Source organism: Coenobita brevimanus, chromosome 107 (assembly GCF_032717465.1).
Source record: "Coenobita brevimanus isolate Jiangsu-jjx chromosome 107, ASM3271746v2, whole genome shotgun sequence".
Taxonomy (NCBI): Eukaryota; Metazoa; Arthropoda; class Malacostraca; order Decapoda; family Coenobitidae; genus Coenobita; species Coenobita brevimanus.
In genome coordinates, this window is record NC_137060.1 from 10,017,574 (window position 1) to 10,557,573 (window position 540,000).

Consider the following 540,000-nt stretch of genomic DNA (forward strand, 5'->3'; position numbering starts at 1 on the left):
TGAACCCAGTGGACTGGAGGCTGAAGATGCCTTTCGTCCACAGTCCACGAGTCTCCTTTCCGGGTATAGGGAGGGACTGAGGGACGTTTATGTTACGGGCAGCTACACCATCTGGACATATCGGTGCGACCACATGAAGGCGTTCCTGCCCAGCACTTTCAGATATATTACATCTACTGAATGGCTTAAAACAACCTTATCATTGCAGTTAATGTTATGTAAGAATTGTCTCCATATATAAAAAGGATGATGCTTCAAGCCTCTGGACAAAGAATTTTTGAACTTAACTGTACGTGTGTGTGTGTGTGTGTGTGTGTGTGTGTGTGTGTGTGTGTGTGTGTGTGTGTGTGTGTGTGTGAGAGAGAGAGAGAGAGAGAGAGAGAGAGAGAGAGAGAGAGTGTGGGGATGACTTGCCTCCGTTCACAGATGTTCTTTTCACATGGCGTTGCATAGAGATGATTTTTTTGTATTGTCCTTCTTGCCTCTGCCTGATAATAGTAAACTTAAGAAGCTCTCGTTAGGAAGGAGATAAGATTGCTTATGTCTTATGCATATAGACTGAAGATGGGATGGAGGGATGGGATGGCTAGGTATATATGAGAAAGGAGGTGAATTCGAGAGAGTGGAGCCACGTAGCATAGGACAAGGGGACGTGGAAGTGATTCGTCTGTGGTCACCTCTTACTGGATTAAGGCATTTGGTGATAGGTACGTAGATAGACAGATAGATAGATAGAGTAAATAGATGAACAAGCAGAAAGATAGTTAGCTAGATAGAAAGATTCAGTAGATAGAAGATAGATAGATAGACAGACAGACAGACAGACCATCAGATAGAAAGACAGATAGACTGATAGACAGAAAAATAGGATAGACTAAAGCAAGGTCATTAAGGCAGATTTTATATTATTTTGCTAAGTCCATTTTCCCCCTGCAATGCGACCGACAACCGTCAGTGTTATGTCCAAGTCCCTAATTGTACTGCTGAGCGAACAAGAACAAGGAAGACAGAAACTGTCCAAGAATGTAAGTCAGGATCATCAAGTTGCGAGCTAAATATGTTACCATGACACCACCAGCTTACCTTCAAGAGGTAAAACACACACACACACACACACACACACGCGTGCACTAGAATTTGGGTGTGCCATCTGGACTTGACCGTATACGAAAAAGGGTTGAAATGATGGAAATTAAGGGCGCGTCCACACGTGCTCTCGAACATATGTTGGCAACACTGCAGGCAACACGTTCGGGAACATGTTTGCAGCAGTATTTGGACAGATGTATGCAAACATGTGTCAGTGCAGCTTCTAACATTGGCGGCAGAGGGATGGGATAAGTGTGTCCATACCAGGCAGCTGAGACTTCATCAAGATGTTGCCAACATGATCTGGACGCTGCTGTTCTCAACATGTCTGCAGCATGTTCGTTACTGTGTTGCCTACATGTTGCCAGCACTTGTTCGGGGACACGTGTGGACGCGCACTATCCAATCCTTTATCTGACCTTTCTAGTTCGAAAAGTCTGGCCACCGCTGAAAAAAATAATAATAATAATAACAACAACAACAACAATTTGGGAGCAGCAAGAAAATGAAAAGTATTGTTATGAGCAAAACTTCTCTGCAAGCCGTGGAAATGGAAGCTACTGCATGAATTATTTCTATGTGACAGACAGCAGTGTAAAGAAATGAACAAAAGAATAAGAAGGAAGGATATTCTCTGCCCATTAGAGAGAAATGAGATGTATGGAAGGCAGAGTATGGAAGACAGTGTAATAAAGGCAGAGTATAATAAAGGAAGAGTATAATAAATGCAGAGTAGGCTATAATAAACCTTAGTACCCCCTGGGGGTAGGTTTTTTTTTTTTTTTTCAAGAATACTCCCCCAGTATCCCTACTTGTCGTAAAAGGAGACTAAAAGGGTTGGCGGAGGGTTAGTGCCCCTCCCCGGAAAACAACTAACTAAAAAGACAAACAATAAGCCTTGGACACGGACTGACCAAAAAAATGACGACCAAGGACCGGACAAAGGACATGGTAATTGGAACTTGGAATGTAAGGGGAGCGAATGATGAGGTGAAAGAGAGAGAGATTGTCCAGGTGCTTGAGGGTGCGAAAGTTGATGTATGCGGAATAACTGAAACGAAATGGAGAGGTGAGAGTGTGAGAGAATGGGAGTATGGATGGAGTATATGTGCAGGAGCAGTTGAGAATGAGAGGGCAAAAGAAGGAGTATGTATAGTTGTGAGTAAAAGATGGAAGACGAGCATAAGAGAGTATGGATCAGTTGGGTCAAGGATTGTGTGGGTAAGATTGAAAGTTGGAATACAAATGTGGGCGATTGTGTGTTTGTATGCGCCAACGCAAGATCGTGCAAGCAGAGTGAGAGAAGAGTTCTGGACAAATGTGGAAGTGTGCATGGAAAAGTTTGGAAGGAATGAAAGAGTGTTTTTGATCGGTGATATGAATGGTAAAGTAGGGAATGTGAAGGTGGATGGAATAGTTGGTGAGTGGGGTGTGCCTGCTGAGATAGATGAGAATGGCAGTGCGTTAGTGGACATTTGTGCTGGGAGGGGGTTGGTGATAGCCAATACCCTCTTCAGGCACCAAATGATCCACAGGTATACATGGCAAGTGATGAGAAGGGTGGGTGGAAAACTGAATGAAAGGAAGGCAATGATTGATTATGTGTGTGTGGATGAAAGGATGCGAAAATGTGTAATGGATGCAAGAGCTTTTAGAGGTTGGGGGAGTGGACTTTCTGACCACTACTTGGTGGTGGCCAGAATCAAGGTCCAATTAGGATGGAGAAATAGAAGAAGGGAAGGACGGGAAGAAGTATTTGTAAGGAGAGTGGAAAGGTTACAAGAGGATGAGAAAAAGGCAGAGTATAAGAGAGAAGTGGAGGAACGATTGGGCAAATATGAATTGGAGCAGATGGGGGACGTGGAAGGTGTGTGCAGGATATTTATAGAAGAATTATGTGCAGCATGTGATGTGGTGTGTGGGAGGAAGAGAAGACGGAGGGGGGTGCAAGGAACAGCGTGGTGGAATGAAGAGGTGAGACAGGCTGTGGCACAAAAGAAGAAAGCATACAATGAATGGATGAGAAATAGGGGCGTGGAAGAAGTTGAGAGGCGGAAGAGAGAGTTATATGTAGAAAGAAAGAGAGAGGTGAAAAGATTAGTAAGAGAGAGTAAGAAGAGAGCAGATGAGGAATTTGGAAGGAACTTGAGTGCAAATTGGAGGGACCGTAAGAAAATGTTCTGGAAACAGGTGAAAAGAGTAAGACAGGGTGGAAGTGAAGTTAGCAGGGGAGTGAAAGATAAAAATGGTAGATTACTAGTGGAGAAGGGAGAAAAAGTGAGCAGTTGGAGAGAACACTTTAAGGAATTGTTGAACATAGAGGATGGAAGTAATGCGAGTATAAGTGGCTGGGGAATGTCTGGGAGGAGGAGGGAGGTGAGAAGACAGGAAGAAATCAGTAGGATAGAAGTTGTGGAAGCAATGAAGAAAGTTAAATCGGGGAAAGCCCCAGGAATTGATGGAGTGTGTGGTGAAATGCTGAAGCATGGGGGAGAGATAGTAGTAGAATGGATGTGGAAGATGTGCAGATTGGCCTGGGAGGAAGGTGGAGTCCCGGAGGATTGGAAGTCAGGTATAATTATTCCCTTGTACAAAGGAAAAGGGGAAAAAGAAGTGTGTGGTAATCATAGGGGCATCTGTCTTCTTAGTATAATGGGAAAAGTGTATAGTAGGATACTTATTGACAGAGTTAGAGAGAGAACAGAGGAATTAGTTGGAGAAGAACAGGGAGGTTTTAGGAAGGGAAGAGGTTGTGTAGATCAGATATTCATTCTTAGATCTTTAGTGGAAAAGTTTCTAGAGAAGGGAGAGAAGTTGTATGTGGCTTTCATGGATTTGGAGAAAGCATATGATAGGGTGGATAGACAAGGATTGTGGAAAGTATTAAGAATATATGGAGTAGATGGGAAGTTGTTGAATGCTGTGAAGAGTATGTATGATGGTGCTAAGGCTGCAGTGCGTGTGGATGGTGAACTGAGTGAATTTTTCTCTTTGAAGGTTGGGTTGAAACAGGGATGTGTCATGTCTCCATGGTTGTTCAATCTGTACATGGATGGGGTAATAAAAGAGGTACAAGGTAGGGTAGTGGATGTTAGAGTAGCCCTGGTGAGAGAGGGTAGTGTTTGGAAACTCCCTGTACTGTTGTTTGCAGATGATACTGTGTTGTTGAGTGAAGACGAAGGAGAGCTGCAAGGCGTGGTGGATGAGTTTGGGAGAGTGTGTAAGAAACGGAATCTAAAGGTGAATGTAGGGAAGAGTAAAGTGATGGTCTTTGAGAGAGGTGAAGTCAGTGAATGTACAGCGAGGTTGGATGGAGAGGAATTGGAAAATGTGAGTACGTTTAAGTACTTGGGTAGTGTGATGAGTAAGGATGGAGGTTTGGAGGGTGAAAAGCTTGAAAGGGTACAGCAGGGAAGAAATATTGCTGGTTCCTTGAAAGCAGTGATAAGAACCATGGAAGTGAGTATGGAAGTGAAAAAGTTACTACATGACAGTATTGTGATACCAACTCTAACGTATGGAAGTGAAGCTTGGACGTTGCTGGGACATAAGTCAAGAGTGAGAACAGTGCAAATGAGTTATTTAAAAGGAGCCTGTGGAGTCACATGGAGAGACAGGCTGACAAATGAGGATATAAAGGAGCGTTGTGGTGTGGATGTGGATGTGATAGGAAGCGTTAGGAGGAATACACTGAGGTGGTTTTGCCATGTGGAGAGGATGGAGGGTGAAAGACTGACGAAGAGAATGTATGTGAGTGAGGTGGAGGGGGGAAGAGGGAGGGGGAGGCCAAGGATGAGATGGAGGGATGGGGTGGAGAGGTATATGAGAGAGGGGGGTGTGAGTTGGGAGCGGGGCAGTGAAATGGCGGGGGACAGGGCGACGTGGAGGCGATTTGTTTGTGGCCACCCCTAACGGGATTGAGGCGCCTGGCAATAGATAGATAGATAGATGATAAAGGCAGAGTATAATAAAGGCAGAGTGTAATAAAAGATTAGTATAATAAAGGCAGAGTATAATGAAGGATTAGTATAGTAAAGGCAGAGTATAATAAAGGCAGAATATAAGAAAGACTGAGTATAATAAAGGCAGAGTACAAGAGGGCAATGGCCTATCTGCGAACATTTTTCTCCTGACTGTTCATCACAAGACTGATATGTTAAAGGGTATTTTCTGAAAGTGAAGGAATTAAATATTTGCTTTACACCCGACAGACATTGCTGGAGAAGGACGCCTTCCCGTGGCGGCACTGATATAACCAGGTGATGTAGCTGCCTAGCTGCCTGGTTATACAAACTTCCCTCAGTCCCCTCCTTATCCCTTCCGAAAGGACGAAGCTAGACTGCAGAAGATGAGCAACTTCGGCCTATAGTCATCCGGGTTCAGTTTTCATATAAGCCTCGAGCCATAACAAAAACAAAAATGTCCCAGAGCCAAGAACAGTATTAGTCTCCCTGCATAGTTATTCTTTCTCTTTAATCAGACGACGTTTTCTCTATTTTATTTTTACAACCAACAAACGACTAAAATTATTTAACCTAATACAGATCTCAAGTAGTGAAGAAGTTAATGAAGACTGTGGCTAGCTCCTACAGGCCGAAAACTCTCTCCAAAACTAGATAAAGTTGCCTACCGTAGTTCCTACCTGGACCCAGATTATCGTCCTTTTATAGTTTATTTCACATAGCTCAGCAGCAGAAAAAGACAACGCCTTGGGTATAATTTCCTTTCAAACCACAGCTTTGTAACTAGCATCATATTCCAGTGTTAATATATGGCTACAGTTCAGTATGCAAGAGAGCTGGTAGCTTTAGGTAAAGAAAAAGTTAATAATAAAAAAATAAAAAAATCCCTTGTTGCAGACAACGTCTCGCCACAGTATGGCGTGGGAAGAAATGTAGAGGTTTGGTTCCTGGATGGATGCTGTATTTGCCCCTTTCCAGCCAGTTTACAGGGTCACGACAGTACTGCTCCATATAATCCAGTTATTTGGTTATGTGGTTACCACCCAGCGTTATAAATAGTTTCCTGAGTTACAGGAAACCATTAACTTTGTCATTCAGAGCAGAGTCACCTGAAGTGGAAAGAAAGGTAATAAAGGTGACAGGAGAGATGAGAAATATAGAAAAAGAACGATAAAGGAGAAGGAAGAGTATGTAGCTGTACAACAAGTGAGCGAATGATGGTCTTTACCACCTGCCACAGAAGGGATTAGTGAAGGGTATATCTGACCCAGAGAACAATACATATATTTGGTCATCGGATTAAAAGGATTAACAATACTCGGCATTAATGTCGGGGAGATATCAATTACACAGACCTGCATCATGGAAAAAAAAAATGCTGATTTGGTAAAGAGTATTGATCTTAATATTATGAAGGTGCTGATTTCAGAAATACAATCAGAATTATAGCGTAGAACATAATTTTGTATTACAAACCCATTTAGAAAAATTAATGGATTTTTTAAAATGTAGTACTGTATGGTGTGAATTTTCTTTTCTTTGATTTATGGAAGTTAGTAATGTAAAGAGGTAAGGAGGGTTAGACACGTTGCCAAAGAAGTTAGCTGGGGAGTTAAAGATAAAAATGGTAGGTTACTAGTGGAGAAGGGAGGAAAAAGTGAGCAGATGGACAGAACACTTTCAGGAATTGTTGAACATAGATAATGAAAGTAATACAAGTATAAGTGGCTAGGGAATGGCTGGGAGAAGGAGGGATGTGAGAAGAGAGGAAGAAATCAGTAGGATGGAAGTTGTGGAAGCAATGAAGAAAGTCAAAATGGGGAAAAACCCAGGAATTGATGGAGTGTGTGGTGAAATGCTGAAGCATAGCGAAGAGATAGTAGTAGAATGGATGTGGAAGATGTGCAGATTGGCCTGGGAGGAAGGTAGAGTCCCGGAGGATTGGAAGTCAGCTATAATTATTCCCCTGTACAAAGGAAAAGGGGAAAAAGAAGTGTGTGGTAATCATAAGCGCATTTGTCTTCTTAGTGTAATAGGAAAAGTATATGGTAGGATACTTATTGACAGAGTTAGGGAAATAACAGAGGAAATAGTTGGAGAAGAACAGGGAGATTTTAGGAAGGGAAGAGGTTGTGTAGATCAGATTTTCATTCTTAGATCTTTAATGGAAAAGTTTCTAGAGAAGGGAAGGAAGTTGTATGCGGCCTTAATGGATTTGAAAAAAGCACATGACAGGGTGGATAGACAAGGATTGTGGGAAGTATTAAGGATATATGGAGTAAATGGGAAGTTGTTGAAGGCCGTGAAGAGTATGTATCAGGGTGCTAAGGCTGCAGTGCGTGTGGATAGTGAAGTCGGTGAATTTTTCTACTTGAAGGTTGGGTTGAAACAAGATTGTGTCATGTCTCCATGGTTGTTCAATTTGTATATGGATGGGGTTATAAAAGAGATACAAGGAAAGGCAGTGGGTGTTGGAGCGGCCCTAATGAGAGAGGGCAGTGTTTGGAAACTTCCTGTACTGCTGTTTGCAGGTGATACTGTGTTGTTAAGTGAAGACGGAGAGGAGCTGCAAGGCTTGGTGGATGAGTTTGGGAAAGTGTGTAAGAAAAGGAATCTAAAGGTGAATATTGGGAAGGGTAAAGTTATGGTCTTCGATAGAGGTGAAGTCAGTGAATGTACAGTGAGGTTGGATGAGGAGGAAATGGAATATGTGAGTGCGTTTAAGTACTTGGGTAGTGTGATGAATAAGTATGGAAGTTTAGAGAGTGAAGTGCTTGAAAGGGTACAAGGAAGAACGGCTGCTGGTTCCTTGAAAACAATGATAAGAAACAGGGAAGTGAGCATGGAAGTGAAAAAACTACTACATGACAATATTGTGATACCAACTTAACTTATGGAAGTGAAGATTGGACCTTGTTGGAGCGACAGGAGTCAAGAGTGAGAGTAGTGGAAATGAGTTATTTGAGAGGAGCCTGTGGAGTCATATGGAGAGACAGACTGACAAATTAGGAAGTGAAGGAGCGTTGTGGTGTGAATGTGGATATGATAGGAAGTGTTTGGAGAAACACACTGAGGTAGTTTGGCCATGTGGAGAGGATGGAGAGTGAGAGACTGATGAGGAGTATGTATGTGAGTGAGGTGAAGAGGGGGAGAGGGAGGGGGAGGCCGAGGATGAGATGGAGGGATGAAGTGAAGAGGTATATGAGAGAGGGGTGTGTGAGCTGGGAGAAGGACAATGAAATGGCAGGGGACAGGGCGACATGGAGGCGATTTGTTTGTGGCCATCCCTTGCAGGATTAAGGCGTCTGGCAATAAATATATTGAAAGACAGTAATGTCGACATAATCTCCTTGTATGCACCAGCAGTAGTCGGCCAACATGTTTGTGTCCCACCTCCCTTCATACCTTTTTGTTCATTGTCTTTCTATCCTGGTGGAGCCTCACTCTCTATTCCTCACTTGCTGCTCGAAAATTTTTAGGAAAAAAAGTCTACATGACTAAGAAAAAATAAACTTTGACACTCATATTGCTCCTTAGTTTCTGGACGTTCCTAAGTATAGTTTAAACAAGGTGGTGCTAGTTTTCAGCCTTAGCAGATCCAAGAAAACCTGATCCAACTGCTGCATATGGATTCTACGCACTTTTTTCATCTGCTTTCATAGAGTTCGGGAACTGCTGGTCCTTCATCAATAGTCTTTTCTGGGGGTCAAAAAATTTACTAGCTTTCAGTGTTTCATATGTTATAGCAGGAAATTTTGAACAGAGGTGTTTAAAACAGTTTCCTTTTGTATCCAAAGCTTTCAAAAATTGCTTCATCAGACCAAGCTCAATGTGCAGGTGTGGAAGTATAATCTTCTCTGGATTAACTAAAGGCTCATTCACGATGTTTTTATCTCCAATTGAGATTTCTTTTTCCGGCCACACTTTTACCCAATGTTGATTACTTGCTCTACTGTCCGATGAAAGCAAAAAACAAGGAATTTAGTGAAACCACCTTGCTGTCCCAGAATAATTGACAACACTTCGATATTTCTTAAAATAATCAGATGTGTTCTTTGTATTTTGTCTTTTCCATTTTTTTCATATTCTCATAGCATTCGTTAGAATGAACTGAATGCCCAATTGGAAATGAAGCAAATTTATTTCCATTATGTAGTAAAACACACGAGACTTTTCTTTGAGCTATCAGTAAAGAGTCTCCATTCATCTGGCTGATATATACTGCAACCCATTGCTTCCAAAAGATATTAGATGTCATCACAAAATTAAAATTCATTCTCCATTTTGAAGAACTGCAGTAAATCCTCTTCACTGGTTCTGAAGAAAGAAAATGTTGTTCCTAGAGTTGGCATTTTTTCTTTTACGTTCAGATTTACCTTACCAGGTCATCAGACTCCTCGAGCAAATCAAGTTATCTAGCTAAATTATTCAGTTGAGCCTTACTGAGCATAAAAACTGTGGTGTCATAAGATCAAGACATGGATCACTGAAATCACTGTCCTCATCACCATTTTCTTCAGATAGACACAGATCCACGTCATCTTCAGGAAAACGTAATGTAATGAAAACTGGAACATAGGAGTGAGGGACAGGCCTTCTGGTTGATGGGGGGATCAGGATATTTTATGGCAGATTTCTTTTTGATACTGAATCTTTAAGTATTGATAAGACAAAAATAACAATGTTAGAGATGATTTTCCAGTTCCCTCCTAACTAGTGGATCTTCTTTTTTCCTTAGGTCCAGTGTCCTAGGTTTCCAAAACAAGATCGGCAGACTGAATGAGGGGCCAAAGGTTTATCTTGATCACCCAATTTCATTCTAAAATGTGCGTGATATGCTTTTCTAACAAAGTCTGACATTTTGAGTCCGCTGTTTTGGTGCAGCAAAACATCCGCAAATGCAAAAAAAGGTATATAGGTCAAATGTACCTTTTCTTTGGTTAGCTGCCATAATTACAACCAGCGAATGAATGGCAAATGAACAATGCAGTAGCATAGAACCAGTTGAACAACTACAGCAGCTCACAATAGTTAAAAGAATTAATAAGAATAACTGAATATAACAAATGTAATATACTGTACACATATATAGTAGTCAATAAAAACAATATATAAATAACATAAATAACAAACAGAAATAATAACAATACTGAGCAAATGGGAGTCATGCAATTAAATCGTGTTTTCCCATGAGATAGGGCATAATATTTTGTGGCTAAACTTGACATGCTGGGTAAAAACTGAAATCATTTCCAGAATCAGCATCCTCTAATTACCTTGAAATAAGTATTATTTGTTACTCAGCAAAATTGATGCAGGGTTGAGTTATAGGTCAAGTTAAAGCAAATGATTTATGGCAGCAATTAGAGAATGTACTTCAGAAAAGAGAAGGAACTTAAAACTTTTCGTACTGGGATCGTCAGTCAAATTTTTGCTTCATTTGCCCTAAAACAAGGTTTTTGAGGAAAACGATTGTAAACACTTTCTTCTGTTTACACTGATTTCATAGACAAGATATAGATATATATATATATATATATATATATATATATATATATATATATATGTGTGTGTGTGTGTGTGTGTGTGTATGTATGTATGTATAAACACACACACACACACACACACTTATATATATATATATAATATATAGATAGATAGATAGATAGACTGATATATATAGATAGATAGATAGATATTTATGTTCACACACACACACACACACACACACACACACACACACACACATATACATACATATACAGTATATGGATATATAGATAGATAGATAGGTAGGTAGATATGTATGTATGTACGTTCACACACACACACACACACACACACACATATACATACATATACAGTATATGGATATATAGATAGATAGATAGGTAGGTAGATATGTATGTATGTACACACACACACACACACACACACACACACACACATATATATATATATATATATATATATATATATATATATATATATATATATATATATATATATATATATATATATATACTGTTACGTCCACGTCCCACACTGCCACAGGCTCCAACAGCAGTAGTACAGTACAGGAAGGACGTTGCCCAGCGAGTTGTTCTTCTTATGGTCAGCCTTTAGGTGTGCAGTACACAAGATCAGCTGAGGCGAAAATAAACACTGGCTCCTTAAAGTTCACTGTCTTTATTTTCCAAATAATTCCACTTAATGCTTTTCAACTTCACTGTTCTCACAAGCACTGGAGCTATACACACTTTATAGATTGCAGTTACACTTAATGTTTAACAACACTTCACAGTTAGTACACTTAATGCTTGCTAACACTTCACTTATTACACAAGTACTGAAAATAATCTTCACTGACAGTAATTACACTTAATACACTTCACTGTTTTCTCAAGTTCCACTGATATACAAACTTCACTGGCACTGACACTGCACCAAAACCGACTGCATTTCATTCACACTGAACTGAAACCTCACTAAACTCCAAACTGACTGACTCACTGACTAGTCTCTTCCCCATCCTTATATAAGCTTCCATTACTCTCGAAACTTCTACTTCTCTAACATTCTAGGACATACTGTCTTGCATCAGCCCCTAGCAACAACAGTTACCAACTACGAGACATCAAAACATTCTAGAGTTGTCTTACATTACATAACACTCTAAATCATTAACCATACGAACTTGAATTACATAATTTAACAAACAATTACTTAAATAAAACATTACTGAGAAAAGGAGCATAAAAATAAATGAATGTGTAACTTACGAAATAACTATGCTCACAAACACCAGGCAAACTGGCAACTCTGACGACTCGTACCGAAACTTACTGTACCAAAAACGTCTCGAAGGTACGAGACTACCTAACTGGCAAATCCCCCTTCATAACAACATATATATATATATATATATATATATATATATATATATATATATATATATATATATATATATCAGTATCTACTGTATATATATCTATATCTATATCTATATCTATCTATCTATATCTATATATATATATATATATATATATATATATATATATATATATATATATATATATATATATATATATATATATATATATATATATATATATATATATATATATATATATATATATATATATATATATATATATATTGTTATTCGGGGTGTATATTCCGGTGCACTCTTAAACCTTAATTAATCACCAAAAGGAATAAGGTAAAGCTTAAAAGAACACTAACTTAACTTTACTGTACACTATAACATACACACACCAAAGAGGAAACCAGGATTCGTTTCACAAAAGGGGAATTCATATAGGCCTCAGAATACAAATACAATACAAGTTATTTCTTACCTCACCAGAATACAATCAGTGGAGGCTAAGTACTCACAAAGCTCGAGGAAACTTGGAGAATTCGATTATATAATCCAGATGTAAATTCACACACTAGTGTAAATGGAGGAGTGAACAAAAAGTGGGAAATGGTTCACAGACAGTGTGTTTTGTAATCAAAGTCACGTGTTGAGTAATGTGTGAAAATATGAGGAAAAGTGTAACAAAATGTGACAAAAGTATAACGTGACGGTAAGTGACAAAAAGTGTGAAAAAATGTGAAAATGTGACAAAATATGTCTCTCTCACATTGTCCTCGAGCTTATAAAGCACACTGACTCCACTTCTCTCGGCTAACTAGCCACTTGGCTGTCTTAAGAGTAATCTCTGTCCATACACAAACAATGGAGGCACCTACTACCAATGGGGACCTTACACATATTACATAAAACCAATGGAGCGCCGTCAAGAAAGCCAAGAAAGCGTTATTTAGGCTTCGATTGGCAAATACTCTCATTTTGCTCCTCCCCCACTATAAGTTACACCCACTATGGTCAAGGACATAAGGGTTTTCTGTGCAATTTGTGGGAAAAACAACCAGTGTGTTATCAGCCCAGAAGGCAAAGTTGACCACTGAGTCAGCACTGTTGAGGTCTAGGGTTACCTTTTACAGGCAGGAAAACTGATAAGAGAAAAGATTTATCGATCTTGGCAGATCGCCTGTCTCCTTACATTATCATCATATCTTCTATTTCACCCATTCACTACTGGGGTAACTACGCCAGTGACACCTCCTTTCCTGAGAGAAGAAATTTCCCAAGGGGAAATTTCTGGATTCTGTACAATTTAAGTTTTGGATAGGTAATCTGCTATAACATTGGAAACACCAGTTATATGTCTCATATGAAGGGAGTATTCCTGCAAACATAGGGCCCAGCAGGTCAATGTAAGATTTCTGTCTTTAAATCGGGACAAAAATTTCAGAGGGTGGTGATCAGTGTATACTACAACATCACCTTACCCTGGACCAACATATACAGAGAAGTGTTGAAGGGCAAGTGTGAGTGCAAGGAGTTCCTTCTTAGTAGCTGAATAATTTCTATGGGCCTTATTGAACTTTTTGCTAAAATAGCACACAGGCATCTCAAAGCCTTCAGCATTATCCTGAAGCAAAACTGTGCCAGCCCCTAGGCCACTGGCATCAACAGCTGATTTAAAGGGTTTGTCAAAATTTGGAGCTTTGATTTTAGAATAGGCATCCTCACATTCTGGCTTATACTTGACTCCTTTTCTTAACAAATCAGTGAGGGGAGCTACAAGATCAGAGAAGTTCAGGACAAATCGTCTGTAGTACCCTACCATACCCAAGAATCGTTGCAACTCTCCCTTATTTTTGGGATGGGGGGAATTGACTATAGCCTGAACTTTAACATCAGGTGGACTCACTTGACCTAAACCGACCACATAACCTAGGTACTGCACGCGATTATCTTCCAAATTCACATTTAGTTAAATTAAGCACTAAATTAGCAGAGGACAGTCTCTGCAGCAAGGCATCTAGTTGGCTCAAGTGTTGTTCCCAGGTGTCACTAAAAATAACTACATCATCAATGTAAGTAACACAACCATTCAAGTCCTTGGTGAGATCATTCATCAGCCTTTGGAAGGTGGCATGAGTATTCTTCATACCATACGGCATGACCTTACATTTATAAGTATTGTCACCGACCACAAAACAGGCAATTTCTTGGGCCCTTTCTGTGAGTGGGACTTGCCAATATCCCTTCATCAAATCTAATTTTGTAATAAACTTAGCACAGCCTATTGCATCCACAGAATCATCTACTCTAGGAAGTGGGTAGGTATCAGTCTTGGTAAGGGAGTTGACTTTACGATAAGCAATACAAAAGCTATGTAACCCATCGGGTTTTGGAACCACTGTAACCGGGGAGCACCACTCACTTTGACAGGACTCGATTAACCCCTGCTGCAACATGTAGTTCAGCACCTCTTGGATGATGGTTTGCTTCTGAGGACTAGCCCGGTAGGGGGACTGCTTTACAGGGCTGGCATCTTCAACGTCCATGTCGTGCTGTGCCACTTCCGTCCATCCTGGGGTGTCCCGGAAGACATCAGGGAACTTCCTGAGAAGGGCAACAAGCTCGGCACACAGCTCTGTAGTCAAATGGGAGAGTTTATCAATGTACTCCAAGCTTCCTGGTTTTCTCTCCAACTGGTAGGCTGGTCCAAAGTCAAAGGGCAGCCCTCGTCCTCCACCAACTCGACAGTCGACACCACGCATGTAGCACTAGGGGGGTCCACATCTCGCCTGTGGTACTCCTTCAGCATATTTACATGGCACAAACTTTGTTCCTTCCTCTGGTCTGGGGTTAGAATGACATAATTTACTTCACCTACCCTCTTCTTCACTACATAAGGGCCTGCAAAACTTGTCTGCAGAGGTTGACCATGAATGGGAAGCAAGACAAGAACTTGATCGCCTGGGTGAAACACTGTTCTTAACTTTCTTAGAGTGATCATACCACCTCTTCATCTTCTCCTGAAATAACTCCAAGTGTGCCCTGGCTACTTCCATACCATAGGCCAGTCTTCTTTAAATTTTGGCACATAGTCTACCAAGTTAATTTGTCATCATCCTTGACCCATTGTTCTTTGAGGAGTTTAAGAGGACATCTTGCTTCATGGCCAAATATTAACTGAAATGGGGAATAGCCCAAGGACTCACTCAGTGCCTCTCTGGTTGCAGAAAGTAGGAAAGGCAAACATTTGTCCCATTCCTTTTCATCACTGCCCAACTTTTTAAGCATACTCTTCAAAGTTTGGTGATATCTCTCTAATGCTGAGGATGATATGCTGAGGAAGTGATCTGACTCTGAGGATGATATGCTGAGGAAGTGATCTGGGAGATTCCTAAATCCTTAAGGGTTTGTCTGAACAGCCTGGAATTAAAATTACTGCCTTGATCTGACTGAACTTCCTTAGGGAGACCAAAACGGGTAAAGAAGGTCAGCATCTCTTTTACAACCAATTTAGATGAAATATTTCTCAAGGGAATGGCTTCGGGATATCTAGTGGCCATGCCTAACATTCTGAGGACGTACTGGTGGCCTGAGGAGGTTTTAGGCAAAGGATCAACAATGTCCACAAGAACTCTAATGAATGGAGCCTCAAACACAGGCAGAGGAATCAAAGGAGCCGCAGGGATGGGCTTATTGCTCTTACCGACTAGCTGACAGGTGTGACATGACTTACAGAACTGGGAGACTTCTCGACGGATTGCAGGCCAGTGAAAATGCTGTAAATGCGGGAGGGAGTCTTCCTCACCCCTAAGTGACCTGCTAAAGAAGAGTCATGAGCAATGGACATAATTTTTTGCCTATAGGGTCTTGGAACCACCACGTGATGTACACTTTCCCACTCGTTATCATGAACAACATTAGGAGGTCTCCATCTTCGCATTAACACGTTGTTTGGCCTTAAATAATAACACTGTCAGTTCAGACTCACATTCATCTTCCCTAACTGCTAAGTCAAAGTGGCAATCTCTGTATCAGGTCTATGCATATCAGCTAACTTAGCATTTGCATCACTCTGGGGAGAATCATCAACCTCTGAGTCATTTAACTGGGCGAAAAAGGTATCACCAAGCCCAATATCAGCATCGCCATTGCCAGTGCCATTACCGTCAACATTCTCATGGCTGGCTTTCACTGTCATAGCTCTAGTTACAGCACATGCGGGAAACAATTTAGGACATGTATCTTCCAACTCTTTAGTCCTATCCTCACTCTGGGAAGTTTTTGACACTCAGGGAGCAGCACTCACTTATCCTCCTGCCAGGTCATTACCCAAAAGGAAAGTGACCCTTTGTACAGGAAGCTGGTCAACAACACCCACACACACTGAACCAGCAACTAACTCTGACTGGAGCTTCACCTAAACTAAGGGAAGAGATACAAACTCAGCTATACCCTGCAACAAGACACATTCATTAGGGTCAGCTACATCAACAATCCCTTTCAACATTAGTGACTGTGAATCTCCTGTGCCTCTTAGTATAGTGACTTCCTTACCACCCTTTCCATCAAGTGAAACTAACCCCTTAGATATAAAGTTAGCAAATAAATGATCTGGGTCACTTTGTGTACTGCTTGGGGAGGACACTCTAATGGAGTCTTAATACCACTCTCACCTGAACCTGACGGCTGCACTGCTCCAGTCTTACTAGTGTCTAACAATGGCTCTACAGGATTCTGTCCATCAACCACTGACAGTTCCAATCTGGCCTTAACAATATGCACCCGCTGGGGTTGTGTCTAACTACCGCTAACAATATCTGTGGGTGGCTACACTCTGCTGGTGTCAAAAGATCCCCCAAAGTTTACAAAGTTATAGGTTTCACATTGGAACGTTTCCCTCGTTTTTTCCAGCACCAATCCCCGAAGTGCCCCGTTTTCTGGCAATATTGGCAAAACCTGACACTTTTTTTTGACCCTCTGGCAACAATGTCCTCACTTACTTTCGTGGAACTAACATGCTCTGGGGTTGCATTGTTCCCACTAGTGTCACTTGACATTAACTTTCCTTTACCAGAAGAAGGGTTCACAAAAACTGGTTGGTTCACTCTCCTACCCTTTACAAATGAATGAGGCTTACGTTCATGCTTATGAATTATACTATAGTTATGTGCTACAACAGCAGCCTCAGCTAATGTATCTAAATCTTTCTCCACTAGGTAAGTGGCAACATCCCTATCTATGTTACCAGTGAAGTTCTTCAAGATCATTAATTGTTTTAATTTTGAGAAATCATCAACTTTCTTAGAATGTAATCATTGATCAAATACGTCTGTGAGTACTCTAGCATATTTCACATGAGTCTGATCTTTCTGTTTAAAGGTAGATCTAAATTTAAGCCTACAGTATATGCCTCTGGCACGAGTTCATATGCTTTTATAATGGCATTTTTTTAAACAATCATAGTTAGCACTTTGATCAACAGATAAAGAAATATAAGCCTCTTGAGCCTTTCCTTTCAAAACACTCTGCAGCAGTACTGTCCAAGAGTCTTTTGGCCACGAAAGACGACCTGCCACCTTTTCAAACATATGGAAGTACTTAGTGACGTCTTGTTCATTAAAGGGAGGTACTAGCTTAATGTTCCTAGCAACATCGAAAGATTCCCTGGCAGATGAACTACTAGCTCTAGGTAATTTATCAGGGTGCTTCAGTCTGAATTCGTGATCCATTTCCTTTTATCTCATTTGAGCTTGTAATTCTATTTCTCTCATTTTTGCTTTCACTTCAAGTTCTCTCAGCTTAATTCTGGCTAGCTCAAGTTGCACATTGTCACCAGCATCATGAGCAGAAAAATCACTAGGGCCATGTATCTCCGATGCCAAAGGCTCAGGGTCAACACCTTGTGCAGTATCAGATGGCTCAGAACTAACTAAGGAGGACTCACTTTGCTCAAACATGGTGTCCAGTATTAAATCAAGTAACTTAGTCTTAGTGACTGAGGCAGAAAATCTCAACCGTAAGGCCTGGGCAAGCAATATGAGCTCGTGTTTGTGAGTGTTATCACTTTGGTTGGGGAAGGCTTAGAATCAAAAATGCTTTCACATCACTATCGCTCATTAGGACCATGATTACTGATTATAGTTAAGTAGGTAAGAGTCAGCATTGTGTATGTGGCCAAGGTTGCCAATATTATGCCACAGAGCTATCCTGGCAGGAGGTCGCCAAACTGTTATGAGGGTGTATATTCCGGTGCACTCTTAAACCTTAATTAATCACCAAAAGGAATAAGGTAAAGCTCAAAAGAACACTAACTTAACTTTACTGTACACTATAACATACACACACCAAAGAGGAAACCAGGATTCGTTTCACAAAAGGGGAATTCATATAGGCCTCAGAATACAAATATAATACAAGTTATTTCTTACCTCACCAGAATACAATTAGTGGAGGCTAAGTACTCACAAAGCTCGAGGAAACTTGGAGAATTCGATTATATAATCCAGATATAAATTCACACACTACTGTAAATGGAGGAGTGAACCAAAAGTGGGAAATGGTGCATAAACAGTGTGTTTTGTAATCAAAGTCATGTATTGAGTAATGTGTGAAAATATGAGGAAAAGTGTAACAAAATGTGACAAAAATGCAACGTGACAGTAAGTGATAAAAAGTGTGAAAAGATGTGAAAATGTGACAAAATATGTCTCTCTCACATTGTCCTCGAGCTTATAAAGCAGACTTACTCCGACTCTCTCGGCTAACTAGCCACTTGGCTGTCTTAAGAGTAATCTCTGTTCATACACAAACAATGGAGGCACCTACCAATGGAGGCCTTACACATATTACACAAAACCAATGGAGTGCCGTCAAGAAAGCCAAGAAAGCGTTATTTAGGCTTCGATTGGCAAATACTCTCATTTTGCTCCTCCCATGCTATAAGTTACACCCACCATGGTCAAGGACATAAGGGTTTTCTGTGCAAGTTTTGGGGAAAAACAAATTGTTATGCTAGGTGTTTTAAGGCCGACTTCTCATCCCTAAAGCACCTGGCAATTGAGCTGGGGTCCTCTTTTCGAGACTGGAGCTAGAATACCTAACGAGAAGAGGACACAAAAACTCTAGGCAACGACTTACACGTATATTAACCAAATCACAACCTCTATACAATACAATGTGGATTGCACACAATACACTATTTATGATCACTTGGGCTGGATGGACTATAGGGTCCTGACTGGTTAATGAATATCACACTGGATACTGGACAGACACTGTGTGATACAAAATAGTAACTTAACACACCAGTCTGAGTGCCTTATTGGTTATTACACAGTGATACAGGCACTAACACAACACTGTCTTACATCTGGGCACATGATTATGTTGGGTTGTCTGTAAGGGTACAAGTATTGCACTGCGTGTGAGTTCTATAGACATTGTTATCACTTTACCAGAGCAATCACTATTGCACTTGGTAGGGCGAGGGACTCTGATTATACTATGGGGACCAAGTGAACCCCAGGTGTCAGCCATGTGTAGGAGGGTTCCCGTCAGTGTCACTTCCCTCAAGGGCCACGAGACGACCCTCAGTGGTGATGTCGTCGGTTGAGGGCTATGATCGGGCATGGAGAGGGGCTCTTTGCTCGTGGGGCCTGCCAAGGTGGTCTGGTCCTCCGGGCTGGAACCAAACAGGCTGAGCAGGTGCTCTTGCCTGCACCTACTCTGAGGAGAAGGTTGCCTGGAGCTGGAGGGGGCACACCCCGGGCGAGCGGGGGCGCCTCAGGGAGTCTGGCATCTGTGGTCTTCCCCTGGGCCGCCGTCAGGGTAGGGCTGTGGTGTCGCCTCAGGCAGGAGTCCGTCAGGTGGTTGCCTCCGACGGGCACCGGCTAGTTAGCACACACTCCCAGGGGCAGCATGGGGTCATGCCACACTGCCTCCAGGCCGAGGGGATCCTCCTGGAGGCTGCGTTGGGGAAGAAAAAGTAGGGGGAGGGTGGCCAGAGGCCATCCCTTTCTGCAGGTGCAGTTGGGGTCCATCGCCGGTGTCCTGCAGGGGGAGTGATGTGCAGTCGACATGTGGGCGGAGGCTGTCACCTGGCTGCTGGTGTACTGGAGGCCTTCACCAGTGTCGTACTCCTGTGGGCAGCTACAGGAGGAGAGGGGATGTACCCTTCTCTCCCCAGACGTGGCTGGAGGCCGTCGCTGGATCCTGTAGGAGGGGAGGGGGAAGGAGCAGTACCTGAGTGGCTGGAGGCTGTCCCTGTTTGGGAGCGGCTGAGGCCGTCTCCTTTTAGCAAGCAACTGAGGCCATCTCCATTCGTGAGCGGCTGCGACCGTCTCATTTTTTGGTGAGCAGCAGAGGCTGCCTCCCTTTTGTGAGTGGCTGAGGCTGTCTCCTTTTGTGTACAGCTGGAGGCCATCCCAGGGGTGCTGCTCGGGACTAGAGCTTTAGCCCCACCCCGAACCTGTTGAGGGCTGGTCCGGTTGAGAGGTAGTACCCCTGGACTGAAATCTTCCCACTGGGTCTGTTGCAAGCAATACAGGCGCGGGACCATAGGGGACATATGTCCCTCTAGCCAGGACGACCCGCACTCCTTACCAACCCCTCCATGGTTTTGGTTTCCGCCTGGGGTGGGGATCGCGACGTCTTGGTGGTGGTTTGCCACGGAGGGTATTTCACAACCAGCGTGTTGTCAGCCCAGAAGGCAAAGTTGACCGCTGTGTAAACACAGTTGAGATCTAGGGTTACCCTTTACAGGCAGCAAAACTGATAAGAGAAAAGATTTATCAAGCTTGGCAGCCCGCCTGTCTCCTTACATTTTCATCTTATCTTCTATTTCACCCACTCACTACTGGGGTAACTACGCCAGTGACAATATATATATATATATATATATATATATATATATATATATATATATATTTATATATCTATATATATATATATTTTTTTTACTCAACTTCTTCATGATCACGACGGTGGAGGTTAGCGAAAGCTATTTATGACGTCAGCAGTTGGAAAAGTTCTGCTACAGCTAAATCAATATGTGAATAAAATATAAATATTAAATACAAATCGTCATCAGAGGGAAGTAGTGAACTCCCTCAAGACAGTTGAAGAAAGCGTGTTAGGCCTAGATGAATGTGGATGGGAATGGTAGACGATTGAATAGCAAGCGAGGAATGGAAGCTGACGAAGCTAAGGAACTGATGGGGCAAAATCTGTGTGCGTGAGAAAGGGTAGTATCAATGCTGATGAAGCTGAAGGGCTGAGGAATAGAATGGGAGCGTGAGAAAGCCAGGAATGGAAGCTGATAAAGTTAAGGAACTGAAAGGATAAATGGGTGTGTGTAAAAACGAAGAAAAGAAGTGGATGAACCAAAGGAACTGACGGGATAAATGAGTGTGAGAGAAAGTGAGGTAAGAAAGTTGATGAATCTAAGAAACTGACGATGTAAACGAGTGTGTGAGAAAAATAAGGAGATTCAAATATTATTTTACATTATCTCAGTTCGAAACTCAGATGTAAGAGTGTCTTCACCGGGGCAGGCAGTCCCACGGCTACACAACAGATGTTGCACAGTTTCATCATTATGGATCAAGATCCCTCATACATTTTTTTGAATGCACATGGACTGTGCTGTTTCCCTATAATGATTCAGTGGTTTGAGCTATGTGTTTCAGTTCGTCATTTACAGATATTCCGATGTTCACCTCAGACCGGGTCACTCATTAGGTAGCTAATGAGGGTGATCACAACACAATGACTGCCAATGACGAGAACATTTTTCTTTAAGGTAGTGACTTTTAATGCATTTCACTGCAGTGTTCAGCGGCTGGATGGTGTTCACTTGGAGATAAGTTTCCCAGAAAGGATTGGCCTTTCTTTTCAGTCTCAGTCTCTGTTTATGAAAGGTTTTCCACCAACGTGATTGGTCGAAGAGTACAGCTGGTATAACAATGATCTTCTTTGTTCTGAACGACACAAAATTCAGGGTGGTATAAATGGAGTTTTTACTGAAGTTCCTCGGGTTTATAGCAATCCTGTCCTAGTTAGATTCTGTTGCACCATTTGTATCAGACTTGACCATCCAAGTCTGTAAATACCTGTTATAACAATTTTCCAAAGGCTTCCAACTTCTATAGTTTAGTCTTCACCATCTGGTGCTCTATTCTGTGATAAGATAAACGACCCAGTCCTCCTACACAGTTATGTTAAATATAGTGTGCTGTAAAACAATGTTTTGAATTGGTGTCGAATACGTTTGGCTTCTGTTTCTTCTATTCAAACTTTACCTTAAACACAGCAAACCTTATTTGAAAGCTGATGAAAACATATGAGAATTCTGAGAAACAGAGAAGCTGTATTTATTTATGAACATTGCAGCATTATGCATTCCACTGATGTCTTATCATTATCCTGTCGCCATAATAGTTCTATACCGATTTAATCATATGGGTTATCTATAAGTTAGGTCTGTACCGTCTGCATCACTTAAACACTGCTTGTTCAGTGTCCGGGAAGGTTTAACGATACACACATTTATCCATCATCGGAGATTCTAAGTAAACAAATAAATAAATAGGGAAATAAAATAAATAAATAAGTACAATCCATGGCCGCTTTTTTCATTACCATGTCGGGAGTGTAGAGGTCCGGGGCTGGATTATTCATTGCAAACTTGTGAGGCAATAATGACCGACTGCTGGCGCCTGTGTGATATTATGACCCAGAAATAAATTCCAACAACCCCTCGGATTTGTCATTACTGCTCACAACCACCTGAAGCACGTAAACCCACAAGACCACCAGATTTTTTTTCCTTTTTAATGGTTACCATCCAACATAGTAAATTATTTTGTGATTACAGGATACCATTCGGCTTTTCACCTAAGTGTAGAGCGACAATATCGAATTAATGTAAAAAAGAAAATGAAATTATTGCCTCTTTTCGGTGTTGGGGTCCAAGAGGGCAACCGCCGTATTTCAAAACAATTTAGGCCAGGAGACTGATCTACTGTATATACTTGAGAGCAGTCTCTGTGGTAGATAAATCTCCTGTCATCCGTAGGACTGGAACTGCTGCTGATAGTGCACGGTCATCACCGACCGAGTAGGCTACCACTAGCCTATCAGGCGCCTTTCGTGGCGAAGGAACTAACCAAACAGGTTGGAACTTATGTATTCAAAACCCCAGAAAAAATAATACTATGTGCACATATTGTCATCACACCTACATGGTAAAAGTAAGCTTCAGCTGAGCATTGCAGCAGTCATCTTAAACTTAACGCAAATAATTGTTCACGAATCAATATGTTGCTTTTCCAAACAAATTTTTACATAATCAGAATCCACATCATATGCTTCAAAACAACCTAAACGTCATACTTACTTTGTGCAATATGGTAAGACTACTATCCATTTCTGACCCCATGAGGAATCGTTTTTCGCAAATATGTTCTAAACAAACAGTTGGATCAATATGACATTTTGGCACAGCTTGTTTGACACCGTCCCCTAATTTATGGCACTACAGTGCATTGCCAAGTATATTTCATTATGGAGTTTACTCTTGGCTTTGAAGGTTAAGCTGACAAGAGCCGAGTCGACATTCGGACAGGGGAAGACGGGAGTGGAGGAAGAGGTGGTGGAGAGATACACATCACAACTACGTCACGTAAAACCTTCCCCTGTCCGAATGTCTACTCGGCTCTTGCCAGCTTCGCCTTCAAAGCCAAGAGTAAACTCCTTAATGAAACATACTTGGCAATGCACTGTAGTGTCATAAATTAGGGGACAGTGTCAAACAAGCTGTGCCAAAGTGTCATATTGATCCAACTGTTTGTTTAGAACATATTTGCGAAAAACGATGCCTCATGGGATCTAAAATGGATAGTAGGATTCTTCATTCTGGGCTTATGCACATGTGGCTCAATTTTAGGAGCATATGTTGTTCTGTGAGTGTCTTTAAAATGATGTGTAAAGGAAAAAAATCTTGAAATTTGATAAAGATCCAATAATACTTTGACAAATCCTACTATAGTTATTCAAACATAAACCAGCAGAATCCTGGTCCTCAAAAGCAGTGAAAGGATTGAGAAAAAGCAATTCCTGGCGAATTATTGGCATGTTTGGACGTGGCGATGATCTCATTAACCTCATTGATCAGATGACATATTTTTCATTTTTTTTCTGGTTATCCACAGACTATTTAATGCTGCTACCTATGACCCGGGGGGTAATTAACTGAGCTACGATCAACTCATAATTGTTACTTTTCCAAGGTAACACAAGAAGAGCACAAAATCTCCCATGACACTCGTTTCTCCTGTAAAAGGGAAAATTTATCATAATTTTTTCCCCTCAAGAAGGACATGGGGAAGAAAGGTGCGAAGCATCTCATGTCTTTTGCGTTTCCTGCAAATCAAAACCTGAGTTACGAGAGCGAGTTGATCCTAAGTTTGTCTGCGTATCCAAAGGTCGTTGACTTAAACCTTAAATTGCAAAGTGGAGTGCAAAGCGTAAAATTTTGACGGCCGTTTATGGAACGCCTGTGGTTATTAGGTATGGCCAGCCTGCGTCCTATACTTCAAAATGCAGTCAGCAACCATATAAAAGCCCCATGAACTTGTATCCTTGTCAAGCACTTCAAAAATCGTCGTCAAAATTTTAGGGTCTGCATACCACTTCTCGATTTCAGGTTGAGACTATAAGTGTCATCTTAACACCTTCCTGGATTTCCTAATATCTTTTCCATAGCGATTTAATTTTGCTTATTGTACCTGAAGACTGTGGGTCGGATGATGTTTTTATCGTTTTAATGCTGACATACTTTTAACCAATAACGTTCAAGAGGATACTGTTGTGCAATGAGGAGAATAAATCAATAAGGAAGAGAGGTTATGAACTCGCCAAACTCATTTATATAACCACTGTCAGTTCCATATTCCACTTGGTTAACCATAGAAGGGTATCCTGGGAAATGAGTAACAGTAAGGGTATCGCCGGGTCTGTCAGACCCGGTAGGAAATATATCCATGAAAATTCATGTATGCACAATTTACTGACAACAAATGGTACACAATAACTTTCACCTCTGTTTTACCTGATTAATAAGCAAGACTGGTGGAATTCAAGGTTTAAGTATCACTGGCAAATTTTTGGGAAAAAAACTGCAAAATTTTTTGTGACAAAAAGACATCCTCACCTTGAAATTTATGCAAAGAAAACTAATAATCAAAACTTCTCAGTATCAATAGGACTTCTCCGGACCACCCACTGCTTTGTGCCTGATGTTCAACTCGCCATCACGAGTATGACCTAGGACAACTAAAGGTACAACACCCATACCTCGCAGGGTATCGTCGGGTCTGACAGACCCCCCCCCCCAGGAGCTGATGTAATTGAAATACAAATTAGCGCACATAGGACCAATAATGACTCACTGAATCAGAAAGCTGGAGGGAGAGTCAAGGTGGTACCCCTATTTTAAATTGGTGAAACTAGCATAAGGCACTAGATGGGTAGGTTTCTCAGACCCAAGGATACCCTTCTAGGGTTAAGCAGGCTCACTTACTTACTACACTCCTGTTCATCTAACTTGGCTTAAAATTGTCCTCTTCCCATCTGAAATGCTGAGTTATGGCGCTTGATTTACACTTGAATATGGTACTAGTCACAAAGAAGTGGTATTGGAAGGATGAAGAGCCGTATTATTGTCTTATTCTACAACTGAGCTGCATGAAATAAGCTGTAAAAGGACGAAAATCTGGGCCAAAATAAGGTAAAAGGCCTATAGTTACCTCCGCCAATGAGGTTAGACAGAGTTTATGTATTCACCCGTGGTTGTCTGTTTGTCTCTTTGAGTATAATCTGTGTCAAAAAGTTGTCATTAGCTTTCAATGAAACCTAGTGGATGGGTAGGCAGTGGGTCAAGGAAGAGTTGCTTAAATTTTTTAGGAGGATCTGGATTCGGATACAATAATAAACAATACATTTTATTGGCGTTGGAGGAGGTATGCGTTCTCTGACTTGTGTAACAGAGTAAACTAAGGCCGTAGAGTTACTTGACCATGGGAGACCGTAAAAGTACTCGTCATGTAAGAAAGAGAAATTACGGCAGTAAATTACAAATTTCATTGAATAATTGGGGCGTGCATGAGGGGCAGACCCGGTGGTACATCTGGTGTCTCTCACGTGGGTTGTTACTTAAGTACACGCCAGGTAACCTACATAACACCTCCACCGCGCCACAACCACCGCCACACCCAGTACACACTCACTCAAGGTAGGGTCACATATTCATTAGAGCTCTCTCTCTCTCTCTCTCTCTCTCTCTCTCTCTCTCTCTCTCTCTCTCTCTCTCTCTCTCTCGCTTGACAAAGACTCGTAACCCCTTTTATCTCCGCAGATGATCAGGTTTAGTCAGAATTGGGGGTTGATTTGACCAGTAATCAAGGAGACTGATTCCTTCGTCATAACAAAAGCTCATCCAGTTTCGCGCATTCATGACAGTACTCACCACCTCCATCCGGTATTGTGTTTTGGTGATTTATTCTTGCTGCCACTGGAGTTTCACTCGACTTAGGACAAACCTCTTGCTGTGAAGGGGTCAAACAAAGCTATAGCTAAACCCCACTGTTTCTGAAAAATCTGTCCCACTGTGAATCAAATAGTAAGGAGGTTGCGAGAATGAAGCAGAAAATACGTCATCGGAGTCAAGGAGTTAAATCAGTGGGGAACAGGATCTAGTAATGCTAATCGAACGTAGGAAAATACGGACTTGAATCACCTGTATTGTTTCCCACAGGTTTTGCGGCCTATCTGATATCGGCCGAAGTAATCTACCTCGTGTTCTTATCACTTTCAGTCTGATTATGTATTTTTGCCGCATCCACATGGGCGACCAAATACTGCGTGTGTCCATAACTTTCACTCACTCACTCACTCACTTAATCACAGTACTTTTTTGGAGGATGGAATTCAAGATTTATGGAACGTGTATGTGTGTTGAGGGGTGCGGGGTATACAGTACATGTATATATACATTCAAATACACAGAGAAGTACACAATACAAATGTACTAGTGGACCGGAACAGCCGTATATATGTCAAGACAGACCACTTGGTTCTTAGCTGTACCGGGACGGCCTGTGAGCCAGTAAGGTGTCATTAAGATCTTAACCAATAAAGTGTCATTAAGATCTTATCCAATAAAGTGTCATTAAGATCTTAACCAATAAACAATGGCTTCCTTTTCCTTGGAAAAGTGAAGGGATGGGTATGGAAATCAAATGTCCCTTATATTACTACAACCGCGATAATGGAGCAAGAGCAGATGATATGCTTTGAGCGGCACGGGTGCATATGTGCATTCGCATGTGTGTGTGTGTGTGTGTGTGTGTGTGTGTGTGTGTGTGTGTGTGTGAATAAAATAAGTTTCTATCCTATTTTAGCAAAACTTGGTAGGAGGATTGTGGGTAGGTCATGAGTAAATCTATTGTTCTTGAGAACAATAGATCAAAAGTCAGTATCACAGGGCGAGGACAAACGCTTGTCTAGCAAAATCAATACCTATTTTTTTTTTTTTTTTTCTGCGTAGAGCAAACTTGAGGGAAGGACAAAGGGCAGGGTAAGAATGAAATTATTCAATTTTGAGAACAGTCAAAGGTCAAGGTCACATGACAAGGTCAGACTTAGAACCATGTGTGCATATTAACATAGTAAGACGAACAGCTTTAATCCGACCAACCAAAAATGCTGGAAGGGATGAGGGTTAGCCAAGGAGTAAACAATCGTATATATGTTTTGGAGCAATAGGTCAAAGGTCAAGATTACAGTGCAAGGTCAGCAATTTTTTTCTGACTTAGACCAATGTTTGTGCACGGATTCAGGACAAGGCAAAGATAAAAGATTTCAAATTGGGGTCAGGTACTAAAAGGTCAAGGTCATAGGTAAAGGTCAAAACTGGTCACAGGCCAAAGTCACCTCAATTAGCTTTAACCTCATTTAAATCAAACTGTTTGGAAGGGCAGAGGGCCAGGCAAGAAGATGGCGATTCAGTCATGAGAACAATGAGTCAAAGGTCAAGGTTTCAGTGCAAGATCAAACTTCGACCTGTGTGTCTGTGTGAACAAAATAGTTTTAAAAGTTTTTTTCTTATTTGGACAAAACTTGGATGACGACTTGAGGATCACCCATAAGGTCTCTCTCTCTCTCTCTCTCTCTCTCTCTCTCTCTCTCTCTCTCTTTTAGAACATTAGATCAAATGTCAAGGTCCTGTGGCAAGGTCAACTTAAATAGTATTTATCCGATGCGGAATAAACACTGTGGAAGGCATCAGGTTAAAACAAAAATAAACGATTTTTTTGGAACAATCAGTCAAAGGTCAAGATTTCAGAGAAAAGCCAAATCTTAAGGTCACTGGCCAAAGTAAGCTCAGGCAATATTGATCTGATGTTAACCAGAGTTGGTGGATGGATAAAGGTTTGGCAAAAATGAAGTAATTTGAATATGAATTGTCCGTCGAAGGGCGTGGTGACGGGGGTAAGTCATATATTCGACCCTTAGACCAGTTGGGACCAATTGGTGGGCTTAGGTGTTGCACTCTGCCCTTTTTTCTAATCTTTATATATTTAACTACTGTACAGATCAGGAGAGACTTTTAAATATGAAAGATTAGGTGTGGAGCTCATTTACCCCTTTGGTACAAAAAATCTCCTCATATCTGAATATAATCGTCTGGAGACAGCAAGAATTTATTAGTAAAAGACATCATTGGTTGAAGAGGGTCAGCAGCTGTGTAGCAACTCTTACTTATACTGTATAATCTACATATAAAACTTTATTATTCACTTTAGGTTTCTGTAATTTATTTATGTTATACTTCCATATAGTTTTTATGTAGCATTATATTGCTATACCAAGCCTGGTTCCCACCAAAAAGACAGAGTGAGGTAAGATCCATAAACAAGAAAAAAATAACACATGACAGTAAGAGATCTATAAAACAGCTTGCTCAGCGAAACGTTATACTTCCATATAGTTTTTATGTAGCATTATATTGCTATACCAAGCCTGGTTTCCACTAAAAAGACAGAGTGAGGTAAGATCCATAAACAAGAAAAAAATAACACATGACAGTAAGAAATCTATAAAACAGCTTGCTTAGCGAAACGGGCCACATAATCATTCACACATTTTCCTTCCCTACGAAATCTAACTGCTACTTCATGCGCAAACATCATCCAACTAATTTATTTAATTTTGTTGGTAACATGCATAAAAAAAAGCTTAAGGCTGATCCTGTCGACTCAGCCTTCTCCTTTAATACAACGTGCATCCATCGTATTTTCAGCACGATCACCAGTTAAAATGGTATGTGAACAGAGACAAGTGAAGATATTAACTTCATATAACAATCTGATATGCCCTCAGAATCATACTTGAGGGTAAGAACGGGTCATATCCTAAAACAAGAACGAGCAATCGGACAGTCCAACATCTGTGTCTTACAATCACTTAAGGCCGATTATTTGACCCTGTCTTGTGACCTTGACCTTGGAGCGATTCTTCTTAAATTGCTTCATCCTTGCCTGACCTTCACCCCTTCCTCTAACTTTGGTCCATACTGGATCATATGTGTTTAAGCTGACCTTGCCTCGTGATCTTGGCCTTTGACATGCTGTTCTCAAAGTTGAATCACGTTTTTTCTTGACTGACAAACACTTACACCAATTTTATTCCAGTTCAATGAAATCTCAATGAGTTAAAAGCCTGATCATTGACCTTGCCCTGTGACCTTTACTTTTGACTGGATTTTCCCAAAATAGAATCACTTAATCCTTACTTGACTCTCACCCCTTCCAGCAAGTTTGGTTTAAATCGAATCAAAACTGCTAAAGTTGACCTCTCCCTTGGTTTATGGCTTGTGCCTTTTTTAGCCAAAATTTAATCACTTAAACCTCTGATTATCGTCAGTCATGATTCCATATTTGTCGCAGTACCATTCAATATCTTTTCCATTATCTTGCTAACAGACAGATAGACAGACAAACAGACTGAAAGGATGGAGGACAGACAGATAAACAAACCGCACGAAGCACAAAACCCCCTCTCACTATGTGCACTGGAGCAATAAGCTACATATTCTTATTACCAAATTTTTTTTCACATGTTCTTGCTGCATGTTCCTGCTAAATATTCGCGCTGATTATTTTGCTACACATTCCTGTTACATAGTTTGTAAATATTCTTACAAGATATTCATCCTTTACAATATTGCTGCATATTCTTAATACCTGTTGCTAAATATTCTTTCTGATTTTTCTTGCTACATAATCTTACATGTTTTGGACAATTTTTCACTGCTTTCTCTTGCTAAACATTGTACATATATTCTCACTTCATATTCCTACACCTTGCTGATAAATTCTTGCTCCATATTGCTACATATTCCAACATATTCTTGCTCGTCTTCCTTAATCTTCCAGCCACATATTTCAACTTATTCTCGCTCTATACTGCTGCATATTTCCACATATTCTTCCTGTGTACTCCAACATACTATCGATCCATATTGCTACATATTCTTGCTGCATATTGGTACAAAATCTTAGCACATATTCCTACATAATCTCGCTACATATTTCAGTTTGTGTGACTGTGCACCGCTGCTCTGAAGAGACATGAGGCCCTACACACATCTGACTGGCGTTGTGGCGTTGGTGTCGTGGGTAGTGGCGGTGTGTGGAGGTGTAAGTGCAGTACCGCGCGCTGAGGAGCCTATAATCCTGCCTCCCATTGTGCAGGATGGGGTGGAGGCAGCCTTACTCATAGTGCCAGGAGCCTACATCAACGGACAGTACTACCAGTCGCTAGGTAACTTTAGTGTAGTAGAAGTAGTAGCAGTGGTATTATGATAATAGTAGTAGGAGTAATAATAGTACTAGTAACAGTAGTAGTAGCAGTAGTCGTAGTAGGAGTAGAAATAGCAGTAACAGTAGAAGTAGTTGTAGTATATTTTTAATGAACAGCAGCCACAAGGTAACTTTTCTGTAGTCGTAGTAGTAGGAGTGGTAGAAGTAGTAGTAGTATTAGTAGTAATAGTAGTAGTGGTGGTGGTAGTAACGGTAATAGTAGTAGTAGCAGTAAGAGGAGGAGGAGGAGTAATAGTATTTTTTTTTTTTTTATGCGAGGAAGAAGGAACCAAAGGCCGTGGGCCCGCTATTACAGTATTGTTCCTTCCAAGAGAAAACCAAAATACAAGAGAGAGCCAAATTCAAGATCCGATCATTTCGAGATGCCTGGACACACTGCGTTTGAAAGACTGGAGATCATAGGAAGCAGGAAATACAGACAGAGAGAGACAGTTCCAGAGTTGACCTGTTGCATGAATGAAGGACTGGGAGTAACGGTTAACTCTTGCATTAGAGAGCTGAACAGAAAAGGGATGAGAGTTTGCTGCTAGACGGGTGCTACGTGCCTGTTGTAGAGGTGGAGGAATGCATGCAGACAGTTCAGAGGAGCAGTGACCATTGAAGTTGCGATAGAAAAAAGACAAAGATGCAACAGTGCGGCGAAGAGACAGAGGTTGAAGGGAGTCAGTAAGAGGAGGATAGTTAATGAAACGAAAAGCCTTTGACTCCACCCTATTGAGAAGAGCTGTATGTGGGGAGCCTGCCCACACATGAGAGTTGTACTCCACATAGGGGCGGATAAAACCCCTGTATAGAGTCAACAATTGTGCTGGAGTAAAGAAGGAACGGAGTCGGCTTAGCACACCTAATCTCTTGGAAGCAGATTTTACAAGAGATGTAACATGATCTTTCCAAGATAAGTCTCGAGTAAATGAAACCCCAAGCAGGTTCAAGGATGATGCAAGATTAAGCTGAATATTATTAAACGTTAGTGGGTATACCTGTGGAATATTTTGTCGGGTTGATAGGTGTAAAAATTGAGTGGTAGTAGTGGTAATAACAGTAGTAGTAGTAGTGGATTTTTTTTAATGATTAGTATTACTACCCACTCAAACTTAATGACTGCCACTACTGTAATATGCTTAACAAGTCTGCTGTAGCCTACTACAACAATTCACTGACTACATATATATTTTTTTAATGGACAGTAATACAGTCCCTTGGTAACTCCCTGACATCATCATCATCTGAACAAACTTTCCCACATACATGGAGTAGAAAGGATCTGAAATTAAGATCAAAATAATACAAAATCAGGAAAACTGTCAATACAGGGCTCAGCAGAAATGGGCCACACATCCATCTGCTCATAATAAAAGCTTTAGATGTTCTGAGCATCACCATGCAAGCCGAATGATCCACACAAAATTGCACTTCATAACGGTAGTGGACTAAGACTATGGCTAATAACATATTTTAGTTCTCGTTCGCTTAGCTCGCTCAGACATTAAGAGATAGATACTAACATAGACCACAGCACCAAAACAGTGATATTTGGGAAAATGGTATTGCAACGACGAACTGCTGGAAAGTTTATGAAACGGTAACAGATGCTATTTAAGTAATTTTTCTCAGATGTTCGCCACGCTATTGCTAGAATAATAGCCAAACTGAGCGACAGAACCATGTTATTTAGGGAACTACTAATGCTAGAGTAAATCTGCATACAGTACAGGAAAGCTTATGTAAAAGTGATCGCTTAACTTAAGCTATTTTCCCCAAAATTCGTTTCCATAGTGTTGAAAAAAGCCAAGAAGCATCAAACTGAGCACCAACTCCGTCTTGTCTGAAAATAATATATATAAATACTGTATCTATCTATCTATCTATCAATCTATTTATCTATATCTATCTATCTATCTATCTATCTATCTATATATATATATATATATATATATATATATATATATATCTCCAGTCTTTCAAACACAGTGTGTCCAGGCATCTCAAAATGATCGGATCTTGAAATTGGCTCTCTATTGTATTTTGTTTTCTCTTGGAGGGAACTGTTACTGCAGGCTCATGGCCTTTGGTTCCTTCTTCCTCGCATAAAGAAATATATATATATATATATATATATATATATATATATATATATATATATATATATATATATATATATATATATATATATATACCTAGGCTGCTTCCCCCAAGGAAAGGGAGGTAGCCGAGACAGGACGACACACTCCCAATGTACTCATCCACTCAAACATATTCATTCGCATCTTAGCCCCAAAGGAGAGAAGGGACAGATCCTCACCGCACCACACTACACAATGGTCAACTGCGCTGTGTAATCAGTGACATCCGCAGCAGGGCCCGACAGCAGAGCTGGTTTACCCCTGCCACATCATAATGGACCCGTCCCCTTACCCACACATGACCTGATCAGCTGATCAGACAAAATGAGGGAGAATATCCCCTCAGGGCTGCGTCATCATTTATTCATTCACAATTTTTCTCCATTCATTTCTGTCACGCACAGCCACTCTTCCTTGCTCAACAGACATCCATCTCGCATCCAGTGTTCTCTTCACGTTGTCCATCAATCCTATTCGTGGTCTTCCTCTCAACCTTACACCTCTCACATCAGATCTTATCTTTTTCACCAATCGCTCATTATCCATTTTCTCCATATGCCCAAATCATCGTAACACCCTCTGCTCAACTCGACCAGCCATCTCCTGAACAACTCCGGTTCTCCTTCACACTTCATCATTTTTCACTCGATCAATACATGTCGCTCCATACATGCTCCTCAGACACCTTATCTCCATTACATTCAAACTTTTCTCCTCTGCTACACTCATATTCCATGTTTCAGCCCCATATAATGCAGTCGGTACTACAACACCCTCATACATCCTTCTCTTTACATCTATTCTATTGAACGACATCTAAACACTTTTTTCATTCCTCCTAGCACTTTTCCTGCTTCATTCATTCTAAACTTCACTTCTGCATCTATTCTTCCATCCACAGCAACATGTGACCCAAAATACTAAAAACACTCAACCTCCTCAGGCAGCTCACCATTCAAAACTATATTCATCCTCCTACCATCTACCAACCTCATACACTTCATCACTTTACTCTTATTCTCATTTACTTTCAATTTCCACCTTTCACACACCCTTCCAGACTCCTCTACCAACTGTCTCAATCTCTCCTCTGCATCAGCCACCAGGTCAGTATCATCCGCAAACAGCAGCTGCTTCAGATTCCACTCTCTACCACCAACATTCACCAGACTCAGACCTCCACCTAAAACTATTACATTCACCTCCCTTACAACACCATCCACATAAATATTAAACAACCAAGGCGACATTACACATCCCTGCCGCAGCCCCACTCTCATGGGAAACCAATCACTCACAGTATTTCCCACTCTTACACACGCTCTACTATTTACTTAAAAGCTTTTCACTGCTTCTAATAACCTACACTCAAGTCCATACAATCTTAAAACAGTCCACAAAGCCTCACTATCAATTCTATCATACGTTTTCTTTGCATGCATGAACGCCCAAAATACATCCTTTCCTTTCGCTTGATACTTTTCATACACCTGTCTCACAGCACACACCTGATCCACGCATCCGATCCCTCTCCTAAAGCCACATTGCTCATCAGCAATCACTCCCTCTGTACCCTCTCTAACTCTCTTAATTAACACTCTACCGTACACCTTACCTACAACACTCAACAGACTTAAACCCCTAAAGCTAGTAAATTCATACCTATCACCCTTACCTTTATACAACGGGACCAAAATACCTGCCCAGTCATTTGGCACCATACCTTGCACAAAGCACACATTCAACAAGCTTACTAACCAGTCAACAATAGTCACCTCACCACCTTTCAGGCATTCCACAGCAAACCCATCCCTACCTGCAGCTTTCACTGTTTTCCTCTCCTTTACTGCCTCCTGCACTTCCTCCATCTTGATCAAAAAATCATTCAACTCTCCCAATTCATTTATTCCTTGCACCCTTCCATCTGCCACAATCTGAGCCTCCCTTTCCTCTTCTACACTTAATATACTCCGCCCATCTCTTCCTTACTGCATCCATCTCAACATTCTTCCATCCTATGCTTTTGCTCGCTCTTCCTTCCCAGACTCTCCCTTTCGCATCCTTTTCACCTCCTTCCAAAACTTGTTCTTATTCTGTTGAAAATTCTCAGTCAATCGCCTACCCCACCTCTCATCTGTTGCCACTTTAGCATCATGCACAGCCCTTCTCGCCCAATTCCTCTTTCCCTTATACCTCTCATATGACACCTCGTCCTTCCTCTGCAGCCACACTTCATATGCACGTCTCTTCTCAGTCACGGCCATACTTACTTTCTCGCAGCACCATTCACTTCCCTTTCTTACACCACCACCCACTCGTCTCACACCACACACCTCTTCCGCATGCCCCACCACAGCACTCTTAAACAACTGCCACTCCTCTCCCACACTGCCATTCTCCTGATCTTTCACTGCTTTCCACTCATCTTTCAATTTCTCCTGATACTCTATCATATTCTTTCTTTTATCCAACTCACTCACTTTCAAAACCTCCCTGCCACACCTAAATCTCCTAGCTCTCACCCATCTCTTACCTACTGTCAACTTTCCCTCCCCTCTCAAAACTTCCACACCCAGAAATCTTCCTATTGCATTCCTGGACACAACCAAATAGTCCATCAATGCTATATCAACAAGCCTTCCACCCTCCTGTCTCACCCATGTATACTTATAAATATCTTTCCTCTCAAACAAGGTATTTCCAATCATCATCTCTCGCTCAACGCACATCTCTGTCATTCGTTCCCCATTTTCATTTCTTCCAGGCACACCATGCATACGAACTACACCTTCAACTGCCACATTTCCCACTCTAACATTCAGATCTCCAATCATTACCACATTCACATTCGCTCCATAACTCTGCAGACACTCATCAACATCATTCCAGAAAGACCTCCCTCTCTTCTTCATCCCCACCACTTCCAGGCCCATATGCGCTCACAAATAAGCACAACTCACGTTCAAATTTCGCTTTCACCCATATCTGTTTCGGTGACACCTCCTTCCATTCAGGCACACACTGCTGTACTTCTGGGCTCACTAACAAATGTATATATATATATATATATATATATATATATATATATATATATATATGAAAGGATGCGAAGATGTATATTGGATGCAAGAGTTTATAGAGGTTGGGGGAGTGGACTTTCTGACCACTACTTGGTGGTGGCCAGAATTAAAGTTCAAGTAAGATGGAGGAATAGAAGAAGGGAAAGACGAGAGGAAGGAGTAGTTACAAGGAGAGTGGAAAGGTTACAAGAGGATGAGAAAAGGCAGAGTATAAGAGAGAAGTGGAGGAACGATTGGGCAAATATGAATTGGAGCAGATGGGGGACGTGGAAGGTGTGTGTAGAATATTTACAGAAGAAATATGTGCAGCATGTGATGTGGTGTGTCGAAGGAAGAGAAGACGGAGGGGGGTGCAAGGAACAGCGTGGTGGACTGAAGAGGTGAAACGGGCTGTGGCACAAAAGAAGAAAGCATACAATGAATGGATAAGAAATAGGGGCGTGGAAGAGGTTCAGAGGCGGAAGAGAGAGTTATATGTAGAAAGAAAGAGAGGTGAAAAGATTAGTAAGAGAGAGGAAGAAGAGAGTGGATGAGGAATTTGGAAGGAATTTGAGTGTAAAGTGGAGGGACTGTAAGAAAATGTTCTGGAGAGAGGTGAAAAGAGTAAGACAGGGTGGAAGTGAAGTTAGCAGGGGAGTGAAAGATAAAAATGGTAGCTTACTAGTGGAGAAGGGAGAAAAAGTGAGCTGATGGAGAGAACACTTTAAGGAATTGTTGAATGTAGAAGATGGAAGTAATGCGAGTATAAGTGGGTGGGGAATGGCTGGGAGAAGGAGGGAGGTGAGAAGACAGGAAGAAATCAGTAGGATAAAAGTTGTGGAAGCAATGAAGAAAGTTAAATCAGGGAAAGCCCCAGGAATTGATGGAATGTGTGGTGAAATGCTGAAGCATGGGGGAGAGATAGTAGTAGAATGGATGTGGAAGATGTGCAGATTGGCCTGGGAGGAAGGTAGAGTCCCGGAGGATTGGAAGCAAGGTATAATTATTCCCTTGTACAGAGAAAAAGGGGAAAAAGAAGTGTGTGGTAATCATAGGGGCATTTGTCTTCTTAGTATAATAGGAAAAGTGTATGGTAGGATACTTATTGACAGAGTTAGAGAAAGAACAGAGAAATTAGTTGGAGAAGAACAGGGAGGCTTTAGGAAGGGAAGAGGTTGTGTATATCAGATATTCATTCTCAGATCTTTAGTGGAAAAGTTTCTAGAGAAGGGAAAGAAGTTGTATTCGGCTTTCATGGATTTGGAGAAAGCATATGACAGGGTGGATAGACTAGGATTGTGGAAAGTGTTAAGAATATATGGAGTAGATGGGAAGTTGTTGAATGCTGTGAAGAGTATGTACGATGGTGCGAAGGCTGCAGTGCGTGTGGATGGTGAACTAAGTGAATTTTTCTCTTTGAAAGTTGGGTTGAAACAGGGATGTGTCATGTCTCCATGGTTGTTCAATCTGTACATGGATGGGGTAATAAAAGAGGTACAAGGTAGGGTAGTGGATGTTGGAGTGGCCCTGGTGAGAGAGGATAGTGTTTGGAAACTCCCTGTACTGTTGTTTGCAGATGATACTGTGTTGTTGAGTAAAGACGAAGGGGAGATGCAAGGCTTGGTGGATGAGTTTGAGAGAGTGTGTAAGAAACGGAACCTAAAGGTGAATGTAGGAAAGAGTAAAGTGATGGTCTTTGAGAGAGGTGAAGTCAGTGAATGTATAGCGAGGTTGGATGGTGAGGAATTGGAAAATGTGAGTACGTTTAAGTACTTGGGTAGTGTGATGAGTAAGGATGGAGGTTTGAAAGGTGAAGTGCTTGAAAGGGTACAGCAGGGAAGAAAGGTTGCTGGTTCTTTGAAAGCAGTGAAAAGAAACAGGGAAGTGAGCATGGAAGTGAAAAAGTTACTACATGACAGTATTGTGATACCAACTCTAACGTACGGAAGTGAAGCTTGGACGTTGTTGGAAGGACACAAGTCAAGAGTGAGAGCAGTAGAAATGAGTTATTTAAGAGGAGCCTGTGGAGTCATATGGAGAGACAGGCTGACAAATGATGATATAAAGGAGCGTTGTGGTGTTGATGTGGATGTGATAGGAAGCGTTATGAGGAACACACTGAGGTGGTTTGGCCATGTGGAGAGGATGGAGGGTGAAAGACTGACGAAGAGAGTGTATGTGAGTGAGGTGCAGGGGGAAAGAGGGAGGGGGAGGCCGAGGATGAGATGGAGGGATGGGGTGGAGACGTATATGAGAGAGGGGGGCGTGAGTTGGGAGCAGGGGAGTGAAATGGCGGGGGACAGGGCGACTTGGAGGCGATTTGTTTGTGGCCACCCCAAACGGGATTGAGGCATCTGGCAATATATATATATATATATATATATATATATATATATATATATATATATATATATATATATATCGTGGAATGTGGAAAAATGTAAGGGGAGCGAATGATGAGGTGAAAGAGAGAGAGATTGTCCAGGTGCTTGAGAGTGCGAAAGTGGATGTATGTGGAATAACTGAAACAAAATGGAGAGGAGAAAGTGTGAGAGAATGGGAGTATGGATGGGGTATATGTGCAGGAGTAGGTGAGAATGAGAGGGCAAAGGAAGGAGTATGTATAGTTGTGAGTAAAAGATGGAAGAAGAGCATAAGACAGTATGGATAAGTTGGGTCAAGGATTATGTGGGTAAAGTTGAAAGTTGGAATACAAATGTGGGCGATTGAGTGTGTGTATGCGCCAACGCAATATCGTGCTAGAAGAGTGAGAGAAGAGTTCTGGACAAATGTAGAAGTGTGCATGGAAAAGTTTGGAAAGGAATGAGAGAGTGTTTTTGATCGGTGATATGAATGGTAAAGTTGGGAATGTGAAGGTGGATGAAATAGTTGGTGAGTGGGGTGTGCCTGCTGAGATAGATGAGGATGGGAGTGCGTTAGTGGACATTTGTGCTGGGAGGGGGTTGGTGATAGCCAATACCCTCTTCAGGCATAAAATGATCCACAGGTATACATGGCGAGTGATGAGAAGGGTGGGTGGTGAACTGAATGAAAGGAAGGCAATGATTGATTATGTGTGTGTGGATGAAAGGATGTGAAGATGTGTAATGGATGCAAGAGCTTATAGGGGTTGGGGGAGTGGACTTTCTGACCACTATTTGGTGGTGGCCGGAAGTAGGATTCAATTTAAGATGGAGGAATAGAAGAAGGGAAAGACGAGAGGAAGGAGTAGTTGCAAGGAGAGTGGAAAGGTTACAAGAGGATGAGAAAAAGGCAGAGTATAAGAGAGAAGTGGAGGAACGATTGGGCAAATATGAATTGGAGCAGATGGGAGACGTGGAAGATGTGTGTAGGATATTTACAGAAGAAATATGTGCAGCATGTGATGTGGTGAGTGGAAGGAAGAGAAGACGGAGGGGGGTGCAAGGAAAAGCGTGGTGGAATGAAGAGGTGAGACAGGCTGTGGCACAAAAGAAGAAAGCATACAATGAATGGATGAAAAATAGGGGCATGGAAGAAGTTGAGAGGTGGAAGAGAGAGTTATATGTAGAAAGAAAGAGAGAGGTGAAAAGATTAGTAAGAGAGAGTAAGAAGAGAGTGGATGAGGAATTTGGAAGGAATTTGAGTGTAAAGTGGAGAGACTTTAAGAAAATGTTCTGGAAAGAGGTGAAAAGAGTTAGACAGGGTGGAAGTGAAGTTAGTAGGGGAGTGAAAGATAAAAATGGTAGATTACTAGTGGAGAAGGGAGAAAAAGTGAGCAGATGGAGAGAACACTTTAAGGAATTGTTGAACATAGAGGATGGAAGTAATGCGAGTATAAGTGGCCGGGGAATGGCTGGGAGAAGGAAGGAGGTGAGAAGACAGGAAGAAATCAGTTGGAGAGAAGTTCTGGAAGCAATGAAGAAAGTTAAATTGGGGAAAGCCCCAGGAATTGATGGAGTGTGTGGTGATATGCTGAAGCATGGGGGAGAGATAGTAGTAGAATGGATGTGGAAGATGTGCAGATTGGCCTGGGAGGAAGGTAGAGTCTCGGAGGATTGGAAGTCAGGTATAATTATTCCCTTGTACAAAGGAAAAGGGGAAAAAGAAGTGTGTGGTAATCATAGGGGCATTTTTCTTCTTATATAATAGGAAAAGTGTATGGTACGATACTTATTGACAGAGTTAGAGAAAGAACAGAGAAATTAGTTGGAGAAGAACAGGGAGGCTTTACAAAGGGAAGAGGTTGTGTAGATCAGATATTCATTCTTAGATCTTTAGTGGAAAAGTCTTTAGAGAAGAGAGACAAGTTGTATGCGGCTTTCATGGATTTGGAGAAAGCATATGACAGGGTGGATAGACAAGGATTGTGGAAAGTGTTAAGAATATATGGAGTAGATGGGAAGTTGTTGAATGCTGTGAAGAGTATGTACGATGGTGCCAAGGGTGCAGTGCGTGTGAATGGTGAACTAAGTGAATTTTTCTCTTTGAAAGTTGGGTTGAAACAGGGATGTGTCATGTCTAAATGGTTGTTCAATCTGTACATGGATGGGGTAATAAAAGAGGTACAAGGTAGGGTAGTGGATGTTGGAGTGGCCCTGGTGAGAGAGGATAGTGTTTGGAAACTCCCTGTACTGTTGTTTGCAGATGATACTGTGTTGTTGAGTGAAGACGAAGGGGAGCTGCAAGGCTTAGTGGATGAGTTTGAGAGAGTGTGTAAGAAACGGAATCTAAAGGTGAATGTAGGGAAGAGTAAAGTGATGGTCTTTGAGAGAGGTGAAGTCAGTGAATGTACAGCGAGGTTGGATGGTGAGGAATTGGAAAATGTGAGTACGTTTAAGTACTTGGGCAGTGTGATGAGTAAGGATGGAGGTTTGGAGGGTGAAGTGCTTGAAAGGGTACAGCAGGGAAGAAAGGTTGCTGGTTCTTTGAAAGCAGTGATAAGAAACAGGGAAGTGAGCATGGAAGTGAAAGTTACTACATGACAGTATTGTGATACCAACTCTAACGTATGGAAGTGAAGCTTGCACGTTGTTGGAAGGACAAAAGTCAAGAGTGAGAGCAGTGGAAATGAGTTATTTAAGAGGAGCCTGTGGAATCACATGGAGAGACAGGCTGACGAATGAGGATATAAAGGAGCGTTGTGGTGTGGATGTGGATGTGATAGGAAGCGTTATGAGGAACACACTGAGGTAGTTTGGGCCATGTTGAGAGGATGGATGGTGAAAGACTGATGAAGAGAGTGTATGTGAGTGAGGTGGAGGGGGGAAGAGGGAGAGGGAGGCCGAGGATGAGATGGAGGGATGGGGGGGAGAGGTATATGAGAGAGGGGTGTGTGAGTTGGGAGCAAGGCAGTGAAATGGCGGGGGACAGGGCGACTTGGAGGCGATTTGTTTGTGGCCACCCCAAACGGGATTGAGGCGTCTGGCAATAGATATACATATAAATATATATATATATATATATATATATATATATATATATATATATATATATATATATATATATATATATATATATATATATTGTTACATAGCCTATGATTTCATCATCCTTTGTGTAATTTTAACGCACAGTATGCTGCATGTTTGATCACGAGCGTGTTCTGCCTCAGTTCCCCCCTTCTACCGTTATAGTAGAGTAAGTCATTTCTGTTGTTCAGAGCGGGATTGTCAACTCTTTGTCCCCGTGGTTTCATTTGCGCGTCCTTCTTACAAGTTGTATCAAGCTCTGCTGGCCCCTATATAATGAGCTCAGTCTCTGCATCATTGCCACTTAGATCTGCTCCTCATTTTGTTCACATCTCTGTCCTCCCCTGTACAGTTGTTATTGAGTGCTCAGGAAGTCTCCAACCATCTAGCAGCTGTGTAATTTGAGTATAAGTGTTGTTGCATTTTGTTCTTATACTGTATAACATAAGTTTAATTTGTAGGCCTAGTGAAGTTTTTGTAATTCATGTAGGGATCTTTATGTCCATCAGTTTTAATATTATTTTGTATCTGTAATAATTTATCTTGCATTAACTGAGCATTACCCAGTGTATTTTCATTTTATCAAGGCTGACTTAGGTAAATTTACTCTTGCTAATTTCATGTTAATAGAGGCTATTGCAGTTAACCATATATTTAACCTGTTTTTTGCCATTACATTATCCTTATCAATCCTGAATGTTTTGTTGTTAGTTTGAGCATTAAACTTTAACTTGTAATTTTACCTAACTCTTTTGTTTTGAACCTGGAACTTTACGGGACAGTAGTGATTTTTAGTATTCTCACTTAAAGTGTACACTATCTTTCTCTGTTCCGTAACATAAATTTGGCGACCTCATATCAGGATATTCAGGATATTATCATAAGGATATTGCTTGATATTTTGTGACTGTGATTTATTCATGATGTCTACTATTACTACACTTGATGAAGCCAAGGATTTTTTGTCAAATGTGCAAACAGTGTTGGATGTAGAAAACAGAACAAAGAATGAACTTAAGCTTGTTGCTCAACAATTGGGAATTGCAGTTCACTCTCATCATTCTAAAGATCAAATTGTTGACATGATTAATGAAAGCTTGTTTAATGTAACTCCTCCAAATGAGCAAACGCAGATTGAATGAGCTAAGTTACAGCTAGCCCTGCAGGAGGCTCGCGTTAAGGAGGCACAGATACAGGCTCAGGCACAAGTTGAACTTGCCAGGATTCAGGCAGACCATGAGTATCGCATGAAACAAGGTGGAACTGGATCATCTAGCTCTGATGATTTTGATGTGGCTAAAAATGTTAAACTTGTCCCTCCTTTTAATGAATCTGATTTAACAAAGTATTTTCAGTTGTTTGACAGGGTAGCTACAGGTTTTAATTGGCCAAAAAAGTATTGGCCAGTACTCCTTCAAACTGTTCTCACCGGTAAAGCTCAAGTAACTTATGCATCTTTGCCTCAGGATCAATCTGATAATTATGATGTAGTTAAGAGCTTGATTCTTAAGGCCTATGAGCTTGTTCCTGAAGCTTATAGAGTAAAATTTAGGACAACTTACAAGCAAGATAAGCAATCCCATGTTGAGTATGCAAAAATCAAAGAAGATCTGTTAGAGCAGTGGTTAAATTCTAAGAATGTGGATCCTGATTTTGGTAAATTTAAGCAGATGATTTTGCTGGAGGACTTCAAAAGCTGTATTAGTAAAGATGTAAGCCTATATCTTGATGAGAGAAGAATAGATAATTTGTCTGATGCTGCAGTTTTAGCTGATGAATATGTTCTCACTCACAAGAGATATTCTAAAGAAAAAGGGAAAGCTAAGATTAAGAACGTTGCCTCTACTCAGAGTACAGGTAACAGGAAAGAGAATAAGGATGATGTTTCTCAGGAAGTAAATACCAGCTTCACCTCTAGATTTCAGAAAAGTAAATGTACTTATTGTAGTAAGCTTGGTCATACTACGGAGAGATGTTTCAGGAGACAGCGTGATGTGAACAAAAAGGAGTCTTTAAATATTCAGTCAATTGGTCTAGTGTCCACTCTTGAGAGTTCCCAGAATTCTTTAACTGAGTTAACTGAACCTGCTTTGAGGGATAACTTAAATTCTCATGATGGAGCTCCTCTTTTGAGCAGTAACGTGGGTGACACTCTCAAGAGTTCATGTGCTAATTTCCTGTCTGATGGTTTTGTCAGTCCTCTGGACAGTAATGACAGGAAATCAGTTAAAATATATCGTGATACAGGTGCTTGCCAATCCCTTATGCTGACCAGTGTTCTAGGCTCTAATGTTAATTCCTCTGATGAAACTGTAATCTTACAAGGTGTAGGGAATAATTACTTCTCTGTCCCTCTGTGCAGAGTGAATTTAGAGTCTGGTTTTGTTAATGGTTCCGTTATGGTTGGGTTGGTTGAGACACTCCCAATGTCAGGTGTAACTTTCTTACTTGGAAATGATATTGGTGGAAGTCAAGTGTGTCCAGCTCCTCAGTTGTCTAGTGAGCCAGTGGCTGCGACCCAGGATTGTGATGTCCCTGATGTGTTCCCTGCATGTGCTGTCACTAGGGCTAAGTCTAAAGTTACTGGTGATTTAGAGGATAATGATGATGATGATGTTATCCTAGCTGACACTTTTCTTGCTAATTTGGACCACTCACCAGATGAGGCAGTACCCCGTAGTGTTGATAATTTGTCTCGTCAAGAGTTGGTTGAGTTGCAGGTTGCTGACCCTGAGTTGAAAGGTCTAGCTAACTCTGCTTGCAGTGAGGAAGAGTCAGCCGGTGCTTCTACTTGTTATTATATAAAGTCAGGAGTACTTATGAGGAAGTGGAGACCCCCAACAGTATCAGCCGACTGTGAATGGGAGGTTGTACATCAAGTTGTCATCCCTCGTGTTTGTAGGCAGGATATCATTAGAGTGGCTCATGATTCCAGTTTGGCAGGACACCTTGGAGTGAGGAAGACTGTGGCACGCATTTTGAAACACTTCTACTGGCCAGGGATCTTCAGGGATGTTTCCTGGTATTGTAAGTCTTGTCACACCTGTCAAGTTGTGGGGAAGTGTAATCAGACCGAAAAGGTTGCACCTCTAGTTCCCATTCCTCCTTTTGAGGCGCCTTTCACCCGTGTGTTGGTGGATATTGTGGGCCCTCTTCCTGAGACTTCTTCAGGATTTTCTTATGTGTTGACCCCGATTGATATGGCTACTCGTTATCCTGAAGCCATTCCACTTAGAAATATCTCAGCAAAGAACGTGGTTAAGGAAATGCTAGGGTTCTTCACAAAGTTTGGTCTGCCCAAGGAGGTACAGTCAGACCGAGGAAGTAATTTCATGTCAAATGTTTTCAAGCAGTCTCTGAAAGAGTTGGGCATCACCCAGATCACGTCTTCAGCTTACCATCCCCAGACCCAAGGAGCGTTGGAGAGATATCATCAAACACTCAAATCGATGCCCAAGAAATACTGTTTGGAACATCAGAAAGACTGGGATAAAGGTCTTCCATTCGTTGTGTTTGCCGCAAGAGAATCTCCAAATGAATCACTGGGCTTCTCACCCTTTGAACTACTGTTTGGCCATGAAGTAAGAGGACCCCTTAAGCTACTCAAGGAATGCTGGCTGTCGGAGGAAGATGACGTCAACCTGCTGGAGTATGTGATGAAGTTCAAAGAACGGCTGTCCACTGCTTTACAACTGGCGCGAGAGAATTTAGGAGCTGCTCAGGAGGAGATGAAGACTTGGTATGATAAGAAGTCCAGGTTATCCCACTTTCAGCCAGATCAGGTTTTGATTCTGCTACCAGTTCATGGGCAACCTCTTCAAGCCAAGTTTAGTGGTCCTTATTTCGTGGAGAAGAAACTCAGTGATGTCAACTATGTCATCGCCACACCAGATCGTAGAAAGAGCAAGCAACTATGTCACATCAACATGCTAAAGTTATATCACAGGCGGGACGAAAATAATCCAGTCTGCACTGTAGCTGTTCCACCCGAGTCTGCAAGTGAAGCTCTCCCATGCAGTATGAGCCTGAGTGATAGTTTGGGGAAGAATCCTGATATCTTGAATGATCTCCAGACTAAGCTTTCTCATCTACCTCCCGAGGAAAGGCAGGAGTTTTCGGCATTACTGCAGGAGTACCCGCAAGTGTTCCGTGCCACTCCAGGAAGAACCACTGTGTTGATGCATGATGTCGATGTTGGAGACGCAAAGCCAATTAAACTGCCTCCTTACCGTGTGAACCCAGTGAAAGTTCCTCTCATCCAGAAGGAGCTTGGCTACCTGTTGGACCACAAGATGATTGAGCCCTGTCAGAGCGAGTGGAGTTCTCCTATCACTCTAGTCCCTAAGTCAGGTGGGTCACAGCGGCTTTGCATCGACTACAGACGTGTTAATCAGATAACCAAAACAGACACTTACCCTCTCCCTCCTGTGGAAGATTGCATAGACAAGATCGGAAAGGCTAGGTACATAAGTAAGTTTGATTTGTTAAAGGGATACTGGCAAGTACCTATGACTGAACGTGCTAGGGAGATCTCATGTTTTGTAACACTAGGAAAGACTTTTGCATGTTCCGTAATGCCATATACAGATTGTTTTAGAGTAATAAGAAATTTCCTTTGTAAATTTCTTTTTTCTTTGTGGGGAGGTGTTACATAGCCTATGATTTCATCATCCTTTGTGTAATTTTAACGCACAGTATGCTGCATGTTTGATCACGAGCGTGTTCTGCCTTAGTTCCCCCCTTCTACCGTTATAGTAGAGTAAGTCATTTCTGTTGTTCAGAGCGGGATTGTCAACTCTTTGTCCCCGTGGCTTCATTTGCGCGTCCTTCTTACAAGTTGTATCAAGCTCTGCTGGCCCCTATATAATGAGCTCAGTCTCTGCATCATTGCCACTTAGATCTGCTCCTCATTTTGTTCACATCTCTGTCCTCCCCTGTACAGTTGTTATTGAGTGCTCAGGAAGTCTCCAACCATCTAGCAGCTGTGTAATTTGAGTATAAGTGTTGTTGCATTTTGTTCTTGTACTGTATAGCATAAGTTTAATTTGTAGGCCTAGTGAAGTTTTTGTAATTCATGTAGGGATCTTTATGTCCATCAGTTTTAATATTATTTTGTATCTGTAATAATTTAACTTGCATTAACTGAGCATTACCCAGTGTATTTTCATTTTATCAAGGCTGACTTAGGTAAATTTACTCTTGCTAATTTCATGTTAATAGAGGCTATTGCAGTTAACCATATATTTAACCTGTTTTTGGCCATTACATTATCCTTATGAGTCCTGAATGTTTTGTTGTTAGTTTGAGCATTAAACTTTAACTTGTAATTTTACCTAACTCTTTTGTTTTGAACCTGGAACTTAACGGGACAGTAGTGAGTTTTAGTATTCTCACTTAAAGTGTACATTATCTTTCTCTGTTCCGTAACAATATATATATATATATATATATAGATAGATAGATAGATAGATAGATATAAATCTATCTATCTATATAACATTTTATATAGTTAGACAGATAGAAAGATAGATAGATATAAATCTATCTGTGTATCTATCTATCTCTATAATATTATATATATATATATATATATATATATATATATATATATATATATATATATATAAAGATAGATAGATTGATATAAATCTATCTATCTATATAACATTTTATATAGTTAGACAGATAGAAAGATAGATATAAATCTATCTATCTATCTATCTCTATAATATTATATATATATATATATATATATATATATATATATATATATATATATATATATATATATATATACACACACACGTTAATATTAAAACGGATCTACTGTAGCCACATCATTGAAAAGCGCATGAAAGAGGATTAGGTGTGACTTAAACGGCTTCTCTCTAAAACCACTACCGTATTGCTGATGGTAAACAACTCACTGATGTACTTACTAAGCCAGACGATTTCATTCAGCTTAGGAAAAGCATATTGTGTTGAAGGAATTCTGAAAGACTGTCTAACTCCTCCCGTTCGAAAAGTGCATCCCTAGTTAAATGGTTAGGAGCTGCAAGGAATCAAATGAATTAGCCGTCACATGGCTGAATAGTTAATAGCTTCAAACTAGTGGCGTACTTTTATTTACTTTATTCTTTCCAACAAGAGGAGGATGTTTTCACCTCTGTTTTGTTTGTTTGTTGGTTAGTTTGTCTGTTATCAGGATTCCTCAAAAACTAAAAGAGAGATTTAGACCAAATTTGGTGGGTAGATAGCCCATGTCCCAGGAAACAATCGGTTAACTTTTGGTACCGATCCGGATCGTATTACAGATTCTGGATCCGGAAAACCTTTTTTTTTTTTTTTGTGAAGTTCTAATCAGTTATGAGAAAACTTAGCCCATTATAAATAGTAGTTTAGACAATGCGTTGCCTTTGTCGGAGAGATGCGCTCCACTGAGTGCCTTTATAGTTACTTATTATATATTTATTCATTACCACCACCATGTGATATTATTAATCCTAAAGGTGATTTTTCGAACTTGGAGGGTTAGATGTAGACTTCAATATCCCTTTGCCAGTTTAACATCATTTCCAGTAAGATTACAGTTCTTTGAAAGAAACAGAATAATTTTTGATAATACGTCACCGGATTCATTTATTTAATTTAGTTTCCTTACTTGTTTGAGTTTTCAGTGGGTTATTATTTATTTATTTATTTGTTTTTAGCGAGCTAAAAGGTTTTCAGTGGGATACGTTACTTACTTTTTTCGTGGGTTACTACTTTTTAATCGGTGAAGTTAGAATTTAAGTGAGTTAAATTAGATTTCTCCATAGATTAAGATAGTTTTTAAATGGATTAAGGTAGTTTCTCTCTCTCTCTCTCTCTCTCTCTCTCTCTAACCTACTAGTGAATCAACCCTTTCGGTGCGGTTGGTGCATTTGGGTAGGCTATTGTATTTAAGCATCAAGATAAGTTTTAGTTCAAGTGAGAGATCCAAACAGTCCAAGGCTTCAAAAACTCTCCCTAGCCACCCCTTCTCTGCCGCTGCTATACAAAGGAATTATTTTTTAGATTCACCAGACGAGTTTGCTTAATCGAGAGAAGGTCCAGCAGTGAATAGGTGTAAGTTAACAGACATTATTGTTACTACTACTACTACTACTACTACTACTACTACTATTTTTATTATTATTATTATTATTGTATGAGCTAAGTTTATGAGTTGATACAGCCTTTTCAATGCTTCAATTATTCTCTCCACTGGGACAGGCGAGGCGATCCAAGCAGCCTCGCCCCTTCGTCTGTGGGTGGGGCTGGTGAGACCCTTCCCCCTGGACCTGCCCAACCCCATAGCAGTGTTTCCTGATATGGAGGCCACTCTGCAGGCCATGAGGGACGCCGGCATGAACACCACCAATGTGTTAATATCTGGGCACTCATTGGGAGGTAATGCAAGCACTCTCTGTCTCTGTCTCTGTCTGTCTGTCTGTCTGTCTCTCTCTCTCTCTCTCTCTCTCTCTCTCTCTCTCTCTCTCTCTCTCTCTCTCTCTCGCTCATTCGTACTTCTCTTAACTCCACCATATACTTTCAACAGCGCATTATATCTTTCTAAGCAGCGTAGGGAATTGACTAACAGTATTTACAAAGAGTTACTTAATCCCTTCGATCCGATGACACACATTGTCTTCTAATCTTGTTATCACTCGCTGACTTAATTTAACCTCAGATTTTCTTTTTTCAAGTTGGAGAGGCTAGATAAAACCTTCAATAATCCTTTCAGTACTAGAGGTTCTTCCTAAGCTCAGTATAATCGCTTAGTTGTTGGAATAATAAAAATAGATACAGTACGTCCTGTATTGAAGGGGCTAAAAATGTGCTAAAGAACATACTATCGCTCTTTCACCTTAACCTGGCCAAGATTTTTGTCCTTTTGCAGCTTATTTCACGTAGTTTGGTGCTCTACATTCTTCCTGTCTTTCTTCTTCGTGACTAGCATCCTGTTCTAATCTCTAGTTAAAGTTCAGTATTCAAGATGGAGAGATGACAATTCTAAGCCAAGTTAGTGTGAACTGAGAACAGTAGTTTTGTTTTTTACACGCCCAATTTAGAGTTTATTTAGAGTTTATTCTTGCTGCCTCCAGACGATTTCATGCACCATAGGAAAGTGTTCTCGTATTAAAGAGGGTTAATGAAATATATAACCAATCCCTCCTGATAGAAAAGTCTTCCCTAAGCTTAATGAAATAGCCTGGAAATATAAAGAATAACTTATGGTAAGAGGTAGGTAGCAATTTCAGCTGGGAGGCGCCATGTTTTGTCATATTTTATCTCCTATAAGATGATTCTATTCAGTTTCTTAGGGTGATCTACTAGTGAAGGGGATAGTGAACGTAGTATGTGTCCCTTGTAACTCGATTTGTCTCAAGCTGAATAAAATCGTCTGGGGCGAGCAAATATCAACTCCAAAAGACGCCGTGCATTCAGTGGGGTGATGTATGTGTGTGTAGAATGTTTTGCTTATCTCTCTGAAACTTGGTACTGAAGCAGTGTAATGGGCTGGTGAGTGACTGTGGTAGGAGTGTGCGAGTGGTGTGAGTGAGTGAGGCAGTGACTATTGAATGAGTGAATGACTGTGGTATGAGTGAGTGAAGGAGTGACTGTGGTATGAGTGAGTGAGGGAGCGACTGTGGAATGAATGAGTGAGCGAGTGGTTGTGGTATGAGTGAGTAAGGGTGTGAGGACTGTGGTATGAGTGAATGAATGAGTGTGCGACTGGAATGACTGTGGTATGAATAAGTAAGGGTGCGAGGACTGGTATGAGTGAATGAATGAGTGAGCGACTGGAATGACTGTGGTATGAGTGAGTAAAAGGTGTGAGGACTGTGGTATGAATGAATGAATGAGTGTAAGCAAATTAAGTAATGACTGTGTATGTATGAGTGAGTGAGAGGGTAAGAGTGGTATGAATGAGTGAATGAATGACTGGTATGAGCGAGTGAGTGATTTTGGTATGAGTGAGAAAATGAGTGTGTGAGAGGCTGAGGTATGAGTGAGTGGGTGAATGTGGTTTGATTGGGTATAAAGGAGTGAGTGTGGTATGATTTAATGAAACTGAGTGAGTGAACCAGTGACTAATATGAGTAAGTGGGTGAATGACTGTGGCGTGAATGAGTGAATGAATGACCGGTATGAGTACGTACCGCAGAGACTAAGGTATATGTGAATTAGTAACTCTGGTAGGAATGAGTGGGACTGTAACTACTGTGCTCGGTGTTGTACAAATCCAACGAAAGATATAATTTGATTTCGTCGGCCAATATTTCCATCCCCTAAGGAGGCACCAGTTTAGTTTCGCATTTAGCTCGTTATTATTTACGTCTGTGGCATAGATTATAAACTATATCAGTATTAAAAAACTATGTCAGTATATACAAAATAAACAGTAGCATGAAAGTTCAATCTGCAAAATATCTTGTCAAGAAAAAGGTTGTAGAAGGCCTCCAGAGCAATAACGAATACCACCCTCAGTACAGTAGACAGGGATTCTTGAACGCATTTACGGTCGATTTCCTGTCGTAACTTGTGGTTGTTTTTGTAGAAGAATGAGACACACGTTAATATTTTGCATCATCCTTTTTCTTGCCCTCATTGCAGAAAAAGAATAACCAAAGATAATTTTCCTCTCCGAATTGCGATTTATTTTCTTCACTGTAGGAGGAACTGGAGACCTGGGAATATTCTGCATCTATTTTCTTTTCCATTGCTAAAATAATCATTGTTAAGTGCAGGAAATTTATCTTTTTTCTGAATCTTGCCCCAGGCGTGGTGCTACAAGACGAGGAGTGGTCGCACCAAAACGGGGTCCTGGGCTGGATCATGCTGGCGTCCTACCTGCCTGATGGAGCCCTACCCTCTGTCTCCCTCCCCGTCATGCACGTATCTGGAGAGCTGGACGGCCTAACTAGAATGACGGACATACACGGCAGGTTCAAGTACGTGGTTTTCTAGCGTAAAGAAAGTGTAGGGAATAGTGAGTCGATTTTAATGGATGAATCTGGAATGAGGATAATGTAGGAGAGAGGGAGAGAGAGGGAGAGAGAGGGGGGGGATATAATGAATGATTCTGGGATAATGATTCTGGTACAAAGAAGGTATAGGAAGGAGAGAGTCGGCTGTAATGGATGACTCTGGCATAAATAAACTGTTGGAAAGAGAGAATCAGTTATAATTAAGGACCCTAGTATAAGTAAACTGTTGGAAAGAGAGAAACAGTTATAATTAAGGACCCTAGTATAAGTGAACTATACGAAAGAGAGAATCAGTTATAATCAAGGACTCTAGTATAAGTGAACTGTGGGAAGAAAAGAATCAGTTATGGACCCTAGTGTAAGTAAACTGGAGGAAAGAGAGATTAGTTATAACAAATGAACAAGTAAGACCCACTTACTGTTGCTAAGTGATAAGTGGCATGAACCTACTCAAGACTTTCATAACTAAAGTGATTTGCGAGAAGCACCGAATCCCACGTTCAAGCTTAAAGAGTGGACGACATTGCATAAATAAAATGGAAAAGAATGTTAAGGGAAATATGTAAAATAAACTGCTAAGGACAAAGTACTTCGCAGGTTTCACTCCTCCTGGAACATAGTTCACTACTGGGTATGCCATACTCCATGTTGTAAAAGAAAAAAAAAAATACACGGAATTCGAGCCATATGTTGTGAGGTTTTCAAAAATGCGCTATACGCAGAATTGTAGCCATACACCATGTTATAAAAAAAGCGCTAAACACAGGGTTATAGGTACTGTATATGGAAAGTTATTAAAAAAAAAAAACTACATAAAATTCGAGTTATAAACCGCATTACTTAAAAACGCACGAAACACATATTTGGAACTATATGCCGTGCTTAAAAAATAATAAAAATACACAGAGAGCTGCTGGCGACACTGCCGGGTGAACCAGATGCCGTGTTCACCAAGGCCGTGGTGATACTGCCTGAGGTCAACCACATGCACTTCGCGTCGGGGGAACGGCCCCCTCTCGTGGCAACCAGCGACATCCTCTCACCCCTCTCAATGGTAACTACTTCCCCTCCTCCTGTCTGTCTCTGTCTATCTGTCTGTCTATCTGTCTGTCTGTCTGTCTGTCTGTCTCTGTCTGTCTGTCTGTCTGTCTCTCTCTCTCTCTCTCTCTCTCTCTCGTATCTTATTTAGCTTGTAAAAATGATTCTTAATGTTTATATACAGTACTATTTGGTTAGTCTGCAGTGCATTGCTTATTACTATGCTCCTCTTATACTAACTTGACCTAAATTTACCATCTTTCCATCTTGAATGCTGAGTTGTACCAATAGAGTAACCTTAGAATATGGTTTTAATCGCGGAGAAGTCCAATGAAGAGGATGTAGAGCCGTAGTACTGTCTTTGCCACTGAGCTACGTGAAATAGTATTATCTTATTTTACCACTGAGCTACGTGAAATAAGCTGCAAAAGGACGAAAATCTGGGCCTAATAAGAGCAAAAGGAGCAATCTCTTGCAATAATACTAGTGAATGACCCTTAATAATATATCGGCAGGTTACATAAAGGTTAATTCTTTCAGTACGATGATCTTTTTTTTATACTTGATACGTTCAGACTATTTTAATCAGCCTAGGAAAGATTTCTGTAAGTGGTGGTGTTACGACATGTCGTAAAAATACCCCCGCTAATACCAATACACCAGTCCTGTATGAGAGCCCTAGCAAGTATTCAGTGTGGACGGTGGGTGTTAGCGCCAAAGTGGTGACATGTAGGGGTGTATGATATATAGGAGGACTACTGGGCCTTGGGACCAGGCTGTGAAGCCTATGCCCAGAGTCGAGCACATAGAAAAAAATATAGAAAAAAGTATAGCATTAATATTTGCTAATCCAATGAAGAATTTTCATTTCATTCGTGCTCTCTACAAATAATTGTATACTTAGTTTTAGAGAGGCTTTTCGAGCTGCAAAAGTTAGTCTTCATTTACCCATATCAACACAAAACCTCTCTCCTAAGCTGAATAAAATCGCCTGGACATACCATGAACATGTTTTAAAAACAAGTAATCGGACTGAAACGGTTTAATTGGATCAATGTGGGTTGCAGGAGGACGGCCAAGTTTTGATAGCAGAGCAGGTATCATCCTTCCTGACGGCGGTGTTGCTGGAGCCCGGTGAACACCTCGAAGCAGCACGAGCCACGCTCCTGCAGGCACACCAGGACACACAGACACTATTGGAGGTGGGACAAGAAAAGATTGTTTAATTTATGCTAGGACACACCAGGCCACACACTGCTGCAGGCAGGACAAGGGCTGTGTAGATGGTTTTTACTAGGGCACACCAAGACACACTACTGCAGATGGGACAAGAAAGGCATGGATGATTTTTCCTAAGGCACACCGGGATATACACTAATGCAGATGGGACAAGAAAATGTGTGCAGGGTTTTTACCATGGCACATCAGGACACATACATCACTGCGGGTGGAACAGAAAAAAATAATGTGAGGATGATTCTTAGTACGTACACCAAGACAGACATTACTGCAAGATGGCCAGAAAATAGGTGTGTGCGTGGATCTTGGTCTGGCACACCAGGAAACACAGACAACAGGTAAGACAAAAATGTCCCCATGGTTTTTGTCCCCATGGTTGGGGGAGTGAACTTTTTGACCACCACTTGGTGGTGGTCAGAGTCAAGGTCCAAGTAGAATGGAGAAATAGAAGAAGGGAAGTACGGGAGGAAGGAGTAGACGCAAGGAGAGTGGAAAGGTTACAAGAGGATAAGAAAAAGGTAGAATATAAGAGAGAAGTGGAGGAACGATTGGGTAAATATGAACTGGAGCAGATGAGGGACGTGGAAGGTGTGTGCAAGATATTCACAGAAGATATATGTGCAGCATGCGAGGTGGTGTGTGGGGTGAAGAGAAGACGAAAGGGGGTGCAAGGAACAGCATGGTGGAATGAAGAGGTGGGACAGCCTGTGGCACAAAAGAAGAAAGCATACAATGAATGGATGAGAAATAGGGGCGTGGAAGAAGTTGAGAGACGGAAGAGAGAGTTATATGTAGAAAGAAAGAGAGAGGTGAAAAGATTAGTAAGAGAGAGTAAGAAGAGAGTGGATGAGGAATTTGGAAGGAATTTGAGTGTAAAGTGGAGGGACTGTAAGAAAATGTTCTGGAAAGAGGTGAAGAGAGTAAGACACGGAGGAAGTGAAGTTAGCAAGGGAGTGAAAGATAAAAATGGTAGATTACTAATGGAGAAGGGAGAAAAAGTGAGCAGATGGAGAGAACACTTTATGGAATTGTTGAACATAGAGGATGAAAGTAATGCAAGTATAAGTGGCTGGGGAATGGCTGGGAGAAGGAGGGAGGTGAGAAGACAGGAAGAAATCAGTAGGATAGAAGTTGTGGAAGCAATGAAGAAAGTTAAACTGGGGAAAGCCCCAGGAATTGATGAAGCGTGTGGTGAAATGCTGAAGCATGGGGGAGAGATAGTAGTAGAATGGATGTGGAAGATGTGCAGATTGGCCTGGGAGGAAGGTAGAGTCCCGGAGGATTGGAAGTCAGGTATAATTATTCCCTTGTACAGAGAAAAAGGGGAAAAAGAAGTGTGTGGTAATCATAAGGGCATTTGTCTTCTTAGTATAATAGGAAAAGTGTATGGTTGGATACTTATTGACAGAGTTAGAGAAAGAACAGAGGTTTTAGTTGGAGAGCAGGGAGCCTTCAGGAAGGGAAGAGGTTGTGTAGATCAGATATTCATTCTTAGATCTTTAGTGGAAAAGTTTCTAGAGAAGGGAAAGAAGTTGTATGCAGCTTTCATGGATTTGGAGAAATCATATGACAGGGTGGATAGACAAGGATTGTTGAAAGTATTAAGAATATATGGAGTAGATGGGAAGTTGTTGAATGCTGTGAAGAGTATGTATGAGGGTGTTAAGGTTGCAGTACATGTGGATGGTGAATTGAGTGAATTTTTCTCTTTGAAGTTTGGGTTGAAACAGGGAATGTGTCATGTCTCCATGGTTGTTCAGTCTGTACATGGATGGGGTAATAAAAGAGGTACAAGGTAGGGTAGTAGATGTTGGAGTGGCCCTGGTGAGAGAGAGTAGTGTTTGGAAACTCCCTGTACTGTTGTTTGCAGATGATACTGTGTTGTTGAGTGAAGACGAAGGGGAGCTGCAAGGTTTGGTGGATGAGTTTGGGAGAGTGTGTAAGAAACGGAATCTAAAGGTGAATGTAGGTAAGAGTAAAGTGATGGTCTTTGAGAGAGGTGAAGTCAGTGAATGTACAGCGAGGTTGGATGATGAGGAATTGGAAAATGTGAGTACGTTTAAGTACTTGGGTAGTGTGATGAGTAAGGATGGAGGTTTGGAGGGTGAAGTGCTTGAAAGGGTACAGCAGGGAAGAAAGGTTGCTGGTTCCTTGAAAGCAGTGATAAGAAACAGGGAAGTGAGCATGGAAGTGAAAATGTTACTGCATGACAGTATTGTGATACCAACTCTAACGTATGGAAGTGAAGCTAGGACGTTGTTGGAAGGACACAAGTCAAGAGTGAGAGCAATGGAATGAGTTATTTAAGAGGAGCCTGTGGAGTCACATGGAGAGACAGGCTGACAAATGAGGATAGAAAGGAGCGTTGTGGTGTGGATGTGACTGTGATAGGAAGCGTTAGGAGTAATACACTGAGGTGGTCTGGACATGTGGAGAGGATGGAGGGTGAAAGACTGACGAAGAGAGTGTATGTGAATGAGGTGGAAGGGGGGAGAGGGAGGGGGAGGCCAAGGATGAGATGGAGGGATGGGGTGGAGAGGTATATGAGAGAGGGGGTGTGTGAGTTGGGAGCAGGGCAGTGAAATGGCTAGGGAAGGGCGACATGGAGGCGATTTGTTTGTGGCCACCCCGAACGGGATTGAGGCGTCTGGCAAATAGATAGATAGACTAGTGGAGAAGGGAGGAAAAGTGAGCAGATGGAGAGAACACTTTAAGGAATTGTTGAACATAGAGAATGAAAATATTGCGAATATAAGTGGCTGGGGGATGGCTCGGAGAAGGAGGGAGGTGAGAAGACAGGAAGAAATCAGTAGAATAGAAGTTGTGGAAGCAATGAAGAAAGTTAAATTGGGGAAAGCCCCAGGAATTGATGGAATGTGTGGTAAAATGCTAAAGCGTGGGGGTGAGATAGTAGTAGAATGGATGTGGAAGATGTGCTGATTGGCCTGGGAGGAAGGTAGAGTCCCGGAGGATTGGAAGTCAGGTATAACTATTCCCTTGTACAAAGGGAAAGGGGAAAAAGAAGTGTGTGGTAATCATAGGGGCATTTGTCTTCCCAGTGTAATTGGAAAAGTATACAGTAGGACACTTACTGACATGGTTAGGGAAATAACAGAGGAATTAGTTGGAGAAGAACAGGGAGGCTTTAGGAAGGGAAGAGGTTGTGTAGACCAGATATTCATTATTAGATCTTTAGTGGAAAAGTTTCTAGTGAAGGGAAAGAAGTTGTATGCGGCTTTCTTGGATTTGGAGAAAGCATATGACATGGAGGACAGACAAGGACTGTGGAAAGTATTAAGAATATATGGAGTAGATGGAAAGTTGTTGAATGCTGTGAAGAATATGTATGAGGGTGCTAAGGCTGCAGTGCGTGTGGATAGTGAAGTGAGTGAGTTTTTCTATTTCTAGGTTGGGTTGAAACATGGATGTGTCTTGTCTCCATGGTTGTTTGATCTGTATATAGATGGGGTTATAAAAGAAGTACAAGGTAGGGCAGTGGATGTTGGAGTGGCCTTAATGAGAGAGGGCAGTGTTTGGAAACTCCCTGTACTGTTGTCTGCAGATGATACTGTGTTGTTAAGTGAAGACGAAAGGGAGCTGCAAGGCTTGGTGGATGAGTTTGGGAGAGTGTGTAAGAAACGGAATCTAAAGGTGAATGTAGGGAAGAGGAAAGTTATGGTCTTCGAGTGAGATGAAATCAGTGAATGTACTGTGAGGTTGGATGATGAGGAAATGGAAAATGTGAGTACGTTTAAGTACTTGGGTAGTGTGATGAGTAAGGATGGAAGTTTGGGGGGCGAAGTGCTCGGAAGAGTACAACAAGTACAACAAGGAAGAAAGGTTGCTGGTTCCTTGAAGGCAGTGATAAGATACAGGGAAGTGAGCATGGCAGTGAAAAAGTTATTACATGACAGTATTGTGATTCCAACTCTAACGTATGGAAGTGAAGCTTGGACGTTGTTGGAGGGACACAAGTCAAGAGTGAGAGCAGTGGAAATAAGTTATTTGAGAGGAGCCTGTGGAGTCACATGGAGAGACAGACTGACAAATGAGGATGTGAAGGAGCGTTGTGGTGTGGATGTGGATGTGATAGGAAGCATTAGGAGAAACATACTGAGGTGGTTTGGCCATATGGAGAAGATGGAGAGTGAGAGACTGACAAGGAGAGTGTATGTGAGTGAGATGGAGGGGGAGAGCGGGAGGGGAAGGCCAAGGATGAGATGGAGGGATGGCGTGGAGAGGTATATGAGAGAGGGGTGTGTGAATTGGGAGCAGGGCAGTGAAATGGCGGGGGACAGGGTGACGTGGAGGCGATTAGTGTGTGGCCACCCCGTATGGGATTAAGGCGTCTGGCAATAGATAAATAGATAGATAGGTTTCTGTGTGTGTGGTGGAACAGAGAATTTCGATGGTTAGAATGATGAGTGCCTGGATATATGACTAGTTTAAGTTTTATCATCCCGTTGATAGTTCAATTTCCCTCTCTTTAATTCCTACAGCCTTTTTGTTGTTGTTGTTGTTGTTGTGTGAAATTTAGGTTATTATGATAGTGGCGATAGAGAAAGAGAATTGCCCAAGTGATCCCTATAACAAAAAGCAATCGAGGTAGATATTGGACCAACAACTGGTCTTTCGCTTAGTGTGCCTTTGACATGGAAGAACCATGTCCATATTCTCTGACCCACGTCTCAGCTACGAATAATGGACGAGTTACTCAGTTCTATTTCGACTGGAATCCTCAGTTTGAGTCCTCTAACGCTTAGGAAAACAATTCTGTTGACTGCTTCCTCCTACAACGGTGATGACCATAGTCATGATGCTGAACAGCCAGGCTACCTCATCTTGTGGGATGACACTAACTACTTTCAAAACTAAACTCATAACACCCTTTCCCACCCATAGGTTCACCTGTAGAACTATTCTCCTTATTGGGTCTCATTTCGAAGTACTAAAGGATTATAAATAAACTCTCTCAGCACCCTCACGTCTGGCCTTCGAAGGTCCAATTTCCCTTTTGCTAATGCGTTTGGCAGTTGTATATCCGCCTCTTGACCATCATGCCAACCCTCTCTTCCTTGTTGCCGATGAATCACTCCGGCTGCTTGCAAAGAGACAAAATTGCTCCTTGCGTGTCTTCCTCCACTGCCCAGGTCAATCAAGATAGTCGGCATTCTCAATGAACTTACCACTTATTCTGCACTCGTTCACTGTTTTGTCGATCGACGTATGAATTGACCTGATTTCCTTCTCCTGCTCTGTCCTTTTCCTTCCTACTGATTGATGTTATCCCATACCCAACTCACCTTGCTCGGAGTCAGGGCTTTACAGACAGTTTATATAGTGTATCAGATAAATATAATGCCAGGTGTAGGACAAAAGTATATCATTTACACTATTACTATAATATAATCCTTTCATCAATGAAAAGCAAGGTAAAATCGCCTGTCCCCGGCGCGTGGAATTCGGGGCTGCTTACAAAGTACTTCGCTTGAAGAACCTATTCTCTTTTCATTCAATAGTTTAATAGGGTTAAACTCGCTCGAATTAGCTCGAATCGGCTCGGTTTGGATCGAATCAGATCGTCTTGGCCTCTGCTACCTACACGCAAAATTTCAGAGTGATAGCTCAAATCTAGGTATGTTTTCGAAAAATGATGCTTTTTTTTTTTTTAATACTTTAACTCCTTTTATAATAGACATACATGGAAACTTTGACCAGATTGTGGAAGAATTCGATAAATCTCCCATATTAATATAATGTTGGTACATCTCACCGTTTTCTGAAATATACACATCTCAACTCCTCCATAATCTTGGCAAGTTGCCCTGGCTTGATGTCGCTGTGATATTACTGTACATATTCACTAGTGTAGTCATCGAGTGATGGTATTCCTGTTTTTCTTTTACCATTGCCGGCTGACAGTACCTACTAGATACTAGCATTTATCCCTGCTCTGCTTCTCGATCGCCTGCTACTCCAGTCCGGCAACCACTGGCCACATTTCCGTTCTGACAGCATCAACCACTCCTGTCCAGCTTCACAGCAACACCAGAGTTGCCGAGTGTTATGAATAAAGCCTATCAGCTCCTCACCATAATTCCTTCGATTATGGTATTCTCAGTGTTGTGTGGCGCCACTCCAAATGGCGTATCTCCCCAGAGAAGGGTCTGGCTGTGTCTGTGTGTGGGCACGGCTGGTGTAATGAAGGGGCAGTTCAAGTCTGGCAGGGTTGGCTGACTGCATCATCTTACCATCTCACTGCTCACAACAAGAAAACAATGACTGAGCATTTACAGTCAATAATTTGACTTAACTGAATCAAAGAACTAAACCAGCGAAACTCGTTTCCCTAGTTACCTCAAGTTACTATATTTTACTCTTGTCAATAGTCTAACAAAGAGATTCTGAAAATTCATGTTTCCAATATGACCTCTAGTTCCATTCATATTGACACTATCCCCTGGTCTATCTCTCTGGCAGGGGTCCTGCAAGTTTCCTTGCTGGCCTTAGTACACCCATCCCTGCCTATCTTCTATGCCCTGTCTAGACAGGAGAGACTCCTGCTGCTTATCATACACTTTTATTCTCCATGCCGACTGTCCTCTTACCCTTGCTCAGTTTTCTATACTCTAAACCCTATCCTCAGTTGCCCTATCTACCCTATCCCTTCTGCTCTGCTCATGGTAATGGCTGGGTGGAGGTTGCCTACTGTTTCTACTGTTTCCTCCACCTCCCACTGTTCTCCTAACTTGATCAGCAGTATCCAGTATAAACTGATTTGTCTATACCCTTAGTTTCCTTCTTTCTATTTTTTTTTTTTCTGAAAGTCTCTTATGTCTTATCATCAACGATTCCAAAGATGCCCTAGCCCTTCTTTGCAACCGCCCTGTTGCCCCTCTTTTTCTTTCTTCTCCCTCTGCTCCCATTTCCATTAGCAGCATGCTCTCTGCTTATGATTTTCTGCTATCTGGATTCCAGTTCAGGCAGACTATGCCTGTCATTACCAAGTTGATACTATTACTGCAGTCACAGTGCAACGTCTTTGATATACTGTACTGCACATTTGTTTACCTGATATAGAAAGAAGAATATATGTGTAAGTTCAAATCCGTATATTTGTCTTTAATACACAGCCATAGTTTATCATCAGGGGAAATGTAGTTTTGCACAGTAGTAGACATCTACCCTAACTAGGTTCTTGAGACAGGATAGTACCCACATGGGCCACCATGTGAGGTTCCCAGGCAACGGTGGTTTGCACGGCCATAGATTTGTACTTAGCAAGGCGAAATTTTACACAGCTGCCATCCACGGGAAGATACCTGGAGGTCTTGGGTATTGCTGGATATCCCTGGCCCCTCTGGGGCACTTCAATGGCACTGGCAACTCAGTCACAGTATTCTCTCTAGGAATGTGAAATGCTGCACAGTAGCAGACCTCCACCCATACCAGATTTTATGCAGGGTGGAACTTGTGGGCACCCTGCTAGTGTACAATAATAATAGGAATATTGTCTAAAATACAGTAGCAGCTGATTGTAACAAGTCAACTGACAGATGTTGGTGCATCTCATCATGCAATCTGACAAAGCTTAGACCGAGATTTGGAAGGTTCGGGAAAATGGGTGGCTATTCCGATGCACTACAGTTATTATTACTGTACTTACAATGTAAACCCGTCCCTGGCTGCATCCCCACCCCGCTCCTACCAACCCATTCATTACAGTCACTTACCAGTATGGTCTTAGCCAAAGAGGGGCAATGAAATTTCTCCCCAAAGTTCCACCCACTATCTTGCACTGCCGAATGGGATGAGTTGATAACTATGACATCACAGCCAATGGTGCCTCTCACACAATGTTCAACAAGAGGACGGTAAACCGTCACTCCCCTAGGTCCTACCACCAGGATGACTTAGCAAGTTCCAAGTTCTACCATCAGAGAGAGAGAGAGAGAGAGAGAGAGAGAGAGAAATGTAACATAGAGTGCTACTACTACTGCTGCTGTTGCTGCTGCTTCTTCTGCAACTGTTACTACTACCACCACTACTACTACTATATACTACTACTAGTCATAATAACGAGGATAATAATAATAATAATAATAATAATAATAATAATAATAATAATAATAATAATGATAATGATTATTATTATTATTATTATTATTATTATTATTATTATTATTACTGCAATAACTTTTGACAGGCTGAGCCTACCTCTTTTAACCTCTCCCAGTTCTTACTAGTACACTTCAGTTTACTAGTCAATCAAAACAGAAATGGCTTAGCTCTAGAACGGATTGTTGTTCAGCGAAGTCGGTCTCAAGATGATGCTGAGCGAACTTTCGGGCGTGGAGTTTCTTGTGGGATCATTTACTGTTTAACTGAGTAGCGGCCAAGGTTAGCTGTTCTTCCACGCTTTCCACAAAGGGAATGCAGATAATGTAAAATGGCGGCTGATCAGAGTCGTCGGAATTGCCACTTACTACTACAGTCATTTACTGATTTAAGCTAATGTTTATTACTTCATTAAATTAATTACATAAACATAGCTTTATGAGCTTACTTTGGTTTTATAACTACTCACAACTGCAGTATTAATGTTAATGGACCACTTCCCCTTTTCTTGCTGGAAAGTTCCACGTCAACAATACTAACTCGTGAATTTTAACGTATGGATTTTTACTTCCATTTATTATAATCACTACTTTATCCCATTTTATCCAAATTATGAACATTTTGTTTACAATATAACTGTCTATGACGGCCGACGCAGTACTGTTTTATAATTATGGTTTCTATAAGGGACCATTAATCAATAAAGGAGCTAGTTATTGGGTTTCAAAACCACTTGGAGTCATCATTCAGAGGTTAACTCCTCTGCTTCTAAATTATGACAGTCTATGAGGTACGCATTTAACGCTCACACACGCTGGACCTCTCAGTCGGGGAAAACTCTCCACAGTTATTATTATTATTATTATTATTATTATTATTATTATTATTAGTGTTGATGGTGGTGGTGATCTTTTATGCAGTTGCCAAACAAGCATTTTTTCCATAACCAGAACATAAGAACATTACCGTAGGTGGCAATGCTGCATTTGCCGTGGTAACCCCCTTTTTTCCTCAGCCACTGGACATAATGGAGGCGGTGACAGAGGGCGGAGGCGTAAGTTCAGGGTGGACGGAACGAGGTCAGGTCATCATGTCTGCACTCAAGGACCACACACAACTTGTTGTGAGTTGACCTTCATAAAATGTCTTTACTGTATGAGCATCATAGTACTCTTAGCTAATAATCGGGGGTGGTAGAGGAATGGAGTGCCTTGTGAACTGAGTTTAGTAACATATCCTTACTGTAGCAACAGCAGAATACTCGCAGCCATCAATGAAGTGGCCGAGGAGTGGAGTTCCTTGTGAGGTGACCTTGGCACACATTCTTACTGTAGCAACACCATAATGTTCATAGCTAATAGTAATGTGGTAGAGCAATGGAGTTCCTTATGAAGTGACCTTAGCACATCCTCTTTCTAGCAACACCAGTAGAGAGTTGCCATAAGAAATAATATGGTCACTAAGTTTCCTCAGTGGAAATCTCTACCTCTAGATCGGAGATTGCCAACTTCGTTTATCCAATGCTTGTCTACATCACATGGTTAACATTTCAAGAACTGAAACTGCAGTTTTTGGAGTTAAATAACCCAGAACTTAAACAACAATGAAAAAACAAACTTGGCTATTTATATAATAACACTAGAGATAGGTTGCAATCATTTATTAATGTACAGTCGATGAATATTACTGGTGCACATTTTGCTTAAGATAATTTGACAAAATAAACAATGGATAATGCTAAATGTTCGATGGTCCTACCCAGCATTGACAGGTTTGCTCTCGTGCATTACATAATTATCATTTGCAAGTGGCATCCCTGTCTTACTCATTGTAAGTGTTGGTATTCAACTGATATTCAGGTGCTGTAGTTGTCTGATGGTTATCGATAGATCCATATATCGCCTGAGACGTTTATAATGTAATGTTATATATGTTTTCTCCAATAACAGAGTGAGTTACATGTTTCGAAGCATGGTATGGCGGCAATATGGCAGACGAGACGAATATTGCGTATTTATTTGGGACATCATGTTACAGGTGTGGTGTGGGTGTTGCAGGTGTGCCACGGGTGTAATAAGTCTCCTGTGAGTGTGACAGGTGTAGTGTGGTGTGGGGGTAGCGTAGATGTTACAGCTGTGGGATGAGTGTGACAAGTATGGTGTGGTGTGATGATGGGTGGTGTGGGTGTTAAAGGCAGTGTGTGGGTGTAAAAGGTGTGGTGTAGTTTCAGTGGTGTGTGTGTGTGTGTGTGTGTGTGTGTGTGTGTGTGTGTGTGTGTGTGTGTGTGTGTGTGTGTGTGTGTGTGTGTGTGTGTGTGCAAATCAGGTGTAGTGTGACAGGTGTACCGTATTCCTCCAGGTGACGGACATTGTGTACGATGACCTGAATGCCTTCGGCATCTCCAAGCCCCATGTGGACGCACAAGTGGATCATGCCAACGTCACCACCAGCACACACGTCTACCACAGCAACCTGGCCGTCGGTACCAGCGCCATCACACCCCTAGTACGTAACCATACCTACCATCATCATCATCATCATCGAACTGAAGGGATTAAGGGAATGCTTTGCTCCATATCACAATTTAGAACCATGAAAGACAAATTATTCTATTTGTATATTTACCAGTCTATCTACCTATTCATCTACCTCATCTATGTGTGTGTGCATATTGTTTATATGTTTATATACATTCTTTAGCTTTATCAGTGATTAATCTGGCTAAATATAAAAAGCAATTCGATTTAAGGTACTATGAACTTTGCACATATATAGCCCTCTTTTCCTTGCAAAAGTCATGCATCGAACAGCCTCAGTCTCCTACGTAAAACGATTTTCAAAATAACCCTCGCAGCTGAATGCATTTGCCAAATTATTTATACTGCTTTAAGCAATATTTTCCGTTGCTAAGAGATTGCTGATAGAAAAGTAAATAAAGAGAGGCTGGTTTATGGATACATGCATGACTTTTTTTTTTTTTTTTTACAGCAGGATATCTATTGATGTGTTGGAGGAGTGAGGTGGAGGAGTAAAGGGGAAAGGGGAGATCGAGGATGAAGGGATGGGGTGGACATGTATAATATATATATATATATATATATATATATATATATATATATATATATATATATATATATATATATATATATATATATATATATATATATATATATATAACAAAAGATATAAAAATAACTTGGTTTTACGCCAGGTATCCCCGAAGGGCTAAGGCGTTGCCCCTGGGTAGAGGACTTTGGACTGGAGCGTGTACCATTTTATGACCGGATGCCCTTCCTGATGTCTACCAATGACCCTTGGGTGGATTCGATCCTCCGACCCTTCGGTCAGAGCGGAGCATTCTAACCCACTGAGCCACGTCTGCTACTATATATATATATATATATATATATATTCATATATATATATATATAGATAGATAGATAGATAGATAGATTTATATCTATATACATATATATATATATATATATATATATATATATATATATATATATTGCCAGACGCCTCAATCCCGTACGGGGTGGCCACAAATAAATCGCCTCCACGTCGACTTGTCCCCCTCCATTTGACTGCCCTGCTCCCAGCTCACACTCCCCTCTCTCATATACCTCTCCACTCCGTCCCTCCATCTCATCCTTGGCCTTCCCCTCCCTCTCCCCCCTCCACCTCACTCACATACACTCTCCTCGACAGTCTCTCACCCTCCATCCTCTCCACATTGCCAAACCACCTCAGTGAGTTCCTCCTAACGCTTCCTATCACATCCACATCCACATTCACACCACAACGCTCCTTTATATCCTCATTTGTCAGTCATCTCTCCATGTGACTCCACAGGCTCCTCTTAAATAATTGATTTCCACTGCTCTCACTCTTGACTTGTGTCCTTCCAACAACGTCCAAGCTTTACTTCCATACGTGAGAGCTGGTATAGCAGCCGTGGCTCAGTGGGTTAGAGTGCTCCGCTCTGACCGAAGGGTCGGAGGATCGAATCCACCCAAGGGTCATTGGTAGACATCAGGAAGGGCATCCGGTCATAAAATGCTACACACTCCAGTCCAAAATCCTCTACCCAGGGGCAACGCCTTAGCCCTTCGGAGATACCTGGCGTAAAACAAATTATTTATTTATTTTATATATTTTATCTATCTATCTATCTATCAATCTATCTATATATATACCAAGCGCGACTATCTCCACACGCCCTCCCCGACACACTGGGCATATGAAATCGGCATTATCTCGCAGTCTACCTCTAATACCACTACATCTCTAATGAACCCACTTATCACAAACACTGCACATGATGGAATTACTTCCCACGCCCTTGTGGTAAACCGCACATGGCCACTCTCCCTCATCTTTGACAGTACTATCACTAATCCTAGATACCATCACCTGTTTTATCTGGATATACTCTTGTGTCCCATAGCATCTCTCCACTTCCTAAGTCTTTCCTCCGCCTCCCTTTCATTCTCTTCAGTCATCATCAAATCATCGGCATACAGCGTCTCCCACGGGAGTCCATTTCTGAAGCCACATGAGAGGGCTTCAAGCACCACGATAAGGAACAAGTGGATCAAGACTGACCCCTGATGCACACCAACATTAACGGAAAACTCATCGCTCAAATCTCCCTTCACTCTCGCCTGGGTGCGAGAACCCACATACATAGCTATAACCACTCTAACCAGCCACTGCTCGATCCAAAGCTTTCTCCTTGCCCACCAAACCACCTTCCTAGGGACTCTGTCAAAGGACTTCACTAAATCAACAAAAATAAAGTCCAGATCCCTTTTCTTTCCCATATAATTTTCCTGAAGCTGTAGAACAATGAATGTGGCGTCAGTGGTCCCCTTGCGTGGCATAAACCCAAACTGCATCTCATAAGTATTTACACTTTCTCTGATCATACCTTCTACAACTTCTAGAACTCTTTCCATAAATATACATACATATATATATATATATATATATATATCTATATATATATATATATATATATATATATATATATATATATATATATATATATATATATATATATATATATATATATAGATAAATTTATTCAGAGAGAGAGAGAGAGAGAGAGAGAGAGAGTGTGTGTTTCAATAACCCCATATTATTAACAGACCACACAACCTCACAGGAGATGGCGGCGAAATTAAAGAGCAGAGAAGCCATCATGGAGGTGTTGGAACCACTGGGAGCCGAGTTTGGGGAAGAAACCACCTGTAGAGATGTCAACCAGGTAACACACACACATAACGTAAAGGTCCAAAAAGATTTCCGCATTTATAGATCCAGTCTTTTATCATCGCTTTCGTTGTTTGGTGGTGACGGCTATCATCCACTTACTTGTTGTAGTGCTGCCTACTTCTTCCTTCGCCTTTACCAACCTTTCTCTGTGTCTGTCCCCTTCTCGTCCTACCTCTTCCATCCTTCCTGCAACCTCTATTCTTCTTCTTTTCACTTCAGGTGACCCTCCACTGAGTGACAAACCTAATGTTTTCCTGTAACCGAAGAAACCATTTATAGTGTTGGGTTGTAATCATGTAAATAATAACTTGGAGATGTGGACCCTACATTGGCACCCATATTAATTGTATGGAGAGATGCAAATGCAGCGTCCTTCCTGGAAGCAAACCTGCACATTTTTCCTCACCTCTAGCTGTGCTGTAGCGCTCTCCACAGCAAGGGAACATCAATTCACTACACGGGATGTCCCTGCAATGGCGGTTGCTTGCCTGCTGTTGATGGGCTCGCTTGTCCAAGCAGAGCGGGATTTTTTTTTTTTTTTTTTTTTTTATAAATAACAGAACGGAGAAGGGAAAAACAAATGAAAAAAAAAAATCCATACACCAGATTACTGGCGTCCTCCGTTCATAAAATAACTGTAACAGTTAGACTTGAACAGCTATGGGTTGAAATTTGGAGGGAAACAACTCTGGGGAAGCGAATTCCAGAGAGATGCAGTTCGGGGAATGAAAGAATTCTGATAGGCAGAAGTTCTGCAATATGGCTGAGTGACATTCCAGTCATGAGCGCTACCAGATGCTCGTGTAGCACGAGGGAAGGCATGGAGAGGTGGCACCATGGACGCAACTTCGTCTGAGCATTTGCCAAAAAAATATCTGTAAAATAATGCAAGGGAGGCAACATTCCTTCTTACTTGAAGGGGAGGTAGTTTATATGTAATGACAGGGTTGTTAATGATTCAAACAGCTTTGTTCTGAATTTTGTCTAGTTGCCTTAATGCAACCTCTCCACAACCATTCCACAAGGGTCAGCAATATTCAAGTTGAGAGCGCACATGACTCTTATAAATTATAGCTAACTGCTCATCGGCGAAGAAGTTACGGACTCTGTACAATAATCCAAGTTTCTTTGAGGCGGTTTTAGCAAGTGATCTGACATGAGAGGTCCAGCTGAGGGCACTGTTAAGTGAGATACCAAGAATTTCAATACTTTTGGAGATGGGAATATTAGTAGCACTGAAGGTAATATACGAATCTGGCAATATTTGTCTATTAGTAAACTGTATATATTTAGTTTTAGTAGCATTAAAAGAGACAAGGTAGTTTTGTCCCCATTCACTGATCGCAGATAGATCTTGATTTATGGAGATGGCTGTACTGAGTTGAGAGGCAGAGATATTAGACTTCGTAAATGGGTGTCTGAGTGTGAATGAACTACATTATGTAGTGTTGAGTCATCTGCATATGAGTGAATGGGATTGTGGGTGACAGATAAGAGATCATTAATATGAACCAGAAATAGGGTTGGCGCCAGAACTGATCCCAGCGACACACCGGCGTTAATTGAGTGGAAATTGGAATATACATCATCTACTTTTACTCTTATTTTCCTGTCACTAAGATATGAAGAAATCAAAGGAACAAAAGACGTTAGTCCATAGCAAGGGAGTTTGGACAGCAAGGAACGGTGCCATAGTCTGTCGAAAGCTTTAGAGATATCAAGAGCTACTGCATGAGTTTCACCAAAAAGATCAATTGATTGATGGATGGTATGAGTTAAGAGATTGAGTATGTCAATTGTGGATCTTTCGTGGCGAAAACCATATTGTCTATCACTAATTAAGTTGTTGGATTCAAGATGTTTAACAATGTGCTTATTAATTAAAGTTTCAAATACCTTACCAAGAGAAGATGTGACAGCTATTGGTCTGTAATCGGAGGGGTCAGACGAACTTCCTTTCTTCGGAATTGGGTGGATATTGGCTTCTTTCCATGAATTTGGGAATAAAGAAGTACGTATGCAGAGTCTGAATAATTTAGCTAGGACAGAGGCAAATTCAGGGGAACACTTTTTCAAAACAATTGGCGGGATTACATAACAAAAGCAACATCTTGGTTTTACGTGCACACACACACACACACACACACACACACACACACACACACACACACACACACACACACTAAAGTCCATTTAAAATTTATATTTTTATATCCGTCTAATTATCATTTTCCATTCATCCTGTCTGTTTATAATTACCTGCTTCAAGTTGATCGAGACGAGAGTGGAGAAAAAAAAATGGAACAGTATTTGGATGAAAGTGTCTTGGACCGGCAGAAAGGAGTGACTTGAAGATTAGTAGTTACTGTGGGGTCTTATAGTCATATTCTCGTCTTTTCAATTATTTTGCCGAGATTATACTGTGCTCTGGAAAACCCGAATTGTGTGGTTATAAAGGATGCTATATTTTAAGCAGGAATTTGTGTACAGTATTTCTGAACTGCCTATTATTAATGCTTCCACCCCACTCATCCCTAATGGCACCCCAGCCACTCCTAACCGCACACGAACCACCCTTAACCGCACCCCAGCCACTCCCAGCTGTCTCCAGCCATCCCTAACCGAACCCCAGCCATCCCTAACCGCATATGAATCACCCCTAACCGCACTCCAGCCACTCCTAGCCGCCCATCAGCAACCTGTACCTGCACCCCAGCCACCCACAGCCGCAGCCTACTCGCCCTAACCATACCCGTCATCCCTAACCGCACCTCACAAACCCCCACAACTCCTGGTCGCAACCCAGCCACCCCAAACCGCACCCCTCCACTCTCCCAATCACCCCGACATCTGAAATAGAGACCTGGATTGTAAACTTGGCGCTTGCGTATCATTGTCTAGAGGAAGATTGGGACTTGGTAAAAATAGATAATCTGCCATTATAACCCTCGTGTGGTCAATAAACTTTAAGCCTGGACCTTAATTCTTTTAGTTCTTCCTACTGAAGCACAATGCTATCAGATCTAATGTCTCCTCTTGGGGCTGGCTGAGTACTGCTATATTGTCTGACAAAATAACAGCAGAGGCATTACAGTCTAACCTGAGTCCGTTTTGTCGTTGCTCAAGGAGGCTCCCTGGCACCTCTTCGTAACCAGCTAATTTCTGAATATACTACGTTAATAATCCCGTGAATGTTACTTGTATAACCTACTTTGACCAAATAAGTATGTAATGCTAAGTGTTTTAGGGTCGGCTTCCCGTCCCTTTAACACCTAGTGTGTAGCTGGATTCTCTTTCTAGACCGGAGCTTAAACAAATAAGAGAGAGGCAGGACACAAAAAGTCAAGGCAACAACCTTATATGTGTATTACTAAATCCTACAGTGGAACAGGCAGATGTCACAAATACAGGTATACTGGACAATTATAATTCTTAGGCCTAGACATGGAGTGTTAGTATCGCGCAGGATACTACTCAGGACAAGGTCGGGTAAGGTGAATAGCACTTAGAGCAGAGAGGTTATGCACTATTATTGTAGGAAAGTCTAGGTTCTGTATAATGGTGGAATTGATGGCACTATTTCACTGCAGGTAATTATTTCTTTAACACTGGGGCCTACGTACGATCTTAGTGTGGTGCGGCGTCACTACTCGGTAGTGTGTTCACTGTGATAGACCCGTATTTCACTGCCTTGCCAAGTTCACCATTTCACTGTTACCTTGCTCATTCCACCACTCTTTTATCCTGTTACTGATGCTTTTCTCACTGACTTTCTTTATTCTGTTAACTCACTGTTCTGCCTTTACTTCATTATGTCACAGACACTGTGCTTTCACTGTCACCCACTTTCGGGCCTAGGCGTCGTGGCGGTCATGTACAAGGGCGGCGGAGGTGACTCAGCCTCACTACTGATGGGGCTGAGTTCCACAAGGGGCCTCTGTGTTCAGGGGCCACGGGATCACGCGTAGGGGCGTCATCTCTCGTCCGGGGCTGATGGTGGTAAAGGGTCCCGTGCTTCTGGGGCTTGGGGCAGGAGTCTGGCCCTCAGGACTGGGGCCGAATAGCTGCCTGAACTCCTCGCTCAGGCACCTGATAGAGGACGAAGATCTCCGGCATCGGGGTGTAGGGAGGTCCCGCCCTGGGGTACTGGGGGCAGCCTGGAGGTCCCAAGGGCTGCGGTCCCTGGCGGTCAGGGACGCAGCCAAGAGGGGGCTGCGGCGTCGGCCTAAGTCAGGGTCCATCAGGCGAGTCCTCTCAGGAACCGGCTGCAGGGAGAAGAGCCCAGTGGTAGTCACGGGGCCTCTCCAGTACTCCTCCAGGCTAGGGGCTCCCTCTGGGTCGCAGGTTGGTGGGCAGGAGTCAGCACCTGATGGAGGAGCGGCTACCGGCCGTCTCCTACCGTAGGGCCCGGCTACTGGCCGTGGCCTTCTAGGGGCGCGGCTACCAGCCATCGATAAGGCCTGGCTACTGGCCGTGGCCTGGGGGAAGGAGAGGCTACAGGCCGACTCAGGGGCACCTTCGGAGCGGCAACCAGCCGTCTCCTGGTTACCTCCTGAGCGGCTGCAGGCCGTTTCCTGTAGGAGGGTCGAGCGGCTACAGGCTGTCTCTCAAGGGGCACCTTCAAAGCGGTTACCGGCCACCTCCTGACGAAGGTGGGAGTGGCTACTGGCCGTCTCCTGACAAAGGCAGGAGTGGCTACCAGCCATTTCCTGGTTACCTCCGGAGCGGCTGCAGGCCATCTCCTGTAGGAGGGTTGAGCGGCTACAGGCCATCTCTCGAGGGGCACCTTTGGAGCGGCTACTGGCCATCTCCTGACGAAGGCAGGAGCGGCTACTGGCCAACTCCTGGTTACCTCCAGAGCGGCTGCAGGCCATCTCCTGTAGGAGGGTCGAGCAGCTACAGGCCGTTTCGTTAGGGGCACCTTCAGAGCAGCTACCAGCCATCTCCTGACGAAGGCCGAAGCGGCTACCAGCCGTCTCCTGGTTACCTCTGGAGCGGCTGTAGGCCGTCTCCTGTAGGAGGGTCGAGCAGCTACCGGCCGTCTCGTTAGGGGCACCTTCAGAGCAGCTTTTGGCCATCTCCTGACGAAGGTGGGAGCAGCTACCAGCCGTCTCAGGGGTGCTGACTGGAGCTGGAGTAATAGCTCCACCCCATGATTGTCGGTGGTTGGCTCACCCGGAAGGTATTCTCGCTTTCCTGCTATGGTGGCGGCGGGCGAGCTCCGGGTCATAGGGGCGCGCGGCCTGGGCGGACTTATGACCCTGTCACCCAGAGTCCAGTCACGCTGTATATGCTAATCTGTGGGCTCCTTCTGGGGCTGTTGGGTTGCCCTCGGTGATACCATACTGCATTTTAAAGTAATTGATATCATAGAGAATGATAAGGCATACTCTGCAAATTATATCACTAAATCACTAAGGAATAGGTGTTAGAAAGCCTACCAAACTGCTGAAAATACGAACCCTAGACTGAGAGCAGCAGTAGCATCGTCTTGTGGCATACGCAGTAGTGTGCAATAATCTAAAAACAGGTGTGTTCTTCGGCTGCTTAACCTACGTCCTTGCATACAACCGTCAATGGGGAGTAACAAAATGGGCGTGGTGTGCAGGGAATGGATGAGACGGGAGTTGGGACTGGGGCAGGAAAACATACCTTGTGAAAAATGGATGTTGTAGGACTGATGGTTTGAGAGCAATGAAGACTGTTTCAAAATGTCGTCCAAGGATGAAAGTGCTAACAGGGTATGGAAATGGATGTGGGTCAAAGAAATGGGTGGAATAACCAGGAACTGAGGTGATGGGTGAAGAGGATCCATGAGAGTGAAGTATTAATGGTCTCGGATTTATTTTAAAATGTCCGTCAACAACAACAAGAAAAAAAAAAATTATAATAATAATAAGATAAGCTTGCGTTAGTCTCAGTGAAATATCGTCTTGCAGCGCATAAAAAAAAATCAAAAAAATCTGGAGCTTTTAGAATCGCCTAGTACATAATCATTGGCAGGCTGGAATCGATGGTGAAGCATCAGCAGTAAACAAAGTCACACGTTCATTCTTGTCAGGACTCAGATGCAAAACAGGTATAAAATTTTCGTTTTGAGTTTATCAGTACAAGACTGAAAGTGAGTGCGTTGTGTTGTGTCACTTCAGGCAGCCCTGGACCTGGCTCTAGCCACAGCTTCCATCAGTGCTCGCGAGAGGTACAGCAGTCGCGGCCGCAAGATGTCCTTCCTGCCTGATGACGTGAAGCTTACTGGGTCCGCCTGGCTAGACACTCCCCTCAACTATACGGACACAGAGCATGGTCAGTGGGACAGCACTTGTTCAGCAAAGGGAGTGTGTGTGTGTGTGTGTGTGTGTGTGTGTGTGTGTGTGTGTGTGTGTGTGTGTGTGTGTGTGTGTGTGTGTGTGTGTGTGTGTGTGTGTGTGTGTGTGTGTGTGTGTGTGTGAACAAAATAACTCAAAGCATTTATCTGCCCCTAGCCAAAATTGATGAAACCGTTGAGGTAAGCTCATGAGGAACCCTCTTGTGTTTTAGAACAATAGTTCAATCGTTATGGATGCAGGGTGTGGTCAAACATTGACCTGGCAAAACCACCAAGACCAGTTTTTATCCATTTTAAAATAACCTGAGGAAGGGTTGAGAGTATTGCAAAAATGGAGTGAGTCATACTTGAGAACAACCACAAAGGTCAAGGTCAAGGGGCAAGATGAACCTTCGACTCATGTGTGGGTTTGGTGAGATAATGACATAAAACACATTTAACTAAACTTGGTCGAAGTGTTGAGGGTCAGCTAAGAAGTACAACTAATTAAAAAAAAAAAAAAAGCCAAAGGTCAAGGTCACAGGGCAAGGTTAATTTTATAACTTTTTATCCGATTTTGGCAAAACTTTTTGGAAGGGCTGAAAATAAGCTGAACATAAATAAATTATATTTTAAGAACGGTAACTGAAAAGTCAAGGTCACAGGGAAAAATCATAGGCCATAGTCGCAGGACAAGGTCAACTTGCACTGAACAACAGTTTTGATCTGGATTGAACCAAACATGGTCAAAACGTTAAGAATCAAGCAACAACGAAGGGACTGAATTCTGAGAACAATCACTCAAAGATTAACGCCACATGGCAAGGCCAAATTTTGACTCAAGCGTGTGTGTGTGAATAAAAGAACTTAAACGGATTTGATATGATTTGGATCAAACCTGGACAATGAGCTGACTCTCACTCAAGAGCATTTTTGTAGGCATTAATATAGTCATAGCACAATATGTAATAGTTATAGGCATTAATATAATCATAGGACAATTAGTAACACTAGCTCAATATGTAATAAGCAGGCGGGTATGTCTAGTGCATCAGGAAGGGAAGCACAAACATCCCCTGGCCAAGAATGTCAAGCACATGATGTACTGTATGTCTGACACATGATGTAACTTACAGAAGCCAGTTAGCCACGTGACGGAAGCGCGCTGGACACTATATACACACACACATACGCATACACATATCAGCCAGCCGGACGCCAGATAGTATTATATACCCAGAAAACAAGTGTAGGAGTCAGTAGGAGACTGGGGAGAGTAGGAGACAGGCAGTAGAGTAAGAGGTTGGCAGCCACTAAAAGATAGCTGTCACTCTGACAATCAGTGGGTCACATCACTCTGTCCATCACACAAGTGGAAGGGTAGGCAGTGAATGATATAACTGTGTCACAGTAAAACCTCTTAACTCCAGGGTGTCTCTATCTCATCTTCGCTTACGATACAAGATAGACGGGGGGGGGGAGACAAAGACCTACCTAGAGACTAGAGAGATAAAGCCCACAAATACACAATCTTCATGCTATCCAATGCCTCACGACTTTATACATTGGTTACAGCCCACATTAATCTATACTGGTGCCATACATGGCTCGCCAATCTACAACTAAAATCCCAACCCCCTAAGTTACGACTATTATCTACATTTGGCAGCTGCAGTAATCTACGATACTCTACAATGCCCGACAATGGTGGCAACTATTCTCTACAATAACCACATTATTGACACTGGTGGCACCTACCTACCAAAATACCTACCTACCTACCTATCCACTTATTGTCAGCTTGCCCAGATGCTTTTGAGAATAGGTCAAAGGTCGAGGTCACATGGCAAGATCATCTTTAGTAGTTTTTATTAGCGGTTAATTAAACTGTTGGATGGTTAAGGATAAAGAGATTCGATTCTGAGAACATTCGGTCAAAGGTTTAGACTACAGGGAAAGTCAAAGATTAAGGTTACCGGGCAAAGTCAACTCAGACAGCTTTGATTTGATTGGAAAGAAAATTGTTGGAAGAGTTAAGGATTAAGCATGAACAAAATTAGTAAATTTTGGGAGTAACTTGTCGAAGGTCAAGGTCACACGACAAGGCAAATATTCAGCCCTTACACCAGATGATGGGCATGGGCGTTGCACTATGAGTGCTCCTTCTTGTTGTTTATTTATTTATTTACTATAGCCCGTCTTTAGCAAGGCAGAGCAATAATGTTTTTGCCAATGTGTGTGTGTGTGTGTGTGTGTGTGTGTGTGTGTGTGTGTGTGTGTGTGTTACCATTATATCTCATGAACTGCTTGAGCTATGAAATCTGCAGGGTATCAAGATATGGCCAAAATCTTGGACGAGTTCGAAAATGGGCACTTAGGGTCTAGGTCAAGGTCACTAAAATGGCTGCCAGAGGTCATTGTCTGTCTGCATGTGTGTGTGTGTGTGTGTGTGTGTGTGTGTGTGTGTGTGTGTGTGTGTGTCTGTCTGTCTGTCTGTCTGTCTGTCTGTCTGTCTGTCTGTTACCATTATATTTCATGAATGGCTTGAGCTGTCAACATGATACCTTCAGGGTATCAAGATATGGCCAAAATCTTGTACGAGTTAGAAAATGGGCTCTCGGGGTGAAGGTCAAGGTCGCTAAAATGGCTGTCAAAGATCAGCTAATTCTAATGTGGATTTTTTTTTTTTTTTTTTTTTTGTGAACTGTGGTGACTGACTTCTGTAGAGTTTTGCGAACTGTCTTCACATTTGGTTTGTAAGTAGCCTGTAACTTGGCCAACAGCATATTTTGGCAGGGGATTAGCATTCGGCTTCCGAGTAGGAGGTGGTATAAAAATAACTGTGATGAGGGCATATGAGTAAATTATTGCAGGTTAAGTATCCTATCTATCTGATACTACTTTCATAGATAAACCCCTGAAAATAAACTGTTTTTATGACTTTGTGCCATTTATGGCCATTGTGACCTTGGGGTTGACTTGCGTGTGTTCACCACTAAGATGAGGGCACATTGTCAACTTAGGAGGGCTCATATGAAATCTTAATCTTCAAAACTGGTGCATAACTGTGGCCTGTAGAGTGGGAACAGATGGACAACTGAATGGACAGGAAACTCCCATTCTGGTCCAACTGCCCCAAGGACGTCGAGTTCATCTTTGGGAATACATATCTTTTATTGCATTTGGAGCTCATGAAACGAGCGAACCACAGAATAAAGAAGTTAGAGAGCCTGTCTGGTAGTCACTCCATATCGCAGCCCATTCGAAGTTACATGAAATAATACATACCTGTGTTGGGATGATGTCTGGTAGTTCTGTGCTAGATTTTTAATGGTAATCGCCCATCACTTTTAACCCTTTGTGTCCCAGCAGATTTTTCACCAATGACCTCCTCCAATCCCAGCAGATTTTCGATTTCTTTTTTTTTTTGGCTCAAACCTCCGCTTTGTGTAAGAAACATCGAAAATGCAGAGAGAGTGTTCACCTGAGCTTAGAAATGCCTGGTACAGGTGACCCTACCCTCACCTGGTACCGTCTTCTATCGAGCCTGGCTCCAGAGAAGACATTTTCTATGGGAGGGGTAGCTATTCCAAACCACTCAGAATAGGTAGATAATTATTTATTTGGTACAAATTTATATGTAGTACAAGGGTATACTGGTTTTCACACAGTAATATAGGTGATATAAGCATTGTTTCACTCACCAAACACATCAACATACTGCACCTTCCTTGGCGACGTTACCTGCTCATCACTTCTGCACATTACTTCCTCTAACGCCATGTAAACTTTGTCCTCCATATTGTCATTGATTGGGGAATCACTCTCACCTTGAAAATCGTACCATGGCACGACGTGTTTACTGGCCAGGTCACTGGTAACAGGTGAGTTGCCGAGACATTGGCGTGTGGGAGGGAGGGGGAGGTCATGCGGGGTAAGCCATTGTCCCCGCCTGGCTTTGGGTAGAGGAAGGTGTCCCGCATATACGTACCAAAAATCACACGCAAAATTTGAAAAATGTGCAAATGACGGACCTTGCAATTGCAGCTCGTTTATAAACGTCAACGAGAGTCCTAATGACAAAACGTTTGGGCGCATATATACATCAACGGGATGCAGTGGATTAAATATTTAAAGCTATAAATGATACTGAACACCATCATCGAACCTAAAAATAGTGTCCAGGGATCCCAGGCCCAGTTACACCCACAGTAATTTTCAGGTCAACTGGCTCAGGAAAAAAAAAAAAAAAAAGTGCAGTGGCAATAAGCGTGGATAAGAAGGATGAGAAAACCAACGCTAAGAAGAAAGAGAGAAAAATTTGAGAGGTAACATTTGTGAGCAAATGCATGGCATATATGAACTTTGCTTCTTATATGCGAGTGCATATATTTGATTTACTTGATATTTATGAAGCAAACGAATTATAGAACAAACAGGCTAGAGGGGACGTTTGAGTTAATCTCGTTCCTTATCGTAATCAAATTCGAAACCTAGCAAAACTTTTATCTGGTGATAAGAGTTCTTAGCCTGTCTTGTCACACCATTGAAGCTAAAAAATTATTTTAAAACAATCTTTAAAATTTGGTGTAGCTGTCTCCATATAGTAGGGCTAAGTAATATTCATGCATAGTAAGCTGAAGGATTATCTGCCCAGAAATTAGAGCGCTAGGTCGTGGCAAACAACGCTGGTAAGAAGAACGAGCACATCACTAATACCATCAAAAAGAAACACACACACACACACACACACACACACACACACACACACACACACACACACACACATACACAGAATGAGAGAATTTTACTTCCGGTAATGCTATAAAAAATATTCCCCTTCGGATAATGTAATGATTCAAGAATGATGTGTACTAAAGACTGTTGACAATAAGATAATATCCTTAGATGGTATGACGTGCAGAAAGAAGCAGTACTCGTATTTAATCTGCTGAAGCCTCTTTTGTGGACACGCTTGTATAAGCTTGATTCACATTCTTATTGCAAGATAATTACACTACTTTTATGCAGTACTTTCCTCTTATCACTATGTCTATCCATCGTAAAGTTGCAAGTTGCTTCAGAGCTACGTAACTCCACATCCAGTTGTCTTGCTTCTCTATATAATTGAGCCATTGGACTGATCTTGCTCAACGATGTTCCTGATGCAGTAATGTAATGTAGGGTTTATCCAGTGTTATAGATCAGACATAACATTAGGACATAATAATGGCTTTAGCATTATAAATAACCTAAGTTTATCTAGAAAGGCAGTTGTAACCTGTATTTTGTTGGTGAGGCCTTTTGTCATTGTTCTTTTTCATTGTTATACCATAGTCACGTGCGTAGTAATACTTTATGGAACTGATGGTGTTGCTCTACGTTAACACGCTCTATCACTGAGGGTATTGGGTATTTGAATTTGTCCCTCCATCCTTTATCACTCTTCTTATGTAAGGGTAGTTGATAACCGGTATACTATTGGAGTCTTGCCTCTCCACTTACACTTTCTGTCACTATTATTCTTGTGCAGGTGTGGAAGTGACTGCTGTTTCTCTGCCTACTGGAGTGGACGTGGGGCTGGGGCTTGGCGGGATGCACTACTGTAAGCTTCTCACGCCATCCCGCGCCCTTGAATACGTCATGATAGACAGTTTGGTTGGTACAGACCTTTAAGCCAGTATTACCGTGATTTAAGGAGGGTTTTTAGCACCTCTCATTCACCGATTTATTGCTCCATACTCTTCTTTCGTATGTGATCAATATGTTTGTGTTATCGATATGAATTGCATAAAGTGCATACTAAAGATTATCAACGCTCCATTTGCAGAAATTAACAGGCAAGGAAGACGTGCCATGGAGCTTCCTTAACCGCTAATACTACGACCATTAGACATCATTTGTGTTCAGATGCTTCATCATCCAGTACAATATATCTAGTCCTTCGCATTGTAAAAATGAAGGATTCGCCTCACAATCTCTGAGTTATCATCATATAGAATAAGTTCCGTTGTAGACTATTGCTGTCAATATATACTAGCTCTTCCTTTGCAGTAGGTGCTGGAGAAGAATGCTATCACGTGGTGGCTGTGACATATCCGGGTGACTTCAATGACCGGTTGTGTACTACAAACGTCCCTCACTTCTCTTCCTATCTCCCCAAAAAAGGATGGAGGGCTGTAGGAGGAGGGCAGATTTAGCCTGTAGTCCAATCGGTTTGCAACCAGATGAGCCTACGGTTGCAGATGCGTCTACTACTACTACTACCACTCCTTTGTAGCCATTTCCACAGAAAGGACTATGCAGTTCTAAAGAATAGAGTTTGAAGTCGTGTAGTTAAGTCATTCACACAGATGACATAATGTTATTCTGTTCGTGCTACCTCCGGAAGAATGTATTCAGTTTATGGAAGAGAACTGCAACAGGGGCTCATGGACTCTTTTTCTAATCCCATCACCACAAGTCATCTCTTTGGAGTGAAAGAAAATCATCTGCCGTTAACCAGAGTGGCATAAAATACTTCACTGGACAGAAGGGTGTAATGAAAGGTGGTGCGTAAATTGCGCCTTGTGTGTTGCATGTACCGTTCAGTGTGCTTTATTAGTATCTACCCTGTTTCATTATCTGTTTCCCATAATACTTTCCATACTTTCGTATTGTTTGTTTATTACGTTCATTCATTGCTTGATTGATTATTCATTTAACAAGGCGGCGAGAATGGTTGCGGTCTCCACACCTTCAGGCTGAGCCGCTTTCGCAGTACACAAGATAAGTTAATGCAATATGCGGACCACCTTGTATATCGTTTGGTTCTTTGGTCGATTCTCAGCATCCACCGCCAGTCACCAGCAGTCTGAAAGTATACCCACAAGATGAGAATTGTCATAAATACAACAGCTACTCTGTATAGTACACCTTGCCTTGTTTTTATGAGAATTTATTAAACAAGATTTTTATTCATTCATTATATTTTAGTATCCATATTTTCTTTATATATTCATTTAAGATAAACCTGGTTCATTGCATTTCCAAAACATAGACAGATACCATACTGTGCACCAGCATACTGCCACGACAGAACACAGCGCTGGCAAATTGTACATGTGTTGTTATCGTGTATTAAAGAGAATGCGTAAAATGTATGCAGCATGTGAAACGTTCAGACAAACTATACTTCCACAACCCAGGATCATACCCCTCTTCCCCTTTCTTTTAGTCGGCCTTTGTCTTTTTTTTTTTTTTCCCAAAGTTTAATAATCTGTGCATAATGCGGATATTAATCACTTTTCAAAATTTGGTGCAGTTCCTTTCAGTAGTTTTCCATGCTAGCAGACAGACAAGCAGAGATGCAAACAGACATACAGACGAAACAAAAGACATAACCTTGACGGAGGCATGTACAAATAGCTTACAATCAACAATCTACATTACTGACCGAAACTTATATTTAGCTAGAAAAGCTTCTATTTATCCGGTTTCGTGGCCTTCATCACAATCTGTATTCATGAAGTGAAGAGACGGAGGGAAGACTGTCTCCTAGCCCTTTTTCCCTTGAATGTGTCACTAGGAAAGCAAGAGGTGCTGTACAGAAGAGGGATACACAGACATTTCCAATCAATTCCCTGTGTTACTTTCAATTTATTTTTGCAGGAAGAACTACAGACATGGGAAGATCACCCACTCTTCTTTTTTGTCCACGCGGAGAAACTAATTCATAGTTACGAAAGCCCGTAGATCGTAATTTTTGTCTGTGGATCTGGTTCCAGTGCCGTAGAGCTGGACGTGGTCGCTTACTTGTTAGCGAACTAGGACTGAGATTCATTATAATCAGTTTGTTTTATCTGACGGAACTGACTTCCTCCTTTAGCCTGAATACTTTAGTCGTGGTTGCACGAACTTTAGTGAGCTTAATCATGGGGTAGGAATCGGTCTCTGTGGTTTCTGCACAAATCAACTCTCCAATCTGACTCCACCTGGCGATCAGGTGGAATGGATTATGAATCTTTGATAAGCATATGAAAACAAACAGACTATGATCAGCTCCTCACGTAACTATGATTTGTTCTGCGGGATGCCCAAGCCAAGGAGAATCCAGGGTCTTCTCATGTCTCCTGTCCATTCTGCAGAAACAAAAATTAAGTTACGAGAGGCAAATTGGCAGTGCTTTTGTTCTTGTTGATAAACCCCAGTCTGTCTGGCAGAGCAGACCCATTAACCACAGATAAGCAACCGCCTCTACGGGAACCGATGCTACCATGTGGTTGACAGCATCCCGCTGTGGCAAGGCGCTGGGAAAAGTGTGGTGGTTTGGCTTCTGGGTGGAAACCTCATTTGCTTCTCTCCATCGTGCCCCAGGAGGGCTCCACTTCTCCCCGCCAATTGGTTATATATATATATATATTTTTTTTATGCGAGGAAGAAGGAACCAAAGGCTATGAGCCTGCAATAACAGTTCCCTCCAAGAGAAGAACAAAATACAATATAGAGCCAAATTCAAGATCCGATCATTTCGAGATGCCTGGACACACTGCTTTTGAAAGACTGGAGATCATTGGCAGCAGGAAATACATACAGAGGGAGACAGTTCCAGAGGTGACCTGTTGCATAAATGAAGGACTGGGAGTAACGGTTAACTCTTGCATTAGAGAGTTGGACAGAAAAGGGATGAGAGTTTGCTGCTAGACGGGTGCTACGCGCCCGTCGTAGAGGTGAAGGAATGCATGCAGACAGTTCAGAGGAGCAGTGACCATTGAAGTAGCGATAGAAAAGAGATAAAGCTGCAACAGTGCGGCGAAGAGACAGAGGTTGAAGGGAGTCAGTAAGAGGAGGAGAGTTAATGAGACGAAAATCCTTTGACTCCACCCTATTGAGAAGAGCTGTATGTGGGGAGCCTCCCCACACATGAGAGTTGTACTCCACACAGGGGCGGATAAAAACCCTGTATAGAGTCAACAATTGTGCAGGGGTAAAGAAAGAACGGAGTCAGCTTAGCACACCTAACTCTTGGAAGCAGATTATACAAGAGATGTAATATGATCTTTCCAAGATAAGTCCCGAATAAATGAAACCCCAAGCATGTTCAGGGATGATGCAGGATTAAGCTGAATAGTATTAAACATCTGTGGGTACTCATGTGGAAGATTCTGTCTGGTTGATGGGTGTAAAAACTGAGTTTTTGATACATTAAAAACAACCAGATTATTTTTACCCGAGTCAGAGATACGAGCCAAGTCAGACATTAGGTGTGCCATAGCCTCATCCCTTGTTTGTTGAAGTAACTGCTGAGATGGGCGTTGTGGGAACTTAATGGAAAGGTGAAGGGTGGAGTCATAAGCGTATGAATGAATAGGGTTAGATGTACACCTTAGAAGGTCACTGATGAATTAAAGGAAGAGAGTTGGTGATACAACAGAACCCTGAGGAACACCACTGTTGATAGATCTAGAAGAACGATGGCCATCTACAAAAGTGGCTATAGACCGACCAGAAAGGAAGCTAGCGATGAAGGCACAGATAGAAGGATAGAAACTGTAAGAAGGCAGTTTGGAAATTAAAGATCTATGCCAGACTCGATCGAAAGCCTTATGGATGTCAAGTGCAATGGCAAAGTTTTTGCCAAAGTCCCAAAAGGAGGATGACCAGGAATCTGAAAGGTAGGTGAGAAGATCGCCAGTGGAGCGTCCCTGACGGAACCCGTACTGACGATCAGAAAGAAGGTTGTGATAGGAAAGATGCCTTAAAATTTTTCTATTGCGAATTGACTCAAAAACTTTTGAAATACAGGACGTTAAAGCATTTGGACGAAAGTTAGAGGGTTGAGAATGGTCACCCTTCTTTGGGACTGGCTGAATGAGAGCAAACTTCCAGCAAGAAGGAAAGGTACAAGTTGACAGACAAAGGCGAAAGAGTTTGCCTAGGCAGGGTGTAAGTACAAAAGCACAGTTCTTTAGAACGACAGGAGGGACCGCATCAGGCCCATATGCCTTGTTAGTATTGAGGCCAGTGATGGCAGAAAACACATCAGCTGAAGAAATTTTAATGTCAGCCATGAGGAAGTCAGAGGGGGGAAGTGATGGAGGAACAGCACCAGAATCGTCTAAGGTGGAATTGGAGGAGAAAGTCTGTGCGAGGAGATCTGCTTTGTCAGTAGAAGAAATAGCGACAGAGCCATCAGAGTAGAAAAGACGAGGGAAGGATGGTGAGGTAAAGTTGTTAGAAAGGATTTTGGCAGGGTGGCAGAAGGAGCGGGAAGAATTCGCGTTGGAGAGCTGCGAGCATTTAGTACGGATGAAATTATTTTTAGCAGAGCGAAGAACAGACTTAGCACGATTCCGGGCAGAAACATAAAGATGATGTGATTCAGGGGTGGGTTGGCTCCGGTACCTTTTGTAGGCCCGCTCCTTGTTGCGGAGAGCATTAGAACAAGCATGATTAAACCAAGGCTTTCTTGCGTTAGGCAAAGGATACGAGAAAGGAATGTATGCTTCCATGCCTGAGAGAATAATCTCCATAATGCGTAAGGCACACTCAGATGGCTTCCGGCCATGGAAGCAACAATCATTCCAGGGAAAATCAAAGAAGTACTGCCTGAGGGCCTTCCAATCCCCAGCTCCAAAGTGCCACAGACATTTCTTTGGAGGGTCCACAGGCAGTACCGGAGTGATAGGACAGGTTAAGGTGATAAGGTTGTGATCGGAGGAGCCCAACGGAGAGAAAAGATTAACAGTGTAAGCAGTCTTAAGAGGAAGAGGAAGAGGTCAAGTATGTTGAAGCTCTCTCCAAGGCGGTCTGGGATACGGGTAGGGTGCTGTACAAGCTGCTCTAGGTCATTAAGGATAGAAAAGATGTAGGCTCGTTCACCAGGTGGATCAGTGAAAGGAGAGGAGAGCCAAAGGTGGTGGTGAACATTGATATCTCCTAAAATGGAGATTTCAGAGAAAGGAGAAATGGATAGAATGTGTTCCATCGTAGAAGTAAGACAGTCGAAGAATTTTTGATAGTAGAATTAGGGGGTAAGTAAAAGCACAGATATATTTAGTCAGAGAATGACAGGAACGCCGAAGCCAGAGTGTAGAGAATTCAGAAGAATCGAGTTCAGGAACACGAGAGCAAGATAAGTCGTTGCTTATATATACACGACATCCACCTTTGGCTTTGAAATGAGTATAGAGAAAGTAGGAGGATACAGAAAAGGGTTTGCAGTCAGTTGCCTCAGACAGCTGAGTCTCAGTTAGAAAGAGAAGGTGAGGTTTAGAGGAGGAGAGGTGGTGCTCAACAGAGCGAAAGTTAGAGGAAAGGCCGCGAATGTTGCAGAAATGAAGAAGAAGAGAGTCAGACAGTGGTTCCAGGCAGCTCAAGTCGTCACCGGGAGAGGGACTGAAAGTGGGGGCAATTATGGTCCTCGCCCCTGGGGACTCCGAGACTGAGTGTTGAGAAGCCATGATTTTTTGAATTTTGGAACAGGAAATGTAGTGTGTACTGTGCATGTAGTTTGGTGTAGATAGTTAGAGAAATCTGTATTGGAGAGCATGCTGGCCTACTCTCTGTGTAACTGAGACACTGAAAAAGTTCAACAGAGGGGGATGGTCAGGAATTAGTCTTGAGGGCTGATGAAACGGGTGCTCCAGCTCTCCCTGTCATCAGCTTTCCATCCACCTCGGGAGTACTGCCCTGCTCGACTGGTGCTACAGTCTACAGTCTACTCCTCTGTGTTGTAAATGGTTTCCTGGATTACAGGAAACCATCAGATATGTCACTCAATGTTGAGCACCTGAAGTGGAAAGAAGAGTAATAAAAAGTAAAAGAATGGACAGGAGGGGGTAGGAAGAGAGAACATCCCGAGAAACTGAATGATGAACGTGAACAAAGACGTAGGCAGCACTACATCAGCTGAGTAGATGATGGTCGCCACCACCTACTACTGGCAGTTGTAATATCTATTTACTGCAGGAAAAACAGGAAAAGAAGACGGCAAAATCTGTGTGTCTAATTTTTCTCTCAAAAACTAGTCACAGTAACAGCAGAGAATCGATCGTAAATTTGTCTGGGAATCTCACCCTAGACGTGTAACAGTTCTTGAGATGAAACCTCTGGGGCTAGTGTGGGTGTGAGGCAGGAGTTGAATGACGGCAGACAAACTCAGAAGACCCAGGTTGGGAAACTCCACCACGATACCTTCACAGTTTATTGGTAATTTCAGCAATAACACAGCTGAAGACGTCCCACTCCCAGGGCATCTTCTCTGCTACTGCCTGCCTCTATCCTGCCCTCAGAGGGAGAGAGAGGCAGCATGCATATTCTCGTGATTACGTTACGTTAATATTTTACTGAGACTGTAAAATTCTAATCTTGTCACAATTTGCTTTTAGCAGCTACTCTGTTCATTCCCACAGCTGTATCATACAGCAGCTATACATCAGAGCATATTTATCTTCATATTACTAGCTATACATCAAAAGATATACACGTAACATGAGCTCTGATATTGTTTTTTTCTGAACATTAATATGAACTAGATGTAGATTTTCGTCCCTTTGCATCTTGTTTCCAGTGACTCAGTGCCAAACCAAGACAAAAGTATGGTTCAACATCGTTTCCATAGCATTTCTTCGTGACTAGCACCACAGTCTGGTGTTAATCTGCTGTTACAGCTGAACATTCAGACTGAACAGTAGGCAATTTTACGCCCAGTTAATGTGGAAAGTGCAGAGGCGTAGATTTTCGTCCCTGTGCCGCTTATCTCCCGTGATTCAGTGACAGAATAAGGCAAGAATGTGGATCTACATGTTTGACTTTCCGATTTGAATATTCCCAAGATCATTATAATTACAAATATATTTTAGAAAGATTCAGAATTAACAAGGATAACAACATGAGAACAATAATATTTAATGAACCACCACCATAACCATAAAGATTATATGCAAATTTATGACCAGTACCTCATACACAAGAATATAAACCCCTAAACAGTTACAACCATTTTCTAGTTTCTAACAGTTTGCTGTACTTTACAAACCAATTAAATAGTAAGATAAGACAATTTAGCCATGTTCTTCATCACCAAGTTAACTCGTCCCAAAATGATTTAAGCAGCAGTGGTAATCAGTACACTTAAGATTAAATACTGCAATGTATTACCATAGTTCTAGTAACCCCCACACTAGAGTTGACAGGGCCACTTCATAGAGTTTTCTCGTTTTTGTTACATCAAAACACTAACGTCTTATCATCACTTCGTTTGACAACGAAATACCTCGCTGAAATAAAGTCTTAGAGTCTTGTAAGGCAGGCAGCTGGAGATGCGAACCGAAGTCCCTAACCTCGACTCTCACTTCTCTTCTGGCTCGGCCCTTGAAACTGCTTGGGAAAAACAAAGCAGTGAACAGGGATTCAAACGGTGTTTAACACTACTACTCGATCTTTAACTAGCATCTGTACGTGCCAGCGTTTATCATACTGTACCTTTCGTCAATGACAATCGTATCCCTGACAATTTTTCCCACAGAGTTCTTCGTGACTAGCACTACATTTTGGTGTTAAGCCATCGCTACAGTTCAACGTTCAATATGGACAGATGGCAATTTTACGCCTAATTGAAGTGAATAGATCAAATAAGTAACAAAGTCTTCACATATGGCTTCCCTCCACCTGTTCGCCTGTCTTAAAGTTTATTAACTCATATTCCTTTATTAAGTATCTGTTACTTACAAATTTTACCCGTAAATATCTTTGCTATACAGTAATTATGCCCTTTTAACGCTGTATTAATACTCTCAGCTTTCAGTTTGTAATGGTATTATTTTAATTACACAATAAATAAAATTTCAAGTACAAGATCATAGATACTTCATAATTCTACGCAGTCTTTTTAGAGTAACGGTGCATTTTTCCAGCATGATATTGTTCTCTTTGCATTAAACATCATGATTACTAATGAGTATTTTATAATATAGGCAAATTTTCTCTGCTTGAAATAATGGCGACCTCATTAGCACCAAGGCGATCGTATATCCTATTGCATATTCATGGTGGTGGTGAAGAGGAATGCCTTTATGTGGTGACACCGATATAACCAAGCTGCTGTGATGGTCGTTACACAAACGCCTCTTATCTCCCTACCTATCCCCTAAAACGAGGATAGTGGACTGTAGGAGGAAGATACTTTCTGCCAGCAGACCGCAGGGTTCACGTTCAGTTGAGCCTAGAGTGGTAGGCCAGATGCACCACATCAGGAAAGCCTGGAAATGTTTTATAAACGATCCTAACTAAACTGCAGGACCGACAAACTTCCATAGCAATTAACTGATCTCACAGGTCGTTTTGTCTTACATGCTTTGTCACTTCACTATACATTTTAATTTTGCGGTGTAAGATGGACGTAAATTAAAAAAATAAGTGTTCCAAAGCTATGTGTGTGTTACTCTAATTTTGTTGCAACGTCTTTCCTAGCCCCGTGAGCGAACAGGACTTTGACTTTAAACCATATATATAGATAGATATTTCATTTTCCGTTCTTCATCTGCCAGAAAAAATAAAAAGTAGCATTAACTATGAATGAACTGCACGTAACATGCAAAGTATGTTTTACATGTCGCACTCAAGAGATTCATGCAACTCAAAAAAATAAATAAATAAATAAATAACAATGAAAAGTCTCAGAACTATTATTTCTTACGTCCCTACCTTACATCCCATTTCTTTAACCCATCCTTCTTTCCCTCCCTACCTTCCCGATTTTCTCATTCCTCCTCCCTTTCCTCCCCATCCACTTCTCTCACTCCTCTCCCCTTCCCTCCGTCTGTTTCTCTCACCGTTCCTCCCATCTTCCATTTCCCTCCCATTTCTCTCGCCCAGCTTGCCTTCATCCCCTCCTTCTCCAGTGGCGTATATGGGGGGGGGGGGCACTCGGCCATGCCCCCCCCCCTTTTGTCCCAGTAGGCCTACATATCTCCAGATCTAAATACATATACAAGTAATCAATGAATTCAGCCGTAAAAATAGGCTGCTTGATTCCAAGTGAACGACTTTAGTAAGCTCTCTCTCTCTCTCTCTCTCTCTCTCTCTCTCTCTCTCTCTCTCTCTCTCTCTCTCTCTCAACTTCAGGGGGCGCGGTAGCACAGTGGTAGAGCGCTGGACTCGTAATCGGGGGATTGCGAGTTCGAGCCTCGCCCGGGCTGCCGTGCCGGGAGTGGTAGCTCGCTCCTGTAACCCTAGCGGGGCTATATAGTCCAATACAGGGCTTAGCTCGGGGGAACTCCATTTCTCCCATTTTTTCTCTCAACTTCATTCATGCGAGTTATAGTTTAATTTGCTCAATGTTTCATGTACAGTACTCTCTCTCTCTCTAAGTCATTAATGTGAGTTTTAGTTTAATTTTTAAAAATCTTTCATATAAAAATGAACATTGCAGCTTCCAGGAATGTAGGAATCAACAATTGCATATGATCTACCATTTTTTATTTTTTATACATACCGGGTACTGTAGATTTCCTTATTTAAATATTTTTCAAACAGCTCATTTTTGTTTTAGCCAAGATACTTAAACTTCTTTATATTGTTTTGCCACTGAATATCAAATAAGTGCAATGTATCCCTCCTGAGGCCTCAAAATGCCCCTAATAGTGCTTGATTTCCAAAAATTTCCTGGGGCGGCTTACACCGCCCCCCCAGATATCCCAACTGTAGAGGCTTGCTTCGCTCGTCCCCCACCCCCCCTTAACAAAATTCTGGATTCACCCCTGTGCCCCCCCCCTTTTCACGGACCTATATACGCCACTGTCCTTCTCCATTTCCTTCATCTCTTCTACTTTCCTCACATCTCTTCCCTCCTGATTATAAATGAACAATATGGATAAAGATTGGTGTTAATATTCAGTAATTGGTTAATCAGGTTTTAATTTACTGGAAGCTACCAGCTCCAACAAATCAAATAAATAATAGAAAGCATTCAGAGAGCGCATACCTCCGTCAATGCCATTACCATTAAAAAAGATCCGGACCTGGATCTGTGGAGATGGGATCCGGATCCGCCCCCAAATTTAATCAATTCTTTCTTGGCCCATGACCCACCTTTACACAAAATTTCGTTGAAATTCACTGATAACTTTTCGAGATATTGTGCAGGCTACTCTGGATCCGGATCCGGATCCGCACCAAAATGTAACCACAATCTTTCATTGAAATTCATCGAGAAGATTTGGAGATATAGTCTGGACAAACAAACAGACAGACAGATAAACATAGGGGAATATATGACCTCCTCCACCTTCGCTGGCGGAAGTAAAAATGTGGGTGATTGGCCAGTTGTAGCAAGTACTACTATAGCAGAATTATATGGATTAAAATGTCACCTTTATCGATTATGATTTTATTATGGCAACAATACAGTAATTCCAGTGATATACGACACTACTAATTCTCATACCTTCACGCTAAAGTAAATATATTCTACCACAACTAACAACAAAATAGGGGAATGACTTCTAGTATATGGTAGGGTACGTACTGACAGAGTTAGGGAAATAACAGAGGAAGTAGTTGGAGAAGAACAGGGAGGTTTTAGGAAGGGAAGGAGTTGCGTGGCTCAAATATTCATCCTTAGCTCTTTAGTAGAAATTTTCTAGAGAAGGGAAAGAGGCTGTATGCGGCCTTCATGGATTTGCAGGAAGCTTATGACAGAGTGGATAGACAAGGAATTTGGAAAATACTAAGAATATAAGGAGTAAATGTGAAGCTGTTGAATGCCGTGAAGAGCATGGCTGCAGTGCGTGTGGCTGGTGAAATGAGTGCATTTTTCTATCTGAGTGTTGGATTGAAACAGGGATGTGTCATGCCTCCATGGCTGTTCAGTCTGTATATGGATGGGGTTGTAAATGAGATACAAGGTATGGCAGTGGATGTTGGAGCGGCCCTAATGAGAGAAGGCAGCTTTTGGAAATTTCCTGTTCTGTTGTTTGCAGATAATACTGTTAAGTGAAGACGAAGGGGAACTGCAAGGCTTGGTGAATGAGTTTGGGAGAGGGTGTAAGAAACGAAATCTAAAGGTGAATGTAGGGAAGAGTAAAGTTATTGTCTTCCAGAGAAATGAAGTCACTGAATCCGCAGTGAAGTTGGATGATGAGGAAATGGAAAATGTGAAAACATTTAATTACTTGGGTAGTGTGATGAGTAAGGATAGAGGTTTGCAGGTTGAGGTGCTTGAAAGGGTACAGCAAGGAAGAAAGGTCGTTGGTTCTTTGAAAGCAGTGATAAGAAATAGGGAAATGAACATGGAAGTAGAAAATTTGCTGCATGATAGTATTGCGATACCAACTGTAACGTATGAAAGCGAAGCCTGAACCTCGTTGGAAGTCCACAAGTCAAGAATGAGAGCAGTGGAAATGAGTTGCTTGAGAGGAGCATGTGGAGTTACATGGAGAAATAGGCCGACAAATGACGAAGTGAAGGAGAGTTGTGGTGTGGATGTGAACGTGATAGGCAGCGTTAACAGAAATACACTGAGGTGGTTTGGTCATGTGGAGAGGATAGAGCGCGACACTAATGACAAGAGCGTATGTGAGCGAGGTGGAGGGAGGGAGAGGGAGGGAGAGGTCGAGGATGAGATGCAGGGATGGAGTGGAGAGGTCTATGAGAGAGGTGAGCTGGGGGAGGGTAGCGAAATGGCGGGGGACAGGGCGACATGGAGGCGATTTGTTTGTGGCCACCCCTTACGGGATTAAGGAGTCAGGCAATAGATAGATAAATAGACAGACTTCTAGGGGATTTCCAGGTAATGACTTAGCGCTTAGAAAATACTTCATTCTGATCGGAATTAGTAGTTATTTTGTTTACACACACACACACACACACACACACACACACACACACACACACACACACACACACACACACACTGGTGCAGTGGCTCGCTGGTGCAGTGGTAACGTTCTCGCTTGCCATCTGGTAGACGGGAGTTCGCGCCTCGCTTAGGTTGCGAAAAGTTTCACTGACGAAGTGGGTGGTTACTGTCCCCCTTGAGCAAGGGGACGGGTGTGTGGGTGTGTGAAGGTCACAGCCTTGCCCTTAGATCGGACTATATGAGCTCTCAGCTCCCTTCCGGGAGGGTAAAAGCTGACGATCACGACCATCAAGCGATCCTGACCGACCCAGTGAATTACACGAGCACGCGCGCGCACGCGCATTAGCCCGGGATTATAGTTTGACAGATTTATGTGTCAAGTTTACTGTATTAGTGCAAGCCCGGTATAGTAAATCCTACCACAGCTGATATATGATGTAAACAAACACACTGGTGCTACTTACTCTTAAGACCCCCAAAACACCACCCCTGTAGTATTTACAGTAGAGGCCATTACACAGTTGGCTTCACTCCAGCGAGACCCATCTGCAAAAGTTGTCTCAGTAGTCGATAGGCATTACTCTAAGGCCTCATCTCCTCTTCATCTCTTCTCTGGTTTGAAGTGTGTTATAAATTATGTTCACTTGTGGTTATGGATTTGCACCTCAAAGTAGGGAAACATTAGCAGTATTGGGTGAGTCACGCGGGAGTGGAAACAACTGTACCTCTCCACCGCAAATGGTATTGTGTAGGTGCGCAGACGGCTCAGTACTAGTGTGACGGTGGCGTGGGTAGGTCGGCTGTCACTCGCTCTGTCACTGTTTTGCTCAAAACACTTATGCTGGAAGTGATCTGCCTTGGGAACTAAGCATATATTTGTGAATCACCACATTCCGTCATTCTGCAAGGCAAGTTGAAAAGGATCGGTTTATGTCGTGTGTGTGTGTGTATATATATATATATATATATATATATATATATATATATATATATACTGTATATATATATATATATATATATATATATATATATATATATATATATATATATATATATATATATATACTGTATATATATTACGTTTTCTGACTCCTGAAAGACAGTATATAAGTGCTCGAAAGAGTAAACAATTTAATGATAGAAAGAAAGAATTCAGGGCTAACTCGTGGCTGAGACAGTTCTTCTAGTATTCTTTGCTAATTAACTCAGACTATTTTTTTTTTTTTTTTCAGCTGATTGTCACAGGACCCTGGGGGTTAATACTTTTCCATTTATTTTGAATCTTGAATGGCGTAATACCGTCGACCAGCCACATCCTCGACGCTTATGTCGCACTTACCCACATTGTACTTGCAGCCGTTGTCTATAGGTTATTTCCAGGTGGTACAGGGGGTTCGTAGTATCTCTTCCTCATTGGTTTATTTTGTGTAAAGTTGTGGTTGTAATAGAAATATTGTTTGCATTAATAACATACATGAGAAAATTGAAGTGTAATGTGTAGATTAAATCACTAAGTAAGAGGTGCTGAGAAATCTTAAATGCCGTTTAGAATTCGACCCAGGTTGACATAAGAGACTTCGTAATTCGGAATTAGAAATATTCTGATGCAAACTGTTTGATCGCGTAGGCCAGAGTTGCTTCAGTCGTGGGCCCCATTCTCCTCCGAAACGTGATCAAAGTGGACTGCAGACTTAGACTGCCCTTTTCCTGCAGTCCACCATCCTCCTTTCCGGGAATAGGGACGAAGGTGAGGGAAGCTTATATAACCAGGCAGTGAGCCGTCCAGTTATATCGGTGCCGCCACATGAAGGCGTCCCTCTCCGGCATCGTTGGTCAAGGTAGAAGCTAGATTAAGAACTTTCCGCTTCACTGGCGCACGGTCTTGGCATGTTCTTCGATGCCAAACATAATGCAGGCGACAGTGACAAATTTTAGGCAGTTGAGGGACGTTTGTATAGCCTGGCAGTTGAGCCGTTCGGTCATATCGGTGCCACCACACGAAGGCGTCCCACTCCAGCACCGTGGATCACCCTGTTTCGCTGGTCCACGTTCTTGATATAAGGATTCTCTCACCTGCAAGATGTGTAGCATCGAGAAACGGAGTGCCCAGATGAGGGTGTTCTTATTCCAACTTTTGCACTAACCTTCTACTTCTCTGAGTATTTATTTCCGTCTCTCTCTCTCTCTCTCTCTCTCTCTCTCTCTCTCTCTCTCTCTCTCTCTCTCTCTCTCTCTCTCTGTCATACAGCCTAGGAGAGACGTTTCTGACTAGAGGGGTTAGATATAAACTTCCTTAATCCTTATTGCAGGAGAGATCTTTCCTTTATATCAGCGTTTCTTAACCTTTTCCGACCTCAGCACCCCCTGTAATAAGGTCTCAGTCCAGCCAGCACCCCTTTATATCTGGTAACTGGGACTACAGTTGCTACACTACTGCAGGGTTAAAGTAATGTGAATTACAGCCTAACAGTTTGTTTTATACTTTCTCAAAAAAAAAAAAAAAAAAAAATCAAGGATGCCAATAGTAAGCAAAACCAATAAGGATAAAAAAAAAAAAAAACAATAATGCAGCATTTTCCAGCACCCCCTAAAATTGATTTCAGCACCCCTGGGGGTGCTAGCACCCCCAGGTTAAGAAACGCTGCTTTAGATAAATAAAATAGCAAGGATGAAGCCAGAATAAAGTGAATAAATATGTCACCGGATTGACGGGGTGATAATCAGTCCCCAATATCCCTTTGGTGCTGGAGAGGGGCGCCTTCATGTCGTGGCATTGATATAAGACGGTGACTCTGCTGCCTGGCTATACAAACATCCCTCAGCTCCCTCCCTATCCCCGAAAACGAGGATGAAGAATTGCAGAAGAATAACAGCTTCAGTCTGCAGTCTACTCAGTTCAGATTCAGCCAGAACCACAATAACAACCACAACAGTACCCATTTGAAGACGCAAGAAATATATGTATATTTTCTCGGCCTCCAAACTATTTTAACCTTGCCTTGCCAGACGATTTTATTTATCTTGGAGTGACACCTCGTTGTCTGGGTGTTATAATCAGATTCCTAAAACCCTGTTACGGGATTAGAAATTTTACCTACTATATTGTTGCTGCCGCCAGACGATTCTATTTAGCTTAGGAGCACAGGAATCTTATCGTTGACTAGGGGTAATCATATATCAAAGGCAGCCAACTGTATTTCACCGTGGCTGGAAGTTTGGCAACGGAAAATTAGCATATGGACAATATTTTATCCTACTGTTTGTCTTTGTGTGTGTGTGTGTGTGTGTGTGTGTGTGAGAGAGAGAGAGAGAGAGAGAGAGAGAGTGAGAGATGTCGACCAAGAGCCACCTGTGAAACGTTCGTTTGGTCAAATATCAGTCTGGCTAAATATCTGTTGGCCATCAGCTAACTGTTCTTCCACCAGTAACTGTTCTTAGATCAGCTACATGTTCTTCCATCAGCTAACTGTTCTTGCACCAGTAACTGTTCTTTCACCAGCTAACTGTTCTTCCACCAGCTAAATGTTCTTCCGCCAGCTAACAGTTCGTCCAGCAGCTAACGGTTCCTTCGGTAAATTGTCTGGGGACCGCATTCAACATCAGTGTCCCAGCTAACTCCACAGGCTCCCTGGATTTCAAACATTCCACCTTGGCAGTGATTTTTGCCTTCTCACTGTTGCGTAAGCGTCATACCAAGAGTCATTGACCGTGGAACAGTCGGGGACAAAAGTTTGCTTAATATTTCACCTCTCCTTCTCACTTTCCTCTGCTGGCTGACATATTTCTAAGCTGAGAGGTGCTTAGTACGTTTCTTTGACCATACTTGATTCTCTTTTATATTATTTCTCGGCGAGATAAGTGACGGACATGCCCCAAGTGTGAAGAAGACTCGACGGAAAAGTAGACAGATTTTTTTTTCCTTGACTCCCTGGTCCTCCCTCCGCCTCACTCCCTCTCTGCCTTCCCTACCCCTTCTACTCACATCGCTTCACTGTCTGTTTCTCTCTCCCTTTACGTATCTGTCTTCTCGTTTTACCTATTTTACCCCTCATTATCTCTCTCTCTCTCTCTCTCTCTCTCTCTCTCTCTCTCTCTCTCTCTCTCTCTCTCTCTCTCTCTCTCTCCCAACTGTACTTGTCTCTTTCCTTTTATCCTGTCTGTCTTCCCCACTACCTATGTCTTCCCTCATGACCTGTCTCAACACTCCAATCTGACTACCTCTGGCCATCAACTGAACTGAAAGGAATAATGAATCTTTGTCATGGTAGAGTAAAATGCTGTAATTACCTCCATTATCAGCTAATTTATCACTATTATGTCCCTGGGGGTAGGGGGTTCCAAGAATACTCCCCCAGTATCCCTGCTTGTCGTACGAGGCGACTAAAAGGGTTGGTGGTGGGTTAGTGCCCCACCCCGTAAAAAGAACTAACTAAAAAAGCAAATAAAGCGCCTCGGACCCGGACGGACCATACGTTGACGACTAAGGAACGGACAAAGGACATTCTGAGAGTAGGAACGTGGAATGTGAGAGGAGTGAATGATGAAGTGAAAGAGAGAGAGATTGTCCAGGTGCTTGAGGATGCAAAAGTGGATATATGTGGATTGACTGAAACTAAATGGAAAGGTGAAAGGATGAGAGAATGGGAATACGGTGTAGGTATATGTGCGGGAGTCAGTGAGAATGAGAGGGCAAGAGAGGGAGTATGTCTGATGATAAGCAAGAATTGGAAGGAGAATATAAGAGAGTATGGAACAGTGGGTGCAAGGATTGTATGGGTGAGGATGAAAGTAGGTATACAAGCATGGTCGATTGTATGTGTGTATGCTCCAACAGAGGATCGAGTGGCAAGAGTGAAAGATGAGTTTTGGGCGAGAGTAGAAGCATGTATGGACAAGTTTGAGAGGAGCGAGAGAGTGATGTTGATTGGAGACATGAATGGCAAAGTCGGGAATGTACGAGTGGATGGAGTGGTTGGTCAGTGGGGTGTGCCAGCAGAAGTAGATGGGAATGGTAGTGCTTTGGTGGACATCTGTGCTGGTAAGGGGTTGGCAATAGCCAACACCTACTTTCGTCAGAGGATGATCCACCGGTATACATGGAGAGTAATGAGGAGGATGGATGGTGAACTTGTTGAACGAAAGGCAATGATAGACTACGTGTGTGGATGAGCGAATGAGAAGACAAGTGTTGGATGCAAGGGTGTGGAGAGGGTGGGGGAATGGAGTCTCGGACCATCACTTAGTGATGGCCAAGGTGAAAGCTGCAAAGAAAGTGGTTGAGGAGGCGAAGGGGAAGACAGGAGGAAACAGCTCCTGTGAGAAGAGTGGAGAAATTGCAAGATAGTGAGAAGAGGACAGAGTATAAGAGCATAGTGGAAGAAAGATTGGGAAGGTATGAGCTAGAGCAGATGGAAGGGGTGGAAGACGTATGTAAGATATTCACGGAAGAGATAAGCGCAGCGTGTGAGGTGGTTTTGTGGAGTGAGGAGGAGATGCAAGGGTGTGCAAGGGACAGCATGGTGGAATGATGAGGTGAAACGAGCTGTGGAACAAAAGAATAAGGCATATGGTGAATGGTTGGCGAGTAGAGGGAGGGGAGAAGATGAGAGAGAGAGAAGAGAGGTATATGTGAGCAGGAGAAGGGAGGTTAAGAGACTGGTGAAGGAGAGTAAGAAGAAAGTGGATGAAGAGTTTGGGAGGAATCTGAGTGTGAAATGGAGGGAGAGTAAGAAATTGTTTTGGAAGGAGGTAAAGAAAGTAAGGATGTGTGAAAGGGGAAATAGTAGGGGAGTGAAAGATAGGAATAATAGATTGTTGGTAGAGAAGAGAGAGAAATTGAGGAGATGGAAGGAGCACTTTGAGGATTTGTTGAATGTAGAGAGTGAGAGCAGTGTGAGTATAAGTGGTTGGGGAATGGCTGGGAGAAGAAGAGATGAGAGGAGGGAGGACGAGATGAGAGGAGGGAGGAAGAGATCAGTAGGTCGGAAGTAGTGGAAGCGATGAAGAAGATTAAGCTGGGAAAGGCCCCAGGAATTGATGGAGTATGTGGTGAAATGCTTAGGTATGGGGGTGAGATTGTTGCGGAGTGGATATGGAAGTTGTGTAGATTGGCTTGGGAAGAGGGAAGGGTTCCAGAGGACTGGAAATCAGGTATAATTGTTCCTCTGTACAAAGGAAAAGGGGAGAGAGAAGTATGTGGTAACCATAGGGGTATTTGCCTTCTTAGTGTGACTGGTAAAATATATGGTAGAATACTCATTGATAGGGTTAGGCATATGACAGAGGAGCTAGTTGGAGAAGAACAAGGGGGATTTAGGAAGGGAAAAGGGTGTGTAGATCAGATATTTGTTCTAAGATGTTTAGTGGAGAAGTATCTAGAGAAGGGAAGGAAAGTGTACGCTGCCTTCATGGACTTGGAGAAAGCTTATGACAGAATAGATAGGAAAGGTATGTGAAAGGTATTAAGAATATATGGAGTGGAGGGGAAATTGTTGAGTGCTGTGAAGAGTATGTACGAGGGAGCTAGGGCTACGGTGCGAGTGGATGGTGAGCTGAGTGAGTTCTTTGATCTCAATGTGGGACTGAAACAGGGGTGTGTAATGTCTCCATGGCTGTTTAATATATATATGGATGGGGTCGTAAGGAGGTACAAGGTAGGGCAGTGGATGTGGGGGTGGCCCTAATGAATGAGGGGTGAGATTTGGAAGCTTCCGGTGTTGCTGTTTGCCGATGATACAGTATTGTTGAGTGAAGATGAATGGGAGTTGCAAGGTTTGGTGAATGAATTTGGGACAGTGTGTAGGAGGAGGAAGCTGAAAGTTAATGTAAACAAAAGTAAAGTTATGGTGTTTGAGAGGAATGAAGTCACAGAGTGTGCAGTGAGGTTGGATGGTGAGGATATGGAGAATGTGAGTGCATTCAAGTACTTGGGTAGTGTGATGAGTAAGGATGGAACTTTGGGGATGAAGTGCGTGAAAGGGTACAGCAGGGAAGGAAGGTTGTAGGCATGCTGAAAGCAGTGATGAGAAATAGGGAAGTGAGTATGGAAGTTAAGAAGTCTCTGCATGATGGTATTGTGATCCCTACTCTGACGTATGGAAGCGAGGCGTGGACCTTGCAAGAGGGGAACAAGTCAAGAGTGAGAGCAGTGGAAATGAGTTACTTGAGAGGAGCATGTGGAGTGACATGGAGGGACAGGTTGACGAATGAAGAAGTGAAGGAACGTTGTGGGGTAGATGGGGATGTGGTTGAAAAGATTAGGAGAAATACACTGAGGTGGTTTGGACATGTGGAGAGGATGGAGAGTGAAAGACTGACTAAGAGGGTGTATGTGGGTGAGGTGGAGGGAGGGAGAGGGAGGGGTAGAACGAGGATGAGGTGGAGGGATGGAGTTGAGAGGTATATGAGGGAGGGGGGGGTGAGTTGGGGGGAGGGGAGTCAAATGGTGGGTGACAGAGTGACTTGGAGGCGTTTTGTCTGCGGCCACCCTTTGCGGGATTAGGGCGTCGGGCTATAGATAGATAGATAGATAGATGTAACAGAAATGGACAAATAAACTGAAAGGAATAAAAATTTGATAAATGGCTGTTTTCGAAAGTCTTGCTCTAACTTCCCTCCCTTTATCTATTTCTCTTTCCCTTATCCCCTGCCACCTGACTCCCCCTCCCCATCTCCACCCTCTGCCTTCCAAACGTTATGTCTCAAGGCGTTTCCTCTTGCTCTCCCCCTCTTTACCTTACCCTCACCCCCGCCTACCCTTCCTTTCTCATCTCGCCCTTTTTTGCAAGTCATAATACGAGTACTGTTAACTCTCTCTCTCTCTCTCTCTCTCTCTCTCTCTCTCTCTCTCTCTCTCATTGTTTCCTGGATAACGTAATCAGTAGGCTGCTAAAACTATCAGTAGGAAATCATGAAACAGGTCAGGCTTCGATAGCACACTTTGAATAAACTGCTCTTAAGTTCGATCCCCAGAGAGGTGACAGTAGATTTTTCGATCACGTAATACCACCAGGGAGAGTAGGCTGATCAACTACTCTTAAATATACAACATTATGGAATTCAGGTCTCTAGCTCCTACACCTCGATGGGTTAACATGGGACTGGCTTACCGTTTTATTTCGCAGTGGTGTAAATTGTTCAACTGGAAGACCTTTTTACATCAAATTGTGATACTGTGCTAGAAACATTAAGAGATATGCTTTTACAAGGTTTAGCCAGAAAATGAGAAACTGGCTAGGAATGTGTCTGTAGGAAAGATGGAGGGGGAAACAGAGGATGGGATGGAAGGATGGGTTGGAGAGATATATGAGTGAGGGATGTGTGAGTTGGAGAAGGGCAGCCTGATGGTGGAAGAAAGGGTGACATGAAGGAGATTCGTCTGTGGCCAGTTCTGGGAATAAGGCATCTGGCAATGGGTAGAGAGACAGATAGACAGACAGACAGACAGACAGACAGACAGACAGATAAAAAGATAGATAGATAGATGAACAAACAGAAAATAATTTTAACTTTTCACTATGATGATTATTTGATTATCTGATTAAGCTTAAAGATTTCTTCCAACTTCTGCAGGGGTTTGACACAGCCTTCATTAACCCCTTCTTTCACTACTGGAGGTCTTTCCAACGTCGAGTAAAGTTCTCTGGTCGTAATTTTGCATGAAAAGGAAAATATCACTGTGGTTATGAGGTTAATATGTGGTTAAAATTCATCCTTTTTTCATTGTATCACCAGAAGGTCTTACTCAACACAGCCTTAATGAGTGATAATTCTCTTTGTTCTTACTGACACCAGATATTCCTACTGACAATAATTTTAATGGAAAATGTGAGTGCGTTTAAGCACTTGGGTAGTGTGGTGAGAAAGGTTGGACGTTTGGAGGGTGAAGTGCTTGAAAGGGTACAACAGGGAAGAAAGGTTGCCGGTTCTTTGAAAACAGTGATAAGAAACAGGGAAGTAAGTATGGAAGTAAGAAAGTCGTTGCATGACAGTAGTGCAATATCAACTCCAACGTATGGCAGTGAAGCTTAGACCTTGTTGGGGGGACACAAGTCATGAGTGAGAGCAGTGCAAATGAGTTATTTGAGAGGAGTATGTGGAGTCACATGGGGAGACAGAGTGACAAATGAGGAAGTGAAGGAGCCTTGTGGTGTGGATGTGGATGTGATAGGAAGCGTTAGGAGAAGCACGCTGAGGTGGTTTGACCATGTGGAGAGGATGAGCGAGAGACTGACGAGGAGAGTGTATGTGAGTGGGTGGAGGGGGGGAAGAGGGAAGAGGAGGCCAAGGATGAGATGAAGGGATGGAATGGAGAGGTGTATGAGATAGGGGAGTGTGAGCTGGGAGCAGGTCAGTGAAATGGCATGGGACAGGGCGTCATGGAGGCGATTTGTTTGTGACCACCCCTTACGGGATTAAGGCGTCTGGCAGTATATAGACAGATAGAATATTCGTCTTTACTCCTTGTGCCGCCAGATACTCTTTACTCAAGGCTAATTTAATGAGTAATATTCCTCTTTATTCTTTGTACCAGCAGATACTCTTTACTTAACACTATTTGAATGAATAATATTCCTCTTTATTTTTTGTACCTACAGATACTCTTACTCAGCACAACAGTAGTGACAGTAAAATTCCTTTATTCCTTATACAATACCATCAACATAACCTTAATATCACTAAAATTAATCTTTATTGTTTGTACCAAAAGAGTCTTAATGAACACAGTTTTAATGAGTAATAAGCCTCGTTATCTCTTGTACCACCAGAAAGCTTGCTCAACAAAACTTTAGTGCCAGTCACATTCCTCTTCGTTCTTTGTACCGTTGAGATCTACTTATCCAACTCTAACATCCCAAATTCCCCTTTATTCCTTGTACCAACAGACGCCCTTACTCAACATAAATAAAATCAGTTCAGTTTCTCCTCCTTATATTCCTTTCACAGATTATCATACTTAGCGACGGGGAGAGCCAGCATAAAGCAAGGAAGGAGCGATGAAGATAACAGGAGGGGGTGCTAGTGTAAGGGTAAGTACATCCAGCCCATTTACTGTAAAAACCCTAGTTCGATTCCTAGGCCGGTCAGACTCTTGGACAATGCTTGTTTTCCCCTTGTCCTTCTTCACCCAACAGTACATTTGAGGACTTGGATGTAAATTCGACTGTTGAGTGTCGTATTCTATAGGGAAAATCATGACATGTTAGTAGTAGTAGTAGTAGTAGTAATAGTTGTAGTAGTAGAAGCAGTGTTAGTGTTAGTAGTAGTAGTAATAGTAGTAGTAGTAGTAATAGCAGCAGCATTAGTAGCAGTAGTAGTAGCAGTGGTGGTGGTAGTAGTAGTGGTTGTGCTGGTAGGATCAGCAGTAGCAGTAGCAGTAAATGCAGTAGTACGTACAATCCCAGGTTCGTCTGAATGTGATCCCAATGGACTGCAGACTGATTTTGCCCTTCTCCTACAGTTCACTATCCTCTTTTGGGGAGGGTATTGGGAGGAAATTAAGGAACATTTGTATTATCAAGTAGTGAGTCACCCGGTCATATCAGTGCCACCACATGAAGGCGTCCCTCTCCAGTATTTATGACTAATCGATTGTTGCGTGTTGCATTCTGGAGCAAGACTTGATTCCTTTTCACCTGACAAATACCCCTAACATTATTCGGCTCTGTTGACGGCCAAGTGAAGTCAGACTGGAGGGTTGATTTGACTAGTAACCTTGGAGACTCATATCGTATATCATGCAACCACTGCTTAGTATTAGACTTCTGGGAGTGATCTAGTTCTGTCAGAGGAAAACAAATAGAATATAATAGCTGATCGTCTTAACGAGTTCTCTGTGAAGTTGATGAGCATTAATACCAAGTCTTTTTTTCTCTCTCTCCCTGAAGATGAGCCTGCAGGATGGCGTGAAGCGGTTCCTCAGTGACCTTCGTGACCCCCGCCTCCTGGTCATCAAGGCCTTCTATTTCACCTCGGGGGCAGGTCGGTTGTGAGTCATAGGAGTCTGAGGGTGTTAATGCTGTCAGTGTGTGTTTTTTTTTTTTTTTTTATGTGTCCGACTCTGGGCATAGGCTTCACAGCCTGCTATCAAGGCCCAGCAGTCCTCCTACATACCATACACCTCTACATGTCACCACTTCGGCGCTAACACCCACCGTCCATATTGAATACATGCTAGGGCTGTCTCATACAGGACTGGTGTATTGGTATTAGCGGGGGTATTTTTACGACATGTCGGCGGGTCTTCTGGTAGATCAATAAAGCCTGATTTATGAAATTCAAATCCTTAAACTGTTCCCTGCCCCAGCCGGGATTCGAACCTGGGTCCGTCAGGACTGCAGGCCACCTCTCTACCGACTGAGCCACCGCCTCCCTCTCGTGGCCGGGACTTCTCTAGCATTGTATTCCAGGTAACGTCAGGTAATTTTATGCACCTGAGAGTAAGCCATAGGAATCTAACTATTAACACTGTCACAATTAACTCTCAAGGTCAGATGACAACTTTATGTTCTACTTTAGCTAAAGTTTAATCATTTTATTCAGCTGAGAATGAGTCTTAAACCTTTTAATACGATGACATTTTTTTCATTTCACTCAAGTTTTCCTCAGACTATATAATTCAGTTCTGGACATACATCTTGTGTTAATGAAGACGGTATCTAAACTCTTCAGTTCGAAAAGGTTCTCCTAAGCTGAAAAAAGTAATCTGTCAACAGCAAGGATAAAATGGAAAAATACGTCAGACTGAAGGTGCTAAGAGCCTGGGAGAGTTAATATTCCCATGAGAAAAGGGCCACTTGTCTCACCCCAGGCTTAGGTAACACAGTACATCAAGACGGTGTTAATGGTCGTAGTCTAGGTGGCACAGTGTACTTCGCTGCACATTTTTCTTTGCGATTTTTCTTGAATATTACACCTTAACATTTTCTTATATGTTATCTTTATTGTTCTAATCATACATCAGTAAAATGTAAGAGAAAACGGAGATGCCATATGCAGAACATATAGCAAAGGAAGAGGTGTTACGAAATTTACAATCCACTCAGAATACGACCCTCAGAAGTGTCATACCTAAGACGTGATCCGGATGGAGGTCTACCACTGAACAAGGTTTCGTCTATTTAGATACCCCCATTAGACCTGGACCCCATCTTTCAAAACAATAGAGAAACTCAGTATCTTCCACGCATGTGAGGAGAGATCCTAAGCAGAGGAGGGGTTATGCTCTTTTTACTCTAACTTGGCCTATAATTGCCGTCTCTTCATCTTGACTGCTGAGTTGTAGCAATAGATTAACACTAGAACATGATGTTAGTCACGAAGAAGTGGTATGGAAATGGTACTGAGCCGCTGCAAGGTCTTTTTTCGCCACTGAGCTACGTGATATAAGCCACAAAAGGACAATAATCTGTGACAGGTTAAGGTAAATGAACTACGGTAGTCCATTTGTGACTTGTCCTTCACTAAGCTTACCCATCCCTTCCAGCTCTCATCCACTAAACTCCCCCGTACCTTCAGCTCTCCTCCACTTAGCTCACCCGTCCCTTCAGCTCCTCCACTAAGCTCATTCGCCCTATCCAGTTGTCCTCCACTAAGTTCATTCCCCCCTTCCACCTACGCTCCATTAAGCTTCCCCGTCCCTTCAGCTCTCCTCCACTAAGCTTACTCCTCCCTTCTGCTCTCCTCTACTAAGCTCGTCCCTCCCTCCCTGACAACCCTGATGCTCCTGTGGCCGCAGTTCATCCGTCCCTTCCAGCTCTCATCCACTAAGCTCACCCGTCCCTTCAGCTCTCCTCTACTAAGCTCGTCCCTCCCTCCCTGACAGCCCTGATGCTCCTGTGGCCGCAGTTCACCATCCATCAAAAAGAATTGGGCCTCACCACCTACCAGACAGGCATCGTCAGCGCCGCCTTGTCAGCTGTTGGCATCATCATTCCCTTCTCCTCGGGCCTCCTCGGTGACAAGCTAGGGAATTATAAGGCTGGTCTCAAGGGTGTTCATTACTGAGCAAAAACATATTAGTCCTCATACTTTTCACTACAGGGTTCAGTCCTGGCGGCGTGCCTGTGAGAGAGTAGGGGTTCTCTGTCCTTATACGGGTTCTCTTTTTCTTTATAGATGAGGTGTGGCAGAATGGTTACACTACGGAGGTGACATTCCTTTAATTACAGGTTCAAATTCCAGTTTGAAATGGGATATTACTGTTTAGTTGTGTGTGTTACAACTAGTTTTAGCACTCGTCTATAAACCAACTGACGTATCATAACACCTTCAGTAAAGTTTGCTATTGTCAACACAACGTACTGTGTGAGATTCCCCATTCTTAAGAAGTATACTGGGAAAGCAGTGGCCAGACAGGTGGCATGGTCCACGGTCAATTGATCTGTTGGTAAGATAGAAAACCCCCGGCCATAATGCCGGGACACAGCATCCTTGTCCAGATGTTGGGAGACACTAAAATCGAACCGTTGGCATAAATCATTAGAGCATTTTGCAGTAACAGAGAATATTATGTAGGGTAAACTACTGGTCAGCTACTAAATTTCGATATCTACATATAACATACGGTCGTACTCTTATGACCTTAGATAGCCCCCTGGCGTCTTTTTCTTTTCATTTGTTTCTGCAATTGGCTCTTCACTTTTTTTTTCCTTCATTTTATCTATGAAGACACTGATGGTAACCACATTACACAACATGCTTTGTTTACATGCTTGTGTGTAGGTCACATCATTAGAGAGCAGTGCCACAGTTTCGAATCTACACAATTTCAAAGTAAAAATATTTCGCACACCTTTGTTCATTAACTCTCGTTATCCTCCGCGCCATCCACGTGGTACATAGATTCACACTTTCTAACAGCGCCTCTAACTGATTAAGATACAAAATTTTCCTGTTAATAAAATGGTGATCTGTGCCACTCTGGATGTTCATAGTTATTCTCTGAGTTCACAATGACCTCCCATGAGGCTCGGATGGTAGCTGAGAGGATGTGGGTCTAAGGGCAAGTTGGCTGACGCAGAGTATGCCAGATGTTCTCCCAACGCTGGACACTCGTCTGGCGGTAGTATGAATGAAATTTAGATTATGGTCCTTGTACTGAGAAAATTATGTAGAATGTTTTGTCTAAACTCTTTCACTACGACAGTCTTTTTAATCTTAAATGATACTGATTGGTGATACCTAGAATAAAATAGTAAAGATTTTGTAGAGAAGGAGGTGATTAAACATATACTGTAAACTTGTCGTCTTTCAGATACTTTTGACAGTGACCAACGTTCTGGCAGGCGTGACAGTCCTCTTATTCACTGTGATTCCAAGTGCCAGGACAGACCACAATACCTCCAATATCACAGCCGCCACAGACAGGACCACAGCCACCACAGACAACACCTCAGCCACCACAGACATTCCCACCAGCCACACCACAGTTACCATCACGACCGTCATCACCAACACCACAACCACCATAGCCAATATCACAGCCACCAACACCACAACCACCGTAGCCAATATCACAGCCACCAACACCACAACCACCAAATATACCACGGACAGCACCGCAGCGATCAACACGACCATACCACTCATGTCTGACTTGGATCCTGAGAAGCTGGAGGTGACGTTTTGGATTTATTTAGCCGTCCGGATCATTTACGGGTAAGCTAAGCAAAATATACACACTGGGTATCACATGTCATTAAAAAAAGGAGAGAATATGACTGGGATAATAGGGGTGACTGTAGCCTGTTTTTACTTGACGGAACTGAGGCACTGTTACAACATGAATACCGTGATCGCATGAAAGTCGATGAACCTTAGTTATTATGAGGTAGAAAGGAGCCTTCTTCGTTACCAGCCAAATCAGTCTTCTTGTCTGACTACAGTTGGTCAGTAAAGATGACAGAGATCTTCGTGAAGTGGAAAATGACTAAATAAATAAACAAATACATAATAAAAGCATAAAAACTCATAATGAGAACCGTCTCCCAATGTAACTACACTTGACTATGAATTGAGCTGAAAAAGGTTAGGTACTTTTATCAGGTTGGAAAAATATATATCGCTGTGAAATTAGCCTCTCAAAACCAAAGTGCAACATTTCCCCCCAACTCCAGAGCGTTGGAGTTAGTAAGCTTCATCCTGTACGAGGCAGCAGTGATGGCGTACTCCCAGAAGGACGGCGTGGACTACGGGTTCCAAAGGGCTTGGAGTACCGTGGCAGTCATTATCAGCTCCTACCTCAGTGGTCACCTCGTCCAGGCCACCGGAACCTACAGGTGTCGTATTTTCAAAAGATGCTAACATGTTTCAGGTGCCATATTTACCCAGTAAGCTCATGTATTTTTTCTTCCCCCATAGGCCAAGGGAAACCTGGTTGAGGACAATGAAAAGAGAAGCGGGAGAGGAGTGTTAGTGGGACCTGGAGGAGATGGCAAGAGACAAATATTGGTGGAAAGAGTTTATCGAAATCCCGTGCATCCCGTGGGGTGCTACAGGAAATGACTGATTGATCCCCTGACGATTTTATGTAGCTTAGGGCAAGCCATTCTAATTAATGAGTTAGGTTACAGCATCTATACACTCCTTCAGTATGAGAGGCCTTCTTTAAGACGTATTAAGAATATATTAATACTCTGTTCACTTTCTAGGGGAATTATGGAGATGCATTCGTACACGGGATTCTCTGTACACCAGCAAGTATACATCAATATAAAACATGCGCTGAAACAGAATACTTCAGCATTACTAAAAGCTGCTGTAATGATGTGCCAAAGTTGTTTAAAAAGCGGTGTCTGGCACACGAATATATAAAAAAATTGACGTCGTGAGAGAGAGAGAGAGAGAGAGAGAGAGAGAGAATCAAAACATGGAATATTTATCTTTTTAATTATTGTCATGGCAATTTTAGTCACTGTCCCCTTCAGCACAGGGACATCTTTTTTATTTTGCCTTTCCCATCTACAGACGAATTCACACAGCTTAGGATAACCCCCCTCCCTGGAAGTACAGAGGGTTGAAGGTTTTATCTGATCCCTCCAAGTTGAAAAGCTTCTGTAAAGCTGAATAAAATCGTAGGGAGTTAGAACTAATAAATTAAACAAAAAAGGACATCACCGGATACAAGCGTCATTCATCTGTGAGTGAACAAACTAGTTTTGGGGGTGCTGTCTGGATACTTGGTGAAATGATGGCTTTAGTGTGTGTCAGAAATGTTGCCTCTGTGTGAATAGCTTTAATTAGTGTGGCTTAATTTTATCCTTGTGTGATTAGTGAAATGGTGAACTTAGCATGTGTCATTGTTCTTAACTTTAACAGTGAAAATGTGTCATTAGTCTTCACCTACTACATAGGTGGAGACTACTGTTTTTGCTATTATTATTATTATTATTATTATTATTATTATTATTATTCCTGCCTCAGAGTTTCGCAATGATTCCGAGAGAACCGGAGACTGCACAAGGAATCTGAGGGGCCCAGGTTATGTGTCCTCACATGGGCCATTGCTGATAGAAAAAAAGAATACCAGATCTCCCCAGTCGGATCAAGGTCACTACGAAACAGCACGTGGAGACTTGTAATTGTCCGTAGGACAGTTACAAATTTCTAGTTGCTTTTGTCGTTGTATGGGCGTGAAATCGTGGCTTTAGATATTATGTTTCATCTGTCTTTGTGTGAATGGTGAAATGGCGGTTTTAGTTAGTATGTGTCATTTATCTTTGTATGAACTAATCGTTTTTTTTGGGGGGGAGGGGAGGAATTAACTGGGTACGGGGTGATGACATCACATTGTGATGACTAATTATACTCTTTTCACACTAATTTGGCCTTAAAATTGCCTTTTTTCCGTCTTCAAATGGATTTGTAATAACTGGTTCGCACTAAAATATAGTGTTATTATGAGGAAGTGTTGTGGAAAGCTGTAAAGCCTTAGCATTGTCTTATTCTGTCACTGAAAAAGCTGCAGAAGGATAATGATTTGGGCCAAGTTAAAGTGAATAGAATATAGAACATCATGTATCTTACGTGAATAAAATAGTTTTCTACGGTGCTGCCTGGATACATGGTGCAATGCTGGTTTTATATATTATGTGTCATTTATCTTTGTGTGGATAGTGAACTAGTGGCTTTAGTTACTATGTCATTTATTTGTGTGAAGAGTGAAACGGTGATATTAGCTGTGTCATGTACCCTTAAGTGAAGAGTGAAATTGTGTCTTTAGTTATATTCATTTATCTTTGTGTAGATAGTGAAGTGTGTCATGTATCTGTGTGACTAAAGTAGTTTCCTGGTGTGTTGTTGGGTACACGGTGAGGCAGTGTGCTGTTCTACGTATCAGCGGCGCTGCATATGGTGTCGGCGGGCCTGGTGCTGCTGCTGGGACTGGAGTTCAAGATGCCGACAGAGAGGCTCACCAGGGAGATCATCACGCAGGTCCGCCGAGCAGAGGTTGTCATGTTCCTCGCCGCCATGTTTGCTGCAGGTGGGAGTTGTCAAGATTTTGAGGGTGAAAGGATGAGGGTAAAGCCTGTTGATACTTTTGTCAAACTGTAGCAGAAAAATATGCTTGATACCATTACAAAAACTCGTATGTTCATTCAGTGTAGACACAAAGTAGCTGAAGCATATGTTGATTCTTAGCCAGTTATAGATATAGAGGCCTGGGACGCTGTATGAGTTCATTTTGCATATCACCAAATTATTTTGGTCAGCTGAAAAGAGTGTGTTTCGACTCCAGTAAGATAAATATTGTATCTAAGTCATGTATCTTACTTATATTTAGTTGCATCTTCAAATTTTCTTGTTTAGCAATGACCTTAGCTGATGCACCATTGGTTCAGTTTCAATCAGACAGTCTCTTTCCCCAGGTGTGTTCATAAGTTACCTGGAGACGTTCATGTACCGTTACCTGTCCTCCCTTGGTGCCCCTCCCATCCTGATCGGCTTGGCAGTGACCGTAGGGGCGCCGTTTGAGTTTGTCCTGACACTGTTGACATCCTTCCTGGCGCGCCACGTGGGTCACGCACCTCTCATCATGTTCAGCCTCTTTGCAAATGCCGTCAGGATGCTGGGTTAGTTGACATTCACTTATATACCGTACATTTTATTAGGAAAAAGTTAGTTTTATTGTTCTAATATCCTCGGTAAATTTTTAATCGCCCGATGATTCTTCTCATTTTGTTAGTCATGTGCCAGCTACAGCAAGCACACAGACGTACACGGCTCTTAAAGTGTAGTTATACACTAATTAGTATTGTTTGTTTGTTTTGTCTAGTCAGCTGAATGTTTTATAAAAACCTGAATATGTGGGTAAGTTCCTAGAAAAAGCCCCAGGAATTGATGGAGTGTGTGGTGAAATGCTGAAGCCTGGGGGAGAGATAGTAGTAGATTGGATGTCGAAGATGTGCTGATTGGCCTGGGAGGAAGGTAAGGTCCCGGAGGACTGGAAGTCAGGTATAATTATTCCCTTGTACAAAGGGAAAGGGGTAATCATAGGGGCATTTTTCTTCTTAGTGTAAAAGGAAAAGTATACGGTAGGAAACTTATTGACAGAGTTAGGGAAATAACAGAGGAATTAGTTGGAGAAGAACAGGGAGGCTTTAGGAAGGGAAGATGTTGTAAAGATCAGATATTCATTCTTAGATCTATAGTGGAAAAGTTTCTAGAGAAGGGAAAGAAGTTGTATGCGGCCTTCATGGATTTGGAGAAAGCACATGACAGGGTAGATAGACAAAGATTGTGGAAAGTATTAAGAATATATGGAGTAAAAGGGAAGTTGTTGAATGCTGTTAAGAGTATGTATGAGGTTGCTAAGGCTGCAGTGCGTGTGGATAGTGAACTGAGTGAGTTTTTCTATTTGAAGGTTGAGTTGAAACAGGGATGTGTCATGTCTCCATGCTTGTTCGATCTGTATATGGATGGGGTTATAAAAGAGATACAAGGTAGGGCAGTGGACGTTGGAGTGGCCCCAATGAGAGAGGGCAGTGTTTGTAAACTCCCTATACTGTTGTTTGAAGATGATACTGTGTTGTTAAGTGAAGACGAAGGGGAGCTGCAAGGCTTGGTGAATGAGTTTGGGAGAGTGTGTAAGAAACGGAATCTAAAGGAAGAGTAAAATGATGGTGTTCGAGAAAGGTGAAGTCAGTGAATGTACAGTGAGGCTGGATGATGAGGAAATGGAAAATGTGAGTACGTTTAAGTACTTGGGTAGTGTGATGAGTAAGGATGGAAGTTTGGAGGGTGAAGTGCTTGAAAGAGTACAACAAGGAAGAAATGTTGCTGGGTCCTTGAAGACAGTGATAAGAAACAGGGAAGGGAGCATGGATGTGAAAAAGTTATTACATGACAGTATTGTGATACCAACTTTAACGTATGGAAGTGAAGTTTGGACGTTGCTGGAGGGACACAAGTCAAGAGGGAGAGCAGTGGAAATGAGTTATTTGAGAGGAGTCTGTGGAGTCACAGGGAGAGACAGACTGACAAATGAGGATGTGAAGGAGCGTTGTTGTGTGGATGTGGATGTGATAGGAAGCGTTAGGAGGAATACACTGAGGTGGTTTGGCCATGTGGGGAGGATGGAGAGTGAGACTGACGAGGAAAGTGTATGAGTGAGATGGAGTGGGAGAGAGGGAGGGGAAGGCCAAGGATGAGATGAAGGGATGGAGTGGAGAGGTATATGAGAAAGTGGTGTGTGAACTGGGAGCAGGGCAGTGAAATGGCGGGGGACAGGGTGACGTGGAGGCGATTTGTTTGTGGCCACCCCGTATGGGATTAAGGCGTCTGACTATATATATATATATATATATATATATATATATATATATATATATATATATATATATATATATATATATATATATATATATATATATATATATTTATATATGGGAAGAGGTAATTATGAGAGACGTTAATCCTCGGGTCGTGAAAAGAGGTACTGTATGGGGATGACGGTTGAGGGTGGGGGATGGAGTATCTTACACCTGGTACATACAGATGAAACTGTGTTACTTGCTACTGGCGAATATGGCGCTTATTGATTTGGTTCAGAGCTCTGTGAGTGCCTGTGCTGCGTGGTGTGAAAATGATGGTGAATGGAAAGAAAGTTGAATTAGTAATGCAATCTAACTACAGGTAAATTAATTTAATCATTCTGCCATATTGCAGACCTCTGCCTATCAAATTTCTTTAATTGCCAGAACTGATTCACTTTGGAAATCGCATTCCCAGATTAGTCTCCTTCAAACTTTAACCTAAAGCAGATCAGGCCCAACTGTTACAGATTTTTTGTGAACGCAGGACACCTGTAATCCCGTGTACGCATTTTTAAAAATTTAATTTGCTTTCCCTTCCTCTGTTTAAATTATGAGAAAAAGAAAGAAAGAAGGAAAAAGGAAAAAGACGTAAATGTGCAAGTGGGGCGTAGAGTAGCACAAGGAAGAAAGGTGGGTAGTCTTGTAAGAGACCTGATATGATAGAGAGGTCTGAGTATGATGGATTGAAGAGGACCACATTACCGCATGTGCAAGACTGATATGGCTATGATATGAATGAAAAAAAAAAGTCATGAATAAGAGAAGTGGAAATAGGAATGTTGAGGAATGTGTGTGAAATGTGCTGAATGGATAGGATAAAAGGCAACTGTTTTAGAGAAAGATGTGGAGTAACTACGTACTGTTATGACTGGGAAAAAGAGAGTGTGCGGATATAAAATGGTCATTCGAATGGAAGAGATGTAGGCTGGGTGGTAAAACAAAAATAATAACGTGAGTGAGTCTGAACGTGAGAGGAGGCGTGGTGGGACCAGAAGAATGTGGCTGGATATGGTAAGCGATTGTGTGATAAAAGTCACCATCATCATCATCATCTGGACCTCCTTTCCCATCTGAAGGCAGAGTGGGGAGTAGCAACGCCCAGACAGGCAAAGTCTGCCTAATCCAATGGGCCACTCCTCCATTCACTCACCATTCAAGCCTCCAGAATCCTGCCTCTATCTGATACACCAAAAAAATTTCACCACATCCTGCAGTTTCACATAAACGTATCCGATAGAGTCAATCCGAACGCTGTCACGTTAAAAAGGGGTGCCAAATCCATGATCATGCACTACTCACAACATTCGTCCATCCATCTAGATCTCTTGTCAGTCCCCTAGCCTCACCGACTTCAATACCTCCATTCCGCATACACTCATCCACCATATCCTTCCACCTTTTTCTTGGCCTACCTCGCCTCCTCCCTCCTTCGAATTGCTCAAAAATACCTTTTTCATTACTCTGTTGTTATCCATTCTCTTCACATAACCATACTGTAATGCTAGGTGTTTTAAGGGTCGGCTTCCCGTCCCTTAGACGCCTAGTGTGTAGCTGGGCTCTCTTTCTAGACCGGAGCTTAGACAAATAGGAGAGAGGCAGGACACAAAAACCCAAGGCAACAACTTAACACGTGTATTACCGTACTACAGTAAGTTGTATAGTGGAACGGGTAGATGTCACAGATACAGATTCACTGGACAATTACAACTCTTACGCCTAGATATGGATCATCAGTATCGCGCAGGATACTGCTCGGGTCAAGATGAATAGCACTTGGGGCAGAGGTTTATGTATTATTAGTCACAGGAAGTCTAAGTTTTATCATTCGTGGAGTAGCTGGTACTGCTTCACTGTTTGTAAGTGTTACTTTAGCACTGGGGTATGTGTACGGTTTTAGTATTAGGAGATGTTATCAGATGGTAGTGTATTCACTATAGTAGACCCGTATCTCATTGCGTGGCCGTGTTCACTGTTGCACTGTCACTTTTACTCACTCCACCATTTTGATATTATCGCTGGTGCTTTCTTACTGACTTCCGTTACGTGGTTAGTTCTCTGCTCTGCTTTCATGTCACTGAGTCCAGACACTGTGCTACCACTGTCACTCCTTTCTGATCTGGACATCGTGGCGGTCAGGTACAAGGGCGGCGGAGGTGTCACAGCCTCACTACTGATGGGGCTGGGTTCTGCCGGGGGCCTCAGCGTCCAGAGGCCACGGAATCATGTGCAGGGGCGTCCTCTCTCGTCCGGAGCTGTGGGTGGCGAAGGGCCCCGTGCTTTCAGGGCTAGGGGCGGGAGTACGGCCCTCAAGGCTGGGGTCGAACAACTGCTTGAACTTCACGCTCAGGCGCCCGACGGAGGATGAACATCTCCAGTGTCGGGGTGTGGGGAGATCCCACCTGGGGGTCCTGGGGGCGGTCTGGGGGTCCCGAGGGCTGTGCTCCCCGGTGTTTGGCAGCGCCGTCAGGAAGGAGCTGTGGCACCGGCCTACGTCGGGGTCCATCAGGTGAGTCCTCTCCAGACCCGGTTGCAGGGAGAAGAGGCCGGGGGAAGTCACAGGGCCTCTCCAGTACTCCTCCAGGCTGGGGACTCCCTCTGAGTCGTGGGTTGGGGAACAAGAGTCAGCCTGATTGAGGAGCGGCTACAGGCCGTCTCCTGCCTTAGGGCCCAGCTACTGGCCGTTGCCTTCTAGGGGAGCAGGTACAGGCCGTCGCCAAGGCCCGGCTACTGGCTGTGGCTTGGGGGAGGGAGCAGCTACCAGCAGACCCAAGGGCACCTTCAGAGCGGCTACAGGCCGTCTCCTGACGAAGGCGGGAGTGGCTGCAGGCCGTCTCCTGATTTCCCTCAGAGAGGCTGTGGGCCATCTCCTTCAGGAGGCTACAGGCCGTCTCAGGGGTGCTGGCAGGAGCTGGAGAAACAGCTCCACCCCGATATTGGTTGGGGAAGGCTCGCCCGGAAGGTAGTCTTGTATTCCTGCTATGGTGGCGGCGGGCAAGCTCCGGGTCATAGGGTCTCGCTGCCCGGGCGGACTTATGCCGTTGTCGTCCTGAGTCCCAGCGCACTGTCGTTGCTCCTCTATGGGCTCCTTGTGGGTGTGTCGAGTCACCCCCTGTGGTGCTATACTGCATTTTACATACCATATCAGTACACTCTCTTCGATTCTGGTGTCCACAGACTTCCTTACTCCGAATCTTTCACGAATCACAATATTTCGTATCCTATCCACCTTCTATACTCCACATACATTCCTCAGCAGTCCCATCTCCACTGCTCTCACTCTTGACTTTTCATTTTCATGTCACACCATATTCTCACACCCATATGTTAATGTTGGCACTAACACTCCTTCATGTAAGACTCACACAGCTCCGTGTTTCTTATCACGGCCTTCATAGCACCAGCTAATTTCCTTCCTTGTGTCACTCTACCTTCCACTTCTTTTGCACATTTTCCTCTCTTTTCAATCACTGTACCAAGATATTTGACATCTCTCACCAATTCCAGTCTCTCTATTCACAGTAACATCAAACTGGGTGTCACCTTCTCTCGCTGTTACCATCACTTTACTCTCTTCTACATTTACTCTCAAAGCACGACGCTCACAGACATCAGCAAAACTTTGCACTAGTCTACCAAGTTCTAGTACGGTAGTTGCAAGTAGCACTGCATCATCAACATACAACAAATTTCAGATATTTCATCCAACACCATTCATTACCAACGCCATCCCTCTCTATTACTCGTGTTCTTACTTCTCTCATCACCCCATCCTTATATATATTGAACAACCATGGGGACATCACACAACCTTGTCGCATGCCCTCACTGTTCGTGAACCATTCACTTAGATACCCTTACACATGCCTCACTACCATCATAAAAACTCTTGACGGCACCTTGCAGCTTACCATCTACATCACACATGCGCATAACCATCCACAGTCCTTCTCTGTCTACTTTGTCATATGCTTCTCCAGATCTATAAATGCCATAAACACTTTACAGTTCTTCCCACAAGCCTTCTCCAGTATCTGTCTCACTGCAAATGTTTGATCCACACATCCTCTGCCATTCCTAAAAGCACCCTGTTCATCACTCACTAGGACATCTGATATCTCACGTACTCTCTCTATAATAATTCTTCCTTATACCTTCCCCACAACAGTCAATAAAGTTATGCGACGATTTTATATATATATATATATATATATATATATATATATATATATATATATATATATATATATATAAGTTGATGAGGCTAGGGATTTGACAAGAGATCGAGTTGGTAGGAATAAGTATGTATAGAGATCAGGTGAGACATCAGAGCTTTGTAAACTGATATTCATTGGAATGACTATATTTGGCAGATGTATGTGAGGCAAATCTGCAAAGAAAACAACATAGGCATCGCTGCGCTGTTGCAACCCTTCATCTGACCAAGCACATACCCCACCCCTCCCTGCACACCTAACCAAGCTCATCCCCCCCCCTCCCCGTATAACACAGTGACATTAAAACTTTTAAATTTCAGTACCGGTAGTTTATAAATGGTAATAATGTAGATATGAGCAGATCTGATGAATTTATGACTTCTGCTTTTTTTATTTAGGCAGCCATTTACTATGACTACATAATTAGTACAGTCAACGAAACTTCATACATAATTAGATATTCACATAACCATTTATATACAATTTCTGTTTCTTACGTGTAACAGTTGCAAAGTTTTAACATAAAAATGCATTGGGACCTTCAGATTCCTTGCGCAGGTCGTATTGAAATCTCAGCTTATTTTTTATTTATTTTTTTTTTTACTTTTTCATTATTTTCAAAAAACAAAATACCCGAGATAAAGCATTCTACCTTCAGGTATTAAAAGGCACCCGCTGACTATAAGACACATAACTATGCGAAATTTTATGACTTTCTAGTGAATACTTTCTGAGTTCTAGGCTTGAAACAAAATCTCTACACAACCTATTGTTGTTGATCACAGTGATAACAATACCATCCTCTGACTTCGTCAGGTGGAAGGTAAAAAAAACATAGTCAATGCTACACTAGTGCAACCCTCCATCTGACCAAGCACATACCCCCACCTCCCTGCACACCTAAGTCCTAACCAAGCGCATAATGACCCTCACCCAACCCCTCCTCTGTATAACACAGAGGCATTAACTCTCGTCACGCTATTTCTTATCAACTTGTTTACCTTTCTTGAGTCATTTTTTCGGACTTTTTATTTTAATATTTAGTTGACTTTTTGTCATCATATCAAGTGTTTCTGAGCTCGAACTCTTCATCATTCTCGTTTTTTCGTAATTTACGCCTCTTTTGTGGCTATAAGGGCTGCGATTAGTTGCCAGCACCATGGGAGGTAGATGGGCGTGAATCCGCCATTGCTGAACTGAATTACAAAAAATGCGGTATTTGGCATCTGCAGTATGGCAGGGTTTGGCAACAGCTCTGATGGTGTACAGGGAGACTCAGCATTCCCATGGAAACCACTGACGCTTCCTCGTGCTTGAAATTATGGCGCTGGGACCCATTGCCTCATACTAGGCGATCAGCGTGGCCAGGGGTGGCCAGCATATCACCTCATATGGGGCGATGTGTGCGGCGGGGGTTAAAACTTAAAAATTTCAGTAGTTTATCCATGGCAATATTGAAGTTACGGGCGGATACGATGAAATTATGGTTTGTGCAATTTTCATGTAGGCAGCCATTTTTTTGTATGATTGCATAGGTACAGTCATGAAACTTCATACATAATTATATATTAATCATTTATCATGTACATTTCCTGTCTCCTAGGTGTAATAGTTACAAAGTTTTAACAGAAAATTGCATTTGGCCCTTCGGATTCCTTGCATAGGTCGCACTGAAATCTCAGAGAAAAAAAAAACTTTTTTTTTTACTTTTTCATTAAAAAAACACAAACAAAAAACATAAGACACAGCATTCTACCTATCAAAAATCACCAGTTCATGTAAGACACATAACTATGTGAAATTTCATGACTATAGTGAATATTTTCTGAGTTTTGTCCCGGAAAAGAAATTTTTACGCCTTCTTTTGGTGTTGATCCTAATGATAACAATACCCTTCTCTGACTTCGTAGGTGTAGGGCAAGAATAAAATTCAGATGCTTAGATTTGTGAGGCGGAATCATGATTTCAAGGACCTGATTGATGTCTGGATGATTGTGGCCCATTTTACAGTTACAATGAGCATGTTGTTGGTAGTTTTCCCACTTTCGTTCTTTCTTCTCTCCTTGGATGTGAAACCTATCTCTAACGTTTAGTTGGAAAAAGGCATCAGGATGATTATTTCACACACACACACACACACACACACACACACACACACACACACACACACACACACACACAATATCTGTCAGTCAATCAATCAATCAGTCAGTCAGTCAGTTAATCATCCATTCAGTCAAGGAATCCGTCAGTCAATCAATCAATCAATCTGTCAATCAATCGATCATCCAGTCATGTATCCAGTCAGTCAAGCAGTCAGTCAATCAGTCTATCTATCCATCTACCCATGTGCAAATCAGTCAATCAATCTGTCTATATGGTCATGTATTACATAGACTCCTTTAAGGGGCAAATCTTAGCTGAAAGCGATCTATTCTAGCTTTATTAATTTACTGGCCGGAACATCCATAACAAAGGCATTTAGTAAAAAATACAGAAGGACTGTCAGTGACGTGGATAAAGCTTGCTAAAGAGAAACATTGTCTCTCAAAGGCACATGCTCAAAAGGTGTTTTCGTAAAATATAGTGCATCATTCCTTGAGTAAAAAACAGCATGTGGTGCTGGTTGTCAGTTTTCAGTGTGCTGGAGGACCCGTGGTGGGTGCTGCCGCTGGGGGTGCTGGAGTCTGTAGCCAACGGCGTGCTGGCCACAGCTGCTGGCATGTACTGCACTGCACTCTTCACCCTCCAAACACTCGCTTCATTCAGAGGCATCTACGGCGTCCTACAGTATGGTTTTGGTATGAAACTCGATTTGTATTGCCTTTCCAACTATCTTTATTGACTAATCCATTGGTCATTTTAACTTCAGCTAGGAAAATCATAATCTGTACAATATTTTGTATAACAGTTGCTCTACAAACAGCTTCATTTCAAGGAAATTACGTATTTATGGTTCGTTTTTCTACACTTTTTTAAGTCTGTAAAAACCTAAATAGACCTTGCAAAACTAATCAGTATTAAACATAGGAGTTGTAACTTTACTACAGTAGTTTGGTATTTAATACCAATAAAAGATGTCAGACTTATGTGAGCTTTTGAAGTTGGCGACATTATGTATACTGGAATCTTGATTCATTGGTTCGAAACCTTCAACGTGTAGATTAACAAAGGACTGGTACTATTCAAGAAGTATATGTTCCTCAGGTCAGCTTGTGGGTTCCATGGTGGGGGCAGAGTTGCAGGAGGCACTTGGGGACGTGACCACCTTCAGAGTGATGGCAGTTGCTGCCTTCGTCACCAGTGTCATATATGGCAGTGCTTTCTCCAGCCTCACCAGGTGTAGGTCGGGCATCACCATCACCACCACCACTACTGCTACCACTGATGCAGCTAATTACACTGACACTGTACCTATGAGTACCGTCACACCCTCACACAGTGCATCTAAATATGGCATTGATAATCCCATCTGTAACAAGGGTGATGACTGAAGTGATGAGGGCATGCGTCTTCTGTCCTGCTATGTCATATCTAAACATCATATGAGTGGGCATATTTATAAACTGCCAACCTAAATTTGAGCATACGAATATTTTGTATCTGCCTTCATTTTCACTCATATAGCCATTAACCATTTCATAGTCAAATCAGAGTGCTTACAAAGGTGACAGAAAACGAAAAACAAAACGATCTGTGATATTATTGTACTGGTAAGAATTCTTAATAAATGCGATCCCTAACCGCCTTCTAATTAGAAATCCTATAAAAGAATTAAAACAAGAGACTGTATAACTATCATGCACCAAGATTTTGCAAACTGTCATGCTATAACCAAGGGAGAAAAGTCCCTACAGTGCCAGATGTCAGGGAAAACACATCACTTTGGGGGCTGAGAACTATTTATTTATCGGAACTAGTGTGACCAGGCACGAAAGTCCAAGAAGGGATTATATCAATATAGAGGCTTCAGGCTCATTGTAGAAGTCACCAGTAGGAGAATCGCATCTACATATCAACTGCAGTGGCAAGTAGCTACCCAACAAAGCATTGCTGGAGATGCAATCCTTACCATCATTGTTCCACATGTGTGAGTGGGTGTAACTTCCACCACAGTCACTCAGTATTAACAGTATTCCCATGGAGACTACGGGTGTTTGACCTTTTTCAGTCAGAGCAACTCGGTGGGTATGTCGCCTATATCATTGAAATGGGTTCTGTCTCCCGTGAGGTTCACCTAGGCATCACACAGAAAATCTATGTTTTTGAATACATTTCCAATGGACATGAGCTGCGGTTATTACGTGATCTGCCCACAGGAGCTTCATCTCTAAACGAAAAATCTGTCCAGACAAGATTGATGGACAAAACGTGATACGAGGTGTTGCAGGCAATGGGTGAGGATGCACAGGAGGTTGAGAATGAGGTTAGACTGAAAAGTGAGGTCAAGGACGAGGAGTAGGCAGAGGTTAATGATGAGGTTAACTATTGTTATTTTTGTTGTAACCCCAGGCTCATCTGGTCATAAACCCAGTGGTTTATAGGAAACCGGTCACTTCATCCGGTTCCTCCAAGGTCTGTTGCTGAGGTTATGTTGAATGAAGTCCGTATTTTGATAGTGTGGTGAAAGAGGTGAGTGTTATGGTGTAAGAGGCTGCACTGCAATGTGAGCATGGCAGATTGAGAAAGTTGGCCAGACATTATTTATAAGTTCCTTCCATGTTTGCTTCTGAGTTCATTTATTTGGATGTGTTTTAGTAATGTGTCAAAAGCTTTGTTTATGTATATAGTTGCTAGGGTGGTTCTTAAAGGTAGTGGTTTCTCTTTGAAGCCATTAAGTATGATTTAACATGGAGAGGTGGGTAGTAGTTGAATAATTAGTTCCCAGTCCATGTTAGGAGCCAAATAAAGAGAGTAGGGGAGGATATGGAGGGTGAATGTATTTGGATGGTGTGTAAAGTAGGGATATAGGGAAGATTTATTAAAGATTGGAGATGGAAAGCAAAGAACAACAACAGTGTATAGGGATGATGGAATGATGCACAAGGACTAATAAGTTGTTACGAAGGGTGGGGTTATTTGGAGCAGAGTCAAAGATAACGCAGGGTGATGAAAGATGGATAAAGTGGCGGCTGCTGGTTCAGGAATGGCGGTACGACGGACATTGATGTGGTCAAGATCTACAGTCAAAGAAGGCACACACAGTATACAGGGTATCAATATCTTCTAATGCGAGATCGAGGGTAATGTTGGAAGAGGCAGACCATACGTGGTACGAAAGAAGGTAGAAGGAGAATGTCTCATAGACTTAGAAAGGTACGTGAGGACAAAGTAGAATGAAGGAGGTTCTGTAAGGGCCATCCCTTGACACATGGTTCCAGGCGTGAATGAAGCATTGATGATGATGATCATGATCATGATGATGTAGACTTGCTTCATTAGTCACACTCAGTTTTATGATAATCATATTAACACCCGTGTTCACATTCAGCACCAACAAGTCTCAAGAACCTAAGACACTCATACCTCGATCCGTATTCTTGTCAGCTTAGGAGGCTTACTAACACATCTGCCGTGTCATTTTGATTCCTGCATAGAGAGCTTCAGTAATATCTTTTATGTCACGTAATCTATGTAGCCATTACAAGAACGTAAACGTCACAAACGATAATAGTAACCATGGGTGTCGTCCATGCTGATTGGGCAATACCTTTGATTTATCACACAGAGATGGTGAACAGTACTTTACATACTTGGATTACATAATTTACTGGTTATAATGCTTACTTCTTAACAAATATGATGTAAACCATATGTGGTTCACAAACGTTTCTTATTTCATTAGAGGAAAGGCAATGGCGAACCCTCATTACTTTGTAAAATCGTATGGACAGCAACTCCAAAATATTCCTGGATCGGCCTAAGTGTAGGGTGTAATAAGCAAAATAAATCGCTAAGGAGGAGGTGTTAGTAAGCTTACTAGCCCCAGGAGAACGTGACCAACAGGGCCACACCTACAGCGGCGGCTGATTATCTGACTATGGGCCGTATTGTCGTCAGTTGAGGAAGCTCCCTAACACCTTTTGCTAAACTATTTATTTTGTTTATTACACCCTACTGTTCGCCTCTGCGTTACGTAAATCCTTTCAATCTCGCTCTATCCTGTATACATAACGTACAAAAAGGATATTAACCAGCCATATCTCCCCAAATATTGCAATGTAAGAGGCGTTAGGGTGCTTCCATAACTGCGAAGAGTACAAGCTCATGTGGTGTAATAACTCTACTGCTGGGGTCTTTCTCTTGGCGATAAGGAAGACTGGCTAGCACCTCTTCCTTAGCCTTTTATTTTATCTACGACACCTTAGTCTTCGCCTGCTTATTACGTATTTATTTATATCACTATAGCCTGCATAAACAACATACCAGATCATATTAACTAACCATATCCATAAATAAAGCATAGCGCATTTGTTCTCATTTTAAAAAGATCCCAAGCCCATTTTAGCTTGGCTGATGGCCAGGTGAGTCAGACTGGAGGGTTACTCGTAATTTGACTAGGAAGCATGTAGATTCATTCCTGTCATAATATAGGGTCATCGAAATTAATGCAACATGACTGTGTATTGAAGTTGCGAGAATGGTCCAGTTACCTCAAATGAAAATAAATGGACTATAGCCTACTGAGGGAAAGGTACTATAGTCGCGGCTCGCGACTCTGAGGTTGTTGTTATCGTATCCTGGCAACCTACGATTCAAAAGTGCGTCTGATTTCGTGTATAATATGAGACACATGTGATTCGTGTATAATAGCCTATATTCGTGTATAATAATAGTCGTGTATAATAAGTTCATGCATTATAATATGATTCGTGTATATGATACGAAATCGGACGCACATTTTGAATGATAGGTTGCCAAGGTACGATAATGACAATCTCAGAGTCGAGCGCCGCGACTATAGTGAGTGTCCTTAGCTGACGAGAACACAGATCCTCGAGTCAGCAGTCAGCGATTGGTGTTATGCTGAACCAAGCTGACGCCATGCTGACACCAAGCTTCTATATGAGAGGACTGTATTCTAGATGGCACAGGAGACTTGCGAAGCCCCTCTTCCTTGGCGATTTATTTAGCATATATTATACCTAAACACCTTCACTCTGGTGACATAATTTTTTAACCTTGTTTTGTCTACCTCCATCCGATTTCATCCACGTTAGGGAAGATTGATATTATGGAAGGGCTAATTCATTGTCCATTCCCTCTCGTTCAAAGTATCTCCTGAGCCTAATAGAATCGTCTGGAGACAGTAGGAATAAAATAGTAATCGGACTGAAGGAACTAACATACTCTTGGAACTTATTTTTACAGAGTTAATATAGATAAACTTTACATCAGTAAAACACAAGAGGATATCGGGGTGTTATATGCAAACCTGATCATTGAGGAAGAGGTTTATTTTGCACAGTACACCTTTACATTCTCCTGGATGTGATTTATAAAGCTTTCATATTGGCATAGCTTGCAACAATAACGTAAATGAGGATACTGAAGTGTAACATGCATAACAAATCGCTAAAGATAAGGCGTTACAAGGTCTCCCAAGCCACTTAGAATACAACGCTGACGCACAGTGGAATTTATTAGGCTTTTTGTCATTGTTGCATCCTCTGGTCCCTCAGCAGTAACAAGGTTTGGCGGGTTCTGGGTCATCTGAGGTGAGTTGCAGGGATGACTCCGATGACACGTCCCTCTCATCCTTCTGCTTCATCATCACGTCCACCAGGAATCTGCAACAAAAATATATTACAAAGATAGATGTGAGTGGCGGATCCAGTAGGAAGGGTGTCTATGGATTTCAGAGCTTCCCTGCTCCCACACACACGTCTTTTATTTCTTCATCTGTAGAATTTATAAGCGGGTGGGGTAGGCACCCTGATAGCAGAGGATGCTATGACATCGGGGCAGTTCGTTTGTGTTCACCCTTTCCAAGTTAAAGGCATTTGGCTATAGATGAGTAGAAAGACAGATAGACAGATAAATAGACAGATAGATAGACAGATAGATAAATAGAAAGTAGGTAGATTTTTTATTTCCTGCAGCAAAAACAAAGAATTATTGAAAAAACAAACGCACTCGTCGACTGTATGACCTGCGTTGCGTCAATAAGCTATCAAAAGGGGGTAAAAAAAAAAAAAAATCAGGCGTGGAAAGCAAAAGAAGGGGTGGGAAGAACTGGAATTTGGCGGGCGGTGAGTCTGGGGTCTCGGGTGGTCCAAAAAATATAATGTTGCAATTTCTAACTTCCACATGGCTATCTTGTTCCTCTGACTTCTCAAACTGGAAGAATTAGATACAGATTTCATTTACTAGTTCGCTACAAGTGGCCTCAGCTAAATAAATCTCGTAGTAAAAAGAATGAAATAAAGATAAGGACGTCGGGGTGAAGGTTGAACGTTATTAATAATGTATAGAGAAAACAAACTAACCAATATACTGTACAGAAACAAACTCGGGATCGTAAACACAGCAGTTAGTAACATGAAAGCCAACATTAAAGTGTTATATGGTTAGGGAAAGTGCCCACAAGAGTACGGCTTGAAAGTGGTGTGTGTGTGTGTGTGTGTGTGTGTGTGTGTGTGTGTGTGTGTGTGTGTGTGTGTGTGTGTGTGTGTGTGTGTGTGTGTGTGTGTGTGTGTGTGTGTCTGTCTGTCTGTCTGTCTGTCTGTGTGTGTGTGTGTGTGTGTGTGTGTGTGTGTGTGTGTGTGTGTGTGTGTGTGTGTGTGTGTGTGTGAAATGTTTGTCCTTGGTTAACCCTTTGAATTCGATAACATATTTTTTTCTTATTACTCTTGCCATTTTCAGACGACTTTATTTACCTCAGGGATACTTTTCGAACTGGATGTGTTAAAACTGTCCTTCATAAACAGATTAAATAACAGATATCTAAAACTGAATCAAAATCGTCTGGTGGTAGTTTGACTGAAATGAAAAAATACTTAACTGGATTTAAGGAGTTAAGAGATTGTTTATGTACAGAATGACAAATGTTGTGTTAACTGACCTCATGGAGTCTGTAACCATAAGACCCTCCTTTGCCGATGTCTCCGTCCACCCTGTGAAGTTGTGCTCCTTGTACAACTTCTCAATCTCCAGCTGGTCCACTTGACGGTGAGGCAGGTCGCACTGAAAGACACCACAATTATCATGATGGAAGTATATAAAGGGCATGGCGGGATGAGAAGTTTGCCAAATACATGGATCTTATTTTGGGCTACCTTTGAGTACTAGATGCTTTATCAACATGATTCTAGTTCTCCACCGTTCCGAAGCTAAATTTACTGTTGATCTTCCGGGTGAATTACAGATCATTTTTGCTCGTGAGAACGTCAGTGACTGTATCTCCGTTATGACTGAGAATGTCAGCCGTGTAATATAGCATTTATTACGCAAACTTCACACAAGTGCGAGGGAAGATTCGTCCATCACAATATGCCTGGTCGAATAAATATATTGTTTGCACTGTATTTGTCATTAATCTTTTACAATCTAGGTAAATAAAACCGTGTGATTCAAGCCAGGATAGCCTATAAGCCTGAAGTGCTGTCAATATCTAGTATACGCTAAATGCAAATCGACTTGCATATAATGCATGGCAAAGAAAACGTTTGATTTGATTATACTACCACAATAATAGAAAATTAGTTTATGCAAGGCAGTGCGTCTAGACAATACCACAAATCATAAAGAGTAAATTCTAGCTATGAAATAAGTGGCCAGCTCCATGCTGCCCTTATTGTTAGGTGCGTTATTTTATTTATTGTATTCTTTCTTTCTTGTTTAATTGTGGCAGGCATTTCTACCCTTCAGAATTAACCGATTCTGATCAAACATGGACACAATGACTAGCCTTATGACCTAGTTGTGTCCACAAGGTTCTTGTTGCTAGGCAAGTACTCGTTGCCTAGCAAAGGCCGAAAAGCCGCTTTTGTCATATTTTGCACGTTTTGAACTGTAGAAACATTACTAATGGACTTAGCAAACTAATTTCTTTGGTCGAAATCTTTAGGCCATTCCCTATCAAAAGTGTGCCATCAAATTCCCTCTATCCTCAAGTTTTCGAGTGAAAACCCTGTGAGCATTGGCCTCAGCGTCCCTAGCAACCAGTACCAGTTTTCATAAATGCACCCCTAGTTACCCAGCAGCTCAATGGAACTGAAAGAAACCTGCATGCTCATAGATACTGACTAGTACAACTTTCTACCGTACACCTATGTGCTACATTGGCCAGGTCAGGGGTCAAAGGTCATCATATGCAAAATCGGTGAAAATAGCTAAACTCAAGATCATGCTTGTGCGAAATGCTAAGACCTCGAAGATTATTAAGCCAGGGCCATGATTCTTGGGTGGACCATTGCACTGAATTACCTCCATACAAACATGGCATTTAATGTCGAAACTCACTTCCAGTTGCTGGCAGTGCCACTTACAAGTTGTACCTCTGGTGGACTGTTCTGCATATTTCAAGTTCCCTAGCTTCACAGTGGGAGGATGGAATCGATTGAAACTTTGCATGCATATAGACGTTAATAAATGCAAAATACCCGGGGAGAAAATGCCACTTTTTCTAGTCAACGAGACATGGGTTGTTATATAAAGGTTTGGCATACCAGTTTCATCCTTGGACCACCAGGAACAAAATTCAGGTGCACAACCTTGGAAACCAACTACTGTAAGCTAGGAATCCAAGATGGCGTCCAAGATGGCTGTCAATCCTATTTATTTTACTGTATGATGATAATTTGTCAATAAATCGTATATAATCATTATTATCATGTTTTTAAGGCATTTTTATATTATACTACTTGTCTTTAGAATTAAGAAAAAATTATTATTTATATTCGAAACAAAATATTTTATAAATTTAATAATTTGTTAAAATGAATAATATTTTTTTTCCTTTAGAAAGTTTGCATGCTTTTAAAAACTGAGACGTTTCGCAAAAATACAATTGCTAGGTGCATAAACAGCACACATCACAGAAATGTCAATAGGTGACCATGTCATGAATATAAGCTCTTGTATCATACTTTATAATACACCATAACATATATATATATTTTTTAATGAGATATAACACAATCGTTATATTACTGAAATAACTAACACTGAGATCTATTCCAATACAGAGATCATCCTGGTCAAACTGAGAAAATGGAAATACAATATTCACAAAAAATCAAATCTGAGTCATTGCTATCCTTCATTTCTTGGAAGCACTGAGCTCTGGAACAGCTCTCTGGAGATTCATGGCATCTGCAGGCAAGATAGCATGGAACATTTCGTTTGGGACATGAACAGTTTCTTAAACAACCTTTTCCACAACCAGAAAGAAGGAATGTATACATCGCTGGTGGTCACAGTTCTGAAGTCACTAGAAGTGGTACAAGTTCTGCTTGCTTTACTGTCCATCCATAGTCAACCAGCGAAGGAATGCAAGGCTTTGCAATGTGTGTTGTCTTGTCAGTGATTGTTGCAAAGGCATAATGTTTCAGATGCTGCATGAAGGCATCGTCAGTACGTGGAAGGAGCTTGTTGGTGAAAATTTTTTTGAGTGCGAGTCTGTGTCAAAGAGACATCTGACATCTTGGCATTCTTTGTGCAGACTGTGACAAGTAACTTCCTAGCCTGACCAATAACATTTCAGTTATGATGGCCTTGCGTTCACAGAGAAAGTCTTCCATAGGATCCAGTTGAATTTTCTTAGTTGCTGCTTCTATTCCTTTTGGCTAGTATAAATGGGAATGCTGGTGGTATCCCTGCTACTTAGACTGTGAACAAATGAAAGTGAGAGGCAGGTGTGTGGTTGCAGTGCTCTGGCAATGTCATGTATGGGAAGGTAAATGTCTGTTGCTGCCTTGACCCAAAGTTCAGGAAGATCTTTCAACATGGTGGATGCATAAAAAAGTATATACAAAGGACAATAACATCTGTATCATCTGACTGAACAGAAACCTGATCAACTTCGTCTACTTGAAAACTATACAGGGCATACAAGGTAATACGAGTTTCTGCCTTTTCATGTGTTGATTCAAGGACAGGGACTGCTGTTACACTTTCACTTTGCAACATTACTGACTGTGTTTCTTCACTGAAACCAACAACCAGATATTTTTTTGGTGCTACCAGGACGTGAAGACTGGAGTTCATCTTGACATCATTTATCACACAAGTAAGCAAGTTAATTGTGCTTTGTATGTAGAGCAAACAAAGAACTCTAAAGGATCTGGTGCTTTGTACTGGTCTGAGACATCAAATATTTTGACTGTTTTTGGCCTACCAGACCTCTTCTGTTTTGTTGCTTCCTGCATACTTGAACTTCTGTTGCGATCAAAACACAAGTGAACAGCCAATGCATTAGCTAGGACTTCTCTAAGAACTGCTTGTTTGTATCTAAGTGTAATGGCAGAGAACTTTTCATCTTTCACAAAATGGCAAACAGTAAATCCAGTGCATGACATCGATCATTTATGCACTTGATTTGTTGTAGGGTGGCATCATTTCAAAACTGCTTATGCCTGTATCCTCCTTTAGAGCTTTCGCAGGACTTGATTTTGTTCCACATGCTCGCACTGTGCCATTCTCATTAAACGGGGATGGAGGTTAATTGCTACATTCATCGTTTCCTAGGTACTCCTGTACATCACAACTGCCACCACTTGCAATAATCTGTGTCATACGAAGAAGGGCTCTTACTTCATCAGTTTTTCGTGAGACCTGAGTTTTCTTCTTGCTACTTTTAGCCTGGGTTTGTGTGAAGAAGGTGCTCCATTTGACAACTTGAATTTTGCCTTCTTTGTGTAAGGAATTTTCGAGTACTTGCAAGCCAATTTCTTTCACATGTGTCAGATCATAACGAACATATTCAAAACCATGTTCACCAATAACAGTAGCCTACTGATTAGGTGGTTTGAATCTACTGCAAATGGATTGGTTTCAGCAGCTGTCATCAAGTTTATAACTTGTTCACTGTCAAAGGAGACCCTGAGTTGTATCAGCTTCATGATGTGGGTTTTCAGTTTCAGAATTGAGATTTAACATATCTTTTAGGGCTGATCTGTGATGTTATAGCTGTGGTGTAAACATCTTTGGCACATGCTTTGAAGTTAGAAGTGATGCCTGCCATCCAGGGCCTGGCACACATCTTGGACGCCATCTTGGATTCCAAGCTTACAGTCGTTGATTTTGCAGTTAAAGATACGGTATATCAAATTACTTTGAAAACCTAAAAAAGGTATTCCTTGTCCTTAAAACCCCTGGAAAACATGCATTAAACTTGAAAATACTGGAAATCATGGCCAACATATGTGCATTTATAGATATGGCAGCCATCTTGTATTCCCAGCTTACAGTAGTTGGTTTTCAAAGTTGTGCACCTGGATACTATTCTTAGTGGTCCAAGGATTAAAATATTTCACAATCTTTTATAACAATCCATGACGGCTCAACCCTACTTGTCCACTGGGTAAAGAGTGTGCTTCGTACATGCATGACCTATATCCGCCAGGTCAGGGGTCAGAGGTTGTCATGTGCAGAAAATATGAAAAGCACTAATATTACGTCCTTGCTGGCGCGAAATGCTAAGGCTCCGAAGATTGTTAAGCCAGGACCATGATTCTTGGGTGGAATGTTGCACTGGAGTATTCCCATAAAGAAGTGACTCGTATTGTCAAAACTCACTTCCGGTCGCTGACAAAGCTTGGTCCGCTTAGAACTGGCCATCGTCGCCTACAGACTTTTATTATTTCTCAGGAGTGTCTTAGTATTGAACAGAGGTGGGCACCCGGTACACAAAAAGTACCGTCGGTAACGGTACCGGTACTTGCCTAAAATTGTAGTGTCACTACCGGTACCGGTACAAAAAAAAAAAAAAACAAGTACCGAGTACCGACTCGGTACTCGGTACTCGGTGTGAATAAAGTAAACTTGCTCTGTATTGAATTCTTTGTTACCACACTGAGGACCCAGAGACCAGTCTTGTCAGTAAAGCCGGACCTGAGGAGAGATGAAGGATGTTGTCAGACAACTGCCACAGTCACATTAACTATGGGGTGACTAAAGCATAAGGTTTTGCGACCATTCAGTCCTTCACTTTCAATACATAGATCGCTAAACTTTAACCGGCCACTGTAATTCACATTCTTATACACCTAGTTTAGTGTTTATCAAAATAGACACAATTTTATGACTACATCGTGTCATTACATGTACAATAATCTGATTAATAATTACACAGTGCACTTCAGTTTTCTTTTCCAGTTTTGCCCTTGAGGAAAATGAGTACTTCAAAATGACAGTCATTGAGTCCCGCCCGTTTTGGTTTGAGCGCGTCCCTCCCCGTCGAAAACAGACGTTCCACAGCAGTACTGGATGGTATTGGCGTGTTATAAGTTACAATAAGTCTCTGAAAACCTTTCAAGGAAAGCAGTCCTTGTTGATTTTATGTTTCTGGGGTTTCTCCAAAAATTCCTTTGCAAGCTTTATCCCAGTCTCCCTTTTCTTCCTCCCTTTTACATAGAGCGGTTCGAAAAACTCTTCCTTGACATCCTGCTCGTCATCATCATCAGTGGTGCTGCTCTCCGCGTCCTCTAGCTTGCTCTCCAGTAGTGACACCATCTTCTCCACCCTCCTCTTCGTTTTCTCTATGTCGTAGGAGACAGACTCAGGTAACCACGCCAACCACGATAGCTTGAATTGGGGATGAAAGGCAGCAGCAAGTAGGCAGTCAATGCCCTCGAAACGATGGCCGAACCTGCCTTTCACACCCCCAGTCACTGTGCTCACTAGAGGCTAGCACACCGTCAGATTGGCGCTTCCTTCACCTCTTTTAATTTCTTGAAGGACATGGCCAGGGTCGGCAGCAGCACTCCCATGCAGGCCTTCTCCTCACCTTTTTTTTAATCACTCGATGGGGAATATAGATAAAATGTACCGGTACCGAGTATCGACAATATAGACTTAAAAATGTACCGTCGGTACCAATTTCGGTACATGACGAAAAGAGTAGTGTCACTACTGCTACCGGTACTCGAATTGTAACTCGGTAATATAACTCGGTACTTTTTTACCTCGGTACTGCCCACCTATAGTATTCAATGCTATATATGAGAAGAAAAAATGTTTGAGACGGTTATGAAAATCTTTTGCAGTTTCTCATCTAACAGACAATGCTCACAACACTGGTTCATTGTTCCTGCAATCTCAAATACGAATAGACCAAAGGACACTCTCTCCATCGGCTTGGAGGCTCCCGTGTCACCTCCGTACCAGTCGAAGTTTGGATATAGTACAATAACATTTACTTCCACATGGAAGGTAGGTGGAGGTCGCAAAGCCATTGTTTTCAAATTTAAATTCCATTGTGGTTATCTGCTAAACGACGATAGTACAATCGTTTGGGTAATATCTACCTAACATATCGGTAATCAGCATGTTGTGCAATCTCTGTCGGTGTCCCGGTGACGTATAAATAACATTAACCCATCCACTACGAGGGGTCTCTCTCTCTCTCTCTCTCTCTCTCTCTCTCTCTCTCTCTCTCTCTCTCTCTCTCTCTCTCTTCTAAGCTGTTTAAAATAAAAAGCCATCATTAGCAAAAGTGTTAGTGGGAAATTATTCTAACTCTTAACGATATATAAAAGCTGTGTTATTGGGGTTTGTAAAGTGCACTGTGAATAATGAAATGTTACGGGCATATTATTCGCTGAAAAATAAATGTGTTAAAAAGTGTCCTAAACCCACGAAAATACGGTCCATCTTATCTGTATATACGAGTAATTGGCTGACAGTATATTGCTCAACACACCTTTTTGGCCTTCGAGATATTTATTAACAACACATTGGCTAATAACAAACTTTAATGGCCGACAACATATTGATCAACAACATATTGGCCAACAACACATGACTGACCAACAACATACTGGCTTAGAACAGACATTACTGACCAACAACATACCGGCCAACAACACACACTACTGACCAATAACGTATGGCCAACAACACACAAGACTGACTAACAACATATGGAGTATACTGGACAACAAAACACTTTGCTGGCCGGCAACCTGTCGTTCAACAACTCACATTACTGACCAATAAACACTTTACTAACCAACAACATACTTGTGAATAACACACACCTATTGTCCAGTAACACACAGGGGAATGTGTTTGTCAAGTGTACGGAGAAGTGATCTGTAGTCTGAGAGGAAGTGCGTTAGATCCACTGCTGGAGTAGAAAACACCCTGGCGATTTGAATATCGTTAAAGCAGCCTCCACTAATATTCCACAAGATCTACCGATATGTCATCAAAAATATTTGCGTTAACACCGTCAAGCCTGTTCTAAATGAGACAGCCCTAGCATGTATTCAGTATGGGCAAACGGTATTAGCACTGAAGTACTGACATGTGAAGATGTGGTGCATTTATAAGTGATTAGGGAACGAATTGTCAAGTCCATGACGAGAGCTGGATGCAATATACGAGGGGAACAAAGTTGATTGACCAGAAACTATTTCATTCTTAATGTGTTCTGTTCTGGAGACTTTGGCGCTAATACCACCGTTCACAATCCATATCGAATACACGCGAAGGTTGTCTCACTCAGGACTGATGTTGTGCTATTAGCTGGGAGTGGGGATGGGTTATGACATGTAAGTGGGTCTTGTGGAGCCTGGGACTGAACTAGCAGCCTTTCAGATAGCAGACCACTTCTCTAACCACTCGACCACCTTTCTGTTTCACATACAGAGTACGTACCTTATTTGCCAGCAACATACAGGGGATGGGGCTACCGTCATCAAGGGTACATTTGGAGTCGACGTCCTTCTTCCACTTGAGGGTGTTGAGGAAGGAGCTGCGATTGGTGAGGTCGAACATGATGATGCAGCCCTGCGCATCCTTGTAGTACACCCGGGTCATCCATGTGAACCGCTCCTGTCCTGCTCCCACCACCACACACAGAAAGATACAAAATCACAGTGAGTATACAGTAGGACGGCTGCTTTACATTCTTAAAACAAAAACTGTTCATTATGGACATTGCGATTTTTGTATGATTAACGCCGGTATTGTAGTCATGGGTTACCATATTTTTTGCTTTTCTTGTCTATCAGTCTATGTCCACAAACGGTAGATGTAGCCCTGCGACCATGTCTTTTGAGTGATTATTCTAAAACTAGAATAATTTCATTCTGGCCTGAACCATATTCCTTCTAGAAAAGTGTGGTTCAGTTCGGATCAAAAGTGTTTGAGTTAACCTTGTTTTGTGCCCTTGATCACTATTTGAAGTTTTCAAAATCGCCTTGGCCTTGCCTTATCCTAAATTCTTCCTGAAAGTTTGGTGTAAAGCAGGTAAAAACTGTTCAGCTTGACCTTGCCATGGGACCTTGACCTGCTGCCCAGCATTGGCTGACTGTCAACCCTGCCACGGAGTTTGGAACAAGCCAGATCAAAAGCATTTTATTTTGTTCAAACACAACTTAAACACTTGCCTTGTCCTGTGACCCCGACCTTTTACCTGTTGTTCTAAAACCGAATAAGCAACCCCTTGGTTACCACTTAACTCTCTCACCAAGTTTGGTTAAAATTAGATAAAAACTTCTTTTTGCTCGCACACGCACGCACACGCACGCACGCACGCACACACACACACACACACACACACACACACACACACACACACACACACACACACACACCGCTCGCTGGTGCAGTGGTATCGTTCTCGCTTGCCAACTGGTGGACGGGAGTTCATGCCTCGATCAGGATGCGAAAAGTTTCACTGACGAAGTGGGTGGTTACTGCCCCCCTTGAGCAAGGGGACGGGTGTGTGCGTGTGTGAAGGTCACAGCCTTGCCCTTAGATGGGACTATATGAGCTCTCAGCTCCCTTCCGGGAGAGTAAAAGCTGACGATCACGACCATCAAGTAATCCTGACCGACCCGGTGAATTACACACACACACATCAAACAAAGCATAACATCCTCTCTCGCAGCGTTAGCGCAGGTGTAATAAATAAAAAGGAAGTGAAACTTATTAAGGATGATACTGGCTACAAAGAGGTGATTACTAACTGCAGTGTGTGTGTGTGTGTGTGTGTGTGTGTGTGTGTGTGTGTGTGTGTGTGTGTGTGTGTGTGTGTGTGTAATTTTATCAAGTGAAATAAATGCCATTTCACATCATATAATACAAATAAGTACTGGGAGTCTCAGTCTCGAGGAGTTAGGGACTGGACCCCACTAACGTCAAATTTTAGCAGCACTCCTTCCTGCCTCGTAAGGAAGCAAAGACATTTCTTTAACCAACTCCGTTTTTTTACCTTTATCGATTCTAACGTAGTTTGCACTCCTATTTTACAAGTTACATATCAAATCTTCCTCAAATGCATGAGAAGCGTATTATGGCAGATGCAAGCAATGGACGCTTTATGGTGAAAGCTCTCCCACGAAACTGACACTTCCCATGGTGGCGTCATTTCCAGTATTTTGCTGCGACTAGCAAGAGACGACTTCTCTTTAGTTGACTGAGTCATAAGAGCCAGAGTATTAATCATTTGAATTGCTGAGATTTTGACCCACGCATCTGGTAGCGCTCATGACTAGACCGTCACACTGTCATATTGCAGAACTTCTGCCTAGAAGAATTTTTTTATTTCCCGAACCGAGTCTCCTTGGAACTCGCTTCCCCGGAGTTGATTCCCCCTAAACTTCAACCTACAGCTGTTCAAGTCCAACTGTTACAGATATTTATGAATGGAGGACGCCAGTAATCTGGTGTATGGATTTTTTTTTATTTATTTATTTGTTCTTCCATACTCTGTTCTGTTATTAAAAAAAAAAAAAGTTCCCCACGTACAGCAACAGAGGAGAAAGAGAAGATCTAGAGTCAATAACGCCTTTTTACTGTAAAGATATAGTTCAGCTAAACAAAATCGTCTGGTGTTAGCGTGAATAAGCCATCTAACTGCATCAGCCATTAAGCAAAGGTTTAAAAAGTCGACCGCGCAGCTGGACACACACGTCTTACCGCGTGCAACATCCCTGTTTTTATCATAAAAGTGGGACATAATGGGAGAGTTCTTCAACAAATTACAGTAGAAACGTGGGCTTACACAGATGAATTTAACATTATTTATGGGACACAGCATATGCACCACTCTGTTTACTCGTATATCTGTATATGCAGCACTGGCCTAAATATATATTTTGTAACAACTGCAGCCATTATAAATATATAGTCATTATTCATCATAAGTCCACTGCTGAATATGCTCTCTCCCTACCTTCTCTATGATTTGCTGGACCTAATATTGCCATATGCCACCAAAACTGCATAGCAAGGTGAGATTTGTACTGGCTACCACAACATCTCAACATGACTAGTTTGAATATAGTGTCCCTTGCCAACCTCCGCCAAAATCCATGTTAGGATGCAGTACAGAATATCTCAGATAGAAAAATAAGAACTATGAAAATGCTAAAATGTGGCAGTTTAATAAGAATATAATGCTAAAAAGAGTGGTGGTAAAGAAAGTTTCATTTTTCAGATAAAATTAGCAACTCAGTGACAAAATGTCGGAAGGAAAAGAAATACATAAAATGAGAATATGTAAAATGTAAGTCATTAAAAGCAAACAAGGGGCAGTGGATGAATCACAGCCACCCAGTCAACCTGTACGATCAAGAGTGATAAGACGGTGCTGTAAGCCTGGTCAAGTCATCTCGACCTGTGAAAAGAACAGAGATATTGAAGCTCATGATTCGATAACCTCAGAGTTCAGGGTGGCTTCGAGTGGCACTGACAGATAGTTTACTCACAGTTATTCCTGTTCTAAAAGACACTCCGTAATGATTTGCAACTCTTAATCAGCAGTTGGTGCTTGATTTGTCTATAAGAAAAAAAATAAAATACTGTAGACCATCAAGAATACGGCTATTAAAACCCGAACAACCTAGGCAACATGTTTGAGGGTTCGAGCACCACCCTAAGCGAAACTTGAGTGTAATATCTGTCAACTTATTTCGAGATTTTGACTCTACGGGAGGCACTTTTAACCCTTTCATTCCGATGGCGTATTTCTATCTATCTATCTATAGCCCGACGCCCTAATCCCGCAAAGGGTGGCCGCAGACAAAACGCCTCCAAGTTGCTCTGTCACCCACCATTTGACTACCCTCCCCCCAACTCACCCCCCCTCCCTCATATACCTCTCAACTCCATCCCTCCACCTCATCCTCGGTCTACCCGTCCCGCTCCCTCCCTCCACCTCACCTACATACACCCTCTTAGTCAGTCTTTCATTCTCCATTCTCTCCACATGTCCAAACCACCTCAGTTTATTTATCCTAATCTCCTCAACCACATCCACATCCACCCCACAACGTTCCTTCACTTCTTCATTCGTCAACCTGTCCCTCCATGTCACTCCACATGCTCCTCTCTAGTAGCTCATTTCCACTGCTCTCACTCTTGACTTTTTCCCCTCTTGCAAGGTCCACGCCTCGCTTCCATACGTCAGGGTAGGGATCACAATACTATCATGCAGTGACTTCTTAACTTCCATATTCACCTCCCTATTTCTCATCACTGCTTTCAGTGAACCAACAACCTTCCTTCCCTGTTGTACCCTTTCACGCACTTCATCCTCCAAAGTTCCATCCTTACTCATGACACTACTCAAGTACTTGGATGCACACACATTCTCCATATCCTCACCATCCAACCTCACTGTACATTCTGTGACTTCATTCCTCTCAAACACCATAACTTCACTTTTGTTTACATTAACTTTCAGCTTCCTCCTCCTACACACTGTCCCAAATTCATTCACCAAACCTTGCAACTCCCATTCATCTTCACTCAAAAATACTGTATCATCAAGAGACAACAACACCAGACTCTTCCAAATCTCACTCTCATTCATTAGAGCCACCCCCACATCCACTGGCCTACCTTGCACCTCCTTTACAACCCCATCCATGTATATATCAAACAGCCATGGAGACATCACACAACCCTGTTTCAGTCACACATTGAGATCAAAGAACTCACTCAGCTCACCATCCACTCGCACCGTAGCCCTAACTCCTTCGTACATACTCTTCACAGCACTCAACAATTCCCCCTTCACTCCATATATCCTTAATACCTTCCACATACCTTGCCTATCTATTCTGTCATAAGCTTTCTCCAAGTCCATGAAGGCAGCATACACTTTCTTTCCCTTCTGTAGATATTTTTCCACTAAACATCTTAGAACAAATATCTGATCTACACACCCTTTTCCCTTCCTAAATCCCCCTTGTTCTTCTCCAACTAGCTCCTCTGTCATATGCCTAACCCTATCAATGAGTATGCTACCATATATTTTACCAGTCACACTAAGAAGGCAAATACCCCTATGGTTACCACATACTTCTTTCTCCCCTTTTCCTTTGTATAAAGGAACGGTTATACCTGATTTCCAGTCCTCTGGAACCCTTCCCTCTTCCCAAGCCAATCTACACAACTTCCATATCCACTCCACAATCTAACCCCCATACCTAAGCATTTCACCACACACTCCATCAATTCCTGGGGCTTTTCCCAACTTGATCTTCTTCATTGCTTCCACTACTTCCGCCCTCTCTTCCTCCCTCCTCTCATCTCTTCTTCTCCCAGCCATTCCCCAACCACTTATACTAGCACTGCTGCCACTCTCCACATTCAACAAATCCTCAAAGTGCTCCTTCCATCTCCTCAATTTCTCTCTCTTCTCCACCAACAATCTATTATTCCTATCTTTCACTCCCCTACTATTTCCTCTTTCACACTGCCTTACTTTCTTTACCTCCTTCCAAAACAATTTCTTACTCTTCCTTCATTTCACACTTTCTCCCAAACTCTTAATCCACTTTCTTCTTACTCTCCTTCACAAGTCTCTTCACCTCCCTTCTCCTGCTCACATATACCTCTCTCTTCTCTCTCTCATCTTCTCCCCTACCTCTACTCGCTAACCATTCACTATATGCCTTCTTCTTTTGTTCCACAGCTCGTTTCACCTCATCATTCCAGCATGCTGTCCCTTGCACACCCTTGCATCTGCTCCTCACTTCACAAACCACCTCACACGCTGCGCCTATCTCTTCCGTAAATATCTTACATACGTCTTCCACCCCTTCCATCTGCTCTAGCTCATACCTTCCCAATTTTCTTCCACTATGCTCTTATACTCTGCCACTTTCTTATTATCTTGCAAAATCTCCACTCTTCTCATAGGAGCTGTTTCCTCCTGTCTTCCCCTTCGTCTCCTCAACCATTTTCTTTGCACCTTTACCTTGGCCATAACTAGGTGATGGTCCGAGACTCCATTCCCCCACCCTCTCCACACTCTTGCATCCAACACTTGTCTTCTCATTCGCTTATCCACACACACGTAGTCTATCATTGCCTTTCGTTCAACAAGTTCACCATCCATCCTTCTCATTACTCTCCATGTATATTGGTGGATCATCTTATGCCGAAAGTAGGTGTTGGCTATTGCCAACCCCCTACCAGCACAGATGTCCACCAAAGCACTACCATTCCCATCTACTTCAGCTGCCACACCCCACTGACCAACCACTCCATCCTTCGTACATTCCCAACTTCGCCATTCATGTCTCCAATCAAAAGCACTCTCTCGCTCCTCTCATATTTGTCCATACATGCTTCTACTCTCGCCTAAAACTCATCGTTCGCTCTTGCCACTCGGTCCTCTGTCGGAGCATACACACATACAATCGCCCACGCTTGTATTCCTACTTTCATCCTCACCCATACAATCCTTGCACCCACTGTTCCATACTCTCTTATATTCTCCTTCCACTTCTTGCTTATCATCAGACATACTCCCTCTCATGCCCTCTCATTCTCATTAACTCCCGCACATATACCTAAACCATATTCCCATTCTCTCACCCTTTCACCTTTCCATTTAGTTTCAGTCATACCACATATATCCACTCTTGCATCCTCAAGCACCTGGACAGTCTCTCTCTCTTTCACTTCATCTTTCACTCCTCTCACATTCCACGTCCCCACCCTCAGAATGTCCTTTGTCCGTTCCTTAGTCGTCAACGTATGGTCCGTCCTGGTCCGAGGCGCTTTATTCGCTTGTTTATTTAGTTCTTTTTACGGAGTGGGGCACTAACCCACCACCAACCCTTTTAGTCGCCTCGTACGACAAGCAGGGATACTGGGGGAGTATTCTTGATACCCCCCTACCCCCAGGGGGGGTATTTGATATTGATTAATGCTATCACCAGACGATTTCATTCAGCTTTGGTGAGACTTTTCAAACAGGAGAGTTAAATACAGCCTTCTTTAACCCCTTCACTACTAAATGCCTGTCTATGCAATACAGTCACCTGGAGGTAGGAAGAATGAAGTTAAAAATACGTCACCGGAATGTTGTTCGAAACCTGAAACCTGCCTGAAAACACAAAATCTGGGAGAAGGGGGGTTAACTGTGTACCTGATGGACTAGGACAAATCGGTGGCTCGTTTGGTTTCGTGCTGGTCTCACACTTAAATAAAGCTCTGAGTGGTGGATTTGAGCTCCCCTGACCACTGACTTTATGAGGTGGACATTCACAAGCAAACGCCTATTTGCAGTGATCAAATAACCCAACCTTCACCATACCACTGTCTGTTTACAACTATCTTCTGCTTCACGCCATACCACTGTCTACTTATAGCCATTCCGCTTCACTCCGAACCACTGTCTACTTACAGCTCTTTTCTACTCCACGCCATACTACTCTGCTTATAACTATCTTCTGCTTCACGCCATACCACCATCTACTTACAACTATCTTCTGCTTCACGCCATACCACTATCTACTTACAGTTTATATCTGTTTAACCGTCTTTGCTATATTTCTCTCCTAACCTTCTCCTAACCTCCCTGTGAATCTACCCTTCACCCAATGGACTAACCAGCAATATCCCAGAGCTGCAACTTGATGGTCTCCGAGTCTGACCACTTGAGTATCTTGAGGGCGAAGTCCACGCCCACCGTGCCCTTGTAGTCGCGTCTGAAGGAGTCCTGCACGTACCGCTGCACGAACGATGTCTTGCCCACCGTGGGGTCCCCGATGATGATTACCTTGAAGAGCCTCTCCGACATCTCAGGCACCTCTGCAACACAAGGAAAATTGACGTACCTCCTGCAGACTAACTCATCTTAACCTCTCCAGTTCCATGATAAATTTCTTTCTTTACTCTTGCTGTCTCCGGACGACTGTATTCCAGTTATGAGATTATTTCTAAGTTGCATAAAATTGTCTGGTGGTAGTACGAATGGCATATAAAAATACAGTCACTCTAAAAGAAAGTATACCCCCAGCCCTGTGCAAGAGACCTTGTACCTTGTGGCTGCATTCAGGTTTGGTAACAGTGCACCTGATGTCAGGGGTGGGGGTGAGGACTGAGGATTGGCGTCGGGAGATGGGGGTGGGGGATGGAGGAAGCTGATCTGCACGAAACTGCTTCAGCTTCCCTCTCCCAGCACACACCTTTGAATCAGGGTTCAGCATGGTTGCAATTACTGTTTCGATCAGTAGGTGACTCACTATAGACTGAGTATTGTGGACAAACGTGACTGCATTATATATTAAATAATATGTTATAATGTAACATCAATATAATGTTGAATTACAGTACACATCCTTTCAATATGTGGCATGAAACATTCGAACCTGATATCAGATATGCATGACACCAACTAATTTATGCCTTCCAATCACCCCCCCCCCCACCTTCTTGGTGGGAAGCAGTGTATGGAGGTTTAATAATACCTGTGTTAGGGGATACGGATTGTCTTTTTAATCAAACATGGCAGTTTTATTGCGTATCTAAAGTGGGCACGCATCTTATGCATGTGTGTTCGGAAGTGCGTTGGCAGAAATGTGGTTCATCGCCTCAAAGGATCAACGACAGAGAAAAATAACAAAAACCTTATGAAGGTGTTGGGCAGTCAACACATAAATGCTGTGAGAGTGGGAACGTGTAGTCGCTGGAGAGTTATGTTGTTGGTGCATGATTGTGAAGGCATATTTCAGATATAGTTATGACTGATTAGAAATATGACGTGGAGCGGTGTTTCGTGCAGATCAGCTTCCCCTCACCCCATTGACGTCAGGTGCATTGTTACCAATCCTGAATGCCACGAGTTAAAAGGCGTCTTGCACGGGAAGAGGGGGGGGGGGGTACTTTCTGCTATCTTTTATGAGTGCTTATACAGTCGGGGACAAAAGCTCGCCAAATAGTTCACTTCGGCTTCTCACTTTCCTTTGCTGACTAATATTGCTAAGTTGATAGTGGATTGGTATGTTTGCTGCTCGTAGGCTACATGATTCTCTCTGATAATGATGAACCAGAGAGAAAAGTGACGGATAAGCCCCAAATATGAAGTAGACACAGTGGAAAAATAGGCGAACTTTTGACCCTACATCTACAAGTGTAGCTGAAAAATAAAAGTACATTGAAACACCTCAGTAGCATAAGAAAAATTGTATAAAATGCCTTCACTGTTTCACATTCAAACAAGGTTTCTGAAAACGAGAAGTTGCTTCTTTTTTTTTTTTTGTCAATTTTGCATGGTGGTTGTGGGTTGTCTTATCTGTTTCAGCAGTTCTCTTTATTAGTTGCATTTGTCTTAACTGTCTTTATCACCAAATAACAGATTTATTTTATTATTAAAATGCCGGATATAGTCGCGGAAGGCATCACAGCACACCCAGGAGGAGCCTACAGAGGGGCGGACAGCGCGCGGCCCAACTCCGGGCGACAGGGACATAAGTCCACCCTGGCCGCGCGCCCCTATGACCCGGAAATCGCCAGCCGCCACCATAGCAGGAAAGGTAGACTACCTTGCGGGCTAGCTGAACCTCGACAGGATCAGGGTGGAGCTGAATCATTAGCTCCAAGCAGCACCCCAGCGACGGCCAGTAGCCGTGCCCTTTGTGAGACGGCCAGTAGCCGTTCAGCCCTTGAGGAGACGGCCTGTAGCTGCTCAGAAGGCTTCCAAGAGACGGCCTGTAGCCGCTCTGCCCTTCAGGAGACGGCCTCTAGCCGCTCCCCACTGAGAGCCATGGCCTGTATCCAGGTTCAGGTGACGGCCGGTAGCTGCGCCCCTAAAAGGCCACAGCCTGTAGCCGGGCCGCATGGCAGGAGACGGCCAGTAGCTGCTCCCTCGTCAGTTGTTGCTATACCCCCCAACAGGAGCCAGCGACGGCCAGTAGTCGCACTGGGGGAAGAAGGGTACGTCCCCTCTCCTCCTGTAGTTGCCTCAGAGGACACAACACAGGCGATGGCTGGTAGCTGCGCCCGTTGGCAGGAGACGGCCTGTAGCTGCTCCTTGTTGTCAGCACGTTGTCCTCCACACGGGATCTCGGCGATGGTCGGTTGCCGCGCTGACAGGCAAGTGACGGCCAGTAGCTGCACTTCGCCTGCGCACCGGTCAGGGAGTCAGGCCCCAGCAATGGCCAGCAGCTGCACAAATGACAAAGGGACGGCCAGTAGCCGGTCTCGTTTCATTGCCCAGGGGAACCCAGCGACAGCCGGTAGCCGCGCCGGGGAGGAGCACCAAAGTCCCTTGCCCCCTGTGACTCCACTACGAGAAGGCTTGCCATCAGACCTGCCGACCAGCGGGGGCACAGATGACCCTGCTGTCCACTGTGAATGAGGCAACCTTCAGGAGGAAGATTTCAGCCCCAAGGACTGTTGGAGAGGCCCTGTGCTATCCTCAGGACTATTCTCTGAGCAGCTGACCCCGGAGGGACCCTACCTGATGGACTCCGACAAAAACCGAAGCCGCACCCAGCTCCTGACGACGTTGCTGACTGCAGGAGGCCACGGCCGACTGACCCCCAAGGCCACTTCCAGGACTCCCGGGCGAGACCTATCCCCACCGATATGCAGGCGACATCTGTCCTTCATCAGGTGCTTGAGTGAGTGCTTCAGAAACCTCTTTGGCCGCAGTCCCGAGGGCTTCAGTCCAGTTCCCAGCCCCGACAGTAAGGGGCCCTTCGCCACACACAGCCCCGGACGAGAGATGATGCCCTTACTAGTGGTCCCATGGCCACGGGACGCAGAAGCCCTTAGTGAGGCTCAGTCCCCATCAGGATCCGGGCTGTGAGCTTCCCCACTGCCCTCTGCCATCACCGCTGCCTCACCCAGATCCTGACAGTGAGTGACAGTGCCGATATAGTGACAGTGGAACAGTGACTATCAGACAGGGCAGTGTATTAATAAGAAAAGGGAAATCAAGGTACAAGAACCCTTTGTGAAGCCATGTCAGGCCCTGAGTAAGCCATAGCTTAAGTAAAGACCTTCCAGTGAATACAGTGGCTTAAGTGAAGACCTTCCCATGAATACAGACCTTAAGTGAAGACCTTTCAGTGAATATAGTGGCGTAAGTAAAGACCTGCCAGTGAGCACAATGACCTAAGTGAATGTATAAACTCTGCACCTAAGCCCTAGTGATAAATATCCTCAGCCTATTGGGACCTAAGGCCAAGTCACGTACCTAAGTGCTAATGTGAATTCCCCTAGTGTACTAGTAACTACCCCCCTGTCTAATACTGCAAGTGCTGTTCAGTGTACTGTTCACTTTGACCAAGAATTCTTGTCTGTTCGGTATCCTGCGCGATACTGCTGCTTAGTATCTCAGTACATGTCTTGTCATTGCCTATATTACTGTTTGTGATGTCTGCCTGTTCCAAAGCCTAGACTTTGTCAATATATGTGCAATGTTGTTGCCCTGTGTTTTTATGCCCTGGCCCTCTCTTATTTGTCTAAGCTCCGGTCTAGAAAGGGAACCCAGCTACACTCTAGGCGTTCAAGGGCTGGGAAGCTGCCCCTTAAACACCTAGCATAACACTGGTGGACAACAGTGGTTCTTGACCCAGGTATACAAGAGGGGCATTCAGGGAAAACCGGCAAAATGGCAACCAAACCTCACGTACAATTGCCTAAATTCGACCCAAAAGAATATGGCATCCATATGTATCTAGCAATCATTAAGCCATTACTAAATATCAGATTTGAGGACGACAAACAGAAAATAATGGTCAACTTCCATTATTGTGTAAAGCGGCAGCAAACATTGTGCCAAAAATCGTCCCAGGGCTCACATGGCAAAACTTTATGAAACTCGTAATCCAGGCCATTACACCGTCACTAGGAAAAGTAGTGGCACTATCCCTATTGGATAGTTTGACCTATGACGGCAACCTGGATGACACTGATCCAGGGTAGGCGACTTGTCACCACCGCCTACCAGGAGGCAAATGATGAATCCCAGGAACAACATACCTTCAACACACTCCTCGAGTCCTCCCCAGCATGGTCAAGGAGCACTTAACGATCCACGACCCAATAGGAGACCTGGACAGGGACATCCAACTCATACGACAGCTTCTGACCTCCCGCCCCACCCCTCAGCAGATTTACATGATGAATAAGTTCCCCACGAACAAACCCGCACCACACATCAAGCCACGTCCACCTCTGCCACACACCAGCCCCACCCTGGCACCCAGCTTGCCCAGGGCACACCCCACCAACAAAAGCCCTAGCCACAAGGAGAACCCAAACCTCATCCTAATCAACCCCTGAGAGTTCTCTGCATGCAGCTCCAGATGTCCACTCCATGACATCCGAGACCAATTGAAGGCTGCTAGATGCAAGCACACCACCTCAGGCCGACATAAAGTATCCTCATTAGAAAACGAGGGGCCCAAGGACAAACCCACACCCACGAAGGAAATCGACCCCAGGGAGATGGAGCAGGAGGAGGAAGGTGGTCAATGATAGTTGGATTTGTAGGACCGCCCCTGCACCTCCCCACGGTGGCGGGAGCCACCTCTCTCAAATATCGCCTCCCAGTCTACAACAAGATGAGGCTAAACGGGGTAAAAGCTTGGCTTCTGGTCAATACGGGAGCGGCCACATCATGCCTGTACAGTCATTTTTACTCCCGTCACAAGTTGACCTTTGGCCTGCTTTTCCCGACGTCATCTCATCTGGTGGACGCGGGGGACGGCCCCCTGTCTATTCATGAGGAAACCTGGGCCCTACATGTCAACACTCACCAATCGGCATCGACACAACACAAATTCATCACATTTAACTCCACCTGCCGTAACTATGATGGATACCTGGGACTGGACCTGCCACCATCGATTGCCACAACAGACAGCTCCAGTTCCAGAAATCCCCCGACCGCCCCGGCCCCCTCCCCAGAGCAGTGTGCACTTGCATGCCCCACCCTCTGACCCCGCCCCCCTCCCTCCCACATTCCCCGCTACCACCTCCTCCACAGTAATGATTCCCCCCCACCACGAAGCCCGGTTGCCCCTGAACAGACCTACAGGTAAGTCTGTCCTATTCTCCCCACACCTCTCACCAGGAACTCTCTCAGCCTACCTCCTGTCCCCAACTTTTCTCCCCTTCCTACATCATAGCAGTCCGCGTGGCAAACCTTGCCCCATCCCCCCTAACGCTACCTAAGGAACTCATAATAGGGTAGATGGAAGAGGCCGAGTCCTGCCTCCCCCTCCCCTCCAGCCTTCCTGCCCTACTGCCCCCCATTCCCAACCACCTCTTCCCCCATCAATCAGACACCCTCCACCGCCTCCTTCTAGACTTCCAAGACCTCTTCATGGCGGGGCCCTTCAACATTGGACACACCACCTACCTAACTCACGAAATCTACACGAAGGGCCCACCAATCCGCCAGCCATCCCAGCGGAAAAATCCCAAGCAATGGGAGGAGGAGGACCGCCAGGTCCAGGAAATGCTTGAGGCCGGGGTCGTCTCCCCTTCCACCAGCCCCTGGTCCTCCCCCGTCGTTCTCATAAAGAAGGAGGATGGCATTATGCAGTTCTGCGTCGACTACCACCGCTTAAATGAGGTGACCATCAAGGACGTCACTCCCCTTCCCAGGATAGGCGACTCCCTCAATTCCCTGTATGATGCCTCCTGGTTTTCCACCCTCGATCTCCCATCGGGGTACTGGCAGGTCCCAGTGCGACCGAAGGACAGAGGTAAAACCACCTTCTCTACCAGCAACAGGAAGGTTTACGAGTTTAGTGTCTTATCCTCTGGCCTCTGTAATGCCCCAGCCACCTTCTCACGATTAATGGAGTCTGTCCTCAGTGGCCTCACCTGGAAGATATGTTTAACTTACTTGGACAACGGTATTGTGTTCAGCAAGACCTGGGCCAACCATCTCCAATGCCTCAGAAAAGTCTTTCCCCGAATCCACCCGAATCCACCAGGCTGGTCTTAAGCTCCGGCCCTCTAAATGCATCCTGGCCACCAGAACCGTCTCTTTCCTGGGGCATGTCATCTCCCAGGATGGCATGTCCCCCGACCCAGGCAAGCTTCGCACCATCACGGACATCCCCCCACCACAAGACGTCCACGGAGTCTGGACCTTCCTCGGCCTGACATCCTATTACTGACATTTCATGAAGGGGTTCGCCCACATTGCTGAACCACTCCATGACCTCACCTGGAAAGGAGAACCTTTTGTTTGGACGGACAAGAGACATGCCACCTTCCAACAGCTAAAGGCAAAGCTTATCTCCGCCCCAATCGTTGCCATCCCTGACTACTCCCTGCCATTCTGTCTCTACACAGACATCTCCTTGGTGGCCATAAGCACTGTGTTAGCTCAAGTCCAAGAGGGGTGCCAACACATCATCGCCTATGCAAGCCGCACCCTCAATCAGGCGGAAAAGAATTACACCGCCACCAAGTGGGAATGCCTGGGCATTGTCTGGGCATTAGAGCACTTCCAGGCATACCTGTCAGGGACACAAGTTACTATCATCACCGACCACCAATCCCTCCTGTGGCTGCAGCAATCGGACGCTCACAACGCCCAGCTCATCAGACGGCGCGAAACGCTGGAGGAATTTAACTACGAAATATCTTACCGCCCCAGCAAGCTCCACACAAATGCTGACGCACTCTCTCAGCTTCGCATCAGTGCTGTGCACCATGAACCAACCTCCTCCAACAGTGGCAAAACAGGAGACAACCCTCCTGGATTCCCCCTCATCTTTTCCAAAAACTCCACCACCAGGACAACCACTTGTTCACCCCATCGGGGCATATCGTCCTCACTCCCAACACCACCCTTGACGCCCTGAGGCACCTCCATACCCACAATGGAATCCACCTGGGCACCAAGAAACTCCTGCAGATTTTCAATGATGCATACTGAACTCCTAACCCCTCCACCCAAACCAAGGATATTATTCAATCCTGCCGAGCCTGTGCTTTAGGGAAGGACATCACCCACACTGCCAGCCCATCAGGATGTATCACCACCCACAAACCCTGGCAGATACTCTCAGTCGACGTAGTGAGGCCCTTGCCTCCAAAATCAGGCTACCAATATGTCATCACTTTCGTCGATACTTATTCTAAATTTATCGTCGCTTGTCCAGCAAAGGAGCATCATGCTGTTGCAGTAACCAACGCTTTGATCCATCATGTATTTCCCTATTTTGGCATCCCACAAGCCATACACTCCGACAATGCCCCAGAATTCACCGCCAAGATCTGGCAGGAGTTAGCTAATATCTTCGGATATCACATCTCCCATTCCTTCCCCTGCTGGCCACAAGGGAACGCCATCTGTGAACGAAGTCACTGAACGTTAATGAACCAACTCCGCACCTGGATAGAAGAAACAAAGAATGAGGACTGGCCAGCGCACATCAAGATCGTGCAATGGGGCATAAACTTTTGCCCATGAGAGGACAGCATCTCGCCTCACGAATGTGTGTTTGGGGAAGCGCCTCTCCTCCTACCCCTGCGGCAACACCTACAACCCCCCATCACCTCCCGGTCTGATCCCCTTCACCATCTCAAAAGGCGGCTTTCACACCTACATAGTAACTTAGACCTCCGACCCGACTCTGCCTCCAACTGGTACAAGCCAGGTGACACCGTCATGATAGCCAAGCTCCTTACACCTCACAAGCTCGCAGCTTGCTTCATGGGACCCTACACCATCACCAACATTCCCAACCCCTACCAAGTGATGGTGGATTACCACAACACACCCCGCACACTCAGGAATCGCCATGTCCGCCCTTTCTGCACCACCACTTCCCCAACCCCCACCCCACACTCCCCACCTCCCACCACCACTGACAATCCTTCCCCTGACTCCTATGGCTGCTACATATCCCCCTTACCCTCCCTATCCCCTTCCCCCTCCCCGTCTTCTCCCACCCCTCTGCCTGTCACACCGCATCACACCTCACCTGACGACTCACCAACACCGCAAATTCCAAACCCATCTCCCACCCCTTCCCCACCACCCTCCCCATCCCCCACATCCAGCTCCATGTCTCCTGCCCACGCGCTGACCACACCAAGCTCTCCTTCCCATGTCCACCCTTCACCACGTTCGACACCCATCACCTCCCCCAGGCCCGTCGTCAGAACACCACCCCAATGCACCCCTTCGACTGCCCCACCACACGCAACCCAAACAGACCAACACCACACGCCCAACTTACCGCCCACACCCACCCAAAAAACCACCATCACACGCTCCAGCTGCCTTTAACACCAACCAGCAAGATACGCCACTGCCTCTATGCCACCCGCTTCACCACAAAACCCAACTCCTTCCCTCCTCACCCTCCTAACACAATCCCTATCACACTCATGCTACATCAGGCACAAATCCCGTCCACCATTACTCCCAAGAGACACAATGCCGCATTGCCTCATCATAAAACCCCACTCTCCCCAGCAGTTTCCAGCATTCAGCTCAGCCCTCTACAGGAGACAAGACTTCCCACCATGCAAGTACGACGCGCTAAATGGGCGCCGTCCTTCAGCCAAAAACACCATGACCGTGGCCCTCTCCACCTCCTACAGCTCCTCCACACTGCCACCGACCCATCCACCCTCTTCATCACCTGCGACACACAACTAGGTGAAAACCTGGCCACCACAGCCTGGAACGCCCTCTTACAACACCTGCAGCTAGTGCATCACGCCGACAACACCAGTGTCTATCACCTCCAGTCATGGAGACATGACTTTTTCCCTGATGACGGTGGTAAAATGCCAGGTATAGTCATGGAAGGCATCACAGCACCCCCAGGAGGAGCCTACAGAGGGGTGGACAGCACGCAGCTCAACCCCGGACGACAGGAATGTAAGTCCGCCCGGGCCAATGCCCCCTATAACCCGAAACTTGCCCGCCACCACCACAGCAGGAAAGGGAGACTACCTTGCGGGCGAGCTGACCCTCGACAGGATCGGGGTGGAGCTGAATCTTTAGCTCCAACCAGTATCCCAGTGACGCCCAGTAGCTCCACACTTTGTGAGATGGCCAGTCGTAATTCAGCCCTTCAGGAGATGGCCTGTAGCTGCTTGGAAGGCTTCCAAGGGGCAGCCTGTAGCCGCTCTGCCATTCAGGAGACGGCCTGTACCCGCTCCTCACTAAGAGCCACAGCCTGTAGCCGGGCTCATGTGATGGCTGGTAGCCGAGCCCCTAAAAGGCCATGGTCTGTAGCCGGACCACACAGCAGGAGACAGCCAGTAGCTGCTCCCCCGTCAGGTGTTCCTATACCTCCCTATAGGAACCAGCGACAGCCGGTAGCCGCGCTGGGGAGAGAAGGGTACGTCCCCTCTCCTCCTGTAGTTGCCTCAGAGGACACAACTCAGGCGACGGACGATAGACGCACCTGTTGGCAGGAGACAGCCTGAAGCCGCTCCTCATTGGCACGTTGTCCTCCGCACGGGATCTCGGCGACGGTTGGTAGCTGCACTGACAGGCAAGTGACGGCTGGTAGCCACACTTCACCTGTGCACCAATCAGGGAGTTGGGCCCCAGTGGTGGCCAGCAGCCACGCTGATGACGAAGGGACAGCCAGTAGCTACCCTCATTTCATTGCCCATGGGAACCCAGTGATGGCCTGTAGCCACGTCGGGTAGGAGCACCAAAGCCCCTCGCCCCTTATGACTCCATTACAAGAGGGTGATCTGCCATCAGACCTGGCAACCGGCAGAGGTGCACATGACCCTGCTGTCCACCCCAAACGAGGCAACCTTCAGGAGGAAGGTTTCAGCCCCGAGGAGTGTTGGAGAGGCCCTGTGTTATCCTCAGGGCTATTCTCTGCACAGCCGGCCCCGGAGGGACCCTACCTGACGGACTCCGACAGAGACTGACGCCACACCCCGCTCCTGACAGTCATCAACTGCAGGAGGCTGCAGCCGACGGGCCCCCGAGGCAGCTTCCAGGAATCCTGGGCGAGACCTCTACCCCCTGAGTTGCAGGCAACACCCCTCCTCCATCAGGCGCCTGAGTGAGTGCTTCAGGAACCTCTTTGGCCCCAGTCCCGAGGGCCATACTCTGGTTCCCAGCCCCGACAGTGAGGGGCCCTTCGCCACACACAGCCCCAGACGAGAGAAGACGCCCTTACTAATGGTCCCGTGGCCGCGGGACGCAGAGGCCCTTAGTGAGGCTCAGCCCTCATTAGGATCCAGGGTGTGAGCTTCCCTACCGCCCTCTGCCATCACCGCCGCCTCACCCAGATCCCGAGAGTGAGTGACAGTGCCGATATAGTGACAGTGGAACAGTGACTGTCAGACAGGGCAGTGTATTAATAAGAAAAGGGAAATTGAGGTACGAGAATCCGCTGTGAAGCTGTGTCAGGCCCCGAGTAACCCATAGCTTAAGTAAAGACCTTCCAGTGAATACAGTGGCTTAAGTGAAGACCTTCCCATAAATACAGACCTTAAGTGAAGACCTTTCAATGAATATAGTGGCATAAGTAAAGACCTCCCAGTGAGCACAGTGACCTAAGTGAATGTATAAAATCCGCGCCTAAGCCCTAGTGATAAATATCCTCAGCCTACCGGGACCTAAGACCAAGTCACGTACCTAAGTGCTAATGTGAATTCCCCTAGTGTACTAGTAACTACCCTCCTGTCTAATATTACAAGTGCTGTTCAGTGTACTGTTCATTTTGACTCAGAATTCTTGTCTGTTCAGTATCCTCCACGATACTGCTGCTCAATATCTCAGTAACATGTCTTGTCATTGCCTAAATTACTGTTTGTGACGTCTGCCTGTTCCAAAGCCTCGAATTTGCCAATATACGTGTAGGGTTGTTGCCCTGTGTTTTTATGCCCTAGCCCTCTCTTATTTGTCTAAGCTCTGGTCTAGAAAAGGAACCCAGCTACACTCTAGGCATTCAAGGGATGGGAAGCTACCCCTTAAACACCTAGCATAAGAAGTATTCCATATTTTATTTCTATTTGCTTATTTACTTTCGTCGATCCGGAAAATTGTGGCACACCTGAAAAAAGGGAACGTTCGAACATTCAGGATCCTCCCACGGGATCCACCACAGCATTCCTGAATTTTATACAGAGAGACGCCTGGAGTTTTAGTGGTTTAAGGTACTGAAATTGGAAGTGGTTTATAGGAATTTACATGGAGCACAGTTAGAGAAATTTCATGTTTGTGATGGCTTGTTCTGGAATGTAACGTGTGCCTGTCTAGCAGAAATGTATTTAGCCAGCAAGCATTTGGTGCTTTTTTTTTTTTTTTGTGATATAGATTCTGGTGAGTATTTGCTTCAGGGGATGTCATTAAAGATTTTGCTTATGTCTGTTGTCGTGAGGAGTGTACATTGTGTGGGTTGCGAGGAGTTAATGCCATCAGATGCATGTTGTGACTGGTTGGTTGGTAAGGTGACTGTGGAGTATAGTGCTCTAAAGTCGTCTTTGAGGATGCAACCGTGACATGAGGTGTGACTTTGTTAAGAATTTGGCGTTCATCTTGGATGGTGTGGTATGTAGTGTTATGGATCTGTACAATGAAGGGTGTGCTGAGTCCTTGTTTGCTTTAAGAATGGTGACAATTATTCCATGTCAGGAATACGACAATATGTGTATGAGTAGTTGCTGACGTTTGTGAGGGCCTGGTTGTAATGTGTTACTAAATATTTCAGGACTAAGTTGCTGATGCCACTTTGGCCGTGTGCATCCAGGGTTCTTTGTTTTTTTGTTTTTGTTTTTATAATGTTACATGTCTGCTCTGTAGTGAAAGGTGTTATGTTATGGTGAAGTGGAAAGGATTACCTATTGAGAGAAGGCTGTTTTTCAGAGGCAGTGCATGTTTGGGTAAGGTGGCTTATGCTTGAGTAATGGTTCACGAATGTATCTCCTTGTTCTTTGTAGGGAGGGATGTGTTGGGAGTTGATGGTGATGGTGGCTTGGGCCTTGGAGCTGCTTGTTAGTGATTTCACGATACTCTTAGGTTTTTTTATATAGCAAAGAAGCGTCTCTAGAGGGACAAAGTGTTGTTACAAAGATCCTCGAATTTTCATATTTTCTTTGTGCTAATTTTGTTCAGTTTCATCATTTAATTGTTAGGCTTGTAGCCTTGAGATGATGCTTGTTGTGTGTGTGTGTGTGTGTGTGTGTGTGTGTGTGTGTGTGTGTGTGTGTGTGTGTGTGTGTGTGTGTGTGTGTGTGTGTGTGTGTGTGTGTGTGTGTGTGTGAACGGGGAGCTCTGTTTGAGTGAGTTACGTTGTTTCATGAGGCAAGAAATCTCCTGTGTAAAGTCTGGGTTGTACTGTCTTTTGCTGCCTTGTGGAATATGGTCGTTGCCTAAATTAAGTATGATCTTGCTAAATTTTGAAATGTGCTTGTTAATGTTGGTGATGGGCGTCTTGTTTAGTGTGCTGAAGTGTTGTTTTGTTTCTTCGGAGAATTTAGTCCAGTCTGCTTTCTTGTGGTTTGTGTAAGTGGCGTGTGATCACTCAATTTGTAGAGTATTCCTGTGGTATTAATGATAAGGAGATGATCTGAAGGATGTTTGAGCTCTGTCCACCAGGAAGTGGTGAGTGAAAATGTGGGTGAACAAAATGTGGGTCTGGGTAAGAAGGGTACCAGTGTGCTTGGTATGGGATGTAGGTGTGTTGTGAGGTGTCATTAAGAAATTCATGTTGTTGAGTGTGATGCAGCGTCAAGGACTGAGAGGTTGCTTTCATTGTGTTTGTACCAGTCAGTGTTTTTAGCATTAAAATCTCGAACATTTATAGTGCTAGATATCTGTGTTAGGAGGGGTAGTTGAGGATTGTATTGTACTGGTACGTTGTGGGAGGTAATGGGGGAATGTAAATGTAAAAAATGTTGATTTCTTCTTTGTGACCAGATATGACGATAAGTAATTGTAATTTATCTGTGGCATCATTCTGGAGAAGTGATCGTGTTGTCTGTGCTGGGTCGTTGTTAAGGATGGATGTATGAATATGAACAGGGCTTCTGCATGGACATCAGTTCTGCCTGTGTGGATGTGTGGGTACTGAATTATGCGCACAGTTTATTGCTTGTGTATGAGCTTTGTTTCTCGTATTAGTGCACTGTGTATATTGTGATCATGAGGAAGCTTTTCAGTCTGTGTTGTATTGGTGCTGAGGTCACTGATATTTAGTTGCAATTATGCTGTGTGTTCAATGCGGTGTGCGTCTAGTGTGGGTCTGTGTTTTAGGTGTAGTGTTTGTGTTAAGGGGTTGAGTCGTGGTTGGGAGTGGTTGTGCGAGTAGGATGGTTGTTTGGGGGGAGGGGGAGTGTGTTTGGAGTGACAGGAGGAATGTCTGTGGATGTGTTACAACTGTCACAAACTCATGTACTGTGGTGATGTCTGACATTTGTATGTATAATGACTCCGGTGTGGATCCATTCGCTAGAAAAATTAAACCGAATAGATCCACGCCCTCGTTTAATGTCTGTGTTGGGTTAGAAACATATGTATTGCACTTGCGGCCTGTCATTTCTTTCAGTGTCTCTAGCAAGCGTGAGGAGGAGCGAAATGACTGCCATAAAGTCATTTTGCTTTGTGTAAAAAATGGAGCAGGGAGCAGTTTTCCCCACGCTGGAGAGAGCACCCCACCAAGCTGACAAAGTTACTCCTTGCAAGACACAAAGAAGGTTAAGGACGTTTTCTCCCAGGCCAAATCTGTTCCTCGTTGCCTGGGTCGCACAGCGCCACATGTAATCTTCCCTCTAGTGTAATACCCAAAGTTTAAAGGGAAACTGTAACAAAGTCTGCTATGCCAGCGAAAATACGGCTTTCTGTACTCACCACCATTGTTGCTCTGAGAATACTCCTCCACCTGCAGCTTCTTCAGGTAGTACCCCCCTTCTTCAGGTCCTCTTCTACGGATCATGGTGGTAATGGGGAGTATTGGTCCTTCCTCGCTCCGTCACACTCATACACACACTCCTTCCCCCGCCACACCCTACACACTCACACACACACCGACTCCACTGAACTGGTAGCTTGCATGGTGCTCTAGTTGGGCTTGGTGTTTTTAGTTACCCAAGTGTTATTTTTTTTTTTTTTCCTGGTCGATGAAGACTGTATTTTTTTCTTTTCTCTTTAAAATTAGCTAAATGATATTCTTTGCGCTTATTCTATCTGATATTGTTTCTTCATTGCTTACTATAACTGCAGTCTAACTTTATAACGTCTAAGTATATTCGTTCAGTTAAACATTTGTCGCAGTTTCTGTAGTAATGACTATGCCAGGTACTTAATTGAATAGAGGCCTGCTAATTTTCAGATACTGCTAAAATCATGCTGGCAACCGGTTGTATGCTTGTATACATGTGTAATGAGACTTGATAACACTGACACGAGGCGCCCTAAGGGAGGGTGTGAGTCGGCATAAGCGTGCCGGGTTAGTGAGTCTGCTAGCTCATCCTCATAATGCTCACCTTCCCCACTGCTTACTCGCAGCCTCTAGTCTGTTTCTCAGCTAATACATATCCACCAGTGCCACAATATATACAGTGCTCCTCTTCTATGGTAAGCCTAAGCATAGTATTTTCTCGCTTAAAAGTTAAAGAGATCTTTCGCCAAAATTCAGCGTTACAGAAGCATGGCTTAGTTGGTAAATGTAACAATTTTGCAGCTGCAGGAATCACTTTACTAAGACAGTGTGAATAAAAGAGTAACAAAAAATTGATAACTTTCCTAACCAGTACAATAATATTTTTTGGAAAGAAGACTGAAAAATATCTAAGCTTATGAAAGAGACTGATATGGCAGAACGCACTGAGATTACATTTTATTAAAATGGGTAGTCTTTAAACTTATAAAGAAAGCTTTACATGAGAAGTTAAGCCTGGAAAGCGAGCTCTGGATCCAATGGATTTAGCAAATATGAATAAAGAAGATAACATATTCCATGATATTTCACACAAGCAACGTTTGGTAACTACTCGGTTTCGTTCATTTCTCTTTGGTGTCGTTATTCTCTTCGCCCTCCTTCATTGCGGCAGCCTTGTATTGGCTCCCTTTCTGCCATGTGTCATCATATGGAAAGATCGATCTGAGTTTCTTGTCAGCGTGCTCGTCCGTCACCACGATTACTACAGGTGGGTTGGTCTTGGCCAGATACCACTCGTCCATGAGAATGTAGAACACTATGCCCACCATAGTGATCAGCAGGATCTCTGCCAACATGATTCCTAAGGGTCCTGTGTCGATCGGACAACAAAAACTTATTTAATCTAATTCTTTTTCCTTATATCAAAATTGTATTGGAATCACCGGACTTGTATATTCTTCTTTTTACCAACCTGACTCAGAGACTTTTGAGTGTAATAGCTTTGAATGTTTCGGATTCTACTCTACTGTTGTTTTCCTTCTGCATGAGTAAGCCTGTCACTAAGCGGTGCTACCTAACACACTTATGGACATGTGCAGCTTTCACTCTGTATCCGCTGCCTGTTGCGTGTTCACTCTCGACACTAGAGTAAGAAAAAATGTATTCTGATTTTTTGTGCTCAGTTCTGTTTGCTGAGATATGGAAGGTTTGTTCTGGCTGCCATGTCTCCTCTCACAGCTGGTCTACTGGCAGACAGATGAAGACAAAAACGTATGCCACCCTTTGTGCTCAGTCATGTGTGCTCATATCTGGAAAGTCTGGCCTGGCACTGTGTACTGTCCCTCCAGAAGATCGCTGTTTCTCTTCTCACAGCTGGTCCACAGGCAGACGATGGTCACTGTCACCACCATCATCCCAGCCAGCAGCGCCTCGATCACCATCCCTACCGCTAAAATGTCACAAGAACTATAATTACCAAACGTGTGTGCTTATTTCATTTGTCGCTTTGACTGATACTTCTTCATCTCTTAAACTTTCCTAATTCTGTTTCTGGAACTCTCCTATTCGATGTATTAGTGGTAAAGAGGGTTAAAGTGACGAACGGTTTGCATAAATGATCTATGTTCCCTCGTCGGTGAACAATGGATTCACTCTCCACCAGAGAATAAACACGAGATATCTTCGGTTTCTGTCAAGAGCTGTTTGGAGTGTTCATCGTCTACAGCTACTCAAATGGCATTTCGATCTTTGGCCACCTCTTACCGCAGAAATGTGTTACACCTTCGCTATGTTACTCTATTCCATGTCTTTGTGCTGTTCTTCCACGATTAATGTCATGGCGAAAACAAAGGGACTGCTTGAAATGTCACTTCCGGAAGATAAAACTGTTCTCAAGGTGATTTTTACCAACTGCTGTCCATTTTATTTGTACTCGTATTAGTTTTCTTAGGCCTTGCAGCTTAGCGCCTCCTGAACATTTAACCTGTGAGTTAATAATGTAACATATTACTTGACAGCCTACAACTTATCATCACAACCTGCGGATTCCATGCAGCATTCAGTACCAATCCTAAAATCACCTGGGTTGTTTTCCTGTTGGCTTAGCTGAGAAAACTTTCCAGCATCTCCTTCTGGACGATATACTGGATGGTTCTTAAATAGCGCTCTGCCAGAAGTTCACCTGGTGGAATCTTATGTGTTGCAGGGACGGCTCAGTTTGCTGGTGTGGGCAGCTGCAGTAAAAAATGAATAAATAATGCATGGTAGACACTAACAACGAATACTGAACCGTCCCTACAATACAGAAGAAATCCCGTGGCAGAGTGGAAGAGGAATGTCATGTAAGGACCGTCCAAAATGTTGCCTATACACTACATTACCCCCTAGGTTGTTGTGCATGTCTTTTTTATTCAGACAAACTAATCAATATCATAAAATGCAATACAACCATGAAAAGAAAACGTGCTAGAGAGCTTCCTAACCCAACCATATTGCGGTCTTTAGTTTTATTATTGCATTTTATTAAGTACTAAAGAAGAATGCCGCTCCTAATAATCAGAAAACAAAATCCAACCAAACCAGAAAGCATTTGAAACCATTTGTGTTGCAGTAAACGATTTATCTAATATACTATAATCCTGGTGTGTGTGTGTGTGTGTGTGTGTGTGTGTGTGTGTGTGTGTGTGTGTGTGTGTGTGTGTGTGTGTGTGTGTGTATGTCAAAACCAAAACTTGAAAAACGGATATAGAAACTTGACAGAATGGTTGGAATCGAGTCCTAGTTTCAATTTGATGTTGGTTGAAATTTTCTGATGGGGTGTTTTGGACCCAAATAATTGTCCCCATTGGTGATACAGTACGCGCACGTGGATGAGGCAATGGGGTATTTCCGTGGAGTTTCATACGTTTTTGAAGAGAGAGAGAGAGAGGGGGGGGGGGAGAGAGAGTCCTAGCTCAAGATATGTTACTAATCTTGTCTACATTTCAAATCATATGGCCCATAAGCAAAGAAATGATAATAAAACGCAATACAGAATGAAGGAACAGCTTAAGAAAACGCATATTCTCAATGAGGCAAAACGCAGCTTCAAGGGGCTTCATAGCGCAACGAGAATATTATCATTGGTCTGAAATTCTACATCGACCACACGGCGCTTATCCACCTTACTCCTGTGACTTATTTTTCATTCTTGTTTCATACACGCGATTCTGACAGTTTAAGAAAGACCTCTGGTAATGAAGGGGTTAATGAAGGCTATAATCCAACTTAGAGTGAATAAAGTCATTTGGAGATAACAAGAGGAAAATAAAAAATAGGTCATCGTTGGAAGTGGTCAACCCCGAAGCTTCTACAGTAGCTAATTATTATGCAGACTATAATTAGAAAATCAGTTTCCTTAGTCTTTATCATTCTTTTTCTGTGCCTGCCCTCCTCTATTCCTATTTCACTCATCTTTCCTGTCACTACTTATTGCATTTCTTTCCGTTACAGGTGGCTTTACATTGAGTGACAAGCCAAATGGTTTCCTGTAAGCCAAGAAACCATTTACAACGCTGGGTGGTAACCATATAACCAAACCATACGTGCTCCCTACGTGTCAAGTGGGTTGGTGGAGGGTTAGTGCCCCTCCCTGTAAAACAAATAACTCAGAGTCGAATGGCCACCCTTTACGGGATTATGGCGTCTGGCAATAGATATATAGATAGATAGTTGACTACCCGAACTGATGTATGGAAAAAAGAATTGTCCTCACTCCTGATTAACCCAATGGAACGGAAAACTTTTGAAGATCTACCTATCAAACGTAACATAAAGTAACTCGGAACGAAAAGTGCTGATATTACTGGTACTTAAGATAAATTTCACAGGTATACTACACGATTTATACAGGCAAGTGAGGTCAGGTGGAGCAGAAGGCACTATCACACCTCCTACTGCCACACCTCAAACTGTCTTACATCACGCACAGATACCTTATATTGCCACAGCTCTCACTGCCTTATCTTATCATGCCACACCCCACTCTGCCTTACCTCACATATAAATACCTTATACTCCCACACCTCACACACACATATACGATATACTGCTTCACCTCACAGACACACTTCATATTGCCACACCTCATCACATCACACACATAAAGCTGATACTGCCACACCTCACACTCATATTCCTTATACTGCCGTGCTTCACCAATACATCTCGTGCTTCCACATCTCACACATATATCAAGCACTGCCAAATTCCACAGGCACACTTGGTAATCTTACACGCTACAGACACACCTCGTACTTCCATACCTCACTGACATACTGCGTACTTCCACACCTCACGATTTTGTTCAGATTAGGGGAGACTTTTCCAACAGAGCAAGTAAGATGTAGCCTTCACTAACCCTTTCACTGTGATAAAGAATTCCATAGCAGTCCTAGTTCGCCTGGGCATAGCAAGAATAAAATATAAAATAAGTCACAGGACTGAGGAAGGAGATCCTCTGTTGCAACGAAACAAATTGTATTAATCAGGATAAATGCGTCCTATGGTATCCAATATATCCATCCATCATCCACCTCCCAGTCCTTCTTTGCCCCGTCAGGAGAGAAGGGCTTCAGGGCTAGGCTACTCAGTCGAGACATTTAAGGCAAGGGTGACCACTCCTACTCTTCCCTAAATGGTATTATGTAGGCAATAAACCCATTCACCCCTCTGATGGACTCTGACAGACTCCACCCGGTTATAGCGTCTTAGTCCACTACACCGGTAACACCACCAGACGACATTTGGTTATATGGTTACCACCTAGCGCAGTAAATGGTTTCCTGGGTTACAGGAAACCATATGGGATGTTAGTGCAAAGTTACCTGAAGGCAGCACTACACCGAATATCACAAATAAAAAAGAAAATCTGCTAGCAATAAAGGGGTATCTATTGTTAGTATGGACACCAACGATGGAAGGAGCGAAGTGAAGGTAACGGCCCTATTATAAAAACTGAGAATGTGAAGGTGTGAGGAAGCCCTTAAGGTATAATGGAAATTTATCAGACATCTGCAATTATTAAATGTGATTAGCCTGTATCACACCTCATAAAATGTAGTTAGTAGCGATCATCAGCACAAGCTTTAGAAATTATTGTCGACTATTGTGGGCTTCTCTCCACCTTCGAGCTCATGGTTTTTAAGTCTGTATTCTAGGCGGCATAGGAGACTTCGTAGCATTTATTCCTTAGCGATTTACTATTCATATTACCCCTCAACATTCTCTTGTATGTTATTGATATTATTTTAGCATCAATATCTTTTGCGTTAATAATACACAGGAGGATAGTGTGGTTTAATGTGCAGAATAAATAGCTTAGGAAGAGGTGCTACAGCCATCAGGGAGAACTAAAATGTAAGACAAGAGAGAACAAAGACGTAGTAGAACAAAGGCGTAGAACAAGAGAGAACAAAGGAGTAGAACAAAAGAGAACAAAGACGTAGGACATGACAGAACAAAGACAGAAAAAGCGAGAACAAAGATGTAGAACAAGAGAGGACAAAGATGTAGAACAAGAGAGAAGAAGGCTAGAACAAAAGAGAACAAAGGGGTAGAACAAGAGAGAACAAAAACGTAAAAGAAGTACGAACAAAGGCATAGAACAAGACAGAACAAAGCATAGACCAAGCGAGAACAAAGAAGTAAAGCAAGAGAGAACAAGACGTAGAACAAGAGAGAACAAGACGTAGAACAAGAGAGAACAAAGACGTAGAACGAGAGAGAACAAAGACGTAGAACAAGGTGCATTAAGTTTACATTAAGAATACTCTCACAATCTTAGGAAGCCTCCCCATTACCTGTCCCCTGCTATACCCTATTCACTTTAACCTGGCCTAAATTTGCCATCTCTACAGCTTGAATGTTCAGCTGTAGCAAGAGATAAACACTAGAATATGGCACTAGTCACGAAGAAGTGCTATGGAGAGGATGGAGAGCCGTAGTACCATCCTATTCTGTCACTGAGCTACGGAATATTAGCTGCAAGTCGACGAAATTGCCCGCCAAGTTAAACGCACTATTGTTTACTTTTCTATGTATTTCCAGTATGTATGTATGTATTTAAGTATGTATAATGTATGTCCTGTATGTATTTATGCATGTATGTGTGTATCCATTTATGTACTGTGTGTATCTGTCCCTTCTCCCCTTGGGGCTAAGATACGAATAAATGTGTACAAGTGTGTGTGGATGAGTAAACTGGGAATGTGTCGTCCTGTCTCGGCTACCCCTCTTTCTTTGGGGGAAGCATCCTAGATATACATATAGATAGACAGATGTATTTATGTATGTTATGTATGTATTTACGTAAGCAGTTTCGATTTTAAAGACATGAATAACTTACATCAGCATAGAGACCTCTTCAATCCAGTGACGTAGTGTTCAGTTTATTCCTAGTACCAAAGACGATTTTGTTCAACATCGAGATCACCTCTGTTAGGGCAGGTGTTACTGAAGCCTTTATCTAACACCCCCAGTTCGAACATTTTCCCTTAGCTGAATAAAATCGTCTGAAGATAGCAAGAATGTGTGAAAAAGCACGTCACTGGACTGAAGATGTTAAGAGGGATAGGCTAAAAATCGTTCAAGAAGAGGCGCTAGAAAGTCGACTTAATCCGTATAGTTCTTTATGACACACTGGCCTGTTTTCTTGTCGCGTAAGAAAGCTCCCTAACACCTTTTCCTAAGTGATTTGTTTTGCTTCTTCTCCTTATTGTCCTCCCTGTGTTAAATAAGTCCATTTTGTATCGCCATACTCTGCATGAACAATGTACAAAAGCATGTTAACCAGCCATATTAAAAAATAAATCGCTAAGGAAGAAGTGCCATGGAGCTTCCTTAACCGACGGGGAAACGGACCTATAAACGATTGTATTTCACCATTCTAACACTGAGAACAAACTAGGATGTATTCTAAGTGACGTAGGAGGCTTCGTGACATCATTTCCTTAGCGAATTATTTTGGATATGCAACAGGCACCTTAACATTCGCTTCTTTGCCGTCCATATCATTTTACTATCGATATAATATGCATCAGTAATGTACAGGAGGAGAGTGAGGTATAAGGTTCAGAATAAGTCGCTACAGAAGAGGTGTTACAATATTTCCAAAGTCAAGAGCGACCCATGATACTAACACCGCAGGCCAACATTATGAACAACAATATGGCACACAACACTAAGCCACTCTGCCAACACTTTACCAACACTATGAACGAGCCACATCACGAACAACACTAAGCCACTCTACCAACACTTTGCCAACACTGTGAACGAGCCACACCACGAACAACACAAAGCCATTATACCAACACTGCTGACACTACAAACAATAATAAGAGTAACAGTATGAACAAATTGTGTCACTATGCCAACACTGAGAATAGCATTAATAACACCATATCACTGTGACAACCCTATATTAACACTAAGAACAACACAGAAGATATAAAGACAGAAGCACAACCCTCCCCCCTTCTCCACACACACACACACACACACACACACACACACACACACACACACATACACACACACACACACACACACACACACGTAGATACACACACGCGCGCACACAATCACGAAGCTGGGCACACTGAGGGAGACAACGCATGATTGGTGGGGTTGTAGTGGGGAGTGGGGAGTGAGGAGAGGGGAAGGGGAAGGGGGAAGACAATGGAGAAGGGGGAGGAAGGAGGAGGGGAGACAATGATACAAGGGAGAGAGAGATTAGATGAAGGGAGGTGAATATGGAGGAAGGGAGAGACGGAGAGGGAGTAGAAGAGGAGGGAAAATAGAGGAATGGAGGTGGGAGAAGAAAGAGGAAGATGGTAGAAAGAAGGAGAGACATTATGGAATAGATGATGAAGGAGAGGAAAGAAGTAGGGGAGGAGAGGAGAAGATGATGGGAAGGGACAGAGGGAGGGGAAGAGGAGAGCATGAAGGAAGAGAAGGATTGAGAAAAAGAGGAAAGGAGGGAGAATATCATGGAAACGAGGGAGGGAGAGGGGTTGATAGAAGACTACAATGATGGAGAGAGAGAGAGAGAGAGAGAGAGAGAGGGAGAGAGAGAGAGAGAGAGAGATGGGGGGGTAAAAAGTATTAGGGAGAAAATGGTGGAAGAGAGGAAAGGTAGAGGGTTAAGTAACAGGATACTGAACCGTATTCTCGTTAGAGGCATACATCTGCATATGGCACGTTAACATTCTCTTGTGTGATATTTTTAACAAGTTACAACCCAAATTAAAAAAAAAACAAGGCAGACAACCTATTAGAGCATACTTTTGTGTAGTAAAACGCGAAATCCGTGGCTAAGGAAGAAGTGGTGAATAGGCTGGAATCGTCATTTGTTAGAAAAACTCTTCATGAGGACACCCCTTCACTGGTATTATACAACGTTTCGCTCTATCATTCTTTGTCAAGTATACCTTTTGGTATATATTTTTTTACTTTCAAACAACTTCATTCAGCTTACGGGACACGTTATGTAGTGAAGGGATCAGTGAAAAGCTGAATCATACTCCAGAGTTTGAAAAGTCTCGCTTAACCTGAATTAAATCGTCCGGGGGTAGCAAAAATGAAATACTGAATACGCCATCGAGACTGCAGAGGCTAACGGAGGAGAGAGGAAATATGGGAGTGTGGGAAAAGAGCAGGGACTGTGAGAAAAGTGCAGGAGGCTGGTTAGAGTAGAGACTGCCAGTGGTGTGGGTGTAAATGGAGGTGAAGGGAGACAGGTAAGGGGAGAGGAGTGGTGTGGGATGAAGTATGTGGAGTTGGGAAAGGAAGTGAGGGATGTGGCTGAGCGATGATGTGGGTTGGTGAAGAGAATAAGATATGGCGGAGAAAGGGTCGGGGGTTCGGAGAGGTGTGTGGTGTTGCAAAGAGGGGGTACAAGTGAGGTGTTCCAAAGGGGAGTGGCAGTGCTGCAGGTAATGCTGGGTGGGATATGAAGTTCGAGTGCGTGAGGGAAGAAGGGAAGGACGGCTATGGGGTCTGCAGAGGGAGTATAGTGCAGAATGTATGTAGAATTAGAAGTTTGAAGGGATTCATGGTCACCAAGGTAAACTGGCACTATCTTTTTAGCCTGTTCACTGAGATTATTTATTTTTATTTCTTTCCTCGTACATCCTTTTAGGCTTTGGAGAGACCGTCTGTAGTGTCGGGGTTAGGAATAGCTCCATTAACCCCTTCACACCCAGATATCCCTCCCTACGTAGACTGAAATCTTTCCACAGAAGGAAAAATAAAACACGGGATAAGTCATCATACTAGAACAGTTAAGCTTTTTTTTTTTTTTTTTTTTTTTTGCACCTACTTCTCCCTTCAGTCCGGGAACCTCTTTTTTTTTTTTTTTTTTTACATTTTATTCTCGATACGACCAGACAAATTAATTCAACTATTTTATTAAGCTTGATTATGGAAATGAGGTGATGAGGGCTTTTTCTAACCTCTCCAGTTTGAAAGGGTGCTCCCAAAGGTGCTGAGTAAAATCATCCGGAACTAGGAAAGTCATCGTAGTGAAGGGATAATATACGTATCTCCTTTTAGACCGCAATCTTTTGGGAGTAGAAGATTCTCTGGCACCTGTCCCTTTGTGAAATATATTTGTTTCGCTTAGTTACTTTCTACTGGGGCTTGTTGTAAAACATAAGTAACCAAGGCACATGAAAATGAATAAGTTTACTAGATTTCTTCAACATTGGCTTATATCATACTGAAAATCAAATACAGTAAGGCAGGGCGAGATAGGACAGGGCAGGGCCAAGGTAAGTGTGTAAGGCAGGGCAGGCCAGGACAGGTGTGAAAGGAAAGAGTAGGGTAGAACAGGGCAGAACACAAGGCAATGCAAGAGAGGGCAGGGCAGGGCAGGGCACGGGGAGTACGTGTGGCGGGGCAGTACAGGTGTGGCAAGGAAGGGAAGGGTTGAATAGGGCAAGACAAGGTACGGCAGGGAAAGACTGAACAAGACAGGACAGGACAAAACACAACAAAATATAAGAGGGCAGGTCAGGGTATGATAAGTAATATGGCAAGATAAGGCAGGTCTTGGCAGGGTTAGGGATGTAGCATCTGAGGGCAGGATGGGGTAAGGAAGCACAGGGAAAGGCAGGACAGGGTAGGATAAGTGTGGAAAGATCCAGACAGATAATGGCAGGGGACAGGGCAGTGCAGGGCAACACAGTGTGGTACGGCAGGGAACGACATGTGAAAGGCCATGGGGTGTGACAGGGCAGAACCAAAGGGAGTGGTAAGGTAGGGCAGGGCAGGACAGGAGGTGTGGCAAGGGAAGGCATGGCAGGAGATGTAGCAGGGCAAGGCAGGGCAGGAGGTGTAGCAGGGCAGGCAAGGAGTGTGTAGCAGGGTAATGTAGGGCAGGCAAGGAGTGTGTGGCAGGGTAATGTAGGGCAGGGCAGGGCATGAACATGTGTCAGAGAAGGGCATGGAGTGTGGCAGGATAGAGCAGGGTAAGGCATGGGAGGGTAAAAGGTTATGTCAGGGCAGAGTAAGGTCAAGCAGGGTATGTGGCAAGGCATGAGATTATGTCAGGGCAGGGTAGGGCAGAGCAGGGGATGTGGTGGGGCAAGGGGATGCTTCAGGACAGGGTAGGGTAGAGTAGGGGGTGTGGCAGGACAAGAAGATATGTCATGGCAGGACAAGGCAGAGTAGGGGATGTGGCAGGGAAGGGCAAAGCAGGGAATATGACAAGACAGGGAGTAGCAGGACTGGGGGATGTGCCGGGGCAGGGCAGAGCAGGACTGGGGGATGTGCCGGGGCAGGGCAGAGCAGGACTGGGGGATGTGCCGGGGCAGGGCAGAGCAGGACAAGGAATGTGGCAGGGCAGGGCAGGACAAGAGGATGTGTAAGAGGAGGGCTAGACAAAGGATGTAACAGGCAGAACAAGACAGGGGCAGAGCAGGGAATGTGGCAGTGGAGGGAAGGGGATGTGGCAGAGCAGGACGGGAGTTGTGGCAGGACAAGGTAGGGCAACGTCTGTGGAATGATAAAGGGTGTGGCAGAGCAGGGTAAGAGGTATGGCAGGGCAGGGCAAGAGGTGTGGCAGGGCAGAATGTGTGACAGGCAAGGCAGGGTTTGTGACAGGACAGGGCAGGATGTGTGGCAAGGCAGGGAAGAGTGCCTGGGAGGATAGGGCAGGGTGTGGCAGGGCAGGACAGAGCAGGACAAGAGAGTGTGGTAAGGCAGGGCAGAGCAAAAGGGTGTAGCAGGGCAGGGCAGGACAAGAGAGTGAGGCAGGACGGTCAGGGCAGAGCAGCACAAGAAAGTGTGGCAGAGCAGGTCAGAGCAGGGCAAAAAGCGTGGCAGGACAGGACAGGACAAGGCAAGAGGGTGTGACAGGGCAGGGCAGAGTAGGACAGGACAGGGAGTGTGGCAGAGCAGGACTGGGCGGGGCAAGAAGATGTGACAAGGAAGGACAGGGCAAGAGGGTGTGGCAGGCCAGGACAAGGGACGGGGAGAGGGTGTGGCAAGACAGGACAGGGCACGTCAAGGTGTGACAGGGCAGGGCAGGAGGTCTGGTAGGGCAGGGCAAGAGGGTGTAGCAGGGTAGAACAGGGCAGGGCAGGGCAGGGCAGGAAAGTCTTGTGGCTGCGTTGGTAAGGTGAGAGGAAGAGCACGTGTCCTTCCCCCCCATCCCTCCCCTGCTCTTCCTTCTCTCCTCTTTCTTCCTTCTCTCCCTGACTCCAGTTCTCCAATCTCTTCTCTCCCTCTTCCCTATATTACTTCTGTCTCTTACCTCTACTATTTCTTCACACCTTCTCCCATCCTTCTTCCTTCATATCACTCTCTTCCTGCATTGGCTATTCCTCCCCTCATCTCGCTCTCTCTCTCTCTCTCTCTCTCTCTCTCTCTCTCTCTCTCTCTCTCTCTCTCTCTCTCTCTCTCTCAGGTGAGATCATTGCTAGTTTAGTCAGGATGTAGGGTCAACTTAAATATTAACAAAGGTAATCACTTCTTGCCAGTGCTGATACTTAAATGAGGCACATCATAACACACGCAACTCCTCAAACTCCTTCACTACGGGTGCTTCTCCCGGTCTCTTGCTCTCTTCCATTCACTTATATATATATATATATATATATATATATATATATATATATATATATATATATATATAGATGTGTGTGTGTGTGTGTGTGTGTGTATATGTGTGTGTGTATATATATATATATATATATATATATATATATATATATATATATATATATATATATATATGAACCTAATTCTATAATCCTAAGTTTGCGACTGTCTGTCTGTCAGTCTGTAATGCAAACTTTGTGCGGAGAAGCAATGAAAAAAGTTAAGATATACTTACATACTACAAAAAGATATTAGGAACCCTTTACAGTGTACTGGAACCCCTTCCCCACACCACCCCAACCCCGCATAAAAGGATTCTATCCCAGTCTGCTCTCTAGCTTGTGATGAAAAAGTAAAAAATGGCAATTCTTTTTAAGCAGAAGATAAGAAATTTTAGCATTCTTAATAGTATCGATTTATGGTGAATCCAGGGACAAAGTGAAGGCATTTCTTTTGCAAAGCCAAAGAGGAATCAAAGGACTCTTATATGTACGATATATCCCGCACACACAGCATTCGTGTACTCCGTTCATTTCCATGCTTATAAACTGTTACGTCCTCACATTAAGCACAATATGTGCTTCTCAGGTAATCCACGGAGTTCGTCCTCCGCCACGACCAGTGGTGAGGGCTGAGGCCAGGCTGGTCACGCTTCTCCCTCACAATCATGCTCATGTGACGGGTGACTGGCAAGAAGGATGAAGGAACATGTGACGCCCTACCCTGCTCCTTGCTCTTCTATGGCTTTACTCAGTATCCTATGTACGACACCATAGTTCTTTCAGCATTAAGGACGAGGAAGTGGCCAGTGATTGAAGAAGTTGTCTGTTATCCGAAGGAACGCGAGTTCGATTTTAGGTTGGAAAGGGAGTAATTTGATTAATTCGCTTTGGTTAAAACAGACTACTGATCTTCCACAAGACTCACTAACATGTCATAAAAATACACCGTTAATATATTGGGACAACTAAATGACACAAGCTTGGCTTGTATTTAATATTGAAGGTGAGTAACAACGCCAAATTGGAGACATGTGAAGGAGAGTGACACGTGGGAAGAGTGCTGGGTCTCAAGAACTGGTCAGATTGATGCCCCAGAGTCATACACTAATTTTATGCATATATATATATATATATATATATATATATATATATATATATATATATATATATATATATATATATATATATATATATATATTTCCATCATCATCCTCACTATTATTCTCATCTTTATCTTTGTATCCAACGTCATAGTCGTCTTCATCATCATCATCATCACTCTGTCACTTAATTTTTTCGTTTTCGTTTTCGTCACAGTTCAATTTCCGGACAGGGCAGACTTTTGGGGGGGGGGGGAAATCTCCTCTCTTAGCTCAGCTTGTGCAAATGTGGATCTGGATGTTAATTTGATTGTTACGTTTTGTGTTGCAGGGAAAGACTGAGACTTCATAAATAGTTAGTAGCTTGTCTTAATGACTTTGAAGCCATTAAGACAAGCCTTTTCAAGTTTATAAGCCCTCCTCTTTACTGATCGCAGTTGCATATTGTATTAGTGTATATTATTACTCGTCATTTATTTAATCACAGTTTCCCAATGCAGCTAAAAAATATAACCGGATGTTTAAGTAAATGGATTTAGTGTCCATTTCACGGGGAAATGACTGATGGGGTGCCCACCTTTCACTCTACCTCATGTGACTCAATATTGACAAACTAAATGTTTTCTTTTGTTGCCCAGCAAACTGTTAACTACGTTGGCCGGTAACCTTGTAACCAAACAGCCGCCTGGTTATCGAGTGGGTTATGGTGCTCCAACCGGAGATAGTTGGTAAAGGTTTATATCCGAAGGCTGGTTGGGATTCATTGCTCACATAATGCCAATCAGGAGGAGCGACTATCCATTTTGCCCTGAACTCTTACTCTTCTTATGGGGCAATGAAGGATGGAATACTAGACAGACGAGAGATTCAGTGGAAAATGCGTTCATCATTTTTTTATTACGGGGAGGAGTGGGAGTGTTGAAAATGGTGGCATGGGAAACAGTAAGATGGTGGTACTAGTAGCAAGAGAGAGAGAGAGAGAAAGACAGACAGACAGACAGACAGAGAGTGGTGGCACTGGTAGAAAGGGAAAGAGTAACGGTGGTGGCAATGATGAAAGAAGGGAGAGGTAGAGTGGTAGCAGTGGTGGCAGGAGAGATCTCGAGAAGAGTGGTGGCAGTTATGGCAGAAGAGAGAGTAAGGGTGGTGACAATGGTGGTAGGAGAGAAAGGGTGGTGACAGTGGTGACAGGAAAGAGAGAGAGAGAGAGAGTAACGATTGTGGCAGTGGTAGCATAAGAGAAAGCACGTGTGGTGGCACTAAGAAGATGGTGAACCATCTCAGAAACAAAAGACACTCATGCATTTAAATTTATACCACCTTCGGCGGCCTTAGCTCGATGTCAAGTCAATTCCTATTTTCAGTGGAAAGATAACAGAAATTTGAACTACTCATGCCGTGAGCTGGACGGAGCGAGGAATTTTCGCTTATCTTTGTCCTGCTGGGACACCCGTTAAGGAGAGAGAGAGAGAGAGAGAGAGAGAGCGGCAGGACAGTGGTGTTTGCTATTATATAAAATTATACTGTATCATTACAGAATACAATTCTAGGAGCATAAGGAGGGAGGAAGGAGAGGCGAGAGTGTGATACTACAACCAAGGCAATCTTTTCTCTCCAGTCATGCTGGTAATTTCAATGCCGGACCAAGAACGAATCCATCCCCTCCACTAAAAGTAAATACTAAATTTGAAGCAAAATGCAAGTAATGAGTCATAACTCGGGAACTGGTTGCCCGACTGGACTGGAAATTGCCTTATTCTTCAAGTTAGAGTATTTTAACGGTACCTTGCTCTAACAAAAATTGCGTTACGTTGTGCCGGTTTTGCTGTTACGGTAATAGGGAAACATACACAAATCGGATCTTTCCTCTCTTCCATCCTTCCAATTCTGTCTTTCTTTCCTTCACTCTTTCCTCTTTCTTCTGCCTGCGGATGACTTTAAACTCCCTCTTCTGTCTTTCTTTCCTTCCTTCCTTCCTCTTCCTTCTGCCTATGATTAACTCTACACTGAGTGAGAAGCCAAATGGTTTTCTGTAAACCAAGAAACCATTCACTAAGCTCGGTGGTAACCATATAACCAATTTATGGCGCCTGGTGATTTAGTGGGTAATTAAGGTGCTCCAATCAGATTGACCCTGTGTCAGTTATTATCCAAGGGGTGGTTGGGGTTTGTTGCTCACGTAATGCCACTCAGGGATGAACGAGGCTGGTCACTTTCATCTTAAATGTCAGGACCAACTTGCCTAGCCCCGGGTTCCTATGCTCCTTATGGGGTGACACAGGATTGGATGATGGATAGATGGATTACACAATTATATGTTTTGTCTTATGATAAATTTAGTAGTGTGTGTGTGTGTGTGTGTGTGTGTGTGTGTGTGTGTGTGTGTGAGAGAGAGAGAGAGAGAGAGAGAGAGAGATGATTCGATTGAGGGACTTTCCCAGAGAGAGAGAGAGAGAGAAGATTCAATTGAGGGACTTCCCCAGAGAGAGAGAGAGAGAAGATTCAATTGAGAGACTTTCCCAGAGAGAGAGAGAGAGAGGGATTTACGCTTCAATTGAGGGACTTTCCTATGGCAGTTTAAGATGTTACATTTCATATTTCTTTTATCTTTTCATTTGTAATTATTCTGTTCCGTTTGTGATTAGTTAGGCTTCTTTCCTTCTCGTGAGAGGGTGAGGATGTAGGGTTAGGCCAGTCTTATTTCGATCTTCTGTGGCCCTTCCCTGCTCTTGTTTTCGTCGTGTCTCTCTCTCTCTCTCTCTCTCTCTCTCTCTCTCTCTCTCTCTCTCTCTCTCTCTCTCTATCAAAATTTTTTGCAGTATAGGATAGGTGTGTCAGATGTTTATGTAAGGTGGCGGTGTGCAAATCTGAATGAGATGTGCGTGGGTGCGAGTGGCAGGGAGACTGATCGGTCCAACAGTCACCCCGTTTCAGAGCTGCACAAGAGTGGTTTTGTTTGGAGTAATGTGTCATGGAATCAGCAAGTGTAGCATGCAGGGGGTTTCATCGTGTATATAGTGCCATGAGCAAAAGTCTGCCAATTTTTCTCTGCCTTTTGTGGCGATGGGAGGAAACACAGAACAAATGAATATGAGAGGGAATGATACTCTCTATCAATTGAGAAAGAATGAGAAATAAGGAAGGTATAACACAGAGCTGGCAGAGGATTGTCGGCTAACTTTGCTCATGGCTGTATAATCAGGGTTTGCTCATAATGAGGAAAAAGAATTCTGAATGTTTTTGCCACGAGTGCTTTTACCTGTAAGTGAGTTGGAATTTTCTGAAAGTGCATGCTGGGTGATTTTCTCTCTCATGACTCTTATTCGGAGGAGTGCATGACGATGAACTGGTACTTCCTTTTTTTTATATTTCAAATTGATATTAGTCTGACTGTCTATAAGACGGCATATGTTGCTCATATGATTAGATGTATGACCAACAACAAGCAGAGGGAGAGAATAGTTCTGGACAAACGTGGAAGCGTGCAGGGAAAAGTTTGAAAGGGATGAAAGAGTGTTTTTGTTTGGAGATATGAAAGGAAAAGTGGGGAATGGGAAGGTGGATTGAGTAGTTGGTGAGTGGGGTGTGCCTGCAGAGATAGATGAGAATGGCAGTGCTTTAGTGGACGTTTGTGCCGGGAGGGGGTTGGTGATAGCCAATACCCTCTTCAGGCACAAAATGATCCACAGATATACATGGCGAGTGATGAGAAGGGTGGGTGGTGAACTGAATGAACGAAAGGCAATGATTAATATCAGTATGTATGTGTGGATGAAAGGATGAAAAGGTGTGTAATGGATGCAAGAGTATTATAGAGGTTATTTTTCTATGCTGGGTGATTTTTTCTTTCATGACTCATATTCGAAGGAGTGCATGACGATGGACTTGTACCCTCTTTTTTTTACTGTAAGTTGATAGTCGTCTGATTTTCTATATGACTGAATATGTAGCTCATATCATTGGAAGGAGTTTAGATTCTGGAAGCTTCGTCGATGAGTAAATAAATGTGGCCATTTCAGTGGGTGTGCTGCGCACTTGTTCTCCCTTTGTCAAGTTCTGTCTCGTCTTGTTTTGGGGATCCTACCTTCTATCTTTGAATGGGAAAAAGAGGTCATGATGATGATGATGATGATGGTGATGATGATGATGTACAAGTGATTCAGTGTATGAGTGCTGACTGCCACGACTATGATCCAGAGTGCTGACTTTAGATGCGCCTTCATTTTTGTTGGTGACATCAATGCGCACCACACTGAGAGGTTTAGCTCAGTAACCCCTACTGATCCCCGAGGACGTACAAAATTGATGTTGCTTTCTCAGTGGGTTGCTGGGAGAAACAGGATAGTGACGACAGTGGCAGGAAAGTAACGGAGGTGACAGGAGAGAGAATAATGACGTGGCAGTGGTATCAGGAGAAAGATGGTGGCGGCAGTGGTGGCAGATGTAAATGTACCGAAAACGATGGTTGCAGTGGTGGCAGGAGAGAATGTAAGGATGGTGGCAGTGGTGGCAGGAAAGAAAGGAATATGTTAGTGGAATAAGGAAGAAAGTATGGGTGGTGGCGGTGGTGGCAGGAGATAAAGCAAAGGTGGTGGCAGTGGTGGCAGGAGAAAAAGTAAGATTGGTGGGAGTGGCGGCAGGAGGGAAAGCAATGATATGGCAGTGGAAGAAGAAAAGAAAGTAAGGGTGGTGGCAGTGGTGGAGAGAAAGTAAAGGTCGTAGCAGTGGTGGCATGAGAGAAGGTAAAGGTGCTGTTATTGGTGGCAAGAGATAAAGTAAAGGATTCGGTAGTGGTGGCAGGAGATAAAGGTAGTGGCAGTGGTGGCAGGAGAGAAAGTAAGGATGGTGGCAGTGGTGGCAGGAGAGAAAAGTAATGACATGGCAGTGGAAGAAGGAAAGAAAGCATGGGTGGTGGCAGTGATAGCAGTGAGAAAGTAATGATGGCGGCAGTGGTGGCAGGAGAGAAAGTCAGGGTGGTGGCAGTGGTGGCAGGGGAGAAAATAATGCTGTGGCAGTGTTGGCAAGAGTAAAAGTAAGGGTGGTGGCAGGTGTGGCGGGAGAGAAAGTAAGGACGGTGGTAATGTTGTTCCAAACTTGAAACTGTAGCATGCTGTGTATTCAAGCGAGCATGGTTGCTAATGTTGATATTTTAGCGAAAAGAGGAATTAGGCCATCCCATTTGCCTGACATTAATGCACACTTTAAGATACTGTACCTTATTTCAGAATGTGAATGACAGCAGTCTAGGAGTAGTGGACTCTCTTACCAATGCACGGCGGGGAATAAAATGGCTTAATTTTCGTACATTTTTTTTCAGCTCCTTAGGGAATTTTCGTAAAAACCACTTAAAGAAACAATTACTATTACATAAGCTTTTCAATAATAGATTAAGTCAGCTGTATAATTTCTGTGATAACCCATTTTTGGAGCTCAAGTTTATGATTTATGTAGTTTAGCAATAGGGTGGTGAATTTTAAAAGTCACTTATGTATCACCTAATTCATTTTCCTAAGCATTCCGACAGTGTGTGCAGATCCCCTGTAGTTACAACAATCTCCATAATAACACAATCTTGATTCAATGTATGATATAGACGTCCACCCAGTACTACCCATTTAATATTGCTCTCGCTCGCTTCGTGCGAGCGAATAATAAACATGGTGGCACTGGTGGCGGGAGAGAAGGTAAAGATGGTGGCAGGAGGGACTGGAAGGATAAAGACAGCAAGGCTGGTTGTGGCAGGGGAGGTCGGCAGGATGGACAGAGTAAGAATGGTGGGAAGGGGAGGCAGAGAAGACTGGTAGGGTAGAAAGATTATAGGTGGTGGCAACAGAGGAAACTGGTAGAGAGAGTACGGATGGTGGTGGCAGGGGAGACTGTAAGGGTAGAGAGAGAAAAGGTGGTGGTGGAAATGGTATAAGTCTCTTGTTACAATATCACTGCACTATCTGATCCCTCGTCATCCCAAGACCTCCCTTCCTCCCACCTCTCTCTCTCTCTCTCTCTCTCTCTCTCTCTCTCTCTCTCTCTCTCTCTCTCTCTCTCTCTCTCTCTCTCTCTCTCTCTCTCTTTCTCTCTCTCTCTCTCTCGCTCTCTCTTTCTCTCTGACCTACTTTTTTCGTTCAGCATCAGATTATACTCAGAGACACAGTTATATATATATTTCCACTTCCTCTTCTCATATCAAGGCTTCATCCCTACTGTGCAATGACTCCCTTCTCATTTCAATCGTGCTGTCCTAGACAATTTATTATTCTGGCTAAGAAAGTCCTTTCAGTGTCACGAGGTTAGAAATATTCTTCATTAACCCATTTAGTACGGTATGATAACATCTAATAGTGTTCATGGGGAAGAGCTAGACTTTACTAACCTCTCCAGTAAAAAGAAAAAAAGTTGTGAATATCAGGTGCGGGTAAGGGGATGGGTCTGTTATGATGTGGCAGGGGTAAACCAGTTCTGCTGTCGGGCCCTGCTGTGGATGTCACTGCTTGCATTGCGCAGTTGACCCTTGTGCGGTGTGATGCGGTGAGGATCTGTCCGTTCTCCCCTTTGGGGCTAAGATGCGAATGAATGTGTTTGAATGGATGAGTAAATGGAGAGTGAGTCGTCCTGTCTCGGCTACCTCCCTTTCCTTGGGGGAAGCAGCCTAGGTATATAGATAGATAGATAGATAGATAGATTATTGCTAAAGCCAGATGAGTGCACTCACCTTAATAAAGGCAGCTCACTGGGGTGGAGCTAATGTTTTGCATTTTATCACCTACAGGAAATAATAGTATCAAAGGAGGACAGGATTAAAAAAAAAAAAAAAACTCTGTACATCGAGTAATGACTAAGAGTGAAAAACTCTATAAATCGAGTAATGACAAAATCCGAAACTCCACTGATCGAGTAATGAACAAACATCCGCAACTCAAGAAACCGAGTAAAGAAAAAAAAAAAAGAAACTTTATATCCCACTTGCCGCCAGCATTGCGTCATTCAGGCTAAGCACAAGCACTCGAGGGGTCCTTACCTAGTGTACAGAAGAGGCTCCACACCACCTCCTCCTTGTCAGTGTATTTATTTCTACATGTGGGACTGCCTATCTATCTATCTATCTATCTATTTATAATATAAATATTATATATATATATATATATATATATATATATATATATATATATATATATATATATATATATATATACAGTATGTATATTGATATTGATATTGATATAATAAATCACTGTGGTTAGTAATTGTTGATTACGAAAAGGCTTTCGACTCAGTGGAACACATAGCAATTATAAATTCATTGCGAGAACATGGAGTAAATGAGAACATTGTAAACTGCTCGAAAACTTATATAAAGAGGGAACTGCTACAGTTTTATTGTACATAAAGATTCGGAGAAAATTAACATAGAGAAGGGCGTGCGTCAGGGAGATACAGTTTCACCAAAATTATTTACAGCATGCCTAGAAAGTATTTTCAGAAAGCAACACTATGAAAACAATGGAGTAAACATAGCTGGAGAAAAGTTAAACCATTTAAGATTTACAGATGACATTGTCCTAATCTCAGAAACAGCAGAGACATTGCAAGAAATGTTAAATGACCTTAACAGAGAAAGTCTCAAAGTAGGGCTAATAAAGAACCGAAGTAAAACTAAAGTTTAATCCAAATACACCAAAGAGCGTCATCGGAATAAGTGAAGAAATTCTTCAAGTCAAGGAGTACATTTCCTTGGGGCAAATACTAAAATTAACGAAAAACCATGACAGCGAAATAAGAAGATACAATTCGATGGCAAACATAGAGACATCATGAGAAGTAGCTTGCCAATATCAATGAAAAGAAAAGTATAAAACAAATGTATAATACCAGCTATGACGTTCGATTATGAGACCTGGAAACTGACAAAATCTATGGAAAATCATCTAATCCGTTCTCAAAGGGCAATGGAAAAGTCAGTCTTGAGAATATCTTTAAGCGACAGGAAAAGATCAACTTGGGTGAGAGAGCAAACTAAAGTCAAAGACATTATAAAAGTTATAAAAGAACAGAAATGGAGTTGGGAAGGTCATGTAGCAAGAATAAGGGATAACCGATGGAGCACGAGGTTGACTGACTGGACTCAGAGAGATTGTAAGCGTATCAGAAAAAAGGCCAAACAGGAGGTGGAGAGATGGGATAGAGAAGTTTGCAGGGAAAACGTGGCGGAGATCAGTCAAGGAATTCGTGGAAAAATTTGAGGGAGGCCTTTGTTCAGCAGTGGGCTTGCAATGGATGATGATATGCTGCTGCTGCTGCTGATGATGATGATGATGATAATGATGATAATAATTATAATAATAATAATAATAATAATAATAATAATAATAATAATTATAATAATAATAAAAATAATAATAATGATGATAGTAATAATAATAATAATAATAATAATAATAATGATAATAATAATAATAATAATAACAATAACAATGATAATAATAACAATAATAATAATAATTATTATTACTATTATTATTATTATTATTATTATTATATAATATGTATACGATGTAAAAAAAATATTTATATATATCTGCCAGCCCCATTTGCCAGCTTCGGATCGTAGAGGCCTGGGGCTAGAGTATCTAAGTCCAGAAATTTAAGGGTACGAAAACGACCTACGATAGTGTTTACAAAATTATTATTAAATAAAAAATAAATATGTAAATAAAACTTTCTGTCACGTACAGGACACGAAGCGTAGCGTACGAGCCACAGCCCTTTCCAGCCCCGGTGTTCTATCACCAGACCACCAGGTACCTATAGATAACATGCAGTTGAATATTTAACTGCTACGAAATAAGAGTTACCAAGCCTCTTACGTCATGGGAACAAGGCCTTGGACAAGTCTTCCAAAAATCTAAAATAATTTGGTTAAACTCTCAATGGCCAGCGTGGGACAAACGGGACGATATGCGGCATTTCCGAAGTTTAATTATAGAATGAGCCTAAAAATTTAGACCAATGACTTTTTCGACTATGAGCCATCCCCACAAAGCTCACAGGCATGAACTTGGACCATATGGAGTTAATCGCCCGGGCACTGCAAAGTCACTGTACAATAGAGGATACACCTTAATGTGTTTCTTATTCATATCTCTCTAGTATCCAGATGGTTTATTATCACCGACAAAGTACAAGATACTGAGGTGTGCCGTAAGCTCAGAATAAACTGCTGAGTAGGATGTGTCAAGAAATATGCAAAGCCACTTGAAATATGATTCATACTTGCATCACCCCAGCCAGCTCTTTCTCCACCCTGCCTCACCCTTCCGCCTGTATTCACCAATCCTGTTATTTTTAGTCACCCTAGAGATTCCGTAGCGCCTTTTCCCAGCGACTTATTTTGCATATTACACCACAGCATTCCCCCGTATGTTGCTGATATCTTTTAAATAGCAACATCGTTTACAGTGATAAAATGCAAGGTGTAATGTGAGTGATGAATCGCTTAGAAAGAGATGTTACGAAACCTCCAGAGCCACCCAGAATACTGTCTTAATCATTACCTTATTTAATCATTTTCACACCTCAATTACCACATGTCTCCCTAAACTAAGTGAACTCATCCAGCTGTGTCAGCAATAAATAATAAGCGTTCGTCGACCACATACTTGCGTCGTGAGGGTTTAACCATCAGTCTGCATAAACATCGAAGCAGCAGTTGAAACGGCCTATTTTGAAGCACGAATAATTAGGAGCAAATTTTTCTAGTGGTCATGTATGGTCTCTTCATATTTAACTAGTTCCTTTATATTCATCTCCGACTGTTGGAAATGAACGTTTTATATAGATAGTTATATAGACAGATAGATAAATAGATATACAAATAAAGAGATAGATCTCAATTCCTTCTCATTCCTCCGACAGGAGGATGGTGGCCAGCAGAAAGGCAAATTCGGTCTATATAGTCCAGCAGGCTCATGTCAAGATGGACCTATCGCAACAACAACAGCAATAACAACGTTCATTTCGACCCCATCGGGTTAATACGAGTCCATTCAACTCACTAAATTAATTGCTGTGTTCATTTTTATGGGCATTTCAGTCAGGTTCAGGTCAGCGAAGAAACATTCGGGTCAGTTTGTGTTAATTTACACTGAATGCCATTTTATAAAAAGCACTTCTAAAAATATTTCAAACATATTGCCTCTGTATCCTCTTAAAGTTTTGGGCAGTGGTGTTCCTCGAGGTTCTGTTCTCCCTCCAACTTTATTCCTGTTAAATACGAGTACTGGTCAGCGATATGGGCTCAGTTTATCTACGGTCTATAACATCTTCTTAGCGATATATTCTACACACTAAGAAACCGCTAAACTTGCATTCTAGACTGATAGTACTGTAAAATAACCCCCCATAACAAGTAGGAGATTGTTATGGCTTAATACTCGTATATAAAATAAATAACTAAGAAACAGGTCCTCCGAAGCCTTCTGCGCATCCTAGACTACTGCCCACAGCCCTGCATATGTTGACAGTTCTACCCATCGCATATTTACCTGCATCTTACAACGCTCAGATTAACAGTAACTTACAGTACTCTCAAGAGGTACTACGATGCTTCAAGATTTGATTTTTTTTTTTTTCTGATACAGCAAAAGAAACCTTATTGATTTGATGTCATATCCATCTATCTATCTATCTATTCATACCTATCTATCTACCTATCTGTCTGTCTGTCTGTCTGTCTGTTTGTTTGTCTGTTTGTCTGTTTGTCTGTCTGTCTGTCTGTCTGTCTGTCTCTGTCTCTGTCTCTGTCTCTCTCTCTCTCTCTCTCTCTCTCTCTCTCTCTCTCTCTCTCTCTCTCTCTCTCTCTCTCTCTGTATGTATATCTATCTGTCTTTTGGCAGACTCCCCAGTCCCGTAAGAGGTGGCCACAAACAAGTCGCCCTGTCCCTCCCCATTTCACTGCCCTCCCCCGAGCTCACACCACCCTCTTCCATCTTTTCTTCAAGAAACAAGGAACCAAAGGCCAGGAGCTTGTAAACTGTTCCCTCCAAGAAAAAAAAAACAAGATAAGAGAACCAAACTTAAGAAATGTTAATTTCCAGATGCCTGGATACATTGCGTTTGGAAGACTGGAGATCATTGGCAGTAGGGAATACAGAAAGAGGGAGACAGGTCGAGAGCTGTCCTGTTGCATACATGAAGGACTGAGAGTGATGGTTAACTCCTGCATTAGAGAGTCGGACAGCAAAGGGATAAGAGTTTGTTACTAGACGGGTGCACGCGCCCGCCGCAGTAAAGGAGGGATGCAAGCAGACAGTTCAGATGATGAGACTATAAGCCTTTGACTCCACCTTGTTGAGAAGAGCTGTAGGCCTATGTCGGGAGCCTCCCCACACATGAGAGTTGTACTATACACAGGGGCGAATAAAACCCGTGTATAAAGTCAACAACTGTGCAGGGGTAAAGAAGGTACGGAGTAGGCTTAGCACACCTAATCTCTTGGAAGCAGATTTTATGAGAGATGTAATATGTTCTTTCCAAGATTAATCCCGAGAGAATGAAACCCCAAGTACCAGTATGTTTAAAGATGATGCAGGATTAAGCTGGATAATGTTAAAAGTATCCACTCCATCCCTCCATCTCATCTTCGGCCTCCCCATCCCTCTCCCTGCCTCCACCTCACTCACATACACTCTCCTCGTTATGCTCTCGCTCTCCATCCTCTCCACATGGCCAAACCACCTCAGTGTAATTTTCCTAACGCTTTCCATCACATCCACATCCACACCACAAAACCCCTTCACTTCCTCATTTGTCAGTCTGTCTCTCCACGTAACTCCATATGTTCCTCTCAGATAACTCATTTCCACTGCTCTCACTTTTGACTTGTCCTTCCAACAAGGTCCAAGCTTCACCTCCATACATTCGAGTTCGTATCACAGTATTATCATGCAGCAACTTTTTTACTTCCATGCTTACTTCTCCATTTCTTATCATCACTCCTTTTATATATATATATATATATATATATATATATATATATATATATATATATATATATATAGATAGATAGATAGATAGATAGATAGATAGATAGATAGATAGATAGATATATATATATATATATATATATATATATATATATATATATATATATATGCAAGTTTAGCGGTTTCTTAGTGTGTAGAATATATCGCTAAGAAGATGTTATAGACCGTAGATAAACTGAGCCCATATCGCTGACCAGTACTCGTATTTAACAGGAATAAAGTTGGAGGGAGAACAGAACCTCGAGGAACACCACTGCCAAAAACTTTAAGAGGCTACAGAGGCAATATGTTTGAAATATTTTTAGAAGTGCTTTTTATAACATGGCATTCAGTGTAAATTAACACAAACTGAACCGAATGTTTCTTCGCTGACCTGAACCTGACTGAAATGCCCATAAAAATGAACACAGCAATTAATTTAGTGAGTTGAATGGACTCGTATTAACCCGATGGGGTCGAAATGAACGTTGTTATTGCTGTTGTTGTTGCGCTAGGTCCATCTTGACATGAGCCTGCTGGACTATATAGACCGAATTTGCCTTTCTGCTGACCACCGTCCTCTTGTCGGAGGAATGAGAAGGAATTGAGATCTATCTCTTTATTTGTATATCTATCTATCTATCTGTCTATATAACTGTCTATATAAAACGTTCATCTCCAACATTCGGAGATGAATATAAAGGAACTAGTTAAATATGAAGAGACTATACATGACCACTAGAAAAATTTGCTCCTAATTATTCGTGCTTCATAATAGGCCGTTTCAACTGCTGCTTCGATGTTTATGCAGACTGATGGTTAAGCCCTCACGACGCAAGTATGTGGTCGACGAACGCTTATTATTTATTGCTGACACAGCTGGATGAGTTCACTTAGTTTAGGGAGACATGTGGTAATTGAGGTGTGAAAATGATTAGATGAGGTAATGATTAAGACAGTATTCTGGGTGGCTCTGGAGGTTTCGTAACATCTCTTTCTAAGCGATTCATCACTCACATTACACCTTATTATCCTCTTGCATTTTATCACTGTAAACGATGTTGCTATTTAAAAGATATCAGCAACATACGGGGGAATGCTGTGGTGTAATATGCAAAATAAGTCGCTGGGAATAGGCGCTACGGAATCTCTAGGGTGACTAAAAATAACAGGATTGGTGAATACAGGCGGAAGGGTGAGGCAGGGTGGAGAAAGAGCTGGCTGAGGTGATGCAAGTATGAATCATATTTCAAGCGGCTTTGCATATTTCTTGACACATCCTACTCAGCAGTTTATTCTGAGCTTACGGCACACCTCAGTATCTTGTACTTTGTCGGTGATAATAAACCATCTGGATACTAGAGAGATATGAATAAGAAACACATTAAGGTGTAATATAAGAAGTATATATCCCTAAGGAAGAAGTCATACAAAGTCTCCTAAGCTTATAAGATGATGGTCCTTTGACGTATGGTGTTCTGCTTTTTAAAAATTATTATAGATTAGTGTGTAACAGTGGCCCGATGGATTGTGTATAATTTAATATTGATCAGTTTTACACATTATATTATCTTTAAAAATTCTTTCTTTTGACAAAGATTTAATGTCAACCGGTGACAATACTTCTGTAGTTACTGAAGCTTCCGTTAGAGCTACCGTTGCTCACTCAGGGGCAGAGGAATAAACTATACGAATATACTCGTACGTTTCACCCATCTTCCTGTCACGTGTTCAGCTATAACCTAGAATAATAGAGAGGTTTATGAGACAGCCACAGTGCTGTAAATTCTGTCAGTAGCGAGGTATCGCTACATATACAGTGCTGCGACAAAGCACTGATACATTGATACCGGAACGGCCCTTTACGTGTATGTGAGCACACTGTTGTACAGTTGTGCTGACTATGGTATTCTTTGCTATATCACTACCTCTTTGCCAGAGTTTTTTTTTTTGTTTTTTTCTGAAATATACCTGTACCGGACATGTTCATACAGTATTGCATCCTGAGGATAGAACTCCAGTCCTTACCAGCGCCAACAACTTTTGGCCAGCTCCATGCTGCCCTTATTATTAACCGCGTTTTCTTTCTTTCTAGTATTCTTCGTTCTTGCATAGCTGTGGCAGGCACTTCTACCCTTCAGAATTAACAGCTTCTGACCAAACCTGGATACAATGACCAGCCTATGAACCAGTTGTGTCGGCAAGATTTTGATTGCTAGGCAACTGCTCGTTTCATGGCAACGCCGAAAACCCTCCTTTTTCCTACTTTTCACGTTTTGAGCTGTAGAAGCATTACTAATGGGCGTAGAAAGCTCCAACTTCTTAAGGGGTAATCTTCAGGTTATTCCCTATTAGAAATGTGCCATCTATTTCCCTCTCTCTCCTCTAGTTTTCGAGTGGCAACCCCGCGAAGATTGGCCTCAGCCTCCCTAGCATCCAGTACCGGTTTTCATAAATACCCCCCTTGTTACCCAGTGGCTCAATGGAACTGAATGAAAGCTTCCATGCTTATAGACATTGACTAGCACTACAGCTTTCTACGTATGCCTATGTGCTACATTGGCCAGGTCAGGGGGCAAAGGTCATCAATTGCAAAAAATAGTTAAAATCACGATTATGCTCTCACGAAATGCTAAGGATCCGAACATTGTTGAGCCAGGGCCATGATTCTTGGTTGGAATGTTGCACTGAAGTACCTCCATACAAAAATGACGTTTAGTGTTGAAACTCACTTCCAGTCGCTGGAAGCACCACCTAGAAGTTTTACCTCTGGTTGACCATTCCACAAATTTCAGGTTCACTAGCTCCTCAGTGGGAGGATGAAACTTTGCCTGCTTATAGACGTTAATGATACTACAAGTGTGCTTCGTATATGCATGACCTACATCCGCCAAGTCAGGGGTAAAAGGTCATCAAATGCAGAGGACATGAAAAGCACTTAAATTACGACCTTGCTCGAGCAAAATGCTAAGGCTCCGAAGATTATTTAGCCAGGGCCATGATTATTGGATGGAATGTTGCACTGGAGTACCTCCATGTAGAAATTACATTTAGTGTCGAAATTCACTACTGGTCACTGACAGAGCTTGATCTGCTTAGAGCTGGCCATCGTCCCCTATCAGCATGTCAATTCGATTATCACTTTATCACAATAATGACGATGCTGTGTCCTTGTCATCAATAGATAGATAGATAGATAGATATAGATATAGATATATACATGTGTGTGTGTGTGTGTGTGTGTGTGTGTGTGTGTGTGTGTGCTATTTGGACGTAATATAAGGGACTCGGTAGTTCCACAGTTTTTACTTGCAGAGAATCCAATAGCTGGGGACATGTTTTTCAAAATTGTCTTCGACTTTCTCCCTAAAAATGTGCATTTATATGAAAGTTAAAGAATCATCGACGAGGATAGTCTCAAAACTTTATATCAGTTTCTCAGAAGAAGGAGCAAGTGAAGAAATGGCGAAGAGAAGATCTGTGCATATTGTCTCTGTAATGATGTTAAATAATTTTTTAAGTCGAATTGCTGATCCCCCACGGTGGTCGGGTTTCACTGGTCATACAGGTTAAGACACGGGGTTGCTACCACGTGTTGACGAGAGAGAGAAAAACCTGCAGGGTAGCTCTTACCACCACTAGTTGTCAATACTCGCGTACTCTATACTCCAGTGTTAATTTTCACAGATCATTATTATAATATCAGAACTCTTCTCTAGGTACAGCTTTACAAAATGGTGATATCGTGAGAATACAACAACTTTTACACTGCACATTCCTGCCACCATCATTCAACGACACCACGCTCTCAGTGGTGATCACTGAAACTGCCAAGCGACATCTTGCTGCACCCCCATAACTGGGTCAAGATGTGTTGATTTGTCTTGCACACTCAGTTCACTACCATAATTGCATTAATTTCTCTCCACATTCCTTGTAACCCACTCAAATACTCGTGATGCCACATTTAAAGCACATGCATTTTATATTACGTTTTAAACTAGCAGGCCTCTATTTAACACTTTGTGACGTGACACAGGATTATCAATCACTGATACCACGACGTGTGCGGAGAGTCACGTGTATCCTCTATAAGCCTCTGGGTGGTATTCTCGTGGGTTTAGGAGGCTCTCTAGCACCTCATTTTGGGAACTTATTAGTCTCCCGTGTACCCGTGTGTTAATTATGCGAATTATATTGATATTAAAATGAAGCATGTAACGAAGAAGAGATTATTAACCCCTTCAGTTCTACCTTCCGATGATTTCATTGAACTACGAGGAGAAAATTTTGTAGTGAAAGGGTTAGTGATAGCTGTACCTAACCCTCTATATCAAAAACCTCTTATTAGTTAGATAAAATCGCCTAGAGGTGGCAAGATTGAAAGAAGGAGCACGTCATCAGATTCGAAGAGACTGAGGTACACTATGCAAAGTTAAGTCACTGAGGAAAACATGCAATAGAGCCTCCTAATCTTGCGAGAACACCACGTCCGCTGCCACAGGAGTTATCTGACAACTGGAGCAAGCGAGGTAGGGAAGTGAGGAGGGTAGGGTCCGTGGCTCCTCCTCTTCCTCCCTGCCACTCGCCAACCAACCCTTCCCTCCCTCTCCCTGGCCTCGATGTGTTCATATGTGGCAGACAGGGCACCACTGGGCACCACATCACCACCCCTCCTCCTCCACCACTGACACCACATCACCACCCCGCCTCCTCCACAACTGACACCATAGTACTACCCTGGCTCCACCACCACTGACACCATAGCATCACCCCGCCTCCACCACCACTGACACCATAGCACCACCCCGCCTCCACCACCACTGACACAATAGCACCACCCCGCCTCCACCACCACTGTCACCACACTACCCACTCACCGCTGACACCATCACCACTGACACCACATCGCATCACACCACTGCCATACCACCACCATCACTGACACCACTACCATACCACCGCCATCACCGACACCACTACCATACCCCCACCATCACTAACATCACTACCATTCCACCACCATCACTGACACGACTACCATACCACCACCATCACTGACACCACCTCCATACCACCACCATCCTGACACCACCACTATACCACCACCATCACTGACACCACTACCACCACTAGCATTGCCACCACCACCACCGCTGACACCACCACTAATGACACCACCACCACTCCTTCACAACCACCACTTGCACCATTAACACCGCACCACACCACCACCCTACAACCCCACCACCACCATGGAAACCACATCACCACTACTCCCCTACCACCACCACTATCACAGATACCACACCACCACCACTGACATCACTACCACTACTCCATTGCCTCAGCACCACCATTAACACCACCCCTGCCACTGTCACCAGCACCATCCCACCACCACTATCACTGACACCTCACCACTACCATCATCACACTCAGTACCAACCCTCTCCCCTACCACCAAATCACTACAGTACCACCAGCATTACCAACACCATTCCCACAATCACAACCCCTACAACCACTTACAGTACCACCACCTTTGCCATCACAACCAACAACAACAATTTCACCAGCCTACCTGCCTCTGCTGCCACTAACACTCTCACTTTTATCGTCCCGTAAGTTACCGTCTTTCCTGCTACCATCCCTACCAACCCCTGCCCTGATTCCCTGTTAACATTCCTACCAACTCTTGCCCTAATTCTTGTTACCATCCCTACCAACCCCAGCCCTGCCACGACAATCATTACGCCTGTCACTACCATCACCTCTGCTGCTACCCCACCATCACTAGTCACTACCACTACCACTGCGACGACTACCAACACTGTCATCACCATCCCTGTTACTACTACACCACCACACCTCCACCTTTACCTTTGCCACCGTTACCACTACTACCATCACTACCACTTCTACCACTACGACCACCACCTCCACTACACGACCATTATCATTTCCACCACAACCACGCCAGCCACTACCACTATGACCAATGCCACAGCCCCTACCATTACCACCATCTCCACTTCTACTACCACCACCATCACCCCTACCACCACCACCATTACCATCACCAAGAACCGTTTTCCCATTGCCTTTCCACCCGTCCTCATCCCGTCCCCAGTTCGCACCATCTGAACCATGATTTACAAACACATTTACGATTATTTCTCATCATAACTAAGATTTGTATTTACCGGACAGATAAGCAGAGGAAAGTGCAGAACACTCTCACATCTCCTGCAACAACGAGTCTTAGTGACGAGAAGAAAGTCGCAAGTTGTTTTATGTGTCTCGGTCGTGATATCTGGGTCAGGACGCTACTTAACTATTCAGCCTTTCTACTAAATGACCATGAACTGATGCATGATTAGAGGATTATAAGGCTGGCGATTCTGTTTATGACTACACGTGTATTAGACTGTGTGTGTGTGTGTGTGTGAGTGTGTGTGTGTGTGTGTGTGTGTGTGTGTGTGTGTGTGTGTGTGTGTGTGTGTGTGTGTGTGTGTGTGTGTGTGTGTGTGTGTGTGTGTGGTGTCTTTCACTAAGGCCTATTTTGTTGTACAATTTATTTTTATTTCATATAATTATATCTGTATCTCTCGATGGACAGACATTATAGTTTTTGGGACGACATATAAAGGGGATGAGAGGACAGTGCAAAAAGATAGCTGGAGAAAGGGGAGAAAGGGAGAGAAGAGATCATATAAGATGCTGACTTAGTACCAACTGCGGCGCAAACATAAACATCAGTACATTAACCCATTGGAGCCCGGTGTCCGGAATATTGGACAGGACTGGGATTTTTCAAGTCTTTATAGAGTAGGGAACCCCCGGGTAGGGACCTATGAGCTTTGCGATTATGAGCCTATAGGCGGAGGGCGGTACGCTTAGTACCCACCCAGTGCCATGCCTCGCCCAGCACCCCTGGGATCCGGTGGGTTAAGGACACCACACGGTAACCATGAAAAGTCGCCGAGGCATTGCAGAAGGAAAAGGTCAGCAGTCGGAGATGACCGGTGATCCATAGAGGGGAGTGTCAGTTCAGATGAGGAATGTGTCATGCTACCCACAGGCGCATCTTCTTTCAAAAGGGCGATTCTTTGATCGCCAGTCTACACTGAGCCTCAGGATAGGGGTCCATACAATAGGGAGATTGCCAGAACCAAGGAGGAGCAACTTTGAATACCACGCCTTCGATGAAAGAGAATCGAAGGGCAGAGCGACGAGGAACTTGCCCAAGGAATCCAGTCTGAAATTTAGAAGCGACATGTGAAGTAGGACAGTACAGCGACAACAGAGCCCAGGGAACTAACTGCTGTGATCACACAACACGGGGACACGTACTGTACGAAGAACAAGAGCCAGTGGCAGTCCAGTTTTGTTGTCTGTGTTGTGGACAGCTAAACTTACTTCGGCCCTAGACTCATTGGCAACCGTCCGCGCTCACTGTCGCTGTCCAGAACTGTTGTGTCCTTCTCTAAAGAATTTTTCCTGGTCGTGGCTCTCTAGCATGCATCGTGTGTCTGCTTTATTAAACTCCGCAGTCAGGACAAAAACTATATCTATAATTGTTAAGATTGTTTACTTTGTATAATCCTTACGTACTATTCGTGTCACGCTTTTATTAATTTGAGAAACATTTCAAATATTCTGAGATGATGTAATGATAATGGAGTGTCATTTGATGTTTTTGTTTACAAGAGAGGTCCGCACGTGAAAGCTATATGAAAAGAAAAAAGGAATATTCATGGCATAGGTATGCAAAGGTCTTTTTAACTGAGCAAATGAGGGATTTTCCATCAGGTTCTGTCAGATCAGATCAGATGCATTTAAGCCAGCTTACGTCCACCTAAATCAAGGATACCTTAATCGGACAATTACAGGCCCATTCACATCATACAGGTCACCTAAGATCAATTCCAGTTGTTCTACTTCATTTCAGCTACAAGTCTCTCAGTCGAGGCCTGTTGTTATATCAAATCTCAATATGAACTTGACACTATTTTAAACTTCACTTCATCCAGTTTTGATTATTCATTGTATAAACTAAATTGTCAAAATATTACCAAATATATTTGTGTAGTCTATCGCTCCCCCAGTGCTTCTTTGGAACCCAGTGTATTTGATTCCATATCCACACAGTTAAGTAACCTTAACCTTGCCCTTAGCACCGAAATTACCATTTTGGGTGATTTTAACATACATAATGTTGAACGATTATTGCATTCTGCCAGGACTGACGATGCTGGTCTAGAGTGCGAGCTGTTTGCAGAATCTTTTACTCTCACCCAGCTGGTAAAGCAACCAACCAGAATACCTGATAATCCTAACCATAATGCCCATCTCTTGGATTTATTCTTGACAAATAATCCAGATCAATACAGGATAGAGATACTGTCACCACTTGGATCCCCCGACCACAATCTCATCAAAGCCTCATTAGTTAACCCCCTCACACCTCCCCGTTCTGAACCTGTCAGGGTGACCCGATGGCACTTTGATAGGGCAAACTGGGATGTATTTAGAAATTATCTTGCTGACATTCCATGGCAGTCTTTCTTCACTAGTAATCCCAATTCTTCTCAGTCCCACATTTGCGACTTAATACTAGCTAGTATGGATTAATTCATACCAAGTTCAACAGTTCACTAGAAGATCGAACTCTCCAAAGTGGTTTGATGGCAACTGTGCCAGAGCAACAGCCCAGAAGTCATTAGCATATAACTCTTACTTAAAATCAAAAACATCTGAATCACTCTCACAATTTAAAATTGCTAGAAATCATGCAAAAGCTGTAATAAATCTAGCTAAATCAAACTTTCTTCAAAAGCAAGCATGAAAACTACTTAACAACCCAAAAGACAATAGAATATTCTGGTCAACTCTTAATTCTTTCAATAATAACTTTAGCAAGTCATCTTCCATTCCCCCACTAAAATCTTCAGATGGCAACATTACAAATGACCCGCGTGGGAAAGCAGATATTTTTGCCAGTACATTTGCCAGAAATTCCACCATAGAGGATGCCAGCCAGAATGTCCCAGTACTAGAACTTGACTCTCCCGAAATTGCCCCACTTAAAATACAGACAAGATACGTAAAATCCATCCTAGACAATTTACCTACCAACAAAGCTCTAGGCCCAGATGGAATTCCGCCAATTGTTTTGAAAAAGTGTTCCCCTGAACTTGCCTCTGTTCTAACTAAATTATTCAGACTATGCATACGTACTTCTTCATTCCCAAATTCATGGAAAGAAGCCAATATCCACCCAATTCCGAAGAAAGGAAGTTCCTCTGACCCCTCTGATTACAGGCAAATAGTTGTCACATCTTCTCTTGGTAAGGTATTTGAAACTTTAATTAATAAGCACATTGTTAAACATCATGAATCCAACAACTTAATTAGTGATAGACAATACGATTTACGCCACGAAAGATCTACCATTGACATACTCAATCTCCTAACTTATACCATCCATCAATCAATTGACCTACATGGAGAAACTCATGCAGTAGCCCTTAATATTTCTAAAGCTTTCGACGGAGTATGGCACTGTTCCCTGCTGTCCAAGCTCCCTTGCTATGGTCTAACGTCTTTTGTTCCTTTGATTTCCTCATATCTTAGTGACAGGAAAATAAGAGTAAAAGTAGATGATGTATATTCCAGTTTCCACTCAATTAATGCCAATGTGCCACAGGGATCAGCTCTGGTGCCAACCCAGTTCCTAGTTCATATTAATGATCTCTTATCTGTCACCCACAATCCCATCCACTCATATGCAGATGACTCAACACTACATAGTTCATTCACACTCAGACACCCATTTCCAAAGTCTAATATCTCTACCTCTCACCTCAGTACAGCCATCTCCATAAATCAAGACCTATCAACGATCAGTGAATGGGGACAAAACAACCTTGTCTCATTTAATGCTAGTAAAACTAAATGTATACAATTTACTACTAGACAGATATTGCCAGATTCGCACATTACCTTCAGTGTTATTAATATTCCCATCTCCAAAAGTATTGAAATTCTCGGCGTCTCACTTAACAACGCCCTTAGCTGGACCTCTCATGTTATATCACGTGCTAAAGCCGCCTCAAAGAAACTTGGATTATTGTACTGAGTCCGTAACTTCTTCACTGACGAGCAGTTAGCTATAATTTAAAAGAGTCATGTGTGCTCTCAGCTTGAATATTGCTCACCCTTGTGGAGAGCTTGCATTAAAACAACTAGACAAAATTCAGAACAAAGCTGTTAGTATTATGAACAACCCTGCCATTACAAATAAACTATCTCCCCTACAAGTAAGAAGGAATGTTGCCTCCCTTGCATTATTTTACAGATATTTTTATGGCAAATGCTCAGACAAAGTTGCGTCCACGGTGCCACCTCTCCATGCCTTCCCTCGTGCTACACGGGCATCTGGTAGCGCTCATGACTGGAATGTCACTCAGCCATATTGCAGAATTTCTTCCTATCAGAATTCTTTCATTCCCCAAACTGCATCTCTGTGGAACTCGCTTCCTCAGAGTTGTTTCCCTCCAAACTTCAACCCACAGCTGTTCAAGTGTAACTGTTACAGATATTATATGAACAGAGGACACCAATAATCTGGTGTATGGATTATTTTTTTAAATTCATTTGTTTTTCCTTCCTGTGTTCTCTTATTAAAAAGAAAAAAAAAAAAAAGTTATTTCAGATAAATCAAGGTCCATCAGATCGACCCTGGTTAGTACAGATCAGATGTATTCTGTGTCTGTAAAAGCTTAGGCCAAGTATCTACGTTGGTGATGTAATAGTTGTTCCAAGTGAGAATTGAAAATATTCACCTCATTAGTTCTTTGCTTTTGAGCATGTACAGTAACTCTCATGACCATAATTTGCAGTAGCGACTAAAGTTGTTGGGTAGGATTTAGGAACATATTTACGATCGATTCCCTGCCATAGGTTAACATAAATTTGCTTTTGAAGGAATAATTAGATGTGGGGAAATCACGAACTCTCCTTTCCTGGTTTATCCTGAATAACCATACGGCTATGATAATTTCCCTCTAGTACCAAGGATTCATTTTGGCAGAAAGAAAAGGGGACCTGAGAAGAATCTTTACCCCTTAGCCTTCCGGCAAAAACAAATCTGAGTTCCGAGAGGGGGTTGGTCGTAATTTTGTTCGCAAATCCGGACCGTACATTCGTATTCATCAACAAACTTACAACCAGCTCCCTCTCGTAAGCCAGAATTGTTTTTTACAGAAAGAACAAACCATAAAAAATAGCGAACTCCTTTCCTTGCCCACCCTGCAAAACAGTTAATTTCGGAGGAAATTTATCGTGTAACTAAAATATTGTTCTTCAGGAAGGACAATGAACAGGAAGGACAAGGAAAAAATCATTCTGTCTCCTGTACACCAGCTCCTAATCTATCGCTAAGGAGGGAGGCGAAACTAAATGAGCAGTACAACTACTGATGACCCAAAACGACAAATCTATTACTATCTGATTATATTTATAACAGGAATACTGACCTCGAAATGTCACATACAATATCCTCGTGAAATCAGGTTTAACAACGCTGGTTGGTATCACTGACCATTTTACAAAAACCACCATCTGAAGCGTCAGATTGTTTCGTGTGAGATGTGCACCAATGTTTTTAGGATCAAGCATACCTCCTACATAAGCAAACCTTAGTTGCGAAAGGGAAATGATCAGTCTGGTCACTGTCTCTCTTGGCTCCTTGGTTTAGTCTCTCCTGCTGCCATCAACTTCCCAGTAGGGGGTGGAGAAGAGCCTCTTTCAAAAATTATTCTATTAGAAAATCTACATAGTAAAGAAGTACTCGTATATGCGACAGTGAACTGTGTCATGCGCGCTTACACACACACACACACACACACACACACACACACACACACACACACAGGAACAGATCGACACTTTTGAACACAGGCACAAACATTCGCTAAACATTTATGCATCCGTGCACTTACAGTCACCCACTGACACACGTATTGAAGATCACTGTTTTTAAGACGCACCCCCCCCCCACACACACACAAATGTTAAGCTATATTTTAAGTCAAACACTATTACTGTTCACGTAATTTGATTAATGCATTGGACACCGACTAAATCCAGCTATACGGATGAATGTACAGAACTTAAGCAACTGGATGATAATTATCGTGTCATGCTAGTCATGGTAGAGAAATTCAAGAAAGATCAGTTTTAGGAGGGTGATGTAGAGAAACACGAGTTGCGGGCAAAGCTTTAATCCTGAATGGTTACACCAGGAAGCATCTTCAAAGGAATTGATGAAGAAGGTAAAAGATCATTGGCGAAGGCGATCAGCAGTACTGTTTTCACCACAACTTGTGTTTCTTTCTAATATACTATAGCAGTAGCCGTGTGTGTGTGTGTGTGTGTGTGTGTGTGTGTGTGTGTGTGTGTGTGTGTGTGTGTGTGTGTGTGCTTTGGGCAGCCGAAACTACACTTTCAAATCGCACCAAAATTGGCACAGATATCGCAAAAAATTCGCTGATGTGAAAAAACTTGGTCCCATCACGATTGAAAAACCTTTACTATATGAAATAAGCGATCACATTTTGACCAAAAATAATGAAGCTCCTGGCGCCGGGCATAGGATCTCCGTAGATTTTTTTTTGCCCACAGGTATAACTAAAGTATTTCGGACTTGCGTTCGAACAACTTGCGGTCCATTCCCGAAGCTGCAAATAACACAATCAATTGGTTAACTACAAAAAATCCAAGTGACAACGTTACACTAGAACAGCACATAAACGCGAGAGCCCTCAGCAGGAGCTAGTGCGAGGGGCCCGAAGAGCCCACGAACACTTGTATATTGCGATAGTTTATCCCATTGAATTCGATGATGTATTTAAGTTTCCCGAATGGAAAATGAACCGCTTTTATCAATTTCTTGTCGTTCTTCTTACTAACGTTCGTCGTTGTACATTCACGCTTTTATTTTATTTGTTTATTTTCTTGGCCGATAGTAGTGAAAATTACTATATATAAGTACTTGAGACTGATATCGCAAGACAGTTTTCTCATATTTTCGAAGAAGACCTTTTAAATGACAGTATAGCTAAGTAAGTATAAAAAGACGAGCGACTAACCTCTAAGAGATGGGTACAAAACCACCAAACACCAAAACAACCATCCCACTTTTCCCCCGGCTGTGGAGATGAAAGGTACTGCACGAAATTTTGTTCTGTGATTGCAATGGGAAGCCCATAGTATAAGAATACGAGAGGAAAGGATATCATCTAACTCTCGTGGAGGAATGATAAACAAGGAAGGCAAGATACAGTGCTGGCAGGAAATTGCCATCAAACTTCTGCTTGTAATATTACACAGGTTGAGAGAGGATATGGGTTTAAAATTTCTGAAGCATCCTGCAACTAACCTATCCTCAAGAAATTCCCGGTGTATGAAGAGCTACCTTATTATGTGTGAGCTTTGGATTAAGGTTTCTAAATTTAAAGCCCTTATCTGGGTGATACGATTCCAGAAGTGAACCCCTTTACCATGAGAACCAATTTTCTATTCCTATTTTACCTTAACTTGTTTCAGCTTTTAGTCTCCGTGTAGCTAATCTCACAAGGGTCAGTGGCAGAAAGAGACAATGCTACAGCTCTACATCCCTACCATAGCACTTCCTCGCAACTAGTACCAATTTCAAACGTTAATCTATTGCTTCAACTGGGTATTAAAGATGAAGAGATAATATTGAGATCTTAGAGTAAAATGGGTATAATTCATTCTTGTTACGTCCATATAACTTAACTGAATTAATATTGCAGGGATCAGTGAAGGTTATATTCAACTCCTCCTGTTCGAAAAGTTTCCCGTATGCTGAACAAAATCGTCTACTGTCAGCAATCATAAACTAGAAAGTGCGTTATCGTAGTGAAGAATAAATACGGAACCAAGGAAGGGAGGAAAGAACAATGAAGAACTAGCACCAAGCCATAATATACCTATATGGAGGAAGGTAAAAGAGAGCGGAGGAAATAAATTAAGTGCAAGATAATGGAGAGCAATAAGAAAAGTGATAATACTGGTAACAGAAACAGTGGGAGAGTCACCCAGGAAATCAGTAAATACGGAACTAAGTAATCATATGTAGTACGGTATATCCATGATTTCTTTAACTTTTTTACTGCAGTGACTGTTCATGAAGTCTGTCGTAAGCTGGCAAAAGACATGCAGGTCTTTATTCTGAGTCAAAGCTTTCGCCATGAAAGTTTTTTTTTTTTTTTTTTTTTTACATTCTTGGTATCATATATATATATATTTTTTTTTCATTAAGCACATCAAAATGATCTGAGATTACCCAACACCAAATATAAGTATGACTCATCATTTAGTTAGGGGGAGATATCGCCTTTTTGCAGCTTATTTCCTGTAGTTCAGTGGCAGAATAAGACAGTGATATGAATAAACAGTCTTTCTATAGCAGTTCTTCGTGACTAGCACCATACTCTAGTGTTATTTTCTTGCTTTAGCTTAGCATTCAGGATGGAGAGATATTAATTTTACTCCTTGCTAATGAGAATATGGTTAGTATGCAGCTAAAGTCTATATCAATCCGCATGTGAGGGTAATTAAATATTATACAGTACTCAACTCCTATGCCATCTACAGTCAGTGAATTACATTTTTCCCCGCAGTGTATATTCAAATTATGGATCCAAAAATATATTATGGGCCTAAAAAAAAAAATTGTTAAAGGCGAGGCCTAAATACACTAGTTCCCCGGGTAAAGGAGCAGTGATGTGGGTGTGGACCTCAGACCTCTCCCTCTCCCAAACCTGTCTCTCCCACACCTTGTCTCACCCATACCTTTTTCATCATACCTGTCTCATCCGCACCTGTCTCACTCACACCTGTCTCTTCCACACTAATCTTACCCACACTTGTCTCACCCACACCTGTCCCTTCCATGCTAATCTCACCCACACCTGTCGCACTCACACCTCTCTCACCCACACCTGTCTCACCTCCGTCTTTTACACACACACACACACACACACACACACACACACACACACACCTGTCTCACCCACACTTGTCTCATCAGCATTTTTCTTACTCTCACTCGCATTCAAGCCTGTCTCACCCACACCAGTCTCTCTCTCTCTCTCTCTCTCTCTCTCTCTCTCTCTCTCACACACACACACACACACACACACACACACACACACACACCTGTCTCACTCATACTCTCATCCACATCTGTCTCACCCACCCTTGCCTCTCACACCTGTCTCACAACTGTCTTTCCCACACCTGCCTAACTCATTCCCACCCACACCTGTTTCACTCATGCCCATCTTATACTCTCATTCACGCTTCTTTCATCCATACTTATCTCACTTATACTCTCATCCACACCTGTAGCAGCCACACCTGTCACATCCACACCTGCTGCATTTATGTTCTCATCCACACCTGTCTCATCCATTCCTGTATCACCGACACACGTCTCACGCACAACTATCCCACTTAATCTGTCATCCACACGTCTCGCCCACTCCTGTCTCAGCCACACCTGTCCCACACAAACCTATCTCATCCACACCTCTCTCAGCAACACTTGTCTCTCCAACACCTATCTCATACACACCTGTCTCATCCACACATGCCTCACCCACATCTGTTTCATTCACACTTATCACCCACATGTCTCACTAACACCTATCTCATTCACACCTGTCTCACCCACACCAGACACACCCACACCTATCTCACCCATACCTAACTTGTCCGCACTTGCCTCACACCTGTCTCACCCACACCTGTCTATCTCACATAGAAAGGTGGTCTGTGGTCTGAAGTGATGCTGGTTCGATCTTCAGATGGGCCAAAGCTCAGTCTAATGAACTGAATTTCGTTAAAACAGACTCCTGATCTTGCACATGGTCCAGCGACGTCATAGAAACACCCCAGTTAATACTAGTGCTCTAGTTTTGAAATAGACAGCCCCAGCATGTAATTAGTATAGACTGCGCAGTATCGAAGTGGTGACATGTGAAGGTGTATGTAGGTACAGTTACCAGAACTGATAATTGGTACATTGGTTGGCGGGTTGTGGTAGAGGTGACTGTGCGTTTGTTTACGTCATAGCTTCAGACGCTGGCAAACCCTCTTATTACGATCATATCAGTGTTTAAGATTCCCTGTCATTAAGGGAGCAATGGTTGGTATATTATGCATTTACATCAGTATGAAATGTAGCTGCAGTACTAGTAACGTAAATAATTGATATGAACAGTGTGTATTATTTATTGGGTATGCGTGTAGGACTTGGATTAGGCTAAGTGCACCGAAGTAACTGAGATCATAATTTATGTCCTATTAATAAGCTGGTGGGTTAAGGCACGGTGTGCACCGTGCACACAGTAAAACAGAAGTAATTATATATTATCATACACAAAATAAAATATTTTGAAGAATTAGATATATACATAAATATCAGGCATGGAAGAAACGGAGTCAGAAAGATTTTGAACGAATTTCTCTTTTGTTTTGAAGTTCGATGAATGGATGATCGCGCAAGAAATTATTATTTCTGGATGATTAGTAACTTCAGTGACGCGTAATGTTATTATGAAAAGCGAATTAGTGAAGAATTTAATGCTCATATAAATGAAACCCCTTACCCTTCTCTGTGACACTCCCCGCGATACCATCGCACGGTGATATGTAAATGGTTACATGTGTGCACAACTGACAGTTGTGTGATACAAATGAGCGGTAATAATAGGTTACTGTTTGTACAAGTGGCAAAGTTTTATGATACAGAAGTATGGCAATAATAGGCTACTGTCTGCACAAATGACAAAAATGTTATTATACAAAAGTACGGTATAAATAGGCTACTGTCTGCGCAGCTGACAAAGTCCTGTGATAGTTGCGGTTATAATAGGCTGATGCTTGCACGTCGTTCTCAACGTAAGAGTAGGCATGAAAGTTGAACATTTAATTTTAATGACACTATCACACATGTTAACCAATAGTCTCCCCTGCACAAACTCTTCTTTCTGTAGAAATGTTTCGAAAGAACAATCTGGTATTCATGTTGACACTTTCCAGTCTCTATCTCCCGTCAACTCACGCGCTCGAGACTGTTTGAATCGCTGATGGACTGAACCTCAGATCCAGTGACTCCGCGGCTCAAAACCTCGTTCTGCATATCTGTGGTCTGGAATTATTCGGTAATCCAAGTTTAAATTGAGGATAGGGTTCAAAACAGAGACCTAAATGCTGGAGAGGATGCATCCTTAATGACCACATTCCATACCACCGATCTTTCATTAAGCTATTAACACTCATGCCCAGTGGTATGCTCTTAGTTGAATACAATCGTCTGGCGATTACTGGAATACAATGTTAGAGTTGTCCCGACCACGAAAGGATTAACAGCACTGTACCTACATAAGGACATTGTACCTTATATGTCGGAATCATACTAGTTATTACTAAGCACTTTGGTGGTAATATGGATGATAACTTAAAGACATACTACATAACATATGCAATTATTATCTGAACCTTTATAACAGTCCGTATCAAAATATGGGTCGCGACCCGAAGGTGGGTCGTGAGGGAAATTTCCATGGGTGGCAGAGACGCAGAAAAGAACTACTATTTTCAGTGATTTCTATTTTTTTTTCTAATATTCTTAAATTATCATAACTATATTATTATGCTCTTCATAATAACTACTGTACAATAAACGCCATAATGTAGTTCATCACTTTATACACACACACACACACACACACACACACACACACACACACACACACACACACACACACACACATATATATATATATATATATATATATATATATATATATATATATATATATATATATATATATATATATATTTATACCGTATCGTGAAAAGTTTTGCTCATGTACGGTGTAGATGATAAGCTGCTAGGTGCCGTCAAGAGTTTAAATGATGGTGGTGAAGCATGTGTAAAGGTTAATGGCCATCTAAGTAAATGGTTCATGATCGGTGTGGGCGTGCGACAAGACTGTGTGATGGCCCCAGTGTTGTTCAATATATATATATATATATATATATATATATATATATATATATATATATATATATATATATATATATATATATATATATATATATATATATATATATATGGATGGGGTGATGAGAGAAGTAAAAACACGAGTAACAGAGAGAGAGATGGCATTGGTAAAGAATGGTGATGGATGGAATATATCAAATCTGTTGAATGCTGCTGATGCAGTACTGGTTGCACATACCGGATAAGAACCTGGTAGGCTACTGCAGACTTTTGCTGATGTCTGTAAGCGTCGTGTCTTAAGAGTAAATGTAGAAAAGAGTAAACTGACGATTCCTGAGAGAGAAGGTGACTCCTAGTACGATATTACAATGAATGGAGAGAGACTGGAATTGGTGAGAGTTCAAATATCTGGGTACAGTGATAGAAAAGAAAGGAGAATGTGCAAAAGAGGTGGAAAGTAGAATGACATAAGGAAGAAAAGTAGCTGGTGCAATGAAGGCCTTGATAAGAAACAGAGGCTTGAGTGTTGCAGATGCACGAGCCTTACATGACGGAGTGTTAGTGCCATCTTTAACATATGGATGTGAGACTATGGTGTGGCATGAAAATGAAAAGTCAGTAGTAAGAGCAGTGGAGATGGGACTGCTGGGGAATGTATGTGGAGTACAGAGGGTGGATAGGATAGGAAATAATGTGATTCGTGAAAGATGTGGAGTGAGGAAGCCGGTGGACACCAGAATCGAAGAGAGTGTACTGAGATGGTATGGTCATGTGGAGAGAATGGATAACAATAGAGTGGTGAAAAGGGTATATCTGAGCGAATTTGAAGGAGGGAGGAGGCGCGGTAGGTGAAGGAGAAGGTGAAAAGATATGGTGGATGAGTGTGTGAGGAAGAGAGGTTTGGAAGTCGGTGAGTCTAGGGAAGTGACAAGAGATCGAGCTGGCTGGGTAAATGTTGAGAGAAGAAGTGCATGATCCGGGATTTGGCACTCCTTTTTAACTTGGCAGCGTCCAGATTGACTCTATCGAATACCTTTATGTGACGCTACAGAACGTGGTGAATGTTTTTGCCTTATCCAATAGAAGGAGGATTCCGGGGTCTTGAATGATGAGTGTATGGAAGCATGGCCCATTAGACTGGGCAAATTTGGGCTGTCTGGACAATACTACTCCTCACCCTGCCCTAGGGTAGGAAAAGAGGTTCGGATGATGATCATGATGATGATGATGGTACATATGACATATAATATATATATATATATATATATATATATATATATATATATATATATATATATATATATATATATATATATATATATATATATATATATATATATATATATATATATATACATATATATATATATATATATATATATATATATATATATATATATATATATATATACACACAGTATCTATCTATCCTTCTATCTATCTATTTATCTATCTATATACCTATATATCTATTTACATAGATAGATAGATAGATAGATAGAACATATGACGGCTGACATCTCCAAATGCGATGGCGTCACTTGAATTTTTCTAAAATATGTCTATTCTCTAAGCTCCTCCCCTCCCAATCCCCCCTCTCCCTCCAAGCTCTCCACCATCTGCTGAGCGCATATGACCGGGCTGGTAGACTCTCTCACTCCCTCTAATGCATAACCAGTTCACGGGAAAATCTTGTATTTCTCAAAGTTTGATTCATGTCTAACGTCTAATTATGAGTACATATGATTTGTAGTGTATGTCTAACATTAGAATAATTGATGTGTTGGGATCAGTCGGACTAAATGTAGGCCCTACTCCCAGCATCACAGAGCAGCAAGGAATACGGATCTGTAGTAACAGTTAATGAGATGCTGCTTCTGCTTCTGTGTGTGTGTGTGTGTGTGTGTGTGTGTGTGTGTGTGTGTGTGTGTGTGTGTGTGTGTGTGTGTGTGTGTAAGATTAGGGGAAGATCGGGTTCAGGGCGCACACCAACGTTTGGTAGGTCACCACCACCACCAACAACAACAACAACAAAAACTGAGAATTACTGCTCTATAATACTGTCCTGTGAAAGTAAAAGAAAAGAAATGGCATCTAAAACTATCATCATAATCATCACTACGTCAATTGTCATTAAAACCATAATCACTATACAGCTATACCGATCATCACAATCATCACTACCACAAATATTACAGGCATCATACTCATCACTACCACAACAACTGCACCAGTTTTATCACATTTTCTGCTACCAAAACTACCACAGCTACCAAAGCCTTCATAATCACCATTACTACGACTAATATTATCATCATTATTATTACTGTACAACCATTATTACTACTAGAGCCACTATCAGTATAGACGTCACTACTACAGCTACCACTATCATAAGCATCACTGCTACAATTACCACTGCCATAATCGTCATATCACAACTACGATTGTAATCCTATAGTCATCACTACTATAACCATCACTATCAAAATTATCACTACAACAACTGCAATATCACAGGCTAAACACAATTCCCACCTTCATCCGTATTACTTGTGTGGTCAAAAATTATAGAAATCTTACCTATGTTATTTTCTAGCTACTATATCAGGCGTTTGAATTTACCTGGTAAGAGCCTTGCGGTACTAGAGACAAGAAAAATCAGTTTCAAAGTACAGACAACAAACAACAGGTATTGTGGTTCCATTGTGTCTATAACTGGTTTGAGGTGTGAGACGTATTAAGCTATGATTATTAGCAGTAGAGCACACACACACACACACACACACACACGTGAGGAACCATACAAGGTGTCTGGGAAGAGGGACAAAGGCGTAAGAGATCAGGAGGCTTCTCGTAGTAGTTGTGACGACCACCCTGTATCCAACCTTTGTTCCTCAGGACGCCTCTCGGTGGAGTGCTACAGCACTTACGCCAGTTTCCTCACTTACTGAGGTGCTCGAGATCAGATCGGTGAGGCCCTGTTGTCCAACACCTGTTGCCCGAGATCAGACCACGGAGCGGCATACCAGCTGACCCGCTGACCGAGATTTGACCTACGACGGCCCAGGAAACCTGTTGGATGATATCAGATCGATGACGGCCCAGGAAACCTCTGTGGCGAGGTCAGATCGAGGACAAGCCAGGAAACTTGTTGGACGAGAGCAGGTCGAGGACGGCCCAGGGAACCCGTGGACCTAGATCAGGTCGAGAACGGCCCAGGTTACTTGTTGGACAAGATCAGATCGAGAATGGCCCAGGTAACCTGCTGGACGAGATCATCGAGAACGAATCAGATGACCTTTTGGCTGAGACCAGATCAAGGACGTTCCAAGTAACCTGTTGCCTGAGACCAGTTCAGATACGTTCTAGGTGACCTGTTAGCCGAGACCAGATCGAGGAAGGGTCAGTCAACCTAAGGAACTCGATCGGATCGAAGAGGCCCAGTGGCCCTGTTGGCTTAGATCAGAATGGGGACATGTCAACTGACCTGCCAAAGTAGACAGGATCAGAAAGGCCCAGTGGCCCTACTGGCCGAGATCAGATCTAGGATTTGCCAAATGACATGCTGGACTAGTTCAGATCGAAGAGTCACGGTGGACCTATTGGCCAAGATTGGATCGAGAATGCCACAGTTGATCTGTCGCCCGAGATCAGATCGATGACGCGTCACCTGACCTCACTTAGTTACCACACACACACACACACACACACACACACACACACACACACACACACACACACACACACACACACACACACACACACAGAAACAGCCTCTCTGTCTCGGTGGACTAGGCCTGCTCGACTGCTCTCACTGCAGGTCGTGGCGGGGACACCACTGTAAAAAAAACGAGCCAAGACGTTACCTCCTGGGTGGCTTGGAAACGCGTCCACACACACAACCAGACACACCGTGCGTATCAAAATATGGGTCGCGACCCGAAGGTGGGTCATGAGGGGAATTTCCATGGGTGGCAGACAAGGCTGGGAATCGCGCCGCTATTACTAGCGATGGTGGTAACGCCATTACTTTTTTAAGCCAGTAGCGGAACTGAGAGCGCAGCTACTTTTTGGCCGTACTCACGCGTTACCACGCTCCTCGCTACTCACGCTACGAATACTGGTCTGGAGTCGGTGAGTACATACAGATATGCCGACGGTTTGGTTGTATTTATTAACGACGAAATATAATACTTTCGTCTATCTATCTATCTATCTATTGCCAGACGCCTCAATCCCGTTTAGGGTGGCCACAAACAAATCGCCTCCAAGTCGCCCTGTCCCCCGCCATTTCACTGTCCTGCTCCCAACTCACACCCCCCTCTCTCATATACCTCTCCACCCCATCCCTCCATCTCATCCTCGGCCTCCCCCTCCCTCTTCCCCCCTCCACCTCACTCACATACACTCTCTTCGTCAGTCTTTCACCCTCTATCCTCTCCACATGGCAAAACTACCTCAGTGTGTTCCTCATAATGCTTCCTATTACATCCACATCAACACCACAACGCTCCTTTATATCCTCATTTGTCAGCCTGTCTCTCCATGTGACTCCACAGGCTCCTCTTAAATAACTCATTTCCACTGCTCCCACTCTTGACTTGTGTCCTTCCAACAACGTCCAAGCTTCGCTTCCGTACGTTAGAGTTGGTATCACAATACTGTCATATAGTAACTTTTTCACTTCCATGCTCATTTCCCTGTTTCTTATCACTGCTTTCAAAGAACCAGAAACCTTTCTTCCCTGCTGTACCCTTTCACGCACTTCACCCTCCAAACCTCCATCCTTACTCATCACACTACCCAAGTACTTAAACGTCAATTCTGTCAATTAATTATGTTTGTTTTACATTACATCAGTAATTTAGATGTAGGCAGTGCTAACACACACACACACACACACACACACACACACACACACACACACACACACAAACCTCTAACAATCCCCGTGTCTAACCCCTGCTCTCTCCCTCACTCTCTTTCAGACCAAATCATACTCACTTCGTTATTATTTCGAACCAGTATGTTACTTTCAGTGTAAAGTAATGCAAAAAAAAAAAAAAAAAATTGCTATTGTATAAATAGCCTTCAAAAGAAAGCCCCAGTTCATTTTTACTTTCGATTTAGTACATATCTTAAGTAGGTATCATTCAAAATATAATAAGTCACTATAATATATATAAATGGTAGGCCACATTATTTTTCCTTTTATTTACGTAAGTTACTTTCAGTAGGTATACTAGGTAACAATGTAAAAGAACATTTGTTACATTATACAGTAAATAGCTTTTTTCTGTGCCTTTGACTCCAAGCTTCATTAAAGTGACATCGACATGAATATGATTTTTTTTTTAAATATAAGTATATAGTGACATTATTAGTACACAACATAACCACTCAGACTGACTAATATCAACACAGGATATAGTGTATTGGTATATCACTGATGTTTGTAAACCTTTCCTTCGTGTACCTTTTTCTCATCCAAGGTAGCAGGAGCGGGAGCGGGAACGCCGCTACATTTCGTATCAAGTAGCGAAATCATTAACGCCACTACTTTTTCGAGCTAGTAACGGGAATGGGAGTGCCGCTACTTTTTATTACTAACGTTCCCAGCACTGGTGGCAGAGACGCAGAACAGACCTACTGTTCCCAGTGATTTCTATTTTTATAAATATTCTAATTTATCATAACTATTATTATCCTCTTCATAATAACAACAATAAACGCCATACTAGTTAATCACTTTATATATATATATATATATATATATATGTGTGTGTGTGTGTGTGTGTGTGTGTGTGTGTGTATACCGTATCGTGGAAAGTTTTGCGCATGTACGGTTTAGATGGTAAGCTGCTAGGCGCCGTCAAGAGTTTAAAAGATGACAGTAATGCATGTGCAAGGGTTAATGGGCATCTAAGTGAATGGTTCATGATCAGCGTGGGTCCACTGTCACTGCTTGGCCTGGCCAGGCGCCACCATGCCCGAGCTTACCGAGACTTGTAGCTCATCTGCTCACGCCTTCGACCCGTTGAGGGGGGCACCCAGCAGCAGATCAATGCCGGCAGGAGCCACTACCATCCAGGGAACCGTGAATTGGTTCAACGTGAGAGCGTGTTACGGTTTCATCAAGCGCCGGGACTCTGGTGCTGATGTTTTCGTACATATTTCTGCGATCGTTGTACCAAATCCACGGCATTTCCAGCGCTCACTTGGCGATGGGGAGACGGTGGAGTTTCGTGTTGTTCAGGCTGCCAAGAGTCCCGAAGCTAGGGATGCCTCTGGGCCGGGTGGTGTTGCTGTGAAGGGCTCTGCCCATGCATGGCGACGCCCCCCGTCCCAGAGACGCCGGCCGAGGGGTCCTGGGAGTTCTGCTGACACTAACACAGTCGTTGCGATGTGTATCGCGACGGCCAAGGCTTTTAGTGGGGGTGACAAGGCGGTTTTGGCTGTCCTCCCTCAAATCTTTGAGGAGAACGGCCTACCACGCCTTGCCATTCCTCGAAGCTTCGCCCGTGATAAACGTCTCCCCCCACGTCAAGAGCGTCAGGCCCGGCGGCGGCAGCTACCACCTCCCCGCACGACACCGCGGAATCGGCTGCAGCTGGATGCCCCTCTCAACAGGGCGACTGGCATCACTTCTACTACCCCTGCCGACCCTCCGATCACCGACCCAGCACCGTCACAGGCCATGCAATAAGACCACAGTGAGACTGTTGCCGACGTTCACCTCCCCCCGTCAGGAGTTGAGGAGGAGAGGGTTTCTTCTCCTGTCCCCTCTATCCATCAGGGCGTTGAGGAACTCCCCTCCTCACCCCTTCCATCTGCTCCTGACGTCGTGGAGATGCCTCCACCTTCACCATCTGGCGGCGTCTCTCCTAAATCTTCCCCCCTACCACCTCGGGAGAAGAAGAAGAAGAAAAACAAGAACAAGAAGGGCGCCCAGCGCCAGGTAGACCCTTCCATCGTCGCAAGGCGCATTGAGGCACTCCTTCCCGCTGTTCCTTCAGCTGACTACCTGGCTGCTTCCACAGATACTGACCTGCAGGAGCTTCTTAATAACCTCATGGACCCGATAGATGAATACGACACCCTGCCATTCATCTATCGGCGGCTCTATCGGGAGATCCGTGAGGCCTATATCTCCAACAGCTTGTCTCCTGCTCAGGAAGTCAGTATCCGTGAGGAGATCAGAGCCGATCCAGATCGAGCAGCTATGTTGAATTACTGTACATTGCCACCAGGCTGCTTTCCTAACTTGCCCGCCATCTACTCTACCAGCTTACCACCTGTTGTACTGCCATCTCTCTTGCCTTGCTTCCTGCCTGTCTGATCGTCATCCCAACCTTTCCTCCTGCTTTTTTTTTTTTGCCTTGTCTGCTTATCATCTGCCAATCTCTGACGGGCTCTCTGGTTTGCCCGTGTCCTCACCTCTCTTGTGGGGCGAATCATCAACAAACAAACAAACACGATCGGTGTGGGCGTGCGACAAGACTGTGTGATGGCCCCAGTGTTGTTCAATATCTATATATGGATGGGGTGATGAGAGAAGTAAAAACACGAGTAACAGAGAGAGGGATGGCATTGGTAATGAATGGTGATGGATGGAATATCTCAAATCTGTTGAATGCTGCTGATGCAGTACTTCTTGCAAATACCGAACAAGAACCTGGTAGGCTAGTGCAGACTTTTGCTGATGTCTGTAAGTGTCGTGCCTTAAGAGTAAATGTAGGAAAGAGTAAAGTGATGATTCCTGAGAGAGAAGGTGGCTCCCAGTGCGATGTTACAGTGAATGGAGAGAGACTAGAATTGATGAGAGTTCAAATATCTGGGTACAGTGATAGAAAAGAAAGGAGAATGTGCAAAAGAGGTGGAAAGTAGAATGACATAAGGAAGAAAAGTAGCTGGTGCAATGAAGGCCTTGATAAGAAACAGAGGTTTGAGTGTTGCAGCTGCACGAGGCTTACATGAAGGAGTGTTAGTGCCATCTTTAACATATGGATGTCAGACTATGGTGTGGCATGAAAATGAAAAGTCAGTAGTAAGAGCAGTGGAGATGGGACTGCTGGGGAATGTATGTGGAGTACAGAGGGTGGATAGGATAGGAAATAATGTGATTCGTGAAAGATGTGGAGTGAGGAAGCCGGTGGACACCAGAATCGAAGAGAGTGTACTGAGATGGTATGGTCATGTGGAGAGAAGGGATAACAATAGAGTGGTGAAAAGGGTATATCTGAGCGAATTTGAAGGAGGGAGGAGGCGCGGTAGGTGAAGGAGAAGGTGAAAAGATATGGTGGATGAGTGTGTGAGGAAGAGAGGTTTGGAAGTCGGTGAGTCTAGGGAAGTGACAAGAGATCGAGCTGGTTGGGTAAATGTTGAGAGAAGAAGTGCATGATCCGGGATTTGGCACTCCTTTTTAACTTGGCAGCGTCCAGATTGACTCTATCGAATACCTTTATGTGACACTACAGAACGTGGTGAATGTTTTTGCCTTATCCAATAGAAGGAGGATTCCGGGGTCTTGAATGATGAGTGTATGGAAGCATGGCCCATTAGACTGGGCAAATTTGGGCTGTCTGGACAATACTACTCCTCACCCTGCCCTAGGGTAGGAAAAGAGGTTCGGATGATGATCATGATGATGATGATGGTACATATGACATATAATATATATATATATATATATATATATATATATATATATATATATATACATATATATATATATATATATATATATATATATATATATATATATATATATATATATATACACACACAGTATCTATCTATCCTTCTATCTATCTATTTATCTATCTATATACCTATATATCTATTTACATAGATAGATAGATAGATAGATAGAACATAATGACGGCTGACATCTCCAAATGCGATGGCGTCACTTGAATTTTTCTAAAATATGTCTATTCTCTGAGCTCCTCCCCTCCCAATCCCCCCTCTCCCTCCAAGCTCTCCACCATCTGCTGAGCGCATATGACCGGGCTGGTAGACTCTCTCACTCCCTCTAATGCATAACCAGTTCACGGGAAAATCTTGTATTTCTCAAAGTTTGATTCATGTCTAACGTCTAATTATGAGTACATATGATTTGTAGTGTATGTCTAACATTAGAATAATTGATGTGTTGGGATCAGTCGGACTAAATGTAGGCCCTACTCCCAGCATCACAGAGCAGCAAGGAATACGGATCTGTAGTAACAGTTAATGAGATGCTGCTTCTGCTTCTGTGTGTGTGTGTGTGTGTGTGTGTGTGTGTGTGTGTGTGTGTAAGATTAGGGGAAGGTCGGGTTCAGGGCGCACACCAACGGTTGGTAGGTCACCACCACCACCAACAACAACAACAACAAAAACTGAGAATTACTGCTCTATAATACTGTCCTGTGAAAGTAAATGAAAAGAAATGGCATCTAAAACTATCATCATAATCATCACTACGTCAATTGTCATTAAAACCATAATCACTATACAGCTATACCGATCATCACAATCATCACTACCACAAATATTACAGGCATCATACTCATCACTACCACAACAACTGCACCAGTTTTATCACATTTTCTGCTACCAAAACTACCACAGCTACCAAAGCCTTCATAATCACCATTACTACGACTAATATTATCATCATTATTATTACTGTACAACCATTATTACTACTAGAGCCACTATCAGTATAGACGTCACTACTACAGCTACCACTATCATAAGCATCACTGCTACAATTACCACTGCCATAATCGTCATATCACAACTACGATTGTAATCCTATAGTCATCACTACTATAACCATCACTATCAAAATTATCACTACAACAACTGCAATATCACAGGCTAAACACAATTCCCACCTTCATCCGTATTACTTGTGTGGTCAAAAATTATAGAAATCTTACCTATGTTATTTTCTAGCTACTATATCAGGCGTTTGAATTTACCTGGGAAGAGCCTTGCGGTACTAGAGCCAAGAAAAAACAGTTTCAAAGTACAGACAACAAACAACAGGTATTGTGGTTCCATTGTGTCTATAACTGGTTTGAGGTGTGAGACGTATTAAGCTATGATTATTAGCAGTAGAGCACACACACACACACACACACAAACACGTGAGGAACCATACAAGGTGTCTGGGAAGAGGGACAAAGGCGTAAGAGATCAGGAGGCTTCTCGTAGTAGTTGTGACGACCACCCTGTATCCAACCTTTGTTCCTCAGGACGCCTCTCGGTGGAGTGCTACAGCACTTACGCCAGTTTCCTCACTTACTGAGGTGCTCGAGATCAGATCGGTGAGGCCCTGTTGTCCAACACCTGTTGCCCGAGATCAGACCACGGAGCGGCATACCAGCTGACCCGCTGACCGAGATTTGACCTACGACGGCCCAGGAAACCTGTTGGATGATATCAGATCGATGACGGCCCAGGAAACCTCTGTGGCGAGGTCAGATCGAGGACAAGCCAGGAAACTTGTTGGACGAGAGCAGGTCGAGGACGGCCCAGGGAACCCGTGGACCTAGATCAGGTCGAGAACGGCCCAGGTTACTTGTTGGACAAGATCAGATCGAGAATGGCCCAGGTAACCTGCTGGACGAGATCATCGAGAACGAATCAGATGACCTTTTGGCTGAGACCAGATCAAGGACGTCCCAAGTAACCTGTTGCCTGAGACCAGTTCAGATACGTTCTAGGTGACCTGTTAGCCGAGACCAGATCGAGGAAGGGTCAGTCAACCTACGGGACTCGATCGGATCGAAGAGGCCCAGTGGCCCTGTTGGCTTAGATCAGAATGGGGACATGTCAACTGACCTGCCAAAGTAGACAGGATCAGAAAGGCCCAGTGGCCCTACTGGCCGAGATCAGATCTAGGATTTGCCAAATGACATGCTGGACTAGTTCAGATCGAAGAGTCACGGTGGACCTATTGGCCAAGATTGGATCGAGAATGCCACAGTTGATCTGTCGCCCGAGATCAGATCGATGACGCGTCACCTGACCTCACTTAGTTACCACACACACACACACACACACACACACACACACACACACACACACACACACACACACACACACACACACACACACACACACACACACACACACACAAACAGAAACAGCCTCTCTGTCTCGGTGGACTAGGCCTGCTCGACTGCTCTCACTGCAGGTCGTGGCGGGGACACCACTGTAAAAAAAACGAGCCAAGACGTTACCTCCTGGGTGGCTTGGAAACGCGTCCACACACACAACCAGACACACCGTGCGTATCAAAATATGGGTCGCGACCCGAAGGTGGGTCATGAGGGGAGTTTCCATGGGTGGCAGACAAGGCTGGGAATCGCGCCGCTATTACTAGCGATGGTGGTAACGCCATTACTTTTTTAAGCCAGTAGCGGAACTGAGAGCGCAGCTACTTTTTGGCCGTACTCACGCGTTACCACGCTCCTCGCTACTCGCGCTACGAATACTGGTCTGGAGTCGGTGAGTACATACAGATATGCCGACGGTTTGGTTGTATTTATTAACGACGAAATATAATACTTTCGTCTATCTATCTATCTATCTATTGCCAGACGCCTCAATCCCGTTTAGGGTGGCCACAAACAAATCGCCTCCAAGTCGCCCTGTCCCCCGCCATTTCACTGTCCTGCTCCCAACTCACACCCCCCTCTCTCATATACCTCTCCACCCCATCCCTCCATCTCATCCTCGGCCTCCCCCTCCCTCTTCCCCCCTCCACCTCACTCACATACACTCTCTTCGTCAGTCTTTCACCCTCTATCCTCTCCACATGGCAAAACTACCTCAGTGTGTTCCTCATAATGCTTCCTATTACATCCACATCAACACCACAACGCTCCTTTATATCCTCATTTGTCAGCCTGTCTCTCCATGTGACTCCACAGGCTCCTCTTAAATAACTCATTTCCACTGCTCCCACTCTTGACTTGTGTCCTTCCAACAACGTCCAAGCTTCGCTTCCGTACGTTAGAGTTGGTATCACAATACTGTCATATAGTAACTTTTTCACTTCCATGCTCATTTCCCTGTTTCTTATCACTGCTTTCAAAGAACCAGAAACCTTTCTTCCCTGCTGTACCCTTTCACGCACTTCACCCTCCAAACCTCCATCCTTACTCATCACACTATCCAAGTACTTAAACGTCAATTCTGTCAATTAATTATGTTTGTTTTACATTACATCAGTAATTTAGATGTAGGCAGTGCTAACACACACACACACACACACACACACACACACACACACACACCTCTAACAATCCCCGTGTCTAACCCCTGCTCTCTCCCTCACTCTCTTTCAGACCAAATCATACTCACTTCGTTATTATTTCGAACCAGTATGTTACTTTCAGTGTAAAGTAATGCAAAAAAAAAAAAAAAAAATTCCTATTGTATAAATAGCCTTCAACAGAAAGCCCTAGTTCATTTTTACTTTCGATTTAGTACATGTCTTAAGTAGGTATTATTCAAAATATAATAAGTCACTATAATATATATAAATGGTAGGCCACATTATTTTTCCTTTTATTTACGTAAGTTACTTTCAGTAGGTATACTAGGTAACAATTTAAAAGAACATTTGTTACATTATACAGTAAATAGCTTTTTTCTGTGCCTTTGACTCCAAGCTTCATTAAAGTGACATCGACATGAATATGATTTTTTTTTTAAATATAAGTATATAGTGACATTATTAGTACACAACATAACCACTCAGACTGACTAATATCAACACAGGATATAGTGTATTGGTATATCACTGATGTTTGTAAACCTTTCCTTCGTGTACCTTTTTCTCATCCAAGGTAGCAGGAGCGGGAGCGGGAACGCCGCTACATTTCGTATCAAGTAGCGAAATCATTAACGCCACTACTTTTTCGAGCTAGTAACGGGAATGGGAGTGCCGCTACTTTTTATTACTAACGTTCCCAGCACTGGTGGCAGAGACGCAGAACAGACCTACTGTTCCCAGTGATTTCTATTTTTATAAATATTCTAATTTATCATAACTATTATTATCCTCTTCATAATAACAACAATAAACGCCATACTAGTTAATCACTTTATATATATATATATATATATATATATATATATATATATATATATATATATATATATATATATATATATATATATGTGTGTGTGTGTGTGTGTGTGTGTGTGTGTATACCGTATCGTGGAAAGTTTTGCGCATGTACGGTTTAGATGGTAAGCTGCTAGGCGCCGTCAAGAGTTTAAAAGATGACAGTAATGCATGTGCAAGGGTTAATGGGCATCTAAGTGAATGGTTCATGATCAGCGTGGGTCCACTGTCACTGCTTGGCCTGGCCAGGCGCCACCATGCCCGAGCTTACCGAGACTTGTAGCTCATCTGCTCACGCCTTCGACCCGTTGAGGGGGGCACCCAGCAGCAGATCAATGCCGGCAGGAGCCACTACCATCCAGGGAACCGTGAATTGGTTCAACGTGAGAGCGTGTTACGGTTTCATCAAGCGCCGGGACTCTGGTGCTGATGTTTTCGTACATATTTCTGCGATCGTTGTACCAAATCCACGGCATTTCCAGCGCTCACTTGGCGATGGGGAGACGGTGGAGTTTCGTGTTGTTCAGGCTGCCAAGAGTCCCGAAGCTAGGGATGCCTCTGGGCCGGGTGGTGTTGCTGTGAAGGGCTCTGCCCATGCATGGCGACGCCCCCCGTCCCAGAGACGCCGGCCGAGGGGTCCTGGGAGTTCTGCTGACACTAACACAGTCACTGCGATGTGTATCGCGACGGCCAAGGCTTTTAGTGGGGGTGACAAGGCGGTTTTGGCTGTCCTCCCTCAAATCTTTGAGGAGAACGGCCTACCACGCCTTGCCATTCCTCGAAGCTTCGCCCGTGATAAACGTCTCCCCCCACGTCAAGAGCGTCAGGCCCGGCGGCGGCAGCTACCACCTCCCCGCACGACACCGCGGAATCGGCTGCAGCTGGATGCCCCTCTCAACAGGGCGACTGGCATCACTTCTACTACCCCTGCCGACCCTCCGATCACCGACCCAGCACCGTCACAGGCCATGCAATAAGACCACAGTGAGACTGTTGCCGACGTTCACCTCCCCCCGTCAGGAGTTGAGGAGGAGAGGGTTTCTTCTCCTGTCCCCTCTATCCATCAGGGCGTTGAGGAACTCCCCTCCTCACCCCTTCCATCTGCTCCTGACGTCGTGGAGATGCCTCCACCTTCACCATCTGGCGGCGTCTCTCCTACATCTTCCCCCCTACCACCTCGGGAGAAGAAGAAGAAGAAAAACAAGAACAAGAAGGGCGCCCAGCGCCAGGTAGACCCTTCCATCGTCGCCAGGCGCATTGAGGCACTCCTTCCCGCTGTTCCTTCAGCTGACTACCTGGCTGCTTCCACAGATACTGACCTGCAGGAGCTTCTTAATAACCTCATGGACCCGATAGATGAATACGACACCCTGCCATTCATCTATCGGCGGCTCTATCGGGAGATCCGTGAGGCCTATATCTCCAACAGCTTGTCTCCTGCTCAGGAAGTCAGTATCCGTGAGGAGATCAGAGCCGATCCAGATCGAGCAGCTATGTTGAATTACTCTACATTGCCACCAGGCTGCTTTCCTAACTTGCCCGCCATCTACTCTACCAGCTTACCACCTGTTGTACTGCCATCTCTCTTGCCTTGCTTCCTGCCTGTCTGATCGTCATCCCAACCTTTCCTCCTGCTTTTTTTTTTTGCCTTGTCTGCTTATCATCTGCCAATCTCTGACGGGCTCTCTGGTTTGCCCGTGTCCTCACCTCTCTTGTGGGGCGAATCATCAACAAACAAACAAACACGATCGGTGTGGGCGTGCGACAAGACTGTGTGATGGCCCCAGTGTTGTTCAATATCTATATATGGATGGGGTGATGAGAGAAGTAAAAACACGAGTAACAGAGAGAGGGATGGCATTGGTAATGAATGGTGATGGATGGAATATCTCAAATCTGTTGAATGCTGCTGATGCAGTACTTCTTGCAAATACCGAACAAGAACCTGGTAGGCTAGTGCAGACTTTTGCTGATGTCTGTAAGTGTCGTGCCTTAAGAGTAAATGTAGGAAAGAGTAAAGTGATGATTCCTGAGAGAGAAGGTGGCTCCCAGTGCGATGTTACAGTGAATGGAGAGAGACTAGAATTGATGAGAGTTCAAATATCTGGGTACAGTGATAGAAAAGAAAGGAGAATGTGCAAAAGAGGTGGAAAGTAGAATGATATAAGGAAGAAAAGTAGCTGGTGCAATGAAGGCCTTGATAAGAAACAGAGGTTTGAGTGTTGCAGCTGCACGAGGCTTACATGAAGGAGTGTTAGTGCCATCTTTAACATATGGATGTGAGACTATGGTGTGGCATGAAAATGAAAAGTCAGTAGTAAGAGCAGTGGAGATGGGACTGCTGGGGAATGTATGTGGAGTACAGAGGGTGGATAGGATAGGAAATAATGTGATTCGTGAAAGATGTGGAGTGAGGAAGCCGGTGGACACCAGAATCGAAGAGAGTGTACTGAGATGGTATGGTCATGTGGAGAGAAGGGATAACAATAGAGTGGTGAAAAGGGTATATCTGAGCGACTTTGAAGGAGGGAGGAGGCGCGGTAGGTGAAGGAGAAGGTGAAAAGATATGGTGGATGAGTGTGTGAGGAAGAGAGGTTTCGAAGTCGGTGAGTCTAGGGAAGTGACAAGAGATCGAGCTGGCTGGGTAAATGTTGAGAGAAGAAGTGCATGATCCGGGATTTGGCACTCCTTTTTAACTTGGCAGCGTCCAGATTGACTCTATCGAATACCTTTATGTGACGCTACAGAACGTGGTGAATGTTTTTGCCTTATCCAATAGAAGGAGGATTCCGGGGTCTTGAATGATGAGTGTATGGAAGCATGGCCCATTAGACTGGGCAAATTTGGGCTGTCTGGACAATACTACTCCTCACCCTGCCCTAGGGTAGGAAAAGAGGTTCGGATGATGATCATGATGATGATGATGGTACATATGACATATAAAATATATATATATATATATATATATATATATATATATATATATATATATATATATATATATATATATATATATATATATATATATATATATATATATATATATATATATATATATATATATATATATACACACACAGTATCTATCTATCCTTCTATCTATCTATTTATCTATCTATATACCTATATATCTATTTACATACATAGATAAATAGATAGAACATAATGACGGCTGACATCTCCAAATGCGATGGCGTCACTTGAATTTTTCTAAAATATGTCTATTCTCTGAGCTCCTCCCCTCCCAATCCCCCCTCTCCCTCCAAGCTCTCCACCATCTGCTGAGCGCATATGACCGGGCTGGTAGACCCTCTCACTCCCTCTAATGCATAACCAGTTCACGGGAAAATCTTGTATTTCTCAAAGTTTGATTCATGTCTAACGTCTAATTATGAGTACATATGATTTGTAGTGTATGTCTAACATTAGAATAATTGATGTGTTGGGATCAGTCGGACTAAATGTAGGCCCTCCTCCCAGCATCACAGAGCAGCAAGGAATACGGATCTGTAGTAACAGTTAATGAGATGCTGCTTCTGCTTCTGTGTGTGTGTGTGTGTGTGTGTGTGTGTGTGTGTGTGTGTGTGTTTGTGTGTGTAAGATTAGGGGAAGGTCGGGTTCAGGGCGCACACCAACGTTTGGTATGTCACCACCACCACCAACAACAACAACAACAAAAACTGAGAATTACTGCTCTATAATACTGTCCTGTGAAAGTAAATGAAAAGAAATGGCATCTAAAACTATCATCATAATCATCACTACGTCAATTGTCATTAAAACCATAATCACTATACAGCTATACCGATCATCACAATCATCACTACCACAAATATTACAGGCATCATACTCATCACTACCACAACAACTGCACCAGTTTTATCACATTTTCTGCTACCAAAACTACCACAGCTACCAAAGCCTTCATAATCACCATTACTACGACTAATATTATCATCATTATTATTACTGTACAACCATTATTACTACTAGAGCCACTATCAGTATAGACGTCACTACTACAGCTACCACTATCATAAGCATCACTGCTACAATTACCACTGCCATAATCGTCATATCACAACTACGATTGTAATCCTATAGTCATCACTACTATAACCATCACTATCAAAATTATCACTACAACAACTGCAATATCACAGGCTAAACACAATTCCCACCTTCATCCGTATTACTTGTGTGGTCAAAAATTATAGAAATCTTACCTATGTTATTTTCTAGCTACTATATCAGGCGTTTGAATTTACCTGGTAAGAGCCTTGCGCTACTGGAGCCAAGAAAAAACAGTTTCAAAGTACAGACAACAAACAACAGGTATTGTGGTTCCATTGTGTCTATAACTGGTTTGAGGTGTGAGACGTATTAAGCTATGATTATTAGCAGTAGAGCACACACACACACACACACACACACACACACGTGAGGAACCATACAAGGTGTCTGGGAAGAGGGACAAAGGCGTAAGAGATCAGGAGGCTTCTCGTAGTAGTTGTGACGACCACCCTGTATCCAACCTTTGTTCCTCAGGACGCCTCCCGGTGGAGTGCTACAGCACTTACGCCAGTTTCCTCACTTACTGAGGTGCTCGAGATCAGATCGGTGAGGCCCTGTTGTCCAACACCTGTTGCCCGAGATCAGACCACGGAGCGGCATACCAGCTGACCCGCTGACCGAGATTTGACCTACGATGGCCCAGGAAACCTGTTGGATGATATCAGATCGATGACGGCCCAGGAAACCTCTGTGGCGAGGTCAGATCGAGGACAAGCCAGGAAACTTGTTGGACGAGAGCAGGTCGAGGACGGCCCAGGGAACCCGTGGACCTAGATCAGGTCGAGAACGGCCCAGGTTACTTGTTGGACAAGATCAGATCGAGAATGGCCCAGGTAACCTGCTGGACGAGATCATCGAGAACGAATCAGATGACCTTTTGGCTGAGACCAGATCAAGGACGTCCCAAGTAACCTGTTGCCTGAGACCAGTTCAGATACGTTCTAGGTGACCTGTTAGCCGAGACCAGATCGAGGAAGGGTCAGTCAACCTACGGGACTCGATCGGATCGAAGAGGCCCAGTGGCCCTGTTGGCTTAGATCAGAATGGGGACATGTCAACTGACCTGCCAAAGTAGACAGGATCAGAAAGGCCCAGTGGCCCTACTGGCCGAGATCAGATCTAGGATTTGCCAAATGACATGCTGGACTAGTTCAGATCGAAGAGTCACGGTGGACCTATTGGCCAAGATTGGATCGAGAATGCCACAGTTGATCTGTCGCCCGAGATCAGATCGATGACGCGTCACCTGACCTCACTTAGTTACCACACACACACACACACACACACACACACACACACACACACACACACACACACACACACACACACACACACACACACACACACAGAAACAGCCTCTCTGTCTCGGTGGACTAGGCCTGCTCGACTGCTCTCACTGCAGGTCGTGGCGGGGACACCACTGTAAAAAAAACGAGCCAAGACGTTACCTCCTGGGTGGCTTGGAAACGCGTCCACACACACAACCAGACACACCGTGCGTATCAAAATATGGGTCGCGACCCGAAGGTGGGTCATGAGGGGAATTTCCATGGGTGGCAGACAAGGCTGGGAATCGCGCCGCTATTACTAGCGATGGTGGTAACGCCATTACTTTTTTAAGCCTGTAGCGGAACTGAGAGCGCAGCTACTTTTTGGCCGTACTCACGAGTTACCACGCTCCTCGCTACTCACGCTACGAATACTGGTCTGGAGTCGGTGAGTACATACAGATATGCCGACGGTTTGGTTGTATTTATTAACGACGAAATATAATACTTTCGTCTATCTATCTATCTATCTATTGCCAGACGCCTCAATCCCGTTTAGGGTGGCCACAAACAAATCGCCTCCAAGTCGCCCTGTCCCCCGCCATTTCACTGTCCTGCTCCCAACTCACACCCCCCTCTCTCATATACCTCTCCACCCCATCCCTCCATCTCATCCTCGGCCTCCCCCTCCCTCTTCCCCCCTCCACCTCACTCACATACACTCTCTTCGTCAGTCTTTCACCCTCTATCCTCTCCACATGGCAAAACTACCTCAGTGTGTTCCTCATAATGCTTCCTATTACATCCACATCAACACCACAACGCTCCTTTATATCCTCATTTGTCAGCCTGTCTCTCCATGTGACTCCACAGGCTCCTCTTAAATAACTCATTTCCACTGCTCCCACTCTTGACTTGTGTCCTTCCAACAACGTCCAAGCTTCTCTTCCGTACGTTAGAGTTGGTATCACAATACTGTCATATAGTAACTTTTTCACTTCCATGCTCATTTCCCTGTTTCTTATCACTGCTTTCAAAGAACCAGAAACCTTTCTTCCCTGCTGTACCCTTTCACGCACTTCACCCTCCAAACCACCATCCTTACTCATCACACTACCCAAGTACTTAAACGTCAATTCTGTCAATTAATTATGTTTGTTCTACATTACATCAGTAATTTAGATGTAGGCAGTGCTAACACTCACACACACACACACACACACCTCTAACAATCCCCGTGTCTAACCCCTGCTCTCTCCCTCACTCTCTTTCAGACCAAATCATAGCCTATCTTGTCACTCAGAGTACAGTAGAGTCACTCACAGGCAGAAGAAAGAGGAAAGAATGAAGGAAAGAAAGGCAGAAAAGGGAGTGTAAAGTCACCCGTAGGCAGAAAGACGATTAAAGAATGAAGGAAAGACACAAGAGGATGGAAGGAATGAAGGATGGAGGAGACGAAAGGGCACACACGCGAGCTGCACTACATTAAGTGTTTGCATGCAAGATAGTTTTTGGTTTGTCAGCATATAAAACTCGGTGATATTGTTTGGTATGAGCACTGAATTCCTAGTACTATCTGATCCGCGAAATGTACAATTTCAAAGGAATGAACTAAATGACAAAGTAATTCTACAGGAGTATGCGGCGGGAGTATTTCAAATACTCCCGCTTTGACGGAGACACGAACATTGGCATTCATTATCGAACACTGTTATTTATTAATTTTATGGTTTGCAAGTTCCCACTCAAACACACACAAAAAATAGACAAATACCAGGAACACTCAAACTGTATGATAGAATAACATTGTTATCCTGAGAGACAATGCATTAAGGAAAAATATACAAGTCTACGAACGCGAACAGCTGATCTAGTAAACAACAGCAGCTGGGAAGCTAGCCAAGGGGTTTGACGCAATTCACTTTTTTTTTTCGTTGCTGCCAGTGTCGATACAGTTTAACAGTTAGTCATGTCTTATCACAATAGTATTGATGCCCTGGACCTTTTTCGACACTGCAAGAAAGGAAACTTGGAAGAAGTTAGGTAAGAGGAAGCCGACAGTTTGTATTTTGAACAGGCAGTTTAGGCTGGTAAGAGCTTGACAAATCCAACCACCTGCAGACACTGATAGATGTTGCTCACTCGGATTAAACTGTTCTTGGAAATTGTAACTGGCTGTGTTCGTTTTGTATTCGTAGTAGATTAAATAATGTCTCACTTTTTTTCCAGTGGTAGGTGGTGACGACCATCATCCACTCATTTGATGTAGTGCTGCCTACTTCATCTGTCACCTGTACCATTCTTTTCTTGTGTTTGCCCTCCTCTCTTCCCATTTTACTCATCTTTCCTTTCACCTTGTATCACTCTTGTTTCCATTTCAGGTGGCTTTTACATTGAGTGACAAGCCTAATGGTTTCCTGTAAGCCAGGAAGCCATTTATAACACTGGTTGGTCATCATATAACCAACCCATATGTGTTCCCTATGTTTCATCAAGTGGGTTAGCGGAGGATTAGTGCCCATCCTTGTAAAACAACTCCGGTAACTCAAAGAGAAATGGCTTCCCCATACGGGATTATTTTGTCTGGCCATAGATGGATAGATAGAGACTATTTTAATAGGCCTAACTAAGTCCATCCAAGTGAGGGCTATGTTTGTGGTCATTTTTTGAAAATGAGACTATTTACTTGACAATAGTAATTTTGTTATGTTTACTTTTCAACAGTATTGGTTCTGATGGGCATTACTGGTAAATGAATAGCTAACAATATTTTTAAAGCTTACCGGTATAGAAAAAAGTATAAACCACTGAAATTATGGACAGACCTGGAAAGCATAACAGTGTTATTCTTACTGTGTGTTTGAAGGAACACAGTTTAAAATATGGCAAATGTTGATATTCACTTGAAAGTGAAACGTCCTGGACATTAGTGTATGAAAATGTCACCCAAACCTATCCTGACAAATCTAATATACCGGTAACTTAAACCTAACCTAATTCATTTATTTCTAGCTTTTGATGCAAGCTTTTGTTTTTTCCTGCTGGAACTGTGAATTATCCCTTCAGGATGTACTGTAGCAAATCCCAATTTTCCCTATGTTTTCTTAACTGTGGTACTGCCAAACAGTTGTGTTTAATTTATATTTATTTATACCGGTACCCGGTATGTTTTGCCAGACAGTTTCTTTTCCAGTAAGGTGATGATTCCTTTTATGTCAAGTGTAATAAAAGTCCCTAGTAGCAAGCTAATCCTTTTAAACCGTCTGTCTGTCTATCTACCAGTACCGTAAGATGGGGTAACTGGGCACTTAGTGGGGGAACCGGGCACCCGCCAAGTTATATGCAAACTTTCCTATATAAACCCTATAAATCTTTAATTTTCTAAACAACTTCTGGTGCTAATTGTATAGCTAAGTCCCCCATCAATAACATACCTCAAAATCCATCCATCCATCCATTGCCAGACGCCATGTATCCCAAACGGGGTGGTCAAGGGCTTAGAGTTAATTGTTTTACAGGGAGGGGCACTAATCCTCCACCAACCCCACTTGACACGTAGGGATGCCAACAGCATCTGATGTTCCCAGGTGGTCACCCATCCAAGTACTAACCAGACCCAACGTGGATGGGTGACCTCAAAATCAACAGTTAGAAATAGGGAAAGTAGTCCACTGATCATTGCATGCATAAGAGTGACATTTTCAAGAATTCACAGAAGCCCCAACGTTGGAAACGCTAAGGGTAAGTTACCAGTGTTAGAAGTTTGTTAGAGAACTCTACTTATGCTCATTAATTGGGTATTATCAGAGGTCGGATGGGAACTAGTTAATGTGTTTTTACAGTTAAACATTACCGGGTAATGGCCAGGGCAACTCGGGTGGGGTAACTTGGCATTTTGGGGAGGGCAACCGTTCATATTAACTAATTTTCATTATTTAGTTTCAAAATATGTCTCAAAGACTCCTTGTAATCTGTTCCTGTATTGCTAAGTTCCAGGGATGCACCAGGCTCTGAATCTGTTAGCAAGTTTGCCCACAGTATAGTGATGATGCGGAACTACAAAATCCTGAGTAACAGGAGTACTTCTGCTTTTCCTGCTTAAGTCTATGTTATATATAAATTTGCCTGCCTAAGTTTGTTATTTAGTAGCACTCAACAGTAATGAGAACCTTCATACAGTAATAAAAAGATCTGGGTGCCCGGTTGCCCCATCACGTGAGGTAAACGGGCACCCACCTTGTTTTATTTCTAAGCAAGTTGTTTTTGTATCCTTGAGTATGTGTCTGGTTCCAAAAGGGAACCCTAAATTCATTCATTGCCAGACGCCATGTATCCCAAACGGGGTGGCCAAGGGCTTAGAGTTAATTGTTTTACAGGGAGGGGCACTAATCCTCCACCAACCCCACTTGACACGTAGGGATTTTAAAAATTTTCACTCTTTCCAACTTCCTGCATATCTCTATAATATTGACAAAAATGAGGTAAAATTGGTGCCCAGTTACCCCATCTTCTTTCTATCTATCTATCTATAGCCCGACGCCCTAATCCCGCAAAGGGTGGCCGCAGACAAAACGCCTCCAAGTCACTCTGTCACCCACCATTTGACTCCCCTCCCCCCAACTCACCCCCCCCTCCCTCATATACCTCTCAACTCCATCCCTCCACCTCATCCTCGGTCTACCCCTCCCTCTCCCTCCCTCCACCTCACCTACATACACCCTCTTAGTCAGTCTTTCATTCTCCATCCTCTCCACATGTCCAAACCACCTCAGTGTATTTCTCCTAATCTTTTCAACCACATCCACATCTACCCCACAACGTTCCTTCACTTCTTCATTCGTCAACCTGTCCCTCCATGTCACTCCACATGCTCCTCTCAAGTAACTCATTTCCACTGCTCTCACTCTTGACTTGTTCCCCTCTTGCAAGGTCCACGCCTCGCTTCCATACGTCAGGGTAGGGATCACAATACCATCATGCAGTGACTTCTTAACTTCCATACTCACCTCCCTATTTCTCATCACTGCTTTCAGTGTGCCAACAACCTTCCTTCCCTGCTGTACCCTTTCACGTACTTCATCCCCCAAAGTTCCATCCTTACTCATCACACTACCCAAGTACTTGAATGCACTCACATTCTCCATATCCTCACCATCCAACCTCACTGCACACTCTGTGACTTCATTCCTCTCAAACACCATAACTTTACTTTTGTTTACATTAACTTTCAGCTTCCTCCTCCTACACACTGTCCCAAATTCAATCACCAAACCTTGCAACTCCCATTCATCTTCACTCAACAATACTGTATCATCAGCAAATAGCAACACCGGAAGCTTCCAAAACTCACCCTCATTCATTAGGGCCACCCCCACATCCAGTATCTATTTGTCAAAATCCAGATGTCTTAATCCCGTAAAGGGTGGCCACAAACAAATTGCCTCCATGTTGCCATGTCCCTAGCCATTTCATTTCCCTCCCCACAACTTGTACCCCCTCTTTCATATGGATACCTCTCCACTCCATCCCTCCATCACTCATCCTCGGTCTCCCCTTCCCTCTCCTCCCCCTCCACCTCACGCACATACACTCTCCTCATTAGTCTCATTCTCTCTCACCTCCACATGACCAAACCACGTCAGTATATTTCTCGTAACTCTTTGTATCACATCCACATCCACGTCATAATGCCCCGTCACTTTCTCATTTGCCAGTCTGTGTATGTGGAACTCCATGTACTTATTACAAATAACTCATTTCCACTGCTCATGCTCTTGAGTCCTTCCATCAAGGTCCAAGGTGATAGTGTAAATATTACCCATTTTATTTTTGCTACTACAATGTGATAAATTGTTTAGATGTGAATGGCTCCTGTCCTCTACAGGTTAAGAAGGAGGAGAGGTAAGGTACTGATAGCTCCTACAAAACTCCTACACTCTGGGGACATATTCTGTAATTTACTTTCTAGCAACTACATGATTATTTTACTCAATTTTGGACAGATGTTTTGAAATGGAGGGGTTAAACATAAACTGTCATCAACTCCTTCAGTACAAGATATCTTTGCTAAGTTGGAAATATGCTATCCTTGAACCAGTTCTATACTTGAACCAATCTGAGTAAAATAAAAAATATATAAGTGGACCAAAGGGGTTAATCCTAGAATCTTGACATCACCATAAATGAGGAGGGCTGTGAAGATCAGAGAAAAGTGTGGTTAACAAATTTTTAAACGACTGGCCAATAATTAAGTGAATGATTCTTAAAATCTGTGGGTGCCAGCTTCCCTGAAAACTGAAATATATTGAAGATACTTGCCACCACTTTTTGTAAAGTAATTAAAGTACAGTAGGTAGCTGAGAAAAATACAAATCTTGGCCAGCTTTTGAAATAGTTGATGTAACAGAAGAAATGAGAAAAACTGGTAATCAAAGTCACATTACATTTATGCATTTTGCAGTGATTCAGTACATTTTTCATAAAACTTTCAACTTCCCAGGCTTTGGTGGAAAGATGGATTGGCATCCTACATTTGGAGTCAGTGTACGGAATGTGTTCCAGTACTTCTCCAGTTTGGTGAACTTTATTCTAACAATATGTGATATTTATGAAATATGGTGTTCATATCCAATACTGGTGTGTTCTTACTGAAGATTTAATTTGAATAAGTAAAATTCCTGAGACTTTCATTCTTTATCCTTGTTGACTGAAAGTATCTTCTGGTGTTAGTAAATTTGGAGAAACTCATTTGAACCCCTTCAGGATGATGCCATTCTTCATACTGTTTTTCATTTCTGTGGCTTGGAGATTATTTTATTAAACAGATGGGAATCCTTATTAAATGAAAAGGTTAAGAGACAGTTTCCATTGCCTCCTCATTAAAGGGACATTTTAAATTTTTTTCTTTCAGCTTCTGGTACCAGACAACTATATCCACTGGTGAAGAAGTTCATTTATAAAGGCTCCATAATGCATGCATGCATCGGTCATGGTCATGCAAAAGTGGCTGTCTGTGGTGTTGATTATCCTCATCCATTACTGCCCAGGTCTTACTACCATAAAGCATTACCCAGTAGCTACACTCCTAACACATGCTGTACACAAAAATCCCTTAACATGGAGGGAGAGCCCTCTCATTGTCAGGAGAGTCAAAAGTTCCCTGAACTTCTTCCAACCACTCCTCGCTCTAGCGACAAAGCTAGGTCCAGCCCCACCTCCAGCACATAACATGTCTCTCAGGTAACAAGACTCCTCCATATACTCAAAAGATTTACCAGCGAGATCAGTCTTCTCATGCCAGACAGTGTCTACATTCACCTCAACACACTGCACGTGAAAGCAGCGTTATCTCGCAGTCTACATGTAATACTACTACATCTCATGTGCAGTCACTTACCACAAATGCTGTAAAAGATGGAATTACTTCCCATGCCCATGTGGCAAACTGCACTTATCCACTCTCCCTCTTCTCTGACAGCACTGCCACTAGCTCAAGATACCACCACTTTTGTTTTATCTTTATATACTCTCAAGCCTCTGTGCCTTATACCATCCCTCCACTTCCTAAATCTTTCCTCCGCCTCCCTTTCCTTCTCTGCGATCAGTACCAAATCATTGTCATGCAACATCTCCCATGGGAGTCCATTTCTAAAATCATGTGAGAGGTCTTTAAACACCATGAGAAACAACAAGGGGCTCAAGACTGATCCCTGATGCACACCAACATTGACAGAAAGCTCATCAATCAAATCTCCATTCACACTCACCTGGATGCGAGCACCAACGTGTAAAGCTAGCCATAATCACTCTAACCGGCCACTCCTCAATCCTAAGCTTCCTCATTGCCCACTTCACCATCTCATTTGGGACTCTGTCATTCACCATCTCATTTGGGACTCTGTCAAAGGCCTTCTCCAAATCAACAAAAACAAAGTACAGATCCCTGTCTTTCCTAGCTGTGCAGTACATTTTTCCTGAAGCTGTCGAACAGTGAATATGGCATCAGTAGTCCCTTTGCCTGGCATAAACCCAAACTGCATCTCATCAATATTCACTTTTTCTGTGATCATACTTTCTGGTAGAGATGTACCAGTACCAAAATTTTGACTGATACCGATACTCATCATTCATTCATTCATTGCCAGACGCCATGTATCCCAACCGGGGTGGCCAAGGGCTTAGAGTTAATTGTTTTACAGGGAGGGGCACTAATCCTCCACCAACCCAACCTGACACGTAGGGATGCCAACAGCATCTGGTGTTCCCAGGCGGTCACCCATCCAAGTACTAACCAGACCCAACGTTGCTTAACTTCGCTGATACCGATACTGATACCACAAAATTGGACTGATACTGATACTACTACCGATACCGATATCAGTGCATTGGGGACCAGTCTATTAGGCTGTTGCCCATACTCGTGCAACTTTCTTTTTTTCAAGTTTGTCATTAAACTACTACACACCATGTACTGAAAATAATATGATACTAAATAATTATCTATCTATCTATCTGTCTATTGCCAGACACTATAATCCCTTAAGGGGTGGCCATTTGACTTTTGATTATTTGTTTTACAGGAAGGGGCACTAACCCTCCACCAACCCACTTGTTGACACATAGGGAGCACATATGGTTTGGTTATAGATATTACAAATAATTTACTTTTCATTCGTATAAATCTTCCAAATTTATGTAACAAAATATCATTCAGTAAGTGATATCATATGCACTAAATTCCTTTTGAGTATTGGTAGTATCAACAGAAAATCAGCCAATACAGATTCCAATACCGATACTCTAAAAATGGGTCGATACCACCGATACCAAAACCAATATCGATATATCGGTACATCTCTACCTTCTAGAACTCTCTCCATTACCTTCATTATCTGGTCCAAAAGTTGTATGCCTCATAATTTTCACTTTCCAGGGCATCACCAGTCGCTTTTTACACATTTACAATCACACTCTTCAGCCAGTCACCTGGGACAACACACTTATATACAGTACAGTTGTATTAATCAAATCAGTAACTATCTCTGCACGTATATCTCCTGAAGCCTTCAGCATTTTAACAGTCAACCCAGACACACCTGCCCCCTTCACCACCTGCATCCTGCCTGTTGCCTGGCTCACAGTAGCAGAATCAATTAAAAGCCTAGGGCCAAGCACTGGATTTGCTGACTCCAAACCTTCCTTGTTCAGGTATGGGGCGATTACAGGGGTATTGTAATTGATTACGATTACTTTGCAAACTTCAGATTACGATAACGATTATGATTGCAGTAAAAGTAAGAGTAATCGATTACTGTTACGATTACATAAGAAGTAATCATGATTACAGTCATGATTACATGTGCTATTATGGATGTATAATTATGAGCACGTTTCTTTTATGCTTGACATTGATTATGTAAATAGCTGAAGTTAGTTTTTAGAAGCAAAAACATCGTCCATCATCCAGTAATATAGCACTGATATTTTCTGGGGATATATATCGTATATGCAAATCATTTGAATAAGAATTGCCTGCATAAGGAAGAACATAGGGTTAAGCTCCGCAGAACCTATGGCGACTTTTACTCTGGATAAAAATATACTGTACAGTGCTATGTCCAGTAAGTTGTTCCTTTAGTTTTTTGCCAATTTGCAATACAAAAGTGTTTTAGTAATTCAGGCACCGAGTCTTTTCTTCCCTTTGTCCTTGACCCTTTCATTCTATTAACTTTTCTACCAACTGAGATCTTCCCAGGTGATGCTATTCTAGCTTAGGTAGGATATTATATGGAAGCTTCTAAGTGATAACCTACAATTCACTTATGTTTTCATATTACTTATGGACTTTTATGGTGTATATTTGACTGTTTTACACTGAACTACAGTATTTTATTCTTGACGAGTATGTGTGGAAGATTAACTTATCTGGGGCCTTGTAATCATAAAAGTAACCAAGATTACGATTACAATATGAGAGTAATCGATTACGAGTGCGATTGCATTGAAAGAAATGCCTAAGTAATTGATTACGATTACGATTACACAATAGTCTGTAATAGATTACAATCGATTATGATTACCGATTACGATTACCCCATGTCTGTCCTTGTTCCAGTCAAATTCCTTATTCTGCAACTGGTTGCAGCCTAATGCTCTTCTCTCCAGGCATCTTTAATATTCTCACTGTTCACCATTACCATTCCTTCATCATTCTTCACACACTGCTCACATGTGATATCCCTGTTTTTCCTCTTCATCAGATTGGCCACCTTATATATCATATTCTTCCTTTCAACACTGTTTAGGTTATCCAGTAAAAATCTCCAAGACTCAGATTTTGCCCTGTACAGTATACCTCTTTTCTAGCCCCATACTTGGCAGCAAAGCATTCCTCTGTTACCACCCCTTTTCCATTCCTGGAAAAGCTGTGTTTTCTCATAAACTGAAGCTTCTATACCCTCATCCCACCACCATGTTACCTTATGTCTTGGCGGGCTCCTTGTTCATCCACACACTGAATCCATAACTCTCAGGAGATTGTTTTGGAGAGCACTGTCCATTAACACTTCTGTTCACAACTTTCTGTTCAGCCACCATCCTACTCATCTCACAATAGAAGGCATTCCTTACTGCTTGGTTTTTTAACTTCCATATTTTCCTCCTAGGTACATAGGTCCTCTTCTTCATCAACCACTCCTTAAGCATCTTGTCACATGTCGGTAATTTGTGTTGCTGGTAAATGTTGATGGAGGAGAGTGGAATCTGAAGCAGCTGCTGTTTGCAGATGATACTGCACTGGTGACTGATTCAGAGGAGAGATTGAGACAGTTGGTAGAGGAGTTTGGAAGGGTGTGTGAAAGGAGGAAATTGAAAGTAAATGAGAATAAGAGTAAAGTGATGAAGTGTACGAGGTTGATAGATGGTAGGGGGATGAATATAGTTTTGAATGGTGAGTTGCTTGAGGAGGTAGATTGTTTTAAATATCTAGGGTCACATGTTGCTGTGGATGGAAGAATAGATGCAGAAGTGAAGTTTAGAATAAATGAAGTAGGAAAGGTGCTGGGAGGAATGAAAAAAGTGTTTAAATGTCGTTCGCTTAGAATGGATGTAAAAGAGAAGGCTGTATGAGGGTGTTGTGGTACCGACTGCATTATATGGGGCTGAAACATGGAATATGGGTGTAGCAGAGAGGAAAAGTTTGAATGTAATGGAGATGAGATGTCTGAGGAGTATGTGTGGAGTGACGCGTATGGATCGAGTGCGAAATGATGAAGTGCGAAGGAGAACTGGAGTTGTTCGGGAGATGGCTGGTAGAGTTGAGCAGAGGTGTTGCAATGGTTTGGGCATATGGAGAGAATGGATAATGAGCGATTGGTGAAAAAGATAACTAGATCTGATGTGAGAGGTGTAAGACTGAGAGGAAGACCACGAATAGGATGGATGGACAGTGTGAAGAGAGCGCTGGATGCGAGAGGGATGTCTGTTGAGCAAGGAAGAGTGGCTGTGCGTGACAGAAATAAATGGAGAGGAATTGTGAATGAATAAGTGATGACGCAGCCCTGAGGGGATATTCTCCCGCTTTTGGTCTGATCAGCTAGTCAGGTCAGGTGCGGGTAAGGGGATGGGTCTGTTATGATGTGGCAGGGGTAAACCAGTTCTGCTGTCGGGCCCTGCTGTGGATGTCACTGATTGCATTGCGCAGTTGACCCTTGTGCGGTGTGATGCAGTGAGGATCTGTCCGTTCTCCCCTTTGGGGCTAAGATGCGAATAAATGTGTTTGAATGGATGAGTAAATGGAGAGTGAGTCGTCCTGTCTCGGCTACCTCCCTTTCCTTGGGGGAAGCAGCCTAGGTATATAGATAGATAGATAGATAGCATACCCTTTTCTCTCTCCTTATATCCTTAACATCCCTTACCAACCTCCTTGTTAACCCTTCTGACCAGGAAATGGTCAATCTGGCTACTATTTTCCCCAGACTTGTATGAAATCAATTTACTCTCGCTTTTCCTGAAATATGTGTTGCACACAATCACATTCATTGCCTCCCCAGATTTGAGTACCGGTATCCTTTCCCCTTCCACATTCCTCGTATCATATGTGCTTCTCCTGCTTACCCCTTCATATCCTTGGCTGCATCACCCACGTGACCATTTAAGTTCCCTCCCAAAACTAAGATCTCATCATCCCATGTACGGTAGCTACCACTTATCTACTAGCCTACATGTATAAAGACGTTCCAGAATCTACGGTATCTTTTTTACATCATCCAAGCCAGCCTGTGGAGCATACGCTGATATAAATGAATTCGTGAGCCAACCGAACACATTTTTCACTACTATGATCTTTCATTCACCCTCAGTACATTCATGACATATGGTATTGCACCCATTTTTCCTTAACCAACACACCCACACCACGGTATCCATATGATGAGATATTTCTGTATGAGTAATAATCCTCCTGTAGCTGTGTGTTATTCATGTAGCAAAATTGGCCTAAAAAAATGAAAGTTTTTGACATGAACTATTTGACAGATATTAAAAAATCAAGTCTGGTTACGTAAAGGAGTCATTGTAAGTGTAAAGATATATTCAGGACTTCAGTATATTTATGTTATTGAATATTTTTGTTCTTGTTTTGTTTAATAATGACTGTTAGATGTTTCTTAATTATAGGCCCTCATTTGAAACATTTATCCCATTTTACTGTACAGTATACGGTACTGTACTGTGTCATTGATGAGGAGCCTACACTTGGTTGTGCTCTGCACTCTGGATGAAGCTAAGCAACTGCAGCGTCCACCTGAGAACCATCTATCTATCTATCTATTGCCAGACGCCTCAATCCCGTTTGGGGTGGCCACAAACAAATTGCCTCCACGTCGTCCTGTCTCCCGCCAATTCACTGCTCTGCTCCCAACTCACACTCCCCTCTCTCATATACCTCTCCACCCCATCCCTCCATCTTATCCTTGGCCTCCCCCTCCCTCTTCCCCCCTCTACCTCATTCACATACACTCTCTTCGTCAGTCTTTCACTCTCCATCCTCTCCACATGGCCAAACCACCTCATTGTGTTCCTCATAACACTTCCTATCACATCCACATCCACACCACAACGTTCCTTTATATCCTCATTCATCAGCCTGTCTCTCCATGTGACTCCACAGGCTTCTTTCAGATAACTCATTTCCACTGCTCTCACTCTTGACTTGTGTCCTTCCGACAATGTCCAAGCTTCACTTCCATACGTTAGAGTTGGTATCACAATACTGTCATGTAGTAACTTTTTCACTTCCATGCTCACTTCCCTGTTTCTTATCACAGCTTTCAAAGAACCAGCAACCTTTCATCCCTGCTGTACCCTTTCAAGCACTTCACTCTCCAATCCTCCATCCTTACTCATCACACTCCCCAGGTACTTAAATGTACTCACATTTTCCAATTCCTCACCATCCAACCTCGCTGTACATTCACTGACTTCACCTCTCTCAAAGACCATCACTTTACTCTTCCCTACATTCACCTTTAGATTCCGTTTCTTGTGCAGTCTCCCAAACTCATCCACCAAGCCTTGCAGCTCCCCTACGTCTTCACTCAACAACACAATATCATCTGCAAACAACAGTACAGGGAGTTTCTAAACACTATCCTCTCTCACCAGGGCCACTCCAACATCCACTACCCTGCCTTGTACCTCTTTTATTACCCCATCCATGAACAGATTGAACAACCATGGAGACATGACACATCCCTGTTTCAACCCAACCTCCAAAGAGAAAAATTCACTTCGTTCACCATCCACACACACTGCAGCCTTAGCACCATCATACATACTCTTCACAGCTTTCAACAACTTTCCATCTACTCCATATATTCTTAACACTTTCCACAATCCTTGTCTATCCATCCTGTCATATGCTTTCTCCAAATCCATGAAAACCGCATACAACTTCTTTCCCTTCTCTAGAAACTTTTCCACTAAAGATCTAAGAATGAATATCTGATCTACACAACCTCTTCCCTTCCTAAAGCCTCCCTGTTCTTCTCCAACTAATTCCTCTGTTCTTTCTCTAACTCTGTCAATAAGTATCCTACCATACACTTTTCCTATTACACTAAGAAGACAAATGCCCCTATGATTACCATACACTTCTTTTTCCCCTTTTCCTTTGTACAAGGGAATAACTATACCTGACTTCGAATCCTCCGGGAGTCTACCTTCCTCCCAGGCCAATCTGCACATCTTCCACATCCATTCTACTACTATCTCTCCCTCATGCTTCAGCATTTCACCACACACTCCATCAATTCCTAGGGCTTTCCCCAATTTAACTTTCTTCATTGCTTCCACAACTTCTATCCTACTGATTTCTTCCTGTCTTCTCACCTCCCTCCTTCTCCCAGCCATTCCCCAACCACTTATACTCGCATTACTTCCATCCTGTATGTTCAACAATTCATTAAAATGTTCTCTCCATCTGCTCACTTTTTCTCCCTTCTCCACTAGTAATCTACCATTTTTATCTTTCACTCCCCTGCTAACCTCACTTCCACCCTGTCTTACTCTCTTCACCTCTTTCCAGAACATCTTCTTACAGTCCCTCCACTTTACACTCAAATTCCTTCTATATTCCTCATCCACTCTCTTCTCACTCTCTCTTACTAATCTTTTCACCTCTCTCTTTCTTTCTACATATAACTCTCTCTTCTGCCTGTCAACTTCTTCCATGCCCCATTTCTCATCCATTCATTGTATGCTTTCTTCTTTTGTGCCACAGCCTGTCTCACCTCTTCATTCCACTACGCTGTTCCTTGCACCCCCCTCCGTCTTTTCTTCCTCCCACACACCACATCACATGCTGCACATATTTCTTCTGTAAATATCCTGCACACACCTTCCATGTCCCCCATCTGCTCCAATTCATATTTGCCCAATCGTTCCTCCACTTCTCTCTTATACTCTGCCTTTTTCTCATCCTCTTGTAACCTTTCCACTCTCCTTGCAACTACTCCTTCCTCTTGTCTTTCCCTTCTTCTATTCCTCCATCTTACTTGTATCCTAATTCTGGCCACCACCAAGTAGTGGTCAGAAAGTCCACTCCCCCAACCTCTATAAGCTCTTGCATTCATTACACATCTTCGCATCCTTTCATCCACACACACATAATCAGTCATTGCCTTCCTTTCATTCAGTTCACCACCCACCCTTCTCATCACTTGCCATGTATACCTGTGGATCATTTTATGCCTGAAGAGGGTATTGGCTATCACCAATCCTCTCCCAGCACAAATGTCCACTAACGCACTGCCATTCTCATCTATCGCAGCAGGCACACCCCACTCACCAACTATTCCATCCACCTTCACATTCCCTACTTTACCATTCATATCACCGATCAAAAACACTCTCTCATTTCTTCCAAACTTTTCCATGCACACTTCCACATTTGTCCAGAACTCCTCTCTCACTCTGCTAGCACAATCTTGCATTGGCGCATACACACACACAATTACCCACATTTGTATTCCAACTTTCAACTTTACCCACACAATCCTTGACCCAACTGAACCATACTGTCTTGTGCTCTTCTTCCATCTTTTACTCACAACTATACATACTCCTTCCTTTGCTTCCTCATATTTCCATGCACACTGCAGTGGGGAGGGGGGGGGAACTCTGGTCTAACCTGGGTGAAATGTTTTCTACCATCGGTGTGGGGTGGGGTGCTATTCCTCTGCAGTGTAGCTACATACAGTACTGTACCTGTAGGATAGCCCCACAGGGGACAGTTACTTGCCTGTAACTGACAGGGCTTCTCAGCCAGACAGGTTGGGAAGCAAGAACAACAACATCTTTATTCTGATATTATAATAATATGACGAATATGTTTTTCCCTCAGGACGCTCGTTGAACAACGAGATGTTGACGTTAACATAAGGGACATTTGGGACAGCACACCCTTGTAAGTTGTATACAATTCAGTGTATAGTGTAAGTTTTTGCAAGAAATTTGAATTACAGTATACTGTATATGGTAACTAATAAGACAGGTGTGTTATAATACAAACAGTAGCTATATACAGTACATATCATACTTTATTTGTCAGTTTTTTAAAGACATTACCGTATATCAAGTAATCTGATTGCTACCGTATGTTGAGGGAACTGACAAATCACCTTAGTAGGTAGTAATGGGGTTTAAGACTTTTTCTGTAATTAAATGTGAACTTCATGACAAAGTGACACATAAAAGAGTGATATATAATGAGGACCTACTGCACTGGTACAGTTGGTGCTAAGTTAATGTACAAGGTAAGGTAAGAAAAAAATCACTTATTAGTGGTGTGTTGCTATAATAGATATCTGTCTTATTTTTCAGGCTGTGAACATGTATAAGCACCCTCATTATTTTCTGCAGACCAATTTTCAACAGACCAAAATATGTCACTGGGTTGCTAACATTTTTTTTAGTGAAGTTTGTTGTGAGTGCTTGTCTTACCACATCTAACGCGGTAATGAGAGATAGAGAGGGAGAGAAAGAGAGAGAGAGAGAGGAAAAGAGAGTGTAGGAAAGAGAGAGAGGGAGAGAGAGAGGCATAAGGATGCTTACACGGTGTTGATATGTATATACGGTCGCGTAAGCATAACATCCATTACCTGGCAATAATGAACACCAGGCCTTAGAGCAGATGCTATGGGCAAGTGTGGGGGCAGTGTGTGGGTAGTCGGGGACGAGTGAGGAACGAGGTGACGTCGATCCTGTGGATTTACTAGACGGAGACTCCAAAAGGGTGGAGTTCAAGCACAGTGTTCGACTCCACGACCATCCTGTGAAGTTGTTATTGCTGTGAGACTATTATGCCTGTGAGGGACTAGTGTTGTGTACTTCACCCCCCTACCCACACACTGATACTGTAAGATGAAAATTGGACCCGCCACAAGTGAGTCGCTCTTGCTTACTTTTAAGAATGCTTATTGATCTGCACATGGTTGATGTCACGACATAACCTGATTATAAATGTAGGAGTGTAAGGACGAGAATTAAAGCGATATGTGTATACGAAGTAAACGTTTGTAAATTGTAATTATGTGTATGACCAAGTGTTGTAACAATGACGAGTGATGCCATTATAGCATACTGAGAGAGTAAAATTGCAATTCCAGGTATGACCGAATAAATTTTGTGGGCTCGCGGCCTTTGGTTCCTTCTGTCCCACATGAAAAAAAAATAGTTGAGTCCAGCTGGACGGGATTCAATACCTCGTTTCCCCCTCCAAGAGTACAGGCAGCTTGATGCAGTTTCAGTGGGAACAAAGAACATACATCAAGTTTTGTTGATTTCTAGAATACACTGACATTAAAAACACTTGCAAACCAGAAATCTTTCTGTAGCGTTGAAGCTGTCTAAAAAAATTAGCATTGTATGAATTGTACAGCTGGTGGAAGAATGGTGAAGAGTCATTCTGAGACAAGGAACACAGTGGCTTGCATCAGTATCAGATTAGTGACAGCAGTACAAGGGTGCATCTTGGTCTGTTGAGTTTTGCTCCTTAGATGATGGAGCTGTTGCTTGCAGATGTCCATAACCAGGATAAAACTGATTACAGTATTATGAAGATGTCGAAGTTAAAGAACCTGTCTGTTTTATCTTGTATTTCAGCTCTGACTTTTGCAAGTGTGTTGGTTTTTGCAGGACCACAGTTATTAAGTCCAAATGATAGTAACTCTAAACACCAACAGTGTTGACTAACTAGCAGAGAATAGGTGTTAGACACTGTATAGCTTTTACTGTATACATTAACTATAATTGACACGGAGAAATGGTCAATGAATGCCTGTTAGTCAAGTGGGGTTAAGGTTCTCAAGATAGATATAAACCCTAAAGGTTTAAATCCAAGGGAAGATTGGGGCTTATTGCTTATATAAGGCCACCCAGGGGAGGGCTACTGTTCAATCTTTCCTTAAATGTCTGGACTGAGTAGCCTAGCCCTGGGCAACAATGCATTTGATGGGTTACTTACAGTTTATGCCATAAAAATAGGTATTGAAATGGTCCAGTAGAAAAACTAAACTGGTTGTTTAATTTCAGATATTATGCATGTCTGTGTGGGCATCTACCAGTTGTGGAATACCTAATTGGAGTTGGAGCAAGATGTGAGGCTAACACATTTGATGGAGAGCGATGCCTATACGGAGCGTTAACTGATGACATCCGAAGAACCCTGACACAGCACAACCTTGTCACCGCACATACTATACGTAGGGATGCCTATGATGAATTTTTACGATGGTAAGAGTTGCAGCTTGTTGCCCAGGACAAGTAGCTACTCCTTTAACCCCTTCAGCCCAAGAACATCATTACTGTATTTACATCCAGTCATAGGTTAACGCTGACAATAGGGACCTGACAAGGACCATGCTACTCAAATGTTCATCACTCAGACAATATGTTTGTGTGTATAACGATACAGTGTATTTAGGCGACTTTCCAAAACTCTCATTTTTATCCTTTTTTACCACCCTACCCTACATAAATTACCACCTACTTACATCCACCATGAGGTAAAACGGGAAGAGGGATAACTATTGTAATTAAAAACATGGATGTTATTAAAATAACTAACAGCAACAAAAGTTAGGCTGGGTACCTGTGTGTTGTTGATGCATAGCTTCCCAGCATTCTTCCCCTGCCCTCCACCCCCAGTGTTGTTGTTTTTATAAAGTTTCGCCTTCTCTTGTATCATGCAGCCTTTGGTAGTGACGTTGTTCATTCTCCAGCGCTCCACATAATACTCTATGAGCTTCTTAGTCAGTTTCAGGACAACATTAGCTACAAACTTTCACTGCTGCCCGGCTCGCTTCCATCTCATACTTCTGGGCATACATGAAGATATGCCACACTCTGGGTGGCTGGGGCTGATCACACAGCATGACTACCTTAAAACACCATAACTTCGGACAGCACCCAAACTTCGGACATTTTGCAAAAAAATGTAATAATTGAAGTTTATTGGAAGAGAGTGCGATATTTGCAAAAAATAATGATATGGGTAGGTAGGGTAATCTTTAAAGATTATTATGTATAAGTCCTATTAAACTAACTTGAATATGTGTGGGTGAAAAAAATGTATGAATCAAATGGAAAAAAAATCGACATTTTTTTAACCCTGCAAAACTTTGTTCACACAGAACAAACAGTTTCAATTGTAAGAACATGATTAGTACGATTATATGTGGAAAAGTGTTGTACATACTGGGCAGTAAACTATTTTAAAATATATACATGCATAATCTTGCTATGACTGTTTTAATGAATATCTCTGTATTTTTCAGAAAAAATTCCTAAATTTGGACAGACAAATTACTGGAAAAATACAAACTATAGGTGGGTGTGTGTGTGTGTGTGTGTGTTGTGTGTGTGTGTGTGTGTGTGTGTGTCTGTGTCTGTGTGTGTCTGTGTGTGTCTGTGTCTGTGTGTTTTACAAGCATAGGCGTATTAGGAAAGTGTGTGTGTGTGTGTGTGTGTGTGTGTGTGTGTGTGTGTGTGTGTGTGTGTTTACAACCACAGGCCTATTTGGGATGTTTGTTTCTGTGTGTGTGTGTGTGTGTGTATAAGACCAAAGTGTGTAGCTTGTTAATACATTCCATGGTGCCTTCATAACATGTGCCTGTGTGTGCGTGTGTCTGTTGATTTGTGTGCGTGTTAGTGGGTGTGTGGATGTCATTAGAACCAGTAAGAAGTGTTTAACATTATATTATGTTATTTCAGTATGGATTTGTTGAGTCAGTGAGGTAGCTACTTGATAATTAAGTGATGTTTTGTTTAGGAAAAAGAGATCAGTTCCCCTTACAGTTTGGAATATATGCAATGAATTTTTATATAATTTTTTCATCTGAAAAAGTTTCTGAAGAGTTCTTAGTTTTATTTATGGCCAGAATACCTCACTATAATGTGATATGATGCATCTTAATCTTATCTCAAATTATGAGCTCAAAAAAGAAGATATTTTTGGATATTTCTCTTTGTATGACATGGGCCACGAGTGCCTAATATTTTTTTTTGACATTTTTTAACCCCTGAAGCGCGGGTCGTCTTGTTTGCGACGCTCGCCAAAAAGGACATAATGGTGGATCGTCACGTTTGCGATTCGAGTTAATTTTGAATAAACGCGGGCAAGGATGTTCCAGCTGGTATTGTCTATCAGTACCACCACCCTTTAGCTACAATTAGCATACTTTACCTTACCTTTGTACTACTGACCTCCGTTGTTGCCAAGTCTCGCGTTTTTTTTCCCCCCTCCCCCCCCCACCACGGCCCGGCCAGCCTGGCTGTGATATATGGCAGCGCTCTGACTGCTCAGAACTGTAAATCTGCGCTCTCCTCTCAGAAGCAGTTTATGCTAATAGGGAACGCTTGTTTCCCCAGTTGTCACACTAGCTTTTTTTCGCTCGGTTTGCCCCTGTTTAGTGTCAGTTTACCGCAGGCTTTCAAAGTGACATTATGGCGAGTTCTAGCTCTTCCGAGTCAGTGCGAGCGGCCGACAGGAATGAGAATAAAGTGACGGGCGTAAGGCAGAATAAAAAGCGCGCCGCGTTGATCTTTTGGGAAGTAATATGATTGAAAATAATGTAGTATACGTGTTTTTAGCTGTGAAAATGGAAATGTTTGTTGAGTGATGGGAAGACCGCCGCCGCGCTGCATGTCGGCCATACGCTTCGTTGATTTTAACCTTATTTTCAGTGCTTATTGTACAAATACGGATTCCAAACTACCTGTACGTTGTAGTATAAAGTTTACCGTGACAGAATGAGGCTGTGGTAGAAGGGAAACCGGGTTGCTGGAGGTGTGAAAGTGAAGATTTTGTTACCCAACTTTGCAAGTCTCCACAAGTCCTTGGGTAGTCCATGAAGGCTCTGGAGAAAGCTGAATGTAAGTACTATCTGCCATACCAAGTATAATGTTCTAGGGTTAATCTCTGATTTTTGGCTAATATTTTCCTACAGGTACTCAGACCGCGATCAAACCCCGCCACCCAGGGGGGGTCGGCTGTCCATGGCCGCGCTTTAGGGGTTAAAAACTTCTAAAGTGTCCGAAGTTTGGCCAGTGTGCCCAGAGACAAGTGTTATTAACCTTTCTCTTGTTTAAAAGGCTAATACCTGGATGTCTGAAGTTTGGAAGAGCTGTCTGAAGTTAGGAAATTTGTTCCTAACTTCAGACACTCGAAAATGAAAAGAAAAAAAAAAAAACGAGTTTAGTGTGGCTAATTTTTTTTATTATATGGGTTCAGTAGGTACTGTCCCTGGCTACCACATGACACCAACAGGGATAAAATTGCACCATTTTACACAGAGTTATTCATTAAAACACATAAAAAGTGTCCGAAGTTAGGGTGTTTTACAGTTACCGTCAGTGTCCTTGCTCGACACTCAGACACACTCAAAAAAATCTTGTTGCACAGTGTGGGTAGAACTCGATGAGGTGTGAGAAAGGACTGATAGCTGCATGCTCAGTCGGTCCAAAATGTGTTGGGAAACACAAAATTGAATGAAGGATTTGGAACAGAATGCTAACTTACGAGATACATGGATGAAAAAGTAATTTTTTCTGATTAGCGAATATTTTCATTCCATTTCGTCTACAAAAAACCCATATGAGTGTGGGGTAGAACTCGGTGAGATGCGAGGAAGAACTGATAGCTGTGTGCTTAGTTGGTCTGAAATGTGTTGGGAAATGTGAAATTGAATGAAGAATGTGGAACTGGATGGCAACTTACAAGAACACATCGATGAAAGAATAATGTATTTATTAGCAAACATTTTTGTTCCACTTCAACCCCTAAAATTGCAAAACCCTTCAATTTTCGTCTAAGCATATGGCCTTGAGAGTCCCCAGGATGGGTCCCTGGATGTAAGCCGGCCAATCATGGTGAGCCTGGCGGGTGGCATCACCGTGCGCAACTTTCAAATTTCGTTACCAGGATAGCTGACTTCCTGTGTGAGCTTGAGTTCTTCCCCATGTTGATTATGACCTCCCACGTTATGTTGAGCGTGTTAGAACAAAAATGTGTTACTCAACTGTGCGTTACTCATGGGAGTGTATTTTTTGTAATTCATGTTGGTACCATTTCATTAATTAAAAATGAAAATCATATACCCTTTTTTTTTTTTCTTTTTTTTTTTGCTTCTGCCTAATGATTTTATTAAATTTGTATAATATGGTGAACCCTTGATTTAAGTGACACTGTATGTACCATATATAATGGACCCCTACATTTATAGATACCTTTACAGTGTCAAAGAGATGTCTAATATTTTAGAATAAATGCTGCTTAGCAACAAATATCCTTTTGTTAACAACAGCTTCCCTCAAGGTTGGACTAGCACACTTGTTGCCTCCCTAGTCTGACCTGTATCCTTGACTTCGTATCATTACTCAACTTCTCTGTGAACATATTTCTGACTTCCATGTTAGTTATTTTTTCTCATATTTGACTATAAACATGCCCCCTGTGGGTTCATTATACTTAAATATGGATGAATTACCATATTACCAAAAGTTTTATTTCTTAAAGTTAGATATGACCTTTATTTTATATCACAAGAGTACATTTGTAGTTACAGTATACAGTAATGGGCTTTAGACTATAATAGACTTAATTTCATCCTAATTAGTCCATTAGAAAAGTGCCTCACTTTGTACTACTTTTTTTAAAATACAGCCCAAATTACCAGTAGGTTATTATATAACTCCTAGAGTATAGTAATGTTTTTGTGTTTTATTTTTACTAACTCCAGATTATTTTATTTGCCTGAGGACAGACTTTTAAAACTATCTGTCTATAGCCCAACACCCTAATCCCGTGAAGGGTGACCACAGACGAAACACCTCTAAGTTGCTCTCACCCACCATTTGACTGCCCTCCGCCCAGCTAACTCCCCCCTCCTTCATATACCTCTCAATTCCATCCCTCCACCTCATCCTTGGTCTCCCCCTCCCTCTCCCTGCCTCCACTTCATCCACATACATCCTCTTAGTCAGTCTTTCATTTTCCGTTCTCTCCACATGTCCAAATCACCTCAGTGTATTTCTCCTAATTTTCCAATCACATCCACATCCACCCCACAACGTTCTTTCTCTTCTCGTCAACCTGTCCCTCCTTGTCACTCCACATGCTCCTCTCTGGTAATTCATTTCAGACTAGAAGGGTTAATTATATCCTTCATTAACCTTTTTCACCACTGAGATACTCTCTTAAGCAGAGTAAAATTATCTGGCAACAGCAAGAATAGAGTATGGATATACATCATCTGAGGGAAGTGATTTATTTACATTACAGTAGCTACACCAGACAGTACAGTACAGTACTTTGAAATTGGTACTTTATTTATTTATTAAAATAATCTTCAGCCTGAACTAGGGATAATGTAGCTATAATTATCTCTTTCAAAACTGTTTCACATAAAGTAGCATTTTGCCAGCAGCTGTTCTTCAGTAGGCTACATGAGTTCCGGCACAGCCAAACCCCATGTTATGTGAATTCTGCTTCTGTGCACATTGGACATACACTATGGCCTAATAGCTAACACTACCTCCTTTCCTGTCATTCAGATATAATACTGCCATATGTAACATACAGTACGTAGGCAAAGTGGTACTTCAGAACTTATGTCATGTGTGTAATATAGTGGTTTCATTTGTTTCTTACTAATTATTTATCTTTGTATAGCTTACACAGGACAGTATAGTATAGGATGCACAGACACTGGGAACAGACTACATACGAGTATACAGTATGGTATTTGGAAATTACTTCCATTACATTTATCTATTTTAACTGCTTAGTGCCTGGAATTTTCTGTGATGAAGAAAATACTGTCAGTGATTTGTAGGCAGTCCTAATTTTTTAGCAAGAACTGCTGTTGTTCAAAAATATCACAGCAGAACTTTAGTAGGCAATTTTTTCTGTAATTTACTGTGAATGTATTAACAAAATAGGATGTCAGAAAGGATACTTAAAATGAGAACTTAACATATTAAGAAGTCATTCTGTCTTACCTTCTTGAGAGTGGTCAAACTCCAGACTTTGTTGATATTTATTGCTTCGTTTGTTAAGTAGTGGAGAGTCTGCAAGAAAATGTCAATTTTACTGTTTTTGAAAGGGAGATTGTAGTAACAAAGCATCTTATAATGCTGTAAATTATAGTATATGAAAGAAATAGTGAATAATATGTTCTAAATTATTAAGAAACTGAAAAGTAAGGTTATATTTTCTAGACATTGCTACAGTACATGCTCATCACTTGTTGTCTATAATTGTTGACTCTTAAGTTTTGGCATTAAATCATGGGATGAGGCTTTGGCATACCTGGCTTTTGGTTTGCTTCTTATTTCTGATTGGGGCAAAAGAAACCTTATTTTATTTTCTTGGGGCAAAAGAAACCTTATTTTATTTTATTGCCTCAGAAACTCAGTTTCTTTATCTGACAGCTTTACACAATCTTCCCTGTGACACCCTATGTCTTCAGTAGTACACAGTTCTACTTTTCATCATCTCTTGATATTTTATTTTTAATGGAAATCAGTGGATGGGTGCCATTGACCATGAGAGGTAGCCATGAGTGTAGTATGGCTACCAGTTTGGTAACTAGCCACATTGTCATCACTTTTAGACAGGATACACTCACCACATGTAAATAAAGTTAAACATCCAGGCTGAGACTCTCACGTTGTTACAAATCTAATTACCGAAATTTTATCTGTCTATAGCTAGAAGTCATAATCCCTTAAGGGGTGGCCGTTTGTGTCTGAGTTAGTTTCTTTTTTCCCCCCAACAGCTTCCATCATCTGCTAGGAAATATTAGCTGGATTTAGAACTTAATTTAGCTTGCAATCCCTAGAAAGTATCAGTTGGATCATGGCCAACCCCATTATGGGGATCCCTTAAGAGGAAGCATGGCATCAGACTTTATGTCTTGGAAATATCACCTTACTAGATCACATTACATGTTTTGCAAAAGAACTTTACAGAAGTTTGGTCTGCTGGACTGACAACTGTTTGCTTCCTTTAACCCTGCATGGGTTGATGACTTTGCAAAGGGTGTTATTGGCCCCTATGCAGAGCACAGTTGTGTAGAGGAGGCTTACCAGTTCCAGCACTAAATCGTGGTGGAGGGAGAGATGAAGTGTACAATCAGCTCACCTTTTTCACTTCTCTCTCTCTCTCTCTCTCTCTCTCTCTCTCTCTCTCTCTCACACACACACACACACTCACACACACACACACACACACACACACACACACACACAATTTTCTCTCACTTCTGTCTTCATTGCAGTGGTGCATTTCTCTCTTGCCTGTTGCTATTATTATGGTTACTACTCTTTTGTATTTGCTTGCATCCCTTTGCTCTATAGTGGGCAGTTTTCACCTGTCTTGCTACACACTCCCACCCTAATACAAGAGTTAACTGGTTATCTTAAATTTTATATACACAGCTGGAATGTCCTCCTGTATCTTTATTTTCCACTTATGATGACTTTTGGTCTTTTAAATATAGTGCATCCAGGCATTTTCAAGAGATTGCATTTGGATTTTTTTTATTTCTTTGAATGTGGCCTGGTTTTTCAGGCCCTCAATCATATCTTTTTCTTTTTTGAATTAAAGTTGTGAGAAATGTGCACTACATAATTGACAGCTGTGTGAACCAGACTATTACTGTATTGGGAAATATATTTCATACAGGTGCCTTTCTACCTCTCTGTATTTTTGTATTTACTCCTAAGTCTCTCCTTATGTCATGATATCGTTTCTAAGTTGAGTAAAACAGTTTTGTATTAACCTGGGCAGGGTGAAGTAAAAAATATTTTTCATGGGCTGTAGGGATTACAATTCAGATTTCATTAGTTGTTCTCTTGTTAACCCTTTCTGGGGTGATTCTTTGTAAGATAATTTACCTCCCCTGAGTTGTTGCTTCATAACCAATGTAAAATACATTGTATGACACTTCCAATGAGGCCCATGCAGACTTTCGTTGTGCTTCATATGAGGTCTGCAGTTTGGCAAGGGTTGATCTTTAGTGATATTCTGACTGTTGTGAGATGCTTCAGATGCATGAGAGGAAACTGCAGTATATGAAAATTTGTAGCAGTTGATGAATTGTTGCATTGTCTGTGCCTGCTGCATTAGTGAGAATCTATCTATCTATCTATCTATTGCCAGACACCTCAATCCCGTTTGGGGTGGCCACAAACAAATCGCCTCCAAGTCGCCCTGTCCCCCGCCATTTCACTGCCCTGCTCCCAACTCACACCCCCCTCTCTCATATACCTCTCCACCCCATCCCTCCATCTCATCCTCGGCCTCCCCCTCCCTCTTCCCCCCTCCACCTCACTCACATACACTCTCTTTGTCAGTCTTTCACCCTCCATGCTCTCCTTATGGCCAAACCACCTCAGTGTGTTCCTCATAACGCTTCCTATCACATCCACATCCACACCACAGCGCTCCTTTATATCCTCATTCATCAGCCTGTCTCTCCACGTGACTCCACAGGCTCCTCTTAAATAACTCATTTCCACTGCTCTCACTCTTGACTTGTGTCCTTCCAACAATGTCCAAGCTTCACTTCCGTACGTTAGAGTTGGTATCACAATACTGTCATGTAGTAGCAGTGCATATATATGGTATAGTACTAGCCACTAGGTTATAAACACTCATGACTTTTAGGGGAAACATTGGCAAGCCAATACTCAGCATATATAATATGCCGAAATGTTGAAGCCTCAGGAGATATAGGGGTGAGGTTAGTCACTGACCTGATAAATATGATTATAATATGAGTGTGTTGTCCCAGATGATTGGTTGAAGAGTGTAATTGTAAATGTGTATAAAGGGAAGGGTGATGCCCTGGAAAGAGGAAATATAGAGGTATAAAGCTTTTAGATCAGATAATGAAAGTAATGAAGAGAGTTTTAGAAGGTATGATTAGAGAAAGAGTGAATATTGATGAGATGCAGTTTGGGTTTATGCCAGGTAGGGGAACCACTGATGCCATATTCATTGTTCGACAGCTTCAGGAAAAATATATTGGGAAGAAATGGGATCTGTATTTTGTTTTTGTTGATTTGGAAAAGGCCTTTGACAGAGTCCCTAGAGAGGTGGTGAAGTGGGCAATGAGAAAGCTTGGCTTGGAGGAGTGGTTGGTTAGGGTGGTTATGGCCATGTATGTGGGTGATCGCAGCCAGGCAAGAGTGAATGGAGATTTGAGTGATGAGTTTTCCGTGCTTGTTGGTGTGCATCAGGGGTCAGTTTTGAGTCCCATGTTGTTTATCATGGTACTTGAGGCCCTCTCACGTGACTTCAGAAACAGACTCCTGTGGGAGATGTTGTATGCCTATGATTTGATGTTGATTGCAGATAACGAAAGGGAGGTGGAGGAAAGATTTAGGAAGTGGAGAGATGGTATGGGGCACAAGGACTTAAGGGTAAATGCGGATAAAATAAGTGATGATATCTAGGGTTGGTTGTGGTACAGTCAAAGACAAGGGAGAGTGGCCATGTGCAGTTTGCCACAAGGGCATGGGAAGTACAGTAAAATCTCGATACAACGGACTTCAATAGACCGGAATTCGCCTTTATCGGACTCGAGGAGCTACTGGACTAAATTCTTATATATCGGAAAAAGTCTGATAATGCCAGAAGCAGTCCGGACTGCCTGACCGCTTCAGGTATGTTCACCACAAAAAGGTGGATAAAAGACATGTTTATCAGTGTACAGTATAGTATTATTATATATATTATACCATTTGATTAATGTAGATAAGGTATAATACAGTACAGTACTGCAATTGTAATCAAAACAGTTTAAAAACCGTTCATGCGATCTGGACTAATGTCTGATATATTGGAAAAAGTCCAGGCTAGCAGGGGGAAATCCGGATGTCGCTTTTATCGGAATTTCGCATTTTTCGGACTGTCTTGGGCCCCAATTAGTCCGTTATAGTGAGGTCTTACTGTAATTCCATCTTGTGTAGTGTTTGTGATAAATGGGTGCACAAGAGATGAAGTGGTATCAGAGGCATACTGTGAGATAATGCTGATTTTGTGTGTGTGGTGTGTCGGGGAGAGCAGGTGGAGATTGTCAGGCGTGAAAGGATTGAACTTGCTAGTCTCTTGAGTGTGTGGAAGAGTTTTGTTATTTAGGAGACATGCTGTGTGCTGGAGGTGGGGCTGGAGCTAGCTCTGTGGCTAGGGTGGGAAGTGGTGGAAGAAGTTCAGGGAGCTCTTGCCTCTCCTGACACTGAGAGGACTCTCACTATGTGCTAAGGGGTCTTTGTATGCAGCACGTGTTAGGAGTGTAATGCTGTATGGTAGTGAGACCTGGGCAGTAAAGGAAGAGGATATTCGCAGGCTCAGACGTACAGAAATGACAATGATTAGGTGGATGTGCAGTGCGTCCCTGCGTGCAAGGCCTGGGGGGGCTGGGTTTATGATGGGAGAGTTGAGAGGTAGGATGGGACTGGAGTGTATTGATGTTGTGATGAGGAGAGGTAGATTGAGATGGTGTGGGCATGTGGAGAGGATGGGGAATGATAATTGGGTGCAGAAGGTGAGAAGTGTTAATATTGGGGGTGGGGTTGCGAGGGGTAGACCGAGAAAGACGTGGAACGAGGTCATTAAGTGTGACTTCAGGGTTAAGGGACTGAACAGGGAGGCTGCAATGGATCGTGCAGCATGGACAGCCGCCATTAGGTGACCAAGGCCGACGCATGCAAGCATGTTGGAGCCTTCAAAAACAAAAACGAAACTGACTTTACATGTGGTGCCTTTCTCAGTCACATGGTAGCTACCAAGATGACCTTCAGCCTGCTTCTTGCTGCTGTAACTAGACTATTAAATTAAATTTTTTAGGGAGGTAACTATTTGTGAAGAATTTGGCCAGGAGGAAGAGAGAACTGGATGCCCTTTTTGCAACAGAAAGTTTACTTGATGATTAATATAAATATGCACTTGAAATTCAGAGTTGGATAAGTCCCAGTTTACCTGCTGTTTAATTTGAGTCTTGAGATGAGAAATATGGTCAGTCATTTTACAGCATGAGACAAGCACTGTTTTTGAATGCAAAGGTACATATTACCAAGAGATGACCAGTAACAGATGAATCCGTGTTCTATTTGTTTCACTAGTCTTTTAGTCACTGATTTGTTATCTGCTGTGTCATTCATACTAGTACAAATTCATGAACTTCTATCTATCTATCTATTGCCAGACGCCTCAATCCCGTTTGGGGTGGCCACAAACAAATCGCCTCCAAGTCGCCCTGTCCCCCGCCATTTCATTGCCCTGCTCCCAACTCAAACCCCCCTCTCTCATATACCTCTCCACCCCATCCCTCCATCTCATCCTCGGCCTCCCCCTCCCTCTTCCCCCCTCCACCTCACTCACATACACTCTCTTCGTCAGTCTTTCACCCTCCATCCTCTCCACATGGCCAAACCACCTCAGTGTGTTCCTCATAACACTTCCTATCACATCCACATCCACACCACAACACTTCTTTATATTCATGAACTTATTAGAGCTAATTGTAAGTTTCTTGCATGCTGTTGGACAATGAGACTGTTGACAAGATTCAGGTAAAGAGCCAGTTTTTCCAGTGTTAGGACACACTCATGATAAAGCCATCATATAAACTTATTGAACCCTGCATGTCCAGATTACTTTGAGTGGATTATAGCAGTCCAAAGACAACCATTTTCAGTGCTGTGGGGTAGAGCATATGTGAAAATCATAATTAGAGAAATATCTCTAAAATTCATCATCATCTTTGATACATTGCTCCCATCTGGTAGTTAATCCCTGGTAGGGATATCCATGGCAACTGCCTCTGGGCTGTTTTGGGGTCTGTTTAGCTCTACTGATATGAAAACAGCTCTACTATGTAAAGTATTGACACAAAAATGTACATTATAGTACAAGCAATTTTTCATTTCCATAAGGTAGCAGTTTCTGAAATTTGATTTGTCACCCAGATTTACATGTTTTACAGATAAATTTGTAGCCTTTCCTGAGAGTAAAAGTGGAATGCTGACAGTATATTTGGTAGCAGCCAGAAATTCTAAATATTTCAGTACTGAAATGGCATGTTCTTACAATGTATTATCCTTGCGACTATGGATTATTCATGATTATGAAAAACAAAGCTTTTTTACAATTAGATTTTTTTTTTTTTCCCCAGCTTGTTTGAAAGTGGAGAGTACAGCGATATAACATTTGTGGTTCAGGGTGAGCCAGTGCGGCTCCATCGCTGCCTTCTGGCTGCCCGTTCAGATTACTTCAAAGAGATGCTGCATTCCCGCTGGCACTCCAGAGACAGAGTCGCCATTAACAAAAGAATGGTAAGAAGTTTGGTGTGTTGTATGTGCAGATAGCTCGGCTTGCTTTATTTATAATTCATACGGTTCATACAATCCTTCCAAAACTGAAGAAAGTTATATGATGGTAGCAGCAGTAGAGTATATGTCATTGGAGTGAGGTGGTTGTCTCTCATAGTTTTTTTTTTTTTTTTGAAATAACATTTTGCCAGCACACACCCTAGACTGCATGTGAGAACAGACTGTGTAGAGGGAATTTATATTAACATAAACCCCTTACAGGATAATGGCATCTGGTAATTGATAGATAGATAGATAGACCTGTACTCAGAGGCTTCCTCCCATACCCTTTTTTTGTACATTTATTTGGTCATCTCCACATGAAATAGAAAAAATAATCTCCTGCATTAAGTACCCTGTTCCATTGTAATGGAGTTCATAATGTTACGTACACTAGCTCCAAAATGTGTCGCACCGGAGGGAGGTGATAATATTCTGAGTTATAACTCATGATGTATCATTTTGTATTGTATTGTTTATGAAGGCTCTAATATGCTTCCATGCTTTGGCCCTGGTCACCTAATGGCAGCTCTTCACTCTGCTCGATCTATGGCATTGTCCCTATTCATTCCTTCGTCCATGAGGTTATCCTCTATAACCTCATTCCAGGTCTTTATTGGTTTGCCTCTTGCAGTGGAACCCCCTACATTCACCTTCCACACCCAATTATCATTCTCCATCCTTTCTTTGTGCCCAAACCATCTCAATCTACCCCTCCTCATCACAACACCAATACATTCCACTTCCATACTTCCTCTCAACTCTTCATTCGTAATCCTAGCCCCTAAGGCCTCGCATTCAAGGATGCATTGCACATCCATCTAACCATTTTCATTTCTGTATGTTAGAGACCATGAATATCCTCTTCCTTTACTAAAGCTCAGGTGTAAATGAGCGGATGTTTGTTGCTTAGTTGTCACAATTCAGACACTGCCAGAATGAGATGAATTGGCACTGATTGCTTCCAGTGGCCAAATCTGCAACCTCAGGAAGGGAACACTGAGAAGACTGGTTAATGTGTACACAGCCGAGAATTCCCTACGTCAGTGTAATGTGATAGCAGTTCAACAGAAACTCATTTACCTCTCCAGGATGAAAGAGAGACAGAGAACTACTAGACTCTGGGAGTGTAACACCTTTCTTTCCCAATAAAGTATCCAGTAGTTGCACAGAGTCTTTAAGATTAACTTGAATTCCTGATGGTATATCTATGGGCCTACATCTCTGCTTTGCACACATAACACATGCTGCATACAAAGATCCCTTAGCATGGAGAGAGAGCCCTCTTACAGTTAGGAGAGGCAGCAGCTCCCTGAACTTCCTCCACGAGCCTCTAGTCACTGTTGGCGAGTCGTGTGGGGATGGGGATTGCATACTCATGGAAAATGGCGTTTTTGAGCCACTCCTTGTCTCTACCTCGCATTTTGTGAGGTAAACTTGCATAATCAAGCTTTTCGGTTATTATTATTGATCACTTGTGCACAATGCAATTCGCACACTCTGAGCTCGCGCAGTAGGTGAGCTTACTGTACTGGCTTAGAACAAACTTCAGTTGAGTGGCAGAGGTTTTTGGGGTCATTTTAGGCTTGACAGTCGAGGGTACCTAACCCCATTGAACCCATGTCATATTGACCTTGTTATATGATAGTATGTTATGCAGTAGGCCTTCACTTATCGCAACCCTGTTGCATAACGAGGCTGGGCTGTACCTCATTTCTAGGCCTATGCTTGACAGCCAATATTTCCTCTTGTGTTACCACCCCTTTTCCATTACCAGAAAGGTCATCTTTTCTACTTCACTGCAGCTTCTACACCCTCATCCCACCACCATATTACTTATGTCTTGGAGGACCCCTTGTCCATCCACACACTGAATCAGTAACTCTCAAGAGGTTGTTCTTGAGAGCCCTATATTGCTCATTAACTCTTATGTCAGCAGCTCCCTATTCAGCCACCTCTCTACTCATCTTGCTGTAGAAGTCATCCCTTACTTTTGTTTTTTCAGCTTCCACATTTTCTTTCTGGGTGCATAGGTCCTCATCTTCACCACCTATTCCTTAAATGCCATGTCACACATCGGTAATTCGTGTTTTTGTACACACTCTCTGCTTCCTGTAATTTAACATTCTTTGCCAATTTTGTATCAGCCTTCCTGACAGGAAATAGTGAGTCTGGCTACTTTTTCCCCTAGACTCGTATGTAATCAGCCTACTCTTTTATCCCTAAAATGTGTGTTGCACACAATCATGTTGACTGTCTCCCCAAATTTGCTTTCTCCTTTCCCCTTCTGCGTTCCTCATACCATAATCCTCAATGCACTCCTTCATATCCTTGAGCTGCTTCAGTTGCATGACCATTTAAATCCCCACCCAAAACTACAATCACTTCATCTCCCATACCACCAGCCACACATATCAAGCCATCCCAAAATCTCTTTCTTTCTACATCGTCCAAGCCAAGTTGTGAGTCATACACTTATATAACTAAAATCATGAGTTGCCAAACAATATTTTCACTGCCATAATTCACTGTCATTACATACATGACACACTCCAACCATTTCTCCTTGGCTGGCATACCCACATCTCCATGTCTGTCTAGGCTTCCCTGCCAGAATAGTTAATACCTGATACCTCCAGTCCCTCTCGGCAAACATTCTAGTTGACCCTCCCCTGAACCTGACTTCCTGTATGCACCCGACATCCACCCCACTCCTACCCATATTCACTACTACTTCCCTGGCTGTACTTTTCAAACTACTTGCACTCCATGATGCCACTCTAAACCTCTTGTGTGTTTTGATATGCACAGACTTGCAATTACAGTAATCGCTCGATTATTTGGATTCTTCATATCCGACATGCTCTGTATCTGGACATTAGGCCTTGGCTTTACTAAATCAGTATCCGGATTTATTTGTTCATAGCTGAACAAAAAATTTCTGACATCACTGGTTGGGCAGTCTACAAAATTTTTAAAATAGGTTTAGTGTCCAGCCGGCCTCTCTGGCCAAGCGTAGGTAATAGACTTTAAACTAAAAGTTGAGCAGATATGGCCGTCTGGCTCCTCACCGAAGTCAAAGTCCCCTGCCGCCCGGATTACTCGGATGCTCCTGAGTGTGTGAGAGTAATACAGACCCCAACCCACAGCCTGAGAAACTATGACTGTCTAGCTCATTGAACAGTCAAAGTCCCCTGGTCACCCAGATCTCTCCGATGCTTTTGGGCACACTCGGCTGTCTGCCTCCCTACTGAATGGTGAAAGTCACCTGGCCGGCAGGATGACTAACACTCCCTGTGGCTATGATGTATGGGGGCTCCAGTGTTGCTCATTTGCCTGGCTGAGCAAAATTGATACCTGAGCTCAGAAGTCAGTTACAGGCCTCAGTTCCTGTCTTTCTTTCGCAAGTGTGGACGTGTGTGTGACCATGGCTGCTTCCATTGTTGCGTTTGTGGTGGTTCCCTGGTGGTTCCCTACCTTCTTCAAGCCTTAATTTTCCTCTGTAGCATTCTTGTGAGTGTGACGATGACCTCACCACAACCCGAGAAATGAAGGAAAACTTTGGCTTTGGAAAAGAAGTGTGAGATATTGAGCAAGGTTGATGTGGGCAGGACCACTTCACTTATTCTGTGAAAATATGATCTGGCCCATTCAACCTTGTTTGATATCAAGAAATCACGGCCCGAGCTTACTCAGTATGGACTGGTCTATGGTGATTCCACTTGGAAGGGCGACAGGAAAGTGATTTCTTACTCTCGCCTCGCCGTCATCAACCAGTCAACTTTGATTTGAATCTGTCAACAACGAGGTTGGGTTGGCGTCGGCGTGCTTGTACAGTATATGGAATTGAGCTGAAGGCAGCAGCCGAGAAGTTTGCATGCCTGCACAACGTGTACGACTTCAGAGCTTCTTAATGTTGGCCCTTCTGGTTCAATCTTCGACTTAGACTTACTGGCCGTAAGAAACATGGCGAGGCTTTGGAAAAGGCTGCGGAGAATATTGAGCCGTTTCACCAGAAAGTGCAGCACTGGTTGAGGACGAGGGCCTTGCTCTTGGTCAGGTGTACAGTACTGACGAAACTAGCCTCTTCTACCACTCCTTGCCCACCAACACCCTGGCAGAAGAGAGGTACAGTAGATCACTGTGCCTGGTCGGAAGTTATCTAAACAATGTGTCACAGTCATGTGCTGTGCCAGTGCAAACGGGATGCACCACCTCAAGCCCATTGTTGTTATGTGCAAAACAGCCACATTGTCTCAGTGGGTTGATGGATAGCCTGCCTGTTGTGTGGTACCATTCTCTGAAGGCCAGGTTTACCTGTAAGTTCTTAAGAGATTCGTTCCACAGACACTTCGTCAAGGAAGTTATCCGTTATCAAAGGGAGGAACTGTGTATCCCTCACGACCAGGTGAAGGCACTCCTGATCCTCGACAATTCCCCTGTTCATCCTTCTGAGAAGGAATTGGTTGCTGTTAATGGTTGTCTCAGGTGCATTTTTTTACCACTTAATATGACTGCCCCCATTCAGCCAATGGACCAAGGTGTTATTGTGGCAGCGAAGAGACTGTACCGTTGTAGGTTCTTGGACAAGTTGGTGGTGGTGCAAGAGGATGAGCAAAGGTTCAACACGTGGGGAGCAGACCTTGGAAAATCTTCACCATTACAACGTCAAGTCAGCGGTGTTGAAGTGGATGAATGCTTGGAAGGAAGTCTCCACCAAAACCCTCAAAAGTCGTTGGTCTTGTTTCTTTCAGGGATACGAGGCTGTGCGCGACTTTCAGGAATTTGACACAGACAATATCCACCTTCATCTACGTACGGCAGGCGAGGATGTTGACATCGATGATGTGAGGGAATGGTTGGATGATGACGGCTGAAATCCAGGTTATTAGATGTTGTCTGATGAGGAGATCGCCGCTGCTGTCTCTGTGGGGCAGACAGAGGACAATGACAAGGATGAGGAGGAGGACCCTGACTCTGAGCACCCATCCACTTCATCACTCTCTCGTCTTGGTGCTCTACATGCCGACATTGAGCAGGTACTCGATTATGCCGAGAATCCTCATTGCAACAGAAAGTTGGTGCCACTCAAGCTGCAGGCAGTCAGGGATGCTGTCATCCTCTGTCAGAATTGTTGCACATATTTCGACTCCTTCTTCAGGCCTGCCACCCCAATGTGTACGAACCTGTTCTCTCTACCACCTCGTCCCCAGTCTTCACTCTCGGACCTGCAACCGAGCACATCGACAGCCGTTGAGTCGCCGTTAGACATGAGCTTGCTGCTGTCTTCAGAGTCTCTTGAGGTGGGCAGGCCTCCATCACTTAGCGGCATGTCCCTACTCATCACTTAGCTCCAGCAGATGGAAGAGATGTTAGACATTTGTTAAACACCAGCTGGGGAGCTACCAGGTTACAATGCCTGTCCGCCAGTCAATGGGTGATAAGTACTGTACTGTACTTTGGATTTATTTTTATTTTATTGTTTATGCATTGTTTTCTAAGTGTCTAGCATTATATTGGATATTCCCATGTGTGTTTTGATGTCTAAATACAGTACTATACGGTAGCTCAAAGACTGAAGAACACTGCCACAATTAGGTGGGGGACTGTAGCCTACATATAAGGTGGGTATGGGTAGGGTATTGGTAGGTAGGATATTGCTCTGTATCCAGATTTCGTCCATATCCAGATACACCGATGGCTTTGTTGCGTCAGGGTAATTGAGGGATTACTGTATTATTGTTTTTTCTTCTCAGTTTTGTTGTAAGTCAGGAAATGAAAGAAAGGATGGACCACAGCCCCCACCCACCTGCATAGTCCCAAGTGTAGGCATAGCATCAGGAATGCATAGCCCACTAGCCATGGCCGGTGGCTGAGGCATTGGGCTCTGGGCACCCTGCTCGGACAGCTTCAGGGACACCCACCAAGCACGTCTTGGCACTATAACTGCCCTACCATTACTCACCCACTGATTGGGCAGCCTCCAGGGGCATTACTCCCAGGTTCAGACCCCTCTCTGTTGGGTGGAAGCAGCAGCCTAGGAACCACTATGTGCTGTACAGATCAAAGCCTCATCCCATCTGGTCCCAAAATTGCACTGGAGCAGCCTGCAGCAGGCCTCCCCTCAGGTCTGCCATTAGATGGCGGGGGCAAAGTTTTCTGGCCACATGCCCTTGCTGGTGTGAACACCTGTTACGTTGAGGGGTATGTCATGTGGTAGGTAAAGCGTATGTAGTAGTGTATGAGGTAGTTGGAGAAAAATGTTTGAGAGAGTATGCTGGCCAACAGTCTGTGTCAGTGTCAAATTGAAAAACAGCAAAGCGAGATTGTTAGGATATTCTGACGGCCAGTGAAACAGGAGCTCCCGCTCTCCCAATCACCAGCATTTCCTTCCTTCTCAGGAGTACTGCACTGACTGGCTGGATCTACAGCTTCTAGCATCATCTTAATATTTATCGTATAACAGTGATCTCCAGGAAATGTTACATGCAAACAATGTAATGCACCTCCATGAATTCATGTTTTGGCACCTTGCAGTAACCAGTGTCTGTTGAATCAGCTTATTTTGCTATAATATTGGTAATTCATGTTTCCAGCCTTTGTTGCCATTGTGTATTTTTTGTTACCTCATCCCATCCATAAGTATGAAAAAAAGTTCAGATGATGATGAATATTTTTTGTATCTTGTACAGGTGACCCCTGATGCTTTCCGAGCTGTGATGAAGTATATATACACTGGCCGGTTTGAGTGTCCACTAGAATTGGTGGAGCAGTGTATACGAATTGGGGTAAACTGCAGGCTGCCCAACTTTCGTGCTATGATTGAGGATGCGGAGGAGAAAGCCCTTGTATTACGTGAGTGTTGTAACTTTATTTGCTTTGTGAATGTGGGTGTTATCTTTTTAGTTTACTATTGCTGCTACCAGACAATATTACCAAACTTAGGAAAGGTATGTTGTTATTACAGGTGTATCTAACACCAAAAGTTTTTAAAGTCTGTTTTAAATGGAATAAAATCATCATCATCATCATCATCATCATCTAATCCTGTGCTGCCCCATGAAAAGCTTAGGAGCCCGGGGCTAGGCAGGTTGGTCCTGACATTTAAGATGAAAGTGCCCAGCCTCACTCATCCCTGGGTGGCATTACGTTAGCAATGAATGAAAAGCATTTGGGAGCTGAATGCTAGTTGCCTGCCAGAATATGCTATTGGCCAAGTCCAAGATTTAGGCCATATCTTGATACCCTGAAGGTTTTATGTTGATAGCTCAAGCTGTTCATGAGATATAATGATGCTAAAGACGGACAATAAAAACTAGCTGACCTTTGGCAGCCATTTTGGTGACCTTGACCTTGACCCCAAGTGCCCATTTTTTAACTCGACCAAGATTCTGGCCATATCTTGATACCCTGAAGGTTTCATGTTGATAGCTCAAGCCGTTCATGAGATATAATGGGACACACACACACACACACACACACACACACACACACACACACACACACACACACACAGGCAAAAACATTATCATTCCACCATCTGAAGGCAGATGGGAATAAACCCCAACCATCCCTAAGATATAAACCTGCAGAAGTTCAATCTGGTTGGGGCACCTTAATTGCTCAGTTAACCACCAGGCGCCATAATTTGGTTATATGGTTATGACCCAGCGTAGTAAATGATTTCCTGGTGTACAAAAAACAGTTTGACTTGTCACTCAGTGTAGAGTCACTCATAGATAGAAGGAAAAGGAAAGAATGAAGGAAAGAAAGACAGAAGAGGGAGGATGGAAAGAAGGAAGGAAGAGAGGAAAGAGCAGTTACCCGAGAGCAGTGCTACTTTGAGTGAATGGATGGTGAGCACCCCCACCTACCACAATATAATCAGGAGGAAAAAATAAAATGAAATACATCTCCAGGCTGAATGGGTTAGTTTTTTTTGTTTGTTTCTCACGTTACATATGATGCAAAAAGGAAAGTCCCCATGGTTGTATACCAGGCTCTTATCATAGTTCACCTTTTATGATGGTCTTTTTTGTTAGTAAGTCCACAGTAACTTAAGAAAAATTCTTTGTGAAACCTCCATTGCTACTTATGAAGGTGATTGGTTGGTTGTATGTTTGGTCTATTTGTCTTTTTGTGTCATTCTATCTGTATGCGTGTACCAGGTTTATGGAGAAACTATCAAGTAGCATTGCACCAAATTTGGTATGGTGTTGGAAGACCATTAGACCAATTAGCAGGTTTATGGAGAAACTATCACGTAGCATTGCACCATATTTGGCATACTGTTTGAAGACCCTTAGACCAACAGGTGGTTAATATTTGTCAGAAGGTCAGCTTAAACAGTTTTCATCTAATTTTGATAAACTTTGTGGAAGTGTTGAGGGACATGAAAGCATGAAGTATTCGGTTTTAAGAACAGTCAGTCAAAGATAATGGTCACTGAGCAAGGTCAGAGGTACAGCTCTTTAGTTCAAATAGGTTTTATTGGATTTTGATCATACTTGGCAGAATAGTTTAAAGTTACCTAAATGATTCAGTTTTCTAAACAGTATGTCAAAGGTCAAGGTTACTAGGTAAGCACAACATAAACAATTTTGATCCAGATTGAAGCAGTCTAGGTTGATGTGTTGAGGGTCAGTTAAGGGTGAAATCAGTTTTGAGAGCAATCAGTCAAAGGTTAAGAACATGGGTAAAGTTTCGTCCTTCAGACTGTGATGCGGAATCAGTGGGCATCTGTTGTGTCTGGGGGTTGCTTATTGGTTTCGAAGCATAATAATGAATCACATTAAAAACAGTAGATCAAAAGTGGAAAGGTGTTTCAAGTCATCACATCTGCTTGATTATTTTCTGACCTTTTCAATACTACAGTATACTCCATGGCCAGAGGTGCCCATTCATCATGTTGACAGGCCTTTAGACAGATTGTATGGTACGGTGCAGATGTTGCATTCTCTGAGCGCTTCTTTGTTCCAACTTTACTAACATAAGTGAGGAATTTGAAAAAGTATCTCAATGTCTTTTGTGGTAGGTGGGGGCATTCACCATCCACTTACTCAATGTAGTGCTGCATTGGGTGTCTGCCCTTTCCTCTCTTCTATCCTTCCTTTTCTGTCTTTCTTTCCTTCATTATTTCCTTTGCCTACAGGTTACTTTACACTCCCTCTTCTGTCTTTCTTTCCTTCATTCTTTCCTCTACTTCTGCCTATGGGTGACTACACTGAGTGACAAGCCAGATGGTTTCCTGTACACTAGGAAACCATTTACTGTGGTGAGTGGTAACCATATTACCAATTATGGAACCTGGTGGTTTAGTGGGTCATTAAAGTGCTCCAATTGGATTGAGTCTTTGTAGGTTTATATCCAAGGGGTGGTTGGGGATTATTGCTCATGTAATGCCACTCAGGGATGAGTGAGGCTGGTCACTCTCATCTTAACTGTCAGGACCAACTTTCCTGGCCCCGGGTTCCTACGCTCCTCAATGGGGCAGCAGAGGATTGGATGATGGATGGATGGATGGATCTTGATGTCTTGCAAGTGGCAAATTTATGGAAATTCTTGCAGTGTATGTAATTTTAAGAGACAAAATTAGCAAAATGATTGCTAATTAGTCAGTGTTCCTGGATAAGTTGAATACAATACTGTACATTAAATATAGAAGGGATGGAATTTTTTTTAACTTGGCCTTTTGTGTGGTGCTGCTCTATTCACATAGGCCTTCTACATGCAGTTTCTAGCATTAGAACTCAAACATTGACAGGCTGTCAGTCAGAAATGATGATGTGTTTCTCCTCTGTATGTCTTATAGGCATAAACAATGTTTTGGATGAAGTACCAAAATCATGAAAAGCAAAATATTTGACTTAGGCATGAAAGATAGCAATAACAAATGGGTGGCAGTTTCCATATAGGCAGACAAGCCCAGTATTATCCCACACGGCTCAGTCCTTTCCCTTACTCCCCCCTTCCTCATTTTTTTACTTCTGTTTCTTTTTCCCATGACCTGCCAACACCTCCTTCTTTGTTAACAGTACACTTGTGGTCTGTGCTGATGATCTGGCCATAGCTTCACAATGCTGCAAAGCTCAGTGAGCAGCAGCCCAGCTCCAGCTGTTCCTGCACTCACTAGAACACCGGCGTAGTCAAAACAGATTGATTATACCACACCACGAAAAGCAACCATCACCTTCATCACACCAGACACACATGAGTCTAAAACACTCCTTCATGTATCTCTCTGTAACTAAGCACTCCTACTGGGAAGCTAGCTCAAAATTCTAGAATTTACTTTGAACACTTATTTGACCATTTTTCATCAGACAAGTAACGTCAGTGCAAAGGCATCTCATAATCTTGATGCCTTGAAAATATTCATAGACAGTACTTTCAAACAGCAGAGAGACCCCTCAGAAAACTGACTAAATTCACTACTTATGAGCAAAAGTGAATTATACCAGCCTAAGCTAGGCCTCACCTGAGCCAGCACAAAAAGCTTCAGAAAACTCAAAGCAGAATGCATGAAAACCACAAAAGGAAGCCTCCCGCATACATTGTTAAGAGTGTGAACCTAGCCTTGCATGTATGTGAAACCCACATAACTAAGCCTCTTTAACCCATTACATTAAAACTAATGCGTTAACCAAACCACCAGCAAACCCTGCTTGCCTACTGTAATTCTCAGTGACCCCAGCTAGACTACAGATATGCTTCTTTGATGGCTTAATATAGGTAAAGCAGGCATAAGACAGTGACGTGAAATAGGTTTAAAGCAATGAAAAGTGCAAAAAAACACACCTTGACAGACAGTGTCAACTGCTGGCTGGTGAAGGAGGGGGAAACTAAGGAATTGAGGCTGGAACTTGCCTTCAGCCCTACTGTAGGAGTGTTAGGTTGTGCCATCAAGCCCTGAGACTCCTCATTGTTGTCTGATGAGGGTTTGGCTAGTGCAGGTGCGTTCATCTGGTAAGCCTGCTTGAAATAAGGGAACTAGTGAGCGTAGCAGTGGAAGGTAAGCCATGATGAGTTGCCGCCATTTCTAGATGGATTTATACAGATCTGAGCAACCTTAATGTAAAGTATTTTTCATGAGTGCAGTAACCTCTTAACCCCTAATACGCGGCCATCGACAACCGACCCCCCCCCACCCCCCCACCCCCGGTGGCGGCGTTCGATTGCGGTCTGAGTACCTGTAGGAAAATATTAGCCAAAAATCAGAGATTAACCCTAGAACATTATACTTGGTATGGCAGATAGTACTTACATTCAGCTTTCTCCAGAGACAGGTGTTGAGCCTTCGTGGACTACCCAAGGACTTGTGGAGACTTGCAAATTTGGGTAACAAAATCTTCACTTTCACACCTCCAGCAACCCGGTTTCCCTTCTACCACAGCCTCATTCTGTCACAGTAAACTTTATACTACAACGTACAGGTAGTTTGGAATCCGTATTTGTACAATAAGCACTGAAAATAAGGCTAAAATCAACGAAGCGTACGGTCGACATTCAGCGCGGTGGCGGTCTTCCCGTCACTGAACAAACATTTCCATTTTCACAGCTAAAAACACGTATACTACATTATTTTCAATCATATTACTTCCCAAAAGATCACCGCGGCGCGCTTTTTATTCTGCCTTACGCCCGTCACTTTATTCTCGTTCCTGTCGGCCGCTCGCACTGACTCGGAAGAGCTAGAACTCGCCATAATGTCACTTTGAAAGCCTGCGGTAAACTGACGCTAAACAAGGGCAAACCGTGCGAAAAAAAGCTAGTGTTACAACTGGGGAAACAAGCGTTTCCTATTAGCATAAACTGCTTGTGAGAGGAGAACGCAGATTTACAGTTCTGAGCAGTCAGAGCGCTGCCATGTATCACAGCCAGGCTGGCCGGGCCGTGGTGGGGGGGGAGGGGGGAAAAACGCGATACTTGGCAACAACGGAGGTCAGTAGTACAAAGGTAAAGTATGCTAATTGTAGCTAAAGGGTGGTGGTACTGATAGACAATACCAGCTGGAACATCCTTGCCCGCGTTTATTCAAAATTAACTCGAATCACAAACGCGACGCTCCGCCGTTATGTCCTTTTCGGCGAGCGTTGCAAATGCGACGCCCCGCGTTCTAGGGGTTAACTAACGCGAATTTAAAAAATGCGTTTTCGTTTTAACACGAGCAGATATTTAACCTCTAAACTGCGGGGTTGTTTTGGTGCTCCTTGTGTGTCCTGCGGCGATATTTGTGCTCTGACAGACTTTGTAAAAATATTTGCCAAAAATCAGTTATTAGTCCTAGAATATTATAAAGATTGGGAAGGTATGAGCTAGAGCAGATGGAAGGGGTGGAAGACGTATGTAAGATATTCACGGAAGAGATAGGTGCAGCGTGCGAGGTGGTTTGTGGAGTGAGGAGGAGATGTAAGGGTGTACAAGGGACAGCATGGTGGAATGATGAGGTGAAACGAGCTGTAGAACAAAAGAAGAAGGCATATAGTGAATGGTTAGCGAGTAGAGGTAGGGGAGAAGATGACAGAGAGAAGAGAGAGCTATATGTGAGCAGGAGAAGGGTGGTGAAGAGACTGGTGAAGGAAAGTACAAAGAAAGTGGATGAAGAGTTTGGGAGGAATCTGAGTGTGAAATGAAGGGAGAGTAAGAAATTGTTTTGGAAGGAGGTAAAGAAAGTAAGGCAGTGTGAAAGGGGATATAGTAGGGGAGTGAAAAACAGGAATAATAGATTGTTGGTGGAGAAGAGAGAGAAATTGAGGAGATAGAAGGAGCACTTTGAGGATTTGTTGAATGTAGAGAGTGAGAACAATGCGAGTATAGATGGTTGGGGAATGGCTGGGAGAAGAAGAGATGAGAGGAGGGAGGAAGAGATCAGTAGGGCAGAAGTAGTGGAAGCAATGAAGAAGATCAAGATGGGAAAGGCCCCAGGAATTGATGGAGTGTGTGGTGAAATGCTGAGGTATGGGGGTGAGATTGTTGTGGAGTGAATATGGAAGTTGTGTAGATTAGCTTGGGAAGAGGGAAGGGTTCCAGAGGACTGGAAATCAGGTATAATTGTTCCTTTATACAAAGGAAAAGGGGAGAGAGAAGGATGTGGTAACCATAGGGTTATTTGCCTTCTTAATGTGACTGGTAAATATATGATAGAATACTTATTGATAGGACTAGGCATATGACAGAGGAGCTAGTTGGAGAAGAACAAGGGGGATTTAGGAAGGGAAAAGGGTGTGTAGATCAGATATTTGTTCTAAGATGTTTAGTGGAGAAGTATCTAGAGAAGGGAAAGAAAGTGTATGCTGCCTTCATGGACTTGGAGAAAGCTTATGACAGAATAGATAGGCAAGGTATGTGGAAGGTATTAAGAATATATGGGGTGGAAGGGAAATTGATGAATGCTGTGAAGAGTATGTATGAAAGAGCTAGGGCTATAGTGCGAGTGGTTGGTGAGCTGAGTGAGTTCTTTGATCTCAGTGTGGGACTGAAACAGGGTTGTGTGATGTCTCCATGGCTGTTTAATATATACATGGATGGGGTTGTAAAGGAGATGCAAGGTAGGGCAGTGGATGTGGGGGTGGCTCTGATGAATGAGGGTGAGATTTGGAAGATTCCGGTGTTGCTGTTTGCTGATGATACAGTATTGTTGAGTGAAGATGAATGGGAGTTGCAAGGTTTGGTGAATGAATTTGGGACAGTGTGTAGGAGGAGGAAGCTGAAAGTTAATGTAAACAAAGTAAAGTTATGGTGTTTGAGAGGAATGAAGTCACAGAATGTACAGTGAGGTTGGAGGGTGAGGATATGGAGAATGTGAGTGCATACAGGTACAGTACTTGGGTAGTGTGATGAGTAAGGATGGAACTTTGTGGGATGAAATGCGTGAAAGGGTACAGCAGGGAAGGAAGGTTGTTGGTTCACTGAAAGCAGTGATGAGAAATAGGGAGGTGAGTATGGAAGTTAAGAAGTCACTGCATGATAGTATTGTGATCCCTGCCCTGACGTATGGAAGCGAGGCGTGGACCTTGCAAGAGGGGAACAAGTCAAGAGTGAGAGCAGTGGAAATGAGTTACTTGAGGGGAGCATGTGGAGTGACATGGAGGGACAGGTTGATGAATGAAGAAGTGAAGGAACGTTGTGGGGTGGATGTGGATGTGGTTGAGAAGATTAAGAGAAATACACTGAGGTGGTTTGGACATGTGAAAAGAATGGGGAATGAAAGACTGACTAAGAGGGTGTATGTAGGTGAGGTGGAGGGAGGGAGAGGGAGGGGTAGACCGAGGATGAGGTGGAGGGATGGAATTGAGAGGTATATGAGGGAGGGGGGGGGTGAGTTGGGGGGAGGGTAGTCAAATGGTGGGTGACAGAGCGACTTGGAGGCGTTTTGTCTACGGCCACCCTTTGCAGTATTAGGGCGTCGGTCTATAGATTGATATATATATATATATATATATATATATATATATATATATATATATATATATATATATAGATAGATAGATTTTTTTTTGTGCGCAACACAGGAAAGGCGGAAAATCAGAATGCCTGAGCTCAGAATTTTAATCAGATTACTTTCTAGAGGGGAACTTGTTCGCTCTGTGTCAAGTATAGCTCTCATTTGTGCAGTGCCATATAAATCTTTTAGAAAGGGCTGAAACTAATGCTTTTCCTGTCATCAGCTCTCATTCCCTCAATGACCTCTCTTCAACCTCTCATTTCATGCATTCCCCCCCCCCACACACACACAGACACCAGATTCACACACACACACACGAGGCACCGAGCGGAGCAGACACATGTTGCCACCACTCCATACCTGGCCAACTTGGCCAGTGGCATTACCTAAATTAGTATCATTATATGAATCAAGCTTGGTACCAGGTCAGACTAAATGGTGTTCTAATATAAAATGAAGAAGAATTTAAGTAAGACTGTTGTTCAAACAGTAAAGAAAACAAAGTAGCGCAAGAATGCACAAAATCAGCTGATCAGTTGTTTAGTCTACGACTCTGCACCAGGGAAGGTAAGTAGTATTTGTGCTCTTAGTACTGCATGATGACCACCTACTTTAGTAAAGCATATTTGGAAAAGAAGTGGGATAAAGGTAGAAAGCAGGATGATGATTTCCACCAAGAACCAGTTGAAATGGAGACTTACAATAAACTGGTGGAATGGGTAAACAGACTAGAGATGGCTTTCCAGAATGAGATTGATGAAATTAAGAAACAGATGCACTTGCAAAAGGAAGAAATAGAAAAATTGGGAAAGGAAGTCAACAAGAAAGACTCAACAATAGATGAGCTGACAGTAGAAGTGGGTTCACTTAGGAGGAAAATTAGTGAAATGGCAAGTACAGTAGTCAACCACCAGAGTATCATGGAAGAGTTCAAAAATGATACAGAGACAGTTAGGCAAGTAAGCAGTCTGATAGATCAGAGCAGTGATATTGAGGAGAAGATAACACAGGTGAATGAAGCTGTGCAAAGCTACAAAAATGATGTGGAAACCACTTATGCTGAAATGGTGAAAGTAAAGAAAGACTTAGAAACAAGGTTGGAAGAAAAAAGCATTAAAAAGGAAGTGAAGAGAATAATCCAAAACAATCCTAAATTAGTCAGAGATTCAGCAGATATCAACAAATCTATAGTATTCACTGGTATAGAAGAGGAAGAATTAAGAAACAAGATCACAAGAGACAAAAAGGAGATGGCAAATGTAATGAGCATATTGAAGAAAGTATCAGAGGAAATATGTAGTAAAGACATAGAGCAGGGGTTCTTAACCTGGGGTCCATGGACCCCATGAGCTTCAGGAGGTCCATGAAGGTCACATAGTTGAGAACAATTTTGTGATACCATCTGACATCATTAACTGACAAAAAAAAAAAAAAAAAAAAAAATCGAGGAGTCATGAAGAATTCTGGTGTTCATTGACACAACCTTACTCCTGTCTGGCAAGGCGAGCTATGGGTGCTGTGATTCCGTTTATTACTACATACCTTTGTGAGTCAGGGTTTTCAACGCTTGTTTTTATCAAAACGAAAAGTCAAGATCAACTGGATATCAATGATGACATGCGTGTTTCCTTGTCGAAGACCACTCCACAATTTCATCTTCTTATTCAAGCCAAACAACAACCCTGTCACTGAAATGAACTTTTGAGCAGAATTAAAGTTTTGCTTTGTTTAATTTGCACAAGTTGGATGTATTTCATTCTTTCATCGAGTGGCCTTTAGCTTTTCCATGAAAAATGGGAAACGATTCTTTGTAAAGACAGTTTTATATTTTATGTATGTCATACACTGCGTGAGGTAGTTTTCTATAAAATAAAGTACATTCATTGATTGTGCTTATGTGCATTTTTGTAGGTAAGGGGTTCATAGCTTTCACTAGATTCACGAAGGGGTCCGTGACTCAAAAAACGTTAAGAACCACTGACATAGAGGAACACAAAAGGTTAGGGAAACACGAGAGAAACAAGTCAAGGCCCCTAAAGGTAACCTTCCAGAGTGTAAACACTATGGAGGAGATACTAAAAAATGCAAAAAATCTTATGGAAAAAGAGGAGTTCAAAAATGTATGGATAAAAAGATGCCTAACACAAGAGGAACAGGAATTACTGAAAGAGAAGAGGGAGGAAGCAAAAACAAAAAATGAGAGTAGATCAGAGGAGGAGAAGAATACATTTTTTTTACAAAGTAATTGGATTCCAGGTGCGAAAGTGGTACATAAACAGGAGGGAATAAAAAGGAGGAAGGAAGTAGAACCAAGTCATGACAAGTATATAAATAAGATGATTAAGTTGATGTACTCAAATGTGGATGGAATGATATCTAAATTATTAGAGATGAATGATCGTATCAGAGAAAATGAACCACATATAATATGCCTAACTGGAACAAAATTAACACCAAGGATATCAAATGACATCCTAAACTTAGAGGAATACAATATATGGAGAAGAGATAGGAACTTAAAAAAAGGAGGAGGAATTATAATATTAACAAACAAAAATCTAAAAGTCAATGAAATAGAACTAGATATACCCTCACAAGTAGAAATAATTGCATTAGAGATCAATACATCTGAAGGGAAAGTAATTGTAGCCAATTTGTACATGCCACCCAGATCAAACACATGGGAAAGAGGCGAATATGAGGATCTGGCAGAGAGTACAATTCAGAGTTTAAGAGCATTACTACATAGAATGGAAGACAAATCAGAAAGAATTATACTAACTGGAGATTTTAATACAAATATAAATTGGCGCACTGTAGATATAGTAAGCCAAGAGAGCTTTTGGGACCAAAAAACTCCTGGATCTCGTGCAGGAGTTTTTCCTAACTCAACATGTAAAGGAAAGCACCAGAAAAAGAGGACTCGATGTACCCTCAATGCTAGATCTTATATTTAGTAGGCAAGAAAATGATATTGACAATTTAATATATCACCCTCCATTTGGCAAAAGCGACCATGCAGTACTAAATTGCAACTTCAGGATAGCATATGACATAGTTAACAGCAATGAAAGTGACAAAAAGAGCCTAAACTATAAAAAGGGAAAGTATCATGATCTAGAGAAGTACTTCTTAGAAATTGATTGGGAAAAGGAGTTTAGAGGACAAGATTTAAGTGGTATATAAAAAAAAATTCTGTGAACTTTATGAAATAGGAGTCCAGAAGTACATTCCACAGCACAAAGAAGCAGAAAAGAAAAGAAAGAATTGGTTTAATACAGAGTGTAAAAAATCAAAAGAAAAAAGAGATTTGTTGTGGAATAGATACAGAAGACACAATAGTGAAAGGGCATATAACACCTATAAACAGGCAAGCTACGATTATACAAGAATAAGGAGGGAAGCCCAAAAACAGTTTCAGGAGGAATCATAAATAAAAGTAGTGATCAACCGAAGCTATTTTACAGCTACGTCAGATGCAAAACCAAAGTTAAAGATAAAATACAGTCCATTACGGATGAGGGAATCACCAATACACAAGAGAAGGATATTTGTGAAGCACTAAATAAGAACTTCCAATCAGTTTTTACAGAAGAAAAAAATTTTGAGAGTGATTATGTGGAACATTCATGCCCACACATACTTCCAAATATACAAATATCAGAAAAAGAAATACAGGAGGAATTAAGTAAATTAAGCAAAGGAAAAGCAAATGGTCCTGGGCGAAATTTCATGTTGGGTGCTACATGAATGTGCAAAAGAGTTAAGTAAACCATTATCTTTAATTTTCAAGAAATCCTTCAGACAAGGTAAACTACCTGATATTTGGAAGAAAGCAAATATTGTTCCCTTATTCAAGACAGGGAATAGACAAAATTCACTCAACTACCGACCAGTATCACTAACCAGTGTTGTAAGCAAGGTATTAGAAAAGCTGATAAGAAAAGCTTGGGTAAATCATCTAGAAGAACACAATATGATAACAGAAAGACAGTTTGGCTTCAGAAAAGGAAAATCATGTGTTACTAATCTGTTGAGCTACTATGACAGAGTAACAGACACATTACAGAAAAGAGAAGGATGGGTGGACAGTATCTATTTAGATTTCATGAAAGCATTTGACGGAGTACCGCACCAAAGACTTTTATGGAAACTGTACCATCAGGGAGGAATCCGAGGGAAACTGTATTGTTGGATGCTTTTTGCAGAAAAAGAGAAGTGAGAACAGTACTGAGGGGAAATTACTCATCATTGAGAGAAGTGACTAGCGGAGTTCCACAGGGCTCAGTGCTGGCACCAATCATGTTTTTAGTGTATATAAATGACATAGACAGAAACACTGGAAATGAAAGCTGTCTAAATATGTTTGCTGATGATGCAAAAATACAAAGGAGAATTACAGTACTAACACAGACTCTTGTAAAGAGCTACGAAAAGAATTAAACTGTGGACAAGTGTCATGTAATCAAGTTTGGGAAAAGTGGAAAAAGACCTGATTGGGATTATAAGTTAAGAAATAAAACCATACACACATCAGAAAGAAAGAAGGACCTTGGTGTGATTATCAGTAACAGACTATCTCCGGCTGACCACATCAGTGAGAAGGTACGGAACATATACTGTATACACTGCTTTCAAATATGACATAACGTTCACATACATTAATGAAGACATTCTAAGAAAGATAATAACATCATTCATCAGACCAACTCTGGAGTATACATCAGTAGTCTGAAGTACTCATCTCAAAAAACACAGACAAGATTGAAAATGTACAAAGGGTCGCTACAAGATGGGTGCCAAGCTTAAGGGATGTAATCTACGAAGAAAGACTAAAAAAACTGAATCTACCAACACTACAGGAGAGAAGGAAAAGAGGTGACATGATTATGCTATATAAATGCATATCAGGGAAGGAGAAAATAAACATAAATGATTACATAACCTATCAGGATGCATCAGCAAGAGGACACTGCAAAACACTGCATAAAAAGAGAGGTGATAAAGACGTAAGGAAATTTAGTTTCCCAAGTAGAGCAATTGATCAGTGGAATGCACTGCCAAATGAAATAGTGTGTGCCAAAATACTTCACAAATTTAAGGCTGTGTATGATAAAAATGGTTTAAGACACGGGACAGTACGAGTTTGACTCGTTCCCGTAAAGATACAATTAGGTAAGAACAGTTAGGTAGGTAAGAACACACACACACACACACACACACACACACACACACACACCTCGCTGGGTCAGTAGTAACGGTCTCGCCTGCCATCTGATAGGCGGGAGTTCGCGCCTCGCTCTGATTGCAAAGTTTCACTAAGGAAGCGGGTGGTTACTGTCCCCCTTGAGCAAGGAGATGGGTGTGTGCATGTGTGAAGGTTGCACGCCTTGCCCTTACATCGGACTATATAAGCTCTCAGCTCTCTTCTGGGAGGGTAAAAGCTGACGATCACACCCCCATCATGTGATCCTGAGCGACCAACTCAAGTGGGCCTTGGACCAGCCGACCCACCCACTGAATTACACACACACACACACACACACACACACACACACACACACACACACACACACACACACACTGTAGCCTACACTGATCATTGTTTTTCTCACCACTGACCTTGGCAGTTCATTAGGCTTTCGCCTGTACCTCTGCCCCATTCAGTCAGGTAGGAAGCACATGTCTGATTACTCATTATTGATCACTTTTTTGTCCAGGTCTCCGATGCACGATTTAACCTATATTCTCAGTCCATCAAGTACACAACTGGTTAACTTTATAAGCCCTTCTCACTCTGGTCCTCTTATTTTTACCCTCAGTCTTTAAAGTACATTATGTCCAACATGTCAGAGTTAATAGATATTGAGTTTTATTTTATTTTTTTATTTTTTTTTTGGAGGAATTCTTACTGTAATGCTAGGTGTTTTAGGGTCGGCCTCCCGTCCCTAGAGCACCTAGTGAGTAGCTGGGTTCTCTTTCTAGACCGGAGCTTAGACAAATAAGAGAGAGGCAGGACACAAAAACTCGAGGCAACACCTTACATGTGTATTGCTAAATCTTACACAGGAACGAGCAGATGTCACAAATACAAACAAGCTGGACAATTACAATTCTTGGGTTGCAGATATGGAATAGTAGTATCATGCAGGATACTGTATAAGACCAGTTTGGTTAGAGGGAACAACACTTGAGCTAGACACTTATGTTGGTGGGGGAATTTAGATTTCCTAGGCCGGTGGTGGTGGTTGTCTGATTTCCCAGGGTAGCGTTAATATTTTACACTGTGCCTAAGCGTGACCTTACTGAGATGTGCCGTCACTGTTGTATGGAGTGTTCACTATACCTTGGCCCGTAGATCACTATTACATTACTTTGCTATGTACCCGGGTTGAGCTGGCGGTACTGGAACTTCAACTTATGGGCCTATGTATGATCTTCACATGATACGGCAGCTCTGTACACTATGGTAGGCCCATCCTGCTCTGTCTTACTATTGCACTATCTTTTCCACCACTTCCTTTTATGCTCTAACCACTGGCCCACTTTACTCTGTCACTCCTACACTGTCTGTATGCTGCGAGTGTTCACTTTCACTCACTGTCAGGTCTGACATGCCACAGTTAGGTGCAGGGGCGGAGGCAGAGTCTCAGCCTCCCTACTGATGGGGCTGTGATCCGCCAGGGGCAGCTAGGTCCCAGGGGCGGGGGACAGCGTGTAGGGGTGGCTTCTCTCATCTGGGGCTGCTGGGGGCATAGGGGCCCGAGGCTTCTGAGCTCGGGGTGTGAGTCTGGCCCTCTGGGCTGGGGCCGAACAGTCGCCTGAACTTCTGAGTCAGGCGCCTGATGGAGGATGAGGATCTCTGGCATCTGGGTGCAGGAAGGTCCCTCCCGGGAGTCTGAGGGGCGGTCGGGAGGCTGCGGTCCCCGCAGGTCAGGGATGCTGTCAGAAGTGAGCTGCGGCGTCAGGGTCCGTCAGGGGCGTCTCCACTGGCTGTAGGGAGAAGAGCTTGGTGGTGGTCACAGGGCCTCTCCAATGCTCCTCCAGGCTGGGGGCTCCCTCCAAGTCATGGGTAGGTGGACCAGGCTCAGCACCTGACAGAGGAACTGCTTCAGGCCATCTCTGGCGGTAGGGCCTGGCTACTGGCTGTGGCTGTCTCAGGACACCTTCAGAACGGCTGCTGGCCGCCTCCTGCAGGAGAGTAGAGTGGCTACAGGCCAACTTTCCTGGGGCACCTTCAGAGCGGCTTCAGGCCGTCTCCTCTTTTCCTCCAGAGCGACTTCAGGCTGTCTCCTCTAGGAGAACGAGCGGCTACCGGCTGTCTCTCCAGGGGCACCTTCAGAGCCGTCTCCTGATGAAGGCAGGAGCGGCTACCGGCCGTCTCCTGACGAAGGCGGAAGCGGCTACCGGCCGTCTCCTGATTGGCCTCCATAGCGGCTTCAGGCCGTCTCCTGTAGGAGGGTGAGTGGCTGCAGGCTGTCTCTCCGAGGGGCACCTTCCGAGCAGCTTCAGGCCGTCTCCTGGCGAAGACGGGAGCAGCTTCGGACTGTTTCCTTTTCTTCTCCAGAGCGGCTTCAGACTGACTCCTCTAGGAGGGCGAGATGCTGCAGGCCGTCTCCTCTAGGAGCGTGAGCAGCTGCAGGCCGTCTTGTTGTAGGGCACCTTCCGAGCGGCTTCAGGCCGTCTACTGACGAAGGTGGGAGCGGCTTCAGGTCGTCTACTGACGAAGGCGGGAGCGGCTTCAGGTCGTCTACTGACGAAGGCGGGAGCGGCTTCAGGCCGTCTCTTCTTTTCCTCCAGAGCAGCTTCAGGCTGTCCCCTGTAGGAGGGTGAGTGGCTATCGGCCGTCTTAGGAGTGCTGTTAGGAACTGGAGAAACAATTCCATGCCAGTCTGATCGATAGGCAGCTCGCCCGGCAGGTCGTATTCCTGCTATGGTGCTGGCAGGCGAGTTCCGTGTTATAGGGGTGAGCGGCCCGGATGGACTTAGGCCGTGTCCGCCTGAAGCTCATTCGCGCCGTGTACACTCCTCCGTGGGCTCCTTCTGGTGAATTGTTGCTGTCTGCTTCGATGTCCTGCTGCATTTTAGTTACACTTGGAAAAATTATGCCTACATATGGAAATTGTATATATTTAGAAGATGCTTTGGTTTCTGTCCGATTAGGACCTTTATTGCATGTAGATAATACTGTATGTCAGGGCCAAAACTACGCTATTGTCTCACCAAGCAGAATTTCCATGTATGGATATAGCTTCCAGCAGTGTTTGTAATAGGTTGGTATATTGTGGAGGGGGGGGAGGGGTCATCACATTCGACAGTGACTACCCCCAAGCAGATGGGGTGGGAGGGGGGCGAGCGAGCGAGCCTTTTACTGGTGGGTGCTATTTTTTTTTTTTTTTTAATCAGGTCAGATTTTGGCCATATTCAGTAGGTAATGGATACCAAAGCTCTGTTTAAAGGTTCAGGATGTAGTATATTGAATACTGATTTTTTTTTTTTTTTTTTTTTTTTTTTTCAAATAACTATGTATGGTTTGTCATCTTCAAAGTTAAACCTGAATCGCAGGCTCTAAGCAAGCGTAGGTCTAAATAAAATGTTGCTGCGTATAAGATGGAAAAAGAATCTTTAATAAATACGACATATTTCAAGTGTGTCCATAACATAAAACCACACCACAGAATTAAGCTAGAGATGGCTGAAAATCATCTTGTGATAAGTTTTGGGACAATATTTCGAAGACAATTAGTCTTCTTCATAATGTGATGGACATTGCTGTTAGGTTGCAAGTGAGTTGTTATTTCTCCCAACTTTGAAAATGAAAATAATGAAGGTTACGTTTTTACTCACTTTCTGGATGGCCATATAAGTAAAATGAATATATCCCTCGAGGCAATAATGAGTACATCTTATTTGAGGGGGTCTTATGATTCGCGGTGGCCGGTGGGCCCTCCTGCATAGTCCATATCCATGCTTCTACATCATGTATGAGGGACCAGACCCTCTCCAAACCCCCGCACATTTCGAACACTGACTTCCAATGGAATGGTTGACGATACTGAGATCAATACAGTATATATTACTTTTACATGCATGTGTTGTTGTTTTTATGTTATTGCTGTTGTGTTCTTATTTATTTTTCAATAATCTGAACCACCTTTTCTCAAATGAATACTATTTTTTGAGATTGCGAATGATGTGTGGTGACATACCTTCCTTTTGTGAGATTTGGCCATCCTTGGTGTCGGTGATCAGCATCCTGGCGGCAGCAGCATCGCCCGCACTGCTAGCCAGGCGTCCTTCACCTGCACACTGTCGCTCCTCTTACTCTTATTCACCACAGTACCCCACACTAACAAGCTACACATGCATACTTATGTGTGGTATTTTTGCTTTGTAATTTCAGAGTTTTTCTTATCTCATGCAGAGTCCTTTCAGTGCGATGTCTTATTGTTCATATGTAGGCCTCTTAATCATTTATTTATTTACTCATTTATTTACTTAGCCACTGCGAAATAGTAAACACTATCAGTCATAGGCAGTTCGTATCTCTAACTACTTATTTTCAAGTTTCTCCGCTTTTTTATACTAATCAGTTTACTCATTTAATATGGTGTTTTTTGAGAAGGAGAAATTTGATAACAACACCTCAGACCTCGATGCTTCATTGAATGTTTAGTAACACCTCAGACCTCGATGCTTCATTGAATGTTTAGTAACACCTCATACCTCGATGCTTCATTGAATGTTTAGTAACACCTCAGACCTCGATGCTTCATTGAATGTTTAGTAACACCTCAGACCTCGATGCTTCATTGAATGTTTAGTAACCTTGCTATATTGTTTCAGAGTCTCGAATCACTGTGCTATAATTTTGATAGTCTTTTCTGTCCATCTCACTAAACTTTGTCAACTCTTTCGTGCGTCCACCGACAAGGAAATGCCAAATTATATGAGATCTGACTAGAGGAGATTCACAACGGTCAAGCAAAAATTATTTATTTCTCTTTTTATATTCTGTAAACGTTTGACTATGGCGGATTTCTGCAGTTGAATTCGTCTGACGTTTGCTGGAGCGAAACATAAAGTTCTACAATCCCAAGGAGAAAGCTAATCGAGATAGTTTTTTTTTTTTTTTTTTTTTTTTTCTTCAGTGAAATCCTTGAGTTGCTAATAGGTGTACAATGAATGCTATGGAGAGAGTGAGGTGTAGGCTACCATGTGTGGAGTGGAGATGGTGAGGTTTACATTGAAGGTGTACTGTAAATGCTGTGGAGAAAGTGAGGTTCTCATTAATGGTTTTCTATAAATGTTAAGAGGGTAGGTGTATTGTGAAGATGTACCGTACTGTGAATACAGTGGAGACTGAGATTTACATTGAAGGTGTAATGTGAATACTGTGGAGAGAGTGAAGGGTACCGTGAAGGGGTAATGTAAATGCTGTGAAGAGTGAAGTGTACTGTGAAGGTGTACTACGAATGCTGTGAAGAGAGTGCGTTACTATGCAGGGCCCGAGGTGGGAGGGAAGGTGAGGGAAGGCTGGGATGACCCTCAAAAGATAACTCACGCTCCCTCTTGAGTTACTTTTGTGGTTTCTTGAGTTGGCTTGCACGAGAATGTGATACTCTTGAGCTCCCATACCAGCGCACTCACCCTACCACCCCGCAGTGTCTAAGACTGGGTTCTCACCAACTTAACCCCTTCATGTAAAAGAGGGTACTCTGCTTGGATTTCAGCACACTAAGATCTGATCTGAATCGAACTTACGGCTGTTTTCTATATGACTTAAGAGGCTCCGTTGCACATCTTCCTTTGTGAATTTTATATGCATATTATACATTAACTCTTTCAATCCAATGACGACATTTGTAGATTAATTTTGTCATCACCAGACGATTTCACTTAGCTGTCAGCATTTGAGGGGTTTGATATAGCCTTCATTAACACCGTCAGTACAAGAAAGTTTTCCTAAGCTGAAGAAAATCGTCTGGAAATAAGGAGAATAAAGCCAAACACGTTGCCGTGGGACTCGGGGGGTTAATATTTACTTTTATGTTCGTCCTGTCGCTTTATTATATATCGTTACTGTTTGCACCAATTTGGAAAAAAAAAAAAAAAAGGGGGGGATATTGAGGTGTTATCTGCAGAACAAATCGGTGAGAAAGAGAGATTACGGAATCCCTAGAAGCCACTTAAAATAGGGATGCAGAGTGTCCGATCGTATAGACCAAAGTAAAAGTTACAAGAATATCCCATTTCCTAAGGCCACATTTTAGGTATTTCTCACAGTCACCTGCGTTTTATCTGGCTCTGACAAATGGAATGGAATGGGTATTATTTTCCTACTTTTACCCCCTGCTACAAGATCAGAGAATCATCATCTATATTCTAAGCGGTATTTAGGCGTCGTAGCCCCATTTACTCAGCGAGTTGTTCTGCATCTTTCACATAGGTATCCTCCTGTATGTTACCGATGCAAAGTGTGTGGATTTAAAAACGATGTAAGTAGCACCGAGGAGACGGTTACGGTGTAATAGGTAGAATTAGTCGCTTGGGAAAAAGTGTTACGAAGCTACCTGTGCAGTTTAGAACACTATCTAGTCCGAATATGAACCTCAGTGTAACGAGGTCCATACTCCAGTTATTGAATTGACGATTTTATGCGGCTTTGGTTTTCCTCTCGTAGTAATGGGATTTGAGTGTGTGTGTGTGTGTGTGTATGTATGTATGTGTTCTTACCTAATTGTATCCGTACAGTTATCGTACATATCCATAAATTTATGAATAGTTTTGGCACACACTGTTTCATTCGGTAGTGCATTCCAGTGATCAATTGCCCTATTTGGGAAATTGATTTTCTTTACGTCTTTATCGCCTCTCTTTTTATGTTTTTTTTTTTTTTTTTTTTTTTTTTCAGTGTCCTTTTGCTGATGCTTCCCCATACAGTAGGTTATATATTCATATATGTCTATTTTCTCTTTCCCTGGGATGCAGTTCTATAGCATAATCATGTCTCCTCTGTGTGTGTGTGTGTGTGTGTGTGTGTGTGTGTGTGTGTGTGTGTGTTCTTACCTAATTGTTCTTACCTAATTGTATCTTTACAGGAATGAGTCAAGCTCGTACTGTCCCGTGTCTTAAACCATATTTATCGTACATATTCTTAAATTTGTGAATTGTTTTGGCACACACTATTTCATTCGGTAGTGCATTCCACTGATCAATTGCTCTGTTTGGGAAACTGAATTTCCTTACGTCTTTATCACCTCTCTTCTTATGCAGTTTTTTGCAGTGTCCTCTTGCTGATGCTTCCCCATATGTTAAGTAATCATTTATGTCTATTTTCTCCTTCCCTGATATGCATTTATATAGCATTATCATGTCACCTCTTTTCCCTCTCTCCTGTAGTGTTGGTAGATTCAGTTTATTTAGTCTTTCTTCGTAGCTTAAATCCCTTAAGCTTGGTACCCATCTTGTAGCGGCTCTTTGAACTTTTTCAATCTTCGCTATGTGTTTCTTGAGAAGAGGACTCCAGACTACTGATGCATACTCCAGGGTTGGTCTGATGAATGATGTTATCCTTCTTAGCATGTCTTCATTTATGTATGTGAATGCTATTCTGATATTTGCAAGCAGTGTGTACATGTTCCGTACCTTCTCACTGATGTGGTCAGCCGGAGATAGTCTGTTATTGATAATCACACGTAGGTCCTTCTCTCTTTCTGATGTGTGTAGGGTTTTATTTCCTAACGTATAATCCCAGTCAGGTCTTTTTCCACTTTTACCAAACTTGATTTCATGACACTTGTCCACATTGAATTCCATTTGCCATGTACTACTCCATTCATGAAGTTTATTTAATTCTTCTTGTAGCTCTTTTCAAGAGTCTGTGTTAGTAGTTTTGCATCATCTGCAAACATATTTAGATATCTTTCATTTCCAGTGTTACTGTCTATATCATTTATGTACACTAAAAACATGATTGGTGCCAGCACTGAGCCCTGTGGTACTCCACTAGTCACTTCTTTCCATGATGAGTAGTTTCCCCTTAGTACTGTTCTCATTTCTCTTTTTATGAGAAAATCTTGCATCCAACAATACAGTTTGCCTCGAATTCCTCCTTGATGGTACAGTTTCCATAAAAGTCTTTGGTGTGGTATTGTGTCAAATGCTTTCTTGAAATCTAAATAGATACTGTCCACCCATCCTTCTCTTTCCTGTATTGTGTCTGTTACTCTGTCATAGTAGCTCAACAGATTAGTAACACATGATTTTCCTTTTCTGAAACCAAACTGTCTTTCTGTTATCAGATTGTGTTTTTCTAGATGATTTACCCAAGCTTTTCTTATAAGCTTTTCTAATACCTTGCTTACAACACTGGTCAGTGATACTGGTCGGTAGTTGAGTGGATTTTGTGTATTCCCATTCTTGAATAAGGGGACAATATTTGCTTTCTTCCAAATATCAGGTAGTTTACCTTGACTCAAGGATTTCTTGAAAATTAAAAATAATGGTTTACTTAACTCCTTTGCACATTCTCGTAGCACCCAACATGAAATTTCATCAGGACCATTTGCTTTTCCTCTGTCTGATTTACTTAACTCCTCCTGTATTACTTTTTCTGCTATTTGTATATCTGGTAGTATGTGTGGGTATGCATGTTCCACATAGTCCCTCTGAAAAAATTTTTCTTCTGTAAAAACTGATTGGAAATTCTTATTTAGTGTTTCACAAATATCTTTCTCTTGTGTATAGGTGATTCCCTCGTCCGTAATGGATTGTATTATATCTTTTACTTTGGTTTTGCTTCTGATGTAGCTGTAAAATAGCTTCGGTTGATCACTACTTTTATTTATTATATCCTCCTGAAACTGTTTTTGGGCTTCCCTCCTTATTCTAGTATAATCGTTTCTTGTCTGTTGGTAATTATTATATGCCCTTTCACTATTGTGTCTTCTGTATCTATTCCACAACAAATCTCTTTTTTCTTTTGATTTTTTACATTCTGTATTGAACCATTTCTGTATTTTCTTATCTGCTTCTTTGTGCTGTGGGATGTACTGTACTTCTGGACTCCTGTTTCATAAAATTCACAGAATTTTTTATGTACAGCATTTAAATATTGTCCTCTAAGCTCATTTTCCCAATCAACTTCTAAGAAATGCTTCTTTAGGTCTTGATAATTTCCCTTTTTATAGTTTAGGCTCTTTTTGTAACTTTCATTGCTGTTAACTATGTCATATGCTATCCTGAAGTTGCAATTTAGTACTGCATGGTCGCTTTTGCCGAGTGGAGGGTGATATATTAAACTGTCAATATCATTTTCTTGCCTAGTAAATATGAGATCTAGCATTGAAGGTACATCGAGTCCTCTTTTTCTGGTGGTTTCCCTCACATGTTGCGTTAGGAAAAACACTTGCACGAGATCCAGGAGCTTTTGGTCCCAACAGCTTTCTTGGCTAATTATATCTAGAGTATTACTATTTATATTTGTATTAAAATCTCCAGTTAGTATAATTCTTTCCAATTTCTCTTCCATTTTATGTAGTAATGTTCTTAAACTCTGAATTGTACTCTCTGCCAGGTCCTCATATTCGTCTCTTTCCCATGTGTTTGATCTGGGTGGCATGTACAAATTGGCTACAATTACTTTCCCTTGAGATGTGTTGATCTCTACTGCAATCAGTTCTACTTGTGAGGGTATATCTAGTTTTATTTCATTGACTTTTAGATTTTTCTTAGTTAATATTGTAATTCCTCCTCCTTTTTTTAAGTTTCTATCTCATCTCCATATATTATATTCATCTAAGTTTAGTATGTCATTGGATATCCTTGGTGTTAATTTTGTTTCAGTTAGGCATATTATATGTGGTTCATTTTCTCTGACAATCATTCATCTCTAATAATTTAGATACCGTTCTATCCACATTTGAATACATCAACTTTATTATTTTGTTTATATACTTGTCATGACATGGTTCCACTACCTTCCTCCTTTTTATTCCCTCCTGCTTATGTACCACTTTCGTACCTGCAATCCTTTTACTTTGTAAAAAAAAATGTTCTTCTTCTCCTCTTCTGATCTTCCCTCATTTTTTGTTTTTGCTTCCTCCCTCTTCTCTTTCAGTAATTCCAATTCCTCTTGTGTTAGGCATCTTTTTATCCATACATTTTTAAACTCCTCTTTTTCCATAAGACTCTTTGCATTTTTTAGTATCTCCTCCACGGTGTTTACACTGTGTGTGTGTGTGTGTGTGTGTGTGTGTGTGTGTGTGTGTGCCTTAGGCTTAGTAACTTCGTCTGTTAGCCGAAGCAAGTGCAATGGATGTAAGATAATTCGCGGTTAAATGGTTCAGTCACGCCCCGTCTCTACACACGTGATAGTGAGCTGAGAGTGAGCTGATGTGGGTGTGAGTCACGCCGACCGGTAAGCTTTTCTGAAGGGCTGCACAGTGTCGGACAAAAAACTGGCTTGATGCTTCATGCTTTCTTCTTCCCAGTTTCCTCTGCTGGCTGATATTCATAACCCTTTGCATCCGACGGCATATGTACCTGCTGCTACTACCACCTGACGATTTTATTCAGTTTAGGAAAAGCCCCTTCTTACTGGATAGGTTAAGGAAGGCTAAATTTATTCCTCCACTTCCCAAAGTCTCAATAACCCTGTATAAATTTGTATGAAAGTAGTATACATGATAATATGTCACTGAGAGCGTATATTAAGTCGTAACGAAGTAGTATAAATAAAAATATGTTCACGGACAGAAGGCGTTAAAAGGAGAGATGCTTGGTATGTTTCTCCCACCCATAGATGATTCTCTTTGATAGGAGTGGAATGATCGAGGTGTAGAGTAAATGCATTGGAATAGTAGGGGAACTTTTGTCCTAGACCGTACCAGAACCCTTTGACTGCTGTGGGTTTCTCGGAAAAAAAAAAAAGTGCAGTTAGTGAGAAATCAGTATCAGTTTGACCATTGCAGTGATTTTTGTTTTCTAACCCAGCATTTGAGTGCTTTCTGCGGATAGAATCGTCTGCAGTAAATGAGAAGAAAGTATATAAGCCTGACCACTGCAGTGAAAGGGTTATAGAGATTTGTATATTGTAGTTAGTGTGCGTAATGTAACCTGTATGTGCGGACGTGGACGTATGCCTGGGAGAAGTGTGTTGGGATAGCAGCCGGTGTGTGTGTGTGTGTGTGTGTGTGTGTGTGTGTGTGTGTGTGTGTGTGTGTGTGTGTGTGTGTGTGTGTGCACTGTGATGTATGTAAATTCTGTATGTATACTTCACTGTTCATGAGTATTTCTGTTTTGAGAGAGAGAGAGAGAGAGAGAGCACCCACGTTTCCTGCACTAGTGTCAAGAGAACACTGACCTCTGCAGTCTTCTCAGACTGATAGTTGTGGCAGGTGTGTGGTCATGTGGTGGTAGGTTTTTTGACAATAAGTGTAAGGTAAATTCTCTCCCCTCCCTCCTTCTCTCTCACGTGTGTGTGTGTGTGTGTGTAAAATCCTGTTTAGCAAACCGGAGTAATATTGCTATATACACAGTAATAATGTCACTGTATCTGCGACTGAACGACCGCTCTGTTAAGATGATTTTCTATATTTTTATTGATTTTACACCTGATTGCCGATTATGAAGCCAATGGCATTTGATATTCACGGTAACAAGCAGTTTTGTAATTTTTCTGAGATGTTGAGGGCCGAGGATTGGCTGTCGCAGTCCAGTACATTCAGGGGCAGGTATCCAATCTACTGTCCTTGACGGCATTACGCGATCGCAAAACCTCCAGTTACCTTTCGGGGATCGAAGTACGTGCGTGTCAAGGCCGTAACTCAGACGGGGACTGTCAGACCATTAAACCACCTGGCGTTATCTAAAACCATGGCATCCTTCCACTCAGGCATTTAAGATGGGAACGTCTTAGATTTAGGCCCGTTTTTATCAGTATTTCATAATATATTCACATCTAGTAATCATACCCAAACCCAGCCGCTTTATTAGTATTATATTCTTGCTACGATTAATCATATTCAAACGCACCGACTTTATTAGTATTATATTCTTGCTACGATTAATCATATTCAAACGCAGCTACTTTATTAGTATTTATATTCTTGCTACGTCTAGGATTTAATAAAAATGTTAGTGTGTTTTATAGTTCTTATATTTTTAACCCAGTAGATGAAATACCAGGAAAAGGAGCATTTTTTTTTTTAATCCCGTTCAAGATATCTACGCCGGTCATTTTTTATTCAGATGTTGATATTTATTTATCCTTATTTGTACAACTATTGCAATATTTGGTTGCTTATGATTAGTCGCTGTTTCATAGTATTAAGAAATATAAGTTTGTAAAGAGCTTTCTGTTAACCCAACGAACACTGCTTCCAATACCGTTACGCCAGTTCCGTATGCTTGACTCCTAGCGTGTATTCAGTTTAAGGACATTGGGTATTAGCGCCGAAGCGGTGACATGTGAAGGTGTTTGGCGGTAAGGCCACTCGGATAGGACTTATCCTAAACTGAATAAAATTGCTTAGATATAGCATGTATAACAAATGGAATAGACTTTGTAATGCTGAAGGAATTAAGGGAACAGTAAGAGTGGGTGGACAGTTGTTTAACTCTGATGCTGCAGAGGGACACCTTCATGTGATGGAATCGATATAACAGAGGTGCTACGCTGCCAGGCGATACAAACGTATCTCAGTTCCTTCCTTATCCAGAATGATGAGCAAGAGAAGGGCAGCTTGAGCCTGGAGTCCATCGGTTCACGTTCAAATAAGCCTTGGGTTGCAACTACTGCTACTGCTATTGCAGCGATAGGATTTCTCTCAAATGTACAAAGTCGGCTGCTGTTGGCCTTAGCCAGATGATTAGGTGAATCAGTGCAGATAATAGCCTATGAAGCTATTGAAGGCTAGAATTTTTCCCAGCACAACAGTCTTCTAGTGGTAAGATGAATGAATGAAATACCCAAGTGTATAAAACCGTGAGCATTAGTTCGTTAAAAATCCTTTTCCAATATTGTGTCCTGCCCGCCATATTTCTCAGTCCTCCTCAAAAGACAGAGCATTCATCCTTATATAATTTTGTCATGGGTTTCACTAGTCAAAAGTAATTCATGTAACACTTTCCATTTTCACAATCGGCAGACAAATGTTGGCGAACTTTTGTTAATGGTTGTAGCCACTGCAGGGAAAAGGTTTTGATAGTTACAATACCTTCCACCTCGCTGACTGCAGAGATCTCTTAGCTGGAGGGGTTGGATATTGCTTTCAGTAACTCCCTTTAACATAAGAGACATTGCCTAAATTGAAGAGAAAAATCGTCTGGAGGAAGCAGAAATGCAATGTGAAAGCCGTCTTGGTAGTAAAGCAATTAGTGGAGATTATAGCTTCGTCACTCATTTAAGCGGAATCATTTTTATCGCCAGTAGTAATATTAAAGCCATCATAATTAAAAGTGTTACTCAAAGATGCCACGCAATAAGATGACGGCTGTTTTCCTAGACGAAATTTATTACCTTAGGAATAATGTGTTGTAGTGAAGGGGATAAGGGGACGGCGGGAGAGGGTGGACGGTGAGAGGAACACTTGCAAGGTTGCTGGGTCGTCTGTTGCAAGCCCCCACGTCTCTCTCTCTCTCTCTCTCTCTCTCACACACACACACACACACACACACACACACACACACACACACACACACACACACACACACACACACACGACCATTAAGTGATCCTGACCGACCCGGTGAATTACACACACACCTACTACCACTTACTGCACCTGTCACCACACCTTTCACTCCAGGCTCACGTGTGCCATCACACCTGCCAGCACACCGTCAACCTGCCACCTCATCTAACACCTGCCACCACATCGTTACACCTGCCACCACATTTTACACCTGCTTCCGCATCTAACACATGCCACCACACCTACCACCACACCTGTCACCACATCTAACACCAGCCACCACGCTTGACATCATTTCTAATACTAACTACCACACTTTGCACCTGTCACCACATCTAACACCTACCACCACACCTGCCACCTACCACCATTTCTAATACCTACCACAACGCTTTACAGTTGCCACCACATCTTACACCTGCCACCACGCCTTACACCTGTCACCACACCTTACTCCTGCCACCACACTTTACACCTGCCACCACACCTTACACCTGCCACCACACCTTACACCTGCCACCACATAGTTACACATGCCACCATATCTAACACCAACCATCACACCTGCCACCTACCACCACGCCTTACACCTGCCACCTACCACCACGCCTTACACCTGCCACCACATCTAACACCTACCACCACACCTTACACCTGCCACCACATCTAACACCTGCCACCACATCTTACACCTGCACACCTTACACCTGCCACCACATCTTACACCTGCCACCACACCTTACACCTACCACCGCATATTTCACCTCCCACCACATGTTACACCTGCAGCTACACGTGCCATCACAGCTTCCACCGGCCACCACCCTTTGCACCTGCCTACAGATCCTTCACCTACCACCACACTTGCCGCAGCTTATTACACTACACATACTACCACACTTACCATATTATATTGCACACTATTTATCACTCCTACAATCACACTAGCCACGTATTGCACTATATCATACACCCACCACAGGCACGGGCGCAGTCACAATAAAAGTATATGCAGTAACGGACACTTCTTGAACATTCTTAACTGCAGCTTTACGTGACTTAATCTGCGACTCAAACTATAGTCCCATTTTTTTCCCCTAACCTAGCATAGATTCCTAATTTTCAGCTCATTTAATGGTCAAGTGTGGTTAGACTGGGGGGTCGACTCATTCATATCTCATAATTAATGTTCATGGAATTGTACGCAACCATGATTTAGGATTGAAGTTGTGAAAGTGGTCCAGTTCTGTCAGGTGAAAGCAGATTGATTGTATCCATTCCCCGTCTTAACCTTAGTAACTTTCCCTCACTAAGGTGGACGTACAGTCTTGCAATCAGTATCAGTTGTTAGTTTGTTATCCCACTGTGTCTAATTCACACTTGGCCGTCATTTTCCTTCATGACGTATATGTGGGAAAACCATCCATTGAGAGAGAAACATACCAGGCCTTTCTCAGGTCAGAAATATTACCCGGGAGACGAAAGTGAGAAGAGGGGTGAAATAAGGGCGGATTTTTGTCCCCTTTTTACACTCAAAATCGAACGCCCCTACACATCCCTTGCAGAGTTCAAATACAGACCCAGGGCTGCTCGAGGCCATGGCGATGTGTTTCCATACTGTTCCGGTAAACAGTTTCAGTATCCCGTGCTAATAGCCTTCCAAGGATGGTCGCTGTTGCTGTTTTATTCGGATACCTTCATGTAATCTACCTAGCCAAACCAAATGTGACCCTTCCCCAATAGACTAGCCCAGTGCTTCTTAAATTATTTCATTGTCATTCACCCTAGAATCTTAAAAAAAAAAAAAAAAAATCCGTACATTTTTCCTTACTCTCTTTTGTGTACCAGTTTACGTATACTGGTAATTTATATTGTCATAAAGAGATAACAAATTAATTAATTGATTTCCTAAGCGTTTGTTTTATTCAAGTTTTTAATCATCCTAAAAATGAGGAAGGAAACTAGGAGTGACAAAAAAAAAAAAAAAAAAACGCAAGATTTCTCTCAGGTTTACATAAACAGCAGTGTTGGGGCATAGAGTCTTAGAAACAATGTTTTCTTATTGTTTATGTTTCCCACAAAATATGACAGGGAAAATATTTTTGCATTTACAATGATGTTTTTTTATCTGACTGGGGTATTCATGCACTCCTGTGACAAGCTTTTCAAACCAAGGTTCAGTTTCCTTTTCTAAAGCCACTTGCGTTACCGAATCAGCATAATGAAATTTCCAACCCACTGCCATTAAAACGCAGTGGGAGCATATTAATCACCTTAATGGCAATCCTTTTTTAATAGAAAAAAAAATCTGACTAAATTGTCCTTTAAACTCTTCATGTTTCAATCCCCCCCCCCCCCAGTTTGATTCTGTAATTCACCTTTGGGTGAACCATTTACCATTTTAAGATGCACTGGACTAACCTACTCTAACCCAACGTAACCTAGTTTAAGCTAGCCTAACCTTATCAAATGTAACATTCCTTTACCTAACCAAACCCAACAGACTAACCAAACCTTACCCTAACCTACATCCTCCTGGGAAAGAAGTGCCGAAATTGACTATACCCATTTTACTCAAACTTGGCCAAAAATTGCTATACCTCCATCTCTAGTGTTTAGTTGCAACAATAGATTAACAATAGAATATGATACTAGTCACGAAGAAGTGCAATGGAAAGGGTATAGAGCTATTAAATTGTCGTATTCAACCGGTGAGTTGCATGAAATAAGCGGAAAAAGGACGAAAATCAGGACCAAGTTAAAGTTAAAAGATTATAGTTTACAGAAATGTGCACTTGGGTGACCGAGCAGCTCGAGCGATTCACCCTCCCTCCCGCTCCAGTATTTTAATTTTAGAGTTGTTTGGTAAGATGTTTTATGTAACCTAACCTTCGACTTCTATGCTGGTAGGGATAAGCACAGACGTTAGCCTCTGAGTGAACTGCCGGACGATCCTCATCAGCCCATCTTTTTCTAATCACTATTTACAGTATGCATGATGAACTGTACTCAGCTCTAACTTTGCTTAAAATTGTCATCGCTTTAGCTTCACTGCTGCGCTGTAGCACTAGAATATGGTGCAATAATCGCGATGGAATTCTGTAGAAAGGATGTAGAACTGTAGAATCGTCCTGTTATTTCACTTAATCTCGAAAAATAACCTGCAGAAGGATGCAAAACTCCGCCAAGTTGAGGTTCGTGAACTATGGTCAGAATGTAATTACGGAGCGTTTCAGCTCCAAAACTAAACCATTTGTCCCGTTGTGGCCTCATATAACTGAACTATACTACCCTTATATTGGAAAATAACTGAACGTAGATCATCATGATTTGACAACAAGAGCAGATAGAGGGTATGCATGTTGGGGCAGGAGACACACTGGGTTTGTATTTGGTGATTGTAAGACATAATTGTGTTTGTTTTCACATGAAGCTGACTAATCCGTTTCAGTTGAGTTGATTGCGAAAGGTAGTCTGATTCTGTCGATTCGACAACGGAGGAGGCTCATTTCTAGCTCATAACTAAGGCTCATCGAATTATATGGAACTACAATTTTATATTTAAGTTGTGAATGTGATCCAGTTCCCACAGATAAAAACAAACCATGCATCAGATGGAACAAGCTGACGTGGTGTAGGATGACTGGTCGACATACGTCTGAGCCTAAACATGCCTGACCTTTAGAAGTCTGATAAGTGCTATGATGTACGCTTGCCACACTAAACGGACACCTCTAAGAAAGCTTTTCACTATTTTTAACAGTGCCGCATGTCGCTCGATAAATGAGAGCAACGTGAGCCTATCCTGCTGTTATTCCTCATGGAGAAAACTGAAATTAACCTCTCTACATTCAAACCATTAATCCTGCAGTACCCATTTTCACAGCTTATACTCTTATGAACTTCCCCCACCGTTCTTCACAAGTGCTACTCATCCCACCCATTTCTTCACCCCTTCCTACCCCCGCACTTTCATTCTCGGAGGCTTTTTAGAAACAAACTTTCACTGCATTTAAACTTCCAGTCCCACAGTATCTATTTTCACAGGATAAGTTTTCCTGATCTAGCCCCACCGTTTACCTGAAGTTAGCGGATCCCATCCTTTCCTTTGCTCACCACGCCCATTTGTTAACACCCCCTCCCTTCTCTGCTTATGGTCTTATGGCGCGACGCAGGTGACGCGGTCGACGAGTGCGCTTGTTAACATGACTGAGCACAGTACGAGGTCAGGTTCATAATAAGAGTGCATTCATAAAAATCTCTGTTAAGCAGTGGATGAACCTGCGACACTTCGTACTATGTACAATGAAGTGCTATGTGTGTCTTTGATAGCAGTTCGTAACCCATGTATTCCCAGCTTCTTGAGGGAGAGAGAGAGAGAGAGAGCATTACACATCACATGGCAACACTTGCATACATTGGTGTCTTAATCAATCTGAATGCAGTCTACGCACCCCATGCAAAGAGCATGGGATTATTTAGACTTATAGCTCTGCCTGACTAGCTGGGCTCACGGATCTTCTCATTAGTATACAGTGCTCTGTCCTGTATAGCCTATTTCATGCAACATAATTGGCAAAATGTAGTAAGAACTTGAAAGAAGTTTAAGCATTGTTGGTTATGGGTGTCTTATGAGTCTCCATGATGCATTCACAGACAAGCCGTTGCTTTGTTACCTTGAGAGCTGCGTTTTGTTTATATATTACTTTATTATCTAGATAGACAACTCCGGCATTTTTTTTTTTATAAAGGAGTCTTATTGATTAACAGAGACAAATAGCATTGCTTGGCCCTGAAGCTCAATTTTTGTAACGTTTTACGCAAGGCAGTTTATATTAGGTGTCAGTAGGACATGTGTCCGTGTGTGTGTGTGTGTGTGTGTGTGTGTGTGTGTGTGTGTGTGTGTTGGGGTTGTGGTAGGGAGTCATAAGAGGGAGGTGGCTGGTCCACTGGAGTGGCGAGGGGCCAAATTATTATTAATATTTTATTAAAGCCGTTCATATGGAGTCGCTTGCTAGCACTGACAAGCGGCAGGCCATTAGCAAGACCAGTGAAGTCCTTTCAAAGGTGGTCACATCCAAGCAAGAAAAAACAAGCGAATGTCACCAGGCAAGTAAGAGACAAATGGTCGTCGTCTTGCCTGTTAAGTCTTACTGATACACGCATGAGTACAGCAATAAAAAATAGTGAAGGTGTGCGTCAACGAGGATGCTGCATCCTGGGTATGTTAATGATTATTTAAAAAGTAGCGGAATATTACTAGAAAACGTTTGTAGACTCCCAGGTAGCTTGCCATAGGGAAGAGTGAAAGTATTATAAACTAGTCAGACAGCTTAATTTGGAAAACATGAGACAGTGGACGTGACTCATCAGATCCCAGTATCTTCATCTGTTGAGTCTTGTTTCTCATGTTATTGACAAACAGGAAACCAACGTGAGAAAATCTGCGACCTTCAATGGCGGCGAGCTTGAAGGTAAACAAAAGCTGGTCAAACAAACATCTATTGTAAACTACTGCTGTGTTTTTAAAGTTAATGCACAAAGGTATAGGGGAACGCGCCCTATACCTTTGTGCATGCGTGCATGTTTTAACACCTCGCTGACTATTTGATGGATCTGAATGAAACCTCAGGTGAGTTCACTGGGCTACTGGGAAGGGCTTCTACTATAAACAGTTTTCCAGTCCCGATTTTTTGGGGTTAGTCCCTCTCACACACATCTATCTATCTGTCTATATACCTAGGCTGCTTCCCCCAAGGAAAGGGAGGTAGCCGAGACAGGACGACTCACTCTCCATTTACTCATCCATTCAAACACATTCATTCGCATCTTAGCCCCAAAGGGGAGAACGGACAGATCCTCACCGCATCACACCGCACAAGGGTCAACTGCGCAATGCAAGCAGTGACATCCACAGCAGGGCCCGACAGCAGAACTGGTTTACACACATACAAAAAAATAATCAGAAATAGTGAAAGGGGGACAGATATGGCTTTGATATCTCAGTGCAAGTTATCCAGTGACTCATCTGTAATGCGATATTTAGGGGGGTGACTCCCCATTGATTCTTGGGGAAGTCAGCTCCCCTCCCAGAAATGAAAACGATCAGAAGTAGGGGAAAGTGAGTATATTGATTTCAACGAAATCGGCGTACATATCACAGGATTGAGTGTGCAGTTTCCATGTTTTCTCCGGATGCACAGGAAGAAAGGGCATATCCTACTTTATTTTAAGACGAGGGAGGAACTTTAGATGAGAACTTGTCCGTTCTCTCGGTAACAATTTTCGGACAGTAGGTGCTTCAGTCACGTAGATTTTATTGACTTCAGCCAAGCCACATCACACCACACCACGTCACACAAAATTACCCACCCACACGGCACGACACCAGGGGTATTAACCGAAGGACCCTGAAGTTCCCACAGCTAGTACATTTTCACATGTCATGGTTGATATATTGAAATAATTGATGGTGAAGGAAGCTGCAAAAATTTATTTTAATAAGAGATTTATAAAAATCACCTATCTTCTCATGCGTTCTATATTCTTCTTTTTTTTCTGAACGTGTCCTTAGCCTGTATCTTCAGGTACTTCATGAGGTTAAGGGGATATTCATTTAGGGTTCCACCCATGATGCTGTTTTGACACCACTACGGAGAGCGTTAAGTAGTCTAAAATGATGGACATTCGTACCATCTTTTCACCCATCACCCTTTTCTGTCTCCATTGTTACTTGTCTTTTGACATCTTGCCTCATAACTGCCATTGGCAAGGATGGCAGGTTAAACGTGAGATTAAGTTTATTACTGGTATTGTTAATGATACACAAAGTTGTGCAGTGCAGATTTGGTATCAATATACACTGAAAAAATGTGTGAAAATTTGCTTTTGTTATCTGTGGTAAGCCAGACCTCAAGTTTCAGTAATCAGTGTATGTAGAATGGCGGTGGTGGCTTTCGTATTAATATATATTAAATAAATAGTTTTCGTTTGGCTGATCAGCTGGGACATCTCACTCCGTCTCAGATTTCCTCTATGCTGTGTAAGGGGGATGAGTGAGATGGCAGTAATGGGGTGACTGACCTCTGTGTGAGGGGCAGGATGGCAATGTGATGGAGTCCTGGGAGATGTCGTGCGGGCTGGCCACGTTGTCGCAGCTGCGCCGGAGAACTTCGTACTCATTCATAGAACCACGGCGGCTGGCCAGGCCCGCATGTGGCCAGAACACTAGGCGAGTGCGGCTGCTTTCTTGCTTGACCTCATGGCTGGCAGAGCTGTTGATGTGGGTGACAGAGTGTGGGAGGGGGGCTAGCACCCCCTGCACACGCAGACGGTTAGCACTACCGTTGCCGGAGACTGCGGGCAAGTTGCTGCCGCTGGCCGCCTTCAGAATGGGTGGGAGTGAGCTTGGTGCGTCGCCTGTGTGACTTTGAGCGTCATGCAGGGCACCACTACTGCCGGAGCGACGTACACCACCCCACGCCACATGCATACTCATGTCACCCTCACCTGAGCATGACCTCATACCCTCGCACACACCACACCCGCTGTCAGGTGAAGGGGGTAGACAGTAAACAAGTGAACAGCGTTTGGAAAGGTGTTGGGGGGGGGGGGAGGACGTGACTTGTGCGGTGCAGTGAAGGAATGTGTGATGAGTTGAAGTGTGGGAATATGTGCTGAAATGAAGTGTAAGAATGTGTATGGTGAAGTAAACGAGTGTCTTTGTGGTGAAATGAAGGAGCCTTTACGGTGAAGTGAAGGAATATGTGGTACAGTGAAGGAATGTAGGTGATGAAGTAAAGGTACGTGTGTTGTGAAGTGAAGGATTGTTTAGTCAAAACAGTTATATACGTGTGAGGTGAAAATTGTCAAGAATTAAGTATTAGCCGAAAGTGCTGCGAGATTACATTGCAGTAATAGCAAGATATAAGGAGTGGATTGAGGGGCACCATTAAAGAAATGAAATTAATACAGTATTAACCATTGCTGGTGAAATTTGGTAAAACTTGCAGGGTTGTGCCACTTGTAAGAAAACGTCCTTAGATTGCTAAAGAGAAGAGGGAGTGTGATGGTTGCCAGTGTTCCAGCATAAAGCAAGAGAAAGACCGACTGGAGAGGGATCACTAAAGAAATGTGAATGTAAGGCAATATTGTGTGTCTTTAGCGGTGAAAATTGAAAGACTCTGAAGTATATTCCACTTGTAAATGAAGTTCCCTGACTTGGTAAAAAGAGGAGGGAGTGTAATGTGTGCTGGTATTGCCACATAAGAAGCGAGACACTGGACATCGGTGAACCTGTCTTAAGCCCCTCACCCTCCTTCCTCCTGCCTACTTACCCTCCCCTCGTCCCGTATCACGTGTCATATTAGAGCTATATTTATCATGGTTCTTAACTCTCCTAACTCATGCGACACACTCTCAGCTGGAGTTGTTTTGACCATACGAGCGTCAGTGGTGACAGTATTAACGCTGATGCTCTTATTGCGCATTCAGGTGGAGTTGTTTTGATTATACGAGCGTTAATGGTGACAGTATTAACTCTCATGTTCCCATACCTCACGCAGCTGGAATTGTTTTGATCATACGAGCGTTAATGATGACAATATTAACTCTCATGCTCCTCTGACCTACTCTCAGCTGGAGTTTTGATCATACGAGCATTAATGGTGACGGTATTAATTGTAAGGCTTCTGTGACAAACACTCAGCTATAGGTGTTCCGATCATATGAGAATTAATGGTGATAACATTAATTTTGAGGCTCCTGAGACTGTTTCTCAACTGGAGTTGTTCCGCACATACCAGCGTTAATAGTGACATTACTGTATTAACTTTATGGTTTTATGACTTACTTTCAACAGTTGTTGTTCCGGTTAATGAGCTGAAACATTGACGATAAGTATTAACTCTTTTATGGTCCTGTAACATACCCTTAGCTGAATGACATCCTTAGACGTTAGCTGGAAGTGAAGAGTAGCGTTGATCCGACCGTGAAAGAACAGAACATTTTCTGCCATAAAAAATGATGCACAGCTGTTCAGTATGATCAGAAACCTTTGTGTGTGTGTGTGTGTGTGTGTGTGTGTGTGTGTGTGTGTGTGTGTGTGGTTGGGTGGGTGGGTGTGGGTGTGTTTTCAACTTTAATTTTCGCCCGCCTTTAGAAGAAGGAGCTATAATGTTTTTGCCCGCCTGTGTGTGTGTGTGTGTGTGTGTGTGTGTGTGTGTGTGTGTGTGTGTGTGTGTGTGTGTGTGTGTACCTGTTCCCTGTATATTATGAACAGCTTGAGCTATCAACATGAAGCCGTCAGTGTATCAAGATATGGCCAAAATCTTGTACGAGTTCGAAAATGGGCACCAGAGGTCAAGGTCAAGGTCACCAAAATGGCTGCCATAGGTCAACTAGTTTTTATCGCCCGCCTTTAGCATCATTATATTTCATGAACCGCTTGAGCTATCAACATGGAACCTTCAGGGTATCAAGATACGGTCTAAATATTTGACTTGGCCAACAGCATTTTCTGGCCGGTGATTAGCATTCGGCTCCCGAATGCTTTTCTTTCATATTCATTCTGCTTTGGTTGTGAAATGTGTGATAGTTATTTGAAGGATGGCAAAAGTCTTAACAAGAAGACTTACTGACAGCTTAGGCTCTTTGACTTGGGATGTCTTTGCCGTTTGTGCATGTTGTCTACTGGTGATTGTATGGAGCCCAGGAGATATTTTTAGAATGAAGTAGGGAGGGAGTAGATTTAATTTAACCACTAAACCCATCACTAATATGCTCTGACCTGGCCTAAAACTTGTCATCCCTTCTCGAATGCTTAGTTGTGGCAATAGATTAACACTAAGATATGATGGTAGTCACGAAGAAGTGATATGGGTAGGATGTAGATCCATGGCAATGTATTTTCTCCCACATGGTTTCGTGGAACAAGCTAGGAAAGTCTGAAATCCTGGACCATGTTAAAACGAGAGACGTATAGGATGCTCTCCAAAGCCGCACAAAATCACCTCGTAATGGCAAGAAAAAACTAGTAAAACACATCACCAAATTAGGTTTAACTCATGAAAGTTTATAAACATGGAACCCCCTCCTGTCTCTTCAAGGGTCGCAGTAATACATCATAATCAATTTTCAACGATAAACTAATCTCCTTAACACGTAGCTTTTATCGATCTCTTTCTTATTCGTATTTTATCTGGTTAATAACCACTTTAATTAGATTTTTAAGTGTTTGGTACCTGCATAAGCGAAAACCAGAGTAGAAATAAAAAATGTGTAGACAGCTTAATCTAGGGACAGTTTGCAAATGTGTGTGTGTGTGTGTGTGTGCGCGCGTGTGCGCGCGCGTGCGTGCGTGCGTGCGTGCGCGTCTGTGTGTGTGTGTGTGTGTGTGTGTGTGTGTGTGTGTGTGTGTGTGTGTTTATCATTCTAATTTGATTTTAAAATATTGGTAGCTAAATGAGTGAAAGCAAAAGTATAAATAAGAGATCATGTGTACAACTTAATCAGAGAAGTTTTGTAAAAGTGAAATCAGCTCCCCTTCCCTCCTGTCTCCCTCCCTCCCCAGCGCTCGCCTCACGTAAGCCTTCTCACATTCTCCAGCCTGCCTTCCTCTCAGAGCCTTGCTTCATCACAGCCTCAGGACCTTTGTTATTTTTATTTTATTTTATTATTCTTTCTTTTTTGCTCTCCTGACGATTTGAAGTGTTTCCTCTGGTCATATCTTCCTTCTCGCCTTGCTACATCCTAGATCGAGAACGTATCTTATTCATGTCTCCAGACGATATTTTAAGCTTCCTAACTGTATCCTTTGTTTTTCCTCATGCCCAGAGGACGTCCCGTATTGTATTCGTGCCGTCTGTAATCGGCAGGTATAAAGATTAAGGAATTTAAGAGCGAAAGGTTGCTAACGGAAGTTACTGATTTAAAAAGTGTGAGTGTACAAGAAAGAGTAAGTGGAATATGAGAGCATGTTGGAAACTCTGCGGCAGTGAATTTTTGAAGTAAGGGAGTGAAAGATAATTATGTGGTAATAAATGTGACTGAAAAAGTGTGAAGCGCGAGGCGACACGGGAGAGAGAGAGAAAGAGAGAGGGAGGGGGGGATGATGTACGGCATGTGATAGGTTATAAGAAAGAAAAATGTGAGTGAGTGAGAAAGAAAGAAGTGGTATAATGGAGGGTATTACAAAGGGAGAGGGTATGAGAGTGTGTGGGAACTCTTAAAAGTTCTTATCTAATTGTATCTATAATCCCGAACATCATTCCTGAGGGCATCTCAACACCCCCAGGAGGAGCCTATGGAGGGGCAAATAGAACACGACCCGACTCCGGACGACAGGGACATAAGTCCACCCGGGCCACATGCCCCTATGACCCGGAACTCGCCCGCCGCCACCTTAGCAGGAAAAAGACTATCTTTTGGGCAAGCTGACCTCCAACTGGATCAGGGTGGAGCTACTACTATAGCTCATAGCAGCAGCCCTGCAACGGCCTGTAGCTGCGCCCTTTGTGAGACGGCTGGTAGCCACTCAGAAGGTGCCCAAGAGACGGCCTGTAGCCACTCAAACCTCCTTCAGGAGATGGCTGGTAGCTACTCCGGAGGCAAACAGGAGACAGACGGTAGCCGCTCCCACCTCGTCAGGAGATGGCCGGTAGCCTCTCAGAAGGTGCCCTTGAGACGGCTTGTAGCCGGTCACATCTCCTTCAGGAGATGGCCAGTAGTCGCTCCGGAGGCAGTCAAGGGACGTCCTGTAGCCACTTCCGCCTTTGTCAGGAGACGGCCGGTAGCCACTCGGAAGGTGCCCAGTAGACAGCCTGTAGCCGCTCCCCCACACGGGCCACAGCCACGGCCAGTAGCCAGGCCCTTGCGAGAGCCGGTAGCCACACCCCTAGAAGGACACGGCCAGTAGCTGGGCCCTACGGCAGGAGATGGCCAGTAGCCGCTCCTCCGTCAGATGCTGCTACACCCCCACAACGAGACGACCTTCAGGAGAGAGGTCCCAGCCCTGAGGACTGCTGGAGAGGCGCCGTGGCTCCTACCAGGCTCTTCTCCATGCAGACAGTCCCTGAGGTGCCCCACCTGACGGACCCCGGCGGAGGCTGATGCCGCAGCCAGTTCCTGCCGGCATCCCCGACCACCGAAGACCGCAGCCCACAGGACCTCAAGACCGCCCCTAGGACCCCCAGGTGGGACATCTCCACACCTTGACGCTGGAGACCCTTGTCCTTTGTCAGGCGCCTGAGCGAGCGCTTCAGTCAGCTCTTCAGCTCCAGTCCTGAGGGCCAAACTCCAGTTCCAAGCCCCGACAGTGCAGGGCCCTTCACCGCACATAGCCCCTGACGAGAGAGGACGCCCCTACGAGTGATTCCGTGGCCCCTGGATACGGAGGCCCCTGGCGGAACTCAGCCCCATCAGTAGCTGGGCTGTGAGTTCCCCGCTGCCCCTTACCATCGCCGCCACCACACCCAGTCTCGATAGTGAGTGACAGTGGAAGTACTGTATGTTGCCAGTGAAGGTTCCAGTGGGAAGCATGGTGCTAATGAAGGACCCAGTGGAAAGCATAGTGCTAATGAAGATGCTGAAGGAAACTAAGAGGGTAGGGCAAAGCCTTTCCCCTCGAAGTTAAGTTGGAAGTTGTAAAGCACCTTAGGGCAGGAGGAGCAAGTAAGATCACTGATGCTCTTAAGCTGCCTAGTCAGCTACATTGACTGTAATCAAGACGTTTTCAACAGCCCTCACAGCTGGGGAACAGGTGTCCTCCCCGACCGCCAAATGCCTTACTTGAACTAGGGAACTGATAACGGAAGGGATGGAGTGATCACTTGCACTGTGTGTGAATGAGCTGAATTGTGCCAGAATGTTCTTATGTAAGGGCTTCATCTGTGGTAAGGCTCTGTCCTTCTGGAAGGACCTGAAGGGGAGGAGGGGGGTGGAGGTTAACCCCTAAAGACTGCTAATTGTCGACCCTGCCTACCCCTGAAACCACGAAAAGGATCCGATTTTTCAGCTTTCATCAAGGTAAATTTTGGTCTTATAGATTTCAAGAGCACACCGCAAAATGTATATTTCACTCTCATATGTCAAATGGTTGCTGCAGCCGTGGCCTAGTGGGTTAGAGTGCTCTGAGTGAAAGGTCGGAGGTTCGAGTCCACTCAAGGGCCGTTGGTAGATATCAGGAAGGGCATCCAGTCATAAAGTGCTACACACTTCAAAAACCAAAGTCCTCTACCTAGGGGCAACGCCATAGCCGTTATCAGCAAATAAGGACGCAGTGGGGGGGGGGGAAGTCTAATGGTTACTGCGCCGTAAACCATCAAAGGTAGAAAAATAGTCGCCCCCCCATGGTAAGAATGAAAACAAGAAAATTTTGGAAAATGCATGCTTTTCGCCAAATAACCACAAAAATCAGTATGAATTATGTGCCTAGGGATGAAACAAGTTGAAGGAATGAGCATGAAACTATCAATCTATCTATCTATAGCCCGACCCCCTAATCCCGCAAAGGGTGGCCGCAGACAAAACGCCTTCAAGTCGCTCTGTCACCCACCATTTGACTACCCTCCCCCCAACTCACCCCCCCTCCCTCATATATTGTACCTCTCAACTCCATCCCTCCACCTCATCCTCAGTCTACCCTCCCTCTCCCTCCCTCCACCTCACCTACATACACCCTCATAGTCAGTCTTTCACTCTCCATTCTCTCCACATGTCCAAACCACCTCAGTGTATTTCTCCTAATCTTCTCAACCACATCCACATCCACCCCACAACATTCCTTCACTTCTTCATTCATCAACCTGTCCCTCCATGTCACTCCACATGCTTCTCTCAGGTAACTTATTTCCACTGCTCTTATTCTTGACTTGTTCCCCTCTTGCAAGGTCCACGCCTCACTTCCGTACATCAGGCTAGGGATCACAATACTATCATGCAGTGACTTCTTAACATCCATACTCACCTCCCTATTTCTCATCACTGCTTTCAGTGATCCAACAACCTTCCTTCCCTGCTGTACCCTTTCACCCACTTCATCCCCCAAAGTTCCATCCTTACTCATCACACTACCCAAGTACTGTACTTGAATGCACACACATTTTCCATATCCTCACCCTCCAACCTCACTGTACACTCTGTGACTTCATTCTTCTCAAACACCATAACTTTACTTTTGTTTACATTAACTTTCAGCTTCCTCCTCATACACACTGTCCCAAATTCATTCAGCAAACCTTGCAACTCTCATTCATCTTCACTCAACAATACTGTATCATCAGCAAACAGCAGCACCGGAATCTTCCAAATCTCACCCTCATTCATTAGAGCCACCCCCACATCCACTGCCCTACCTTGCACCTCCTTTACAACCCCATCCATGTATATATTAAACAGCCATGGAGACATCACACAACCCTGTTTCAGTCCCACACTGAGATCAAAGAACTCACTCAGCTCACCATCCACTCGCACTATAGCCCTAGCTCACTCATACATACTCTTCACAGCACTCAGCAATTTCCCCTCCACTCCATATATTCTTAATACCTTCCACATACCTTGCCTATCTATTCTGTCATAAGCTTTCTCCAAGTCCATGAAGGCAGCATACACTTTCCTTCCCTTTAGATACTTCTCCACTAAACATCGTAGAACAAACATCTGATCTACACACCCTTTTCCCTTCCTAAATCCCCCTTGTTCTTCTCCAACTAGCTCCTCTGTCATATGCCTAACCCTATCAATGAGTATTCTACCATATATTTTACCAGTCACACTAAGAAGGCAAATACCCCTATGGTTACCACATACTTCTCTCTCCCTTTTTCCCTTGTATAAAGGAACAATTATACCTGATTTCCAGTCCTCTGGAACCCTTCCCTCTTCCCAAGCTAATCTACACAACTTCCATATCCACTCCACAACAATCTCACCCCCATACCTAAGCATTTCACCACACACTTCATCAATTCCTGGGGCCTTTCCCAACTTAATCTTCTTCATCGCTTCCACTACTTCCGCCCTACTGATCTCTTCCTCCCTCCTCTCATCTCTTCCTCTCCCAGCCATTCCCCAACCACTAATACTCACACTGGTCTCACTCTTTACATTCAACAAATCCTCAAAGTGCTCCTTCCATCTCTTCAATTTCTTTCTCTTCTCCACCAACAATCTATAATTCCTATCTTTCACTCCCCTACTATTTCCCCTTTCACACTGCGTTACTCTCTTTACCTCCTTCCAAAACAATTTCTTACTTCCCTCCATTTCACACTCAGATTCCTCCCAAACTCTTCATTCACTTTCTTCTTACACTCCTTCAGCAGTCTCTTAACCTCCCTTCTCCTGCTCACATATAGCTCTCTCTTCTCTCTCTCATCTTCTCCCCTTCCCCTACTCGCTAGCCATTCACCATATCCCTTCTTTTTTTGTTCCACAGCTCGTTTCATCTCATCATTCCACCATGCTGTCCCTTGCACACCCTTGCATCCTCCTCACTCCACAAACCGCCTCACATGCTGCGCCTATCTCTTCCGTGAATATCTTACATACGTCTTCCACCCCTTCCATCTGCTTTAGCTCATACCTTCCCAATCTTTCTTCCACTATGCTCTTATACTCTGTCATTTTCTCACTATCTTTCAATTTCTCCAATCTTCTCACATGAGATGTTTCCTCCTGTCTTCCCCTTCATCTCCACAACCATTTTCTCTGCAGCTTTACCTTGGCCATCACTAAGTGATGGTCCGAGACTCCATTCCCCCACCCTCTCCACACTCTTGCATCCAACACTTGTCATCTCATTCGCTCATCCACACACACGTAGTCTATCACTGCCTTTCGTTCAACAAGTTCATCATCCATCATCCTCATTACTCTCCATGTATATCGGTGGATCATCTTATGACGAAAGTAGGTGTTGGCTATTGCCAACCCCTTACCAGCACAGATGTCCATCAAAGCACTACCATTCCCATCTACTTCAGCTGGCACACCCCACTGACCAACCACTCCATCCACTCGTACATTCCCAACTTTGCCATTCATGTCTCCAATCAACAGCACTCTCTCGCTCCTCTCAAACTTGTCCATACATGCTTCTACTCTCGCCCAAAACTCATCTTTCACTCTTGCCACTCGATCCTCTGTTGGAGCATACACACATACAGTCGCCCATGCTTGTATACCTACTTTCATCCTCACCCATACAATCTTTGCACCCACTGTTCCATACTCTCTTATATTCTCCTTCCACTTCTTGCTTATCATCAGACATACTCCCTCTCTTGCCCTCTCATTCTCACTGACTCCTGCACATATACCTACACCATATTCCCATTCTCTCACCCTTTCACCTGTACATTTAGTTTCAGTCAATCCACATATATCCACTTTTGCATCCTCAAGCACCTGAACAATCTCTCTCTCTTTCACTTCATCATTCACTCCTCTCACATTCCATGTTCCCACCCTAAGAATGTCCTTTGTCTGTTCCTTAGTCGTCAACGTATGGTCCGTCCGGGTCCGAGGCGCTTTATTCGCTTTTTTAGTTGGTTCTTTTTACAGGGTGGGGCACTAACCCACCACCAACCCTTTTAGGCGCCTTGTACGACAAGCAGGGATACTGGAGGAGTATTCTTGAAACCCCCCTACCTCCAGGGGGTAAAAAAGTGATGGTGGTTTGTTGTTTATATAGTAAATGTAAAATATGGCATCAAATCATGGGCATTAAATGAAAAATAATAATATATTGAAACGTCAATCAGCTGATTTATGATCGATCCTTCATCTTTGCATATGGCTACATACGAGACATTGGCATTTATATAAATGCCTAATTACCGTAAGTGAACGATCGACATACTTTGGAATTATACAAATAATCTTCATGTTACGTCTGTGTAAATGTTTCGGGATATTTTGCCATCAAGTCAATTCGCCATCACAACAATAACAAGACAATTCGCCATCGGGACTTTTCGTCGTCAGGATGATTCCCCATCGTTTATTTTCATATCAGTTTATTTAGGAAGTACACTACTTTTTTAGTACTGTACTTGTACCTCTTCAAAGTTGTTTTAAAATATACCCAGGATGTTGTAGTACCAGTGGAAATTAATGAAAACAGCTGTGGGTGGTGCTAGAACATAATTCAAAGTCAACTACAGCAAAGTAGAAATAAGTTAAATATTGTCTAAAAGTGCCACTTACAAACGATATACAAAGCCAATGCTATTGAATGAAAATAAAATTTGATAGATCCCCCTGAGAATTAGTTATTAAAGTATCAGTTAATCAGTAATAAGTATGTTTAAAGAATGACGGGGAATTGCCCTGACGGGGAACATCCATATTATGACGACGAATTGTCTAGGATCCACATAAACAATCGTTGCTTGCTTCAGTAAAAGTAAGATCTACTGTATACTGTAGTTTTCATGCTTTTTTCTCTTTATTCACTATTAATGTGTTACTTTAAATGTTTAAACATAAGGATATTTCATGTATGTGAGTGCTAAGGTGTGTGTATGTGAGAGTTTAGGCACGTCTGGGAACGTATCCCCATTGACTCCATGTTATAATGGGATTGCTATACGATGGATTGCTTTACGAAGGGGTTTTCAGGAATGGAACCCCATCATATAATGAGGGTTTACTGTATATATATATATATATATATATATATATATATATATATATATATATATATATATGTATATATATATACAATATATATATATATATATATGTATGTATATATAGACAGTATATATATAAATACAGTATATATATATATATATATGTATATATATATGTTTATATATATATATTTATTTATTTATTTATATATATATATATAGATGTATAGATATATATATATATATATATATATATATATATATATATATATATATGTATACATTATTTATATATATAGATAAATATATATGTATATATATATATATATATATATATATATATATATATATATATATATATATATAAGTAATCCCTCTAATATCCGAACGCCCAATATCCGAACATCCCCACTAACTGGACATAATCGTCCTGGGATCCAGTATTCCCAAAATGTGCCAAAAACCGCAAAAAATTAAAAAAAAAATCTGACTTTTTTCCCTCCCGTAATTTGAAATTGCCGCGTGGCGCCGAACAGCTGTTACACCTTGGTCCCTTCACCCCTTCCTTCCTCCTCCTCCCCCTTCCCCTGTCAGGTTGCCATTTGGTATTTTTCATTACCAAGTGTGGCCCAATTTGGTAATGAAAAATTCGTTTGGTAATGAATCAGAATAATACATTACCAAATGGATTTTTCACATGTATGAGGATACACAGGATGGAGATGGTGGATTGTTTGCTCTCTCTGATTAATCTGCTACCCTACATAGCATGAAAATAATCAACATGATGTTCATTATAAGGAGAGTGATTACATGTATTTCCACATGTATATATAATTAGTGAAGAATAAATACTAGCTTTACGAATTTGGTAATGAAAAGTTAAATTTGGTAATGAAAGTTGAGGAGATTGGTAATGTGGCCATTGCGATCTGGCAACTCTTACCCCGCCATCATCAACAGTCACAGCCAAACTCCGATCGAGAGCTGATACTTATAGCAGTGCAAGCCACATGTGCTTGTTTTTTGTGAATAAACAGTGAATAAACTGCAATACCTCTCCACTAGAACACACGGGAATTTACAGTGTTGTGCAGTGTTAAGAAATTAGAATTTAGAGTGCAAAGGATTAACTGTGGACTGCAAACTGACAGTTCAAGCTAGTCCAGGAGCCAGAGACTTGTAAGTACCCAGAAAGATTAATATTGTATAAACTCACCTCTAAAACCTCATTTTATGGTTCTTTTGCATTTATTTCAGTCTTTTATGTCCCTTATTGGTGTGATTTGGGTCTTAACCCGCGGCGTCTCGTCGACGTTCTTCCACGTCCTCACGTTTTGTCACTGCCAATCCCGTCGACATACTTTAACGCGCTGCAATTGCAAGGTCCATAATTTCCACAATTTTCAAAATTCGCGCAAGATTTTTGATTCGCCCACCTACCCAAGCCTCCCCTACCTGCCACCAGGCGGGCAGCGTCCCAGACCCCGCGTGACCTGCACGCGCCCTTGTCTCGGTCACTCACCTGTAAGCAGTGACCCAGGTCAGACATGGCGCGTAACGGTCTCTCAGACGACGAGATACAATCCGCCCTGGATGCCTTCACTGGAGACAGTGATTCTCCACTTGATGACGATGTGGTGGATCGAGATTACTTGCAGCCTGAGGAGGAAATAACAAGCAGCGATGAGGAGGTCCCTTCGCCCCGGAAAAAGCGGTATGTCATGTATCGTAAGGCAAGGGAAGGCCAGCCTGCACCCAAAACACCTGCATGGACCTCTCTCCATCCCCTAGAGAGAGATTCTGATGAGGACGAGGACGGCGGCTTAGGACGTGATGTTGCCTCGTGGTTGGGGAAGGAAAAAAATCTCACCCCGAGGATCAGAAGGTGGGGCGAGAAGGCAAATAAGGTATGGTCCTAGTGTTTTGTCTGGGGAAGGCGAAAGTGGTGTGGTGGGAGTGTGGGGTGAAAGGGAAAGTGGTGTGGCGGGAGCACAGGGTGAAAGGGAAAGTGGTGTGGCGGGAGCGCGGGGTGAAAGGGAAAGTGGTGTGGTGGGAGTGCGGGGTGAAAGGGAAAGTGGTGTGAGGGAGGCAGTACGAGCACGGGTGCACGTAGGCATAGGGGAGAGGAGGTGGAGCCACTCCTCAGCACATCTTTCGCCCCACAATATTCCCAAACTTCTTCCCCACAGCCCCAGGATGTGGGGAAAGGAAGGAAAGGGTAAAGGAAAAGGGAGAGGGAAGAGAAGTGCGAGTGATGAAGGGCGCCGCTCTCCACCTCCCCAACCTCCCCCACCATCCTCACCTCCCGACCCTGACGAAGGCGACGATGGGGACGAGGCTGGAGACGGTAGTGTTTCGTGGAACTGGGAAGATGGGAGTAATTTTACTTCCATCATTCACCCTTTCACTGAGGAGTGGCGGTCTGGTTGCACGGCTCCAGGTGTGCATGCTGGTTCCACTAGGGTGGATTTCTTCCACCTGTTCTTTGGGGAGGCGTTTGTGGGGCGCATAGTGGAGCAGACAAACCTATTTTCACGAACACAGCGCCGTGAAACTGAACGTCTGGGTACAACTAGCAGGCATTCCCAGCAATATGACTATCCTGTGACAATTTCTGAGATGTTCATATTTTTTGCCCTGGTTCTCTTGATGGGTGTTGTCAGAAAAAATCAAATACCGGCATACTGGACCACTGACCCAATGACCATCACACCTTTCTTTGGAAAGTTGATGAGTCGTAATAGATTTCAGCAGATTCTCGGCCGCCTCCACTTTTTTGATGCAGAAGATTCAGCTAATGCTTATAACACTGATAAAATGAGGAGAATTAGGCTTGTATTTGATCATTTACGGGAAATGTACCGCTCCTCATTTTATCCTTACAGAGACCTCGTCATAGACGAGAGTCTTGTGTTGTGGAGAGGCAATATTTCCTTTCACCAGTACCTACCCAGCAAGAGACACCGTTTCGGGTTCAAGATCTTTGTTATGTGTGACTGTAAGACTGGTTATGTGCAAGACATAGTCTTGTACACGGGCTCACAGACAGATATAACAGAAGATCGTAGTATTGGACTCTCAGGGTCCGTGGTGAAGACAACGATAGAGGAGTACCTTCATCGTGGTCATGTGTTGTACCTGGACAACTGGTACACTAGCCCTCTTCTCGCTCAGTTCCTCCACCAACACGACACCGGAGTCTGTGGTACAGTAAAGAGAAATCGTTGCCATATGGTCAAGATAGGGAGGAAACTTGACAAGAACGAGGTGGTTTTCTTCCAGGCAAATAACATCCTTGCCACCCTGTGGAACCACAACAGGGAAGTTTGCCTCCTATCGACTGTACCTAGCCCCCTGATGCACCGCACAGACTCCGTTGATCACCGTAGCGAGAGGAGGCGCAACGTCTGGAAACCTGAGTCTGTACTTGACTATAATCTGAACATGAGGCTAGTGGATCAGTCAGACTCGATGATTTCCAGTGTGGACACTGCCAGGACCATGATGAAGTGGTACAAAAAGCTCTTTTTCCACTTGCTCGACATCACGGTCCTCAACGCACACTACCTGCACGCCATGACAACAGGAATATCAGAGACCTTGAGGGGTTTGTGAGGGAGCTGTCACGTGAAATAATCGCCAGGTATGCCCAGGACAGGCCCACACACTGCACACACACCTCCATGGCTGCCCAGACTCCCCTACGCCTCGCAGGACGCCACTACCCTAGCACAATCCCTTCCCAACCAAACCTTCGTAAACCCCAGCGCCGCTGCCATGTATGCAAGCACTCGACAGTCAGACCAGCCACTCAGAGAAAAGACACAAGGTACGAGTGTGCAGAGTGCAATGTTGCATTGTGCCTTCAGCCCTGTTTCAAAGAGTACCATAACTTCCTACACTACTGAAACTGTGTGGGATGGTGATATGATGCTCAGTATAATGGTAAGGCCAGTCAGTATGTGCTAAGTCTTATATAAAGTTGAAACAGGTGTAATGTTAGCAGGAAAGTAATGTATAAGTTGAGAAATAGTGTAAGTTGAAAGAAGTGATATCAAAACTACACCCACTGTGTAAATCTGCAAAAATATGACACTCAGTATAACACTCTGGTCAGTAAATATGTGATAGCAAGAATATAAAGTGGAAATGGGTGTAATGTTAGCAGGAAGGTAACGTATAAGTTGAAAAATAGTGTAAGTTGTAACAATTGATGTCACGAGTACACCCACTGTGTAAATCTGCGAAAATATTACGCTCAGTAGAACATTCTGGTCTGTAAGTATGTGATAGCAATGATATAAAGTGGAAAAGGGTGTAATGTTAGTAGGAAAGTAATTTATAAGTTGAATAATAGTGTAAGCTGAAACAAATGATATCGCGATAACACTCACTGTGTAAATATGCGATAATATAACACTCAGTAGAATAGTAAGGTCTCCAATTATGTGATAGCAATTATATCAAGTGGAAACATGTGTAATGTTAGTGGAGAAGTATTATATAAGTACAAAAATAGGTTGTAAGTTGAAATAATAGTCATAGCGACTTCACTCTCTGTGTTGTTATGCGCTATTATTACGCTAAATATTATCGTAAGGCCTGAAACTATCTCAAAACAGTTCTCTAAAGTGGAAAAGTGTATAATGTTATTAGGAAAGTATTACGTAAGTTGAAAAAACACAATGCGAGTTGAAACAACAGTCACAGCGAGTTCACTCACTACGTAAATAAGCGCTAACATTACGCTAAATGTTATCGAAAGGCCTGTGAATACGTAAAAACAGTTCAATAAAATGTAAAATGGTATAATGTTATTGGAGATGTATTATGTAAGTAGAAAAAATGATATGTATCATGATTCAGCAATGTTAGCGAATCATCGTGAACAGTTTGGCCGATTTCGCTCGGTTCGCCCGATGGTACAATGCTTATTTCACCTCTATTTTTGTATAAAATCCAATTTACTCTTGTATCACATGTTTTTATGTTTGTAATAAATACATATCTACTTACTTTCATTGGTTTCCCAGACTTATAATACCATAGAAAACGTGAGAGCCTCAGACCACCTACACAGAACACGGTACCAGGTGTAACGAAGGTTTACCTGTTTAGGCCACTTATGGACCCCGGTGAACACTTTCTTGGTGATTGACCATTGTTTCTGACCAAAAGTGAAAGTTTTAGCAAAAAAAATTTGGGTCCAAAAATGGTCGGGATTGGGGGGTACCAGTGGTGAAAAAGTGGTCGGGACGGGGCGGGTTAAGTGGGTGCAATGCATGTCCAGAGGGAGTTGTATAGGTGTTTTTCTGAGTTAGGGTCCATAAGTACAAGTCCGGAGGCTGGGCCCCAATATCTGGACAGGATCACTATCCGGACATGCCTTTGGCTCTATTACGTCGGATATTGGAGGGATTACTTATATATATATATATATATATATATATATATATATATATATAATTATCTGTCTACCTATGAATCAATCTATCTATCTATCTATATTTCTATCTGTATATGATATACAGTACAGTATATTCAGCTTATCTACGATCGTCAGTATTAATAATGACTTTACCGCACCTAATGGACAAAGAGGGGATAGGGAGGAGGAGGGGGTGTGGGATGTCTCAGGCAGGAGTGAGTGTGGCTGACACACTCACCCAGTATAGTCTAGAGGTGGTATGGGTAGTAGTTTGGGTGGGAGGGGACACAGAGGCAGGATCCAATGGGGCAAAGGGAGGTGGAGAGATGGCATGGGGAGGGGTCCCCTCCCCGATACCTCCTACCACCTGGTCTCTTAGTTTTCATCGCCTTGGTACCATTTACGTCATAAAAGTGGTGAGGTTACGGCTCTCCAGTTTTTTTGTATCCCTTCAATTGTCAGACATAGGACTGCACGTACCTAGTCCAGAAACCAACGAGTATCGAACATAGTGCCTTAGGGGATAAGGAGGATTTCAAAACCAACAATGGCTGGTTTCATCGATTCAAGGCTGGTGCTGACCTCAGCAGTATCACAGTGCATGGGGAGACAGTGAGTGCAGACCATTTGATGGCAGAGGACTGCCTGATGCATTTCAGGTCAGATGCTGAGGGTGACCTAAAAAAAATCCCTCTCCTAATTTACCACTGGAAGAATGCCATTGATAGTATTACTGTGGTGTGGAAAGAGGTCAAGTGGAGGATCCTGAATGCAGTGTGGTGCAAGGTGTTACCTGAGTGTGTCCTCTTGTTCGCTGGGTTTCGTTATGTCGAACAGATCTGCAGGGACATGATTGACTTCTCCCATGAGTTGAGGTTCGAGCAGGTGGTTGGGGAAGACTTTCAGGAGATGCGTAACATCCACACCTAAAATGTCTCCAGTCAGGAGCTGATGGAAATGAAAGAGCAGATTGCACTGGGAGAGGAAGGTGGAGAAGAGGTGGGAAAGCAGGAGGAACCAGCAGTTATGTTGGATCTGAAAAGTATTGAGGAGTTTAGGAATGATGGACTGGCATTCAGGAAAAGGATCCAAACCCTGCCAGGAGTGATGCAGCTTGCTGTGCAGTTGAGAAGTTGTGTATGTACTGTGAGCTACCTGCTTACAAATAACAAGCAGCAAGGCATTGCTCTCCTGCAGCCCCTACATTGCTTTCCCAATTATTCATTACCTACTCCCGATGACCTTGAGTGGGTGCATACCAGCTGTCCCCGAGCCTCAGGGGGGGACCCATGGTGGTTACTCAGAATGACCAGGAACCCACTTATGGTGAGTTGGAAACTTTTTTGGCTTTTTTGGGTCGATGGCCCTTTATCAAAAACATAATCTATTGAACCCTTGTTATTATTGCCCCACTGTACACACTGAATTGCTATTTGATGGATTGTCACATTATGTAACCCCATCGTACAATTAGGCCTTACTATATTTGCTATCAGCTCTTCTTCTGCTTCTTTGTTTTTTTCTTCAGCACCTTTATTCCCCAATATTATTCAACCCCTTCATTCTGAGGATATCATCTTTATTATATTCTTCCCACTCGTTGACTACAATAGATCCTTGCTATGACGGACTAAATGGGGAGAAGCCTGATCTGATGAAGCCAATAGTCTGTTGTATATGATGATCCCCCCTGAGGTTGGACTTCAAGCACACCGATATATGAGTGCAGTAGCATATTCTAGTACTAAAAATGAAAACTATACCCACCTTACACTAACTTGGTCCATAATTTTGCCATTATGCTGCTTATTTCACATCCTTGTCCTAACACTTCTTCATGACTTGTACAGAATTACTGTACTCTGTTATTACAACTATCATGATGGGGAGAGGGCAATTTCAGGCCAGGTTAAAGTAAAAAGGGTAGGAAACACATGTCCTGTGTCCCATTGCACCCCATTTAATGGACATTGTTCATTATAGCTACGGAAGCTCGGTAGCCTTCATAGTGTCTGTTCAACCCAGTGTCTGCTATTCCGGGGTACATTATATTGGGGGTCTACTGTATTGTATTCACTGTAGGAAAGGCACCTGATAGCAGAGAATATTAGAAATAGCATTGTTATCAACTGTATTATAAAAGAGCTTTCCCAGATTGAATGAAATTTTCTGGTGGTAGCAAGCATAAATACGGAAGACATCATCATACCTGGCCAGGAAACTCAGCCAACATTCAAGCTGATAACTGCACAGTGTTACAATTCTTACTACACATATTAGATATGTTACAAATTTTATTACATATATCTTATGCATCTTTTCCCCAGCAGTTTCCAGCAACTCTTGGTTAATAATTTGTTGGGTTTGGCACTTGATTTAGATTCCAGTTCATAGAAAATCTCAGCATTACCATGTCCAACCCAGCATAGCAGTGTCTTAAGCAAATGCGTGGTGATATTTTTATGTACAGTATGTACTGCACTGTATGTAGCGTAATGTTCAAGAGGTAAAGTGTAATTGTGAGACTGATATGGCTTACCCACTGCCAGAGATGGGTAAGCAGGGGCTGGTCAATGTGACGACAGTGGTGGTGGAGCCGGATGAGTCCTGCCCTTGTGGACCCTGGGGCTCAGAAGGTGTGGGGGCAGACCTTAGGGAACTCACCCAGGCCACCCTCCCACCACACCTACGTTTCTGGCCCACTGAGATGCCCTTCTGCCATACACAGGACCACGCACCCTTCGCTGATGTCTGCTTCGTTATTGACGGCCACTCCTTCATGTGTCATAAGGTTGGAGCATTTTAACCCAAAGGTCATACCTTCCTTAACTTTATACCTCACCTAATCACACATTCACTTATATTATCCATCCACCTTCTTATTGGCTGTCCTTACTTCCTCCCATCCTCAGACTCACAGACATACATGCATGTCACTACTTAATTCATATCTTCACATCCATATTCTCTTCGCAGGCTTAATGTATGAGCTTATTTTACCCATTATTCAACACACACCCTACTCCACATCTTTCATGAATCTCTTATCCTTGCTAGGTGACACAGCTTGAATCCATTTAGGTCCAAAATGACTTGCCCCACCCTTACAGATTAATGGTAGTGGCTGCAGAGAAGTGTGTCTCTTTCTTATGGGTGTTCTCTCTCTTATTGTGACAGGGAGATGGGTTTGTAGCCTAGGAAAAGCTCATTTTGTTTTCTCTGTGTCAGCCCACTGGTAACTAGTTATTCAGATATCTTGTACCTGGTATTTTAAGATTTTAGCATTCATAATTTTTTCCAGGTTATGATATAGTTACAGTGACCTTTTTTTGAAACAGCTTTGTAACATTTCAGGAATAGAAAGAAGGGAGTAGGGTACAGAGATCTTTTCTCATTCATATCCCCAAAAGTGATGATATCTAGGGTTGGTGGCAGTACAGTCAAGGAAGAGGGAGAGTGGCCATGTGCAATTTACCACAAGGGCATGGGAAGTAATTCCATCTTGTGCAGTGTTTGTAATAAATGGGTGCACAAGAGATGTAGTGGTATTAGAGGCAGACTGCAAGATAATGCTGATTTCATGTGTGCGGCGTGGGGGGGAGAGCAGATAGAGATTGTCAGGCATGAAAGGATTGAACTTGTTGGAGAGTCTCATGAGTGTCTGGGAGAGTTTTGTTATTTGGAAAACATGTTATGTGCTGGAGGTGGGGCTGGAGCTAACTCTATGGCTAGGGTGAGAAGTGGTTGGAAGAAGTTCAGGGAGCTGTTGCCTCTCCTGACATTGAGAGGGCTCTTCCTACATGCTAAGGGGTCTTTGTATGCAGCATGTGTTAGGAGTGTGATGCTGTATGGTAGTGAGACCTGGACAGTAAAGGAAGAGGATATTCGCAGGCTAAACTTACAGAAATAACAATGATTAGGTGGATGTGCACTGCATCCCTGCATGCAAGGCCTGGAGGGGCTGGGTTTATGATGGAAGAGGTGAGATGTAGTATGGAATTGGAGTGTATTGGTGATGTGATGAGGAGAGGTAGATTGAGATGGTTTGGGCATGTGGAGAGGATGGGAAATGATAATTGGGTGCAGAAGGTGAGAAGTGTTAATATTGGGGGTGGGGTTATGAGGGGTAAACTGAGAAAGACATGGGACGAGGTTATTAAGTGTGACCTCATGGTTAAGGGCCTGAACAGGGAGGCTGCCATAGATCGAGCAGCATGGAGAGCCACCATTAGGTGACCAAGGCTGATGCATGCAAGCGTGTTGGAGTCTTCAAAAACGAAACAAAATGATCCCCCCAGTATCACATAACCTATCTATCTATCTATCTATTGCCTGACGCCTCAATCCCGTTTGGGGTGGCCACAAACAAATCGCCTCCAAGTCGCCCTGTCCCCCGCCATTTCACTGCCCTGCTCCCAACTCACACCCCCCTCTCTCATATACCTCTCCACCCCATCCCTCCATCTCATCCTCGGTCTCCCCCTCCCTCTTCCACCCTCCACCTCACTCACATACACTCTCTTCGTCAGTCTTTCACCCTCCATCCTCTCCACATGGCCAAACCATTATATTCCATATGAAATCATATAGCCATTTTCTAGATCTTCTTACCACGTGACACTGGGAGGCCGTTATTATGATGCTGGATGATAATGATGTTTACCTGGACAGGTATATTTTAACTTTGTATAATCTTTACAAACTGAATTAATTTTTCAGATGTTTGTATAATCTTTACAAACTGAATTAATGTTTCAGATGTTCTTTTGCACCCGGAGTGAGTACTTCCGAGCACTGTTGAGAGATCATTTCCATGAAACTGAATGGCAAGACTCTAGCCTCCCTGTCATCACACTGCATGATGTCACCCCACAAGTGTTTGCTGTTGTTGTACACTACCTCTACTGTAACCAGACTATTGTGAGTAATTATATAAGTTCACAGTGAGGGACAAAGGTTTGCTTACTGTTGAATTATGTCTGCTTCACACATTGGGTGTCTATGTGTCACTTTCATACCTGATGCATATTTAAGAGTCATATATGGAGATAAAAACATACCAAGTCTCTCCCATTATTGCATTACTGTATTAGCCAGCATAGGAGAGTGACTGAATATTAGGTGAACATTAGTCTTCAACTACAGTATATAAAAGTAGGCTATGTCATATGGTATATTGTTAAATGTACATATTTTAGTTCAGAATTGTTGCTTAATTTGTGAAGATTAAGTGATGGTCTTTGAGAGAGGATGAAGTCAGTGAACGTACAGCGAGGGTGGATGGTGAGGAATTGGAAAATGTGAGTACGTTTAAGTACTTGGGTAGTGTGATGATTAAGGATGGAGGTTTGGAGGGTGAAGTGCTTGAAAGGGTACTGCAGGGAAGAAAGGTTGCTGGTTCCTTGAAAGCAGTGATAAGAAACAGGGAAGTGAGCATGGAAGTGAAAATTTAACTACATGACAGTATTGTGATACCAACACTAGCATATGGAAGTGAAGCTTGGACTTTGCTGGAAGGACACAGTTCGAGAGTGAGAGCAGTGGAAATGAGTTATTTAACCCCTTAAACGCAGCCGAGAACAGTCGAACCCCCCCCCCCCCGAGTGGCAGGGTTGCATCACGGTCTGAGTACCTGTAGGAAAATGTTAGCCAAAAATCAGAGATTAACCCTAGAACATTATACTTGGTATGGCAGATAGTACTTACATTCAGCTTTCTCCAGAGACAGGTGTTGAGCCTTCGTGGACTACCCAAGGACTTGTGGAGACTTGCAAAGTTGGGTAACCAAATCTTCACTTTCACACCTCCAGCAACCCGGTTTCCCCTCTACCACAGCCTCATTCTGTCACAGTAAACTTTATACTACAACGTAAAGGTAGTTTGGAATCCGTATTTGTACAATAAGCACTGAAAATAAGGCTAAAATCAACGGAGCGTACGGCCGACATGCACCGTGGCGGCGGTCTTCCTGTCACTTAACAAACATTTCCATTTTCACAGCTAAAAAAATGTATACTACATTATTTTCAATCATATTACTTCCCAAAAGATCACCACGGCGCGCTTTTTATTCTGCCTTACGCCCGCCACTTTATTCTCGTTCCTGTCGGCCGCTTGCACTGACTGGGAAGAGCTAGAACTCGCCATAATGTCACTTTGAAAGCCTGCAGTAAACTGACGCTAAACAGGGGCAAACCGTGAGAAAAAAAGCTAGTGTTACAACTGGGGAAACAAGTGTTTCCTATTAGCATAAACTGCTTGTGAGAGGAGAGCGCAGATTTACAGTTCTGAGCGCTCAGAGCGCTGCCATGTATCACAGCCAGGCTGGCCGGGCCGTGGTGGGGGGGGGACGGGGGAAAAACGCGATACTTGGCAACAACTGTGGTCAGTAGTACAAAGGTAAAGTATGCTAATTTTAGCTAAAGGGTGGTGGTACTGATAGACAATACCAGCTGGAGCCTGCTTGCCCGCGGTTATTCAAAATTTACTAGAATCGCAAATGCGACGTTCCGCCGTTATGTCCTTTTTGTCGAGCGTCGCAAACGAGACAATCCGTGTTTAAGGGGTTAAGAGGAGCCTGTGGAGTCATCTGGAGAGACAGGCTGACAAATGAGGATGTAAAGGAGCGTTGTGGTGTGGATGTGGATGTGATAGGAAGCGTTAGGAGGAATACACTGAGGTGGTTTGGGCATGTGGAGAGGTTGGAGGGTGAAAGACTGATGAGTGTATGTGAGTGAGGTGGAGGGGGGAAGAGGGAGGGGGAGGCCGAGGATGAGATGGAGGGATGGGGTGGAAAGGTATATGAGAGAGGGGGATGTGAGTTGGGACCGGGGCAGTGAAATGACGGGGGACAGGGCGACGTGGAGGTGATTTGTTTGTGGCCACCCCAAACGGGATTGAGGCGTCTGGCAATAGATAGATAGATAGATAGAAGTTTCTTTTTTCTTCTTTTATAAATAACAGAAAGGAGAAAGGAAAAATAAATGTAAAAAAAACAAATAATAATCCCTACACCAGATTACTGGTGTCCTCCATTCATTGAAAATCTGCAACTGTTGGACTTCAACAGGTGTAGGTTGAAGTTTTGGGGGGAAACAACTCTGGGGAAGTGAGTTCCAAAGAGATGCAGTTCGAGGAATGAAAGAATTCTGATAGGCAGGAGTTTTGCAATATGGCTGTGTGACATTCCAGTCACGAGCGCTACCAGATGCCCATGTAGTGCATGGGAAGGCATGGAGAGGTGTCACAGTGGATGCAACTTCGTCTGAGCATTTGCCATAAAAGTATCTGTAAATAATGCAAGGGAGGCAACATATCTTCTTACTTGTAGGGGAGGTAGTTTATTTATAGTAGCAGGGTTATTAATAATTCATATGGCATTGTTCTTAATTTTATCTACTGGTGGTTGTTTTAGTGCAACCTCTCCACATCCATTCCTCAAGGGTGAGCAGTATTGCAGCTGAGAGAACACGTGACTGTTATAAATTATAGCTAACTGTGGGTCAGTGAAGAAGTTACGGATTCTGTACAATAATCTAAGTTTCCTTGAAGCAGTTTTAGCAAGTGATCTGACATGAGAGGTTCAGTTGAGGGCACTGTTAAATGAAACACCGAGAATTTCAGTCCTTTTATAGATAGGAATAGTAGTAGCATTGAAGGTAATATAGGAATCAGGCAATATCTGTCTGTTAGTAAATTGTATATATAGTATTTGGTTTTACTAGCATTAAATGAGACAAGGGCATTTTGTGCCCATTCAGTGATCTTAGATAAGCCTTGATTTATGGAGATTGCTGTACTGAGTTGTGAGTTAGAGTTATTAAACTTTGAGAATGGGTATTTAACTGTGATTGAACTGTGGAATGTTGAGTCATCTGCATATGAATGAATGGGATTATGGGTGACACATAAGGGATCATTAATATGAATTAGGAATAAGGTTGGAGCCAGAACTCATCTTGGTGGCATGCCGGCATTTACCCGTGGTGTGCGCAATTACCTTTTTTTATCAAATCCTGTGGTGTGCCAAAAACGAAGGAGAAAAAGTCTTTTTTTTGTGGTTTTTGTTTAATATAAACTTGAAGATAAACATCCAGGGCATCATCTGGTGAAAAAGAAAAAAATTCTCTCTCTCTCTCTCTCTCTCTCTCTCTCTCTCTCTCTCTCTCCGTTTTTGCGTAGGGCCATGCATAAGTTTACGTACGGGAGTAGTGAAAAAAAAAAAAAAAAGTTTTTATTTATTATGAACTTGAAGAGAAACATCCAGGGCATCATCTGGTGAAAAGAAAAAATTGTCTCTCCATCTTTGCTTAGCACCATGCGTAAGTTTGTGTAGGGGTCGAGTTGTTTACGGTGATGCACGGCCAGCACTGCCTGAGCTGTGGCCCGCAATGCAACGCTTCCCAGCCTTAGCTGTGGCTCACAATCCATAGGTTAATTGAGTGGAAAGTGGAATAGACATCATCTACTCTTTCTTTCTGTCACTGAGATATGAGGAAATCAGAGGAACAAAAGACGTTAGTCCATAGCAAGGGAGTTGGGTAGCAGGGAATGGTGCCACACTCTATCAGATGCTTTAGATATATCAAGGGCATCTGCATAAGTTTCTCAATGTTGGGCAGTTGATTAATGGATGGCATGAGTCAGGAGATTGAGTATATCAGTGGTGGATCTTTCGTGGCAAAAACCATACTGTCTATCACTAATTAAGTTGTTGGATTCAGGATGTTTAACTATGTGCATATTAATTACAGTCTCAAGTACTTTACCAAGGGAAGACATGATAGCTATTTGTGTATCATCATAGGGGTCAGAGGAACTTCCTTTCTTCAGAATTGGGTGGACATTGGCTTGTTTCCAAGAATTAGGGAATACTGTACATATGCATAATGCATAGTTTGAATAATTTAGCCAGAACAAAGGCAAGTTCTGGGGAGCACTTTTTGAAAACAATTGGAGAAATTCCATCTGGGCCTGGAGCTTTGTTGGTGGTAAGTTGTCTACAATGGATTTTACATATCTAGTCTGTATTTCAAATGGAGCAATTTCAGGAGAGTCAAGTTCTGGTACAGGGCCATTCTGGCTGACCTCCTGTTAAGTAGAATTTCTTGCAAAGGTACTGGGAAGGATGTTTGCTTAGCCACCTGGGTCATTTGTAATGTTACCATCTGAAGGATTTAGTGGGCAAATGGGTGATGACTTGTTAAAGTTATTATTGAAAGAATTGAGAGTTGACTAGATTGTTCTATTGTCATTAGGATTGTGACTTGGAGGCGTTTTGTCTGCGGCCACCCTTTGCGGGATTAGGGCGTCGGGCTATAGATAGATAGATAGATAGACATTAGGATTATTTAATAATTTAGATGCTTGGCTGTGAAGAATGTTTGTTTTAGTGACATTTATTACTGCTTCTGTATGGTTTCTAGCAATTTTAAATTGACTGAGCAATTCAGATGTTTTGTATTTCAAGTAAGAGTTATAACTAATGATTTTTGGGCCGTTGCTCTGGCACAATTGCTATCAAACCATATTGGGGAGTCCAGTCTTTTAGTGAACTGTTGGCGTGGTATGAACAATTCCATACCAGTTTGTAATAAGTCATTAATGTGTGACTTGATAGAATTGATATCACCAGAGAAGAAAGACTGTCATGGAATATCTATGTATCGATTGCCAGATGCCTTAATCCCGTAAGGGGTGGCCACAAACAAACCACCTCCATGTCGTCCTGTCTCCTGCCATTTCACTGCTCAGCTCCCAGCTCACACACCCCTCTCTCATATATCTCTCCACTCCCTCCCTCCATCTCATCCTTGGCCTCCCCATCCCTCTCCCCTCTTTCACCTCATTCACATACACTCTCCTTGTTAGTCTCTCACTCTCCATCCTTTCCACATACCAAACCACCTCATTGTATTTCTCCTAACATTTCCTATCACATCCACATCCACACCACAATGCTCCTTCACTTCCTCAATTGTCAGTCTGTCTCTCCATGTGACTCCGTATGTTCCTTTCAAATAACTCATTTTCACTGCTGTCACTCTTGACTTGTGTCCATCCAACAAGATCCAAGCTTCACTTCCATATGTTAGAGTTGGTATCACAATACTGTCATGCAGTAACTTTTTCATTTCCATGCTTACTTCCCTGTTTCTTATCACTGCCTTCAAAGAACTAGCAACCTTTCTTCCTTATTGTACCCTTTCAAGCACTTCACCCTCTAAACTTCCATCCTTACTCATCACACTACCCACATACTTAAACACACTCACCTTTCCATTTCTCCTCATCCAACCTCGCTGTACATTCATTGGCTTCAGTTCTCTCGAAGACCATAACTTTACTCTTCCCTGCATTCATCTTTAGATTCCGTTTCTTACACACTCCCCCAAACTCATTCACCAAGCCTTGCTGCTCCCCTTCGTCTTCACTTAACAACACAGTATCATCTGGAAACAACAGTACAGGGATGTCAGCAAGATAACTTCTAAATCCATCCCAGTCTGCTTTATCAAGATGCCATCTGGTCACCCTGATAGGTTTTTAACGGGAAGGTTTGGGGGTACTGACTACAGAATTGAGGCATTGATGAGATTATTGTTGGAGGATCCAAGTGGTGGTAGTACATCTATCCAGTACTGCTCTGGATTATTTGTCAGGAATAGGTCCAAGAGATTGGTGTTATGGTCAGGATTATCTGGTTGGTTGCTTTAGCAACTGTGTGAGATTAACACAGTTCTGCAAACAGCTCACTTTCTAGATCAGTATTATCTGTCATGGCAAAATGCAATTAAGTGAAAAAGCCATAAACAGATTAGTGCTTAAGAGTTGACTGAACAGCAGGGGAGTTGATGGTCAGGTGTGTAGAGAAGTGGCATGTTGTCTGGAAAGATATGAGTTTGATCCCAGGCTGGGGTAGGCAGCAGTTTGATGACCAGTACTTCTTTAAAACAGACTTTAATAGTCTTTCACAAGATTCCCCGACAGTTTAATTCATCATGGGAAAAACAGTCATTAGTGAAAAGGTTACTAGGGTTATATATGTCTAACACTTGCAGTTTGAAGTGTTTCCTCCAAGATGAATAAAGTCATCTTAAAATAGCAAGATTAACACAGAGAATACATCATCAGATTGAAGGAGTTATCTGGAAATAGCAAGATTAAAACAGAATACATCATCAGATTGAAGGGGTTATGTTGAGGAGGTATAGCCCTTCCCATGTCATCATTTACAACACACCAAAGCAGTTTTCCCATTATAGGCCACATGTTGCTGATGTCACACATCACTGCCACTCTATTCTTTTGGGGTCCACCATCTACTCAATATAGCATAGGCGGAACTAGACGGCTATTCTGGGGGGGGCCAAGCAAGAAAGGGGCGCCTGCTAGTAGCCAGCTTATTTAGATTTTAATTACTTATTACATATATATCTAATTCTTATCATTAACTTTTGGAAGGTTAGGTTAGACATACAGTGAACGTTTTCTATAGGAAAACGTTCACTAACGTCCCTATCTCTCCATGTGATTCCACATGTTCCTTTTAAATAACTCATTTCCACTGCTGTCACTCTTGACTTGTGTCCTTCCAACAAGGACCAAGCTTCACTTCCATACATTTGAGTTGGTATCACAATACGATTGTGCAGCAACTTATTTCCTTCCGTGTTCACTTACCTTTTTCTTATCACTGCTTTCAAAGAACCAGCAACATTTTTTCCTTGTTGTACCCTGTCAAGCACTTCATCAAACCACACTTCCATCCTTACTCATCACACTGCCCAAGTACTGAAATGCACTCACATTTTCCATTTCCTCATCGCCTAACCTCATTGTACGTTCAGTGACTTCATTTCTCTTGAAGACTATAACTTTACTTTTTCCATTATTTATCTTTAGATTCCATTTCTAACACACTCTCCCAAACTCATTCACCAGGCCTTGCAGTTCCCCTTTGTCTTCACTTAACCATACAGTATCATCTGCAAACAGCAGTACAGGAAGTTTTAAAATGTTGCCCTCTCTCATTAGGGCTGCTCCAACTTCCACTGTGCTACCTTGTATCTCCTTTATAACTCCATCTGTATACAGACTGAACAGCCATGGAAACATGACACATCCCTGTTTCATTCCAACATTCAGATAGAAAAATTACTCAGTTCGCTATCCACACGCACTGCAGCCTTAGCACCCTCATACAAACTCTTCACGGCATTCGACAACTTCCCCCTTACTCCATATATTCGTAATATTTTCCACATTCCTTGTTTGTCCACTCTTTAATGTACTTCTCCAAATCCATGAAGGCCACATGCAACTTGTTTCCCTTGTCTAAATACTTTTCAACTAAAGACCTAAGGGTGAATATCTGATCTACAGAACCTCTACCCTTCCTAAAGCTTTCCTTGTCATCTCCAATTTATTCTTCAGTTTTTGCCCAAACTCTGTCAATAAGTATCCTACAATATACTTTGCCTGTTACACAAAGAGGACAAATGCCCCTATGTTTACAATACTCTTGTTTTATGCCATTTAGTTTGTACAGAAGAATATAGTAATTATACAGTACATACTTTCTCAGTTATCTGACATAATAGAGCCAAAGGCATGTCCAGAAAGTGGATCCGTCTGGATATTGGACTTTTTCCCTGGCCCCCCTTCGTACATAACCTAACTTTGAAAGCCATTGTAAAAGGCCACTAGAGTACATCATACAACATTTGTTCCTGTTGTTTAACACTTCTCTGTCTGGTCAAGCAGACTTATAAACCAGAGTCAAGCAATTACCATGGTCAAGCATGGAAAAAAATACTCCTTTAAGATGTGGGATATCAACCATCCTGCATCAGTCTTACCCAAGGTCTCCCGCTTCATCTCCAGAATCAGCACTACCCTCTTCCTTTTCTGTGGTGGAGGGGCAATCATCACACCCCCTAGGAAGAGGCATGCAAGGAATAGCAAAACCTGAAGCAGGTAGGGCACATCCACAAAAGCCAACACGTGCACCTACATAACAACTGTCTGAGGGGAGCTGTTCACTGCACAGTTGCCATGTCGGAACTGGGAACGACCGAGGGTGTCTTTAGCGGACGCTGGGCGAACTACCTAGCCAGACAATGTGGACCTATCGGGCTATTCTTGCCCGCTGGGCAAAAATGTTTGTGCAGCCATAGTTCCTGTCCAGACACAAGCATTTTGTACAGATAAAATGGAAGAACTATTGAGATAGAATGGAAAAATGTACGAATACAGTAATCACTCCAATATCCGACGTAATAGAGCCATAGGTAGGTCCGGTTATTGGTTTTGTCTGGATATTGGGCCCCAGCTTATGGACTTGTACTTATGGACCCTAACTCAGAGAAACACCTATACAACTCCCTCTGGACATGCATAGCACCTATTTAAGACCCAAATCACACCAATAAGGCACATAAATGACTGAAATAAATGCAAAAGAAACATAAAATGAGGGTTTAGAAGTATGTTCATACATTAATAAACATTTTGGTACTTATGGACCCTAACCTAGCCTAACTCAGAAAAACACATTCCTACTGCACATGCATAGCTACTAACACCCTATTCACACCAATAAAGGACTTTAAAGAGTGAAATGAAGTAAGTATAGTATGGAAAAAAGTACAGTATGAAACATTCTGCCTACTTACAGCAAGTCCCTGGCCACCTTGATGAATAACCGCCTCCTCTTGGACTCTGACAGTAAGAATGATTTCCTGAAGCACTTGCAGTACACTGTTCCTGAAGTCTTACACTGAACTTAGTCAATAACACACAGAAGTCTGTTCTCTTCACAGTGTGCACTTTTGTCTAAATAATGCTCCATTGTAACTTACTAAGTGTTGCACTTTAACTTTTCCCATTCTTTTCATTTTCCAAAGCCAAAACAAACAAGTCTATTTATGTTAAATTTTTTTTTATAGAGTCTTTTCTCTCACAACATTAAATCCTTAACACAACACACTGTTTTTTTCACTGCACAACACTCAAAATTCCCGTGTGGTCTAGTGGAGAAGTTCTTGCTGTTTATTCACTGTCAGAGTCCGAGAGTATCACTGGCAGGCGACCTAGGGGTGTATCGCTTGGTCGTGGTGATGGCGTACCCTCTGCAGAGGACTCTGAAGACAGCCGCAAACTCACGTCGAGCGGTGACTCCACCGTGGCTGATGTGCTGGGCTGTGGCTCGGAGCATGAGGGCCTGTCTTGGGGAGGCAACGGAGTGGAGCCAGGGCTGGGCGCAGCGGGGGTCACGGGCCTGCAAAAACTGTCAGTGGTTGGTTGATGCAGTGACCGACGATTCTGACGATTGACGATGCGCTGCCTGAAAGCACGCACTTCCTCCACGAGTCCCAAGGGCCCCATCTCCCTGTTGGAGTCCGGGTGTTCCAGGTAGTCTAGGACGAACTCTAGATGTTCCCGGAGTGCGCTCAGCTTGGGGATGGCTGGAGTAGTGTCCTGCTGAGAGGAGTCCCCATCATCGTCGCCTTCAGCGTCGGAATCTTCAAGTTCGGTACTGACACCTGCAACCGAAGACTCGATCTCGATATCAGACAGCATCTGATACCCAGGATCGCCCTCGTCGTCATCCAACCACTCACGAACATCGTCCACATCTACATCGTCGCCGTGCATACGTAGCCGTGCATGGAAGTCATCCGCGTCAAATCCTAGAAAATCGTACTCCACATCCGTTCCGAGAAGCAGACGAGACCAACCATTTTCCAGAGTTTTCACAGGGACTTCCTTCCATGCACTAGCCCAGTTGTACAGCGCAGACTTGATGTTGTAGCGGCGAAGGTTTTCCAAAGTCCGCTTGCCTCGTGTGTCCCGTCCCTCCCTGCGCTCGTCCTCGTCCTCGAGAACAACCATCACCTCGTCCAGGAACTTGCGACGGTATAGGCGCTTTGTTGCCACGATCACTCCTTGGTCCATTGGTTGGATGAGAGCAGTCGTATTAGGTGGCAGAAACATGCACCTAATATGACCATTTTCAGCAACCAAATCCTTGTCGCACGGGTGGGCAGGTGCATTGTCGAGTAGAAGGAGGGCCTTTACCTAGTCGCGCGGGATTCCCAGTGTCTTCGTCTGGTAATGGATGACCTCCTTGACGAAGTGACGGTGAAACCAGTCTTTGAAGATCACAGCTGTGAACCATGCCTTCAAAGAATGGTACCAGACGACAGGAAGGACATCCATCACCCCACGAAGGCACCGAGGCTGCTTTGCGCGGCCAACAACAACGGGCTTAAGCTGGTGCATGCCGTTAGCACTGGCACAACACAAAGCAGATATCCGTTCCTTGGAAAGCCTGCGACCAGGTACACGCTTCTCCGTCTCCTCGGCTAGAGTGTTTGTTGGCAGCGAGTGATAGAATAGGCCAGTTTCGTCAGCATTGTAGACTTGACCGAGAGTTAGGCCCTCCCTGTCGATGAAGCCTTTCACCTTGTGCCGAAACTCGTCAACTCCATCCTCATTAGCGTCCAATACTTCGCCATGTGCTTTACAGTTGGTAAGGCCATGCTGCAACTTGAATGTGAAGAGCCAACCCTCGGATGCCTTGAAGTCTAGGGCGTCGTGAAGCCTGGCGAACTTCTCAGCAGCAGCCTTCAGCTCCGTTCCACGTACCATCACACCAGCAGCACATTGTTGTCAATACCAAATCAACGTGGATCGGTCGATTTCTGCAAACTTGGGGGTAAACATAACCTTCCTTTCCACGTTGCGTTTGCTTCTCGATGAGAAGCCAGCCGTGTACTGCATGAGTTTGTCTCGGGACCTTTTGATATCGAACAAAGTTGACCGGGCCAGGTTAAACTCGTGGAGAATGTGGGAAGAAGACCACCCCGCATCTACCTTCTCCAATATCTCCCTCTTCTTCTCCAGAGTCAACACCACTCTCTTCCTTTTCTCAGGAGGCAGGGTCACCATCACACACCTTAAGAGGAGGCCCGAGAGCAGCAGGTAGGGCACCACCACAAAAGCGATCACGTGGGCAGCCATTACGACGAGTGTGCACTCGCGGTGAGAGACAGGCGGAAAGTAGGGAGGATGCAGCGGCGCTCTATCGGACGTCGGAGGAATGATGTGCCAAAACAATGCTGTCCCGTGGCGCGCGCAGTAAGTTCAAATTACGAACGGGAAAAAATAGTTTTTTTTTGGGGGGGGGGGGGGGATCCCAGGACGATTATATCCGGGTAGTGGGATGTTCGGTTATTGGGCTTCCGGATATTAGAGTGATTACTGTATTTGTTTTGAAAAGCCAGATTGCTGCATCCGGGTAATGGATTGTTTGGAAGATGGACATCTGGATAATTGGGGGATTACTATGTATCTGCATCTATATGTATATCTGTATCCATATAAATAGATAAATAGATTGGTAGATCTATCTATCTATCTATCTGTCTTTATCTGTTGCCAGATGCCTTAATCCCATTAAGGGTGGCCACAAACAAATCGCCTCCACGTTGCTCTGTCCACCGCCATTTCATTGCCCTGCTCCCAGCTCACACCCCCCTCTCTATATATACCTCTTCACTCCATTCCTCCATCTCATCCTTGGCATCCCTTCCTCTCCTCCACCTCACTCACATACACTCTCCTCATCAGTCTCTCATTCTTCATCCTCTCCACATGGTCAAACCACCTCAATGTATTTCTCCTAATGCTTCCTATCACATCCACATCCACACCACAACACTCCTTCACATGCTCATTCGTCAGTCTCTCTCTCTATGTGACTCCACATGCTCCTCTCAAATAACTCATAGATATTTTTTCTTTTTCTCATAAAAGTGGGCATGAACCCATTCAAGTCTGATGCTCATGCATCACTTTCCAGGTGCAGCTTACTTTTACATCCATAAAATTTGGCAGCATTTTTACACAATGGAATTATAGCACCTTTTTCCTCAGCTATAGGCAGTGGTGAGATGGACTTGCTGGCAAATTTTGATCATGGCAGCCATTGCTGCATTTCCTTATGTGCCATCACAATACACATTTTAAGGTAAAAATAGTGTTCAGCTTTTTAAAACTTGCTTTTTTATTAGAGGCTAAAGAGTAATACATATATTTAGTACAGATGGTTTGGCATGTAAGATGGAGTCAGGACTTTGGGGATTTGCATGATGTGTAAATGTTTTACCCATTTAATTGGTCATGTTGTTGATAAATCTCCTGCTTCTATACGAGTACTGTCTCTTTCTTTGTTTTCTGGATCTAACCTAACCTTATCCTAAGATGGTAAAAATGGTCATGATAATAATGATGATGATTGTGCTGCTGCTGCTGCTGCTGCTGCTGCTGCTGCTGCTGCTGCTGATGATGATGATGATGATGAGGAGGAGGAGGAGGATGGTTATGGGGGTGGTGATGGTGATTATGATTTCTTTCTCAGGTGAGCCTAGAAAATGCCATGGATGTTATGATAGCAGCAGATATGTGGCTGGTACCTGGCTTGAAGCGGCAGTGTGGTGTTTATCTTGGCTCCCGATTACACACAGACAATGTCATATCCATCCTTCGCATGGCCAGACTCTTTGAGCTGTCTCGGCTTGAAGACCAGTGTGTTGCATTCATGGCTAAAAATCTTGACCAGGTAAGTGTTACTTCAGCACAGTTAGGCTAAACTTTTCGTATTTTAAAAAACTGAAGGTCAGGTCATTAGCAGAGGTCAGACAGTGATGAAGACAGTTCCAGAACTGTATGCAGTGCAGCCTTATTATGCGATGGGGTTGTGTCAAGTGAAGACCAATTACATAATGAACTATTACATAGCAAGGTCAATATATCCTGGGTTCAGTGGGGTTAGGAAGGGTGACCTCAACTGCGAAGCCTTAAATGACCTAAAAAAACTCAGCCTCCCACCTGAAGTTTGTCTTATGCCAGTTCGAACCATCGCCAATGGTCCCCCCACCCCACCCACAGGATGGGGGACAACGGGAGGGCCTGGACAACCACTCCACAAAAAAGATACGATATCACGTCACTTAATATCACTGCACTATTTGTTAAGAGCATGCTCTGTTATTTGATGATAGCAGTGGTGTTTCAGTGGTTTTAAATGCACAGGATGAAATGAAAGGCAAAGATCACAGCCCAGCCAGTGTAAACACTGTCCAGGTATCATTGCTCAGTCAGCTGTGTAGAGGCTCAAAATGGGGCTGATGGTTACCTAAGGTTGACACAATTTCCGGGTCACAAGTTTCAGTACTTCACACACACAAAAAGTATCGCTTTCAGTTAATATAGCACACTGCACTATTATTTAAGCACTTGCACCGTTATTTGGTGATAATTTATGGAAGAGTAGATGCCCAAAATTGAGATGATGATTATGTAAGATTGACACAGTTTCAAGTCACAAGTTTCAGTATTAACATGCAAAAAAGTATCACTTCACTTAATATTACACATAGCATTATTTCTTAAGCACTTGCACTTTTACTTTGTGATAACAATGGTGTTTGAGTGGCATGTCATGCACTAACTATAACGAAAGGCAGCGATCAAAGCATTGTAAACACTGAGTAACCATTTTAGCTTGTATGTGTTACCATGTCCACATGAGATTCTCGGAGGTGGCCATCAAAAATATTGTTGTAGCAAAATTGTTATTAATTTTTTAATGTTGTACTGAGGCAGGGTATATTTTTTAAATTATCGTTATAGTGATTTATTACACAGTGAGGCGTCGTATAGCAAGACTGCACTGTATAGGTACCTCTCAGGTAACATAAGGGTTTCATTTTTAGAAATACTGTATGGAAACCAGTCTTACAGTAGCCAGATATGATCCATCAAGAAACTCGAAAGTGGAGTTAAACAGCTTGCAATCACACCATATTCAGGATATGAAAGTATAGTACTGTACAGTGTACGTGTATATAGCTACAGTTTAGATAAATTGTACTGGAAGCTAGGCAGTGGATATTGTTATGGCAAATGTAATAGCACCTTGCCTCCCACTAAAGCATACTGCCGTTAAAAAAAAAAAAAAAAAAAAAAAAAAAAAAAAAGTCATGTGATATTCAGAGTTCAAATTTTCCAGCTAATCTTCAGCACAGGTAATTTTTTTGCTCTTTGAAGGGGAAAGGTCTGCCATAACTATAGCTGTGAACTTTGTAGTTCTAGCTGCAGTAGCTTCATATCACATTATAATTTTATCCTCTGAAGTGTTCATCTTCAAGTTTTGTTCCACTACCACTTGCACGACCATCACTCTGGTGTTTGGTAGACATTACTGTCAGTGGCACTGTTGCCTCATGCAACTTGCAGAGTTAAGCAGACATACAACCACTAAAATGTGAGTTGCTGCAGCACTTAGGTGGTTTGCCCTAAGAGTACCATGTATTTTTGCATGGTTGATATGCAAAGTAGTCAACAACCATACACTGACATAAATTTTGCTCATTTTCCTTTACAATTTATTATTTGGAGGGGATCAGAGGTGGCCACTAGAATAACTGTTGTGAAAATACATGGTCCAAAAATGCACTATCGTAGGATGTGTAGTTGTGTACAGGAACTGAGACTACCTCCACACACAGGAAAGGAAGGCTCCAGTACAAAGTCAGCAACTGTGCACAATAAAGAAAGCAGGGAGTCAGTTCATCACACATCTGAGAGAAGCTGGTTTTACAAGAGAAGTGATCATAATGTGGCTGTATTATTGATCATGGGAGAAATAATCACTTATAATACTGAAATGATGAGGAAGGACCAAGTTGTAACTACAGTGCAGTATTTAGTTGATAAGAGAATGGTTTTTTGGAAGACTGTGGCATCTTGAGAGATGAAGTGAGTTTTTGAGGCACTAGGAAAAAAAAAATTACCCCAGTCATAATATTGCAGATAGGTCTGAAGCCAGGTGTGCCAAAACCCCATCTCATGCCTGTTGTAGTGACTGTTGTGTTGGATGCTTAGAGAAGTACAGTGAGTCTTCGAAATACGAAAACCTGAAGTACGAATTTTTGATGGTACGAAAGCGATGAAAATAGGACAAATTCCACACTATGAAAATATCTGTCTCGATGATACGAAAATCAATACGAAAGGAAATAGAGATAGCCCGATTATCCAGACTATATGGTGTGAAGAGGTGCCTGACTAGTCCAATATCATGATTAAACTGGCAGAAACAAGACACAAATACTGTTAGATTGATTTATTTACCATTAAATGAACACTTGAAGCAGCAGAAATTCAATTCATAATCCTCCAGCTTGTTTTTGTATTTTTCTGACAACTATCAGTTTGGCAAATTACATTCTGAAAAATTTCCTCCTTGTTATTATCGTCACTTTCCCTTATGATTGTTTCCAGCGCAGTGGAAGAAACTCACCGTGCTCAAAGATGGATATTGTTTCCCAGTTTCCCAACTGAAGGTTAGGTTAGGTTAAATTATTAGGTACAGATAAGCTCAGTTAGTCCAGGTGTAGTTAAACACTTAGGGAAGAACAGTCCTTTCTGCCATTATGTTGATGAAATAAACAGTTGTCAACACCAGAACAGCTAAAAACGACGGGGAAACAGATTTAACAAGAAACATTTATATACCATCCCAGAAATAATATGAACAATATAACAGACTATCAGGAAGAACTGATTTGGTAAGGTGCTTTTACTGCTTAAAGTGAAGCGTATGTTTAGCTCCCTCAGTGGCTGTTGGTTCAGAAATTTGCGTGCTTCTGTGGTCAGTCTCAGGACCATTTTTTCAAAGCTCTAAAATCAATTTCTTTTTCTTACATATGTGAAAAGACTTGTCTGGCACACCTGGCTTTCCCCCCCCCCCCAAACCCATCCTGTGATTTGTTATGATTTGTGAAATAATTAATAAAATTAGGATGCGTGCTGCATTAGCAGGTAAACATCGGCAAAAACATCTGGGATGAAGTGAACTGTGAATGCCTGACTGCTTGGGATGGTAAAGTAGGGTCGTGTTAACACACCAGTGACCTTTGTTCTCTTCCCATAATTGGTCGCAGTTTTTTATGGCTCGGCCTAACTCAGCGTCACTGACACCGGTACAGTAAAGCGTTGTTCAGGGCCAGCAGCTATAAAAGCGATAATGGAATATATTACTGTTTGTGTCAGTTCTCTCTCTTTCATACACACACATAAGAATGAACAAAAGAATGAGTAGTAAGTGTACACTATCTTTAAGGAGCAGAAATAACTGTGCTCACTCAGTCCAAAATACATTGAGAAGAGCGATACCGAACAACGAATGTGGAACTGAATTCTAACCTATGAGAACATGTGGGACGAAAGATTAATTGTCTTTCTGATTAGCAAACATTTTTGTTCCATATCGTCTCCTAAATTTGTGAAACCCATAATCTTTCATGTAAGCATACAGCCTAAAGACCTTACCAATTCAGTTCATATTCCTTTAGTTTGTCTTCTATAATTTTCTGACTATTTTGAGGTTGGTAAATTATGTTCTCTTGCTGAAAAAAACTTACTCAAAATTAGGGCTTATGTAACATAAGCATGTAAACATCGGCGAATACATCTGGAGTGAAGTGAACGCCTAACTGCTTGGGATGGTAGAGTAGGGTCATGTAAACACACCAGTGACCTTCGTTCCCTTCCCATAATTGTTTGCAGTTTTTTATAGCTCGCCCTAACTCAACGTCACTGAAACTGAAACAGTAAAGTGTTGTTCAAGGCCAGTAGCTATGAAGGGGTTAATGGAATATTGTATGAAAATTCAAAATGGGCACAGTGCTGTGCACCGCGCTCACTTACCGACAGAAAACAAACTAACCCCTCTCTGGTAAACAAATTTTCGCCCGCTTCTCGCTCTCAGTTGAGTCCACGTCCCTCCTCTCCTCCTGGCTTCGCTGTACATGAGAATATTTTCGCAGCTCTTCACCTTTTTGTATTGTTTCACCATGCATCCCAAGCGCCCTGCATCATCTCCAGCATCGGAGGAGCCCGCTGCAGAGAAGAAGTAGCACAGTAGTCTAACTTTGGAAAGGAAATTGGAAGTTATAAGACGCCATGAGGAGGGGCAGGGAGTGTTGGAGATTGGGCATGCTTTAGGCCTTGCAGCTTCCACCGTTGGGACTGTGACGAAGAGAAAGGAGATGTACAAGGAAATGACCACCTCCTTCTCTACAATTGTATACAGGTATTGCGTACTTCAAAACGGGGGGAGGGGGGGGTAAAGTTTAGATGGGGGTCCAAGGGGGTCCTGGGATGCATCCCCCCATTTCTGTGTATATTTCTATGGGAAAAATTGTTCCGATACACGAAATTTTGAATTACGAAAGCTTTTTTTGTCCCAATCTCTTTCGTATATCGAAGACTCACTGTAGTTGGAAAAGTTAAGACTTGAGTCATTAGTATATGAGTGCATGGGGTTAGTTATGCAGCTTACTTTGCTGATGAATAGGAGGAAGAGAGTTGGTGAATTGACAAAGCCCCGAGGAACAGCATTAGTAACAGTTAAAAACAGTGGCTGTCTACAGCAGCAGCCACAGAATGACCAGAAAGCATGAGATAGTGAATTAATTAGGAGGTTAGAAATAATAAGAGGACAGTCTGGGGATTAAAGGTTTGTGCCAACCTTGGTTGAAAGGCTTAGAAATGTCATATGAAGTGGCCAAGGTTTAATAAAAGTCCCAATGGAAGGTGAGCTAGAATCTGAAAGAAAAGTCATAAAATCACCAGTGGAGCATCCCTGATGACACCCATGCTGACATTTAGGAATAAGATTAAAAGAAAAAAGTTGCATCAAACTCTTGTTACTGGAACTGTCGAAACATCCAAAAGATTAAAAAAAAAAAATGGTGATAAAGGTTGCAGAATGGTTGTCTTTTTTTTGGGGGAGGATAGGCTGAATGATTGCAAATTTCCATGAAGAAGGAAAGGTGCAAGTAAATGTACTCTTGCTAAGGATTTGCCTTAGGTAGAGTGCAGGCACAGAAGCCCAGTTCTTGAGAACTATAGCACAAATTTCATTAGAGCTATGTTTAGCTTTGTAGTATTAAGGCAAGCATAGGCAGAATGGACATCTAAAGAATTGTTAATTTCAGATATGACTGAAATTAGTTGGTGTAAAAGATAGAAGAGTAGAACTAGGAATATTCATAGTAGAATTAGAGTAAAAAAAAAAAAAAAATAGCTAAGATTTCAGCTGTATTAGAGAAGGAGACACCAACAGAGCTATGATAATAAAAAGGAGAATAAAGTAAGATGGTTAGAATGGTTTTGTAGCAGAAGGCAGAGTGTGTGTAATGGAAAGCTCATTGTACATAGAATGGATGAAATTGCTTATGGCAATATGAAGACTCAATTTAGCATGATTCTCAATGAATAGTGCATGTGATTGAGAGGTAAGTTGGTGTTGGTACCTTTTCAGAGTCATCTTATGGACAGTGTTAGAATACAGTACCTGTATCAGATCAAGAATTTATTACATGAATGTTGATATAAGCATTAAGAGAATTATATTGAGGTGGTTTAGCCATGTGTAGATGATGGAGAGTGAGAGACTAGCTAGGAGACTGTATGTGAGTGTGGTGGAGGGGAGGAGAGGGAGGGGTAGACCGAGGATGAGGTGGAGGGATGGCTTAGAGAGATATATGGGAGAGAGAGGGGTGAAGTTGGGGGGAGGTTAACGAAATGGCAGGGGACAGGGTGACATGGAGGTAATTTGTTTGTGGCCACCCCTTATGGGATTAAGGCATCTGACTATAGATAGATTGATAGATAGATTGGTTGATGGATTTATGGCATTAGTCATGGGTTAAGAAAAAGGAATGTACTCCTCCATGCCTGTGACAGTAACCTCTGCAAAGTCATTGTCGTAGTGCCTTAGGGCTTCCCAATCAGCAGTGGGATAGTGCAACAAATTCCACTTTTTACAAGTTCACAAACCTTACTTTAGTGGTAGGACAGGTTACAAAGACCAGAGTGCGATTGGATGAGGCTAAGAAGGAAAGATTGACAGAATAAGCAGGAGAGGTACGTCTGTTGGTTTAGTGAGTATTTAAAGCGCTCCAGTCGGCTTGACTGGGTGTAAGTTTATATCCAATGGGTGATCGGGGTTTATTGCTTACATAATTCCATTCAGGGATGAGTGAGGCTGGTTACTCTGATCTTAAATATCAGGACTAACTCGCCTAGCCCTCGGCTTCTGTGCTTCTCATGGGGCAACATAAGATTACTGATGGATGGATGGATGGTACAGAAATACAGGACCTGTAGTAAGAAAAAAGCAACGTATGTTGGAACTCTCCGCAAGATGGTCAGGGGCATGGATAGCTACAAACTGCTCAAGGCCATTAAGGATGGTAATTGATCTAAGCTTGATCCCCAGGTGGATCTTTAAAAGGAGAAAAGAGCCAAATGGTGGTGGTTAACTCAGTGTCCTGTAGAATGGAGATAACTGAGAAGATAGTAATGGAAGGAATGTTTTCCTTTTAAGATGTAAGGTTGTGAAAGAATTTTGGGTAGTTAGCAGCTTTAGGGTAGAGGTAAATAGCACAGGTATATGTAGTGAGAATTTGGAAGGACAGTGTTGTCAGTGCAGAGAATTCAGGTTGTCAGAGTGTAGAGAATTCAGAAGATTCAATTTGGGGAACACAGGAACAGTCCAGGTTGTTATGCATATACATGCAATATAACATCTATTTGTGGCTTGAAATGAACTTGGAGAAGGTAGGAGGGTACAGAGAAGAGTTTGCTTTCAGCAACCTTAGGGAGGTGAGTCTCAATAGGAAATGGAAAGTAGTATTGTACTTAGAAGGGGAGAAGTGGTGTTTTCACGCAACACAGTAATTTTTTTGCTAAGTAAGCAGTTAAATAATGAAGATGTGAGGTTGAGTGAGGAGAGGATAAGCAAAAATGAGAAGGAGGTATAAAGTAGGAAAGTTTGTAAGAGTGCAGTAGATGACTTGAACTGAGTAAAGCTAGCAGAGATGGGTTGGTTGCACTTCAGCGATAGCCATCCATCCATCCATCATCTAATCCTATGTTGCCCCATAGAGGAGCATAGGAACTTGAGGCTAGGCAAGTTGGTCCCGACATTTAAGATAAGTGTGAGCAGCCTCACTCATCTCTAAGTGGTATTATGCTAGCAATAAACCCCAACCATCCCTTGGATATAAACCTACACAGGTCCAATCTAATTGGAGCACCTTAATTACCCACTAAACCACCAGGCGCTATAATTTAGTTGTATGGTTACCACCCAGCATAGTAAATTGTTTCCTGGTGTACAGGAAACCATTTGGCTTGTCACTCAGTGTATAGTCACCCATACGCAGAAAGAAGAGGAAAGAATGAAGGAAAGAAAGACAGAAGAGAGAGTGTAAAGGCACCTGAAGGCAGAAGAAAGAGGAAGGAATGAAAGAAGGAAAGACAGAAGAGGAAGAATGGAAGAGAGGAAAGGGCAGACACCCAAAACAGCACTACATCGAGTAAGTGGATGGTGAGCACCCAGGATTAATTGTGGGGTAAAAGACATGTAGCTTGATAAGCTACTAGGTGTCATTTCCTAAATAAACCACATTAAAGAACAGAACCAGGTGAGGAGTCTCTTTGTTTTTTCGGTGGGTGGCCCATTTCTTTTAGCCTAGATAAATTTTCGACAGCACTTCCAGTTGCAGTTGTACAGTTCATCCACTTTAACTTATTGGAGAATTTCATGATATTGCAGTTTATTTCCCAAAGCTCAGTGGTAGAACATGACATCATTATGCCTGTACATCCATTCCCAAATACTTTTTCATGGCTAGCTCCATATTCTATCATTAATCTAAGTTAAAGTGGACATAGTGTAATACATTATGTTACTATATCCCACAGGTGGTTGAGACACAGGAGTTCCATGATCTGGTTGTAGCTGATGCAAATGAAGTAAGGGCAAGGGAAGAGACTGATTCAGTTGCAGTTGTGGACGACCTTCGCTACCACATATCCTCCGCTGTCCTCACTGTTTCAGGCATTACAGAAGCTCGCACCAAGTTGTCTGTTCTTGAGGCCTTGCTTGATGAACTGGGCATTGAGGCTTGAGGCTGCTATAGACTGAACAGTGCATTTCTTGAGGCACAGCAATCTTCCTACATGTTACACTCCTTCCGTTGTCACCACTTTTGCATTAATATCTGCCATCTACATTGATTTCCTGCTAGGGTGGTCTTATTGAGGACTGGTGTGATGGTATTAATATAGTTGTTTTTGTGACATATTGATGGGTCATGTGGAAGAAGAGCAAACTCAGATGACATTCATATAATCAGACTGTTCCATGTCCCAGCTTGTGATTGAACTTGCATGCTTTCTGGCAGCAGATAACATCCCTAACCACTTGACCACCACATCTCCCATGCATCCATCACAAAGTGTCTGAATATTGAGAGTATCAAGGAAGCTGTGCATATGACAAGACTGAAAATTTAACACAGGAAAACATTTCAGATTTTCCCATTTCTACCCTGAGGAGCTTATTTGAGTACAGGTACAAGATTTTAAAACAAGGTTATGACAAAGCTGTAGACTGAATACATGAAAGGTTTTTCATCTCTCCAACAGCCAATCCTTTATTGTCCCAGCAGAAGCATAAGGTTTATTATTGTCATGTACATTCTTTCAGTGTAATCTTCTTAGGACTCAACATAGAGCAACAAGTGGTTTCCTGTAAGCCTGAAACTGACTTAATATGTGAGGTGGTAACTATTTAACCCTCAAAATAGGCACTTTCTGATTTAGTGAATTAAGATCCTTTAATCAGATGTGGCCCTCACACGTCTTAATCTGAGGGGTTGCTGGGGTTACTCATTCCTTTAATTGCACTCAGGCAAGCAGTTGATCACCCACACTTTGAGTGGCCTAGCCCTGTGTCTGTGTATTTGTGATGGGACAGTAAAGGTTGGTAATGTATGGAGGGATTATTAATATTAGTGTTATTATTATTATTATTATTATTATTATTATTATTATTATTATTATTTGTATCATAGTGTATCATTTATAAAGGCTTCAGCATGATAGCATGCATTGGCCTTGGTCACAGTGGTCATCTTGGTCACCTAATGTATTATTATTATTATGTTTCCTGTACACCAGGAAACCATTTACTACGCTGGGTGGTAACCATATAACCAAATTTTGGCGCTGGTGGTTTAGTGGGCAATTATTGTGCTCCAGTCGGATTGAGCTGGTGAAGGTTTATATCCAAGGGGTGGTTGGGGTTTATTGGTCATGTAATGCCACTCAGGGATGAGTGAGGTTGGTCACTCTCATCTTAAATGTCAGGACCAACTGCCTAGCCCCAGGCTCATACGCTCCTCATGGGGCAACGTAGGATTGGGTGATGGATGGATGGATTATTATTATTATTATTATTATTATTATTATTATTATTTTGTTCATGTCGTTCTTCTAGAAGATTGCAGCCCTTACACAAATTTTTAAAACTTTTTTTTAAATTTACAAATCCTTAGATTTTATATTTTGATGATTGGACTTTTACAATACAAATTATTTCTGTTACACTGACAGATATTTGCCCCATGAGGGTGTAATACGATCAATATATGTTGTAACTTTCTCCTGGCAACTCCATTTTGGCGACATTCTCATGGCAGCATTTAAAGATATACTCTGTTGTGACATTCTCTTGGCAGCCTTAAAGATATGCTGGAGCATGAACCTTCACAATTATAGCTGCTAGGAAAAGCCACCACCAAAAGTTGCTGCCCAGATCAAGTTGCCTGGGAAAAGCTGCCAGAAGAATTAGTTGTGTAACAATGCCATTTCTGCACATATGTTGAGTTTACTTTTGTTGTATTTGTTTATCAACCCTTTTTGCACTGCCATGAATACACTTGAGTATGTCACTCAGGCTAAATCCAGACTATTTTATTCCGATGAGGAAAATTCAAGCCTTCCAAAGTTTACTTATGCCAGTCTTCAGCCCTTTGAAATTACCCTCAGCTGAACATACTTGTCTTGTGCAAGCCTGAGTAAAATGATGCATCCATACAAGGCACAAAGATCAGGTAAGGAAAAAGGGCATAATAGACTATGAGCTGAAAGCAAGGTAACATGTTAGGGAGACTAAAACTGATGAAATGAACGAAAGTGAAAATTAAAGTGGAAATCCTTCGTGGGTGAAAGAAATTAGCTTCCTTGCTTTATATGCTTCTGCAGCCACTCCTCTCACATAACATCTCTTCATTTTATTCTTGCTACCTTCAAACAGTACTGTAAAGCTTATGAGAAACTTTCTGAAGTAGAGAGGCCAGCTGCAGCTGTCTTTAATCCATTAAGTACGAGAGATTTTTCCAAAGTTTCATACACCATACTTGTTTGGAGATAACAAGAATAAACTGTAAGATGTTACCTTATTGGCGACATCAAGTGCTATGCAAGAATTTTAGAAGATTGTCATTGGTCCAAGTTTGGATACGATGAATTGTGTTCCATCTTAGGGTGGGGAATGTACAGTTATGCTTCGTACATGAAGATGAGTTACTGGGCAAAGCTTCTTGTTTACATGCTAAGAGTAATGTTTTTAGATAGTCTTCTTTCTGATCAAAGACTCATCGTTATGCAATATTACCTTAGTTCAACTTTAGTGTATGCCAAATGTATAATACAGTTGTAGACATAAATACTGATACACTCCAGCATAATAAATGACTAGATGGTGAACCATGACTTTTGAAGCCAAGTGATATGTACTGTAGAGTCCAGCAAACTTTTTAGAATATTGTTTAAGCATTTCATAATTGTTTAACTAACTGGAGCAATATTTGTGACCACAATTTTATTGTACTGATGCATGGGCGTCGATGATTGTGAAAAAGGAGGGTGATGTGGAATGAAACTTAACCTTGCTTTCCTTAAAAAACTGTGATGCAATGCTGATGCCAAAATTTATGAGTCACTACAAAAAGCACTACAGGTATAGACTGTTTCATCTGTACATCTCCATATCAAACAGCTAGGACAAAACAAATAAATGAATATGTCATGAATAGGTACCGGTACTGTAGCTGTTTTTTTGTAGAGCATTTTTTATTTTCATCCTTGTGATGAGAAAGTAATGAGTCTCCAGTATATATAGTATGTGTAGTGGAGAGCATAGTATTGTATGGTACTGTATAAAAGTATCACATAAGTATATTCAGTGCAGATAATTTCTTAAAACGAGTAAATGCCACAACAGTTACAGTAATAATCATAATGTTCATGATCACCATTACTAGCCTGTTATCCCTTAAAATATAAATTTTGTGATTAGGATTGAAAAACAGGAGTAAGAAATCATAAATTTTATAGAGCTTTCAGCAGAGTGTCCATTGAATGAGCCATACATCCATTTATTTGTCACTGAAACCTTTAAATTTCTCAGCTCCATTTTAACCCTCCTCAGGTACACCTATGGTTTCGCTTACAACTTAGGTACATCTGGATCTGTCAGACCTAGCTTTTAAAAAAATGCTGTAGTGTCACACATGCTTCATGTAATGAATTCCTGAGTATCCTAAAATGTATTAGGTCTTAACTGATGCAAAACTATGCAAATAAGTTTTAATTCACTTAACTGTACTGTACATATTTTTAAAAAAAAATTGAAAAAAATGCCAAACCAAAAAAAGGTTGTTTTGGGCAGTCGCCATACACAAAAACGAAGTATGCTATGAGCCTAGCACTTCTGTCACAACTTGAGTGATGGAAGTCCTTCATTATGGACATAGTGGATCCTACATAGTTTAAAAACAGCCTGCAAACTCGGAGTGAAAAATTCTCCCCCCTCCTCAGGTACACCTGGGTCTCACAGACCCAACATCCAATTCTGCGTGACATATTGCAAAAACCTAGAGAGACACGAAAGTAACCCCCCTACACCCTGCGTGGGCACAAAAAGTTAGGAAGCTGTTGAGAAGGACAGGGATCCCAGGTATCTATAAGCTACTGAACTATACCATCAAAAAATTGCCCGGGTCTGTCAGACCCAAGTGTACCTGAGGAGGGTTAAAGGCAAATAATTGGTGTATTTCACTGACATTTTTTCCCCCTTTAAGATGCATTTCAGAAACACTTATGTGGCAGAACATTCTATTGACTTCCAGATAGAATAGTGGTGCATGTTTTTGAAAGTGGAAATCATAAATAATTCTCTTCTTTTGATAATATTTGTTAAATGTTCATAATGTGAAGACTGATAAGCATATTGCTTAGAACTTTTAAAACCATTACAGTAATACACTGTCATATAAATTGGTTATATAAGAAATAAAGCACAATAATATCCTAGTCAAGTACTGCTAATTGTTGTGTATTCATATGATCTCCTCAAGGTTGTTCAGGCACTTTGCAACAAGATTCGTTCTAGTGAGCTTAGGAGATATCTAGCACCTCTTCTATAGTATTTCCATCTGCATATTGCATCTTACCTTTGCCAATGAAGTTAGAGGTTGTGAGTATATATTCACTCGTGTTTGTTTGTTTGCTTTTTCACAGGATTTCTGAAAAAGTAATTGATGGATTTGAGTGAAATTTTGTGGATATGAGGTTTATGAGTCAAGGAGGTGTTGATTAAATTTTAGTGGTGATCCAAGTTGAGTCCTGGTTCTGGACTTTTTTTTTTTTTTTTTTTTTTTTTTTTTTTTTTCCCACAAGATATCTTAAAAAGTTATTGAGGGATTTCAGTGAAATTTTGTGGAAGAGTTGTTTAATTTGAGTGATGATCTGAGTTGTGTGGTATAGTATAGGCATTGGTGGAGGTATGTGCTCTTTGAATGTGCTTAACTTGTACTTGCTGTGTTATTCACTTCCTTTTAAAGTTAAGATCTGCACAGTTAACAGTTGTGAATATGAACATAACTTATGCATAAATGCTCTTCATTACCACTCTTCATTACCACACAGGCACGGCCTTCTAAGTGTTTCACATTTTTAAGGAAAGTAACTTTAGTGCACTATGCAACACAGATATCTGCATGTTGATCATAGACTACAAAATGTATATAGAGCAAAAAATTTTTACCGATTTTAGGATATTTAAGGAAGTTGCCTGGATGCGCACTGCAACTTGTTTACTGATGATCCTACCAACCCAACCAAACAGTCTATCTGGGGGGCTTTGCATCCCAGGCCCCTATGATTTTAACCACCTAGAATTGCCACTACACCTAGCATTGGAAGTCCACAATCCCTAATGGACCAGAACTTTTGTCCTCACCTATCCTATTCAACCTGTGAAAGACCCATTTGAATAGCAAATTTTTAAGGCCTGTAACAGGTGTCAATTCATTCATTGCATTTGAGAAAACATTTGATTTATTTCTAACATTATGTCTGACAATAGCTTAGGCTAGGTGCTTTGGAACGACATCTTTCATAATATATTCATGTTCTGTCTAGAGTAGATTTTTTTTCTTTTCAGCTTAGGAAGACCTTGTGCAGTATAAGGTGATTATTTTCATCATTGTGAAGGTGAGCAGTCCTTCTCAAGAGAGGTAAAATCATGTAAAAGTAGCAGAATAAGATTGATGAGACATTATCGCACAGACACTCACAGACCTGCGCAAATCTTGACTCTGGGAAATTTGACCAAATGGAAAACTCTTACATGCTCAATATGTTAAAATTTGCAGTATGTACATTTGTTTAATTTTGATATTTCTCAGTGTGTACAGTTTATTCTTATTATGTAAGTGTGTACAGTTAATTTATTATACAGTGTGTACAGTATGTCTGTGTGCATTATTACAGTTTTTATGGCCTGTTTGTTCACTAACTATGAATACTGTACAATCAAAGACAAAAGTTCTGCTTGAAATCTGGTGAAAACATCTGCCAAAAGGCTCAGGTTTTGGTGTGCTGTGTTTTTTGTGATACAGATGGTTGGTAGCACTGATGTGAGATGCCATTTGCCCCACATGATGAACCTGTGGATGCAAGCACATTTTTTATAACTGTTTGATAGATCTTCAGACTGCTACTTTTACTTGATACCTGTGAACCATTTCTCATCTGTTCTCTTTTTTACTGTCATATAAGCAACACTGCAATTCAGTTAGTTAAGGAGCTGTCCTGAAATCAGTTCTCCTTCATTATTCATTGTACTTTTATTTTGCATTAATATGATAATTATGTCAGGACCAACTTGACCCAGCCCGTGGCTCCTACGCTCTTCATGGGGCAACACTGGATTGGACGATAGCTGGATGGATGGATGATTATTGGCTGTGATTGTTTCTGTTATTAAACAGAATTGTCCAGACTATTCTACATATAAAGACAGAGTTACTGTATAAATGTTTCATTATAAGTGGCAAAATTAATCCTCTAGACTGGAGTTCAAACACAACCCAGAAGACCAAGGTCTGTGCATAACTAATCATGTGCTTCATTCAAGGTACAGTTTGTCTTTCACAGCAGAAACATTGCTTGCAGGTGTTGCCTTCTATTGTTGTGATTAATTTCTGGTTCTGTAATGGTGTGATAGCATGAGGGCGACCCGAACAATGATCTGTCTACATTGTGCCTCCCTCCTGAAGTCACCTATCCTCCTTTCTGCTGCTCTGCTTGTACCAGTGTTTTCACTACCTGTTCAGGATTCTCTCCTTTAAAATAAAGATCCTGCCGTCTCTCATCTCCCAATTAATTGGATGCATGTTGTTTTCCCTCTCCATACCGAGGTATATACTAGGTCAGCTTGATGTGTTGTGATAAATTGTAAGATGTAACTGCCAGGCAATCATTGCCTGACTGAATATGGTTCACATTTCATCCCTCAGATGCAGCAACTTTCGCGAATTGATGTTAAGGTTTCGGAATTTGAGGAAGTGTTAAGGTTTCGGAATTTGAGGAAGTCAGGCTAGCCAGCCACAAATATGTAACTGTGGCAGAGCCCTCACAATGTTTCACATGCTTAACTTAATCTTCGGACAAAACAGCGACACAGCTTTTGACTTTGATTGTACAGTATATATCATAGTAAATATGAGTGGTGGAAGTTTCCACTTTTACAAAGCCATCAAGAGTGGAACCCTTGCACTTTTTTTTTTTTTTTTTTTTTTACTATGTATACAGTAGTTATATCACCATACAGCAGGGTAATCAAGCCAGAGTTTTGCTGCTTCTTTTATTAACTTTAACTGTCATGGAAACTAGAAGTTTGCTTTGTTTCAGTTCATTGCCTCAATTTGTAATTATATGTATGAGGAAATTATACTCTGTTTTTTCAGAGTTGCTACGGAAAATAATAACTTCACTTGTACAGACACATCTTGGTATACAAAGTGTTCATGTCAAGTGAAAATCCATCGTGTAGCGATTTACCGTATAATGAGGTGGACATAACATGGGTTCAGGGGAACAGGGAGGGGGTCTGTGCCCATGAAGCCTAAAATCCCCTCCCCCCTCAAAAAGAAAATAAATAAATAAAATAAAAATAAAGCCACCCACCTGAAGGGTGTCCTTGGTCAGCATAAGTCATCGTCAAGTGTGTAGAAAATTAACATACTTTTGTGCATAAGGACAGTTTGCCAGTGGTAACCATCAAACAAACATCACATCTCACAGTGTTCTGTTGAGATCAGAACATTGTGAGATATTAGAAAATCCTACAGTGCTTAGAACAAAGCAGTGCAATATAGAGGTATTTGAAAATTGTAGCATACACTAAATCAGTGCTAAATCTAATGAAAATGCATTAACAGCATCAGAGATTGAAAAATATAGTGGAACCAAAAATATCTTTAAATGAGTCTCCCTTTCACAAACTGAGGTGTCTCTATTTTCAAACCAGTCTGCTCTGTACATGTGACAGAAATGTTTGGGACCTCAGGCTCCTTGAAAGTCAGAAACCCAGGGTGCACTTTCAGTGATTCACATCGTTCATATCGTTTGTAAAGGCTCCAACATGCTTGCATGCGTCGACCCTGATCACTCAGTGCTGACACTCCACACTGCTTGATCTCTGGCAGCTTCTCTATTAAGTCACTTATCCCTGAGGCCACACTGTGACCTCGTCCCAGGTCTTTCTTGGTCTGCCTCTTGCAACCCTACCGTTGATGTTCATGCTTCTCATCCTTCTTATCCACATCCCCAGATTACTGTATCCAAAAAATAAATAAATAAATAAATAAACATTCCATGCAATTTTTCTGGCTCTGTCAAATTTTGTAACACACCTACATAATGACAGTCTTTGCCATGGCCTCTACTTGGATGGTGCACTAAAACAATCACCCTTTTCCATCCCACAGCTGGGGCTTGTAAGTCCACACCATTATATTGGTTACTGCTTAAATGTACTTGTAAATGAACAAAACACATCAGGTAGTTGTTTTTAGTGTGTAAAATGTGTTTACAACAGTTTTTATAGCCATTACATGTGATCAAAATTACCCCATACAACCTTGCAACGTTGCCTCATTTGGCATATAGGGAACAACATACTATAGGCTTAAAGCTATAAATTCACATAATTGCTGTAACATACAGTCCACAGTTACTGACAGCATTTTTAAGTATGTAGACAGCTTTACGTAACACCAAACCCAAGCATTTCCAGCAAATATTTTTGTAAAAAATTGATAACGAACATTTTCCTTTAAAGAGAGTGTATACAGTAGTTGTCATAATTATAACAAGATGAGATTAAAGGATTATGTAGAATATCGAACAGTGAAGAAATTCCTGATAGTTTGATTTCAGTAATTATAACACATTTTAGTAATCACTCGACAACAACAGCTTATGGTTGACATTTTCAGGTAGTTGATACATTAACCCCAGACTTGACATAGTTACCCAACTATATGATATTTGTTACATGTCCATTTACTATGCTGGGTAGTAACCACATAACCAAATGATGCTTTGTGGACTAGTGGGATGAGGCACTGCAACTGAATGGACCCTGACGGGTGGTTGGGGTTTCCTGCTCATGTAATGCCACCTGGGGTCAAATAAAGCTGGTCACCCCTGCTTTAATGTAGGTATGGTACTGAGTAGCCTAACCCTCTGTCCCTCTGTTTCTGTTTATCTGGGAGAATATAGGCCTGGATGATGATGATAATGTATCATTACAGCATCTGTTTGAACATTTCTGTTTAAAGTAGCATAGTCAGCTAAGCAAGATAAGTGTGCATATGTGCAGTCTTGCATGCTTACTTTCTGTGTGCAGGTACAATACTGCACTGTACTAGTAAGCTGAACATATGATGAAGCAGAGTATGACGACCAACACTTTAAAAAACTGTCCCTGTTGTTCCCCACACAATCGACGCCCATGTAGTGATGATTCTGTAGTAGATAACCAGACACTCTGCCCTGAGCACAGTTACTCCAAAAACACAAAGCACTGTTGCTTCAGGATTGTAATATATCAATACACTGCGCTGATTCTCAAACTGCTTAAACACCTTCTCTCAGACAGGACTGTTTCATTGTCTTTTTATCATCTGTAGATGATTTATTCTTCCGATTGGAGATTTCATTAGATTTCACCTGTAGAGGCCCTCCCCAAGTTGAGTAAAATTGGTCGGTGGTAGTGTGATAAAAAAAAGTCATCAGAGTCAAGGAATTAAAAAGCTTAGATATTTTATGCAAGTGTATGTCATATAGCCATGTAGGCACCAGCTGGTTTAGTGATTAGAACACCCCATTTGCAGTGATAACCCTGATGTCTGTGGGCTGGGACTCCAGTAGGTGACTGATAAGTTGTTCCCAAATACTGAAATTATATTAAGAGGGAGTAATATCAACCATTTGAAAAATTAACATCATTGAAAAAAAAAAAAATGATTGGAGGTTTTGCAGTCAGATGTTACCAAGCTGAGTAATATTATCATCTACCCTTAATTGTAATGGACTCTAGTAAACTAGGCTAAGCCCCTCTACAAATCAAATGGACTAATATACTCATAGATATTAATTTAACCTCTGACATTATTAGATCTTTATTGTTATAGTATATTGTTACAGTTGTAAGAAATATATTTATTGTTATCATGAGCTTATTTTCTGATATTTTTAATAATAATACTGTAGCCATTTAATTTATAAAATTGTGTACAAAGTCAGGCCTCTGCTTTTCATGCTTGTTACTGCCTGGAAGAAAAAAAGACCTGTAAGCCAAAAATGCAAGAGCGGAACTCAGTAATTTACGGGGAAAGTGATTTGGGATTGGAGCTCTCTGAACCTTCCTCTTATATTACTTTCCAGAATCCATCGGAAACTTTTGGCTCTTACAAAGATTACCTCAAGTATGACTGTTCATTGAGTATATTGCAGGCATTCTGAAGTAGAATGGATTAACTACAGAAATTATGGTAGACATGACCTTCCCCTTATTGATAATTTTATTTTCTATTAGCATCACATTATTGCTTCTTGAAAAAATTACTAATGTTTTACACATGATATGTTTTATGCACCCCAGCACATTATTTAACATCTTTGCTGATCATTAAGAAAGTAATAAAATAATATTCACTGAGCAGTTATGAATGTACAGAACTATTTACTGTATACAGAGTACTGTCTGTGATATAAGAGAAAACAGCATAAACTTGTTAACTGTGCTAATGCAGCTTTGTGTTTTGTTAACCTGCATGGTGTAGAGATCAGAGTATAATTTTTTCTGAGTACATAGTGTTGTTTTTCACTCTACATTTAGCCGTTCTGCCACTTAGGAAGAATTGTTAGCCTTCCCTTAACTGTTATGTACAGAAAGTTACTAATGTTGTGGCATAACCCTGGTCTATCTTGCTGAGCAGTTTCATTGACCACAGGTAAGCACCAGTGGGATCATCCTACTGGTACAGTTCAATAAGGATGCCATGCAGGAACTAACACGCATTTGTGGTTGATGGCTCCTCTCCAGGGTCAGACAAGGATCCTTCCCCATGGCGAGGTGCAAGGTGCAGGAAAATATGAATAGATTTGGCACCTGGGTGGATACCATAGCTACTTCGCTCCACCCAGGGTACACTGCACCACTAGATGTAGGCCCCTCATCAGCACCTCCCATTCAAGTACAGTATGACCGTCATTATGAGACCACCCTGATTTCTTTCAAGTTGATAAAGGACATGATATAGCTCTCATTTCCAAACGAGTTGTGAAACTAAACAGACATTCCAAAGCAGGAGTCGCTAGGTTCTGTCTAGATGGAAAATTAGCCACTTAAGTTAAATCTTAGCCCGGTTAGTGTAAAATAATTCCTGTAGAGTGTGGCACATCATTTGCTCTCTATGTATCTATTGCCGGACACCTTAACCCTTTAACCGCGGGTGTCATTCCAGAATGACATTGCAAAAACTGGACCAAACCGCGGGTGTCATTCTCGAATGTTTGTGAATATTTTGAATACCCCGCGTTTTTTCCGTGCGCCAATTGTTTCAAGGGAGAGTAGCTATTAGGTTCTTTCACTCCAGCCGACCCCCACCTCCCTCCCCCCCCCCTGGGGCCCCATCTCCCACCCCCTGGACCCCCCACCCCACCCCGGACCAAACACGCATCAGTATCTGTCCAGCTGTGTGAGTGAGAACACTGCTGATGTGGCAGTGAAGTGCAGGCAATTACAGTGCCTTTTACCTGCCTCAGTGAACACAGAGTGGGTGTTTATCGTATGTGCAGTGTTCATATATGTTTATAGTATTATTATCAGAATGAGGTTGGCATTTGGTAATGGTGTGTGAGCGAAAAATAGTGATTACAACACCGCTGATGTGGCAGTGAAGTGCGGGTAATTACAGTGCCTTTTACCTGCCTCAGTGAACACAGAGTGGGTGTTTATCGTATGTGCAGTGTTCATATATGTTTATACTATTATTATCAGAATGTGGTTGGCATTTGGTAACGGTGTATGAGCGAAGGTAATGGTGCGTGAGCGAAAAATAGTGATTTTAGATCGCTCACTTCTAATGGCACTGCCCATCCAGTGATAGTCAATGAAATCATGAAACCTACATCATTGCAAAGCCGAAGGTTAGTACTTTCTAATGGTACCTTATTTTTCGCTCTAGATTTATTCTGTGCAGAGTTATAAAGGTTTAAAGTTTGTTTACGTTTTGGTCGAAACCCCCGCGGGAGAGGCCAGTCGGGGCAAAACAATGCCCGTGGTTAAAGGGTTAATCCCATAAGGGTTGGCCACAAACAAATCGCCTCCATGTCGTTCTGTCCCCCGACATTTCACTGCCCTGCTCCCAGCTCACCCCCACTCTTTCATATACATCTCCACTCCATTCCTCCATCCCATCCTTGGCCTCCCCCTCCCTCTCCCTCTCCCCCCCTCCATCTCACTCACATACACTCTCCTCATCAGTCTCTCACTCTCCATTTCAAAGCCAAAGGTGGCTGTTGCGTATATGTACGCAATGACTCATCTTGCTCTCATGTTCCAGAACATGATTCTTTTGAATTCTCTGCGCTCTGGCTTCGGCTTTCCTGTCATTCTTTGACTATATCTGGGCTGTTTACCTATCTCCTAATTCTACCAACTATGAAAAATTCTTCTACAATGTTACTTCTACGATGGAACACATTCTTTCCATTTCTTCTTTCTCTGAAATCTCCATTCTAGGAGATTTCAGTGTTCACCACCACCTTTGGCTCCACCTGGTGAATGAGCCTACATCTTTTCTATCATTAATGACCTAGAGCAGCTTGTACAGCACCCTACCCATATCCCTGACCTTGGAGAGAGCTCCAACATATTTGACCTCTTCCTAACATCTAATTCTTCTGCTTACACTGTTAATCTTTCCTCTCTGTGAGGCTCCTTCGATCACAACCTTATTACCTTGATCTGCCCTGTCGCTCCGGTACGACCTGTGGACCCCCTAAGAAACGTCCACTGTTGCACTTTGAAGCTGCAGATTGGGAGGCCCTCAGGCTGTACTTCTTTGATTTTCCATGGAATGATTATTGCTTCCATGGCCGGGAGCCATCTGGGTGTGCTTTGCGCATTACTCTTTCGGACATGGAAGCATACATTCCTTTTTCATATCCTCTGACTAATGCAAGAAAGCCTTGGTTTAATCACGCTTGTTCTAGTGATATCTGCAACAAGGAGAGGGCCTATAAAAGGTACCAGAGCCAACCCACCCCTGAATCATATCTTGTTTATGTTTCTGCCCGGAATCATGCTAAGTCTTCTTCCCTCCACTGAAAATAATTTGATCCATACTATATGCTCCCAACTCTCCAACTTGAATTCTTCCTGTTCCTTCTGGTACCTTGCCAGAAACCTTTTTAACAACTTTACCTCATCATCCTCCCCTCCTCTTTTCTATTCTGATGGCTCTGTAGCTATTTCTTCTACTGATAAAGGAGATCTCTTTGTTCAGACTTTCTCCTCCAATTCCACCTTAGATGATTCCGGTGCTGTTCCTTCATCATTTCCCCCCTCTGACTTCCTCATGGCTGATATTAAAATTTCTTTAGCTGATGTATTTTCTGCCATCACTGGCCTTAATTCTAGCAAGGCATATGGGCCTGACGGAGTCCCTCCTGTTGTCCTCAAGATCTGTGCTTCTGTGCTTACACCTTGCCTAGGTAAATTCTTTCATCTTTGTCTGTCAACTTGTACCTTTCCTTCTTGCTGGAAGTTTGCTCTCATTCAGCCAGTTCCAAAGAAGGGTGACCATTCCCAAATCTTTAACTCTCGTCCAATTGCTTTAACATCCTGTCTGTCCCCCCCCCCCCGACCTATATAGGCCCTTGCCTTCATTACACGCCTTTGCTTCCTTTCATCCACACACAAATAATTAATCATTGCCTTCCATTCATTCAGTTCACCGCCCACCCTTCTCAACACTCGCCTCGTATACCTGTGGATCATTTTGTGCCTAAGGAGCGTATTGGCTACCACCAACCCTCTCCCGACACAAATGAAAACACTGCCATTCTCATCTATCTCAGCAGGAACACATCACTCACCAACCACTCCATTCACCTTCGCATTCCCTACTTGACCATTCATATCGCCAATCAAAAACACTCTCATTCCTTTCAAACCTTTCCATGCACACTTTTACATTTGACCAGAGCTCTTCTCTCACTCTGCTTGCACGATCTTGTGTTGGTACATACACGCACACAATCGCTCACATTTGCAGTCCAACTTTCAGTCTTACCCACACAATCCTTGATCCAACCGATTCATACTCTCTTATATTCTCCTTCCATCTGTTACTCACCACAATACACACTCCTCCTTTTGCCCTCTCATTCTCAGTGTTATGAACTGTGTTCTGTGTTCAACTTCATGGACTCAGAACATGGGCATGGACTTGGGTCCTTTTGTTCAGGACCAGGCAAGAGCATGCAACAATGGACCGGGGCTCAAACACAGGCTAGCCAGTCTTACACGTATATTACCTTACAAAAATACAATGGACTACACAATACATGTAACACAATACAATCACTAATTGGTGCACAAGTGGAACATAGAGACTAAATCACAGGTAGGTGCAGGTGGCGGCCAGGTGTGGGAGGGGGGTCTGTCTGGGGTGCTCGGGCTGCGTATTCAGACGTCCGGTGTAGGCTGATGGGCAGCGTTGGGGGTGCCCCTCTCCTGGTGGGCCCTTAGGAGTATGGTGGCCCTAGGGACTGGGGCCAAATAGGACCAGTAGGTGCGCTGCTCGGCACCTGTCCATGGCTGTGGTGGGAGCCTTGGTGGAGGGTCTGGGCTGATCCTGGCCCAGGGTCGTCGGGGTGCCCGTCGAGGGTTGGGGGCTGCGGTCTCGTCGGGAAGGGGAGGCCATCAGGAGCTGTCCGCAGCCACTCACTCTCGGAGAGTCCGACAGTTGCTGGGGGTGTTGAGGGCTCAGCTGCAGGGATAGGACACCCAGGCTCACAATGGGTCCGCTCCAGACGTCCTCCAACCGGAACTCTGTAAGGGAGCAATCTCCACCCCTAGTGGTACGGGGGGAGCGTGAGGGGCATCTCGCTTGGCCTCTGGAGAGGCGAGCCGAGCCAGGGACACTGTCCTCAGTGGGAGCCTCCAGAGTAGTGGAGGAGGGAAGACCGGTGGTCGTTCCCTCAGCTTGGTAAGTCTGATGGATGTTGCCAGAACTACACTCCGGGGCAGTGGAAGGAGCCCCGGTGGATGCTCCCTCTGCCTGGCAAGTCAGGTGAATGTTACCGAGGCTTCCTCCTGGGGGTAGTGGAGGAAGGGGGTCCGGTGGACGTTCCTCCCGCCCGACACGTCCAGTGGAACTACTGGGGCGCTACTCATCTCGGGGACAGCAGGGAGAGGAAGTCCGGTGGACGTTCCTGCGCCTGCAGTAAGTCTGGTGGACATTACCGAGGTCCCGCTGTTGTGGGAAAGTTGCTGTCGAGGGGAATCCGGTGGAAGTCCCCTCTATGGCAGGTCCAGTGCATGCTACCAATGCTCTGCTCCCTTCCCTGGGACGACAGGTGGGGGAGGTCCAGTGGACGCTTCTCTGACGGCAAGTCCAGTGGATGTTACCGTGCCCCTGCTTCCGTTGGTGGGTGGCAGAAGAGGGAGATCCGGTGGATTCTCCCTCTACAGCAAGTCTGGTGGACGTTACTGTGCTGCTGCTCCCCTTGGGGTGTGTAGGATTGGGAAGACCGGTGGTCATTCCTCCTCTAGTGGCAAGTCTGGTGGACATTACCAAGGGCCTACTTGGGACTGTGCACAAACAAGTCCCACCTCGAGTCTGGCGAGTACTGTCCTGGTCAGAGGGTAAAGCACCTGGGCGATGCACTTCCTGCTGGTCTGGTGAGGTGAAAGAGGGGCATATGGTAGTGGGGGACGTGGGCTGGTGTGGCTCGGGGCCCCTGTGTGCCTCTCTGTGGCCTCCTCTTTGGGTGGGTGTCTCGCCCTCCCCAGGGTCTCCTCCTCAGGTGGAAATTTCACCACTGTCACGGACGTGAAAGTCACGTCCCCGTGGCTGGAAGTGGTAGGTATCAGAAGCGGACGTTTGATGGGAGGGCGTGAGGTGGTGGAGTAGATCAGTCCAGTGGCGTGTGGGGTGGTTCAGCTCCTGGTGAGGGTTATAGTTGACTTCTAGGGTGGAGGCCTAGTGTGTCTGCTGTAGGAGATGGATCAACTGGGACATTCCTTTGAGCTGGTGTTTGCTTCCTCCGGCAGGAGTCCACAGGACATGCTAGATCTTCATCTCAGTTGGCTGGGAGTAAAGGGAGTGACCTGTGGCTGTCGGCTGCAGACTGGAGATGAGTGGGGTTGCCCTGCTTTTATGAGGTCATGGGGGGTCCGCCTTAATCAGCTTAGTGGACCGAGCAACTGGAATTTTCAATCCCACGTGGTGTATTTTTAGGGTGGGGGGAAGATGTTGCATGTGCATGGTGTAGCGAAGGTTCGTGTGGGTGGTGGTGTGGGTGTTGGGGCGTACCTGGCAGGTGGGCGAGATAGGCATCCTGATCTGGTTGTGGTGGTACTTAGTACGGGTGGTGAAGAGGTGGGTGGTGTGTTAGTTGGGTGGGCGCGTGTTTTGTGGCTGGGGAGGTGGAGTTGTGATGCGGGGTGGTGGGGGGAGTGGATGTAGAGGATGGTGAAGTGGTGTGGAGGTTGGAGCTGGGCATGGAGATGGAGTGAGGGACATGGGGGGGTGCGTTGTACAGTACTGGGAGTGGCAGTGGTGTGGGCTGGAGTTGGGGGTGGGGAGGGCTGGCCACATGGTGTCGGGGTTGGGGATGGCGGCATGGTAATGGAGGCGGATGCGTAACGTGAGGTGGCCGGGAGCGAGTGCGGGGTCTGGGGAGAAGGTGAGGGGTTGGAGGGGGGTGTGGTGGGAGAGGTGATGGTGGAGGGGGGGCTGGGTGAGAGTGAGGAAAGAGAAGGTGTGACATAACAAGAGTATGAGTCAGCGCTGTGGTCAGGTGGTGGGGCAGTGTGCTGGGCAGAAGGGTGAAGGAGGTGAGGTGGTGGAGTTGGAGATGAGTGAAAGGGGCGCACATGGCAGTTTCGGTAGGTGCGCGTGGTGTTGTGGTATTGTATTATGACTTGGTAGGGATTTGCGGCTTTGATGACTGAAAGACCACAGGTAGCATGGTGATAACTTGTTCGTGCCCGGTAGTCTAGCCACCATGACGGTGTCACCTGGTTTGTTGGGGCTAGTTGCAGTGGTGTTGGGTTTTAGGTCCTGGGTGTTCTGAAGGTGGAGTAATCTTCGTTTGAGATGCTGTAGGTGGTCAGAGACCTGGGAGGTGGCGAATGGTTGCAAGCGGTGGTGGAGTGGCAGGAAGAGGGGCGCCTCGCTGAACACTCGCTCGTGTGGAGTGATGCCGTCCTCATGTGGGCAGGAGTTCATCCCCCATTGTACAATCTTTACGTGGGCTGGTCAGTCTTCGTTTTGTGTTTCCTGGATTCTGGTCCACACTTGGTTGAGTAGGGTGTGCTGGCTCCTCTCACAAATGCCATTTCCTTGAGGCCAGTATGGTGAGGAATGGAGATGTACCCGAATATTTCAGCAAGCTCTGTCCATGTTCTGCTGGTGAACTCCGGGGCGTTATCGGAGTGGAGAGCCTGGGGAATGCTGAAATACAGGAATACGTGGTGAATTAAGGCATCTACCACGGTAATGGCGTGGTGTTCTTTGGCCGGACAGGCAATCAGGAATTTACAATAGGTGCTGAAAATGTGATAATGTATATGTAGCCTGATTTAGGTGGAAGGGGCCCAACAACGTCCACTGAGAGGAGCTGCAATGGCTTACTGGCGAGGATGTTTCCTGACAGGCCTGGTGTCCTGGTGGTGTCTTTCCCGAATGCACATGCATGGCAGGCTTGAACAACTTGCTTGGCTAGATGGGAGGGTTTCGGTGTCCAGTAGATGTCACTGAAAGTCTGTAAGAGTTTCTTGGTTCCAAGTGTATACCATTATCTGAGTGTAAGTGCATCAGGGTGTCTAGGGTGGTGTCTGGCCATGCCGCTTAAGTTTGGAGAATATGTCAGGCGGAATCCAATCGGGCCAGTCTTTCTCTTGCCATCATTGTAGGAGGCTGGTGGTGGCGAGGATGGAGTTGATGGGTAGTCTGGATAGGGCATCGGAATTCGTATGTAGTTTCCCTGGCCGATATGCTATATCGAAGTTGAACTCCTCAAGGGCTTCTCTCCACCTGATGATTTGAGCATTATGAGTTTCCGAATGCTGTAACCACTTTAGAGACTGGTGGTCAGTGATTATGGTGACGTGGGTGCCGGACAGGTAAGCCCGGAAGTACACCAGAGCCCAGATGATGCCCATGCATTTCCACTTGGTGGCAGCATAATTTTTTTTCTGCTTGGTTAAAGGTGTGGCTGGCACAGGCAATGATGTGTTCCTGCCCTTCCTGGACTTGAGCTAGGATGGCATCGTTGACTGCTAAAGGTACATCGGTGTACAGGCAAAAAGGCAGGGTGTAGTCAGGGAATGCGACTATGGGAGCGGTGGCCAGCTTGTTTTTGAGTGTTGAATGCCTGTATGAGGTCTTCTGTCCGGGTGAAAACTTCCCCCTTCTTTGTCAAGCTGTGGAGTGGTTTTGCTGTTTGCAAAACCTTTACAAATCACCGGCAGTATGATGTGAGGCCGATGAAGGCACGGACCTCATGGACGTCTCGGGACAGAGGGAGGTCTGCGATGGCGTATAGTTTATCTGGGTCAGGTGCTATGCCCTCCTTGGAGATGACATGTCCCAGGAAGGAGAAGGAGTGTTGGGCTAGGATACACTTGGATGGCCTAAGCTTGAGCCCTGCCTGCTGGATTCTGAGAAACACTTGCTGGAGGTGGTTGGTCCAGGTCTGGCTGAAGGTAATCATGTTATCCAAGTGTGCGAGGCATATCTCCCAGGTGAGGCCACTGATCACTGACTCCATCAGCCGGGAGAAGGTCGCAGGGGCATTGCAGAGGCCGAAGGGGAGGATGTTAAATTCATAGTGCTTCCCATTACTAGTAGAAAATACTGTTTTGCCTCTGTCTTTGGGATGCACTGGGACCTGCCAGTATCCTGACTGAAGGTCGAGTTTGGAGAACCAGGATGCCCCATATAGGGAGTCAAGAGAGTTGCTGATCCTGGACAGGGGTGTGGCATCCTTGGTAGTCATGTCGTTTAGCCGCCTGTAGTCTACACAAAAGTGCATGGTGCGGGTTTTTTTCTTCAATAGGACGATGGGGGAGGACCAGAGGCTGGTTGATGGAGATATGACACTGGCATTTAGCATGTCCTGGACCTGCCGGTCTTCCTCAGCCCGTTGGTTGGGTTTTTTTCTCCTACATGGTTGGCGTATAGGCGGCCCTATGGTGTGTATCTCATGGGACAGATACTTGGTGTGGCCGATGTCTGTTGGTCCTGACGTGAAGATGTCTTGGAAGTCTAGGAGGAAGCGTTGAAGGCTGTTTGTATGTTGAGATGAGAGGTGTTCAGGTATGGGGCGGCAGAGTGGCGGAGCAAAGGGAGGGGGTAGAGACGCACGGCTCAGTTTCCTCCATCTCACTGACTACTAATTCCTTGAGGAGGGTGAGAGGGGTGATGGAAATGTTGGCGATGCACACTGCTCCGATATGGAGGGGGAAGGAAGGTGGGGGACAATAGGAGCGCCCACAAACTGGAAAAAGATGCCACCGCTCGCCAGATAACTTAATGTATAATGCAAATGTGGGGTCAACTTGAATTACCCTCTGTAATTCAATTTTTGTGTTACTTTGCTGAAAATAGGATATTTTTTAAATTTTAGTTTTGATTTGTTATGCTGAGTGTTTTTAGGTCGACTTCTCGTCCTAAGAACACCAGCAACTGAGCGGTGTCCTTTTTCCGGACCGGAAGTAAAGCACCCACAAAGGAACAGGACATAAAAAAACCAGGCTGTATACCTTAACACATCTATTGCCTTAATTCAACACCGTTACAATATAACACAGAGTGATATTTGATATATAGGAGACAGGGGCACAGAGTTAGCCTTTGACACCACGATGCACAGTTACACTTAACACACAGTATAATGCATGTACACTTATGTTATTAGTTATATGTAGCGATACCCATATTTCATCTATAGGCAGAATATATATTTAATTGGATGCAAGGGGAATGAACAAGATTAAGAGTCTGTGGGGTGAATACTACTATAATTAGACAGGGTGCGGATCGCGACACTTGATGTAGTCACTTAGTCGCGGCGGCACTTATACGCAGACTTTTGATTCGCCCGCGCACCCTAGTCTCTGTTCACAGTTACTGGAAGTTCTTTTATTTAGGACTCACACAATCACTATAAGTTCTCTTACTTAGGGTTCAAGTTATTTTCTGTTCTCCTGGGTATCGGGTTCTTATAGACTAATAGTAACTGTCACTAGCTTTACACTGGACTTCACTTGGTCACTGTTCACTGTTCACTGTTATTTCCCCTGGTTTGTTCTCGGTACAAGGGAGGCGTCACTATTTATCCGTGTATCCTGGGTAGAGATCACTCTGAAGTACAGGCGTGAGGAGAAGGCCCTAGGGGGAGCCTGCCTGGAAGGGGCAATACACTGCCCGGGTCCGGGTCGTCGGTGAGGTGCAGGGAGGCCCTCCTGTCTGGGGGCCTCAACCTGAGAGGAGGCCCTCGTACTGGAGCCTCGTTGGTGGGGTGCAGGGAGGCCCTTCGGTCTGGGGGCCTCGACCTGAGAGGTGGTCCTCGGGACTGGGGCCAAACAGCTGGAGGAGGCGGGCCTGTCGCCTCTGGCTCCATGGGGTGAGGGAGCCTGGGTTGCCCTCGTCTGGAGGCTGCTGGTTGGGCCTGGGAGTCCTGGGACTGCGGTCGCCTGTAGGGAAAGGCGCTGACAGGGTTGGGCTGCGGCACCGTCTCCATCTGGTGTCCGACAGGAACAGAGATTTCCGAGGGGTAGGAGGTAGGACTGGTATCGGGCCTTGCCACCACTCTGGCGACACCTCCGGGACAACACTCCCGGATGGTGACAAAGGGCTCCCACAGGAGGAAAAGGCAGGAGAAAGGTACACGGAGTCCAAGTCCTCTCTGGTACGTACTAAAGCCGTAGCCTCGGGTTGCCTTACCCTGGTACGTACTTTGGCCGTAGCCGTAAGCCTACCCGTCTTACGAGAAGCAACTGAAGGGCGTACAGTGGCCGCTCCTTCCCCGTCACGTACAGTGGCCATTGACGCGGTGTTGCTCCCGTAGTAGGGAAAAGCAGGAGAGGGGTGCACAGAGGCCGCTCTCTCTCCAGTACGTACTGAAGCCGTAGCCAAGGGCCTGTCTACCCTGGTACGTACTTTGGCCGTAGCCGGTAGCTGATCTTCCCTTAGAGAAGCAACTGAAGGGCGTACAGTGGCCGCTCCTTCCCCATCACGTACAGTGGCCGTCGACGTGGTGTTGCTCTCATAGGAGAGAAAAGCAAGTGAGGGGTGCACAGAGGCCACGCCCTCTCCGGTACACACTAAGGCCGTAGCCGAGGGTCTCCTTACCCTGGTGTGTACTTCGGCCGTAGCCGTAAGCCTGCCTGCCCTTTGGGAAGCAACTGAAGGGCGTACAGTGGCCACTCCTTCCCCGTCACGTACAGTGGCCGTCGACACGGTGTTGCTCCCGTAGGAGAGAACAGCAGGAGAGGGATGCACAGAGGCAGCACCCTCCCCGGTGCACACTAAGGCCATAGCCGAGGGTCCCCTTACCCTGGTGTACACTTCTGGCCTTAGCCTTGGGCCTCCTGCACTTGGGGTGGTAACAGTGGCCGTCGATGCGGTGTTACCTGGGACTGAATCTGGTTCAGTCCCACCCCAATTCTGACGATGGTTGTCCCGCCCGCAAGGTAGTTGACTTTCTCCGGTCACCTGGTGTTAGGGCAGTTGCGGGGAAAAAGGACTCAGGACAGTAGTGTCCCTGTGACCCTCTTGACCTGGGTCACTAGCCCCACCGTTGGGTCCTCCTGGGGTGGTGGTGTGGTAGCGGCTCGGTGGTGGGGTGGGGGGTGGTGAGGTGGGAGGTCCGGCGGCGGGCATTTTACCACCCTCCGTGGTGGAAAAGTCACGACCCCGTGACTGGAGGTGGTATGTCGTGGAGGTGGATGTCTGGTGAGCCAGGGTGAGGTGTTATAGGAGGCTGATCCAGTGGTAGGTGATGGTGTTAGGCTCCTGATGGGGGTTGAGAGTGAGCCGGAGGGAGGATGGGTGGTCGGTCTGGCGTAGGAGGCGGAGAAGGTGGTGTGTCTCCCGAATCCTGACAGGTGGGCGGTCGTGGGGACGCCATAGCACCCTCTCAATTTTCATCTCTGGTTGTGAAGTGGGAAGTTTCCACGATGCCTGATGAAGGGGGAGGGTAATGGGGGTGGTGTTTGGGGTGTGGGTGGCATGTGTTGGGGAATGGGGAGCAGGATGGGAAGGAGATGGAGGTGTGGGGGTGTATCTAGATGGTGGGCGGAAGAGGCGTCGTGATCTGGTGGTGGTGGTGGTGAGGGTGGGCGTAGGCAGTGATGGTGGTTGGGCACGTGGCGGCATGGGCTTCCCGTCATGGTTGTGGGCGGTTGTTGGTGGTGGTGTGGGGTGTCTTGTGTAGTGGGCATGGTCGGTGGGTAATGGGTGGCCAGGAGTGGATGAGTGGGTGGAGTTGGTGGTAGGTGGGGTTGGTGCACGTGGGGAGTTGGTGGGTGATGTGTTGCGTGGGGCGGTGCGTGGTGGGGTGCGGGTGGGGTGTGGTGGGAGTTGTGGTGGTACGGTGGTGGTAGTTGTTTCCGCGGTGGTGAGGTTGGGAGTTGGTGAAGGGTGGTGTGGTGCGGTGTTGGTGGTGGGTGTAGCAGGCGGTGATTGAAAGTAGTGGTTGGAGGAGGTGGGGTAGCTGGAGGAGATGCAGGCGGAGGTGAGGTTGGTGAAGGATCAGAATCGGAGGAAGGTGGTGGTGGGTCAGGTAAGGGTGAAGTGGGGGAAGGGGTTTGTGGGTATGGTGAGGTTGAGGGTGGGGTGGAGGAGGTGAGCGAGGAAAGAGAGGCAGGTGAGAGTGAGGAGGAGGATGGTGTGATAGGGAAGGTGAATGAGTTGGCTGTGTTGGCGGGGAAAATGAGTGGCAGGGAAGTGATGGTGGTGGGTGGTGCGGGGTGGTAGGTGGGAGGGAGTAGACAGGAGGAGGCGGTTTTGGGAAGTAGGTTAGGGGAAGATGAGGTAAGGGTTCTAGGAGGCCTGTGAAGGGGGAGGCAGGCTTTGTGTTGGGGAGGAATAGGAAGGGGGGAGGCGGTAGTAGTGGAGAAAGTAGTGTGTGAGGTGGGAAGGTTAGGAATAGGGGTAGGAATAGGGGAGGGCAAAATAGAAGAGATAGTGAGAGGAGAGGAAAAGGAAAGATAACATTTCCCCCTGTTGTAGACTGGGGGAGATGTGAGGTGGCCCCCGTCATTACGGTGGGATGCGGGGGCAGTGGGGTGGCACCTTCTGTGCCTTCCTCGTCTTGCTTTCCTTCTTTGAGGCTTGGGGCAATCGGCGTATGGTGGGAAGGCTTGTAGGCGCTCTTGTGTTGTTTTGCGGGCCGGGCAGCTTTTAGCTGTTCACGAATGTCGTGGATTGGGCACTCCGGGCAGCAAGGAGAAAATTTCCACAGATTTACGGGGATGAGATCCGTGGGGAATTGCTTGATGTCGCCGATGCGTTTGAGGGAGGAGTGGACAGCTAGAAGGCGCCTTATTAGGTTGATTTCTTTATCCAGGTCTCCCGTCGGTTCATGTATTATGAAGTGGTCTTTAATGAAACCGGGGAGGGTCCTGAGGAGTTTGTGGAATATGAGTTGTTCCCGGGTTTTTGCGTTTGTGCCTGAGTACGCAGCGGTGATTAGCCGCCTAGCCTGGATGAAGGTATCATCGAGGCTTCCGTCGTATGTGAGGGCGTCGAGTTGAGAGAGAGCGACAACTCTGCCCATGGAAGGCATGAAAGCCTGTCTCACAATTTGTGAGAATTGGTCCCATGTCAGTTCTGGGACGATTTTTGGTGCGACAGTGGCGATTATTTTGCCCAGGTTAGGTAATGTGACTGCAATTTTTTCTTTGTCCGAGTCGAACCCTATGTCTAAGAGGGGTTTATCCATATCTAAATACACATCAATGTCACATTGGTCCGGGTTGAATTTCGGCAACTGAATGTGCGGTTTGGCTGCCATTGTGCAAGTTTCCCTTTTTCGTTCCTACGTGCTTTTACTCGGATCCAGAACACCACTTGCCACCAGTGTTATGCTGGTGTTTTTAAGTCGACTTCTCGTCCTAAAAACACTAGCGACTGAAGCGGGGTCCTCTTTCCAGACCGGAAGTAAAGCACCCACAAAGGAACAGGACATAAAAACCAGGCAGTATACCTGAACACATCTATTGCCTTAATTCTAACCGTTACAATAAAACACAGAGTGATATTTGAGATACAGGGGACAGGGACACAGAGTTAACCTTCAGCACCACAAGATACAGTCACACTTAGTGCACAATACAATGCACATACATTGATGTCCTGAATTATATATGTTATTATCCATATGTCACTTTTAGGCAGGATATACACTGAGTCGACAACAAGGGAATAAGCAAGATTAGAAGTCCGTGGGGGAAATACTACCATAAATAAGACACGGTGCGGATTGCGACACTTGACACAGTCACTTAGTCGCGGCAACACTTACACACAGGCTTTTAATTTACCCGCGCACCCTAGTCTCTATTCAGTCACAGAAAGTTCTTTTACTGGGAGGACTCATATAATTACGTTAATGTTGTCTGTTCTGCCAGGCACTGAGTTCTTTTAGACTAATAGTAACTGTCACTGGTTTTACACTGGTCTTCACTCGGTCACTGTTCACTGTTATTTACCTTGGTTTGTTCTCGGCACAAGGGGCATCACTGTTTACCTGGATCTCCTGGGTAATGTTCACTCCGTAACAGGGGCGTGAGGGGAGAACCCTAGGGGTACCTGGCCTGCAGAGGGCAATGTATTACTCGCAGGGGAGTCACTGCCCAGGTCACACTCGTCGGTGAGATGCAGGGAGGCCCTCCTGTCTGGGGGCCTCAACCTGAGAGGTGGCCCTCGAGTCGGAGCCTCGTCGGTGGGGTGCAGGGAGGCCCTCCTGTCTGGGGGCCTCGACCTGAGAGGTGGCCCTCGGGACTGGGGCCAAACAGCTGGAGGAATCGGGCCTGTCGTTTTAGGCTCCGTGGGGTGAGGGAGCCTGGGTCGCCCTTGTCGGGAGTCTGTGGGTCTGGCCTGGGGGTCCTGGGACTGCGGGCACCTGTGGGGAGAGGCGCCGACAAGGCTGGGCTGTGGCAACTTCTCCATCGGGTCTCGGGCAGGAACAAGGATCTCCCAGGCGTAGGAGGTAGGTCCGTAGGAGGTAGGGTGGTGACGAAGGGCTCCCACAGGGGGAAGAGGCAGGAGAAGGACTCACGTAGCCCGTGTCCTCTCCAGTACGTCCTGAGGCCGGAGCCTTGGGTCGCCTTACCCTGGTACGTACTTTGGCTGTGGCCGTGAGCCTACCCGTCATACAAGGAGCAACTGAAGGGCGTACAGGGCCACTCCTTCCCCGCCACGTATAGGGACCGTCGGCGCGGTGTTGCTCCCGTAGGATGGGAAAAGCAGGAGTAGGGGGCACAGAGGCCACACTCTCTCCGGTACGTACTGAGGCTACCTTCAGGGGCTTCTCTACCCTGGTACGTGCTTTGGCCGGGGCCGTACGCCTACCTGCCTAACAAGGAGCAACTGAAGGGCGTACAGGGCCGCTCCTTCCCCGCCACGTATAGGAACCGTCGGCGCGGTGTTGCTTCCGTAGTAGGGAAAAGCTGCACGCACGATAGCAGGGGCTCTCTACCCTGGTACGTACTTTGGCCGTAGCTGGGAGCTGATCTTCCCGATGAGAAGCCACTGAAGGGCGTACAGGGCCGCTCCTTCCCCGCCACGTATAGGGACCGTCAGCGTGGTGTTGCTCCCGTAGGATAGAACAGCAGGAGAGGGATGCACTGGGGCAACTCTCTCTCCTTGGTGTACTAAGGCCATAGCCTTGGGTCTCTCTACCCTGGTACACTCTTTTAGGCCGTAGCCTTGGGCCTCCTGCCCTTGGGCCTCCTGCCCTAGAGGGTGTAACAATAGCCGTCAATACGATGTTACCTGGGACTGAATCTGGTTCAGTCCCACCCCATTTCTGACGATGGTTGTCCCGCCCGCAAGGTAGTTGACTTTCTCTGGTCAGTTGCGAGGAAAAGGGACTCAGGACAGTAGTGTTCCGGTGACCCTCTTGACCTGGGTCACTAGCCCCACCGTTGTGTCCTCCTGGGGTGGTGGTGTGGTAGCGGCCCGGTGGTGGGGTGGGGGGTGGCGAGGTGGGAGGTCCGGCGGCGGGCATTTTACTTATTGCTGTGAACTTGGGATCACATTTATTATTTTTCTCGAGTGAATTAAACAAATTCCAGGGCACAGGTGCTGGCGGAAGGAAAGCCCGGGTAAAGAGATGTTTCGGTGGAGCCACCACATATCGCATAGTTATCTCGCTACACCTACCTCTGAGCCCTACCTCATGCACCCCACTCACCCGTCTTGAGTATGCCTTATATTTTTCAGTAGTGGTGGTCCTAGGTAGGCAGATTATAATCTAGACTTTAATAAGATATCATTATACGTTAATTAGCTGTTATATTACACTTTGGAGGTAAGGGAACGGGTCGTTCTTTTACTTGGTATTCTGGTGGCAGTCGGCATGAAAGGGAAAACGACTCGTCGTAAATCACTTACCCCGTTACAATCTAACACAACTTTTCTCAACCTTTTTATCCTTATGGAACCCTTGAAATCGTTCCCATGTCTCAGGGAACCATTACATAAAAAGTACTTTATATCATTATTAATATCTTTCATAATGAGAGCATAAGGTGTTTTTTCTGTTAACTGGTTTAAGTAAAGAAATAGCTTACGTTTATCTCAAGTTTACTGGCAATGCAAATAAAAAAAAAATAAAAATAAATAACTGAAATCAAACTGTTTGTTCAAGAGACCTCATACGGAGGTTTTCATTCACACACACACTAAAAAAATAAACATAAATAACCAATATCATATATACAACACATTTAAACAACGAAAACAGGTAATTACTAGTACTACTACAATAACCTGAAAAATAAAACTTAAATATAACTAGAGCAAATTAAGGCAAACAGAAGAACTAACCTTGGAAGAGAGAGAGAGAGAGAGAGAGAACACACACAAGCTTCTCATAAACAAAATCATAAACATATTTAAACTGTTAAAATTCATATAAAATCGTGGGTAACATTTATTAAATAAGGTGGGTGAATGAGGGACTACCAGCACGCCAGGAAGTACAGACAGGACTGATGGAGGCCGTACATGTGTTATGTACTCGAGTGGGTCGCATGATGATACGAATCCGTCACGTATAGCTCCTGCATACTGACCACTAAAGGCCGTTTCACACCTGCGCCGCAAAGACGTCGCTAAGTATATTCCCTATAATTATTATATTTTTAAATGATGTAACAGGTTAAGACTTTAAGATAATACTTAAGAATTTTCCAAGATTATGCCGTATAGTAAAATTACGAATATGAAATTAAACACAAAAATAACTCAAATACATTTACATATGATTAGCCTATTTATCACTATTACTCTCGGAACCCCTAGCGACCTCTTGCGGAACCCTCTGGTTCCGGGGAACTCCGGTTGAGAAATGCTGAGGTCCAGCTAAGGGTATTGTTAAGTGAAACATCGAGGCTTTCAGTACCTTTAGAGATAGGAATATTAGTAGCACTGAAGGTAATATAGGAATCAGGCAATATATGTCTATTAGTAAATTGTATGTATATTTGGTTTTCCTAGCGTTATTATTTTGCCCCTTACACAGCCACCTGCCCCTTACACAACTACCTGCCCCACACAGAGCCCCGTGCCCCTTACACAGCCACCTACCCTTTACACAGCCACCTACTCCTTACACAGCCCCCTGCCCCTTATACAACCAACTGCCTCTTACACAGCCACTTGCCCTTTACACCGTCACTTATCCCTTACATAGCCACCTACCCCCTACATAGCCTACTGCCCCTTTCACGGCCACCCGCCCCTTACACAGCAGAGAAGGTTAGGCAATTACAGTGAGTTTTGGTTAGAGTAAGCCGCTGAGGATGGATTATGGTTGTTTTGGTCACGTCAGGCTGTTAAAATAAGTTTCTTTGTGTTAAGTTACAGTATGCTTTTAGGGTTAGCCTAATCTTTGCTCATCCTGAAGAAAGAAAACTTAGCACGAATTTCTGAAATACTTGAAAAGATTTCACAAATAATTTTTTTTAACTGTTCCAGGAAATACTGTCCAGCTGTCATTCTCTTGGAAACCTTTAAAATTAGATTATAACACTAGCCTTAGGAGTTGCAGTCGCCAGGAACAGTCGCCAGCAATCCCCTATTGTGGCCATTACTTGGGGCCTCAGTCACACTTGAGTCCCCGCTTGATGAAACTCTGCTGGACCCTTCCTGATACATCGCCTCTGATAATTTACTACTAACCTCACTTCACGACTGTGCATCAAAATGGCACATTTGCCTTTAAAAACTGTATAGTATTGTAAATCTCAATCCTGCTTTGTCTGTGCCTTCCTGTTACTGTAACTCTTTCAACCAACTCAGAGGTTATGTCAGAGTCGATGCTATTGACTTGGTTGAGGAGGTCGCATAAGCCTGATAAAGTCCGTCTGTAAGCTACTGATTTGTATATTTTTAAATGTCCAATTCTAGGCATAGGTTTAATAGTCTGTTACTTAATGTCCAATAATTATCCTACGTAGTAGGGGTAGGCAGCCCCGCTCAGGGAAGTACTACCGCCAAGGTAACGCGAGACTCAAGGAATAGTCAGGTTTCCATTTTCTCTCCTAGGCCTTGGTAGCTGGTTACATATCTTTCTGCCTCACACATCAGAGGGCATCAGGCTGCCTTCCCTACATAACACACACATCCGCATTATGTCACACTGCCTTAAACCTGCTATTCTCTCTCCATGAAACACCAGTCTTTTCATTACATGTCACCACACATACCACAACACATCCCTGCTCCCCCCCCCATAAAATGAACCATGGCTGCTACTATACTGGGAATTAGTGCAGTGGTCTCTGGGATGACCACCACCGGTAGGGTTGGGTCGTCTGCACAGGGCCCTCCCGGTCGTCATCAAGCAACTGTGCCGCCTTCAGTGTTGCAGCGCCCCAAAACTGCTCGTCAGTGCAGTAAGATTTTCTTCTGCAATATTAGGGGACTTCAACATCAACTCCGTTCATTCCTCCAGTTTGAATCCCCAGATCTGTTATTTTTGACAGAGACTCAAGTAAGCTCCACCTTTGATGTAGCCAGATTTAATTTTCCTGGTTCTCTATTGATGCAAAATTTCAGACCCAAAGGAGGTGTATGTTCCCCTGCTAAATCAGAATTTGCCCTGGAAGAGATTAGTAAATTTCATTGTCCTTATTTTAACTATTCCAGATACAAATTAAATTTTGTTGGTAAAAATTAAGCATTTCGGTTGTGTTTTTCGTTCCTCTAATGCCCCTCCAGAGCCGAGTTTATTTGACTCTCTGTCTTCACAGTTAAGTGTCCTCAACATTCATACTGCATCAGAAATTACTATCCTGGGTGATTTTAATGTCCATAATGTTGAATGGCTCACTTATTCAGCCAGAACTGATGACTCTGGTGTTGAATGTGAGCAATTTGCGGACTCATTTAATCTCACCCAGTTAGTCAAACAACCTACTCGTGTACCAGACAACCCCGAACAAAATTCCCAGCTCTTGGACATGTTTCTAACAACCAATTCAGATAATTATAATGTCAAGTGAAGTCCCCCCTCGGATCCTCGGATCATTGTCTGATACAAGCCACCAGTGTCAGGACTCCATATTATAATTGCAAATCATAATAGATAGATAGATAGATAGACAGACAGATAGAAGCAGCAAGTCAGAGGTATTGTGTCTGCGAGAATCGAGCAATGCTAAACATGCTTACACACTCTAAAGGCCCTCTCCCACTTTGGCGAAAGTGTGGAAGATAAAGTCACAATGTGTCAAAAATCCCTAATCGTGGGTATTCGTGATCAAAATCTTGTCACTTCGTGGCATGGCGCCGATACGTCGCACGAGGTGGAAATTTGTCATGGGGGGCCATGACGTTTTCATGCTGCATGAAAACGTTATGGCCTTCCACGATTTTGTAAAATTTCGCAGATTAGTCATTGACAACAAGGCGACGCCTCGGCGACGTCAGCGATTACCCGGCGTATAAACCGTGTATGATCGCCGACATCGGCGAGGCGTCGGCGGTGAAAAAAACCGTTGAGATGTCATACGGTCATACGGCGAAGCATCGGCAATGTATCGGCGATGCATCGGTGAGGTTAATACAACATAGCCTATGTAAACCGTACGATACGTACCGGGTTGTGCGACAGTAATATTTCATCTTATGAGTGTCGGTGATATATCGCCGACATTTCGCGGATGAACCATCGATTAATCGCCTTAAATACACCGATGACGGCGAGGCACCTGCGATGGCCTCAGCGTTTTGTCTGCAAGGTGCATGCAATGCATTCGCAGACACATCGACGACACATCGTCGACAGCACGCCGCCGATGTACCTTTATCGCCGTTGAGTCGCCATAAAAAAAAACGTTAAAATTTGAATTTAGAATAATGCTTGTGCATTACGCCGACATATCGCCGATATGTCGGCTACTAGTCGCCAGTTATATCGTATACTCCGCCGAGGTTTCGGCGTTTTGTTGTACTGGTGTCGCCGGTATTACGCCGACACGACGATTCTTCGTCAGAATCGTCGACACATCACCGACTTCGGCCATGATTTTCATCGTGGCTTCATCGTGCCTATTTACGCTGAAGTGGGAGAGGGCCTTAATGCTTGATAGGCACACGACAGCGCCTCGTGACCATACACACACATACACACATACACACAGGCTTCTAGAACATTTCAACAACAGTATAACACACGTGACACGACCCCTGCTACACCAGAATTTAGGAAGCAGAGCTCAGAAGGAGGTTAGCTATAGAACCGGCAGGTAGTAGGGGGTAGGAGCCTAGCAACATGGGCGAGAGGGTGGAAGAGAGAGAGAAGAGAGCGAGCGAGACAGGGAGGTTAGCTTGAGGGACTCTATACTTCACTTGTGTGTGAGAGACTTTGTTAATATTTCCAAGACAAATAAAAATAGTCCCATACTCATCTTTACCTCAACTGTCATTGCATGACAAAAGGGAACGAAGATTATCTTCTTACAAAACTACTCACGTATAACAACCGCTCGTCCACGAGTATAGTATATGTATAACTGATCTACAAAACATCACTACAAGAACCTACAAAGTTATTATGAGACATGGCGGCAGCGAACGTACGAACCTCATCTACGAATCTACAGTGAATTTCTGCAAAAGCAGGCGAGACTCTAACCAAGATTAGCTTCAGTTCTACAGTGAATTCCTACAAAATACAAGCTACAAGCCTACGAGTCTACAAGCCTACGAGCCGACGAGTCTACAAGCCTATGAGTGTACAGTTGATTCTGCATTAACAAGATTGAAAAAAAATAAATAAAACTCTTACAACCAACAACTCACAACCAGCACCTGACAGTATTCTCTCCAACCCCCCCCTCCGTCTGCCCGATCATCACGTTGATGTAGTATAACAAAGAACTGATACAAACAATCTTGCAATTTCTATGACAAACCAACGAACTACAACCATTTATGATCAACTGCAAGTAACAACTCTACGAGTCGTCCGTATAATCTTCTACACGCACCTACAAGTAGCGGCAGTCTTCATCCCACAACAAGTAAATCACAAGAGAAAAGGACCGAGAATACATCGAGAAAGAAAAACAAAACAAACAAAAGCAGAATGAGACACGACTCACAACTCACAACCACCAGACCTCACCCTCCTCTCTCTGCTACCTCCACCAACCTCCACAGCTGAAGCAGGAGTGCGAGGTCAAGACGATGCGGCAGATACCAAGCCCATATTCACAACTCATCTTACTCATCTTCACTCAAGTTATTCATCGCTACTCATTTACTCACCACAGCTACCAGTGTGGGAAGTGGACGTCACCATAAGTGGTTGCTGAGACGACAACACGTCAATCAACCCGTGAAGGACAACCTATCACCACGTGCAACCCCACTCACACCATTTCCACCACGGTAAAAGTTAGTGAGTTACATAGTTACTTCCTTCATACGATACACAGTGATAGACAAGAAACTTCTGCACAAACATATAAAACGTGCTGTATAATTACAACTTAAATACACATACTTACTTCAGTTATCTGCATAATTCAATCACTAAATAATCACCAACAATAATTATTCTACACTGTATATATTCATTCATTTATTATAGCATTTTTCTACTACCAACTAGTGGTACCATTTATACCTACATAAAATACGTGTTTCATACATACAGCTATACATTATTACATCCACAAAGTAATGAAGAAAATATACTATCACAGCTTCTCAGTAAGCGATCAGAAGAACTGTATTAAACATTTATTAATTAAAGCTACCTAGTGGAAACAGATAAATTAAGTTACAAGGAAAACCATAAAATAAAAAATGGCCAACACAAATGACGTTAGCAAGAATGAACAACATCTTCAACACAATCGTGAAGACAAAGATTTCCACACGGTGCTGACACATACAGTATATTGCCCACGATAGGTGCAAGTGAACAACAAGTCAGTGTATATAGTTAATACTGTATATATATTTTTATATAAAATAACAACATATGGGACTATATAATAACATTTTCAGTAATATCTGTGCAATATAAACTAAACCTTAAAAAAGGGTCCCAAGAGAATTAGCCGGCAATTATGCAACCTCGAACAACACCGAAAAAACGTAGACAAACGAAGAAAAACAAACTATAGAAAATCAATAGATACAAAAAAAAGAAAGAAAGAAGAAAAAGAAATAGAGTAAGATCACATAACAAACAAATGAAAATAAGTGTGATACTACAAATGCCAAAATACCACATAAACTACAAACAAAAAAGCAAATTAGTGTTCTTTACAAGCAAGTGGCATGGCACATCATCACATAAACTATAAGTGAAACAAAAAGCAAATTAGTGTTCTCCACAAGCAAGTGGCATGGCACATCATCACAAACTCCTTCTATAAGTGAAACAAAAAGCAAATTGTTGTCTCCACAAGCTAGTGGCATGGCACATCATCGACCGCAGCATGACCGGATTCAGTGTCAGGACTGCAATTATTACAATTATGTAACTACAAACAATATGTAACAATTATGTAACAACAAACGATTGCATTATGTTACACTTGCCACAATTATGTAACTACAAACAATATGTAACAATTATGTAACAGTTGCATTAACAAGATGTAACTTTAACTACAATTATAAGGCCAACACAATTACGTAACAGTTGCATTAACAAAATGTAACTACAATTATAAGGCCAACACAAAAATGTAACAGTTGCATTAACAAAATGTAACTACAATTATAAGGCCAACACAATTATGCATTACTCCAATATTATGTAACAATTCATACAATATTACAATTATTACTACAATGTTACTATAATACTATGTTAACAAGCCATACAATAATCATATTGTATTTGTTCAATTATGTATACAACTTGTTTAACATATAATATTACTGAACCATTACAATATTAACATGAATATTATATGTATACAATATTATAATCAATAGCATATGGCAATGATAATTACCGGTACTGTCGGAGGACCTCCAGCACGTGACCGAGCAATGTCAGGACTCCATATTATAATTACAAATCATAATAGATAGATTAATAGATAAATAGATAGACAGACAGATAGAAGCAGCAAGTCAGAGGTATTGTGTCTGCGAGAATCGAGCAATGCTAAACATGCATACACACTCTAATGCATGATAGGCACACGACAGCGCCTCGTGACCATACACACACATACACACAGGCTTCTAGAACATTTCAACAACAGTATAACACACGTGACACGACCCCTGCTACACCAGAATTTAGGAAGCAGAGCTCAGAAGGAGGTTAACTATAGAGCCGGCAGGTAGTAAGGAGTAGGAGCCTAGCAACATGGGCGAGAGGGTGGAAGAGAGAGAGACAGAGAGCGAGCGAGACAGGGAGGTTAGCTCGCGGGACTCTATACTTCACTCGTGTGTGAGAGACTTTGTTACTATTTCCAAGACAAATAAAAATAGTCCCATACTCATCTTTACCTCTCCTGTCATTGCATGACAAAAGGGAACGAAGATTATCTACTTACAAAACTACTCAAGTATAACAACCGCTCGTCCATGAGTATAGTATATGTATAAGTGATCTACAAAACATCACTACAAGAACCTACAAAGTTATTATGAGACCAGTTCAACACCTACCACACCCTCCTCCTCTGAACCTGTCGTGGTGACTAAATGGCACTACGACAGGACAGACTGGGAGGGTCTCCAAAATTTCTTCATGTATGTTCTTTGGACCTCCTTTTTCTCTCAAGATGCAAACTCCACATTGGGCCACATACAGGATTTCATTACAGTCGGCATGGAAGCATTCATTCCCCATCATAGTTACAGAAAAAGATGTAATTCACCTAAATGGTTTGACCACAATTGTGCTAGAGGAACAAAACAAAAAAACAATAGCCTATAACAGTTACACAAGGACCAAAACTAAAGAAGTCTTTAACTATTATATAAATATCAGAAACCATGCCAAAACTATTATCAATCTTTCTAAATCAAACTTTCTTCATAGACAAACTAACGAACTACTAAGCAACCCATCCATCCATCCATCATCCAATCCTACATTGCCCCATGAAGAGCGTAGGAGCCCGGGACTAGGCAGTTGGTCTCGACATTTAAGATGAGTGTGACCAGCCTCACTCATCCCTGAGTGGCATTACATAAATGATAAAATATTTTGGTCTACCCTTAATTCAATCAAATCTAACTTCACTACCACCGCTTCCATTCCTCCGTTACAGTCCCCCAGTGGAAATCTAGTAAGTGACCCATGTGGAAAAGCCTACCTTCTTGTTGATATTTTTTCAACAAACTCAACCCTAAATACAGAAAACCACAATATTCCTGTACTTGATTTTGATTCTCCTCAAATACCCTCTTTCAAGATTCACACAAGATATGTACAGTCAGGGAAAGTTCCGCATTACCCACTGTTCGCAGCATTTGTGGTCAACGAATAGTCACGAAGCAGCAGCCAGACCCCATCAGTCTGGTAACTGTGACTGGGAGGGAGGGTGGCTGGGGGTGGGGGGTTTGGAGAGTTGATCACGTCACAGTATCATTATATTGTTTACTGGTAAAGGTATGCTTCTATGCTTTCGTTTTGTAATGATCGATAGGAATGACAGTTACGGAGACTGATCTAATAATTAGGAATTCTTATGTCATTCTGTCTAGAGGAAAACGAAAAACCTGTTAATTGTTCATATAGAATTTTATTATTATTATTATTATTATTATTATTATTACACACTACCCAAGACCCTACATTCGAGATGAATAATTACCAGAATAACAGTGGAAATGTTTGCAGGCGGATGTTTACAGAGGGATGACAGAGGATAAATAAACAAGTAGGAATTAATAGATAGATAGATAGATAGACAGACAGATAATATAGTGGTTTTGTTTTCGAGTCAACACAACATATAAATGTATGCTATATCGTTACGAATATCTCCTGGGGAAACGTCTCATGTTAAAGTTGAGAGGGAATGAAAATATTCAAACCTCTGCCCGAACTCAGCAAACTTCCATAACTTTCCTGACAACACTAACTCTACAGACATTTACGAAATTTTTCTTATACAGTGTTAGCATCATATTGTCATCTACCCTTACTAAAGTAACTCAAACACACCGTCCAAGTCACACAGTGCAGACCTACACATGATTCCCAATTTATCACTAAACCTCCTCTGCCCCCAGTTTCCCGCCTACCCCTCCTTCACACTCGCAGTTCACATTCGCCTGTCTGACATCAGTTTTTCGGGAGGTGGGTAATGCGGAACTTTCCCTGACTGTGCAAGCTGTACTACAGAATCTCTCATTAGACAAAGCTACTGGTCAAGACGAAATTTCTTCGATAGTACTTAAAAATTGCTCCCCAGTGTTGGCTCCTGTATTGGCAAAATGTTTCCGCTTATTCATCTGAACCTCAAGTTTTCCAGCCTCTTGGAAAGAAGCAAACATCCATCCTGTTCCCCAAAAGGGGGCCATTTCTGATCCATCAAGCTATAGACCAGTCGCTATAACTTCCGTTCTCAGTAAAGTTTTTGAGACACTAATAAACAAACACATAATCAAGCATCCAGAAATCAATAAATTAATCAATGATCGGCAATATAGATTTAGACAAGAACGTTCAACTGTAGACATTCTTTGCCTTCTTACTCATCAGTTTAACAAAACAATAGACCAACATGGTGAAACACACACAATTGCACTTGATATTTTAAAAGCATTTGACAGAGTATAACACCGGACCATATTGTCTAAGATGTCACACTGTGGCCTTACATCGCTGGTTCCTCAGATTTCATCTTACCTTCATAACAGAAAAATACGGGTCATGGTAGATGGAATTTATTCCCAGTTTCATTCCATAAAAGCTGGCGTACCTCAGGGATCAGTTTTGGCCCCAACCCTCTTTCTCATTCATATAAATGACCTGTCTGTTACTCACAACCCAGTACACTCTTATGCTGATGACTTGACAATTCACAGTTCTTTCATATTTAGTACCCCCTTTACTATCTATCAGTCTATTGCCAGATGGCTTAATCCCGTAAGTGGTGGCCACAAACAAATCGCCTCCATGTCGCCCTCTCCCCCGCCATTTCATTGCCCTGCTCTCAGCTCACAATCCCCTCTCTCATGCACCTCTCCACTCCATCCCTCCATCTCATCCTTGGCCTCCACCTCACACACTCTCCTCGTCAGTCTCTCGCTCACCATCCTCTCCACATGTCCAAACCACCTCTGTGTGTTCTTCCTAACGCTTCCTATCACATCCACATCCACACCGCAATGCTCCTTCACTTCCTCCTTTGTCAGTTTGTCTCCACGTGACTCCACATGCTTCTCTCAAGTAACTCATTTCCACTGCTCTCACTCTTGACTTCTGTCCCTCCAACAAGGTTCAAGCTTTACATCCATACGTTAGAATTGGTATCAATACAATCATGTAGTACCGTAGTTTTTTCACTTCCATGCTCACTTCTCTGTTCCTGAACACTGCTTTCAAGGAACCAGCAACCTTTCTTCCCTGTTGCACTCTTTCAAGCACTTCACCCTAACTTCCATCCTTACTCATCACACTACTTAAACGCACCCACATTTTCCATTTCCTCATCATCCAGCCTCACTGTACATTCACTGACTTCATTTTTCTCGAAGACCATAACTTGACTCTTCCCTACTTTCACCTTTAGATTCCGTTTCTTACACACACTCCCAAACTCATCTGCCAAGTTTTGTAGCTCCTCTTCGTCTGCAATTAACACAGTATCATCTCCAAACAGTACAGGTAGTTTACAAGCATTACCCTCTCTCACTGGGGCCACTCCAACATCCACTGCCCTACCTTGTATCTCTTCTATAACCCCATCCATATACAGATTGAACACCCATGGAGACATGATACATCCTTGTTTCAACCCAACCTTCAAATAGAAAAATTCACTCAGTTCACTATCCACATGCACTGCAGCCTTAGCACCCTCATACATACTCTTCACCACCTTCAAGAACTTCCCGTCTGCTCCATATATTCTTAATACTTTCCAATCCACCCTGTCATATGCTTTTTTCCAAATCCATGAAGGCCGCATACAACTTCTTTCCCTTCACTAGAATCTTTTCCACTAAGGATCTAAGAATGAATATCTGATCTACACAACTTCTTCCTAAAACCCCCCTGTAATTCTCCAACTAATTCCTCCGTTATTTCCTTAACTCTGTCAATAAGCATCCTGCCATATACTTTTCCTATTACACTAAGAAGACAAATGCCCCTATGATTACCACACACTTCTTTTTCCCCCTTTCCTTTGTCTATCTATCTATCTATAGCCCGACGCCCTAATCCCGCAAAGGGTGGCCGCAGACAAAACGCCTCCAAGTCACTCTGTCACCCACCATTTGACTCCCCTCCCCCCAACTCACCCCCCCTCCCTCATATACCTCTCAACTCCATCCCTCCACCTCATCCTCGGTCTACCCCTCCCTCTCCCTCCCTCCACCTCACCTACATACACCCTCTTAGTCAGTCTTTCATTCTCCATTCTCTCCACATGTCCAAACCACCTCAGTGTATTTCTCCTAATCTTTTCAACCACATCCACATCTACCCCACAACGTTCCTTCACTTCTTCATTCGTCAACCTGTCCCTCCACGTCACTCCACATGCTCCTCTCAAGTAACTCATTTCCACTGCTCTCACTCTTGACTTGTTCCCCTCTTGCAAGGTCCATGCCTCGCTTCCATACGTCAGGGTAGGGATCACAATACCATCATGCAGTGACTTCTTAACTTCCATACTCACCTCCCTATTTCTCATCACTGCTTTCAGTGTACCAACAACCTTTCTTCCCTGCTGTACCCTTTCACGTACTTCATCCCCCAAAGTTCCATCCTTACTCATCACACTACCCAAGTACTTGAATGGACTCACATTCTCCATATCCTCACCATCCAACCTCACTGCACACTCTGTGACTTCATTCCTCTCAAACACCATAACTTTACTTTTGTTTACATTAACTTTCAGCTTCCTCCTTTCCTTTGTACAGTGAAAAAATTATACCTGACTTTCAATCCTCTGGGACTCTACCTTCCTCCCAGGCCAATCTGCACATTTTCCACATCCATTCTACTACTATCTCTCCCCCATGCTTCAGCATTTCACCACACACTCCATCAATTCCTGGTGCTTTCCCCATTTTAACTTTCTTCATTGCTTCCACAACTTCCATCCTACTGATTTCTTCCTCTCTTCTCACATCCCTCCTCCTCCCAGCCATTCCCCAGCCAATTATACTTGCATTACTTTCATTCTCTGTGTTCAACAATTCCTTAAAGGGTTGTCTTCATATGCTCACCTTTTCTCCCATCTCCACTAGTAATCTGCCGTTTTTATCTCTTACTCCCCAGCTAACTTTTTGGGCATCCTGTCCAAGTCTCTTTACCACTTTCCAGAACATTTTCTTACATTCCCTCTACTTTACAATCAAGTTCCTTCCATATTCCTCATCCACTGTCTTCTTACTCATACTAATTTTTTCATCTCTCTCTTCCTCTCTGCATATAACTCTTTCTTCCATCTCTCAACGTCTTCCACTCCTCGGTTTCCCATCCACTCACTATATACTTTCTTCTTCTGTGCCACAGCCTCTCTCACCTCTTCAGTCCACCATGTTGTTCCCTGCACCCCCTTTTGTCTTCTCTCCACTGCACACACCACCTCACATGCTGCACAGATTTCTCCTCTGAATATCTTTCACACACCTTTCACGTCCCCCATCTGCTCCAGTCCATATTTACCAAATTGCTCCTCCACTTCCCTCTTATTTTCGGGCTTTTTTCCATCCTCTTTTACACAATCTGATATTATAAATTCCCAAATTAATACAGCAATCTCTCTGAACCAGGATCTTTCTAAAATTAATCAATGGAGACAAACAAATCTGGTTTCATTCAATGCTCAGAAAACTAAATACATTAATTTCTGCAACAGAAAGAATCCCTCAGACTTCCACATAATTTTAAATGATGTCAATATTCCCATATCCACTACAATAGATATCCTAGATGTCACACTAAACCCCAACCTAAGCTGGACAGCTTACATCAAATCCCTTTGCTAAAAATTCTTCTTAAAAACTGGGACTTATGTACAGAGTTCGTGAATTTTTCACTGACGAGCAGTTGGCCACGATATACTAAAGTCATGTGCGTTCTCAGATTGAATACTGTTCGCCACTGTGGAGTGGATGTGGAGCGGTTGCATTGAGGCAGTTGGACAAAATTCAGAATAAAGCCATTAGATTAATTAATAATCATGCCGTTATGCAGGACCTTCCTCCATTATCGGTACGTAGAGATGTTGCATCTTTAGCATTATTTTACCGATATTTTTACCGTAAGTGCTCTGACGAACTTGCTTCAATTGTGCCTCCCCTTCACATTTTCTCCCGAAATACTCGGGCAGCTGGGGGCGCCCATGAACTTACACTCCCCCACAAACCAGAACCTCTGCTTATCAAAATTCATTTCTCACCAGAACTACTACTCTCTGGAATTCACTTCTTGGGAGTTGCTGCCCACAAACGTTGAATCTACTTTTATTTAAAAACAGTTGTTATAAATAATTTATGAATGGAGGATGCATTTATGCACATGGCCTTTTTTTTTTATTTCCTTTGATTTTCCTTCCTCCATTCATTGTTTCTTAGAAAAAAAAAAAGACGTGCCATATGCCTTTACAGTTTTTTTCTTTGCTATCGATCAAGAATTATGAACTGGCCAATGAGGAGATGCGAATGGAGGCATGAGTTTCATAGAAACGTGGGGTAACTGTGTTGGTACTGAACAGAGTCGTGGTTATGGGAGTTGGCCATAGTAAAGTGGAGTGGAAGGGTTGGTGATGAGCAGAGTTTTTGTGGGTGTGGGGTTGGATGTAGTAAAGAGGTGGTGTGGAAGTGCTGGTGATGAACAGAGTCTGGGAGCGTGGGCATTGGGCGTCGTAGAAAGGTGGTGTGGAAGTGGTAATCATGAACGGAAATTTTGGGTGTGAGGGGTTGGGCGTAGGAAAGAGGTGGTGTGGAAGTGTTGATGATGAGCTGATGTTTGGGGGGGCGTTGTAGAAACGTGGGATGGATGTGATGGTATGAGGCATGTTTTTGGATATGGAAGTTGAACATAGGGAATAAGGGGAGAGGCAGACTTAGAATTCAGGCAAAATGCAACAGGAGTGACGAGGTGGACATTATGGTGTCACTACAGGAGCAGATGTTACACCTGCGCCCCCCCCTCCCCCCCGCGCGCGGAGAGAGAGAGAGAGAGAGAGAGAGAGAGATTCTCCTGTAGTTCAGGGCAGAATACCTGACAATAAAAGCGCCCATAATGTAAAGCTTGCCAAATAGTCGGAAGGAAGAAAGAGAACAGAGGAAGAGAAAGATTAGATGATAAAGTAAATCTCAGGAAAAGTAGGAAGCACACAGACGACCCTACATCCCCGGACTGTCCCAATGAGTGGCATATTTCTCTGTTGTGAATCATTATGAAACAGTGTTGTAAGCAACAGCTGTCGTGTAATCCGATGATTTTTTTTGTCGTTCGTCTGTCCTGGACGACGCAGGAGACGTTGATATCTAACGTCTTCCACTACGGGGGCTCATCGAATGCTTAATAATATCATCCGGCCGTAACACGAATAAATTGAGCATTCAAGTACTTTGATGATTGACATCACTCTTAATGCTTCACTACCGAAAGTCTCACCTAATGTGAATGACATCGTCTGGTGGTAGGAAGAATAACGTACAAAAGGTGTTAACGTACTGAAAGAACTAATAGTACGTAATGTGATCCTGACGGAGAGAAGTGAGAGGAAGAGAATAGAAAGGGAGCCTTGCATAGGAAGTATGCGATGGAAACAGGAAAGTTAAAGGTCAAAAGATGGTACTTAATGTGCTAAACGGGAAGTTGGGATATATACAAGTAAGAACAGGGAAGGTGTAGGAAGAGAGAACTGAAAACAGGAAAATGATGAAGGCATAATGAAGGGGACAGGGGAAAGGAAAGACACTCATTAGTGGACAGTGGAAAAAGAACCAAAATTAGTAACTGGGATAACAGAAAAATAACGATGACACAGGAAGAGATAATAACTTTATAATAAAGGACTGGAAGAGAGAAATGGAAAAGACGTTAAGTGGTGGTTTGTGCAGTAAAGACAATTAAGCAATACGTAAAGACAAGAGGCGTGGGAAAAGATAATGTAGGGAAAGAATGACAGAAGTCAATATAGAAAGAAATTAGAATTCAAAGGAAGATAATACTTTCCAAAATGCCACGATTCACTGTTAGTTAAATAAAACATTAGGTGACATCTTTACGATTTAGTAGTCACCCCAGTAAAGAGCGGATTAACAGTGATCAATATTGACATTCACGATCACGTGACTCAGTTAAAAAGACAATCTGTCGTTTGATGAAGTGGTATATTAGGGTTATCTCGACATTGAAAATGGTTAATGATATGTGGCTGAGGACGAATTTACGTAATGAAAGTTATGAGAGCGAGTGAAAGAAAATGGGAAACGAAATAATTAGGAAAGTGGGCTGAGGGATGTGAAAAACTATTTTATCACGCAGCGGATATGGGGAGATAAGATAAGCAATTGTTCTCCACACCACGACACGTCCACTAAACAGCTGAACAGCGAGCTTGGTGCCAGTGCTACCGAGTTAGTGAGAATGTGGTAGAGTAGGAAGCAACTGATACTGTCTATAGAACAAGGAAGTGACAGAAAAATGAGAAACGATATATTGTGCTGAAAGTGATGAAAAAGGAAAGAACTGAGGAGCGGTAGAATATACAAGTGATATTTTAACTCTATCAGTCCCATGAGACTCGTGTTTTTCCTGTTGCTACCAGACGATTTTGTTCAGCTCAGGGGAAACTTTTCGAACTGGAGGGGTAGGACATTGCCTTAACCCCCTTCACCACGAGGGTGTTCCTAATCTGAATAAAATCGTCTGGTTATTGCAAGAATATATTTAATGAAAGAAATGCATTCTAGAACCGAATGCTAATAGCCCAATAGAATTACGGTGTTGGCCAAGTCCAAGATTTTGGCCATATCTTGATACCCTGAAGGTTTCATGTTGATAGCTCAAGCGGTTCATGAAATATAATGGGAACACACACACACACACACACACACACACACAGGCAGGCAGGCAAAAACATTATCGCTCCGCCTAGCAAAGACGGGAAATTACATCCTGGGTTGCACGAATGAATATTGTGGAGTGCACTGTGGTGGAGAAAGTGCCGAGGAACGTGTTTGATTTAGTGATGCAATGTAAACAAAGACAGAACGAGACAGAACATTCAGAGAGTGCAACACCCGCTTTCGCCAACTGGTGTAAGGGTCAAACATATGACACTACCCTGTGGACTTGATCTTAGACTGATTGCTCTCAAAATCATGTTACTGCATTTTCCCCTGACTTTTAACCCTTCAACCAAGTTTGGTCAAAAGCAGATCAGAACTGTTGAAGTTGACTTTGTCCTATGAAAATGACATCTGACTTTATGACCTTGAACTTTGGTTGATCATCACTATCGAATCCCTTTATCCTTGCCTTAGCCTAAAGCCTTCCATAAAGTTTGGGCTAAATCGGAAAATAACTGTTTAAGCTGCCTTACATTTGACCTTTAGTTCTAAAAATTAAGTAAACCCCCCGGGTGATCCTCTAACATTTCACTAAGTGTTTGTTTGAATAAGATCAGTATCGTTGTAACTACAGTATCTTCTCCATGCACAGACATATGGGTCGAAGTTTGACCTTGTCTTGTGACCTGTACCTTTGGCTGATTGTTATGAAAACATAATCCCTTCGTTCGTGCTTTACTGTCAACCTCCACCTTACTATGGTCTAAGCTGGACAAAAACTGTTGAGTTGACCTTGCTTGATCAAACTTTGACCTAAGCCTGTGATCTGAATATGAAATGAAAGAAACTGTAGGTCACCCCCCTCGCTAATTCTCAACCCTTCCACGAAGTTTTTTTTTTTTAGATCAGAGATAAACACTCAAAGTTACTTTCTTCACACACACACACACACACACACACACACACACACACACACACACACACACACAAATGCAAATAAAACACCTGGTTATGCTTCGTGAGCTCGGGTATTAGTTTAGTGTCGGGTATATATATATATATATATATATATATATATATATATATATATATATATATTGTTACGCTGTCCGCCTTTCCGCCCCCACGGGTGCAGCCGTTACAGCTGGGCTAGGGGATTATGCAGTATGTATCCGTGTCATTCGCGGAGTTTAAATTAGCGAGTGTTACAAGTTCTTTTGTTTCTTTCGTTCCCGCCACTGAGGGCAATTTTATTTCATGCCATGCTGAGTATGCATTTGATTATTTTGATTGTCTTATGTGAGCTACCAGTATATTTAATGATGTTTTGCTTGCATTAGAAGTACCAATTCATTGTAGAGAGAGGGGCACGAATTTAAGTTCCTTGTTAATTAATCTGATTCATGCGTTCGCGCTTGACTGCACGAGCCTTGATCAGGCAGTGTCTTCCCAGCCAGCTTTAGTATTGGGTGTTTGTACACTCTCTCTCTCTCCCCAGTCATTTTTATGCCGAGCTGGCGTTTTCATTTAAGTTTATTTTTATTCTTTTGTTGCTGACTGAGGGAAGTAGTTATTTTATTTGTTTTTTGTGACCTTGTCTTGGGAGGGCCAGTCTGGCTCACCGTAGTCCTCTCGCTGCCTTAATTAACGTTCCCCAACACACGTACATACACACACACCCCTAACCCCTACACAGTTAATCCCATCTCTTTGCACAAGGCTAGTGAGAACTATCGTGAGCCGTCAACTGCGTTCCCCCTTGGACACGGGTTAAGTAGAAAGTCGTCACCACCGGAAATAAGTGGGAGGTGTTCCTGTAAACTGTCTCGGGCGGTATTATTTCCGGTAGTGACGATAGTAGGCTAGATCTATAGGTAGGCTGTTCCGTTTTGCTATCAAAGTACAGAGTGTTGCGTTCTTAAGTACTTTTCCGTTGCGCAGTTTTTCTCTAGTTTGCGGAGTGTGAGTGCCGGGGTCTGCGTTATTTTTGCAACGCAGTGGAGGCCGATCAACTAAGGCTGACTTGTTGTCTTTTTGTAATAGCTCCGGGCTGGCGCTACCGTAACAATATATATATATCCTCACCCTGCCCTTGTGTCGGAAAGGAGGTCCGGATGATGATGATGATGATATATATATATATATATATAATGGATCTATGCTGTATATATATACTGTATATGCTGTATATATAATGTATATAATTATGCTGTATATATAATGTATATATTTATACCGTATATATAATGTATACATATACTGCATATATAATGTATTTATATACTGCATTTATAATGGATACAAATACTGCATATACTGAATAATATATCTATATATATATATATATATATATATATATATATATATATATATATATATATATTAAATAGGTGGTAGATGGGGACGCTCACCATCCATTCACTCGATGTAGCGCTGCTTTGAGTGTCTGCCCTCTTCTCTCTTCTTTCCATTCTGTGCTGCCTTTCCTTCCTTCATTTTTTCCCCTTCCTTCTGAGTACGGGTGACTTTACACTCCCGTTTCTTTCTTTCCTTCACTCTTTCCTCCTCCTTCTGCCTATGGGTGACTCTACAATGAATGACATGCCAAATGGTCTCCTGTACACCAGGAAACCATTTACTACGCTGGATGGTAACCATATATATAACAATTTTATGGCGCCTGGTGTTTAGTGGGTAATTAAGGCGCTCCAATCGGATTGAGCCTGTGTAGGTTTATATCCAAAGGGTGGTTGGGGTTTATTGCTGCTCACCTAATGCCACTCAGGGATGAGTGAGGCTGATCACTCTCATCTTAAATATCAGGACCAACTTGCCTAGCCCAGGGCTCTTACGCTTCTCATGGGGCAACATAGGATTGGATGGTGGATATATATATATACATATATATATATATAATGCTTAATACTAATCTCTAACATTCTTCTTTGCAGTGAAAACGCCCTGAGATGGTGGTAATGGATAACAGGTTAAATTTTGCGCGGTACAACCGCTTGATCTTAACCCTCATCCCGCGGGTCATGAGGCAGATACACCAGTGGCTCTACAGAGGTGGCTCGAAAAGTCTGAATGAGTATCTTGAGGGTGAGCAAAAGATGAAAAGATATGACGAGGCAGAGAAGGAATTAATAAGGAACGGAATAGAATTAAGCGAAATGGACGTCAAAATCCTTTACAAGTTGCTTCAAGATACGTGTGGCCTTGCGCCTGCGAAGGATGATGCATGGTATAAGAAGTGTCAGCCAGGAAATGAACTTACTTTGGAGAAAATTCTCTATAAACTGAAATGTTTTCGTAATAAGTTGTGTCATTATAAATCCGAAGATAATCTAAAGATATCAGATCACACATTGGACGAGACAGTGACTGAACTGAAAGAATTATTCTCAAAGGCTTTACAACTGGCTGGTCAAAAAGGAAAGAAGAAAAATACCGACGTAACGGCAGCGATAGAAAAAGCAAAATATGACCTGGACGAAGAGCGCTTTGCAGAATCTGGTTTCACGACATCTCAGTTTATGGAAATGGCTCGTCAGGAACTTTTTAATAAGGCACCTAGTGTGCTTTATCCTTCACACTGGTACCTACCACCCCGCTTGCTAACTCAAGATCCAAAAGATACCATGAGTGTCAAAGAAGCTCCATGCAAGGACTTACAGTCAATTGCCATGACGGGTCGGAGCCAGAACTTCATGTTTTAGTGGGAGAAACTGGCGCTGGCAAAACATCCCTTTGTCGGTGAGTTGATAGTCTTTGTCCAGGGATGGATCCAGGGGGGGGGGGGATGCATCCCCCCCACCGGCCATGCATCATTGAATAAAGAGGCAATTTCAACATTGAAATATCAGTATGTCACGTCAAATCTTTGATTGAATCAGCAAATCAGACCCCCCCACCGAAAATTCCTGGATCCACCCCTGTCTTTGTCTTAGCATTACATTCAGTAAGAGGCTATAAATTAATGCGCAAATGTAAACACACACACACACACACACATTATATATATATATATATATATATATATATATATATACAGTATAAACAGGGTGGTCTATATATTTGTGCATCTCTGTACACATGAGATCAGGATACGACTCGTTCAGTATTACCAGTGCCTACCTGCAATATTTTACTTCCTACGTCCCTTTTCATGTTTCATGATGCCTGCCTTTTCATATCCACTGATTGTATGGCTTGCTAGTAGTTTCTTGAAGCCACCATAATGTCTGTTCTCCTCACACTAGCAGGCTAAATTTCCCGCAGCACACAATATAGATAAGTGCAATTTACGAATCACCCTGTATATTGTTGTCCATTGTTTGTGCCCGCAGTATGACCATCATCATTTAGATGGAGCGAACTATGCATATGAATACAGGCCAGCTATTGTTGTTGATCACTGCTGGTTGTCTTGGCAAGCACATCCATCAACTGCAAGCAAGCAACCGCCTCCACAGGACCCTCCTGTGCAGTGAACCAGCATTTCCCTGCGGTTGACAGCCCATCGCTCTTGAGAGGCACAGGGAGAATTATGAAAATTTGGTTCCTCGATGGACGCCGCGTGTTCATATCTTACACTCAGTTAACATGGGCATCACAGCAGGTTCCACGTCACCCCCTTTACCTGGTTATATGGTTACCATCCAACGCTGGAATTATTGTCCTGGTTACAGGAAACCATTTGGTTTGTCACTCATTGCAGAGGCACCTGATGTGGAAAAAGGAATAATAAAAAGTGACAGGGAGGAAAGGGCAAAGTAGGAAGATAGGTAGGTAGACACAGAGATATAATGATAATGGTGAAGGAGGAAATAGGCAACACTACATCAAGTGAGTGAATGTTAGCCGTCACTACTTGCCTCAACAATAGTCCAGGTGGTTGATATCAGGTCTCATGGGAGCTGGAAAGCACGGGTGTCAAAACAGGGCACCTTTACCACTTCCATCTGGAACACAAGATCCATCGGTGACATGAAAACCCATGAGTCAACCGCTCAATAAGGGCTGGCGACCATGCTATGTTCAGGCCTTTCTCACTCCTACTCTTCCCCCTCTTTACAAGCAACAAATCGTAGTGGGAAGGTGCCAGATCTTGTCTCTCGGATTATCAACTAGGTTTCGCTCTTAGACCATCGCCCCTTGTGTGACTATGCCTTCCAGGCCATATCTCTTACTTACCTCCACTCTAGTTCCTTGGCTTCCGAGGTCCCAGCATTCCCTCCGTTTTGAACTGCGCTTCAGTCTTACCCTATAACCCTAATTAAATTCCAGCCATCTCCTTGCCCTAACAGTATTCCCTCCAGTTTAAACCCCAGTTCCTTCCAAGTACCACAAATGATCAGTCATAACAGGTTCATTTAATGCAGAGACATGGGGACATATTTAAAGAGTTCTTCTACCCCACTAACCTGGGGTATACTCAAGGGGAAGTAGGGGCTAAAGGGGCGATCTGCCCCACTCCTTGGGCTGCTAAATAAACTTCAGTACAACAGAGCTGTCTCAGAACAAACTATATGAATAATACATAAGCGTTTCATAACTGAACTGTTCTCTTTAACTCTTCAGAAGACGAAAGCATACGGTACCCGATTTGGCAAAAGGTTATAGGCCTCCATATGTAAGTACAGGGCTCGTGTAGGGGATGTTTTTATTTAACTTGCACAAGACATATGAACTTCAATCAGTGGCGGATTTAGGGGTGTGGAATGCATGTAGCCAAAAATATTCCCACATATGAGGGGCTCCCGCATTTTCAAAATAAAAAAATCATGAAGCCTGAACCTAATTATAGTTATTCTAAATCAGTATTGCGCAATAATTTTGTATGCTGAGTGTAGTTCTATCATCATGAGGTTGTTGTCTTCTTGAATGATGTTACGAATGTATTTTTGCCTTTAAGCAGTTATAAATGTTCCTCACATAAACCTTCATGAGAGCCAAAATCTCGCCTTGTGGGTATTTAATATAAATGTAGATATACAAGTTCCCACAAGCCTAAGTTCGGAGCTAAGCCGTACACATAAAGTATGTTCTTACTTCTTTCAGATACGTGATGAGATCCTGGTTGTTGTTCCCTGAAGAGATTAAGACTCTGAAGAACTATCATCTGGTCCTGAGACTTCACTGTGGTCAAGTCAACACAAGAGATCTTCATTATTATATATGCACTCAACTGTTACCACAGACAACAAAATTGTGCTATGATGGAGCCGAGCTGACACGAATAATGAATAAATTGAGAGTTCTGTGGGTGGTGGATGGATGGGATGAGGCAACTCCTGAAGCCAGAGAGTTAGTAAAGGAGCTTCTTATGATGCAATATGACACGCACACTATCTTGGTGGCTTCCAGACCTGAACGCAGTTGGGAATTGTTTGGTCATCCATTCACCCATAAAAAATCCATAAGGCATTCTTTTGCTCTACTCAGTGTCGAAGAGAAGGGAGAACTGATATATAGGAACATATACCACAAAGTTAATGAACATGACATAAAACCTACTATAGCTTCCATATTAAATAAAGAACTGATTAACCCACTAATGCTGGTCCTGATGGCCAGGTTATGGAGTGAAAAGAAAGGAAATCGAAAAGTTCATGAAAAACTGTCCCTGACAGATTTGTATGCAGAAATCTCCAAAATCCAGAAGTCAAAATTAAAGGGCAAGTGCATGGGTAGAGTTTCTGCAGAGTGTGCTTCAAACGTTGTTGACAATTTCTCCAGGTGTGTTTGTGAAGTGGCATTTAATGATGTTCACAAAGGTCCACTGTTGAGACTTGACAGTAACAGCACGGAGCTGCTAAAGAAAACGTGTGGACTAGTCGATCCCTCTCTCTGTTTTTCATCATTTTTGGAATGTACAAAATTCTCTGGAAGTAGCAATGCCATTTATTCTTTTTCTCAGCAGTCTCAGCGGCAGTATTATGCTGCTCTTCATATTAGCCATACTTGTTCAGGAGCTGATGATCCAGATTCCACACTATTAAAGATTTTTCAGTCGTACATAACAGCTGATGCTTACATTGATCCGTATCTAGGAGAATATGATATTCTGTTCGAAATGAGTGAATTAGCAGGTATACTCTTGTCAAAGTTATCATTTGGACGGTTGTTCCCATACAAGTGTAATGATGATTTTAGGTTCAGAGCTCAACGACTCTTGAAGAAAACAATTAATCTGGTAAAATGTTCAAACTCACCATCTGAGGAGAAGCAAAAAGTTCCAAACATGAACGTCTACTATCCTCTTCTGAACACTGTCTTGGAAATGATCACTGATAACAGCTTTGGAGTTAAAGTATCTCTCAGATGTTTGGTGAACCTTCTGTCCCGAGCAATTGGAACGGATGGTGATGTAAGCAAATGGTCAGAGGTACTGCGAATTGGATGCTTTAAGGAAGAGTTAGTGAAAGAGGTATCTAGTAGGGTGAATCTTGATATTTGGTGGTTTGATGATATGAATATTCAGTCTGGCTATGAACTTTTATATTATGTTGCCCCAAATGAAATTATCGTTGACACTTCCCAGGATCCCACGAACATCCCATATCTCCTCGAAATTCTTAACCAATTGGCTAAGAAAACTGTTACCATTAATCTCAGTTTTAATTGGGACTTTGACAACATCGGCAGAGAGAGTAAGAGTGATGATTATCTAGCAACACTATGCACTGATGGATCAAAATGTAAACTGAAAAGTTTCAAAGGGCATCTGACAAAATTGGCTATGGAGTTCCTAGCCAATTCCTCCTATTTACGAACATTAACAGTAAGGATTACCAACAGGAATGCCCTCGATATGCTGGTAGAAGTTGCACAAAACTGCAAGAGCCTAGAAACACTTAAAATTCTCTATGACCTAAACAAATTCTATGAGCCGGTGAAGTCACTTGATGGGTCATTAGGAATTCTTAGGTTCATGGACGGAACAAAGATTGTGCAGATTCTTCCGGGCAGTAGGCGTATTAATGTCGACCTGTTCCTACCACACCTTAAGGATACTTCAGTAAAAGATGCCATCAATTTCATCTCGAAGCTCAGTAAGGTATAAGGAATACTTAACATTGGTGATCTGAATTATAAAGGTGTAAAGGCTCTTGTTACGGGTCTAGACAACAATGCTGTTTCAGTGGGAAATCTCATCATACTCATGTACATTCCACGCTACAGGGATTACAGAATGATCAATTTTGGATCACTGCCTCTTCAAGTTCCTCTTAATTGGTTCGTTGAAAGGTGGCATGATATAAAGAAAGGCCGTTTTATGTAATGGTGGTGTTTGCATCAATTGTATTCCAGAGCTGAAGTACCAACGAAATTAGCTACATTAAAAATAGGGCTCAGTTCGTCTTCAGTGTACTGTACCCCAAATGCGGAAATGGGATGTCAAATGTACAGAAAAACTGCCACCACGCAGTTAAGGTGAGTATGATAGAACGTAAAGTTACTGTGAAGTAACCATACAACTGTCCTGAAATCATAGCTCTCCAAATAATTAGGATAAAATTCAGTCAGATTAACTGTATAGAGCAGACCCATTTTTCATGTGCCTTCCTTTGGTACAAAACAAGTTTTATATGTTTCTGTTATGTTCCACCCAAATTCGTTTTGCATAGCACTAAAGCATGTGTCACAAGAGAAAATAGCTGACGACATTCTATTCTTCTCTACCGACATTCAAAATACCCGCCTTCTACGATTTCTGGGGAGGAATTTTTAGGGCTTTCATGCCTAGCCTCAGCCTTTGAGGGGTTAGAGATGAGTTCTGGTTCTTTAAAATTCCATTTATTGGCCACTTACTATCATTATATTCTTTTTCAATCATTGTTTCTTGTACCTAATGATGATTAGTGTGTTTTAATGCATGTGTTAAGTGGGGGTATATTTTTCAAGAGAGCAAATATATGGACTTAGGAAAATTTTCGGGTTTCTTTCCCCACATTTAGCAAATAGCAATGACTGGCACAAACTCTAATGGCGTAGGCGCAGATACTGCGGGTGCTGGCATAGATATTGCAGTTGCTGGCATAGATACCGAGGGTGTTGGCACAGATACTGCGGGTGCTGGCACAGATACTGAGGGTGTTGGCACAGATACTGCGGGTGCTGACACAGATACTGAGGGTGTTGGCACAGATACTGCGGGTGTAGGGCGGGAGAATGACAAGCTTTGGTAACAATGTAGGACCTTGGCGAATTTGTGGTACAGGAAGGGAAAAAGGGTCGGTTTAATTCTTGTTGGTAGGAGGTTTGTCCATGCATTGTATGTGTGTGTGTGTGTGTGTGTGTGTGTGTGTGTGATATCTTCATGATGAATGTTATTGTACGTACATGTAATATCAGCTGCTGAATACGTAACAGTTTATAATAAATCATAAAGACTACTTGACTGATGGCAGGAAATATGAATTCGCTTATCAGATGCACGAATTAAGTGTTGTACCCAGTAATGATTAGATATGATAATTCAGGTACAAGCCCTTCAGTAGCATTTCAGTTTTGTTTTCCATTAACTCACATGACCAACAGGATTATTTTGCAGGCTGAATGAATGTCATACCAACGTCACTTTGAAGGCGGACACTGAGAGACATACTCGTATTCCCGTTAGCTTAACAGACCCCGTAGCACTTGCTCTATAGCCATTTATTTTGTATATTAAACACTCATACTAGCCTGTACGCTACTTATGTCTTTTCATTATCTATAAAGTTTGTATCAGTAACATAGGAGAGGACAATAAGGTGCAACTTTGGAAATGAAATACTAATGAGGTGCGACGGAATTTTCAAAGCTATCGAGAAGTATGACCCTGAGACACGCGTTTCCATCAACTGGTGTATTATACAACTGGTCAAAGGACTTTAGTGAATTTGTAATAAAATTAACCTCTTTATTACGATGACAATTTTCAAATATTTATTCCGTCCAGTTTGAGATGATTTTCTAAAACTTAGGAGAGACTTTTGAAAGTGGAAAGGTGAGATGTACTATAGATTATTCCCCTGACTCAAGAACCGTCCAAAGTTGAATAAAATAGTTTCTTGGTAAACAGAAGTGATTGTAGTGAAGATGTGATTTGTAAGAAAGACATATTTTAATAAGCATGTAAGAAATCTCTTTACCCTGTATCTGACATTCGTATGACAATAAATAGTGCAAAGTGAGCAGATAACATTTCTAAGAACCTACACATTACAAGAAGCTATTACCCCCCCCCCCAAGTCGGTGAAGACTACTCAACAATATCAGTAACTAGAGGGGCACTAACTGGAGCTCATCCCTCCTACAAGGGCAAGGTAATTTCCAAACCTTTAGAGTTTCGCAAAAAGTGTTTCTCGGATCCAGAATCTGTAATACGATCCGGATCGGTCCCCAGAGTTAATCGATTGGTCCTAGGGACATGGGCTATCTACCCAGCAAATTTGGTCCAAATCTTTCTTTTAGTTTTTGAGTAATCTTGCTAACAGACAAACAAACAAACACACAGAAGTGCAAAAATACTCTCCTTGTCGGAGAGACTAAGTTGTATGTATATATGTTGTATACATTTTATATCCTGATACTGGTCAATATGAAAAGATTTTCAGTGCAAGTTATAGCATACATATAGTACATACAGTATATAGTACATTCATTAAGAGAAAAGTAATATTACACACACACACACACACACACACACACACACACACACACATGCATGCACACACTGCCCCGATAATGTGTTGTGTACCACCTTCTTCGTTCCGCCAAGATAAATTTTTTGCTACAACACCTTACTGATACCTCAGACGTATCAAGCACAAGATATCCATCCACCAAATCTATGACATGTGGAGCTTTGAATGAGACAGACACCCCAATCTTGAGGAAAATATTACAATTTTATGCACAGTGTATAGAATTTTATGCACAGTGTCGACTTAAGAAGTCATGGTCAAAACATCCTTGACATCATTCCGATTGACATGGCTGACTACTACTTACCACCCAGATCCCTGCCTCCTCTCGGTAGTATCCCTCATTCGTCAGTGCTCTTGTTCCCCCTCCCCCCACACACACACACAGTCACCAACAATGCTATCTATCAAACCATGAAAGATAACCCAAATTGAACACCCACTGACACACTCATGGATTAGTGAGTTTGGCCAGTGGATCACACAAAAGGAAAAGATCGATGTTAATGACTAGTTCATTGTACAGTGATATAATCAGATAACCACTAACCTTACCATCAACTATCCCCACTACGCAATAAAAAACAAAGTAAACACTAGAGCCCCCCCCCCAAGGAAGGAATCACATCAGCCGCGAACCGATACATATCTAGTGAGGCTCGGAATATGGCCTTGACCTTGACCTACTTTCACCAATTTCGAACTCGTAGATTTTCATCCCTACTACTTACCTATAAAATTTTGGGATGATACCTTAAGCAGTTGCGAAGTTATAATGGTAGCAGACACACAGACCTTGACCTACTTTCACCAATTTCGAACTCGAAGATTTTCATCCCTACTACAGACCTGTATTGTTTTTTTTTTTTTTAATATATCTTGAGCAGTTGCCAAGTTATTGTGGTAACAGACACACAGGCCTCCTACTTTCACCAATTTCGAACTCGTAGGCGATTTTCATCCCTACTACACACCTGTAAAATTTTGTGATGATATTTTGAGCGGTTGCGAAGTTATCGTGGTAACAGACACACAGACCTTGACCTGTTTCATCAATTTCGAACTCGTGATCGGTTTTTCCCTACTACACACTTGTAAAATTTTGAGATGATATCTTGAGTGGTTGCGAACTTATCATGCTAATGGAAACACGGACAGACGGACAGAAAGACAGACAAACTGACAAACTGAAAACAATACCAGCTTTGCTATCGCGGCAAAGTAAAAAGAATCAGTAAAAAAAAATTACCTCGGCTAATAGTCCTTGGATCACTCGCCTAAACAGAGATATAAGCAACAAACACCACTTTCTATCACTGGTGAAGTGACCCGTCCCCATCCAGTGCTTCATGTATGGGTAGGACAGTGGAAGGCATTTGGAGTGTGGTGCAGGTTGTGATGTAGAGACTGGAGAGAGTGGCTGTGTTTGTGAGTGAATGTCAGTGCAATGATAAGGTTAAACAAATGATAGGTGTGTACCAACCAAAAACTTCCCTCCTTCCTTTGTGTTGATCGATTCAGTTATCAGGAAGGCGCAAACAAAATTAACATTCATTTTGCCAACACATGTTAACAGTTATTTCAGCTTGACCTCAGTCCTTCCCTTCGAAAAGGACATGAATAAGCATATATTCCTCGGACAAAAAGAAAAAAAAAAAAAGGCAGGAAGCCTCAACCACATTCAGTATCCTCAACGTGCAGTCACTCATAAAAGAAACGACCCCCCCGGCCAAGACACCTTTCAACCAATATGATATCGGTCCTGGTAACACTGTAAATGACGTCAGGTGAGGGGGTGTGAAACTGCGTTTGGGGGAAGTTCATTCAAAGTTCATTCTAAATGTGTCGAGCCCATTCATTTAACCCTTGAGGCCGGGGGTTTCATTTGCATCTTATTCCTGTCACCGGCTGACGATTTTATTCAGCTAATGATAAACTTTTTCAAATGTGATGGGTTACATACATATGCCCTGATAACAAGTCAGATATAATGTATGTTTGACTCGAAATGTGGATTGAAGCAGTGTTTCGTGCAGATTAACTCCGCCCTCCTCTCAAACACCCCACCTCATCCCCCCATATGGCTGACGTCAAATAAACTGTTACCTGCACTGAATACCCCGAGGTATATTGCCTCTAACGCAGGGGGGGTCTTTTCTTTTATGAGTGACTGTACCTGCCAACACAAACAACACACCATCCAGTTTGGCGTTAAATTACACACACACACACACACACACACCAGTAAAAAGGCTCCACCATCTCACAGCTAACTGACACCACAACTTCATAACGCTCACCAGCTTGCATGGAAAAGTGCAGACGAGTCCAATATCGTGCACTGTGAATCTGATATCCTGTAAATTAATACACGCACTGAGAAACAAAACAGAATATTCATCGTGTGAATGTACTGTAGCCTGACAAACTATATATTAAGCGTGTATGACTCGTACATTTGTTTATATTATATATTGTATTAAGTACAGCCATCATGCACTGTATTCCTGTGTACAAGCATTCTTAACGTTTTCCGATGTTTGTTTTCTAAATCCAGCAATTATTACGAATTGATCAGTTGATGTACTGAAACAGCCAGGAGGTGGGACTGAGATGTATGCCTTGATAACCATGTACAACGTGACCCAGAGTATTCGACAAAGCTCACCAATAACTTATCTACTGTTAAGCACTCCAATTTTATCAAGCTTATCAAAGAAAATTGTGAAATAGATTTTAAAATTGATTTTTCCATCTATTTGTTTATCTATTTCCTTTTGGTATATCTGCCATCGGTGTACAGTACAATACTAATTTACTTAATTGTGTAAACAATGGTGTTAATACGGTCACCAATCACAGCAATGCCTGCACAGATACTTATATACTAATATATGCATAGTGAGATCTTTTGCAGTATAATCTAGCACTGTCATACTACTGTGCTCAATATATATATATATATATATATATATATATATATATATATATATATATATATATATATACAGTGTGTGTGTGTGTGTATGTGAATTCTTATAAATTGGTTTAATATTTTATCCCCTGCCATCCCACTATAAATATCCGCCTGCAAACATTTCCAGTGTTATTCAGGTAATTATTCATCTCGAACTTAGTCTAGGGTAGTGTGCAATAATAATAGTAATAAAAAAACAAAAACTGTCTATATGAGCGCTTAATGGACAATATATATATATATATATATATCATCAGCCGTTTGAGTATCCACTGCAGGACCGGCCTATCCCAACCTAAGTCGGGACGATACAGCCAATGTATCTCTACCAAGTGGCTTAGGCTGTCTAGCAGAGATTGTATGTAGGGTGAGAAGTGCTTGTAAGTGTAATTGTAGTGTTGGAGTGGTTTTGGATGTGTGTGTAGTCTGTGAACCAAGTGTAATCGGCCTGCGCAAGTCGACTGGGTGCAAGCATACATTATAATAGTAAGCGACACTGGTTCAACTACAGCACCCCTAGTGTCCGCCAGTGTAGTACGTGGCCGGGTGAACACTCCCAAAGTTTATTACCCTGGCGGGGCGCGAACCCTGGTTCACCCGTGTACGAAATGCACACTGTACCACAGATGGTCCTTATATATATATATATATATATATATATATATATATATATATATATATATATATAAATTTGTGTTATTATTTATCCTCTGTCATCCCACTATAAACATCCGCCTGCAAGCATTTCCGGTGTTATTCTTGTAATTATTCATCTCGAACTCAGTCTAGGGTAGTGTAATAAAAAAAAAAAAAAAAACTATATATGAGCGCTAAACAGACTTTTCGTTTTCCCTTTGACAGAATGACATGGGAAGTCCTAATTAGAAGACCAATCTCTGCAGGCTAACAATCATTCCTGTAGAACATTACAAAACGAAGGCAAGGACTCATACCTTTGACATTAAACATGTATCATGTAATACTCACAGAACAGTGTGATACCAAGCAAACAACATATCGCATTTGCACTTTGAGAATTCGTCGGACGCATTATCATTGGCTATTGATAATGTGATGTAAGCAACTCTCCAAACTCTCTCAACCCCCGCCACCCTCCCTCCCACTCAAAGTTACCAGACATGTGGAGGTCTGCCTGCTGCTTCGTAACTATTCGTCTACCACCAATGCTCCGAACAGAGGGTAATGCGGAATTTTTCCTTGACTGTACCCCTGGTTGTACATATCTATATCTATCTGTCTGTCTATCTATCTATCTATATACGATAAATATACAGTATGTATATATATATATATATATATATATATATATATATATATTAAACAATGGAACAGAGGAAGGAAAAAAGGAAAAAAAAACACACACACACACCAGGTTACTGGCGTCCTTCATTCATAAAATAACTAACATCTGGACTTAACCCACGCCGTCCCGAGGACGTACTTCCACGTCCTCACGTTTTGTCACAGCTAATCCCGAGGACGTACTTCAACGTCCTGCAATTGCAAGGTTCATAATTTCCACAATTTTCAATTTTCGCGAGTCATTTTTGGTACGTATACACGGGACACCTTCCTCAACAAGATGCCAGGCAGAAACAATGCCTTACCCAGCATGACCTCCTCCCCCCCCCTGCATGCCCTTTTCTCAGCAATTCATCTGTTATCAGTGACCTGGCCAGTATAGCCATGTCATGCCATGGTACGAAATTCAGGGCCAGAGTGATTCCCCAATCAATGACAATGTGGAGGACAAACTTTACATAGCATTAGAGGAAGAAACAGTTAGAAATGATGATCAGGTAATGTGGCAAAAAAAGGTCAGGTATTAGTGAGTGAAACAATGCTTATAATGCCTATATTACTGCTTGAAAACCAATATACTCTTGTACTACATATAAATTCGTAACAGTAAATAAATAAATACCGTTTATGAGTGGTGTGAAATAGTTATCCTCCCATAGAACTCGTTTTCTTTGGTGCCAGCCTGATAGAAAACCCAGTAAGGTAAGGAGGCTCTCCTACCTGTAATGAGTATTTTAAACCTCAGGTGAGCGATTTCTCTATGAATTTTCGATGTTTCTCACCAAAAGCGAAAGTTTTAGCAAAAAAAAAAAAAAGGGTCGAAAAATGGTCGGGATTGGGGGGTACCAGTGGTCAAAAAGTGGTCGGGACGGGGCGGGTTAAACAGTTGTAGGTTGAAGTTTGGGGGGAAACAACTCCGGGGAAGTGAGTTCCAGAGAGATGCAGTTCGGGGAATAAAAGAATTCTGATAGGTAGAATTTCTGCAATATAACTGCGTGACATTCCAGTCATGAACACTACCAGATGCCCATGTAGCACGAAGGAAGGCATGGAGAGGTGGCACAACGGATGCAACTTCGTCTGAATATTTGCCATAAAAGTATCTGTAAAATAATGCAAGGGAGGCAACATTCATTCTTACCTGTAGGAGAGGTAGATTATTTATAACAGCAGGGTAATTAATAATTCCAACAGCTTTGGTCTGAATTTTGTCTAGTTGTTTTAGTGCAATGCAACCTCTCCACATCCATTCCACAAGGGTGAGCAATATTCAAACTGAAAGTGACCATGACTCTTATAAAATGACTTGAGAGGTCCAGCTGAGGGCATTGTTAAGTGAAACAGAATTTCAATACTTTTGGAGATGGCAATATTAGTAGCATTAAAGGTAATAAACGAATTTGGCAATATCTGTCTATTAGTAATTTGTACATATTTGGTGATACTAGCATGAAATGAGACAAGGTTATTTTGCCCCCATTCACTGATCGTAGATATGTCTTGATTTATGGAGATGGCTATACTGAGTTAAGAGTTAGAGATATTAGACTTTGTAAATGGGTGTTTGAGTGTAAATGAACTGTTGAGTCATCTGCATATGAATGGATGGGATTGTGGGTGACAGATAAGAGATCATTAATATGAACTAAGAATAGGGTTGGCACCAGAACTGATCCTTGTGGCACGCCGGCGTTAATTGAGTGGAAATTGAAGTTTACATCATCTACTTTTACTCTTATTTTTTCATTGAGATATGAGGAAATCAGAGGAACAAAAGAAGTTAGTCCATAGCAAGGGAGTTTGGACAGCAGGGAACTGTACCACACTCTGTCGAAAGCTTTAGAACAGTGGTTCTCAACTCTTTTCAGGCCATGGACCACCAGCCCAATTTAAAAAAAAATATCCTGGACCATTTCATTTTTGAGTAATGATAAATAAAGCATAGACAACAAACATTTTGGTTAGAAATATATTTCTTACAAACAGAATTTCGAGAAATGATATAAAATAGTAGACAGCTGACATTTTGGTCTGAAATATATTTCTTCCAATCATAATTTCCAGGAAATACATGAATACTTCTCTAACATTTTGCTGTGAAATTTATTTCTAACAAACAGAATTTTGAAATTATGTAGGAGTATACAACTAACATTTTTCTTTGCAACCAGACTTTTGGATTTTCTTTTCACTGACAAGCTTTTCAATGTTAGGAGTGGTACTTGATAATGCACAATGAATATCGTTTTCCACTGCAAGCCGATTCCTCTGTTTGGACTTAATGTCCAACAAACATGAAAATCTGCTCTCACACATGGAAGTTGATGCAAATGGCAGAAGACATCTGACTGCATGTGTTGACAGATTTGGGTAAGTACCAATCACGAAGGAGGAAGTGGAAAAGGCAGTAAAGGAGATGAAAACATGGAAAGCTGCAGGTATGAATGGGTGTGCTGTGGAATGCCTGAAGGGTGGTGGAGTGACTATTGTTGACAGGTTAGTAAGATTGTTGAATGTGTGCTTGTGAAAGCTATGGTGCCAATTGACTGGGCAAGTGCTTGTGTGGTCCCGTTGTATAAAGGCAAGGGTGATAAGTATGAATGTACTAGCTTTAGGGGTATAAGTCTGTTGAGTGTTGTAGGTAAGGTGTATGGTAGAGTGTTAATTATGAGAGTTAGAGAGGGTACAGAGGGAGTGATTGGTGATGAGCAGTGTGGTTTTAGGAGAGGGAGGGGATTAAAAAGGGGTGAAAAGTTTTTATGTAAATAGTAGAACGTGTGTAAGAGTGGGAAATGCTGTGAGCGATTGGTTTCCCGTGAGAGTGGGGCTGCGACAGGGATGTGTGATGTCGCCTTGGTTGTTTAATATTTATATGGATGGTGTTGTAAGGGAGGTGAATGCAAGAGTTTTAGGTGGAGGTCTGAGTCTGGTGAATGTTGATTGTGGAGAGTGGAATCTGAAGCTGCTGCTGTTAGCAGATGATACTGCACTGGTGGCTGTTTCAGAGGAGAGACTGAGACAGTTGGTAGAGGAGTTTGGAAGAGTGTGTGAAAGGAGGAAATTGAAAGTAAATGAGAATAAGAGTAAAGTGATGAAGTGTACGAGGTTGGTAGATGGTAGGGAGATGAATATAGTTTTGAATGGTGAGTTGCTTGAGGAGGTAGAGTGTTTTAAATATTTAGGGTCACATGTTGCTGTGGATGGAAGAATAGATGCAGAAGTTAAGTTTAGAATGAAAGAAATAGATAAGGTGCTGGGAGGAATGAAAAAAGTGTTTAGATGTCGTTCGCTTAGAATGGATGTAAAGAGAAGGCTGTATGAGGGTGTTGTGGTACCAACTGCGTTATATGGGGCTGAAACATGAAATATGGATGTAGCAGCGAGGAAAAGTTTGAATGTAATGGAGATGAGGTGCCTGAGGAGTATGTGTGGAGTGACGCATATGGATCGAGTGCGAAATGAATTGCGAAGGAGAACTGGAGTTGTTCAGGAGACGGCTGGTAGAGTTGAGCAGAGGGTGTTGCGATGGTTTAGGCATATGGAGAGAATGGATAATGAGCAATTGGTGAAAAAGAGAACTAGATCTGATGTGAGAGGTGTAAGGCTGAGAGGGAGACCACGAATTGTATGAATGGACAGTGTGAAGAGAGCGCTGGATGCAAGAGGGATGTCTGTTGAGCAAGGAAAAGTGGCTGTGTGTGACAGAAATAAATGGAGAGAAATTGTGAATGAATAAATGATGAAGCACCCCTGAGGGATATTCTCCTGCATTTGGTCTGATCAGCTAGTCAGGTCAGGTGCGGGTAAGGGGCTGGGTCTATTATGATGGGGCAGGGGTAAACCAGCTCTGCTGTCAGGCCCTGCTGTGGATGTCACTGATTGCACTGTGCAGTTGACCTTTGTGCGGTGTGGTGCGGTGAGGATCTGTCCCTTCTCCCCTTTGGGGCTAAGATGCGAATGAATGTGTTTGAATGGATGAGTAAATGGGGAGTGTGTCGTCCTATCTCGGTTACCTCCCTTTCCTTGTGGGAAGCAGCCTAGGTATATAGATAGACCAATCATACTGGAATAATCAATAGGAATAATACAATAAAATGAGTGGCCAATTATTTATTTTGATAAAATTTTTCGTATTGAATTTTCAATAAATTTAAAAATATATGCACCAATCTCCAGTTTATTACCAAATATAGTGAACGTCCTGTGGACCACCCAAAAAGTCACCACGGACCACCAGTTGAGAACCACTGCTTTAGAAATATCAAGGGCTACTGCATGAGTTTCTCCATGTTGATCAATTGATTGGTGGATAGTATGAGTGAGGAGATTGAGTATGTCAGTGGTGGATCTTCCGTAGCTGATATATATATATATATATATATATATATATATATATATATATATATATATATTCATCAGGCACTGCGGTTCATACATTTGTGCTAAGATCCGTATATTGAAAGTGAAATATTCGTATTAATCATAAAACGCTGCCTTGGTGCCTTACATCAGATCCCTGCAAACAACCGATGTCCATGTTCATAACAAAGCATGACTGTGCTAAGTACAATCATAAGATTTCTTGCAATTAATTCATTCACTTTTAATCACTGTTGTTCTCGAAACAATGCCATTTCTTATATTATACCGTAGGCTACTATCTAATATTATTGCGTTGTGAACTATATTACTCTTTTTCTAGAAATTCCAGCTTTGACTGTGCTAAGTACAATCATAAGATTTCTTGCAATTAATTTATGCACTTTAATCACTGTTCTTTGCGTAATAATGCTGTTTCTTATATTATACCGTACTATCTAATGTTATTATTGCGTTGTGAACTATGTTACTCTTCTAGAAATCCCAACTTTGACTTTATTTTTAGCTGCAAGGCTTCCAAGCATCCCTTAGGAGGAGTTAAAGCACACACACACACACACACACACACACACACACACACACACTTATTTCGACAGTATACCTTTATCAGAAACATTCTCTCATCCCCCTGCAGTTCCCGCACTTACCAGTTCATTAAATCACACGAGATCACATATATCAAAGTAATAATATCAACAGAAAGTCTCTGGGTTGAAATTAATGACGGCAGGGGAAACTCAGTTCCGGAGCCATTTACATATATTTGAAATTTGTCACCCAAACAGTACGGGAAGATACACAAGGTGGCTTACACATAACGTTTCTATTCACTCCACCAATCGCTTTCTTGTGTGCTGTGGAGATGGCTTAGACAGTGTTTATGACTGTATAACCAGTATCATTTACTCATATCTTACATATACTGGCATATCGACGCCGACATCAGCAGACTGAGCCGTTCCCGCAACTCATAACATCAGGCAAGTTTCTAGAAGAGCGTTCTATACAGGCCACCCTGTATTTGCGAAGGAGTTAAGAAAATGTCACAGATTAAAGTAGTATGTATTACGGGAGATGTTGCATGAGTGTGTCTGGAGAGTCTGGGGAAATGAAACTTAGAACTCAGGATTATGCTATTTTTAGCGGAAGTTCTACATTACATTTGTTTAAGTTTATTAGGAAATCCCCTAAAAGTAGTTTAGAATTGGGCCTCTCTAGTGGAGAAAGCAGCACCAGAAGTACTGAAGTTGGTAGGCTGTAGTAAGAATAATGTTACATTCCTGACCCACACTGCCACAGGCTTCAACAGCAGTAGTTCAGTATAGGAAGGGCGTTGCCCAGTAAGTTGTTCTTCCTAGAGGCAACCTTTCAGTGACCAAAGTCAACAACCGAGATCAGTTCAGGCGTTGTAAATAACCACTGGCTTCTAAAGTTCACTGTTTTTATTTTCCAAATAATTACAGTTAAGGCTTGCCAACTTCACTGTTTTCACAAATGATGTAGCAATGCAATCTCCACTGACACTGAACTAAACTCGAAACTCACTGCCCAAAGCTCTTCCACTATCTGAAATAACCTTCCCTACTTCTTCATAGTTCTACTATCCATTTCAGAGGCGGAGTTGCGCTGTTTATCGCAAATATCTCCTAAACGAATCGTTGGATCAGTATGGTATTTCAACACACTACTTTTGACATCCGGGCCTAATTTATGACCCTTAAACCATATTGCTATTTATGTTATGTGAGGAGTTTACTCGTGAAAAATAACAAAGTCGACTAGTCATGTTGACGCATTCGAAGGAAAGTGTTGCCCCCCCAGCACCCTCCCAAACTATTCCTTAACTACCCCTACTTCTCCCCCTTCTCGTCCTCGTTATCCCTCCTATTCTCCCCGAGCTCCTCGCCTCCTTCATCACTCTTGTGTCCCTCCCTCATTATCCCAGCACTGTATTATAATGTAAGAATGTTATGTAGTTGTAGACGTATTGATATGATTATTTGCAATGGATGCAAGTCGTATTTCGCGTAGAAAGTACTGTACATCAGGATGATTACGTACATGTAATAGAATCTATGCCTATATGTTTGCAATGTTTATGGTCAACCATTGAAAATCACGAATTACAAATTGTATCACTTGTTGCCTGAACCTTCTCGGAGAAGTTATTACTGTTATTACAATACTGTGTATTCATCCTAAAATGTGAACATGGTCCAGTTGATATATATATTGTTAAATAATATTACTAATGTATGATAAGTATATACATACTGTCATATTCAAATATTATGTATGCAATTAGAATGAAAAAAGAAAACAGAAGTGCAAAGATGGGAGAGGGATGGTGTGACTGGGAGTGAAGAGGGAAACGGGGAGGGGGTGAACGCGATATTGGGGGGTAGGGAAGGAATGGTCAGAGGGTTGTTCAGGGTGTTAGTGGAGGAGCTACCCCACACAGTCGCACTCGTCCGATTTTATATAACACCTTAGATTTGATGACTGGATTAGGCTTAATATCCTTCAGTAAACTCCTAATGTAACATATGTAGCAGTATGGTTTAAGGGTCATAAATTAGGCCCGGATGTCAAAAGTACTGTGTTGAAATATCATACTGATCCAACGATTCGCTTAGGAGATATTTGCGAAAAACAGCGCAACTCCGCCTCTGAAATGGATAGTAGTATACTCTCGAAGGGGCAACAGTTACCAATTCGGAGACATCCAAAATATACAGAGTTCTTTACACTGCTTAACACACTAAATTATTTAGCATACAAACTGAGATAAAATTACATAATTTAACAAACAATCACATAAATAAAACATCATAGAGAGAGAGCAGAAAATTTAATGCATTACTTTACAAAATACCACCACACAAATAGCAGGCTAACTGGCAACCTGGCACATAACCCAACTACCAAAATCACCGGGAACTCTCCAGTACTACCTAACTAGTATATCCTGCTTCTCAACTCTACAGTAGATATATGTCTAACTTAAGAGGTGATAAAACGTACGGAATGCAATAGGTCTCCTCAACAACTATCTGGGTGGGATTTTAACGATATTTTTATAACCAACTCCAATTGTTGAATTCATAATTTACTTTTTGCGTGAAGAACTAGATAGGCCTACATAGAAAGTTTCTACTCTTTTTTTCTTTCATTGTCATTATCTCCAAAAGAAACAACTGTAACAGTTTCCCTTTCGTAACCAGGAACTTTTTTTTTTTTTTTTTTTAAATAAAAGACAGGGGGTAAATGTATTCTCGTCCATTCTGCAAAATAAAAATCTGAATTACGACAGGAAATAATTATTCCACCCCGGAATGACTACGATGGATTACGACCCTATTTTAGCATGTAATCGAGGATGAAGTCGAGAGCTTAGGGTGACTGAATTCCTTGGTGAGATAGAATTTGAGACGTTGAGGCCAAAAACAGGTCAGATCACCTTTGAGGGTTCAGTCAATGAGAAATGCAATTTTCGTGAGTGAATATTTATTCAAGGAGGGAAGGAGTACTTTTGCCATACTCACAAGGGCAGTCAGATGCCATGTGTGTCCCTAACTGTGTCACTCACTACGTCATTAATTAAGTCCCAGTACCTTTTCAATGAAGGCTACTATATGAGTATTACCAACTCTAACGTATGGAAGTGAAGCTTGGACCTTGTTGGAGGGACAGAAATCAAGAGTGAGAGCAATGGAAATGAGTTATTTGAAAGGAGCGTGTGGAGTTACATGGAGATGTAGTGCCACACATTTGATATTCATGTATGTGTTTAGTAGTACTGTAATTTTAAGTTAGATAGGGTGTAACCTGAATATTAGTTTATAAGTTCCTACCCTAAGTAGTAATTCATATATTAATAATTACTGTAGGGCTAACTTTTTTATATGTATGTACCTCTGTATCTACAGTATGCAGTGGGTGGTGTAATTGTAGATGTTGAGCTATGGGAATTCCCCGTCTCGTAGAGTAACGAATAACAGACAGATGCGCCAACTTTTCTTGTCGTTGTTGGGCGCCGAGTTTAAACCTTAAACAGAGTAATGATGAATATACAATTCTTTCCGTAACCTAGTTGTGAAATGCTTGCTAATGAAGCTGCTAGAACACAAGTATGTAAGATTAGCAGTCCAAAGGGCCTAAATAATGTCATTTGTGAGGATTTAAAGTTCCGTTTATCTTGGCCGTCACTAGATGGCATGAGCTGCTCTCAGATTCAAATTGAGATAGTGATAGAATCAGTATCTAATTTAAGTAAGGATAAATCCCAAATTTTCCCCAATTCAATCAGGAGTCCTGTCGTCATGGGTACACCGCTAAATAAATTGTAAAGAGAATTGAAACCCCCCATATTTCAAAAACACCACCTCATTTGACTTGAGCAGTGGCGTCCTTTAGTGCCCAACATGCCCCACTTGCTGCCCAGGCATCGTGTGTAACAGACGTTCGTTTAGGTGAGTCGTCCACATTTCTTCTTCCTCCCCCTCTTTTTCTTTGTTTAATCCTTACTTATTATGAACTATGAGAAGTAATATTGTTGAGAGTTTAACGTAGTGACTTGCTGCCCAGACATCGTGTGTAACAGACGTTCGTTTAGGTGAGTCGTCCACATTTCTTCTTCCTCCCCCTCTTTTTCTTTGTTTAATCCTTACTTATTATGAACTATGAGAAGTAATATTGTTGAGAGTTTAACGTAGTGACTTGCTGCCCAGACATCGTGTGTAACAGACGTTCGTTTAGTCCCCAGACACCGGCGGCGACGACCGTGTGAGCACGCCATTATTCCCAAGTATTGCCCATAGACTTTTACACTTATACTTGCACCACTCACGAGTTATTATTACAAACCGAAGGTAGTTGATGTGTTATTAATGATTCTATCAAGTGAACTTTTTTTTATAGATAAGGAATAGAAGTATAAAAGTGATATGTTCTGTAACGGAAAGGAAAATTCAAATTCATCAACTGTTCTCTTTCTTTAAAATTAGTTTATTAGAAAAATTATAATCAGGAGCGTGGAAGGGAACTTACTGATTGTGAGCAATAATGTGATATTTAAGTTGTACCTCGAGGCTAAACAAGCCCGAGTGATTGAGGTGTTCCTAGTGATTGTATTTCTTTTTTTCTTAATTATTCCTCGAGGCTAGACAGGCCCGAGAGATTATGTATTTCTAGTGATTATATAACATTGTTGATGGTGAACTGTAAAAAAAATACTGATTTGATGTGAGAACCGAGAAAACTATATGAGGAGAATACCTTATATGGGTGAAAGATGAATACAAATAATCATTCTTATTGATTCGAGGCTATGCCAGCCCGAACAGACAAATCATATCCGTAAAAGTGTCCCTGTCTTGAGGCCATTGTTGAGCCCAAGAGTAACGGCCAAAAAAGAAAGTAAAGTACAACGACTCCATATCTCGCGTGTATCAAATTGTTTCGTCTGGTAATAATGTTAGAGGAATGATCACCCAAAAGCCTTAGTAACCTTTACAATCTTCTCTCATACTAAAAAGGGTCATGTAATTAAAAATGTTTTTTTTTGTGGAAATTAACAATTATTAAAGTAAAGTATATAGCATTTTCTTTTCTTTATTAGTATACCTAATCAAGGAAATTATGTCCTCAAGCCAAATTCACTCCCCTTCCAATTCAAGATTCCTTCGCTGAGGGAACGACGACCACCTGAGGGACCGACTAAATCTAAACTCGGCCAAAAACTACAAACGCTACCACAATTCATTCTTTTCATAAATATTTACCATCCACTATACTAAGTCGAGTACCACTTGTATATCCATGGGTGAGTTGATCAATACCCACAACAGGTAAGAAAATACATACCCCTATCATCATTACACTGGTGTCAACTGGTGGGATAAAGTTTCAGGTTTTACACTGGTGTCAGCCAGTGGCATAAAAGGTCTTACCACTAGCATCACACTGGTGAATACCGGTGGGACAACATACATAGCTTTACAGAGAGACTGACTGACAAATGAGGAAGTGAAGGAGCATTGTGGTGTCGATGTGGATGTGATAGGAAGCATTAGGAGAAACATGCTGAGGTGGTTTGGACAAGTAGAGAGGATGGAGAGTGATAGACTGACGAGGAGAGTGTATGTGAGTGAGGTGGAGGGAGGGGGAGGCCAAGGATGAGATGAAGGGATGGAGTGGAGAGGTATATGAGGGAGGGAGGTGTGAGCTGGGAGCAGGGCAATGAAATGGCGAGGGACAGGGCGACATGGAGGCGATTTGTTTGTGGCCACCCCTTACGGGATTAGGGCGTCTGGCAATAAATAGATAGACCTTTTCAATGGGTGGGTTCAGGACCTGTGGGAGTGTTGAAGGTTGAGGGATTTGGCGGCCTGTCTGGTGTGAGTCTGGGGTGTGATTAGGCCATGTGCAAAGTGCGTGTGGTGAGCATCTTGTAGACTGCATTCCTGTCTCGTGCCGGAATACTGTAAATGTGACAAAGAGGAACAGCGCAGAGCAGTGTGGTGTGCATCTTAGACTTGTGTAAAGTATGTATAATGCCCATCTAGTCGACCGTCTACCGGCTTCGAGCCAGAACAGTCATTAACTGTGAGAGAGGGACAGGACAGTCATGGGTCGTTAACTCTAATGGGATGGCCCATGAGTCAGAAGAGTTTATGTACGCACTGAACAAGTAAATCGTTACTTCTTTCTCTTTACAAAACTGCAAGGGTGATTGCATTCTTGAAAGGGGTCCTTTGCCTTGTTTATGTTTATTAAGCTATTTCAGATCAGACCAGATACCAGGAACTATATTAGTATTATGTGAGTTTGTGTTCCGAACTGTTTTCTTTTTCAAGGAACAGTTCATTCTCTGGGCTAGTTTTGTGTAATCGTTGTAATACTTGTTTATTCATATGCATTATTTGATAATGTATTGCATCATCAATAAAAGCCAAAGCATTTGCCCCTTAATGTGTATACCCCCCCCCCCCAAAAAAAAAAAAAAAAAAAAAAAAAAAAGATGAGTAATCCTTTGGCAATCAGAGGAATATCATCGGATCTTTGCCTGATTTGAAAAAAGTCTTAGGATTTCGCTGTTTACCCCTACTAAATTAAATATCATGCTAGCATTCAGAAGTCTGAAGTCAGAGATATTAGGCTATGCTGGTGAATGTCACTGAGTGTACAAAGCCTTTAAAGAACTTCTGAAAGTTACCCATTAGATAGCCATTCTCTTCGTTGAAGTTACAACAGAAAATGATGAATAAGGACAAGCTAGAAGAAAAACATTAGATATTACTTCTTGCAAACTCCTCTGGTAATTGGATGCATATCATCTCAGCTTCTCCAAAATTATTAACAAACGAGCCATAAAACGTGGGATACTGCTCACAAACTCAGAATACAATTTGCCCACTAGATTTTGAGATATTCTGGGAACAGCCAGACAAACACGCAGACACATAGAAACACATCGATTACAGTACTGCCTCGCTAGATGGGGGATAATTATGGTCTGCTTATCCAAAACATTCGAGAGTATATCATTTAGTTATGCTTTATTTATGTTAAGCAGAAGCCTCAGAATAATGCCTGTTCATAGGCTATTCGGGGAGAGATATGTTTAAAAACTCCGGTCTTCACCTAGAAAACAGCACAGAACTATTGAATGTACAGCCAAGGTCCCTATTTCACTTCTAGATACAATAGGCTGCAGTAAGAACCCAACTCATAGGTTTCATGAATGGCCCAGGAATCAAACAGAGGAGTTCCCTGTTGTGGGCTGACTATGTTTCCGAGTATTACATCACTGGCACTCCAGATGTTTCAAGTGTGCTTTAGATTCATGTGAAAATACCCAATACAAAAACGTATACTGCCACGCCGGTTTTACTGGGGGGGGGAGGGGTCTTAAGTGTTCTTGCATCAGTGATGTCGTTTGTCAGAAAAAGGATAGCCAAGGTAGGTCTGCATAAACTGTTGCAATTGCAAAGTAGCTATGACAGAGCTGGAGCATCATGCCTTCATGCGGTGATATCAATACTGCCTGGGGAGCGAAACATTGTCGATAATATACATACACCACTTAATTTCTTCCTTGTCCCTCGAACAGAAGACGGTGAGCTGCAGCGTTAGTGCAAAGCTGCGCTGTTGGTTATTCACGCAGATGCCGTGGCCTGGCAATCTCTTTTATTCCTCCTAGGTGGGGTCGTTGAGACCAACCCTGGCCAACACAATTACGCTTGTCTAGCACACAAATATTGCATACAATGATTCAGTTCATTGTAGCTTTTCATGTTATATGGGAACTCTCTGCCAACATAATGCTCTCCAGATTGCATCCCATCCCTCATGTGAGAGCAAAAATCATGACAGCCGGAAGCCCTAGTCCTGGGGAATTTATAGAGGTTAAAGATATAAATATGAAAATCTCAATATTCAAGACATATTTTTCTGTAGTAAGTGTCGCTATTATGAATAATTTTATGATAATTTATCCTAACTGTATTGATTTCATTTAACCATATGCCTCAGGCTGTGACTTTTTTGCTGTCCTACTCTGGTTAGCGGTAGACTATTTTGCTTTGGCTAACGCCAGACAATTTTACTCGCTGTTGGAGAACCTTCCCACGTCCGAGGGTTAAGAAACAATGTCGAGTTAATAGGTTTCATTTCTGCTCCATACATCCATCATCCAATCCTATGTCGCCTCATGAAGAGCGTAGGAACCCGGGGCTAGGCAAGTTCGTCCTGTCATTTAAGATGAGCTATTGTACATAAATGGATAAATCATTTTATACATTCATTATAAAACAAATTTTTAATTCGGACTCAGATATTTTAAAGCATCATAGGCGGATTGGTGAAATGTTCAGCTGATACTTTGTGTTTGGGGTGATGGACAGAGAGCGAGACTGGTGCTGGCCTTTTTGGTATTCATGCCAGATAGGAGACAAACAGTCCTTGCGAGGGAGGGCAGTTGGGTTTCATGCCAGATGAATATATTTCGTGATATATCTACATAGGAATCTTGAGAACGCCTTGCTTGAAATGGTGTGTTAATTTCGCATTAACAATTTCCTCATGTGAAAATATGAGCTAGGTAACTGACATCATTACCTATAACCAATAATAAAGGTTGGTCACATTAAGCTAACATTTTTGTTTCGATCCACCTCTGATGGTATGTGTTCTATAATCTAGTAGTTGTGTTGTGATATTCTTTAGGGTTCCACAAAGTCCCTTTAACGAACAGGCAAATTATCTTCTAAAGAGATTTCATCATATATTGTAGGCATTTACATGGTGCACGGTAAAGATTTCTATCTTACTGTGAGAATATTATTCAGCTTATTTCCTCGCACCACAAATTTTCCTGATCTGTAGTTTGTCATACGTTTCGTTTCCTTAAAAGTAAGCAGGCATTGCATGGTCATCCTGTATATTGCTCTGATAGCTCATGGAGCGGCTTAACTCACCCCGACATCCATAACACCACCAGTGTCAGAAACAACCAAGATTACATGCGAACGACACAACAGACATATTCAATGGATGGTAATAGAGACAAATACAACATCTTTTAATTCATGTTACAGTACTGTATTTACCACTGTGAAGGAATATCTCTCTTGGGCATATCAGCCTGAGCGAACAACTGGCCACCAAGATTGAGGCTTTAGTAATGCAACGAAATCCATTATCATTTCATTGTCAGTGCTATTATCTTAAATAATGTAAAACATTACTAGATGAACATTCTTTATTATCATGAATATACAAAAAAGGACAGTTTCCCGGGCCGTAGAGAAACAATATCTTAGTTCGACTGGTAAAACGGCTTGTGTTTGCGTGTTGGGAGGATGACCAAACAACGACACGCCTTCTATTAAGGATGAAATAGGCGTGCACCCTCCACTTTGACAGTATCAGTTTTTTTTTTTTTTTTTTTTGTACCCTTCCACTTGACATTCATAGCACGTGAAGAACAGTGCATGACCTTTCATAGTTGTTGTTGTTGGCTGGGTTTAATGGCCATCACCCACTATGAGGGGCATTAGGTCAAATGAGATAAGTTATAAAGACTGGAGAAAAAAGAATGACAGGAGACAAGGCGGTAAGTCTAGAGAGCCAAGCGATCAGGAAGCATAAAACAAAAAGCTCGAAGATCGGCAGGCCGTACTCCACCCCCCCCTCCCGACAATCAGGCTGGATGGAACTCCCTTACCCAGGTCGTCCACCCGGAGATCATACTGGGTCATACAGGACGATTCCCTGAACTGGTACGACCGGGTGTGGGTGCCAGGAGTCAGGAGGTGTTGGAAGGCAGGCACATCAAGCCAAACGTTGCAGGCCTTGAGTGCAGGATATGCCGGGCCGCCCTCCACAGCTAGAGGAGTTGGTTGGCACATCCTCGGCCATTGAGACGGAGTCGGAAGAAGAGCCCTGTCCCTCCTCGTGTGCTGGCGACTGGTGGTGGTTGTCAGGATTGAGAGGCTAGGCTGTGGTGTGGTCCAAAGCCGGGTCAGTGACCTGATGGCAGTTGCGTCGATTCAATGGGGTTTCCAGCCGCAGCCATTTCTGTGGTGTCTGGCAGGGGGTAACAGGCTGCAGCTGTTGGGCCCAAGACTCTTGACGATGAAAGGCAGAATGTACGACACAGATAAAGCACTCAGGGATGACACAACAAGACAGCCCCGTCTCCTCAAAAATCTTGGGGAGAAGAACCCCCTTGCCACCCCCACTGAAAGCCTTCACCGACGTGATGCACACCTCATTGATGGAGCTAACTTCTCCAGAACTACCAGGGACCCTGGCTTGGTGTCGCTAGGCAGGGCAGCACTGTCATGCATGGGCAGAACCCTGCAGGGCCGTGCCCCCAGGCCTGGTAACATCCTGTGCCTCAGGACCCTTTGGAGTCCCAAAGATAGAAAACTCCACTGGTTTACCATCACCGAAAAAGCATTTGAAGTGCCATGGATTAGGTTCACCTATCAGCGCCAGTGCCCCGGCACTTGATGAATCCGTACCCCGTCGTGCAAATGAACCAAACCATTGTTCCTTGGATTGGTTACGTTGGCATTAATAACTGCTGAGAGCCCCCCACAATGGGTCGTAAGCAAGAGTGTTGGGAGAGTGGTCTTACCCTGTGACTGCTGGGTGTGAACTCCTTCTGTCCTTTCATTGGACTATTTTCCTGTTATCAAACCCCATAGGATGAATGCAGTCCCAGCTTACTTTAGAACACACACACACACACACACACACACACACACACACACACACACACTACAAGAAGATAAAGCATGTACAGTTCACAGGGGATATGCAACAACCATTAGAAACATTCAGCGTGGACTGCTTCCTGATGAAGCCAGCACTAGCAATCAAAAGTACCACCATAACCAGCAAATCCCCCATTCTTACTGGTAGTATTAAAAGCTTCCCAGATCAAACAGATGATCAAGGAGTGAAACAGACTTAAGCATGATGGTACAGCTGACCTCAACCAGATCAGAAGCTGCACACATACACACAAAGGATCTAGAATTATTTTGAGTATATTCTAGATCACAGACCGACAGCAAATTCTGGGAAAATTAGCGAGCATCCAGACAAATAATAATCCTTTCCTCCCTCAACCGACTCATGAAGCCTTATTGAACAATGACGGAACTACTGTCCACAAGAATGAACAGGTAGACATCCTTACAACTTACTAATTCACAGAAAGTTCTGCAGTATAAACTGCTTCACCACTTCAAATCACTGAATGTGCGATAAGTGCAGCAGTCAGACACCACCCTATTTGTCAACTGTATGTAAGTGAATTGTGGAGGGCAGGAAGAGGGGGTAGGAGTTATCAACGCCCCGAACCCTCCTCCTCCCATAATCCCACCCATTTCACACACAGTTACCAGGTAAGATGATGTCTACAGGCTGCTGTGCTAGAACACTTGTAAAAAAAAGTACCCCCTCTGTGCGAGAGGCCTTGTAACTCGCGGCATTCAGGTTTGGTAAAGGTACACCTGCCGTTTGGCAGACTGATATTATTCCTCCTGACTGGACAAAGGGTTTGGTCACCCTTCTTTGGAAAAGAAAAGGAGACCAGCATGACTGTGGTGTCTACTGTCATATTACAATGCTCAGTGTGCCAGGCAAAGTTCTTGCTCACATTCTCCTCGTGCATATCTGGGACCATTTGCGAAAGTTTCAGAGGCCTAAGCAATCTGGATTCACGCCTAGGAAGTCTTCCGTTGACTGTATCCTAGCTCTTTGAGTTCTTGTGGAGTGCCGCCTTGAGTTTTGACAAGGTCTGCTAGCAGCCTATGTGGATCTCAAGAAGGCGTTTGACTCAGTAAATCGAGAGGTACTATGGAAACTCCTGCGACTCTGTGGGATCCACGCAGGGATAACCTGACTGATTGCTTGCTTGTACTCAAACACTGAGAGTGCTGTCAAGTGTGGGGGGGAACATCCGACTTCTCCCTAGTAAGTTCTGGTGTAAAACAGGGATGTGTCCTCGCCCCCACACATTTCAATACATGTAAGGATTGGGTACTGGACCGGGCTGTGAGTCGAAATCACTATGGGGTATCAACTGGCAATTTCAGAGTCACCAACCTTGACTTTGCTGATGATGCAGATATCCTAGCAGAGTCGCTGGAGATACTACCGAGTGCTCTCGAGGATGTTGACGGGAATGCAAAGCCACTGGGATTAAAGATCTGTTGGGCCAAGACCAAGGTCCAGGCATTGTTGGCTTGTTGGATGAAGCAGTTCAGTCTGTCCAAGCATGTGGTGTGGACATAGAAGTCTTGAAAAGATTCACTTATCTTGGTAGTGTGGTAAATAACAACAGTAGATCAGACTGAGATCTCTCATCGCATTGGTCTGCCTTGTGGGGTTATGAATTCACTCAGTTCTGGTATTTGGCGCTGTCACCATTTGTGTAGAAGGACAAAAGTTCACATCTTCAAGGCGCTGGTGCTCCCTGTCTTAGTTTATGGTTGTGAGACATGGAGACTAAACAGTGAATTGAAGTGGTAAACTGACTCCTTTGGTACTGAGTGTATTTGCAGAATCATGGGATATTGCTGGCACAACCGGGTGCAAAACGAGCGACTACCCTGTGACATTGAATCGAGGCCTGTTACCCTCATAATACAATGCCAACTCCATCTATTTGGGTACGTGGCCTACTTTCCTGAGGCTGATCCTGCTCACGGGGTGATCTCTGAATGAGTTATCCCAGGGTGGTGGAGGCCAAGGGGACGGCCACGTACCGTAAGTCATGGTTGGAACAGGTCAACCATTCCTGTCGGGAGATACTTAAAGGAGGAAGAGTTGCTGCCTGGAGGGTTGCACAAAGGGACACGCGTGGGTGGAGTCAGAGGGTGAGTGAGACTATGTTCCCGGCGGCGTTTGCCTCTTCTTGAATGAGTGATTGATTGATACCTGGCATCAGGAATGGGGGTGGGGAGTGTGGATCGGTGTCTGTGGCGTGCAGGAGAGCTGATCTGCACGAAACACTGCTTCACGTCATATTTCGAATCAATCACAACTATATTTGAAATATGTAATATACCTTCACAATCATACACCACCAACCTAACTCCCCAGCGACCACACCCTCCCACTCCCATGGTATTTCTGCCTTGAATGTCCTACACGTTCATAAGGTATTTGTTATTTTTCCTATCTGTCTGTGATCCTCTGAGGCGATGACCACACTTTTGCCAACACACTCACGAACACACATGCATGAGATGTGTGCCCACTCCAGATGTGCAACAGAACTGTCATGTTTAGTCAAGAATATAATCCCTATCCCCTAACGCTGGTTTAAAAAAAAAAAAAGAAAAAAAAAAAGAAAGAAAGATTAACCTCCATACATTGCTTCCCATCAGCAAAAGGGAGGGATAGACTGGAAGGCATGAACTAGTTGGTGCCATGCACATCAATCAGATTCGAGTTTTTCAGGCATAATATTGTAATTCAACATTATATGGAAATTCCATTATGACGTATAATTTAATAAATGTAATTACGTTACCCACAGTACTCCGTCTATAGGGTGGTATTTATTTAACGAAACAGTCATTGCAACCGTGCTGAACCCTGATTCTAAGGGATGTTACTCGTACGTTTCATTTTGTTTACAAAGGCTCCAACATGCTTGCATGCGCCGGCCTTGGTCACCTAATGGCGACTCTTCATGCGGCTTGATCTCTGGCAACCTCCCTTTTCAGTCCCTTACCACTGAAGGCAAACTCAATGACCTCGTCCCAGGTCTTTTTCGGTCTGTCTCTCGCAACCCTGACCCTAACGTTAACACTTCTCACTTCCGGTACTCAACTGTTAACCTCTATCATCTCCACATGCTCAGACCAGCTCTATCTACCTTTCCTCATCATAACACCAAAACACTCCAGTCCCATTCTACCTATTAACTCTTCCATTGTAAACGTAGCTCCCCCAGGCTTCGCATTCAATAACGCATTGCACATCCACCTAATCATTGTAATTTCTGTGCATTTGAGCCGGCGAATATCCTCTTCCTTTACTGTCAAAGTCTCACTATCATAAAGCGTCACACTCCAAACACTTGCCGCATACAAAGATCCCTTAGCACAGACAGAAAGCCCTCCCAGCGGCAGGAGAGGCAACAGCTCCCTGAACCACTCCTCATTCTAACCACAGAGCTGGCTTTAGCCCCACCTCTAGCACATAACATGTCTCCCATGTAACTTTTCCACACACTCGAGAGACTCACCAACAAGTTCAATCCTTTGATGCCTGACAATCTCCACATGCTATCCCCGACACACCACACACACGAAATCAGCATTATCTCGCAGTCTACCTGTAATACCACTACGTCTCATAAAACCCATTAATCACAACTCTGCACGAGATGGAATTACATCCCACGTCCTGTGTGTTTTTTTCGGGTGGAGTGCGAAAGGGAAAGCAGTGTTTCGTGCAGATCAAATTTCCCCCCTCCCCCTTCTTACGCCAGTCCTTATCCCCATCCCTGATGTCAAGTGCATTATTATCAAACCTCAATGCCGCAGGTAATACGTACAATGCCTCTCGCACAGGAAGGGTACTTTCTTTTATGAGTGACTGTACGTGCCTCACATTTAGAGGTTTGAACTGGTGGCCGGGTGTATAACGCGAAAATTTACTTGAGTGTAACCCCACTATACAGAGTAATCATTAAGCAACTCCCAGAGAGTAAGGGAACCCTGATTCCCCAATTTACTTCACAGCAAGTTCAACAAATGACCAAAACTCAAACATTCCCATGGATTACAAACATTCACTTTAAATTCCAAGCCGTGTACTCGTGATTCCAGTGAAATGTTAAGTTTCTCATGAACTCACAGTCGCAACTCAGAAATCTGGAAGAGACAATGATCACCTCAGTACTCGTGCTAGGCAAATAACCAAGTAGTCCATCATTATATACAGTAGACTACCATCTCTGCTCTGTGCACCGCTCAGTCATGAAAACGTAAATCCTACGGAAATTCACTCTTCACATTCCAATATTCGAATCTCAACAAAATGGGTTCGATTCACACTGTCAGCCACCACTCACTTTTCAATAAGTGACTGAGCTTATTATCATTAAATTGAAAAAGAGGCAGCCTCAGTAAGAGAGATTCTACAGCATAAATAACAGAAATTGCTTGAACAAAGCTCTTAACATAGTACCAAGACATACCCTATTCAAAAAAATCATGAACACGAATATGCAAGACAGTGATAAAAAGAGGCTAACCAAATTCGTTTTTCAGCAGATAAGCTTGACTTAATCGAAGTCATTGATTCATGTTCAGAATACTCCCCAGCGGTCTCCCACAGGATTAAGTTACCTCACCCATACCTTTCAGCCTATTCCTTCATAACGTACCAACCCCCCCTCCTTTTGTTACAGCTTTAACTATACCTACAACTTGGAAAAAACAGCTGACAACTTCCTATTCCTATTTATCAAGAGTACACTTTTCACACACACACACACACACACACACACACACACACACACACACACACACACACACACATTTTATATATATATATATATATATATATATATATATATATATATACACACACATGAGAATATATATTTTTTTAAGTATCCACCAATGTCAGTTGCACCACAGTATATACGCTGATATTATAGTCTGCTATCTTGTTACACTGGATATTGCTTCTCTGAACTCCTTGTGCAGCTTCCCCCATTGCAAAGAGTGCACAGCAAATAACTTTTATGGCTATGCAATAATCAGATCGTCTCACGAAATAAATTTCTGCTGTCTCAAATCACCTCCTGTGCTGTCCATCATCTCTTCCCCCTACTTTCTCATTACCGAACTCTGTCACATCGTTGTCTTCGCTTTCATACACACCCTCCCCACAGAAAGGGCCAGTGGCTACACTTTCTTCTCTAATTATACGGTGGGGGCACACAACACAGCCACTAGCACCTTGTTATGTCGCCGATATTACTCCTATTACACCCCTTTAATTTAGAACACTTCTCTGGTGTAAATCCTCACCTGCGGGCCTATCATTGATCTCTCTTATCGTTTCTAATCACTTGGAACAGATCAAGGAAATATGGCACTGGCACCTGTGATAGCAATCTGTGCCTATATGTCTAAGGAAGGTTCATATCCCTATAAATGAAGGGTTGGGCAGAACTGAGGACAGACTTTTAAACTGATCTCAGACTTCTCCCGCCATAATGTCCCATTAGTTCCCGAATAAGATATGACACTGAGTTGGTTGCCAGAGTAGAATGAGCCACAATTATTATCCTGTCGCCTCTCTTGTTTTTCTCTCCACTGGCGTTGAAAATCATGGCATACTCTTTACTTTATACTGGCTCAGATTTTCACCCCCGTGCGGCATATTTCATGTTCAGTGACAGAAGCAGACAAGTACGGCTCTACATAATTTCCAAGGCACGACATCATGACTAGCACCAAATTCTAGTGTTAATTTCTCGTTACAGCTCAGCATTCAAGACACAGAAATGAAAATTCTGGGCCAAGTTAGAATAAAAAGAGGTTAGTATTCTGATTGGTAAAGGCCACATCATAGTACCTCTTCCTTATTGACCTATTCGCTATCTTACACCATATTTCCTCTTGTGTGCTATTTTTCCTTAATATCGACAATTTGTTTCAAGAACATTCAAGAGGATTATTAAGATGTGCTGTACAAAACAAATCGCTGAGGAAGAGGCGTTACGACGTCTTGGAGCCCATCTACAAATGTATGTTCGGCTATCATGCTGGGGAAACTGCAGCAACTGACACTAATGACTTTATTTGGTCACAGATCAGTGCCATCAGTGTCGTTTGTTTCGGAATCAAGTGACTAACTTTCAAAGTCCACGGGCAGAAAAGGAAACGTGGCAGAACATTCGCTGCCGATAGAACAGTATTAAGGTCATAGAATAGGAGCATCAGGGCGATAACGCACCGAAATGGGATCTTGGTCAGTTTGGGCGCTAAGACTTTCCAGTTGAGCAAGATCGTTTGGCGTTTCCGGTAAGAAAATATCCAATAAATGAACGTCACTGAAAAAGAGCAACACCATGTTAAGTGTCTTTCATCACATAAAATCAGGTTAGAGACTGAATGTCTTACCTACAAGGCCTCCTTTCCACAAGTAATTTAAACCACGCGTAACTTAAAAGGGCGCGTCCATACGTTTCCTAGAGCATGTGTTGACAACACAGCTGGCAACATGTTTGGATACATGAATGCAGCAGTATTAGGACAGATATTTGCAAATATGTTTTGGTGCAGCTTTGAACTTACTGGCAGCAGAGTTGGTGGGGTAAGTGAGTCCATACGAGGTATCTGAGACTTCATCATGATGTTGCCAACATGATCTGGACGCTGCTGTTCCAAGCATGTTTGCAGCTTTTTCGTTACTGTGTTCTTTACATGTTGCCAGCAACTGTTCCAGCACGCGTGTGGACGCTCACTTAGACGAACACACGATGTTGGTATACCCTTATCCACGGTCATCGTATTTTTGTTTCATGTTTTGTATCCAGGAGGAACTGTCACTTAATATTTTCCTATAGGCCCAGAAAAGTTAAAGGTAGGACATAAATATTGAATTCCGCATACACTGTATGCTTAATAATCAGTTAACGCATATTTATTTTGATTCAAGAAGGCGCACTCGCAGATTTCAGCACCTGCACCCAGAAACTGGTCTAAGGGCCAATTGTATGAATTAGCCCTGTAACCCTGACCTTCGACAGATTACTCTAAAACAGCAGTTCTCAAACTTTTTGGGCCACGCACCACTTTCCAGGCTATGACCGAGTCAACGTTTCCCCCTCCTACTGCCACCACCACTTTTGTTACCATTTATTAATAACTGCATGTATCACATTTTCATTACGTTTATACAGCTCACATGTTTGCTGATATTAACTGAATGATATCAGATTATATCATATGAATATGTCATATCTTCAGAATATAAGAGATAATGTCAAATTATAATAAGGAGCTTCGTCAAGAGATGGTTATGTTACTTATAATATGTTGGCGGTTATCTATTAGTAATTAGTGGGATGGATGGGCCCGCATTTCAGCACAAAGATCAGCAAAGTTGGGAGCAATTGAAAAAAAAAATTAATTCTCAGATCTTTCTTAGCATCCCTCCTTTGGCGATACTTCGTCTTCATTGTTGTGAGTGCAGATAAAACAGCCTCACACAGGTATGTTGTGGCAAAAGTCAACAGTACTCTCACAACTCCCATGGATAAGTCAGCATACTCTTCTATGACTTGTGCCCAGAAATCCACGAGTGTTTTTTGTCTGAATTGTATATGTAGCCCTCCATCAGATGACAGCTCCAGTAACCGTTCCTGTTCCTTAAATGACAGATGCGTGATAGGAAGAGAAACTTCAAATGAGATGCGTATCCAGGTGTGAGATGGGTCCCTGGAAGGAAAGTACTCTCGTGGCTGCTGGCTCAGTTGAGGTGTTCAAGAATGAGACTTTTCACACGCTCTTTCAAGACAATTTGACTTGTTTCTGTGAAGTCATATAACAATGGAAAACAATGAAGGGAACCTGAATCTACATAGCTTGACTGAAATGTTAGTTTTATCACTGCATCGATCTTGTCGTGTGTTGAACACTGTGAAACTGACGCCGTGGAAACTTAAGTTCGTTTCATTCAAAACTGGAAAAATGTCTGCCAAGTACCCAAGTTTTTGTAGCCAGTCCTCATCATACAGGCAAGAAAACAAATCGAAAGGGTAATAAAAAAATAAAAAAAAATGCTTAACTTCACATCGAAGCTCAAAAAGTCTTGTCAGAACTTTGCCTCTGGACAACCATTGCACTTCTGTGTGCATAAGTAGTGTCTCATGTTCACTGACCATTTCGTTGCACAGAGCTGTGAAAATCCTTGAATTTAGTGAGCGAGCTTTGGTGAAGTTGACCATTTTTCACTGAATTATCTAAGAACAGACAGAAGCTCAGCTGGCATATATTTTGAGGCTAGAGCCGCTCTGTGCATGCAGCAAAACCCAGGAAACTGAAGGAACAATTTTCCTTATAAAAACTAGAAGTCCTTTATGTTTCCCTGTCATTGACATTGCTCCGTCAGTACTTATTCTCACACAGTGCTCTCATTCAATCCCATTGCCTTTCACGAAATTGTTAATTAAATTAAAAATGTCTTCTCCTGTTGTACGAGTGGCAAAGGGCCGACAAAACAAAAATTCCTCGTGAACTGTGCTTTTATATAAGAAACGAACATAAACTATATAATTTAGCCAAATTTACAATATCTGTTGACTCATAAGTCTGCATGGAGTAAAACTGTTGATGAACGCAGCCGAGGGGTTTGATTAGATGGAGGGATTGTAGGTGTATCGTAGACTAATGGCTTCCTCTCTATCACCAGTGGAGTGTAACGTGGGCCGCAGCTAGCAAAATGGTGCATCGTCGAGTACTGTGAATATGGTAGGTCTCTCTCTTTCTCACCTTTCCCCTCCGTGTATCATAAGCGAGGTGAGTTACAGAGCACTCTTGGGTTACAGAGTTTATTGTACACAGTTATATCGAGATATGATTGACAGCATGACGTAGCGTGATGGCAAACCTCCTAGCTTACCCTATTTTCTGCCTTCTGCCCTCGATCATACTCTCGGGCTCTCTGACTACTACGCCCTTCGAAATCTGAGAATATAAACGGCTCAGTAGGGATGTAGTGTCTGGTAGATTTCCATGGTTAGTTTCCATGACATCAGGTAACTGGCTCAATCTGGTTAACCTGCTTGTATCACGAAAGTCATGTATCATCTGGACTAAAATGAGATTGCTTGAAATGCATCGTGTGTTAAGACTTTCTTGATGGTCTGGGACAACAGGATTGTGGATATATATTCCTAGTGTTAAGCTGTGTATGTCTCCAGCAGACACTACATACTGCACATTGTGATATGAGATGTATACTAGTGCCTATAGTGCCTACATATAATTGTGTCACGCAAAGCTGTCGTACCGATGACAATACATACTGTCATAACATATTAATGCATATTATATTCACATTACAATCAACCTGTAAGTTAATTAAGTAAAATACATAATACTGTAAAAGTAACACAATTGTCGTAATATTTTAACATAATTACAGTTACACTGTTGATGTAATTGTAGTTACATTGTGTTAATGCAAGTGTTATGCAAGTTGACTGTAACATAACGTTATGGTAATGCAACTGTTACACAATTGTGGTTGTAACAATCCGTAGTTACATCGTGTTAATGCAACTGTTACACAAGCGTGGGTTTTTCAAAACTGTAGTACCTGTATTATAATTGTAGGTATATTCTGTTAGGGCAGCTGTTTCACAAGTGTGCTTATCATAAAATTGCAGTGATATCGTAATTATATCGTTTTAATGCAACTATGACACAGATGTTGTAGCACCATAGTAGTTACAGAACTGTAACAATTGTACAATAATTGTAGTTACACAATTGTAGCAATTGTAACATAATTGCAGTAATGCTAGTGTTTGTAGTTACATAATTGTAGCAACTGTAACATAATTTCATTAATGCTAGTGTTTGTAGCTACATACCGGTAATTGTAGCAATCGTAACATAATTGCAGTAATGCCAGTGTTTGTAGCTACATACCAGTAACTGTAGCAATCGTAACATAATTGCAGTAATGCTAGTGTTTGTAGTTACATACCGGTAATTGTAGCAATCGTAACATAAATGCTGTAATGCTAGTGTCTGTAGTTACATACCAGTAACTGTAGCAATTGTAACATAACTGCAGGAATAATAAGTGTAGTCATTGTAGCTATATAATTGATACGTATGTATATAATTTATACAGTAATAGCGTTCAGTGGCAAGTCTACAGTAGTCAATCGTATCCTGAATCAGCCATATGTTATGTACTTGCTTTCTGTTTATTTGAGACATCATAGGTGTCCTGACTTAGTTACACTGCACAGTTTATATTTAAATGATGTTATATGTAACCTCAAATTTCATTTTATATAAAATTATGTATACAGTATCTACAGTACGTACAGTTTTCACTTAGTTTCCTTTGTACCACACATCACTTGATACTATAGTTCTTCACTGGCTGTGAAGTCAGCTTGGTGTGTGTACTCACTTTTTGGTACTGGTTGGAAGTAAACCTACTCATGTGTCTGAGTATAGCATAGTGGTTTCATTATTTCTAGTTTCATTTTTGTTAGCCATTTTTACTGTATTATCCTTGCAATTATAATGTGAACGATATATGTGTACTTGTGTTTTAGTTCTCTAGCCTTACTAGATTATCATATGTAATATATGTTGATATAAGGATATATATTGTCTATCACTGTGTATATGTGTAAAGTTATATATAAATGAAGCAGTACTATTAGACTAATAGAGTAAATGTTCAACTGCTGATATGAACTGTGGTAGGAATGGTGAATGTGGTGGCTGTAGTGGTGTCCGGCAAGGGTTGATTGACGGGTTATGCTGTTCTTAGCAAATGATGACACATCTGCCAGTCGCTGCTCCCCCCTGGTAGTTGTGGAATGCAGGTGTGGAGTGCTGGTGTGGAATCTAGGTTTGGAGTGGAGTGGAATTGTCGTCCCCACTCAGCGAATGACACACTGCAATCTTGCTGCTCCTGAAGGCTCAACACTGCTTGTCTTTGTGGTGGGGAAGAGTGGAAGGAAATGGTGGGGGGGGGGGGGAGGACGAATGGCGCAGAGAGGTGGGGATGAGTGGTGGTGGTGGTGGGGTGGTGGAGTAGGTGGTGGAGATCGACTGTGCAGTGCTTAACTCAGCTGTCACACAATTCACTCACTTCCTTGCTCACTTTACTTCTTTTTTGTGTGTGTGATTAACTTTTAGGCTTGTAGAGTTGTCTTGCAGAGCTTCTTGTAGTTTCTCGTAGAGCTTGTTTTTCCTCACTTGTAACTCGTTTCTACTTACAGTTTACTCGCTTGTGGTTACTTGTTAATCATGGAGCGTAAATCGTAGAGTCGCGACCAAGATAAGAAGCGTAGATTGATGACTGTTGCTTGTTGGTGTGGCCTGTTTCGTGGCAGTCGTAGTTACTTGTAATAGACTTCTTGTCTTCTTTTTACCGCACTTGTAGAGTTTCAGGAGAGTCCGCTGCTGCGTATAAACTCGGTAGCTGTAGGATGATTAGTCGATTCGTTTTCGCCACTTCCACAAATGTCGATAAGACGTAATTTATCGTTGTTACTGTTTCTTGTAAATCTTGGAGTTACGGTTAGGGTGGTAAGGAGCGGTTAAGGGCAAAGTTACGTTGCAATGATGCTCCGTCAGCTCTCGCTCTCTGATTTGCTTGATTTTTTTTTTCTTGTTATTTGTGATTGAGTGAAGTCGCCAGATTGAGTGTAATCGGTTCGTTTTCGCCGCCAATATCGATGACGTCGCCGTAGATAGACGCAGATAGAGAGGTTGGTTGTAATTGTAGATTATCGAAGCACCGCCAGTATAAAATCGTGAGGCGTCGTATGGCTCGAACTTACCACTGCCACCAATATCAATGAACGTAGCTGAGGGGTTTGATTAGATTGAGAGATTGTAGGTGTACCGTAGATTAATGGCTTCCCCTTTATCACCAGTGGAGTGTAACGTGGGCCGCTGCTAGTAAAGTGGTGCATCGTCTAGTAGAGTGAATAGGTAGGTCTCTCTCTTTCTCACCTTCCCCTTCTGTGTATTGTCAGCGAAGTGAGTTACAGAGCACTCTTGTTTTACAGAGTTTATTGTGCAGTTATACTGAAATGTAATTGACAACGTAACGGATTGTGACGGCAAACCTCCCAGCTGACCCTGTCTCCTGCCATCTGGCCTCGATCGTACTCTTGGGCTCTCTGACTATGCCCTCCGAAACCTGAGAATATATACGGCTCGGTGGGGGATGTAGTGTCTGGTAGATTTCCTTGATTAGCTTCCATGACGTCAGATAACTGGCTCAGTCTGGTTTACCTGCTCGTATCATGAAGTTCTTGTATCGTCTGGACTAAAAAAGAGACTGTCTGAGAAACATTATGAGTTAAGACATTCTTCATGGTCCGGGACAACAGGAGTGTGGATATAGGCTACATTCCTAGTGAGAAGCTGTGTCTAGCAAACACTACATACTGCACATTGTGCTATGAGATATATACCAGTGCCTGTAATGTGTCAAGACATTTTTGATGGTCTGGGACAACAGGAGTGTGGATATACATTCCTACTGAGAAGCTGTGTCCAGCAGACACTACAACTGCACATTGTGATGTGAGATATATACTAGTGCCTATAATGCCTACTAGTGCCTATAATGCCCACAAAACTCAGTCCTTTATATGACTTACCAGCTGGCAGAGAATATTAATTGATAACATACTGTCAATGCGGCGGACCACAGTATTGTTGGAGAGTGGGATCATATCAAGCTTTTTCCCTACCTTTTCGCCAAACATGCAGTTTGCCAAATCTTTTGCAACTGGGACGCATGCAGCTTCCGCGGTCGTATGTGGCAATCCTGTTTTATGCTGAAGTGCAGCTAGCAAGGTAAGATGCTCATAGAGCGTCCCTGCTAGATTCGAAACCTGCATTTGATACCAAAAGTTGCTTGTTTTTCTTAATTCTTCCAATCTGCACTTGAAAAATCTACTGGGTTGTCTTTCAAGCTGTTATGTTTAGTTTTTAGATGGCAACGTAAGTAAGAGGGCTTGAGACAGCTGTTAGCTAGAACCTCACTACAAAGAACACATTGTGAACTTTTGTTTTCAGCATCACCAATCCATGTAAACCCCAACGCGATATAGCTTTCATTATATTTGCGGTTTCTACTTTTTGTAATGGTGCCTGTAATCTGTAGAGGTCGTTTATAAGTTCTGAGTACGAATTTTTCCTTCACTCACTTGTTGCCTAAAATAGGCAAATAATATTTGTACTTACTTTAATATTAAGGTTCCATGAATGTTATGGGCGAGAGATTGGATTCAAACTGCCTGCCATCCTTAATCCTAAAATCCTCGAACCTGATGCCACTGTTCTCCCGGTAGCGAAATTTTTTTTCCTGCCCAGTTCCGTCACTTTGCACATATGGCAACGTTGCCCTGTGTTTAGTTTGGCAACGCCGCGCAGCAGTGAGCAATATCGGATGCCAGGTTTAGTATTCATCACAATTATTTACTTTTTTTATGCTTGACTATAAATATAATACCTGACTATCTATATTTTACATGGATTGAGAGAATAATAGAGACATAGAGGTCATATAGTTTTCGCTGCCTTAGCTTAAATAAATATAAAAAGGGGCCATACCATTGTCTTTACTTCGTCACTCGTCTGCTGAGAGAGAGAGAGAGAGAGAGAGAGAGAGATAAGATACTCTCTACACTTTGCTAAAATTAGTTATATGTTGATTTAATGAAAATGCGGTACGTCTTAGGGGTGGTACATGACTGCTCGTTGAGAACACTTATCAGTAACATATGTTGTAGGCCTATACTACTTTACCTGTCATTTCTTGTCATTGCTCCCAGACGTACGATTCAATCAGCTGTGATTACAATCGGCAATGGCGCATCATTGGGTCAGTTGCACAGACTGTCTGAGATTATTCACGAACAACAAAGTAGACCCTTAATATGACCACAATAATTGCTTATTTTCCAATCATTATTTTACATTCAATCCCTCACTGAAGATCAGCAAATGTGTTCCCAGCCCAATGCTATTATCAAATAGAATATATTGAGTTTATTTTTTTAATTCCTTGTTTCTCTTGATTTACTTATTTTGCACACAATGGTCTATAATGTCTCATGTCTGACCCAATGCCTGTCATCAGCACATGGGAAATAGCATATGGTGCCTGGTGGTGTTTAATATTTAATAAAGATTATACCGTAACAAATAAAGCTTTGCATTTCATCAAATACAAAAACCCTTCAAGCATACTTAACATGAAATAAAGGACATGAGAACATGAAAATAATCTGAAATGTAACCTGACATGATTTTACTAATATACCTAAGAAAAACAAGAAAATAATCTGAAATCTAACCTGACAAATGATTTTACTAATATACCTAAGAAAAACAAGAAAATAATCTGAAATCTAACCTGACAAATGATTTTACTAATATACCTAAGAAAAACAAGAAAATAATCTGAAATCTAACCTGACATATATACCTAAGAAAATGTCTAATGAAACATTGATATTCAGGCATCATTGATACCAATATTTCCCAGCTTGCAGCAGAAATTACCAAGGTTAACCCTTAAGAATGATCATGAAAAGCGTTTTAGGTGATAAAATATTATGGGTCATTAACCTCTCTCTCTCTCTCTCTCTCTCTCTCTCTCTCTCCTGTAAAAACAGCTGATTGAATCGTACGTCTGGGAGCAATGACAAGAAATGACAGGTAAAGTAGTATAGGCCTACAACATATGTTACTGATAAGTATTCTCAACGAACAGTCATGTACCACCCCTAAGACGTAACGCATTTTCATTAAATCAACATATAACTAATTTTAGCAAAGTGTAGAGAGTATCTTCCTTGCATACTCACTTTTTATTGATGACCCTGCATGTTATTATTTTATACTGTTTCAAGCTCTCTCTCTCTCTCTCTCTCTCTCTCTCTCTCTCAGCAGACGAGTGACGAAGTAAAGACAGTGGTATGGCCTCTTTTTATATTTATTTAAGCTAAGGCAGCGAAAACTATATGACCTATGGCTCACTGCTGCGCGGCGTTGCCAAACTAAACACAGGGCAACGTTGCCATATGTGCAAAGTGACGGAACTGGGCAGGAAAAAAAATTTCGCCTCCCGGTATGACGTAACCTTCCTCCTCCTCAGTTCCCTAAAATCCTATTAGAAATGAATTATTAAAAACAGACGACTGCACGATAACAATCATATTCGATGACCCTTCCTCTTATGTTAAATTCATACTGCCATTCCTGCAGGGGGTTCCCCTCGCCTTTGTTTATAACAACACGCAGCAGAGGGCAGGATCCCTCTCACACTCACACTTCCCATGGATCTGTAGGTTAATTTACCCTCTTAAAGAGGTTAGTACTTACATGTAAATTCCTCATTGACACATTTAATGTAGCATGAAGCCTTAGCATAAACTGTCAAGTGATTAACAAGAGAAATGAAGTGAAAGGCATGTTGGAAAAAGCCTTTGTTCGCCGTGGCAGTTACAGTACAGAATCATTCTGTATGCTCGTTTATAACCTGTGATTACATTCCAAGTGGTAAATGAAGAGAAGTTAGAACCTTTACTCTCTCAAGGTCAAGGGTAAACTTACCTATCCTAAGTATAATTCTAGCTTATAAAAATTTCATTTCCTTTTACTATTTTTTCAAACAAACACCACAATATGTACTCTTTGTTAATTTTGTAATTTGTACATGCTCATGACTGTGAACTTAGGATCACATACAGTATTATTTTTCTAGTGTGAATCACATAAATTTCAGGGCACAGGTACTGGGGGAAGAAATGCCAGGGTTAGAATCTCGGTAGAAAGACTCTAGGAGCTGAGGTGGAGACACCACGCCTTCTAGTTACCTCGCCACACCTACCTCTGAGCCCTACCTCATGCACCCCACTCACCCGTGTCTTGAGTATTCCTAGTACTTTTCAGTAGTGGTGGTCCTAAGTTGGCAGAAGAATGTGAGTACTTTATTAAGATTATAACCTAGATTTTAACAGGATATACAGTAATTTAAGTTAATTAGCTGTTATATGATCTATTTTCTTATGCATGAAATAACGGGAGTTAAGGGGGCGGGTTATGCTTTTACTTGGTATTCTGGTGGCAGTCGGCATGAAAGTGAAAACGACCCATCACACCACCCCAGTTACATTCTCACATTCGTCAGCTCTATCTTTGCGACTCAGTAGGTCTCGCTGTTCATTCAGACCCTTCAATCCACCCTGTCCCTCCAATTCATTCTGATCTCCCATATCATTGTTTCACCCTGTCTGTTTTTTCTTGTGCTTCTCTCCGTCCCTCTTCATCAATAACATCAGTGACATTCATGGCAATATGACCATGAACTGCTTTTCAGGATTATTCTTTCCTGCTAGCTTCCATATTTTCAACCAGATATCCATTTCCGGTATTTGAACAAATTTGTAATTTTCACACCTTCCCACTGTGAATGCAACTGACAGGCCATAGGCTGGTCAAGACCCGAGTCCCTAGGTAAGTGTGATCACTGAACAGGAGTCGCACGCGTCCAATCTGGTGTTGTATGCACGGAGTGACGCTGGAAGTAGTAATACTATTTCGCTGAGTGCGCATGCGCCTAGTACCCTTTTAGCTGCTATGTTGAAAGTATCTGCATGGTATCTCAAGTACTGTGCCATTTATCAACATTTTATGAAATACATGTGTCAGGGAGGTAGTTGGATTTCTTACCAACCTGTAGGTAATTATAGGTTGATATATAGATAATATAAATAAATACATGTATGTTACAGGCAGATTGTGAAATCAGTCATTTCATGAATTAAGGTTAGTTTAGTTTAGGTTTATTTAGGCTAAATTTATTGTTCTAGGATAAAGATAAGTTAGGTTAGTTTAGGTCTGGTTAGGTTAGATTAATTTAGGCCAAACAGAAGGGAGCAGTACCTTCCTGCATAAGTGACTCCATGCATACGACACCGGACAACACAGACCATTCATCACACATTAGCACCGGTTACATGATAATACTGTATAGTTACTATATTCTGTAAAGGGTCACATATCATCATATTAACCCCTCTGTGGTCGCCGGCATCAAATGCCGTTTAGCCGATAAATGACCGCAGGCACGGTTTGAGAGCGGCCTATAAAAAACTGCAAAAATTTTTGGGAAGTGAATGAACGTTCTGAATGTCTTCAGACTGACTAACACTACATTCCCATACACTCCATCAAGCAGTTCAGAGCCTGCTGCCGTGATGAGTGCATTTTTGAATTCGCTCCTGGCCATGCCTAAACAAGCACAACTACACCCATTATCTTGACCCAGACAGAAAATATCATCTTTGTCCTCGCTTGCAAAACACACACAACCACCTGTTTATGTTTATCAATTAATACAGGCACTAACCCAACAGACATGATAATAAGGGAAAAAGACATTTTTTGTCTTGATATCTTGACTTATTTGCTCAGGTTAGTTGTAATGGTTTGGATCATTCGATGCAGTGCGACTTGTAGAAAACTGAAAACTTTCGGGAAGTGAACGAACATCTGGGACATACGACTGACCTTCACTTCACCGTCTCACATAATCATCTGTCACTGTCACTCACCACCTGCTGCCGTGACGAGTGGATGCACGATTGTTTTCGCTCGTGGCCATGCTTAAACACATAGTTACACTCATTATCTCGACCTAGACAGAAAATACCATCTTTTTCCTCCCTTGCAAAACCTATACAACTACCCTGTTTACGATACAGCAACATATATTACGAAAATAACAAGGTAAAATGAGTAAGGCGAACGTGTTATTACCGAAAAAAATACGTTTTCCCCCATCTGTGTCTTTTTTTCTGCTTTGTCTCTATTCGTAATAATTAGACTTATTCGTAGTTTTGAAACTGCATTACGATTCTATTTTTAGCCATGCACGTGGTGTAGGAGCTGCAAGTTCTGACAACTTTCTTATTGCTACTCGGATCTGACCCTCCACTTTCATCTCCCGTGGTAGTACCTAGCCTCAGTGGACGGGCAATTTTCTCATTTAGGACTGAAAATTCAATCCTTTCACTTCCTTTTCCAAGCATGGGCACAACGATAACGTAAAAAATAACTCGAAACTACCATAAAAATATAAAAAAGGTGAAAAAAAAATATTCATAATATTTGTTTTTCGAGCCATTCCTAACATATTATGTTCTGAAATCATTTGATATCATCATATCTCATATATGCGCAATATTTCAGCACCATTCACATTGTTTTGAGGTGTAAAAAAAATTATAACACCTGCAAAGTTGCACTGACAGCACCTCTCGGCAGTGATATCGGTTGCTGATATTTCTGCAACTTTTGCGCTCCATTGCAAGCCACAGAATGGGCCTAGGAAGCTGAGATTTGCACTGTTAGATGTGCCTGAACTTTCTCTTCAATATGGCAAAAAATAAATCGATAAATAAATAAATTTTTGAAACTTCGGAAAATGGCCCTGGCATCGGCTTGGGGTGCACAGAAAATTCCGGACCCACTGCCTTGGAGGGGTTAATCTGATCATGCAGGTTTTGTCTCATTTAATTTCTTTGCTCTTATATACAACATGTCACAAAACGAAAACAAAAGGAATAATGTCACATTTTCACTCGCATCAGCCAAGATTCAGTTCTTTAAAATTTCATCCAATAGTTACGAGTTAGGTGAACGAGGCTCTGAGCGATAATTATCAAAACAGTGAAAATGTAAACTGTGGGCTGGATGGATGTGCCCAGAACTCACGTAAATTTCAAACTTAAGGAATACTCAACTCTGCTGAAGTGTAGAGCATACATTAGTTTTAAAATAATGTCAGTTAATGATATGTTGGAAATTTTAATGAGACAAATTTAAAATCCGCCATTACAGATTTTTTCTTGCGTACCCCCAGTGATCATCTCGTGCACCTTCAGGGGTGTGTGCAGCTCAGTTTGGGAATCACTGCACCAAAATCGAATGACAATTCTTGTCTAACTCTAAACCCTTCTACCATCGTTGGTTCAATTTAGCTCTAAGCAATTTGAGTTGACATTGCCCAGTGATGTAGACATTTGACCCTTCCCTTTGACCTTGACATCTGACTGAATGTTCTAAAAATCGGAACTCTTTATATCATTGTTTTAATGTGAACACTTCCATAAAGTTTAGGCTCCATTGGATTTAAAAAAAAAAAAAAAATGTTTAAGTTAACCTTTTCATGTGACCTTGACCTTTGATTTGTCACTCAAAAGCAACAGATCAGTCTCCTTATCGATCCTTATCTTATTTATCTAGTCTGATGTAGGCCCAAATCAGATCAGAGCTTTCAATTATTCTGTTCACATACAGACACAAGGGTCAAAATTTGACCCTGCTGTTTGACCTTGACCTCTGACTTCTTAAAACTGAATTCCCTTGTTATTATCTGACCCTTAACCTCCCAACAAGTTTGGTTTAATTGAGATCAGAGCTGTTGAGCTGATCTTGCCCTGTGACAACCTTTGATATTCCAGTGAGCTTGGCCTTTTACCAAGTACAGTACTGTATTATCAAATCGAACCCTTTCATCCTAGTCATATTCTGAACACCACCCACAAGTTTGCTGTAAATCGGATAAAAACTGTTCAAATTGATATTGTCCTATGACCTTCACTTTTGACATACTCTTTTTTGAAACAGTAGGTTTGTCTCTTGGTTAAACCTCAGTCTTTCCACTGGTTTGGTTGAATCAAACTTTGAGCAAATTTTCACAAAAACACACATGAGTCATCTTTCCCTCCTCTTTTCTACTCTGATGCTCTGCAGCTATTTCTTCTACTGATAAAGCAAATATCTTCACTCAGACTTTCTCCTCCAATTCCACCTTAGACGATTCCAGTGTTGTTCCTTCATCACTTCCCCCCTCTGACTTCTCATGGCTGACATTAAAATTTCTTCAGCTGATGTGTTTTCTGCCATCACTGACCTCAATACTAACAAGCAACATGGGCCTGAACTAATCTTGAATTTGGCTCTCATTTGTATTGTTTTTTTCTTTTTTCTTGGAGGGGACGGTTTGCAGGCTCCTGGTCTTTGGTTCCTTCTTCCTTGCATAAAAAAAAAACATTGAACTTGCCCTGTGACCTTGACTTTCGACTGATTGTTTAAAAATTTTAACCACTCCTTTCTTGTTTTACCGTCAACCTTACCCCCAGATCTGGTCAAAAGTGGATAAAAACTGTTGAAGCTGATTTTGCTAGGTCAACTTCTGACTTAGTCCTGTGACCTTGACCTCTGTCCTTGTGTTCTAAAAAGCTATGAATTTATTCCTTGGCAGATCCCTGTCACTTCCACCAAGTTAAAATTGGATAAAAACTTTGAGTTATTGTTAATTCTTCTCCTTAACACACACATTTATACACACACACCAGTCAAGCATAATACCCTCTCTGGTTTTGCAGGTGCAACTGATCGTAGGCAAGGATAAGCTCAAAATCCTCGCTTGTTTTTCTTCTTTATTCTCGACTAGTTGTAACAGTTGCGCCCTGAATGACCTCCTGGTTTTACGAGTAACTGCCGAGCTCCGGTCGCGCTCTCAGCCCTGGCTTTCAAAAAATGCTACATAAACAAAACCCATGCAGTGGTGAGACCTAAGTCAGCGAAATCAGTCACGTAGCTCTTCTCACAGCTACACATAGTTACACATAGCAATATATTACTCACATTAACATTTACATATGAATAAACAAGGTTAACAATTTATACAATGTCCCGTTAATAAAGAATAAACAAGGTTAACAATTTATACAATGTCCCGTTAATAAAGAATAAACAAGGTTAACAATTTATGCAATGTCCCGTTAATAAGTAATCATTAGTAACAATTTCCTCGGGGTAACTAAAAGTTGTGCCTTCTGACACAATGGTTAAATGCATAGATAAGAGGCGAAGTACTGTACCTCGGTTCTTAATTATAGATGAATACAGTGGATATTATAAAATGAGGAAGGTTTGGGTTGCAATGTAAATGGCTGGCTTATGTAAGATAAGAGAAAATAATATAATACACACACATGGCCATGGTAAAAATATAACAAAATAAGAGCTGTAGATGGTATGAGAAAAGTACAAATCATTAGCGGCAAAGTGCGGGCGAAATAAATAACATTATTTATGTGTCTAAGCTCCGAGCCCTTAGTGTAACAGCTTAGCTCTGATCAGTTGCATAGAAATCTATACGAGCGTGACAGGCACCAGGAGAGCACAGAAAGTTGTGAATTATATTTATGTATTTAAGGTCAAATGAGGTCACTCTGCACCTACAGTACATCCATGAAACATGGTTAATAGCCAAGGTGCCTCAAGACCGCTGTAGATTCCTATAGACGACATACGCAAGAGTGTTCTCTCCTGTCCACGTCAAGAAGGGTTCAGTCGAATGGGCTCGGATTTAGAAATATTAGTGTCACGTGTATATGAGTGTGGAATGCAGTGGCAGGGAGGAGCCTCAGGGCAACAGGCAGAACGTAGGAGGGAAGGGTGTTAGATGTGAAATTTTAGTACTGGACAACACAGCATTGTAACTGGATAACTACACCAGTAATTTAACAGAGAGAGAGAGAGAGAGAGAGAGAGAGAGAGAGAGAACCACAGCAACAGATATCTGATCATCAGCAAGTGGAACAGGCAGCAGCTGGCAGGCAAGACGACAGTCCTCATACCTCTGCCCCTGTGAGAATCAGATGCACCGACTGTTGGGCCCAAAAGAAAAGGACAGTAGTATGAATATTACAAGGATGTGTTATCGAATGGAAGTGATTCATATGCTCCACCGTTATTTATGCAAGTCATGTCTGTGTATAGAAGAAATATGCAATAAATACCAAAGGATCAGGTACTGTGAAGTCTCCTGTGATAACGATAATATGCTGAATTCGTCGCTAGCACCTCATTCGCTCTGCACTCCACCCCGGCATACCAACACTGTCACCACCAAACCAATATCATTCATCACCACGACAACACCCTGTTACCAGCACACCAACAGACCAACACACTATCACCATCATCCCAGTACCCCTGTAACCACTAAACCACCAAATCAACACCTTGTCACCCCCCCAAAATCTGTCAACCCGCATCAACACCCTGCACCACCACACCAGCTTCCTGCACCACAACATCAATACCTTACACCACCACACCAACACCCTGCACCACCACATCAACACCGTCGCCAAAACACCGACATCCTGTCACCAACACGCCAACACCCTGTCATCATCACACCGACACCATCACCATCACATCAACACCCAGTCATCACCACATCAACGCCCTGTCACCATCACACCAACACCCAGTCACCATCACACCAATACCCTGTCACCATCACACCAACACAATGTCACCATCACATCGACACAATGTCACCATCACATCGACACCCTGTCACCATCACATCGACACCCTGTCACCATCACACCAACACCCTGTCACCATCACACAACACCCTGTCACCACTACACCAACACCCAGTCACCACGACACTAACACCATGTCACCACCACACCAACATTCTGTCACCATCACACCAACACCCTATCCCCACCACACCAACACCCTGTCACAACTACACCAACACCCAGTCACCACCACACTAACACCATGTCACCACCACACCAACACCCTATCACTATCACCAACACCCAGTCACCAACACACCAAAACCCTGTCACCATCACAACACCCTGTCACCAACACACCAACACCCTGTCACCAACACACCAACACCCTGTCACTAACACACCAACACCCTGTCACCATCACATCAACATCCTGTCACCAACACATCAACACCCTGTCACCAACACACCAACACCCTGTCACCATCACATCAACACCCTGTCACCACCACCCCATCACCATCACATCAACACCCTGTCACTATCACATCAACACCCCATCATCAGATCAACACCCTGTCATCATCACATCAACCACCCTGTTACCACCACACCAACACCCTGTCACCACCACACCAACACCCTGTCATCACCACACCAACACCCTGTCACCACCACACCAACACCCTGTCACAGCTATACCAAAACACCAAGTCCCTGTCACCAGTACACCAGCACCGTCACCACCACATCAGCAACTTGGTCCCCTTAACTTTCCACGTTAGTTTACGGTTCAGTCCATCACCGCAGTTTACCTCCCTCCTTTAGTGTGGTGGCGCGAATTAGCTGAAAGTGTGCGTGCGTGTGTGTGTGTGTGTGTGTGTGTGTGTGAGAGAGAGAGAGAGAGAGAGAGAGAGAGAGAGAGAGAGAATGTGTGTGTGTGTGAGGGGGGGGAGTGGATGTTGTTAACGGTAGGAATTTTGAGGCTGGTTGCAGGGGTTGGGGATGTGGTTGCAAGGGTTGAATGTGACAGCATGGACTGAATCGTTGTTGCAATAGGTGATTGTTGGTTGTAAGGGTTTATGATTGGTTGCAAGGGTTCATTGGTGGTCACAGGGATTGAATGGTCGTTGCAGAGTGTTGACTGGTGATTGCAAGGATTAGGAAGGATGATGTAAGGGTTGAATAGTAGTTGCAAGGGTTGAATGGTGATTGCAAGGTTTGAATGATGGTTGCAAAGTTGAATGGTGGGTGCGAGGGTTGAATGGTGGTTGCAAGGGTTGAATGATGGCTGCAAGGTTGAATGGTGATTGCAAGGGTAGAATGGTGGTTGCAAGGGTTGAATGGTGGTTGCAAGGGTTGAATGATGATTACAAGGTTGAATGGTGATTGCAAGGGTTGAATGGTGATTGCAAGGGTTGAATGGTGGTTGCAAGGGTTCAATGTTGATTGTAAGAGTTGATGGTGGTTGAAAGGGTTGAATGATAGTAGTAACTAGGCCTGAATGATGAAAGCAAGGTTCAGATGTTGACTGCAAGGGGTGAAATGGGAGAAATGGAGTTCCCCCGAGCTAAGCTCTGTATTGGACTATATAACCCCGCTAGGGTTACAGGCGCGAGCTACCACCCCCGGCACGGCAGCCCGGGCGAGGCTCGAACTGGCAATCCCCCGATTACGAGTGCGGCGCGCTACCACTGTGCTACGGCGCCCCCCTGCAAGGGGTGAAGGTTTATTCAGCTTAGAAATGAACTCCTCTGCTGGAAGTGTCAGTGACGACTGCGTCAAACATTTCTATTCTGAAAAGTCTTTTCTTAACATGAATATAATAATACAGAGCTTTCTCTTGTCGCATTAGGTTCCTTTGAACTGAACCCGGCTAAATGCAGGTTGAAGCTGCCTTCTGCACACTACCATTCTTCTTTCTGGGGATATGGAAGGAGGTGAGTGACGTTTGTTTAACCGAGTTTGGTGTCACCAAGTATACTCAACAAAAGTATAAACGCACGAAGAAGTTATTTCGTTTTATTTATTGATCCAACGGAAAATAAATCTGCACATTAATTTTTGTTTTATTCTAGACATAGTACTGAAATCACATGAACATTATTAACGAATTTCTGTGAACATATCACAACTTATCACAGCCTAATGAGACAAGGGGTCAGCAGTCTGAGTTCACAGCTCTCAGTACCGAGTGTGTCCACCATTGACATCGCGCAAAGCGGTACACCTCCGGCGCATAGAGTTCACCAGATTGTCAATGGTGGCCTGTGGAATGTTCGCCCACTTCTCCTGCAGTGCAACTCGGAGCTGGCGCACGTTTTCTGGCACTGGAACACGCTGCCTCACATGCTGATCCAGAACATCCCAAACATGTTCTATTGGCGACATATCGGGAGAATATGCCGGCCAATTCAGGACAAGAACATCCTTGTCATCCAGGAACTCCGTGCAGATCCTGGCAGTGTGCGGTCAGGCATTATCGTGCTGGAATGTCACGTGATGGAGGCGGACAAATGGCATGACAATGGGCCTCAGGATCTCGTCGCGGTACCGCTGCGCGTTCAGGTTGCCCTCATCGAAATGCATCTGGGTACGCTGTCCATGGCAAACACCTGCCCAGACCATCACACTCGCACCACCATGTGCCACCCGACGCACGACATTGACATCAGCATAACACTCGCCCACACGTATCCATACGCGTTGCCTACCATCGGCGCAGTAAAGTTGATAGCGTGATTCATCGCTGAACAGCACCGTCCTCCACCGCGCAAGTCTCCACCGAAGGTGACGGTTAGCCCAGTCGAGTCGGTTCTGCCGGCGTACGGGGGTCAGGTCCAAACCCCGGTGCGGTCGACGGGAGCGGAGACCTGCCTCCCTCAGACGATTTCTGACCGTCTGAGCCGAGATCCGCCTGTTGTGGATTCCGACCGTCTCATCTGCGGTCCGGGTGGCTGGGCGCAGGCAATCACGCAGGTGCTGGAGTCGCATGTGCCGATCTTGTGCGGGAGTGGTCACACGTGGTCGGCGGGCATGTGGGCGGTTCACAGTGCTGCCAGTTTCTCGGAACCGACTTCTAAGGCGACTGATACTTGAATGATGCACATTCAATTGTCCGGATACTGCTGTCACAGACATTCCAGCATTGAGCATGCCAATGGCACGCTCCCTCATGGCTTGTGACATCTGTGGCATTGTGACTTCTGACAAAAGTCCACATTTCAGGGTGGCCCTTTATTGTCCCAAGTGCAAGGAGTGACTGTGTACTGGTCACGCTCACTGACCAACTCCTCACCATGCTCCGAGCAGCTCATGACTATAATGACTCAATTATTCAGTAAACTCAGTGGGGGTGGTCGGTGAGTAGTGGGTCGCCATAACTGAGCAAAAGAAGCCGTTCAGTACACCCAGAAAAACAATTTTATGGAAAATTCTATAACAGGTCATACTAACTTCACAAATTTGGTTCGTGCGTTTATATATTTGCTGAGGGTACTTCCGGCGTCTCTCTCCAGCACTCGTTTTAAGGTCTTAAGAAATTACTACGAAAGTCATCTTGTTGAAGATGTTAAGGAACTCGGTGATTGTACTTTGAATGTCTAAATATGGCTAGAAATAAGATGGGTGTAATATAGTGAATATTTTGCTGCTGGACTGGTGACAGTGCGAACAAATACTAATACCATCCCACAAGTCTTAAATGATGTAGCCCTGACAGGCATTCCGTATGGATGGTGGGTATTAGTGACGAAGCAGTGACATGTGAAGGTATGTGGCACGTAGGAGGATTACTGGACCTCAGGAAACGGGTCACCAAGCCTATGGCCAATGCTGGACACATAAGAAAATGAAAGAAGTTACTTTGTGCTCCAAAAATCACCAAGATTTGGATATGCATATAAAACTAATAGCCAAGAAGAAATTCAGTCTGAAATTAGGTATCCAAATAGAAAGACTAGATATAGAAGAGATACCTGCACTGGTGGCAGAAATGAAAAATGAGATTAACTTTCTCATGCTTGCGTCTTATGTTAGTTATTATCACTGTAGGGGGTCTTAATTATAAACTAACATAAAGCGAAACAACTCACCATTATAATATACGGTATGTGGTATGGCGTTTTAATCAGTACTCAGTATAAATATGTTAGGCCCAATAAATATGCTGAGTACTTAGCTGTGATGTTGACGGTATTGATAGCAGAGAGAGATGGATAATTCTTGAAGAATGCTTAAGGCAGGTCTGTACTAGCTGGTGGCAAGGAGAGAACTGTCGAGTCTGGTGGCAGCTTCGTGCACGAAGTATATGAAATGAAACAACATTACTGAATATTATAACTAAATACATTGTTTTCTCCATGACTAGATTTATCTCTAGCGATAAATAGCATTTTACCCAAATTATAAAGTACAGAAAACTATTTACAAAAATGTGCTGTCGTGGGCGGGAATATTTAAACCCGAAATCCACGACAATTTAAACCCGAAATCCACGACATACTCCCCGGCCCAAAATACTGTATATACAATATTTACAACTGTCCCGTCCCAATCAGGGTACGCCATAGTTGGGAGGAACCTAAGGCGGTCCGACGTGATGTCCTCAACGAGGCATCACATCGGTCATTTATGGGTGTAGGGAGGTGTTGGGTAACGCCGGTTTGGCTGTCATCTTCTTCCCTTTCTATATCAATTTCTAAGGGATACAGCTTAACCACTGGTCTCGTGGTCAAACCGGCGCTTGTCCTTAGCTGTACTACCCTACATTCTTGATCGGGACCATATAACAATTTGGTAACCCGACCTAGTCGCCAGAGAAGTCGAGGTCCATCGTCGTGTATCAGCACATCCCCGACTTGTGGTGCTGCCTTCCCCTTCTTGTATGTCAATTGATGGTGTTGTTCCCTGAGAGATATTTGGTAGTCAGTGGTCCATCTCCTCCACAGATCTCGTGAAATCTTTGTCACGTATAGGAGACGTTGGTTTATTCCCGAATTGGTCCGCCAGGTGATGTCCGTGAGATCATCATCCCTGACTTCCTGTTTCGGGAACTGTCTAAGACGCCTCCCATTAATAAGTTGTGAAGGAGTGATAGGGAGTGGTTCTTCAAGGTCACCGTATGTATATCCACGTGGACGGTCATTGACTGTGGCCTCAAGTTCCAATAATACGGTATCCAGTTCTTCACAGGTTACTAAAGCTCGACCCAATACCTTTCTCAGGCCAGCCTTTAGGATACCTATCACTCTTTCCCAGATGGCACCGAACCATGGCGCCCTGGCCGGTATGAACCGCCACTCACAATTTACCTTTACCAGTTCACTCTATAACCTTGGATAATTTTTTAACTCCCTCAACACTCTGGCTCCACTTATAAATGTAGTAGCATTATCACTAATTATGAGTTCAGGGAAGCCTCTCCTGCTACAGAACCGACGGAAGGCATGAATGAAGGACTCACAAGAGAGGTTTGACACCGTCTCAATGTGTATAGCCCTAGTAACTTCACGGGTAAACAAGACCACATATAATTTTCCTACGATACCCTTTTCTTTAATGGGTAGAGCACCTGTGTAGTCTACTCCTGTTACTTGGAATGGGTTCACTTCCTGAACCCTAAAGTAGGGTAACGGCGGAGCCTGTACAGCACAATATGGGGCACCTTGTAACCTTTTACAAGTTATACAGTTCCTTAAAACCTTCTTTACAACTTGTCTGATCCTAAGAATCCAAAATCTTTGTCTTATGTAACTTACCTTTCAGTGTCTTGATAAATTTCAATACCCACGCCATCACATGCCTTGTCTTCACATAAGAACCATATCGGTCCCAATTCAATATGGCAGGAATGGTTACCGATACTGGCAATGACAGGGTCTCTTCGAGGAGACAACCCGTGGTGACGTCCCCAACTTCCTCAAATGGACCATTTTCTGGCCACATTTTTTGGTGAGGTAGCCATGTGGGCCCTCCCCACCACAAAGAAGAACTTATTAAGGACGTATGTGACTTCCCTCTGGAAACCATATCACTGGGGTTGTCCTTTGTAGACACACAACGAAATTCAGCATCAGGGACTAATGCCTTTATTTCGTCAATTCTGTTCTGAACATATACAGGCAACAGTTTTTTACTATACAACCAGTATACGGTTATCTGGCTGTCCGTCCAGAGGTATATGTTCTCTATGCTTAACTCGTCCTCATAGGCCTCATAAATATACTTGGCGAGACGAGCTGCTAGCATGACAGCAGTTAGTTCTAATTTTGGTATAGTGAGGGGTTTAATGGGTGCTACTTTGGCCTTTGCCATAGCTAATCTACTACTTCCCTCACTAACTAAGTAGGCTGCTACACCATAAGCAGTGGTGCTTGCATCACTAAATAGATGCAGCGTGGCCTTATTACTATCAGCGACTTGACGGGGAAATACAATACTGGTACTGTCTATCATATCCTCATATATCCCCTGCCAAGCAGCCTCCTTATCTTCCGGTATGGGAACATCCCACCCACATTCAATACGCCATAGATCTTGCACAAATTTTCTTGCACGGATGGTCACCGGCAACAATACTCCCAGAGGGTCAAACACACCTGCAGTTATGCTCAACACATCACGTTTTGTCACTACTGTGGGTCTATTTTCGTGTCCCTTAACCTGTAAACTATCCATATCAGTTAGCCAATTAATGCCAAGTACTTTTACCTTGTCCTGAACTTCAGAAGCCAAACCCTTTAGGTGGAGTAATTCCGCAATTTCACACTGTTTGTTACCCACTCTCTTAAGGACAAATTGGCACTTGAAAATACTCTCAGGGCATCCCAACACAATTGTTGTAAAGCATCCTCATCTTCCTTGGTTCCTTGCAAATTGTCAATATACAACCCTTTCCTTAATTTATCAATCAAGGTTTTATCCTCCTGAACCACCGATAAATGTTTTTGTATGGTGGCATTCAAGAGGAATTGGGAACAAGTGGCTCCAAACAGCACTGCCTTGAACCTATATATCATGTAAGGGCTATTTAGATTTAAAGGTTCAACAGGCCAAAGAAATCTAGTGGCATCCCTATCCCTTTCAGATAACCCCACCACAAGAAATGCCTTCTCGATGTCACTCACCCAGGCAAACCGATGACACCGAAAGCGCAACAATATCTGCGTGAGGTCATTAACCAAAGATGGGCCTGCGTGTAAGCGGTCATTCAGACTATATGCCCTCGCATGCTCTCTAGCTGAACAATCAAACACTACTCTAACTGGTGTTGTTAAGCTATCTTTAGTGACACCATGATGAGCTAGATAGTGTACAAGATGTCCTACCAGACTCTTGTCCTTCACCTTTTCTATGAATGCTCTTTCAACTTGATGCTGGCTGACTTTACTATACTGTTTGCAATAGTTGGGATCCTTTATGAATTTACGCTGCAAACCTCTTAATCTGCCCAAGGCTAACTTAAAAGTGTCAGGCAACTTATCAACGTTTTCTTTCCATGGTAATTCCACAACATATTGTCCCTGTTCTTTGGAATATTGCACCGTTTCATAGAAGTTATTTAATACCTTCTCTCCTTTCTTATCGGTCTCATTGGGACTAATAGCCTACCTATGTGATCTAGGTCCCATAGAGCTGTCAGATCCTTGATTTCTGGAGTAGTATTCCTGCCATCAATATTTGCTAACTCCATTATCGGATCTACTGCCAGTTTCAGAACAGTTACCAGCTCTACTTGAGTACCTTCTTCTTCTGACCGATAAGTGCCACTCAGTGTATAACCATAAATTGTGGGTAACAAAACTATGCCTCCTTCCCTTATATAGCCAGCGTGTACAAAGTGATAATAAAAGTCCGCCCCAATCAGCAGTTCGACTACATCCCCACTAGTGACACTTGGATCTGCTAACTTGTAGCCCCGAGCCATCAGGTCCCGCACATTATGTTGCAGCCCCTTCCCTGGCTTATAGATAGATAGTTCGTCTACAACCACCGCCATCAACTTGCGCACCTTTCTACGATGGCGGTAAAACAACTCCACTACCTCATACTCGTCACTACCCCTAGAGCCAGTAAATCCTTGCAGTTGTAAACGTTCCTTTCTCATCTTGTTAACTTTCAAGTTCGCTAAACTTGATCTTAGAACAAAGGTACGTTGTGAGCATTGATCTAATAAGGCCCTAACCTTGTTCTGCTGGCCCGTTTGAGTAACCAATGGGATCTGAATCGTTGGCAACAACACTGCATTGCGACTCGAAGCCACAGCCATTGTCACTGTTGGTTCTTAGGTTACTGTTTGTTCATGGAGTTCAGAACGAGTAGTCGGACACAAATAGTTGTAGTGTTTCTGCTGGCAATATCGACATGGCCTTACTCTGGGATTTGTACAACCCTGACTACCATGATCTGCCGACAAACATCCGACATACAGCCTCAATTGCTTTGCTGTCTTTAATTTTGCCCCTTTTACTTTATACCTTGTACACTTAGCCCAAAAATGTCCTGGTTTAAAACACAATTTACATCCATTCCTCCGCATAGGTTCAGCGTGTTTCACTTGCTTCACTGCATATGCTGCCGTAGCGGTCTCACCCAAATGTTCTAAGGGATTCTGTCTACTTTCGATGTTACATACCTCCGTCTTTAACACACGAACGTAATCATCTACATCCAACCACTTCTCTTTAAGTTCACGTTTGATCACTTCCGAAAGTGTACCAGGGAGTTTATTATGGAGTAAAACAGCACAAATTTCACTCACAGTCACTCTCATTGTACGTAGTGATTCTAACGCACATTCAAATGATGCAGAGAAGTCCTTTAGTTCATTCACTTCATGAGGTGGAGGAGGTAAATTACATAATTTAGCAATGTGAGCAGCCTTTATGCTATCTTCTTGACCGTAGGTATTCTTTAAAACTGTGACTGCCGATTCATAACTAGCTGCTACCAAACTGAATCCACTAATAATTCGGAGTGTTTCACCACTTAATTTTCCCTTTAGATATGTAAATTTTTGGATGTCTGTCAGATCTTTTCGGGAGTGCACACTGCAGTCAAATAGCTCCCAAAAACCCAGCCACTGAATCGGATCACCATCAAATATCGGCAGTTTCAGAGACGGTAATTTAATTCCCGTTGCTTTCCGACTCTTTGCCTGTTCTTGTACTACCGAGTCCTTGGCGGGTAATTCTAGAGCACTCTTCAATTCTATCAAGTGTCTGTTGACCTTATTAACATATTCCGTATCACTGACCACTTCTCTTTCTAGGTCTTCATCAGGATATAATTCATACAACTCCTGATTGTAAAACTCGATCTCAGTGAGGATTTTCTCAACCGTCACTTTCATTCCTTTGATGTCATGAATGGTTGCGGCATGTTCTATAAATTCTGTTAAGGTAGCGGTCAGTTTTGTGACTGCTCCCTTTTTGGCAGCTCTAAGCCTCTTTAATGATTTTATGTTATCCATTTTATTACATAGGCAATTAAGTGAAAGAAGATGACAACAAGTGCAGATTTTAAGTTAAATGTAGTCTTTCTTGGGCAGAATCCAAATAAAAATAAAATGAATTAAAATTAAGCCAAATTTTGATATTAAAATTTTGACAAATAATTTTGTCAAGCCCCTGTGAGGGTAGTATGTTAGGCAGTCCAGGAGATCAAACCTTAAACCCCCTCACAAGGAGCTTACTGCCCAAGAAAGCAACACGCTCTTCTCAGAAGGCCATCAAACACCCTTTTGTTGCCTGGTGTATCCAGGTGTACCCCATCCCAAGACAGGTCAGACTCATTCATCCCCATGAAGATAAACCGAGCCTTTGCGAAAGGAAAAGTTCTCTTCAGGCGCTGGTTCACTCCGTTTCTGGCCCGGATGTATTCTTCATAGGTCATATCTCGGGGGTTCGTCCTTTTCTCGATGCCGACAATGAGGCAGTGGCCCCCTGTTTCATCCTCAATTTCCCTAGCCAGGGCTTCTATATCGAGGGCCAACTGATTCAAGTCCGCATCTAGGAATAAGTCGTTCCCCCCAACGATTAGAATTGTTAAGTCTGGCTTGTATGTTAGGAGGTCCTGGTATTCCTAACTGTCTCTAATTGTGCTGACCTTAGCACCAGGCACGCCAAATTTTCGGACATAAAAGGCCGGAGCATTGTCTGGATACTGCACCAGACGACCTAGTGGGAATCTCTGGACATAGGAATGCCCAAAGAAGGCTACTTTCTTCAAAGGGGACTGATAATCTACAGGAGAGGGTTCAAACCCTACCCCAACACCCCTCCAACCAAGCGCAGCCTCCCCTGGTGCCCCACGCAACATATGGTTGTTTGCCGACACAACACAAACAGTGCTCGGCTCTCACACCCGCAACCCCCTGTTCTTTATCACTAGATATAATCCTGGTCACGGCACCTAATTTATGTTAGTTATTATCACTGTACGGGGTCTTAATTATAAACTAACATAAAGCAAAACAACTCACCATTATTATATACGGTATGTGATATGGCGTTTTAATCAGTACTCAGTATAAATATGTTAGGCCCAATAAATATGCTGAGTACTTAGCTGTGGTGTTGACGGTATTGATAGCAGAGAGATGGATAATTCTTGAAGAATGCTTTTTTTTTTTTTTTTTTTTTTCCTATCGACCATTGTGGCCGGAGCCCCTGGTCATTAATTAAGGCAAAAATATATATATGTATATACATTGATACATATATATACGAACATATATATAGACATACATACATACACACATCCATGCATGTGAACATACACACTTTCATGCATATATATATATATATATATATATATATATATATATATATAATTTTTATTTTATTATTTTTTGTAGTTTTATTTTTATTAGTTTATTAATTTTTTATATTTTTAACCTTATATTACTTATAAACTAAAATGCCTAATCTAAAGACCCTAAAACTAATCACCTGACAGACAAATCGCTAACCTATACTAAATCCTAAGAGACAAATAACTAGACCTACACTAATGGTAAATAAACCTCGACCAAGAGAACACCATCGACTGCAGATATGAAATGCCTTTCTACATTACATACCTGCACTCATCACCTGGTGACTGTCAGTCGAGGCACAACCTAATATAGGGGACATCAATATATGAAAGGGAACCAGACGAGTCAGGAACATTTCCATATACATCAGCTGTCGGCCCTAATTAGAATAACTTAAGCAAGATGGTATAATGTATCTACATAATTTGTACAAAAAGCGAAGAACCTCGCCCAGCAGACCACCATCGACTGCAAGTGCCCAATACCTTCCTATATTGCACACTTGCACTCATCAGCTGGTGACTGTTAGTCGAGAAACGGGGTTTAATGTAGGGGACATCAATATTAGAAATAGATCAGTGGGTGGAGGAACTATTTCAAATACGTCAACTGTCAACCCTAATTAACAGTACTATATATACATATTTACAGTTGATAAAAACTATAACCATACAGTAAAAAAGTCACATCACTCTGACTAGTCCGGTCTCTCTCAGGAAAGCCATCAATTTATCAGTCATATCAATGTCCCCATCACCCAGGATGGTGGAAAGGGTGAAGGGGACGTCTGCTGCGCCGCAGTAATTTATAAGTGAAGCACGTTCACGAATAAATCGCCGACAGCGCAGGATGATATGACTGATAGATAACACCGCATTACAGATGTCTCAGTGCGGTGGGAAGCGTCTTTCCATATATGGTTTCATGTGAGTTAAAATGGTGGCAATGAGCAGTAGCCGTGCCAATACTTTTTCATCAAGGCAACTGGGGCGGTTAGCAGTGGCCCAGTCGCCCAGGTGCGGCTTACAAGTTGGAATATTTAGTCTGGTCCACTGACCTTGCCACAGAAGATTTATTGATTTCTTTCCGAGAGAGAGACTCGACCGTAGATCACGAGGAACGTCCCAAGTCTCCTCGAGTTCTACAGCAGACTTTGCAAGTATGTCAGCCTGCTCATTGCCGTAGATGCAACAATGACCAGGCACCCAGATCAGCGTGAATGACTTGTTGCATGAATGCAACTTATTAACGATGCGGCCCTGGATCTCGTGAGAGTTCTTAGTACAAGATGCAATTGCCTGAAGGGCTGATTTTGAATCTGAAAATATGACAAATGAGTCATGCCTAGAATTGAGAGCATAGTCTATGGCCTTGTCAATAGCAAAAAGTTTGGAGGTAAACACAGATGTATGAGTCGGCAACCGATACCTAAGTGCACATTCAGTCGACCACACACTTGCACCCACACATTCACTCGACTTGGAGCCGTCGGTGTACAATTGATGGGACCCCAAGTGATGCACGATGATGTTATGAAACAAGTGGTGGACCTCTGCCTCCGGCGCCTTGGCCTTTGGTGCTGGGAGCCATGATACATCCACTGTAAAACCGGGTGGCTCCCAAGGCGCTATATTTTTAAGCACCAACTTGTCACAGTCACTGGGGTCCACACCAAGCTCCTGAGTTAGTAAGTGGAGGCGAACGGCAAGTGGCCGATGCACCCCCCGCAGAAGATGGTGATATTGACGCAGGGGGGGTACAGGCCACATTGCCGATATTACTTTTCCTATATGTTCGATGCCATATGATAAGGCCAGGTGGTCACGGCGAATACGGAGGGGAGGCACATTCGCCTCCACTTCCATACGAGCCACACGGGTACACCGGACAGCTCCAAGACACATTCGCAAACATTTATTCTGTAGCACATCCAATCCTTTCAGCGTGGCATCGGATGCCGAGCCATACACCTGTGCACCATAGTCTAGCTTCGATCGAATAAGGGACTTATACACCATTAATAAAGATTTTCTGTCGGCACCCCAGGTAGTACCCACTAGGTACTTGAGGACATTTAACGGTTTATCACAACGAGCAAGCAAAGTATTAATGTGAAGTTTAAAATTCATTCTACAATCAAAATGTATTCCTAAAAACTTTACAGAATTTTGAAAAGGTACCGCCTGATTATCCAAAGTTAAGCACAAATTAGGTACGTTACGAGTCATAAGAACTATAGTGGCACACTTACAGATGGAAAACTTAAATCCCCACTGCAAGGCCCATTGGTGGACGGAGTCAAGGGCTGCTTGAATCCGCCCAGCCGAAAATTGTGCATTACGGGAAGAGTGCCATATTGCACAATCGTCAGCGTAGAGTGAGTATTTAAGATTCCTCGGGATGGGAGCTGATGACAGAATATCATTGATCATAATACTAAATAAAGTAGGACTAAGCACACTTCCCTGCGGCACCCCGTTTTCCTGGATAAATATATTCGATGTTACGTTATGGTGCAATTTGACAGAGAAAGTCCTGTCTCTTAAGAAATTTGAAATAAAAATAGGCAAATTTCCTCTTAAACCATAAGCATAGAGCTTCATTAGTATACCGTGTCGCCATGTCATGTCATAGGCTTTATGGATGTCCAAGAACTCCCCTATCATGAATTCTTTATTGGCAAATGCTTCTGCAATACAATGCTCCAAATTCATTAAATAATCTAGTGAACTTCTGTGTTTATGGAAGCCACAGTGTTGATCATTTAACAAATTCTTCGACTCTAAAACAAAAAGAAGCCTATTGTTTACCATACGTCCCATGACGTTACATGGACAAGAAGTCAACACAATAGGACGAAATGAAGTGGGATTCATAAGACGACCAGCCTCTTTGGGTATCGGTATGACGTGCGCAAAGTGCCATGAGTTTGGGAACGTTCGAGATGCCCAAATCTCATTGTACAGTGCTAACATCTTAATCAGGTTGTCCTGATTAAGATTCTGGATCATACCGTACATGATGGTGTCTGGTCCAGGGCTGGTGTCTTTACAGGATTTAAGGGCAAGGAGCAGTTCATCTAGCGTAAACTCTTGGTTGTACGGGGAGTCTACGTCTTCTGTGGCAAAGTCAATAATCCGTAGCTCAGCCATGCGTTTATGATGTTGGAAACGCGGATCATAATTAGCTGAGCTACTTACATGAGAAAAACTCCTGGCGAGGATGTTAGCAATGTCCACGGGCTCATCATAGATGGTGTTATTCACCTGCAGGGTGGTCACAGGGAAGTATGGGCGTTTATTATTTAATATTCTTATAGTGGACCAGACTTTATGTAATGGTGTTGTACGAATCACCGTGGACACAAAAGACCGCCAGGAGTCACGTTTGGCCCTTCTTATTATTCTCCTTCCCTCAGCGCATGCCTGTTTGTATGCAATAAAATTTTCCTCAGTGGGCTGACTATCAAAAATCCTGTATCTCCTATTGCGTTTTCTTAATGCTTGTTGGCAATCCGGCTTCCACTAATGTGCTCTATGCTTCACATGAACTGTAGAAGTCTTGGGAATAGCAGCCTCAGCTGCGTGTAATATGGATTTTGTTATATTTTCGACCTTAACATCTATGGTCTCCCCAGATATATCTAAATTGGCAATCCTTGAGAAGGATCCCCAATCTGCTTTCTTATAGTTAAATTTTGGAGGTGGAGGGTCCGAAATGATGTCGTGTGTATAAGAAAGACAGATGGGTAAAAGATCACTTCCCAAGGAGTCGTCATAATGGTCCCATTAGAAATCGTGATGTATACCAGGGGAGGCCAGAGATAAGTCAATGGCCGAAAAGTTACCAGTACGATCATCTACACGAGTCGCTCTACCATCGTTCAGAAGACAGAGGTTGGACTGTAGTATTAAGTCGGCTACTTGCTCCCCACGACCATCGATCCTCAAGCTACCCCATTGATAGTGATGGGCGTTAAAGTCGCCCAACACTAACTTATTTCCAGGCAGATGTTCAAATAGTGAATTTAAAGCATCACTATCAATGGGGCCATGTGGAGGACAGTAGAGAGAGCAAATAGACAGATACGTGTTATTAAATTTTACTCTGCATGCGACAGCTTCCAAAGTAGAATATAGAATCACTTCCGTTTGTGGGTGTGATTTGTGTGTGTATATGGCAACTCTGTGACCTTCATATCTTCTATACGAGTGGTAGTGTTTTAACTGTGGAGGATCAGGGTGATCCTCCAGGCGCGTCTCCTGTAAACAAATAACGTCTGGCCTGTGTATTGACAGCAAGATTGCTATATTTGGTAACTTATTCCTGACACCTCTACAATTCCACTGTAATAGAGTGAATGCGGCAGTTTAAGATTTTCGTTGGGGGCCAGTGTGCTTGGTCTTTTTTTGTCGCCCGCCAGCAGGCGAGCAACTACCAGGGGACCTATCCTGGTGCTTACTCATGGAAACCTCCATATTCTCATCAATTACAAGGCTCCCAGACTCCACCGAGGAAAAGCTATTCTTTCTCTCCCTCACTGGACCAGGAGCTGGAAGGACATGAGGACGTGCCGGCTTGGTAAGAGTGGTCAGATTAATCTTACCAGACTTGTCAGGCTTCGATTTTGGCCGCACCGACTGCGAAGGAGCAGCGGCAGCCTGAGAGTATAAAGTGGCAACAGGGATGTCTGTCAGAGAGTTGGAACGAACAGGAGACTTAGACTGAGAGGTAGGGCGTGGGGCATTAGGAGCGAATGTAAGGTCAGTCTGCGTCTCCACGGTGCACATCACAGGACGGGACACAACCGCCGATGCATAGGAGATATTAGGTTTGGGATTTGCATGCAACTCCTTCACGTTCATCCTAGCATCGTAAAAGGATATGCCCTCCCTCGCTTTCACTGTGCAGACCTCTTTCTCCTCCCTCCACTTGGGACAAACCCGAGAGGAAGTGGGGTGAGCACCCTGGCAGTGAAAGCAACATTCATTCTCTGATGTACAGTGGTCAGCAGAATGGCCTACAGCCGCGCACTTGCCACATACTAGGTTAGAAGATCGACAAGCCTTTTCATGGTGTCCATAGATCTGACATTTTGCACAACGAAGGGGGTTCGGGATGTATGGTCTGACATTGAAAATTTCGTATCCAACTTTCACATTGGCTGGAAGAGATACTTTACCAAAAGTCAAAACAACTGTTGCGGTCTTCGTCCTTATGCCTTCCGAGAATCTGGTAATAAACCTTGCCTCAATTACATCTTGCTGAGCAAGTTCCTGTACAATTTCTTCTTCCTCCATAAGCACAAGATCCCTGCAGGTGATAACACCCTTGCAGGAATTCATGGAGTGGGGGATCATAGTTTGGACATCATAACTGTGGAACTTCCTCAGTTTCAGCAAATCCTTTACCTGGGTTGAATTTATTGTCTTTACCAAGAGATCTCCACTAGCAAGTTTTTTTACTTGTTCCACCTCACCTGCACACCCATCAATCACCTTCTTGATGATGAAGGGATTGAGGCTGGACAGGGGAGTGGAACCAACCGCATGGATCATGACAAACGATGCATTATTTACATTTATGTCTAGCAGTTTACGTGTCTGGGGCCGTTCAGTCTCGGGGCAGTCTGTCCGTGCAGCAGTCGGGGCTCGGTCAGGACTACCTACCCCCCTGAAGGGGGAGGAGGCATTAGGGGCGTCCAGCATAGTTACCACTTCCCCCTAAGGGGGGAAGTGGGAAGAGGGAGAAAAACGAGCAAGGGACGAATGACCGGGGTCCAGACACCTAAATCTGAGGTTGCCCTCTCAAACCACTCCAGGGAGGCCTGACCGTGTTTATTCACGCCCCAGAGCGATCAGTGGGGGGGACCCTCCGTGGATGATAAGCAAAGGTAAACTCAGAAACAGACACAAACACCTATTGTATCTCTAAATAGGGAAGGGAGGAAAATGAATACTAGCTATCCTAACTTTATTGAAAAACGCCCTAGTGGCGAGCAAAACAAAGCTAACGCCGGTAAGGCAACCCTATGCTAGAGCAGAGCTCAAAAAACACGTCTCCTCTCTCCGCAACCATTCATGAAAGTCCTGAAGAATGCTTAAGGCACGTCTGTACTAGCTGGTGGCAAGGAGAGAACTGTCTAGTCTGGTGGCAAGAAGAGAACTTTTTTTTTTTTTTTTAATTAATTTGGCCATCACCCTGAAGAGGCATTAGGCGAGCAAGAATCAATAATCATGAAAGCCAAAATAATGATATGAAATATTTGCATCTATTTCATACCAATATTATTATTCATGATTATGAAACAATAAGTAATAAAGAATACATCAGTATACATGGATAGTACCAGGACAAATACTTCCATCTATACATCACATGTAGACTCATTACTATACTACTACAAAATAATTAAATAATTATCAAATTTATGTAAAAAAAAATACATAAAAAGAACAAATACAAATTTACTGCTCCTGAACAAAAGAAAAAATAATACACATTTATATAAATGTAACCTCCTCCTGCGGTTCACAAATCTATAAAAGTGTATTGACATATTTACATATGTACAAAAACCATATCCCTATATACAAAAAAAAAAAATATATATATATATATATATATATATATATTTATATATACATACATACACACACACACACACACACATATATATATATATATATATATATATATATATATATATATATATATATATATATATATATATATATATATACATATACAATAAATAAGGAAACCACAACCAAGTTTATAAAATAAATCACAACTCTCTGAGTAATCTGGTCTCTTTCAGGAAAGTCATCAATTTATTAGTCACACCAACGTCCCCATCACCCAAGACAGAATCAAGTGTGAAAGGGAGTGCATTTGTCCTACAGTAGACAGCCAGAGAGGTACGTTCCCCAGCATACCTACTGCAGTACAAAAGGATGTGACTAAAAGATAACACCGCGTCACAGGTGGTACAACGTGGTGGAAATTGTCTGTTAATATATGGTAACATATGTGTTATTAGGGTGGAATTCATGCGGAGGCGGGCTAAAGCGACCTCCTCCCGTCTGTTTCCTCGAGAGGAACTGGACCAATCACATATGGTCCTTTTGACTGATGGAATTGCCAGGTCGGTCAACTGACTTTGCCACAGAAGATTAATTGATTTCTTTCCGAAAGAGAGACTAGACTGTAGCTCACGAGGAACGTCCCAAGTCTCCTCGAGTTCTACAGCTGATTTAGCTAGTACGTCAGCCTGCTCATTGCCGTAAATACCGCAATGACCAGGCACCCAGATCAGAGTGAAAGCTTTAGCACATGTACAGTATGCAGCTTATTGATAATGCGGCCCAGGACCTCATGTGAATCAGTCCTACATGAATGAATTGCCTGAAGGGCTGACTTAGAGTCCGAAAAAATGACAAACTGTTGTGATCTGAACGCAAAGTCTATAGCTTGATCTATGGCAAATAATTCGGCAGTGAATACAGACGTATGGGGGGGCAAGCGAAAACGGATGCGGCACTCCATAGACCACACTCGCACCCACACATTCATCCATCTTAGAGCCATCGGTGTACAAGTGGAATGACGTTAGGTGTCTAATGAGGATCATCCGGAACAACTGTCGTACCTCCACCCCCGGCGCCTTGTACTTTGCGACGGGGAGCCAGTCAGTGTTGAATGTGGTGGCAAGTGACTCCCAGGGCGCTATTTTTGACGTTAAAACCTGATCCCCATTAGAAAGGTCGTACCCTAACGCCTCACAGAGGAAGTGAAGCCTCATAGCCACCGGCTTGAAGGCCACATACAGCAGGTATTCCCACTGTAGGAGGATCCGACAGGTCGGAAGGCCAAGTGAGCGTTTACGGTGGGTGGTGATACCATAAGAAAATAACAGGTGGTCACGTCGTAGACGGAGGGGAGGCACATTAGCCTCCTCTTCCGACCGCTCCACACGAGTACACCGAAGGGCTCCGAGACATATACGCAAGCATACGTTCTGAAGCACATCCAGTCTACTGAGGACAGCATCCGATGCCGACCCACACACCTGTGAGCCATAGTCAAGCTTAGAACGGATAAGGGACTTATACACCATCAGTAAAGACGTTCTGTCTGCTCCCCACGATTTACCGGAAAGAAACTTAAGGACGTTTACTTTTTTACTACAAGAAGCAAGCAAATGATTAATGTGTGTTCTCCAACTGAGCCTACTGTCAAAATGTAGACCCAGGAATCTGACTGAATTTTGAAAAGGTATCGGCTGATTATCTAAAGTTAAATGCAAAGGTGGTACGTTAAGTTTTCAAGTATAAACAACACCGACACACTTGGGGACGGAAAATTTAAATCCCCACTCCAGGGCCCAACGCTGAACAGATTCAAGTGCCAGTTGAATCTGCTGTGCCGAGGAGTGTGCATTGCGGGAAGAATGCCACACTGCACAATCATCAGCATAGAGTGAGTATCTAATCGTCCTGGGGACGGAAGCGGACGACAGAATGTTATTAATGGCAACGCTGAACAAAGTAGGGCTAAGCACACTTCCTTGTGGTACCCCGTTCTCTTGAACAAATATGTCCGAAGTTACGGTACAGGGTAACCTGACAGAAAACATTCTGTCAGTAAGGAAGTTCTGAAGAAAAATGGGCAAATTACCTCTTAAACCATAAGTGTAGAGTTTACGTAGTATTCCGTTTCGCCAGGTCATATCATAAGCCTTATGAATATCCAGAAAAATTCCTATCATGAATTCGCGATTGGCAAAAGCCTCGGCTATGCAATGCTCCAGGTGCACTAAATGATCCAGAGTGGACCTGTATTTACGGAATCCACTCTGTTGATCATTTAACACACCCTTCGACTCTAAAACAAAAAGTAACCTTTTATTAACCATACGTTCAAAGACCTTACATAGACAGTCAGTTAGCGCAATAGGTCGAAACGAGCTGGGACTCGTAAGGCGACCGTCTCAGTGAGGTATCGGTATGACGTGCGCGTAGTGCCATGAGTTTGGGAACGTGCAAAACGCCCAAATCTCATTGTACACAGCTAACAGCTTACTCAGGTTGGCCTGAGTAAGATGCTGGATCATACCGTACGTAATGGTGGATGGACTGGGACTGGAGCCTTTACAGGATTTAAGGGCAAGGAGAAGTTCATCTAACGTAAATTCGGAGTTGTAGCTGGTCTCTCCGTCTTCTGTGGCAAAGTCTAAGTTTTGCAGCTCAGCCGTACACTTATGGTGGAGAAAGCGAGGATCATAGTTGTCTGAGCTGCTTACCTGGGCAAAATGGTCGGCAATAGTATTGGCAATATCCACGGGATCGTCAATTACATTCCCGACCACCTCAAGTGTGGTGATTGGTGACCAGGTGTACTTGTTGTTTAGTACATTTATGATGGACCAGACCTGACTTAGTGGGGTGGAGCGATTCACCGTGGACACAAAACTACGCCAGTTAGTCCGTTTTGCCTCTTTAATTGTCCTCCTTGCCTCAGCCTTAGCTGCTTTGTAGGCAATAAATTTTGATTCTGTTGGCTGTTTCTCAAAAATCCTGTATCTCCTATTGCGCTTTGTGAGTGCTTGTCGGCAGTCTGGTGTCCACCACGAAACTCTGCGCTTGTTTGGAATTGTAGATGTCTTGAGAATAGCAGCCTCAGCTGCGTGTATAATGGAAGTCTGTAGGTGTGAAACTTTCTCGTCAATGTTATCTCCCGATATATCTAGATTGGCGACCCGTGAGTAGTACCCCCAATCTGCTTTCTTAAAGTTAAATTTAGGTGGTGGAGGAGGCCGAGAATCATCGCGTGCATAAGAAAGACAGATTGGAAAATGATCGCTACCCATCGAGTCGTCATATGGGTCCCAAGAGATGTTAGTGTGTATATCGGGAGATGACAAGGACAGATCTATACATGACATGTTACCAGTGCGGTCATCTACACGAGTCGCTCTACCATTGTTTAGAAGACAGAGGTTTGACTGCAGTATGAGGTCGGCTACTTGCTCCCCCCTGCCATCACTCCTCAAGCTTCCCCATTGACAGTGATGGGCGTTAAAATTGCCTAAAATTAATTTATGACCCGGAAGTTGATGGGTTAGTGAAGTGAAAGCATCACCATCAATGGGACCACGGGGAGGACAGTAGATAGAACAAATAAACAGATACGTGTTATTAAATTTTACTCTGCACGCGACAGCTTCCAGAGTAGAACTTAGAATCACTTCCGTTTGTGGGTGTGATTTGTGGGTGTATATGGTGACTCCGTGACCATCATATCTTCTATACGAATGGTAGTGTTTGAACTGTGGAGGATCTGGGTGATCCACCAAGCGCATCTCCTGTAAACAAACAACGTCTGGCCTGTGTATAGATAGCAAAATTGCTATATTGTGGAATTTATTCCCAAGAGTCCTACAATTCCATTGTAACACAGTGAATGTGGCGGTTTAAGATTTATGAGAGGGGCCAGTGTGCTTAGCTTTTTTATACCGCCCGCCGCCAGGCGAGTGGCTACCGGGGGACCTATCCCGGTGCTTACTAATGGAAACCTCCATACATTGATCATCAATAACTAGGCTTCCAGAGCTCCCCGAGGAAGAACGAAACTTTTTCTTCCTCGCTGGACCAGGAGCAGGAAGGACATGAGGACGTGGCTGTTTTGAAAGGGTGGTCATATTACTCTTACTAGAGTTGTCAGACTTCTGTTTAGGCTTTACTGACTGAGAGGCAGCAGCAGCCTGAGAGTAGGAAGTTGCAGTGGGGATGTCAGTTTGAGAGTTGGATTGGACAAGAGGCTGAAATGGAGAGGTAGAGTGTGAGGCAAGAGGAACAGGTTCAGGGTCAGTCTGTGTTTCAACAGAGCACATCACTGGACGGGACATTACTGCCGAACCATAGGACCTATTCGGCGTGGGAGTTGCATGCAACTCCTTCACCTTTTTCCTAGCTTTGTAGTAGGAAATGCTTTCAGTTGCTTTCACTGTGCAGACCTCCTTCTCTTCCTTCCACTTGGGACAATCCCTAGAGGAAGTGGAGTGTGCGCCCTTGCAGTGAAAACAACTTACCGTCTCCGATGTGTAGTGTTCAGCATCATGTCCCTGTGTTGCACATTTGCCACACACTGACTGGGAAGCCCAACAAGTCTTGTCACCGTGCCCATATAATTGACACCTTAAGCAACGAAGTGGATTGGGGATATAAGGTCTTATGTTAACAATTTCGTAGCCAATTTTGACATGGTCTGGGAGTAAAACTTTGCCAAAAGTCAAGACAATAGTAGCAGTCTTCGTCCTCACGCCTTCGGAATATCTAGTAATAAACTGGGCACCGATTATGTCCTGCTGAGCAAGTTCCCTTATGATCTCGTCCTCATCCATAACCATGAGATCCCTGCAGGTGATAACACCTTTGCAGGAATTCATGGAATACGGGATCCTCGGCTCGACATCATATTCGTGGAACTTATGCAGTTTCATTAAGTCTTTAACCTGGGATGTGTTTACAGTTTTGATAAGAAGGTCTCCATTACCAAGTTTTTTTACTTGTTCCACCTCCCCAGCACAGTAATCAATCACTTTCTTGATGATGAAAGGATTGATACTGCTCAAGGAAGTGGAACCGAGAGCATGGAGAGTCACAAACTGTGCATTATGTACAGGAAAGTCAAGGGTGGTTCGAGTCTGGGGCCGGTCTGTCTGGAGGCTGTCAGTCTGTGGTTCAGTCGGGGGTCGGTCAGGACCGCCTCCCCCCCTGAAGGGGGGGGGAGGCAGTAGGGGCGTTCGACATAGTACCACTCCCCCCTAACGAGGGAAGTGGGAAGGAGGAGAGAAAACGACCAAGGGACAATCAACCTGGGACCAAACACCTATGTCTGAGGTTGCCCTCTCAAACCACTCCATGGAGGCCCGACCGTGTCAATTCATGCCCCAGAGCGATCAGTGGGGGGGACCCTCCGTGGGCGATAAGCAAAGGTAAACTCAGAAAAAGACACAAACACCTATTGTGTCTCTAACAGGGAGGGGAGGAAAATGAGTACTATCTAGCCTAACTTTATTTAAAAAACACCCTAATGGCTGAAAAAACCAAAAGCTAATGCCGGTGAGGCAGCCCTATGCTGGAGGAGAGCTAGAAAACATGTCCACACTCTCCGCGACCATGCAAAAAAGTGGAAAGAACTGTCTAGTCTGGTGGCAAAGAGAGAACTGTTCAGCTTCGAGCAGCTTCGTGCACGAAGTAAATGAAATGAAACAACATTACTGAATATTATAACTAAATACATTGTTTTCTCCATGACCAGATTTATGTCTAGCGATAAATAGTATTTTACCCAAATTATAAAGTACAGAAAACTATTTACAAAAATGTGCTGTCGTGGGCGGGAATATTTAAACCCGAAATCCGCGACAATTTAAACCCGAAATCCACGACATCTTATTTAACAGTTCATTCATTCTAGCCAGCGCCAAAAGATCTCATTCAGCTGAGAGTGAGTCACAGAAGCACAGCTACCATTTTCCCTGCCATACTCATACCAGAAACACAATTTTCTGGTGTTTTAAGACCTTTATAAAGAATGAAAACTCCTATAATGTTATCTGTGCGCAAACCCCACCACTTCAGATAAAAAAAATGTCCTTACATTATTTCGAAAACTTGCTTTGTCCAGCAGCAAGAGTTCGAGAGTTAACAACATAACCCCAAACGGGATTGAGGCGTCTGGCAATAGATAGATAGATAGACCATTAACCCTTTATAGTTGGGTCAAGTCTGGAAATTTATTCCAGTCAATGCCAGACAAAATCCGGGTGAGTCACAGGAGCCTGAGAGGGTTCATACAAGTAATTATCGGCAGGGATCAAGAGGAAGCCTTAACTGCACAGCTATTTGTGAACAGCACCCTGTATTTCCCCTAATCAAAAGCAGAACCGATAATACAAAAACAAAATTTTTCAGAGCTTTTTGTGATGCAGTATCAAAGATATTATACTACCAGTACACCAGTCCTGTATGAGACAGCCATGGCACGTATCTAATATGGGCGGTGGGTGTTAGAGCCGAAGTGGTGACATGTGAAAGTGTGTAGGAGGACTACTGGGCCTTGGGATAGACCCCGAAGCCTTTGCCTAGAGTCGGACACATTTAAAAAAAAATAAGATATAGACGAAAAACAGTTTTGGAAAGTGTCTTATTTCAGTGTCGTGAATTGTTCAGATGGTGAATTATACCTGTCAGCATCATCATTATCATCATCATCATTATTATCATCAACATCATATTCACTTTTTCTTCTTTTCACCCAAAGATTGGTGAGATATGATCCAGAAGCAAGAAAAGAGAAAGTACGTAAGTGGGTACACCATCAACAGCATGCCCAGCGGCATGAGCCAGCCAGTCATGCACACATTAATCAAGTTCCTTGAATCCTGGTTCTGCCTCACGGGATTAACCCATCCGCACGTAGATTTAGGAGCGGGGGGGAGGGTGTCTTATAGCTGCGTGCCACATACACCAATTTATTGTTAGGATACAGTAGTGTAAGGTACTTTTTATTATTTTACATCGGTCGAAAGTATTGTATCCCAACAATAATGAACAACTTTAATACGGTAAGTGAATACAATTCTTCAAGCTCTGTAAATTGCTGCTTCTAACCTGAACCATACCACACTGCAGTGCGAAATACCTCCGAAGCGATAAAAGTTGGTGATATAGTGTTAATGAGCGACGGTGAGAATCGCAGTCAATGGCCACGGCTAGTAGCTGAACTGAATTTTCCCGGTAGAGAACGAATTTGTGGGGCAGCGATGTTAGGTTCAGGGAGGGCTGAAATCATCAGGGCCATAATTTACTAGGGAAGATAAAAAGTCAGGAAATATGGATGTGGCTAGACTGGAACCTGCACAGTGTGAAAAATGACCTTCCTTCCATTACCGATCACAGCTCGAGTGGGTGTCTGATGAGGAAGGCAATTTAGTCTTTTATGGACAAGTTATGACCAATCTGCGTTAGTGCACTCCGCAGCATGCTTGAAGTTTGTTCTGTTCTCGTTCCTCCTTAACATGGCCTACTATTGGTATGTCCTTATCTTGAAAACTGAGTTGTAACAATAGTTTAATACCGGAAAAAGCTCTGAATCACGTAGAAGTGCTGTGTAATGGATGTAGACCTGTAGAATTGTCTTTCTTCCAGTGATCCACGTAAAGTAAGCTACAAAGGACGAAAATCTGGACCAAGTTGAAGTGAAAGGAATATAAATCCTTGCCCAGGATCAAAGAGCAACCTATCCAACCAATATTTTATTGGGAGTGGATTTAGGATTTTTTCGAGGTGTTGCACGTATCACCGTACACAGTACTGAGCTTTTGACACCCCTTTTGATCAAACAACAAAGTGGCATTTGAAATTTTGATATAATTTTCAGCTACAGAACGAGAACGAAAAACTGTAAACATGGACGAGAAACTTACAGGTTTAGTTTGTCAGTCAAGCATAGCATGAGTGACATATTTGGAAGAAAGAAACAATAGCCAGCAAAAGATACAATCAGTAAAATGTGTACTATAATGTTCTCACCTTAACTTGGCCTATATTTTCGTCCTTCTGCGCCTTATTTTCTACTTATTCGTGACTAACATCATACAATTTTTTTTTTTTGCTGATTACCTGCTAAAACTCAGCATTCACTCATTCAGGTTAAGGAATGGCAATTTTAGGCCAAGTTAAAGTTGTATCTCGCGGTGAAAAACCAAGTGTTTCCAGAACAACAAGATCAACGCTCCTGGTTCCGTCTATGTTGGAATCTTATGAATCTGAGGCATTATTCCGACAATCCCTCAGTACATATGGCGGTATTTTAGTCCCTTATCAGCTTGAAGCCGGGTGTCGTCCTTTTTGGTCGATTCTTGCTGTTACAAGGCGATTTTATTGAACTTGGGTCAGACAACTCGTGCTGAAGACGTTCATGAATGCAATCTCTCACCCCTCATGCACAAAACATCTTTCCTAAAATAAGCTGAATTATATCGGCAGGGATGGCATGAACAAAGTGCAAAAGACCTCCCTTGGTTGAAAAAGTAAGTCATTCGATGTTACTGACTATTGTTGGCTAAATGAATAACAAATTCTGGTTACTGACATAATTTTATTGAGACCAGAAGTTACCACTGGACTTTAACTCTCTTAGAGCGATCACATGTATTCTATTTTGCTCTTGCTACTGCCAGACGATTTAATTCAGCATACAGCAAAACTTCTGGTATTGAAAAGGCTATGGGATCCAGCGTAACTGGGACTGCACGTGTTTTGCGATGGACGGCTTGAGTCTCACCGATGAGTTTGGTCTTCTTCAGAACAATAGGCCAAAGATCAAGGTCACGTGGGAGGATCAGTTTAATCAGCCTTATCCGATGTAGACTAACGTTGTGGAAATGGTTTACGTTGAAACACGGGTGGCAAGATTTAATTCTGAGGACAATCCGTCAAACGGTATGTCACAGGGCAAGGTCAAAGGTATGTCAAAATCACTGAGCAAAATCAAATCAAACAGTTTTAATCTGATTTGGATCAAAGTTGGTGGAAGGGTTAAGTGTTAGGTAAGAATGAAGTGTCGGTAATTCGATTCTGACAGTAGTCTTTCGAAGGTCGAGATCATAGGATAAAGTAAAATAATCTGCCCTTAGACCAGTTGAAATGGGAGAAATGGTGTTCCCCCGAGCGGATCATATAGCCCCGCTAGGTTACAGGAGCGAGCCACCACTCCCGGCACGGCAGTCCCGGGCGAGGCTCGAACTCGCAATCCCCCGATTACGAGTTTGGTGCTCCACCACTGAGCCACCGTTCCCCCTAATAGACCAATTGATGATCGCAAGTGTTGCATTCTCTGAGTGCTTCTTCTTGTTACATTTTATAACTTGACATTCTCGTGTCTGTTACTTATTTCGTTTTAATATCGGCATAGTTTAATTACTAACATAAACCAGGATACGGATGCATTATGTTTAGAATAAATTGATAAGGAAGAGGTGTTATGGATTTCTCAAAAGCTGCTTAGAATACAGTTCTGAGGCCCACATTGTCGTCACCTTAGGAGGCTGACTAGAGCCTTTTCCTTCCTTTTTTGTTTCTCCTACATAAGACTGGCTAAAGTTCTCAAGCGTAATAATTGTGTAGTATACGTACATATGAGAGAGAGAGAGAGAGAGAGAGAGAGAGAGAGAGAGAGAGAGAGAGAGAGAATATTAATCCACTTCGTACTGTGACGTGTGCTCTTGTTCAGTCATACTGCTTTCAGATTACCTTATTCAAAGGAAATATTACCTTATTCAAAGAAAACATTTTTGTTGTGGCATAGTAAAGATTATAGCTAACCTCTCTACTTCGCAACATCTTTTATGTGGCCTACAGATTAAAACTGTCTAGGGAGAGCAAGAATAAAAGTTGTCGTAGTGAAAGGGTTATACTGTAATATAAAGAACGGTTTGCTGAGGAATAAGTGCCAAAAAGCCTGGTAAGTTCACAGTAAATTAGCCGCAGTTCCACTCAGGCAGCATTCTTCACACACACACACACACACACACACACACACACACACACACACACACACACACACTCACACACACAAAGGCGCATTTTTGGCTTTCCCAGCTTGAGTCTATCTTATCGTCCAGTAGAGCGCCAGGCATTTATTTTTCGTTTTCGTTGCTATACATTCCTTTTTGATGCCTTCTCTTAGTGAAGGGGTTAGATGCAATCTGTGTTAATTCAGCCAATATGATGGGACTTGGTTAAATTAATTCATTTTCTGGCAGATGATTTTTTTTTTTTTTTTCACAAGGAAGGGCGGCTCATAAAGTATAATAATTGATCATTCCTACGATATTAATGCTCTGTTGTGCCACAAATACAAATAATAAACTGATCCATGCTACTGTGATTTCAACAAGATAATGCAGAAGACTACATATCAGTATAACTCGGGATAGAAGGCAGTTGACTCACTCCCCTCTAAACCAGAACAGCCATGTTGTTTTCAACCGAACCTTCTTAGAACCACACATAAGCTAAATCTATGACCTGTTTATCTATAGCCAGATGCCTTAATCCCGTAAGTCGAAAAGGGTGGCCAGTTTGTCTTTTTAGTTAGCTATTTTACGGGGAGGGGCGCTAACCCCCGACCAACCTACTTATTGACTCGTAGGATCGAAGGCTTAATGGAAATATATATTTCATTATCTTACTAGAGAAAAAAAGAGTGGGATGGAGCAGGTGGGAGAGAGGAGAAGACGAGTTGCGCTCTGCCTTCCTCTATCACCGACAGGAAGATACTGACTCCTCTAGTGTAATATCGAATTACAATAATGCTATACGGTGACGTTCCACTGCCGGCAAAGGGTTGCTAGAAATCTCCAAAATTTGACATATGTTCTCCCCCCCCCCACCATTTGTGTGTGTGTGTGTGTGTGTGTGTGGGTGGGTGGGTGGGTGGGTGGAGGGTCCTGTGGGCTGTAAAGGGCGATAAAACACTATGATCATTAGAAAGGCAACGGCTTCCGAGCACGACACCATAACTGTACTGAACGTATGCTGGCCTGACTGGAGGGTGGCTCTGTGTGCTCCCCTGGCTGATGTATTGTACCTCGAAGTTGATTACTGAGGAACTCAGCAAAAATGTACTTTCTAGGCTCAGTACCTGGAAAGGTCCGGCAAAAAGGTGGGTAAAGCCATATAGGTTTGCAGGAAGATAATACAGACTAGATAGACACAGACAATGAAGCTATGATATTCACACGAGACAGTGCTATGGTATAGTTATGATTACCTGAATGGTGCAGACAGGCGTTAGCTTGTGAGCGTCCATCTCATAAACTCGACCGCAATCGATGGGTCTCGAAACCATTCCGTATCTTCACCTGGAAGTTAAGTCAGCGCTAAATAAACTGAACCGCCAAGTTGCAACTCCTTTCTGTCGTTAACACCATGCCATTTTTTAGTATGACCGTGTGGTGGAGGTGATGAATCGTACTGACATGACGGCAGGCCACCTATGAACCTCACCACCACCGGACTTAGCTATGAGCCAGTCTGACTTCTCATAGAGCACATATTTCTATCTAAACCGTATTTGTCAGGAAGCTCTAAAAGAATTTCGAAGATTCAACTGATTACCATCAGTGAGTCACTGTTTTTTTTTTTTTTTTTTTTTTTTTTTTAAAGGTGAGCTGACAATTTACATGCAAGAATATGCACTAGCATTCAGAGGATTCTTTTCCATTCCGTAAATTACCGGTTCTAATAACAAGACAAAGGACACCTTTGGCAGCCACACGCACCCATGCAGTATTATATAGGGAAATAAATAATTATAACGGGGGAAGGAGAGGGTCCTACCCTATATAAATTCTGTTCTGGGTAAAGTTCTACTACTGTGTAGAATTTCGTGTGTCTGCATAAAAACATCTCCCAACGTAAAGGGTGGCCATCGAAGGTAAGTGTTGCATGTGCCTTCACTGATTGTATGATTTATCCATTCACTACGCCATCCACTGTTATTACCGATTATTGCTGATTCAGCAATAGTTTTGTTGAGATTTGTAAGCAGTATAACACCAAAATATGTAATGTCATACTCAACCATCCGGTTTCTAGTGGCCTTGTCGAAAGGTAAAATTGCAAGGTGTTGAGTGGTTGAGGTATTTAGGTTCTCAAGGCACCTGTTGGGATGAGTGGATACCCCAAGTTGCTGCATCAGTCAATAGCTCCATTAATATATTCATTGGCGAAACTCCATTCTTTGTCATATATGGATATGCCCTATTCGGATCTATTATCAAAACTTAGTCCACTCTATAACCTGGATGATTATGTGAAAGTGAAACTGACAGACTTCCAGAAAATACACAAGTATATATAAAGGCTAATCTAGCCAGATCCAAAGAGGATATGTTACATCACCATCATAACTTTGCATCACCCATCAACATTAACGTCGGGGACTTAGTATTTGCTCGTTCATATTCTCGTAGTTCTAAATTAGATGATATATTTACAGACCCACACCGCGTGATATCTCGTAAAGGTAACAAATATGAGATTAAAGACTTGTCATCTGAGAGTAAGTGGTTCACGCAGACGATCTTAAGGGAACTCCCGGGTATTTTGAGTGAGAGGAAAATCAGGAAAATAATGATTCTTCTTCTTCTCTTCCGCCTTCTGTCCTTGCTACCCCTTCGTCACCTTCACCTTCTACTCTACTTGTTAATGAGTGCAAACAGAAGGTTTGCACAGCAACTCACCCCGTTGTTGCTTGTGTCTGTTCCTCCACCTGTCAGGACCACTTAGCTAATGTAAACATTAATCCAGATTCCTTTTTACCCCTCCTGGACGGAGCCCGACGAGGTATTGTTTTTGATCAAGTTTGTTTCTTTGTTAGCACATTACGGAAAAAAGGCAGAATGAAATTACATGAAACTTTCAAGATATGTGAGGACTGGTCCCCAAAGAACGTGATTAAATTTTGAAGATATTCGAGTGACTCTGAAAGGTCAAAATAAAGGTCACGGATTTTCAGAGGGCTATAATTTGAGAACGGTTGAAGATAGATATATTTACAATTATGAACATCCAGCAACTCGTAATATGGGCTTTTATTTGACACGAAGATCTTTGTCCTTAAATGATCTTGAAATGTCAAACTCAAGGTCATGGATATTCAGGGGGCTATAACTAGAAACTGGTTAAAGATAGAGAGATTTTTACTATTATCATCATATAGAAATTCCCATTTGGGTTTTTAAGTGGTTCTTTGACCTTTGACTGTGACCTTGAAGGTCAAACTCAAGGTCACGGATATTCAGGGGGGTATAACTCGATACTCATTGAAGATAGATATTTACTATTACCAAGATATAGGAAGTCTCATAAGGGCTTTCATGTGGCTGCATGACCTTTGACCTTGAGTGACTTTGAAAGGTCAGAAGCAAGATCACGGATTTTCAGAAGGCATAACTTGAAAACATTTGCACCATTACCCTAGACTTTAACCCATTATCTCCAGGGTTCCTGTGTGAGGGATTTTCCTGGAAGGGTATTACGTGCCCTCCGCCTATTGGCTCATAGTCGCAGAACTCACAGGTCCCTACCCTTCCCTCCTGTATTATCTTTTGAAAATGCCCAGTTCCATCCTGTATTGAGGACACTGGACGTAAATGGGTTAATTGTGCACTGAATGGCAGAAACGAGTCAATATTTAACAGCAATAAAACAGACAGGTCTACCAGTGTGCAAAATTTCGTTTTCCTTACACTCCTTCCATAAGGCTTTGACCCCATTCTTCGAGAAAGTACAGTGACTCACTGAGTGACTGAGGGAAAGAGTGATGCAGTTGCAGACAAGCACTATACTGGGCCACCCCTTTCAGTGCAGCAAAAAAACTGACCTTTTAGACCAGAGGTGTCAAAGTGGAGGCCCACGGGCCACATGTGGCCCTCGAGGAGGAAAAGAATGGCCTGCTATGACTTGAGAAAAAATGAGGAATAACACCGGGAAATCTAGTAAGTTTGTCATATGATAAGGTGAAGAAGTATTACAGCACTGTTAGGAAATATTTATTGATAATTTGAATGGTAAAAATACCATTTGAATATGTCACTGGTGAACAAATATGTCACGAAACTTTTATTTAAATATTATCAGTAACTTGAAGCACAGAAGCCAATGCCACTGCAAGGATTAGATGGCATGCCGAATTTCTCCAAACGTTTGAATAGGCTGTGGCTCTGCCGTAATTTATATGATACCGGTATTATTTTCATTTAACAAGTTTTCAATTTTATATTGCACCCTGAAAATTTGCGTGCACTTTAAAGTAATAATGTACTATACAGTGTACAATTATAGTTCACTAGTTTGATGGAAATTTGGAAACAAATTTTCCTGTTTCGATAAATTTGGACGAAGTGCAAAACGTCAGCACGCTGGTCTAGGCTTCCAGGGACACTTGTATTACAACTTTTGGTGAGTTTCTGCTTGCTTAACCCGTATTATCCTATTGCAGGGATGGGGAACGTCCGGCTTCCGGGCCGTATAAGGCACGCAAGACCATTTGATCAGGCCTGCGAGGCAATTCATAAATGCAATTTGATAAACTTATGAACGAATATATATATATATATATATATATATATATATATATATATATATATATATATATATATATATATATATACAGTATATATTATGTACTGGGCTACAGTTGATTTTAAGTTGATAATATTGTATGGCCCGCGAATGATGATAAAAATATACTAATGGCCCTCAATAGGAGAAAGGTTCCCCACCCCTGTCCTACTTTTTGTACACTTATTTGAAGTCAGTGGTAATTGTAGCTTATAGTGAATGGGATTAAAGTTGTTAGAGCAGTCACCAGCTGAAAATGATAATAAGAGGTGATGATAGTCTGTCACAAAATTACATGTGATAAATTATCTGCGCTTTTCATCACAAACCCTCAGCTATAATAATGTATCTCATCTCACGATATACTCCATTTATATACCTCCGCTGATTTCGATAAGGTTAGGTAGACTTGGCCCTCAGACGATCTACAGAACTGAAGTGTGGCCCTTGGGAAGCTTGAGTTTGACACCATTGTTTTAGACTAATTCTGTCATGGTGGTTAAAACTCTGAGTCCTTTGATTCACTCCTAGCTAAATACTGTAACATCGTCTTGCATTAGCTGGATTAGAGTCCTTGAGCTGCTCCGGTTTTGACAGGGTTGATGGTAACAGTATTAACACTCAGACTCCAATATTCTTTCTCTAATGGCGTTTGTTGGAATAAAGTAGTAGTGTTCTCTCGACCATTAGAGAGAGTTAATGGTGACAGCTGTAATATCTGAGACTCCTGTATTGTGTCTCAGCTGAATAAAGTCTTCTGGCATTGAATGGAATAAAGTACGGAAGGCGACAGGAGTAAAAAAAAAAAAGTTTGTCAAACCAGGCACAGCTTCCTCCATCTTGACGTGTGTGTGTGTGTGTGTGTGTGTGTGTAGCAGCAGCAGCAGCAGCACAGCACAACCCCGTACTGCTGGCCGAGGCCACAGGGAGACACATTGAAAGTGTTTCCAATACTCTGATGGCCGTAGTCAGGAGCCATTAGAGGACAGCTGGGACGGGGCCACTGGGACCTGGGGAAATGTTTGGGTGCTGTCTTTGTCAGTCACGCTTGTATGTCTTCGTGATTGTCCCTTACCCATAGAATACTGTCCGTGCATGTTTGGTTAAGACCCGACATTTGGAATTCGTCTTGATCGATAGTAGTAGTAACAGTGGTGGTGGTGGTGGTGGTGATGGTTGTAGTTGTAGCTTCAGGTTCATCCGTAAGTGAACATGGTGGAATGCAGGCTGAAGTTGTTCCTTTCTTGCAGCCCACCATCCTCCTTTTAGAGGATTGATATGGAGCTGAGGGACGTTTGTATAACCGGGCTGCTCCAATATCGGGTTGGATCAGTGCCACCGCATGAAGGTGTCATTCTCCAGCACCAAGATCATTAGTAGTAATGATTATTACCATAAAAACTTAGACAGTGGCGAGCGCTGGCTGTCTAGAGTCATTCCCCAGTGAATAATACCAAGAACGAATGTGGCGGGTAAGGGTTGGGTGTTTGACGCAGATGTGTCCCACTCTTTAGTGTACCTGATAAAGATGCTTATGGTTCTGGTGGGAGCAGTACAGTGGTCCAAGTTTTCGTTGGCCTCTGCCCGAAAAATGCGCTTTGCCATAGCCTTTGACACGGAGAGGAGAGCAAGGTAAAATTTTTGCTGTTACAGTACTGTAGGTATTTTATGGTAGTAGTAGAGTAATACTCGGAATCGTATGGCTAATCGAAATGGTGACTGCGGTAATAGCGGTGACAGTGATGATCTGAACGTTCAACAGGTGGTGTATAGACTGGCTTTGGGGACAGCTTTGAAAATAATGGAAGTGCTCCGAGAATTTTAGCTTAGTGGTAGACATGGCACATCCGAGGTGTATGAAGTTTTTCCTGAGGTACAAAGAAGTGACGGGGTGCATGGAGGGATGTATGATATAGGAGGTTGCGAATTACGAAAGCGAGGTTTGAAAGAATAATGTTGACTTTACGTATTATAAAGGTATTTTTTTTACACGAAACTATATATCTACATTAATGCACAGCAGTGGGACAACGAATAAAAAGTGATAACTTTTGATAATCAGTGAATAATCCTCACTTACATATGCCGAGTCCAGTAGCCCGAGAGAACTGAAACTGAAGTGTTATATCGTGTATTTTCCACCCAAGGTGCTGACGGACTGCGCCTACTGAGATAATTTTTGGCAAAGTGTAGCACTTTTTTGACTGACTAGGATATTTTCATACAGTCACCTGATTTGTACATACAGTATGTCACTGTGTATAGTTCTGGTCTGATTCCGTCTAAGCTGTTTTATTACTTCCTGTTTTGTAGTTTTTGGTTCTTCCATTATGCATGGTGTTGTATTTGTGATGAACGTTGCCATATCCATGTGGTCTCTGAGAATCTATGAGATGTGATTCTGCATCCCAGTATACTGTTATATATAGCATACTGTTATGTGATTTTGGTCCGAATATTCCTCTGGATTGCTGGAGTGTTCTAGTTCTCTTTTAGTGTTCCAAAATTCCCTTTTAAATTCTCTTCCAGTAGTCAATTAACTTAAGTGATATATCCTCTTCTTTTATTTCCTCTCCATTGTTCTCACACGACATTACTGGTGTTATTTTTCCTTATTGTTTCTCCTTTCGTTTTTACCTCCCTCAAAGAAAGTTGGATTAGGTTATGTATTCACCACTGATTGACCGTTTGTCCACAAGATGACTGAAAAATTATTGAGGGATTCCAGTGAAACCAAGAATATGTTGGATATGGGACAAGGAGGAGTTTATTGAACTTTGATGGTGAACTGAGTTCGAGTTACGGTTCAGGAAAATGTTTTGTTTGTTTGTCCACAAAATATTTCAAATAGTTATCGATAGATTTCAATGAAATTTTATGGATACGTGATGCATGGGCCAAGGGAGAGTTTGTAAAATTTTGGTGATTTGAGTTGTCTGATATAGTCGCTAGCAGAGGTATGAGCTTTGCTAGTGCTGTCCGGTTTTACATGTTCTCATATTTTTTTATACCTTGTTTTTAATCACTTTGATTGTTGCTTGTTGTACCTTTTAATTTTTCCAGATTCTTTCATAAGAGTTTGCACTTTACACTTTTGTTTATAGCAGAGTTCGTTGTATTTTGTATTTTACTGCTCCTGAGTGTCACGAATCAATTCGCGACATTTCCGTTTTGTGAGAAGCCACGAACTATTAGTGGAAAACTCACTGTGTATCGCTCAGCTAACCGTTTCTCCCTCCATTTCGGGGTATACTTTTCAAAACATTCGTCACTGTTTAAAAGTGACCGATTTAATGCACGTCACTAAGTGCGCTACTGAGCGATACAATTGTTTCTTTATCGTTCGCCTCTGCTCGCCTAAACCGTTAGCCACGCCTTCTTCTGGTAGCTTGTGCGTCCTGCCTATACATTATTTGAATTCAGTCTTGTGTTTGCTGTGACGGAGAAAGGTTCTGTGCTCAGAAGTGGAGAGGTCAGCTAGCACCCCAGGCTCCACTAGTTCAGTAATCCCAGTACTCCCACCTTAGTGGTGATACATAGCATTCATCGACTGGTATTTCTTTTGTGTATTTTGTAGTTTTAAGAGCTTAGTTAAGGTGTTTTTCCCTAGGCGTAAGTATTTAGCTTCTGTGTGAGTGAGCGAGTGCGTCTCATTTAATTGAATTGAATTGTAACGTTAAATTTATTTTTTGTGATTAATAAATTTAACAGTTCCTTTCTTGAGCTTAATGTAAGTAAACTCTTGTTTCATTTAATCCAAATTAAGCTTATTTTCCATATAGCTCCTAGCTTGCATAAACATTTACTATTCATAACTGGTACTTAGACCAGTCTTGTTGTATTAACTTAAAATCCGTTGTGCCAGGAGTTAATGCATCAGCAAGAACCTGATGTTATTATTATTAGTATTAGTTATTTATTGTCAGGGGTGATGTAACTTTCTCCAGAGGCTAACAGTACAGTAATTCAGCAATTGTGAGTAATTAGTCTCTGCTGTGTACTGTTGAGAAAGTTTATAAATTCTCGTTCTTGAGAATTTTAGCAAGTCAGCGTAAAGTAATCGTTGCTTGATGTAGCAAGACAATCATTGTCTCTGCTCTTCAATATTATTGAATATTATTATCAAATTAAATAATATTTAAGCATTTATATCAAAATTACCGCGATATTATAAAAACCCCGTGACACTGAGAAGCTTGCCTTTTCTTTTAATAATATTCCCTTCTCTTATTGAGTTCCTTTTTAATGCTTGAGGTTAAACGTACAGGTTCCCATCTGTTTATATTCTCAACTTTTATCCGCTTCTTTATCATTCTTTCCATTAATCTTGACGAAAACTTTCATGTTGACCTAAAAGTCTTGCATTGTTATTGCAGTTTCTGGCTGGTATAATTCTGTCTCAACTTGTTTGATGTATAGAAATTCATATATATTTCATCGTTTTCTTCTATATATATTTTCCTTTGCTTCTTCAAGATACGTTTTGTGTGTTCCACCCTGTATTATAAAAGATGATGTAAGTTGATTATGGTCGCTCAGGTCAACTTGTTCTTGGTCTTCATCTGTCTCCATATTAGTAAAGTGCAGTATTTTCATAGAGTTTGGTTTGTGAGCATGCAATAAAGAGTACTGTGCTGCTCGCGTCTGCTCCAGGTTACGTCTTTGCATTGTTCATCAGTATTTAGTATCACATAATGTTTTTCTATAAGGTTCAAAATTACATTTTATCTTCATTTAGTGGATGTGGGACCAAGAAAGCAATCTGCCCATTTATGTCTGCAAGGAACAATAAGGGGTAATTCTCATCTTTTCCTCCTATTATGTTTTCTAATTTTTTAACAGTCTTCTTCTTTGTTGGGGGTTGCTGACTGCCAAATACAGTAATACTAAAATATACTTTTGTTCTCGAAAAGTAAGGAACATCACTTTGGCAAGAAAAATGCTCCTTTACACAAAATGATCATATTCCTTCATATGTATCCTACCATTAATAGACCTCCTTCATTTTTGTCATACCCTGCCCTCACTGCTTGGATAGTGGTACATTTATCATCTATATCCACCGTATGTAGTTTCTGGTGTTTCAGGAAAGCAGTAAATTGTATTTTCATTGATCAACTGTATTAGTTATAGTGCTATTGTTTTGAATTAACCTTAACTTTGTATCAGTTTAATCCTTATCTGCTTTACATATTATTTATGCTACTGCTACTGTACGTTCTGCGTACGTAAGAAATTTCCTCCAACGTTGCTATCGTTAAGAAAATATCATCCATATTCTACTTCCTCCCTTTTCTACCTTTTCAAGGTCTCTGTCTGTCTGTCTGTCTGTCTGTCTGTCTCTCTCTCTCTCTCTCTCTCTCTCTCTAAGACTTGGGGTTATGGAGATCGTTTTGAATTCAGTTTTATTTGAGTGTTTCAGATGTTCCGCATTTTTATCGCCCGCCTTTACCAAGGAGGAGCGGTAATGTTTTTGCCCGCCTCTGTGTGTGTGTGTGTGTGTGTGTGTGTGTGTGTGTGTGTGTGTGTGTGTGTGTGTGTCTTTTCCAATTATATCTTATGAACGGCTTGAGCTATCAACACGAAACCTTGTATCAGTTTAATCTTTATCTGCTTTACTTATTATTTATTTTACGGTTACTGCATGTTTTGCGTCTAAATTTATTGTTCTGCGTATGGAAGAAATTTCCTACAACGGTGCTATCATTAAGAAATATATCATCCATATTCTACTTCCTCCGTTTTCTACCCTTCCAAGTTTCTCTCTCTCTCTCTCTCTCTCTTCTCCTTCTAAGACTTGGGGTTATGGAGATCCCTTTGAATTCAGTATTTGTGTGTTTCAGATGTTTCGCATTTTTATATCCCGCCTTTACCAAGGCGGAGCGATAATGTTTTTGCCTGCCTCTGTGTGTGTGTGTGTGTGTGTGTGTGTGTGTGTGTGTGTGTGTGTGTGTATCTTTTCCCATTATATCTCATGAATGGCTTGAACTATCAACATGAAACCTTCAGGGTATCAAGCTTTGGCCAAAATCTTGGATGAGGTCGAAAATGGGCAGTCGGGGTCAAGGTCAAGGTCACCAAAATGGCTGCTAAATACCAACTAGTTATTGCCCACCTTTAGCATCATTATATCTCATGAATGGCTTTAGCTATCAACATGAAACCTTCTGGGTATCAAGATACAGCCAAAATCTTGGACTTAGTCAACAGCACTTCTGGTGGGCGATTAGCATTCGGCCCCCGAATGCTTTTCTTTCATTTTGGTATGCCATGTCGTGTTGTCAACTTGTAATATCGCTAGCAGAGATCTGGGTGCTCAGGCAGCCTTCGGTTTTCCCAGTCGCCTTCAGCCTTTGAGTCAAGGGTCTACTATTTTTATTATCGCCCGCTTTTACCAAAGCAGAGTGATGATGTTTTTGTACGCCTGTGTGTGTGTGTGTGTGTGTGTGTGTGTGTGTGTGTGTGTGTTCCCATTATATCTCATGAACGGCTTGAGCTATCAACATGAAACCTTCAGGGTGTCAAGATTTCGCCAAAATCTCGGATGAGGTCGAAAATGGGCAGTCGGGGTCAAAGTCAAGGTCACGAAAATGGCTGCCAAAGGTCAACTAGTTTTTATCGCCATCCTTTAGCACCATTATATCTCATGAACGGCTTGAGCTATCAACATGAAACCTTCAGGGTACCAAGAAATGGCCAAAATCTCCCCCTCCCCCCGAGGGAGACCATGCCCCCGGCGGACCCTCAGCTCCCCCACAGCTACCCCCCTGTCATCCGACCCCCTTGGGGCGGGCGTCGGCCCCCGGCCCCTCCGGGAGGGGGAGGGGGGCGCGCTTGTAACATGAGCAACAGCATATTCTGGTGGGCGACTACCATTCGGCTCCCGAATGCTTTTCTTTCATTTCATTTAGAAATATGTCCATGCACAGCACACCGCTTCCTGTGGGTTGTCTGTACTGATCTCCAGTAAGTTGTACATGACTCGAGTCACACTCTCTCTCTCTCTCTCTCTCTCCTTTATACCTGACTGTTTATATCTTGCACTAAGTTTTCGTTAATCATCTTGACCATCCACTCCACAGACTAGGTAGGATCGAAGTACATAATTTTTATCCTTTATGCTAATTTTCTTTTCTCAGAATATTTACCTTTTTTAGCCTATAGCAGTGCCCGTTACAGAAGAACACAACCATCATAGTTTGTCTCCCAACTGCTCCATGTATTATATTGTATCCTTGACGTTTTCTCACGGCCAATATGGAACCATAGACAACTAAGTTTTCGTTTCAACCCGTATTGGTTTCCTTTCACCTCTGGTATATTTTCCACATTTGTCTACTTCCTTCTCATCACTGTGCCTTTGGTTACTTTTTTTTTTTTCTGTTGTCCTATTCTAGCCGTTGTTTCGTTTTCCACAATTCATTATGCTCGCAAAGAAAATATTCTTTCTTGTGCAAGCTTGCGGGATTGCCAGCGGGGTTGACAGCTTAAATATCTGCCAATGTATCAGTCACAATTTGTGTTTTTGTGAGAGTTATACTGAAGCTGAACCTTAAAGAATCCTGCTGGTTTATCTCATCATTTCCCTTTCTTAAAATAACACAATACCAAGGAAAACCCAGGCATCCCAGTTCACTGCTGTCACTACATCAACGCTTCCTTTCTCTTTCCATTGGATTGTTCTTCTGCAGGGCGAAAAGAAAGGAGTTGACTGTAGTATGGTTGTTCATTTCAGAACTGTTCTTGTGTGTAATGCATTTAATGATTCAGCTTTATTGTCACTGTACAAGTGCGATTTGGTCTCAACACCGAATTATTCAGAGAAGAAGGACGATTTAAAACTGGGACGAACTCCGTGTGCCTAAAGTAGCCTTGTTAATTCCATCTGAATTTGCGCGGGAATATAATTACCAGTAATATTCAGCCATAAGAACGCCCGTGTGACGGCAGGTAAAAAAAAAAAGAAAAAAGAGCGTTTTACGAAAAAATGGGGGAACCACCAAGCTGGGACCAATGGACCTACAGCTCTGCATGGTAAGGAGAGATTCTTGGAAGGACTACTACGTTTCTCACCAGAAATACGGTACTCTGGTGCGGGCTGCAACTACCCTAGATCAAGAGAGAGATCTTGAGTCAGGGAATGTCAGGATACGACTGAGCCCGTCTGTCCAAGTGAACCGAGGGGAAACACCCGCGTGACATCATGCGCCAGACTGTCTCATTTTGAAACCGAAGTGAGTTGACCTGTTCTCTCTCTTGATCTTGCAACTACCAACCCTACTCTTGTGATGCGCGAACGCTATCAGTGGCCTATTTTGACCTTGTTATGAAAAAGGCAAATAGTTGCCCACCATTAACGAGTAGAAGTCTAACTCGCTTCTCTCAAAGGTTTTCCCTGAGTTGAATAAAAATCGTCTGGAGTTGATATAAGCATAAATAAATTAATATTAAAACATTCTCGAAGTGCATGAGTTAAAAGACCAAAGTTGACAATGAAACCCTTACCTTGACATTTCGTCGTATGTAAGGAATAATGGATGATCACCAAACCATAATATGGCCAATAGGCACTGTAGGAGTAGAGGGAAAATAAAAGACAGAAAAAAAAAAACAGAAACTTCAAGAAGAGGTATGACAGAAGACCACCAGAGGACAGTAAGGAGAGAAAGACAGGAGACAAAGAGACTCCTTTTAGTCGTCTTTTACGACAAGCAAGGATCATTGGGAAGTACCTGGCGGCATTTACAGCAAACTGTCAGCTACTTTTGCCTTCTGAGATGAGAATAAGCTTGTGTTGTGCCATAGTAATGCATACGTTTAATGTGTGTGTGTGTGTGTGTGTGTGTGTGTGTGTCTGGGTGTACGCGTTTCCAAGCCATCCAGGAGGTACCGTCTTAGCTCGTTCTTTTTTACAGTGGTGTCCCCACCACGACCACAAGGAGAACAATCGGGCAGGCCTAGTCCACCGAGGCAGAGAGGCTGTGTGTGTGTGTGTGTGTGTGTGTGTGTGTGGTAAGTGAATAACTGAGGCCAATTGTCACGTCGTCGATCTGATCTTTGCCAGCAGGTGCTCTGTAGCGTTCTTGATCTGAACTCGGCCAACAGGTCCACTGGGCCTCTTTGATCTGATCTAGTCCAGTAAGTCAACTGACATGTCCTTGATCTATACTCGTTTTTTTTTTCTTTTATCGAGGCTAAGCTGCACTTGACAGGTTGGTGATGATTGGCTGAATGCAACATGTCCGAATAACATTGTTGTGTTTCAAATAATTACTGGTAATGCAAATCGAAACTTACTGACTAACTCGAATGCTACAGTGTTATTCGGACATACTGCATTCAGCCAATCATCATCAACTGTCAAGTACTTCTTCGCCTCGATAAAAAAAAAAAAATGAGTATAGTTTCGGCCAACAGTTCCATTGGGCCTCTTCGATCCAATTAAGTCCAGTAAGCCAAACGACATGTCCTCGATCTGATCTTGGCCAACAGGTCCACTTGGCCTCATTGGTCCGATCTAGTCCAGTAACTTCCTCGTCAGACCATTTCCTGACCAGCCTCCGTGCAGTCAAGACCTCTAGCCCATCTGTCTCTAAAACTGGACTCTGCCTCTGTTATAGAGGAAGAATTTTTTCCAGTTTTTCCCAGTTTTGCCATTTTAGGGACTTAGTCTCTGGCACTGAGGAGATTTTTGTGTGTCTCACAGGTTTTTGCTGGGACTCTGTCTCCAAGGCGGACGTCTGTCTGACTGTGTTTGTGTGTGTGTGTGTGCGTGTGTGTGTGTGTGTGTGTGTGTGTGTGTATTTTCACAGCTTGCCAGTAGAGTCCCTCACCGTAGTACGACGCCAAACCCTGAAGGGGTGCCGTTAGGGCACTTCCATGAGGGGAGGCCTTTAGGGCCTGGTTAAAGGAGGCAGTGAGGGCAGCACTTCTGATAGAGTAGGGAAGTCCCTCACGGGGCAGTGGCGGGTCTCCTTTGTCGCCCTTTAGAGGGTGGGGAGCTAGGCACCCGTCACTGTAGAGCCTTTTTTTTTTTTGCCATGCATTCTGTTCTTTTTTCGAGGTGAGTGCTTGTCTGTGTGTGTCTAGTCTGTAAGTGCCGTCTGTGTGTGTGTGTCTGCCTGCCGTGTTGGGATGGTGGGTACCACCACCCCTAGGCCCCCTGGGCCTACATGTATCCCGGTCTCTCGGTCAGGGCCTTCTCCACCTATGCCTGTTACAGGGGCAAAGCGGGAGCACCATCACTCCACAGCCAGCTCACACTCGTTGGCAAGTGGAGAGCCTGCAGCCTCTCCCTACCCACCTGTGCATGCGGGAGCTCATGCTCGGCCTCGCTCTGCTACCTTGGGCTCCTCCTCCTCCTCCTCAGCTCGCCGAAAGGTAGCGAGGCGCCATGAAGCAATGGAGGACATCACCCCTGCTCCTCTCACTCTTTCCACCACCACTGCCGCCCCTCCAGCTGCTCATCGTGCTGTCGGTACTGTCTTGCCCAGCAGTAAACCGCTCAGCTCAGCACACGACACTTCTAGGTCATCGCCTTCAACTCGCACTGGTGGGGTCTCAAGCACTCGTGCCAACAGGCTGGCCGTGACCACTGCTCCTTCTGCTTCTGCTGTGGTCCATGCTGTTCCCTCTGCTGCTCCAGACTTTGATGGGTTCACCCTGGTGGCACGCAAAACACGGTGAGTGACAAAGGGAAATGGATCACCCTTGGCTTCTCGCCTGGGGGCTCCACAGAGGCCTCCACCCGCTCCCCGCCCATCAGTATCTGTCGCTGCACCTCCGCTGCCCCGCTCCGCCTATCCTGCCTTCCGTGTTCGTCTCCAGTCAGGGTTCCCCACCAGTTATGACGCGGTTGCAGCCCTGGAGAAACATCTGCCAGGGCTTGCAGTGACCAACTGCTTTGGTTGAGATGAGAGCTGCGTCTTGATCCCGACTGAGGAGTAGGCGTATCTGCACCTAAAGGCGGTGGCAGAGGACAAGGCCCCACCGGTGCAGATCGAGGAACTGCCGCGAGGTGGCCAAGTCACCAAGGCCATCATGATGGGTTTCTCTCGTCGGATACCAGTAGACCTACTGAGGCATGACCTCGTAGAGGAGGCGACGCGATGCCAAAATCACAGAACATGTGAGGAACCCAGCAGGTCTGCATCACCCTCCACGGACCTCTCGTGCCTTCACTTGACCTGGGAAACTGGGGGGTCTTTTGGCTGCGCCCGTACACTCTGGAGCCACTATGGTGTTACCGCTGCCAAAGGTTTGGAAATCACCGTGCCAACTGCAACCAGTGTGCGGGATTTGCAGCGGGTCTCATGACACCGAGCGGTGCCTCACAAAGTTCAAGGCAAGCGAACCCGTCACCTCCCGCTGCCCCAACTGCTCCGGGTCACACCATGCATGGCACCCGAGCTGCCCTGTCAGGGTGAAAAGGGTGACTCAGGGCAGGGAACGACAGGTTGCCTGAGTTCAGCAGCAGCAGTCCACCAGTGCCACTCCAGCTCCCCCTGGCACCTTCGTCTGGGGACAGCAACGCCATCCTCCAGCACCGAGTCCGCCCATCCTAGACGAGACTGCGTTCCCTCCACTGCCTTCTGCTCTCGTCAAGGACCAGACAACCATCGAGGTCCACCATTCCAAGCAATCCCAGGCTCCGACGACCACGCCCACCCCCAGTCCGCCTCCGGCTCCCACCCAGCCGGCCACGCTCTTCTCGTTGGACGAGCTGCGCACACTCGGGACACAACTAGCAGTTCCCATAGCAGGAGCTATAGCCCAATCACTCGGGGTCCAGGTCAACATGGACCACATCGTTGCTACGGTGGATCGTGTCCTCGACCAGGCTGTCAAGGAGAAACGGCAGCTCACCGCCCCTCCTCTCTCTTGCAAGCAGGCACACCAGCTACGAAAGGCCAGATCTACACCTCGCAGGCTGGCTCACACAGTACGGAAGGCCAAATCTCGGCCTTCCCCTGCCCAGGCCGAGATGGCCTGTGCATCTCACCTCTCTCCTGCCCCCCTAGGGACTCTGCCATCGCCAGCAGCCGCCGAGAGTATGGGGGCAGACCCAGTTCTCTCACAGGACAACACCCAGCCACCTTCACCTGCCAGCAGGCTGATACTGGCCTCCTCCACATCGTCCAGTGGAACTGCTTAGGGGCCAGAAGCAAGCTCCCACTCCTACAGGAGATGACTCTCACAGAACAACCACACGTTTTTCTGCTTCAGGAGACTCTGCTGCCCGAGAATACCACTTTCTGCCTGCCGAGCTATAACAGTTACCCCCTCCCGCTTATTCGTGGTGTCACGAGGGGTTGTGCAATATTAGCGAGGGAACACATCTCCTGTACTGTCTATGACCCTTCACCTTACTGCGGCCCTGGTGTGAAAGTGCATGGTGTAACCCTCCACCTGGCTACGTTGGCACTTACCATTTTCAATGTTTACAGGAGTCACAGGGGTGTTTTGGATGTGGGGGAGCTCTTCTCCCAAGGTAACACTGGCTTCATTTTTGTTGGGAGCGACTTCAACGCCCACCATGACATCCTTTCATCGCCTCTTCCATCTAGTGAAGCTGGTCGTCACCTCTCCTTACTTCTGGGGGAAATGGATGGTATCACCCTACTCAATGACACCACAGACCCCACTCACATCGACGGAGGATGGCTGGACCTTTCGCTCACCTCCTTGTCACTTGCAGGCTTGGCAACGTGGTCGCTGCACCCCCACCTCACTAGCGACCAGTTCGCTATCCAGGTTACGTTGCCTATGGCTCCTCTTCCACCTCCCCCTCTGCCCCCCCCACGATGGAACCTCCGCAGAGCCAACTGGGCTGCCTTCGATGGCGCTTTAGCTGCAGCCTTTGCTACTTCTCCACCTGCCCTGGACCTAGAGGCCTGAGCAGATCAAGTAGCCCGTGCCTTTTCACAGGCTGCCTTTCTCGCCATCCCACTGCAGCAGCGGTCCACGAGGTGCTACCGGGATGGTTGTTTTTATTGCGACAGGGTCAGAGAACTGAACCACCATTTAAATGCGGTGTGCAGGCAGTGCCGGCGGCGCCGCACATCTCCGCACTGCCAGTACCTTGTTGCTGTCACGCACCACGTGGTTTTGGAGAAGCATCGCATTAAAAAGGAGGCGTGGATTGGATGGTGTTGCACCTTAAACTCTCACTCCACATTCCATGAGATGTGGAGGAGAGTCCGGTCCATCTCCGATCCACGTCCTCCTTGTCTGCCTTCCCATCCTGATCCTGCCGCTGAAGCCAGCCGTCTCGCATGGCACTTTGCGGACCGCTCTGCCTCCCACAATTTCCCGACGTCTGTTCGAGCCTTACAGGAGCAGTTGTCTGCCTCTTGTTTTGCTGCGGTTCAGGCTTCCTGTGATAGGCCTGACCCTGCTGACTGCCCCATCACCAGCAGGGAACTTCAACAAGCGCTGCGTCAAAGAGGCGACTCTGCACCGGGGCTCGATGGGCTGCCGTACTCTGTGTTATCTCACTCTGGAGATAGTGGTGGCGAGCGGCTGGTTGACTTGCTCAACCTCTCGTGGTCTGAGGGTCGTTTGCCGAGGTCATGAATGACGGCCATTATTCACCTGATTCCCAAACCCCGTGATCACACTGCCATGCACCCTATCTCCCTTCTTAGCTGTATTGCTAAGACGGCAGAGAGGATTGTGCTCAGTCGTCTGTCATGGCATTTGGGCCCGCTGCACCCGAGGATTTATGCGTACCATCCAGCCAGGAGTGCAACTCACTGCCTAGCATCCTTCCTCGGGGAGCTTCGCGGTGGACGGGGAATGGCCGTTTTCTTCGACCTCGAGAAAGCATTTGAGCTGGCCAGTCCTTCTGTCATCTTGGAGGCTCTCGCAGCCAAGGGAATGGGGGCAAACTTTTGACATGGGTCCGCGATTTCTTCGTGGATCGTGCTGCAGGGGTACATTACCAGGGCCATCTCTCTGCCTTCTATTACCACCCAAATGGTACCCCCCAGGGGAGCATCTTAAGTCCACTACTCTTTAACGTCTTGGTAGAGAGGCTGCTTACTGTGGATTATGGTGCTGGTGTCACTTTCCTCTGCTATGCAGATGATTTGGCCCTCTTCTTTACCAGACGTAACTGCTTCACTCAAGCCCACTATGCCCTCTCCAGACTGCATGCCAAATGCAATGAGCTGGGCCTCAAGATAAACTTAGATAAGACAAAATGTCTTCCTTTTGGTCTCCGTCCCCCAGACTTCCCACTGCTGCTTGGTGGCCACCAACTCACCCTTGTTTCTCTTCACCAGTACCTCGGGGTCTGGTTTGACAGTGGGCTTACCTTTTCCAGGCACGTCAGGTACTTGAGAGAGCGCGCTTCCACCCGCACTGCTGCCCTCAGGTTTCTTTCCAAACGGAGCCTAGGGGCGTCGTCCAAAGTACTACGGACTTTTTACATACACGCCATACGGTCCCTGGTGGATTACAGTGCTATCTGCTTGACTGGTCTCGCCCCGCCGTTACTCAAATCTCTGAAGGTCCTGCAGAACGAGGCACTTCGAGTAGTGTTGGGTGCTCCTCGTTGGACCCGGCTCACTAACTTACGTGCTGAGAGTGGTTTGCCGTCTCTAGAGCATTGCATTGACCTTCAGACGGCAGTTACTACTCTCCAGCTGGTCCAACGTCGGCCTCACCTACCAGTCTCTGCCTTGCTCAGGCGATTGCTTTGCAGACCACCAGACCCGCTTCCTCGGCGAAGGCCCGCAGCATGGCTGCTCTTGTTCACTGCCTGAATGTCACCCCTGCCATTTGCCAAGCTCCCAACTCCCCCTGTCCAGGGTATGTCGAACCACCACCATGGGCTCCTCCTCCTTTCAAGATCCTCTGCCCTTCAGATGCGAACCCTCGAGCTTCTCTTCTGGCTTTTCTTCGCCAGGAGGGTCTTAGTAGAGTCGCTGCTCTGCACACCCCCAACTCTGCTGTTTATTTCATGGATAGCTCCGTTAGCCCTGATGGTTCTGCTGGGTCGGCCTTTGTTTTTGGCCAACATGTCGAATCATGGCGACTCTCCCCAGGTGTTTCTGCCTTTCAGGCAGAACTTGTGGCTATCCTCATGGCATTACACCATGCTTGTCACCACCAATACCAGCAGGTCATCATTCACATGGATTCTCTGTCATCGCTCCACAGGCTGCGTTCTATTTCTCTTAGTGATCACGTTTCTCTCCTCACTGCCATCTTTCACGTTGCCTTCCTTCTTAACCACAGGGGTGCCACTGTCACTTTACATTGGATCTCGGGTCATGTTGGTATTACTGGCAATGAGAGGGCCGATGCCGCTGCCTACACCGCTTGTTCTCTCCCAGAAGTTACATTCCCCCTGCAGCCTTGTACCTCGCAAATCATCACAGCTCTGACCACCACCATCGGCAGACTGTCCTGGGATGACCATCAACTCTCCATCGCCAAAGGTTCTCGTTCTGCCACGTGGTATGCCACGGCCACGTCCTACACACCACTTCTGCTCCCACTGGGGCTGCCTAATTATCTTGTAGTACAGCTCAGACGATTGCGTCTGGGGTTCCCCTGCTATACACAAATCACTGGGGTGGCATCTGACCCTTGTGCCTGCTGTCTGATTAGTCCCGATGATCCACTGGTACAATATCTACTACACTGCCCAGCCACTGCACTACTCAGGTCTTCCCTTGGTGCGGGCTTTGCTCGATCGGGAAATGATTTTCAAGATGCTGCTAGAATTGTTGCCAACTCGCCATTTAATGTACTCCTTTCCATGGTGAGGGACCACCCTCCAGTGCAACCCTGACGGGCTCTTAGTTTGCCCGTGCCCACTTCAGTGGGTAAATATTCAACAAACAAACAAACAAACTTCCTCGTTTGGATCTTGGCCAGGTCCACTGGGCTTCTTCGATCCATTGAAGTGCAGAAAATCAAATGATATCCTCGATCTAATCATAGCTAAGTTACTTGGACTGTCCTTGACCTGATCTCAGTGAGCATGTCTCTTATACCGACCTTGAACTGATCACAGCCAACAGGTCACGTGGATCGTCCTTGTGCTCATCTCAGAAAAAAGGTCACCTGGACCAACTTTGGACTAATCTCAGCAAAAAGGGCTTCTGGATCATCCTTGATCTGATCTCAGTCAACAGATTACCTGAACTGTCCTTCATCTTATTGCAGTCCTTGATCTTATTTCAGTCAGCAGATCACCCAGAATGTCTTTGATCTTATTGCTGACAACAGATCACCTGATCTGATTGATCAGGTCACCTGGACTGTCTTTGATCTGATCACAGTCAACAGGCCACCTGGACTGTTCTACATTTGATCACAGTCATCAGGTCACCTGGACTGTCTTTGATCTGATCACAGTCAGCAGATCACTTGACTGTCCTTGATCTGACTGCAGTCAACAGAATGCCTTGACTCTCCTTGATCAGTTCCCAATCAACATGTTTCCTAGACTGTCCCTGATATGATCACAGGTAGCAAAACACCTGGTCTGTCCTCCATCTGGTCGCAGTCAACAGGTCACCTGGGCTGTCTTTGATCTGATCACAGGCAACAAGTTACCTGATCTGTCCCCGACCTGATCACAGGCAACAGTTTCCTAAACTGTCTTTGATCTGACTGCAGTCAGCAGATTACGTGAGCTGTCTCTGATAAGATCGCAGGCAGCAAAAAACCTGATCTGTCCTTGATCTGATTGCAGTATTCCAGTACACACCAGACGATTGTATTCAGCAAGGAATAAGTCACTGGGCGTGAGAGTTAATAACAAATAAATAAAGACTGCACAGAACCAAAAAGACAGCCAAGTCCAGTGACACAGAGGGAGGAGACGCGTCGATGAGACTTAAGTAAAGTAAAACAATAAAAGCAAATCATTCCATGACACAGCAAATTTGATCTAGGGGTCATATGATCATCTGCTCACTCTATTTCGCCACTCTCTCACCCACCGAGATATAACAATGCGTACCAAGAATTACAGCAGGTAATGTATATGCGTGTGAAGACATGGTACCAAACAGTGCCTGTTACAGGTTTCTAAGGACCCAAAGTGGAATTATATTTGGGGGCCATCCTAATGTACCCCACCTGCATTTTACCTAGTGGCAATTAATCCTATATGAACATTCTGATAATACTAATATTCTTCATTAAAAAACAGACTTATATTCTGTACAGGAAGGCTTGAAAAATTTATTAAAATCCAGCTAAGCTCGGCCCAAGAACTTGCTACACTGAACGCATACTTCTTAAGAGTGTTTTATTTAATATATTCCAGGCATTGATTATAACTAGGGAATCCGGAAACAAGTGTAACTTACTTCAGATGATTTTCTATCACTAGTCCCTCGATGTACCACTAAGATGGAGCTGCGATCATTCCAGTGATTCAGTGGTTATTATCGGAAATGTATATCCTATTTTTCCACTGCTTCATCTCCCCTAACCGAAACGACAGCCAAATCAGTTGAAGTGGTAGGATGCACAGGAGTGTACTTTCAACAAACAGATGACCAGCTTTTCAGGTGAGTCCGTGCTGGTACTGCCCAACGTAGATTTAAAAATTTATACTTCGGACAGACGCCTCAAACACTGACCTAGGAGCTGTCCTGCTACAGTAGCGAGATGGTATTAAGAAGCCAGTGGCATACGCCAGCTGAAGCTTTCACTCCGTGAGTAACGCTAATCGGTGCATCGAAAAGGATATTATCAGTTTATTTGTATGGTAAACTATTCATTCTTAAAGCAAACCACAGATCCCTAGTCTATATTGCAATAGCAAATACAGTAAATGGTAGACTTATGAGCTCGGCACTGATGCTTAAACCCTACTTGATTGATTTTAGTGTTATAAAGGGCTCTCAAAATATTGGATCCTAATACCTTAGCCGGATTTGGAAAGTAACTGTATAGTTTTCATCTTAAGAGGGGAGGCTTGTTACACGAACAGGCGAGATCCGTTCCGCTGACTCGACCCTGATTGTTAGCCAAGAGTCGTTTCCTTGAGTAGGGTTATTTGTTACTTTGTAAAGTGGAACTCGTGTCACGGAATTTTTTGATTGGCCGATTTAATACTGTCGTAGTCCACAACTCGACGACTCAGCAGTGTGGATGCAAAAGGTATTTGCAGTGGTGATCGGAACCTGTCTCCGTTACCCAGGTCGCAGGGTCAATGTCAGCGGTTACCCGCAGCAAGTGCTGTGCCCGTGATCAAGACTTTTGAGATATGTGTCCAGAAATATCCTGTCTCCTGGTAAACGAGATGTTGATACTGTTCCGACGGTGGATGCTGGCCAGTAGTATAAACTTGGGGTTGGTGATTATCGAGGGTCGGATCAGTGTTTTTTACTCCTTGTAAGTGTCATCTGACGGTAGTTAGCTAGCATAATGGGGGGGTTGATGAATTCCAGTAAGTATATTTATATTTGTTTCAGGCTATTTCAGTGGTTCTTGTTTACTGTGCTTTTCTGTACATAATATGAAAAACTTTTAAGATTTAGATCACTTACAATATTATCAGGTGTTTGCTGTGAGATAAGTGTGTGAAAAGTATTTAGCGAAAGGCAAGGATGTGTTTTGGGCATTTATGGATTTAGAGAAAGCGTATGATAGAATTGATAGGGAGGCTTTGTGGACTGTTTTAAGATTGTATGGACTTGATGGTAGGTTACTAAAAGGGGTGAAAATTTTTTATGTAAATAGTAGAGCGTGTGTAAGAGTGGGAAATGCTGTGAGTTATTGGTTTCCCATGAGAGTGGGGCTGTGACAGGGATGTGTGATGTCGCCTTGGTTGTTTAATATTTACATGGATGGTGTTGTAAGGGAGGTGAATGCAAGAGTTTTAGATGGAGGTCTGAGTCTGGTGAATGTTGATGGTGGAGAGTGGAATGTGAAGCAGCTGCTGTTTGCAGATGATACTGCGCTGGTGGCTGATTCAGAGGAGAGATTGATACAGTTGGTAGAGGAGTTTGGAAGGATGTGTGAAAGGAGGAAATGAAAGTAAATGAGAATAAGAGTAAAGTGATGAAGTGTACAAGGTTGGTAGATGGTAGGGGGATGAATATAGTTTTGAATGGCGAATTGCTTGAGGAGGTAGACTGTTTTATATATCTAGGGTCACATGTTGCTGTGGATGGAAGAATAGATGCAGAAGTGAAGTTTAGAATAAATGAAGTAGGAAAGGTGCTGGGAGGAATGAAAAAAGTGTTTAGATGTCGTTTGCTTAGAATGGATGTAAAGAGAAGGCTATATGAGGGCGTTGTGGTACCGACTGCGTTATATGGGGCTAAAACATGGAATATGGGTGTAGCAGAGAGGAAAAGTTTGAATGTAATGGAGATGAGGTGTCTGAGGAGTATGTGTGGAGTGACACGTATGGATCCAGTGCGAAATGTTGAAGTGCGAAAGAGAACTGGAGTTGTTTGGGAGATGGCTGGTAGAGTTGAGCAGAGTGTTGCGATGGTTTGGGCATATGGAGAAAATGGATAATGAGCGATTGGTGAAAAAGATAACTAGATCTGATGTGAGAGGTGTAAGGCTGAGAGGAAGACCACGAATAAGATGGATGGACAGTGTGAAGAGAGCGCTGGATGCGAGAGGGAAGTCTGTTGAGCAAGGAAGAGTGGCTGTGTGTGAAAGAAATAAATGGAGAGAAATTGTGAATGAATAAGTGATGACGCAGCCCTGAGGGGATATTCTCCCACATTTGGTCTGATCAGCTAGTTAGGTCAGGTGCGGGTAAGGGGATGGGTCTGTTATGATGTGGCTGGGGTAAACCAGTTCTGCTGTCGGACCCTGCTGCGGATGTTACTGACTGCATTGCGCAGTTGACTCTTGTGTGGTGTGGTGCGGTGAGGATCTGTCCGTTCTCCCCTTTGGGGCTAAGATGCGAATGTATGTGTTTGAATCGATGAGTAAATGGGGAGTGTGTCGTCCTGTCTCGGCTAACTCCCTTTCCTTGGGGGAAGCAGCCTAGGTATATAGATAGATAGATAGATAATATTATTTCCTCTTGCAATCTGCATGGGTCTAATGATAATACTGCATTTGTTTATAAGGAAAAAACCTGAGAAATCGCCGCCAAAAAATATCCTCAGTGAGGGAAATGTGACAGAGGATGGTGAGGCCAAGGAACTCACAATGGATAGAGCTGGAGGAGAGAATTTTGTGCAGAGGAGTGTATGGGAAAAGTCTGGAAACCCCTGTTTTTTTCCTCGAAGTTATAATCATTGGACTGACTCTAAGTGATAGGTGAGATGAAGCGAGTGGGTGTAGATATTTATGTATGTGGGGTGGAGTTCAGATTCCGGGTTTTGAATGGCGATTGAATGAGAGTGTGGCATATTTCACTCGGCAGACTCTCTCTCTCTCTCTCTCTCTCTCTCTGGATTGTACTATACTGTATATCCTCCTTAGGTGGGAAAAAGAAGTGTGGATGATGATAGTTAAGTGGTATATATATATATCTCTCTCAGATGCTTGTTCTTGCTTAATCTCACTGGGACATTAGCGAAATACTGCATGGACATCCTTATTCAAAGAGTTTAATAATTTTACTGTCCAGGTGCTTTTTATTTTAATCCAGCCATCCAACGTTGGATTGCCCCGATCCTCTTTAGCTCCATACTTTACTATGTTGTTGTGGCTGTTGTGGTCCCAGGCTCATCTAGAATGTAAACCTGATGCACTGCAGGTTAAAGCAGCCGTTCTCCTGCTGTCCACCATCCTTCTCTCGGGGGGGATGGGGAGGGAGTTGAGGGACGGTTGTATATTCGGGTAGTGGAGTCGTCCGTCAATATCAGCGTTACCACGGAAAGGCGTCCCACTCAGTCACCCTACTTTACCATGAATGTAGTTCTTTAGTTCTATGTTATTTACTGGCATCAATAGAGCATGCGCCTCAATGTTACTGTTGTTCGGGTACTATTTTTAATGGAGGACAGGGAAGGGAAGTTAAGGAGTTTTCTTATAGTGGCTCATAAGTTATTTTAGTTTAAATAGAGATGAATTTTGCAAGTCAAGAAATGTATAGGAGTCCCTCTGTGTAGTGCATATACACTGCTCATGGTCTCGCCTCCCTTCCCCTCACTGAGAAAATCCACGGTACGTGCCTGACAGTCCGGTGTTATAGTGTTGTCCATCACACCCTACAGGTAACACTTCTATGACTGACTGTGTGCGAGTTTTGGCCTACATGGAAGTTCAAAATATCGGCGTTGATAATATTCGTAGCATTAGCATAAGTCACGTTTGAAACAGAAACGTATCATGTCTGGACAATGTTATGATTCTGCTTAGCCATAATTAAAGATAGAACAGTGACGAAGACATTTCATCTTTTCATGTTTGAGAAATTGCTTATTTTTGGTTTATTTACAGCTACACCGAAGTGTAACAGTGTTCAGCAGGAACTTGATATTATTTAAAACTTATTTTCACACAATATTCATCTGTTAAAAAGCGATTAGTGATGATAATAGAAAAAATTATGTCGAAATTTTGAACTTCATCGTAGCCACAAACTCACAAATGATCAGAGTGTGGGGCAGCAGCGAGGGATGAGATGCTGGACGGTGACTGTCCCTCATGCTCTGTAGTTGCTCTTCTCCTGTTGAGAGGGATAGATTTGCCAAAAACAGTATTGGTCGTATGTTGCTGCCATAAGGTGTTTGAAAGTCGTTAAGTACAAAATTCTCTGAAAACTTAAAATGAGATTATGGAAAATTACTTTAAAATAACAGAAAAAAAGCTGCGAAAATTTGCCAGACTGAATTAGACATCTTCAGATTCTGGCCATAAAGTGCTAAAACCACAAGTCTAGTTAATTTATCGGAATTTTTCCCCGATTTCTGTCTTTTTGCGGCCCATTTCCCGTAGTTCAGTGGCAGAATAGCAACGCTATGGCTCTGCGTCATATTCGATGCATTCCCTCGTGACTTGAATTACCATCAAGAAGTATTAAAGGTAAAAACATAAATATTTTAGGCCTTGTTAGGGTAAAACGGATTTTGTAGGACTGTAGGGATCAGTGAGACGTGAGGTGCTGGACAGTGTTACATCGTTTTCCTTCACACCTGCATGTAACTTTTCACTAGCCGGTGGGGAGCAGTAAAGTGTGAGATGCTCAGCGGTGGCTGTGATGAAAGTGCTGAATATAGGGTTGTAACTTTTGATGGGTACAATTTGGAGTAGTCAGAGGTATTGCTATAGTTCATTCACCCTAACCTGGCGGAGATGTTTGTCCCTTTGCATGATATTTGTTGCAGTTTCGTGACACAATTGCCCAGTAATACTGCTATAAATCCATCCTTGTTCATGCATGTCAAGCTCATGTTACAGTACAACATTTGTGGTGGAGAGAGGGCAATATTAGATATTTAAATTGGAGAAAGCATAGAGTGAGGCGCTGTTGTCATAAATCTATTGGTTCCTTTGACGTTCTCTGAATTTACTGCTGCTAGAAGCAGGCCATACACTGTATATTATTAAACTTAACGAAAGATTTGCCGCATAGGTTTTAAGTATCAATGTATCTAACCCGTCAAGCATTTAAAGTTTATCCTAACGAGACTAAAACCAGTCAGGAGATAGCAAGAACAAAAAGACGAGTACATCCTTGCCTCAGTGGGGTAATCTTTGTGCTGCGACTGCGGATTGTATAGACTCAGATATTGTAACACCTCTTCCCCTGCCACTTATACCTTGCCCGGGACGGAGTCCGGCGAGGTATTGTTTTTGGTCGAGTTTCTCTGTTTATTTACTTCTTCGTTTCTTGTTTCTTTGTTTTTTAGCACCATTACGGAAAAACGGCTGAATGAAATTACATGAAACTTCCAGGATACGTGGGCATTGGTCCCAAAGGAAAGTTATTAAATTCTGGAAGTAATCCAGTGACCACGAAAAGTTATAATCAAGGTCACGGATTTTCAAAGGGGTATAACTTGAAACCGGCTGAAGATAGAGATATTTACTATTATCATCATACAGCAACTCCCGTATAGGCTTTCATTTAGCACCAAAACCTTTGACCTTGAGTGACAAGGTCACGGATATTCAGGGGGCTATAGCTCGAAACTAGTTGACGATAGATATTTATTTTACCAACATATAGCAAGTCCCATATGGGTTTTAATTGGTAACATGACCTGTGACCTTAAGTGACCTTGAAAGGTCAAATTCAAGGTCACGGATATTCAGGGGACTATAGCTTGAAACTGGTTGATGATATAGTTACTACTATCAAGATATAGGAAGTCTCATATGGGCTGTCATTTGGCGCCATTACCTCTGACCTTCAGTGACTTTGAAAGTTCAAACGTAAGATCACGGATTTTTAGAGGGTTATAACCTGAAAATGGTTGAATATAAAGAGATATTTACAATCATCAACATATAGGAAGTCCTATGTGGCCCTTCTTTTGGTACCATGAACGTTGACTTTCAAAGGTCAAACACAATGTTATATAACTGCCGTTACCACATCCTATCGACCTGCATGCCACTGACAAAAACTATGTAACTGTTGGGAAGATATACATAACATACAAGGCAAAATGTTAGCCACGAAGACTGCTATGCCAATGAAGGGATGATTCGGTGTGACGTTGTGGATAAAAAGAGCGTCTTTAGGTGTCAAAAGGAGGAACCCAAGATGCTTGTTACAGGGATCCTTTTTGAGTACTTTTAATCCCCTTTTTACAGTGACGTATTATATATTTAATTCTTGCTACTATGGGCTATTTTATTGAGGAGAGCTACCTACACTCTTTTCATCTCCACCTCGACCAGATTCTCTTCCTTTTGCAGCTCGTTTCACTTTGCTCAATTTCAGGTGAAGAAAATACTTCGGCTGTACAATCTTTTCATGGCACTTCTTTGCGACCACCATCACGCTCAAATGTTAATCTGTTGTTACAACTCGGCGTTCAAGGTGAAGCGATGGCAATTTCAGGCCAAGTTAAAGTAGTGAGGGCATAGTAGTGAAAGGGTTACTGAAGGCTGCATCTAACTCTTCGGCTCAACAAAATGTCTTCCACACTGAATAAAATCGTCTGGAGATAGCAAAAGTTAGAAAAAATCGGACTGAAGAAGTTTATCTAATTTTCAGGGCAAAACAGATTGCACATCAGCCTACCGTTAATAGATATGCAGTTATGAGCAAAATTAAGTCTACAGTCCAAATCTAGCATTTTGTTCTGCCTTCCTTATTTTTCACTCCTTCCTGAAGATCAGATCATCTGTCCTTCTCATATACTTTGGCCGTGCTTCATATTGCTGTCACATTAAAAAAAAAAAAAAAAAAAAAAAAAAAAAAAAAAACTTTATAACACCTTCCATCGCCACGGTCGGCTGGGACGTATTGGCCAACTCGTGCCCATGGCTATGCTTGTTCTTTATATCATTTCACTTCATTTTGCACCCGAGTTTGGCTGCGAACTGTATGGTAAGTGTATGAATGAGAACAAAAGTATACACAGACAATCTCATGCATAACTAAAGAACTGTATGGTAAGTGTATGAGAGAGGACAAAAACATAAACAAGCAATTGCATACATTGCTAAAGCTTATGAATGTTTGTAAATACGTCCTCGGATCATTGTTTACCTGAAGTAATGATTATAAAGTTTCTCGACGCGAAGGTATGTATAAAATTACTTGTTTTGACCTTTGTCTTTACTAATACAGCTATCATACACTTTACAGTCAAGTTATAGAGTGAATGTTCAAGGGAAGTAATAATAATAATAATAATAATAATAATGATGATGATTATGATGATATTAATGATAATGATAGTAACAATGAAAAATCTCTGTAAATCCTAATTCCCCTCCAGCCACTGGTTTATGCGGCATTTATCACTGTGTCACATATACTTCCTTTTTGACAGCCAATGTTAATACCTGTCTGGTGAACGAGAAGGAAAGGTGATATGATTATTGAGGAAAAGGAAAAAAGAAAACCTGAAAGAGGAATAGAGCTGAAGGGATCAAGGAGGAAGTATTAAAATTTGTGGACAAAAAGAAATGGTGTTTTTCGTTTTGACGACATGAATTTCATCTCCATCTCATTTCCACTAGACGATCGTATATTCAGCTTAAAGGAGATCAAGGATGCAGTTAATCTCTTCAGCCAAGATAATCTAGATTACAACTGGAAAAAACGACGAGAAAAAGAAAAAAAAGACACTCCATGACTATAGGAGTAGTAATGTTGTTAGAAATCCACATTATCATAATACAAATCATAATAGATAGCAACATAAATGCGTAGTCTTATAGGTAACGTGATAGTCAAGCTAGGTACGGGAAAGGAAATGTGTTTGCAGATTTCTGTAAGGAATGTCAGATGTGCGATGTGTCACTGGAAACTCTACATACACAGACACAGAGGCTTCTTGAAACTCTCACATACATCCAGTACACGTGACACAAGCTCTCCTAGACAAGAAAGAAGGAATTAGAAGGGAGAAGGAGGCTAGCGACAGGGGCGAGAGGTTGCAAAGAGAGAGAGCGAGAAGAGGGGTCTAACGAGAAGTTAGTCATCATATAAACGCTCATTTGTTACACGCCGTGTTCAGCTTGAGTTTTCCCTTTGAAAACAGTAAAACTACAATCAAGATCCAGCATCTATCTATAACTTCTCCTGTCACTGACTACAAGTGAACTGAAAGTTATATCCTCACATATCTACTCACTATTTACTCCATTTCGGCTAAGACTACTATATAATCAATAACAAGACTGACATTATTTTTGGTGGCGCGAACGTGCGAACCAACGCCTACGAGCCACCGGTTCTACCTAGATCAAGTAACCACAGTAAGGAGAACGAGTTACGAGTGAGGAAAAATGAGTTCTATCTACAAGTAACGAGTCTATGAGACACCTCTATAATCTAATACACCCACCTACAAGTAGCGGGAGCCTTTATCCAGCAACAAGTATATCACAACCACAACCACAACCCCACCATTCTCTCCAACTCCTCCCTCTCCATCTGCTCCATCACCACGCTGACATACAGGTGAAGAGGTCATATAACCCAAGCAAAACCACCATGCACCTTTGACCCAAGCATCTCACCCACTACTTGTTACTCATCTTTACTCACACATTCCTACTGATACTCATTTATTCTCAACAGTTATTGAGTGGGAATTCGACGTTGTATGATGAGGTTCGAGTATGAGTGAGGCTATTCAGCACTTCAATCAACCCTGATATGTCACCAAGCCCTGGAGTTTCTGAGAGTGACATCATCTATCAACATAGCCCTGAGTTTCTGAAAGTGACATCTTCTATCAACACATCTCTGAGTCTCCAAGAGTGACATCATCTGCCTTTTAAGTGGGTGATTATGCTTTTTACTTATTTCTTCCCAATGCTTTAAATAAGGTACAATCACCTCCTTTACTTATTTATATATATACATTTATATACTTAATACCCTTCATTTATTACTACCCATTTATTCATCTATACAGTTAACATAATCATAAAATAAGTGTTCCATAACACCATACCCTAGCAAAATGAGTTTATTTTACCTGAGTGATATGATGGGAATATTTTCAACACCACCAGTATTAGTGACAGGAGACACAGTTAGCAGCGACTGCTGATTCATAAGTAGGAGAATAAGAAAACAAACAAAACATACAAAATTCTCCACAAAGTAAAGATAAAGAAACAAATATCTCATTTTTAGATGAGGTGGTTTGGCCATGTGGAGAGGATGGAGGGTGAAAGACTGACGAAGAGAGTGTATGTGAGTGAGGTGGAGGGGGAAAGAGGGAGGGGGAGGCCGAGGATGAGATGGAGAGATGGGGTGGAGAGGTATATGAGAGAGGGGGGTGTGAGTTGGGAGCAGGGGAGTGAAATGGCAGGGGACAGGGCGACTTGGAGGCGATTTGTTTGTGGCCACCCCAAACGGGATTGAGGCGTCTGGCAATAGATAGATAGATAGATAATCATTGGGAAACTCCCTCTGATGTAGCAAGTGAGGACTTTAGCTCTGCCTTACATATTTATGAAAATTTACTTAACAGAGTTCATAGGTCAGGTAAAACATATTCCACTAATCCCTCACATAACAGCAAAGAACTCCAAGAGACCTTAACAAAACAACCAACTAAAATGAATAACGAAGGCAATGCCACAACTCAAACATCCCCACCTCATGTTTACGTTTATCATGAGGGTAAAAACATTCCAAAATTCTCAGGCACAGAAAAAGACCGCATTGATGTAATGTCTTTCATAAACCTGTGCGAACAACTCTTTGTTAAGAGACATATAACACATGAACAAGAAAAAACAGCAATATTTTCCTCATGGATTAACCAAGAAAGATGTCCAGCAGGTGATTTGCTTCGATCAGATAAGCTCCTTCGAGCTAAGACATACGATGAGTTTAAAGCAGATTTCCTGAAGAAATTCTCTGGAGGTATAAACTTTTTGCCAGGTATAATTCCAGAATTACACAAGATTGTGAATCTCGTAAGAGAACATACAACAAATCATGTATTAAGTGAAATAACAGTTGATGTTTCCACAATTAAGAGAACATTATTAACTACTTTACAAAACTCAAACTGGATAACAGATGTTGGAAAGATGTCACCGATGCTTGTCGTAGACATCATTGGTTATGTAGCTGCCTTGTGCAAATTACCTGATAGGGTCCTTAATATTGCTAAAACGATTCCTTACACCCCAAGAATGTGCTTGCTAGATTTTATGAACGAGGTAGAGATAAATTGTAACAAAGCAGGGGTGACCGAAGCACAGTCAAATTCTACTTGAATGGGAATGACAGACTCAGTGTCGGCCGTGAAAACAGCTACAGCTACCCAAAACAAAGAACAAAATTGGTTGCGACCCGAAAACAAACAGAACAAACAACCACAAACTTCAAGGCAGCTGTCTGAAACACCAGGCCACAGGCAGTCACATAAGTCTGCGCGTAGTCTTAGCAGAAGCCGCACCACAGATACCACTAAATATGGGAGGTCATCTCGAGGATCACATTCGGGAGATGAGTCCACTCTATGTTTCCACTGTGCGAACCCAGGACACACAAAAAATGAATGCTTTATCAAAACAAAAGAAGATAAACAAAAGGCGCAAGGATGTGACCAATACTGTAGACATCTCAAGTCCCAGGGTCACTGGACCTCCAGTTGTAAGACAGTAGAAAAACTTATTTCAATATTTAAATCGGGGGAAGGTCAAGTTACGACATAAAACGACCAATCATAGAGAAAGCCAAGTCTAAAATTCACATAGGAGGCATTTTGGGAAGTGAGTGTATCTTGATACTAGCTGTATGTGAAGGTCAAAACATTTCTTTATTCTTGGATACAGGCTCTCCAGTGAATTGAATAACAAGAAGAATTAGATAGGAGTTTTAGAAATAGGAAGAAAGTAGTTTTTCTGGAAGAATCTGATTTAGACTTCTATGCAATAGATGGCAAACAAATTACAGTAAAAGGCATGATACGATTAAACATCAGTTTCATAGAGACTACAAGACCAATTTCTGCATTTTTCTATATTGTTGAAAACTTAGCAGTATAAGCTAATATGTTGCTAGGTTTAAGGACAATAACAGAAAAAATAATTTTACTCCCACAAATGAATGGGATTGACTTTAATAATGAATTCATAGAAGAATTATCATCAGATTTCACACCAATCAATAGTGGAGAACCAAAAAGAGTTGGAAATATTAAAACCCTAAACAGAAATACACAAACAGACGAGTGTATAGATCCACTCACCCCCCCCCCCAGCCTCCCTGACTAGAGACCGAGGTAACAGTACTGACTCATCAGTTTTTCCCGCCCACCTCACCAATGATACAGTCATTTCTCCTAACTCGTACATGAAAGTTACCATAAAGAGCAGATTGAAGAATAGTACCGTTCTTGTCTTAGAGGAATTATGTAAAGTGAAAGAAGTGTAAGTAGAAAACGCATTATGTCAGGTGGATAACGATGGGCAAACTCAGGTGTTCCTAATTAATCACATGAATGGAGAAGTACAGATGATAAAAGGGACTTGTATAGTTAATACAGAAAAATGTCCTGCCCCTGTAATGGAGATAGTTTCAGCTGGAATGACAAGTAAGATAAAATTTATGGACAGAGAAAGCATAAAAGAAAATTTGATTCACTCAGGACAATTTAATGAAGAAACTGATCTGTTAAATTTATTGGAAAAACATCGACAAATGGTAGCATTACCTGGAGAACACAAGATTAACGTGCACCCAGACACACAACCTATTTTTGTACCCGCCTGTAGAGTTCCACAATCACAATTTACACTTGCAAACCAGTATGTTGATGAAATGCTGAAAATGGATATTATTGAGCCATCGGTCTCCCCATGGAATGTCCCATTATTTTTCGTGCCCAAACGAAACGGAGAAATGCGTGCGGTAGTAGATTACCGTAAACTAAATAGTCACACACTCCCAGATCGGTTTCCCGTGCTATTGCTAAGTGATGTCCTGCAAAATATTGGACCAGAAAATAATGTATTTTCCACAATCGATTTGTTTAATGGCTGTTAACAAATACCATTAGATGAGGAGTTACGTAAATACACTGCCTTCTCCACAAATACAGGACATTTCCAGTACAAGCGAATGCCAATGGGATTGGGGACAGCACCGGGCACTTTTCAACACTTATTGAATTATGTATTGTCCAGAGTCCTAGGAAAAGGAATATTCGTCTATCTTGATGATATAATTATTGCAACTAAAGACATAAAGGAACATCTCCAGAAATTAGGCCAACTCCCACAAAAGGTTGGAGATGCTGGTTTAAAAACTAAGCTATCTAAACGCAAATTTTGCTTAAGGGAAATAAAATTCTTAGGCAACAAACTGAATGCAGAAGGAATCCATACAAAATACAGGCAGTGAGGGACTTCTCTGAACCAGCTAATATAGAGGAAGTTAGACAGTTTTTAGGTCTAACAGGATATTATAGATCTTTCATCCAACAATTCCGTCATACAGCTTTTCCTCTATTCCAACTACTCAGAAAAGATGCTATATTCCAATGGGGAGAAGAACAAAAACAAGCATTTAATGAATTAAAAGATAAACTTACAGATGCACCAAGCTTGGCTTATCTTGATTTCACAAAACCATTTATAATTTGCATAGACACATCTGTTAAAGGATTAGGTGCTGTATTGATGCAAGAAGATAAGAGAGGAAAGAATCAACCAATTGCATTCACCGGCAGACAAATAAAAGGTGCAGAGAAAAATTATTGCACTACAGACTTAGAGGCACTTGCAGTGGTCTTTGCATTACAAAAGTCTCGAGATTTTGTGTGTGGTTACGAAATTCACTTATTCACCGACCATACACCACTAGTGGGTATGTTCCAAGAAAAACTACTCTCTGGGAGGAGAGCAAGATGGAAATGTACAGTTGAAAACTACAATGTACATATTCACTACATACAAGGGAAAATTAATTTAGTAGCTGACGCATTATCTAGGAACCCAACGACAATTCATGTTGCTGCATTAGATCTCAAAGGAAATATCCCAAACCATGATGAAATCGCAAAAGCACAGACTTGATCCAACGTGTTTTAAGGTTATACACAAGTTTGAAAGTGGAGGTGACACAATTACCAAAGCTACATACACCACTTGAACAATCCACAATTGTCAATAATGCCTTATACAGAATCAGCCCAGGAAAACTGAAATGCCGAGGAAATAATAAACAATTAGTGGTACCTAATGACATGATACAAGTGTTACGAACGATACACGAGAGTCCACATGCAGGACATCCTGGAAAAGATAGGACATATAAACAAGCCTAGCTGTTATACTACTGGCCATCATTATGAAATGATATAAACAATCATATAAACAGATGCGAGTCATGTGCAAAGCACAAAGGCTACACGATCACACCTGCACCTATAGGTAAATATCCTGTACCATATCAACCGTGGGACGTTGTCGCAATTGACTTACTCAGGTTACCATTATCATACAATAATAACCAATACCTATTCGTAGCAACAGATTATTTCTCACGATGTGTAATTTTAGCCCCAGTTGAGGGTAAGACAAAGAAACAGTAGCAAAAGCAATAGTAGTTAATATATGTCACTTCACGACCCCAAAGGTACTGATCAGTGATAATGGAGGTGAATTTAACTCTGATATCTTACAAGAAATATGTTAACAATACAATGTCAAAAAGGTTAATATTTTAGCCTATCACCCCGCATCCAATGGGTTAGTAGAGAGACAAAACAAAAAAGTACTGGATTTACTATGACACATTCTCAATGAAAATTATGCAAGCTGGGATGATTGGATTCCCTGAGTAGAAGCATCAATTTATATATATATATATATATATATATATATATATATATATATATATATATATATATATATATATATATATAAGTGAAACGGGGTCAGAGGCAAACAAGCAATTTGCAAAAAGGTCATAGCAATAGCCAATTCATGATAATTCAAATGAGGAACAAGAAACTAGCAGAAGTAAAAAAAAAAAAAAAAAGGATTTATACATAAAACAGATGTGCAGTTTCTTGTAGTGCATTAGGAGAAAGAAGCAACAGCATATACAGTCCTGTGATATGTATGCCCATTTCGTTGAAATGGCATCTATGGGACCGGGCAAGTGCCGAAAAATCAAAATTGCCGAATTATCAAAAACCCTACCCACTCAGTACCTTATATGTTTCGGTGAACACTATCATCACTACTCATATCATTACAAATGTGTTTGGAGAGAGTACTGTATACTGTTTGATACTGTACAATACTGTAATGAATACAGTACTATACATGAATATGAAAAATAAAGAAATTAGTGAACATACTGTATATAAATGTAATGATACAGTAGGCCTACAAGTTCACATGCACTTACCTAAACTATAGTAGGTTCCTTATTTACATATGTACAATAGAAGGGGTTGATTGGAGTCTGCTACTGCTGGAAGAAGTCCCCACCAGTAGAGGGGACGAAAAAAATCGGAAAATCTGCCGAACGATCAGAGATTTTCGTAAATGGGACTATTTCTCAAAACTGCCGAAATGTCAGATTTTCCGGGGAATTGGATGCCGAAGAATTGGACTTTTACGTAGCCACTTTCCCCTACTTCTGTTCGTTTTTATTACTGGGAGGTTGACTGACTCCCCCAAAAAATCACTGGGGGAATAATGCATCCCAAATATCTCATTACTGATGACAGTCCATTGTACAACTTGTACTAAGATATCAAAGACATACATGCCCTCCTTTCACTATTTTGGGTGATTTTTTACTTGGTAAGATGGGGCTGACTGCGCTTAAAACCACGATTGGGAAACTATAGTAGTGAAAGACATAAATAACCAGACGAACTTACCTGGGAAGTCTCATGCAAATTTTTCCCCTCTTCCTGAGTCTCAGTATTTTTCGGAGGGGTCTCAGGCGTCAGGAGTCATGGGGGCGGGGAAGAGGCTCACGCTTCCCAAATATCATATCATGGATGAGAGCCCAGTGAGCAATATGTATTAAGATGTCAAAGCAAATCTGCCCTGCTTTCATAATTTCCGAAGATTTTTAATTTGGTGAGGGGCCTGACCACCTATATATCATGAATAGAAAATTGTATGTAGTGGAAGGCCTTCGGGGTAACTAGACAAACCCACCTGGGATGTTTCAGTCATTTTTTTTATTTTTATTTCTGATTATTTTTAGGAAGGTGCTGATCTCCTCACAATTCATTGGTGGGGAGATGACGCCACCCAAATATCAGCATTATGGATGAGAGTCCATCGTACAGCTTGTCCATTATCCAAACCGTATGTGCTTCCGTTTCCCTTCTGAGAATTTCCAGTTTGGTGAGGGTGGCTGGCCTCACTAAAAATTATTGTGGGAATAATGTATATAGTGGAAGACTTTCCCAGTAACCCTACGAATTCTCCAGCGAAGTTTAATTCAAATCTCTCAAAGAGCATTATGAGTTAAAGCACACACACACACACACACACACACACACACACACACACACACACACACACACACACACACACACACACACACACACACACACACCGCTGGGCTTTGCAGGACTGACACAAGGGAGTGTGATCAATTTCAATCTTTTCCTTTGCCACAGTATGCGGTGCCTTACATGTTACCAAGGCTCTGTGCTTTTCCGAAATTATTGCCGTATATTCCATTCACACTACTTGCTAATCCAACCACTCTGTGTTTATCTATGATGAGGGGTTGCATGTCAGTGTACCTCAGTTTTAATTTGCTAGTTCGCCTAAATTTTCAGATTCCGGTTAGCGTAGGACAAATAGGCTGATGCGCTGACTGTTCTTTGCCGAGACATCCGTGAGCATATACGAGTATTTGTTCCTGAGAAAGTACCGGTATGATATTACGATGACATAAGCAGAGCAAAAGGTATGATGTCATATGACCGTTACGACAGTCAGCATGCCATAGCTTGTGACCAGTTTTTAACCTTCAAACCATGAACCCTGTCTCTCTGTACCCTACTGCATGCTTTCTTCTGTGCAGTGGGCGTGCAACACTTTCCTTTCCACACACTTATCCTTTTGTCCAACTCTCTAGTGCAAAAATAAACTCTGGCTTACCTGCTTCCTATGATCTTTAATCTTTTAAGTGTAATGTGTGAGGGCATATCTAAGTAAACGGATCTTACATACAACAATGTTTTGTTTAAATTTCTTACAAATTTTCCATGAAAACTATAAATAGGACAGCAGAAATACTCCATGACTGATTCAAGGAAGGGAATCTCAGCCGTTATAGAAAACAAATATATTAAATTTCCTCACACGATGCCCTGCTCATCCATCGGTGAGTAGAATATGCCTCATGTAAATCACCAAACGGGTTTGATAAGAAGAATCATTGGCTCTCTCATTTTCTTGAATATGCTAAGCAAAACAACTAACAGACAGTTGACATAAAAATGTGGGTAAATCAGAAGCAATATATTCAGCAATACTGTGATTAGCCATTAATAATATCCCTCGGTGGTATGACTGATTTAAGTCTTAGGTCTGAGAAAGACATGTTTGAATCTCCCATGACTCGAATCTTGAGGTGGCGGGTGACTTTTCTGTCATCTAAACGATGCCGCGGACATGGAGTGGTCTTCTAAGGCTTAAATGATCTGGCTTGGCCTCGGACCCTCCAGAGACATCAAAAGAATAAGAAAGCGTTGGTTGTTACCGATATTTACATCCGTGCACGCAAGGCTAGAATGGGTGCTATGTTTTACCAAACGTGTGTGTGTGTGTGTGTGTGTGTGTGTGTGTGTGTGTGTGTGTGTGTGTGTGTGAGTGAATGAGTGAGTGAGTATGTGTGTGTGTGTGTGTGTGTGTGTGTGAGTGAATGAGTGAGTGAGTATGTGTGTGTGTGTGTGTGTGTGTGTGTGTGTGTGTGTGTGTGTGTGTGTGTGTGTGTGAGTGAATGAGTGAGTGAGTATGTGTGTGTGTGTGTGTGTGTGTGTGTGTGTGAAAAAAAACTCGATTTTTATTTATCTTGACCAAATTGGTGGCAGTGCTGAGGATCAGCCAAAGGGATGCTTTAAAGAACAATAGGTGAAAGGCAAAGGTCACAGGGCTAAGTCAAAGTTTGATCTTATTAGGTCAATGTAGAACATTCTCAAATTTAGGTCAAATTTCGTCATGCGACTGAGGGTAGGGCAAGAACGAAGGGATACGATTTTAAGAACAATCTGTCAAAGGCAAAGCTCACAGGGCAAGGTAAAATTTAGACTCATGAGTCTGTGAACAAACTAATTATGGCATTTTTTGTCTGATTTGAACCAAACTTGGTGGAAATGTTGAGGTTCAGCCAACGGGTTAACTTTTTTTTTATTTATTTTTATTTATTTTTAACAACAGAGCAAATATGAAGATCACATGGCCAGGTCAGTTTACACAGTTTTATCCAATTTAGATCAAAGTTTGTGAAAAGGGTAAGAGTAAAACAAAGATAAAGAGATTAAAATTTGAGAACAGTCATTATATGGAAGGTCACAGGTAAATATCAAATGTCAAGGTCACAGGTCAAGGTCACCTGAAATAATTTTGATCCGATTTGGACCAAATTTGGTGGACGTGTTAAGATCAAACAAGATGAAGTAATTTATTTCCCAGAACAAGCAGTCAAATGTCATGGTCAAAGGGCAAAGTCAGATGTTGTAGCATTAGACCAGTTGGTGTTACCCTTTCTTAATGCTACCTGATTTACAGTAGTGTTTTATTGTTATCGTGTCTGGTAACGTCTTCCTATAATAAATTTCTGTAGTCCTGCCTACTGCTCATTGATGTTCTGTAGGATACTTATCAATGGTTGATGAAGATTTGGTGGTCCAGCGCTGGTATGCCTCGATTTCACTTTATATCATTGAGACATATACCGTTTATTCATTATTTACGCGTTATTACTACTCACATCATGGGAGCGATTCGGCCAGTTCCACTACCGAATATTTTTTCTCAATGTAATTTTGAGAAACTATCTATCTATCTATCTATTGCCAGGCGCCTTAATCCCATACGGGGTGGCCACAAACAAATCGCCTCCACGTCACCCTGTCCCGCGCCATTTAACTGCCCCGCTCCCAGCTCACACCCCCCTCTCTCATATACCTCTCCACTCCATTCCTCCATCTCACCCTTGGCCTCCCCCTCCCTCTCTCCCCCTCCACCTCACTCACATACACTCTCCTCGTCAGTCTTTCACTCTCCATCCCCTCCACATGGCCAAACCACCTCAATGTGTTTCTCCTAATGCTTCCTATCACATCCACATCCACACCGCAACGCTCCTTTATATCCTCATTTGTCAGCCTGTCTCTCCATGTGACTCCACAGGCTCCTCTTAAATAACTCATTTCCACTGCTTTCAGTCTTGACTTGTGTCCCTCCAACAACGTCCAAGCTTCACATCCATACATTAGAGCTGTTATCACAATACTGTCATGTAGTAACTTTTTCACTTCCATGCTCATTTCCCTGTTTCTTATCACTGCTTTCAAGGAACCAACAACCTTTCTTCCTTGTTGTACCCTTTTAAGCACTTCACCCTCGAAACTTCCATCCTTACTCATCACATTACCCAAGTACTTAAACGTACTCACATTTTCCATTTCCTCATCATCTAACCTCACTGTACATACTGACTTCACCTCTCTCAAAGACCATCACTTTACTCTTCTCTACATTCACCTTTAGATTCTGTTTCTTACCCACTCTCCCAAACTCATCCACCAAGCCTTGCAGCTCCCCTTCGTCTTCATTTAACAACACAGTATCATCTGCAAACAACAGTACAGGGAGTTTCCAAACACTGCCCTCTATCACTAGGGCCACTCCAACATCCACTGCCCTACGTTGTATCTCTTTTACTGCCCCATCCATGTACAGATTGAACAAACATGGAGACATGACACATCCCTGTTTCAACCCACCCTTCAAACAGAAACGATGTTTGAAACTACAATTTTCATATATTTTGTGGAAAAATTGTAGAGGAGTAATGGAGTTTTAATTAACGTATAAATCCTGCAGACGAAAGATTCTTCCCTCAGCATAATTCCAGGGAAGGGCCTTGAGTGGGTCCGAGGGCAGGCATCGGGGTGGCCATGTACCGTAATTAGCGTGAGGCAGGACAGGCGGTGATTACTGTGATGCAAGGGGCAGGGGCGGTGCTAGTGCTTATATAATTCACACCACGCTCTATTTACCCCGCCAGTACAGTGACGACCCTTTTTTCACCTGCGTTATATTCCAGACGATAAAATTCAACCCCAGGACACTTAAAAATGAAAAGTTTACATATAGCCCCTCTTTATTTTACTGGGGTGCGTAGCATATCAAAATATAATATAGTTAAGGAATCAAGTGGATTTATAAAGGGCAGGGGATGAGTACTGTACACCAGATATACTGTATATACTCGTAGTGAAGTATTTAATACACAAGTACAGTTGGAGACTATTCCAGTGAGTACTGTACAGTAGAAGTGGCAACAAGATTGAGTTGTGACAGATGTAGCATTTTGTTTCCTTACGTTGGAAATCCAAGACTGGGTATGAAACAGCCTCTGTGATTGGTGGTCAGAGGTGGCTGCCACGGTGTATAATGCTGTTATCCTCAAATACTACACAACCATTTTATTGTAAATGTTAAATGGTATTAGATATGAATAGAATTCTGACATAGGAACAATAAACTTTATAAACTAAAAATAGCGTTGTTACATTGGTGTGGGATGTGAGGGAAACTGTTTCAAGGTAACATGAACAAAATTATAATTTGTTCTCGGCATTAAGAGGTTAATAAGGCTGGTGGGACAGGGGGAGTTTGGTGACGGATAACGGGTCGTATTTATGAAGGATCCTAACCGTTGTTTTTTTTTTTTTTTTAATGGAAGGAAGAAGGAACCACAGGTCAGGAGCCCGCAAACCGTTCTTTCCAAGAAAAAAACAAAAACAATAGAACAGAGAACCAAATTCAAGATCCGATCATTTCGAGATGCCTGGACACACTGCGTTTGAAAGACTGGAGATCATAGAAAATTGGAAATACAGACAGAGAGAGACAGTTCCAGAGCAGAGGTGTTCCACAAATGAAGGACTGGTATTAGAGAGAGAGTTCCAGAGCTGAGCTGTAAATGATGGACTGGGAGTAACGCGACAATTCCAAAGCTAAGTTGTTGCATAAATGAAGGACTGGGAGTGACAGCTAATTCTTGCATTAGAGAGCTGGACAGAAAAAGGATGAGAGTTTCTTGATAGACGGATGCTACGTGCCCGTCGTTGTGGTGGAGGGATGCAAGCAGATAGTTCAGAGAAGCAGTGACCAATGATGTAGCGACAGAATAGAGATAAAGATGCAACAGTGCAGCAAAGAGACAGAGGTTGAAGACAGCCAGTAAGAAGAGGAGTGTTAATGAGACGAAAAGCCTTTGACTCCCCTATTGAGAAGAGCTGTACGTGGGGAGCATCCCCACACGTAAGAGGTGTGCTCTAAACAGGGGCGAATAAAACCCGTGTATAAAGTCAACAACTCTCGAGGGGCAAAGAAGGTACGGAGTCGGATTAGCACAACTAATCTTTTGGAAGCAGATTTTACAAGAGATGTAATATGATCTTTCCGAGATAAATACAGAGGGGATGAAACACCAAGTATGTTTAAAGAGGATGCATGATTGAACTGGATATTATTCAACATTAGTAGGTACTCCCGTGGAAGGTTTTAACTGGTTGATAGGTGTAAGGAATGAGTTTTTAACCCATTTAAAACAACAAAATTACTCTTATCTGAGATATGACCTAAGTCAGACATTAGGTGTGCCATAGCCTCATCCCTTGTTTGTTATAGTAACTGCTGAGATGGAAGCTGCAGGAAGTGAATGGAAAGGTGAAGGATGGAATCATCAGCGTACGAGTGGATAGGGTTAGATGTACAGCTTAGAAGGTCATTGATGCATAAAAGGAAGAGAGTTAGTGAAAGGACATAGCCCTAAGGAACACCTCAATTGACAGATGTAGGAGAAGGACGGTGGTCGTCAATACAACAGCAGCTATAGAACGACCAAAAAGGAAGCTAGAGATGAAGGCACAGATAGAAGGACAGAAACAATAAGACGGCAGTTTGGAAATTAAAGATTTATGCTAGACTCGATCGAAAGCTTTGAGATGTCAAGTGCAATGGCAAAGCTTTCGTCAAAGTCCCGAAAGGAGGATGACCAGAAGTCTGAAAGATAGGCGAGAAGATCGCCAGTGGAGCGTCTCTGGCGGAACCCATACTGACGATGAGAAAGAAGGTTGTGTTAGGAAAGATGCTTTTATTTATTTATTTTTTTTTGTTAAGAATATATTCAATAACTTTTGAGATGCAGAAAGTTAAAGCGATTGGGCGATAGATAGAGGGTTCGGAATGGTCACCCTTCTTTGGGACAGGCTGAATGAGGGCAGTTTTCCAGCAAGAAGGAAAGGTGCAAATTGATGGACAAAGGCGAAAGAGTTTACCTAGGCAGGGTGTAAGCACAGAAGCACAGTTCTTGAGAACAACAGGAGGGACCCCATCAGGTCCAATGATGGCAGAAAATACATCAGTTGAGGAAATATTAATTTCAGCCATGAGGAAGTCAGAGGGGTGGAAGTGGTGGAGAAACAGCACCGGAATCGTCTAAGGTGGAATTGGAGGGATAGGTCTGAATGAAGAGAGCTGCTTTACCAGTCGAAGAAATAGCTACAGAGCCATCAGTGTAGAAAAAAGTAGAGAAGGATGATGAGGCAATGTTGTTAGAAAGGTTTTTGGCAAGGTGGCAGAAGGAGCGGGAAGATATAGAGCTGGAGAGCACAGAGCATTTAGTACGAATGAAACTATTTTTAGCAGAACGAAGAATATACCTAGCACGATTCCGGACAGAAACATAAAAAAGATGAGATTCAGGGGTGGATTGTCTCCGATACCTTTTGTAGGCGTCCTTGTTGTGGAAAGCAGTTGAATAAGCGTGATGAAACCAAGGTTTCTTTGCATTAGTCAAGTGATGCGATAAGCAAGTCTTCGTAAGTGAACTACTATTACCGATTAGTTTTTTTTATCTTTTCTCTTTTAACATTAATAATGCTTCTAATATGGGTATGAAGTGTTTGTCAGGAAAGTGATTAAAGATAAAAGTAAAAACTAACGAGTTTATACACAGGCTTAGGAAGGTTTATGAGTACTAGCTGTATGTTGCCACGCCAGGGTCATGAAGACGATGTCAAGTATGATCTTCGCTGTATGTAGGGGGTTCTTTGCCATGCACTGATGACATATATTAAGGTGCAGTTTAACCCTTTTGCATGTAAATGATTAACCCGCACTTTTTATAGTTATCCAAACCACCTTATGAGGGAGTAACACCAATGAATTTAAAAATTCTTTGCAGTTTGCCAATTGCCAGTGAGTTGCAGAAAAAAAAAAAGAAAGAATGAAAGAAGTATAGAAATGAGGACATAAAATTCTGTACTGCAATTTGAATGTCTTTTCTAGTGGCATCAGTCTTATGTCTATACTCCTACAGATAAAGAAGCTTGCTCTATGACCTTGATTTTTTTTACTGTGACCTTGGGATTGATCTGAGTGCATCGACCGCTAAGACGAGGACACACAATTATCTGAAAAGGATTCGCTGGATACGTCAGTCGTCAGTACTGGGCTGGGATGCACAAAACTCCGTCGGATGGCAGCCTTAAGGCTGGCCTTATATGAAATATTAAAAGCGGCCCTACGGCTGCCTCTAAGGCCCATGCACGACGACCCGTTGCTTTGTCTTAGGGCTGACTTAAGTTTCGTGCATTGGTCTTAGCTAAGGCTGGCCTTAACTGTAGGGAATGTTTTGGGGGAAATCTAGAGCGTCAGCTGCGACCCTGCCGACCAATCAGACGACAGAACACAAACTCTGGGCCAATCACAGACCTTCATGAATCAGCTGGGGGTGAGAGGCGAGAGGAGTGTTTATGTTACCGTCATAGTGGGAAACCAGTCACTGTATAGAACGCCTAGGTAAACTTCAAACCAAGGTATAAGATAAAATCATCTGTACACATTTCCTTGGTATTCTGTAGATTACAGTGTTTATTTTAGGTAACGTGAGAAACGACCAAACTGCAGCAAGCCGACAAACTGTGAACTCAGTCATCTGAGTACGTTAGGTTAATTTAGGCTGCGGTTAGTTTTAAGCTGGGATGGTCTGGGCTACGTTTGTTCGATTACGGTAGGTTAGGTTAGAAATTTAGGTAAGTGCTTAACATAACGTTCTTCTAAATTTACCTAACCTAACCTAACCTACATTATCCCAGCCTAACCCCTTGTTGTTACATTATACTTTGCCATAAAAATATTGGACATTCTACAGAATACCTATGCATTCTATTAAAGTCCCAGGTTAGGTAAAATATATAAAGTCAGAATGAAATAAACTTATTTCATACTTTGCCAAAAAATGTTGGTCATTCTATAGAATTCCTAGGCGTTCTATACAATACCTTATTTCACACAATGCTGGTAACAAAAACACAACAGTCAAGGATAAGCACGTGAATTGCCGGTAATTAATTGAAAATGTCGGGTGCAATGACAAGACGTCCCAATATTAGTGATGAAGAGCAATACACCCACACAACCTTTAAAACATTAGTAAGATGAGAGGGTTTAGGAGTAAAGAAACAAAATAGCAATATGAATGGGAACTTATTACGTTTGCCTTGTTTTACCTAACCATTGTCTAATTTTAAACAAAGTAATCAGCAACCACAATTACCTGGCATAAAAATGTCACCATAGACACCTTGGTTCAGATCTCTGGTGGTTAGAATTAGCCCAGATATTGGCAGCGTGCGTGCTGCCATGATATCTGTAATTACAGCTCATTATCATTTTCTTGCTGTCAAACAACTTGCACAGCCAGTGAATGAAACCGTTTGCGGCTGACAAATACATTTTCTTTGTGATCTGGGGCCTTAATTGGTATTAGGGTTCGATCCATTGCTCCAAGCACTTTAGGAATTTAGGAATAATGATGAATTATCACCAATCCATAATATGGCTGCATGGCATAGTAGAGGGAAAATAAAGACCATAAGAAACACACAAACATCAAGAAAAGGGGGTAGAATGGAAGACAGAAGAGGACATTAAGGAAAGAAAGACTGGAGACAAAAAGGCCCTTTTTAGTTGCCCCTTACAAGCAGGGATACTGGGGATGTATTCTTCCCCTCCCTTCCCGTGGGAACCCAAATACTTCAAGAAATTTATTTATTCTGTGGAAACCCTCGTCTCTGTCCTTCTCAGCAAACCACTGGGCATCTTAATTTTTCTCAGTCATTTTCTGCATAAAGTATGTCACACGTGATATTACTTTGCATACACTTGACTCATGAATACCACCCTCCAACAACACTGAAAATTCCTACTAGCGTAGAAACACTGGATTGCCAAAAATTGTTGTGTAGGCAAGAATGGCATGGCAGTGTAACGTGACACTCCCAATATGAGGCTCAAGTTCCGTTAAACGAAGGAATTCGCTCCTGGGGAGGCGATATTGTCTCAATACATGTTCATCATTTATGTTACAAGGGTTTCAGTGGCTCCAAGAAACCTCCATTCCCTTCGCAAAGCACGATCTAGTTCACAGACAACCATCAACTCCATGCCGAGGCAAACAATAACAAGTTGGGTCCGGTTTGTGCTACCGAGAATATCAAATCGGAGTTATTTTATTTACGGGTCTCAGTACGGTAAGGCTGCTCCGACCCAGCCTCAGCGGCTGAGGCGGCCTTACCGAGGCTTACCCTCCTGTTGGTGCTTCGTGCATGGGCCTTAGCGACCCACGGCCTTAAACTACCCGACTTAAGGCCGTGTGTAGCCTTAAGGCCGTTTGTGCATCCGGGCACTGGTCCATAACTAAGGCCTGTAGACCATGAACAGATGGACGGACGGACGGAAAAACTTTCATTCTAGCTCAGCCACCCAAAGTCCTTGAGTTAGTCTGGAAATATGGCCCAAGAAAACAGTCGGAGTTTCCACAAGTAGCTTGACACCTTCAGGACGTCATGTCCTATTCATTTTTGTTTCCCCCAGACAAATTTATTCAGCTTAGGTCCATTGTCGTGAATTAAGGGGCTTTTAGCGCCTTTTACATAGCGATGTATTTTCTATCCTGGCTACTTTGGAAGTTGTTTTGGTTGAAGAAAAATTGACGATTAACGCATGACGTTTCTAAAGGTTCAAAACCTCTGGCTTTGGGAGTCATGAAGGATTTTGTTTTTCATGACTAAGGGACGCGTCGGAGCCGTTACTACATGGACTCAACTGACTCTGATAACGCTCTTTACAAAATTAATGTAATTTCCATATTAATATAATTTCCATACCGTAACTTTTTCAATTAATCCCTTTCTTTTCGTATTCAAATCGTGTTAATCTTAAAATTTACTTTATAATCTTACATCTAACGTTAATCTCTCTCTCTCTCTCTCTCTGCTTTCTCCCCCTGGTGGGGGTTGGGGGTAGCCAAGACAGGAAGACACACTCATCAAACTACTCATCCCCCCCCCCACACACACACATATTTACTCGTATTTTATCCTATAAGGGGAAAAGGGAACGTTCCTCATCACACCACACCACACGAGGGTCAACTGCGCAGTGCAGTCCAGTGACATCTGCAGAATGGCCCGACAGCAGAGCTGGTTTACCCTTGCCACATCATAATGGACCCATCCCCTTCCCCTCACCTGACCCAACCAGCTGATCAGACCAGATGCGGAAGAATTTCCCGTCGGGGTCTCGTCTCCATTTATTGATTCACAATTTCTAGCCATTCATCTCTATCACAAGCAGTCACTCTTCCTTTCTCTTCAGACATCCCTCTCGCATCTAACACTTTCTTCACATTGTCCATCCATCCTATTCTTGGTCTTCCTCTCAGCCTTACACCTCTCACATCAGATCCATTTTATTTTTCACCAAACGCTCTTCATCCATTCTCTCCATATGCCCAGACCACAGCAACACTCTCTGTTCAACTCGATCAGCCAAGCGTAAAATAAAATATCCTAACATTTAATTATATGAATAGCTTTCGAAAAAACTTCCATTTTTTTCGTACAATTTTTCACTTTTCTCTGTGGCATACTCGCAGAAGGAACGTTAAATTTATTTCTGCTTAAGTAAAAAAAACACACACTATTTTGGCTAAAAGAGGAAAAAAAAAAATGCTGATAATAATTATTTTTTAAACATACACTATAAGAAACAGACGGTGACCAAAGACAGGAACAAAATAGCATTTTACTTTCCTAAGGAATCATTGTCTAAAATTAGGTTACATTCTACACATTCTGGGAAAGTTTTATAGTCATTAAACGCATTAAGTTCAATATGCATGAATATGACAGTGTTTTGAAAGCTTGAAGTATGACCACAATGATCATGACTGAAGACGAAGGCTAAAGGCGCTATCACATGGGCGTTCTTTGGTCTGAATATTCCCCGCAACACCACCTCAGCGCAAACTGAAATCTCGGCTACAGTTGGCGAGATTTTGGCTACACGGTCCTGCTCACCTCTTGTTATAGATTCTCGGCACACCGGCTTCAAGGCGTCCATTGATGCTCCATGTGTGATTTCTGAGGCTGTAAGAAGTCTTTCACGCTCTGTATACTGATAAATTCATTGTATACGATTGTGTAGAGTGATAGGGGTAATAAATGCTGTCTTAAACATTGTAGGTAGTCCTGTAAAGACAGTGGTAAAACCTCATAAATGCTGTTTGGGAATTATATATTGATGTAATAAGAAGTTAAGTATGTTGTACATAAATTCGCACTATTAGTTAATCAGCGGAAAGCATACTGAGAGCATGAGAGGTATGAAATAAAAACAAAGTTCAATTAAGTGGATGAAGTACCTATAACTACTTGGTGTGTATCGAGTTGCTTTTATTATACCTCTGAAGGCTTGACTGTTTATTGTCAGTGGTGAATTTATTTCTGCTTGTCTAAAACACAACTTCTGTCACATATAGTACTGCAGCTAGAGACAGACCTTTCCAGTAAGTCTTACAAATAATCTGTTGCAACCTAGGGACATGACTGAGTATGATACACTTGCTGGTTGCCTTGCTTTTGCAATAGCATTGCATTTATGCAGTCTAAAGCAGTTTCGGCTGTCATTTATTTTGATTCGTAGGTATTTGATTTGGTTAACCATTTTGATTCCTCCTATTTCTTGTTGTTGCACTAGGGTGTTGTAAATCATTATGTTGCTTTTTTGACTAGTGAGAAGTCCACATTTTCTTGTTGATTCTCCTAGTATTTTGATGGCTTCCCTTGCTGACTGGGCAGGTAGTTTATTGTCGGTGTAGAAAAGTCCATGAATTTCAAAGAGTTCATAACAAAAAAAATAAAAAAAAATAAAAAATAACGTGTTTAACTCTTCTATTATCATATAACATTACTGCGTAAGCAGTAAAATTGAGCTATTGCAACCTTGCTTTATGCTACCTTTAATTTCTTTTTCTTCATGTTCATTTTCATTGCCTCCTCCAACTGAGGTGGAGGAGGTTATGTATTCACCTCTGTTTGTCCGTTTGCTTGTTTGATTGTCTACAAGATATCTCAGAAGTTACTGATAGATTTCAATTAATATGTTCGTCATGGGCCGAGGAAGAGTTGAGTATAGTTTGGTAGTGATCTGAGTCCCGATTAAGGACTGTTTTTTGTTTTTTGACTGCAGTATGTCTCAAAAAGTTATTGATGGATTGCATTGAAATTTTGTGGATAAGCAGTTCATAGCCTAAGGAAAATTTTACTATATATTGGCGGTGATCTGACTTGTCTGGTATAGGCGTTGGAGGAGGAATGCATTCGCTGAGTGCACTTAACTTGTTCAGTACTTAAAAATTGTCAGCTATTTGTCGTTCCGGTGTGAAATCTGCTCGTAGATCATTAACCTCTTCCATGTGCTTCAGATATTGTTCTGTTTTTCCCTCTGTCAAGGAGGATGAAGGAGGTATTCAGCCTTTTTGGTTGTTTGTTTGTCCACAAGGTATCCAAAACGCTATGGGTCTATGTTAATGAAATTTTGAGGAAAAATGAGTCATGAGCAAAGGAAGAGTTGAATAAATTTTGGTTGTGATCTAAGTTCGAGTTTCGGATCAGACTTTTTTTTTTCTTTGTCCTCAAGGTATCACGAAAACTTATAGATAGATTTCAGTGAAATTTTGTTGATCTATGGTACATGGGCCAAGGAGGAGTTCCTTAAATTTTGGTTGTGATCTGGGCTGTATGATATAGGCGTTGGCGGAGGTATGCACTTTCTGAGAGCTGTCTACTTCAATCTGTTCCCATATCATTTTACACTTGTCTAGTTCATTTTACTATATTGCTTGTTATATGTTTTTCATTTTTCCAAAGAGATTCTTTTTAGACGAGTTCACAGTTTTTCATAGCAATGTTTGTTGTTGTTTTCCTGTTCATGAGTAGCTTTCCATTTCTTTTTGATACATTCCATTTTCTTGTTGAATTCTTCTGTTAATATTTCAGGTTAACAGTGCAGGTTCCTGTCTATTTGTATTCTCAGCTTTTACATCTTCTTTAGCTTTCTTTCCAAAAAGTTTGATGAAGCCTCTTCCGTCTTAACCTCAAAGACTTGCTTGTTGTTACAATTTCTGGTTTGGTCAATTCAGTTTTCACGTGTTAGATATAGTTCTTGTTTCAGTCATAATTTATCTCCATATATTTTTATTTCCTTTGCTTCATGAAGATACCTTTGGTGTGTTCCACCTTGTAATAGAAAAGTTGATGTTAACTGACTGTTGTGGCTCAGGTCAAATTGTTCTTTGTCTTCATCTGTCTCCATATTCGTAAAATATTTGTACAGAGTTTAGTTTGTCAGCATATAATCAGTAGTACTGTGCTGTTCACGTCCGCTCCAGATTACTTCTTTGCACTGTTCATGAGCATTTTTTTTTTTTTTTAATGCTAGGAAGAAGGAACTAAAGGTCACGAGCCCGCAATAACTGTTCCTTCCAAGAGATAAACAAAACACAAGAAAGAGCCAAATTCAAGATCCGATCACTTCGAGATGCCTGGACATACTGCGTTTCAAAGACTGGAGATCATAGATAGCTGGAAATACAGACAGAAGGAGACAGTTCCAGAGTTGACCTGTTGCATAAATGAAGGACTGGGAGTAACGGTTAACTCTTGGATTAGAGAGTTGGACAGAAAAGGAATGACCCTGGTTCTTCGTTAGACGTATATCAGACACGAAGTATGATTTTGTTTATAACCCTGCTACATTTTAATCTTATGCACTAAGCTTGCTAAATCAAAATAAATATATATTTATTTAATACTATTATGGGGCCTCTAGACACAGTGGGTGCCCCCAGAGACAGCGGGGGTCCAAGCGATGTCCTGAAATGCTTGTCCCTGAAGCAGCCCTGGTATCATGAAGTACAAATGAAACAGAACAGAACCCTCAGTGATGCAACACCAGCATCCACGAACTGATCCAAGGGCCAAAGAATTGATTTTTTTTTTTGTGATGTTGGCCTTCAATTGATTGTTCTCAGTAGCTAATAGTTTTATCCTTGCCTCACACTTAACCCATCAAATAGTTGTGGCCCAAATCGGATTGAAAGCATTTGAGTTGATCGTGTTCTGTGATTATGGCCTTCGAAATTTTGCTGTGATATTGGCCTTTGAGTACTTTCAAAACTGAATTCGTATTTCCTTTTCTTATTGCAAACATTTCCATAAAGGTTAGTCAATACATTTTTTTTTTTTTTTTTTGTGCTTCTCTGGGCATAGTTTAAGATGACCTAGCAGTTTGTCTTTGACCTTTGACCTATTGTTTCAAAAACAACATGTAAACCCCTGGGCTAATCTTCAATCCTTCCACGAAGTTTAGTAAAATTCGGATAAAAACACCTAGTTTGTTTACACACCACACACACACACACACACACACACACACACACACACACACACACACACACACACACACACACACTGAACAAAACCGTCTTCAGGTAGCAAGAATGAAAAAGTCATCGGGCTGAAGAAATCTATCCATTTTTCAGGACAAAACATTTTTGACATAAGTCTACCGATATTACAGTAGATATGTACAGTCGTGTGCAAAAGTTCATTTACATTGCATTTTGTTCAGCTTTCCCTATTTTTTCTTCCTGAACGTTAGACAGCATCTGACCTTCTCATACACTTTTGGTGAGTGCTTCATACCGCTGTCACATAGAAACATAACATATTTTAACATCTTTTTATACAATATTGCTGAGTGCTTCATACTACTGTCCCATAAAAACATTACATATAACACCTTCCGTCTCATACACTTTGGCTGAGTGCTTCATATTGCTGTCCCATAAAAACATAACATATTACACCTTCCATCGCCACAGCCGGCTGGGAAGTGTCGATAAACTTTTGGTCATGGCTAGGCTTCTTCTTTATATTATTTCGCTTCAGTATTCACTCGAGTTTCGCTGCGAACTGTATGGTGAGGGTATGAGAGAGGACAAAAGTGTACACAAGCAATACATAAGCAATCTCATACATTACTAAAGAACTGTATGGTAAGTGTATGAGATTGGACAAATGTATAAACAAGCAGTATCATACACTACTAAAGAATGTATGAGAAGTATATGATAGAGAACAGAAGTATAAGCAAGCAATCTCTTACACTAATAAAGATTAAGAAAGTTTGTAAATACATTCCCCAATCATTGTTCATCTTTGGCAGTGGTTTATCCTTACTTGGGGCGAAGGTGTGTATAAGATGACTTTTATCTTTACTCATACAGTTATCAAACAGTTCACAGTTTGGTAATAGAGTGAATGTTTAAGCAATAATAATAATGTAGTAGTAGTAGTAGTAGTAGTAATGATAATAATAGGTAGAACTCTGAAACTGCTGAAGCAATATTCAAAGAACTCCACATTCCAGATAAACATACTTTTATCATTGTAGATCTAATATCAAGGGACTTTTGGTATGGCGCAGTTTTTTTTTTTTTTTTTTTTTTTACGGATTTTGACCTGTGACCTTGAGATCAAAGTCAAGGTCATTCATACAGTGCAAATCGCATTCACTCATGACCCACTAGAATTCCTACCAGTTTGTTCAAAATCGGCCAAATACCTTCCGATTTAGCACTTTCAGGCATGAATAGGCTATTCTTTTTTTCCTCAATATCTCAAAAGGTATTTGTTGGACCTCGGTATCAATAGCTAGGTGCACTAGTATATGTTGACGACTACATACTGGAAGATTTGCAAAACAATCGATTCAGTAGTTTTTACTGCGCAGGAGGTAAAAATAGAAAAATAACGTAGTGGGCACTAGTGCGGGGCAAGTGCTACGAAAAAAAAAAAAAAAGTCAAAAGAAGCCTGCAACCAAGATACATCATCCCTAAAAACTTCAAGTCTCTGTCTCCAAAGGTCTTCGAATGCCAGCCTTTTAGATCCCTTCGCCACCCCTCCCCCCCCAAACACAAAATAATATCTACAATATCAATAAGAACGCCGCAGAACGTGGAGTTCTTAATAATACTGGTGATTTATGATGATGATGATGATGATGATGATACCACTACTAGCACTACCACGAATACTACTATATAATAATAATAATAATAGTAATAATAATAATAATAATAATAATAATAATAATAAAGGTCAATGATAATGTTAACTGTTATGAAGAGTGGCTTACTGCAATATGATTGGTTGGAATTCTTTATAAATATCGGTGTGATCCTCCCTTCTGTGCACATCTCAAACAAACCATCACTCATTCCTTATCCCCCTCTCTTGCCACTCTCTTATGCGGCCTTTATTACTGTTGTCTCTTATACTCCGTTATTGACAGTTCAGTGTTAATATCTGTCTGGTGAAGGAGAAGAGAAGGGGATATGATTAGTGAAGGTGACAGGAAAAACCCAAGGAGGATGACAAAGATAAAGGGACCAATGAGGACGTATTAAAAGTGTGGGAATATTGAAATGTGTCCTTCAGTACGATGTTATGTTTCCCAGTTTAGTTTCATTACCATTAGATTATTTCATTCAGCTTAATGGATACCTCAGTGCTGTACATGTGAAAGAAGCTTATAACTAGACATTTAAAATTCAAAAGCGGGAAATATCACGAGAAAGTACAAAGAAACTACTGTAAGATAAGGTGAAATATTATGATAGCAGCAGCAGGATCAGCAGCAACAGCAGCAGCAGCAGCAGGATTGTATTATGAAGGTTAGCGTTAACTTTCACATTTCATCTATAAATTGTGAACTGTATCATGAGGGTCGATGTTGATCTTAATATAATTCCTAAATAGACGGAGGTAATATGGTTATAAAAATAAGTAGTAGTAGTTGTAGTAGTAGTAGAAACTGTTGTTCTGGGGTTGGTGTTGGTTGCAGCAGTAGCAACAACAATAACAACATTAACAACAACAACAACAACAACGTTAGCAGTAGCAGCAGTAGTAGTAGTAGTGCCAGGAGCTCTGTGTTTTTTGTCTCAGAATAGTAAAAATGACTGTGGATTCTTAGAAATTAATACTCACTCCATCATAAAGTGGACATCGATTTATATGTGAAAGAAATTTTTACATACCAGCGATATAAAGTTTGGAAAATGTGAAAAACGTGTTAAAATTACGATGCGAGGGGAGGAAAGGTGACGGGTGTGTGTGGAGGGACGATTAGCGAGCGAGGTGTTGACCTGAGAGGTTATCTGGACTACTGTCAACACCATACATTATATCACCAGACACCCGGGACCCACCACCACAGGTGCGCTGCCCCCACACCCAAAATATAAGTATCCACATCCTTAATTACAATATAAGTACCTCTGTGAAGCCTATTTTTCAGTTATTAACTTTGTCCACAACTAACAAGGAGACGTGAGAAGCCTGTCACACACCTCTTGCTCACTCCATTATCCTTGGAACATTAACTCCATTTCCCTAACATATCATCTGTAACCGCACACTGTATATCACCCATTGATCATTTGCATATACACCACCCAATCATACGATTTATAAACATATCGATCAGTAAATATTACAACAACTGCCACTAAGAATACAATAATCACCTACATATGTACCACCAGCATGGTCAGGTGGTATAGAAGTGTGGTGTACAAAAACATTTAGGTAGGGAATCTTACGCACACCCCAGATAACACTGTAAACATATTCACATAGACACACACATACTGATTGTTTTTATATTATTATAAAAAATATTTTACATAAAATCTCATCGTACATATAGAGCCAATCACAGTAGATAAATCAATAATTATACATAACAACAGATAGCATATTAATAATTAAAACGTTAATGTTAATATATTATTAATGAATGTGATTCTAATAACAATAACAATGTTAATCATAGTACCCTAGTTTTAAATACACCATTATTATTATATACAGTAGTTTTAAAAGTAATTTCAATATAAATGCAATACAATAGACCTAATATAAACGCTACAAAATGAGAAAGTTAGAGCTACTTTCTCAACCCTCAGAAAACTTCTATCACTAAGTTATAACTGTGATAAATACTAATTAAACCCTGTTAAGCCAATGTACCCTACTCAGCTAACGTGCCTTTACCTTATCATAACCACCACACCACATCACAACCACACATCACACATCATCGGCTGCAACACCAACACCCACACTGTTCCCACGGCGCACCACTCTCACCCCTACACCATAACACCTAAACACCCAGTACCCCTCTTCTCTTTACCACCTCTTCCTGCTACCGCTAGCCCCTTTCTGACTCTCTAATCCTTCCTCCCTTGTCTAGGAGGGCTTGTGTCACGTGTGCTGGACACATGTTCGAATGTTCGAGAAGCCCTTGTGTCTGTGTGTATGTATCGTTTTCCTTTTAACCCACCGCTGCCACCAACTATAATGTGTAAATCTTGACCCTATAATATGTGAATCTTGAGATTGATTTTAGTTATCATGTAGTCGAAGACAGAAGTTAAAGATGGATACAGGGTCTTGATTGTAGTTTATTATCTTCAAGGGAAAGTTTAAGTTGAACACTGTGTGTATTACACAGGAGCATATAATTTATTTACTAGTTAAGTTCTTGCTGGACCCCTCTTCTCTTTCCCACCTCTTGCCACTATCTCTAGCCCCCTTCTGACTTTCTAATCCTTCCTTCCTTGTCTAGGATGGCTTGTGTCACGTGTGCTGGACACATGTTCGAATGTTCGAGAAGCCCGTGTGTCTGTGTGTATGTAGTGTTTTCGGTGACACTTTGCACATCTGGCATTCCTTACAGAAATGCAAACACATTTCCTTTCCCACTGAAATCGCAAACACATTTCCTTTCCCACTGAAATCGCAAACACATTTCCTTTCCCACTTAGCTTGACTACCTTTAAGACTACATATTTGTGTTCCTATCTATTATGACTTGTATTATAATATGGAGTCCTGACATCTGTCTGTCTGTCTGTCTGTCTGTCTGTCTGTCTGTCTCTCTCTCTCTCTATGTATATATGAGTATGAGAGAGAGAGAGAGAGAATATGAGTGATAATAGCAATACTAGAGGTAAAACAACAACGACAACAATAATAATAATAATAATAATAATAATAATAATAACTAGAGCAGCACTAAAGAGAGCAAATACCTCCGACAATTCCGGATCCGGATCCGCCCTCAAATTTAGTAAATTCTTTCACTGCCTATGGCCCACCCTTCCATAAAATTTCATTGAAATTCATCGAGAGCTTTTGGAGATATTGTGCTGTAGATTCCGGATCCTGTTCCGGATCCACCCCCAGATTTTAATTCTTTCTTGGCCCATGGCCCACTCATCGACAAAATTTCATTGAAATTCATTGAGAACTTTTGGAGACACTGTGCGGTAGGATCCGGATCCAGATCCAGTTACACCCTCAAAATTAAAGAATTCTTTCTTGGCCCATGCCCAACTCTTCCAAAAAGTTTCATTGAAATTCACTGAGAAATTTTGGAGACAGTTTGGGGAGGATCCCGACCATGATCCGCCCCATAATTAAATCAAATCTTTCTTAGTCCATGGCCCACCCTTCCACAAAATATTATTGGAATTCATTGAGAAGTTTTGGAGATATGGTGTGAACAAACAAACAAATAATTCCTGTTCACAACAAAAATCCAGTCGATTGTTTATTTGGCAATACCCTATCCCTCCAAAAAATTCATGAAAACCGTTCATAACTTTTTGAGTAATCCTGCTAACAAACAAACAAACGAGGGTTAAACATATACCTCCTGGGAGAGACAAATAATAATGACTAATATGACACCATAGGAATACTTTACGATCATTAATAATATGTTAAGAAGCATATAATGATAATGTTAAAAATTTATCCCTCTCATATTCAGAGAACATTGCGCTTGTGATGAATTTAACGTCTGGCGATTTTATACAGTTGAATAAGTCATGTAGCCCAACGAATGTTAGATAAGAACACATTGCTCATCATGGGATAGGACCAGTTCTTTAGCCATTAACCAGACTCTCTCTCTCTCTCTCTCTCTCTCTCTCTCTCTCTCTCTCTCTCTCTCTCCACACACACACACACACACACACACACACACACACATGCAACCTAAGAACAGAAGCATTGGAAAGTTCATATAAGACCATGAAAGGTAAGGCTAAGTATATCACGTGTTAGAACGACAAGAGAGCTACCTGGAAGGGAAGAAGCGAGGAGCAGAGCACAGTCGAAGACATGCCATATCTTAAGTAGGGCAGAGCACACACACACACACACACACACACACACACACACACACACACACACACACACACACACACACACACAGATTTTATATACAGATATTTGTATGTATGTATATTTATACGTATGTATGTATGGTTATTTATTTACACATTAATGGCGGGTCTAGAGAGCAGGGGCCAAGGGAGTCAGGACCCTCCCACCCTCTACGTTTCCTTCCATATTTGCCATTTTCTGCAGCGCAACAAGTACACTGAATGAAAGAATGAAAGTACTGATGCATGTTTGAAGACATTCGACACTATGATGTAAATAAGCTGCATTAAATAAAGAAATATGTGTATATAATGATATCCACGTGGAAAAAAGGAAACACGAAATATCCTGAGTGCTATCGCATATTCACATCTCCAGGGGATGGAGGGGAAGGAAGATGTAAATACACGAACGCGATCGGGATATTTCGTATTTCCTTTTTTCCCTGCGGATAGCATATACACATATACATCTCTCTCTCTCTCTCTCTCTCTCTCTCTCTCTCTCTCTCCTTGTTCTTTACTTTTCTATATATCAATAAATTACTCCACCCATCAGTCTATCCATTTACATTCTCTTACTACTCCTATGATATTAAATACATGACTGTCGCAAGTAAATATAAAAGTAAAAAGGCATACTCCCTCCCCCTTCACCATTAACAAATGCTGGTTCTACACGTGTAACAGTGTTATAGAAATAGAGTAAAAAGAACAGGCAGAGAGAACTACACACATGGATGAAATTTGTAATATTGTTAGGTTGGGATGAACAGACTAATATTATAAAGGTCAAAGTGGAGAATGTTGGAAGAGGCTGTTACATATTGTGAATTCTATATATATCATGATGCGTAGAAATATGGTAGGAATATTGTATTATTGTATCAGAGCGGATGTGAGAGTAACTCACTGGACAATCTTTGCAAATTTAAAATAATATTTTATATGACTACACTAGGAAGTCTATGTGCAACTAGGAAGTCAGTGTGCTAGCATGAATTCCATTCCTCCTCTGATATCAATTTCTTCATGAGATGGAAGAAATATGAAAGCACTAAAGGAGCTTTGGTCTAACTAATTACTTGTTGTAAAAAAAAAAATGTAGTTATATATACGTTGCTTAGCGATCCCATGCTTAGATGCACCCCGATTAGAGCGACGGTCTTCCACAGTTTCGATATGGAAGAAATGTATCGAGGCTTTTCGGTCATAATTATGATATCATGAAGGAATTAGGCAGGCCATCTACTCTTGCATGCACTGAAATACTGTGGCCTTACCTTGGAACTTGATACCTAGATATGATAATTGAGATGTACTGTTGATTTTTTTTTCTTATCTCTAGTCAGTCGAGTTTATTACTTAGCATGAACAGACATTGCAGGTGAGAACGAAACCCACATCCTCTTCACTTTCCACCTTCACATTGTTTATCCTATCATCCACTCCTTTATTGCATTATCAGAACCCTAGGAGACCGAGGGTAAGCTACCTAGTTCACGTATCGAAGACAACAATGTCCAGTCGCTCCTCCTTGAGTGTCGTTATGTGGAAAATAATTTCCAATAACTTCTGACTTAAACCCTTATGGGCCACATCCAGTTAGACCGCCTCAACCCATTTGACTGTACTCTTTTTACTCTAAGTTGGCCAGCAGTTGTCATCTGTCTTGAGGACTGAGGTGTAACACAATAATAACACTAGAATATGTTGTAAATCTTGAAGAAATATTATGCAAGGGATGTAGAATCGCAGTACTGACAAATTCTGCCGCTGAAATACTTGAAATGGTCCGCAAGAGGACGAAAATCTTGGCCAGGTTAAGACGAGATATTACAGACGTCCATTTGGTAGTATAATCACCATCCAACGTGGTAAATGGTTTCCTGGCTACAATAAACTATTTAGCTTGTTACCCTCGCACGTAAATTTACCCTTTTAAAGTATTCGTAGTTCGGGTGGGCATATCAAAGAGCCAGGTTACTCTTTCTGGTGACAGATATTACACGCTGTTCTTTTTCATCTGAACTGATTTTTATTTCATCCATTCAGTCACAGGGCGTAACTTTTTCTTGCAATCTCCCTGCAGTTTCATTCAGTTTAGGAGAGAATTTTTGAAGTGTCAGGGTTACAGTGGATATAGTTTTCATTGCCATAGGTCCCTTTTGTTCTCGCTATCATCAGCCTATTTGTTCAGTTTTTTTTTTTTTTTCCTATTGGCATGTTTAGATATTTCTTTAACTCTTTCATTATTAAATGAGTCCCTTTCTTACTTAAATGAAACAGACTAGTGCACTGACGTATATTAATTCTGATTTCTGAGGGGGATGACTTCTGAGGCTAAAGAGTACTTAGATGTAGAGAAAAGAGATGGCCACCGCCGAGGGAAGTGAGGTGATCCAGGTGCTTGCATAAAATTTATAAAAACAGCCAAAGGTCGAATCAGAAACAATGGGAAGAAAATGGAGGACAATTCGGTACTTGTAGCGAAATTTAGCACCACCGCATAATTACACTAGCGGTCATTTTAGAAGCGTTGTTTGCTACGTCGGGACATCTTACATTTTCTGGTGTTATGATTTTCTACGACTTCAGTTTTTCTGTTCCTGAAACAAATTCATTTTAAGTGTGAAGACATTCAAAGGGTAATTTTAGGTTTAACTTTGCGTAGTTTTAGGATTACTTGAATTTCAGAGGGGTATCATTACATACGATATCCCCCCACCACAACTGTGGGGAGGTGATTTATGGGTTTCATCCCTCCCAGCATCTATGCCTATGGTTGGGTGGCAGCAAGCGAGAAATATGAATGACGTTTTCCGGCTGAAGGAGTTAATTCTTTATTACCCAAAGCTTTTTGCTGATCATTATTAAATTTTTCTTACAGACTTTCTTGCAATATTCATCCGTTCTTTAAGAAAGTTTGTTGGTTACTGATCACATTCTATTCGATTACATATTTATGTTATTCGTGGAATCTTCAGACGGTTTTTATTATATTCCTGAGATTTTTCACACCAGAAAGATTATATCTAACCTTCATATACCATTGCAATCCAGGTCTCCCGCAATGTGAAACTCTCTCTCTCTCTCTCTCTTTCTCACACACCTGTTCACTCCTTCCCCCCACTCCTCTTTCATTTGCTTCATCCGTCCAGCCTTTTTCTTTCTTACCTTCTTATATCTTCTTCCTTCCATTCTTTCATTTATTTTTTCTGCGGTTTCTTCTCTTTCCTCTCTTTTCTGTTCGTTCTTCCCTCCCTCTCTTCCATCCATTGTTTCATCTCTCCATCCTTCCTAGTTATCATCTTGTACTCCTTATACTCCATTTACTTATCTCTTCCTTAAATTCTCTCTGTCTGTCTGTCTGTCTGTCTCTCTCTCTCTCTCTCTCTCTCTCTCTCTCTCTCTCTCTCTCTCTCGTTCATTCCTTTCTCACTCCTCCTTTATCCGACTGTACTTTCATGTCCTTGAATTTGTCATCAGTTGCTCCATTCTCCTGTAACTAAACTCACTGAAGTGTATATATTTTACATTTTTCACTTACTCCCCCCCCCCCACAAACTGCTTTTACTTCCCTCAACTACACAAAACGATGGCTGCTATGCTCACTAGGATGGTGTGTTCATCTGCCTTTCATGGTAGCGTGTGTGACTGTGCATACCAATTCTGGATCCACAAATTCTGCTGCATAGTTGGCGTGGCAGATCCAGCTTTGCCGGGAGAACTCTATTTTGGTTGTGCCTCCGTTGTCTACGCTCTTCTCTGGCCAGCTTCAGAGCTTCTTCGAGATGAAAGGTTCCTTCACTGCAGAGGGCTCGCCGTTGTTCTGTCAGAGGCATTGGTTTCAGGATCTTTTGGTACAATGTTGCATTTCGTCAGGGTTGTCCTTACGCGATATTCATATCAATTCTTCTGTCCTCCTGGGTTGTGACGTGCTGCAGGGATATGGTCATACAGAACCTGGTGGGGAAGGACGTGCTCAGGCAGGCGGAATACATGTCCGACCCATCTAAGATGTTTTTTAGCCAACATGGTTTCTACGCTGATTGACTTTTGCTCGCTGGAGAATTTGTGAATTAGGGACTTTATCCTCCCATGTGAGCCCTAGGATCCGCTGCAAGCATCGGATGTGAAACGTCTCAAGTTGTTTGATGTGATGCAGATAAGTAGTCCAGGATTCAGCACCGTATAAGAAAGGGGAGAGGCATACAGTTGTGTATACTGATCCTTCGTCTATAGTTTATATGAACTATGGATCTGAGACGTCCAAAAGAGTCAGAGGCATGGTTGATTCGTGTAAGGACTTCTGCATCAATGTTATGTTTATCGGTGAGCACACTTCCAAGATGGGTAAAATTCTCCACCAGTTTAACGTTTTCGCCATTTATCTGAAATGCAAGAGGCTTTCCTGCGTTGTTTCTATGAGATATTATTTCTATTATATAGACATTTATTCAGAGTCCCAATAGATCGTTTATGTTGGAAATAATGGTAAGACTGTTGCAGGGATTCTGGGGTATGTGCATGGACAGCAGTCATCAGCATACCACAGCTCTAGGAAATGAGCTATTTCAGCCTTTGATTGTGCTTCAAGACGTCAGAGATTAAATAAGTTACCATCTAGGAGAAAGTGGATTGACTTAAAAGAGTGGCTTCAGTGAGACAGATGTTGAAAATGACACGAGTCAGGACACCTTGATTTACACCAACATCCACATTGAAGGGTTCAGATTTGCTCCTATCTATGGACACACGAGTATGTATGTTGTCATGCAGGCTCTTTTGGATGGTGATAAATTTGTCTGGAACTCCAAATTTTGAAAGAACATTCCATGAATGTTCTCTGTTGACAGTGTCAAATGCTTTTGCAAGATCAATGAAAACAATACACAAATCATGGTTCTGCTCGTGGCACTTCTTTTGTATCTGTCAGGCAACGAAGATCATATCACAGGTACTTCATTCCTTCCAAAATCCACATTGTGATTCAGGAAGTGTTTGCCCAATCAAATGTTTTGTCAATCTGGGTAATATTATCTTGGCTAGAACTTTACTACCATTCACCAGGAGGGAGATGCCTCTGCTGTTCTCACAATTTGAACAGTCCCAATTCTTCTTGTAGATGGTTACAATATCAGAAGTAAGCCATTCAGATGGAATGTGTTCTTGGCTACAGATACTCAGCATGAATTTATGGAGATGCTGGTGAAGTAACTGGCTACCCTCTTTGATTAGTTCAGATGGTATGCCGTCAGGGTCAGGGCTTTTGTTATTATTATTATTATTTTTTGGACATCGGATGGCCTGGACAGTTTCTGCAGATTTAGGTGGGACATTGAGTTCTGCCGCCTGAGGGGTATTTGGGATGTTATCGAGGATATTGTACACTGGGTTTCTCTGCTTCGGTAAGGTTTTGAAGTGTTGGGCCCATCTTCCTAGGAGCTCTTATTCAGCATGCCAAACAGGGTTTATGTTGTGTTTGGTCGGCCCTTAGATGATTGCAATGGACATGTAGAACCAATGCTGGTCGTTAACCCTCTTAGGCACGTTGACGTGATTCACGTCTCATGTGTCTTTCCTGGTAAACGGACATTGACACGAATTGCGTGAAAAAGCAGAAAGGAAAAAAAATGCCATAAATTAAGTTTTTGGCCGATTTGCATCAAATTTTGGCGTGTTCTAGCTGGCGCGTCTCTTCTCCGAAGTAAACATTTGGCATCACTGTTGCGCCTTCTATGGGACTGTCTGCAGCGGTAAATCTCAGTACCTCACAACCAGCCAGGTGGTAGGGTTGAGCCATGTGTGTCTCCCTTTAACTCCTCTAATTCTCCCCCTCCCGCCTGACGCCGAATCCCCGAGTGACTGATTCTGATTACCGTATATATTGTCTATGAGTATATTATGAAGTGATTGTGTCGATGCAACATAAATATATTGTTCATACAGCACTGGGGCCCGTTATCAGTCGTTAGGGCTACGGGCAGGACTCGTGTCTGCTGTAGCGAGGTTCGTCACTCTGCTTCACCCTGCCCCAAATGTTGTGGGTATATTACATATATAGTGAAGCCAATGCCTAAACTATATATTGTGTGAAAGATATAATGGGTGGCTTAGGGAAATAATTGAACTAGCAGGCATTACGTATAGCATTGCCATAGTCGGGAATGGAGCAGGCATCACACGTATGCTGTAGTCGGGAAGGGAATAATAGAGGAGTTAGGGATGGAGTCATTGTGATTGTGATATATTTTTGTATGATTTAGTGTGAAATATACGTCCAGTATGCTGTGAGTGTTCGTGTAGAAGTGTGGTGTGTACCATATAGCAGTATGTTGTACTCTCAAGGCAAAGCTGCATCACGTGGTACACCGTAGTCAGGAACAGAATTATTGCGGAGGTTTGGATGGAATTATTATGGTAGTCATGTATTTGTGTATGATTTAGTGTGAAATGTTGATGGAATGTTCTGCGAGTGTTCTTGAAGAAATATTTAGGGTGCATTGCGTGTGTTAGCTGAACCTTAGTGGAAGGAGGCCAGACAACAAAACAAGGCCAGGCAACCACAGACGTCCGTGAACAGGTAATGTACCTTGCTCAGACATTTATAGAAAACTTATGGTTTATGTGAAATGTTAGTGAAATGTGCCGCGATTGTTCGTGAAGAAATATTTAGGGTGTGTAGTGTGTGTTAGCGGAACCTTAACGAAAGGAGGCCAGACAACAAAATAAGGCCAGGCAAACACGGACGTCAGTGAACAGGTACTGTCCCATGCTCATGAAATGTGTCACAAGTGTTCGTGATGCAATTTTGGATGCATAGCATGTGTTAGCAGTACCTTAGTGGAAAGAGGGCAGGGGACGGAAGGACGCCAGGCAACAACGGACGTCAGTGAACAGGTAATGTTCTGTACTGTGCTCAGACATTTGTTAATAACTTATGGTTTAGGTTATGTTAAATGTTCTTGAAATGTGCCGCGAGTGTTCATCCATCCATCCATCATCCAATCCTACATTGCCCCAAGAGGAGCGTAGGAGCCCGGGGCTAGGCAGTTGGTCTCGACATTTAAGATGAGAGCGACCAGCCTCACTCATCCCTGAGTGGCATTATATGAGCAATCAACCCCAACCATCCCTTGGATATAAACCTTCACCGGCTCAATCCGACTGAAGCGCAATAATTACCCACTAAACCACCAGGTGCCAAAATTTGGTCATATGGTTACCACCCAGCATAGTAAATGGTTTCCTGGTGTACAGGATACCATTTGGCTTGTCACTTAGTGTAGAGTCACCCACAGGCAGAAGGAAAAGGAAAGAATGAAGAAAAGAAAGACAGAAGAGGGAGTGCAAAGTCACCCGTAGGCAGAAGGACAAGGAAAGAATGAAGTATAGAAAGATAGAAGAGGGTGGAAGGAATGATGCAATATTTTGGGTGCATAGAGTGTGTTAGTGGAACCTTAGTGGAAGGAGGGCAGGGGATGGAAGGACACCAGGCAACCACGAATGATGGTGAACAGGTACTGTACCATGCTCAGACATTTGCTGATAACTTATGGTTCATGTGAAATGGTCGTGAAATGTGCCGCAAGTGTTCTTGGAGAAACATTTTGGGTGCGTAGCGTTTGTTAGCAGAATCTTAGTGGAAGGAGGACAGGGGATGGAAGGACGCCAGGCAACCTCGGACGTCAGTGAACAGATATTGTACTGTGCTCCGACATTTGTTGATAACTTATGGTTTATGTGAAATGTTGGTGAAATGTGCCGCAAGGGTTCTTGGAGAAATATTTTGGGTGGATAGCATGTGTAAGGGGAACCTTAGGGGAAGGAGGGCAGAAAAAAAAAAAATGGATCAACCACGGACGTCAGTGGACAGGCATTACACCGTGCTCAGACATTTATAGGTCACTTATGATGCATGTGAAATGTTGGTAAATGGGCCACGAGTGTTTGTGGAGAAATATTTAGGATGCATAGCATGTGTAAGGGGAACTGTAGGGGAAGGATTGCAGAAAACAGAAATATATGGTACACAACCACGGACGTCAGTGGACAGATATTACACCGTGCTTAGACACTGATAAGTTATTGTTTATGTGTAGTATCAGCAAATTGTGCAGCGAGTGGTCGTATGGAAATATATCACATCACTTGCGTAGTTTTTTTTTTTTTTTTTTTTTTTGTGTGTCCGACTCTGGGCATAGGCTTCACAGCCTGCTATCAAGGCCCAGCAGTCCTCCTACATACCATACACCTCTACATGTCACCACTTCGGCGCTAACACCCACCGTCCATATAGAATACATGCTAGGGCTGTCTCATACAGGACTGGTGTATTGGTATTAGTGGGGGTATTTTTACGACATGTCGGCGGGTCTTTTGGTAGATCAGTAAAGCCTGATTTAATGAAATTCAAATCCTTAAACTGTTCCCTGCCCCAGCCGGGATTTGAACCTGGGTCCGTTAGGACCCCACGCCACCTCTCTACCGATTGAGCCACCGCCTCCCCAGCCACTTGGGGCACAAGCCAGTGCTATTCAGTGCCGGTTCCAAGCCCGGATAAATGGGGAGGGTTGCGTCATGGAAGGGCATCCGGCATAAAAACCCTAACCAACACAATATGCGGAGCACAAAAGGAAACTTCATACCGGATCGGTCGTGGCCCGGGTCAACAACGACCGCCACCAGTGCTGTTGTCTAACAGGGGGCTTGTGGAAAGTATGCGACTGTTGGACAAAGGAAGGAGAGGAGGAGAAGAGGAGGAAGGCAGTTCCAGAGGAAGCAGGAGAGAAGGGAGAGTAGAAGAGTGGAGATGAGAGTGGGATCTTTGAATGTGGGCACGATGATAGGTACAGGGAGAGAGCTGGCCGATATGATGGAGAGGAGAAAGTTGGAAATACTGTGTGTGCAGGAAAAAATGGCAGGGAAGTAAAGCAAGGATGATTGGAGGAAGGTTCATGTTGTTTTACCATGGCGTGGACGGAAGGAGTAATGGTGTAGGGGTGGTAGTGGAGGAAAAGTATATAGATACTGTATTGGAGGTGAAGAGAGTGTCGGATAGAGTACTGAGTTTGAGGATGGAAACTGAGGGGGTCCTGATTAATGTCATCAGGGCATACGCCCCGCAAGTGGGGTGTGACTTGGAGGGAAAGGAAGAGTTTTGGAGTGAAGTAGAGGAAGTGATTCAGAGCATACCCAGGGAGGAAAGAGTGGTTATGGAAGCGGATTTGAATGGGCATGTTGGAGAAGGAAATAGTGGTGACGAGGAGGTGACAGGCAGGTACGGTGTCGGGGAGAGGAACGCTGAGGGTCAGATGGTTATTGATTTTTCAAAACGGATGGAGATGGCTGTACTAAACACAAATTTCAAGAAGAAGGAGGAGCACAGGATTACGTATAAGAGTGGGGGAAGGAGGACACAGATAGATTATGGCCTATGTAGAGGATGTAATTTGAAAGACTTCAGTGATTATAAGGTAGTGCCAGGGGAGAGTGTAGTAAGACAGCATAGGGTGTTGGTTGGAAAGATGAGTTTGACAGTGAAGACAAGGAGAAAAGTGAGAGCTGAACCAAGGATTAGGTGGTGGAAGCTGAAGGAGCAAGACTTCAGTAGTAAATTTAGGGATGAGGTAAGCCAAGCTTTTGAAGGCAGGGAAGACGAGGACGGATGGGCAGTAATCTCAGAAGTGGTGAGGAAGAAAGCCAAGAAGGTACTTAGGGTGACATCGGGACAGAGGAGGGAAGACAAGGAGACTTGGTGGTGGAATGAGGAAGTGCAGGATAGCATAAATAGGAAGAAGCAGGCAAAGAAGAATATGGATAGACACAGGGACGAAGAAAGCATTCGGGAGTATAAGGAGACGAGGAACATAGCCAAGAAAGAGGTTGCTAAGGCAAAAGAAAAGGCATACCAAAAGCTGTACGAGAAGTTGAATAGTAGAGAAGGGGAAAAAGACCTTTACCGATTAGCCAGGAAGAGAGACAGAGCTGGGCGGGATGTGCAGCATGTTAGAATGATAAAGGATGCAGATGGCAATGTACTGACAAGTGAGGAGAGTGTACTAAGAAGGTGGAAGGAGTATTTTGAAGAGTTGATGAATATAGAAAATATGAGAGAGGGAAGGTTGGAAGAGTTGGAGGTAGTGAGTCAGGAAGTGCAAGAGATCAGCAGAGAGGAAGTGAGGAATGCCATGAAGAGGATGAAGGATGGCAAGGCAGTGGGCTCAGATGGTATACCAGTGGAAGCATGGAGGAGCTTAGGAGAGATGGCTGTGACGTGGTTCACCAGATTGTATAACAAAATCCTGGAGGGTGAGAGGATGCCGGAGGAGTGGAGAAAAAGTATTCCACTTCCGATTTTAAAGAACAAGGATGATGTGCAGTGCTGCAGCAACTACAGAGGTATAAAGCTGATCAGCCATGCAATGAAGATATGGGAAAGAGTGGTGGAAGCTAGGCTGAGAAGAGAAGTGAGGATCTGCGAAGAGAATTTGGTTTCATGCCAGGGAGAAGTACTATAGACGCCATATTTGCTTTGAGAATCGCGATGGAGAAGTACAGAGAAGGCCAGAAGGAGTTGCATTGTGTGTTTATAGACTTGGAGAAGGCTTATGATAGGGTACCGAGAGAGGAGCTGTGGTACTGTATGAGAAAGTCAGGAGTGGCAGAGAAGTACTTGAGGGTGGTGAAGGACATGTACGACAATAGTGGAACAGCAGTCAGATGTGCAGTAGGAATGACTGAGGGTTTCAATGTGGAGGTAGGATTGCATCAAGGATCGACTTTGAGCCCCTTCTTGTTTGCAATGGTGATGGACAGATAGACAGATGAGATTAGACAGGAGCCTCCGTGGACAATGATGTTTGTGGACGACATTGTGATATGTAGTGAGAGCTGGGAGGAAGCTGAGGCAGAGCTTGAGAGATGGAGATATGCACTGGAGAGAAAGGGAATGAAAGTAAGCAGAAGCAAGAATCAGTACATGTGTGTAAATGAGAGAGATGACAGGGGAACTGTGAGGCTGCAAGGTGTAGAGGTGGCAAAGGTACAGTAGATGAATTCAAATACTTGGGGTCAACTGTACAAAGTAACGGAGAGTGTGGTAGAGAGGTAAAAATGAGAGTGTGCAGGCAGGATGGAGGGGGTGGAGAAAGATGACAGGAGTGATCTGTGACAGAAGGGTCTCTGCAGAAATGAAAGGGGAAGTTTATAAGACTGTAATGAGGCCAGCCATGTTGTACGGAATGGAGACAGTATCACTGACAAAAAGACAGGATGCACGGTTGTAGGTAGCAGAATTGAAGATGTTGCGTTTTTCACTAGGAGTGACGAGGTTGGACAAAATAGAAATGAACATACAAGTATTAGAGGGACAGTGCACGTAAGTCAGTTTGGGGACAAGGCTAGAGAGATGAGACTGAGATGGTTTGGACATGTGCAGAGGAGGGATGAGGAGTATGTCGGGAGGAGGATGCTGGAATTGGAGTTACCAGGCAGGAGAAAGAGAGGAAGGCCAAAGAGAAGGTTTATGGATGTAGTGAAGGAGGACATGGGGTTGGTAGGTGTAAGAGAAGAAGATGCAGAAGACAGAGTAAGATGGAGACGGGTGATCCGCTGTGGCGACCCCTAAGGGGAGAACCGAAAGGAGGAGGAGACTTGCCTAGTGCTACTCTCGATGGAAGGTGTTGCATGACAGTGAATAATATCTCTTTCTTTTTCAGCAAAGAACCATATCTCAGACAGAACTTTTGCATCCCACTGCTTGCCACCATGGAGAGAAAGGGGTTGTCATCTGAGGAGGGGCAGAAGGTTATTATTGAAGAGGAGACCGCGAGCGAGGAGGAGGAGGTGCTGAGTGATGATTCAAGTGGGGAGAAAGACTTGGATGACATCCCACCCCATTCCCATTGGGAGACTTTGCCCCGACCCCTACCACCATGGGAGCAGACACCACCACCAGCTGCGGGACCCACAGCCCAGCTATCACCAACACTAGGACATCTCTCTCCAGCAGCCATCCCGGTCTCCCTGCTTGTAGCCTCCAGTTCCCCCTTGGCCGAGCCCATGTCATTGGTTGCAGGGCCAGGTTATGTGACATTGGCACCTACTCCTGCCGCATTGTCTGCGGCGCAGCTAGTGCAGGATGTGACTGTGTCGTCGTTCCCTGCCCGGTCAATGAGGGCGCTGTCACTGGTGGTTTTCATCCCCCCTGACGTGCGGTAGCAACAAGAGCCAGCCTTATCATCCTTCAGCAGTTCTACGAGGCCACAAACGGTGTTCTCCAGAGTCTTCTTCTGCCCCATGTACACCTCAAAGTTCCAGTTTTAGCCCAATTAAGACTCAACCAGGATGTACAGCTTGATGGCATATTTCGAGGGCTTCATGGGGTTGTACACCCTGAAGCTGAGGTGCCCCATCCACCCCAGTGAGCCCTCGTCAAGGCTGAGTTTCTCCTCAGGTAGGTAGGTGTCTTGGAACCGACGAAGGAGTTATTCCATTACCGTGCAAACTCTGATGATCCGATCTTGATTGTCCTGGGGTATGACAAGGGAGTTGTAGGCATGGAAATGTTTCTGGATAGCCCTGAAATGTCTCCCACTCATCACTTGCCGGAATTGCATATAGTTATGGAGCAGTGAACTTCTCCAATAGTGCCTGATGGTTGGCATGTCCACAATCCCCATGAAAAAGTAAAGCCCCAGGAAATTAGCCATCTCCTCTTCATTGCAGATGAATCAGGCACCCTACACAGTTCCCAGGGTTAAGATCAGTTGGAAGAACTGTAGGGACATTGTTGGCAGATCCACCTTCATTCCTGGGGATCCTGTGAAGGGCCCATTATGTGGTGTGAATGGGCCACTGCTCCCCCCTGGATCCTCTGCGGCAACACCTCCCACAGTGGTGACAGTGGGTCTGCCTACTGACACCCTTCGGCCTCCTCGGCCGCCCCTTGTTGCCAGGCCATGGACCCCAGCGACTTCGTCGTGGTGGCGATGGCTCCGACGATGAAGATGATGAGGCTGGCTCTTGTTGCTGCCGCACGTCGAGGGGGATGAAAACTGCTAGTGACAGCGCTTTCATTGACCGGGCAGGGGATGACGACACAGTCACACCCTGCACTAGCTGCGCCACAGACAGTGTGGAAGGTGCAGGTGCCAATGTCACATAACTTGGCCCTGCAACTGGTGACATGGGCTTGGCCAAGGGGGAAATGGAGGCTGCAAGCGGAGAGACCGGGATGGCTGCTGGAGTGAGAGGTTCTAGTGTTGGTGATAGCTGGGCTGTGGGTCCCACTGCTGGTGGTGGTGTCTGCTCCCATTGTGGTAAGGGTCGGGGCAAAGTCTCCCAACAACAATGGCGCGGGACATCATCCTCGTCTTCCTCCCCAATCAAATCGTCACTCAGCACCTACTCCTTGCTCTCGGTCTCCTCTTCAAAAAGAACCTTCTGCCACTCCTCAGATGACAACCCCTTGCTCTCCATGGTGGCAAGCAGTGTGATACAAAAGTTCTGTCTGAGAAATGGTTCTTTGCTGAAAAAGAAAGAGATATTATTCACTGTCACGCAACACCTTCCATCGAGAGTAGCACTATACAAGTGATGTAATATATTTCCATACGACCACTCGCTGCACAATTTACAAACACTACACATAAACGATAACTTATCAGTGTCTGAGCACAGTATAATATCTGTCCACTGACGTATGTGGTTGTGTGCCAGATATTTCTTTTTTCTGCCCTCCTTCCCCTATGGTTCCCCTTACACATGCTATACATCCTAAATATTTCTCCGCAAACACTCGTGGCCCATTTACCAACATTTCACACAAACCATAAGTGACCTATAAATGTCTGAGCATGGTGTAATCCCTGTCCACTGGCGTCCGTGTTTGTTCTGTTTATTTTTTTCTTCCCTCCTTCCCCTAAGGCTCCCCTTACACACGCAATGCACCCAAAATATTTCTCCAAGAACACTCGTGGCATACTTCACCAACATTTCACATGAACCATAAGTTATCAACAAATGTCTGAGCACAGTACAGTACCTGTTCACTGACGTCCGTGGTTGCCTGGCGTCCTTCCATCCCCTACCCTCCTTCCACTAAGGTTCTGCAAACACATGCTATGCACCCAAAATATTGCATCACGAACACTTGCGGCACATTTCACCAACATTTCACATAAACCATAAGATTCTATAAATGTCTGAGTGCGATACAATACCTGTTCATTGACGTCCGTGGTTGCCTGGCCTTGTTTTGTTGTCTGCCCTCCTTCCACTAAGGTTCCACTAACACACGCAATGCACCCTAAATATTTCTTCATGAACATTTGCGGCACATTTCATGAGCATGGGACAGTACCTGTTCACTGACGTCCGTGATTGCCTGGCCTTATTTTGTTGTCTGGCCTCCTTTCGTTAAGGTTCCGCTAACACACACTACACACCCTAAATATTTCTTCACGAACAATCGCGGCACATTTCACTAACATTTCACATAAACCATAAGTTTTCTATAAATGTCTGAGCAAGGTACAGTACCTGTTCATTGACATCTGTGGTTGCCTAGCCTTGTTTTGTTGTCTGGCCTCCTTCCACTAAGGTTCAGCTAACACACGCAATGCACCCTAAATAGTTCTTCATGAACACTCGCAGAACATTCCATCAACATTTCACACTAAATCATACACAAATACATGACTATCATAATGATTCCATCCCTACCTCCGCAATAATTCTGTTCCTGACTACAGGGTACCACGTGACAAAGCTTTGCCTCGAGAGTACGACACACTGCTATGTGGCACACACCACACTTCTACACGAACACTCACAGCATATTGGACATATATTTCACACTAAATCATACAACAATATATCACAATCACGATGATTCCATCCCCAACTCCTCTGTTATTCCCTTCCTGACTATGGCATACGTGTGATGCCTGCTCCATTCCCGACTATGGCAATGGTGTATGTAATGCTGCTAGTTCAATTAGCCTATTTCACTAAGCCAGCCACTATATCTTTCACACATTATATAGTTTAGGCACTGACTTCACTATAGTAATATACTCACAGCATTTGGGGCAGGGTGAAGCAGAGTGGCGAACCCCACTACGGCAAACACGAGTCCTGCCCCTAGCCCTAACGACTGATAACGGGCCCCAATGCTGTATGAGCAATATATTTATGTTGCATAGACACAGTCACTTCACAGTATAGTCATAGACAATATATAATCACAATCAGTCACTCAGGGATTCGGCCTCGGGCGGGAGGGGGAGAATTAGAGGAGATAAAGGGACAACACACATGGCACAACTCTACTGCCTGGCTGGTCGTGAGGTAATGAGGTTTACCGCTGCGCACAGTCCCATGGAAGATGTGATAGCATTGCCAAATGTTTACCTTGGAGGAGAGACGCACCCGCTAGAACATACCAAAATTTGATGCAAATCGGCAGAAAACTTAATTTATGGCATTTTTTTTCTTTTCTGCTTTTCCACGCGATTCGTGTCAATGTCCGTTTACCAGGAAAGACACATGAGACGTAAATCAAGTCAACATGCCTGAGAGGTTTAACAACCAACATTGGTTCTACAAGTCCATTGCAATCATCTATGGGCCAACCAAACACAACTTAAACCCTGTTTGGCATGCTGAATAAGAGGTCCTGAAAGATAAACAAACAATCCTAGGAAGATGGGCCCAACACCTCAATACCTTACTGAATTGGAGAAACCCAGTTGACAATATCCTTGATAACATCCCAAATACCCCTCAGGCGGCAGATCTCGATGTCCTACCTAAATCTGCAGAAACTGTACAGGCCATCCGATATCCAAAAATAAATATATAAATAAATAAAAGCCCTGGCCCTGATGGCATACTATCTGAACTGATCAAAGAGGGTGGCCAGTTACTACACCAGCATCTCCATAAACTCATGTTGAGTATCTGAAACCAAGAACAAATTCCATCTGAATGGCTTACTCCTGATATTGTAACCATCTACAAGAAGACTTGGGACCTTTCAAACTGTGACAACAGCAGAGGCATCTCCCTCCTTGTGAATGATAGTAAAGTACTGGCCAAGATAATATTACCCAGTCTGACAAAACATTTGACTGGGCAAACACTTCCTGAATCACAATGTGGATTTTGGAAGGCATGAAGTACCTGTGATATGATCTTCGTTGTCTGACAGATACAAAAGAAGTGCCACGAGCATAAGCGTGACTTGTATATTGTTTTCATTGATCTTGCAAACGCATTTGACACTGTCAGCAGAAAACATTCATGGGATGTTCTTTCAAAATTTGGAGTCCCAGACAAATTTCTCACCATCCAAAAGAGCCTGCATGACAACATACATACTCGTGTGTCCATAGATTCGAGCAAATCTGAACCCTTCAATGTGGATGTTGACGTAAAGCACCGTGTGTCCTGACTCGTGTCATTTTCATCTGTCTCACTGAAGCCACTCTTTTAAGTCACAAACGAATGATCCCTGATGATCGAATTATAATTCACTTTCACCTAGATAGCAACTTATTTAATCTCTGACGTCTTGAAGCACAATCAAAGGCTGAAATAGCTCATTTTCTAGAGCTGCAGTATGCTGATGACTGCTGTCCATGCACATACCCCAGAATCCCTGCAACAGTCTTACCATTATTTCCAACATAAACGATGTATTGGGACTCTGAATAAATGTCTATATAATAGAAATAATATCTCATAGAAACAACGCAGGAAAGCCTCTTGCATTTCAGAACAATGGCGAAAACGTTAAACTGGTGGAGAATTTTACCCATCTTGGAAGTGTGCTCACCGATAAACATAACATTGATGCAGAAGTCCTTACACGAATCAACCATGTCTCTGACTCTTTTGGACGTCTCAGATCCATAGTTGATATAAACTATAGACGAAGGATCAGTATACACAACTGTATGCCTCTCCCCTTTCTTATATGCTGCTGAATCCTGGACTACTTATCTGCATCACATCAAACAACTTGAGTCGTTTCACATTGGATGCCTGCAGCGCATCCTAGGACTCACATGAGAGGATAAAGTCCTTCACTCACAAATCTCCAGCGAGCAAAGTGAATCAGCATAGAAGCCATGTTGGTTAAAAAACAGGTTAGATGGGTCTGACACGTATTCCGCTTGCCTGAGTACGGCCTTCCCCACCAGGTTCTATATGACCATATCCCTGCAGCACATCACAACCCATGGGGACAGAAGAATTGATATGAATATAGTATAAGGACAGCCCTGAAGAAACCCACCCACAGCTCTCTCTCTCTCTCTATCTCTCTCTCTCTCTCTCTCTCTCTCTCTCTCTCTCTCTCAATACTTTATTCATGTCTTCCTGCCCCGTCTCCGCTCCCTGTCCTTGTTCGTCACTCTTCCCCTTGTCTTGTTTTGTCCCCCCTCCCACCTCCTTTTCATTGCTTTCTCCTTCCCATTTTTCCTTCTATCCTTGATTAATTTTTCTATTCCCCACACCCGCTCTCGTTCCATCGCTCCATCCGCCCATCCATTTTTTTTTTCTACGTCCCTATTCTTCTTCTTCCATTTCCTCACCTGTACCTTGATCAGTTTCCCAACTTTCCGTTCTCTCTCTCTCTCTCTCTCTCTTCCTTCTGCTTCTTTTGTTCATTTCAGCCTCCCACTCACGTTCATTTTTACGTCATATCTTTTTCTCCTCCTCCCTCTCACCCTTCTCTCTGTCCTTTTTTCATCGCTCCCCCTTCTCCCCCTCCCCTCACTTATGGCTTCATCCCTCCATCTTTTCCCCTTATCCTCCTTGACAAACTCCCCTCGTCTAAGTGCCCAGGGTCCTCAATATTTTGCCCTAATGACAGGTAATTAGGGAATAAGTTGATGAGATACTGGTGGGGTCTGGACTTGTGGAGGAGGTAAGGTGGAGAGAAGAAGGAGAGAAGATGGAAAAGGGGGAGGTGGAGGTAGAGGGAGAAGGAAATGATCGATGCAGAATTAGGAGAGTTTGGGAGAATTAGAGGACGAAAATGGAAGCTGAGTTAGAGGACGATAGTTGCATCAAAAAGGTATTGATGAGACAAACGTAACTCCTGACTAACAAAGCCTCAAAGGCAAGGGTTACTTATATATGATTACATCCCTTCGATGCCTGATGTCTTTCCTTATCTGCTTCTCTCTCTCTCTCTCTCTCTCTCTCTCTCTGTTGTTCATTCCTTCCTCTCACTCCTTTATCTGTCAGTCTCTTCGTGCCATTGAATTTGTCATCGATCGCTCTATTCTTCTGTCCCTAACCCCATTACACTATATGTAATTTAGATTTTTCTTCACACACACCACACACACACACACACACACACACACACACACACACACACACACACACACACACACACACACACACACACACACACACACACACACACACACGCTTTACGTAAAGCTTTCGTTCTACTACAGAAGACGATGGCTGCTATCCTCACTAAGATGGTTTGTTTCTCAGTCTTTGATGCCAACGTGAGTGTCTGTGCAGACCACTTCTGCATCCACAAGTTCTGCCACACAGTTGACATGTCAAGTCCAGCTTTTTTTGGAGAACTCTATTTTGGTTGTGCCTCCGTTGTCTACACTTCTCTGGCCAGTTTCAAGCTTCTTCGAGATGAATGTTTCCTTCGCTGCAGAGGGTTTACCATTGTTTTCCGTCAGAGGCATTGGTTTGAAGATCTTTTGATATGATGTATTTCTCAAGGGGTCCTTAAATGATATTCGTATCTCTTTTTCTGTCCCCGTGAGTTGTGACGTGCTGCAGAGATGTGTCCTTACAGAACATGGCTGGGAAGGCGGTGCTCAGGCAAAGGGAATACATGTCCGACCCCTCTAAGCTCATGGTTCCTGTGGTTACTCTGCCTGCTGGAGAATTGGTGAGTAAGGAACTTTATCTTCCTATGCCAGTGCTAGGATGCACTGTAAACATTGGATGCGAAAAGACTCAAGCGGTTCGATGTGAATATGGTATGTAGTCCAGGATTCAGCACAATATAAGAGGACGGAGAGGCATAGCTGTGTATACTGATACCCTCGTCTCGATTCTCAAGTTGCTGTTTATAAAAACTCTGGATCTGGGACGCCAAAAAGATGCTGTGGCATGGTTGATTCGTGCAAGGACCTCTGCGTCAATGTAATATTTATTTGAAAGCACACTTCCAAGGTAGGTGAAATTCTCCACCAGTTATACGTTTTTGCCATTTAACTGAAATGCAAGAGGCTCTGCTGTTTTATTGACATTTATTCGGAGCCCCAGTACATGGTTTATGTTGATAATGTTGGTGAGAGACTGTTGCAGGGCTTCCGAGGTATGTGCAAGGACAGCAGTCATCAGCATATTGTAGCTCTAGGAAATGATCTGTTTCAGCCATAGATTATGTTTCAAGACGTCAGAGAATAAACAAGTTACTCTCTAGGCGAAACTGGATTTTAATTCCATCATCAGGGAACATATGTTTGTGTCTTAAAAGGGTAGCTGCAGTGAGATAGATCTTGAATATAACAGGAGCACACACACACACACACACACACACACACACACACACACACACACACACACACACACACACACACACACACACACACACACACACACACACACACACACACACATTCTCAGTTTTGTCTTCATCTTTAATCTCAAAGATTCTTACTTGCATTATCTTACCTTTTTCTGTTTTATGTAACCCTTATTTTCTCCTCTTGTGTTAGTCCATGCCTTTTCATTCCCCTCATTCTCTTTTGCTTCATCTTCCCATCTTTTTTCTCGTCCCTACCTTCATGTCGGTTCATTTCCTTCATTCTTCCTCCTGCTTCCTATTTTTACTCCTTGTTTTTCCCTCTCCTATCTCTGCTCTTTGTTCATTCTTCCCTGCTTTCTCCCTCCTCGTGTCCCACCCACTCTTCTTTGTATCCTTTAATCCTTTATTGAGTCTCCCATGTCCCCGGTCTCTGATCATTCCTCCCTCCCATTCCTCTCTCTTTCCTTTATTCTTTCCTCCTTTACTATCCTTTTCTCATTTTTCGCTTCCTTCTCTCCTTTGTTCATTTTTTTTCTCTTTCATTGGTTTATTAATTCTTTCACTCACTCTCCTTTTCTCATACTTCACTTCCCTCCTTTTCCTTAATTCATTCTTCCCTTTTCTCTCTGTGTTCTTGTTTGTGACTCTTCCCTTTTAATCTTTTGGCCATTCCTCCCTCCCATCTCGTTTCTTCATCCCTCCCACAGCTCTCTCTCTCTCTCTCTCTCTCTCTCTCTCTCTCTCTCTCTCTCTCTCTCTCTCTCTCTCTCTCTCTCTCTCTCTCTCCTGTATTCATGGTTTCCTTCCCCCGTCTCCCCTCCCTCTCCTTGTTCATCACTCTCTTCCCCTTGTCTTGTTTAGTCCCCCCTCCCACCTCCTTTTCATTGCTTTCTCCTTCCCTTTCTTCCCTCAATCCTTGATTAATTTTTCCATTCCCCACCCACCCGTTTTCCTTCCATTGCTGCATCCGCTCATCCATTTTCTTTTCTATATCCCTATTCTTCTTCCATTTCCTCACCTGTAACTTGCTCAGTTTCCCAACTTCTCTCTCTCTCTCTCTCTCTCTCTCTCTCTCTCCTTCGTTCATCCCTCCCTCCTGGTCCTTTTGTTCATTCTACCTTCCACTTATGTTCGTTTTTACCTCATGTTTTCTCCTTCCTCCCTCTCATTCTTCTCTCTGTCCTTTTTGTTCATCCCTCCCCCTTCCCCCTCCCCTTCCCCTATGGCTTCATCCGTTCATCTTTTCCCCTTATCCTCCTTGACAGACTCCCGTCTTCTGAGTGCCCAGGTTCCTCAATAATTTGCCCTAATGACTAGTAATTAGGAAATAAGTTGATGTGATACCGCTGGGGTCTGGGCGTGTGGAGGAGGTAAGGTGGAGAGGAGAAGAAGAGAAGACAGAAAAGGAGGAGGTGGAGGTAGAGACAGAAGGAAATGATCGATGCAGAATTAGGAGAGTGTGGAAGAATTAGAGGATGAATGGAAGTAGAGTTAGAAGATAGATGCATGAAGGAGAGATTGATGAGAGGAAGGTAGTTCCTGACAAATGATGTCAAGGATTTCCTGGATATGATTACACCCGTTCGCTGCCTGATGTGTTTCCTGAGCTGCTTAAATCTGCATGGTGACGGCAAGAATGGGAGAAAGTCGTTTGTGCACATAAGGGGCCAATGGGGATTCATTCAAACTCTCTGTATTACTATCATAGAGATTTGCTCCCACCTGAATGTCATCATCTGTTGGCAATAATGTATAAAAGCCATCATCTTACACTTGGGCCTGAATAAAGGAGGGAATGGCAAGAGTTGTTGAGAAAGGGGCAAAAAGATAAGAGGCGAATAGGGGGTCTTGATAAACTTAGCCCACCTTAACCTCTTCGCAAACTACTATGGTACCATAACCTGAACAATTTGAAACTTCATTCTGCCTTAGCTCTGCGTGATCTGTTTATAAGTTTTCATTCAATTCTCCAGATAATATCGGCAAGCTTGACATTACTTCTGCCTCTCCAAGTCTCATGACGGTCGAACAAAAATTTCACCTAAATTTTTACATGCCCTCCTTTAACATGTGAATCCCACATGGACATACTGTACAGTTATCTTAAATTTTGTCGGCATAGCCTAGGACACACATCCTTAACCTTCCCCTGACTTCCCCCTCACTTCACTGTTACTCCAAAATAGAACACAAGTCCCCAAGGTCAGCCAAAATTATTTATTTTTTCATGGAAATAAGCTTCAAAGTCTCTTTTCTCTTTTAATTTAGCCCTTTTGTTACCAGGTTATTCAGTGAAACAGGTTTTTACTTTTTCATGCATTCTTTTGCCATTTCCTTGTTCTTATTGTTCCTCTTTTGTTTCGAGAAAACTTTCCTTTAAATCCTCAGCTCGACAGTACAACCTGTGTTTAAGCTCTCATTTTTTTTTTTTTTTTTTTTAAGTGTACTCCGTCCATCCTGTTATACCAATCATCGTCATTCCAGCTCATCTCGTCCATTCTTCTCCTTCTAGCCAGTTCCCCCCGTCACGCATCAAGAAATCCCACCCACTTTTGCACCCTTGTTAAAGATCGTTCTTAGCCGTGAACTGAACTGGCCCGCATAGAATGGTGAATAGGCAGCAGTGTCGGCAAGTTTTATAAAAGCACGATATGAGGATAAACATTTATTGGTATATGAGAAGTACAAGGTTTTTCACTATCACTCGCCATGTATACCTGTGGATCATTTTGTGCCTGAAGAGGGTATTGGCTATCACCAACCCGCTCCCGGCACAACTGTCCATTAAAGCATAGCCATTCTCATCTATCTCAGCAGACACACCCCACTCACCAACTACTCCATCCACCTTCACATTCCCTACTTTACAATTCATATCACCAATCAAAAACACTCTCTCGTTCCTTTCAAACTTTTCTATGCACACTTCCACATTTGTCCAGAACTCTTCTCTCACTCTGCTTGCACGATCTTGTGTTGGCACATACACGCACACAATCGCCCACATTTGTAGTCCAACTTTCAATCTTACCCACACAATCCTTGAGCCAACTGAGCTATACTCTCTTGTATTCTCCTTCCATCTGTTACTCACAACAATACACACTCCTTCTTTTGCCCCCTCATTCTCACCTACTCCTGCACATACACCCCATCCATACTCCCATTCTCTTATACTCTCTCCTCTTCATTTAGTTTCAGTTAATCCACATACATTCACTATCGTACCCTCAAGCACCTGGACAATCTCTCTTTCAGCTCATCATTTGCACCCCATCCATTCCACGTCGCCATCTGTATCATGTCCTTTATTCGGTCCTTAGCCGTCATCTTTTGGTCAGTCCTGGTCCGAGGCTTCTTGTTCGTATTTTTAGTTGGCTGTTTTCCGGGGAGGGACACTAACCCTCCTCCAACCCACTTGCTGTCACGTAGAAAACACGTGTCGGTTGGATATAAGGATACCACACAGCGTTGTAAATGCTTTCCTGGTTTACAGGAAACCATTCGGCTTGCCACTCGATGTAGAGCTACCCTAAACCACAGTGACACTACACTTCAGGCACAAAATGATTATGTGTGTGTGGATGAAAGGATGCAAGAGTATATAGAGGTAGGGGGAGTGGACTCCCTGACCACAACCAATCAAGGTCCAAGTGAAATGGAGAAACAGAAGAAGGGAAGGACGGGAGGAAGGAGTAGATGCAAAGAGAGTGGAAAGATTACAAGAGAATGAGAAAAATGCAAAATATAAGAGAGAAGTGGAGGAACTTATTGGGTAAATATGAACTGGAGCAGATGGGGGATGTGGAGGGTGTGTGCAAGATATTCACAGAAGAATTATGTGCAGCATGTGAGGTGGTGTGTGGGGTGACGAGAAGACGAAAGGGGGTGCAAGGAACAGCATGGTGGAATGAAGAGATGAGAGAGGCTGTGGCACAAAAAACAGAAAACTTATAATGAATGAATGAGAAACAGGGACGTAGAAGTTGAGAGACTGAAGAGAGTTATATGTACAAAAGAAGAGAGAGATGAAAAGATTAGTAAGAGAGAGTAAGAAGAGAGTGGATGAGGAATTTGGAAGGAATCTGAGTGTCAAGTGCAGGGAGTGTAAGAAAATGATCTGGAAAGAGGTAAAGAGAGTTAGACAGGTGCTAAAGAAGTTAGCTGGGGAGTGAAAGACAAAAATGGTAGATTACTAGTGGAGAAGGGAGAAAAAGTGAGCAGATGGAGAGAACACTTCAAGGAATTGTTGAACATAGAGAATGAAAGTAATGCAAGTATACCTGTAAGTGGCTGGGGAATGGCTGGGAGAAGCAGGGATGTGAGAAGAGAGGAAGAAATCAGTAGGATGGAAGTTGTGGAAGCAATGAAGAAAGTAAGAATGGGGAAAGCCCAAGGAAATGATGGAGTGTGTGGTGAAATGCTAAAGCATGGGGGAGAGATAATGGTGGAATGGATGTGGAAGATGTGCAGGTTGGCCTGGCAGGAAGGTAGAGTCCCGGAGAATTGGAAGTCAGGTATAATTATTCCCTTGTACAAAGGGAAAGGGGAAAAAGAAGTGTGTGGTAATCATAGGGGCTTTTGTCATCTTAGTGTAATAGGAAAAGTATATGGTAGGATACTTATTGACAAAGTTAGGGAAATAACAGAGGAATTAGTTGGAGAAGAACAGCGAGGCTTTAGGAAGGGAAGAGGGTGTGTACAGTAGATCAGATATTCATTCTTAGATTTTTAGTGGAAGAGTTTCTAGAGAATGGAAAGAAGTTGTATGTGACCTTCATGGATTTGGAGAAAGCATATGACAGGGTGGATAGACAAGGATTGTGGAAAGTATTAGGAATATATGGAGGAGATGGGAAGTTGTTGAATGCCGTGAAGAGTATGTATGAGGATGCTAAGGCTGCAGTGCGTGTGAATGGTGAACTGAGTGACTTTTTCTATTTGAAGGTTGGGTTGAAACAGGGATGAGTAATGTCTCCATGGTTGTTCAATCTGTATGTGGATGGGGTTATAAAAGAGATACAAGGTAGGGCAGTGGATGTTGGATCTGCCTTAGTGAGGGAGGGCAATGTTTGGAAAGTCCCTGTTCTGTTGTTTGCAGATGATACTGTGTTGTTAAGTGAAGACGAAGGGGAGCTGCAAGGCTTGGTGGATGAGTTTGGGAGAGTGTGTAAGAAACGGAATCTAAAGGTGAATGTAGGGAAGAGTAAAGTTACGGTCTTCGAGAGAAGTAAAGTCAGTGAATGTAGAGTGAGTTTGGATGATGGGGAAATGGAAAACGTAAGTTTAAGTACTTGGGTAATGTGATGAGTAAGGATGGAAGTTTAGAGGATGAAGTGCTTGAAAGGGTACAACAAGGAAGAAAGGTTGCTGGTTTCTTGACGCAGTGATAAGAAACAGGGAAGTGAGCATGGAAGTGAAAAAGTTACTACATGACAGTATTATGATACCATCTCTAACGTATGGAAGTGAAACTTGGATGCTGCTGGAGGGACACAAGTGATGAGTGAGAGCAGTGTTAATGAGTTATTTGAGAGGAGCCTGTGGAGTTTCATGGAGAGACAGACTGACAAATGAGGATGTAAAGGAGCGTTGTGGGGTGGATGTGGATGTGATAGGAAGCATAAGGAGAAACACAATGAGGTGGTTTGGCCATATGGAGAGGATGGGGAGTGAGAGACTGACGAGAGGAGTGTATGTGAGTGAGGTGGAGGGGGAGAGAGGGAGGGGGAAGCCAAGGATGAGATGAAGGGATGGAGTGGAGAGGTATATGAGAAAGGGAGGTATGAGTTGGGAGCAGGGCTGAGAAATTGCGGGGGACAGGGCGACTTGGAGGCGATTTGTTTGTGGCCATCCCGTTTGGGATTAAGGCGTCTGGCAATAGATAGATAGATAGAATAAGTATCTGTCAAAGCTTATTAGAACGAAACGCTGTGCATTGTGTACAAAAACTTTGTCTTCCTAAGGTGCCCTCCAAACTGTCTATAATTACGTGAAGTGACTGATGGAGCTCCACTGACCTGGAAGGATCTGAAAAACCCAGACTGCCATACATTGAATACTACTTGTACTGATAGGGATGATTTTAGTTAGCCAGTTTATTGACCTATATTGCTCTGGATTGCTTTGGTGGACATGAATGGATCTGAAACGACCTGAAATGCCTGAAAAAAATATGACTTATCTTTCCTGGTGTGAACAGCTGAAATAAAGAAACATATCAATGCCTCTGAATGGCTGAAAATGAATGTGAATTGACCTGAAGCTCTCCGAATAATTCGGAAGGTGTCTAAGTGATGCTGAAGCTGGCTGAGGGGATTTACAGTGATCAAGATGAGGGATTAGGGTTAATATCATTATGACAATCACTTTTCACCAAATCACAATCTTCCTCTAGAGTAGTACACACAACACTTCAATTTACATACATATCACAAAGATGAATAATGATGGAACCATTCCCAACATGAAGCAGAAAATTTGGTAAATTGTTATGCATCAGAAATAAGCAATAAAAATATGTTAATCAATGGCAAAGCAGAAACATCCTCTCTGCTCCACTCAAAACACTTTATCTAAAATGACTCTTCCGCTCCTCCCCCAGAAGAATAATCCAAAGCAGTTGGACCAGACCAGTTCATAAGCATTCACTTCAAATACTTCGGCCTTATACGCATAAACCCTTTAAATACAAAGTTCAAGTTCTTCTGGACTTACCACCAAGCTCCCGAAGTCTGGAAGAAAGGAATCATCATCCCCATATTCAGACCAGACAGGACACCCAATAGTTCATCATTGCATTTGATGACAACACCTCTCCTTTTTACACTGTCCAAAATCATAGGAAGATTAATCCCTGCAACATACCAGACAAACAACTCAATAGTCCACCATCGCATCGGCCAATACCTCTGTTTTGTACACTATCCAATATCATGTCAATACTGATTCTCACGAACATCACACACCTCACCTCCCCCATATTCCTGATTCCCAACGTGGATTTCGACCCAAAAACTCAGCCACCAGTGGCACAGTCGGATATAGTTTAAGTCATATTTTCCTAAAGGCCTTCGAAGTGAAAGTACTTCACATTAAAATGTTTCTAACATTCCGTTTATTTATTGGAAAAGTCTGGGAGTAATAGCGTCCCGACACGGATTGTGTGTGTGGATGTACGCTGTGAGTGCTAGGTGTTCGATGCGATAGTTTTACTGAAGTGTTTCCAAGGTTAACAGGATGCTGCACGGAGGTTCTTTGGTTCCAGTCCACAGTGAAGTAAAAGACAGCTGAATTATGCCTTGATGGCTGTTAGAGCAGTAACTTATCTATTGCCTTGATGGCTGTTAGAGCAGTAACTTATCTATTTCCTCTTGCGTTCTCTGACGTTCCTTTGCTGCCTCTGTTTAGCGCCGCCAGCCTCTGCCAGGTCACCAGCAGTTTCACTGGAGACCTTATCACCAGCCCTTCCCGGAGCCGCGGCAGCATTGGCACCATTAGAGTCTTCTGGTATTGTGTGTGAAGAAGCAGCAGTCAAAGCTATCACACTATCGACACCTTCAAACGCAAAGTCAACAGCACCTGCTGCAGCTGCTCCCTCACCTCCAGTGCTCAAAGTTATCCGTGAAGGTGTTCCCCTGTCAGGTACCCGAGCACTTCCCACTGTCACAGAACCACCAAAACTGCCGTCCGACTCTGTCGAGTTACCCCCTCCGCCAGAGGTAGAGCAGCATGCCCCTCCCACTGATGATGATCGTTGACCACTTTTCTCCTTTATTATTAATTTGGTACATTTAAAGAACGTCATTTTTCCTTCTTGTCTTGCTTGCCTCAGCAGGTGAATCTGATTCTTCTTTATTTCCTGGGACGCCGAACAAAGGTCTTCATTAATGTATATTCCTGTACCCTTGAGTTTCCTGGCATTTCTCATCACTACTTCACGATCCCCCAAATTGCTGAATCTTACAACAACTGTTCGAGGATGGGAGTGATCAACTGGTCCTACTCGGAGTGCACGTTCTAGATTCATTGTAGGTAGTTGAAGATTCTCTTCCAATAGCTTCATTACCGTTGCGGATGTTTGTTCCCAAGTTTCACCAGGCTGTTCTTGAATCCCAGTCATTCGTAAGTTGTTACGTCGACTGTAGTCTTCTTGGTAGTTTAGACGCCTTTCAAGTTCATCAATTCTTGTTTTTAAACCTTCAGTTATAGTTTTCTTTTCATTGTCTGACTTCCGAAGTGATTTTATTTCACCTTTATAATCTAACACTTCGGCCTGGGTGAACTCCAACTCTTGATCAGGTCAGCAATTGTTCTTTCCATTGTCTGAATTCTGGACTTCAGTTGTTCGACGATAATGTCCATAGCTGTCCGAAATGTCCGGTCTTGTGCTTCAAAGAGCACTTTGATAGCGTCTAAATCCATTGCCGTTGTTTTAAGGAAATTCACACTTCTTAGCACTCCAATATATTGCCTCTAAAGTGTGAGGAAAAGCCAAGATCTTGGAAAACACTTGCCAAGCTAAAGGTAGAGGAGCACCCCAGAGGCACGTCCGCTCGCAACCACACCAGGAGTGTGTATAAAAAGAAAATGTGAAATTAGTCCATATAAAACAACGGCTTTAAAAAACAGCATTAAAGAAAGAAATAGATTAGAGAGACTGGCAAAAAAATGGCCACTGACCTATGGTGAAAAATATCGACAATACAGAAACAAACTGACATCAACTTTAAGAGCAGCAAAGAATAAGTATTACAAAGATTTATTGAAAGAAAGTCAAGGAAATCCTAAATCCCAGTGGAAAGCTATAAATTCAATACTTGGTAGAACAAACAACTTAACCTCCGTGCACTCTATTGAATTAAAGCTTCCTAGCTTTGACACCTCTACCTTATTTAATGAACATTTTTTAAAAATCTCTAACATAGAATCAGCTGGGATGGAAAACAACCATAACAGGTACTTAAATAACTCTCCTGATTTTTCAGTATACTTACCTCCAGCACAACAGACTGAAGATGAAAATTACCTGAATGCTTTAAAGTCTGCTGCTCCAGGTTATGATGATATATCCCCCAAAGTTTTAAGATATACATCATATGTAATATCTAAACCTTTGACTCATATAATCAACCTTACATTGAAAACAAGTATCTTTCCTGATCACTTAAAAAAGGCCAAAATTATTCCTACATATAAGACAGGTAGCAGAAGTGATATTAATAATTATCGCCCAATCTCTGTACTACCAGCTTTCAGTAAAATATTTGAAAAAGTAATTGCTGTTAGATTAATACATTACCTTGAGGAAATTAACCTACTATCTGAATACCAACATGGGTTTCGTACAGATCGATCAACAGAATCTGCAATATTACAGTTTGTTAACAATGTTTATAAGTTCTTAGCAGAAAAGTATTATGTAGTTGGGGTATTTATTGCCTTATCGAGAGCTTTTGACACATTAGATCACAAAATTTTAACTGATAAGTTGGAACATATTGGAATAAGAGGTGTCCCACTAAAACTGTTTCATAGTTATCTCAGTAATAGAATGCAATGTGTTTTTTGTAACAATAATTTCTCAGTTTTTAAATCATTATCAAAACGTGTACCACAAGGGTCTATCCTTGAGCCACTTCTTTTTCTAATATACATTAATGATATAGTAATTGCCAGCACAAAATTTAAGTTTACGATATATGCTGATGATACTAATCTCTTGTTAGCAGACAAAAATATAAATTACCTACAATCAAACTTGCTCTTGGAATTAAATTTAATAAATGAATGGATAAAATCTCATAAATTAAAGCTTAATGTATCTAAAACAAAATATATTTTCTTTAAAAACCGATCAGTAAAAAATTCTTTGCCACCATTACTACTTGATGGTGAAACTATACAAAATGTTAGTAAAATAAAATTTCTTGGTATACTCATAGATGAGAATTTAAATTATAAATATCATATAGATGAAATATGTTTAAAGTTATCCAAAGTGTGTGGTGTATTATACAAAGTCCGTTATAATCTAACAACAGAGGCTATGGTCAGCATTTATTATACACTATGCTATCCTTACCTCATGTACTGTGTAGCCTTATGGCCATGTACTTGGCCCTCTTTTTTGAACAAAATAATAGTAGCTCAGAAAAAATTTTTAAGATGTATATATTTTCTAGGTAAATTCGATTCAACAACCCCAATATTTTCAAATAAAAAAT

General features: G+C 42.7%; 5 protein-coding genes across 11 annotated transcripts; 4 read left to right on the top strand and 1 right to left on the bottom strand.

Moving 5' to 3' along the window:
* The first annotated feature begins 30,620 nt into the window (after positions 1–30,620).
* LOC145416695 (uncharacterized) lies at positions 30,621–79,172 on the top strand. Its single transcript, XM_080285632.1, has 12 exons — positions 30,621–30,813; positions 48,759–48,935; positions 51,310–51,481; positions 52,424–52,571; positions 53,623–53,757; positions 61,002–61,190; positions 62,928–63,035; positions 63,862–64,019; positions 64,252–64,417; positions 67,083–67,184; positions 73,342–73,495; positions 79,030–79,172. Exons 1-12 carry the CDS (start codon positions 30,621–30,623, stop codon positions 79,170–79,172), a joined length of 1,845 nt encoding a protein of 614 aa, XP_080141758.1.
* Positions 79,173–102,221: 23,049 nt separating this feature from the next.
* Positions 102,222–119,097, top strand: LOC145416697 (uncharacterized). Its single transcript, XM_080285633.1, has 10 exons — positions 102,222–102,315; positions 104,159–104,326; positions 105,603–105,653; positions 105,855–105,993; positions 106,452–106,613; positions 108,654–108,817; positions 109,203–109,406; positions 113,433–113,655; positions 118,004–118,164; positions 118,571–119,097. Exons 1-10 carry the CDS (start codon positions 102,222–102,224, stop codon positions 118,855–118,857), a joined length of 1,653 nt encoding a protein of 550 aa, XP_080141759.1. The 3' UTR covers positions 118,858–119,097.
* Positions 119,098–122,812: 3,715 nt separating this feature from the next.
* LOC145416791 (ras-related protein Rab-29-like) lies at positions 122,813–286,747 on the bottom strand. 7 transcript variants are annotated; one of them, XM_080285711.1, is made up of 6 exons: positions 270,050–270,408; positions 240,020–240,088; positions 139,388–139,588; positions 132,188–132,369; positions 124,428–124,549; positions 122,813–123,153 (listed from the first exon to the last, which is right to left on the bottom strand). In XM_080285711.1, the coding sequence occupies exons 1-6, from the start codon at positions 270,093–270,095 to the stop codon at positions 123,042–123,044; spliced, it is 732 nt and encodes a 243-aa protein (XP_080141837.1). In that variant the 5' UTR covers positions 270,096–270,408; the 3' UTR covers positions 122,813–123,041. The 7 variants fall into 7 exon arrangements, with proteins under 7 accessions (XP_080141837.1, XP_080141840.1, XP_080141842.1 ...); XM_080285714.1 differs by lacking the exons at positions 240,020–240,088; positions 270,050–270,408 and adding exons at positions 153,591–154,060; positions 183,441–183,915; XM_080285716.1 differs by lacking the exons at positions 240,020–240,088; positions 270,050–270,408 and adding exons at positions 153,591–153,852; positions 183,441–183,450.
* A 16,818-nt stretch (positions 286,748–303,565) lies between these two features.
* Positions 303,566–328,663, top strand: LOC145416698 (ankyrin repeat and BTB/POZ domain-containing protein 1-like). The gene is made up of 6 exons (XM_080285634.1): positions 303,566–303,745; positions 303,871–303,934; positions 305,158–305,399; positions 307,367–307,528; positions 320,034–320,234; positions 328,457–328,663. The coding sequence occupies exons 1-6, from the start codon at positions 303,566–303,568 to the stop codon at positions 328,661–328,663; spliced, it is 1,056 nt and encodes a 351-aa protein (XP_080141760.1).
* A 141,612-nt stretch (positions 328,664–470,275) lies between these two features.
* Positions 470,276–473,027, top strand: LOC145416699 (uncharacterized). Its single transcript, XM_080285635.1, has 4 exons — positions 470,276–470,584; positions 470,692–471,292; positions 471,328–472,165; positions 472,898–473,027. Exons 1-4 carry the CDS (start codon positions 470,276–470,278, stop codon positions 473,025–473,027), a joined length of 1,878 nt encoding a protein of 625 aa, XP_080141761.1.
* Positions 473,028–540,000: the final 66,973 nt, after the last annotated feature.

Bases quoted from the DNA above. Each gene is read 5' to 3' on its own strand.
- LOC145416695 (XM_080285632.1), top strand. From the start codon at position 30,621: ATGAGGCCCTACACACATCTGACTGGCGTTGTGGCGTTGGTGTCGTGG. The intron at 53,758-61,001 runs GTGGGACAAGAA...TTCTTGAGACAG, and splicing joins ACACACAGACACTATTGGAG to GATAGTACCCACATGGGCCA. The intron at 67,185-73,341 runs GTAACACACACA...GTGTCACTTCAG, and splicing joins CCTGTAGAGATGTCAACCAG to GCAGCCCTGGACCTGGCTCT.
- LOC145416697 (XM_080285633.1), top strand. From the start codon at position 102,222: ATGAGCCTGCAGGATGGCGTGAAGCGGTTCCTCAGTGACCTTCGTGAC. The intron at 104,327-105,602 runs GTGTTCATTACT...TACTTTTGACAG, and splicing joins TTATAAGGCTGGTCTCAAGG to TGACCAACGTTCTGGCAGGC. The intron at 109,407-113,432 runs GTTAGTTGACAT...CCGTGCTTTCAG, and splicing joins AAATGCCGTCAGGATGCTGG to GGCTAGGGGCGGGAGTACGG.
- LOC145416791 (XM_080285711.1), bottom strand. From the start codon at position 270,095: ATGCTGATCACCGACACCAAGGATGGCCAAATCTCACAAAAGGAAG. The intron at 240,089-270,049 runs GTATGTCACCAC...ATTTTCTTGCAG, and splicing joins CCAAATCTCACAAAAGGAAG to ACTCTCCACTACTTAACAAA. The intron at 123,154-124,427 runs GTCAGTTAACAC...TTTTTGTTGCAG, and splicing joins ATGGTTACAGACTCCATGAG to ATTCCTGGTGGACGTGATGA.
- LOC145416698 (XM_080285634.1), top strand. From the start codon at position 303,566: ATGAAAGAGCAGATTGCACTGGGAGAGGAAGGTGGAGAAGAGGTGGGA. The intron at 303,746-303,870 runs GTATGTACTGTG...GGTGCATACCAG, and splicing joins CTGTGCAGTTGAGAAGTTGT to CTGTCCCCGAGCCTCAGGGG. The intron at 307,529-320,033 runs GTGAGTAATTAT...TTTCTTTCTCAG, and splicing joins TCTACTGTAACCAGACTATT to GTGAGCCTAGAAAATGCCAT.
- LOC145416699 (XM_080285635.1), top strand. From the start codon at position 470,276: ATGACGGCCATTATTCACCTGATTCCCAAACCCCGTGATCACACTGCC. The intron at 470,585-470,691 runs GCAAACTTTTGA...GGTACCCCCCAG, and splicing joins TCGCAGCCAAGGGAATGGGG to GGGAGCATCTTAAGTCCACT. The intron at 472,166-472,897 runs GTATGCCACGGC...ATCTTATTTCAG, and splicing joins GGTTCTCGTTCTGCCACGTG to TCAGCAGATCACCCAGAATG.